We start from the raw sequence: 487587 nt of genomic DNA, 5'->3' as shown, positions 1-487587 counted from the left end.
TTATTGATAGATTCTATTGATGTTCTACACGGTATAATCACATTTCTTTACTCCCTTCGTGGGAATCATTCAAACCATTCAGTTTAATTTCAAACTGCACCAATAATCAGTCAAGTGTACACAATCGTACCGAATGAGTGAACCCTGGAACTTACACTCCCAGACCATCTGCGATCTGCCAGAACTTTCAGAACTTCTAGTCATCGTGGGAATTCACGTGGTCCCATGGCATAGGGAGCTGACCTATGGTGTGGGGAAGGAGTACCAGCAGCGAGGTACATCGTCTGCCACAACACAAAGGACATTCACTCCTCTTTTCCAACTCCGGCTGCAATAAAGGTGATATGCAACTTGTCTTCTTTTAGGAATAAACAAACAGTTCATTTTAAAAAGTTTATTTTGAAAACCTCTCTCTCTGTACACATTCCAAGCATGCACCGCACACACCTTGCGTAAATCCATGCTCTCCAAGGTAGCTAAGTACGAGGAGTTCGTGGTACAATATATATATTGTGCCTGCTAGTTTTCTCACATGAGCATTAATGAAAAATGAGTGAACACTGTTCCTGAAGCCATAGCAAAGAATTTACAGACCCCAAGAGGAAACAAAGATAACCATTTTTTACACTATGGTAGAGTAATTTGATATTATTTTCAGTTACCAGAACCTCCTGTGATAACAGGAATGATGAAGACTTATTTTTCCATGTCATTATCCATCAACTGGGGAAGAATTTTATAGAAAGACAGAACATTTTCAATGCGGTCTCCAACAGATACACTAAAGTGAGGTGAAGAGCCCTTGGCCTTGATTAAACATATGAATATTTATGATGATGTTAACTCAACAGAATAGAAGAAATGTCAGTGAAAATAGTTAGTTACAAAATTCATACATACATTTAGGAAATACAAAGCAGGTCATGAAGAACAGTAAAGAAGAAGCAATTTTCTGCAAACAGAAATAAAGATCATAAAACCAATACTAAAGGAAAACTTAGTAGAAACACTGGTATCATCAGTGAAATGGCTACTGGCTACAGTACCATACATATATATATATACAGGTTGAAGCAAATTTTGCGCACTCGGGCATCGCAGTGCGACTCCTCACATGCCAACAATAAAAAAAATATCTGTTCCAAAAGTTCGTCCTGCGAGTATATCCAGGAGAAAAAGGACATTGAAGAGTGGCAATCTGGCAACACTGTAACCACATGTAGGGTAACTACCTCTGTCAGCACATATTAGTCGTGCTGTACAGTTGGTACAGTGGATAGAGTTTTGGGTTAGCATGCAGGAGGTCGAGGGGGTCGATCTTCAACGTTCTTTTTCTGCCAGATATACTCGCAGGGTGAACTTTTGTGAGAGATATTTTTTTTTATTGCTGGCATGTGAGGAGTCATGCTGCGACACCCGAGTGCGCGAATTTCGCTTCACCCTGTATATATATATATATATATATATATATATTCTTGCTAGTGGTTTAACATCACACAAGTAGATTGAAGGTTTTGGGCAATGCAAGGTTGGGAAAGTGAGAGGATCGGGATGATAGCAGCTGTGGCCTTAATTAAGGTACGAATATGGGAATGCAAAATCATTTTCAGGGCTACCAATGGTGGAATTTGAACCCACCATCTCGCAAATGCAAGCTCAAAGCTGCGTGACACAAACTGTACGGCCAGCTCACTTGTTTACCACACTTAATATTAATACTCTGTTGTTCCTTCTCATTGTAAAGAAAATTTTGTCCTATTTTCTTGAAGAAAAAAGATAGAGAGACAATGTGCTCATATTTAGCAACATTTTTATTGAAAGGTATGAATAGTAACATACACAAAGTAATTGTTTTTTCATGTTCTCACTTTTTATGAGCTCATTTCAAATGAACCTTTGTCAATTCCTTTACTTGTCTTCCAATTAAGAGGACTGTGAGATAAAGGAAAACTTACCTACTCATAACATTAGAAAGCATTTTTATAAAACAACTCATAATTCCATACTCTGGCACCAAAAATTTTCATTGTTTAATTCAGTTATTGTTGTATTTGGATTTTTATCCACCTAAAATATATTTGGTGCCAGTAATAATCTCCATACTGACACAGGTCTTTTGAACACAGTAACTTGTCCCTGTTCCTTACCCCCTAAAACAAACATATATAATGGGACAGGTGGTTCAGGACTAAAACAACTAAGGTCCTCCTCCAAATCACAGCGTTCTTGAACATAACCACAGTTTCCAAATATATGACTTTCTGCACGACTAGCACTGCTAGCTCGACATTTCTTACGTTTCTCAACACCCATAGGTGTAGCTGTAGATGGACTAGGGGAATGACATGGGATGATTACTGGAGAATCATTAGTAGGCAGTTCTAAGAAATGTGGTGGAATTCGCACTCCAGGAGTTGTTGGCTGGGATATACTTTGTAGTTCCATACTCTCCTCCTGGAAAAATTGTCTGCTAATACTGCGACCACTTGCATCTTCCAGAACACTATCTGGTGGACTATTTAATAGTTTTGCATACGTCTGAAATTGTTGTCTATTACCTTCTCCATCAGGGGTCAACACATGCCACGATTTTCTCTGCCCAGCAGATGCTAATATGGTCTGAATGTCTGGACCTAAGTAATTGGGATTACAAAACCCAAATGGGCCATCCCTGACAGGTGTTTTGGCTTTAGCAGTGCTCCTTCCAAATTTTGAGCTATAATCTTCTCCTTGCTGGCAACTTGGGAAATTATTTTCAGTAGGACTGATCTTGTTATACATACTATAGTTACTGGCAGATGATATTCGGTTCATTGTTTCAATACTTGCATAGTCAGATGTGGACACAGTTTCATCTGAAGTTTCCTCGAATTCAGTAACTACATGACCTGTTCTGAATCTCACTGAGGCTGATTTTGGTATATTTATTGTCTTATTAACATTCTGGATTGTACTTCCAGATAGATTTCCAATGTGCATATTGTCACCTGCTACCATAAGGTGGGAGTTGTAACTGTCACTTCTTTTACTCCCAGAACTCCCATGCATAGATGGTTGAAACTGTTGGTGTATGAATGAGAAATCTCTTGTATTAGTAGATGGTAAAGTTTGGACTTGAACTGCATTATCTTTGTGAACAGAGAATTCTTCAGGACTTAATGCAGTATTGTTTTCTAATTCATCTTCTGAATCAAAATATACCAGTCTTGTAACCTCAACAGGCGTAAGTGCAGTGGAAGGAATAGAGGAAGATGCTAAAGCTCCAAAATTGGGTACTGAGACTGGCTCTCGAGTCATTGAACTACACTTTTCATTTGATGGATTCTTGGAGTGTTTGCAGTTGTTTGAAGCAGGGGATACTAAAGTAATCTGTCTACTGCTACAGTCAGAGGAAGGGTCGGGTGTAACAGGAGAAGTGGCTGGCATTATTATTTCTTGTTGTTTCCTAGAAAGGATATTGGCACTTTGGGACTTCACCATTGTCTTAGGAACACCTTGTTTATCTTCAGAGGTGTCACACCTATTTTCACGAACAATTGTTTGCTGATGCAGAAGGCTCTCAGTACTATCATCATGGCTGCTGCTACTTAGTACACTGTAACTACACTTATGATGGCTAAGACGTGATAAATTTATGTGGGACAACTTGGAAATCTCTCGCAGAAATCCCATGTTGTTGCCTCCACTGTTTGTCTGCCCACTTCCATTTGTGTTTCCTGAAGTTCCACTTTGTGATGAAATAAAGCATCGTCTGCTCGATTCCTGATTTTGTCCAGAACCATCTACATAGTTGACAGATGTGGGCCGAAAAACATATTTACGCTCGCAAGGTGACACACGATTATTTTGTGGGTGGTAAGATGAGTGACGCGGATTACTGCAGCGGTCTACAGATCCACCACCACGAGGACGATGATTGCGTATACTGTGCGAATGACTTAGTGGTGTTGTTGGTGTTCCGTGATGCACAAGTAAGAGCTCGGAGACTGCAAGAGCAACACTCTCAGCTCGAGGCTGTGGCTTCACTCCTGGGACTGTTAAGCGCTCCCAACTTTCAGTACCTGTAATAGAAATAGTACTCTGAATCATAGAAGAAAACTGACAGTTAATCTCAGGGTTACTACAGCACTTGAAAAAGACAGATAATCTCAAGGTTACTAGAGCACTTGAAAAAGACTATGAAATATTCCAACTAAGGTGTGGAAACTTAATGTAGATTGCATTGACAATTACTAAGAAAACTTTGAACTTCTTTTTTTGAATCTAATATTATCATCATAATAATCATCAAATAAACAGTGTAAAACATGGATATCAATTTAGCTGTTTCAAGGGTGGGAAGATAGGGGAGTGAAGTGAGGATACCTTGTAAGATGATCCAGGAATATCTCAGTTTTAGAATATCTTTGGGATGATCTGATTTGAGACTTATACTGTTCCATATTTGCACACTTCCCATTTCCTATCATTCCTGTTCAACTTCTTTTGAAGAAATTCTTTATCTCACTTGAACTGGATATCGGTACTGTTTGTTTTTCAAGGGGAGGGACATCTTTCAAACTTTCACCTTTCAACTGTTACAACTTAACATTCCAGATATAATTTTGGTCAGTGTATTTATATACCTTCTTCAATAATGGAAAACATAACCTTGACATTAACCTTGAAACCCCTACAACCTAAATTCATTACTGGTCACTTGTAGAAACGTTATGTATTCTGCATTTTCTGAATATGATCAACAGAATACCTCATTATTTTGTTAATTTAATACAATATCATTTAAAGTCAGGTTTATTATAACAGAAATAACCAGATTCTTTTTGGCTTGTATTTAAGTAGGAATAAAGGAATTTTTCCTCTCTGGGTATTGTTATCAATTGACTTGTTCATTTGACAAAGGGATGTTTGACTTTTATGGAATATTGAATTGATCTGATTTAATTATCTACATTGCCATTAATTTTACCATTTGATTTAGAAGAGGTTTATGCATCTTAAACTTCTAAATTATGGTGGTACCTTATACCCAGTGGCGTATCCTGGAATCTCCACTGAGGCATGCAACTAGTAACTATGCAGTAACACAATGTATTAAATTTCAATTCTTTTTTTGCTAGTTGCTTTACGTCGCACCGACTCAGATAGGTCTTATGGCGACGATGGGACAGGAAATGGCTAGGAGTGGGAAGGAATCGGCCGTGGCCTTAATTAAGGTACAGCCCCAGCATTTGCCTGGTGTGAAAATGGGAAATAATGGAAAACCATTTTCAGGGCTGCCGATAGTGGGGTTTGAACCTACTATCTGCCGAATACTGGACACTGGCCACAATTAAGCGACAATTTCAATTCTACTCACCCTAACTACATGTAGGTGAACTCGAACCAAACAGTTTTACTGTAAGTTTCTGGATGAAACGTGCGTACACAATTCTTGTTTTCTGTTTTTAAATTTACGAGGCCCGGGTTCGATTCCTGGCTCTGCCACGAAATTTGAAAAGTGGTACGAGGGCTGGAACGGGGTTCACTCGGCCTCGGGAGGTCAACTGAGTAGAGGTGGGTTTCCGTGGTTTCCCACTACTCCTCCAGGCAAATGCCGGGGTGGTACCTAACTTCAGGCCACGGCCGCTTCCTTTCCTCTTCCTTGTCTATCCCTTCCAATCTTCCCATCCCCCGCAAGGCCCCTGTTCAGCATAGCAGGTGAGGCAGCCTGGGTGAGGTACTGGTCATCCTCCCCAGTTGTATCCCCGACCCAGAGTCTGAAGCTCCAGTACACAGCCCTTGAGGCGGTAGAGGTGGGATCCCTCGCTGACTCCGAGGGAAAAGCCAACCCTGGAGGGTAAGCAGATTAAGAAGAAGGAGAAGAAATTTAAGAAATTTACGAGGGAAGGTAGAGGTCTCCCCGCTTTAACTATCTGAATCTTTTCATCAAATGAACGGCCAGTAAATGGCTTTTCAAACTGATTTACAATTATATCCATTTTAGACTCATCCATCGTTAATACCATATGTGCGCAAAATATAATAAAACACCGAAAACACAATGAATTAACTCACTAGTTAGCCACAACTCAACCACTGGAGGTAAGTCACCCCAGTAAGCAGATTAAGAAGAGGAAGAAGAAATTTAAGAAATTTACGAGGGAAGGTAGAGGTCTCCCCGCTTTAACTATTTGAATCTTTTCATCAAACGAACGGCCAGTAAATGGCTTTCAAACTGATTTACAATTATATCCATTTTAGACTCATCCATCGTTAATACCACATGTGCGCAAAATATAATAAAACACCGAAAACACAATGAATTAACTCACTAGTTAGCCACAACTCAAGCACTGGAGGTAAGTCACCCCAGTGCCATTGGTCAGTTTCGTCACGTTCGGTTCTCGCTGGGGGGTAATCTGTGGGTCCCGTTCGCTGTAAAGATGCCGACTTTCTCCAAGTTGCTAACAGATGGCAGAGGGTAGCACGGGTATGGGGTGACAAATTCTGACCAAGTTTCAATTGCAGCGACATCGTTCGGAGGGTTTCAGAACTACGTCTGCCACCGAATGCAATTTTAAGATTGAATGCCTTACATCCTTAACTCTTCCATTTGCTGTCTCTTTCTTCCTAGAGTGGAGTAAACGGCGAAACTACACCAGCACCACACGTAGTCAAGCATCGGAACTAGTACAGTTGCGCGGACCTTTTGAACTTCTGAGAGATGAAATCGTTAATATTTGACTTGAAATAACCTAAAATCGTACATCAGACAGTTCTTTGTGTTATCATAACGCGTGCAATGAATGCCTTGCATTCAAGGAGAATACACCCCTGCTTATACCTGCTGTGTACAGTACCTGTAGAATTCAAATTCTCTCCTGCTTTCTTTTGTCATTTGGCATTGAATACACACTAAATGTTCTAACTTGATAACTGATTAATTCTTTTCAAAAATGTTATGTATCAACTATTAGGATTTATATAAGAAACTCAACAGACTGCACATTACTTGAAAAAAAAAAAGAAAAGTATTTTTTTCCCATTTTAGGACAATATACTTAATTGTCCAGTTCCTTGGCTAAATGGTCAGCATAGGGGCCTTTATTTCACAAGGTTCCAGGTTTGATTCCTGACTGGGTTGGGGATTTTAGCTGCATTTCGTTAATTCCTCTAGCTCTGCACGTGCGACTCCATCAGAATGTGGGGGAAAGCAGCAGATAAGGTAGAAAGAATGAAGGAAGACAAAATACTTAATTACAACTTATACGTACGTACATACATACATACATACATACATACATACATACATACATACATACATACATACACACATACACACATCCACACATACATACATACATACATACATACATACATTCATACATACATACATACATACATACATACATACATACATACATACATACATACATACTGTACCGGTTACGACCTGTACATAAGTATTTTTTGAGCATAAGTTACGTTTATTTACCACGCGTAATGTTCCGAGCGCGTCTGGTTTGTTTTCCAGCAGCGAGGACCAGCTAGCGAAGTGTATGACGACTGTGAGTTGTGACGTAGCCACAGGGGCTAGCTAGGCCGCCCGCTCGTCTCAACACGTGTTGCCAGCCTTGGCTGGTATTTTCTGGATTCCACGTCACTTGTTCTAGTGAGTTCGATGGAGAAAATTTGGAAATTTCTATAATAATTGTGCTAGCGAGTCGAGCGATATGTCATCTTGTTTGGGATCACCTAAACGTCCCAATGCTCGAGTTTCAAGCAAATCCATCGAGGGATTCGGGAGATATTCAATCAAATCGTATTATGACGTAGACATCCCGGATTGAATAAAAAGAGGACCTACTGTAGCCTATTCACACAGTCTCAGCTGAGTAGTCAGCGAGGACATTCTTGCTGCTACTATCATCGTGGAACTTTGTCATTATACAAGTGTGGGAAGACGATTCTTCCAAGTTTTATAAATTGGACTCATAAGACTTCGAGTGTGGTAGAAATTTTTCTAAGTCTTCGTAATTGAACTTGGAATATTTACAAGTGTTCATTGAAGGGACTTGTATTATTTACGTGTCATCGAAGTTGGAATTTTTCTAAGTGTTAACAAAATGGACTTGTATTATTTCCATGGGTTTGAGACCCGAATTCTTCTAAGTGTTCACTGAACATTATTTACGTGTCTTCGAAGTTGGAATTTTTCTAAGTGTTAACTGAAGGGACTTGTGTTATTTACGCGTCTTCGAAGCTGGAATTTTCTAAGTGTTCACTGAATGGACTTGCATTATTTTCATGTATCTTCGAAGCTGGAATTTTCTAAGTGTTCACTGAATGGACTTGTGTTATTTACATATCTTCGAAGTTGGAATTTTTCTAAGTGTTCACTGAACGGACTTATATTATTTACACGTAAACGAGATTGGAACTTTTCTAAGTGTTCGAAAAATGGACTTGTGTTTTTTACGTGGAATATTTACAACTGTTGAGGAACTCATTTTTCTAATAGACAGTAATTGATTAACATTGCCAGTGATGAACTTTAACTTTCCAACGGCTTTGAACAAAGTTAGGATTGCACTTGCATTTACTCAAAGACTTGTACATTTGCCAGTGTTGGTTTAAAAGACTTATAAATTTCGTCAGTGAATTTATTTATGTGAATGGACTTGTGTTTTCGTCAGTGGTCACTCAAAGACTTTATGAATTTCACCAGTGAATAACTTTAAATATATTCAGACTTCCAAGTGAATGGACTTGTGTTTTTTTTTGTTCGAGTTTAGGCAAAGACTTGCACCTTCGCCAGTAATGAACTTTGAGTTTAACTATAATTTCACAAGAAGGGACTTGTATTTTTTCGTTGCCAAACGTTATTCCGAGACGAAGATTTTCCTAGTGATGAACTCTAAAATTATTAATACCACTCATATCATTTTAGGAGCGTTGGAAGTCTTGATGTACAATTATCAAGATCTCTGCTTATAAGTTGATCATCCAAGGTGTTCATGGACTCAGTGCTACTAGTGACCTTGGGAACATCAATCCTCTCAGTCTCATTGGGCTGAGGTAGTACGTGACTATCTACAACATCGCCTGGATCATAGGGGTTCAACCCGGGCCTCAGAGTTCGAGACATCTCTACTTGCCGTCAATCCAGACAGTCCAGCTGCCTCTGTCTGGAGTATCTGGAGTCCCTGGAATCCCTGGAGTCTTCTGGAACGTGCTTCAACCAGCTTGGCTTGGTGAGCTGGAGAACCCAAGCCATACTATTGGAATACGAGGAAGACAGTCCGATTCTACTTAGAGGTGATGTGCAAATTCATGACATATTTGAATAAACTCTTATACAATCACAGTCAAAGTTTTTCTGTAGATAGGACCCTACCTCCTGTACCGAGCCCTAGCTACAATTAATCCAGTTTTGCCCTGAGATTTCTATTTCATGCCCCTATCAAATTTAATCTGAGAGTCGGGCTCTTTTACTGGTACAGAGAGGGGGTATTATACGTGGCACCCTACACGTAGGGGCTCGATAGCTAGGTCAGCAGTGCTATCAATTAAGAGACAATTATAACACCCTGGACGTGGTGTTCTTTCTTTCTTTATTTATTTGCAAAGTGAAATTTATGCCCTGGACGTGGCAAATAATTTGTGTTTTATGTGTTCTGTGTCATATGGTTGATTTCTATGTGCTGATATATGATGAACTGAGTGCTTTTGAACTTTAAAGCCACTGATATTTCAGTTTATATTTGAAATTTTCTAAGTGTCACATATTGAAATATTTTCATTACTCTCAACATGGAAAATATATTAGCAGCAATTGAAGCCCTTAGGCTTAATATGAATGAAGTTAACGCCAGTTTAGAGACTAGGCTTACTGCAACATGTGCTAGCTTAGAGCGACGCCTCACTGAAACTAATACTAATCTTTCTAGCTTGGCTGAGACTAATGTTCAAACTAATGCTAATCTTTCTAATGTAGACCAGCGTTTAAGTAACTTAGCCCAAGCAAATGTTGAAGCTAATACTGAAACTAAAGCCACTCTTGCCAACCTAATAGCTGAATCAAATGCTAAGTTAAATAATTTGGCAGAGTCTAATGCCAACCTAGATAGGCGTTTAAATAATATAGATGAATCTAATGCCAACCTAGATAAGCGGTTAGTTGAAGCTGACGCCAGGTTAGATCAGCGTTTACATGACGTGGTTCAATCCCAATTTACGGAAATGAACACAAAATTATAATCTCGTTTTGAGCAGGCAAGTGTTCGAATAGAAGAAAGGTTCACTGAGATTCATTCCCAATTTACTCGCAATATCGAAGACATTAAAACCACTATTAAAGACCAAGTCTTAGAAGCTGTTAAGGAAGATTTAAAGAAGGTTGCTCCTTCCGTTCAACAACTTTCACAGGGCATTGAGGAATTCAAGGCCGAATTTCAGGAGTCTCATGGTCAGCTTTCGCAAATGCAGGCCAAAATTGTTTCCGTCCAGGATACCTTAAGGGAGACAGTTAAGAATGACATTTCCGGAGTTGGAAACGAAGTTGCTCTATTAAAATCTAAACAGGGCGAGTTTGACAAACGATTCACTCAGCAAGCAGATAATACGACCACACAAATTAGTCGTATTTGCAAAGATGTGGGTGAACTTAAAACCGAATTGAAAAACGATGTCAAACAAGTCGAAGGAGTAGTCCAACTCCAATTAGGAGATGTCAAAAGTAATCTCGAACAATTAGCTACTAAGGTCGTTAGTCTTGAATCTCGAGATACTTCCAGACCTATCTCTAGTTCGATAGAAGGAGTCGAAGGAACATCGTACCAGACGACTATTGTCAAAATCCAAGAGGAAAAACCTCCTAAATTTCCCGGTAAAGAAGACTATACTGCTAAGGAATTTCTGATTAATGTAGCAGAATATTTTCAAGAACATAAGATTGGCGAAGATAGAAAGCTAAGGACAGTTGCACGACTACTAGAAGGCAAAGCTCTTTCTTGGTTTTCTCTATTCAAGTCCAATTTCAAGGCATATTCTGATTTTGAGAAGGCGTTAATTGATCGCTTTTGGAATGCAGAAACGCAACACCTTATCAAACTTCAACTGTACTCGAGAAGGTATAACACCTCCATCAATACTTCTCGATACGCAGATTTTCTACTATCTCAGTTGAAGAAAATGCAATACTTAGATCCTCCTTTGCCTGAGAAGGAACTTATTCAGGTTATTACTTTACAATACCCTTCTCACGTCCAAGAAATTTTAGTAGCTGCCAACATACAAAACTTGGATCAATTCGTTGCTGTATTGCGACGTCTGGATACTGCTCATGCACAGGGTACTTTAAAACCGAGCAAGAATAAAGACATAGCTGCTCACCCAGTGCAGGTTAATGCTTCTGAGCAACCACGTCAGAGTCCAGAACGAATGGATAACAAGGAAGAGAGAGATACTCAATCATCACCTCCGCGGTATAGAGGGTATAGAAAACGCCCATACCGTAGCCAGATGCCATACCCAACCAAACCTACTTGGTTGAAACAAGAAAGAAAACAAGATAGTAGAGACTCAAATAATCCGGACTTACACAAACGGTGGAAGGAAACACAGGACTACCTCCATCAGTTGAAACAAGAGGGTCATCAACCTGGAGCGACTTCTCTTGAATATCAAGAATATAATAAGAGAAACAACACCTTTGGACAAAGTCCAGAATCCACGGGTGCTGTTACCAAAAAAACTTAAATTTTTCCAAAACAAGATTGCCTGAAAATGAGGAGGTCGGGTCATTTCACGTTGATATTATAAATTATTGGCACATCGATGATGACTTACTGTTTGAGGACAAGTCACATATTCATCAACAAGTCCAACGAGGTTTACCTATTATTAATATTACCATTGGGGGAGTCCAAGTATCATCATTGGTGGACTCGGGAGCGCAAGTGTCCCTGATTGCTGATAAACTGGTAACATTGATTAAGGATAAATGTGATCTTCTGATTTTGCCAGTTGCACAAGTAAAGATCAAGGGCATTATTCCTGAGCGGAATATTAAGTGCAAGCAGCAAGTATTCCTTGAGTTTACCATTAATGAGGAAGTGTGTGAACATGTCTTTTTGATAGTTTCGCCTATGAAATTCAACCTTATCTTGGGTTCAGACTTTTTGTCTAAGTATAAGGCTACTATTGATTACTCTGCCAACACCATTCATCTATGTAGGATTGGGTCTGTAGAGTTGCAGCTGGTGGATGGTGAAGACTTTAGGCTTCAAGGGATTGATTTACCCTATACCCAAGTCGATGGTGTGATTGGCGAAGCCGCCCCAGTCGACCAGGTATTGAGAGAAGAGGGTGATCCCGAGGAAGAAGAGGGACCCGTGTCAGAAGAAGGAGATCCCCATGAAGAGGGACCCATTGAGGAAATTTTACATGACAAAGGGCCCGATTTTCTCACTTATATCTCCAGTGTAACTGAAGCGCCAGATCACCACCCGGACATAGCAGCGGCAGAGGAAGAAATCTATCAGGTTTATTCAGACGTTTTTGACGAAAAGCCCGGAGAAATTAAGAATTTTCAGCACCACTTCAACGTCAATGATACTTCGCCTTATAAGCGCAAACCATATCCAGTGCCCGAGAAGTACATGGAAGAAACCAGGACACTGATTCGCCAGATGGAGGCTGATGGAATTATTTCTAAGTGCGTCACGCCTTATATCAATCCACTCACCATAGTAAGGAAACCCGATGGTAAGCTTCGTTTGTGTTTGGACGCTCGTGCCTTAAATGACCGACTGATCCTTGAGTATGACCACCCTCCTCCGCTTAAAGATGTCATTAAGCGATTTTATGGAAAGAGATATTTTTCAGGCATGGATATGACATCATCCTACTTCCATATTGTACTGGATGAACATAGCCGGCTCTTCACTGGATTTATCTTCGACAACATTACCTATGTCTTCAACCGGCTGCCCTTTGGCATTAAGAACTCGGGAGCCGTTCTAATAAGAGTATTGGAAAACCAGTTGTCTGATGAAGTGAAAGCCATCGCCACTATTTATGTCGACGATATCTTGATAGCATCTGATACATGGGAGCAGCATTTGGAAGATATACACACTGTACTTAAGGAGTTAAGGGAAAAGAACTTTAAAATTAATTTGAAGAAGAGTCAATTTTTCAAGACGGAATTTCTTTTCCTTGGGCATGTGATTAGCGGACAGGGCATCCGCCCAAATCCTGCTAAAATTCAATGTATTACAGATTTTCCTAGACCTTGCAGGATTAAGCAAGTGCGGCAATTCCTGGGACTTTGCCAATTCTTTTCACAACATTGCCCTCAGTATACTGAAACTATAGCACCTCTCCAGGAATTATTGAAGAAAAACAATCGCTGGAAGTGGACTACTGAATGTGAGCAGTCTTTCATTGCTACTAAAAGGATGCTCAAAAATTATGTGCAGCTCTGCTATTCTAACTACGAATGGCCCTTCCATATTGAATGTGACGCCAGTAAGATAGGAATTGAAGACATGGATGGAAGAAGGGCGTAACTCAAAAAACACTCTTTTGAGATAAATGAGTTTAAAGAATTACAACATCAAACACTTTTCTCAGAAATACAGAGTTTTGGAATAATATACTTAACTACATTCTTGATTATTTCATAATATGTACATCAAAAATATTTATAAATTTTGTGGTTTGTTGTCAATTTTGTATTTTGAAGTTACGCCCTTATTCCATTTTCAAGAAACATTTTCATTGAAAATTAATGTTATTTACATTGTTAGAAGCATGTAGACAAGTTTTACAGGTTAGAACATTTGACAGGTCACAACATATTATTAGGGGACTCACTATATGGAGAATTTCCTATCCCCACAGATTCAGCTCCCCGGAAAATATTTTCAAACCATTCACGTGCACCTGCGCATAGAAAGCTTACTAAAACATTAACATATTTTAATTTCCCGGGTTCAGTACCTACATGAGGGACTGAAAAGCTACCCAAAGTATCTACAGACCTCATATCCTTTAATAACTGAAACGTATCATGAAACGTAATATCATAAGTCTGTCTTCCTGATACAGTTCCTTCAGGAGAGTGACATAATATGACATACTTTGGAATAGGAAACTTAAGTCCTTTTGTTTGTGGTGTTGCAAATGACACTGGGCTGAGAACGGCAGAACATTCGGATAGTAGGGATTTAGTATCCGAATCATCTGAGGTTTCACTTGGTATATATTCACTGTCATCTGTTGAAATATCAGATGTTTCTCCTCCTGACATTACTCCTGCGTCAGCTGTTTCGCTTCAGATGAGTGATGATTGCTGGCTCGCCGTAAGTCAGCATTGGAGTGTATTTTAAGTCGGGCACGAGCAATATTTGGAAGAACGGCGCAACTCAATATAGCACATCACACGCCATCTATTGACACTACCGAGAAGCCATTTAGGTAGAATCTAGAACGGCCTCCAAGGAACGTATATATACAATTTACCGAATAACGCCACAAACTGACTTAAGCCCTCCTTCCATCCATGTCTTCAATTGGAGCCGTCCTCTATCAAGTCGACCCTAATAGGCCCGATGTCAAGTTGTTCATTTCATTTGTGAGTCGCAAGCTTAGGGCTCATGAAAAGTCATACACCATTACGGAGCTAGAAGCCCTAGCGATTGTGTACTCACTTTTGTATTGGAAAAAAGTTGTCTTTGGATTTCCAATCACGGTTTACACTGACCACAAGGCACTTACCTTCATTCTGTCTTCCGACCTTACGAGTGAACGAGTCACCAGATGGGCATTATTCATCCAACAATTCAATGTCTATTGTGCATCGATCTGGAAAGAACAACATATTAGCCGACGCTCTCAGTCGGAATCCTTCCGATGCAGCTGTAGCTTGTCCAATTTCAGTCACTAATAGTGACGAAGAAGAATTTCTGAGAAAACTTCGATATCTAGCCCAAGCCCAGCGGAGAGACCACAGGCTAAGAGAGATAATTCGCTTCTATGAAGGGTCAGTTCCGCAACATGATCCAGACTATGCTCGGATCGAGCAGGCAGCTCAATCTTTTTCTTGGGATAACAACCTACTCTACAAGTACATTAATACAGCCAAGTCTGCTAAAAGGATTTATGCCCCAGCTAAACTTCGGGAAGCCATCATCTGGCATTGCCACATCATCACTGGACATGCTGGAGTAGACAAAGTGGCTAGTGTGATTAAGGAGAGGTTTATCTGGGAATACCTCCGTAATGACATCAGAATGACCATAAAAACCTGTGACTTGTGCCAACGGATTAAACCAAATAATTACCTTATGAGGGAATATCCAAGGCCTATCATTCCGGAGAAGCCACGGGAGGTGATGGCACTCGATCTGTACGGCCCACTTCCAAAGGCGACCAGGGGTAACAAGCACGTCTTAGTTATTGTTGATGTATTTTCAAAATTCACCATGTTGTTACCTATCCAGAAGGCTAACACTGGAAACATTTTAAGGAGACTCCGCAGGAACGTCTTTCCTAAGATGGGGAAGCCTACATTTCTGCTAACTGACCATGGAAGCCAGTTCACGTCTGCAGAATTTCAGACGGCGATAGAAGAGTTGGAGATTCACCATATAATGAATTCCATTCGTCATCCCGAAGCCAACCCTGCTGAGCGATTGATGAGAGAAATTGCCAGATTCTGTCGAGTCTACTGCCAACAGGAACATTGGAGATGGATTGAAGTACTTCCAATGATGCAGAAAATAGTCAATTCCACCGTCCATGAACCCACTGGGGATATTCCGATGTTGCTGCATCATGGGCATATTCCTCATCGCCCTTGGGATGCTATTCTTCCTGCTCCGCCTGATGCAGCCATCGGTCAAGAAGCACGAATTGCTAAGGCACTGGGAAAATTGAAACACGCTGCAGATATCCGACAGCGGAGAAATAGAAACCGAAAGTTCAGACCACCCTTGCAAGTGGGAGACAAGGTGTTGATTCGCAAACCTGCGACGTCTCGTCCAGAATTGAGGATCTATGCTAAATTTTGTCCCTTGTACTTTGGACCTTTCAAGATTTCTAGATCTTTGGACAACGGTGCTTATGAGATCACAAGATTAGATGGCAACCTTGAAGGCATTTACAATGCTTCTAATCTCAAAAAATACTTTGAATAAGGTTCATCAAAGAAAATCCTCATCGTATTTTCTTTTCCCTGAGAGGGAGGGATATGTACCGGTTACGACCTGTACATAAGTATTTTTTGAGCATAAGTTACGTTTATTTACCACGCGTAATGTTCCGAGCGCGTCTGGTTTGTTTTCCAGCAGCGAGGACCAGCTAGCGAAGTGTATGACGACTGTGAGTTGTGACGTAGCCACAGGGGCTAGCTAGGCCGCCCGCTCGTCTCAACACGTGTTGCCAGCCTTGACTGGTATTTTCTGGATTCCACGTCACTTGTTCTAGTGAGTTCGATGGAGAAAATTTGGAAATTTCTATAATAATTGTGCTAGCGAGTCGAGCGATATGTCATCTTGTTTGGGATCACCTAAACGTCCCAATGCTCGAGTTTCAAGCAAATCCATCGAGGGATTCGGGAGATATTCAATCAAATCGTATTATGACGTAGACATCCCGGATTGAATAAAAAGGGGACCTACTGTAGCCTATTCACACAGTCTCAGCTGAGTAGTCAGCGAGGACACTCTTGCTGCTACTATCATCGTGGAACTTTGTCATTATACAAGTGTGGGAAGACGATTCTTCCAAGTTTTATAAATTGGACTCATAAGACTTCGAGTGTGGTAGAAATTTTTCTAAGTCTTCGTAATTGAACTTGGAATATTTACAAGTGTTCATTGAAGGGACTTGTATTATTTACGTGTCATCGAAGTTGGAATTTTTCTAAGAGTTAACAAAATGGACTTGTATTATTTCCATGGGTTCGAGACCCGAATTCTTCTAAGTGTTCACTGAACATTATTTACGTGTCTTCGAAGTTGGAATTTTTCTAAGTGTTAACTGAAGGGACTTGTGTTATTTACGCGTCTTCGAAGCTGGAATTTTCTAAGTGTTCACTGAATGGACTTGCATTATTTTCATGTATCTTCGAAGCTGGAATTTTCTAAGTGTTCACTGAATGGACTTGTGTTATTTACATATCTTCGAAGTTGGAATTTTTCTAAGTGTTCATTGAACAGACTTATATTATTTACACGTAAACGAGATTGGAACTTTTCTAAGTGTTCGTAAAATGGACTTGTGTTTTTTACGTGGAATATTTACAACTGTTGAGGAACTCATTTTTCTAATAGACAGTAATTGATTAACATTGCCAGTGATGAACTTTAACTTTCCAACGGCTGTGAACAAAGTTAGGATTGCACTTGCATTTACTCAAAGACTTGTACATTTGCCAGTGTTGGTTTAAAAGACTTATAAATTTCGTCAGTGAATTTATTTATGTGAATGGACTTGTGTTTTCGTCAGTGGTCACTCAAAGACTTTATGAATTTCACCAGTGAATAACTTTAAATATATTCAGACTTCCAAGTGAATGGACTTGTGTTTTTTTTGTTCGAGTTTAGGCAAAGACTTGCACCTTCGCCAGTAATGAACTTTGAGTTTAACTATAATTTCACAAGAAGGGACTTGTATTTTTTCGTTGCCAAACGTTATTCCGAGACGAAGATTTTCCTAGTGATGAACTCTAAAATTATTAATACCACTCATATCATTTTAGGAGCGTTGGAAGTCTTGATGTACAATTATCAAGATCTCTGCTTATAAGTTGATCATCCAAGGTGTTCATGGACTCAGTGCTACTAGTGACCTTGGGAACATCAATCCTCTCAGTCTCATTGGGCTGAGGTAGTACGTGACTATCTACAACATCGCCTGGATCATAGGGGTTCAACCCGGGCCTCAGAGTTCGAGACATCTCTACTTGCCGTCAATCCAGACAGTCCAGCTGCCTCTGTCTGGAGTATCTGGAGTCCCTGGAATCCCTGGAGTCTTCTGGAACGTGCTTCAACCAGCTTGGCTTGGTGAGCTGGAGAACCCAAGCCATACTATTGGAATACGAGGAAGACAGTCCGATTCTACTTAGAGGTGATGTGCAAATTCATGACATATTTGAATAAACTCTTATACAATCAGAGTCAAAGTTTTTCTGTAGATAGGACCCTACCTCCTGTACCGAGCCCTAGCTACAATTAATCCAGTTTTGCCCTGAGATTTCTATTTCATGCCCCTATCAAATTTAATCTGAGAGTCGGGCTCTTTTACTGGTACAATACATACATACATACATACATACATACATACATACATACATACATACATACATACATACATACATACATACATACATACATACATACATACATACATACATACATACATACATACATACATACATACATACATACATACATACATACATACATACATACATACATACATACATACATACATACATACATACATACATACATACATACATACATACATACATACATACATACATACATACATACATACATACATACATACATACATACATACATACATACATACATACATACATACATACATACATACATACATACATACATACATACATACATACATACATACATACATACATACATACATACATACATACATACATACATACATACATACATACATACATACATACATACATACATACATACATACATACATACATACATACATACATACATACATACATACATACATACATACATACATACATACATACATACATACATACATACATACATACATACATACATACATACATACATACATACATACATACATACATACATACATACATACATACATACATACATACATACATACATACATACATACATACATACATACATACATACATACATACATACATACATACATACATACATACATACATACATACATACATACATACATACATACATACATACATACATACATACATACATACATACATACATACATACATACATACATACATACATACATACATACATACATACATACATACATACATACATACATACATACATACATACATACATACATACATACATACATACATACATACATACATACATACATACATACATACATACATACATACATACATACATACATACATACATACATACATACATACATACATACATACATACATACATACATACATACATACATACATACATACATACATACATACATACATACATACATACATACATACATACATACATACATACATACATACATACATACATACATACATACATACATACATACATACATACATACATACATACATACATACATACATACATACATACATACATACATACATACATACATACATACATACATTACTTTTCATCTAAACAGTTATTTGATGTAGTAATCATTAGTGATCTCTCATGGTCTTATGAAATAATATTGTATACCATGAAGTAGTATCTAATAGAATAAAATATCATACGGTATATTTTTTTGTGTTGAATATATGTGTTAATGCACAAACTTTTTAGCAGAAAACATACCTTACATATTTAACAACTAGACCATGACAATCTTTCCATTTTACATTGAAGGTAAGTTTACATAAAAGTTTCTGTATCTTCAGTCAATGTACTTGCATATAACCAACATATCACTTTTTTTCCTGTGTTAAATCTCCAGCAATCATACAGACGTGTATAGTACAGCACTATTAGGTTTATCAACTTGTCCACACTGTAGCCTTTCTAACAGTGACATGCACTGAACCCCATAATTTTGTATTTACATTTTATTATTTTCCCTTGAAAGCTTTTTGCAAAGTTTAAAAAACTGTGAACATCTAAGCCAAGCCAAGTACAGCTGTCTCGACAATCCGCTTGCATTACCGCAGTTCAGCTCCTCCAGCGAGCTGGATTTCCTTGCAGACGCAAAAGAGAGCCACCCCAGCGAAATTTAAGTCGCTTGGTGCTTAAAGCTGCCTTGTCCTGGGAGTGGGGCAGGGCAGGGTTGTGGGCCCCCCTCTGACAACAATTTATGGTGACAGGCCAGTCAGCTTAAGTAAGGGATGTTAGTTTTAATACTTGACACTTGAAGTGTTCAGCGGCATGCACTAGAGACTACAAAAACAATATCAACATGTTAACAGTATAGGCACTTGCACATCGTCTTGCTAATAAAAATAGAGCCAGTTTGTGAAATCAATATTAATATAGAAGAATATATTTTATTTTTGGATTTCAGCATATATAAAGTTCTTTTTTAACAATTCATTGATGGCACGTGTAGAGTATGCTTTTCGATAGCCGTAGAAAAATATTTAAGTTTCCCAGCATGAATACAGAGCTAAGTGCGAAGTAAAAGAATTTTGTATAGTGGTATATAGTGAACTTTTAAGTGTTCCTCTCGGATTATAGGTGAAGTTTTCGTGAGTTCTGTGTCATTCTTCATGAATATAACCTGTGTTATACGTCGTGATGAATATTTTCCCTCATTTGTCGTTGATGCACATATACTCGGTAAGTGAGTGAAACCATAGAACTTTGGCGATGGTAAAATACCAGTTAAGTTTTGCTGATTCAGTTTAGGTTAGGCTTTTTAAGTAGAAAACAAATATTTAATCCCAGTGTATTTTTGTGAAGACCATGACTGTTCTATCACGAAGTGTCACCACGTGAAACTATAAGTACATTGTTTAAAATCTGCACTAGATTAAGTGATGATGGTGCCGTCACTGCCGTGAATATCAATTTGGAAATATGTGCGAGTGTGTGGTTGAAAATATTCTTGAAAGACCTTTCTCAGGTAGACCTTTCCACAAAAAATGCAGCCTTATAAAATGGTAATGTTGACATTAGAGAGTGTAGTGCGGCTACGATTACTTATATTTAAAAAACTTTTTTGCAGCTGGGGTAACGAATATGTTCACTGCACGCCACTGCTTTCTAATGCTTCTTGCTCATCTGCTATTCCTGCAGCCTGGCCTGGGTTGTTGTATGTGACGGTTGGAGTTTCTGTGAGTGTAACTTGGCTCGCCCCATTGTTGCTTTCATTTGAAGTGAGTCACAGACGAGGTGCAATGTGGAGTAAGTATTCTATAATTAGTTTTAGTACTTTCAAACAAGTCAGTGTTTTAAACATTCTGTTCACTACAATTTCTTCATCTATAATATTTTCTCTGATTATTTAGGACACAGGCACCCAAGGAAATAGCCAAATTACTTCACAAAGTTCAGATGAAAAACATTAAGGCCACAGGTAATCGTGAGACTGAATCTGAGAAGAAAGGTGTCACTTCAGAGGATGGAACTGACTCGGAAGAAAATGTAAATGAGCATTGTGTTGAGTATTTTGTTGGAAAAGACAAAACCACCAAATGGAGAAAAGCTGATTTTTCAATGATGTGAAAACTCAAACAAGAAATATGATCACAGTATTTGCTGGTCTTAAACATAATGCAAGAAGACTAAAAGATGAAATATCTCCATTCCATAATGTAGTTGATATAGATATGGTAGATAATATGATCACTCACACAAATGTGTCATCATCATCATCATCATTAATTTCCCTCATCCAGCTCTCTCTGGGTTAGGATGTTTATGGAACCTTTCCATCTTCCTCTATCCAACCATCATTGTTCCTCCTTAACTTCGTTTCAGTCCAGGTTTCTTCTAATTATCCTATACCTGATCATTTTCAACCACCTTTGTCTGGGTCTCCCTCTTGCTCTCCTTCCTTCTATTTGGGTCTCCAATGCCTGCTTTGGTATCCTTTCTTCTTCCACCTTATTAACATGTCCAAACCATCTTAGTTTATCTCTGTACATTCTGTCATAATGCTTTTCCACTCTAATTTCCTTCCTGACACCCTCATTTCCTTCTCTATCCTTTCTTGTCTTTCCTATCTTACTTCTTAAATTTTTTCATTTCACTGGCATGGATTTTATTCTCCTGTATTTCTAGTCAGTATTCAGGTCTTCACCGCATATGTCAATATTGGGGAGTAGTACAGTGAGTTTCTCTCATCGGTTGGCCGGCAGCCACGCCCAGCTTTTCTGCCTCCTGTTGACTCATCACTTCCCGTTACACAGCTCAGCGACAGCACGGGAATGCCCGCACTTCGCAGTTCAGGTCTGTGCTTAGAACGTGTATTAAGTGTTGATCTGTCGCTCCAACTAATCTCGAGTTGTGAAGTGTTACTTTGGGGTATAATTCTCACAATGCCTCCACATGTGTACAGGTAGAGAAAAGGGTATAATGTATGATAATTATGTGAAATCAGAGTCTTGCAGGGACGTTGTTGGGTGATTTGTCACAGAATTTCCAGGTGTACGCCCTGCACATAGAGAGACCGTGCGGAAACTTGCAAGCAAATTGACAGGAACTGGTTAATTACATGATAAGAAGAGAAGTGTTGAAAAAACTGTGTACTTAATGAGGAAAAAGTAAATGAAATCGCAGAAAGATTAGAACATACGTCTACAATATCCCTAAGACAACTTGGACTATAAGCCGTGGTTCCGAAAAGCTCAGCATGTTAAAATTGAAACCATACAAGGTAACTGTAGTACACAAACTGCATCCACCTGATCACGATAAGCGGGTACACTTTTCTAATTGGATTTTGTGAAACGTTCATGATAAAATAATTGATCCATGCTTAATATTTTTCTCTGTAGAAGCATGGTTCCATTTACACGGGTATGTTTTGACACAGAATAACAGATATTGGAGTACAGAAAACCCCCATTGCATGTGCGAAATTCCTCTATATGATGAACGGATCAGAGTATGGTGCGCAGTGAGTGGATACAGAATTATAGGACCTATCTTTTTTCAGGGTACAAATAATGCACAAAGATACAGGGATAATAATATTCTCAAACCATTTTATGATGAACTGACTGACACTGACTGTTGAATTTTCAGCAAGGCTCTGCCACTATGCATACAGCTAATGACACATTAAACATAATCAAGGAAATTTTTGAAGACCGTGTTATTAGTATAGACTTATGACCGTTATGCTCTCCAGATTTAACTGTTTGTGACTTTTATTTATTATTTGAAAAATAAAGTGTATGCAAGAAACTCTCACACATTGGATAAACTGAAAGAACATATCCAGATAGAAATAGCCTCAATTACAAAAGACGAACTTATGCATGTGAATTGGAGTTTCTTAAAACGATGCCAGAAATGTGTGGATGCAGGAGGAGAACATTTCCTACATCTACTGTCATAAGGTACGAGCTTATTTTCTTAATTCTTAATTACTAGTTTTCTTAATCCTTATTTTCTTAAATTTAATTGTTAACTCATGTCATGCATGGAGCAAAGTGCTGTCCTTGTTGCTATGCTGTGGAGCAGGGAGTGATGAGTCAATGGGAGGCAGATAAGCTGGGTGTGCCTGCCAGCCAACCGATGAGAGAAAATCACTGTACATTCAACACCATTGCCTTACTCTTTTCCAGACTGATTTTCATTCCATAATTTTCAATAATCTCTGTCAATATGTTGAGTTACACTTGTGCTTCCCTCTCTTTTACCCCCACACCACAATATCATTTGTAGACAGCAGAGTTCTGTTCCCATATTTTACCTTTGTCTCCTTCACAATTTTGTCCATATCAATTATGTATAAGAGTGGTGGCAGCACACTTCCTTGTCATAGACCAGTTTCATCCCAAAACTACTCTGTCCTTCTCATATGTGTCTGGATACTGTTGCAACAAACTTTGTATGCTGTTTGTACATTAGTGTGTCCCTTAAAAGGGAAAAAAACATATTTTTTTTTCATTTATTGAAACACATACCCTGTTATTGTGTTTATTAGTCTATTAGTTACCCAAGTAAAGAATTTCAACTTCCTACATTAATTTTAACCCATGCCGACTGGGCCTAAAATTTTAGAAAATAGCTGCTTAAAGGGTCTCTTAAATGTAGTTGTAGATGATCACTCAAAACAATTATTTTAGAGAAATATAAATGAAAAAAGAAATTTATATAATGCTCTTTTTGTAAGTAACAAAAATGATACAATTTTTTAGTTATTCCTTTGGATATTTCCTCTTCAAAGTCTCTTTTTTACAGTCTGGGTAAATTTTTCTATGTTCTTGCACACAATGTAATAAGAACTGCTTCTGTTCTTCATCTGCGGTAATCAAACCATGAAAGTCTGTCATTAGTTTAACAGCTCTTTCAGCTGTGTCATTAACTGCTTTTAAGGTAGAAAGCTTCTTTTTAGCTTCCACAAACGCCACGTTGTCTTTCCATGAAGATACAATTTCTTGAAGGAAACCACTGTCAAGTTTCAGTCATGAAAATAAATCTTTACTCTTGACAAAAACAACATTTTCTGCACTTGGGGTAATGCTATGATTGCGAACACACCTTGTCATCTCAGGAAGATTTAGAACTTTTGCACAAAAAAATTCCTTTTTCCTAATTCTCATTTAATTACAAAGTTAAAGAATAGGCATCAACGACCAAGCCTTTTTTGCACAGCTGTCCTTTTGTTGTCAACCAACATCATTTTTATAAATACTTGCAGAATTACTTTAATGACTATAAGTACTATTTTGCCTGCTTGTAATGGTTACAAAGTTATTGATAGGTGTTACAGTATATGGCAGATGAGTGTAGTCATCTGGTGGAATGCATTTGTTCATTCTAATGGCAAAGGTTATACTAATTTTGTCAAGGCCATTCATGAATTATGGCTTTTGATATTAAATCTTAAGACAGTACTTTGTCATGGTTATATGAAGGACATATAGTATTGTATCAACATTTCTAAGTGTTCTTTACCAGTCCTTTTAAGGGCCACATATACTTTATTCAGCTACTGAAGCTCTTTCTATATGCTATTGCCTGTACCCTGCTTTTCCCCTTGGTGATTTAACTTGTGATGACAATAATAATTTGAAGAAACATGTATTAAACCAAACAAAAAACCAAACCCTATGACAAACAGCCCCCAAAAAAGGCCATGGCCTACCGAATGGCCGCTGCTCATTCTGCAGGCCTGCAGATTATGAGGTATCGTGTGGTCGATACGACGAATCCTCTCGGCTGTTATTCTTAGCTTTCTTGATTGGGGCCACTATCTCAATGTCAGGTAGCTCCTCACTTCTAGTCATGTAGGCTGAGTGGATCTCAAACCAGCTCTCAGATTCTGGTGAAATTCCCTGACCTGGCTGGGAATCAAACCTGGGGCCTCCGGGTAAGAGACAGGCACGCTATCCCCTACACTGCGGGGCTGGCAAGGAACATGTATTAAAAAGATACAAAAGACATCATTACAGTATATATTGTAGGACCAAGATTACTATGGAACAGAGTAGCACTGGTAGTCGATAGCTGCAGTTGCTTAAGTGCGGCCAGTATCCAGTATTCAGGAGATAGTGGGTTTGAACCCCACTGTCGGCAGCCCTGAAGATGGTTTTCCATGGTTTCCATGGTTTCCCATTTTCACACCAGGAAAATGCTGGGGCTGTACCTTAATTAAGGCCACGGTTGCTTCCTTCCCAGTCCTAGCCCTTTCCTGTCCCATCGTCGCTGCAAGACCAATCTGTGTCGGTGCGACGTAAAGCAAATAGCAATAAGCACTGGTAGTTATTCTATGGATTCTTATTCAGCTACTGAAGCTCTTTATATATATTCTATTCCATGTACTGTACTCTTCCCCTTGCCGTGCCGGCACGTGGCACCCCACATAACCCTGAGCTAATAGGGCATGTCCGCACTCATAATATTACCCTGAGTGCAGACGCCGTAAGTCTCCAGCTTCTAAGTTAAAGTCCATTACCACTGCTATAGTGCATGCACAACTGAGCTGTGACATCAAAGAACCACTCTCATGGAAGCTATGTCACATTACAGACGTAGAAGGAACTATGCTCCATTGAACAGAACTAAGGTACAAACAGGTTCCAAGAACGACATTCTGGGAATCATTAATGAACTAGGGGAGAATTTACAGGAGGCAGAAGTATGTAGTCAGCAGTATCTAAAGATTGTTGGATTTAAGGATAATGTCCAGATAGAGGAGATGATCAATACTAGTGAAGTAAACATTTACCTATGATAACAAAGATAGGCCTATGTACAAAAAGATACTAGAGTTAAAAACTGCAAAAGCAGCTGGAATTGATAAAATTTTTGGGAATATGCTAAAGGCAATTATTTGGGATATGGTACCATATCTGAAGTTTTTATCTGATTACTGCTTGCATGAAGGAGCTATACCAAATCAATGGGGAATTGTTATAGTAGCCACAGTGTACAAAGGGAAGGGTAATAAGCATAATGTGGATAATTGGCCAGTTAGCTTGACATGTGTTGGTTGTAAGCTCTGGGAAAGCATTCTTTCTGATTATGATAGACACATTTGTAAAATTACTGTCCAACTCAGTGGCTGAATGGTGAGCATTGAGGCCTTCAGTTCAGAGGGTCCCGGGTTCGATTCCCGGCTGGGTCAGCAATTTTAATCATGTCTGATTAATTCTTCTGGCTCGAGGACTGTGCGTTTGTGTTTATCCAAACACTTTCCTCTTCATATTCAGACAACGCACTACACTACCAATCACCACAGAACACGCAATAGTTATTACATCTCTCCATGTAGGGTTGGCATCAGGAAGGGCATCCAGTCATAAAACAGGGTGAAATCCACATGTGCATCACAGTTCGCACCCGCGACCTCACACTGTGTAAGAAAAGCAGTAGAAGAAGAACAATAAGTTTGTATAATTACTAACTGGTTTGATAGAAGGCAGTTCGGGTTTCAGAAATGTTATTCCAGTGAGGCTCAACTTACAGGATTCCAGCTAGATATAACATATATTTTAGATTCAAGAATCGCTAATGACCTTTCCAAGACAGGGTAGATCATGGGAGAGTACTGATGAAAATGAGGGCTATTGGACTAGACAAAAGAGTGGTGAATGGGTGTTTAAATATCTAGAAAATCGAACTCAGAGAATTAGACTAATTGAAGTTTTATCTGATCTTGTAATGATTAAGAGGGGGTTCTGCAAGGCAATATTACTGGAATTTTATGTTTTCTTATATGTATAAATGATATGAGTAAAGAACTGTAATCACATTTTGCAGATGATCTTATGCTATATAGAACAATAAATAAGTTACATGATTATGAGTGGCTGCCAAAAGACCTCGACATTGTTGTCAGATGGACAGCGGACAATGTTATGATGTTAAATGGGGAGAAAAGTCAGGTTGTAAGTTTCACGAAGAGGTAAAGTCGTCTCAGTTTTAATTACTGTGTTGATGGAGGTGTTAATATAAGCTAAGAACTTTATTGGGTTAATCACATTAATGAGGTTGTAAATAAAGGTTACAGATCTCTTCATATGGTTATGAGAGTACTTAGGGGTTGCGGTAAGGATGTGAAGGAGGGGATGTTTAAGTCACTGGTAAGAACCCAGTTGGAGTAGGGTTTCAGTGTATGGGAGCCTCACTAGGATGACTTGATTAAAGAACAGGAAAAGATCCAGAGGGAAGCAGCATGATTTATTCTGGGTGATTACAATCAAAAGGGTAGTGTTACAGAAATGTTGCAAATTTTGGGCTGGGAAGATTTGGGAGTAAGGAGATGGACAGCTTGTCTAAGAGGAATGTTATGAGCTGTCAGTGTAGAGATTGCATTGTTTGACATTAGTGGATGAACAAGCTTGAATCAAGTTTTTTTTTTTTTTTTTTGCTAGGGGCTTTACGTCGCACCGACACAGATAGGTCTTATGGCGACGATGGGATAGGAAAGGCTTAGGAGTTGGAAGGAAGCGGCCGTGGCCTTAATTAAGGTACAGCCCCAGCATTTGCGTGGTGTGAAAATGGGAAACCACGGAAAACCATTTTCAGGGCTGCCGATAGTGGGATTCGAACCTACTATCTCCCGGATGCAAGCTCACAGCCGCGCGCCTCTACGCGCACGGCCAACTCGCCCGGTGAATCAAGTTTTTAAAAGTAGTATAGATCACAGTATGAAGATGAAGTTTGAACTGAAGAGGAAAAATTAGGGAAAATATTTCTTTATAGGAAGAGGAATTAGGAACTGAAGTAATTTATTGAGGGAAGTCCAGCCCCGCGGTGTAGGAGGCAGCACGTCTGCCTATCACCCAGCAGCACCGGGTTTGATTCCCGGCTGGGTCAGGGTTTTTTAATTGTAAATGATTAATATCCCTGACCTGGGGACTGGGTGTTTATGTTGTCTTCAATGTCCCTTTCCTCACATTCTATGCTCTACACTTTTGCAATTCCACTTACACGCAGCTTCCTATCATATGGTGAAAGTAGTGAGAAAAGATCTGCAGAGGTCGATGCCACAAACAAATATCATTAAAAAAAAAAACTGAGAGAGATTTTTGATAAATTTCCAACTTCTTTGAAATCATATAGGGAATGATTAGGTAAACAGTTGATTGAGAGCCTGCCACCTGGGCAACACCCTGAATGCAGATCAGTGATTCCTTATGTACATTCATGTTACTGTAATTGTTTATTTTCTGGTTCTTATCTTACATTTGACTGCCCTGTATTTTCCTTACTTCCAAGCCAAGTATGGCTTACATTCAAACAACACAGCAAATGTTTACAAGAACCAACAAACAGTAGTAACCAGTTTTGTCGTGTACATTATATATTAAACACTGTACCAAATAAACATGACAAATTCTGATCTCAAAGGCTGGTAAAATGATTCTTGTGCTTATTGAGATACTGAGGTCAAATGGAAAAACTGAATCAGATGTTATAAAAAGAAGTCTACAATGGATATTAAAGGAGATGACTTACCAAAATGGAAACGCCACAGCTCATTAGTGGAATGACCATCACGTTCACCTCCAAACACCAACATGGAGCTGGGTAACTTACAAGCTGCATGACTGTGAAGGGCTCCGGGACCAGGGCGTGCCTTTACACTGGACCATGTTTTGGAAACTAGAAAATCAACAGTTATTCTGTCATCATATCCTTGCTTAATTATCTTACAAAAGGGTCAAGGCTGCTCAAATATTTACAAAGAAAGAGACTACGAACTATGCTTACTTATTTTAATCTTGCTAGTATTCTAGTTTATATTGAGCCTACTGTTCAAAGTGTCTCAGGAACCTAAGAACTTCCACATATATTTTATCAGCTTGCTAAATTAAAATTAGTGTGTAAGCTCTTTCAGGTATATAATGAGGGAAATTGCAAGTTGTAAAGATTAGGTAAAGATTGTTATTGCTTTAAGGGGCCTAATATTTAGGTCATTGGTCCACAAAGATCAGAGTGCTCAAACAGAATACAGACCAATCAACCGACCAACCGACCGACCGACCCTATGGTACTACATTCATGAAGTGCCTTGGCCTACCATGTGACCGCTGCTCAGCCCGAAGGCCTGCAGATTACAAGGTGACGTGTGTTCAGTGCAGCAAATCCTCTCAGCCGTTAATGTTGGTTTTCTAGACCAGGGCTGCTGCTGTTAAAGATGAAGGGAAGTAACTAACCACGTATTTCACAAACACGTGAAAACTTTATAAATATCACTTAAACTTCAGGTCTGTATTACAGGAAACCTCTGAATAACATTTGTCCTAGTCAGATGGCAATAGGTTTTTTAGATAATTATACTTTGATAATTGGGTTTTGTGGCAACTTGGGCACCATGGATTATGGGTGATTTAAGTAATTTTCTTGACAGTCTCTTCTTGTGAGATTCATTCTTAACACCTCTCCTTCAGATACACTGCCAGCCAAAAGTTTCTAGACAGAACGTATGTACCTGCATGAATATGTTTAATGACAGAATATATTAATGTAAATAAGTTTAAAAGGTTTTCGGGCAATGGCAACGAGTTTATGTTTGACGTTCAGCATCGGAAAAAATGCATCCTACTGTATAATACCTACAGTGAAACATGGAGTGGCTCTGTGACCATTTGGGGTTGTTTCACCTTCAGTGGTGTTGGTAGACTGCTCCTAATTCAAGGAACACTGGACAAAAATGGCTACCATTCCATCCTATCTCATTATGCTCTTCTGTCTGGACAGCAAGGTGCATTTGTCCTCCAACAAAACTATGACCTCAGACACATGTCTCGCTATTGCATGAATTATCTGCAAAACAAACAAAACTCTGGGTAATTGGTTTAAATGGAATGCCTCCCCAATCCCCGAACTTAAATCCAAATGAACTGCTGTGGGAGGAGTTGGATCGGCAAGTCTGAAAAGAGTGTCCTTCTGGACAAGCTGTGGGACTCTTGCAGAATGCCTGGCAAAGTATACTTGCACCAGTGTTAGAAATTTTTTTTCTGAGAATGCAGAGAATAGTTAAAAGTGTACTTGCAGCAAAGTGGGGTTTCTTTGGTGAGAAGAGATTTTGATGTGTTCTGGAGATCTGTGAGAGTAAATGTGTACATATTGTCTATTTCTTGCTCAGATGTAATGTAAAAACTTTGTTTTATTGTAAAATATTAGTTTTACAATATATATTTGTCAGTTCCTTGCATAGGTATGTTGTTTTCTTTTAATCTCAGTCCATTTTTTAACAGTTCAATGCTTGTCCGGAAACTTTCGGCTGGCAGTGTATACTTATAGTCCCTGGCAATATTATTAGATGCACCTTGAAATTTTAACATACTACAGTACATGTTTAGGATATATAAAACACTACTACAATCATTTTGATCTGTCTAAATGAAGGGATTTTATTTCTTCAAATATTACAGATTATTAATAACAGTTTTAATATTAATTATTATTGTTTTTAAACAATGTTCAGTAAGCAGAACTAAGCGAAGCATCTCAATACTTTGTCAAGCCATCTCTAGCTGTTATTAATGCTGCAATTCGGCTTGCCTTACTGTTAATACAAGCTTGTACAGTGTCCTGTGTCTGTGGGTGTTGATACCAGACTTGAGTCATCTTTTCAGTGAGACAAATTTTTGTGGTGATTGTTCCCTTTGCCACTTCCCTTTTACCAGCTCCCAAACATTTTCTGTTGGGTTCAAGTCCAACAAATTTCCTGGCCAGGGTAACAAAGGGAAGTTTTCTTGCTGCAGAAAGGTTTTTTCCAATAGCGCTGTGTTGCATGGAGCTCTATCTTGCATAAAAACAAATGGTTCTCCATTAGGGATCCATTATTTTATTTGAGTTAGCAGCCTCCTCTTTAACACCTCCTTGAACTGGTCTTGCCGCATTGTTCTCTCAGCCACATACAGACGTCCAGTGCCTTTCCCACTGATGTCAGACCAAACTGTGACTTTGGTGGGATGTTTCGCAGTCTGCACAACACAATCAGGGTGTTACTTTTCACCAGGGCACCTATGTACAAACTGAGATTTATTTGCCAAAATTTTGAATGTGAACTCATCACTAAAGTAAACCTGAAACAAAATGAAAAAGCCATTAAGATTTGATTTAGAAATGGCCTTGGACTCAGAAGATACATTTATCGCTATTGTATGTAGGCAAACTCTGTACACTTTCATGATACTCACCGATTTTCAGAAGTCCAAATCTCAATGCTTGTGCTCCTTTGCCCATGCAAGATGTTTTGACATCTTAGCAGCAGTTAATTTTGGCTTTCAGGCAGGTCTGCAAGCCTTGAAGTTCATCTGTAAAAGTTTGTGCTTTACAGTTCTTTCAGATGCAATGAAAACACTGTGTTCCAGTTTCATTTAAATTTATTTCGTAGAAGCATTCCGGTTCTCATGGCATATCTTCTTTAAGGAGCGCTCGGACCTTGCTGAAAATATTGGTCTTCTGCTGGACCTATTCTTCCCTTGAGGGACTAATTCCTCACCAAAAATCAGTTTTCTTCTGGACCTATTCTTCCTTTGAGGGACTAATTCCTCACCTAAAATCAGTTTTCTTCTTTACATGGTTCATGAATGATTCAAATATACTCGACCTTTGAGAAATGTCACAATTTGAATACATATTGGTGCCAATCAGTGCATTTACCTCCGCAATCTTTCGAGGTGTCAAATCGCTTATTTTATCCATTGTTTTTCATATCGTATTATATCAAAAATCTGTCAGTAATCACAAAATGTTATCAGTAGAAGCTACAACTTGTAAATAAACCAGGAAACCAACAATACTAGATGTTAATGATGCACTCACACTTCAAACACATCAGCTCTTGCTGTTCTCAAGACTGTAACTGTTCATCAATAATTCGCTCTCACAAGAATAATACTTGTAACAAATGAGCTTATTTCATTCAATAATAGCTGTTTTAAACATTCAACCCATTAAACAATGATAGATGAGCTAGTTTAAAAAACCAGACCCCAGAAACAAACAAATTGTAAAAAAAAATCAGGTGCATCTAATAATCTGGCCAGGGACTACAGATTACCATCATAATTACAGAGATTTCTGCACTCTGACTGATCAGTAGTTACTTGATTGTTGGCTATGCTATGGATGGTAGAGCACCTTCTGTTCACAAGTATTTTCTGCAAGAGGGACAGGTCTTTCATTTTGTCCTTTACTCTGTGAATGACATGGTAGCCTATTGTTTCTTTATTCTGGCCCTTGAAATCAGATCATTTCATTCACCAGGAATGTACAGTTGACAAAAATAACAGTGGCTGCACTCTAGAACCTAAGTTCAAGTGCCCTTTCTACTATTCAGAGACAAGCAACGTAACATGTTGTTGGACCACTGTCTGACATAACCTGATATCTATAGCCGTTATAATGGACGAATTCTCATGTTACTATTGTAGTCTAGTAGTAAAGTTGTGAATTGGTATTCATGAGGTCGTGAATTTGAACACAACCTAGTGCTTTATTTTTTTAAGAGAGAGAAAATATAGTTGCTCATTTCTTTTATGACTGTTTGAGTAAAGAACACGAGGTTATGCCATAACTTCATCATTATTTAGTATGACATTATGGCTTCAAATAGAAAGAAAAAGATTCTTTTGTCAACAAAAATATTTTAACAAAAATATTTTTTTGTGGCATAAGCCAAAAAACTTACTGGCTTCCATAGAAAAAGAAACACTCCCCCAATACGATTCAATATTTAGTCTGTCTTCCTCCCAACTCGATCATGTATTGTAGTCGAGTGACCATAGGATCAACTATTCTTTTCAAATAATGACTGTTTTTAGCCATGACATCCCAGGCACCCTGGACGAGCTTCTAAATATCATCAGGACAACTTGGACATATTTCCTGACATATGCTTCTCTACTTGTGTCCACATATTCTCAATAAGGTTCAAGTCAGATATGCAATGAGGTCAGTCTATCTGTTTGATATCCTGTCTCCTCACAAACAAGTCTTGAATCAGTTGACATGTGTGAACTGGATGATTATCCTACTGATATTGAAGAATTCTAGCAGGATACAATGACCTAATATAAAGAACATATATCATTCCAGCGAACGTTGATAGTTCTGCTGGTTTAATTTCCTGTGAATCCGGTGGATTGCACCCACTCCATGATGAGAAATCCAGCCCAACATGACACAGACACTTGACCACTGTGGGCATGAATGGCGGCGTATCTGTGGTCCAGTCAAAGATGATGCTCTATACAATGAGCAATTTTCAGAAGATGTTGAATTTCACAAGAAGCTGATCGCTGCAAAATGTACTGGATTGGTACAACCAGTGGACATTTTCTTTTTCCATCCATTCAAAAGTATGGTACAGTATATCACAGATATAATAGTGTTATCATCCACAGTTAAAATGTGGCCAACAGAACAATTTCCTCGCATCGAATTGTTTGTGCACTTCAAATTTTCAACAAATAGATTTAAACAATTGACTGGGCAAGTTGGCTGTGTGGTTAGGGGCTGCAGCTGTGAGCTTGCATCCAGTTGGTAGTGGGTTTGAAGCCCACTGTTGGCAGCCCTGAAGATGGTTTCCGTGGTTTCCCATTTTCACACCAGGCAAATGCTGGGGTTGAACCTTAATTAAGCCCACGGCCGCTTCCTTCCCACTCCTAGGCCTTTCCTATCTCATCGTCGCCATGAGACCTATCTGTGTCGGTGCAACGTAAACCGAAATTCTAAAAACGAAATTCTATTCATATAATTAATCCTATTTACTTTATTTAAATGTGGTTACACCAATGAACATCCAGGACAATTTCAGATACATTTCTAACAGTGTTTCAAGAATGGTTTGGAAGAAGAATGTTTCAAAGATGACTGTGTTCAGCTTGCCTCTATTCGATGTGCTCACTGTGAAAGATGATTTTTGTCTAGACCATTAATTACTTATCAACCTACTAGTGTACTTCACATGGACTGTGATGGGTGCGTAATGTATTTTATTTCCAGATTTTAAACGTTACTGAATGCATGCCCATCTACAATAATCAGCAGCATTTGGACTAATCTGCACGAGGATTCCTGTCTTTATGTGTATTCATAGTCTATATAGTCTACATAGTCTATATTTGGCAGCTCATAGCCCCTATGTTTCTTGCTCATAGCAGCTGTAATTTGCATGGTATGCATATTCTGATATTGTCTTATTATTATTACAACTTCCCCCATGCGCAGGCTGCCACAAGGACAAAGTATGTCGACTACACAGTATTTTGTCTTCTAAGTTACTGTTGACTATGCCAGGTAGAAAAATCACCACAAAGCTCAGGAGTAAATTTGCAATACGGTTCTTCAGATGTTATATAGATGATTGCGGAGTGTGGTCACTGAACCTCGTATTGCAGCGATAGCGATGTCGTGAAGTCGTGTCCGGCTGAGACTGAGAGAATCACATAGCTGTACAAGAAATTTTGGGATTGTGCCTCGAGCTCTGATCATGTGTCCATAGACGGAAATATTGTCTAGGTGATATTTATCTTTATAGTAGTTTACAGTTGGCTGGTAAATTGACTTCTTTTCGGCGTCCACCTCTTCGGCCTGGCCAACGTGCGACTCGAAGCGTATTGTGGGATCTAAGATTAGTCCTTGCTTGATAGCTGGTTGAAAGGCTATCATGTCAATACCACTGTTGCTACCGTTGGTAGCTAGGCCAGAGACCTCTTTGTGCTTCATGAAACCGTGATCCCTCAGCGAGGTCGCAATCATGTGTCGTATTGTATGATGGCGGGAATTTCTCAATACCTCCCCGTGAGGGCAGGCTCCCAGGACATGGCCAAGAGTTTTGTGCTCTCTGTGGCAACGCCGACAGAGGGTGTTGTCCTGGGACCTTCCTGGCACGGACCGAACGGCACACACATTCACTGTCATCTTGATGGCCTCCCTCCATTCCGCATAGGATAAGCCTCGGTGATCTTTTATCCATTTGTTCCCTGGTGTGTATTCCTGGAAGAGTCCAACGTCCTTTCCTTTGTGCGGCAACTTCATCCATGACTGAACTTCTCTGTCTCGTAGTATCTGTCGGACCTTCCATCATTCTATACAAATTCAAAATATGTGCTACAACAGTTGGGTGCCCTTCCTTGTTAGCACGATATGTAGACAATGACTGAGCAGCGAGAGGAGTGGGAGATGAAGTAGCCTCCCTCGATTGTCCCTCGCCACATGCACAGCTGATTTCTGCACAGAACGTTTATCAAGTATTTGGTCTATAGTGAAGGTAGCATTGCAAGTTAAGTTATTAGCATACATTTAAACTCTAATTTGGTGCAATTAATACATATATGCATTTAATTTTGTTATCTCTGCTACTGCTGTAATAGTAAATTTATTTCAAGGTAATTTTAGAATAGAAACTTACAAATTTATGAATGTATGAAGGTAATAAATAACACGATACCCTTGTAAATTTTGTGTGAAGAAAGAAATTCAAGAGAATATGCAGTATTTCACTGGCAAAGTGGTTAACAGTTCTATTGTATTGATTATTGCCACTCTTGGTATTCATATATTACCTTGTTGCATACATTATCTGTTTAACTTCCAGATTTAGTTTTTCTCCCAGACTCAGTGAGGCATTCCACCTCTACCACCTCAAGGGCAGTGTCCTGGAGCGTGAGACTTTGGTTTGGGGATACAACAGGGGAGGAGGACAAGTACCTCGCCCAGGTGGCCTCAACTGCTATGCCAAACAGGGACCTTGAAGAGGAATGGGGAGATTGGAAGGAATGGACAAGAAAGAGAAAAGGAAGTGGCCATGGCCTTAAGTTAGGTACCATCCCAGCATTTGCTTGGGGAAGAAGTGGGGGGAAACTACAGAAAACCACTTCGAGAATGGCTGTGTTGGGAATCAAAACCCCTCCCCCTCTACTCAGTTGACGTCTCGAGGCTGAGCGCATCCCGTTCCAGTCTTCGTACCACTTTTCTAAAAAATTTCATGGCAGAGCCAGTAATCGAACCTGGGCCTCTGGGAGTGGCAGCTAATCATGATAACCACTACACCACAGAGACATTGTCGCATACAGTCAACCATAGTTGAAAAAAACACAAGTAATACTCAGCTGATTCCTGTATTCTGAAAACTTATTTGTAGCTTATTTGTAGTCCGGAATAGTTCAGCCAGGCTGAGTGGCTCAGACGGTTGAGGCACTGGCCTTCTGACCCCATCATAGCAAGTTCGAACCTGGCTCAGTCCGATGATATTTGAAAGTGCTCAAATATGTCAGCCTCATGTTGGTAGATTTACTGGCATGTAAAAGAACTCCTGCGGGACTACATTCCAGCACCTCAGCATCTCCGAAAACCGTCAAAGTAGTTAGGTGGACGTAAAGCTAATAACATTATTATTATTGAATAGTTCAAATCTCCAGCGTACATTATACTTTGCAACCTCAATCTTTAAGCATGTAAGGGCAGTTTTCATTTCTATCAGTTTGTAGAAATAAAAAGAATTAAAAAGATACTTTCTAATAAGTATTTACTTCTAACTACATTTTTGTTGTTTCAGTTAACCTATTGAAATTAGGATGCATCTAAACAAAGTTGAGAATATTATTGTAATGTAGATATTTTATTAGAAATTTATTCTGCTTGCCTTATTATTATATATTCTTTATGTGGTAGGGGTCCGACTCATTGGCTGAATGGTTAGTGTCCTGGGCTTCAGTTCAGAGGGTCCCGGGTTCGATTCCCGGCTGGGTCAGGGGTTTTAACCTTAATTGGTTAATTCCAATGGCTTGGGGGCTGGGTGTGTGTTGTGTATTCAACATTAGAAATCATCCTAGGTAGGGACCTCATCTTCACAGACATGCAAGTCGCCTAATAGGGTGTCTACTAGAAAAAGACCTGCACCAGGCCTCTCCGGAGGCCATATGCCATTATTATTATTATGTAGTAGGGGAAGAAATATCTCTGTAGGAGTTTAGCTCTTTCTAGAATTCTATTGTTTCAGTTAACCTTTTCTAATAAGGATAGGCATAAGTGCAGTTTAGGATTGTAGTGAAGCTACTTTTTATCAGATAATATCTTGCTTGCTTTTTCTGTTTGTGTGCAGTATTTTTAATAAAAAATAAAATTAAAAAATAATCTGTCTATGTACATATTTAGTTCAGCTACTCATTTGTATAGTTAGTCTGTTAGTAGTAGTGTTTTATAAATGGGATACATCTCACAATCAGTAGAATAATTGTAGTGTAGTTATTTTATTAGTTAGTATTGAACTTGCCGAGCTGAGTGGCTCAGACAGTCGAGGCGCTGGCCTTCTGACCTCAACTTGGTAGGTTCGATCCTGGCTCAGTACGGTGGTATTTGAAGGTGCTCAAATACGTCAGCCTCATGTCAGTAGATTTACTGGCATGTAAAAGAACTCATGTGGGACTTAATTCTGGCACCTTAGTGTCTGCGAAAACCATAAAAGTAGTTAGTGGAACATAAAGCCAATAACATTATTATTATTATTATTATTATTATTATTATTATTATTATTATTATTATTATTATTATTATTATTATTATTATTATTATTATTATTATTATTATTATTATTATTTAACTTGCATTATTGTAGTGAAATATTTGTGTAGTATACAATATTTCTTCCCTCTGACGTACATACTTCTGTTCATGGAACACCTACACTATTTAATTTCTGCTAATATTTCCATATTATTTCACATTTTAATGAAGAGATAAAAGAATGGCTCAGGGAGAGAGGAGTAGGGACTGTGAGAATAGTGAGTTTTGAGGGAGATATTTAGTCATATAATAGAGGACAGGAATGAATGTATCAATGTACAAGATGTGGTAGGTAGGCAAGAAGGAGCAGGAGAACTTGTGACAGACAGATGGGATAATGTTTTAAGGGGATAAAAATGAGTGCATAATGGGTTTTCCTCAAGGAGTGAGTTCAGAAGAGGTATTGGTGAGGGATTGGTGTGAGTCACTGCAGGTAGACCAGTAGATGGAAGATGAGAAACATGGAAGTGTCACAGAGAAGGAATGAGGCAAGAGGAAAGGGAAATGTAGAGTAGAGAATAGGAAGACAAAGGTGGAACAGGGTCATGAAAGTGTGTGAAAGGAATAGGAAGTAGGTTCTGTAGCCATGAGGGAAGTTAAGGGAGATCAGGAGAGGGGGGGATGTAAATTGGATATGACTGAGGCTCTGGTCATGGGTGACTCTGTTGTTAGAAATGTGGGGAAAGTGTATGGAATAAAGGGAACAGGGTAGAGTGTTATTCAGACATTAGATTAAGGCAGATGTTGCCGAAACAGGATGGGAAGAAAGAGGGTGAGGATAAGTGAAAATTTTCCATGTTGGTACCAACAATGTAAGGCAACATACTAACATAGTAGGGGATGTGCGAGATCTGGTTGTGACTGTGCTGGAGGCATTTAAAGGAGCAGAGATCAGTGGGATACTGTGTAGAAGGGATATTGACTGGAGGATGATTGGGGATTTAAATGAGACTATGGAGTGGGTATGTGGAAAATTGGGAGCAAGATTTGTAGATCCTAATGTATGGTAGGAGATGGGGATCTATGTTCAGATAGCCCTCACTTGAACTGCATTGGTACATACAGAGTGTTCTTGAAAAGGGTTCCAATATTTACAGAGGTGGCAGCACGCAACAAATGAAGGAAAACAGGTCCTGTATACTTTGGTCGCAAATCAATATCTTTGGATTTATGGCCCACTAACTCTTCTATCAGTGATCATGATATTCCAATTTTCAGAGGATCATATGCAACAAAAATATGGAAATACGTTTCTGCATAAACGTTGGTCATAACCTACTTGCGTGTTGTGTTATGGTCTTATTATGATGGAACAGCAGCCCATTTTCATTGTAGGGTTAGGCGGCACCTAACACGGGTCTTGCACGAGCGACGGATGGGTCGGCGAGGGGCCAGACTTGGCCTGCGTGTTTGCCTGACCTTAACCCTTTAGATTTTTGCTTTGGGGATACATAAAGATCATGGTGCGTGTGGTCCCCATAAATGATGTGGATACTCTATGAGAGCACGTGTTTCAGTGCCTGTGATGCAATCAGGCAATGGCCAGGGACATGATTCCATGCAAAGTAGGGTGGAAGGCTGAATTGCAATGGATGGCGGTCACATCGAGCACATGTTGTGAATAGTAGATCAAAGCCATGGTGATCATTGATGGTAATGGTAATGGACCATAACTCTGAAGATATTGGGCTTGCGACCAACTTTTATAGGTCCTTTTTTCCTTTGTTTGTTGTGTGTTTCCTCCTCTCTAAATATTGGAACCTTTTTCTAAGGACCCTGTATAAGAAAAGGGGACTGATTAGAAGAGTTATAGGGAGGTTCGTTCAGGAAAACAGAGTGGACTAGGAAGCAGTGATGACAGTACCGGAAGCATGAATTCAAGTAAGGATGACATGAGACTGTTATTGCTAACTGTAGAAGTATTGTAAGGAAAGGAATTGAATTAAGTAATATAATAGATAATTATTTACAAGACATTGTAATAGGAATTGAATCAAGGCTGAGAAGTTATATTAGGGATATGGAAGTTTTCTTTCTGGACTGGAGTATTTATTGTAAAGACAGGTTAAGATAGATAGAGGGAGTATTCATACTGGTGAAAGAAGAATTCATAAGCTACAAAAAAGTTAAGGATACAAAACATGAAATTCTAGGTGTAAGAATAATCTCTAAAGATAATGGGCAACTTGGTGTTTTTGGGGTGTGCAGACTTAGTAAGGCTGGTGTTGACTTTGATGCAAAATTATTTGACAAGACAATCAGCTGTGTGGGGAATGGCACAGAAAAGAATGTGATTGTAGCAGGTGATCTTAATGTACCAAATGCTGACTAGGAAGGGAATGCAAATGACAGAAAGCATAATGATGAATAAGCTAGATAATACATTTAGACAGATAATGCCTTTACTGGTGGGAAGTTAGGGCTCAAGGCCCTCTCTTACACTTAACCACTAGAAGAGTATACATTTACACAACTTATAATTATGAATACAAATAAAACAAATAATATTAATAGGAATAGTAATAATAATAATAATAATAATAATAATAATAATAATAATAATAATAATAATAATAATAATAATAATAATGATAGAATCCTTAATTTTAAAATACACAAAATAAAATACACTTAAATTATGTAACTACAGTAATCCATTCAGCTTAACCAGAAAGTGACGGAAGGAATTAGAGCAGAAAATATTCTAGATGTTTTGCTGATAAAACCGGATGAGTTCTATAGAAAAATTGAAGGGACTGATGGTGATCACAAAGCTATCTTTGTCATAGATAAAAAATAAATGTGATAGAAAGGAAGCTTATAAAAGTAGGATTATTAAGCAACACCATATATTTGATAAGAGAGGCATAAGAAATGTTTAAAAAGCATTTACACTGACTGACAGAGCAAATGCAACACCAAGAAGGAGTGGTCAGAACTTTATGCCAACTGCAGGGTAGACTGACGTCAATGAGGTATGCTCATGATGTGAAATGCGCCGCTGTGCTGCGCACGTAGCGAACGATAAATGGGACACGGCGTTGGCGAATGGCCCACTTCGTACCGTGATTTCTCAGCCGACAATCATTGTAGAACATGTTGTCGTGTGCCACAGGACACGTGTATAGCTAAGAATGCCAGGCCGCCGTCAACGGAGGTATTTCCAGCAGACAGACGACTTTACGAGGGGTATGGTGATCGGGCTGAGAAGGGCAGGTTGGTCGCTTCGTCAAATCGCAGCCGATACCCATAGGGATGTGTCCACGGTGCAGCGCCTGTGGCGAAGATGGTTGGCGCAGGGACATGTGGCACGTGCGAGGGGTCCAGGCGCAGCCCGAGTGACGTCAGCACGCGAGGATCGGCGCATCCGCCGCCAAGCGGTGGCAGCCACGCACGCCACGTCAACCGCCATTCTTCAGCATGTGCAAGACACCCTGGCTGTTCCAATATCGACCAGAACAATTTCCCGTCGATTGGTTGAAGGAGGCCTGCACTCCCGGCGTCTGCTCAGAAGACTACCATTGACTCCACAGCATAGACGTGCACGCCTGGCATGGTGCCGGGCTAGAGCGACTTGGATGAGGGAATGGCGGAACGTCATGTTCTCCGATGAGTCACGCTTCTGTTCTGTCAGTGATAGTCACCGCAGACGAGTGTGGCGTCGGCGTGGAGAAAGGTCAAATCCGGCAGTAACTGTGGAGCGCCCTACAGCTAGACAACGCGGCATCATGGTTTGGGGCGCTATTGCGTATGATTCCACGTCACCTCTAGTGCATATTCAAGGCACGTTAAATGCCCACCGCTACGTGCAGCATGTGCTGCGGCCGGTGGCACTCCCGTACCTTCAGGGGCTGCCCAATGCTCTGTTTCAGCAGGATAATGCCCGCCCACACACTGCTCGCATCTCCCAACAGGCTCTACGAGGTGTACAGATACTTCCATGGCCAGCGTACTCTCCGGATCTCTCACCAATCGAACACGTGTGGGATCTCATTGGACGCCGTTTGCAAACTCTGCCCCAGACTCGTACGGACGACCAACTGTGGCAAATGGTTGACAGAGAATGGAGAACCATCCCTCAGGACACCATCCGCACTCTTATTGACTCTGTACCTCAACGTGTTTCTGCGTGCATCGCCGCTCGCGGTGGTCCTACATCCTACTGAGTCGATGCCGTGCGCATTGTGTAACCTGCATATTGGTTTGAAATAAACATCAATTATTCATCCGTGCCGTCTGTGTTTTTTCCCCAACTTTCATCCCTTTCGAACCACTCCTCCTTGGTGTTGCATTGTCACTGTCAGTCAGTGTATGATCAGTGGGAAATGGTAAATAAAAATGAAATGAGGTATAATTTTTTTGTGGTAAGGAATTGTAAGGACCCATTATATTATAACAGGGATAGAAAGTGGTTAAGAAGATGCAGGTTAGAAAGAAATAGAGTTAGGAATGGTTGCAGGGGTAAGGAGGGACTGAAGGAACTAAGTAGGAAATTGAATTCAGAAAAAAGTCAGCTAATGATAACATGACAGCAAACACATCTGGCAGTCATATGAATTGGAAGGAACAATGGAAGTGTATGTATATGTACATTAAGGCTGAAATAGGTTCCAGGAAGGACTTTCCAAGGATCATTATTGAACAAAGAGAGAGTATATATGAAGATTTACAGAAGGCAAAATTATTCAGTCAGCCATATGTAAAAATAGTTGGATAAAAGGATAATGTTCAGGTAGAGGTACTGGCAAATTACTGAAAATTTGTAAGCTGGTATTGATAAATTATTTTTACAATTTGCTTTATGTCGCACCAGCACAGATAGGTCTTATTGCTATGATGGGATAGGAAAGAGCTAGGCATGGGAATGAGGTGGCCAGGGTCTTAATTAAAGTACATTTGCCTGGTGTGAAAATGGGAATTCATGGAAAATCATTTTCAGGGTTGCTGACGGTGGGGTTTGAACCTGCTTTATCCCAAATGCAAGCTCACAGCTACGTGATCCTAACTGCATGGCCAACTCACTTGGTGATAAGATATCCGGGGATTTATTTGAGATAATGTGCTGGAATTTAGTACAATACCTGAAATATTTATTCAATTACTGTTTACATGATGGAGAGATGCCAAATGAATGGAGAATTGCAACACTAGCTCCAGTGAACAAGGGAAATGGTGATAAACATAAAGTTTATAATTACAGGCCATTCAGCTTAGCTTGTAAGCTCTCAGAAAGCGTTCTTCCTGATTATATCAGTTAATTTTGTGAAATTACGAACTGACTTGATAGAAGGCAGTTCAGGTTTAGGAAAAGTTATTCAAGTGAGGCTCAACTTGCAGGATTCCATCAAGATATAGCAGGTATTTTAGATTCAGGAAGTCACATGCCTGCATCGGTATTGTCTTATTCAAGGCTTTTGATAGGTAGATCATGGGAGACTACTGACAAAAATGAGGGCTATTGGGCTAGACAAAGGAGTGGTTAAATGGGTGGCTAAATTCCAGAAAAATGAATGCAGAGAATTAGAGTACCAGTAGGTTAAGTGTTATTGATCCAGCAATGATTAAGATGGGTTTTTCACAGGACAATATTATTGGACCTTTATGTTTTCTTATATTATATACTGAGCTCGATAGCTGCAGTCGCTTAAGTATGGCCAGTATCCAGTATTCGGAAGATAAAGGATTTGAACCCCACTGTTGGCAGCCCTGCAGGTAGTTTTCCATGGTTTCCCATTTTAACACCAGGGAAATGCTGCAGCTGTACCTTAACCCTACAAGTTCCAATACTATATTCTGCAGTGCCAGTCATTAATGCTAAAACTGTAGTGGTTTAGAAAATATTTTATAAAATTGGTGAATATTATCAGAAACCAACAATATATACACCATTTTGATCAGAAAGAGTTGTTTCATGATAAACAGACATTTAAAAATTGAAAATATTAGAACTAAATATTCTTTATAGAAAGCAAATTTGTTGTTTGTTTGAATTTTTGTTATCTTGAAAACACAAAGTAAAATTACATAAAATATCATCATAACAAAAAAAAAAAGAAATATACAAAATGTTCCTCATACAATGCTGAAATAACCCTGAAAGTTTCAAGATTATCTGCTCTTAATTATCACTCCTAGAACACTTTGTCACAATAGAGGAAAAAGAAAACATTCACATTCTTTTTTCCTACAGCTTATTCTGATTTTACTTCCCCTTCATGGCCTTTCTTCCTTTTGTGTACCCTTGCTCTGAAGAAGTGCTCTAATTGATCCCACATTGCATCCTGGACACCAATGTCTGGATCGCTCTTTAATGATGTAAGGAAAGGATAAGGATCTTTTCACATGGTTATGAGGGCATTTAAGGTTTGTAGTAGGAATGTACAACCTCAATTCGAGGTGGGATCCACATTTAGATTACTTTATACGAGAACTAGAAGAGATCCAGAGGAAAGCAGCACAAGTTGTTCTAGGTGATTTCCAACAAAGGATTAGTGTTACAAAAAAGTTGCAAACTTTGGGCTGGGAAGATTAGGGAGTAAAGAGATGTGGTACTTGACTAGATGGTATGTTCTAAGCTGTCAGTGGAGAGATGGCATGGAAAGACACTTGAGTGGAGCTTTTAGAGGTAGGAAAGATCATGGTATGAAAATAAATTGGAGTTGAAGAGGGCAAATTGTGGCAAATGTTCCTTTATAGGATGGGGAATAAGTTAAGGAATCTGAATAATTCATCAAGGGGAAAAAAATTAATTGTTACCAAGGACTTATTCTAGAGTCTACCAGGTATCCTGTACTAATATAGTCAGTCTCTAAAAATCCCATAACACTTACATTAATTTATTACACAAAAACTGCAAATGGTATAGCTTTCATATGTCATATTAAAAAGGAACTCAGATGGTTTATTTATGTGAATTTTACAGCGAATGCTCGTAGTTCCCGCATTCACCGCAGTTGGTGTTTTGTAAAGATGGTGACTTCTGGTGAAGAGCACTCTTTCTGTTTGTAGGAATTCTCCAATCAATGCTTGTAGTTCCTGTATTTACTGCAGTTGGTATTTTGTAAATATGGTGACTTCTAGTGAAGAGCGCTCTACCTGTGTTTTTGAATTCTCCAAAAATGAGAGTGCTGCAGATGTGAAAAGGAAGTTGAGGACTAACTACCGCAAAGAATTATGAAGCAGGAAGGCTATTTATGCCTGGCATGTCGGATTTGTGAGTACTGGTTGTTTGCATTCTAAGAAAAGAAGCTGCCATCCTACATTGAGTGAAGAGACCATTAACTGTGTGAGAGAGGCATTCATAGGAAGTCCAAAAAAATCAGTTTGTAGAGCATCCCTTGAGCTGCAAGTACCTTCTACAACAGTTTGGAAGACACTACATATGAGACTACTTATGAAGCCATATAAATTGCAGCTCTTGTATCAATTGAAAGGAAAAGACAAACAAGAGCATTATGAGTTTTGTATCTGAATGCAAGAATGGATGGAAGAAGGTGACGACTTTGTGAATTCCATAATTTTTAGTGAAGAAGCAACATTCTGTACAAATGACAAAGTCAGCAGGCATAACTGTTGAGTGTGGGGTACCAAAAATCCTCATGAATTCATCGAACACGAATGTGATTCACCTAAAGTGAACATATTCTGCGCAATGTCATAGTGGAAATTTTACCAATCATTCTTCTTCACGAGAAAAGTTGTAACTGGATATATGTACCGGGTATGATACAGCAATGGTTGTTCCTACAAATGCAAGAAGATTCCGATATTTTCGTATTCCAGCATTACATGGCCCCACCCCATTAACAAAGCAATGTTCATGATTATCTGAACAATGAGCTACCTCAATGTGGATCAGATGAGCAGGGAATGTTATGACCACTTGCCTCCCAGATCCCCAGATCTAACTCCATGTGACTTCTTCCTATGGGGATACATCAAAGATTGTGTGTGTTGCCACCTTTATCAGAAAATGTCGAAGAACTCAAGCGTAGGATTGAAGGAGTTGCCAGCATTGTATCTGCGGATATGCTCCAGAGAGTATGGCAAGAGTTTGCTTACTCAATAGACACATGCCGAATTACATGTGGTACCCATATCGAGTCATTGTAAAATCTAACACTGGGAACAAAACCTTCTGAATTTCTCTCTTTTTTTTTTTTTTTGCTAGTTGCTTTACATCACACCGACACAGATAGGTCTTATGGCGACGATGGGACAGGGAAGGGCTAGGAGTGGGAAGGAAGCGGCTGTGGCCTTAATGAAGGTACAGCCCCAGCATTTGCCTGGTGTGAAAATGGGAAACCACGGAAAACCATTTTCAGGGCTGCCGACAGTGAATTTCTCTTTTTATAAGATAGCCTATATATAAGAAAGCTGTATCATTTGTAGTTTTTGTATAATAAATTAATACATGTGATACCAGATTTTAGGGAGAATGTAAGAAAGTAGAATGATCTAGAATCATAAATGAGTGTGTTTGTATATATATAGATGAAGAGTGTTGAAGATAAGGGAGTAGAAGTTATTTAGAGTGATGTGTTAATAGTTGGTGTATTGTTTACGTTAGCATACGATTGCTATGTAATGAGAGAGAAGATGAAGTCAGTTGGAGTTACGGAGTTGTGATGCCGATATTGCTGCAGGACATCACTTGTGATATACCTCGTACCTGTTACATAGGTATTGAAGTTAGCTGGAAGAAGATTTATGCAGTTATAGGCTTCAGTTCAATAGAGTTGTAAGAGTGAGTAGGAATGTGGTAAAGTTGGTGTTATTGCCGTAGATCAGGTGTTTCGATATCACTCATAGCGAATCACTTGTGATCTAGTATGTGACTTTGTATGGGTTTAGTCAGTCAGTTGAAGTTACAGTTGTAGGAAGAGTTTGCGTGTGAGTGCTACTAATGTTATGAGTTGTAATATTTCAGCTGTTCAATACCATTCATGGATCAATTGATTTACTTTGTACATAAGCTCAGTGGACAAAAAAAATTTAAGTTACCGGGCGAGTTGGCCATGCGCGTAGAGGCGCGCGGCTGTGAGCTTGCATCCGGGAGATAGTAGGTTCGAATCCCACTATTGGCAGCCCTGAAGATGGTTTTCCGTGGTTTCCCATTTTCACACCAGGCAAATGCTGGGGCTGTACCTTAATTAAGGCCACGGCCGCTTCCTTCCAACTCCTAGGCCTTTCCTATCCCATCGACGCCATAAGACCTATCTGTGTCGGTGCGACATAAAGCCCCTGGCAAAAAAAAAAAATTAGTCATCCCTGGAGAAATCATTTTAAGCATCAAATATCATGTAGCTTTGCCTCTGGACTTGATAACCACCTGTATTTGGTTAGGAAGTGAGTCTACAAGGTTGTGCAAGTATGTTGCATCCAGGTTAAGACGCTCGCTGAAAATTTGATCACTCATTTCCACCAAATTGCGGGGATGCTAATATCAGCATATTACCCACTGTTCCAATATGGCCCACAGATTTTTAATGAGGTTCAAGTCAGGTGATTTTTCAGGCCAATTGAGATGTAATCAGGTGGGGGAGTATTCATAAAACCAGTCACATATGTGTCCAGCCCATTGAACTTTGCTGTTGATATCTTGAAAAATTGGAGTATCAATAGCATACTCATGCAGATGTTGACTGAAAGGCAACACCTGATCATCCAGAATGTTTAAATAAACATGCTGGTTTATGTTAGTAGTCTATGATTTAAAAAAAATAAAAAATATCACAAAAACATCACAGACCCACCTCTGGCTTGAACCTGACCTTGCACACATCCAGTTTGAAATGCTTCATTTGGCCTTCAGTGCATTTGATGACGTGTGTCATTGGATTACAGGCAAAAATGTGATTTATGAGACCACATTACATTATGCCAGTCAGCTACTGTCTACATTAGATGGTTTCTAGCCCATTGAAGGTGCGTAGCTTTATGTGCCTGTGTGAACAATGTGACGAGGTGACTGACTCCAAACGTTCATTGCATGCATTTCCTGTTGCAAAGTTTTCTTACTAACAGGTTGGGATGGACCTTCATTCGCTGACTGCAGTAATTCCTATTGGATTTGGAAGCAATTATGATTCACAAGCCGTGAAATGCATCTCTGGTCCCTCACAGTGAGGATCTTTTTACCGACCACAATTCTGATGTCATGTTTTGTGGCCACGTGTAGTACCCCACTGCTTGTAGACATGTTGAATAGTCCACTGCAAACTCCAAAAATTCCAGCAATTTCACCACCGCATGGCCATGGGCACCGCCAAACACGATTGCCCTTTTTTGCCGCTATGTCACTTCCTTACATCTACCCATGTTGGCGTATACTGTCCGCTTAAAAAATCAATGTCTCACTGATCATTACTGCCTTACGCCCATGTAGAGGCAGTGCACGTTCAGTTGAGCAAAGGACTCGTTTGCTGTGCCATTTGTACAAGCTTAATGGTCCATCTGTGCGTGCGCAGTAGGGTGACTAATTTTTGTTTGGTGAGCTTATTTCTGTATGTTATCCTATTGTATTTGTGTTAGGCAAAAATTTATATATAATGGTATTCAGTAACAGTAGTATTATTAATTTTACTACATTGCTGCACCTACATTAAATTGACGACCGTGACTGGACTAGTGTGTAGGACTATTGTATACGAATGCAAGTGTGATACACCAGTTGAAGTTAGATTATTTCAAACGAGTTGAAGATTTTTTTTACAATCACATTGACACTGATAGGTCTTATGGAGATGATGGGATAGGAAATGGCTAGGAGTTATAAGGAAGTAGCCATAGCCTCATTTAAGATGCAGCCCCAGCATTTGCCTGGTGTGAAAATGGGAAACCACAGAAAACCATCTTCTGGGCTGTTCACAGTGGAGTTCGAGCTTACTATTTGCTGAATGCAAGCTTATAACTGCGCACCCCTAATTGCATATTGATTAAATCCAAGCGAGTTTTACATCTAGAACCACAAAGAGGGAGGATCTTCAATAACATTAGAGGGGATTAGTTTTGAAACAATATTTGCAAAGCTAATAACTGTGTTCCAGGGGTTAAATTCATGTATGTCAAATACTTAAGAAAACCTGAATTCTCATATATCACAAGTGAATACTAACTTGACAGAACAGTTAGCCGGCACAAATTGAAAGAAATATTTCTACTTTAGAGCAAAATGTAGTTCTCCTCAATAACATGAAAGTGTCTACCCTGCACTCTGTGGAAAACAGATCAGATCATATTAGTGAGAGGCTTCATTTTCAAGTCTACTGCCAAATATCGGATAATTAGACCCACAGGTCATGAAGGAAAGTCTCCCTGAGATTTACTGGAGATTAGAAGAGGACCCCTGATGAGCTGTTCCTTCGACATTAACTGTACTGCACTGGTGATTGGGGGATTCAGTCTCCCATTCCTGGTCAAGTCAATACAGCAGTCTCCCTCACTGAATGTCAGCATAACCAGCAGCAGGACATCCAGAGAATACATGCCTTGGCCGAGTAAACACTTATCCAGGCCAAGGCATGTAATGCATAAGAGGACCAGGTTTTTCTACCAAAGTAGATTGGACTCGCCGAAGGGGACAAATAACTGGGTGATATCCATGGCGAGCCAGATGCAGCAAGGGAATCTGTGCCATGGGGGGTGGAGGTTGATGGTGTTGTAGCATCAACAACCGCAGACACAGAGCAATCTGGTGATGACAAGAAAGAAACCAGGGTGCACTCACTGAGGACTCCCATCCTGACAAGGTCCATGCGACAGAGCGGTGACCAGTGAAACCACCACTAGGAGACCAGGTGAGCCAGAGGCAGTGAGGGAGTTTCAGCTGGAGGGGAGGCAGGTGATGGAGTAGCACTGATGACCCTAGGCATTAGCCATTCTGGTCAAGGCAAGGAGGGAACTGAGCTCATAGAACCAGAGGAAGATCTGTACCCAGGAGGCATGACAGGTGAAGATGCTGAGCCAAGACATAATTTATATATAATGTATTGAACAGGTGGATTCATAATAAAACTTTATTATTGTATACTAATTTATATCCTACGAAGTGTCGGCAAGAACTGAAAAATCGTTTTAAGTTATAGGGTTGTATGTACTAGGGTAGCCCAGAAACTAATGCACCACATTTCTTTCTTCAATAATTATTTATTGAACACAATGAAACTTATACACAAGAAAGAATGGTGTTTCTTCGACACTCCCTACGGGAATCAACATCTATATCATCTGATGGCCAAGCAGGCATCAATTTTTGGTAAGGAGACAAAATCTCTCATAGTGCATTGGCACTGCCAGTGGCTCCAAGTAGCCTATGCAGTGGCCTCCATGGTATGCACTAGCCATGAGTCTTGGTGGGTGTGCTAAGTACCAACTGATGAGCTCAACTTAGCACACAGGGGTGAAATGCTGGCAACCAGGAATGAGTTAGCTGGAAAATTTATAATGTCCAATAACAGACCATTTATATTGGTACTCCCTATTTTTCCAGATAATCTCCTTCCTGTTCTATGGCCTCCCTCCAGCGGGACACATGGGCGTGTATGACCTATTGGTACCACCCCTTGTTCGGTTCATGAAGCCATTTCTTCACTGTGCATATCAACTCTTCATCATCCTCAAAATATCTCCCATGAATGGCATTTTTCAATGGCCCAAACAAGTGAGAGTCTGTGGGAGACAGGTCAGGGCTATAGGGTGGATGGGGTAACACTGTCCAACCCTGTTTTGTGATGTACTCCGATGACCTCAAACTTGTGTGAGGGTGTTCGTTATCATGTTGAAGCAAATAATCACCTGGGTTGTTATGGCATTCAAGTCGCAGGAAGCACTTCTTGAGTTTGGTTAATGAGTTCACATAAGACTCAGAATTACATAATGGTGGTGTCTCTTGGCATCACATGAGTGAGAATGACACCATCACAGACCCTAAACACAGTGATCATGACCTTACCAGCGGAAGCAGTTGCTTTAATTTTTTCTTCTGTAGAGAGTCAGGATGGCATCATTCCATCGATTGCTGTTTTGTTTCAGGCTCAAAATGGTGAACCCAGGTTTCATCACCTGTCACAATCTGGGAAAAGAAGGCTTCGAAACATTGCAGCAACTAAGAAAAAAATGTTTTTTCTAAGAGTTTTGTATTCCTCTGTAAGACAGTGCTAAACCCATTGTGAACACTTTTTTGCTTAATCAAGAGCACTGATGATTACACCCACACTTCCTTTGCTGATTGACAGCTCCCACACCAAACTGCCAAGTCGTTCTGCTTCAGTCCTCACAATTAACCTCATCAGTATGCTGCATCTTGTCAGGTGTGACAGCCGTGGGTGGCCTCCCCGACTGCTCCAAATCTTGGAGCTCTGCCGAACCAAGTTCAGAATGCCTCATCCTCTGGGCCCAGCAGCTAACCGTACTGCTGTCAACTTACTTCTGATGCTCCATGAACTGTACATAAACATTTGTGAATGCTTCCAACTGTTTCTTGCTCTGCAGTGAGAAATTCAATGATGACACAGTGTTTGTAACATACATCACTTACAGATGCTGTGTTGAACGATTGTTGCATGTACGCTACCTGTCGGAAGAAACAGAAACTTTGCACGCGCACTCCAAAAACTTCAAAGAATTCATATCTAAAATTTTGCATTCATACTATTGTTGGGGGCTGAGAACAAAATTGTGGTGCATTATTTTCTGGGCCACTGTATAGAGATCATATGCATCCTGTTATTTTAGTTGCAGCAGTTCATTGACGAAGCAACTTCGATCATGAGTGAGATAAAGTCCGAGGTGCAAGGGTGGGAGTTCACAAATCCTTCTTTGCCATCAGCAAAGCCTACCAATATCTTAAGGTTGCTATGGGATAAGTCAGAAGATACCCTATACAGAAAAGGTAAATTCCCTTTGCCTGGAGAAAATCACCAAGAAGAATATTTTCTCAGCAGCACATCGGATTTTTGACTATTTTGTAGTTTCACCCTGCTTCCCAAACTTTTCTTACAGCAGACACGGGAATGAGGTATAGGTTGGGATCAGGAAGTGAATGAGGACCTTAAATCACAATTCTTGACCTGGATGAGGGATTTGCCATACTAAGAAGACATCAAAATTCCCAGATGGCTACCGGGGTCAGATTCGCAAGAAAACTGGACACTTCATTTCTTCTGTGACACAAGTCATCTCTCGTATGCAGCTGTGGCTTACCTATGTGTTGAACATCAGGATCAGGTTCATGTCCAGCTCATCCTCACAAAAGCAAGAGTCTGTCCAATTAGTAAGCCTAACAAGAAAATGACAATCCCGAGGTTGGAGTTGTTAGCTGCAACAATAGCTTCTAGGATGTACTCGAATACTGTACATGATTTCAACATCCCTGGTATTAAGGCAATATTTTGGAGTGACACAACTACGGTCTTAGCATGGATTCAAAGAGAAGATCAATGGGATGTGTTCATGTCCAACCGAGTTAAAGAAATCAGGGAACTGACTGAAGGACAGGAATGGAGGCACGTTCCAGGCACCATGAATCCTGCAGACCAGCCATCTCGTGGCACTATCGCTAAGAAGTTGTTAGAATCAAGATAGTGGGAGGGACCTAACTGGCTACAAGAAAAACCAAGTACATGGCCCAAGGTATACGTACAGTTTGACGGAAAAGAGATTACCCCTGGCAAAAAGAAAAGTACTGTTTCCTCCATGCTCTCAGATACAGTTGAATCTGATTGGTATTTGCCTGCTTTTCTACTTTTAGGCAAAGCATACATTTAATTGTTTGGTTTTATTGCTTTGTGAAGAATTGTCAAACAAAAGAACATGACAGATTTTATGGTTACTTGACAATAGAAGAATTAGTGGTGGCTAAGCCTATAGTTATAAATATGGTTCAGAAACAGGCTTTCTCTGGAGTGAATGACCAAAAGTTGTTGAATTTGGTCCCATTCATTGATAGTAATGGAATTCTACGCCTAATGACAAAAGTCTCACATAGGAAGGATCTAAACGATTTTTGTCAACCAGCTGCTCTGCATAGTTCTGAGCATCCTGTTGTATTTCGCCTGATAATGGATTTACATAAAGAATCATGTCACGCAGGTCCACAGATGATGTTGACTCTCCTTAGAAAAAATTTTGTATCCTTGGTGGAAGGCTAACTGTTCAATCAGTTCTGGATAAATGTCTTCAATGTGAGAAACAAACAGTCAAGCATTTAGACATTAATCTGGCACCTCTTCCTGAAGATAGAGTGTGAAATGCTAAGATATTTGAAGTTACTGGTGTTGATTTAGCAGGTTCACTATACCTCAAGGTGGAGAAGGGCAGTAATAAAAAGGCATGGATGTGTTTGTATACTTGTGGAGTGTATCAAGCAGTACATTTGGAGCTTATACCTTCCCTCTCAACTGACAGCTTCATTCAGAGTTTTAGGAGATTCATTAGTAGAAGAGGTTGACCATCTCCTGTCTATCCTCCTCAGTCTGTATGTAGCATATGCTCTACATGTGGTTTTGTCTACTTACAATAAAACAAAATAATTTAATGAAAAAAGTAATAATGGTAGGAAAGTTAACTCTGAGTCCTGATGTAGCCTATATGCTACACGAATAAAACAACTTAGTTAAACACACTAATTTTCTATGATGAATTTTTAAAAATTATTTGAGCAAAATATAACTCATTGAATGCACCAACAGGCTCGGGACTGAAGAGGCTATAGTGACAATGGTACTAACTTTTCTGCCACTGATAATGCATGTAAGAAATTGTACTGGGATGCTTTTAACCTTTACAGCACTGCCAGAAGAATTAAATGGAAGCTTAATCCTCCAACTGCATCCTGGTTGGGTAGTTGGTGGGAGCGGCGTATTGGAATAATGAAGAGACTACTGCATCGTGTCCTAGGACGAACATCAGTTGACTATGAAGAGATGAAGACAATTTTGTGTGACTGTGAGGCTGTCATCATTGCTCGTCGCCTAACTTATGTGTCTCAAAATCCCAGTGATATGACTCCTCTAACACCCAATATGTTTCTGCAGGAACTTGAAGTGATAGGAGTTTCAGATTTTGATTTAGTTGAATCCACTGATCTAAATAAGAGACTTTGCTACCGGCAAAAGCTGTGAGAAGATTCTGACGGAAATTTCATTCTGAATACTTATAACAGTTGATGTTGTTAGCCTATGAAAAGGAGCATAGACCAATTTCAGTTGGTGAAATAGTGTTGGTGGGAAATGACAACACAAAACCGGTAGAGTGGCATTTGGCAACAGTTGTTGAACTCATAAAGGGAACTGATGGTGAAACCAGACTGCTGAGAGTGAAGACTTCAAGCAGCTTGCTTTTGAGACCAGTGCAGAGAATCTACCTGTTGGAACTGGAACTTGGCCAACAGAGTGAAAGTGCAGTGATCGGCAGAAGACTTCGAGAGGAAGTTGTTGAACTACCCCAAGAGAAAACCGTGACCATCACTGAAGAGACTCCCAGGGAACTGGTGGAAACAGGATATAGAAGGATGGTTTGTAAACCTCTAAAACTGAACCTTTGATTGTGTTGTGTAAGTTATCGTTGGACTGACCACCGTTAACTTAAGTGAGAGAAGATGTAGGAATAAGCCTAAGACTTGAATAACATTGATTATTTTCAACTGTGTTGTGTGTGTAGAATTTCTTTGTATTTTCTGTTTTGTTGTTGTTGTTTGCAAGATGACTTCCATGTGTGTGTGTGTTAAAATAAATGTGTTTGATTACTGAAGAATTGTACCTGTGTTTTATCATTTTTGAAGTACATTCCCAACAATAATAGAAAATTCCTTTCTGACTTCACTACGTATCTGTGAGTCAATGCTAGAAGTCTGTCCATGGGAAGTGACAGTTATAGAACTCTAAACAGAAAAATTAGGGCTGAGATAGTAACATGATGCTTAACATCTTAAAATCATATTTAATATACTACAAAACTGGAATATTATTATTTCACTTCATGTCAACCACACTCATCAGTACATTTTTCTGAAGGAGAGATAAACCAATATTTTATAACTTCATATCATTGGTAAAATCAAAGTAAAATTATATCAACAGCTTACTTTGTGTGAAACAGATTACAAACATAAAACCATTAAAAACATGTTGATTTTGCATGTGTTTCTAACTTTTTCAGTTGGAAAGTTACTTGATCCTATTGTTTGTTCACTTGAACGACCATGCATACAAATTTCTTAAATAAATGAAGATATTAAATTATTGTATTTTACTGTAAAGAGATTAAAGCAGAATTAATTTTTAACAGTTTTATTTGACAGTTTATGTTCATTGTATAGTTGCATAACTGGCTCATACTATACTACTTTAACATCAACAAAAGATATTCATCATAAGATGCCAGCTCTGAATTTTCTCTCAATAATGTCAGAAGGTGCAGACAGCCTACAATTAACTTTGTTACTGATATCTGATGTTGATATAGATGTTGATTCGCATAGGGAATCTGAAACATTTGTCCCGAATGAGTAAATTTATAATACCAATATAAATGGTCCGTTATTGGACATTATAAATTTTCCAGCTAACTCATTCCTGGTTGCTAGCGTTTTGCCCCCCGTGTGCTAAGTTGGGCTCATTGATAGTCTCTCATAGTGCATTGGCACTGCCGGTGGCTTCAAGTAGCCTACGCAGTGGCCTCTACGGTATGCACTAGCCATGTGTCTTGGTAGGTGTGCTAGGTACCAACTGATGAGCCCAACCTAGCACACGGGGGCGAAACGCTGGCAACCAGAAATGAGTTAGCTGGAAAATTTATAATGTCCAATAACGGACCATTTATATTGGTATGATATCTGATGTGTCAGTTTGTAAAATCCTTTCACAATTGAAGTTTCTTTTCAAATTAGATTTTTTAAGTTGATAATATTGGACTTTTGGTTCAAGTAGACTATTGTAGCAAAGGAAATTTAACAATTTACATGAAGGACAAGAAGGTTCATTTACCAGTATCCCAGCGCCAGAAATCAGCACGCTCTTGAAGATCAGTCATTCCACCATACACCCACATTGCATCATCGTGAAGAATGGCAGAATGTTTATGGCGAGCTGGTGGTAGGTCCACACTAACTGAACGTCCACTGCTATTGCTTCCCGAAGAGAGAAGATGCCAGGATTCAGTGTCTGCAATCAAATTCCAAAGAATAGAACAGAATAGAATGAGGTTTTTATGACCAAATCAATGGGAGGAAATATTAATTTTCAACAGGCATTATATTTCAATGCACGAATTATCTTGGACCTGATATTCTAAATAAAACTTTTATAAAATAAGGTACAGTCAGTGGCATGTTTTCCTTGCATTCAAGGCATTCATCGCATGTGTTATGATAGCACAAAAACTGTCTGAAATACGATTTATTTCAAGTCAAGTATTAACAACATCATCTCTCAGGACTTCAAAAGTTCTGTGCAACTCCACTACTCCATTCCTTGACTACATTAATGCTGGTGTAGCCTCATCATCTATTCCAATTTAGAAGGAAAGAGAGAGCAAGTGGAGAAGTTAAGGACGTAATGCATTCAATTTTAAAATTGCACTCGGTGGCAGACATAGTTCTGAATCGCTCCGAATGATGTCATTGCAATTGAAAGTTGGTCACCACCCAAATGTGCGGGTTGTAAATTATATTTCAAACAGATTTGCAATTATATCTGTTTTAGACTCACCCATTGTTAATACCACATATGCACAAAACAGAATAAAACATCGAATACAAGGAATAGCACAAAAATAACACACAATGAATGAAATCACTATTCAACAAAATACACAATGAATGAACTCACTAGTCAGCCACTACTTAAGTCTAGAGGTAAATCACCCCAATGGCATTGGTCATGTTTGTCACCTTGGGTTCTCACCAGGGGGTAATCCGTGTTTACCACTCGTGTAACTTTGGATATGCAAACTTTCTTCAAGTTACTAACAGATGGCAGAGCAGAATCTGTCACTGAGGCATCCATTATGACCTGAATATCACTGAGTACATTTGAACTTCTGTTAGGAATGGGCAGTATGGCAGCTTGTGGATTGGCAACAAGTGGTGTTCAGCAATGAATAACGGTTCTGCTTAGGTATGGACGACTCGCTAATTTGGGTTTGGATACATCCTGGCCATCGTGGTGATCTACACTTCATTGTACATCAGCATACCATCACAATGAGAGGTGTCTTTTGTGGGGTGCCATTTCCTACAATTTCCATCTCCCACTGGTGGTGATTGGTGGAAAATGAATGGCACGGAAATATGTCCAGGAAATTCTGCAACCATGTGTGCTTCATTTCCTGATGCAGCTCAAAAACCCTATTTTTCAGCAGGAAAATTTCCAGCCTTATGGGTGTCTTTGGCCTGCCTTCATGATGACAACATAGTTCCTTGGCCAGTAAGTTCTCCAGACCTCTCGCCCATTGAGAATATTTTGAGACCAGATTTGACAGCAGACAGTAACTTTGGCAGATTTGGAGGGCCAATTGTGCCAGCTTTTGTAGGATCTTCCTCAGGAGAATGTTCAATGCCTGTATGTCTCCATGTCTGACTGTATCACCACTGGTCTCCATGCTATGAGTGATCCAACACTTTTTTAAGTGAATTCTTCAAGTATTTGAAGTTTCCTTTATACTACTATGTCCTATGCCTGTACCTACTTATGTGCCTCTGTGATGGCCCCTTCATCATGTGCAATTTTCTTTTCAAATGTGTGGACAACACAGATATGTTTATTCTCATTTTCTGCTTGGTCCTATGCAAAGTTTCATTTTGTTCAATATTCTATACCTTTCTCAATCATGATCTTATTGTCACTTCTCTTGAGTCAACAGGAAAGCACATCTGTTGATACCCTCTCTTCCTTCCTTTTCCCAGTATGTCACGCCCAATGGTAAGGCATGACATTCCATTAATTGTTGTATGAAAAAATGTACAAGAGATACGTGATGGGATATAATGTTAATGGGCGGCATCTGCCATGTGGAGGTAAATGCATGTTATTGTGGTGGAGGATAGTGTTATGTGTGGTGTGCGAGTTGCAGGGATGTTGGGGACAGCACAAACACCCAGCCCCTGAGCTACTGGAATTAACTAATGAAGGTTAAAATCCCTGACCCGGCCGGGAATCGAATCCAGGACCATCTGAAATGAAGGCCAGTATGCTGACCATTCAGCCATCAAGTCAGACATTACTTCAATTAATTTAATATTAAAGGAGATATTAACAATCTTTATTGTTCATTCATGATCAGACGTTCCTCTTAAACCCCCATCTTTAACACAAGTCACAAAATTAGTCATTAAGTTTCTGATCAACCTTACTCTTAAATACCATGTTTTATGAAATTATAACCAGCTGTCTTTCCATGATATTGAAACAAACAAGCGAATGTACAAAAATTTCATTGAACCAACATTGGTCATTACAAAATTTAGCTGAAACAACATTGGTCATTCTTTAATGTTGTCTTCAGTGATGAATCATGCCTTTTTCTTGGCTGCAGTGATTGTTGCAGTTATCAGTGGTGTAGTAAGGAGAGGGGCCGTACTGATAATATTGTCCAGAGGCACACAAGACCAATCACATGCATTACAGTCTGGAGAGCTATTGGCTTACATGTGAAATCGACATTAGTGATAATTGAGGGTACAATGCATGCTTGATGGTATGTGGTCAGGGTTTTTAATCCAGTGGTTGTTCCTCTGATGGTGACTGTTGGAAATGGGATGCTTTAGGACAATGCTTGCACTCACACTGTAAGCATCTCCAGTGAAGCCAGTGCCAAAATGTTAAGGCTTGCAAGGCCTACGATGTTGTAACCACATCTTTAAACGATCTCCAAATGGTACATCCTCCAGCAAAAGTGGGATTTCATGGCACAGAAAGTGCAGGTAGCATGTACCAGTTAATGACCCTCAAAGAAACATGGTCGATTAAAGCGATCACCCAAGATTCCACACCAAACATTCACTCCCCATTGTACTTGATAGGTTGCCTGTAGCACCCAGTGAGGACTGTCAGCACTCCAGTAGTGCATGTTGTGGCGGTAGATGATTCCATAATTGTGCAATTGCGATTCATCCGAGAACAAGATTTTCAACAGGAATGCTGCATAATATTCCACATTTCCTAATAGTTACTGACTGACAGAAATTCATTCAAGCTTCGAAATCTCGCCTGTGGAGCTCGTGGTGTAGCTGCAGATAGTAGGGCTGATATTTATGTGTATACAGTATTTGCCATATGGATGGCTGGCTGATGTTCAGCTGTTGTGTAATTACCTGTGTACTCTTGTGTGGATTAATGCAAACTGTGTCCAGGACTGCCTCCTCATTCTCACCAGATGTTACAGTTTTCTCTCAGACAGGTGGTACCGGTACTCTTTGACTCATGCCTGTTGTCCGTCCACGTCTTCCGTCACTACTGAAAGTCCTTGCAGTAGAATGTCACTTCTCTGGATACCTCTCCTGGTACAAATGTAAGTGTCTGGCATGCATTTTTCCTAGCTTCCCCATAGATAAGGAATATGTCCACATATTCATCCATGGAAAGCATGATGAATGACTGAAGTGACTCATTCAAGTCGTATAGCAGTGCAGCGTACAATAACAATAACAGCGGCGTTCTACTGTTTGCATGTGGCATACACTGGCCTGTGCCTAAGTATTAAAACATCATATCGATGTAAAAATGTTTTAAAGATGTAGGATTCGCGCCATCAATGATATGTTCCGTTAATTGCTGGGGTAGCGCTATGGTGGAACGGTGAGTGTGTTCTTGTATTACGATTAGATTAGAGTACATTACTTCGTCAATTCACTATCTCATACGCTCTTCACGTCACTGTAGCTTCGTTTTAAGCATAAATTTTGCGCTTTGCTACACCCAATCACTGGGCAGCATGACATACTAACATAGTAACATGGTAGACTGATGTAGATAAATGATTTAAACGACGTAATGTTTTTGGAACGGACTATAGCAACTGTCAGGTGTGGTCACTTGCGAGGCATTAGTATCACAAAGGATACTATTGTCGCGGCCACGAAATTAGGCGGGTCAGAGAAATTACGCTGTTGCCAAGGTTATGTAGCAACTGGCGAAGAAATGTTTAACTGAACACATCATTTCGGAGCGCGAGGCAAGTTGTTCTCTCTCAAGCTCCTGATGTTACTTCATACAATGTTTCGAGACAAATTATACTACAAGCTTCAGAAAAGACTGCTGATTCCAGTGGTATAACTATTTTCCATATAAACCACTTTAAATAATTATGAAAAATAAAATCTTGAACGAGTAAGCTTAAATCCGTAGAATCATGTATTGAAAATTTCAGTAAGCGGCCAAGTTTTTATTTCTTCAGCCAATAAAATTTTGTCTGCGGGAAAAATGTAAAAAAATTCCTGATTTATATTTTTTATCTGAAACATATTACCGTGAGTCTTGTAATTTTCCTGGAAAATGGCCCGGAAAGCGATAATGTAAATGTCGCTAGCTGAGGCAGTTCGGGGTGCGCGCACCAGCACAGGCTGCAAGACCCCGTAAATACTTTCGGATTACATATTAATCCGTATCAGTTTTATTACATTATTAATATTTGAATACTGTATATTGTACCGAGTAATATAGGAAAATAACTGCTTTAAAGAATAGGTTTACATTAATTTACAATGAAGAAAGAATCGGTTTCTGGCTTCAAGGCAGTCTTAGTCACTGTCATCACTCATCTCACTATCTGTCGAGTCGTCTTTTACACTGATGATGAATGGCTCCTTTCTTTCGTCCCTTACTATTTCCTTGGCCCAATCGTCTGTTTGAACATCTTCCGCGCGATTGAAGCACTTTTCCCAATCTGCAGCAGGCACACGGTCGATGGCTTCTGACGTGAGTTTTTCTACGCCCTTTATTTTGAATGTCTTGTTCCTCTCTGCCACTTCTCTCTTGACTTGAGCCCAAATCAATTCACATTCACTATCCATCTTGAACTGCACTTACGATGCGAGCTCAACAGCTGCTTGGCAGGGAATGGCTCGGGTAAGGTGGCCTGGAGCGGATGGGCTTCAGTTTGACAGCACTGCACGATCAGCGTTGCCAATCCGTGCCCGGGGGTAAGCGACTCTCGACCATCTGTCACTTCGCCGTTCCCGTATCTGACGGCAGCGCAGTTTTACTCACCCGCCTAATTTGGTGGCCGCGACAATAGTAGACAACTATACAAGCTTACGACGATTTCACATGTTTCTTGGGTTGCATAAACAAAATTAGTAGGCACAAGAGAATCACCCGGTATACAGAGTGGTCGGAAACAGCGTGAATTGATTATATGTGCGTTAGAGGACTTGTCATACTAATAAATACTTTGGAAAAATTAATTCGATATCTCGCTTCATTGTTATTTTATTAGCTTCTGAAATTAGCCAATCAGATCGCTTCGCGGGTGAATTCAAATGGGCTTTCCGAGGCGGTGTTGCTAAATCTGCACGTCGCTTAAGACCGGCTTGAAAACCATGCCGACGAATCAGCATCAAACACAAACACACCCTTGGTTTCATCCCGTGTCACCGTAGCGTACTTGCTATGGCACGATCCTGCCAACTCGGAGGTCCGTATTCATATCCCTCACCTGATAAAAGTTACTTCTTCGAATGGTGCTTTCAAGCCAATCTTAAGCGACGTGCAGACTTAGTAACTCCTACTCGCAAAGCTCATTTGAATTTGCCTGCGAAGCACTCTGATTGGCTAAATCCAACAGCTGATAAAATGACAATGGCGCGAGATCTCGAATTATTTCTTTCAAATTATTTATCAGTATGACCAACCCTCTAACGCTCATGTACCCGGTTCACGTTGTTTTCGACTACCGGCATGTAAGTCGCAGAGCAAGACCTGACTGATACTGGTCTGCTAGCTAATGACACTAAAATGCCCTTGAGGTGACAGGTGTTCAGTCATAATTTGCAGAATTTGCAAGGGAGCTGTTAGCGTAGGACAGAGGTGCTCACGTTAGGCATTCTGTCCCGCAGGTGCCCAGCACCGTAAAGTGGGCGGGCAGGCAGGCGATGAGCATGTGCTATTCTGCCACAGTGAAGCTGTGGTTACGTCACCAGCCGTGAAGGTTGGGCGAAGTTCTCCCAGTCACTCTCGATCACTGCGGTGGTACCGGTATACGAGTTTGAAATGGAGGCAGAAAATAATGAAATAATGAGGCCAGGAATCCATGTCATTTTTAATTTACGTTGTAAGATATAAGTTATGTATGTTCATTGCAGTTTATGCATTTTGACCGGATACACTAAAGAGGCCTACAACCTCAAATATACTTGTAATTTACGTAATTAATTACAATATTCACTATTACATTTTAAGAGGTGCTTAGAAGCATTTTAGAATACAGAGTTAAGTTGAATAAGCTGTGGCTTGTAGTTAATAAATCGTCTGCAAATAGCAGTCCCGGTATCTCCCGCTTCCCTATCCAAGGATATTGCCATCCCTCATCTCCATGTCTGTCTAATATATTATTTATAAACAATAAAAATAATATCAGTGACAGCTTACAACCTTGTCTCACACCCCTCTTCGATTCAATACACTTACTCAACCCACCCCCCTGTAATTTAATCATCACCATTACTTTCTCATATATTCCTTCTATTGCCATCATCATTTTCTTCGATAACCCAATATCCCTTAGTCTAGTAAATAACGCCTCCCTATTCACTGCATCGAAGGCATTCTCTAAATCTATTGCTGCTACATATAATTTCATCCCTGCTATCTTCACATACTTCGTAATTAAAGTATCCAAAATCCATACATTATCCACCGTATTTCTCTCTTTTCTAAACTCATTTTGATATCCTTCCATACGTCTCTGCCCAATTTTTAATCCTATTGGCTAGAATTCCTGTATATACCTTCGACAATATGTCAAGGAGCGTTATTCCTCTATAATTATTAGGATTACTTCGACTCCCTTTATTCTTGTACATACTCTTTTTCTTCACTCGCTAGAAAATTTCGCTGTTTCTCATATATTGTTTAAAAATTTAACCATCACCTTCAACATCGGTTCAGTTGCCCCCACTTCCTCCATACCCTGTTAGCAATGCCGTTCGCCCCACCCGCTGGTTTAGTTTTTGCTTTACTTAACATTCTAATTACTTCCTGTCTTGTTATCTCCTCATCTAGTAACTGTACTCCTACTTGTAATTCTCTTACAATATAAGTCTTGTCCATATCCCCATGCCAGTCTCCCCTCCCACCTAAAAGACCTGTAAAATATCCTATCCACTCATTTCCCCTATATTTGTTCCCTTTCCCGTAGGCCTAGTTCTCTTTATCTTATTTATAGCTTCTCAGATCCTCTCAAATCTTTTCTCTTTGCAATATCTGTTCACTCTTTCAGCTTCCGCCTCTTTCCAGCATTTTTTTCTCATTCAGTAACTTCTTGTAATCTCTTCTTAATTCGCAATATTCCTCCCTTTTTTCTTGTTTCCCTCCCTACTTAAACTCTGCTATAGCTGTCATTACAACCTCTCGTTTCCTCTTACAGTCTTCATCAAACCACCCCATGACTCTGTTTTTGTCTCTCTCTTCTCTTATCTTCACTTTCTTTCCCACCTTCCATACTGGGAGTTCTATTAATTTTAAAACTTTATCCATATCCTTTCCTTCTAGCGCCCTTTCAATTTCTACCCTTATACTATCTCCCCTCTCTTTTAACTCTGATCTCAATTTCTCACTCGTAGTATCATTCCGGACATACTTCCATCCCTCCTCATACCTCACCCTTTTACCTACCTCTCTCTTCACTTCACCATTATCCTTTCTTAGTTTTATCCTAATGGGCATGTGTTCTGTTGTCCCACATTCTGCCACCTCAAAACGTTCAATTATTTTCCTTAAAGCTGTTTCCGTGCTTACTCCCATATCTACCACACTCCCTCCCTTCGATGTGATGAATGTCAATTCTCCCTTACTGTCTCCCTTCATCCATCCGTTTAACATACATAATTTTTCTATAGCACATAAATCTAACAACGTTACACCATAACTATTTATACCTTTGTCTTTACTGCTTATTCTGTACCCTCTCACTTCGGTATCCTCCATGCCATAATCTGGTACCCTATTACTCAGTCTTCCATTCCAATCCCCCATTAATATCATTCCATCTTCCACATACAAGCCTTTAATTTTGTTTATTTCTTCAATCAGTTCTTCAAAAAAAATTTATTCGCATAAACTGAATCCTTAGGATGATTGTATAATAGAGCCAGACAAATTGTCTCTTTCGCGTCACTTCCCATTTAAATTCTAAACCACACCACCCCTTCTACCTCATTCTGTATTCTCTCTACTCTCCCTACAATCTCATTTTTTATTAAAACTGTTATCCTACCGGGGTTTCTTCCCATCTTCCCTTTTTTCTATCACGTTGACTACTCTATACCCATCCCATTCAATTTCTACCCCTCTCCCTTACCAAGTCTCTACTAGGGCAATGATCTCAAACTCCTTTACTAATATCTCAATTTCTTTATTCCCTAGCTTCCCCATCAACCCCTCAATATTCCACAACCCTATCGTCATATCTAGTTATTTATTCCCTCCCCCTCTATGCTTCTGTGCTTCTCCACTTCCACCCCTACTCCTTGTCACTCTTCTTTGTAAGTCTTCTCCATCTCTCTCCTCTTCTTCCTTTCTCTCCTCCTCCTTCCCTTTCTCCGTACCTACGCCTTTTTTCATTCTCCATAAATCTTTCAAACTTAATGATCTTTCCTAATTTAGCACCTATCTTCTCTCCAATTTATTTTCTGTGTTCCTTTTACTCGGTGAGGATGAATCATTACCTCTCTCCTATTACCTTCATTCACACTTTTCACTTCACTCCGCACCACTCGTGACACATTACTTGCTTCATCCACCTCTGCGTTGTGCTGGCTCTTCAAGGTCTCTGCATTCCCGACCATCTGGTTGCTGGCACTGCTTTTCAGCAGTTCTCTACTTCCTGCACCTGATATGATGTGGACTTCGCTCACTTCCGTACTATCACACTCCTCTACGTCACTGCCACTTCTCCTTGTGCTCTTCCTTGCTATTCCCTCTGCCGTCAAGGACTCCTTCTGCTGCTGTTGGTGTTCCTCATCAAGTTTTTTCAACCGGCCCACCACCCATATACGAGACCATCTGCCGTCTCCAACCACCAATTGCTGACTTCTAATATATGCTTTAAGACCTTGTTTTTTTGCCTCCCTTAAATGTCTGTTCAGGATTCTGTTCACCTCAATGGCTTCCCTGTTCATCTCCCTTCTTATCCACACTTTGTCTCCTTTTAAATTGTTCGAACTTCTTATCACAATGTCAGCCATCAATGTAGATAATAATTTCACTCTGATGGGCCTCCTTCCCTTAACTTTCCCCACACGATGCACATCGTCTATATCAACTTCACTAAAGTTGATCTTCATCCTATTCTGGACCACTTCCACCACTTTGTACACTAGTTCCACTTTAGACTCTTTTTCTTCTTCTTGCATACCATTTATGAAAATATTCTTTCTCACCCTTTCTTGCACACCCCACTCTACTACTCTCTTCGTTTCTCTCAGGTCCCGCTCCAAACATCTTACCTTCTGTTTCAACAGGTCCAACTCATCTTTATTACAATCTTCCTCTTCTAATATATTCTTTACATCTTCCTTAATACTCAACTTTAGGACCATAAATTCCTTGGATAACTCTCGAAACATTGCTCTTATTTGCTCTGCCTGACAAGCCTCTCTTATCATCTCTCTTATCGCTTCGAACTCTTCCCATCCAATGGAACCCACTGGACCTGGACCAGGATTACTTTCCACTCCTCCTATTATCAACAGCACCATCACCACCGCTGCCACCAGTAGAGTAGCCACCATACTCCTTTTTTCACCCTTCAGCTCCATTCTTGTCTCCATTCTGCTTCCCTTTTCACAGTTCCAGCTACCAATCGCTATCCTGTATTATGTCAACGTGTTGCCCATTGCTCCGCGCTTCACTCAGCACATCCGCACTCCTTTCTGACTGAAAGACGACTGCTGTGGCTTGTAGTTGCTTGGGTTTAAATTATCTGATAAACTCACCAACAATCCAATCATGCTTACCGGGAATAACATCAGTTAGATTATTTATTTGACGGCATACCGTAAATCTATTTGTTAGATACATTTACATCGTTGTTGCACTTTAATCTTGGATAGTAAATGTCTATGTCCCTACCCATGATGAAACTCCCTCGCCATTTAGAGGACGCCTGATTTTTAAATACTTTTTTCAAATTAGGTGAATGGGGAAATTCAAACAACACTACAACACTGTGCAAAATCAAGCAGTAAACTTGTTGAATTATGTAAATATATTAGCCTACTTTTTGCTTAATGAATAACAGGAATTTTTACTTTTAAGAAATTGAAATACTGTCATTCCCATCCAAGGATTTGTAAATTGCAGCTTGTATGCTTAAACCCTGTACCTTTGTAAATTGTAACATAAAAATTATAACGTGTTAGTTTTATTTGAATGTATAAATATAAGAAAATAAAACTGATTATTTATATCGAGCGCAGTAAAAATCAAACTGAAATGTCTTGAAAAGCTCGGTTTCCTTGCGATTGTAGCAATTTGTTTCTTAAATACTGTACCCCATTCAGCATTTCGCTGAGTAGTGGAGGAAAGCTTAGTAATGACAATCGAACGTCACTATTCCCTTCTGGCAAACTGCGTTCTCTCTCTCTCTCTCTCTCGCTTTACTGTGACGTATGCTTGCTACATAAGCTGCCCGCATTAATGTCACGCCAGCCCGGCCGCACTGGGCTAGCCTCAACGGGCGCCCAGCTGAACATCTCTGGCGTAGGACCAGACTGATTGAAATGAACCTTGGTAGGATGCTCAATTAAGGCATCATAAACATAAAGGACATCATCATCATCATCGGTTTGCCCTTCCAGCGAGCCGGGTAAGGTGTTTGAAAACGAGCGTCTTCCAAAGTTGCCTATTCGAAAAGATTTTGTTGTCCACGACAGATTTCCAATTCCATCCTCTTCTCTCCATGTCTTCCGTCAGTTGGTCCATCCATCTTCTTCTAGGTCTTCCAACTGTTTTTTTTCTATTTTGTTTTACGTCGCACTGACACAGATATGTCTTATGGCGACGATGGGATAGGAAAGGCCTAGGAAGCGGAAGGAAGCGGCCGTAGCCTTAATTAAGCATGGTGTGAAAATGGGAAACCACGGAAAACTATCTTCAGGGCTGCCGACAGTGGGGCTCGAACGCACTATCTCCCGATTACTGGATACTGGCCGCACTTAAGCGACTGCAGCTATCGAGCTCGGTCTTCCAACTGGTCTTCTACCTGTTATTCTCTTTTCCAAATAAGCACATGGTAACCTTATGCTATTCATTCGTTTAACATGACCAAACCATTTAAGTCTAGATGACCTAAGTCTCTCCTCCACCGATTCATTTAGACCTAGGTTAGATCGGATCTCATCATTTTTCAAATTATAAAGGTAACTGTCATTATGCCGTAAAATAATTTTCACGTACTTAGAAATAGGAATTTTTTGCTGCAGTTAGAACTTGGTGTAACTAAGGCATAGCTTGAAATGAAACTCTGTTTGATGATCAATTAAGAAATCAGAACATCAGTGCATGTTTTTCCATAGCATGAGATAACGAGTGATTCTGAACATGAATTCGGCAGTTTTCTCATTCGTGTCAATAATAGTATATTGATATCATGCACGTAGGCCTATACAGAGTGTACCAAAACTCGACGGCAACAATTTAGGAATGGATTCCTCACATAGAGAGGAGAAAAATGTTTATAACAACATGGGTCCGGAGACGTATACTTACAGATTTATTCAAACTTTTGTACATTTACACCGTACGTCTGTAACGGCTGCTGAAACACTTTGAACATGTATTAGATGAAATGTTCAAAGTGACGACCTTCAGCTTGAATACAAGCCTCCGCTCGACGTCGCATAGAGTTACGCACGCGATCAAAACTGCCTGGTGTAGTGAGTACTGCCTGAGAGGTTGTCACAATGTGCTCACATAAAGTTGCTTCATCAGGAACAGGAGTCGCATACACGAGAGACTTAACGTGTCCCCACAGGTAAAAGTCCAGGGGGTTCAAGTCAGGAGAGCGTGGTGGTGGCCAAGCAATCGGTCCTCCTCTGCCTATCCAGCGCTCAGGAAAATGGGTATTCAGGTACCTGCGGGCAGCAGACTGAAATGTGCGGGAGCACCATCATGCATGAAAAACATTTAACGTCAAAAAATTCATTATTGGTCCGTATTGAAACGAGATTTACAAACAAAGATAAGGGTAGGGTTTTCCACCTGTTCAGTACTATAATGTGAAAAACATTTGTCGACGGGATGCAAGTGGCATGTCTTCCAAGTAATCAGGCAATGTAGTACGCAAGAAATTCGCGTAGTTCTGTCCAGTAAGCCTATTCGGAAGAACGTAGGGTCCCAAAAAGGAATCACCAACAATGCTTGCCCAGATGTTAATGGCGAACCTCTGTTGATGAGACGATTGGATAATTGCATGAGGACATATAAATTATAACTAAAATTTATTTGTGTCACAAAGTTTGAATAAATCTGTAAGTATACGTTTCCGGACCCATGTTGTCATAACCTTTTCTTCTTGTCTCCATGTGAGGAATGCATTCCTTAAATTTTTGCCGTCGAGTTTTGGTACATCCTATATATATACGACCAGGATTTCATACCATATCTATTTTAACTTCCATTATTAATGATACAGATGTATTACACTCCTAACATTTTGACATATTCATATACTGTACATGTTAATAAAATAGGGTTGTATAACGTGAAAATCTGTTCGTGTTGTCAAAATCTAATTTTCGGTATGAAGTGTGCTATGTCACTTACAAACAAAACAATCTGTATCTTCCACAGTAAATCAGCTGTTACGAGCCACACAGCTATTTTTCAGCAATTTATTATAACATTACCTTTGATTTTACGGCAAAATTATTAATACCATTCAATTTAGGATATGTCAATTGATTGTTCACCTAATTTTAATTGAAATCAGTCTGAAAATCAAAGAACTGCCTTTCAGTTGAAAGAGAGAGTGATGAAGTTCTTACCAAAATGGAAAGCCCAAAGCTCATTAGATGAACCTCGAAGATCTTGATAACCTCCATATACCAACATGGCTCCTCTATGGACAAGAGCAGTATGGCCTCGCCTTCCACGGGGCACAGCCACACCTTTCTGAGCTCGAACTTTCCGCCACAGGTTATTCTACAACATCAAAAGAACAGCGACAATTATTCACACATACCTATGGTATAGAGCGAAGATCCCCTCAAAACCTCAAGTGTTCCTCGAAAATCTCTATGGATAAAGGAAGACGTTAACCCAAGATATTTCTCACTCTTTGACTATATCTACTAAAGCTATTTTATTCAATGTCAGACTTTTTTTGAAGTTATCAGTACAAGTCATATTTATAGAGAAGTATGGTACATCCACACTCAGAAGATCTTTCTGTTGAAATTGTTTGTAAAGTAGCCTTTTCTCAACATTTATAAACATTTGTCTTAATCAGAGTGAACTAGAATACATAGTCGCGGTGGGAGCAATGCCACTTATCTGACAATGCACTTTCTATCCATTATTTTCTTTAAGAATGGTCACGCCTCCCAGCCGCATATTGATATGCAGCCCATCAGAATAATTTTCGTTGTGTTCATTTTCCTATACGGGCGTGTAAAGGAAAATGAATCTTAAATACTTTGTGCTGTAGGAGGGCGTAAATATCATGCAAACAAAAATTCCTAGAGTACGGTAAGGTTCATTTTCATTTACACGTATGCATAGGAAAATGAACACAACGGAAATTGTTCTGATAGACTGCATATCCATAGGTCCTATGTGACTGACAGGCGTGACCAGTCTTAAGAAAAATTATGGATATGAAGTGCATTGTCAGATACACGGTGTTTTCCCCACAAAGACAATATTATTTATAAACATGATAACGAATTCTATTCGTCCCTTTACACAATGTGAAAAACATAGGTATCCCGATTCAAATTTGGATATTTGGTAATGCCTGTCTAACAACGTGGGAGTGTATACCTCTCCAACACCTACAGAAATAAGAGTTGAGAATCATAGGCTAAGTGCTTGAGAAACGTAATTAGTAGTCGATTTCCGACACGAACATGAGAATGAATAATGCTTATTTACATATTATACAATTACGCTTCTACAACACATAGTCTCTGAGTGGCTCAGACGGTTGAGGCACTGGCCTTCTGACCCCAACTTGGCAGGTTCGATTCTGGCTCAGTCCGCTCGTATTTGAAGGTGGTCAAATACGTCAGCCTCGTGTCGGTAGATTTACTGGCACGTAAAAGAACTCTTGCGGGACTACATCCTAGCAACTCGGCATCTCCGAAAACCGTAAAAGTAGTTAGTGGGACGTAAAGCAAACAACATTATTTAATACAATGTAATGCAGTATACAGAGTGACCCAATCTCCGTTAACATTTGACAAAGCAATACTTCACGGAATACTGGAAGTAGAGAGGTAATAATTGATACACATGATTGGCATGACATGGGGTTTTACTGACACCAAAATAAAGTACTCGAATTGACCAACAGATGGCGTTTCATACGATACACAAACAGTACTTAGCATAACGACTGAGGTTTAGCAAAGGCGATGTCCTTTATAACACATGCTCAACATGTTGACCGTCATTCATCAAGAACACCTGAAGGCGAGGAACAATGTTGTGAAGAGCCCTGTACAGCATATCTGTAGGTATGGTCAGAAACTGCCGTCGATGTGGTCTATTAGTATCCCTAATGAGGTCGGACGATCGCAGTAGACTTGCGACTTCTTGCGACATCCACAAAGTAATGAAACAAGATATTAGGATTCACCTGTTCAATACTAAATTATGTGAGAGATTAAGTCATCATATATTCATTTATTTATTCTCATGGTACCGGTTTCAGCAAAGTGATTGCCATCATCAGCCTAGGGAATTTCAACAAAGACATACGAATTACATTAACATATGACTCTTATAATTAATATATACTAATAACTTAAAATGGATATCCATGTAAAAGCTGAAAAATGTTATTTACAAGTGTTACTTGATAGTCATTGAGCATTTACATTATCAGGTTAACACCTTAACAATCATTTAATTAAAAAGAAATTGACAGACTAAAATTTGAGTGATTGATTTAAAATATACACTTTGTGATGAAATATAACTTATTTGCAGTTTGTTATCATTCACTAGTAGTATGACATTGTGTTCATTAAACAGCGTGATTCAATTATGAGTTCATAGATATTGTAGCCAAATTTTGTATAAGAAGCTAATATGAAAGCAACCAAGGTTCTTGATGGATGGTAGTTCCTTGATTATGATGATGCTTGTTGTTTAAAGGGGCCTAACATCGAAGGTCATCGGTCCCAGATGGTAGTTCCTCAAAGAAATGTAAGCTGCGTAATTGTATAAAGCACTGGGCTCGAACTTCGTGTTAAGATGTATGGTCGTAACAGCGGAATGAATCTTATAGAACAGATTTGTTATTACAGGTGTCATTACTTTGTGAATCACGATTCAATACGGACCATAAAAATGAAAACTTTTTGAGGTTAAATTCTTGTGACATGGTCAGTCAGACACAGGTAGGCGGACACGTAGTAGCTGGAACATATAAATCGAGTTGGTGACGTGAAACTAACTACATTCGACACTATGCCCCAAGTAATTCGTATCAATGATATTACGCGAAGACATATGAAGGGGTGACTCGAGGCACGCCAAACACAGATACATATATTTCACGTCCCAGAGAGTTGTTGTTGTTGTTGGGTAATTACCTATCTTTTTAACTTTACTTTATTATCACTTGTAATGTTAAGTAAGTGGTAAGCTCAACCTATAGTAATGTAAGCCGCAATGTTAAGCACTGGAAATTTGTGTCTGAATTCCTATATGATGATGTTGGAATTAGAATGTTGAACTAGTAGTATCGGTATTTCTTGTGATATTTTATTTTTATGTATTGCTTGTTGTACTCTTGTTGTTGTTGTTGTTGTTACGTATTTATGTTTAACTTTACTTGATTATCACTTGCAATGCTAAGCTAGTAGTAAGCTCAACCTATAGTATTGTAAGACGTAGTGTTATGCACTGGAAATACTTAAGTTGAATGTGAAATTGTATTTTAAAATTTTGGATTTAGAATGTCAAACTAATAGTATTTCTTGTAGTATTTTCAATTAATGAAATTGCTTGTTGTAATCTAGTTGTTCTAGTGAAGTTTTAGGGTAGTTAAGTTTTAACTTTACTTAATTATCACTTGAAATATTAAACTACTCGTAGTAGTAAGCTCAACCTATAGTATTGTAAGCCGTAATGTTAAGCACTGGATTTTCTTAAATTGTGTGTGAATTTTTATATGATGCTAGATTTAGAATGTTAAACTAGTAGTTTTATTGTAATATTTCCTATTCACGCAATTCCTTGTTGGACTTTTGTTGTTATTGTTGTTGGGTAATTATGTATTCACTTCACCTTATTAACACACTACTACAAGTGACCATTGCCACCAGGATATTTACCAATTGCGATGTATTTCATAAAAATTCACTACCCTCGTTACAACAGCAGTCTGTTTATGAGGAATTCTCTTTTAGAAATGTCAGCTCGAATGAAGTTAAAGGTGTGATATACTCTATTACATCTAATGCCACAGGTAATGATGACATTCCTATATCGCTTATTAAGGATATATGTTCTACCAATACTAACTCATATATTTAACTACTGCCTGACAAACGGAGTTTTCCCAGATGTTTGGAGTGATACACTAATTACACCCATCCCGCAGAACTCCAAGTTAGATTCTCCTTCAGATTATCGTCCATTATCCATCCTACCACCCTTATCCCAGGTGCTTGAACGTCTAGTTCATACACAAGTTACTGCAAACCTTACCAAGCATTCTCTCTTTAATCCCTTTCCATCCGGCTTTAGGAAAGGACATAGCACTGCGACAGGTTTTCTACGAGTGACAGATGATATCAGACGTGCAATGGACCAACGGGACGTGACTGTACTGACATTATTAGATCTCAGTAGTGCCTTCGACACTGTCAATCCTCAGTTACTACTGCAGAAACTTCGAGAGCTAAATTTTAATAGTGCATCACTTCGTTTCTTTTCATCTTACCTTGAAAATCGCCAGCAACGTGTGACAGTAGGAAATTTGAGTTCAGGATGGCAAAGTAAGACCCTCGTTGTTCCTCAGGGGTCGGTACTCGGACCACTACTATTTATCATCCAAATTAATGATATATAAAAAGCACTTAAATTCTGCAAATTGCAAGTGTGAGCGGATGATACACAGATTTTCTATCACTCAAAACCGAGTGATATTGATACTGCAATTACTAAAATAAATTCCGACCTTCAACATCTTAGTGACTATGCAAATAAAAACAGCTTGTTAGTGAACCCAAATAAGACTCAAGTTATTATCGGTATCAGTAAAAGCGTGTATTCCCTCAAGCAACAGGACATCTTCCCAATAATTTTAAACAATAAAATCATACCCTACTCTACTTCAGTGACTAACTTGGGAATTATTATGACTGAGACCATAAATTGGACTCAACAGGTGATAAGTACATGTAATAAAGTACAAAAATGCTTATATTCCCTGAAACGGTTCGCAAATGTTTTCTCTGTTCGACTTAAAGTACAAATAATTCGCTCCCTTATACTACCTATATTTAACTACTACGACACTGGGTTGACTGAAATAACCTGCCACAGTAATAAGAAACTGGACCGGAGCCTGAACTGCTGCGTAAGATATATCTTTAATCTGCGATATGATGCTCATATATCACCTTATTAGAACCCTTTGTGTCCCAAAAGTACAGAAAATGAAATAAATGCAATTTAAGTCCTCAAACGTTTTAAATACCATTCAATTAAGAGACACAAGGAGTATTTTCAAAATGCAACAATTCCAAATATCCATTTTTTCATGGCACTTTGAAGTACCCTCAGTCCACTTGTGATTGGGAACACAATCTAGCTGTTGAACGTTTAAGTACCGTCAGTCCTCTAGTCACCCCTTACATATAAGTACATCAAAACTGCTGAAGGACACAAATTTTTACTAACAATATTATAAAAATGAATGGGAATCAATACCAGTGGTATGAAATTCGCAAACCATTATAAAATGAACATAATAAAGAAGAAGTAAAATGAAAGCAATCAATCTGTCTGACAAAAATGCCAAATGGGAATGTTCAAAGTATTCTACACCTCTACTTGGTGGCATTCCACAAAGCAGTTCTTCTTCTCGTTGACACAGACACGTCGTTGACACCTTGTAGTGGCTGCATTGAGAATGTGGACGTGACTGGACCTACTTCATACTGCACACCTCATATCGCCCACAAGCCTCCACAAATTTAGGCGAATGAATACCCCTGTTTTCCATTCTGACATCTTCCGGGATAGAGCGCTCCATCTTTCTTTTTGCATGCAGGGATGGAGGTGACCCAAGTGTTGTAAAGGAATTTCTCTTGTTTTGGGGTTTTTTCATTGACGAAAATCCTTTTGCCACCATCCTTCGAAGCTGGAGGACCGTTGTCTTATCAAACATTTCACAGTAAATTACGTAGGCATTTACACACATGATGTCAAGAAACCCCCAGAAGAGCCTCCGCCACCATTTCTTCGACTTCCTGTCAACATCAAACAGGATTCTAAAATGGTCGGCAAGGTCAACTCTTCCCATGTACAAATTGTAGTCATATACAACTACGGAGCATGCTGTACTCTGTTTGGATCCATCTTTCTGAGTTCGTTGCACATAAATTTGTTCTAACCCATGGTAATTGGATGCAAAATGTACAGATTTGTTGTCTTGCAACTTGAAGTCCAAACCAGTATTCGAAAATCTGTAATCCTACTCTCTTCTTATCAGGCTCTTCTCAGTTTTAGATTTCTTGGATAACCCTGCCTGTCAGATCTTTCTGTGCCACATGCCAAGGTCTTTGATAGTTTCAGCCTTTCCAAAAGTCGAGGATTGGTAAAATAATTGTCAAAAAATACAATTTTGTTCTTGCCCCACACATGTTTTGTCAGAGACAAAACCACCTTCTCACCTAACCTGCGCTCTCAGAACTCTTCAAGATACCCATTCTTCCCCTGATAGATTTGAAATGCAAGAATGAATCCCTTCTGGTCAGTAAACACCGGAATTTGTAAGCCTGCTTGATGGGCTTGACAGGATTTTACTATTTTAGAGAACTGCGTCCTTTGAATAGCACAACAGAATCGTCCACACTTACCTCCCGAGTCCATTCGTATACAGATTGAAATTTCTTATTGCTAAGAAAGGTTTTACTTTGTGTATCCTGTCTGAGTTCACTATCGACACTGCATAGTTATTCACATGAATATATGATCTCTTGAAATCTTGCCCTCGTCATTGTATCCACAACTAAATCCATACCAAGGTCTCTAGCTGATAACCAACAATTTTTGTAAGATGGGAATCTGTGGTAACCCATCGTAAAATTAAGATCAACAAACGCTAAGACCTCACTGTCCTCATTTCTTCTGTCTAGACTACGTGTTTAACTCACAGTCTTTTCAGTACTATTGCAATCACTCATATCAGATACCGCTCCATTATCTGTTACACCAACCAGTAAATCGCTAATATCATCCACTGATCTTATTGTTCACTCATAATGTCAATTCAATAAATACTTATCTGCATTTAGGGCAGTCGCCCAGGTGGCAGATTCCCTGTCTGTTGTTTTCCTAGCCTTTTCCTAAATGATTTCAAAGAAATTGGAAATTTATTGAACGTCTCCCTTGGTAAGTTATTCCAATCCCTAACTCCCCTTCCTATAAATGAATATTTGCCCCAGTTTGTCCTCTTGAATTCCAACTTTATCTTCATATTGTGATCTTTCCTACTTTTATAAACGCCACTCAAACTTATTCGTCTACTAATGTCATTCCACGCCATCTCTCCGCTGACAGCTCGGAACATACCACTTAGTCGAGCAGCTCTTCTTCTTTATCTCAATTCTTCCCAACCCAAACTTTGCAACATTTTTGTAACGCTACTCTTTTGTCGGAAATCACCCAGAACAAATCGAGCTGCTTTCCTTTGGATTTTACCAATTCTTGAATCAGGTAATCCTGGTGAGGGTCCCATACACTGGAACCATACTCTAGTTCGGGTCTTACCAGTGACTTATATGCCCTCTCCTTTACATCCTTACTACAACCCCTAAACATCCTCATAACCATGTGCAGAGATCTGTACCCTTTATTTACAATTCCATTTATGTGATTACCCCAATGATGGTCTTTCCTTATATTCACACCTAGATACTTACAGTGATCCTCAACAGGAACTTTCACCCCATCAACGCAGTAATTAAAACTGAGAGGACTTTTTCTATTTGTGAAACTCACAACCTGAGTTTTAACCCCGTTTATCAACATACCATTGCCTGCTGTCCATCTCACTACATTATCGAGGTCACGTTGCAGTTGCTCAGAATCTTGTAAATTATTTATTACTCTATACAGAATAACATCATCCGCAAAAAGCCTTACCTCCGATTCCACTCCTTTACTCATATCATTTATATATATAAGAAAACATAAAGGTCCAATAATACTGCCTTGAGGAATTCCCCTCTTAATTATTACAGGGTCAGATAAAGCTTCACCTACTCTAATTCTCTGAGATCTATTTTCTAGAAATATAGCCACCCATTCAGTCACTCTTTTGTGCCTGTTATACAGTTCATGTATAATTAACACAACACAAAACCACAGCCTGCAACAATCACATTTGATCAACATAAACAAACCATGGTTACCAAAGAGAACACGAAGAATGGATCACCTTTAGTTCTGTCGGTACTTAGAAGTACCTCCTACATTTCAAAGAATAGTTCAAGTGACTCCAAAGCATTCTGACTGTTTAATTGTATACTTTACAATGTCTCACACAATAATATGAAAAATAATTACATATTTATGGCTTCCATCAGCTAAAGATAAACGAAATGTCAGTGCTTGGATGCGAGATGAAATTTTGAGTAACTCATGCTAATTTGGTGCTTCTCTCTGGTGTCATTATTATGAATCACACCACCAAAGACACTCTAATGTCTTTTGTAGGTACTGGAGAGTACCCACAGGACACAAAACTGTCCTTGCTTACTAAATTTGTATATAGGACTAAATACGAGCCGGTACTTGAATGTACCGGCAGGACACAAAGGGATAAGGAGCTGTCGTGGCTTCGAGTGCACCAGCGCCATGAATTTCACATGCTATCACTTCTGCACAAAGTACTTTCCACTAATACTTCCGACTATCTGTCTTCATCTTTTTCTTAACTCTCGTCCTATCATGAACACAATACAAGGTCTGGCTCCTCTCTTGCCATACCTGTAAACCGCACTGCTGTGTACAACCGCTCCTTCATAATCTCTGTGTCTAGATCATGGAACTCGCTACCTGCGAACATTTGAGACAATCCTTCTGATCGCAAGTTTAAAGTGGCTTGCCGCGAGCATTTGCTGGGTAGGTCCCACTGACTTGCTGGATAATTGTTGAGTGAATGAAGGAATGAATGAGATGAATGAATGGATTACTGTAGTTACATCATTTAAGTGTACGTTATTTTGTGTATTTTAAAGTTAAGGATTCTTTCATTATTATTATTATTATTATTATTATTATTATTATTATTATTTTATTTTTATTCGAAATTATAAGTTATGTAAATGTATACTCATCTAGTGGTTAAGTGTAAGAGAGAGCCTTGAGCCCTAACTTCGCCACCAATAAAGGCATTATCTATCTATCTCTCTATCTATCTATCTATCTATCTATCTATCTATCTATCTATCTATCTATCTATCTATCTATCTATCTATCTATCTATCTATCTATTATCTATCTATCTATCTATTTAATAATAATACTATGAAGAATTTTCGAAAATGAGTTATAAGATGGAAATAAAGCGTTTACGGACGCATGTCCATTTCCAGGGTCTGGCTTAAGTTCCGACATGGTGAAATTGTCAGTCGACATCGAAGGACCACACCACCACGAGATCTTTCTTTTCCATAACTCTCACAGAACCCACCAGAGTACAGTGACTAACCTTGCTCGGACCTGAGAGTGGTCACGGAAACGATCATTATGGTGACGTCTTGTTCTGGGATGGTATAATGTATCTCCCAAGACATGTTTGACTGGAGATCTGTTGTGAACCAGTGTACAGAAATTTCGATCTCCAACAAAATGCCAGGCTTTTTAAGAGTGTGCAGTTTCTGTAGCTACGAATGAAATGTCCGCCCACATCGGATGCCTACCTAGAGTCTGGTTTGTTCTTTCAGTTTCTACACTGTGATAGTACCTACTCAGGCGGCAGAAGTGTGGACGGACCTGATGAACCATCCAAGACATTCCGATGCCTCGATGCACGAATGGGACACCATACACCTAGTACCGCAGGCCAATCTTGTATTTCAGGACAAGGGCCCCTTTTATTCCATGTATCGCTGTCCGGGGTCACCACACATTGTACTTACATTTTATCACGTTTATGGAATGGCATGAGTCGTGGTTTCGTGTTTGATGTCAGAAAGTCTGTTATCATCCGATGGCCTTTTAGACAAAGTTCTGTTTATAATGTGTCCAAATGTGCTGTTAAAGAAACTGGCACTGTTCATTATTTCTCCTGTCTATTGAATTGCACCAATTTACCTCAATCGTTTCACGATAATACGCAGGACAGGAAGTAAGTATGTGTATTTATTATCGATTGTAATTCAATACTAAGTTTACTAAAGAAATATAAAAAGTGTATTAATGTGTGACCCACAAGAAGTTTCTGAAGTACTGCTAGCAGATGACACAAATTGATCCGATTTAGATCCTTGGCACGTTTTAAAAGGAATAAGATGGTCAAGTCGCAATTAATTCATTGTAGCGGACAGTATATATGGTGTCGGTACAGGCATGAGGCGGAAAATTTTTGTCCGTTTTGCTCTACGATGCATCGTTTACGAGATATTTAACATTATGCATTTAAGCCCCAAATTTAATGAATCGAACTAGCACGGCACGTTGGCCTCTAAGCTAGCTTTCTTGATAAGAGCAGCAGCCATCTTGCGCAAGCACCCTTAAGGCGTCTCATGAGGAGTCGGGTATAGCCGCCATTTTGTGTCCGCCATCTTGCACAAGCATCCTTAGGGAGTCTCAAACCATCTTATGCAAGGACCCTTAAGCCGTCTCATAAGAGCAGTCGCCATCTTGAGCAAGCATCCCCAGGGCGTCTCATAAGGAGCCATGTATAGCCACCATCTTGCGCAAGCATCTCAAGGGAGTCTCATAAGAACATATGTATAGCAGCCATCTTGCGTAAGCACCCTTAAGGAGTCATGTATAGCTACCACCTTGTGCAATTATCGTCGAGAGATGGTTGCTGTAGAATTTTTTAATTATCAACTACCATATTTCAAAGGTAGTAGCTAAAGAGTGCGGCACTGAGGTTTGCGATGCAAGATGGCGGATGACAGCTGTGACGTAGAAATTGTCTACTACTACGATAAAGATAGCAGCACGGTGCTCTGTTGATTAAAGATGGCTGCTGTCACAAAGAATTTTTCAAATTGTCCGCCACCACATGTTAAAGGTTTGTAGCTAAAGAGGGCAGCACGGTGCTCTGTTGAATAAAGATGGCGGAGGACAGCTGTCAAAAAAGCACGTGGGTTTGTAAAGCACTTCGAATTTGCCGCCACCACATTTCAACTAGAGAGTGCAGCACGGTGCTCTCTTGATTAAAGATGGCGGATGGTAGCTGTCCAAGAAGCATGTGGCATTGTTTCCAAACAAGAGCACGTGGAATTTTTCAAATTGCCGCCACCACATTTCAACTAAAGAGTGCAGCACGGTGCTCCCTTGATTCAAGATGGCGGATGGTAGCTGTCAAACAAGCACGTGGCTTTGTTTCCAAACAAGAGCACGTAGAAGTTTTCAAATTGCCGCCACGACATTTCCACTAAAGAGTGCAGCACTGTGCTCTCTTGATTAAAGATGGCTGCTGTCATGTGGAATTGCCTGCCACCACATTTCAACTAAAGAGTGCAGCACGGTGCTCTGTCGATTAAATATGGCTGCTATCAAAAAACATTTTTCAAATTATCCGCCGCCACATGTCAAAGATATGTAGCTAAAGAGGGCAGCACGGTGCTCTGTTGATTAAAGATGGCGGATGAGAGCTGTCAGAAAAGCACATGGATTTGTTTACCGATTCAAATCTCGCGCTAGTGAGGTTAAGTTGGCACCACTAATGTTTAGGCCCGTCAAGATGGTAGCGCTGAAGTTAGCGATGCGTTTGTGTCGATGATAGCTGTCAAAAAGCACGTGGTTGTCAAAAAGGCACGTGGATTTGTTTACCGATTCAAATCTCGCGCTAGTTAGGTTAAGTTGGTAGCACTGAGGTTTAGGCCCGTCAAGATGGCAGCAGTGAGGTTAGCGTACGTTGTTGTCTGTCAAAAAGCACGTGGCTGTTAAAAAAAAGCACGTGGCTTTGTTTACCAATTCAAATTTCGCGCTAGTAAGGTTAAGTTGGCAGCACTGGAAGAGGCCCCTGGCTGCCGTGGAGGAGGCCTCTGGGAGGCCCCCCAGTGCGGTGGCGGTGGAGGAGGCCCCTGGGAGCACTGCGGTGGCGGTGGCGCCCGAACTCTCCCATTATACTACTACGGCTGTTCACTCGCCATAAATAAATGGGGAGCGGGTTTAGAAAAACAAAGGAGAATAGGATAGGTAAGAAACGAGGAAAGAAACGGCCGTGACTTGTTATTAAAATATCATCTCAGAATGTTTCTGGAGCTGAAATGGAAAATCTAGAAGTCATTTTGAGGTTGGCTTATTTTGGATCTCCTGAGTTTATACAACCTGTGTCTGAAAAGTTCGGTGAATGGTCGCCTAGTTTGTTCACCGTGCTAGTTCGGACTATGCGCTCGCGCATACGCATTGCGAGACATGACACCAAGTGCCCCTATCGGTCAACTCAACACAGTTAAACGGACTTGAACGCTGCAACACATCGCACGGCGTCAGCGTGAAGACTTGTGTCATTGCACAATGAGTGCAAAACGGAGCAACGCGTTAACATGAAGTTTTTCTTCCACCTAGGCAAAACGGCAACGGAAACACACGCAATGTTCGTGCACGTGTACCACGCTCAAGCAGTGAGTAAAAAGTGCGTTTTTGACTGGTTTAAACTCTTTCGAGATGGAAAGGAAGGTGTTGAGGACGAGGCGCGTTCGGGTCGACCAACCACAAGTACATCTCCAGACAACATCGAACGAGTGAGTGTGACAGATGCTTGCGAACGATCGGCGACTGTCCTTACGAATGATAGCAGATGGAGTGGGTTTAGGCAAGGACAGTGTAAGGACCACTGTTCACGAACATTTGAAAAAGCGGAAGATTTGTGCCCGGTTTGTACCGCACAACCTGACAGACGAGCAGAAGCAAACTCGGATGGAAACGTCAGGAGATTTCATTGACGTTTGTGAGCAAAATCCGGAGGTGTTGAAAACCATCATTATAGGAGACGAGTCCTGGTGCTACCAGTATGACAAGGGTTCTCTGGGGGATTCCAAAAGAAGCGTTTGCTCCCAGCTTCCAGCAGCTTTATAGTCGATGTCAAAAGTGTGTTGTAGCTAACGGAGATTACTTTGAAGGCCAGTAAAGGAGTTTTGTGTGTAACATACGTTGTCTTTATTTTATGAGACCATTCACCGAACTTTTCAGACAGGTTGTAGATAGTGGTTACTGTGACCATCACTTCAATGTACTCAGAAGTATTGTTGAATGATGATTAGCAAAGCAAAGTCATTTCCTTTCAGGCCATGAAGGCCCTTGGAGGGTTGGAAGATAAAGGCTTCCACTATCCGTAACCTCGGAAATAAGTGGGGCAGTGTTTAGTACTATGCCCACCCGCATTTGCCCCCAGGAATTAACCTGGTACTCATTTTTGGTGTAGGCTGAATGAACCTCAGGGCCATGTGTACATCCCAAATAGTGATGATGATTACTCCACCAATATAACAATTCGAAATTTTGATGATATGGAGGAAATTTCTGTATGGAATATTTCTCTTTTCTAGCACTAAGTCTACAGTTCTACAAATGTGATTGTATTCTGGGAGCTTAAAAGTGGGAATTAGGAGTGTTTTTATCGATAACTTGGAATGGGACGAAATGATAATTCTGTCACTTTCCTGATTATTTAACTGTCATACCTTATTGCATTCTTTGAGAAAATACAGTACAATTTTCACGTAAATAGTACACACATTGGTGTGCACTGCTGATGTCTAAAAGTGTTAAAAATAAGAGATACACTAAATATCCTATAATTGTAGGATATAATTATAATACAATTTTTGTTCCGCAAAATATTGCTCGTTCATTCATTGAAGAACATTTACATTAGGGCTCGCAGTTTCTGTTGTGTTTGCCACAAAGAATTCTCAGCGAGATATTTCCAGCTAAAATTTCAAATTTTAATGTTTGCGCGAATATTCTCACTTTAGCTTACCACGCCGGCTGATTATGTGAAAAGTTGTAACTACAGATGACCGACAACAGGGGAAAATGTTCCATTTTACAGATGCGTTTCACATACCGTGGCATATTTAAGGCGGGACATAAGCCATTCATGGTAAAAACCAAACCAAACCGCACAGCGCAACTTCCCCGAAGGGCCATGGCCTACCAAGCGACCGCTGCTCAGCCCGAACGTCTGCAGATTACGAGGTGTCGTGTGGTCAGCACGACGAATCCTCTTGTACGTTATTCTTGACTTTCTAGACCGGGTAATAGTAAAAAGGATTTCGTTTTTTATTTTCACCTTATTCATCTTCATATACGTGATCGAATTTTAGATATCTACAAAATTGTCCTAGTTATGAAGTAAAACGCAGTCCCATGTGGTGGATATTTAAAGCAACTCCAGCCCGCCACACCAACATTCATAGCTTCTTTCTCAAAACCGTACTGTTAAAACCATTTAAATCATAACTCTTACAGTTTTCAAGATGATTGCATGAAATTGTACACGATTGTCCTTCCTAGTGCTGTGTATAACTGAACATCAATATTTAATATAAAGTTTTTTATAATACGTTTTCTGGTAAAAAGTGCCATTATAACAAAGTTCTAAATATTTTTTTTATAATACCGTGCCTGTGCTGGTATGCGATTAGCAGTTACGAATACATTCTTCAAGCACATGGATATTAGCCATTGAGGTTCAGATTGTTTATATGAGTATTGGCTTTAGAACAAAAAGAATCACGTCCAAATGTTTAAAAATCTCGGAAGTAATTTTGAAAATGAAAGTTTATGGCAAATTTTACAATGAGAATTTGGAACTCTAGCAATAAAGACAAATTAAAAACGATAATATATCTTTCTGTAGATTTAAGATCAAGTTTCAGATATAAGGCACACTGGATTTCATTGTGATAGGGATTACAGGACTAGAGGAACAAGATGAATGAAACGGTCCAATTTTCAATGCTGATAAGAGTTCCTCACACTCCACATTCACTATGTGCCAGTCCCCTGCTGTCACTAGTGCTGCTGCTGCTACAACAAGTACTATACTCGACCCGCTAGACAACTATTCCGCTTTGAGCGATGTTAATTAGATTGTTGCTCCTATTGGCAGCTTTATGGTCAATATGTACAATGGTCGTAATAACATCGTTCTCCTCATCATGTGTGTACTTTGTCTGGAATATCATGAACACTTCTCCACCCTTCTATTGTTTATAAAATGTAGGTCGTTCGAAAGTCAGGAACGGGAAGTAACATGCAATTCCATGCCTTTCCACCATCTATACTCAAACTGTCAATGGATTTCTGCTTCCAGACGGCTCAAGGAATTTAAAGACTGATAATTATCTGGTTAAAGCGGTTCGTGTTGCGTAAGTTTGTTTGATTAACAGTGCAATATTTAACATTATTTCCAGTAAATTGCAGATATTTCGCAACAGATGATATTCTACCTAAGCAAAGATGACTTTTTCCCACCCTTGCTCGTTCTGCAGCCTTGTATGACTTGATGTTCAAAAAATAAAATAAGAAATAAATAAGGGACACACTATGCAACAGAGGTTGCTGGTGGAGATAGAAACTTATCCTCCTCCCTGAGAGAGTAGAATGCAGTTGAATGGACAATTATTGAAATCGATAGTTCTAAGTACACAATGGACAGTCCATTGAGCAAGCGCAGCACCTGCTAGTTATACACGTGATTTCAGCAATGTACGTACCGTATCTTCTATTCAAACATCATACCGATGATCATCTTGCTTTAAAATCATAGAATTAAAACATTCTTATTCAATTGTGAATCACAAAATCGTATGGTGCCGCCAGCTAAGCTGAGGGGTCATCGAGTGAGCTTCTTAAGACAAATATTTTCCTATGGTAAGATATGGTGTTCTTCCGCTTCTCTACGAGACAACAGCACCCAATCTTCGCTCCAAATGTACTGACTCCGTCTAATGTTTAACTTCAGATATATTTCGATTTCTGGTGTTTTAATTTAGTTAATGGCTGTTGTTGTTAAGAATTTAATTAGCAGAGTTATCTAAGATTCCAGAAACATCAATAATAGCCTTTAAACGCACTCTTAATTAAGATCTTGACGAAATTTACTACCTTTAGACAAAGAAATATACTTCCACCGAGTGGAGAGGCTGCGTGTATTAACGCGCCGCGGCTATGAAGCCACAGTCCCCATTCGGGAAACGCGTGGGATCCAACCCCACCGTCGGCTGTCCTGAAAACGTTTTTTTTTTGTGCTTTCCAATTCTCACTTCCACGCAAATGCTGGACAGTTCCTATTCACAGGCCACAGCTGATTCCCTCCACCTCCTTATTCAATTTCATTAACCAGCATTCATTTCAACTTCATTAGCTCCTCAACCGAAGTTGGCGTTAGGAAGGGCATCCGGCCGTAAAAAGTCGCCTTATAAATTCATCTCAACTCATTTCGGACCTCGTATCAAGAAACAGGACTAAGCGGGTTACATACATACATACATACATACATACATACATACATACATACATACATTCATACATACATACATACATACATACATACATACATACATACATACATACATTCATACATACATACATACATACATACATACATACATACATTCATACATACATACACTGCCGGAAGGGAAGAACATACTACTACTACGCGGACGTCGGAGCCAGGTTTACGGGTGTGGGAATGTTCCACAGACCACTTCGGAATGTATCGACCCACCGCCGAAGCAATGTGCCCAACATGTGCACCAATCCGTCGATACGTCCATCCAGCTTCCCGCAGGCCCACAGTACGACTCCATTCAAATGACTGCAGTTGTTCAACAGGAGCACATATACGTACTCGTCACCGTGGAATGGTTGTAGTCTAGAATGAAAGAGTGAAAACCTAAACCTTTTTTCCAGTCAACGAGCGGGTCAGGGATGGGATGAATGAAGCTCCTAATTAGCGGCGAGGATAGGAATTGTACCGGCTGCCGAAGCCTGTCGCATTCCTCTGGGGCAATGATTAATGACTGACAGATGAAATGATAATGGAGAGTGTTGCTGGAATGAAAGATGACAGGGAAAACCGGAGTACCCGGAGAGAAACCTGTCCCGCCTCCGCTTTGTCCAGCACAAATCTCACGTGGAGTGACTGGGATTTGAACCACGGTATCCAGCGGTGAGAGGCCGGCGCGCTGCCACCTGAACCACGGAGGGTACGGTTGTACTCTAGAATGAATGTTGCAAACACTGTTCACCTCTAATCTCAGCACAATTATTACTGCCTGAGCAGGGTGCTCACGGACAGGCTTCCTGAGCGTCATCTGATCGCCGATGTCCATGACAAATACATTACTAACACAACAACCCCTCAGAATGCACAAGTACAGCGCCGGGAAAAGTAGCAAGTGACGGGTGCCACTGAACACAGTCCTCGAGTATGCTGCATGTTTTTTTCCGGCAGTGTACATATATACTGAACCCATATCCTACATGGTCAAAAATACAGCTTTTTTTTGCTATTTGCTTTACGTCGCACCGACATAGATAGGTCTTATGGCGACGATGGGACAGGAAAGGCCTAGGAGTGGGAAGGAAGCGGCAGTGGCCTTAATTAAGGCACAGCCCCAGCATTTGCTTGGTGTGGAAATGGGAAACCACGGAAAACCATCTTCAGAGCCGTCGACAGTGGTGTTCGAACCCACTATCTCCCGATTACTGGATACTGGCCGCACTTAAGCGACTGCAGCTATCGAGCTCGGTAAAATGTCGCATTGGGAGTCGAATAATTTGTGTGTGCCGGAGAGCGAGCCTCCATTGTTATTTCAGAGCGGGCAAGAAAATCGATATTTTAGAGCCTTGTCAGTTGATTTTCTCAGTTGAGCGCCAAGTGACCTGAACGATTGATGAAGGCGGGAGAGCTTCGGAACGTATTCGGGTATCATATGATCGTAAATCACTGGCAACTGATAACATTGAGATATTTTGGCTCGCACTAAAAGAAAAGATTACTTGAAGAAGTTCATTGAAAATTACTACAAAAATTTTAGTTCAAAAGGACGTATAGGCCTCTCTGATAATATTCATTAATGAGCTTCATAGCCGCGTGGCAATATTGCACAACTACAGCCCCGGGAAATGTAGCAAGTGACGGGTGGATGATTACGTCTCCAGGAAAAGTAGGAAAAATATTAGAATATCACCGCTGTAAAGGCCAGATTTTAAGGAATGCAATGAGTTAAAATTTTCTGCGAAAATCTCAGTGATGTAGACAGTAATTAGATGGCGCAATCAATGCATCTCAGGTAACGTCTTTTCTGAAAGTGTACAAATTTCGACGTCTCAATTCTGTCGGTAGGCATGTTATAGAGATAGCGTGTCCAGCCTCCACTTCACCCTCCCATTCTTTCTCACCGAACAGAGTTTTTTCCTTTTTTACCATTGGCTTCACGTCGCATCGACATAGATGGGTCTTACAGTGACGATGGGACAGGAAAGGGCAAGTGAGAGAAGGAAGTGGCCGTGGCCTTAATTAAGAGACAGCCCCAGCCTTTGCCCGGTGTGAAAATGGGAAACCACGGACAACCACCTTCAAGGCTGCCGACAGTGGGATTCGAACCTACTATCTCCCGAATGCACCGAAGGCCGTTAATATGTAGGATATAAATGAAGAAAATAATGTTTTATACAGTATTAGTAACACACATTTTTAGATTATATTGTTATTATAAAAGGAGATACTAGCGTGTTTTGTTCTCTTTACTGAGCCGTATCCTGCCCGCCCATAATAATAATTAGAGTATAATTTGACCCAATATGTAAAATATATTCATAAAAGTTACAGTCTAACATGTTAAAGCATCGTATCCCAAGATAGTTGATACCGGATGTTGAGCAAGACAGTGAGTCGCTGGACATTGCTTCATATTTCCGTATGACCGTGAGAAAGGGTGGCGTAACCAAGCGCTGGCAAGGATCGACACGGGTATTAGATGCTGACCAAGCAATATATTTCACCCAATGAAAATTAAGGACTTGGGAAACAAGGAGGCCACACCGCGCCAAATCTTAATTCCAGAATGACCAACGTGCTCAGTTGTTAAAGTCAGTTTCTGTAGGTAATCGGTTTTCCACAGTTTCAGAAGTCAGATATATTTGGAAAAGTAATATAAAAATTGGTGGAAGTGATTTGCTAGTGTTTGAGCTGTGTTTTGTAAATATATCACAATAAATATTTGTCATCATATATAACGAATTTTCTGATTGGTGGTTGGTTCAGACACCCGGGAACCCCATTATTGATATGGCGTCACCGAAGCCTCCTCAGTAACCCGAGCTCTGGAGAGCGTCACTCTGTGTTAAATGCTTGGATAGTGCGGAAGCACAAACTCTGAATTGGTGATCGTGATTCCAGTAACAGTATCTGGTTCTAAATGATATTTTAAATTGTGCAGTTGGAAGATTTTACTGTTCTTGAGTAAACGGAATAGTATATTTTAGCAGAGTTTACTTTCAATATATAAAGACGGTGCTTAGTGACCGCTGTGTAACAAGTATAGTGGAAACGTGCTATTGTTTCACTACTTCGCGACGGGCGCGTTTCGCGAGGAACTTTCGTAGCGAACCGTGTGCTGCTTTTCAAACTGTATTCTCACCCTTTAAGTGAAGTGTATGATAAATGTATCAGTGTGTTTATCTGATCTTGTTAAGAGAAAGGGTATTTCGGCTCGTAGCATTAAGCAGCGAAGATATTGTCAACCATAGTCTTCTGTGTTCCAGTGGAGTATTTTCCAGCAAGATGATGGCGATGCATGCAGAAGAAAGAAGTGTATTCTCACATGTTAATGCTGTGATTAACATGGAGTAAATCCCTAAATCAGCGGGGATGTAAGCTGCTATCCTGGTATCTCGAGAGTCGTCGGATGGAATTCAGTTAAGACGCATGTGTTATTTATGGCATGATATGTAAATTATGTTAAGGTACTAGGGCAGTGTAGATAGAATTTTTAATTTTCATGTAAAGTAAGCCAGAAGGCATGTGTTTGTTTGATTTTGTTAATATGATAGATTCGGATACGAGAATAATGCATGTTTATTTTATTTTCATTTTGCTTTATGATTAGATGATTGGGAAAATGAGGGATTGATAGGATTAGTTGTTGTTTATTTACGTAAGTTACTTAGTATAGGGTATTCCAAGTTTTCCTTATATTTATATGCTAGAAGGGCTACATTGACAGGTTCATCTTTATACGACGTTCCATACGTATTAGTTCATTTCATTTCGGTTATTCAGAGAGACAGGTATAGATACTCAGCATGACGCATGATTTTACGGAAGCTGACTGAAGGAGCTGCAGAACGTCGTTGTTAAAATGAGATCTTTGAGTTAAGTTGGATTCTGTTTGCCTGATGGTCTGTAAAGGACATGACCTGAGTCTCATAATGTGGAAGGCCAATGGGATTTATGAGAAATAATGAGGTAAAAATTGCATGCCGAATTATAATGTATTGATGCAGGCTGATTGTATGCCTTGTAAAGAGAAAGAATATTGTGCAGATGTGTGTGCCTGCTAAGTGTCTTCTGAGTATATTTTGTGATCAGAATGGACAGTATTAATTCCAGACTATTGAGTCTGATGATATTCAATGGTAAAAGCATGCTAAGAAGGTATGAATATACGTGAGTTTCCGTGTAGCCGGCGAAAGGCGTTATCTCATGGCAAGCTGATTTCTGGCCTGTATTTATCTGTAGGTGTGAAGGAGACGAAACTTCCTAGTGACAGCCTCGGGAGACAGAATCTAAACTTTAGCATAGTGTTGAGTTCAACATTTCTTTTCAGCTCGTAATCTACCCGGAAGTACATGACGGATGACCGCGCTGTTGAGCGCTCAAATGCAGCAGAATGTTGCCAATTGCTTTCTTCGTGATATCAAGGGTTATTTATATGTCTTTCCCTTACAGGTTGATGTTTTACATTGTTATTTGTGATTGTATACTTGTCTCGTTGTTTTAAAAGGGAACAGCCCGAGTGCTGAAGTATTGGTGGTTTATCTAGTTCTGTCTAGATCTTTTGCAGTGAATCGGGTTTCACATTAGAATCTGTGTAGCATTTAAGACTTTACTGGATATCCGATGTATATAGATGTGTTTAGTTTGATTATTTGGATTGTTGTAAATATAGTGTAGGATATGCCCCTAGTATTTTGCATAACTTACATCGCGTCCATTGCGTCTTAATTTTTTTTGTCGTAACTTTTCTTTATAACGTAACTTTTATTTAACGGTAGTATTTCGACGACTCTCGGATTTAACTTAAATTTGGAAACCGTATCGTTGTGATGCGATAGTGTGTAACTCCATACGGAAATACCACATGTCAGTGTTTGCGTACACTTGTTGCCAGACAATATAAACAATGGACTATAAGAAGCAGACCAGTCTTGATGTATATAATGTTCTTTGTTGAACTTGATTTTTGATTTCAAATCTTGTCTTTTCGTTCAAGTAACGTTTTGATTTCCATTTATTTTCTACATTTTTGAGTTCATTTTGACATATTATTTTTTGATTTAATTGTTTTCTCGTAATATGATCGGGGATATTTATCAATAAATCCCTCTTACCCCCTATGATTTTCTCATTCGTGTTATACCTCCATTTCCTGTCATTGATTGATATTTTAGAGTAGAACTTCGACTTTTTATCCTGACCCAACCGACAACCTACCCACACTCTGCCCTACCCTGAGTTAGGCGGATGTTCATACAGGAATGGAGGCATCGTCCTAGAGGGTATTTACCCCTGGGTACGGTACATTACGATCCTCTCACAAGGAACCCTCACGAGTGCGAGGTCGCAGACGCGATATCTAGTAAGGGGCATTTGAAAGTGCTGTTGTAACAAGTGGGAAAGGAAACAATATTAGCTGCTAATGACTCATCATGTGCATCATGTGCCCGAGGGCAGGTTCGATCCTCCGCAGAGATGTGCCTGAACCGGAGTTTACGTACGGTAAGGTGGCCAGTTCTTTCCCGCTCCTCCATTCCCTTACCCCCACTATCAGCGCATGGCACCCATCCAAATCTTGACCACGCCCAATGTTGCTTAACTCCGGTGATCTCACGGGATCCGGTGTTTCAACACGGCTACCGCCGTTGGCATGTGCAGAAGAGGGCGACGGCAATGAGTGTCCGAGCGGTGCAGAGATCAACGTTCCATGGAATGTAGTCTATGTGTTACACTTCACAAAATGTTGAAAACAAACCTTTAACTTGCACCATGAACAGCGAGTGAAAAATGACGTGCCACAGTGATCACAAAAGTTAGCGCCAGGAAGACCAAAGGCGAATGCCTTGAGAGTTTTAAATCGTTCAGAACGATCAGCAAGTTATCCACTCTTACAAAATACATAGATAAATACTATTGATATAACGTGGTGGCGAGAACTGATGGAAAGTGACGGCATGCAACCAAATGCGAACCAGTCTGTCGTAGAGTTAATTGTGAAACTGGCTATCCTTTAAGCAAATAGAGTAGAGACAATACGCGACACTTCCGGATTTAGCCTTGTTAAAATGGGAGACAAGTCGCAAGTGGCGCTCCTAGTGACTTGACCTGAAAATTCGCGCTAAATTCAAATATCAATGGAAATGTATATACGGAAATGGATAAATAAATTACGTCTAGAAAGAAAGTGTTACTAAGATATTAACTTCAAAGTTACTAAAGTAATTCTGGATAAATGAGTGAAGAATTATTTAACAGATTATTATTTAAAGACTGAAATTAGACATATAATCAAGATGTGAAATCGACTGCTCTGAAAGGGCTTGATCTTTCATTTATGTATTACATTTTTAGCTTTAGAATTCCTGCCTGAACGTTCACGGCTAGATTTTTCTTTTTTCTCATTTAAAAGCATTGTATCATCATATTACAACACTTGTCAACAAAAATATCGGCACATTCCTTGCACACATGATTCAATGAATTTACATTTAAGAGCTGGGCAATTTTCCTTTTAACTTGAAGCCTACTAACAGAAAGAAAATCTATAAATTTAGCCTCAAAACATTCAAACTTTCCCTGTAAGCAATACTTGCCATAATGCCATTACATTAGGTTAAAGCAAATTTGCATCATCATATTGTTTCAACAAAATATGTACATTTCTTAAATCACCCATATTTTCTTCAGTGCTTGACAACGCATTACGGCATTCCAAATGGGGTAACTTGGAACACAATCAGCCACACTCATATGCATATGTATTTTCCTGAATTAAATGAAACCCACAGATCACACCTAAACAACACATCGGTATTGAAGGTTAACTGATGCACTATACAATAAAATATGCGCATTATATTTAAAGCCAGTTAAAATACGGGTCGAGCAGGTCAGAAGATTATGAAGTACTATAAAAATATCTTTTTCACTGGAAGAATATATATGCAAACACAATATTACTTACATTTTCTTGTCACGAGGGACACGGAAGAAAGACCGCGCATTCTTCTCTACTTCATAGTTACTGCAGCCAAACACAGCACATACCTTTCTCCTCATGTTGAGACACCGAGCTGGATAGCTGCAGTCGCTTAACTGCGGGCAGTATCCAGTATTCGGGAGATAGTAGGTTCGAATCCCACTGTCGGCAGCCCTGAAGATGGTTTTCCGTGGTTTTCCATTTTCACACCAGGCAAATGCTGGGGCTGTACCTTAATTAAGGCCACGGCCGCTTCCTTCCCAGTCCTAGCCTTTTCCTGTCCCATCGTCGCCATAAGACCTACCTGTGTCGGTGCGACGTAAAGCCAATAGCTCTCCTCATGTTGAGAGGAGATATCAAGGAATGACACATGCTACTATTTAATTATGTCAACTCACTGATAACGCATAAATAACACCAAAAACTTCACACACAAAGACACGTGCTCTTATGACAGAATCAGTAGTTCTCAGGTCAATCCGCTAGAGAGAGCTCTAATAACTGTCCCTCGATATCTCGCTGAGTGTCGCGTATTATCTCTACTGTATTTGCTTTAAGGCATAGCTGCAGATGGTGTGATAGTATGTTTTGTAGGCACGAAAAAATAGAGATCCAGAGGTTGAATTTGTCCCGTGGTTCCAGGTGGCATTAACCTCAATATCACACACTTTTTCGCTAACAAAGTATGATTTATACAGGCAGACCAGGAGTCAGGCAACATTAAGTTATTTTCGCCAGCTATGGGCCAAAAGCAGTGTTCATACCATAGCTGTAGTTCTGGTAAGCCCATTTTTCCACTGTTGCTTGCTATGACGTAAACATTCCCTACTGTCTAGCTGGGTCCCTAACACGCGACAGGATCGTTGGAGGCAAACAACCTCCAGCTTCTCGCAGGACAGTAAATACCAGCCAATTTGCCATCCAAATTAAAAGAGGGTAAAATTATACACGAATGCGTGAGGGCAATGATGCTCTTTGCTCGTGCTATAAATCCCTTGGTACCATCCATCCGTGGACAACCTTAACTAATTGTAAATCTGAAGTTTACCTGTGAAAGCCATATTTTCCACGGATCAAGTAGGTTAATCCACAGTCTTGTTTTGTAATCTAGATTTCAGACTTTAAGTTTTTTCGCGCTATTTTATGGTTTTGCCGTCCCCACATTTCAATCTTATACAGAATATGTAACGGATTAATGTATTTGCTTTCCAACTATTTTAAGTCACCATTTATCAAGTGTGACTGTTAGACCGTATGCATTCCTTTCAATGTCAGGTTTTTATAGGCTACATCAATTTCATTTAAAGTAAAACCCTTCCAATTCAGTACATTTCAGTAAGCAGTTTTTGCTTATCATTTAAAACAGTTATGACTTCCTCTGAACTCTGTCGACCGGTCGGTGAAGTGACAAGAAATGATACGTTACGACCCCAAGATTTCAGTAGTTGAATGTTACTATCGGAGCAGCTGTGGCAGATGACCGACGATCGACGAGGTGCCCCAAGGGTTCAATACATACATAGACAAAGAAGAATGCTTCGTCAAGTATGTAACGGTTCAAATCCCGTTACAAGATGATATCTGTATTTTTATTATTGTATGATTTTATATGATTATTATTATTATTATTATTATTATTATTATGGCAGCATTATTATTTCATCTGTGAGATTACTATTATTTTGTTATAATTATTATTCAATTCCATTACGCAAAGCTTGTCGCTTGCGTATTTGTAATTGAGTGTATGCATATATACGTATATGCAGATTAACATTAAATACCTGTACAGTGAGAGTTTCGATATATCAGATGTTGAGTGTGGCATCCTTACATTGTGCAATATTGCTGGCGATTCTGCCAAGTCATCGCTACGTCATGGCTACGTCATTGTATTTAGTTAGCACTGAGCTCTGTTCCTTTCAGTTTCTTAGGGAGCCCCGGGGGATTTCACCATTACATGCAACGGTTTGAGGCGTTGTGGGAGTATGTCATTGTTATTTCTGGAGATTACGTAGCTGTGTCAACCAACGTCTATAAAAGGTGGCTACATCTTGTAGCGTCAGTCATTAGTTAAACGGAAGCTGAACAGTGAAGTAGTCTACTAGATGAAGAGGCCTCAGTCGGTCAGTCAACAAGTGTGAACGAGAGATGGAGAAGACTCAGTGAGCCATTAATTATTGGTCATTGAGAGAGTGAGGCCAAAAGTTAGTTGGTCACTTAGTTGAAGACACGGACGCAAGGCTTACCATGGAGTCAGAGAGGGCAACCCTGGACCTGCCAAGAGGTAATACCATATTGACTTACAAAGAAGTCAGATGATATGGAGAAGAAGCAGTCACAAGGATGTATCACCAAGTTAGGCGTGACACATCTACAGTAAACGCCAGATCAAAGAAATACGTCACAATTACACTCAAAGTGTTGAACTTACAGTCAAGTGAATCAGTGAGGGAAATATTTCGTATAAATTGTTAAATGTCCGATCAAGAAGAATTCAAATTCATGCCTAGTTTCTTTCAGTTGCAATGTCATAATTTCATATTCTCATCTGTTTTGTCGCAACAAGACTCACTATTTTTTGATATATTATTTAAAGAATATATATTGTTCTATCAAACGAATTCATAGTTTTATTTCATTGACAGTAAAATATCTTAACCTCAAAATTAATGGGGAAACCGAACGCCAATCTCCTTTTCCCAGAACTTATATTGAATGCTGTCAAAAGTAAGCTTATTACCCCACACCTTAGAGATAGTCAAGAGTCTCATTCTATTATTGCTGCACTGAGTGGTAGCTGGCGCCCTTCAAATAACGTATGTGTAAGTAAGCAGGTAACAAGTAAGTGTGAGTATATGATCCGACGAGTGTGTATTTTATTTAATGAATATTAATTTTCAGATATTTCATAATTTCCATTTTAAATGCAAATATTTCATATTTTCCATATTAAATTCAGATTTATATGTTTCAAAAGTTAGTCAGAGATTTAGGAAAGTCTCAAGTAAGCAGATGTATAAGGATATTCTTAAGAATTTGCACACATTTGTCTACATATTTAATACAATAATTAAATTGTAGTTAATATTTATGTAATTATTTTCTTACTGGCCTTTTTTCCCAATTTCTTTGTGTCGGCACTCGAGTGGATTTGTCCCTATTTTACGATTGGGTGCCCTTCAGGTCACCATCTATATGTAGAGGGATGTATTCACTATTGCGTATTTCTGTGGTTAGTGGTATACCACGTGGATGAAGAGATGTGTATTAAGACTAACACAAACAGCCAGTCCCCGAGCTAGACGAATTAACCATACGCAGTTAAAATTCCTGGCCTGACCTGGAATTGAACCCGTATTACTCAGAACCAAAGGCCACTACGCTGACCCTTCATCCAAGGAGCCAGGCAGTTAATATTTATGTAGTTAAAGCACTGTATTTACATTTCAAGATAATTGATAAATATTTAACCTATAAGTAGCTCAGACATTAGAGCGCTGGCCTATTGAGCTCAAGGAGGTGGGTTCGATTCCCGATCAGTCAGATGGTTATTGAAGGCCTCCAAATACGCCAGCCTCGTGTATGTATATTTACTGACACTGAAAGAATTTCTGGGCGACAAAATTCCGGCACCTAGGTGTATCCAATAACTGTACATGAAGTTCGTGGAACGTAAAACCAATAAGATTATTATTTGTTATATTTAGTCTCCCTTCAATAAGTTTCGTAGCCAACCCGTGGTGTAGGGGTAGTGTGCCTACCTCTTTCCCGGAGGATCCGAGTTCGATTCCCGCCCAGTCCAAGGATTTTAATTCTGGACTGATGGATGAAACGGAATTCGCTCATCCTTGTGAGACCAACTGAGGAGCTACCTGGTGTGAGGGAAAGTGGACTTGGTTGCGAAAGCCAAGCAATGTCGGCACGCTGACCACGTGACACTAGAATATATGCAGACCTCTGTCTGAGCAGCCGTCATCTTGGTAGGAGGAAGTCCTTAATACGCTGTTGCAGCATTAGTTTATTACGAACTGCAATAGGTTTAGACTTGACGAGACACTGGGATGTGACCGGGCGAGTTTGTCGTGCCCTTAAGGGGCGCGCAGCTGTGAGCTCGCATCCGGGAGATAATGGGTTTGAACTCCACTGTCGGCTGCCCTGAAGATGGTTTTCCGTGGTTTCCCATCTTCTCACCAGAAAAATGTTGGGGCTGTACGTTAATTAAGGCCACGGCCGTTTGCTTCTCATTCCTAGGCCTTTCCTGTCTCATCGTCGCCATAAGACTTATCTGTGTCGGTGCGACACATCTTCACGAACTGAAGACAAAAAGTCGGTAGAGGAAATACCTGAAGCCGTAATAGGTGATAAAGATGAGAGGTGTAATACGTTTATTCCTTACGGTACTTTACTTTCTCTACGTAAGTGTTCCTGCTGCGAACTAATTTCAACATAATGTTAATATTTTTATGACTTCTGGCCCATCAACTAGGCTGCTTGGAACAGCTGTAAAATAATCCTCTGACCTCTGAAACATCGCGGAATGTTATTATGAATATGAGTGAAGTGAAACCATATTGTTTCGAACCCGAAAAGAACTCCACACTATCAAATAGTAACGAGGAATTCCGTAAAGGCATTGTTGTATTAGGCGAGATTATTTCATGGTATAAATGTGAAAATTGTATTCCCATGTCAACCGACACCGATAACATCATGAGTTTCAAAATGTAAACCAAATAAATGGCGTGTAACTGTTGTTCGTTCAATCGATAAGCTAATTCTTGATACGGAGGTATAGGTCTATAATATAGCACGACGCAACTTAACCGTAACAGCGAACAGTCGTGAAGAAAAGCATGACAACCGGGGAAGACGTGAAGATTTGTAGCATACAAACAGTTTGAGAATTGGTTTAATTCATGATCTGCAATTGGTCCTAAAATTCGTGTCCTTATACCAACATGTGTAGTGTATCGGATAAGAAACATGTTGCCGGAACATGATGGATTTATCGACGATTAAGAGCCGCTAAGGATGTTCTCCCGACTTAAGTTGCTGTTTGTTTAGACAGATGAGTAGCCTAAGTAAGTTGCTGTTTATTTAGACAGATGAGTAGCCTAAGTAAGTTGCTGTTTATTTAGACAGATGAGTAGCCTAAGTAAGTTGCAGTTTATTTAGACAGATGAGTAAGTAAGTTGCTGTTTATTTAGACGGATGAGTAGCCTAAGTAAGTTGCTGTTTATTTAGGCAGATAAGTAAGTAAGCTGCAGTTTATTTAGACAGGTGAGTAAGTAAGTTGCTGTTTATTTAGACAGATGAGTATGTAATAACAATATTATGCATATATTTTTAGAATTTCATATGCCAGTTGTGTTTTATGCTTTTATGATTTTAACACTCCAATGTACAGTTTAATGCCTCTACTGCGCATACCGTTGACGGTGAGTGGAGTAGCCTAAGTGGTGTCACGCATGTTTTATCAAGCTCTTGATTTCTGCTTTTCGTAATCTCATCACTTTTGGACAAAAACCGGCATTGTTGTAACTTTTCTTTTAGGCAACCGTACTGAGGAGTGATTTTGACCAGACTGCTCCTTCAATTAAGGTAAGGACCGATTCCTACCCACCGAGCTCGATAGCTGCAGTCGCCTAAGTGCGGCCAGTATTCGGGAGATAGCGGGTTCGAACCCCACTGTCGGAAGCCCTGAAGATGTTTTCCGTGGTTTCCCATTTTTACACCAGGCAAATAGTGGGACTGTACCTTAATTAAGACCACGGCCGCTTCCTTCCTACTCCTAGCCCTTTCCTGTCCCATCGTCGCCGTAAGACCTATCTGAGTCGGTGCGACGTAAAGCAACTTGTAAAAGAAAAATATTCCTACCCAGTCTAACCCTTTCTTATCTTATCGTCGCGAACAACCAATTTGAGTTGATGCGACGTTAAACAGTTAGTAAAAGAAAGCTAATGACCGAGCTCGATAGCTGCAGTCGCTTAAGTGCGGCCAGTATCCAGTATTTTCGAGTCCCACTGTCGGCAGCCCTGAAGATGGTTTTCCGTGGTTTCCCATTTTCACAGCAGGCAAATGCTGGGGCTGTACCTCAATTAAGTCCACGGCCGTTTCCTTCCCAGCCCTAGCCCTTTCCTGTCCCATCGTCGCCGTAAGACCTATCTGTATCGGTGCGACGTAAAGCCAATAGCAAAGAAAACTAATACATATCCTCATGATAATAATTATATTGAGGTTCAATCCGGTTAATACCCTGGACTCCTTATTTGTTAGGTAGCGAATTAAATGTGCAAATATTTACGTATGAGCCGAGTTGAGTAACTCAGATGGTAGAGCGATGGCGATCCTGGCTCACTCCGGTGGTATTTGAGGGAGCTTTTTTTTAAATCTATATTTTTTATTGTCAACATAGTATATTACAATACATTTAGTTCAAATACAATATACTTCAAAAGAGCAGATTGCTAGACAACAAACACACACCTTTTGTGAGTCAATGACTAACTGGAGTATTCTATGCCAGCGAAAACACAATATACAATAAGTGAATAAAGGAGCGAGAATTTACATCAGATACACACTCCTTGCCGACAATCACACACACCAACCAACAATTGTCACAGTAATAGGAGTTAGAGGAGTAAGAAATAACACAAGCTAAACCATAGAACTCGTGCACCACTGTGTAAGTTCGCGTAGTAAAATAACACTCTTGTGACCGAGAGAGAAGTTTTAGTAGTTACACTATTCACACAGTTACATTGTTAGATGACTGCTACCAGTTTATTAATAAAGTCCCCAATATAGAGCTTCTTCTGGGGGAACGCGAGGGCTTTGTAGACACTAACACTGATGTCGCTGAAGAGCTCTTGTTTGGTGTAGGGTCGTTTGGCTTGTAACACACAATGTACATAAGTGCCTAAGAGGAGCACTACAGTATTATTTAGCTGAACCGGTCGCAAGTTTAAGGTAGGTCGAATTGTCCATTCAGAGGCAATATAGATCTGGGGCTGATTTATGATAGAATGTAGTTTCACTTTAAATTCACTCCACACTTGTTGGGTGACGTCACATTCCGTCAGTCTATGTTGGATTGTATCCCTAGGAGCTCGGCAAAATCCACAGGTGGCGTTGTCCTGCATATGGATGCGATGGAGGTTGCTATTTGTAGGAATGATATCATGAACTACCTTATACTGCGTATCACATATTATTTGAGGGAGAATGCGATTTGAGATGTTCCGCCAGACTCGGTACCAGTTTATTAACATCGCTGTCCGAACTATTTTCGGGGCTTGATACTGCTGTGTATGCACATACGTATAAAGTTTCTTCGTAGTTATGTCTGGAGATGGGAGAAGATCACGGGGAACGTAGCTCATCTCACATCGCATATACCGTGCATGTGGCGCGTGGTGGTGGATATCGTAAAATGCTGGCGGGTTCTTAATCTCTTCCGGGTTACACATTCCCAGTAAAAAATTGCCGGTTCTGCGGTTGTCCGCTGCTTGCATTATTCTGAGATTCCGTAACAAGCATGTGCGCCCGCAAGGGGGGGCAAGGGGGGGGGGCGCTTGCCCTCCCCCTGGAATTCTAAAAAGTTGATGTTCAATTGTTTAATATCATACCAGATTATTTCATAAACTGAACTTACTGACAGTCATCTAGCATCTGTTATATCCGCAAATTTCTGTAAACAATTTAATGTTGCTGACGTTATATTGGTATTTATATTCAAGAAAATTGTTAATGTGCCCCCCCTTGGAAAAGATCCTGCGGGCGCCCATGGTAACAAGAAGAGCACTTTACTTTTAAGCTGTACATCAATAAGACCAAGACCTCCTTCAGATTTAGCTAGCATGAGTGTAGGTCGAGCGACGCGGAAAAGTGATCCTTGCCAGATATACCAGCCTACTGCTGAAACTATACGGATGCCAACTACTCTTGGCATTGGTAAAATTTGGTTTAAATACCAGATTTTGCTTAGACCATACATATTGACATATTGCACTCGTTGTTGTAACACCACGAATTTATATTTAACTTGGTGCAGTATACTTTTCACCGATGCAAGGGAAAGGGACCAATTTTTTTTAATCATCTGATGTATGCTATTACAGAACTGGATGCCGAGTATCTTAATCTCATCAGTGATCTGCATCCATGAAGGAACATTTTCGGAGGTCCTGCTTCGATACCCTCTCCACATAGTTTTAGTTTTTTGGAGGTTGAGATGTGCACCGGAATATTGTCCATAAGTGTCGAGCTCGGTGAAAAGACGCTGGTAGTCAGCATTGCGATCCAGAATTAATGTGACATCGTCAGCGTAGACAAAGACGTCGATCATACCAGGGGGGGGGGGGAGGTACGTAATATATTGACAATAAAGGGTTCCAAGGATATCACAAAAAGCATCATCGATAAAGGACAACCTTGCCGTACTCCTCTTGTAATTTTGATAGGGTTTGAAAGGTAACCGTTCACAGTTATTTTAGAAGAGCCGCCAGTCAGTATCTTAGCCATCAGAGTGGTAAAAGGCATAGTGAAACCTAATGCTTTAAACACCTCGATCAAATAACCATGGTTAACTCTATCAAATGCGTGATCAAAGTCCAAGGAGAGCAGCTGCCGCCGTTGCTTCTCTACGAGTGACCTACTAATCATATCGCGAATGGCACAGACAGTGTTCAAAATAATTCTTCCCTGAACAGCTCTTGACTGTTGGCTGGAGGTTACGTCTGCTAAGAAATTGTTGAGCCGTTGTTTCAAGCAGCGAGTAAGTAACTTGTAATCAAAATTGAGGAGTGTGATGGGTCGAAAGTCGGCTGGGGTCATTGGTTTCCCTTTCTTTGGAATTAGAACTATTTGACCTTCCTTCATCTTTATAATGTTCCTGTCAGGCTGTAGGGCGTTATTGAGTATCAGCACAATTTCGGCTTTGATGATTGGCCATAGCTGTACATAGAATTCCTTCCCCAGTCCATCTATTCCTGGTGATTTATGGGATGCGCTCTGCTTGATTGCTTGATATATTTCGTCTTCCGTTAACTCAGCCGTCAGACTGTCTTGTTCACGGTGCTGAAGCCTTCCATGAATTCCATCGAAAAACGTGTGTCGGTGATCAATATGGGTTACCTCGCCTTCTCCATACAAGTCTTGAAAGAAGTTTTCAAGTGTTGCTTGTATCCGTGGGTGGTCTTGAACAATTTGGCCGTCCTGGGTAGTAATCTGATGAATATATTTCTGTCGCCCCCTGCGACATTCTCGAAGGAAGTGATATATGGAAGGAGCCTCTTCGCTCTTATAGTGGTTGTCTCGAGCGCGAATTTTCAAACCTTCTTGGTATCTCCTGTGCAGTGTCAAGAGCTGGGCTCGTACCTGCTTAATGCGCTGGTACGTTCGCGGATTGGTAGGATCTGCAGTATAGAGCTGCCGTAAACATCTGCAATAAAAGTCCGTAGTCTGGTTGAGTAGTCGTCGACGTTGAGAACTGTATGCCTTCAATAACCCTATTGTTCGAGGTTTAGCATATAACAACCACCAATCTAATATACACTGACTGACAGAGCAAATGCAACACCAAGAAGGAGTGGTCAGAACTTTATGCCAATTGCAGGGTAGACTGACGTCACTGAGGTATGCTCATGATGTGAAATGCGCCGCTGTGCTGCGCACGTAGCGAACGATAAATGGGACACGGCGTTGGCGAATGGCCCACTTCGTACCGTGATTTCTCAGCCGACAGTCATTGTAGAACGTGTTGTCGTGTGCCACAGGACACGTGTATAGCTAAGTATGCCAGGCCGCCGTCAACGGAGGCATTTCCAGCAGACAGACGACTTTACGAGGGGTATGGTGATCGGGCTGAGAAGGGCAGGTTGGTCGCTTCGTCAAATCGCAGCCGATACCCATAGGGATGTGTCCACGGTGCAGCGCCTGTGGCGAAGATGGTTGGCGCAGGAACATGTGGCACGTGCGAGGGGTCCAGGCGCAGCCCGAGTGACGTCAGCACACGAGGATCGGCGCATCCGCCGCCAAGCGCTGGCAGCCCCGCACGCCACGTCAACCGCCATTCTTCAGCATGTGCAAGACACCCTGGCTGTTCCAATATCGACCAGAACAATTTCCCGTCGATTGGTTGAAGGAGGCCTGCACTCCCGGCGTCCACTCAGAAGACTACCATTGACTCCACAGCATAGACGTGCACGCCTGGCATGGTGCCGGGCTAGAGCGACTTGGATGAGGGAATGGCGGAACGTCAACGTCGTGTTCTCCGATGAGTCACGCTTCTGTTCTGTCAGTGATAGTCACCGCAGACGAGTGTGGCGTCGGCGTGGAGAAAGGTCAAATCCGGCAGTAACTGTGGAGCGCCCTACCGCTAGACAACGCGGCATCATGGTTTGGGGCGCTATTGCGTATGATTCCACGTCACCTCTAGTGCGTATTCAAGGCACGTGAAATGCCCACCACTACGTGCAGCATGTGCTGCGGCCGGTGGCACTCCCGTACCTTCAGGGGCTGCCCAATGCTCTGTTTCAGCAGGATAATGCCCGCCCACACACTGCTCGCATCTCCCAACAGGCTCTACGAGGTGTACAGATGCTTCCGTGGCCAGCGTACTCTCCGGATCTCTCACCAATCGAACACGTGTGGGATCTCATTGGACGCCGTTTGCAAACTCTGCCCCAGCCTCGTACGGACGACCAACTGTGGCAAATGGTTGACAGAGAATGGAGGACACCATCCGCACTCTTATTGACTCTGTACCTCGACGTGTTTCTGCGTGCATCGCCGCTCGCGGTGGTCCTACATCCTACTGAGTCGATGCCGTGCGCATAGTGTAACCTGCATATCGGTTTGAAATAAACATCATTTATTCATCCGTGCCGTCTCTGTTTTTCCCCCAACTTTCATCCCTTTCGAACCACTCCTCCTTGGTGTTGCATTGTCACTGTCAGTCAGTGTATCTCGGTAGTGGTGTATATGTCGTTTCCATCTTTCCCATTCAGTGGAGAAGCGGTCCTGTAACTCCTCTTCACGCAAAATATTGCAGTTTAATTTCCATGTACCCCTTCCACGTGTCTGACCTTACAAATATAAGCACAGTGATTCGCAAATTCCACCGGGCATAAATGAACTTCACGTAGCTCGTCTTGTAAATGGGTACTAATGTAAATGCGGTCCAAGCGAGACGCTCCCGTGTTGTAAAAATATGTGTAACCAGGGCTGTGGGGTTTCTTCAGTTCCCACGTATCTTTCAATTGTAAACCTTGTATCAGCGCAGCTAACGCAGGGCAGCCCTGAAAGTTACCTGTTTGGTCCTTAGGCGAAAGTACTGCATTAAAATCGCCTCCAAGGATCATGTTACCGTTAAATTGTTGAAGAAGGGGTAAGATTTCTGTCGTAAAAAAGGTCCTTCGTTCGAGTCTTGCGTTCGAGCCCGATGGTGCATAAATAATTACTATTAATAGATCGTTAATACGAATACTAATTCCGCGAGAGTTTAGAAGCAGAACTGGAGCGGTGTATTGGATGTGGTCTTTGATGTATATTGCAGTACCACGTTTGTCTTCGTTAACATTTAAGATTTTTTCATATCCAGGTATTGATTGCCAGTCCTCCGTAGCTACTTCTTGAAGAAGGGCAATATCAACATCCTGGTCACGCGGAAGTTGCCGGAACAGAAGTTGTTTACTAGGAGCATGGATGCAGTTTATATTAAGAGATAATATCGTGTAAGTCAGCAGCATGATCCTAAGAGGGACCATTGTATGTCGTCTTCTTAGTAATTATGGGAAAGGAAAGTGGCGAGTATTCGTCGCAATCTTGGACCGTCGTGTTTATTGTTTACTAGCTCGCGTCCCATTCAGTAGTGTTGTCTTCATTCTATAAGTTGACATCCTGATCATTCGAGGTGACATTCCTGATCGGGCAAAAGAACAGAAGGGTGAGCGGGGGCGTGCGGGTCAAGGAGGGGGGGGGAGGAAGAAACTATCTTCTTTCTGCAACTCTACTCCCATGTAGACGCGGATCTCTTGTCGTGTAGGGCTTATGGGTTTCTTCCCGCGAGTGTCGTTGTGTTTTTAATTTTGGTGTGATTTTCACCATGGCGGCGTCTTTTAGTGGTGGTTCATCGATCTGTATGCTTGCTGGGGTCCCTGACCCCGTGTCTTGAGTTTCCATAAGCGTAGAATTATTGTCTTCTATTTCTGCAACCCACTGCCTGCTAGTGGTCACTGGATCGGGAGTGGAGTTCTGACTCGGGGGTGGAACATTTATGTTCCCCTCCCCAGCTGTCTCTAGTACCGTAGCAGGTAATACACTCTCCACGTCAGTGTTGGTAGGTGCGCTGCTAGTTCCTTCTGGAATGTTGTTTATAATCAAGCTGTCTGTTCCTACAAGGCTATCTGTGGCTGAGTATTGGCAGATGTTTGGTATCGCTCAGGTGTGTCCAGCTTTGACTGTTGTGTTTGTGGCTGTGTACACATTGCAGTTGTGGAGTCGACCCGGCTGACTGGTGTCTGCGAGACGACTGTGGTGTGGTTAGGTGAGTCATCCGTTTGTTGTTGTTCTGCAACTTGTGGTTGGACCGGGACCGGGTGTTCTACGTGTGTGATACTTGTGGACATCCGCTCAGACTCTAGTGCAGCCAGGGAGTCGCTGTGACATTCATTATTGGCAACTATCTCACTAAGGAGTCTAGGCCCCGATTTATTTTCTTTCTCTCCGCGCCGTATGGGACAGTCCCGTCGAAAATGATCTGTAGCATTACAGAAAAAGCAGGATTTCGGTTGCCCTTCGTAAACGACCTGCGCCCTGTATCCCTCTATCGATACAATGGGAGGTATGGCAGTTTTTAACTCTATGCGCATGGCCCTAATTCAACTGTATATACTATAAATATAGGTGGAGGACTACCTCTCATTCCGGATTTCTCGTACTTTGCCATACTTGCTAAAGAAAGACATTATTCTTTCATTTGGCATTTCTATGGGGAGGTTCATTATTCTCACTAATTTACTATCCACGTCTGCACATATTATCACCACATCAGATATAGAGCCATTAAATTTGCGTACCTGTGAGTGTCCATTGGTCGTGAGTAGGATCTTCTCCATTAACAGTTTACAGGTTAACTTGATGTAGACTGCTGTTTCCAAATTATCAAGTTGTATGGCCTCCAGTTGGTCGACATTCAACGTTAAAGTTTGTTGTATCCACTCGTGTCTTTCCGCAGGGCCGAGTTTATTTGCCTTGTCAGGGAAAGCACATTTAATTGTATTTTTCCGGATGCCGTTGGTTGCCATTTCCACTTTACGTAATTACACTATAGAATAATAGAACACTACACGTCACACGCAATGAGTCAGAGTCGCGCGAACCGCCTCCTGCCACAGCTCAAGCCGGACTGCTGAAATACCTTCAGCCTCGTTTCGGTAGATTTGTCGGTGGGCAAAAGAAATCTTGCGGGACAAAATTATACTTACTGGGACGTACAGGCTACACAATAACATTCGTATTCTTCTTGTCCGGCTCCTTGGCTTAATGGTAAGTGTAGTAGCCTTCGTTTTAGAGGGCTCGGGGTTCTATTCCCGTCAAAGTCGGGGATTTTAACTGCGTATGTTTAATTCCTCTAGTTTCGTGATTTGATGGCTGTGTTCGTCTTAATACACTTCTCTTCATATACTTCTCTTCATATACACACAACACACCACACAACCAACCACACAACCAGAAACCACAGGAACACGCAATAGTAAATACATCTTTCTTCTTAAATTTGGTGGCAGGAGGACAATCCAGGCGTAAAACTGGGCCAAATCTACGCAAATTTCCGATCCCAATACATTGGGGAAATGCCCAGGAAGAAGATTGCTCATGGTTTCCATCGATAAACCTTGGATTAATAACATTCATAAATTATATTTATGTTAGAAACTCGATATTAAGTTTTGATAGTGTTTGGAAAAGTGCATTGGATGAAGGACAATTAAATCTAACAGTTCGAACCTACTCCTATCGTCTATAAGACAGGCGAATTCTTAGATATATCACGCATTTTTAAGTGTTTTGTACCGTTATATTCAGTTCAAGGTCTTCCCAGAGTGAACGTGACAGTCGAGTGGCATTGGCACTGGCTTCTCATCAAGCCGGCTGCATGTCGAATCCGGATCAATCCACGTGGGATTTTTGAAACAAAGTCTCACGCCTCTGAGTTTCGTATTCCATGTAAAACTGCAAGTTCCGTGGCTATGATCACGACATTAACAGTCACAAAAGAGCTATGAACTAGCTTGCTTGTTTAGTCTTTCCAGATATTAAATTAAACTCTTTGAGGCTGATGGCCTACTATGTCCCTTAAAATAACATTCGTCATTATCGTCATTAGGCATTCTAGTATCCTTTAGCAAACGATAGAAAGCAAAATTATGAGGGTCTTAGAGGAGGCGTAGATTGAAGCCCTCCAGTGTAATAACCTTGGCGATAAGTGCGATAAACTGGTTAGTTCTATTCCAAGCCGCCTTTGATGACTACCTATTTTCGTAAGACCATAGTTCTCTTAATAACTAGAAGTGTTTCTACATTTCTCGAACCTTTATCCTTCCAATGAAACCAAAAGCACTTTTGTCTCATCGAATAAATAAATAAATAAATAAATAAATAAATAAATAAATAAATAAATAAATAAATAAATAAATAAATAAATAAATAAATCCAGTATTTTCATAGGTAACCTATGCTCCTCCATTCAACTCACATGACCTCACCACCAAAGCCGGTCTATGTGCTCAACTTCATCGATCGAGTTCAATTCTAACTTAGTCTTTACATTCTCATTCCAAATACGGTACTCGTCTGCCATTGTTCTCATCGGTTTATATCACCAGTCATTTCTAGCTACTTTTATAGCCGTTACTTCTAACTTTTGAAGAAGATATCCTGAGTCCACGTAGATTTCAACCCGGACAGCGAAGTTGGTCTGAAAATAGACCGATATGAATATAGTATCGCTAAAAGCTGACGTGGATCTCACAGAATGCCGTTGATCACAACTGCAAGCGCACTGCATTAGCTTTGCTGCACCTTGATACAATTTCATTTGGTGTACTACAATGAAGGGAGAATACCCATCCTAAATATAAGAATTTATCAACTGAAACATAACCTGGTGCCTGGAAACTTGCACAATATGTACTGGACGACATACACAATATAAATACGACAGGATACTGAAAAAATGAAATGGCGTATGGCTTTTAGTGCTGGGAGTGTCCGACGACAAGTTCGGCTCGCCAATTGGAGGTCTTTTAATTTGACTCCTGTGGACGACCTGCGTGTCATGATGAGGATGAAGTGATGATGAAGACGACACATACACCCAGCCCCCGTGCCAGCGGAATTAACCAATGATGGTTAAAATTCCCGACCCTGCCTGTAATCGAGCCCGGGACCCCTGTGACCAAAGTCCAGCACGCTAACCATTTAGCCATGGAGTCGGACAGGATACTGATGGTGGTGTGGTAGAGTCTTCAGATAAACACCGCCATAGTTCAGGCACCTGTCCCAACGTTTCTTTATACCCTCCACAATGAGTGACGCTGATTGCTGGTTGAACCACTCTTCCACAGCATCAGGAACCGCTTGATCGGCGGTGAAACACTTCCTCTTTAGGGCTTCCTTCATTAGAACACAGACGTGACTGAAGTAAGGTGCAAGGCAGGTGATCCATAAGATGTCAGTGAAAACAGCGCCGAATGTGCACTGTTATGTTGGCAGTGTGTGGATGTGCGTTACTGTGGAGCACAAGCGCACCTCGCGACAGTTTTCCTGGTTCAAGCACCACATTTTCACAGGAATTTAATCGTGCTCCTTTTTATTCACTTGGACGTAACAATTAAATAAGAATGTTGCTTCAAATTTTGTCTGTATTTAGTGTGTCTCTGACTGAACTTTTCCTGAGCTGTTTTTGCAAACAATAACTGTGCAGTCCTGCTAGCGCCTGGCTCTGCCGTCAGTTAATTTGTTCTGTGTGTGTTGTAATTGAACAATACTTGAAATGATTCATCTGTTCCATGTTTGTATTCCCGATCTGGCATTCAGTCCTCTTAGATTTATTTCCTACAGACATAATTTGGTCTTAGTCTTGGAAATGCTAATGTTCATAGAAACCACAATCCAGAAAAGAGTGGGGCAAGGCTGCAGTTTGTCCCCTCTCACTTTCAATGTTTATATAGAACAGGCGGTAATGAAAATCAAAAAATTTGGAAAGGAAATCACAATCCTTTTTTTTTGCTAGTTGCTTTACGTCGCACCGACACAGATAGGTCTTATGGCGACGATGGGACAGGGAAGGGCTAGGAGTGGGAAGGAAGCGGCCGTGGCCTTAATGAAGGTACAGCCCCAGCATTTGCCTGGTGTGAAAATGGGAAATCACGGAAAACCATTTTCAGGGCTGCCGACAGTGGGGTTCGATCCTACTATCTCCCGAATACTGGATACTGGCCGCGCTTAAGCGACTGCAGCTATCGAGCTAGGCAAATCACAATCTAATGAGATGATATAAAAATCTGAGATTTGCTGATGATATTTTATCTGAGTCTACAGAAAATCTGGAGAAATTACCGAATGGTACGGACACAATCTTGGAGAAGGAGTACAAGAAGAAAATAAGTAAGTCCAAAACAAAAGTAATGGAGTGCAGTCGAATGAATTCAGGTGATGCAGGAAATATTAGATTAGGGAATGAAATTTCAACGGAAGTAAATGAATACTGGTCCGCCTCTTTAGTGTAGTGGTTAGTGTGATTAGCTGCCACCCCCCGAGGCCCGGGTTCGATTCGTGGCTCTGCCCCGAAATTTGAAAAGTGGTACGAGGGCTGGAACGGGGTCCACTCAGCCTCGGGAGGTCAACTGAGTAGAGGTTGGTTCGATTCCCACCTCAGCCATCCTGGAAGTGGTTTTCCGTGGTTTCCCACTTCTCCAGCAAATGCCGGGATGGTACCTAACTTAAGACCACGGCCGCTCCCTTCCCTCTTCCTTGTCTATCCCTTCCAAACTTCCCATCCCCCACAAGGCCCCTGTTCAACATAGCAGGTGAGGCCGCCTGGGCGAGGTTTTGGTCATTCTCCCCAGTTGTATCCCCGGCCCAGAGCCTGAAGCTCCAAGACACTGCCCTTGAGGCGGTGTAGGTGGGATCGCTCGCTGAGTCCTAGGGATAAACCAACCCTGGAGGGTAAGCAGATTAAGAAGAAGAAGAAGAAGAAGAAATGCATACTGTTACCTGGGTGGCAGAATAACTAACGATGACAGAGGTGACGAGGAAATAAAATGCAGACTAGCAAGAAAAGAAATTTGCTCACTTCGAACACTGATATAAGAATTAGAAATATGTTTTAAGAAGCTTTCGTCTGGAGTGTGGCATTGTATGAAAGTGAAACATGGACAATAACTAGCTCAAAAAGAAGGACAATAGAAACTTTTGAAATGTTGTGTCACAGAAGAATGCTGAAGATGATACACTGAATCGAACTGGTGAGAGGAGAAAGATTTGGCGAAATGTTTCGAGAAAAAGAGGACACCCAGGACTTGTGCAGTTACTTTTTGAAGGAAATGTAGGGGGTAAGAACGGAAGAAAGTTTAGCTCAGGATAGGGTGGCATGGAGGGTTGCATCAAATCAGTGTAGGGACAGATGACGCAAACAAAAAAACTCACTGTACCTCTTTTGGAGCTCCAAGATATTAGACTGCAGGCTTTCAGCACAGTCTGCCATTAAGACCAAGTCGTCGGCATAGGCCAAACTGCTGACTACATTTCCAGCTAACCGAATCCTTCGCTGCCACTTTATACCTTTCAGTAGATGACCCGTATGAACTATAAACAACAAAGGTGAAAGAACAGACCTATCTAATCTCTTTATGTACCTAGAACCGAGAACTCATTCTACCATCAATTCTCACTTCGGCCTGATTGTGAACATAATACTTTTTATAAGTTGCTTTACGTCGCACCGACACAGGTAGGTCTTATGGAGACGATGGGATATTAACGGGCTAGGAGTGGGAGGGAAGTGGCTTTGGCCTTAACTAAGGTACAGCATCTGCCAGGTGTGAAAATGGGAAGCCACGGAAAACCATCTTCAGGGCTGCCGACAGCGGGGTTTGAACCCACTATCTCCCGAATGCAAGCTCACAGCTGCGCGCCCCTAACCGCACGGCCAAATCGCTCGGTAACATCTTGTCTCTCGGACTCTGTCATATGCCTTCTCTAGATCTACGTAAAATAAACATAACTGTCCATACTTCTCATAGCATTTTTCAATTGCTTGACACATACTGAAAATCCAGTCCCAACAGCCGTTTTTTGGTCTGTAACTACATCTAACTTCATCTAACTTACTATCTACCATTGAACTCATCCGCTTTCCAAAATGCCTGCGAACAATTTGCCTCGTATATTAATCAAAGAAATCCCTCGATAGTGCTCCTCTTGCTTACAGGTAGGTGCAATTACTGCTGTCGTTCTACCAGAAGGTACTCCAGATAATTAAATAAAACGTATAGTTATGTAAATTTGTGTAATCAACGTTATAGATTCGCATTAGGACAACTCTTTGTTGAATCCTTTTGACTTGGCCTCCCCGATGCATAGACGTCTGCGATTCATTTATCTCGAAAGTTTAATACCTGTCCTGTCAGCCAGAATTATAGAACATGTGCTATCGCACAGAAGGTGCGAGGAATGCCAAAATCAATACGAATGCGCCCTCCACCTCCAAAAGTTTCGCTGCCACCCGGGCGCTCTGCAACACGGCCCCTGACCTGACTGTCAATCCGCCATACACTTGCTGATGATGTGCTGCATCTCGGGGTTACTTTACTGAAGATGCACATACATCACACCTGTGCATTCTATTATCCCAAGGTCTCATAGGAATAGGCTGTCGTATCTGCGATGTTCAATCTCCTTAATCTGATTTACACGTTTCCTCTGTAACAGTTTTATCAACCTAGGCTATCAACTCGTAAGCATTGCCGTCTCACTGGCCTCGAGCAATAGTTTAATCTAGAAAACTGAGGATCCTGAAATTTTCTTTTCTTCTCTCTGATCATCATTTTTTTAGTACACGGAGTGAATTAATATCCTGTAGCATAAATTATGTGGAAAGGTGGGAAAGAATAATTTTCCAGTACAAGAATGACGTAACAATGAAGCTACTAATATTTTCTTTCTAATTTATTTGTGATGATGTCATATGGAAAAAATACTCGGATGCAACACAGTAAGAGACATTGTTGGTTACAAGACATATAACTCATAAAACACAGTGTTATATACATTGATCTGTTCCAGTCTCATCCTTAGTTTTGACCATTAGAAAGTGACTGAGGTATGAGCGATGCTAGTAATGCCAAACCTTATGCGGTGAAAATATCGCTCATAGGGTCTGTTGGTGCATGTATTTCGGTGAGCTTGGCAGACTTATATGTAATAAAAACTTCTGGTCCGGTGAGGAAAGCAACAGGGAACTATCTCTATCCTCATTTCATTTGTAGGCTATGTCTCCTCCATGACGCCTAGCCTATCTGTGGCAGCTGTTGTTGGGGCGGTTGGAGATCAAACCAGCCTTGGTGCCGAAAACTCAACACACATGTTTATGTTATTCATACTACAGGTTTTCTCTCCATCATACTGAGCGATATGGCTGCGCGGTTCGAGCCGTATAGCTGTTGGCTTGCATTCGGCAGATGGTGGGTTCGAGCTCTAGTGTCGGCAGCCCTGAAGATTGTTATCCGTGGTTTCCAATTTTCAGAATAAGGCCACGGTCACATCCTTCCCAATCCTAGCCGTGTCCTATCCCATCGTTGCCATAACACCTGTTCGAGCACTAAGTAAATACATATTTCTCTCCATTATAACATGATATTGTTCAAACCAAACCCTATGACGCAACAGCTCCGAAGGGCCTGGGCCTACCAAGCGACCGCTGCTCAGACCGAAGGCCTGCAGATTACGATGTGTCGTATGGTCGGCCATTATTATTCGCTTTCTAGACCGGGGGCACTATCTCATCGCCAGATAGCTCCTTAATTGTAATCATGTAGGCTGAGTGGACCACGAACCAGCTCTCACATTCAGATAAGTATCCTTGCTCTGGCCGGGAATCGAACCCGGGGTCTCCGATTAAGGGGCAGGCACGCTACTTTTGCACCGCGAGGTTAGCCACATTATTTTAAGGCTAGAATAATATAATATAATATAATATAATATAATATAATATAATATAATATAATATAATATAATATAATATAATATAATATAATATAATATAATATAATATAATATAATATAATAAATGGAATTTACTTCTGTGCTAACAACAAATGTTGAACTACCACAATATCAGGTGGCATCCTTCAGAAGTTCCAACACACTAGAGAAACCAAGGAAGACGGTTTAATTGCAAAAGATGCAAACAATTTGATTTCCTAGCATACTGCCAGACATTTATCAGGGTACAATTCTCGCATTCCTTAGCTTGTTAAGTCGAAGGGTTGTTAAACTTTCCACATTGTTATTAATAATTATATTGTCGGAAATACAACATTGTTTGAATATCACCGCAGACAACTTAAATCACATCCACTCCAATTTAAAGCAAAGCAAGCAAGCTTGTTATTTTGCATGACCGTTGAAGTTGTGATCATATCCACAAAATTTCCATTTTGCATGGAATCTGAACCACTTCCACAGTTCCATATGCGTTGGCTGGGATTCTAACCACGCCCACTTTACTGTGAAGGCCATCGTGAAGACCATCTCCTGTTGATCCCCTCAGATCACACCTAGGCGTGGTCACTACGCTCTCTCAAGGTACCTTATTCTGAGACATTTGAGCAGTGAAACGAAGCTTCGATGGATCTAACGAGGGAACACCTACATCCGGTTGTAATTGGTTGAGCAGTATATAGTTGGGCTGCTCGCTCGAGTCGAATGAATGACACCTCCCTCTCCAGGCCACTCTTCGTTACTACACCGCAGTTCGCATATACCTCGTATCTTCCCGATTAGAAACATCAAAGCAGATCAAGAGGTGCACATTGATTAGTCGTCCGATGAGACAACGTTCTTACAATCACAGGTAAAACTGTCGTTCTTATACTGTAGTCATTTTTACGAATGGTAACTGTATACTTACTTTAACCATGTTTGGTAGTAATAGATTTTTTAACACCTAGATACAACAAAATGCCCACTACAGAAGTCATTCAATCCGTGGAATGTAGTAGAGTGCCTTGAGAATTATTTTGCAGAGTGTGACAAAAATGACACCCCATTTTCTGAAGATGAAAGGAATTTGGGATTGGAATTATATTGTAAGTAGATCAATCTATTTATATATATTTACTTTTACGAGAAAAACAAGCGTTCACAGGAATTGCGTTCTTGTCTCCGTTTTGCAGGTCTAATTGCCGACAGGGGTTTGGATACCGATGTGACAATCGAACTGGATGGCACATTGGATATGTCAGATGATGACTTTGTTTTCGAGGAAGACAATATTGAAACACCGTTATTTGACCTCGTCTCCAAAAATGTTGCTCCCAACCCTGCATCCACAACAACGGCTGAACGATGCCTAACCCCAATCTATATACACTGACTGACAGAGCAAATGCAACACCAAGAAGGAGTGGTCAGAACTTTATGCCAATTGCAGGTTAGACTGACGTCACTGAGGTATGCTCATGATGTGAAATGCGCCGCTGTGCTGCGCACGTAGCGAACGATAAATGGGACACGGCGTTGGCGAATGGCCCACTTCGTACCGTGATTTCTCAGCCGACAGTCATTGTAGAACGTGTTGTCGTGTGCCACAGGACACGTGTATAGCTAAGTATGCCAGGCCGCCGTCAACGGAGGCATTTCCAGCAGACAGACGACTTTACGAGGGGTATGGTGATCGGGCTGAGAAGGGCAGGTTGGTCGCTTCGTCAAATCGCAGCCGATACCCATAGGGATGTGTCCACGGTGCAGCGCCTGTGGCGAAGATGGTTGGCGCAGGAACATGTGGCACGTGCGAGGGGTCCAGGCGCAGCCCGAGTGACGTCAGCACGCGAGGATCGGCGCATCCGCCGCCAAGCGCTGGCAGCCCCGCACGCCACGTCAACCGCCATTCTTCAGCATGTGCAAGACACCCTGGCTGTTCCAATATCGACCAGAACAATTTCCCGTCGATTGGTTGAAGGAGGCCTGCACTCCCGGCGGCCGCTCAGAAGACTACCATTGACTCCACAGCATAGACGTGCACGCCTGGCATGGTGCCGGGCTAGAGCGACTTGGATGAGGGAATGGCGGAACGTCAACGTCGTGTTCTCCGATGAGTCACGCTTCTGTTCTGTCAGTGATAGTCACCGCAGACGAGTGTGGCGTCGGCGTGGAGAAAGGTCAAATCCGGCAGTAACTGTGGAGCGCCCTACCGCTAGACAGCGCGGCATCATGGTTTGGGGCGCTATTGCGTATGATTCCACGTCACCTCTAGTGCGTATTCAAGGCACGTTAAATGCCCACCGCTACGTGCAGCATGTGCTGCGGCCGGTGGCACTCCCGTACCTTCAGGGGCTGCCCAATGCTCTGTTTCAGCAGGATAATGCCCGCCCACACACTGCTCGCATCTCCCAACAGGCTCTACGAGGTGTACAGATGCTTCCGTGGCCAGCGTACTCTCCGGATCTCTCACCAATCGAACACGTGTGGGATCTCATTGGACGCCGTTTGCAAACTCTGCCCCAGCCTCGTACGGACGACCAACTGTGGCAAATGGTTGACAGAGAATGGAGAACCATCCCTCAGGACACCATCCGCACTCTTATTGACTCTGTACCTCGACGTGTTTCTGCGTGCATCGCCGCTCGCGGTGGTCCTACATCCTACTGAGTCGATGCCGTGCGCATAGTGTAACCTGCATATCGGTTTGAAATAAACATCAATTAATCATCCGTGCCGTCTCTGTTTTTTCCTCAATTTTCATCCCTTTCGAACCACTCCTCCTTGGTGTTACATTGTCACTGTCAGTCAGTGTATATAAAATAGCTTGTCCTGACTGACTGACTGATTCATCATCGCCGAGCCAAAACTACTGGACATTAAGAAATGAAATTTTAGGATATATTCATATTAAGATGTAGGTGCTCGCTAAGAGAGGGTTTTTGTATATTCCGTCGCTAAGGGGGTAAAAAGGGGGGTGAAATTTTAAAATTAGTGTATCTATATCACAAAACTTTAAAAGTTTACAGATGTAAAAATTGGTATTTAGAATCTTCATTAAAAATAAGGAAACACGTATTTTTTTGTATTCAGAAAATCCCAATAGGAGGGGTGAAAAAGGGTGAAAAATTGGTCGAATGCCTTTAATCAGGATTCCGGTTCTTATATCTCAGAAACTGAAGATATTACAGACCTGAAAATTGGTACTTTTGATCTCTTTTAAAAATAAAGAACCACGTATGTTTTTGTTTTTGGGAAAACCAATTAATGGGAGGGTGAAAAGGAGGTGGAAGTTTTAAAATGAGTGCATCTATATCTCAAAACTTTAAAGTTTACAAATGTAAAAATTGGTATTTAGAAACTTCATTAAAAATTAAGAAACACGTATTTTTTTGTTTTCGGAAAATCCCAATAGGAGGGGTGAAAAGGCGTGAAAAAGGGGTTGAATGCCTTTAATGAGGATATTTATATCTCAGAAACTGAAAATATTACAGACCTGAAAATTGGTGTTTGGAATCTCCTTTAAAAATAAAGAAACACGTATTTTTTTGTTTTTAGAAAATCCAATTAATGGGGGGGTGAGAAGGGGGTTAATTTTTAAAATGAGTGTATCTATATCTCAAAAACTTTAAAGATTATAGATGTAAAAATTGGTATTTAGAATCTCCTTTAAAAATAAAGAAACACGTATTTTTTTGTTTTCAGAAAATCCCAATAGGAAGGGGGGAAAAGGGTGAAAAATGGGTTGAATGCTTTTAATGAGGCTACTTATATTTCAGAACCTGAAGATATTACAGACCTGAAAATTGGTATTTGGGATCTACTTTAAAAATTAAGAAACAGGTACTTTTTCGTTTTTGGAAAATCCAAATAATGGGGGTGAAAAGGGGGTGAATTTTTAAAATGAGTGTGTCTACATCTTAAAAGTTTACAGATGTAAAAAAATTGGTATTTAGAATCTCCTTTAAAAATAAAGGAACATGTATTCTTTGTTTTTGGAAAATCCAATTAATGGCGGTTAAACAGGAGTGACAAATTGGGTGAATTTTTTGAAAGACTATATCTACAGAATATCTGAGAAACGTAAAATGTTACAGACGTAAAACGTGTGTATTTGGAATCTCCTGTAAATTGAAAGAAACATAGGTGATTTATTTTTGGAAACTCCATTTAAGGGGAACTAAAAAGGGGTGAAATTTTAAAATGAGAATTTCTACAGTATCTCAAAAAACTCAACACGTTACAGAAGTAAAAATGGTATTTTTAAATCTCTATTAAAAATAAAGAAACGTGTATTTTTAGTTTTCGGAAATACCACTTGGGTGGAGGGGGGGTAAAAGTGACTGAAAATGGTGTTGAATTCTTTTAATTAGGCTACTGATACCTCAAAAATGTAGATGTTACAGATGTGAAATTTGATATTTGGAATCTGCTTTAAAAGTAAACACGTATTCTCGGAAAATCCAATGAAGAGGGAGGGGGGGGGGGTGAAAGAATTGAAAAAATAATTGACTTAATTGTATGAGAATACATACATCTAATAAAATCTAAAGTTGTTACAGACGTGACCATTGGTATTTGGATCTCCTTTAAAAACAAAGAAAAACGCGTTTTGGGGGGACCCATCTTGGTGGGCGGGAGTAAAAAACATTGAATTCCTTTCATGAGGACACATAAATCAAAAACTGAAGAAGTTAGAGTCTTGATAATTGGCATTTATAATATCCTTTGCTATTAAAGAAACAGTATTTTTTGCCGGATTATTCACTTGTTCGGGGGGGGGGGGGGGGGGGGGGAAGGAGTGTGAAAGGAAGTGAAAGAAAGTGAATTATTTTTATGGGGATACTTATATCTCAAAACTGAAGGTAATAGATGTGAACATTGGTGTTTGGAATCTCCTTTAAACATAAAGAAACACGCCTTCTTTTAATTTTTTTGGGGGGGGGGTGTTATTAAACTTAACGGCGGTGGGGTGTAAAAGGAGGTGAGACCAATTGATTTTACTGTTCATAATGTACTTATGAGGAGCCTCCGTTGCTCAGGCGGCAGCGCCCCGGCCTCTCACAGCTGGGTTCCGTGGTTCAAATCCCGGTCACTCCATGTGACATTCGTGCTGGACAAAGCGGAGTCGGGACAGTTTTTTCTCCGTTTACTCCGATTTTTCCTGTCATCATTCATTCCAGCAACACTGTCCAATATTTCATTTCATTTGTCATTCATCGATCATTGCCCCAGAGGAGTGCTTCGGCAGCCGGCACAATTCCTATTGTCACCGCTAGATGGGGCTTTATTCATTCCATTCCTGACCCTGTCGAATGACTGGAAACAGGCTGTAGATTTTCGATGTACTCATTTTGATCATAAATCGATCATTTTTAATCGTTCCTGGGTTCGTTTTCAACAGCCATCTTTTCCTTCGGAGAACGTTCTTAGATTGCAGTAGATTCTCCTGGCATATAAATAAAAATTTAAACACATTTGAAATAAACGATAGGAATACGATTGACCGTCAAATTGTTCACCTCTATAATAACGTCAATAATGCACGGAAGTCAGTCATTCGTATCGTCAGAAAACCCGCACACTTGCCTACCCACGACAATGGTGCTGGTGACATTGTCAACAATGACAATGGCAGCAGATGTAATTTACCGCCAAGTAGCGGTCTTGCATCTTGCTGTGGGGTCCAGAACATCTAATAATAATTATTATAATTATAATTATGTTCTGGACTGTCGTCAAATGTGCGGACCGCGCTGGAAACGGGTCCTGGACGGGTAGTGACTAAGAATGCAGTCCGGCGGCGGGTTCAGTACCGCCAAGGCACCCAAGACGACACCACGCCGGATCTCCTGAAGGATTTGATCCATATTAAAAATGCTTATGCTTGCCGTAACCTATTAGAAAACGAGTCAGATTGCGAATTTTGGCGGATTCTCGCAGAAAACGAGTCGGATCGCGAATTTCGGCGGATTATATATCTAAAACTATAAGCATTCAATTGTAAATTTCAGTATAATACCGTAGCGAAGCACGGGTATCTTGCTAGTAACTTATAAGAAGAACCGAACCGAACCCCATGTCACTACAGGCCTTGAAGGGCCTTGGCCTACCAAGCGACCGTCGCTCAGCCCGAAGACCTGCAGATTACGAGGTGTCGTGTGGTCATCACGACGAATCCTCTCGGGCGTTATTCTTGGCTTTCTACACCGGGGCCGCTATCTCACCGTCAGATAGCTCCTCAATTCTAATCACGTAGGCTGAGTGGACCTCGAATCAGCCCTCAGATCCAGGTAAAAATCCCTGACCTGGCCGGGAATTGAACCCGGGGCCTCCGGGTAAGAGGCAGGCACGCTACCCCTACACCACGGGGCCGGCACTTATAAGAAGAAGGACGTTGAATATTGGCGAAACAAAGGTGGAAAACAGAGGAGCTTCGCATCAGTGAAACACAGGTTTCGTAAATTAAAGTGCCGGGAAGAGCTTTACAGGTGGGTGCAACAACTGGGAAACGGAGGCACAATGGAAAAAAAAAATTGTTACGAAGAAGACTTATCAAAAGTTCAAAGAAAGTCGACAACGAAACAAAATTGTTCACGATGTTAATATTAAAAAGTGGGCCTTAAAGTACGCTCGTCTAGTTAGCTACGACACGTTTCGAGCGTCTCATTCATGGGTAATGAGTTTTAAAAATAAATTCAAAATTGGTTCAAGAAAGATTTACAAATTCGTATCTAAAAAGTACCAATTTGAACAAGAAGATACTAATTGTAACGTGACACTGTTTGTGGAAGAAGTGTCGCAATTAATAGAAAGTCACGGTCCAGAGTGCGTGTTTAATACTGATCAGTCTGGTTTTCATGAAGAGTTTCGTTCTGGCAGGACCCATAATGAACGAGGAGAAAAAGTTGTTTTAGCGGAAGCACAATCCATGAATTCACTAACTCATAGCTACACAATACAGCCAATAATTTCGGCAGATGGACAACTCCTGCCGAAGTTGCTAGTGGTGTTGAAAGAAAAAAATTTCAAATTTGGTCCTAATATAGAAAGAAAAAAATATATTTACCGCACCACATGTGTACACTTTGTCTTCAAAGTATGGAAAACTGACCAAAGAACTTGTACAGAAATGGTTACGGGATGTTTATTGTAAGCTAGTACCAGTGTACAGTGTTTTAGTTCTCGATTCCTGGACCGGACAGAAAGAAGAAAATATTTTAAATGCTAAAATTGGGAGTAAGAAAATCATTAATGTTCAAACAATTCCGAAAGGAACCACTGGACTTATCCAGCCGTTAGATGTTTTGTGCTTCCGCATTTGGAAGCAATTTATACGTATTTTGTACGATTTAATTTTGTTAAACTCGTTAGACATCAAGGTACATTTAAGGAACAACCTTTTAAAAGTGCAACCTTTGACGCACAACCAGTTCTCCTCTCCGCGTTTTCGTAGCATGTGGCAGTAAAGTTGGTACAAATGTGGCTATGTTAACAAGAAACCTTAACAATTTGTTAATCCAGTCGATTATTGTTTCAAAGAAGAGCCTTCCTATAATCAATGTAATACTTGTGAAAGCGACAGCGCTGTAAGATGTGCATGGTGCACACAGTATCTGTGTGTTGTCCACTTTTTTTGTAAACAATCACTATTGCACTAATTACAACGAGTAACAAGAACTCGGGCGTTAATTTTTCAAACCTTATTGGTATCGTTGTTCAAACATCGTCCTTTGTACACTTGTTTCACGTGCTGTTTTCATATTTACGTTTTGCACATCTAATCGGGAAGTTAAGGGGAACGCGCTAACTATACGCTGCCTGACCGCTGGCGCAGCTCGACACAGCCCGGTTGGCTCACGTCCGCTGCTTCGCTCCTCCCTACCTCTCCGCCACACCCCGATACTCCCGCGGCACTTCTAATTTTACGACTATTTATTTGTTCAATTTTTGCGTTAAAACTTGCGCTGGGCACATGCAGTTTTCACCTTAGCATTCTACTGCCTCCCACGAATATTCCTACCATATTTCAACCGAATCCGAGTGTAACACATGTATGTGTTCCCTCGTAAGTGTTTGTGCGTGAAAGACGATTTCCTTGCACATTTCTCGAGCGAGGTACTTGGGACGAAATACATAGGCTGGTGTAGTACATGAAAACGAAAACTTAACACTGTGTACAGGACTCAACCACCAGTGCCGTAGACTGTTATTATTGTTCTCATGGCCCTTGGTTCAGTTATAATGTTGGAATGAAGAGTTCAATTTGAATAACCAAGCTCTTGACGTCAGTCACGACCACTGTGCTCCAGAAGTATGACGCACATTTTAACAACTGCATACCCGTGGGCACACATTCCTTTGTTATATCTGAAAATGGTTTATGTGGCACTAACGCAGGGAAGGTTTCCGGCGACACATTGATGGTAAAGGGCTAGGAGTGGGAAGGAAGCGACCGTGTCCTTAATTATTACGGTACAGGTCTAACATTTACCTGATGTGAAAACGTAAAACCATGAAAAAGCATCTTCAGTACTGCCGGCAGAGAAATCTTCAGGGCTGGAGAGATGGCGTGGAGTGACATTAGTAAACGAATAAGCTTGAGTGGAGCTTTCAAAGTTAGGAATGATCATAATATGAAGATACATTTGAAATTCAAGGGGAAAAATTGGAGCAAATATTCATTTATAGGAGGAGGAATAAGGGACTGGAATAATTTATCAAGGGAAATGTTCGATAAATTTCTAAGTTATTTGAAAACGTTATAAAACTAGGTAAGGCATTGATAGGGAATCAGCTGTAAACACAGATCATTGATGAATGATTGATGACTGATTTGATTGATTAACAGTCGGACTAGAATCCATCATTTCCCAAGTGGATATTCACAGCTACTTGACGTGGATCGTTAGTTATTCCAGCTAACATGAAACAACAGCAGGTTCAGTGAGTAGAGGCAAAAGAAAGCTGTGCAGCAGATGTTTCGTCCGAGTTTAAATATTTTTATTCATTGTATGTAATCGTAAGGTAATGAGATAAAGGACAAAATCTAGTATTTGATATTCAGACGGTGTCCGCCATATTGTTCCCCAAGCGGGAAGGAGCGAGTCGGTTTTATCCCGCCCACTAGCCAAGATATTGGCCCATCTCATGCATGTTACCCTTAGGAAGGACAGGCCAACAGTGGGAGTGTCCCCTCTGTTAGTGTCACCTGGAAACGTCTACACGGTTGGGACCGAGAGTTCTCTGGGCCTATCCGGATTCCGGCTGTTCTGAAACCAAACTATTTAAGACGGGCAGGTAGCCAGTCCATGTCGGCTCTTTCTCTTTTCTGCCTATGTGGTTTTTCCCTGACCCTTCAATGCCACACCTTAACACCATCCTACCAATACAAACTCGCCTGGTAACGTGTCTGACATGAAAATAGGCAGATACTCCTTGTATCATTTCCCACTCTTCCCAGCTATCTCTTTCTAATTAGAACTAATAGCATGTCGGAGGCAATGTAGACTGGGTCGATTGTCACGACGCGGGAGCGGGCTACGGGGACCCCCCCGTAAAGAAAAAGAAAGTCACGTGCAGAGGACGAGCTTGACTGTCGTAGTGGAAGAACGTGTTCCTCTCACTCGCTCTCTCACTCCTCGCCAGGCGATTGTACTCTCCCAGTACTAGTCAGGCAACTGTACTTGTTGGTACATCTCCGAATGAGCATTGTCTACTGTGTGTACTTTTAAGTACTCAGTGAGCTTTGTCAGGAAGCACTTGTTAGTGCTATTTATTTTTCAGGTTTATATTTCACGAAGCATCAGCAATGACGGAACTGCGAGACGACCTACCAGTGGGCTACAGGGAAGCAGTGGCAGAGATTTATCAGTGGGTCGACCACAGAGTCGTCCCGCTGAACCCGGGCCTCCCTGCTCTGATGGTGTACTACCGTCCGGGACGCGACACCTACATGGAGGCCTACCTCATCATCGATCTCCTCACAAGGCTGAAGGGGGCCGCAGGGAAGGACCTCTCAACCGACGCCATCGTCAATGTCCTGGACTGGGCGATAATCATACTCCCCGCCGATCCAGGCCAGATCAACCGCTACGAGAGGAGCTTTTCTGTTTACTTTCTGGTCACCCGACTACCAGGAATGAGAAGCTGCCCTGCCGGCACCGTCAGCCAGGAGGCGGCTACCCAGACTTCACAGGGGACGTCTACATTCGGGACGCAGACAGCCAGGAGGCAGAAGCACAAGCAGGTGGGAACAGACCCACGCTATTTGGCTCCACCGGAGCCGAGGGCCGATGACGACGGCGGCGCTCCCGAACGCCGCGATGGCGCGACCCAAGTTGATTTGCTGAATTTCACGAAGTACACGCAGACCGACAAGGCCGCCAACCAGGAACGTCCACCATCTGTCCGGGCCACCCAGGGAAGATCTACCACCCGGGCTCAGACCAGGGAGGCGACCCGGACGGCGGAATGCGGCATGGACACGGACGCCCCCGGGCGTTCAGAGGCTGCTACCCAAGGCTGGCCCGCTAGCACCTCGTTCACGATGCAGACGATGCGCCCTACAGGACAGGGAATGCGCAGAGATGCCAGCAACGAGCGACGCCGCCGCCAGCCAGGAGGGAGAAGATAGCCCTACAGCGGGGCCACCCGCCACAACACGGTCACCAAGCCAGGAGGAGGAACGCTCCCAGGACGCGACCTCTCCCCCCGCCGAGAAGAGACCACAACCGCCAGGAAGCAGACGCCATTCCCGGACCAGGAGGGAGAAGAAAAAGAAGACAACCACGATGGTCCACCAGGAGAGGGCCAACCAGCCGCAACCCAGTACTGCTACAGGGAAGGCATCCAATCGAGGGGCCAATCAGGAGTGGACTTCAACATGTAGCGGCAGACAGGTGAGAGCAGAACGTCCCCCTCAGCAGCTCTTGCAGTGTTTCCGTTGTCTGAGGTGGGGCCACCGTCAGGTCAGCTGTGGGCTCCAAGTAAGGTGCAACCGCTGTGGTGGTGATCATCATTACACGGCCTGCGCTACACTTAGGGAGGCACCGGTGTGCACCAACTGCGCGGGAGCCACCCGGCCTCCCATCGCAGTTGCCCTGTATACCGGGCCATGGCGCGGGCAGGGAGGAAGGAGGCCCGGCGCCATGTTCCACATCCATCCAGCAGGTCTCCGCCTCAGTGGGCTAGGCCTCATTCTTCGGGATCGGAGACTGGGTACGAGGGACCCCAAGGGAGTCGGGCGGTGCGACAGGGCCTAATGGCTATTGCCGCATGGCTCGGCAACCGGCAAGGCCCGCACTAGCTACAGCAGTGCCCAGAAGGACTGATCCCCTGAATAACTGGACTGTCGAGGAATAGCCTTATGACTTGTGCATGATACCTATTCCCAACTAACGCAATTACCTGGACCTCTCTAGAACAACATCCCTGCATGTGCTATCTACAAAAATGTCAGGTTTCACATGTAGGCATCTTCCTATTTCTGCCTATGTGGTTTTGTCCCGACCCTTATTACCCGATTACACCACTATTGATACCCATTACCACATCTGGCCTGGTAACATGTTGAGCATGGGGACAGGCAGATACTCCTGTAGTATCACATTCCCACTCCTCCCCGCTATCTTTCTCTTCATAAAACTAATAACATGTCGGAGGCAATGTAGAATAGAGTCGATTGCCACGCGGGGGGGAACGGACACCGGCCCCCCCCAGAAAAAAGTCACGTGTAGTCAGGTTTTACATGTAGGCTTTCTCTTTTTCCGCCTATGTGGTTTTTCCCTGGCTCTTAACACCACCTTACCAGCACAAATATCTTCCTGGTAGCATGTCTTCTCCTCCCTGCTATCTCTTTCTTCTTAGAACTAATAGCATGTTGGAGGCAATGTAGAATAGTGACGATTGCCACGCGGGGGGGGGGGGGGTGCGAAGACAAAAAAGACAGTCACGTGTACTGCTGTGGAGCAGTGAGTGGAGTATTGTGTGTGAGAGTACTGCCGTAGAGTTAGAGTTCACAGTTGAGTGTATTCTCAGTCAGAGCTGAGGGTCAGTTGAGCAGTGCAATGGAGCGAGTGTTTTGTCTGTCAATCGAGGAGGTGAGTCTCTTGTGTCCAACTGCTGTGAAGTGAACGATGCGTCTCTCTTGCAGCGTGGGAGAGTTTGAAGAGGGATCGGCTAGGAACAGTGAATGAAGACTGTTGTGAGTGTACGGACAGTGTACGACATTTAGAATTGTGAGACTGTGATGTGCGCAACCTAAGAACTAAGTGGTTTTGATAGTGTATAGCGAATGTAATTGTGGAACTCCCTTCGAGTATAAGTAACAGTAGTGGAGCAGTGTGTAATGGGTACTGTGTAGTGAGCGTGATTGTGTTTGATTCTAGGCGGTAGAGTGAACCACCGAATAAAGGAAGCGCAAATTGATGTACTTGTGTGTCTTTAGTATGTAAGAATTATAAGTAGCCTAATAGTCATAGAACTTAACGCTGCCACTTGTGTATTTATTTTCTACCCGCCACCACGTTACAATATATTTAATAACATGCTGTAAGGTAGGTTGCGGTAATAAGGCCCAGCAGGTATTAAGGCCCACTGTTTGATTTTCGTATTTGCCGCTTCTTCAGTCGGTAGTGAACATATACGTCTGCTTACTGTCTATGCCTGCTACCTGTTGGAGAAAGTGAGAACTCGGCCCTCCTCAGAATTTGGTTGCTAGGCCAGAGTCAAGATGCGAGAAGGTGAGTTGATCTCATTTTTATAACTTTTCTTTGGAAGGGAAGTAAAAAAAGGGAATGTTAGCGCTAGGATAGCGTTAAAATAATATATGTAACTACAAGTGCATTAAATAAGTAATGAAACGGTGTATATTTTATTGAATTTGGTTAAGAACACAAGGTGGTGCAATCGAAAAACCCTCAAGGTCACGATGCAGGAAATAAGGCCCACATGTTGCAAAGCTGCTACGAAAGATTTAGTTTCAATTTAATACAAAAATATGCTAACCCAATGTTATTTTAGGTCATAAAGTTTCACAAATATACTAAATAGACTAACATTATTTTAAATAAGCGAACAATTTTATATTTTTATCCAGTGTACACATCGGTATTGATCTGAATTTGAAGTCGAAGACATGTTCTTACACATGACTTTTGTATTAAAGACTACCGCGGTGATCTCAGGATAGCATGCTAGCTTCTTGGCTTGGATTCGATTCCCAGTATTGGCACGTAAATTATAAAAGCTTGCAAAACTTGCCGAGTTTGGGTGCATGACATGTGTGTTGGACTGACTATAAATGACAAGGAAGATTATTTTTGTCCTGACTGCTCATAAGTTTTTGTGTTTTCAAAATATCAAAGACTCTTATTTCATATAGAATTAAATGTTATCTTAAAGTAAATTAACTTAGTTTTTTAAATAAGGGAAAGGAAAAGTTAAAAACGACTGTCTGAAAATTAAGTGTTTTTTGAATATTTGTGTGATTTAAATTTAAATTTCAAGAATTTTATATTTAGTGGTTATGATTAATTTTTGAAGCACATTAGCTTGGTTTTTCGAAGTAAGATGAGAGGAAATTATGCTTCCTGTAACGTTTAACGAAGAAAATTCAGGCCTCCTTAACTTAGAATGGTGAAATGTTTCATATTATATTTTCAATTTTAAAATTTCAACATAAATATTTTTGAATTAATGAACATATCTTTTAATACTTCTTATCTACAAAACATGCCGTTTCCTCTCCCAATTTGACGTTGTAATTGCCCATAGAGATGAGGTTAAGGTACTCTTCCACTGTGGGCCTTATTACATGTTAGAGCAGGAAATAAGGCCCAATTACATTAATTACATAATTTTGCAATGTGGGAACCACGGATACATTTACAATTATTTATTTGTGATATCTGGTAAAAAGATACATCAAGGAACATTTTTTATTTGAAACAAATTCTTGTATCTCTGTTACTTTAAGAGCAAACGGCAGTCAATCTGTAAGTGGGCCTTATTTGCCTCACCTACCTTATTTAATAATTATAGATTCCGGTTCATCCATACCTACAGTTTAAAATGCAGCAATTTATTCATACACTGTCAATCTCTATTCACTGTTGCCTTAAAACTGGCGTGATGTGAAGACTGACATTCGAGCAGGGGGAACAGATGGATAGCAAGAGCAACGAGTGGCCGTTTTCAAGAACGTTGATATATTATGACAGGTCAGTTACTGTGAGTGCTAAGAGCAACACTTTGGTTACCTTTTCCTGACGTGTTACAGCACCACTATAACCATTGTTAAATGATTCCAAGAAGAGTTCTGGAGCAGTGACATGGATAAAGCGCTTACAAATAAGTCAATAGTCCTACAAAACGTACACTTTGCACTGATATGTCATTTACATTTCCCATTTACATTTTGAGGGAAATTTTACCTCAGTGATGAATTTTCTTGCCTTGTTGAAATTGCTTTTGGTAGAAGGATTCGTTGCATGGATTGCTAAAATTTGACGATTTCGACGACATATCCGTTATCAGCCCACTACTGGACTGTATTAGCGGTGGCAGCGCGCCTACCGCACGGCCCAGCAAACATGTGGTGAGCTGATACAATGTAGGCTATGCACCCTAGCACAGCTCGGCTAGTTCGAACTCAGCCTGCCGCGATGTGTTGCGCGTTTTGCCTTGACTGTCATAATGACGAACTAACTGGGCAGAATTAAGCTGGCACGAGCTGCGAGAGCGCGATGTATGTCTTTGCGCTACAGTCATTGCTATTAGGCTCCTAAAGGAGCTTTAGAATCACATTTATTAGGTTCCTGAAGAATAATTACAATTGCTGTTATTATGTTCCTATAGGAGTATTATAATAACTGCTATTAGGTTCCTAGAAGAGCACTACAGTCCGTGTCATTAGATTCCTAGGAGAGCACTGCAGGCAATGTTACTGGGTTGCTTAAAGAGCACTACAAGTCACTGTTTTTAAGTTCCTAAAGGAGCATTACGATCAACATTAATAGGTTCTTAGAGGAGCATTATAATCACCATTATTAGGTTCCTAATTGAGAACTAACCGGGCGAGTTGGCCGTGCGGTTAGGGGCGCGAAGCTGTGAGCTTGCATCCGGGAGATAACGGGTTCGAACCCCACTGTCGGCAGCCCTGAAGATGGTTTTCCGGGGATTTTCATTTTCACACCAGGCAAATGCTGGGGCTGTACCTTAATTAAGGCCAGGGCCGCTCCCTTCACATTCCTAGGCCTTTCCTATCCCATCGTCGCCATAAGACCTATCTGTGTCGGTGCGACGTAAAGCAAATAACAAAAAAAAGTAAGGTTATAGGTCGTTCGAATGAAGAACAGAAAAACATATTAACGGCTTAATTTTTCATTCCAGCAACACTCTCCAATATCATTTCATTTTATCTGCCAGTCATTAATAATTGCCCCAGAGGAGTGCGACAGGCTTCGGCAGCCGGCACAATTCCTATCCTCGCCGCTAGATGGGACTTCATTCATTCCTTTCCTGACCCAGTCAAATGACTAGAAACAGGCTGTGGATTTTCACTTTCAGTAATCTGGAGATAGTGGGTTCGAACCCCACTGTCAGCAGCCCTGAAGATGGTTTTCCGTGGTTTCCCATTTTCACACCAGGCCAATGCTGGGGCTGTACCTTAATTAAGGCCACGACCGCTTCCTTCCCATTCCTAGGCCTATCCCATCGTCGCCATAAGACATATCTGTGTCAGTGCGACGTAAAACAAATAGCACAAAAAGATTTTCACTTTCATCATTGTATTTCTCAAAAACCAAATTTAAAGCAACGGCTACTGCAACTGTGAAATTGTTAGCTTAAGGTAAGGAGAATACGACTGAAACACTGTTGAAATAGGTCATTTGTCATACTTTCAGGTGACAACGTATACATCAGTTGGTGTACTTTATTGTGACATACTTAATCGTGAGTAATTATTGTCGACATTCCTAGATCGAGCTTGGCGGTGATTTTAAGAGTACAAACAATGAGATCATCAGCCTGAAGTAGCTCACAATATTTCGGTGCTCGTTTCAATGTATGCAGATTTTTGAGTTCTGAGATTCAGGTAACTTGGAATAAAATGGGAGAAGGTATAGTTCAGATCGCCCCTGAAAGTCACCTTTGTCTTCTGACCACCTTTAGCGATACTTCTAAAAAGAAGGACTGCGTCAAGAACGTTCTATTTCACAGGAATAACTTGTCTGTATGGTAAACATTAAGTAGCGTCTACTCTAAACAGCATATACCTGAGGGTGTAATCTAGCGCTGCGAGGGGAAATGGAAGCCAAATTGCCATGCAACCCCACTCGAGCACAGCAACATATGCTTCCCCTGCAGAACATATAAATTATCTCGCTTTGCTATTCGTGGGGTGCGTCTCTGAACCCTCCTGATAACACCCTGCGATGGACCATTCAGTGGTGTGAACAGAGGGAGAGCTGAACGCAATACATTACACTCCATGTTAACGGTATTCGATCGGATTTTGAAGGAAAGTCACTCAACCTTTCCCTCGGAGAACAATTGTTTATATCATATTCACAAATTGACGGGCTTTAAAACCCAGTTAAGTTCCAGAGCGGGAAGGGTTTTCACTCCTTCACAATGAAATCATCAGCTACATTTTCATATCTCGTACTCTCCGAAAATTTGGTCACATGTGTAGAATACGCACAAAGAATCCAAAAATTTGAAAATTGCGCCATTATCCACCCACAGGGCTTATCTAAAGTAGTATCCAAAAGTTAAGTATAACTATATGTAAACATATTTAATGAATGAATTGCCAGAATTGTACAAAACATGATCACAATTAATGACAAGATTCTGTGGTAAACATCAGAGAGAAATTACATGAACCTGACGATTGTTTTCTACTGCAAAGACACGCAACGAAGGTAAACACATTAAGCATCCTTCTTCAACAAAAAAAGTTAATGTGGGATTTAACAACCCCTAACGGCCACATACTCCTCACAAACACGTGGTTGATTTAAGAGGTCGACTGGCAGTTGGTTCCATTCCTCACGAAGTGTTTTGGAGCTCTGGGCGTATCCTTGGAGGAGGCTGAGGAGCTAAAACTCCTCTCCCTAAAGCATTCCCGGGTTCATTTCTGGAGATCTTGGTGGCCATTCCACGCTGTGGATATCTTCAGCTTCAAAAAAATCATCAAGCAGTTTGGCTCTATGGGGACGTGCATTGCCTTTCATTAATATGAAGTCTGGGCCGACTGCATCTCTTACATCTTGGTTGAGTATCTCACCTTTGTATCTCTGTACCCCCAGCGAAGATGTGGACCTCCCCGCCCACAGCAGTATGTCACCACGAAACTGATCCCTTTCCACGATATTTCTGGGATTGAATCGTGCTCTACTTTCTGTCCAGACGAATACACGATGAGGATCATTATCCAAACTAAATCTGGAGTGAAATGTGAAGAGCACATTCCAACATTCATTCGGGGTCCAATTGTGATGGCACTGAGCCCACAGTAAGTAAAGTAAACTCGTGTCCTCCTGCCGAGGTGGTGCAGCTTTTTTCAGGAACACCCCCAGCGGAGGTGAGCTGCATGTACCATTTTAACCACATACCAGCCCTACTGAAATGAAAATGAAAATGAAAACCTACAACCTGTTTTCCAGTCATTGACCGGGTCAGGGATGTAATGAATGAAGCAGATATAGGCTGTTAGTACGATGGGGTCACCACTCCCAAAGTGATTTATTAATGAATGATGGATGCTATGAAATGAGAATGGAGAGTGTTGCTGGAATGAAAGATGACAGGGAAAACCGGAGTACCCGGAGAAAAACCTGTCCCGCCTCCGCTTTGTCCAGCACAAATCTCACATGGAGTGACCGGGATTTGAACCACGGTATCCAGCGGTGAGAGGCCGACGCGCTGCCGTCTGAGCCACGGAGGCTTTTACCAGCCCTACTGTCATTCTTAAATTTCTGGCAGTACCGGGAATCGAACCCTGGCTTCCCAGCCCTTCTGAGTCATCGGTGTACAGTCTGTTGAGAAACGCGAACTCCTGAGGCAGCTGCAAGTTCTGTCTTTCAGGTGTAATCTGGTTTCGTTGTGGAGTTAATGAGAGACATCGGTCTTATTGTGGAGTTGCAACTCTTGGACGGCCCCGTACTGCCTTGCAATTAACATCTCCTGTGTCTTGGAACCATCGCCAATATCTGGAAATGATGCTTTGTGGCACATTCAGGGCTGCTGAAACTTTGGTCTGTATCTGACCTGCTTCAGTGCGTCCCATGATTCCTCCCTTTTAAAACCGGCTCCAACTGAGGATTTTCCAAACACATACAGATAGTACCTTCCTAGCACACTGAGAGGCTAACAGAATGAGACACTCGTCGAATGAACCATGGCTTGTGTACCGTCCAATCAGGATCCTCTGTGACGTTGACAGCACGCTTGCGCATGCAAGGAAGCAGAGTTACTCTCCGAGCTGCACATTCAACGGCGATCATGCAAAGTCACCGCTTCCTTTTCAAGTTTCCATGGTATGTTCAACTTTTGGACACTAATGTAAATAGCAACTTTGTAGTTTCACTCGACTGTTGATATCGTGATCATAGCCTCGGGACCTCCATTTTTACGCGGAATCTAAACTGCAGGAACGCGACGTTTCATTTTAAGAATCCCACATGATTAGTTCGGAAGGGAGACGCGGAGAGGAGTAGTTCCGAGAAGAATTTCTCCCGTATGCACTCATACCTACCGGAAGTGCGCCCCGCCATTTGGACAGCTGTTACTTCTGTCACAGTAGTGTGTGAAGCGTGACTCAGTCGAACGCAACCAATGGATCGCTTGTTAGCTCTTGCTCTGTTGGCTAGAGATGCCGAAAGGGAAGAAAAAAAGGCAAAATCGAAGATTTTGGGTTCACGACATAAATTTATCCAGGAATTTAAATGGTGAATTTTGTACATTGTTTCAATCGCTGTTGAGCGAAGAAGAGAAATTCAAAGTGTATTTTTGAATGAGAATCCTGAAATTTCAACAGCTATTTCAGCTTGTTGAAGAACATTCGAATAAGCATTTTACGAGATTTCGTGAACCTATATCAGCGACCTTACGACTGGTTGTATGTTTAGGGTGAGTTAATTATGTTGAATATTGTAATAGTCGTCCGACTCATTGGCTGAACGGTCAGCGTACTGGCCTTCGGTTCAGAGGGTCCCGGGTTCGATTCCCGGCCGGGTCGGGGATTTTAACCTTAATTGGTTAATTCCTACGGCACGGGGGCTGGGTGTATGTGTTGTCTTCATCATCATTTCATCCTCATCACGACGCGCAGATCGCCTACGGGCGTCAAATAGAAAGACCTGCACCTGGCGAGCCGAACCTGTCCTGGGATATCCCGGCACTAAAAGCCATACGACATTTCATTTTCATAGTTCTTAATGTTCCATTTATTACAAAACTCTAGTGGCATACATATAATAAACACAACTAGAACTACGTGACAATATACATCATCATCATCATCATCATCATCATGTTTACCCTCCAGGTTCGGCTTCTCCCTCGGACTCAGCGAGGGATCCCACCTCTACCGCCTCAAGGGCAGTGTCCTGGAGCTTCAGACTCTTGGTCGGGGGATACAACTGGGGAGAATGACCAGTACCTCGCCCAGGCGGCCTCACCTGCTATGCTGAACAGGGGCCTTGTGGAGGGATGGGCAGATTGGAAGTGATAGACAAGGAAGAGGGAAGGAAGCGGCCGTGGCCTTAAGTTAGGTACCATCCCGGCATTCGCCTGGAGGAGAAGTGGGAAACCACGGAAAACCACTTCGAGGATGGCTGAGGTGGGAATCGAACCCACCTCTACTCAGTTGACCTCCCGAGGCTGAGTTGACCCCGTCCCAGCCCTCGTACCACTTTTCAAATTTTCGTGGCAGAGCCGGGAATCGAACCCGGACCTCCGGGGGTGGCAGCTAATCACGCTAACCACTACACCACAGAGGCGGACGACAATATACATTAAATATTAAAATTGGCGATGTACTAGTACTGAAATGATTCTGTTAATACATATAATTTTAAATCATTACCAATAACAATGTAATTTATAACTAAAGGTAGTAACATATAACATCTAAACTTAACTTAAGCTATTGCCACTGAACTGAATTATGGGTAATTCCAATGATACAGTGGCCTGTGCCATTCTAATTACCCGCATTTAGCAGTCTGTACCAGTATCTAGCACTTTTTTTCTTTACCTAAACTTGAATTTTTTCTCGGTTTCAGTCATGCTTTGAAAGAAACTAGAAATGGGATCTTGCGCTGCCGAACTAATATGAGTCTTTTCCAAGTACTCTTTGAACACTTTAGCTACAGAGAGACTCTGATTTTTCTTCCTCTTACGACTCTCACAAGCAGGCCTGGTAATTAGGGATGACGGTGCTAAAAGAGGAGAATCCTCACACACACTAGTAAAGGCTTGTACTTCGGTGGCACCACTTTACTCTTGTGTGTCTAGTGTCTTAATATTTGATACCTTGCTTTGTTGACACATGAAGGGTTTGAGGAAATATAATTCCTCCTCGTATTTCCATGGTTTTTCACTTTACCCACTTTACTGACACTCTTTTCTCTTGGAGCCATCGCTCTTCTATAGCATTCCCTAATACTTTAAATTTTTTTCTTGCATTCACTTCCTGAAAGCAGAATATACTTAAAATTAATTATAATAAAACAAGCAACAAAATGTGCTGCTATGTGTAATTTATAAAGTAATCTCCTTTGTTTTCAGATTTCTTGCTACTGGTGACAGTTTCAAAACAATTGCATTCAGCTTCCGGCTTGGCCATTCAACTGTAGCCACTATTGTTCATGAAACATGCCGGATTTTGTGGGAAGTTCTTCAGCCAATAGTAATGCCTCAACCGACATCGGAAGTGTGGAAAAGGATTGAAGCAGGCTTTTGAGACAGATGGCAGTTTCCAACCTGTATTGGTGCAATAGACGGCAAACATGTATCAATTCAAGCACCTGCTAGGAGTGGATCTATATTCTATAATTAAAAACACTTCTTTTCCATTGTTCTCTTTGCCTTAGTGGATGCTAGCAACAAATTTATTTGCGTGGATGTCGGTTCATAAGGCTCTGACAGTGACGGTGGCGTTCTTCGAAATTCTAATCTGGGAAAAGGATTGGCAAACAAGAGTCTTAATGTACCACATGGGAAGCCTTTGTTAGGGACTGAAGTTGCAATACCACATGTGATCGGGGATGAAGCATTTCCTCTCCGAAAGTACTTACTAAGGCCCTATGCAAGAACCCAGTTAGTAAACAACTATGTGAAAAGGTTTTCAATTATCGTTTAATTCGAGCTCGCAACGTCGTAGAAAATACATTTGGTATAATAACTCAGAAATTTAGGGTGTACCAGCGACGGTTGCAAGTGACACAAGCACACGCTACAGACACTGTGTTAGCAACGTGCGTTATCCATAAGTTTTTGAAAGATGATATTACTAGCCTTCCGGAGGAGCCAACATCTGCCACGGGACGTACAGCTTTTCAGCCGCTAGAAAATATCGGGCGAAATGCTTCGGTAGAGGCAATGGCAATAAGAGACAATTGTAAGAACTATTTCAATATCATAGGCGCAGTTGATGGCAAAAAAACCAAAACAAACATTGTGCATCGTGGACGTCAACCGGTTAATTGACTGAACATTATTATTTCTCTGGAGTCAGAATGTGGCTATGACGAAACGTGTATCAAGTAGTATATATTATATACCAATATTAGTAAATATATAATAGTAACTTAGACTGTTCTGCACAAATGAAATTCCTGAAGAACAAAGCATAACAATGATCTGATTTTACGATAACGGCAGAACTATTTAATTTCCATTGTATTCTGAAGTACACATAATTATAAATAATATTTATTACCGTTTCTAAAATAGTTACGTAAGATACAGTGTGCTGGATACACGAGTGAATATATTTAAATATCGTAGGCCTATTCTGTTACCTTAAATGGAGATTGTGATTGTAATTGGTAACTTGTGGATAAACAGCCTTTCATTGATCATTGTTATGCTAAAATATCAACATTATTTTTGAATTTTCAATTTTAAAATTATCTTACCTGTTGCATTTCCCAGTTCCATGCTTATCTCATCCCACGCATTATCTCTTGCAATGGTATTGCAATATAACTTATGACATTTATCGTATAGAAACGTGTACTTTTCAACTAATTGAACAAGGTAGGTAGAATACAAGGTAGGGATCACGAGAGAGGTGCGCAGTGGCAAAGCAGAGCTGTGACGTCACGCAGGACCCTCGCATTGAATCTGCTCTGAATGAGGTAGAGGTAGTTCGAATAAGAATCGCTGTGCACGCACAAGCTAGGCGCTAATAATACACGATAGTAACATATCTGTGGTGTATAAGAAACCGTGTATGTTTATTTTATGTGATAAAACGTAAAAAGCAGTAATAGTGTACACTTTTGAGTATGCTTTGTCATGCGATTGCAGGCTGCATAAATCATATCAGGCACGCGAAGGAACGAAACATACACTTTCATGTATTCCCTAAAGCCACTGACGTATATAAATGGTGACAGAAATAATCAAGTCTTTATCGAAAGCTATCTTTCTCAGCTTCGAGGGTTCGGAAGGCTTTATGACCATCCTCTTCCGACAGCTGTGACGCGAAAGGTGAGATCACTGCTTCTCAGCCTCAATGCTTCCGAGGCGATAAGAAATTCCAATTGTTTTCCGGAAGAGTATGAAATATTACGCCCAAATATGTACTGATGAACTCGATCAAAACTGGGATATCGTGTGCCAGTCTAAGGCCAGCGTTGAGGCCACAACATCCTATTTTTTATCGGAGGATGAGCAAGGGTTCGTTACGGATAGAAAACAGGTCAAATTACAAGGGGTGGAAATTATATTTCAAAAAGAGTTCTTTTTTTTTTGCAAGTTGCTTTACTTCGCACCGACACAGATAGGTCTTACGGCGACGATGGGACAGGAAAGGGTTAGGAGTGGGAAGGAAGCATCCGTGGCCCTAATTAAGGTACAGCCGCAGCATTTTCTTGGTGTGAAAATGGGAAACCACGGAAAACCATCTTCAGGGCTGCCGACAGTGGGGTTCGAATCCACTATCTCCCGAATACTGGATACTGGCCGCATTTAAGCGACTGCATTTATCGAGCTCGGTAGTTTCAATTTTACCACTGGAAAGAACTGAAAGAGGGTCTAACATCATCACAAACCTTACGGATTTCCTGAAAAAGAAATTCCCCGAAATTCATGAGCTTGCAAGCTGCTTCGTGAGAAGCCGTTCTTTTATTCGAATGGACTCTTTCAACAAAAGTAAAACATTCAAGAGACCGAGTTTCAATTAATAGAACACCGATAAAGAAAGAAGAAAAGCAAAGAAATTTCACTGATGCTATACATAAGTGTGTTTGATATTCTTTTCTTTTAAATATCAGCATTACTTATTCTTTGTGTATAACACCTACAGGCTCATTAATTTAAATGGCCTATCTAATGTTATCGTGGAATTTGTCAGTTCCTGGCACTTGGAGGAGAACATTTACTGTACTGTTTGTTTTGTGGACAGTTTCCTAACATTTGCTGTTTGTATTGTTGACAGTGTATGTAGTTTCCCAATATTGCTTGTAACAACGGATATATTTCTTGCAGTCATCAAGCTTTAATGTTTCGAGTCTGTAACAATTAGAGCCCGTTGTTACAGTTATCATAGGTGTTGAGAACATGAACATATGGAATGGTCATTCCACTGCGATCACAGTCTTAGCATTGTTACAACCTTTTATACAGATCGAAATACGTCAGAAACGCTTCTGGATTCACACTGTATTTGATCTCCTAGTATTACTCGACTGTAATAGTGAAGTGCAATGCCTTTTGTGAGGTGATGTTAAAATATCAATGAAGTTTTCTTATCTCTAAATTGTGGCTAAAACAGAACAGCTCACAGCTGTGTATTAGCCTACCTCATACAGAAGACAGGGCGTTGAGGGTTCAAGTTGACGTCATGGACGGCCAAACGTGGTGGGGAGACCTGCGCGTGATCCCTACCTCTTACTCTAACTACCTTGCTAATTGAATGCATTTCTCGCAATCCATTTTCAGCACAGCCGAGTTTAAGCGTCTCTCAGGAATGTGAATATCCGCAGAGGAAGCAAGCACTGTGTACCGCCAGTGTACCGTATGGATTCAACGCGGTTCCGAAAACACCCGACTACTTTATACGAATTTTACCGAAGTTAAATTCCGGCGGGAGCAGCGGAAGAATAAAATTCTCGCCAAGCAACTTCGTTGTCTTCGGCGCGGCGCGTTTCCCCTCCAGTCTGTGTAGCTACGTGTGAGCCACCGCATCTAAAACGCAGTAAAATAATATTTTCCTACCTTTGCGCCGCGTCTCCCTTCCGCTAGGTGTGAGCGGTCTTTTCGGAAGGAAGAAGTGAGACTGTTACTTAGACATCACTCCCCTCACGACCGAGTCGAATATGATGACTCTTTAGTGCAGATCCCGCAAATCTCATCTATTTACGTGCTTGTTGACAGTGCAATCTGTTCGGAATCCACTGGTTTAATTTCAATTTCCATAAATATCCTTCTAATTTCATTGTGAACATTCCACATGGACTAACCAGGGTCTGAACTTCAGCTTTACTAGCCAAATTTTAAAATTGTATTCGGAATGCTTCTCATTTCATTGTGAACATTCCACATGGACTAACCAGGGTCTGAACTTCAGCTTTACTAGTCAAATTTTAAAATTGTTTAGGAATCAATGCCTGAAAGTTTCTAACACCTCTCTCTATTCAATTTATATGTTTTGTAAAACTTGCATGTAATGAACAATTTTAAAAGAGTAATTGTTATATACTCTATTGGATACTGAGATTAATATAGAAAATCTGTAATGTTTACTAGGTAGACAAACCAACGCAGGGTACGAAAGCAGTGAATACATGAGGCGAGGTTGGCAGATAGAATATTTTCTGAACTAGAAGCTAGAATTCTTCTCTAAATGTGGGTAAGAAGTGAAGTTGTTGTTGCTGTTGTTGCTGTAATTTCATATTAGGAGCTTGGGACACCTTAATCTTCATTCTCACCGAGCTCGATAGCTGCAGTCGCTTAAGTGCGGCCAGTATCCAGTATTCGGGAGATAGTAGGTTCGAACCCCACTGTCGGCAGCCCTGAAAATGGTTTTCCGTGGATTCCCCATTTTCACACCAGGCAAATGCTGGGACTGTACCTTAATTAAGGCCACGGCCGCTTCCTTCCCACTCCTAGCCCCTTCTTGTCCCATCGTCGCCATAAGACCTATCTGTGTTGGTGCGACGTAAAGCAACTAGCATATATCTTCATCCTCAGTACTCAGCTCAGTGTGTGCGTGTGTGTGTGTAAAATTTCATATTTCTTGTTACCTATTTATAGGCCAGTCAAAATCGACACAAATAATAGCTAAATTCGCAAAACATAATGTATCTCTGATTTTTTATTATGTTGTTTGGACCCATTAGGGCTGTGTATACCCACGTTTGCAACTCTCAAAGAGTTGTGGAAAAATTTTTACACGCGAAAAACCGCGAAAATTTTAGACTTGTTTCAGATTCTGCTTTATATCTCCTAATCCATGCATTTTCGTCGAAAGTTACAATTTATGTTTTAAGAGTATTAAATGTGTGACAAATTAATCCCAACTGGAGCTCTATAGGTCAATTGGTTACCGAATTACGACACTTTGAGAATAGGCCAGTTTTCAAAAAAAATTAAATTTTAGTTTTAGACCGTTTTTGAGCCGAAATTGCGTCGAAACCATTGATACTACGAGTAGAACTTGCGGAATATAATTTGTAGGCAATTTAATTAACTTTAAGTTAAGCGCAGAGCGGGGTCTATAAGCCTCGTAGTTCTCTCAAAATATCAATGAAACCCATATAAGGTAAAATCGCATATTTCCAGAAATGTACCTAACCACTTTTTTGTTGCATGAAGTGAGACTTGAACATGCAAAACGTGTTATGATCATATAGGAGGTATGTAAGTTGAATAATTGTACATGAAAGAAAGGGACGTTGTCCAAAACTGTCCCGGTGCTGAATTGACTGGTGTGAAAAGTACGATTATGTGGCTTCCACCTATTGATGTCATATATGGGTGCACTTGGCAGTACCATGGCGGGGAGCGGCCTCAAACAGCTCCTTGCCACGATATATACTTAAAACGGTGTCGAAAAGGTGATGAATGGGCACTCTGCAAGACCGGATGGACCCAACATAAATTGTTCACGAAAGGATGCTTCACCATCCGCAGATCCGACAAATTTTGGTCAGGTCTGTGGACTGACTTGACAATTAAACAGGTATTGATGCGTTCAGTGAAGAGCAGAAGTATCTCTACAAATGTGCTCTATCGTTGGACGGGCGGAATGGTATATATGCTGAATATATGTGAAGAGGTAGAAGGGTATTGGTATATTTCCTCCACAACAAGTGAACAGCGTGTCGATATGCGACCTACGCAAATTGCACGAGATACCTCTGACGTGAAAAAAGTGAAAGTCTGGTTCAATAACTCGCATCCATTAGCAGTGACACTGTAGGTGTCCCCCACATAAATTGCCACACTGCCCGAGAAGAAGGACTGTAAGGGGTGAACCGATTTATTGGATAAACTTTTGGGAATGTTCGCGTCTCTAGGAAATAAAAAGTCCTCTCTTTGGCAACGCCTACAACCTCTATCAAGATCCACAACACCGAGCGAGTTGGCCGTGCGTTTAGAGTCGCTCAGGTGTGAGCTTGCATCCGGGAGATAGTGGGTTCGAATCCCACTGTCGGCAGCCCTGAGGATTGTTTTCCGTGGTTTCCTATTTTCACACCAGGCAAATGCTGGGGCTGTATCTTAATTAATGACACAACCGCTTCTTTGCCACTCCTAGGCCTTCCCTATCCCATCTTCGCCATAAGACCTATCTGTATCGTTGCGACGTAAAGCACATAGCAAGAAAAAGATCCACAAGAAGAGAGTTGATATCGAGCCACTCACCATCTTCCAGCGCATGTGTATCATGAAACAGTCAGACCTACAGTTGAAGGCCCACTTCACATACGAGCTCGCTCCATATCCAATGACCCTATTTTCCGACGAAGGGGTGCGTAAAGGCACAACATCGGCTTTTTACGCTGCCTTCACTCAAGCCACAGAGAACGTCAGTGTGCAGGCAAAAACATTTACTGTCGTCGATGGAGGATACCTCGTCCATAAAGTTGTGTGGCATCGGAATGATTAGGTACGGGCTATCACAGCAAGCTACATAAGCGACATATTTAACCACTTCTGGAGAAATGTGTGTGTAGTCTTCGACGGGTATCCTGAGGATGGCGCCCAAAAGAGCACCAAATTTGCAGAGCAATCACGACGGTATTCTGTAGCATTAGCGGAAACTGTGTTTGGCGCATCGACTATCATCACAGTTCCCCAAGAGAACATGCTCTCGAATGACAAAAACAAGGTTCGTCTCATTGAGCATCTCTGTTCTGCTCTTGCTCTCGAGGGAATTGAGACAAAAATATCAAAAGAAGACGCAGAGCGCGATATCGTCGTGACTACTCTGCAAAAATGTACCTCCAATGACCACGCCATCATCTTTGGAGAGGATGTGGATTTTCTCGTGCTCCTCTGCGGTCTAGGATCCACTAAAACAAACGTATACGACAGACACTCTGAACGATGTACGCTTCCGTACTTTTATGAAGACAGCAGCCAACGCCAAAGCGAATCTGGCCCGTTTGCCCCAACCACAGAGGCGGCGTCGAATCACCACTACCGCACATACCACTAGGTGCAGAAGTGGTTGGGGTAGAGAAAGAGGCGACCGACTGGGGTTGGGAATTGACCTCGGCTGGACTCATCCCCATTACCAGTCGGCAAGCTCCTGCCCCCGCAGAGCTCCTGAAACTCCTCTCTTGCAAATACAAGAAGGGGTACCGAGGTGGCTGCACTTGCCTGAAAGCAGGGCGCAGATGTTCTGCTCTGGGGAAACGCGCCAGAACGCTGCCCTTATCATCATTGAAGAGGACGACGGTGACGATGACGAGCCTCAAGACAACCCTGACGATCCACCAATACTGGAGTACCTGCCTATTGAAGAGAGCAACGAAAGTGACGGCTCAAGGCCATCAAAAACAAGGTGACGAGTTTGACTATGTGTCTAATTTCATTGATTGATTGATTGATTGATTGATTGATTAAGTTACTGTACTTTTGATTACTTATGTTATTACTTATGTTTATATTAAACTACATTTCACCGTTTTTAAATGATTACATGCCTTCTTTTTCTTTACCAGACCATAAAAAACAAAAGATAGGAAAGTTTATGGAGCATTTCTGGAAAAATGCTATTTTACCTTTTATGCGACTTTTTTAAGATTTTGAGTGAACTAGGAGGCTTGCAGACCCCGTTTTTGCTCTACATTTAAAGGTAATCAAATTGCCTACAAATTATATTCTATACGTTCTATTCGTAGGACCAATGGTTTCGACGCAATTTCGGTCCAAAGAAGGTCTAAAACTAAATTTTCAATTTTTGGAAAACCTGGCCTATTTTCAATGTGCCGTAATTCGGTAATCAGTTGGCCTACAGAGCTCCGGTTGGGCTTAATTTGTCACAAATTTAATGCTTTTAAGAATGTATAGAATAGCTTTTGACGAAAAATGCATGAATTAGGAGATATAGAGCAGAATTTGAAACAAGTCCAAACATTTCGCGGGTTTTGGTGTGTAAAAATTTTTCCACAACTTTTTGAGAGTTGCAAACTTGGGTATACATAGTCCTAATGGGTCCAAACAACATACTAAATATTCATAGATACATCATGTTTTGTTAATTTATTGTCGATTTTGACCGGCCTATTTAAGGTCTCTCTGACATTTAAGAGTTTCTGGTGACCGAGCTCGATAGCTGCAGTCGTTTAAGTGCGGACAGTATTCAGTATTCGGGAGATAGTGTGCTCCAACCATAAGGTCGGCAGCCCTGAATATGGTTTTCTGGGGTTTCCCATTTTCACACAATCATAAATTACATATTCAGATATTTAAGTTGTCCCACTCCAGATCTTTATTCACAGAAGTGCAATTCTCATACGCCCAACTCATTAGGAACAATGATCTGAATGTAAGTGATTCACCCGGTATAATATTATATTATCGCTGGTATAGAATCATCTGAACATCATCTACACAATGGGCACACACAGAATGTATTTCAATTAAATCTTCATACATGGTAATATAATAATGCATTTCATAAATCTCTATTCAATACCAGATTAAGTATAGTTTACACAATTGCTGATAACGTGATATAGCCAGGAGGCCTTCAGTTTTTTGTGGAAACTGAAATATAGGGATGTGGCTTTCGTTTCAAACATCCCCACATACATTGACCAGGATTCAAACCGCGACCACCTTCGTGACAAGTCAGTGATAATGTCACTCGGCTTTCATGCCCCGCATGTACGTAAAGGAGATGATGGCCACTAAAACGCTCTGTTCTTGGCAGCCATGAATCTCTTCAAGTGACAGGTCCTTATTTTTAGCCTGATCAAAGATACACAGGGTTGCAGTCTGAGTGTTCGTGATACACTGAAGTATCTTTTAATGATGTAATGAAGTAACCTTCTGTAAACACCAAGAACGAAGCTTCCATGGTGCGACGCATTTTATTTAAACCTCTAGGGTGGGAAGTGAGCTTATACATCTCGGATCATAGGAGATGGCTTTTTCCAGTGCTCAGACTACATGCAGGATTTCACGTACTAGACGTACTAGACCCAGTCTACAGGGAGTACGAAAGTATTGAGTAGATGCCTGGTGGTATCCCCTTTTTTGTGGATTCTATAATGGAAGCCGTGGACTGCAGCCCTTGTAAACACATGCCTCAGTGCAAAGTGCGGCTCCTTGTATTCAGTGTGTATTAGATAAAATCAACTCCACCATAGCCGGTAGCAAGCTCGATTGAGAGAGGAGGAGCGTTGGAGTAGGGATGTCAATCTACTCCGTAAAAAAATATCTTAAATGCAATGAGATGGTGAGAGCAGGTGCCAGAAAAGGGCAGCCGCCTCACTGTTCTGGGGCACTATGGCCTCCACCCCCATGACAGAAATTTTACTCATGGAAAAAAGGAGTATCTACTGCCGGATTGATACACCCTATGACGACTTGCCAGGAAAAAAGATCATGAGATATGGAACATGGAATGAAAGAGGAACCGTTTGAAGGAGACTGAATTAGTCATAAAATTCGAAAGAGCAGGACTTGCAGACAAAGAAGAAGGAACAATGTGTGGAGACAATAGGGAATGAAGACGTACTAGTCTATAGTGGAGTGAATAGCTGAATGATAGCACATTCAGTAGTAGCGCTGCTGTATCATGAGACCTTCAGGAACAAAATAGAGGAGTGGAAGGACTACACAGGGAGGATGCGAATGAACTCGAGAGCAGAGCCGAGGGCCTTCGTCTTGGTGTACGGGGTGAATGAGGACGCGACGAAGGAGGACACGGAAAGATTCTTCTAAGAGCTCCAGAATATGATAGGCGGCGCCTTGGGTACAGTAGTTGTCTTCGGAGACTTCTGAGGTAGAGTCAGAAATCAGCCAGAGGAGAATAGTGAGGTCACAGCAAGGCATGGTGAACGCGTGGCCAACAACAACAGCATCTTTGGATAGCTAACAACTTTGCTGCAAAGAGTACGATTTTCCTACGCAAGATGATGTGGCGTTACAATTAATAAATAAACTTGAAATCTGACGGTGTACGTCTTCGTGTATCTGTATAATATATTTGGACTTTTCGTATGTGTTGTTGGACCATTTGCACGGCACATTTGACACTCCTATGTTGGTAACATAGTGTATTCAACTGCCTGAAATGTGTACGTTAACGCCATCTATGCACGCGCTGTGGAACTTGTGGTGAGTTTGAACGCTGTTAGAAGAATAGCGCGTAACTCGCTAAACTGTGGAAGCTTGCTGGGCGCTTGGAAACGGCTGTCTGCATTTTGAAATCGCGGGAGCATGACGCGGAGAACTGGGTCTCTCAGGCCAGCTGGCGTATTCAACATGCCTAGTTCAGGCATTGGGTGAAAAACATTCTGTATCCCTTTCAGGGATTGGGAATTGTAAATAATGTATATAACATTAGTGTATAAGATGAATATGTTGAGGTATTTGTTTTAAAGTGTAGTGTTGCCTTGTGGTTGATAGTGATCGTTCGGTTGCTTAATTCATTATGGATTATTTGGTATGTAATTTTCTTCATTTCTGTAAGTACCGCCTCTCTTTATTTGTGGATATGTTTTTTCTAAATTTTGTACGCGCATCGTAGTTTGCGTTCATAATTTTGGTGAGACGTAATTTATGTTCATTCATTTTCGTCATGTGGACTTGTATTTTTGGAGCCGTAGCATGTGCATTGTGACGTCCGTTAAACCCTTGGTGTGTTTTGGTCTTTTCCCATTTTATTTTTCATATTATTAGTTTTATTCTGCTAAATTTGTGTGTGTTTCTAGTGACGTTCCCTTCATGCGGGTGTTTTTCATTTGACTTATTGCTGCCCGTACTTGTAAATTCTGCCGGTGTTTTACGTTAAATTTTATTGTGACATCTTCTATTTATTTTCTTTATTTTATTACGGGTTAGTTTCTCCTCTTTAACTGTACATTTTGAATTGTGCACCGAGCAATCTCAGTTGACACTAATTTTCCCAAATAATAATAATTATTATTAAAAAGTAATTTAAGATAGATAAGTATATTTTGGGCTATTTGGTGACAACAAATTTTTGTATTATTCATTTTACGAGTAGTATTTCTGTAGAATGTAAGGACATTGTTAATGGAGGGCTTTAATACGTATGTGTCATCATTCTTGCTTTGTTGAGTGGCTTTATCACCTCGAACCGTGTCGGTTGCCATTGTTGGTTATCTGTTCTTATCTTTGCCTGTCGTTACGTAACTGTTGTATTGTTATTATTGTTACCTTATCGCGTGTGTAGTCTGCCTCTGGATGCCGTTGTGTACGGATCTTAATTGTTGTTATCTTACGAACATGTATTTGAGTATGTGATTACTAACATTTTGTATTACCTGACCGGTTCTCTCTTGAAGTGTGTGTTCTTCTCGTTACTTTCTGTTCGCGGTTTTATATTGGTGATGTTAAATGTTACTATGCTATTCGGTTCTATTTCTGGGATGTGCTATGTGACTGATATTTTTCGTCAGAAATGTCTTTGTGATTGATTCGTGCGACGCGTTTTGCATTTATCATTTTCTGCTACGCGTTCGGTGTAGTGAACCCTCCATTAAGAATGGTCCTTAGCCATATTTTTTAAGTGTAGATAGCATGTAAAATAATATATTTTAGGTTTATTCAAGGAGCTCCTTTCTTAATTAGGTCGCTAGGGTTAGTATTTCGTTTTCAAAATTTTTTAAATTTTTAAATTTTCTACTATTTGCATAAATTATTTATTTATTTATTCAATTTAAGAGATGGTATATTTATTTGTTAAAAACCTCACTTTAGGATTATAAATAATTTATGTTAATTTAAAAAACACCATATTTATCCAAATCTCTCTTTTTTTAAGAAACAGGATTATTACGTATTTATTTTTATTTACTCGAAACTTCAATATTTCTTTAACTAGATAAAACTTATTTGTTTCACCTATTTGTTTGCTACTAACTATGTAATGGTTTGAATTAATGTTTGAATTAATTATAGTATAGTTTTTTGAAAAGGGCGTACAAAATTTTCTTGTAGATGCTTGTTCTGGTTCCCTTGTGTATCCCACCCTTTGTTCCTTGGGAAATGGGTCCCTTGTGTTAAATATTCTCTCTTCCACATTTATTTTAATTTTATTTTTTGTGTTTTGGTTGCATTTTGGTTTTGTTGCTTCCTCGTTGTGATACGCTTACCCACTGGTGTTACTAGCCGGACATCATTTTGATATCACTTGTGTGAGGGGGCGTGTCATATACAACTGTACACGAGGGAGTAACCAAGCCAGGAAGATCACTCTGTTATAGACTGTGTGCTAATGAGGAAGGATCACTTCAAGAAACCCTGACAGATGGCAAGAGTCTACCGAGGTTTAGTGACAGGAACCGACCATTTTCTCATGATGGCAACAGTAAAGGAGAGGTAAAGAGGATACAACCAAAGAAAAACTTAAGGAGAAGATCAATACGTACATACTTAGAGATAACAAGGAGGAACAGGAACAATTCAAACAAGCGGTAGAGGAGGAATGTCAGAGGATAGAGGAGATGATAGATATGATGAACCGGGAAGGGAAGTGGAAACCTTTAAGAAAATAGTCTTTGAAGTAGCAAGCAGAGTGTTTGAAGCATCAAAGGTAGAAGATTACTAGAAGAGGACGGGCTTGTGGCCTGAAAACAACATGGACCTATCTGAGAACCAAATATACAGAGGTCCATCACATGCATAAGGAACAACCAAGGAAGAAGAAATGTCTAGTAAGAACAGCGAAAAGTAAGTCGAGGGAAGAGTTTGGACAAAGAATGGAGAAAACCTACAAGGACAACCAGAAGTTGTTCTACAGAACGTTGAGGGTCATGAGGAAAGAGAAAGATTGTCCTTCAAAACTGATACAGGCTCAGAAGGGGAAAAAATGAAATGGCGTATGGCTTTTAGCGCCGGGAGTGTCCGAGGACAAGTTCGGCTCGCCAGATGCAGGTCTTTTGATTTGATTTCCGTAGGCGACCTGCGCGTCGTAATGAGGATGAAATGATGATGAAGACGACACATACACCCAGCCCCCGTGCCAGCAAAATTAACCAATGATGGTTAAAATTCCCGACCCTGCCGGGAATTGAACCCGGGGCCCCAGTGACCAAAGGCCAGCACGCTAAACATTTAACCATGGAGCTGGACTCAGAAGGAGAAATATTAACAGAAGAAAAGGAAATAATAGAGAGATGGCATGAACATTTTTGTTGCTACTTACAGTATTTAACATCGCACTAACACATCGAAGGTTTCGGTGGCGGAAGGGCTAGGATTAGGAAGGTAACGGCCATGGCCTTAATTAAGGCATAGCCCCAGCATTTGCCTGGTGTGAAATGGGGCAGGAACATTTTCACGAATTACTGAACATGAGCAAAGGTGGCCCACAGGTGAACAGGGAGACAACATCTAACATAGACAAGAAAGCAGGGAAGATCCGAAGTTGAGTGAAATGAAGCTAGCTAATAAAAATATCACTAAGGGAAAGGCTACAGAGCATGATGGGATCGCTCCGGAGATAGCGAAGAATTTAAGGAAGAAAGGGGAAGTACAAGATAACCTGATCCTTGAAGCCTCTAGCGAAGATGACCTACAACATAACGTCAGTGTGTCGGCAGAGGATTTGAATCAGAAGAGTATGGACGTGAATGCAGAAAAGACTAAAACCATGATCATCGGCATCATCAGCAGGAACGGGGAAAATCGTAACATCATAGTCGATGGGAAACCGCTGGAGCAGATCGCCAAATTCAAATACCGTGGATCGATCATCAGCTCGGACGATAGGATGGAGGAAGCTATGCAAGAGACGGTAAGAGTGGCAGGTCTCCTATTTCAGGCAATTCCTATTCAGTGTGTGATGGCTAAGGATCTCTGACGCTACCCCATGTCTGCGCAAGGCTGAACACCCCGTCCCCCCACTACCCTTTGTCACTGGTGATGTTATGTTGCTAGTAGTTCTTTTGCCATTTGCATTACGTTTTATGGCGACGATGGAATAGGAAAGGCCTAGAATGGGAAGGAATCAGCCGTGGCCTTAATTAAGGTACATCCACAGCATTTGCCTGGTATGAAAATGGGAAACCACGGAAACCCACTTTCAGGGCTGCCGACAGCCACCACTTAACAGCTACACGGACTAAACCGCGCAGCCAACTCGCTCAGTAAGTGCATTATCTCTCATGTGTGTAACAGTGATGCAAGTAGAACACTCTGAGGAAAGTAACTAATTATCACACAAAGCAGAAGGAAATTCTCTCCTGATACCGTACCAACCCAGTCATAATGTACAGTTTGTACACTGGATAACAATTTTTAAAACCAACTCGAGCTATTTAGAAAGCTTTACATAAATCATAAAATCATAAACTGCACCCACGTTGGTAGAACTAGGAATAAAGGAGAAATATCTGCTGTTTAGAAGGTGCTGTTGTAGTATTTGTCCGGAGTGGGTGAAAGAAAGGATGAGAAAATAAATAGAATAGAATTAGCTTGCCAGGACTCAACGTATGTACTGCATCGACAAGCCGAGCAGAATATGTTAAACCCCATGGCGCAACAGCCCCGAAGGGCCATGGACTACCAAGCGACCACTGCTCAGCCCGAAGGCCTGCAGATTACTAGGTGTCGTGTGGTCAGCACGACGGATCCTCTCGGCCGTTATTTTTGGCTTTCTAGACCGAAGAATGCGTTCAGTTCTCGCAAAAAAGAATGGAGTGAGACTATTCCGCATGCAACTGTTGGAAATTGTAATTTGTCGAAATATAGACCTCTTTATTCGTGAAGTGCACAGGGTCCACTAAACGCCAATCTATTCAATGTGAAAAGGAATTTCAGTTAATGTGCGGGTTTGATCACTTCAATAAATAATATTTAGTGAATTTGTTTCACCAGACAGTCTGATCTACGCCTCGTCATTGAAGGGATGCCACTGTTGTAAATAAAGAATTGTCGACCGCTTGCCGAGAAAATTTGTTACAGAGTTCAAGTTATTCTTGGAGATAAAAGTCTTTAAATTCTTGGGCTCTTTTTATTTTATACGATGACAGACGCATGCCCTTGCTCTCCATGTGGTTGCTTTAGATATATAACATTTCTTTGCCAGTCTTTAAGGGACTTACGGGGAGTTCGAGACAGGTTCCTAAGACGTCAGATTTTCCTTCCGTAAGGTGAGACTTCCCTCAGTGATACAATGAACCTACTTCTCTCATAATTTTAATTAATTATACAATTTTGAACAGGCAAATACAGTAACACCAGGATGTTTCTTCCGATTATAATATAAGCAAGCCTTTAAGCATTTTAGGGACCATACAAAATCACTTATTACAGAAGAAAAAGTCAGACAACGTTAGTCACTACAAGTACATGAAACATTCCCCATTTTCTCACTTTAGTATGAAATTAAATCATATTTATGTGGTTTAATCTGGTGTCGACAAGAGCAATGTTCATATACTTTCCACGTTTAATCCAAGTGGAAGGTAGGCTACTTCTAGTAGCTACCTTAGGGCTATGGTGGGATGGAATTGAGGTTCGGCGGCGGTGTCTCAGATATAAGTACCCCTTCTCCTCCGCCCCTCAAGTTATCGTGTTTCAAGAGAAGCTGCATAAAATATTCTACAAAATAATTAAAATAATATGTGTTCCAGAATGCAAGGTTCGTGTGACAAAGAAAATAGTGGGCAAACGCACTACGGAATTTCTCAATAGGCCAGCTGCAGAGATTACGTTAGGCTACGAACTCCTCTAACAATAAGCTAGCTCAGTTGAACTAGAAGGGGAAATGTGACATACCAAACCAGAGGAGCTGCAGGATAACCTAAATATTCGAAAACCTTCCACAAGCATTAAACTAACTTATAGATTGGGAGACAACATAACTGAAGCTTGTAACTATTTCATTCACTTTCCTTTTCCACTGAAGAATATAGTTTACAGTTCGTGAACACATCTGTACATAGTACGTGTACATATTTCCAAAGGTATTTGATTTTGATTTGATGTGGTTTGAGGAATCTGTAGTCAATTTCTATTGGACGAAGCATATCATTCTACATCGTATGTTTAATGATATATTTATATCTGCTTTTAACGTTTTGTTTGTATTATACACTGTGTTCGGAGGACTGGAAATCTCTCTCATATTTTCATAGTTAACTAATCGACAGTGTAAATCATGGCTTATAATCAGTCAGATGTTTGTATGTATAGTAGTCACTAATAATCCCAAGCATGTGACGGGTTTAAATACTGACATCCGGCCTGCACGCACAAACTTACTAATCACTCATTACACTATGCAACAAATTTCAAGGTCACAAAAACTTTTTCGAAAATGTAGGAGTTCCTTAGATATTTCGACCTCCTGAATTCGACAATGATACTGAAAACATCGCATCACCCAAAGTTTTTACACAAATCGCATAAATTTGTAATTAATGGTAATGCAATTTAATGGTATAATAATATTCTGATTGATATCCTGAGCTTCATATGGGGTTTTAGTGTTTGTTACAATAGACATGAAAACATCATATGAAGTTCAGACGCGGTACATCGCTTTCAACTGTTCAACACTTGCGCTCCTAGTGGCACGTAGCGAACTCTCACGTTCCAAATGACGCTGCCTTTCCGTCACCGTGTTGTGTTTGTGGAAGGAAGTACGTATTAGTCTTAGTGCAGAATGTCTACCCGAGGTTGTGTAAACTCTCGTAACAGTTTTTGTTATATATGTGGTGAACTTGTGGTGAAAGGGGACCGAAGAAACATTACTACTTGCGCGAAAAAGGTCTACGGAGTGAAACTCGGTGACATCGATAAACCATGGGCTCCACAGGTCGTGTGTGTTGTGTGTGTAGAAGTTTTACGACGGTGGGTGGCAGGAAAGAAGAAGTCATTACGGTTTGGCATCCCTATGGTCTGGCGAGAGCAACAGGATCATACCGACTACTGCTACTTCTGCTCTTGTAAGGTAGCTGGTTTCAACAAGAAAAACAAGAAGACTGTTGAGTATCCGAACAACCTTAGGTCAGCTATTCGTCCTATTCCACATGGCCCGGATTTACCTATACTACAGCCTCCGCAGTCATTAGATACGGACGACAGTGATGACATGGATGCCGTGTAGGAGACGGATGATACTGACTTTGAAGTAGGCACAGATGAGGCCCCTCTTCTGTTCACTCAGCCAGATCTAAAGGATTTAGTCCGTGATCTGGGACTGTCAAAGGATAAAACAGAGCTCCTAGGGTCAAGACTGCATGAAAGACATTTCTTAGCACCCGGAACGTCCGTTACATTTTATTGAAAAAGGGACTTGATATTCACGCAATATTTTTCTCAAAATGACGTGTTAATGTACTGCAGTGATATAGAAGGTTTGATGGGTCAGTTCAACATTCCGTACGCACCCAGTGACTGGAGACAGTTCATTGATTCATCTAAAAGAAGCCTGAAGACAGTTCTGCTGCACAATGGTAACATGCATGCCTCAATACTTGTTGGCCATTCTGTGCATCTGAAGGAAACATACGACAACATGAAGGTACTTCTTACTACCATTCATTATGCGAATCACAATTGGATGGTGTGTGGCGATTTGAAAGTGTTGGGTCTGCTTCTAGGACAACAGACCGGATATAACAAGTTCCTTGTTTCATCTGTGAATGGGTCAGTCGTGCTCGTGACAAACATTGGGAGCAAAAGTAGTGGCCCCGAAGGTTGGAACTGGTTCCAGGGGACAAAAATATCAAGTGTGACCCTCTAGTGGAAAGAGGCAGAATACTCTTGCCACCTCTGCACCTCAAACTGGGCATAATGAAGCAGCTTGTCAAAGCTTTACCTAGGTGTGGCAGCTATTTCAAATATCTATGTAACAAGTTCCCTAACCTGTCAGATGCTAAGCTGAAGGAGGGTGTGTTCAGTGGTCCCGATATTCGGAAAGTAATGCTAGATGAAGATTTCCTTAATTCAATGAATGCCGTGGAGCGAGAAGCCTGGACTGCCTTTAAGTGTGTGGTTCAAAACTTCCTGGGAAACAATCGCAGCCCAGAGTATGTCGACATAGTGGAGAACATGCTGATGAAGTTGAAAATGCTGGGATGTTCAATGAGTTTGAAGTTACATTTTTTAAATTCTCACCTTGACTTTTTTTCTCCCAACCTGGGTGCTGTAAGTGAGGCACAGGGTGAAAGGTTCCATCAGAACATAAAGGACATGGAACGACGATACCAGGGAACTTGGGATGTTCGGATGATGGGCGACTACTGCTGGATGCTTCACCGTGAGCACACAGAAATGCCCCATAAGAGGAAAATCCACGCCATGACAACTAAGAAAGCACGGAATGAATTACATTAGTGCATGTTTTTAACACATTCTCTGTATGCATCTGTTCACTGTGTGCATATTTCAATATGTTGTTGGTTTAAACATGTATTCTAGTTCAGCATGATTCGTGTGCAATATATACACTGACTGACAGAGCAAATGCAACACCAAGAAGGAGTGGTCAGAACTTTATGCCAATTGCAGGGTAGACTGACGTCACTGAGGTATGCTCATGATGTGAAATGCGCCGCTGTGCTGCGCACGTAGCGAACGATAAATGGGACACGGCGTTGGCGAATGGCCCACTTCGTACCGTGATTTCTCAGCCGACAGTCATTGTAGAACGTGTTGTCGTGTGCCACAGGACACGTGTATAGCTAAGAATGCCAGGCCGCCGTCAACGGAGGCATTTCCAGCAGACAGACGACTTTACGAGGGGTATGGTGATCGGGCTGAGAAGGGCAGGTTGGTCGCTTCGTCAAATCGCAGCCGATACCCATAGGGATGTGTCCACGGTGCAGCGCCTGTGGCGAAGATGGTTGGCGCAGGGACATGTGGCACGTGCGAGGGGTCCAGGCGCAGCCCGAGTGACGTCAGCACACGAGGATCGGCGCATCCGCCGCCAAGCGGTGGCAGCCCCGCACGCCACGTCAACCGCCATTCTTCAGCATGTGCAAGACACCCTGGCTGTTCCAATATCGACCAGAACAATTTCCCGTCGATTGGTTGAAGGAGGCCTGCACTCCCGGCGTCCGCTCAGAAGACTACCATTGACTCCACAGCATAGACGTGCACGCCTGGCATGGTGCCGGGCTAGAGCGACTTGGATGAGGGAATGGCGGAACGTCGTGTTCTCCGATGAGTCACGCTTCTGTTCTGTCAGTGATAGTCACCGCAGACGAGTGTGGCGTCGGCGTGGAGAAAGGTCAAATCCGGCAGTAACTGTGGAGCGCCCTACCGCTAGACAACGCGGCATCATGGTTTGGGGCGCTATTGCGTATGATTCCACGTCACCTCTAGTGCGTATTCAAGGCACGTTAAATGCCCACCGCTACGTGCAGCATGTGCTGCGGCCGGTGGCACTCCCGTACCTTCAGGGGCTGCCCAATGCTCTGTTTCAGCAGGATAATGCCCGCCCACACACTGCTCGCATCTCCCAACAGGCTCTACGAGGTGTACAGATGCTTCCGTGGCCAGCGTACTCTCCGGATCTCTCACCAATCGAACACGTGTGGGATCTCATTGGACGCCGTTTGCAAACTCTGCCCCAGCCTCGTACGGACGACCAACTGTGGCAAAAGGTTGACAGAGAATGGAGGACACCATCCGCACTCTTATTGACTCTGTACCTCGACGTGTTTCTGCGTGCATCGCCGCTCGCGGTGGTCCTACATCCTACTGAGTCGATGCCGTGCGCATTGTGTAACCTGCATATCGGTTTGAAATAAACATCAATTATTCCTCCGTGCCGTCTCTGTTTTTTCCCCAACTTTCATCCCTTTCGAACCACTCCTTCTTGGTGTTGCATTTGCTCTGTCAGTCAGTGTATATATATTGTGACATTTTTGGTCTACTGTGATCGGCCGTGAATTTTATAAGACCGGACTGTACCCCAGGTGTCTCGCGCGGTGTGTCGACAGGGAAATGCAAAGGTATGAAATTTTTTGTTTATCTTTTGTGTAACCTGCTGAGGAGTGAAAGACCATGTTATTACCACAAGAGAAGACGAGAAAATTTTTTAATACAGCTGAACCTTTCACCCACGACAAGTATTACATTTAAAATCTTTCGTCATATTACCACGTCAGATCCGACATCCTAATAGTCACTCTCCAACAAGTATGCATGAAAACCGTGATACCATACTTCAGGAAGGCACGAATAGTAATAATTGAAAATTAAGTTAATTATGGAATTAATTATATAATTATTTAACAAGAAGTTAGCGGACATCTCAATTACAACGCCGAGGAATTCAGGACGTCAATTGAATCATGAGGTGTGACGTCAGAGCTCGGAACATCGGTGGCGAGCTGATACTAGAATATTCTCATTCATTCTCTCAGGTCTGTTGCGCTGTTGTTTTCTGCTGGCTGCGTGATTGCTCGGAAAGCTACTACATAAGGTCTCGTACAGGCCTGGACACAGCTGTTATTCGCTCTACGAGGGGAGCAGTGTTATTTCAGTGCAGCTTTAACAGATCATTTCAACATCTTAACAGACGTCAATAGTGTTAAGAAAGAAGGCACGTATCATCCTTTGCTAATATTGAAACCACGAGTTCGATGCATTTGTGTTAATATTTTTGTGAAAATTTCAGTGTACTGCAAGTAATACGAGTTCGATACTGGCCAAGGAAATGGAAGCCTGCAGTGTGAAGTTCGTGTGCCTTGGAGACATCGCTTGGATCATGATGCAGCACTAAAAACCCAGAACCGATGCCAACGGCGTCCTAATGCCTTGAATCCTGCCTAGAAGAACACCATGGTCATCAAGACATCCAAGTAAAGTCGACATTTCATTTATACTGGGTATTATCTGTTCTATGTAGCTGTAATATGTAGTTAACTTTCTTCTTGAAGGGATTATTAATTATACAGTAGTTTGAGTAGCTTTTTAGTATCTTTACCATGTTATTTTCTTGCATTATTCGACGTTGGATTTGCAGTTTCACTTACTACGTGATTTTAAGGTGCATGATGACAGGGTGTCAACATCATCGGCCATGTGGGTTTCAAATAGTTATGTCATCGGACATGTATCTGATTTAAATATCAGCCATCTACTAACCTTTAAGGAATTTTACATTTCTATTCGATTACTATGATATTGAGGATTGTGTACGCGTGATATTTTCATTCTTCGAAATGTATTTCTCTTATATTTTGCCCAAAAGTGTTTGCTATATTTTACACGAGGCAACAGGCTCATCTGACATTTTAACGCTGTGCTAACGATACGGATAGCTTTCTTTGAATCCAATTTCATACTTTTTAAGGAAGGATAGTGTCTTATTATTATATTTATATGTGGTTCAAGTCATTTATATGAATTTTCCCGTAATATTTTGAACGGATGTTGCGAGTTATTTTCGCTATTTTTACCTCTCACATTGTGCCGTGTGGTGAATTATGGCATGAATTATGCTGATTTTATGCGCTATTCGAAGGCGAATCTTCACGTCTCTATGGATAGAGGCACATTTAATATATTTTTGCGATGTTGCGTGCATTGATGAACGGAGATTTTGGAATAATTTATCGTCATTTGACGTATGTGCGAGTTGTTGTTTGTGAGAGAATTATAGGCGATAGCGTCTTCATTAAATATTGAACCACGAGGTAAACCAGATGTCTTCCTTCAAAATAAAATTGAGTGTATGAGATAGTTATTTGTCCTACTGGATGAGCGTCATCACCAATAATATTAAATCGAAGTTGTATAATGTTATTCACTTCCTCAATATATGCTAAATATAGGTAACGTCCTGAGCTCTATACAGATTGGCGATATTTTTTTTCAGTCATCATTACCTAGATTGTTTGTACCAGGTGGATTAGTTACAGGTGCGGATTTTATTTACAGGAGTCTGCCATTCCCAGGAGATGAATGGACAACGTGTGGACAGGTGTATATTTGTAAATAATACTCTTAGTTGTAGTTGGTTGCAATTGTTTTTCCTTGGTGGATGATGGTAATGGGAGATCATTTCGAGCATTTTTATGTTATTCCACAGGTTGTGTGATTTAATTTTATTGTGCAATATCGATTTATGTGTGTAACCATCGTTGTTTCGAATTTCGGCGTTGTGTCAGGATTATGACACATGGTTAAGGATTTAATTTAAATTAATTTTTTTCTTTCTCTCATTTTCTTGCCTACTTTGCCACGTAATATCACGTGTATTATGTTACGCTGAGCTGATAATCATTGAAAAGTCGATTAAAATTTGAAAAGTAATTAAATTAAAAAGTGAAATTAAGCGACAAAAGTAATTTGTTGAAATTTTTTGTATTTTCATTTTTTTTCTTTTTTTCGCTCAGTCATATAACTTCAGTATTTAAAATCTTGTTCAGATTTTCCGGCATGAATTGACATGCGTGCGAGCATCATTTTATAGAAAAATCAGATAACTTTCAAAGTAATATTTAAAAAAATGTGACATGGACGAAACAATTTTGTCAGAATTAATAAGAATTCATTAACTTGTACCATCCCATTTGTTTTAATTTTTGGATGTACAGCAAGAGTTGATATAAAATTAAAATTTTAGGGATCATTTCACATAATCATCTTTCTGAGAAGGAAGAAATTATTATTATTTTTTGGAATAAATCATCCACCATTTATTTGGATTTCGATGGTTCATTATTTACGAATATCTGCCCATCTCCTTGATCCACACCATTTTTCTTATGGAACATGTCAATCCCTTACTGAGCACCCCTGAGAGGGTCGCGTGCCTCCAAATGCTAGTCGTGGCTTAAACGGGCAGAATATATATATATACTTCTTCAATATGTGATATCATTATTAAAAGTATACGTTTTGTGCCCAAACTGTGGGTGATACGATATTTTCAGTGTCACTTTTGAATTCAGGAGGCAGAAATGCATAAAATACACCTTTATTGTGAACAAAGTTTTTTCCCTGTTGCATAGTGTTACTTTTGAGTTTAATACCTCCGTGATTGAAGGTTAAATGGATAGAATTTGTCATGTGATAGTATTCTGGTCCCTCCGGTGTCACTACTCACTGCGCAGCCAATTAATTAGCAATAAGAGCCCACGGTTAAGTTTCGATTGACTGCACAACATCGAGATTTTAAGCATTGAACTTCCATGCTTCTAGCTCGTTCGGGCAGAAATAAGGGGAATACATATTTACTGATTGTAGTGGCATGCGAAAAGAATCTAAGGAAATATATTGCTGGAGGACTCAACGCAGTTCGTCCTTCTATATGAAACTGATGACCACTGACTCCCACACGTTTTGTTGTTAGCTACGGCGCGCTATATTGAGCCAACAACAAAACTGGGATGGTTTTGGTTATCCGTTTCTTATACTGTGCGTGTAATTTTTTGAAAACAAGAGTTGTATTAGTGTTTGTTGTTATTTAAGTATAGAAAGGAGAGTTACATCTGACTTAGAGAGGTTCTGTTTCAAAACCACATAATATTTTTTTTGCTGGTGGCTTTACGTCGCACCGACACAGACAGTTCTTATAGCGACGATGGGATAGGAAAGGCCTAGGAGTTGGAAGGAAGCGGCCGTGGCCTTAATTAAGTTACAGCCCCAGCATTTGCCTGGTGTAAAAATGGGAAACCACGGAAAACCATCTCCAGGTCTGCCGACTGTAGGATTCGAACCCACTATCGTCCGGATGCAAGCTCACAGCCGCGCGCCCCTAACCGCACGGCCAACTCTCCCGGTCCACATAATTTAGGTTAAATAGCTGTGTCATGGCCGCTGGATACCGTTGTTCAAATCCCGGTCACTCCATGTGAGATTTGTGCTGGACAAAGCGGAGGCGGGACAGGTTTTTCTCCGGGTACTCCGGTTTTCCCTGTCATCTTTCATTCCAGCAACACTCTCCATTCTCATTTTCCACGAACCTACTACGAAGGCGTAGCAGGGGGAGAGGTGATACTCCCACGTGGCGCGTCCCAGGTGGCGGATAGGGGGTCCTAACCGGCTTGCCGGCGGACTTGAGGGAAATAAAATACATCTCGCGGACCAAACACACTACCCCCTGCGGGTGGGGGACGCACATGTAGAATACACCCGCGGTACCCCCTGCCTGTCGTATGAGTCGACTAAAAGGGGCGACCTAGGCGCGGACATGGATTGCGGTTTGGTATAACGTGTTGGACCTCCTGTGGATGGGAGGGGTCGAGTACATTCACAGGTAATCCCTGCCTGTCGTAGAAGGCGACTTAAAGGGTCATGTGGCCATGGTCCCCTCTTTATTTTATTATTATTTTTCCGAGGGTCAGATGTAGACCATTCGAAATTTTGATGTGCGTGCTGCCCGGAGATGGGCCTCTTACGTGTGCGATTACGCCCAAAAGCCCGCAACTGTCCACCCAGGACCATTGCGTGGTGGGAGCGCCATGTACCTTGGCAGTGGTATCCGCCTGACAACACAGGTCCTCGCACAGCCGAATGCCAGAAGGACATATTATTATTAATTATTTTTATTTTTTCTCTATATTTAGTGCTCTGTAAACGCTATGGGGTACATGCTATTGCGGGCGACTGGAGGAAGGGAGTCTTAGTACTCATTGCCTCAGTCATGCCGTATTAGGCATCGTCCAACATCGGACCCCGGGCAGTACCTGCTATGACCAGGTGGGTATTGCCTTGGCTGCTTGGTTCGGCTACAGAGACCCCTGATCGGAGTGGGTGGCATTCGGGGAGGATGCTATCGGGCATGGCTTCCAAACGAATTCTGCTCTCTCAAGGTGGTCCCCCACCTAAGTCTTTAACTTTTGCTTCCCTGAGAGGTTCAACTCCCTGGGAACATGCGCAGCGTGAAGGAATGGGATCCAGCTTCCTTAGGTTTCTGGTCGCTACCAGAACCGATGGGAACGATTTTAAGCTGGTGAAGTCGATCCTTTTTAGTCGGCACATCGAAGGCGTCTATGGCGAACTGGAGGAACTTAAGAAAATGCGCAACGGTAGTTTGCTTATGAAGACTCGTACAGCACTGCAAGCTGATCAGTTGCTTAAGTGCGAGCACTTTGGCGAAATCCCCGTCAAAGTGGAGGAGCATAAGTCCTTGAACCTGGCTCGCGGAGTCATCTTTCACCGCGACCTTATTTTGAAAACACTGACGACGAGTTGATGGAAGACATGAAGAACCGTGGCGTGACACACGTCCGGCGCATTACGCGCAAGGTCAACGGTGAAGACGTTGCCACTGGTGCCTTCATTGTCTCTTTCAAGTTGTCAGTGTTACCAGAGAAAGTCAAGGTAACAACTTATCGTTGCGATGTGAGGCCGTACATCCCGCCTCCTATGCGATGCTATCAATGCCAGCGATTCGGACATATGGTATCTCGCTGTTCGAATCAGGCTGTATGTGGTACATGTGGACGAGTAGCTCACGGCGCGGAGGAGTGCACAACTCCATACAAGTGCACTAACTGCTCCGGTTTTCATTCTCCTCGGGATCGGAATTGTCCGACATACCTGAGTGAGAAGAAGATCCAGGAGATCAAGACCCTGGATGGTCTTTCCTACCAGGAAGCGCGCCGTAAGTTTCATTCTATGAATACACCTGCCCGTACACTCGACTATAGCTTGATAGCTCAGAGTCTTCCAGGTTCGTCATTTACGACTAAGACACCTGTCCAGACCGCTGCGCCCAAGGCGACTGTTGCTGCTCCCAGCAACGTCGCAAATAGTCAAAGCTCGAAGGGGGGGACCACCCCACCTTCGACCAACCAGAAGTCTGTGCCGGCTGGGAACTGCCAGCCGGCACAGCAAGGGGGGAAGACTAAGTCTCCCCCCCCCCTAGGAGGTCGACGAAAGTCGTGCCCCAGCCGGCGGAGGCGGCTTCGTTGACCAGGGCTGGGAAACCATCTCCCAGCCCGTCTAAACTTGAAAAGAAAAAGAGGAAGAAGAGCGCCCGTCCTGAGCGCTCTCGGACTTCCCCTGCGAAGGAGAAGTCATGCCCTCCATCTGGGGGATATGAGTCTGCGCCGGGAGGCACTCCTGCTCCCAAACCTGCGCGCTCTCCTCGTAGGGGACCCCCTCGCGCCCGAAAAGCGTCGAAGTTCTGGGCGGCACCCCTGCCATCTTTTGATGACGGGATGGATGTCGCGCTGTCCTCTACATCTACGGATGTAGAACTAGATAGTGTTTAGGCTTACGAGCATTTTGTCGCTCATAACCTAACACTCCTTTTATAGTCCACACTATGGCACTGTTACAGTGGAATTGTAACGGTTATGACAGGCATCTTGCTGAGTTACGTCAGCTTATTAGTGAGTACGCAGCGAGTATAGTCTGTATTCAGGAGACCAATTTCCGACCTGGTCATCACACGGTCTTGAGGAATTTCAAACTATACTCGACAGAACGATACTATGCTCACCGGGCTTCCGGAGGCGTTGGCATTTTTGTACGTTCTGATAGCTACAGCGAAGAGGTTCCATTAAGAACCCCTCTTGAGGCTGTAGCTGTTCGCGTCTCGCTGCCTGTCATAGCAACAGTGTGTAATGTTTATCTTCCACCAGGCCAGCATCTGAACATCAATGATGTCGCTATAATAATAATAATTTCGTGTGGCTATTTCGAGCCGAGTGCAGCCCTTGTAAGGCAGACCCTCCGATGAGGGTGGGCGGCATCTGCCATGTGTAGGTAACTGCGTGTTATTGTGGTGGAGGATAGTGTTATGTGTGGTGTGTGAGATGCAGGAATGTTGGGGACATCACAAACACCCAGCCCCCGGGCCACTGGAATAAACCAATTAAGGTTAAAATCCCCGACCCGGCCGGGAATCGAACCCGGGACCCTCTGGACCGAAGGCCAGTACGCTGACCATTCAGCCAACGAGTCGGACAATGATGTCGCTGATCTTATAGATCAGCTTCCACCACCCTTCCTCTTATTGGGCGATTTTAACGCCCATCATCCCATATGGGGCTCTGAGACGCCTTGCCCCCGAGGAAGAGAGCTGGAAGCACTCCTATCAGATCTGGATTTATGTATTTTGAACACAGGGGAACCAACTCACTTTAGTGTACGTTACGGCACATATTCTCGCATAGACGTTAGTCTATGCAGCCGAACGTTGGTTCCACTGTTTCGGTGGAATGCACACGATGATCTCTGTGACAGTGACCATTTTCCCATCGTTATTACTTTGTTGAATCATAAACCCGTCGAGGCTCCCCCTCGATGGATTCTTAAACATGCTGATTGGCCAAAGTACACATCACTAGCTGTCTTTAGCGATGATGTCAGGCGGACCGTCGGCGAGGAAATAACTTACATCACCCAAGTTATTCTTGCTGCTGCTGAGGAGTCCATTCCGTTTTTCTCGGGGACTCCTCGCCGAAAACTCGTTCCTTGGTGGAACGATGAAATAGCAGCAGCCATCAAAGAACGCCGTCGCGCTCATAAGCGTTACCGTAGACAGCCTACTGTGGCCAACTTGGTAACATTTAAGAAACTCCGCGCTAAGGCGCGAGTTCTTATTCGACAAAGTAAGAAGGCTTCATGGGAGAGATATGTGTCGTCCATGACGTCACATACTCCATCATCTCAAGTGTGGACGAAACTTCGACGAATTTCGGGTATTCAAGGATCATCTGCTGTACCGGGAATTTCCATTGCAGGCAGTGTCGCCACTGATCCCCTCGCGATTGCTAACCATCTCGCTAGTCATTTCGCGGATGTCTCTGGCTCCGGGAATTACAATCCTGATTTCCTCCCTCTGAAGCGGGAGGCAGAACGTCATCACCTTAGTTTTGCCACCCAAGCTTCAGAGGACTACAACGTGCCCTTTACGGAGTGGGAACTCCGCAGCGCCTTAGCGCTTTGCAAGGACACGTCTCCTGGACCGGACAACATCCATAACCAGATGTTGAAACACCTTAGTGATGATAGTTTACTATATCTCCTTCGTGTGTTCAACCGAATCTGGACAGAGGGTGATTTTCCGTCTCAGTGGCGAGAGGGCATAGTCATCCCTGTCCTCAAGCCTGACAAAGATCCTAAGTATGCAGAAAGTTACAGACCGATTTGTCTTACAAATTGCCTGTGTAAGCTATTTGAGAGGATGGTAAATCGCAGACTCGTGTGGTGTCTGGAGAAACAAGGACTCTTGTCCGAGTACCAATGTGGATTTCGAGCCGCTCGATCCACCACAGACCACTTGGTACGCCTGGAGAGCTCTATCCAGGATGCGTTTCTCCGCAAACAGCACTTGGTAGCTGTCTTCTTTGACTTGGAGAAGGCCTACGACACCACCTGGCGATGTGGCATCCTTTCAGTCCTGCATCAATGGAGATTCCGAGGTAACTTGCCGGTATTTATTGCGAATTTTTGTCCCTCCGTCTATTCCGTGTCCGAGTAGGTAGGACATATTCGCAATACCACGTTCAAGAAAATGGAGTCCAACAGGGATCGGTTCTTAGTGTCACTCTGTTCGCGATTGCCATAAACGGTATTGTCGCTGCTGCTGGTCCAGCCGTAATACCGTCCCTATATGTGGATGATTTTGCTCTGCACTATAGCTCGTGCAGTATGGCAGTCGCAGAGCGACAGTTACAGCAAGCTATTAGGAGGGTGGAGAAGTGGACCTTAGAACATGGCTTTCGGTTTTCTGCCGCAAAGACCTCCGTTGTCCACTTTTGTCGTCAACGTACACTTCACCCTCATCCTGAGCTTTATCTAGGTAATGTCGTTCTTCCAGTTGTTGACACCTACCGATTTCTTGGGCTCCTTTTTGACAGTAAATTATCGTGGGAGCCACACGTGCGGGAGCTAAAAGTGCAATGCACCAAGAGGCTTAACCTCTTGAAGTTTCTTAGCAGCACTAATTGGGGAGCTGACCGCGTGGTGCTCCTGCGATTCTATCGGGCACACATTTTATCTCGGTTAGACTACGGCAGTGCAGCATATGGCTCCGCAAGGCCAAGCGTTCTTGCGAAGCTGAACAGTATCCACCACAGCGGGGTTAGGTTGGCGACGGGAGCTTTTCGTACTAGCCCCATCGCTAGCCTGCTCGCTGAGTCTGGTGTGCCGCCTTTACACCCGAGGCGCCAGTAACTACTACTTACGTATGCTGCAAATTTGCGACAGATGCCACTTCATCCGAGCTATCCCTGCGTATTCAACAATGGCAACCGTTTGTTGTACGTTGCTCATCCTCGTGCGACGCGGCCGGTTGGGATACGCTTGGATAGCAGTTATGAATTGTTTGACGTACCTTCGATTCCTTGCCTTGTCAGACAACCAAGTGGGGTACCTCCGTGGGTTGTACGACGACCTGAAATCATCCTGGATTTGCACACTGGCCCGAAAGGAGACACGGACCCTTCGATTTATCGGAGGATCTACCTGTCCCTTCTTGGCCGCTATCCAGGTTCGGTCGTCGTTTACACGGATGGTTCAAGGACAGATACGAAGGTGGGCTGTGCGTTCGTTGTCGACAATGATCGGTTTCTTTTTGCTCTCCCGGACACCTGTAGTGTGTACACGGCAGAGCTCTATGCTATCTGTGAGGCTCTGCGGTACGCACTAGACAATGTACGCCGACACTTTCTCGTGTGTACTGACTCCTTGAGTTCGCTTCAGTCTATTGATACCTGTTTCCCTCGACACCCTCTGGTGCAGCGGATCCAGGACCTGCTGGCCGGGTGTTCGGATGCCGGCACCAGAATTACGTTCGTGTGGCTCCCCAGCCACATGGGCATAGAGGGAAACGAGTTAGCGGATCAGGCTGCCAAGGAGGCAGTTACACTGCCCCCGTTGCCTTTCAAGGTTCCAGCAAGTGATATTCGCTCTCAGCTGAGACATCTGGTTATGTCTCATTGGGAGATGGAGTGGCAGGCCATCCCACTTCCCAATAAGCTGCGAGCGATAAAAGGAACAACGAAGGTATGGAGGACTTCCCTTCGGGCTTCGCGGAGGGAAGCCGTGGTATTATGTCGCCTTCGGATCGGCCACGGTATCTTGACGCACTCCCATCTACTGAAAGGAGAACCCCCTCCGGTGTGTACCTGCGGCGACCATCTTACCGTGGTACACATCCTTACGGAGTGCGTGGACCTGGTCGATCTGCGCCGTAGTATTAACCTTCCGAGTACTATCTCCCTTATCTTGCGCGATGACGAGCAGTCAGCAGACCTCGTCATCCGCTTTATGAGGGATAGCGGTCTGTTTTATCGTGTGTGATGATGTCCTTTGTCCTAGTGTTGTTTATGTCAGTTGCGCTTTTATCTCATTGACTCCATTTTAGTTTGTGTTGCGCATTTTAATGTGTTATTTTAACGTCTAACGTACATTATGTGTTAATATCTGTATTACTGGGCGATGCCTTATTCCTTCGATTTCCTGTACTTTCTCTTATTTTTATAGAACATAAGGCATTGCGTATTAGATTCACTGACTGTTTTAATCTCACCCTCATTTTTCTTCATTACCATTCTTTTTTAACTCTAGTCAGTGGATACTTTTTAAAATTTTAACTTCATATCTCATGTCCTTCATTTCGTTCCATTAGGGGCCGATGACCTTCGATGTTAGGCCCCTTAAAACAACAAGCATCATCATCATCATCATCATTCTCATTTCATAGCATCTATCAGTCATTAATAAACCACTTTGGGAGTGGCGACCCCATCGTACTAATAGCCTATATATGATTCATTCATTCATCCCTGACCCGCTCAATAACCGGAAAACAGGTTGTAGGTTTTCATTTTAAGTTGTGTCATGGACCATATCACGCTCGGCGTAGTTATCGCTGTATCAGGAACTGAGAGCAATTCTTAATAATAAACACAGATCATAGGTGGTCTGTTGGGTTTTTCTGAGGAGAAACTAGAGGTCTCATTTCTAGCGCAGCAATATGTGTAGTGCTCACTTCCAACGTCCAGTCTAAGTATCTGAGAAAACGTTTGATATTTACGTTTGTGATGATCTTTGAGTCACCAACTCTCTCAGGAGATTCCCGATATTTTGGTAAAAATAGGATATTTCAGGAAGTCAGCGTTACTATTCCCAGAGAGCTGACGTAATATTGTACTTTATCACGATTTTACCAGTTAAGCGACACCAGAGAACCGAAATTTCGCCTTGGAGGGAATTCCGTTGTTGACGGGGACTTCATGAAGAAAATATTATTATTATTATTATTATTATTATTATTATTATTATTATTATTATTATTATTATTATTATTATTGTTATTGATTTAAGTCCACTAAGGAGCGCTGATGACTAGTTCTTCCTCGATGCTCTTCTTCGTTCCCGATATCTCTTGAGCCCTGCTGATAATTTCACCTTTCTCTCCTGCGAAAGGGGCTTTCGACTTCTAGGGACTCTAGGTGGTGGGGTCCAAGACTGTACCATAGCACAACATTTGGAACGATCTTCTACATCAGTGTCTAAAATCCCAGCCGAATCCAAGTCCTTCTGTACTTCATTAAGCCACACGCTTCCAGTCTTGTAGCTTTTAACCAAATAAAGATCTTCTTGATAAGCCTGTTGCTGTCCATTCGTTGTAGGTGTTCTACGTCGCATGGTAGTATTGGCTGATTCTAACTGTCGATACAGCTCAGAGTTCGATGTAAGTCTGTAGGTTCCATCTGAGAGCAATTTCGGTCCATGAATTTTCCTGAGGATACGTCTTTCGGCTTTCTCTAGATCATCCATGATGCCTTTTTTGTTCATTAGGAGGGTCTCTGAGGCGTACAAAAACTGTGGTCTGACAACAGTTTTGTAATGACAGATCTTAGAATTTTTCGAAATGCGCCTCTTATTATAATGGTTGTGGGATAGTTGGTACGCTGCATAGAGTTTGTTACAACTTTCTAAGATGGATGTACCTTATCTACCATTGGGGTGGTCCCATTCACCAAGATAGCGGAAGCGATTGACTCTCCCAATCGTTCCATGTATGGTCGTCAAAGGGTGGTTTTCGGGATGCCGAGTCTCAAGGTACTTAGCTTTGCCGTACGATATGTGTAATCCTGCCTTCACCACTATCTCGTGCAGGGCTTCGATAGCAATGACAGCATCCTTAGAGTTGTTGGTTAGGATTGCAATGTCATCTGCGAATGCTAGGCACCTGATCTCAATCTTTCGGGTCCAGGCTCCAATGGCAACTGGTTTGATTTCTAGATCCCTCAGTGTACATTCGCAGGTATTGATGAATTTATCAAGCACTAGATTAAACAGAATGGGTGAGAGGCCATCACCCTATCGTAATCCAGTTTTTATCTTGAAACTCCCACGAACCTGCTGCGCAGGCGTAGCAGGGGTAGAGGTGATACTCCCACGTGGCGCGTCCCAGGTGGCGGATTGGGGGGTCCTAACCAGCTTGCCGGCGGACTTGAGGGAAATAAAATACCTCTCGCGGACCAAACACACTACCCCCTGCGGGTGGGGGACGCACATGTAGAATACACCCGCGGTATCCCCTGCCTGTCGTAAGAGGCGACTAAAAGGGGCGACCAAGGGCTGACTGAATTAGAACCATGAAACTAATTTTTAATCGTACCATTACGCGGGGAACACCATAGGTTGCCTGTACTTGCGAGTAGTACCACTAAATTCGGTACGAAATAGGTTTGTGATTAGTAGCAGTAAAAGCCTGGCCTGGTGGATTCCAGTACCCGTGCGTCGTACCCATGTGTGCAACACCGTGGGTCTGGGCGTAGCCTGTGAGTTGTACCACTATATGAGCAGCACCGTGGGTCTGCGTTGCCTGTGATTAGTACCCACTATGTGAGGATCACCACGGGAATAACGGCGCCCGTGTTTAGTACACCTAGGTGGGGAACCTTCTCGGTTTGCGTTGGCTATGAGTTGCGCCATTGTGTGAGACACACCATAGGTCTGCGTTACTTGTACGTATTGCAATACTTGTGAGTAGTACCATCTTTTGTGGAACACCGTGAGTCTTCGCTACTTCTGATTTGTACCCCAACATGACACATACCATGGTTCTATTTTACTCGCGACATGTGCCATTCTGTGGGGCCTTAGACGTGGATTTTGCACCCCTTTAGACACCAAGCATCATTGTGCTTTATAAGTGGTTCCTTGGTCGGTAATAATGTTATTTTCGATCTGTTTTGAGTCTCATCCACTGTCTTTTTTTTGTTTTTTTGTTGGGTTCCTGTCCATCCTTTCATTCTTCATGACATATTTCATTTTTATTTTGGTCAGTGGATGCCTTTGAAATTTTTGTTCTTTCATTTCGTACCATTAGGGGCCTGATGACCTTCGATGTTAGGCCCCTTAAAACGACAAGCATCATCATCATCATCATCTTGAAACTCCGAGATAGTTCTCCCCTGAACTTCACCTTAGATGTTGTATCCGTAAGAGTCGGGTAAGTGTGTGTGTGTTGTAATCGACACCTCGTTCTTGCAGTACGGAGAAGAGTGTCTGGCGGTCGATGGAATCATAAGCTTTTTTAAAGTCGACGAAACCCACAGCGATGTTCATACTCCTTACTTGTTTTAGTTGAATGATTTTTAGGTTGAAGGTCTGCTCGGTACAGGACCGTTCCCGCCGAAATCATCCTTGATATTCACCAATCGTTCCATCACATTGGCTCTCCACATTGTCCAGTAAAATCCTAGATAGCACTTTGTATGATACTGACAGCAGAGATATCTCTCGGTAGTTGTTGACATCACTGCGGTCACCTTTTTATGTAAAGGGTGTATGATAGCTGATTTCCATTCATCAGGAATGCTGCCGGTCTCCCAGAAGTCGATCAAGATCTGGTATATGGCCTCTGTGATCTTATTTCCACCTGCTTTTAGAGCTTCCGCAATGGTGCCATCTTCCCAGGGTGCCTTGCAGTTCTTAAGATGTCTGATGGCATTAGCAACTTGCTGCATTGTTGGTGGGTTAGATGGGAGGTGTATCTCTGGGGGATCTTCAACAGGTAATCTTTCCGTGGGATCTTCGCAATTGAGCAACTGCTCAAAGTAGTTAACCGAAAGTTCCACGTTCCGGCGGATGCAGGTGACCAACTCCCCGTCTGTATTCTTGAAGTGAAGACATCGTGGTTTATAACCCGAGAGTTCCTCTTTGAAGGCCCGATAAAAGTTTCTGGTGTTGCACATTTTGAATTCTTCATTTAACTTCTCCAGTCTTGACCGATCGTAAGTTCTTTTCACACGTCTGATGGTTTTACTCTACAGTTTCCGCATCATTCTGAAATTTTCCCAGTCTTCCATTCGTTTAGTCGAGTACCACTTCGTCCAGGCTGTGGCGTGCTCATCAACTGCATGATAGCATTCAATATTCCACCATCTATGTCGTCTCTTCCTTCGAGGTTGTCCGAGGTTATTTGTAGTTTCGCATATGGTCGACTTCAGTTGGTTCCAGTCTTTCATATCTTTTTTACAAGACCACGAACCTGCTACGCAGGCGTAGCAGGGGGAGAGGTGATACTCCCACGTGGCGCGTCCCAGGTGGCGGATAGGGGGGTCCTAACCGGCTTGCCGGCGGACTTGAGGGAAATAAAATACCTCTCGCGGACCAAACACACTACCCCCCTGCGGGTGGGGGACGCACATGTAGAATACACCCGCGGTATCCCCTGCCTGTCGTAAGAGGCGACTAAAAGGGGCGACCAAGGGCTGACTGAATTAGAACCATGAAACTAATTTTGAATCGTACCATTACGCGGGGAACACCATAGGTTGCCTGTACTTGCGAGTAGTACCACTAAATTCGGTACGAAATAGGTTTGTGATTAGTAGCAGTAAAAGCCTGGCCTGGTGGATTCCAGTACCCGTGCGTCGTACCCATGTGTGCAACACCGTGGGTCTGGGCGTAGCCTGTGAGTTGTACCACTATATGAGCAGCACCGTGGGTCTGCGTTGCCTGTGATTAGTACCCACTATGTGAGGATCACCACGGGAATAACGGCGCCCGTGTTTAGTACACCTAGGTGGGGAACCTTCTCGGTTTGCGTTGGCTATGAGTTGCGCCATTGTGTGAGACACACCATAGGTCTGCGTTACTTGTACGTATTGCAATACTTGTGAGTAGTACCATCTTTTGTGGAACACCGTGAGTCTTCGCTACTTCTGATTTGTACCCCAACATGACACATACCATGGTTCTATTTTACTCGCGACATGTGCCATTCTGTGGGGCCTTAGACGTGGATTTTGCACCCCTTTAGACACCAAGCATCATTGTGCTTTATAAGTGGTTCCTTGGTCGGTAATAATGTTATTTTCGATCTGTTTTGAGTCTCATCCACTGTCTTTTTTTTGTTTTTTTGTTGGGTTCCTGTCCATCCTTTCATTCTTCATGACATATTTCATTTTTATTTTGGTCAGTGGATGCCTTTGAAATTTTTGTTCTTTCATTTCGTACCATTAGGGGCCTGATGACCTTCGATGTTAGGCCCCTTAAAACGACAAGCATCATCATCATCATCATCTTGAAACTCCGAGATAGTTCTCCCCTGAACTTCACCTTAGATATTGTATCCGTAAGAGTCGGGTAAGTGTGTGTGTGTTGTAATCGACACCTCGTTCTTGCAGTACGGAGAAGAGTGTCTGGCGGTCGATGGAATCATAAGCTTTTTTAAAGTCGACGAAACCCACAGCGATGTTCATACTCCTTACTTGTTTTAGTTGAATGATTTTTAGGTTGAAGGTCTGCTCGGTACAGGACCGTTCCCGCCGAAATCATCCTTGATATTCACCAATCGTTCCATCACATTGGCTCTCCACATTGTCCAGTAAAATCCTAGATAGCACTTTGTATGATACTGACAGCAGAGATATCTCTCGGTAGTTGTTGACATCACTGCGGTCACCTTTTTATGTAAAGGGTGTATGATAGCTGATTTCCATTCATCAGGAATGCTGCCGGTCTCCCAGAAGTCGATCAAGATCTGGTATATGGCCTCTGTGATCTTATTTCCACCTGCTTTTAGAGCTTCCGCAATGGTGCCATCTTCCCAGGGTGCCTTGCAGTTCTTAAGATGTCTGATGGCATTAGCAACTTGCTGCATTGTTGGTGGGTTAGATGGGAGGTGTATCTCTGGGGGATCTTCAACAGGTAATCTTTCCGTGGGATCTTCGCAATTGAGCAACTGCTCAAAGTAGTTAACCGAAAGTTCCACGTTCCGGCGGATGCAGGTGACCAACTCCCCGTCTGTATTCTTGAAGTGAAGACATCGTGGTTTATAACCCGAGAGTTCCTCTTTGAAGGCCCGATAAAAGTTTCTGGTGTTGTACATTTTGAATTCTTCATCTAACTTCTCCAGTCTTGACCGATCGTAAGTTCTTTTCACACGTCTGATGGTTTTACTCGACAGTTTCCGCATCATTCTGAAATTTTCCCAGTCTTCCATTCGTTTAGTCGAGTACCACTTCGTCCAGGCTGTGGCGTGCTCATCAACTGCATGATAGCATTCAATATTCCACCATCTATGTCGACTCTTCCTTCGAGGTTGTCCGAGGTTATTTGTAGTTTCGCATATGGTCGACTTCAGTTGGTTCCAGTCTTTCATATCTTTTTTACAAGACCACGAACCTGCTACGCAGGCATAGCAGGGGGAGAGGTGATACTCCCACGTGGCGCGTCCCAGGTGGCGGATAGGGGGGTCCTAACCGGCTTGCCGGCGGACTTGAGGGAAATAAAATACCTCTCGCGGACCAAACACACTACCCCCCTGCGGGTGGGGGACGCACATGTAGAATACACCCGCGGTATCCCCTGCCTGTCGTAAGAGGTGACTAAAAGGGGCGACCAAGGGCTGACTGAATTAGAACCATGAAACTAATTTTGAATCGTACCATCACGCGGGGAACAGCATAGGTTGCCTGTACTTGCGAGTAGTGCCACTAAATTCGGTACAAAATAGGTTTGTGATTAGTAGCAGTAAAAGCCTGGCCTGGTGGATTCCAGTACCCGTGCGTCGTACCCATGTGTGCAACACCGCGGGTCTGGGCGTAGCCTGTGAGTTGTACCACTATATGAGCAGCACCGTGGGTCTGCGTTGCCTGTGATTAGTACCCACTATGTGAGGAACACCACGGGAATACCGGCGCCCGTGTTTAGTACACCTAGGTGGGGAACCTTCTCGGTTTGCGTTGACTCTGAGTTGGGCCATTGTGTGAGACACACCATAGGTCTGCGTTACTTGTACGTATTGCAATACTTGTGAGTAGTACCATCTTTTGTGGAACACCGTGAGTCTTCGCTACTTCTGATTAATACCCCAACATGACACATACCATGGTTCTATTTTACTCGCGACATGTACCATTCTGTGGGGCCTTAGACGTGGATTTTGCACCCCCTTTAGACACCAAGCATCATTGTGCTTTATAAGTGGTTCCTTGGTCGGTAATAATGTTATTTTCGATCTGTATTGAGTCCGATCCACTGGTTTTTGTTTGTTTGTTTGTTTTGTGTTTTGTTGAGTTCCTGTCCATCCATTCATTGTTTATGCCATATTTTATTTTTATTTTGGTCAGTGGATGCCTTTGCAATTTTTATTCTTTCATTTCGTACCATTAGGGGCCGATGACCTTCGATGTTAGGCCCCTTAAAACAACAAGCATCATCATCATCACTTTTTACAAGATGTCAGTTGCAAAACGTTCTTTATTCCCCGACAGGAATTGGGGATCAATCCTGGGTGGAATTGTGGTAGAGGGTTTCTTTCGTTTGGGCAGTAGTCTGGTCTTTATTTGTGTGAAGAAATGGTCAGAATCAACATTCCAACCTCTACGAACTCTGACTTTCATGATCTCTTTCCTGCATTTTATACTGATTGCAACATGATCGATTTGAAATGATCCTGTAGCTGCGTTCGGTGACTGCCAGGTGGTCTGGTATTTTTCCTTTCTGGGGAACACAGTTCAATTAAGCGCTTGCCGTTGGTGTTTGTCTATGAGCTGTGTAAGGCCCCAGTATATCTTGGTACCGTCGTCCTTTTCCCAGTTGAGCGCTGAAGTCACCTACGAGGATTTTGACATGGTGACCGGGAATCTTACCGATCTCGTCTTCTAGCATCTGCCAAAAAACTTTGGACCTTTTCAGGGCTCTTCTTATTGTCATCATTAAATGGAGCGTGTGCATTTAAAATAGAGTATCCCTTGTTGCTACATCTTAGAGATAACACGGAGATGCGTTCGCTAGCTGATGTAAATCCGGCGACAGAGTCCATTATATCACGTCGTACTAAAATGGTTGTATCAGAAACGCTGGAGCCATGTGTGTTCTTGGATGCTGGTTTCCCCCTAATTACTCTATAACCTTCTGACTAAAAAGCCACATCAGTAAATCGGCTTTGTTGGACTGCTGTTATCACAATATTATATTATATTATATTATATTATATTATATTATATTATATTATATTATATTATATTATATTATATTATATTATATTATATTATATTATATTTATTATATTATATTATATTATATTACATGACATAAATACCATTCGTCTGTGCTGAAATTCGCGTCACCATGAGAACTATAAATTAATTCAAATCCATTCTAATTTTCATCAACTCATATAATTTTCTCAATATTCATTTATGTGTTCCTGTATTTGAAATGGTTGGTATATTGAATTCATCGTCATTATAGCATTACCCAGGGAATGTTTTCTAAGGTCCATCAATCTCTCTGAGGCATATTATCATCGCAATACTAATTGGAATCGTAAATTGAACGTATTCCTGAAATTAACTGCAACGTGATGAGAACAATGCTAATGTAGAGAATGTAATATCGGAGCTGGAGACATTGAATGAATGATATTTCATTAAAAAAACTACATGCGTTGTAGATAGCTCTAGAAGTTCTCGTCTCCAATATTGTTAATGTAAATAAAGCATTATACGGCAGAACATATGAATAACATAGGGGGAGGTTGGAAGGTAGGTGGATGTGTGGAGAAGATTTTGGGGAATACGAGAAATCTGAAACTCAACTTAGTGAATATTATATTAAAACAGTTAATCTGTAGGAGATAAAACTGTCCTTTCCTTACGATTCTCATTAATTGAGAACAGTATGCCTAATAGATTAGCTCACGACTGATAAAGAATCGTGCCTGCTTGAACGATGGATATTTGGCAGCTGCCCGTTATCTGTCAAGGGAACGTGAATGTGGGCTCAGGCGAATTACGAAACGTTATCATTACAGCCTGTAATTTGTTTAAAAGATAATACAAATATCTATTAGTCCATTAATACCCACTGCATGAAATACTGATAACTGTGAATAAATAAATAAATAAATAAATAAATAAATAAATAAATAAATAAATGAATAATCCTGTCCGCATAGGAAAAATCAACTATAGGGAAGAATATTCTGGACGTGTTGCTGCTAAAATCAGATGAGATTTCTGTAACTTATGAGGAATCTGAAGTAATAGATTGTATAAGTTATCACGAAGCTGTTTTCCTCGTAGTTAAAATACATGCGATAGAAAGGAAGGTCTTAAAAGTAGGACTATTAAGAAGTACCTCTTTCTCCGTGACTCTGGAGGCCCTGGAATGAACTATATTTCTGACAGGGTCTCTCTATCTTGAGTCTGGTTACTATGGAGTGACAGTTGCCATTATGCTTTGTTACTGCTGTGAAGCCGATTCTGGTCGCAGGATCGAAACGCGTCAGCTGATCATTAATATTACACAACTTAATATCCCCAAATAATTATCATAAGGAATGAGAAAGTGTTTAAAAATAATTATGATACGTAGAAAATAGTAAATAAAAATGTGAACAGTTTGTGGGATTGGTTTTCAGCAATTGTTGAGGAATGTGAAAACAGGTACGTACCTTTAAACGTAGTAAGGAATGGTAAAGACCCGCTGTATTTTAACAGAGAAGTAAAGAGGCAAAGAAGAAGCTGCAAGATGGGAAGGAATGGAGTTAGAAATGTTTATGGAAGTAAGGAGAAATTAAAAGAACATACTCTACTAGGAAATGGACTCTAACGAAGAAGACAACAAAGGAAAACATGATGGCGAGCATAATTGGCAGTCATACAAATTTTAGTGCAAAATGGAAGGGTATGTATAGGCACATTAAGGCAAAAAAAGGTTCCAAAAGTGACATTCGGGAATCATTAATTAACAATGGGGGGGGGGGTATGTGTGAGGATTTACAGAAGGCAGTATTCCGTCAGCATTATGTAAAAAATGTTTGTTACAAGGATAATGCCCAGGTAGAGGAGGTGACCAATACTAAAGAAATATTGAAATTTACCTACGACAACAACAACGACATTACCAATCAGATACAAAAGTTGAAGACCAGATAAGAGCTAGAATTGAGACGATATCTGGGGAAATATCGAAGGCAGTGGGTTGGGATATAGTACCATGTCTCAAGTACTTATTTGATTACAGTTTGAATGATGGAGCTATACCAAATGAATAGAGAGTTGCTATAGTAGCACCTGTCTATAAAGGAATGAGTGATACACATAAAGCCGATAATTACAGCCCAGTAAGCTTGAAATGCATTGGATGTAAGATTTGGGAAAACATTCTTTCTGATTATATTAGACATATTTGCAAAATTACCAACTGGTTTGATAGAAGGCATTTCGAGTTTAGGAAATGTTATTCTACTGAAGCTTAACTTATAGGATTCCAGAAAGGTATAGTGGATATTTTCGATTCAGAAGGTCGAAAGGACTGTATCGCGATTGACCTGTCTAAGGCTTTTGGTAGGGTAGATCATGAGAAACTACTGATAACAATGAGTGCAATTGGACTAGACAGAAAAGTGACTGAATGCGTGGCTACATTTCTTAAAAATAGAACTCAGGGAGTTAGAGTTAGAGTTAGAGTAGGTGAATCATTATCTGATCCTGTAATCATTAGGAGGGTAATTCTTCAAGGTTTTATTATTGGGCCTTTATGTTTTCTTATACATATAAATGACAATATTATCGAGCAGAAATGAGAGATAAGAATTTTTGCGGATGATGTCATATTGTACAGAGTAACAAATAAGATACAAGATTGTGAACGACTGCAGAAAGACCTTGGCAATGTTTTGAGATGGACAGCAGTTATAATGGTATGGTGGTAAACGGGATGTGAGTTTCACAAGGAGGAAAATTTCTCTCTGTTGTAACTACTGCGCTGATGGTGTGAAAGTTCCGCATGGGGATCATTGTAAGTACATAGGTGTTAATATAAGGAAAGATCTTCATTAAGTGATCACTTAAACGGGATTGTAAATAAAGGTTTTGAGAGTATAAAGGGGTTGTAAGGATGTAAAAGAGAGGGCATATACGTTTCTAGTAAGACTACATTTAGAATGGGACCCATCAGGATTACGTGATTCGAGAACTGGAATAAATCCAAAGATGTGCAGGTCGATTCATTCTGGGTAATTTCCGACAAGAGTGAAGCGTTACGAAAATGTTGCAGAGTTTGGGGTGGGAAGACTTGGGATAAAGTTGAGAAGGTGCTCGACTAAACGATATGTTCCGAGCTGTCAGTGGTATGACATTAGTTTGAGTGGTGTTTTTTTTTAAACTAGGAAAGTTCACAGTATGAATATAAAGTTGGAATTGAAGAGGACAATTTGGGGAAAATAGTCACATAAAGAAGAGCAGTTAGGGTTTGGCATAATTTACCAAGGGAGGTGTTCGATAAATTTCTAACTACTTTGAAATTATTTAAGAAAAGTCTAGATAAACAACTGATAGGTAATCTGCCACCTGAGCGACTGCCTTAAATGAAGATAAGTGGTGACTGATATGTTCGTTTTGTCCTCGCGTGTAAGTTATCTAGGGAAGGAATTGCAGTCGACATGAGAAATCGTGAACAATTGCATAAAAGCAACATAAGACGGAGAGGTGCTCGTTACCTTCAGATAAGTTTCTGTTCGAATATTATCTCGCAGTGGATTTGGGGAGAGAGGGAAAACATAGCAAAGGTTATAGTATAGATAGTCGGAATCTTGGATCTCTGAGCAGTGAACTTCCAAACCTGTCGTGGAGTGGGTTTCACCATTCAATTCTGACGGTGAATTTCTCATTTTAAAGTGCATGTTCGAAATGAGATGTATCAGATTCAGGCCAAGGAGTAATTATGCTGGGTGTAACTAAATTCAGTACTCAGACTTCTGGGAACGATAGAAGAGACCAAAACGAATCTTTTTTTTTTTAATATCCAAAGATCGGGAAATGATAATTGAGGTACTTGTTGACTTGAGTGAGAATGAAAATATTACATTTAAATTTAAATTTAGCTTATAATATTGTTCAAATGTGCGTCCTCTTCTGCAATACTTCTCAGAATCATACAATTATATAATCAGCCGCATGGTATGTCTACCTCAAACTCAGAGGCCCCAGAGTCGATTTCTGACTTGTCCAAGTATTTTAATTCTGGACTAAGGTTTGGAACTTAGGAGCTGCAGTGAACATTTTCATGAAAGCCAAGTAACACGGTTGATTATGTCTTAACGCTGACCACGTGATACTCCAATATCTGTAGGTCATCTTGCTAGGCAGCAGTCGTAAATCTCAAGCTGGTTAACACGGGAATATATAGCTTATAAGCAACTCTTGACAGCCCTTTATTGCCAAATTCCAGAACTCAAATGAATACCTGTGAAAGAAGCAACATATATTCCGATGATTTGTGAGAACCGAAATGCCATTTCATTTTATTTCGTCGGAAGCAGGTTACTGTAACTGTAAAAACTGAAGGATCTCATGGGATTAAAATGAGGAAAAATTGAGATGAGGTGGTGTGTGTACTTCGGAATCACCACTGAACGTAGGCTTTCAGGATTAACATGGAAATTATGTCCAGCACGTACCGGTAACTAACCTTGTGACCTTTATAATGTAAATAGCCGTACTCAGGCTCTGACGTAAATAATGAGAGCAACTTCTTACTCACGTACTAAACAACACGATTAACTTAGAGGATTTATTCTACACCACGAGTTACAACGTCATGGTGACTCGGTGAGCGTAATCTGTCTTTCCCCACGCGCCTATTATCATGGCAATGCGAGTTTTGTTACTTTCAGGTGCTCCGCAAATTCGTTTGCGTTGATGTGAGCACAAACCACAAAAAGTAATATTATCTTCCCCTTAATTCCAGACGATTTTATTTGCTTACGTAAACGTCATAGGTAAACTATAGTAAATGCAAAAACAACGATCTTTAGGTTTTTATCTCATGTGACTTGCTTTGGTCGTTTCTTCTTTTGTGTACACTACAACATCTGCATGTTTCGCAGGAATGGAGATTAGCTATGTGATACTATCATATGTGCAAGGAGAACCCAGCGGTCATACAGGGGCATTTGACCTAGCTGTTCGGCCCCTTTAAACAACAACAATCATCATCATCATCATCAGTGATCATACAACAGTTAAACCTTATGCCGCCCGCCACATTTCTCATCGTACTGGCTCTTACGATAATTTACCATGCTCAGAATTCTCGATTCGACCTGCCTTAAAGGTAGCAACATATGTGTCTCAGCAGCTTCTTTCCGCTCTCCTGCAAGTTAGTGAAATGCCACTTATGATAGGTTACCACTGACGTCCAGAGTTAATCCATGAATAACTGCAATGTCAGCCTTGAAGTAGTCAAATTGCATTGCATAAGTATTTCCATAGAAACGCTTTGGGATCATTTCTGTAAATATTAATTGACTGTCACAAAATGCGTTAAAACATTGTCTGAAGGCGTCAGTCACTTCTTCAGATAGAAATATAACCAGGAGGTAGCTCCCTGGTGTGTTCTCAGAACAATTTCATAGTGAGACTCTGCCATGAAGAGATGTCAACCAGATTTTAAGAACTCTTAGTCAATGTTTAATGCGTAATAAGTTCGTTAATAATTACCAAGTATTACAATACAGAGAAAAAGTGGTATGGACACCAGTTACTGTGATATCAACATGCAACAGCAGGTTATTCTGCACGTAACAGTAGAATGAGGCGGGCAGTAAAAACATAAAAATTCGATTCACTTCACTAAATGGTGGTGCACTTTAGACTAGTTAATTGTCAGTTTGGTCAAGAAACCTAAAGACAACACAGTTCATTAATGATTTTCACAATAAAGTAATTTCCTGACACTATTTATTTTTTTAATTTCTATAAATCATGAGTTTCAATTTGGCCCGAGGTTGTGGGTGAGTTGAGTCCCATGCTTTGATTTCCCCATTTGTCCTTGCCCCTCTCACATTGATTGCTTTTTTTTGCTAGGGGCTTTACGTCGCACCGACACAGATAGGTCTTATGGCGACGATGGGATAGGAAAGGCCTAGGAGTTGGAAGGAAGAGGCCGTGGCCTTAATTAAGGTACAGCCCCAGCATTTGTCTGGTGTGAAAATGGGACACATTGATTGTGCACTGGATTGGTTAACGTTCTCGTCTTGATTGCTAGCTACTATATTTTAGAGCTATTGCATAAGTCGACTTAGTGAAAAAATTTTAACATACAATTCACGTACAGGATCACTCTTATATACTGAGAACGACTAGCGGCGTTTTTACTCACCAAGACGTAAGCAGCTGTACGGGAGGCGCGCAAGGAGCGTGCGCGTGTTTGATCTAAAATAGCCAGTTAACATAGTGAGTCAGTTATCATTGCAAAAACGTATTTTCGTATGTAAAAGTTAATTTAAGTGCGAGTCTGCTCGACGGGTACGCGATGCATTATCTTACCTTACATTACCTTAATGAGCACAGACTCACATAATTGTAAATAAATTTGAAAATACTGGCTCAGTGCCCAAGAAATATCATGCGCGTACACGACAGTTTTAACAGAGGAAAAGCTGGATGACATTGGTGCGAATCTTGAACGGTCACCGAATAAATCACTCACAAAATTAGCACAACAAGTAGGAGTTTCCGTTTCTTCTGCACACAGAGCTACCATGCTGTTACAACAACCCGCACAGGTTTACTCGGGCCCATTGTTTGAAACCTGCTGATCCAGCCACAAGAGTGAGATATTGTGAGTGGTATCTTGCATCATTGAATAATCGTTTGACCGACCCACAGCTTGTGTTCTTTTCGGGTGAGGCTTGGTTTCATCTTAATGGTCGTGTGAACAATCATAGCTCTCGATATTGGCGCGCAGAAAATTCTACTGATGTTTATGAAGTCCCTCATTATGAAGTATGACACCTCCAGCACTTATATAGGGTAAGATTTCATATAAGACTCGTAATCTGGAGGGCTTCGGGCTGAGCAGCGGTCGCTGGGCAGGCCAAGGCGCTTTCAAGGGCGTTAAGTGCCCGGGGGGGGGGGACTGTATACACGCTTACAGCAGGGCGGCCGCGCGCCACGTAATTTGGGCTGAGGCGGCTACTGTAGAGCAGAGTACAAACACCGTGCGCTCGGTCTGGGCTTATAAGACAGACCCTGCATATTATGCCAAACTTTTCTATAGTCTTAAGTATTTTAATTGTGTCAAATATACGTATATAAAGCTGTACATCACCATTCGAGAACCTAAAAAATAACTGCCCCCGGTGGGATTTTCAGTTCTCGTCGACAAGAATATTTGTCGATTTCGAGTTGTCAATACACATTATTAGAGATGTAAAAATATGGTTTAATACAGTTGAACTGATAAACGTGTTTTAAACCGTTTAAAACCCTGTAAGGGCCGATGACCTTCGATGTTAGACCCCTTTAAATAACAGTCATCATCATTATCATCATCATCATCATCAAAACCCTGTAAGAATGGTAGGAATGGTTCTTTTCATCCCGGTTGTCACGCAACCTGCTATACAATACAGCAGTATGTATTGCATAAGCATCAGGGGCTATCATACTAGAATGAACGGAATGAATCCGGAAACATCAAGAAACAAAGTCACAGGTCTATATAAAGCCAGACAGTGCTGACACGCCTCAGTTTACGTTACGCTGAGGCTGTGCTATCTAACGAAATCAAACTGAATAGCTTAGTTAGTGGAATGCGTCCTCGATCAAAGGTGTGGAAGCTATTCGATTGGTGGTAAAACAGAGGCAACATGCAAATATTGTGAAATTAAATATCATAACACCCTGGCGTCACATCTTATCAGATGTGATCTTTGCCCTCAGTCTGTTAAACGGGTAGCTTCGGATAATGCATCGAAAGTTAAAAAGAAAGCAAATGTCAGAAAATAATGGGCTGCAGAATATTGAAGTATAGAGGACAGCGTCTTCATCTATACTATCATCCATGCCTTCTGCTTCTTCTCTCAGTGAATAACGTAGGACCATCTTCATCCGGTCTTATCAAGCAACTGATAGCGACATTAACGAAGCTGTTGCTAGGGCTATATATCCTTCAGCTGCTCCACTATTTATGCTGAATTCGAAATATTGGCGGGAAGCATTTCAGAAAATACGGCCTGGCTATGAGCCTCCTAGCCACCATCTGCTTAGCACATCTTTCCTGTCAGCCGAATATCATCCTGCGAAGACATTTGTCACAAAGAAGTTGGATTGTTCAACAGCTGTTGCATTGATTTCGGATTAATGGACTGATGCATCAGGGAATAATGTCGCGAAATTTAAGGTGAGAACACTTCGGTCAATATTCTATAAAAGTATAAAACCTTTTAAGGAAAGAGAAACTGCACGGTATATTGCTTCTAAACTAATTGAAGTTATTAGTGAAATAGGTGCGGAGAGGTTCGTAGCAATGGTCACAGACAACGTGCGAAATATGCGTGCTGCGTGGAAAATAATAGAGGAGCAATATAGACACATATCCTGTATAGGCTCTGCAGCATATATATTTAATCTACTAATAAAGGACATAATGTCACTGAGAACGCTGCAAGAATGCTTCCATCTAGCGAAGAAAATAGTAAAATTATTTAAGGATCGCGATGTCCCGAATGCTTTATTGAAAACCAACAGAAAGGAGAAATACGGTCATACCTCTGTGACACTAAATCTTCGATTGCCAACCCGTTGGGCAGGTACTGTGATTTTTTGGACAGTTCACTTAACAATAAAGGGACTGTGTTGTAAACTGTTGTATGCCCAACTGTGCAGTGCGACAGAACACTTAAAGCTTCTGTGTTAGCAGATGAAACATGGCAGCTATTTGATGAGGCATGGCGTCTCTTGCGACCAATTTCAGAAGCCATACGCAAGGTTGAAGCCGATAATGCTGTACTTTTGGATGTACTTAAATTCTATGATAGAATTTCTAGGAAAGTAGACGCTGTACTCGAAGAATGTAATACACTTTCTCCAGTCGACAAATCTTCCATTAATGATGCTGTGGACCTGAGGAACACGTTTGCATGTAAAGCTATTGATGCTGCGGCAAATATTGTTGGATCCCCGTTTTAAGCGGGAGGGGGGGGGACCCCTCAGCCAGGAGAAGGAAACGCAGGCTCTAGACTTCATCGCAACAATGATTGAAGTATTGGGATAGGACAGTGGCGTTATTGTGGGAAATTCGGTCTCATTTCTGGTAGCGAATGTCTTTTCCAACAGAACGCTTTATGGGCTGCAGAAAATACATGTATCTCCTTCTGTATTGTGGAAAGGCTTACGTACTTAACAACCCCTATGTTCACTTGTTTACCGGGAGAGTTGGCCGTGCGGTTAGGGGCGCGCAGCTGTGAGCTTGCATCCGGGAGATAGTGGGTTCGAACCCCAATGTCGGAAGCCCTGAAGATGTTTTCCGTGGTTTCCCATTTTAGCACCAGGCACATGCTGGGGCTGTACCTTAAGGCCATGGCCGCTTCCTTCACACTCCTAGCTTTTCCTACCCCATCGTCGCCATAAGACCTATCTGTGTCGGTGCGACGTAAAGCAACTAGCAAAAGTTCACTTGCTTCTACAATTTTGAATGTACCACCTTCCTCGGCAGCAAGTGAGCGTAATTGATCAGCTCACGGGAAATTTCATACTCCACTACGGAACAGATTGTCCCGGGTACAACTGAAAAACTAGTTTCCATACAATGAAACCTCAGGTACAGGTGTGACACGCAGGTCATTGAAACATTCCAGTCATCCTGTGAACGAATCTGACTAATATCATGATTAGGGTCTACCAAACATTATTTCTTGTATGTTCCGGAGATTAATTGGCAATTTCTTTGTTTTCGTGCTTTTTCAATGAAAATTGTTTCTTTATACTTTGCTATCTTGTACAGTAGCCTATATGAGGTAAACGTGTGACAATATTTTCTTATAATGAAATTTCTGTTCCCAGTATTTCAAATATGGTTTACACACAATTTTGAGTTACATATCGAATAATATATTTCTATATTTTGGACTATGGAAAGTATTTAAGAAATAAAACACCTATTGTAACTGTTTTTAGACGCTATTTTTCTTTACACACATTGACATTTCCAATCTAACCAATTACACCAATTGAACCTGGTACTAAACGGTTTAAAACCAAGGTTGTCGTATTTTACCAAATATACCTGTTACCGTGATTTGGTGGATCAGCAGAGGTGAAAGAAGGTGCTGGGATGAATAGGTCTCAATATACGAAATTAAAGTTAATTTAAAATTTAACAAGGTTATATTTTCTTTTCAAGATCAAGAAATAACAAATATAACAGGTACACAGTAGCCTAGCAACAAAATAAGAATGTATAATTACAGTTTATTAATATATATTGGGCTTCGAGTTCCAAAACACAATCCCTGAGCAATGAGCCCAACTTTATTTATACACAAGGTTTAACAAAGGGGCAGAAAACCCCAATCATGCCCAGGAGCACTCGCTCCCTATTACTCAGAAAAGCCTGCTCGAGGCACACAGAAACCAAATTTCAAAAGAGCAACCCGCTCTTAAAGTTCAAGCCTATCAAAGGCCACACCAAACTCGACTTTCAAGCTGACCTCCAAGCACATGAAAACAGGGGTAAAAATACCCATCCTACTGAGGCCTATTCAGTAAAGAAGCAGGTTAATTACATGGCCTCCAAAATACCAACTTGAGAGGAGGCGAAACTGCACTCCTAATACATTTCTTTAAAACCTATTTGGCACTAGGCCACTTATGCAAGGGCTAATCCCATACTACGGAGGTGACACGATTGAAAAAGTTATGACATTACGGGTATAAGGGAAACTGTTATAAAAACGTAGTCACCTCAAAACAAAATGAATGGGAGCTCGAGAGGGTTAGGCACTCTCTATCCCAATTTGTAGTTTAAAGAGACAGAATTTATGCCGAGAGTCTATTACATTTTAGAGGAAAGTTACATGGTAAAAGGTATCGAACCTGCCCCGAGAGTTAAACTGCTGAGCTAGCAAGAAAAGAAGTTATTAAAAGGCCATTACCTTATTGATGAACCGCTGCCCGAAGAAAGAGGCGCTTCCCGCCCCCTGCTACATAATTTACACAATGATAGATGTTACTGAAGTGGCGAGGAGACTAGAAAATCAGCAGTTTATATACCCTCGCGGAAGATTCGAGACGTTTCATGAATGATTACAACCCGCCCACAAAATTTTATTGGCTAACAACGAAAACCACTACACCAGATGAGGAAGAAGCACGTTATTGGTGGAAAATTAATGAGAGAAATTCGGGATTGGTTAAATTCAAAACAAGCGGAAAGAGAAGGGTTATACTGCCAACCCAAACAAATGACTGAAAGAAATTTAACAAAGAACAAACTTATTAACACAAAATTTCTCCAAAAACACAGTTCTTTCACTTCGCACTAGGGTGCACAATTGTAGTCCTTCAGTAGTGCCATCTAGAAGAGAATGTTCACACTTCTTACTACAGGGAAAACAAAAATTAATCGAAAAAGACACAGTTCAGAACTCTTCAAAAATTATAGTAATGACATCTGAGAAATCTTAGCATTAATGTAGAAGTTAAAGTTCAAGCTTCCTCCAGTAGAGGAGTTTCAACTGGCGCAATGTTTGAATTAGCGGCGCGGAGGTGTACCGCCCGGTACAATACCGAACCGGTTTTAAACGTGGCAACTCTACACATTACAGAACTCTCAGTATGGAGTCAAGTACGAATGTGGATTTTTCATTTTGATGACAGCTGGTAGGTACCAAAAATTGTCTCACCTAGGATACCGCCAGATATATGCCTTGCAAGACAATGGTTTCCCAACATTACTTCACGAATTTCATGAGACCTGAGAAAGTGGATGATTATTTGACCGAGTGCAGTGAAACCCCTGACTTTGGACACCCCTATTTCCTGCATACCCCTTTTGATTGGGCATATACGGAATGCACCGTTTGATTCCCTATAAATTTACATGTTAAAAATCCTCAGTACATTGGACACCCCTCAACTCTGGACATTGGACAGTCATTAAGTGACAGTTAGGACAGGTTCAAAACTATTTTGTTTTGTGTTTTGTAATGATTTAGTGCAAGCAAATTTAACATTTTCATTGGAAATGATGCCTGTCCAAGAGCTTTTAAAAACAATAATGTTAAGACAGAAAAACTTATTATAATTTAAGTGTATCAATGCAATCGAATTTACGCTGAGTTTGACGGTCTTCGACGCAATTTGCTGGATCCATGGTTGCTTGGATGGGCGTATCTAATGAAAGTGTTGTGAAATGTGTTAACAGAGGATTTGAGATGTCTCCCTGAAGTCATTTGCAGTGAATTGTCCGAAGTTGGTGTTTTTTGTGATTTCGATAATATGTTGGAAGTCTACGTTTTTATTCCTGGAACAATTGATGGATTGTTACAAGAAGAATGATTATCTTCGTCCTCAAGGAACCACTTACTCATCAAGAAGCTGTGGAGTGCATTAATGAGTTGGAAGGTTATGCGTTTGTGTATAACCAACCATAAATGATTGAAACCCTATTTCGTTAACGCAGGAAAATTTAATCGGAATGAGCAAGTAAAAAAGCCCAAAAATTAAACGGTGTTGTGACTGACTTTTGCTGAGCAGTGAAGGGTGAGTAGGTGAGTACTGAACTGTGCAATATTCTTTTTTTACAATTGGCCTTACGTCATACCGACACAGATAGGTCTTATGGTGACGATGGGATAGGAAATGTCTAGGAGTGGGAAGGAAGCAGCCGTGCCCTTAATTAACGTACAACTCCATCATCTGTCTGGTGTAAACATGGGAAACAACGGAAAACCATCTTCAGGGCTGCCGAGAGTGGGGTTCGAACTCACTATCTACCGGATACAAGCTCACAGATGCGCGGCCCATAACCGCACGGCCAACTCGCCCGGTAGTACAATATTCAAAATAAAACATAAGACAATACTGTAGTGCTTTTAAAAAAACTTTTAGTAGGTATGAAATTCAGTGTGCTGTACTGTATATAAGTTCAAAGAACCACTGCTTTCATTATGTATATACACTACAAACTAGCTCAGAGTTTTCAACGGGCGAGTTGGCCGCGCGGTTAGAGGCGCGCGGCTGTGAGCTTGCATCCGGGAGATTGTGGGTTCGAATCCCACTGTCGGCAGCCCTGAAGATGGTTTTCCGTGGTTTCCCATTTTCATACCAGGCTGTACCTTGATTAATGCCACGACCGCTTCCTTCCAACTCCTTGGCCTTTCCTCTCCCATCGTCGCCATAAGACCTATCTGTGTCCGTGCGACGTAAAGCCACCAGCAATAAGCAGAGTTTTTCCTTTCCTGCACTGTCAGCGTACTTTTGAAATACTGTACACCCACCCTGTAGATTGGAGACCCCACTACATTGGACGTATTTTTAAGGAACCGTAGGTGCCCAACTTTCAGGGGTTTCACTGCACTTGATGATAATACTTCCTGCTATGCAAGGAAAGCTCATAACTTTTGCGAAATCTACGTAAGCACTGCAGTCAAGTCTGCTCCACATATCTGGACGCAATATTCTGGTAGTATAAATCAAACAACAAACAGCTGCGGGTCCATTCACTGTAAATTAAACATACCTTTAACAAGCTCTCAACCAGACATAGGCCCATAGTGTTTCGTAGAGCTTCTGAAGGTCATACGGTGTGAAACTAACTTACAGTTTAGAGGCAGATCTCGTTTCGTCCAAACCAACCCAAGAAAATGTTGTTTATTCTTTTCCATAGAATAATGCCGCAATCCGCGGAACATAAAATAGCACAGTTACAGTTTATAAAGACAGTGCCATTTAAAATATTGGCCACGGAGAATATATATTACAATTGGCTTTACGTCCCACCGACGCAGATAGGTCTTTTGATGACGATGGGATAGGAAAGGGATGAGTGGGAAAGAAGCGTCCGTGTCGCCTTAATTCAGCTACAGCTCCAGGATTTGTCTGATATGGAATCCATCTTCAGGTCTGTAAATAAATTAAGGTCTTAACTTCAATAGTTTTTTAATAATAGTTTTGTAAGGAGTTGACTGTCCGAAAAATATACTATATTTAGCATTCAATATAATGAAAGCTGTTGAATAGAGGGAGCTGATATTGAATGAGAATGAGTATGTCCAACCTCTTTATCGAACAAGTTGGCCACGTGGTTAGGGTCGCGTAGCTGTGAGCTTGAATTTGGGAAACGATGGGTTTGAATTCCACCACACGTCTCTGAAGATGGTTTTCCGTGGTGTCTCATTTCCACAACAGGAAAATGCCGAGGCTGTACCTTAATTAAAGCCACGGACAGCACCTACCAATGTTAGCCCTTTCCCATACATACGTCACTGAAAGCCTTCGATGTGTTAGTGCGAAAAAAATAATCGAAGCAGTGTATTTTTCGAAGATATTTTTTCAAAATTTAAAACATATTAATTTCCTTCTTTTTTTGCTGTTCGATTTCACGTGGAATGCAATCTCCGGCTCATAAATTTCAATCAATGATACCTAGGCTTATCAGGGAATAGTGGTCTTGCCGTCAATGTCCACGAAAGTGTGAGACGCAAAGCACTTGCTAGTGGCTTACAAAGCACTTGGAATATATGGACAAGTGTTGATATTTACAGTATGTATTGCTACTTCGTCACTTCCATCAGACCTCCATAAAGGTAAATGGCTTATATGTCAGGCTTTTAGTTTGATGGGATCTCCCCTTCTGGTCAGCCTCCTCTCACTCTCTCTTGAGAAACACAAAACGTGGAAGTTGATTGGAAGCTGTACTTAAAGAGTAACTTCATCGTGAAGGAAGGGGCCTCATGCATTCCGGTCACATGTGTTCTAGAAGAACGTGTGTACTATCTTGATTGACACAGTATACTAGTTCTTCGAACTGAAGCTGTTAGTGGCTACAATTTAAAAAAAACCTTGTCCTGGGATTTGAAATAAGGAACTAGCATTCGCCTGGAGTCAATGCATTACCATATGCTAGTGTCAAATACATCCACGGTAGCCGCCGAAAACCGTCGTGCTTCAAATTACAGTCATATATCTTTTTTCTCTTTTTTTACAATTTGCTTTACGTCACACCGACACAGATAGGTCCTACGGCGACGATCGGAGAGGAAAGGCCAAGGAGTGGGAAGGAAGCGGCCGTGGCCTTAATTAAGGTACAGACCCAGCATTTGTCTGGTGTGAAAATGGGAAACCACGGAAAACCATCTTCAGGGCTGCCGACAGTGGGGCTCGAACCCACTATCTCCCGGATGCAAGCTCAGAGATGCAAGGCTCTAACCGCACGGCCAACTCGCTCGGTCCATACATCTTTTAAAGCCTAAGTATTTTCCACGCAGAGAAATGGAATTTAATGATTAAATCCTGTTTGAGGGTTACATGACCATTTTAACTGGTATTAATTTAATTGTTTGCTGGTGGTTTAACTTCGCACTAACACATCGAAGATTTTCGGCGATGCAATGGTGGGAAAGAGCTAGGATTGGGTGGGTAGTGGCCGTAGCCTTAATTAAGACGTAGCCCTCGGATTTGCCTGGTGTGAAAATAGGAACCCACGGAAAAGACTAATCACGGCTGTCGACGGTGGGATTTAGACCCACCATCAACCGAATGCAAGTTCATAGATACGTGACCCGAACCGCGGCAAATAGTATTACTTGTAACCTGATTATTACTTAGATATTTTCATCACTTGCAGTGATACAGTTTGATCGACTGACTGTGAAGCAGCTGGATATGGGCCGAGGCTGTGATACTTTTAATTTGTTGATTTAGATTGAGATGTTTCGATTATGAGCCCCACGTACAGGAGCGAACCAAGCAGATGTTCATAACGAAACGCCCTGTGTGTGGTTGAAAGGCGGGCATGTATACTTTCAGGGGTTAGACACTTGTTCCACTGTATAATGAGCCTAGAAATATACATCTCAACGATGTAGACACTTGTTCGAGTGTGGAAAAAGCCCTTTAATTGTGCGCTCATTAAAGTACCTTGGTGACAATATACGTGACAGCCTCCTGTACGGCCATATCTGAAGCAGCGTGGTGCACAAAATGTGAAAGTCACAAATTGAAACGTCGGGACTGTAAGGAGAGTGCTGCAGGGTTTGCCGTTAGCTCTATCTTACTCTTTTTCTTCCTGGATATTTCCCCAATTTATCGGGAGTGGGACTTTGTATGAACTTGACTCAATTTTACGACTGACTGCACTTCCTGACGCTAACCCCATTTGGAGGGATGCATTCATAATCTTATTAGATCTCCGAGCGCGATGGGCGTGCTGTTAGAGTAGCGTAGCTGTCAGGTTGCATTCGAATGGGTTCGAATCCCACCGATCAAGCGAGGTGGCCGTGTGGTTAAGGTCGCACAGCCATGAGCTTATATTCAGGAGGCAGTGGATTCGAACCCCCATGTCTGCCTCATTGGCTGAATGGTCACCATTGAAGCCTTCGGTTCAGAGGATCCCAGGTTCGATTCCCGGGCGGGTCGGGAATTTGAATCGCGTGTGATTAATTCTTCTGTCTCGGGGACTGGGTGTGTGTGTGTTTGTCCCAACACTTTCACCTTCATATTCAAAAGACGCGCTACACTACCTACCACCACAGAAACACCCAATAGTGATTACCTCCCTGCATATAGGGTTGGCGTCAGGAAGGGCATTCGGCCGTTAAACAGGGCCAAATCCACATGTGCAACACAGTTCGCACCCGCGACCCCACAGATGTGGGAAAAGCGGTAGAAGCAGAAGCGGGTTCGAACCCCACTATTGATAGCCATAAGGACGGTTTTCTGAAGTTTCCCATTTTCACACCAAGCAAATACTGGGGCTGTACCTTAATTAAGGCCACGGTCGTTTGCTTTCCACTCCTATCTCTTTCCTATTCCATCGTCACAATAAGGCTTACCTGTGTCAGTGCGACATAAAGCAAATAGTAAAAATTGTTTTTAAGAATGCCACCGTCGGCAGCCATGAAGTTGGTTTTCCGTCGTTTCCCATTTTCACACCAGGCAAATGCTGGGGCTGTACCTTAATCAAGACCTCGGCCGCTCTCTTCCCAAACCTAGCCCTTTCACATCCTTGTGTCGCCGAAGACCCTCGAAGTGTTAGTGCGACGTGAAACCATTAGCAATAATAATAATAATAATAATAATAATAATAATAATAATAATAATAATAATAATAATAATAATAATCTTGTTGGATCAATGCACCAGCCTGTAGAATTTTGTCCAATGGCAGTGCGAAATGGCTTTGTCCACATCCAGGTCATCTCTGTAACTGACACGTCCTTCCTGGAAATGTTCAACACTGTCGTTTCACCGTGGCCTACGAGGTTCAATGCTGTTATATACTGTAGAGAGGCAGCTCGCGTTGTGACGTACCACCATTGCTAAATGTCTCATCACACTACGTTATTCTCTTTGTATATTATTTGTTTGATGACCCCTACATTGCTATTGATTTCAAGAGCCACTGGGGTGTCGATATTTTGTCCCACAGGACTTCTCTAACGTGCCAGTAGCAAACGATACGGAATTTTCGAATTGAAACATTGTGTAATGCCCTCATATCTGCAGAGTTCGAACTTGTAATCGTGGAAACAGAAAAAACAGCGACTAACTGACGACCCATTTGTATTTTTTTTTCTAGGGGCCTTACGTCGCACCAACACAGATAGGTCTTAATGGCGACGATGGGATAAGAAAGGCCTAGGAGTTGGAAGGAAGCGGCCGTGGCCTCAATTAAGGTACAGCCCCAGCATTTGCCGGGTGTGAAAATGGGAAACCACGGAAAACCATTTTCAGGGCTGCCGATAGTGGGATTCGAACCTACTATCTCCCGGATGCAAGCTCACAGCCGCGCGCCTCTACGCGCACGGCCAACTCGCCCGGTCATTTGTATTTCTATACGCACCGGTGTTTAATACACATCTCCGTGCCTCGCCACGTGACTATGTGCAGAGATTGTAGCATCAGTCACACGGGTTGTCAAATAACCTGATCGAGGGACAGGGTCCCTCACTTTGAGTGAACTCGTTCGTATACAGTGCTTTGTTGTTGAATTTTTTACAAGTTTTTTTACGTCGCGCTGACGCAGATAGGTCTTATGGCGACAATAGGACAGGAAAGGGCTAGGAGTGGGAAGGAATAGGCCGTAGCTTTAATAAGGCACAGCCCCAGCATTTGGCTGGTGTGAAAATGAGAAACAACGGAAAACCATCTTCAGGGATGCCGACAGTGGGGTTCGATCCTACTATCTCCCGAATACTGGACACTGGCCGCACTTAAGCGACCGCAGCTATCGAGCTCGTGGTTGTTGATTATCCTGAGCCATGTATGAACAAACCCCGAGCCACTTAATAAGCAAGTCGTAAAGCCAGCAAACGCCACGTAGTTCGGAACGCACGGGTAGACAAACTGACAATGACTTCAGTGGCGTTATTGATTCTTAGACGATCCCCCTGGCTCAGGCGGCCTCTCACCACTGGGTTTCGTGGTTCAAATCCCGGTCACTCCATGTGAGATTTGTGCTGGACAAATAATTTCATTTAATCTGTTAGTCATCAACCATTGCCCAGAGGAGTGTGGCAAGCTTCGGCAGCCGGCACAATACCTATCCTCGTCGTTAGATGGTGCCTTCATTCATTCCATCCCTGACGTGCTCGAAAGACTGGTAACAGGCTCTGGATATTCACTGATTATTAGACAAATACTGATTGTGGTTTTTATGTACGTTAGACTACAGTAAACAAATGCTACGTAATTAATTATAACATTTTATTTTTAATCAAATTTCTTTTAAATACGGAATTATTTCAACAAATACAAAAACTAATTACTATATTTTGTTTTGGATGACATTTCTTTTAAATCTGCAATTAATTCACTACAATCTGGGTTTATTTTAGTTGAAGCTGTTTCATCTGTGCCACCAGATGCTCGTATATTACACAGAATCTGTATTTTGACTTGGCATAAGTCATTTTATGAAAAGAGTTGCTCACACAAATAGGTATAAGAAAATATAGCCAAACCTTTAGCAGCAAATCTTAATTATATCTTTTTAACGACGCGAACTTCACCGTGAAACAGACCGTTAAGAAACGTATCATTTTACACTGATATTTACTCAAGCTTGCAAACTAAGTCTTACTTGTGCAGGTTGGTTGTGCATAAGATTTAGAGAAAGGTCAAAATAATGTTCTAGTATTTTGAAATTGGAAAATCGGATTTCTATGAATTTGGTCTTGAGATTTTCGAGAAGGTTAATACAGTTACTAAATATATTGCTCTGTACTGCACAGCGGGGCAGATGACTTGTAAACCTGGTATACGATATATTCAAAAATGAAAGTCAGTTAATCGGGAATTCCCTCTCGGCAGCGAGGAAGGCGGGTATACCCTAACCTGTGTTAGGGCTTCGGCTCAAGAGCGGCTAGTTTCACTAGCCTTGCAGCTCTATATTCAGGAGGTGGAGGGGATGATCTCTACCGGCGGCTGGTCTGAGGAGGCTATCTCGTGATTTTCTACCGAATTCTCCTGCACTAATGCGAATGCCTGGACAGATCCTATTATAGGCCACGGCCGCCACTCCCTAAACTTTTCCGCACCTCATATCACCGCTTCAAACGTCCTAGACTTACAGCAACTCTCTATGAGGCCCGCCGTACCCCTTCAGGGTACGGAATGAAAATATTCTTAGTACATACATACATACATACATACATACATACATACATTTATTGAACATAACAGGCGACTTCGCCCCTATACATGTTCACATGCAAAGTAAAATAAATAATAAGGAATAATAATAATAATAAGGATAATAATAAGAATAATATCTAGCAGTCATTAGCTGTAGCAGTCCCTCACTCAATGTTCAAACATATTCATCCAGTGTCCTTATTGTGCTCTGTGCTTGCGTCACATTATTGTTCCTGACCTACACCTAATCAATAAATCAAACAACAACACTCAGCATTTCAGCACTTGCATTCCAGCTAACTTTAAAACAAACAGACCATGCAATCCTGTATCATTACCCAACTCCACATAACTAAGTACTCTATCCCTATATTCCCTAATCCATTAGAATTTTATCATACTATCCCCTTCCCTTATATACATAACTATTCCACCCCCTATTCCCCTGCCTACCCTCTAACTCACTCTCCTTCATTTTACTCTCGCATGCCTTTTTTTGTCGCACATAAATACCTGTTCAATTCACCCCCTTTTTCCCATTGTTTAATAATCCATCTCAGGATTGCGTTCTCATCCCCTCTACCCAATATTTCCCGATGCTCGGCACTCAATAATCCATGTCTTAACCCCCTCGTTACCTCACAGTCTCTTAGCAAGTGAAAATCATCATTCACATCTCCGCAAAGTACACATCTTGTCTTATCCCTCCCTGTATCCACCCTGTATTCCTTTGCAAACCTAAAAGCCACCACATCATCCCATACCGTTTTGACCTATCGACGAATCTAATATTCAACCCTGCTATCTCCTCTATTTTCGTCAAAACCGTCAGCGAATTTCTTAGTCTGCTTTCCCCCAATAATTTCTGCCTATAGATATCTCTAATTCTCCTTTCCAGTATATTCATCCCTCTCACTTCTGTCTTCGACCAAACCTCCCCCCACAGGTGTCCTAATCCTATCCTCTCCAAATATCCCTTTATTTTTTCTAACCATCCACCCATATACATGCTCTTAAATTGCTTTGCATACGCTGCCTGCAATACTCTCCCACCTTCCTGTCTTTTAAAATTCATTCAGTATCTAACTATTCTTTTCACACCCTCTGATTCCAAATCCTCCCCACACATTAATTCCGCCCCTACATTTGCGGTACACCTCGGTAAGCCCATTACTAACTTAGCAAAACTACAAACAATCGTTCTTAATTCCTCTCTTTTCTCATCCAGCCCCCAAACTTCTGAGCCGTATAATACCCTCCCAACGATTACCGACCTGAACACAAGTCTCAATGTTTTATAACTGATCCCCGGGTACTTGACTAGCAAATTTCTGACTGAGGCTAAGGCTGCCAATCCTCTATATTTCACCCCTTTGATCTGGTCACTCCAAGTTCCTTTATCATTAAAAATGACTCCTAGATATTCCAACTGCCTTACCTGTTCCAATCTTTCTCCCTGAATTACCCAATTACCTTCTATCTTTCTTCTTTTGTCCACCTGTACTACTAACATTTTAGACTTATTTCCATTAATTCTCAATCCCCATTTCCTCGCAAATAGCGTCACTGACTTTAAGGCCCTATTCATCGCCCCTGAGGTTAGCGTCATCAATAACACATCATCCGCAAATATCAGTCCTGGTACTTCAAAACCATTAATTACTGGTACAGCCCAATTTTCTGCCCCAAACCCCTCTAAAATATCGTTGATAAATAACATAAACAGTATTGGCGATAACTTGCATCCTTGTTTTAAACTCACCTTGGACTCTAATGGTCCACTCATTCTCCCTTCTCCCAATTTTACACAAAACCTGACAACCCTATATATTCCTTCCACTGCCCTCAACATCTTCTCCGAAATCCCTAGCTTGCCTAATTTCTCTAATAGGGCCTCTCTATTCACCTTGTCAAAAGCTTTCTCAAAATCTATTGCTGCTACATAAACCGTACTTCTAGCCATATTCTTATACTTTTCTAAAATAGTCTTTACTATCATTATATTATCCACTGTTCTTTTCTTTTTCCTAAATCCTCCTTGGTAATCTGTCAAAATTTCATTTTCTTCCGCCCACCCGCTTATTCTGTTCGCTAACACACCAGTATATATTTTACTCAAAGAATCCAACAGAGATATACCTCTATAACTGTTCACATTGTTCCTACTACCCTTCCCCTTGTATATAGGGCATATAATTCCTGTTTCCCATTCCTTAGGGTAATTACCTCCCTCAAATATCCTATTGAATAGTTTAACCATGCCCTCTATCATTATCTCATTTTTACTAATTTCCTTCCAAAACTTGTTATTTATACCATTACACCCCCCGGCCGACTTCGCTCTGGCTCTGCTTATCACTCTCAGGATTTCCTCTCTTGTGATTTCTTTATCCAGGTCATAAATTGCCACTCTCCTATTCCTCCAAATTACTTCTTCTCCCGAACCTCTCCATCTTTCATCCCCCTTTTTCCCTAGTAATTCATGAAAGTGCTTGACCCATTGCACTTCCTCAATACTCGTTCTCTCTATATTCCTTCCACCCTTAATAATTTTATTAATCTTATTCCAAACTCTCTCAAAATTATTTGTCTTGCAGTCATTATTTATGGCTTCCATTTGTTCCTCTAACCACGTCTTTTTTGTCTCACAAATTTTCTTTTTATACTCCTTCCTCAATCTACAGAAAAACTCCCTTTCTTGCTCCCACCTTTCCTTCTATATTCTCCTAACGTATCCATCACCTTCCTCCGCATTCCTTCACACTCCCTATTAAACCATTCTTCTCCCTCTTTCTTATTTCCCTTTCTAGCTTTCGCCTTCTGCGCTATCATCTTTATTGGATGTAGCAACAATTCCAAGGCTTTATCAGTATTATTCTCTTCTAACGCCCCTCCCCACCCATATTTCAGAAGATGTAACTCCTCTTTTACTACCCTATTCCAATCCCGGCCCACCTTCTCTGTCCATTTATACTTATTATAACCACTCCCTCGTTTATCATTTGTCCCATCTTCCTTCATTGTACACTTCTCTTCCTCTCTTTTCAGCATAACCCTCACCGGGAAATGGTGTGATTCAATCCAGTCTCTTATTTCCATTCTTACAACTTCCTCAATCATCCCTTCCGAACTTAAAACCATATCTATCACACTACCACCCTTCTCAGTAACATATGTCAATTTCCCCGTCCTGTCACCCTCTATCCACCCATTCAGAATATACAAATTTCCCACAGCACACATCTCTAGGAGCTTCTCTCCATAACTATTTGTAATTTTGTCCTCACTCCTTCTACTTTCCAACAAACACATTCCATCCTCCCTACTATAAACTGGGCTCTGTTCCCCTATTCTCGCGTTCCAATCCCCAAATAACAACATATCCTCCTCACCTGGATATATTCCCCTTATCCTACCAATATCCACCAATAACTCTTCAAAAAAATATTTATTTGCATATGCTGAATTACTAGGGTGGCAGTAAACAAAAGCTAGATTTATTTTCTTCCTCCTTCCCTCACCCCCTCCCAAATTCAATCTCAGCCATATGGTTTCCATCATATCGGTCTCTATATCCTCTACTCGTTCACTAATTTCTTCCCTAATTAGAACTATCATCCCTCCTGGTGCTCGTCCCTTATTCCTCTCTTTTCTTCTATATTTATATTTTATCTCAAACCCCTTCCATGAAATATCCCTCCCTGTTTCCAACCACGTCTCCAAGAGTGCCACAACATCAAAACTTTCAATTACTTCCCGAACTTTCTTGTTTCCTAATTTGTTCTTAGTCCCTCAATATTCACACATCCTATTTTCCAATATAGTTATAACTTTCCCTCCCTCCCTTCTAGGTCTCCTCCTCTATTCTTACTTCTAGTAGTTATCGACCTCTCGTCCTCTGTATCCTCCATCCCTTTACGTACTTTTCCCCATATGTCTTTTAAGCTCTTACTTCTGACTTTACTCATAATTTTTTTACCTACCTGTCGATCTGTCTCCTCTTGACCTTTCTTGTTCACTACACCACTGCACCCTGCTCTCACCGCTTCTTGCTGCTCACCCCCACTCACCCCCTCACTATTTTGGACTTCTGAATCCATCTTCCCTTGTCCTTTCTTGCTCACTGCAACACTACACTCTACTCTCCCAGTTTCTTGCTGCTCACTCTCACCGTCCACTTCACTATGTTGATCTTCTGTCTCCCGGCTGCACTGCCCATTCTCTTCTGAGATGCTCTCCTCTCCTGCCACGTCCCTCCTCCTCTTCTTTTCTTCTTTCTTCTTCCCATCTTGCCTTGTCCTGTCACCACCCTCAACCCTCTCGTTTTCGTCCATCTCCTTTAGCTTCGTCACTGAATGTACTCTAACCCATCGCCCGTTTGTCACCTCCAACCTCAGACTTCTTATTCGGGCCTTTAGCCCCTGGTTCCTCGCTCTCCATAGGTGCCTATTCAAGATCTTCATATTTTCACTTCCTTCTCTTCCCATGTCTCTTTTCACCCTTATTTTCTGTCCCTGTAAATTCTTACTGTTACCTACCACAATTTCTGCCATTAGGGTAGATAAAAATTTTACCCTAATTGGCCTCCTACCTTTAGTCTTACCAATTCTCTCTACATCGTCTATGTCCATCTGACTAACGTTTATCTTCATTGGATCACCTATAACTTCCACCACCTTAAATATCAGTTCAATCTTGCTCTCCCTCGCCCCTTCCTCAACTCTATATATAAATATGGCTTTCTCCAATCTCTCCTGCCTGTACCCCTCAGCTTCTTTCTTCATCTTCATCACCTCCTCTTTCAGATGTTTCACTTCCCCTCTCAATAACTCGATTTCTTTCTCATTATTGTCCACTCTCCTGCTCGATTCCTCTGTCTTCGTTTCAAGCCATTTCTTCATGTTCCCTATCTCCTTTCTCTGCTCCTCCATCATGTCCTTTATTTCCTGCACCTTATCCCATTGACACTTTTCCTGCATAACTTCACTTACAACCACCCTGAGTGCGGCCAAATCCTCCGTACTATATTTTCCGCTGGTATTTGGGCCTGGGTTTACTTCCACCCCCCCAATAACCAGTAGCACCGCTATCACTGTCACTACCAGCACCGCTTCACTCATTTTTAATCCGTCCGTACTTATCACCAATCCATTCCTGGTCTCCTTCTTCTGCCTTGCCTACCATTTCCCAATAGCGGCCCGGTACTGTTCAATGCCGACCATGTTTACAGCACGCACTTCACTACGCAACCTCTCTCCTCGACCGCTCGAGCTAGACTGAATATTCTTAGTAGTAGTAGTCACCCGTTGCTGCGCACGAACCGCGCATGCGATCGCTAGACAGGTCACTGCCCTACCGCATGCTCCACCATAAAACTTATTCTGCTCCTTCTGTTTTGAAGATGTCTGCATGAAGTTCTCACGGAATGCAATCCTGTTGGTAAGCAAGAAGCTAGTCGTATTATGCTGTTTCTGGCGTCATATAAATCAAGTACTTTTTTTGCTATTGGCTTTACGTCGCACCGACACAGGTAGGTCTTATGGCGACGATAGGATAGAAAAGGCCTAGGAGTTGGAAAGAAGCGGCCGTGGCCTTAATTAAGGTACAGCCCCAGCATTTGCCTGGTGTGAAAATGGGACACCACTGAAAACCACCTTCAGGCCTGCCGACAGTGGGATTCGAACACAATATCTACCTGGTGCAAGCTCACAGCCGCGCGCCTCTAACCGCACGGCCAACTCGCCCGGTAATCAAGTATTTCCATAAAGCTGTAATTCAACGGTTGAAGTCAGATTTTACATACGGTGTTTTTTTTGCTATGGGCTTTACGTCGCACCGCCACATACGGTTTTAGTTGTGTATTAAGCATGCATTATTTTGTCTTTTCGTGTTTACTGTAATTTTAGTTTATAATCATGCGTTACCAGTGAACAATAAACACGTTCCCGTTTTCTCCCCATTTCTAGAAATTGGACATATTCACTTACAAGTTCTATCCATTTACTCAGCTGTTTTTGTTGTTACTTTCCAGATTCAGACCCTAAAACCTCACAGCTTTCCTTAAGTTAGGTACCAACCCGGCGTTTGGCTGGAGGAGAAGTGAAAAACCATGGAAAACCTTTTCGAGGATAGATGAGGCGGGAATCGAAGATCCTTCCTACACAATTGACCTCCCAAGGCTGAATGGTGTTTACTAACGAACGCAAAGGACCTAAATTTGAAATACCTCAAGAAAGTAATTGCTGAGCAAACAAGCTGCCCCGAAAATGAACTTCCAGGACTATATCAGATATTTTCTGTGTTCTCTTTAGGTTTAGAAAAAGGTGGACTTGCATAAATCGCATGGCTGACAGGTTTGCTCAGCAGGGAAGGTTCTGTTACATTCACGAATTACGACCCATGTTCCTTGAGGAGTAATTCCCGCCGCGGTCGCAGAAGCAGCTGTTTCCTGAATCTGAAGAGAGTGCTAAACGAAATAATGGCTCCAAGTACTTATTATCTATTACGACAGGAAACAGAAGTGAAGTCAGAAAAATACAATAATATTCTTTAGATGAAAGTAACAGCATTGCTGAAGATTAACGTTACTCTCAACATGAGACAACATATCTTTAGTTTTTTTTAGTCGTTACCTAACCATAATATAGCCCGAAGATTCACGTAAAAGTCAAAATATTGGTCTAGTATTCTAAAGTCGGCAAATCGTTTGTCTATGAATTTAGTCTTCAGATTTTGTAATGTATGTAACACCCTTGTTCCGTTTCTCTACGGAGTCCGGTATGAAGTGAGATGAATAATCGCAGCGAGTTTATACGACTAGATGCCTTTCCTGACGCCAACCTCATCAGAGTAGTTAATGAGATGAAATGAATGTCGTGATATATGATTGTTGGAAGGGAGAGGGTGAAACCCGGTTGCGGCATATAGGCTACTCCTGTCGAATAATATCAAAGGATTTACTCAAGGATTTACATCTGTCAGACGGACGTATCACCATCAACAACGTCATATGCCCTCACTCAATATGAGCAATGTGGAGAGGTTTGGAATTTAATCCAGGCTTTTGGCACGCAATCTATTGATTAGAAATGTCTGCCACCACCTCTTCTAACATGCCGGCCAACATTCTGACGGTCATTTTTTTCGACCAACGGGATTCAAACCGGCTAACCACGGTGCCATAGAGACTTCACGCCTTAACCATCACGGCCACCAGGCGAGCTGCTTGAGATTTGAAATGAGTCCATAGTTGTTTACTGTGATGGAAAATTATTTGGTAAATGTCGCGAGGAGTGTAATAGCCGAAAGTCATTGCCACTAGCTTCTCACCGAGGCGGCCGCTGTTGAAATTCTGGCCAACCCAATTTTTACATTGATTACGTTCTTGTGATTCAGATCCTTTGGCTTTGATCATGAAATCAATAGTCTTGTAAAACTACAACTTGACTTGTTAGATAAGTGCTATGAGCGATGATAGCCGAAAATAAAAACAAAGGAATATTAATATAGAATCTTCTTCGTCTTTTGCTACCGCTTTTTCCCACACCTGTGGGGTCGCGGGTGCGAACTGCTTCGCACATGTGGATTTGGTCCTGTTTAACGGCCGGATGCCCTTCCTGATGCCAACCCTATATGGAGGGTTGTAATCACTATTGCATGTGTTTGTGGGGGTTGGTAGTGTGGTATGTTGTCTGAATATGATGAGGAGAGTGTTGGGCGGACACATACACCCAGTCCCCGAGACAGAAGAATTAATCAGAAGCGATTAAAATTCCCGACCCGACCGGGAATCGATACCGGGACCCTCTGAACCGAAGGCCAGTACGCTGACCATTCAGCCAAGGAGTCGGACAGATATATATTGGTATGGGAATATGAAAATAATGTGATAAATGGGGAAATATTGTTGGTGTGTTATAAAAATTGAAGCTCGACAGAACAAACCTAAGCTGACATTTAGAAAAACCACATCAAAATAACATGCGAATTAGCTAAACTCATGTACTCGTCCTGAGGTTGTGCAGCTCTTTGTGGCGCATCCCCAATAGACGTGTGCTGTATATACCGTTTTAACCACATACCTGCCCTTCTTCAGTTCTTAGATCTCTGTCAGTACCGGGATTTGAACCTGTGCCTCCAAGGACGGCATCCTTTAGCCCTAACCTTTACACTACGGAGGCGAACATGAATGAACCAAGTCAGTTTTTCCTTCAGTCTGCTTTACGTCGCACCGACACAGATAGGTCATATGGCGAGTGGGAAGGAAGTGGGCGTGATCTAAATTAAGGTACAGCCCCAGCATTTCCCTGGTGTGAAAATGGGAAACTATGTAAAACCATCTTCAGGAATGCCGACAGGAGGGTTCGAACTCGCTCTATCCCGAATGCAAGCTAAAAGCTGCGTGCCCCTAACCGCACGGCCAGCTCGCTCGGTAACCAAGTCGGTAATGACTACTCTGTAGTTAGATCGTGACATGTTTATGTAAATGGAGAGACAGCTGACAGACAGTAGACAATAGCAAGACAGTAGCTGTTTAAAAGAAAAGCACGTAATATTTATCATCCATAAATAGTGAGAACGTTGCTCCGACCACTTATCTATAGCAAGAGTCTAGAAATAGGGGCTAGCTTTCAGCGGTGGTAAAGACAGGCTTAGATCATTTGGAGAGAGTAAGTGGCGAAGTTCAGAATCGTTACTACTACTTCTGAAGGGACGTGTGGTCTTGGACTTCACTCACCCCACCACAGAAATGGGCACCAGGAATAATAATAATAATAATAATAATAATAATAATAATAATAATAATAATAATAATAATAATAATAATAATAATAATAATAATACTGGTTTTACGTTCCACTAATTGCATTTATGTTTTCCAGAGATTTTGGGATTTTGTCCCACAGGAGTTCTTTTACGTGCGTCGGTAAAGTTACTGCTAAGACGAGGGCATAACTGAGCACCTTCAAATTCTACTGGACTGAACCAGGATTGAACCCACGAACTTGGGCTCAGAAGGCCAGCGTTTCAATTTTCTGAGCTACTCCGTCGGGCGGGCAAGCATAGAGTTAACCATTCTATTCCAATACGTGTCGTGATTACGAGTAACCGACAACACGCGAAGCTTCTATCGAAATTCACTGTACCCCAGGATCGAATTAAGTTACTTTTTCCCGTTTCTTCTGATATAATGTATTTTAGCGCACTTAACTGTTGGGTCATATGGCCGAAATGTTAGTTACTGTACCGAGCGAGTGCATAAAAATTCACCTACTACACACATCCACTGAGTACAGAATACTAAAGACGGACGGCGGGCGCCAGTGGCGTCGGTTGCCCTCCGTAATATATGCCATGCTGACCTGCCAAATCTTTTTCGTAACAGTTGAATATTCAGATTTTCATTACATAGGTTTCTGACCGTGAATAAGGGAAGATTTGCGTGTTAGTATTGCCTGCATTGCGGTTGCTATATCCTACTGTAAAAGTAATTTCCATCACAATCCTTCGATCTGATGTTAAGGAGGAAGTCAGGCATTCCAATATCTGATTCGAAGGAAATTTCGTAAGCTTGTGGATTTCACTACGAACAAACAGTAAGTGAGCACGAGAAGCAGGCCTATAAGCATGTGCTACTCAGAATGTGACATCTATTGGAATGGATTGTAGTTGGGAAAGCAAGTCTTATCATTGAATTTCTTCCTTTGTATCAATTACTTTTAATACATCATATGTACACAATGATGATGATGATGCTTGTTGTTTGAAGGGGCCTAACATCTAAGGTCATCGGTCCATGTACACAATGAAATACCACCATTGTTTAAATAAATAAACATGACGTGGAATATTTACATTTAAAGGTATACTTATAGCTTTTTTCAATACAATATTTGAATACATTAGTCTTCACATTGGACACTGAATGGGTTAGAGTGACAGATATCAAAGAGCATAAGGTCAAAAACGAATGCAGCAACATCTAGCACACCTAACGTAGGATTTCAATTTGTTCTTCACGTCTTTATTTTGTTACGCATTGAAATTAACAAGAAATGTACTCTTGTAAGCCTGGAATAAATATAGGGCTCGGATATCCAGTGCATTGTGAAAGGCATATGATCCTAAGGCTTATATCCATGTAAACTAAACAATTGATTTACTTCAGTAGTGGAATATTACCTTCCGTGGCTCAGGTGGCAGCGCACCTGCCTCTCTCTGCTGTGTACTGTGGTTCAAATTCCGGTCACTCCCTGTGAGATTCGTGGTGGACAAAGCGGAAACGGGACAGATTTTTCTCCGGGTATTCCAGTTTTCCCTGTCATCTTTCATTCCAGCAACACTCTCCACTATCATTTCATGTAATCTATCAGTCATTTATCATTGCCCCAGAGGAGTGCGACAGGCTTCGGCAGCCGGGACGATTCCTATCCTCGCCACTAGATGGAGGCTTCATTCATTCCATTCGTGACCCGGTCGATGAAAGGAAACAGGCTGTGGATTTTCACTGGATTTTCAATGGACTGTTACATCTAGGTAGGACATGAATGATCGTAGGCTAAACGTTTGGAGGCGCAGGTGAACAGTCGCTTCATTCTGGCATATAAAAGCAAAATAATCAAATGAGTTGACCCTTCGGTTTGGGGCGAGCAGCTGTGAGGTTGCATTCGAGAGATAGTAGGTTCGAAGCCCACTGTCGGCAGCCCAGGTTGTACCTTCATTAAGGCCACGGCCACTTTTCTTCTCACTCGGAGCCCCTTTCTATCGTCGTCAGACGACCTATCGGTGCGATGTAAATCCAATTGTTAAAGAATAATGATAATATGTATTCTCCGTATAGGCCGTGGTGAAAGGTGACGGACGGCTTCCTCGGTGCGTGGCGGGGTGGTTAGCTTCGCCCCCATGTGCACCTCCGGAAGTGGAAATATCGTTTCTTACATTTTTTGACTTCCTGGCTGGGAATCGAATCCACGTCCTTCCGAGTGAACCGAGCACGCCTTTACCGCCTCGATCAGGCAGCCCCTGTTCTGGCATATAAGACCAAGCAATTTGGTCCGAGTTGGAAATCTCACCCTCCACTTGTAAGTGACAAGGTTTACTGTAGGTGAGACTGGCATAAAATATAGTGACACTTGTTTCTTACCTTCACCTGATACACCCAGAGCGGAGTTTCTGTACCAGCTGAGAAGCCTACTTCCCCACCAAACACGTAGATGCAGTCTCTATAGGCGACAGCTGAATGTTCCTGCAGGCATGGCGGCCGTTCCCCTCCGGGCTGTAACTGATCCCAGCGACTTTCAGCTGTAACAAAAGAGGTGAGAGAATGTAAGAGCGTGCCATGAGATTTAAACTTCCATAGTTGTACAACGTTCAGTACAATTCATCCCTAGAAGTTAGGAGATATTGAACTACTTTCTATTATCAGAACTGTGGGGTGATACTGAAGAGATTAGTAACAAATAATTATCCTCAACTTCTGGTGTAATATACGCAAATACAAAGGTAAATATTCATATTCGTAACAGTCTGGTACTTTTGTGCGATTCTTCAGACGTGTTGTATAGGTATGATGTTAATACTATTAGTTTCATGTCTCACTAACTACATTTTTATGATTTATGGAGGAGCCGAGGTTCGACGTGTCGGAATTTTGTACCAAGGGCGTTCTTTCACATGCTGGTAAATCTACCAACACGAGGCTGACGTATTTGAGCATCTTCAAATACCACGGGGCCGAAACTCCGAACATGAGCTCAGAAGGCCAGCTTTTCTACCACCTGAGCCACTCAGTTCAGCAGCGACATGCTGTTAAATGGCAAATGAAATTACGAGCATTTGTGTTATCTGAAAATCTACATATCGATACCTGTGTATAATAATAATAATAATAATAATAATAATAATAATAATAATAATAATAATAAGCAGCTCGTGTCCTCATACCGAGGCGGTGCAGCTCTCTTCAGGCACACTTCCAATGGAGCTGAGCTGTATATACCAGCTCTCCTAAACCGAAACCAAACCTAACCTCATGCGCAACAGCCCGGAAGGGCCTTGGATTACCAAGTGACCATTGCTCTGCCCGAAGACCTGTAGATTACGAGGTGGCGTGTGGTCAGCACGAAGAATCCTCTTGGCCGTTATTCTTGGCTTTCTAGACCGGAACCAGGTCTCCTGCCATTCTTATATTTCTGACAGCACCGTCAATTGAATCCGGACATCTGAGGACGGCACTAATACGTGACCCAAATGACGTAGCTAAATCGCTCGGTATACTGTATTATTATTATTATTATTATTATTATTATTATTATTATTATTATTATTATTATTATTTGCACCCCTTGAATAAAACAGAATCTGTTTCTTTAGATCAGTATCTTAAAGATATTTTAAGATTAAATCCCAGAATCCCTGTCACCAAATTTACAGGTATTTTAAGCCATGTTATATTGATGGTATACATAAAAATGTTAACGCATTATAGGATAGCCAGGATTGCTGCATATAAAATACTATGGGCCAATGACCCAAACAACAAACCAATAAAAACATGCTCGTACTAACAGGTCAAGAAAAATACTATATTCTCCAAATAAATGTATTGGATATCTCTGGATAAACTCACATTCTGTCATTAAAACACAGGAGACAAAGCTGATAACACTACAAATATATAGAGTTTCGCTAGTCAAAGAAATAGTTGACCTTATTTCAAAATCATCGTTAACCATCCCGATCTTCATTTAATAATTAACTCAGTTGTTTTCTAAGAAAATACACAGTTAATTATATATTTTTTAATATTTTGATGAAAAGAAAGAAAGGAAATCTATATGATCGAAACCTGTCGTATCAGTACAGATGTGAACTTCAGCAAACCTCTCTGTAACAGCAAGGTAAAATAATAATTTCGTGTGGCTATTGCTTGCCTGGTGCAGCCTATGTTAGGCAGACCTTCCGACGAGGGTTGTCGACACCTGCCGTGCATGGAAAACTGCGTGTTGTTGTGGTAGAGTAGAGGGTTGTATGTTGTGCATGAGTTGAAGACGTTAATACTCAGTCCCCAAGCCAAAGAAATTAACCATTTAAGAATAAAATTTCCGTTCCGGTCAGGAATCGAACCCGGAGCCGTCGAAACCGAAGGCCTCTACGCTGACCATTCAGCCAAGGAGCCGGGATCAGTACAGAAGTGACCTCTACCGTATTCTAGAGTAGAATACCGTCGGTCATATCTTAACCTGTAGCTGAGTGTGCTACTGCAGCACTACACGAAACAGAGATGGAGCCATTTAAACTTGCAGCAGATGTTACCAAGTTCATTAGAAGCTAGGAAGTCATCTCAAAGATATTGAAGAAGTTGAGAAAGCAAAGCGATTGTCACAAAACACAGATGGGGCGAAGACTGTATTGCGGGACAGCATACGAGGCAGGAGAACTAGAGCAATGTTCTGCATGGTTATTTGTAATGAGGTGGTAATTGAAAGGTCTGAAGTAAGTTTTCCCAGCGAGAAATGTTAGGTGCATTTAGAAAATGTAGATATACACTATACTTATGCTCACTGTACATAGAAACGTGGGTTCGAATTCCACCATCGAACATTCTCAATGTGGATTTCCGTAGTTCCTCGTTTCAACTTCAATCAAATGTTGGGCTGACGTCTTCTGGATTTTGCACCGAACTCGTTCTACTTATCTTCATATGACCCAGTTCCTGAGTAGCTCAGATAGTAGGGCGCTGGTCTTCTGAGCTCATATTGGTGGCTTCGATACCAGCTCAGTCCGGTAGTATTTGAAGATACTAAATTAGGTACATTAGTCTTGCGTCGGTAGATCCATCGCACGTAAAATGACTCCTACAGGCCAAAATTCCACCACTTCGGCGTCTTCGGAAACCGTAATAGTAATTTGTAGAACGGAAAAACAAAAACAATTTTTTTTTAATGACAATGTACATTCATTCGTAGCAGCGGCAGTTAACTGGGCTATAGATGTTATTTTCCCGTTTCTTGCTAGTGGTTCGACGTCGTACCAACTAACTTAGGTGTATTTGGTGACGTTGCGATAGGGAAAGGCTAAGACTAGGAAGGATGCGACTGTGATTTTAATAAAGATATAGCGTGGTGTGAAAATAGGAAACCACGGAAAACGGCTATAGATAGTGGGGTTCGAACAAGCCATCACCCGATGCAAGCTAACAGATTCACGGCCCTCTCTACGCTGCCAACTCGCTCGGTCTTCCCGAGTTCTGACCAAAGTGCTTGTTTAGGCTGAGAGAATTACTGAGGAGCTTGAAGTGATTAGGACGGTTTATTTGAAGATTTCAGAAAATTATGGTTGGTAATATTAACAGGGCCGGCCTCGCGGTGTAGGTGTATCGTACCCACCCCTTACCCGGAGGGCCCGAGTTCTATTCTCGGTAAAGTCAGGGATTTTTACCTGGATCTGAGGGCTAGTTAGAGGTCCACTCAGCCTACTTGATTACAATATTGAGGAGCTATCTGAAGGTGAAATGGCGGCCCCGGTCTAGAAAACCAAAATAACGGCCGAGAGGATTCATCATGCTGACCAAATGACACCTAATAATCTGCAAGCCTTCGGGCTGAGCAGTGCTCGCTTGCTTGGCCATGGCCCTTCGAGGCTCTTAAGCCATGGGGGAATCTTAAACAGGACTATTCCTCTGGTTTCATAGTGGTAACTGTAAGATAAACATACACATACAGTATATTCTGCCCACTGGCCCACCTCAATATGGTGCGAGCTCACTGGAATACACACTCTAGCGACTAGCCCATCTCAGCAAGCTTCGAGCTAATTGGAATACACACTCTAGCGACTAGCCCACCTGAAAATATTGCGAACTACGTGGAATACATACTCTAGCGACTAGCCCGCCTCAACATAGTGCGAGCTAGGTGGAATACACTCTAGCGACTAGCCCACTTCAACAAGCTTCGAGCTAATTGGAATATATTATAGCGACTAGCCCAACTCAACATAGTGCGAGCGTAGCGACTAGCCCAACTCAACATAGTGCGAGCTAGGTGGAATACACTCTAGCGACTAGCCCACTTCAACAAGCTTCGAGCTAATTGGAATATATTATAGCGACTAGCCCAACTCAACATAGTGCGAGCGTAGCGACTAGCCCAACTCAACATAGTGCGAGCTAGGTGGAATACACTCTAGCGACTAGCCCACTTCAACAAGCTTCGAGCTAATTGGAATATATTATAGCGACTAGCCCAACTCAACATAGTGCGAGCGTAGCGACTAGCCCAACTCAACATAGTGCGAGCTAGGTGGAATACACTCTAGCGACTAGCCCACTTCAACAAGCTTCGAGCTAATTGGAATATATTATAGCGACTAGCCCAACTCAACATAGTGCGAGCGTAGCGACTAGCCCAACTCAACATAGTGCGAGCTAGGTGGAATACACTCTAGCGACTAGCCCACTTCAACAAGCTTCGAGCTAATTGGAATATATTATAGCGACTAGCCCAACTCAACATAGTGCGAGCGTAGCGACTAGCCCAGCTCAACATAGTGCGAGCGTAGCGACTAGCCCAGCTCAACATAGTGCGAGCTAGGTGGAATACACTCTAGCGACTAGCCCACTTCAACAAGCTTCGAGCTAATTGGAATATATTATAGCGACTAGCCCAACTCAACATAGTGCGAGCTAGGTGGAATACACTCTAGCGACTAGCCCACTTCAACAAGCTTCGAGCTAATTGGAATATATTATAGCGACTAGCCCAACTCAACATAGTGCGAGCGTAGCGACTAGCCCAGCTCAACATGTTGCGAGCTAGGCCGAGTACCCCCTCTAGCGTTCAGCTGACCTCAGGAGCACAGTGAGATAATATCTCAACAGTGTTAAAATGTGGGAACTGTATGTCGTTCACATTCAGCAAATTCTAGAATAATAATAATAATAATAATAATAATAATAATAATAATAATAATAATAATAATAATAATAATAATCATAATGGTATTTGCTTTACGTCCCACTAACTACTTTTTAAGGTCTTCGGAGACGCCGAGGTGCCGGAATTTAGTCCCGCAGGAGTTCTTTTACGAGCCAGTAAATCTACCGGCACGGGGCTGTCATATTTGAGCACCTTCAAATACCACCGGACTGAGCCAGGATCGAACCTGCCAAGTTGGGATTAGAAGGCCAGCGCCTTAACCGTCTGAGCCACTCAGCCCGGCAAATTCTAGAATTGCTGCGGGGCAAAATTCCGACGTTCTGGAATGGGTTAATAGTTCTAGCAGTAAAAACGGACCTGTGACATTTATAATAATAACAACTAGATGTTGTACCCGTCAATGACGGAACACTCATTTAGCGTGTGCATGATTACATTTTTGTCAACCATTTAATTGAACGTTCCACTAAAAATTGGGACTTTAAAATAATTAGAACTTGGTTTAATATGTTCTAAAGGGGCTGCCTGGCCGAGGCGGTAAAGGCGTGCTCGGTTTACCCGGAAGGACGTGGGTTCGATTTCCACTTCCGGAGGTGCACATGGCCCTTGAGGTTCACTCAGCCTACACCATAAATGAGTACCAGGTTAATTCCTGGGAGTAAAGGCGGCCGGGCGTAGAGCTAACCACTCTACAATTCAAGTGCCGAGGTTACGGATCCCTCCCAGGGATTTCATGGCCTGTACGGATATGACTTTGCTTTGCTTTGCTTTGCTTTTATTGTGTTCTAATGTTGGAGTCTCATTTCTGTTGCTAGGTATGTTGGAGAGAGGACGAGTTCAACCCCCACTCCTCCCTCTTTCTCGCCGAAGGCCGATGAAGTGTAGGATATAAACGAGGAAAAAACCGTTTCCTGCAGAATTAGTAACTCGAATGTTTAGATTATATCGTTATTGTACACGGATATATTAGCGCGTTCTGTTCTCTTTACGATCAGGCCTCCCTCTCAGCTTCCTTCCCTTTATCACAGATCATGACATTCTGGTATGTCCCTGAAAACCATAAAAAGTAATGTAGTTAGTGGGTCGTAAAACCAGAAAGTTTATTACTTTCTGGTATAAACGCATAGTATCAGGTTAATATTCAAACAGTACAGTTTTTTTATAAAACCTTTATAACGTTGTCGGGATGACCTCTATTGAAACTCTCCACAGAGTTAGTTATCGGCTCTTGGACTTCAGTTTTCAAACGACTGCCACTGACATTTCCTTTGTCTGTTCAAGGTTGCGGGAATGGTTCCAGTCACAGGTGACTAGCATGCAAGAGTGATCATTTTTGCTAGTGGTTTAACGTCACACTAACACATCGAAAGTTTTTGGCACCGCAATGATGGAAAAAGGCTAGAATTGGTAAGGAAGCGGCCTTAATTAAGGTGCAGCACCAGCATTTGCCTGGTGTAAAGTGGGAAAACACGGAGAAACATCATCAGGTCTGCCGACGGTAGGATTCGAACCCACCATATCCCGAATACAAGCTTACAGCTACGCGACCCTAGCCAGACGGCAAACTCGATCTGTCAAAAGTGATCAAGTGTGATATACATACATATTAATAGATTTACTAGTAAGTTAAAGAATTATTCTTCAGCCGAAGATTCCGACACATCATCTTTTAATATCGATATTAATTACGTTGATGTTACACAATTATCATCATGAGAATCACTCTGATTCTAGAGTCTAGAAACTTGAGAACACAAGAGAGGTTCAGATAACCACTTCTACTAAGTTGAAGAAACTCGAGACTATGAACGAAGAGCTTGTTTGTAAGAATCACCGGAAACGCTCGGCTTACAGGACCAGAGACTCGTAGGCAGTACAAATGGAACTGACTTCTCCTTGTTGGAGTCGAACCTCCCTCGGGCTTCTCTGCTGAGAGCTGTTGAAAGACCAAGCAGAGAAATGAGAAAAGGGGAATATTCTCGCACCAACCCTGCAGGGGATAGTATACCATTCCGTTAATGTCCAAGCGAATCACGGAAATAGAAATCTGTATGATATAGGGAGAAGGGAAACAGATGGTTCCTTCGGATGTTGAGTGAATGTCAGGAAAGGGGGTATTCCTTCATGATTTGAAATTGTTGACAGCCCAAACGAACAATGGGACCGCACAACAAAGCATTAAACTCACTGAACATATTTCTTGATTTCTTTCTCTCTCCTCTCTCTCTCGTTGTGTCCACCACCTTTGAAACTGTTGCGTACTTGAACTATATTGCACAGCCAAACAAATTAATTCCAATTTTGAATGAAGTGCAATTCTTGCCGAATTTTCAATGGGACTTCTCCAGCCAACAACAGTACTAAAAATGTGTTCTTCAACTGCATGCTGTCGTTTCATTTCGATAACTTTCTTCTAAAATGTTATTCTTAATGCGCATGTGTTGGTACTTCGTTTTGTAGTCTTTAGCTTTCTCTCGTCTACGTTAAAGTTAGTTCTCCTCACTTTACTTATTACTTTCTCACTTTTCAATATTTTTTTTCCTTTCTATCAGTTATCGTCCAACATAATTTTTCATTTCAAGTAAACTCCAGTGCCAGATAAATACAATGATTTAATAAAAATATTGGATATTCGAGGTAAAAATGAGAGGCAATGTTCTTCAATGTGCGGTCGTGAGAAGCACGAGAATTATGTACACTGACCGACATTGCATACTCAGGGAAAGTCAGACGGTAACAGTCAAGGTTTGGCAAAAAGCTACATCGTTGAAAGATCTGCAAACGGTTGAGTTTCATGCGATGGTGCATGTATATATATTTTGCAAAGCGTTTCTGTCACTCGGGAAAGCTCACGTATTTATGCCTGACAAGTATCGTGTATGAGTGATAGACATCCCAGAGGACGCATGAGATATCAGCACGAATACTGAAGGAGTTTCAGAGATGCCTTATGATCGAGCTACGATAACCAGGGGGATGGTGCAACGATACTCCCGTTATTTTGGCCAATTTTGAGCAGACATCTTCTTGGAACTAATGAACAAGTGAAGATACCATGCTCCACAGATCGATTCTGGATGACCTCAACAGACCTCCAGGAGGGAGGAATATTTCATTTCGGAGAGGTATCAGCTCAACAGCTTCTGTGTCCACCATCCAATGACATGTGGCAACTCACTAGCGTCCCTTATCTGTACCAGCAGCATGAACAAACATTTAGCACTGGGAAATCCGTGACCTTGACAACATTTACGGTTTTTGCTATCAGCACTTCAATATTATCGCCTACATTATTTTGTAATGGTGACAGCGGAGAGCAGCGGGACCAGCGGCGAACTATGTTTTGTTTTGGAAGAGGATGACACCGCACTGGTGTTAGGCGTAGGGAAGTTGAGTGCTACAATCCCTGTCTCACTTTCGAGCGGTATACATTTTGTACTACTGGCATGGTTATCTGGATGTTAGAATTTCGGTTTAAAGACATGTAACATGCTGGTCTGAGGACACACCACCTCCTATGATTAAGGTGAAGGGACATGTTTTCATTTCCACGTCACGAACTCGTTAAGTTTTGAAATGAGCCTTATACTTCTGGAGAGGCACACAGCCCTGAGGTCAAAGCTTCCAGAGAGAGTATAACAAACAAAAATACGATTCTTAAATATTAGAATTAGACTGAATTACGGTAATCTCTAGAAAACCCTTATACAAGGGTTGTTAAGGAACTTACACTCTTCTTTCTGGTTGGATCGTGTCTTTCTACGTAAATTATGCATAGTTTACCGACGTTTCAGATACATTTCAGTATTCTTTATCAAGGCGAATGATATACTCCTACATGATCCAAAGTGAACAGTCTCCTGAGACAGGCTAGTCGGCTTTTGCCGTGAATCAAACCCTATACTTCTGAGTAAGATGTAGAGATTCTACCTGTACATCACGGGGATGGCTATTAGTGGGATGGTACAAACAAAAGGTATGTGTAATTGTATTATCATTGCATCAGGACAATGGTCGGACCACTTGTGGCACAGAATGAGGTCACTTGCAATATCACGTCCGACCACTTCGTGCCTGGATACATCCATATATATTGTGGATATTTACTTATGAAAACCACACACATGAGCACAATAGCTTGTTTACTATACTGTAACTTCGAGGTTTCTTAAGTTTTATTAAATATAAAGTAAGAGAGTAAACAGGTTATGACAAGTGAAGTCTGTATTGCACTTACCAAAATGTTCATAGAATATAACATTTTATTCATAAGCAACACACTCCCTGCCCAGTGACAACGAACATCAATATACCTCCTGGTAAAGGAGTCTAGTCTTGGCCTGAGCTGCTGCGTGGCTGGCATGGATGATCCAGGAGTGGTGGTGTTTGATGAGATAGGAGGTGGAAAAGCGATGGAACCATCACTTTTGGTTGTTCCTTCTGAGCTTGTTGCTGTAGTGCCGGGTAGAATAAAGGCTGGCTTCAGTCTGTCTATGATAACAGTTTGTTTACCTGTTGGTATCATAACTTCAAAATATGTGTCACTGCGAGACAAGACTTGATATGGCCCACTGTACGTTGGCTGTAGAGGTTTTCTGTAAACATCATAACGAATAAAAACGAATTTGCTTGTTATCAATGCTGGATGGACAAACATTTTCCTGCTGGCATAGTGATCTGTTCTCGTAATTTAAAGACAAAGGGTGGGGTGTCTATGATTGTTTCTTGTTTCTTGTTTTTAAAGGAAATCTGTGGGTGGCCTGATTCCTGTACCATAGTTCACTTCAGCAGCAGTGCTTTCATTCCCGGGAATGATATGTGAGCGATGACCCATAAGTACAAGTCAGGGCATCAGAACCCAGTCGTCCGTAAGTTTGGCTGTTAAGTTAGTGTTTCATTGGCGGTGCAGGCGTTCAATTTTGCCACTTGCCGCTGGATGGTATACTGTGTTCTTGGTGTGGACTACATACATTTTAGCCGTCAGACACTTGAAGAGTTTGCTTTCAAATTGTCTTCCAATGTGGCTAAATCTTAATGTTACTGTGGATATGTTCCAATTGCACAGTGAGTATGCTTAGAAACTTTGATTTTCTGACATGGAATGCAAGTTGAAGCCCAATATTTAATGTCTTTTTTAAGTGACGGCCAAATGAAGCGTTTCTTTGCGACGTTGATCGAACTTTCTACACCAGAATGAGACAAATTGTGTATGGATTTGAAGTTTGCTTTCCGGAATGGTAGATGTATGTATAGTAAAAGGTTCTATTGGGACGCATCACATACGAGGTCCAGTCCCGTCAAGATATTTGCCTGGGTTGGAGGAGTGCCTCATGGAATTGTTGAGCTTTACCGATTTCTTCCATTGTGAAGCTTGACTGTATATCAATGGAAGAAATACGTGAGAAAGCGTCTGCTGAGATGTTGTATCTGCCACATGTATATCATATAGCTGTTGTGAATTGTCGAATGAAGCTGATATGGCGAACTTGATGAGGCGAGTTTTTATCTGATGCTGAGTGGTTTGTGATCAGTATGAATTGGGAAGTCACGTCCTTCCAACATGAATTGAAAGTGTTTAACAACAGCGAAAGTGGAATAATTCTTCTGGATGTCTGTGAGCTTCTTCGAGAAAAATCCCAAGGCCTGTAGAGTGTAGTTCCTAATTTTGTGAAGAGATGCTCCACTGGTGAAGTCCATCGAAATTGGTGGTATATTTGAGAATGGATGAGTCCATAGCGCTGCATCTGGCAGACTGGTTTTGAAGGCTTCGAAAGCTTTCTGTCAACTTCGGTCCGCTAAATGTTCCTTTCTTTCATTCTTCTTGACACCGTTAATTAAATCGAAAAGAGCGGCTTACTTACTGGCAGAATTTGGCAGAGCTCTACGATAAAAATAAATAAATCCTAGAAAACTACGTAAGTCTTTGACTGTCGTGGGTAGTGGATAATGTGCGATTGCTCTTACTCGCTGTGGCAGTAGTTTAATACCTTGACCGGGTGTAATATAACCGAGGAGTGGCACTTCCGTTTCATCAATCACATCCCTGCTCAAGTTGACTTGATATTGTGTTCACTTATACGTTGGAATAGTAAGTAAAGATGTTGCTTGTGATCTTATGAGTTCTTTGATACTACGAGAAGTTCATACATATAATAGCCACGCAGTACTGAATCAGTTTATCTCTGGAGTGTTTGAGCTGCTTTTATTAAACCTAAAGGAAGATGAAGGAATTCAAACAATATAAAATGGTATGATGACAGCAGTCTTTGGTTCATCATCCAGGTGAACTGGAATGTGATAGTATGTTGTGACAAAATCTATTTTAGAGAAGACACTTTTGCCTTCTCTTTGGCTGTTGGGATCTTGGAGGTTAGGTATTGGGTATATATCTGGATTGGTGATGATAGCGAGTGAAGGATAGTCACCATAACGAGGCCAGGAACCACCATTTTTCAGAAACAAATAAAGAGGGCTGGCCCAGCAACTTTTGATGGCTGGCACAACAACGTTTGGAGGGCTGACAGATACCCATATCAACCGTTTTCTGAAATTCTGCTCTGGCTGTGCAGAATTTGTCAGGGGGTAGTCTGCGGGTCTTCGCTGCAACTGGCTGCCGATCATTAACTATTGTGTGAGTGACGGTTATGGATGGAATGCTGCAGAAAGTTGGGAAACTCATTCAGAATACCTGCATGCATTTGGTCTGGTGGTATAACATGCAACGGTTGTATACTTGAGACTAACTGGCGTTCCAGGTCTTGCCAATGTTGTTTTTGAGTCAGTAAATCTTCTGTGCTTCAGCTCAGCTAATATGTTGTAATCGTCTGCTCCAATAATTGATGACTGTATATCGGCAACTAGGAAGTTCGACGAAAAATTCCGACGTAAACCTAGGTCGATGGTTACAAGACGTTTTCCGTATGTTTTAATGCATGTGCCGTTTGCCACGTAGAGTTTCCGATTAGAAACTTGGTGATGATCAGTTTCCGAAGTGGGGATCATGGGTAGGTCTGCGCTAGTGTCTACGAAATATCTGTATCCGCTGGATCTGTTGCTAAAAATAAAGCGGCGAGAAGTTAGGCTTCCATCGCTTGCCTTCGTGAGTGTGGAGCGTTGTAGTTTGACGGATTATGAGAATTTTGAACGTTAGCTGGTCGATATTAACGTGGACTTTGGCATTTCTTTGCTCTCGAGCTTTGTTGAGAATGGTACCTGAAAAATGTTCTATTAGGATTGAAACGTTAAGTTTGTACACTCCTTGAACGATGGGAAGTGTCATTGAGTTTTAGAAATTCTTGTATTCAACGTGCTTTTAGGCCTGCAATTAATGGCGTAGGCCTGATAGGCTATGTAAAAAAAATCTGAGCCACTAAAGACCCTACAACACGATTAAATTTGGTGTTCTCATTCTTTATACCAACTGCGGAAAACTGAGCCTCAATGTGAAAAAACATGACCTTGATATTTTTTCTCGATATAGGCGGTATTTTTACCCAGACTCGGGCAAGTTTACCTTCGTTGTTAAGCGATTGATTTCACCGTTATCGTTCATACTCGTAAGCTGCTTCCGTCTCTCCAGTGCGATATAGCCACAAAAATATTTTCTTCATAATGTCGGGGTCACCAATGTGGTTGTTTACTAATGAGAACCACACATTGCGCACAATAACTTCAACAGCACAAGGTTTCTTATGTTTTATGGAATACAAAGTAACAGAGTAAAAGGCTATGACAATTGAAGTCTGCGTTGCACTTAGAAAAATAGTTCATAGAATGTAAAATGTTATTCATAACCATCACAATACGATCAGGCATGGGATCTACAGTAACGCGCTGTATGTTATCCTCTGGAAGATTAACCCACAGTTGTTCCAAATCACGTACAATTTGATATGGATTAAGGTCGTGTCCAATCCGGTTCCAAAAATATTTGATGGTTGACAAATAAGCTAGCCAGGTGGACTAGAAAGTGTTTTAATTTGCTAGTGGTTCAACGTGGCACTAACACATCAAAGGTTTTCATTTGCTAGTGGTTCAACGTGGCGCTAACACATCAAGGGTTTTAATTTGCTAGTGGTTCAACGTGGCGCTAACACATCAAGGGTTTTGATTTGCTAGTGGTTCAACGTGGCGCTAACACATCAAGGGTTTTAATTTGCTAGTGGTTCAACGTGGCGCTAACACATCAAGGGTTTTAATTTGCTAGTGGTTCAACGTGGCACTAACACATCAAAGGTTTTCGGTGGCGCACGGATAAGAGCGGGCCAGGAATGGGTAGATAGCGGCTGTGGCCTTAATTAAGGTACAGTCGCAGTATTTGCCTGGTGTGAAAATGGGAAGGCACGGAAAACAATTCTCAGCACGGCCGACGGTAGAGGACCAGACCACCCCTCCCCCACCTCCCGAATGAAGAGCTGAAATATTAGTCAAAATTAGCCGCTGTTAAGTCAAACCCTACTCTACTCGTTGCATTTCTTCAACGTACCGCTGTGCAGTCCAGTGGCAAAGAAGGATCATATGCGAGATCATTACCTCAAGATTCAATTGCATCCAATTCTCTGGCTTCAATATGGAATAACAGGACGTTGGAATAAAACTACAACGTGCGTTAATTAATTCTCGACGAGTATATCATACATTATTTTCACAAAATCCCAAGTCTCGGCAGGAATTCTCTTGTCTGAGAAATGTGTAATTCATTTTCAAGTTTCCTCAATATATTTTATCTCCCTTGGAAACACAAAGCACAAGATAATATCTTCTGATGAAGTCCTCAGGGTCTTATTATTATGATAACCCTTTGTAAAAGAACAAGTTCCATTCTATAGTATCAGCACACAAGAATATAACATATGCATTGGATAGTCTAATACAACTACAGTGTTTGCTTATGTGTACATTCTTCGAATTTCGCTCCTTTTCTCTCAACAGCAGTTCGTTACAATGAGGATATACTCTAGTACATCTTACGCGCTCACAGAGACCACTTTCTGTTTCAGTTTTGATTTCACAATTCTTGAGAGCGAGTTTGAATAAAACTTTACTGAGTGTACGGCCGTGAAAGCCTACCGAGAGAAAGAAGTGTGTGTGTGTCCTGAGCCGAATGAACGTGCTCTAGAACTTACACCTTTACTGTTTGGTGGCCACTTAATTAATCACTGGCTCATGTCATATTTTCACTCGATTAGTAACGAAAATGACCCTTGTATACTTGATGTTCTTGGAAGGAATAGTGGTTATTCACATAGCTAGTGGTTGGCAGCCATGACTCCATTACTCGTTTGTTCTACGTGGTTACGCAAATAACCACTATCGCTCTACAGCCTACCATGTGACCACGCGCATGAGGCTTTGTTTCTGACTACATCTGTTGAACAAGGTCGGCGGATGCAGAGTAGGTTTCGGTCTATACGCGGCCACGACTGGTTCGTCCTCCGACAACTCTGCATTCCTTCCGTCCAACCGAGCAGAGAAGCGGTGGCCACCGCTCTACCGTGGCTCTAAGCCTCTGTAATCGTGAGATAGAGAGGGGCTGGTCCTCAACGTCGATTTTAATGTTAATAAAAAGCACTTGGGTGATCTCTTCACTCCAAGTCAATCCAGTTCTATGCAGACAGAATTTTGAAATTATCGCTAAGGTAAACAAACTGATTGGGGTGAGATATAGCATGCATCAAAACAGACATTTTCTTAAATTCTTAAAATTTTATTACCTTTACATAAAGTAGCACTAAGAGATATTCGGCAAACACTATTTATGTTGTATAAAAGTGAGCTCGCTGCTACTCTTAAGCTAAAGACTGATTTTTTATAGACTTTTTGCTAGTGACTTTACGTCGCACCGACACAGATAGGTCTCATAGCAACGATGAGATAGGAAAGGCCTAGGAGTTGGAAGGAAGCGGCCGTGGCCTTAATTAAGGTACAGCCCCAGCATTTGCCTGGTGTGAAAATGGGAAACCACGGAAAACCATCTTCAGGGCTGCCGACAGTGGGATTCGAATCCACTATCTCCCGAATGCAAGCCCACAGCCTCGCGCCCCTAACCGCACGGCCAACTCGCCCGGTATGTAGACATTTTGCAAGTGAACTTCGTTGCTTTGCCTTATAAAACAATTACCCCATCACAGTGTTCAATATGACGACCAAATGGATGTTTAGTCCTCAGAACCGTAATAATTTAAAAACCGCATACAGCATGGAATGGGGGGGGAGGGGCATTCATTTATGAACTATGTGGTATATGTTTTAAGTTACTGAAATTTGTTAAATATTCATGTTTGAGGTTTTTATTTTATTGACTATGTGTTTATACACCTCGCGGTTCATTTAATTCTGAAATAACAGTTTTTCATTACATGAAATGTGTTCTGTTGTCGCACGCACCCCCTCGCCAGAACTAGACAGTGCAATTTCATCCCCCGAGATGTGACTTGGAGTCACTACACCTGTCGAGTGTGGCTTAACCGTTCAACAGTGTAAGGAGTGTTGTATATATTTAGAGATATTAATTATAATCAATTTTACACACGCACTCAGATGTACTCTAATCTAAGAGCGTCCACATTGTAGCGTAGGGATTATTCTGTACGACAGGGATTCTGAGTTCGACTAACAGTCGGGCTGTGGGATTCCTCAGTTGTGGCAGGTGCATTTCCTTGGCTCCAGGACAGGGCATTTGTGCTTTCCCTTAGTCGCCTTCTCGACACAACAACACATTACACTACCCCCGATTACAATTACATGCAGTTAACATAACACAGCAGACTTCGTCGATTCTCATCAGACGGGGCGAGTTGGCTGTGCGGTCAGGAGCGTGCAGCTGTGAGCTCGCATCCGGGAGAATCCCACTGTCGGCAGCCCTGAAGATGGTTTTCCGTGGTTTCCTATTTTCACACCAGGCAAATGCTGGGGCTGTACCTTAATTAAGGCCACGGCCGCTTCCTTCCCATTCCTAGGCCTTTCCTCTCCCATCGTCGCCATAAGACCTATCTGTGTCGGTGCGACGCAAAGCAAATAGCAAAAAATAATCTCATCAGGGAGTCTGTCATAAACTTTTTCTTAAACGCTTAAAATTGTATTTATCTTCACATAAACTTGTACCAAGAACTGTTTTGGAAACCCTGAAAACGAAACATTACGTTCTATGAATGAGAATTACTTACTGAAAATCTTCCGCCAGTTTCCAGTCATTCGACCGGGTCAGGAATGAAATGAATGAAGCACCATCTAGCAGCGAGGATAGGAATTATGCCGGCTGCCGAAGCCTGTCGCAGTCCTTTGGCACAATGATTGACTGACAAATGAAATATTGGAGAGTGTTGCTGGAATGAAAGATGGCAGGGAAAACCGAAGTACCCGGAGAAAAACCTGTCCCACCTCAGCTTTGTCCAGCACAAATCTCACATGGAGTGAGCGGGACTGGAACCACGGAACCCAGTGGTGAGAGGCCGGCGGGCTGCCGCCTGAGCCACGGAGGCTTTAGAATTATTTGCTAAGTGCTTCATATACAGTATTAAATTGTTAGTCGTAGACAAAGGTGTCGATTTCCTTATTTTAAATCAATTTGACATTAAATAAGCGGCGAACTGGTCCTTATCTGTTTTGAATTACCGGGCGAGTACGCCGTGCGGTTAGGGGCACGCAGCTATGAGCTCGCATCCGGGAGATAGTGGGTTCGAACCCCACTGTCGGCAGCACTGAAGATGGTTTTCCGTGGTTTCCCATTTTCAAACCAGGCAAATACTGGGGCCGTGCCTTAATTAAGGCCACGGCCGCTTCTTTCCCATTCCTAGGCCTTTCCTGTCCCAACGTCGCCATAAGACCTATCTGTGTCGGTGCGACGTAAAGCAAATAGCAAAAAAAAGGAGCAGTTTTGAATTATGTACAGGAGGGAAGGTGTGGAACTCTGTGAAGCTGCCAGATAAGAATGAATCACAAGCCAAGTGAACTGGCTGCGCGGTTTGCGTCTTGTAGCTTTTAAGTGGCATTCGGGAGACGGTGGGTTCGGACCCACAGTCAGTAACCCTGAAGATGATTTTCCGTGGGTTCCTATTTTTTCACCAGCAAGCCACGATAGTTTCCTTGCGAATCCTAGCCCTATCCTATCCCAACGTCTGATTTGGTGCGATATTAAATCAATAGCAAAAAATAAACAAGCATCACAGTTTGTGCAAGTTACAGTCTTTCAGAGAGACCAGTTTGGTTTTTAAGTAAGTTCTTTCTACCATCACTGGAAGAGCCCAAACTTTACAGGTCCTGGTTCTGATAAAGGCTATCCCGAGTGTGGGCGCCCTCAAGTAGTTTCCATATTCATTCTCGGGAACTGCTGCTATTATATCTAAATCAAGTCTCAGGAGTGAATGTGAAAGTATATTTGAAGACAGAAACGGTGCTTACAATATCTGGTGTCGGCTTTAGTATTTGTGTGATGCTTCCCATTCCTATCAAGGGACAGATTTAATCACTCGGCTACGATGGTGCGTTATATGATTAATAGTTCATGAAAAACTTATTCTAGTCAATGATTTCGAATTCAGAACAAGTCCCTTCTCAAAGAATACACTGGACATTATATTAAGAGTGTTTACAAGCAAATGGTAAAAAAAAATAATAAGTCCTCAAATCAGCAGGCCTCAATGCCATAAAAGAAAGCACAAAAATCATGCAAGACATTTGGAAAAAACAAATCCCAGAAGATTGGAAAAATGCATTAATTCACCCGCTACACAAGAAGGAAGACAGAACAGATGTAAACAACTACAGGGGAATCTCACTGGTATCGGTTGCATACAAAATTCTATCCCAATGTCTTCCTGATAGAGCAAAACAACAAGAACTACAAATCGGAGAACATCAGGCCGGATTAAGACCAGACCGATCGTGTCCAGAGCAAGTCTTGAACCTAAATCTAATCCTAAGACATCAGAGAACTTGTAGCAAAAATTGAGTCTGCACATTTGTTGATTTCAAGAAAGTCTATGATTCAGTTGATTGCAAATCACTCTTCCAAATATATAAAGAACAAGGTTTAGACATGAAAACACTTGCAATCATAAGACAGACACTGGCAGACAGGAAGCCCAAGGTTAAATTCATGGGGGAAACCTCAGATCTCTTTGAAATATAAATGAGAGTAAGACAAGGAGATGGACTCTCGCCTTTACTCCTCAACTGCGTTGTTGATAAAGTGATACAGGAGTGGCGCAAAGAGAAATTGGTCCTCAAAATTCACCAACCAATCACTTTAGGCAGAGGAAAGCTAGAGATAGATTGCTTAGCGTTTGCGCGCAACCTAGTGATATTAACCCGAGACATTTCAACAGCCCAAAATCAGATTGAACTCCTGAAAGAATTTTCGGAAAAAGTCGGCCTTCAGATATCTCTTAAAAAGACAGAATACATGACCAGCAGCAAACGTGCACCAAAACTCATGGAGACAGAATATGGCAAAGTTAAACGAGTACCACAATTTATCTGGGTGAAACAATTCAGGAAAATGAACTCGAAACAAAAGCCAGTGAAATTATGTACCAAAAGATGGAAACTGCATGTCGAATAACCCAAAATATGTATAGCAAAAATGTATCTCCAAGCACAAAAAACTGAGACATTACAATACAGTCATTAAACCAGAATGTCTTTATAGATCAGCGACGCTAATTTTGAACAGGAAAGCAGACACTGAAAACATTGAGAAGAAAAATTCTAGGCCCAAAGAGGCGGACAGGACAGGAGATTAAATTAAACAATACACAAATATTCATAGTGGCATTAGAAAACACAGGCTAAGATTCTATGGTCATATTAAAAGAATGCATCCTGACAAACGCACCAAACAAATAGTCGAGATCTATGAAAATAAGAGTAAAGCTAAAACAGACACAATGAAATGGTTTGACGAAATCAAAACCGATTTGAAACAGGCAGGAATTACATTATCAGATGTCCAAAACAGGGCAATATTCAGATCCAAAGTTCACAACTAGCAAGTTGAACAAGGGGAAAGACCAAGGAGGAAGACTGGAACAACCTGGTCTGAAGACAGAAAGGAAGGCAAATGCACGCCTCTCAGTACTTTGAGTAGTCATAATGGGCTTATTCACATACAATAATAATAATAATAATAATAATAATAATAATAATAATAATAATAATAATAATATTATAACGCAGGTAAAAATAAGTCCGAAATGGCTCCAAATCACAGTGGTATATTGAAGATCATCTGCGGGTTGGTAACGTTAAACTCGAGGGTTGAGGATGGAGTTACAAAGAAAGTTCAAGTGATAAGAAAGAGGAGGAGGAACGATGAGATGCTCTTTATGGATTTTTACTCAATTAAGAAGTCATTTGCAGTCCACTGCAGTGGGATCTTTTCGACATTTATACGCAAATACGTCACGAACGCATTACTCTCCGGCTCACAGCAGTGTATTGTGGCATATTTTGTTTCTGACTGAACATCAGTATAGAGACTGATGCATGTAAACAGAATTGCGAATAGGACATCCGTGCCTCATAAACCACAGTTAATAGTTAATCGTCAATATAATGTATTAGTTTATTAAACTCTGAGCAAAAGGCTACTGCGAAACATTCGATTAATGATTTACTTTGTCACAGGTGTAGAATATATTGGAAGTGGAAAGTGTTTATAGAAGTTTTATTTGTAAACCTTGTTAAGTAGTACTTATTGTATGACCTTAGGTGTGGTGATAAAATATTTTATTTGTATTCCATGTAACTACCTAACCTGTACAGTGCAAAATATTTTGGTAACATATGGCATTTCAATTAATGATCTTCTGCCCGACGATGCCAGCCCAGAAAAGATCCGAGCTAATTGGCACCGTGCACGAAAGAACTTGAAGATTTATTACGCTAAGGTCCAGCGTAATTACAACCACGGGCGAAGACCGCACGATCTGTCTGTGGGTGACCCGGTGTTTATTAAAACGCACCCCGTCAGTAGTGCTGCGGACCATGTTATCGGTAAGTTTGCCCCCAGATTTCGAGGTCCCTGCTCCTTCTTAAAGTTCCTTACCCCGGTGGCATTATTGGTGAGCGATCCCGAAAGGAAAAGTATCAGCAGATTCCACCTCTCCCAGGTGAAGGTACCTTAAGTCAGGTAGGGTACCATTGTTGGTGAACGTGTAGATTTAGTTGCAAACTATTTGTAAGAGTTTAGTTATAAGATAATGATAAGTTTATTGTAAGGTATTTATAAGAGTTTATTATAAGGTAATAAGTTTTGTTGTAAGTTAGTTGTAAGTAATTGCATAGGTAAATACTTTAGTCATCCTCTTGTGTAATGGATTTAGTATTATAAGTTAGGTAGGTTTTAGTTTAGGGTCACTGCTTGGAATTAATTCCCCTTATTTCCAGGTTTAGGGTAAACTCCTGTAGTTTCCTTTCACCCCCACCGTAAACTTGTCAAATGAATGAATTATAGTGCTTACTCCGGGGCTAGGTGCCCTAATATCCCTGGTATGCGAGGGAGTGCCCCTTCTGCATACTCATTAAGCCACCCATAGGGTGACTACACAAGATCTTTGAGCCCAGCAGCATAATTCTGCCTCAAGTATCCCCCTGTCTGCTGCGGTTTGTTTATGTTACAGTGGCTGCAGTGACCAGCTTCTTCTGACGGCAACCTGAAGTGCCAAGTTGGGAGGCACACTGTGTGCCTTGGGCGCTACCATCCGGCATCACAATCCTGTGATGAACGTCCTAATGGAGGCAGTCTGACTGAACGGTGTCTCACCCATCTGCTTATTTGGTGCAAGATACCACTGGACTGCAATTTACATAGCTACCTGGCTGGACTGAAATCGAATGGAGGCTGGCGGCAAACGGCCGTGTCGGCAGCCACATCATCAGCAAGAACCTGTGGCCTAGCTGTGCTGTGACTGGTGTGAAAGGTGGTGCAAGATACTTAGTCCATAACTGGCTAAAAAGGAGGTTTTAAACGCTGTCTTACAAGAAAACGAGAAGGTTCCGGATGACTAACAGTGGGTAGAAGGAATGAGTGTACAGTCTTTGGTGGACAGAGTAGAAATAGTCAAAGCAATTGTAAAAAGGTTCAAAAGGCATTTTGAAGTGTAGTGTGACTCTCCATGTGGACATTTATGTGGTATTTATTGAACAGGTGGATCCGGGAACACCTTTATTATTTTTGAAAATTATGTGACAGTTTGTTTTGTTTATTGTTAGAAAGTCAACTTCTAGAAAATCATGATTGTTAGGGTCATGTATCTTTAGTATCTATACTATAGTGAGAACGTTTTCTAAATTGATCGCCTTTCTCCCCAGTAAATTATGTTTAGGGTCGAGCGTGGCTCGACTTTCGGGGGAGGAAGATGTCACAGGTGTAGAATATACAGGGTGTTTCAAAAATAGGGGGCATAATTTCAGGCATGTATTTGTTACATGTAGACAATCAAAATAGTGCATTACAACATGTGTCCGTAAATGCTTCATTTCCGAGTTATGGAGTTCACAACACTGAACTTCACCGGAACGTTTTTCTTCCGCAGGTCATTGTCATTTCAGAAGAAGTTCAAAATGTCCACCTCCTGCTTGAATACAGACCTCACATAGATGTGTCATTGACCTGTGAACACGATCCCAAACTCCAGGAGTATTGCGTATGTCCTCACACGATGCCACAATTCGATTCCGATAGGTTTCCACATCAGGCACCGGACACGAATACACCGATGATTTTAAATGGCCTCACAAGTAGAAAACGAGAGGGTTCAGATCAGGTGAGCGTGGAGACCAAGCAATCGGGCCACCTTTACCTATCCATCGATCTGGAAACATTCGATCCAAGTCAATGAGACATCAATGTGAGGTCTGTATTCAAGCAGGAGGTGGACATTTTGAACATCTTCTGTAATGACAATGACCTGCAGAAGAAAAACGTTCCGGTGAGATTCAGTGTTGTGAAGGCCATAACTCGGAAATAAAGCATTTCCGGACACATGTTGTAATGAACTATTTTGATTGTCTGCATATAACAAATAGATACCTGAAATTATGCCCCCCATTTTTGAAACACCCTGTATTGAAAGTGGAAAGTGTTTATTGAAGTTTTATTAGTAAACCTTGTTAAGTAGTACTTACTGTATGACCTGAAGTGTGGTGATAAAATATTTTATTTGTATTCCATTTAACTACCTAACCTGTACAGTGTAAATATTTTGGTAACATATGGTATTTGTAACAACTACATTTCATTTCTATATTTACTGGAACTATCCGTAAAGTTGTACCTTGAATTTTTGAACAGGGTGTATTGGCCTTTGTTAGTTATGTATTCTAGAAAGTATGCTCTGACTGTTGTGGAAATGGAAGATTCGCGATCGTGCGTATGCGAGAAAATTAGTTATACTTCGCGACTGAAGTAGGAGTTATGATTGGTGAATCTGGGTGGCGATAGGCGGGCTCCTGCGTTCTGATTGGCTACTCCAAGGCCAGGGTTTTCTTTATAAAGAGAGGGAGGCACCATTTCATGGTCTGTCTGTCTGTCTGTCTGTCTGTCTGTCTATCCTCTATCACTTGACTGTCCGAAGTTTTGACGTCGTCAGCGACGCCTCGCTATCGGGATGGGCCGTTTGGGGTAAGCACTCTCGATTTCTGTTCCACCTTAAATTTCACTTAATGTTCGCTTACTTTTTCATATGGGAGTTTGCTCTAACCTCACCCACACTCGCCGCTCAATTATTTCGGATGCCTTAGCTTTTCAGCTGGGCTTGCCTGTTTGTTTCCGAGGCATTCCCCTTTCCTTGTTTCACTAAACATGTAAATTGTAGTTTTATATATTTACCTTGGGTTTTGCCTCCAGTAGTTCCGTGTCATTTGACGTGTTCAATTATGTTGTTCAGATATTTTGAGAGGTACGTTTAACTTCACTCTAAATTGTATTGTACGGCTCGGGTTGTAATTAGATGTATGGTATTTGCTTGACTCTTTGAACTTATAGAAGCTATTGTCAAGGAACGTCCACTTTGTGTCTCAAGGAACATGTAATTTGTAGTTCATAAGTTCGGTATGACTGAAATTGTTCGGAATTCGCTTGTAAAGTCCTTTGTAAATAATATTTAGGTAAATAATATATTTTGAAAATCAAGGATCAGGGTTGATTTTCCGGAATCTGCAACCTAAGCCATCTCCTTGCCCTTGGTAGGTTCCCAGCTCCTTTCACGCTCCTGGGTTTTTATCGTCAAGTTGCCCCTACTGACATTTACCAGTGTTGTTATCGGCGGAGTTCCGCGTAGTTAATCAGCTGTTATCCGACTCGTTGGCTGAACGGTCAGCGTACTGGCCTTCTGTTGAGAGGGTCCCGGGTTCGATTCCCGGCCGGGTCGGGGATCTTAACCTTCATTGGTTAATTCCAATGGCCCGGGGGTTGGGTGTTTGTGCTGTCCCCAACATCCCTGCAACTCACACACCACACATAACACTATCCTCCACCACAATAACACGCAGTTTCCTACACATGGCAGATGCCGCCCACCCTCACCGGAGGGTCTGCCTTACAAGGGCTGCACTCGGCTAGAAATAGCCACACGAAACTATTATTATAATCAGCTGTTTTCTCGTGTGTGTAGTGTCTTAGGTACCGTGTAATTGCACTTACTTTCCTCCTTTTACTGTGTTTGTTGTAGCCGCTGAAGTAAGGGTTACATACTTTCAAACTGATAGTGGTAAAGAGGAAATTAGTATTGTTGTTTAATAGGAGGCCAAAGAAGTAATAGAAAGCCAAGAATAACGGCCGGGAGAATCCGTTGTGCTGATCACACACCACCTCGTATTCTACAGGCCTTCGGGCTGAGCAGCGGTCGCTTGGTAGGCTATGGCCCTTCGGGGCTGTTGCGCCATGGATATTTCTATTTTCAAAGAAGTAATAAGCGAACGTTTCACATTCTGGACGTCATATCATTCTCAACCCAAACTTCATACGTTCAGTTGTAACAGTATATGATGTCTTATACGTTTCTATATATTTTTCTCCTAGTTTTGAACCATTCCAATAAAATTCACAAAACGGTGTTTGGCCGCCTGATTCGGTCCGTCCAACCACTGTGCGTCGGCATTCCCGAGGATTATTATCCATGGTTCCCATGTTTCACACTAGGAAAGTGCTGAAGCTGTACCTCAGTTTGGGTCACAGTCGCTTTTTTCCTAGTCTTATTCCTTTCCTATTTCCAAGTCGTCGTAAATCTATCTGTATTAGTTTAACGTTAAATTGCTACAAAAATAATATCTAAATGATTATGTGTATGTTTGTATATGAACAAGATACCAAGTCACCGCTGACGAGCAGGTGATAATCCGACATGTACCCACTGAGAATTCATCAAATTACTGCACCGCTTTAGATTCGTGCTTAGAACAAAGCCTGCTTGGCCAGATAACGGCTGGCTTCTTCGTGAAGCTAATCTGATTGCTTTCTCCGAGCTTCTTTTGTCTCCTGGCACGTCGCGTCTGTTTGGCAACTGTGTCCCCGCTCTCTATTCACAACTAGATGATCCTTCACCAGACTTGAGTGCTATCCTTTGTTCTATTTAGTAATCAAGTGAAGGGTACTGCCAGGGCTGGCCAAACAGACTGTATTGAATTGTAAACTCTACGACCTTTTGAATCATCAAGCAAGCAACGTTAGATTCAAGTTTTACATGACTATTTATCTCGTGATCATAAGCTATTGGACCTAAAGGTTAACGTGAAATCCGAACAACTAGGATGTCGCCTTCCTTTCTTAACTCGTAACTACTTATAATGTGGTTCCCCGGGACATCACTGAACTTACTGCTGATATGAGAATCCACAGCAACGATCATAAAGATATATTCACCCTAATAAGTGTCTACTGAGAAGAGGTTAGAAAGGCATGAAAGTAAAATCTGTCAGGTTCGCCCAAAAAAAAAAAAAAAATAATAAAAAAATAAAATAAAAATACCTGTGCTAAGAATGTGAGAAAGTCGTATTTGGAGCGTTCAAAGGAAGTGTGTAGTGTGTATTTAGGAAAAGGAGTAATGCCTGCATAAGATGCAAAGTTGATCCATATCAGGTCTTCTCAGTGTTTCTTTTGTGACGTTCTGCATGTAATATTTAGTTAGTGCATTACATTACAAGACATAAAACACTAGATTACTGTATTTGTATCCATTTACTTATATGAAAATGTTTTGCAAACCGGCGTCTGTATCCGTGAAAGTTTGGTATCTTCAAATTAAAAAAAAAAAAAAAAAATAGAAAAATTATTCAATTTGTGGCTTGATCAAAATCTAGGGAATACGAATATAACACATTTTGTACAAAAATTTAAAATATCCTTGTTATATAATTAGTACCAGGTGAACGTAGTCCCTTTGATCACATGTCAATAGTAAAGGATTTATATCTCACATGTATTGGCCGGGATTCCAAGACATGGTAAGGGTGGTGCGTAGGAGACTGTTTGTTGGTTCACACTTCTCGAAGACATAAACACGTACTATGAGTTATGCTGTCATCTTTATGTTCACTCTTTTCGCAGATATCAACATGAGGTTTGATTTATACGGTCTTCTCCAAGTTAACTCTTCCCAGAGACATCAACACGAGGTATGAGTTATACGGCCTTCTCCATGTTAACTCTTCCCAGAGACATCAACACGAGGTATGAGTTATACGGCCTTCTCCAAGTTAACTCTTCCCAGAGACATCAACACGAGATATGAGTTATACGGCCTTCTCCAAGTTAACTCTTCCCAGAGACATCAACACGAGGTATGAGTTATACGGCCTTCTCCATGTTAACTCTTCCCAGAGACATCAACACGAGGTATGAGTTATACGGCCTTCTCCATGTTAACTCTTCCCAGAGACATCAACACGAGATATGAGTTATACGGCCTTCTCCATGTTAACTCTTCCCAGAGACATCAACACGAGGTATGAGTTATACGGCCTTCTCCATGTTAACTCTTCCCAGAGACATCAACACGAGATATGAGTTATACGGCCTTCTCCATGTTAACTCTTCCCAGAGACATCAACACGAGATATGAGTTATACGGCCTTCTCCAAGTTAACTCTTCCCAGAGACATCAACACGAGGTATGAGTTATACGGCCTTCTCCAAGTTAACTCTTCCCAGAGACATCAACACGAGATATGAGTTATACGGCCTTCTCCATGTTAACTCTTCCCAGAGACATCAACACGAGATATGAGTTATACGGCCTTCTCCAAGTTAACTCTTCCCAGAGACATCAACACGAGATATGAGTTATACGGCCTTCTCCATGTTAACTCTTCCCAGAGACATCAACACGAGATATGAGTTATACGGCCTTCTCCATGTTAACTCTTCCCAGAGACATCAACACGAGATATGAGTTATACGGCCTTCTCCATGTTAACTCTTCCCAGAGACATCAACACGAGATATGAGTTATACGGCCTTCTCCATGTTAACTCTTCCCAGAGACATCAACACGAGATATGAGTTATACGGCCTTCTCCATGTTAACTCTTCCCAGAGACATCAACACGAGATATGAGTTATACGGCCTTCTCCATGTTAACTCTTCCCAGAGACATCAACACGAGATATGAGTTATACGGCCTTCTCCATGTTAACTCTTCCCAGAGACATCAACACGAGGTATGAGTCATACGGCCTTCTCCAAGTTAACTCTTCCCAGAGACATCAACACGAGGTATGAGTCATACGGTCTTCTTTATGTTCACTCTTTCCGCGACATTAACATGAGGTTTGAGTTATACGGTCTTTCGTATGTTAACTCTTCCCGGAGACATCAACATCAGATATGAGTAATATGCATTCCACGCCTTCCTTTTATATGCATTGTTTCCGGAGACATAAACTTCGAGATATGATTCGGATTTAGCCCTCGTCTTATTGACACACGGGTAATAACACGTGCCGGCGCCACATTTGAAAACATGCGAACTTCAATCCTCCTTTTTCCAGTGCTACATGTCTGACTGGAAATAATCGTTGAATTTGTCTGCCAACTATCAACTAAGAATTCAACAGAAATGGATATAGTTTAAACAACTTTGTACCGCTTGCTCGGTGTTTATTATTAAAGAACAGGACACATATTGCACGTTCTTTTATGCCCCTTATTGGTATTCACCTACGGTAGATGAAAACTACCTGTTGCTGTCTTCAACTGGTCAGTAGATAAGGTGGGGTGCTCTGTATGTTCGTTAAGAGTGAATAGACATCTGACTGTCCTGAATGGTTTACCACGCAGACATAGGGCTAGCCACTCTATTCGCATTAGAGCCGAGTCAGCAATGCCATTCTCAACCCCAACACCCCCACCCCCGAACTCCGCGGCCTGTAACGGACAAGGTAAATATGTAATTGGTTTACATCTGCCCTATCTCAAAAGTGTATGCTTTAGCCTGCAACCTAGGAATACTGTACTGACAGTAATTTTGGGTTGTTTCCTTTTTCCCAAATGTCTACTGGTCAGTTCAGACAGTTGTCTGAGTGTGTACGGGCAGACTTCCTTCTTCAGAAAAATTTAATGTTAATGATTATGCTTGCTGTTTTAAGGGGATAAGCATCAAAGTCATCGGCCCCTACTTCAGCGAAATACATTTGATGAGAACTTAACTGCATTGTTCTCACCTACTTCATCAGAGGTCAGAAATATGTGCAGACTACATCCTCAATGGCCACTAAGAAGGAACGTATTCTTCTTTACTACCGCTTTTTACCACAGCTGTAAGGTTGTGGGTCCGAACTGCGTAGCACATGTGGATTTGGCCCTGTTTTACGGCCGGATGCCCTTCCTGACGTCAACCCTATATGGAGGGATGTAATCGCTATTGCGTGTTTCTTTGGAGGTTGGTATTGTGGTTTGTTGTCTCAATATGATGAGGAGAGTGTTGGGACGAACACATACACCCAGTTCCCGAGCCAGAAGAATTAATCGAACCCGGGACCCTCTGAACCGAATTCCAGTACGCTGACCATTCAGCCAACGAGTCGGACACTAAGAAGGAACGTATGTAATTTAAAAATGACTGATGTTTCAGTATTGAGAAGAAATATAAGTTGTTATCAGATCAGCTTTGAGACCTGTCCTACTTTACGTTATTTGTTGTCAAGCTCGGTTGTGACGCCATCAGTAAGGTAGTGGTCAATATCTGAGGAATAAAAACATCTTAGACGAAGAATCGGTAACTCATAACTGGATCCGTAGTCTGGAGGCTGGCTGGGAATATACTGTTTTTGGACTGTATGTCACAGCATCAACAACTCCTTCCCATTTTTACTGCATAAGCCATGATTTATCGATTCCTGGAGCGTTTGTAGGTAGGATTTCTTCCTTTAGTCGTTGTTTAACCGCTTCCTTACAGACCGTACTATCATTTGAGCCATGGAGTGCGCTATGAGGTTACAGTCATCGATAATCATCTTTCTTGAGTGCTACTGGATGTGAACCCTGGCATATGTCTGTTTAATGTGGTTTATACTAGCTAATGTATCAATAGTTAGTGGGACTAGGTTTTCAATAGAAGTCTTAAGACTCTAAAAAAGAAAGAGTCTGGACTTAATGAATAGTAAGTGTAGTCAAACGAAAGGAGTGTTACTTCCATGATAACCAGTATAAGTTACTCTGGCTCAGGAAAGAGCAGTTCAACACTGGCTTCCGATTCCAGCGAAAACAGACAAGAAAATGCCGATGTAAAAGGTCCTTTGATTTATTTTACCCAGTGTAAAAACGAGGGCCTGAACATTTTATGTGAATGTCTCTTAGATCGAGGGCCTCGTCATGTAAATAAATAAATAAATAAATAAATAAATAAATAAATAAATAAATAAATAAATAAATAAATAAATAAATAAATAAATAAATAAATAAATAAATAAATAAATAAAAGGACAGGTTCCGTAGAGTAGCTGGCTAGACACTCACCTCCCATGCTCAAGTTTACGAAAGCGAATCACGGTGCAGTAGGTCGGAATGAAAAAGGGCTTAAATACGAGTAACTCGTATCAGTAGATTTACTGGCACGTAGAACCCCTGTTTAACGCAGAATTTCGTCACTCAGGTGCCTCTCTAATTTGTAGCAAGTATAATTATGGCAGTTACTACGTGAAAGTCAATCCTGTAGTGTAGGGGCAGAGTGCCTGCCTCTCACTCAGAGGCCTCGGGTTCTCTTACTCGCCACTTTAATGAATATTTAATTAATATTTCTGATCCTATAGCTATACGAATTTTAAAATATTATTTTGCTTTTCCGATAGACAACAATCATAACAATAATAATCTTATTGGTTTTTACGTCCCGCTAACTGCGTTTACGGTTTTCGAATACGCAGAGGTGCTGGAATTTTATCTCAAAGGAATTCTTTTACGTGCCACTAAATCTACTGACACGAGGCTGATGTATTTGAGCACCTTCAAATACCACTGCGGACTGATCCAGGATCCATCCTGCCAAGTTTGTTTCAGGAGGCCAGCGCTCTATCGTCCGAGCTACTCAATCTAGCTTTCCAAGTACAAATAGAAAACTCAAAACTAATTGTGTCGAATACTCTCTCCTACTTATATGTATTTTAAACGGCTTTTTTCTATTGTGATTGCGATGAATTCTATCAAAGAATGCGGCTGGTATATTGATGAGCCAGTAGGACTTTTAAAATAATATCAGTGAATACGTGTGAGGTTGTTTCCAACATCAAGTTCCTGGAGAATATTTAGACTTCAGTTGTCAAATCTAAAGCAGTGCCAACGACTTAAAAAGTGAAAGATTACTTTCCCGTAACAAGCGTACAGTTGTTTACCAACATATTCCTAGTCTCTTAATTATACAGTATCACACCGTAAATTTGGAATCATATACCTCCTAGTCTGAACTACACCGCACATAAAAGGGCGCTAACTGAAGTTTCAGGTCAGAAAAAAGTGGAAAAACATATTATTGCCATTTTAAAACTCCTGCATTGCCCTATAGAGATCTGTTGTTTTTTGTTCATATATCCACTGATTTCATACTGTGGGCTTTTGAAGTTGATGCTGATTGGTGGACGTGTCATTTAGCTGTACAGGCAATGCTTTTCTTTCTTTCTTTTTTAACTCGCACACAACCGTCTTATGGCGAGCATTTGGCTGATGTAAAGTGGAAAATCACGGAAAACCATATTCAGGGCTGCCGACAGTGAGATTCGAACTGGTATATGTTTTATTTGACCTCTTATTTCCCATAATTCAATTTCTTTCGTATCAAAAGTAAATTTTCTCTAGAGGCATCAGTTCTTTTAGCATGCGTACTTTCATAGCTCTGCATCAGTATTAATTATAAATATTAGTAGTACGTTAAAATATTTCAATAAAAGGTAAAAGAGTAGAAGAAGCAACTAAAATATATTACACTGACTGACAGAGCAAATGCAACACCAAGAAGGAGTGGACAGAACTTTATGCCAATTGCAGGGTAGACTGACGTCACTGAGGTATGCTCATGATGTGAAATGCGCCGCTGTGCTGCGCACGTAGCGAACGATAAATGGGACACGGCGTTGGCGAATGGCCCACTTCGTACCGTGATTTCTCAGCCGACAGTCATTGTAGAACGTGTTGTCGTGTGCCACAGGACACGTGTATAGCTAAGAAGGCCAGGCCGCCGTCAACGGAGGCATTTCCAGCAGACAGACGACTTTACGAGGGGTATGGTGATCGGGCTGAGAAGGGCAGGTTGGTCGCTTCGTCAAATCGCAGCCGATACCCATAGGGATGTGTCCACGGTGCAGCGCCTGTGGCGAAGATGGTTGGCGCAGGGACATGTGGCACGTGCGAGGGGTCCAGGCGCAGCCCGAGTGACGTCAGCACGCGAGGATCGGCGCATCCGCCGCCAAGCGGTGGCAGCCCCGCACGCCACGTCAACCGCCATTCTTCAGCATGTGCAAGACACCCTGGCTGTTCCAATATCGACCAGAACAATTTCCCGTCGATTGGTTGAAGGAGGCCTGCACTCCCGGCGTCCGCTCAGAAGACTACCATTGACTCCACAGCATAGACGTGCACGCCTGGCATGGTGCCGGGCTAGAGCGACTTGGATGAGGGAATGGCGGAACGTCGTGTTCTCCGATGAGTCACGCTTCTGTTCTGTCAGTGATAGTCACCGCAGACGAGTGTGGCGTCGGCGTGGAGAAAGGTCAAATCCGGCAGTAACTGTGGAGCGCCCTACCGCTAGACAACGCGGCATCATGGTTTGGGGCGCTATTGCGTATGATTCCACGTCACGTCTAGTGCGTATTCAAGGCACATTAAATGCCCACCGCTACGTGCAGCATGTGCTGCGGCCGGTGGCACTCCCGTACCTTCAGGGGCTGCCCAATGCTCTGTTTCAGCAGGATAATGCCCGCCCACACACTGCTCGCATCTCCCAACAGGCTCTACGAGGTGTACAGATGCTTCCGTGGCCAGCGTACTCTCCGGATCTCTCACCAATCGAACACGTGTGGGATCTCATGGGACGCCGTTTGCAAACTCTGCCCCAGCCTCGTACGGACGACCAACTGTGGCAAATGGTTGACAGAGAATGGAGAACCATCCCTCAGGACACCATCCGCACTCTTATTGACTCTGTACCTCGACGTGTTTCTGCGTGCATCGCCGCTCGCGGTGGTCCTACATCCTACTGAGTCGATGCCGTGCGCATTGTGTAACCTGCATATCGGTTTGAAATAAACATCAATTATTCATCCGTGCCGTCTCTGTTTTTTCCCCAACTTTCATCCCTTTCGAACATACATACATTTATTGAACATAACAGACGACTTCGCCCCTATACATGTTCACATGCAGAGTAAAATAAATAATAAAGAATAATAACAATAATAATAATAATAAGGAGAATAATAATAAGAATAATATCTAGCAGTCATTAGCTGTAGCAGTCCCTCACTCAATGTTCAAACATATTCATCCAGTGTCCTTATTGTGCTCTGTACTTGCGTCACATTCTTGTTCCTGACCTACACCTAATCAATAAATCAAACAACAACACTCAGCATTTCAGCACTTGCAATCCAGCTAACTTTAAAACAAACAGACCATGCAATCCTGTATCATTACCCAACTCCACATAACTAAGTACTATATCCCTATATTCCTTAATCCATTAGAATTTTATCATACTATCCCCTTCCCTTATATACACTGACTGACAGAGCAAATGCAACACCAAGAAGGAGTGGTTCGAAAGGGATGAAAGTTGGGGAAAAAACAGAGACGGCACAGACGAAAAATTGATGTTTATTTCAAACCGATATGCAGGTTACACAATGCGCACGGCATCGACTCAGTAGGATGTAGGACCACCGCGAGCGGTGATGCACGCAGAAACACGTCGAGGTACAGAGTCAATAAGAGTGCGGATGGTGTCCTGAGGGATGGTTCTCCATTCTCTGTCGACCATTTGCCACAGTTGGTCGTCCGTACGAGGCTGGGGCAGAGTTTGCAAACGGCGTCCCATGAGATCCCACACGTGTTCGATTGGTGAGAGATCCGGAGAGTACGCTGGCCACGGAAGCATCTGTACACCTCGTAGAGCCTGTTGGGAGATGCGAGCAGTGTGTGGGCGGGCATTATCCTGCTGAAACAGAGCATTGGGCAGCCTCTGAAGGTACGGGAGTGCCACCGGCCGCAGCACATGCTGCACGTAGCGGTGGGCATTTAACGTGCCTTGAATACGCACTAGAGGTGACGTGGAATCATACGCAATAGCGCCCCAAACCATGATGCCGCGTTGTCTAGCGGTAGGGCGCTCCACAGTTACTGCCGGATTTGACCTTTCTCCACGCCGACGCCACACTCGTCTGCGGTGACTATCACTGACAGAACAGAAGCGTGACTTATCGGAGAACACGACGTTCCGCCATTCCCTCATCCAAGTCGCTCTAGCCCGGCACCATGCCAGGCGTGCACGTCTATGCTGTGGAGTCAATGGTAGTCTTCTGAGCGGACGCCGGGAGTGCAGGCCTCCTTCAACCAATCGACGGGAAATTGTTCTGGTCGATATTGGAACAGCCAGGGTGTCTTGCACATGCTGAAGAATGGCGGTTGACGTGGCGTGCGGGGCTGCCACCGCTTGGCGGCGGATGCGCCGATCCTCGCGTGCTGACGTCACTCGGGCTGCGCCTGGACCCCTCGCACGTGCCAAATGTCCCTGCGCCAACCATCTTCGCCACAGGCGCTGCACCGTGGACACATCCCTATGGGTAACGGCTGCGATTTGACGAAGCGACCAACCTGCCCTTCTCAGCCGATCACCATACCCCTCGTAAAGTCGTCTGTCTGCTGGAAATGCCTCCGTTGACGGCGGCCTGGCCTTCTTAGCTATACACGTGTCCTGTGGCACACGACAACACGTTCTACAATGACTGTCGGCTGAGAAATCACGGTACGAAGTGGGCCATTCGCCAACGCAGTGTCCCATTTATCGTTCGCTACGTGCGCAGCACAGCGGCGCATTTCACATCATGAGCATACCTCAGTGAAGTCAGTCTACCCTGCAATTGGCATAAAGTTCTGACCACTCCTTCTTGGTGTTGCATTTGCTCTGTCAGTCAGTGTACATAACTATTCCACCCCCCTATTCCCCTGCCCACCCTCTAACTCATTCTCCTTCATTTTACTCTCGCATGCCTTTTTTGTCGCACATAAATATCTGTTCAATTCACCCACTTTTGCCCATTGTTTAATAATCCATCTCAGAATTGCGTTCTCATCCCCTCTCCCCAATATTTCCCTATGCTCGGCACTCAATAATCCATGTCTTAACCCCCTCGTTACCTCACAGTCTCTTAGCAAGTGAAAATCATCATTCACATCTCCGCAAAGTACACATCTTGTCTTATCCCTCCCCTGTAACCACCCGGCATTCCTTTGCAAACCTAAAAGCCACCGCATCATCCCATACCGTTTTGACCTATCGACGTATCTAATATTCAACCCTGCTATCTCCTCTATTTTCGTAAAAACCGTCAGCGAATTTCTTAGTCTGCTTTCCCCCAATAATTTCTGCCTATGGATATCTCTAATTCTCCTTTCCAGTATATTCATCCCTCTCACTTCTGTCTTCGACCAAACCTCCCCCCACAGGTGTCCTAATCCTATCCTCTCCAAATATCCCTTTATTTTTTCTAACCATCCACCCTTATACATGCTCATAAATTGCTGTGCATACGCTGCCTGTAATACCCTCCCACCTTCCTGTCTTTTTAAATTCATCCAGTATCTAACTATTCTTTTCACACCCTCTGATTCCAAATCCTCCCCACACATTAATTCCGCCCCTACATTTGCTGTACACCTCGGTGAGCCCATTACTAACTTAGCAAAACTACTAACAATCCTTCTTTGTTCCTCTCTTTTCTCATCCAGCCCCCAAACTTCTTTATCATTAAAAGTAACTCCTAGATATTCCAACTTCCTTACCTGTTCCAATCTTTCTCCCTGAATTACCCAATTACCTTCTATCTTTCTTCTTTTGTCCACCTGTACTACTAACATTTTAGACTTATTTCCATTAATTCTCAATCCCCATTTCCTCGCAAATAGCGTCACTGACTTCAAGGCCCTATTCATCGCCCCTGAGGTTAGCGTCATCAATAACACATCATCCGCAAATATCAGTCCTGGTACTTCAAAACCATTAATTACTGGTACAGTCCAATTTTCTGCCCCAAACCCCTCTAAAATATCGTTGATAAATAAAATAAACAGTATTGGCGATAACTTGCATCCTTGTTTTAAACCCACCTTGGACTCTAATGGTCCACTCAGTCTCCCTTCTCCCAATTTTACACAAAACCTGACAACCCTATATATTCCTTCCACTGCCCTCAACATCTTCTCCGAAATCCCTAGCCTGCCTAATTTCTCTAATAGGGCCTCTCTATTCACCTTGTCAAAAGCTTTCTCAAAATCTATTGCTGCTACATAAACCGTATTTCTAGCCATATTCTTATACTTTTCTAAAATAGTCTTTACTATCATTATGTTATCCACTGTTCTTTTCTTTTTCCTAAATCCCCCTCGGTAATCTGTCAAAATTTCATTTTCTTCCGCCCACCCGCTTCTTCTGTTCGCTAACACACCAGTATATATTTTACTCAAAGAATCCAACAGAGATATACCTCTATAACTGTTCACATTGTTCCTACTACCCTTCCCCTTGTATATAGGGCATATAATTCCTGTTTCCCATTCCTTAGGGTAATTACCTCCCTCAAATATCCTATTGAATAGTTTAACCATGCCCTCTATCATTATCTCATTTTTACTAATTTCCTTCCAAAACTTGTTATTTATACCATTACACCCCCCGGCCGACTTCGCTCTGGCTCTGCTTATCACTCTCAGGATTTCCTCCCTTGTGATTTCTTTATCCAGGTCATAAATTGCAACTCTCCTATTCCTCCAAATTACTTCTTCTCCCGAACCTCTCCATCTTTCATCCCCCTTTTTCCCTAGTAATTCATCAAAGTGCCTGACCCATTGCACTTCCTCAATACTCGTTCTCTCTATATTCCTTCCACCCTTAATAATTTTATTAATCTTATCCCAAACTCTCTCAAAATTATTTGTCTTGCAGTCCTTATTTATGGCTTCCATTTGTTCCTCTAACCACGTCTTTTTTGTCTCACAAATTTTCTTTTTATACTCCTTCCTCAATCTACAGAAAAACTCCCTTTCTTGGATCCCACCTTTCCTTCTATATTCTCCTAACGCGTCCATCACCTTCCTCCGCATTCCTTCACACTCCCTATTAAACCATTCTTCTCCCTCGTTCTTATTTCCCTTTCTAGCTTTCGCCTTCTGCGCTATCATCTTTATTGGATGTAGCAACAATTCCAAGGCTTTATCAGTATTATTCTCTTCTAACGCCCCTTCCCACCCATATTTCAGAAGATGTAGCTCCTCTTTTACTACCCTATTCCAATCCCGGCCCACCTTCTCTGTCCATTTATACTTATTATAACCACTCCCTCGTTTATCATTTGTCAAATCTTCCTTCATTGTACACTTCTCTTCCTCCCTTTTCAGCATAACCCTCACCGGGAAATGGTGTGATTTAATCCAGTCTCTTATTTCCATTATTACAACTTCCTCAATCATCCCTTCCGAACTTAAAACCATATCTATCACACTACCACCCTTCTCCGTAACATATGTCAATATCCCCGTCCTGTCACCCTCTATCCACCCATTCAGAATATACAAATTTCCCACAGCACACATCTCTAGGAGCTTCTCTCCATAACTATTTGTAATTTTGTCCTCACTCCTTCTACTGTCCAACAAACACATTCCATCCTCCCTATTATAAACTGGGCTCTGTTTTCCTATTCTCGCGTTCCAATCCCCGAATAACAACATATCCTCCTCACCTGGATACATTCCCCTTATCCTACCAATATCCACCAATAACTCTTCAAAAAAATATTTAGTTGCATATGCTGAATTACTAGGGTGGAAGTAAACAAAAGCTAGATTTATTTTCTTCCTCCTTCCCTCATCCCCTCCCAAATTCAATCTCAGCCATATGGTTTCCATCATATCGGTCTCTATGTCCTCTACTCATTCACTAATTTCTTCCCTACTTAGAACTATCATCCCTCCTGGTGCTCGTCCCTTATTCCTCTCTTTTCTTCTGTATTTATATTTTATCTCAAACCCCTTCCATGAAATATCCCTCCCTGTTTCCAACCACGTCTCCAAGAGTGCCACAACATCAAAACTTTCAATTACTTCCCGAACTTTCTTGTTTCCTAATTTATTCCTTAGTCCCTCAATATTCACACATCCTATTTTCCAATATAGTTATAACTTTCCCTCCCTCCCTTCTAGGTCTCCCCCTCTATTTTTACTTCTAGTAGTTATCGACGTCTCGTCCTCTGTATCCTCCATCCCTTTACGTACTTTTCCCCATATGTCTTTTAAGCTCTTACTTCTGACTTTACTCATAATATTTTTTTACCTTCCTGTCGATCTGTCTCCTCTTGACCTTTCTTGTTCACTACACCACTGCACCCTGCCCTCACCGCTTCTTGCTGCTCACCCCCACTCACCCCTTCACTATTTTGGACTTCTGAATCCACCTACCCTTGTCCTTTCTTGCTCACTGCAACACTACACTCTACTCTCCCAGTTTCTTGCTGCTCACTCTCACCGTCCACTTCACTATCTTGATCTTCTGTCTCCCGGCTACACTGCCCATTCTCTTCTGAGGTGCTCTCCTCTCCTGCCACGTCCCTCCTCCTCTTCGTTTCTTCTTTCTTCTTCCCATCTTGCCTTGTCCTCTCACCACCCTCAACCCTCTCGTTTTCGTCCATCTCCTTTAGCTTCGTCACTGAATGTACTCTAACCCATCGCCCGTTTGTCACCTCCAACCTCAGACCTCTTATTCGGGCCTTTAGCCCCTGGTTCCTCGCTCTCCATAGGTGCCTATTCAAGATCTTCATATTTTCACTTCCTTCTCTTCCCATGTCTCTTTTCACCCTTATTTTCTGCCCCTGTAAATTCTTACTGTTACCTACCACAATTTCTGCCATTAGGGTAGATAAAAATTTTACCCTAATCGGCCTCCGACCTTTAGTCTTACCAATTCTCTCTACATCGTCTATGTCTATCTGACTAAAGTCTATCTTCATTGTATCACGTATAACTTCCACCACCTCAGATATCAGTTCAATCTTGCTCTCCCCCGCCCCTTCCTCAACTCCATATATAAATATGGCTTTCTCCAATCTCTCCTGCCTGTACCCCTCCGCTTCTTTCTTCATCTTCATCACCTCCTCTTTCAGATGTTTCACTTCCCCTCTCAATAACTCGATTTCTTTCTCATTATTGTCCACTCTCCTGCTCGATTCCTCTGTCTTCGTTTCAAGCCATATCTTCATGTTCCCTAACTCCTTTCTCTGCTCCTCCATCATGTCCTTTATTTCCTGCACCTTATCCCATTGACACTTTTCCTGCATAACTTCACTTACAACCACCCTGAGTGCGGCCAAATCCTCCGTACTATATTTTCCGCTGGTATTTGGGCCTGGGTTTACTTCCACCCCCCCCCCCCCAATAACCAGTAGCACCGCTATCACTGTCACTACCAGCACCGCTTCACTCATTTTTAATCCGTCCGTACTTATCACCAATCCATTCCTGGTCTCCTTCTTCTGCCTTGCCTGCCATTTCCCAATAGCGGCCCGGTACTGTTCAATGCCGACCATGTTTACAGCACGCACTTCACTACGCAACCTCTCTCCTCGACCGCTCGAGCTAGACTGTTTCATCCCTTTCGAACCACTCCTCCTTGGTGTTGCATTGTCACTGTCAGTCAGTGTATTTAAAAATTGATGTTTATTGAGAGACAAATTATTTTGTTAGACCAGAAAACTCCCCACACTCAGATCTGTACCATGGGTACATTTTATAGATAACATTGTGTGGGGTCCGCTGGTCTGTAACGTCAATTGCTTTGCCCTATTTTGATATACTGTATTTATCCGCTTTAGGTGAACCCAAATAATAATGTTATTGGCTTTTCGTCCCACTAACTACTATTTCGGTTTTCGGAGACGCCGAGGTGCCAAAATTTTGTCCCGCAGGAGTTCTTTTACGTGCCCAGTAAATCTACTGACACGAGGCTGTCGTATTTGAGCACCTTCAAATACCACCGGACTGAGCCAGGATCGAACCTGCCAAGTTGAGGTGAACCCAAGGCCGTTTCTGTGGTTTTTATCTTTCGTGTTTGCTTGTTTGTTTGTTTGTTTGTTCCACCATCACGTATAAGCGGGTGTATAATCCTCAACCAAACTTCGAATATTTAAAGTTTACTCATCTAGGAGTTTAGATATGCATAGCATTTAAAAATCACTGAACAGGCTGGGGGTTTATAAGAAGACCAGAATATTTTTTCAATTGTTTCTTACACTGTTGATTATATCTCGACCAACCTTCGTATTTAGAGTCTACTCATCCAGGAGCAAGTTTCGATATTCATATTTAAAAATCACTGGACAGACTTTGGGTTTATAAGAAGACCAGGCAATCAGGGGATACATAATATTTTCCTCGGCTTGAAAATTAACCCCACATAATGTAAGTGAACACCGAGAAAACATGAGGTAGAACTTTTCCGTTTGATGTCTGCCCGTCTGTCTGTCTGTCTGTCTGTCTATCTGGTAATCTATCTGATTGTATGTTCCTAAAATTGAAAAACTACTCGACTTGCCGGTATCTCAATCAAACTATATATTTGGAATCTACTAACTCAGAATTGTGTTATCAGGTGCATATGAAGTCATAGTAATTACATGGATTTGGTATTTATAACAAGATAATTCTCAAATATTTTCGTTAATATTAGGTCTATCAAAAGACTGCATATAAAATTGTTTAAGAGTATGTTATTTAGGTTCCTTTATGCCATGTATGTATTTATCGTATGGTGGATATTGACGCAGATGATTAGGAAAAATTGGATTCTTAGTCCAAGTCCCGTGGGACATGTCGTGCATGTCACATGAAGGTGGGTAACGGGAAAAACTAAAGAGCCACATTACTCTTTTCGATAGGGCAGATATTAAGGGAGGTATCATCAACATCAGAGCACCGCGCCAGTGGTCAGATAAACAATATGCAACCTGAGAAACATGGAGAACTTCACACGACTTCGGACCAGGCTTGTACCGTACAATAAACTCGGAAATTGTCTCATTCTCTCTCTACTTTCTTGAGCCTCATCATATTTCATGTTACTGCCACGCTCCTTCGTAGGAAGGTATCATTTTACACGTCGCATTAAACCTGTGAAAAGTGCCATGTTACTTCACATAAATTCCTGAAGGAAACATGTAATCCACTATAAATTCGAATGCGAAGAACGGGTACAAATGCTAGTCAAAAATAATTTTCGCATCTTCAGTAGAAAAATATTAAAGAAGGAAATTACCAAAATATAACTTACCAAATTAAGCAACTAATTGCTCCATGAATGTACTGTAAGTGGTGAATATATCACGCAAACCAGCTGTATGGTTCCAGAGATATCATGTTTTTTCCAACAATGTCGAAATGTTCCAAGTCAATTTCCATGTAGTATTGCATTTCGGTTCTACAGTACACGATTTTTTGCAACGGTGCGTAGAACACGTCTTCACCTTCTGGTCGTATATAGCGACTAGTACAGGACCTGCAGCCTTAGAGGCCATGATTCCTACCCCCGGATCTATCGCGAGGTCTTGTTTGAAGGTCTGGAATGGGGCACACACCCTGCCTCGAGGGGAAAAATTGAGATACTGTCTGAGTAGAAATCGACAATGACTCCCAATCTGAGGGTGACATGATTTAAATGACAAAATCGATGTATTATAACCACCTCCTAGTCTAACAAACAGACATAAATGGTGCTGATACCCGTCACGCTGATCATGTGATCAGTTGGCTTTGTCTCATACGACGTTTAGCCAAATAAGAATCTATTGTATACATTGTCCAAATTATAGCACAACTAATGTATCACGGAAGAAAGAGGTTAGAATAGAATATTTTATTATAGCCTTTTTGTAGTGTTGATACTCCTGTTCCCTTTGGCAGGTACGATCATTCAAGGGAATTTGTTGAAAATGTTGGAATAATTTAAAATTATAGGAGTAATACATCTATGAACGTCCTTAGAAGATTGGAAGGTAAAGGCTTTGACTCTCTGTAACCACGGTTCTGAGCGCATTGATCGGTCGCCTGTGTCACGTGGAATTATCTTTGCTATTGTGTTTGTCACGTCACAGGCGACGATGGGATAGGAAAGCGCTAGAACTGGGAAGGAAGTAAGGGTGGTCTTAATAAAGGAAAAGTCCCAGCAATGCCTGGTGTGAGAATGGGAAACCACGGAAAGCCGTATTCGGGGTTGCTGATATTGGACCCACCATCTCCCAAAAGCACGGCCCGAACGCTGCAGCCAGGTATTAACATGTTACTCATTTATAGTGTAGGTTAAGTGAACCCCATGGCCATGTGCCTCTTTTGATCTGGATGTCTCGTTTATGAAACTTTAACTTCCTTCTTATGAGCGCAATAAGCACATCTTTACTACCTTGTCTAGGCATTTGCTGAGAACACACTATGAAATTTCTCGTGGTCAATGCTCTGGTGTTTTCTTAACTTGTACATTCTAGTAGAACTGGGTAATGTAGTAAATACCACTTGTGGTAGATTAATGGTGCTCAAGCCTCAAGAAGTTGCACGCATCTCCATGAAGCAGCAAGAGGAAGAATCTCATTATTAGCTAGTAAAACACATCAGATCGTACAGCGACAACAGTACATATATCGTTGAGAAGTTCACTGTCAATGAAATCATACGTTTAGGAGAGACGTATCGTCACTCAGTCTCATCACAAAAAAATCCAGATCCATTATGAGATATATGGAAATCAAATGTTACTGCTGCGATGCACAAAAGCAGTGTTTGATATTTATTGTTTGAGGAAGAATACTCACGGACGTGTACACCCCACGAACTTAAATATCGAAGATGAAGTTATCTTTGTAGTAATGCAAATGCCCCTACTGGTTAGATTCTGCATTGTTGAGGTCTCGAAGCAAATAGTGTGATATAATGTAATTTGACTGAACAACTGTGATTTTTTCTTATCAAGTGTAAAGTTCCGGGCTCGATACCAGCTGTGACCAGTTATATCTGGTGATGACAAGATATTAGACCAAATAATGAATGTTTATTTTTCTCTTGTACCTATAGAAGTACACACTTATTTAAAATAAATATCCCAGTAAATACTGCAGTGTCTTGAAGTTAAACTTGCATGAAATTATTTGAGAAGTGCAGTTATTATTAGATATATCGGTAAATAATATTGGGTAATGGCACTGTGTTTTATGTCTATCTTGTATACAGTATACAAGATAAATCAGAAATGAAGGCACAAACCGAAGTGGTTAGACGTACACGATGGATGTAGAATCGCCTCATTGAACATGGGGTCGCAATCGAACCGTTCGGGAGATAATGGTGGACATATGTTGACACTGCCGCTGACGTGATACCTTGTGCACATGTGCATAGCGTGTGCTTTATGCAAATAACCAGACGAGTCACATACACCACACCACGGGTCCAGCAGCGAGGTGGATCTGTCATGTTTCGGGCCTGCATTGAACGCCGCTCATCGTCGTTGAGGGCTCTATGGAAAGTGTGCAATGTCGGGACAGAATCCTACAGCCTACCGACAACGTACCAGAGACAGGTTCTTTCTGCATGCGCGCACATTTCTCGTAATCTTACCTCTTCCTCAGAGAGGGCGGTGTCTGCTGGAGTGAATCCGACTGAACATGCCTGGGACCAACTGAACAAGCGGTGTGATGACTAAGGCGAGGATTTCGTCATAAATGCCCATTTCTGTCCTCAACCCAAAGTTGTAGACTCATAAGTCTAAAATCAGTTTCAGTAAATTTGTGAAGGAAATACATGGCTTTTATAGTGCCAATAAATGCTTATTTCGTACATTAATGCCTATTTTGAAGATGTTTGTATGTTAAGTGCCTAAAACGACAAATACTACGTTTTAAATCGTATTTTTCTACCCATATCTACTTTGTTAGTTTTCTTTAGCAGATAGCCGCTGAAACAGGTACTTAAAGACTACAGCATTATTTCTGTCGTTTGATTCAGCTTGGAGTGAGATGGCCTTGAATCTACACCCTGCAGTGGCCAACCCCAAGATTTTCACTGGTCTTACGTACATTTCTTCCATGTTTGATCAGCTACCTACCAAAATAACTCAGCTGGAAGATGGAGAATTACCTCTTTTAAAGGTTGTAGGGATTGTTCGTGAGGTGGAGGCGACCATTGCTAACCTTAATGGAGCGATAGGAGATGAGCTCAGTGCCAAATTTCACAGTATAATGCAGAGGAATCTCAGCTGGATGGATGATTTGGCCATTGCTGCTGTTCTCGAAGGGAAAGACACAGCACCACCACCAGGTTTCACCCCCGCAGACATAGCTGCTCTTACGTACTGTCCCCTGACCTCATGTGAAATGGAAAGATCATTTTCTCAATTTAACGATATATTAGCCAACAACAGGCAGGGAAAGTTTCGCTGTTCAAAATTTGAACAATATCTGGTTGTCTATTGTAACATGTTCTATCTAAGATTCATTTGAAGTGTCTTGTTGACATACACTTAAGAAAATGGAAATTGCAACACCATGAAGGCATTGGTCGTTTGTGTTGATTTTCAAGATATGGAACGACGCCATGTACGTATGTAAACGATGAAAGTTTCAGAGCCATTGGATTGTTGCTACAGGACTCTTCACGTGATTAGTCGCGGAGGAATCAACTCCAGTATACGGACTCTGGTGTAGCGTAGTTGACTTGCAGTCTGTGCAGTGAAGTGTTCCCCGTCAAACATGCCGCAACGACAGAGAAGAGCACGCTATCAACAACTGTCGCCGTTTGAGAGGGCTCGGAAAATTGGGCTGTGTGAGGCTGGATTATCGCTAATGACTGTCGCTGCACGTGTTGGCCGACAGGCATCTACGGTACAACGTGTATGGGAGCAGTGGTCAAATGAATGTACCCACACTCGTAGACCTGGCACAGGCCCAGCGCGACAGACAACTGTGAGAGAGGATCGCCGCATCATTCGGATGGCCCGGATGGAACCCCATGCAACAGCAGCGCAAATTCGAGCAGCTGTGGCACCCCACATTGCACAACAAACAGTTGGTAATCGCCTGCGTGCAGCTGGCTTACGAGCCCGTGCCCCTTTATAAGGTGTTCCATTGACCCCACAACAGCGACGTGTAAGGCTGGCCTGGTGTCGAGAAAGATCGACGTGGGTCGATGAATGGCATAGGGTGGTCTTTAGCGATGAATTGCGCTTCTGTCTTGCCCACAGTGATCGCTGGAATCGTGTGCGCCGACGTACCGGGGAGAGGGGCCGCCCAGATCTTATTGTCGAGAGGCACACAGGGCCAACACCACGCATTATGGTCTGGGGAGCTATTGGCTTTATTGTGAAATCACAATTAGTGCTTGTTGAGGGCACTATGACTGCTCGACAGTAAGTTCATAGGGTACTCAATCCAGTGGTTGTCCCTATGATGGCGAACATTGCTAATGGGATGTTTCAACAGGACAATACCCGGGTTCACACTGCATGCATCTCCAGAGAAGCTCTCCACATCACAACCTTAGAATGGCCCACCAGATCCCCGGACCTCAGTCCTATTGAGCATGTGTGGGACATGATGGGTCGACAACTGGCCAACCGTCCCCAGCCACCCGCAACTCCGGAACAACTGACCCGTGCAGTGCAGCAAGCATGGGCCACAATTCCTTAGGAAGCGATCCAGGGCCTTATTGACTCCATGCCTCGACGAATTCATCAATGTATTGCAACTCGTGTTGGGCACATTCTGTATTGATTGTTGTCCAAACTTGCGGTCAGAGGGACCTAAAAGTGTAATAATCGAATCACAACCGAACACTTGCTCTGCATGTTCAATTGCAGCAATGTAGCACCACTCCTTCTGGGCGTTGCAATTTCCATTTTCTTCAGTGTAATTATTGTCTGGAAGAAATAACAGTGTCTTCAGTTGTATTGTTTTTATTATTATCATTTTCTGATTTTGGTGACCACTTGTTCCTTGGCGTAAAATCTTTAGCTGAGAACGAAGTGGCATGATTCATATATGCTGAGTAATAATTCTAAATGCCAAGGAGATGGTATATTCGGGTTGGTTTTAATTGTCTATTTTGTGATTTTAAGTGCATATTTGCCTGCTTATTTCGGGTATTTTTAGTGCCTGTAAATCCTCACCCTAGTGATGACATAGGTTAGTACCTCACACCCTGGATGACATCCGGCGGGCTCCTGTCGAAGAGTGGGACAAGAGAGATTAGAACATCCTTAACTGCCAGGTAGGTAACATGCCATGAATGATCAAATCATGCCTCAACACGTGGGTGTTTGCCGGCTTGAATTGCTCGGATGGTTGAGGTGCTGGCCTTCCGACCCCAACTTGGCAGGTTCGATCCTGGCTCAGTCCGGTGGTACTTGAAGGTGCTCACATACGCCGGCCTCGTGTCGGTATTTTGATTGCCACGTAAAATAACTCCTGCGGGACAAAATTTCGGCACCTCTACGTCTCCGAAACCTGTCGAAAGTAGTTAGTGGGACGTAAAACAATAACAGTATTATTATTATTATTATTATTATTATTATTATTATTATTATTATTATTATTATGTTGTTTAGAAGAGCCTACGTGGCACAGGCGGCAGCGCGCCGGCCACACACCGCTGGGTTCCGTTCGTTCAAATCCCGGTCACTCGATGTGAGATTTGTACTGGACAAAGCGGAGGCGGGACAAATTTTCTCCGGGTACTCCGGTTTTCCCTGTCATATTTCATTCCAGCAACACTCTCCAATATCATTTCATTTCATCTCTAATTCATTAATCATCGCCCCAGAGGAGTGCGACAGGCTTCGGCAGCTGGCACAATTCCTATCCTCGCCACTAGATGGGGGATTCACTCATTCCTGACCCGTTCGAATGACTGGAAACAGGCTGTGCATTTTCATTTTGTTTGAATCGATCACTAGCCGCCACATAACATTCTTGTTGCCGACATTAAACTCAAGTCTCTTAGGCCAAATCTTCTTGTAATGCTATCCCATAAACAAAGATAGCACGGATGCTTCGTATAGCCTCCTTGCAAACTCAAGAGAATCCATATCACCTTAAAATCTCCGATGACTTCCCACTTGTGGACTTTGTACATTAGATTTTACAGCTATGTCTTAATTTTCCTTGAGATGAGTGGAATACGCAATAGGGACCGATAGTTACAGGTTTTCTTTATGTAGCAGGAATGCTTTTAGTTCGTGGGAGAAACCGTCTATGAACAGACGCTATTGGATTGGCTCGTATTCCATTCCTATCTCTCCGAATAACCCTTCAACGTCGTGATAGAAGCACGAGTCTTCTTCCTCTTCGGTGTAGAAGCTTGCAAACCTTGTGTGTCGCTTCCTCTGCTCAGACACACTCACAGTTTTGTCCACCAAATTCCACTCCTTTAGCCTCGAGGTCAAAAGTTTTGCTTTCGACATCGGTAGATTTAGATCTTGCAGCAAGTAATTTACATCCTGTTGATTAGGGAGGTACGGTGTTTTTTTATTTCCCACGGATGAAAAATATCTTGTGCGCTTACTAGTTTTTTCCTGGCAGCTAGAAATTTCTCTTGTTGAACAAGGAAACTGACGTACTGGCACAGGGAAAACATCAGAATGGGGCACAGGTGCAGACGAAAAAGGCAATCTGGTTACTCTCTTCCGGTTTTTTTTTGTATTTCCTGCTTTTGCTTTCACCACACAAAAGTATTAGTCTGCGTCATGGTTGCTCGGCTCGCCCCAAATCCTCGGAATTCCAAATCTCATCGCTCTCTCCCATCTTCTGCACCATACGAAAACATGACGAAAGAAACGAAACTTAGGCGAAATCCTTACTTGAAAGACCTCGTTCAAAATTCAATATTTTGTTTTTTATTTATTCATTCATACCTTCATTCATTAAAAAATCCAAAGGTACTTACTATCCAAAGTTGCTTTGCACGAGCCGCAGCAGTAATTCGAAACCCATTCTTCTTCTAAATTCCTCACTGGGATGTTAAAATACAACTTGTACGCTTCTCATACTGTATATCACTGTTCGTTTTCATGTCAAGTTACTTCGCCCTCGCCTTAATGAATTCACCACAGACAAAACAGAGTCCGGTGAATGGACGCATGTGGGACATCGTATCAATTCAATGTTCACTGCACGCCAGATAATTGAACACTGACTACGAACCTCGTGACGTGTAGCTTCTTCCCCCACTACTCCCTTTGTCTCTGTCTCCCTCATCCCAAAAACCAACAACCCTCCCCTTCGTTCTTGCTGAAACAAAGCTCATGTGACCCAGGAGACTTGAAGATTCAATTCCCTGACCACAAAATCAACACAGGACTATTATGCCATTTCCCGCACTTGAGCTGCTCCGAAAATTGTAAAAATAGTTAGCGTGACGTAAACCGATGACAATTATATTAGTTGATTACGATAGCATTCTAGGCCAATATTACTAGCTATCGCGGCCTCTGGATTGAGTAGTGCTTGGTATATATATCAAAATCCTAAAAGCATCCTATTGGAAACCCACTTCAAAAATATTCGTCTGCTATGTACAGTACAATCGGTGTAGGAGCCCAAGAATAACGGCCGGGAGGATTCGTCGTGCTGACCACACGATACCTCATAATCTGCAGGCCCTCGGGATGAGCAGCGGTTGCTTCGGGGCTGTTGTGCCATAGGGTTTGATTTGGTATTTTGCTACGTACAATATAAACATTTTTTGCTACAAACGGGGAATTCTCGGTCTCATAAAAATTTCACACTTTCCTTATGTAATGTTATTCGGATAGCCTAATGCTTGGGAGGGTGAATGGCTGGCAAAAAGCTAGTTTGAGGAATATTAGACAAGACAAACCACGTGAGACTACAGCCATGATGAGCCTTGGCCAACCAAGCGACCGGTGGCGAGTAGTCGGTGCGACGAATTCTTTCGGCCGATATTCTTAGTTTTCTAGACCGGGGCCGCTATCTCACCCTCAGACAACTCCTTAATTCTTCTAACGTAGCCTGAGTGGACCTCAAACCATCCCTCAGTTCCCGGCAAAATCTCTGACCTAGCTGGGAATCCAACTCGGGGTGGAGTCAGCTTCGGGGATATCAGGTGCAACTACTGTAATAATGCGTAAGAAAGCTTTATCTGGTGGATGCAATACATCTTATCACTTTAAGGAGGACGTACGAAGATTGGAACCTGTTGGCAATAAATTTTCAACACAAAAAGGTATTGGCATGGTTTTCTCAGTCATGGTGATGTGCTTGAGATTGCCAACTTGCTCATAACAATAAGACTATAACAAAGAATGTTCATTAAAGAAATAGCAGGAGTGCTCCTTTGATGACGGAGATGGTGTGGAAATGGACTGTGATCAAACAGCAATCTTGAAATAGTGCTTGGGAATATAAGAGGTTTATGTCACAAAAGAAACCTGTTAGAGAAAGAACGTACTGCTGTAAATGTGGTTACTGCGCTCATTCTTCAAGAAAAACATTTAAAGAAAAGTCCACTGAAGTAGAAAAATTAGATTTTCTTTATAGTGGAGCTGCAACTAGGTTTGCGATTGTCAAAAATGAGTGGAAGTATTACATCAGTTCATACGGTTTCTTTAATAAAACAATACAGGAGATATTTCTTATTGTTTTTGGTATCTATGCATCAGAGTAGAGCAGAATGGAGAAAGCAATGGAATTTTAGAATATGCAACAGATTGTAATTGACCAAGCTATGTGTAGCAATTGACGGGACGCAAAGGACATAGCATTATTGATAGCAGTGATAAGATTGGTACAGAGAAGAGAAGGGATGGGAGAATTTAAAAGTACCGTAGTGCTGAATGGAGTCAACATGTCAGACCCTAACAATTATCGATCAGTCTCGCTACTGTGACACCGCTTGGAGTTATTCGAATGGATAATCCTCAAACGAATAGCTGACACCGTTGACAGAAAGATGATCAAGGGACAGGTGCGTCCAAGTTTTGAACTTCACCCAATACCGGTACATGTAGGGAACTTATGACCAGAATAGCCTTCATTGATTTAACCGTGGCGTATTACATCGTCAGTAACTGAAGTCTCCTGCAGAAGTTTTACCGGTTATCAGAAGACTATCACCTCACAAAGTTCATTGTACCGCCACCACCCACAAGATCCTCGTTTAAGGTCGAAGATCGAATATGAATTTTCTATCAAGATCACAAGCCATCCTCGGCCCCCATCAATAAATGAGAGCTCAAAATTACAGGCGTGCGGTTAAGCATGAAAAAAGAACCTGCCCTTGGGAAAGACCTCCCTCACTCAGAAAGGAGGTCACTGAACTGTGCGAATGCGGTAAAATCCAGAATCCCGCATATCTCCTTTCTGCAATAGACTCATTGAGCCCTCACTATTCCAGATTTATTTGAAGCAACGACAAAGCCATTGCGGCTGCTGAATTTTGCAAAAGAAAACACTTGATATTGATACGGAAAATAAGCAAGGTAGAAAATTGAAAGTCTACAAAATACTGAAATTCTAGAATGGAAAATAAAATGATAATTTACTGCTCAACCCAGTCTCTGAGAAGTAATCGCTTGAATACCATCAGTAGCTTTGGTCGGCAGATGTTGGAACTGATTGGGTTCCAGAAATGAGAATTCAATTGGTCTGATAGACTGAAGGGCTAACTGATACTCATAGTTTGCTGGAATCTGTGACATCCCACAGGAATGGAGACTCGCCAATTCCGTTTTTAAGAAGGGATGTAGAAAATACTCCATTATCGAGAAATCAGTTTGTTGAATACAGAGTGCAAAACATTTTTAAAAAATAATATAGAGATTAACAATGCTAAAGAGCAAAATGGCTTTCGTCGCAGTAACGCACCTACTGAATTAGCATTTATTTTGTTCCAACTTACTGAAAAAACGCATTCAACCTGCTGACGAATATCTTGTTTACTGATAGTGAGAAAGAATTCGAAACTGGACCATCAGGAACTGTGGTGAATTATACAGCACAAGAGAACCCTAAACCATTTTGAAACAATTATACAAAGCATATATCGACAACAACAGTGAAAGTAAATTATGGAAAGGGAGCTTGCGAGGTAAAACAAAACAACACGAGGGGTCAATTGTAAACGGTAGGCAATCAAACTCTTTCAGCTATCATTCCTCTCTCAGTAACTAGGCAATGGCTGGTAAATACACTTTTACCCACACTTTGATGTTACTGCGTCATACAGAAACCAATTTATTCAACTTTAATCATGCCGGAACCTTCGAAATATGGCCATGCTATAATAATAATAATTGTTACGATGTTTTGTGGACCGGCAGAGGTGAAAGAAGGTGCTGGGATGAATAGGTCATAACATACGAAATTAAAGTTAATTTAAAATTTAACAAAGGTTATATTTTCTTTTCAAGATCAAGAAATAACAAGAATGACAGGTACTCAGTAGCATATCAACAAATTAAGAATGTACAATTGCAATTTGTTAATGGATTTGGGCTTCGAGCCCCCAGACACGCAATCCTTGAGCAATGAGCCCAACTTTACATATGAACAAGGTTCAACAAAGGGGCAGAAAACCCCAATCATGCCAAGGAGCACTAGCTCCCAATTACCCAGTTAAGCCTGCTCGAGGCACACAGAAACCAAATTTAAGAAAGAGCAACCCGCTCTTAAAGTTCGAGCCTATTCAAAGGCCACACCAAACTCCACCTTTAAGCTGCCCTACAGGCACATAAGAACAGGGGTAAAAATACCCAACCTACTGAGGCCTATTCAGTAAAGAAATAGGACAATTACATGGCCCCAAAATACCAACTTGAGTGGAGGCGTAACTTGCACTCCTAATACACTTTATTAAAACCTATTTTGGCACTAGGCCGCTTATGCAAGGGCTAATCCCATACTACGGAGGTGACACGATAGGAAAACTTTATTACATTACGAAGAGAAGGGAAACTGTTATGAAAACGTAGTCACCTCAAAACAATATGAGTGGGAGCTCGAGAGGGTTAGGCACTTTCTATCCCAATTTGTAGTTAAAGAGACAGAATTTATACCAAGTGTCTTTTACATATTAAAGGACAGTTACATGATAAAAGTTTCGAACCTGCCCCGCGGGTTAAACTGCTGAGCTAGCGAGCAAAGAAGTTATTAAAAGGCCATTACCTGATGGATGAACTGCTGCCCGAAGAAAGAGGCGCTTTGTTTGCTACAGATCAAGAAGTTTGGACATTTCTCCACAGATGACACTACCAAAAACTATGATCATGCACCCTGGTGCAAAGTGAAAGAAGTTATAATTTAAAGAAGTTTTGTATTACTAGGTTTTTGTAACTGATTGATGTTTATTTATTTTTGGGTTGGCAATATTTCCTTTTTTCTGTCCGCCAGTTTTGAATCTAGCCAATCATTAATTTCTGTAATTAATTTTCCACCTATCACAGGCTTCTTGTTCGATTGTGAGTGTTACTTTGGATTTAACCAATACAATTAAGAGGGTGTGTCCTGATTAATCTTCAATGATCTCGAACCTTTCCTGAGGGTTTATAAACTGCGGCTTTTCACGTTTCTTGGCCAATTGATCGACGTCTATCTGAGTGTATGTGTATTAAGCAGGAGGCGGGCGGCCTCTTTCGTCGGCAGCTAGAACATCTACAAGGTAATGGCCACATAATTTTATTCTTTCTTGCTACCTCCGCAGTTTAATCCGAGGGAAAGGTCCGACTCTTTAGTTACGTAACAAACTTTTCTAAAATTTTCGGCTAATGTAAAAACTTCGTAAATGCTTTAACTGTAAATCGGGGATAGAGAGTGAATTACCCTCTCGAACTCCTCTTCATCTTCGATATAGGTGACTACGTTTCGTAACGTTTTCTTCTGTAAGATGTTAAAGTAATTTCTATACGAGTCACCTCAGTAGTTTGGGAATAGCCCCTGTTTCATTGGCCTAGAGCCCTTTAGGTTTCTAAGTTTTCATTATCTTGGAGCGCAGTGCGCCTCCATTCATTTTGTGTTTGGGCCAGTTATTTAACCTGTTCCTTTTTCATGAAGGCCCCGTTGATTGGGTATTAAATACCCCTGTATAAATCATTTTCAAATAGTAAATTGTGCCTTGAGAGTCCAGTGATTGTAAGTTAATGTTGCTTTGAGTAGGTTTGGAAAACTGAGCGCCGGTTAGCCCTTTTTCAAAGCTTTTGTAAGATTAACGAGTGCCTCTATAAGGCGAAAAATTGTATTTTGGGAGCAAATGCAGCATGAATTAAGGGATTTCTGCCCTTGAATAAATTTGTGCTCTTTTGTAAATTTGAGCTGGGAGCTCAGAAACTGTAAAGCGAGGGGCTCGAAGCCCAGGATATGTAAAGTTCACTAATTTTGGAATTTTCTTGTCTTGTTTCAAGTTTGTCATTGTACCTGATGTTTCATTGGTAAGAAAAATTGTTAAGTTTGAAGTCCTAAAAGAAATATAACTTTTGTTAAAGTTTTAAATCAATTCTTGATATTGTAGTAAGACCCATTCACTCCGGCACCTTCTTTAACCTCTTTCTGCTCCACGGGTAACCCCGTAACAACAACAACAATAATAATAATAATAATAATAATAATAATAATAATAATAATAATAATAATAATAATAATAATAATAATAATAATAATAATAATAATGTTTTACGTCCCACTAACTACTTTTCACGGTTTTCGGAGACAATGAGGTGCCAGAATTTTGTCCCCCATGAATTTCTTTTACGTGTCAATAAATCTACGGACACAAGGATGACGTATTTGAGCACCTTCAAATACCACCGGACTGAGCCAGGATCGAACCTGCCAAGTTGGGATCAGAAGGCCAGCGCCTCAAACGTCTGAGCCACTTAGCCCGGCAGCTATGTTTTAATTTCAAAACTATTCACTTTTCCCTTACCAGTTGTTTAACGTTGTAATAACGCAGAGCTAACGACGACGTTGAGAGAGGCAAGTTTCAAGTTTTATGTGACTGTTGATATCGTGACCATAGCCAGGTTTCATGGGCGATCCGAATAACAAGAACATGATTTCTTATTTCAAAACCCCTGCATGCATTGATCGGGATTCAAGCCGTGGCCGCTTAATTGAATTTATTACAATTTGTTTGACGTCACACCGTCACTTATAGCTCTTATGGTGACGATGGGATGGGAAAGTCCTGAGAGTAGGAAGGAAGCGGCCGTCCCCTTAATTAAGGTACAGCCCCAGCATTTTCCTGGTGTGAAAATGGGAAACCACGGAAAACCATCTTCAGGGCTGCCGACAGTGGGGTTCGAGCCCACTGTCTCCCAGATGTAAGCTTATGGCTGCGCGCCCCTAACCACACGGCCAACTCGCCCGGTTGCATAATTGAAAAGCCAGTGACTAAGTTACTCTGCTATCGCGCCCTTCGTGACTTGAGAAACTGTGGAGCTAGGACTGGGAATTTAGTGGTCGTGTTATAAGTTACTCGAACTGCGTTTGGTTTTATCCTATCGACAAAGAGCGCGCGAAGCCTCGTAAAGATGAGTGATTACGCATTGCTTATTTTAGTAGCGGTAACGCACATTCCCGTCTCTAGATAAATTTCCTGAAACAGTAACGAATACAAGTTCATTACACGAACAATATCATGAATAGAAATGAAAATAGATACCTTCTGTATTGTAAATTTTAAGCGTTGATGACGAACAAAGACGTGCTGAATTGCATTCAGACCAAAGTAACGCATCAGTGTCAAGATACGGTCAACTATGCAATAATGACTTCCCTTACATTCATAGTAAATGTTTCTAAGCATTTAATACATACAACTTCATTACAGACTGCTATGCCTTTCAGCGTTCAGTCTGCAAGCCTCTTTGAATATACTAATCGCCGCCACAGTCCTCTGTTGTAACAGTAGATACTTTTGGACAGTTTGTAGTTCTATTTTAGTTCAAGGGAGTCCCAAACTCGATATCTCTTTTAGAGCCTCAAAGGTGCTTCCCAGTATTACGCCCCTATGAATAACGCGTATGTATTACATCTTACACATCTCCCTAGTCCTATGTGTAGCCGCCATCTTGTTGCAAGTTCAGTCTCTACCAATCCCAGCATCAAATACCCTGGACCATGTGTCATCTTGTCTAGTTAGGTTAAGCCTGGGATCGAATCTCAAATTTGAGTCTGTAACGCCGTTATAAGGTTAAGCCTGGCGTCAGATGCGTGCCTGTTAGGTTAATCTAGCACTGTTGAACATAATCACGTTGGTAGTTGGGTTCAGCTTGCATTCTTGGGTATCAAACTTTGGTCTGTAAAGCTAACGCCCTTAAGCCCGGGATCGTATCCAGAACCTGTGAGGTTAAGCTTGGAATCAAAACCGTACCTGTTAGGTTAAGCTTACACTCTTGACTATAATCACGTCAGCAGTTGGGTCCAGCTTGCACTTTTAGTATTAAAGGTTAAGCCTGACCACGTAGCCAGTGTAAGGTCATGTAAGGTTAAGAGCACGCTCTTAGTCAAGTAAGGTTACAAGCACGCTCTTAGCTAGCAGCCGCCACCGCGCTGTGACGTCACTCACCGGTTCAGGCCTCGTCCTGCGGCCACCGGATTCCATATGCTTTATTCATGAAAAATGTTACTGTATTCTAGTTAAATATTTAAAAATGAATTTTCTTACCGTTGAATAAGCATCAAATAACACCATTTCATGTAAATTGCAATACTAAATATAAAAACAGATCAAGAAAGAAGAAATAAAAAGCTGTGGTAGGATATTTATACGTCCCCTAGCCTAGAGCAGTATTTGCTCCACAGATAGGAGTACCGTATTTTCAAGATATGAATGTGAACAGGTTTTCAATTTGCTCCAAATATGATTACTTGTTTTTCCTGTAGTCTGCAACTTATACCTTGCTTGCTGCTGCTTACCCCGCACACGAATTCAAAAATAACGCGTGGTTTGTACATCACTGTAAGTTGTCAAATATTTCAGTGAAATTTTCTTCATGAATAGTTAACAACAAGAGGCGTGAAGTGGATATGAAAATCGTATCTTCAAACCTGTACGAGAACTGCAATTCTTCTCAGCTTTGCCTGCACATACAGACGTAAAACAGACATATTCCATGCAACGAGGAGAGTGGCCACAGCTTTACTGTGACTTTACAGCTCTGCATTCAGCAGGCGGTGAGCTGGTCCCACCGTCAGCTGTTCATATAACATTTTTCCATGGTTTTCCATTCTCCTCACTAAGTCGAATCCCGGGACTTCATTTTATAGGCGACGGCCACTCCCCTTCCACCTTTCCACACCTCAAGTCACCGCAACACGTCTCCTGGACTGAAAGAGGGCGTCACATTTTAGTAGTAGGTAGTGTTTATTATGTAATCAGACTGTTGCTTTGATTACGCATGGAAACTTAAAGCGGCATTTCAACGGTAAACATTCCAGTTATGACCAACAATTTACACTTGGCTGTGATTCAAGAAACCGCAAGGTTAACCAGTTGAAAGCTTCATTAGGGAAAGGTCAAAAACGCATGAATCGAATTACTACGGAACAAAATAAGGTAACGCAGGCGTCTTTAAGAATATCCTGGACTTTAAGTAGGACATAGAACGAGAAAAAAAATTTGTCTCCTCTGAATGTGTGAAGGAGTGTCTTATTGAAACAGTCAACACGTTATTTCCAAGCGATGCAAAATTGATTCGAGTCGTGAAAATTATATAGCTGTCTGCGGCGAAAAATATGTGCAGGGTAGAATTGTTATCAATGGATGTTCGTACTAAACTCAAGGAGAAAATAAGTTATGCTTCTATGTACTGTCTTGCTGTGGACGAATCTTAAGATAGAACTGACTGCATTCAAGTGTGTGTGTATATATATTCGTATTATTAATCGTGTTCCATTTGTGAAGGATTACCTCGCTTCAAGGCTATTGAACGCAGTCGTGAGGAAGACATATATATCGGGCATTTTGTGCTATTTTGTCCCAGTATAATATGAAGTGGGAAACCCTGTTATCGGTGACAACAGGTGATGCTCGTAACATGGTGAGATATCTGACGGACCTGGTATATAATATTTAAGATCAAAATAGTAGTGTTTTGTTTTTGTCACTGTTTAAATCAACAAACCGGATTGTGCAGTTGTCCAATGTTAATATTACTGTCACTCATATGACTATTTCTTTACGTGAGAGATCATTGACCCACAGATCTGTCAGAACATTTTTCAGGCACATGGTGCCATGCACGCAGATCTTTCGCTTCACAATACTGTTCACTAGTTTACGAAACGGAACACGCTTTCCAGATTCTTTGAACTGAAAGACAAAATAAGACGTTTTCTCGATGGGTGTTACGTTGAAGATAGTAACCAGAATCTAGCAGGTTGCTTTCTTGAGTAACTTGTTTTTTATCACTTGAGCAATCTTACCACTATTATACAGAGGCCAGGCAAATTGATACATGAACTGAATGATGCTGTACTACTCTTTCGACGTAAGTGAGATCTCTCTGTTTAACATTCCAAGAGGGAATGAAAATGTTTCCCAAACTTCATTCGGTAAATCATAATGAAGGTTTGTAGCGCAAATTTTCAGATTTTTGTACCAACTAAGGAGAGAATTTTATGAACGATTCATACAGTTCAACAATTTGGAGGACAATTTTTAATCTATGGAAAAACCATTTTCTGTTGACTCTCCAGGAGAAGCAACTGAAATGCGGACCTTTGACACAGAAGAATTACAAATGAAAATGCTACAGATGCAGATGACAAAAGAAAGGAGAGATAAATTTGATGCGTCCTTTTGGCGCTCTCTTGGCAGAGATACAAACCATAACTTGCGCAAGTTTTCGAAATTTATGTTGACAATGTTTGGTTCAACATATGTGTTTGAAATTTTTTCCCAGTACGAATTTTGTGAAAAATAATTTAAGATCCAGAATTACTAATGAACACTTGAGGAGTGCTTGACCATTGCTGAAACTTCGTGCATTTGAAAATATTTCACAAAAGAAGACATAACACTTCTCTCACTCATGAGGTTGGGTGGGTGAATTGTATATTACAAACGTGGATATGAACACTGAATTTCAAATATAATTTATCTAATTTTTTGAAAAACATGTGAATGCATTGTATGCATACACCCCACTGGTCGAAATGAGAAAAATGCAGGGAAATACCGTTCTATTTGATATTAATATACCCCATAATTACACTTTATGTAATTATTATACGAAGTAACCAATCACTGTAACCAACGCCAGCCCTTGTCTTATTCAGACAAATACGTGGACCTCAGAGCCACCTTTATTGCAATATTATCCTAAGTCCGAAACCCCGGAAAAAAATAAGTGAAGACCTCTGGTCTAGGGGTTTTAAAACTATAATGATGTACCAAAGCAACTGAATGTGGAACCTCGACACGGCAGAATTACGGATGGAAATGCTACAGCACCTTTACCTAGAAACAGGAGGTCTGAGTGTTCAAAATGTGAGTATACTGCATGCTGTTTGTGTATACAGTGAGGTAATAACAGCTTCTATTTGTGAAATATTTCATTTCAATCTCCGATCGTTATTCGCAAAGGATTGCATATCTACCTCCTGCCCCAGTAAACATCGGTCTGTCAGGATAATGGTGTATGGCATTCCATGAATAATTGATTTCGAATCCTCATTTATGTCATTAATATGCAACAATTATCAAAATTACGGGCTAAGCATATGGAGAGCATTTGAACCAAGAACCAGCCACACCGAGTTTCTACTATCGTTGACACTACAGGCGTCTGCCAAGTACAATACGAGAGGGGAGCGCGCTCATTTGTCCTAGTCTGTCAAGACCAAACATGATTTTTGTTCAGGTTACTGGTTAATGGAATAGTTCAGACTAGGAAACCAAATACACAACGCAGAGGAAAATGCTGGGGTAGTACCTCAGTTGAGATCAAGGTCGCTTCCTTCCCAATCCTAGCTCTTACTTATCCTTAAGTCGCCGAAGACCTTCGATGTGATGGTGTGACGTTAAGCTCCTCGCAAAGAGGAAACAGACTGATAGTATGTGTCAAGAACGTTTTATTAAACTCACTGGGACAGAAACATTCGACGTCCACTCCTTTAATCTGGAGATTAGCTTAGAAGCTAGGGTCGCCCACGACGGACTGAAGTGTCAGGTATTATAACTGAGAAAAAAACTGTGGGCTACATTCTCGGACATCCTAGAAATATGTTCCCGATTCTCTAAACGTAAATTGCAGGAAATCTTACCCATATTAATTACAAACATACCAACTCAGACACCAAAGACACATATTTTTGAATGCGCTTATAACGCACTAGGTACGATCACTCTAGACTTGGCCAATAGGTCACTCCAAGGACAGCCGTTTACTGTACTATGATTTTATTGTGTGCCTACTAGCTTATCGAAATTAGTTAAAAAAACTCGTCCAGAAAACGGAATGTTTTGGTTTGTATCCGGAAGGATCAGGTCTTTTCATGTAGATGATAACTTCGTCGTTCCTATCCTTTTAAGGTTTCAAGTTATACAACCAAGAGGATAGCCGATATTCTCAAAAGGGCATCCACCTATGTAAGTTGGAAATCACCCCTGAGTTAAGTTCTTATTTTGAGCCTTAGAACGATGTTTAGAGTGCAGTTGCTGAACCCGCTTATTTTCCAGTACAGCTGCAAATTTACAATTCATAAACACACATTACACAAGGCGTTTCACCTAACTTTGTGACCTGAAATGATCTCGAGATGGAACCAGATATTGCAGAACTGGTTTCGAAGGATTGTTTCTACCAAGAGGGCTAACACATTGGGAGGATAAACATACTACAGTAAACTAAGAAAATGACCCTCTCATCACGAAGTTACTTCTTAAATGGAACGAACCATATATTTCCCTTGCCGGAATACAGACTAGGCATAGTATCTTCTTCGAACTTGGAATTACACTGACTGACAGTGACAATGCAACACCAAGGAGGAGTGGTTCGAAAGGGATGAAAGTTGGGGAAGAAACAGAGATGGCACGGAGGAATAATTGATGTTTATTTCAAACCGATATGCAGGTTACACAATGCGCACGGCATCGACTCAGTAGGATGTAGGACCACCGCGAGCGGCGATGCACGCAGAAACACGTCTTGGTACAGAGTCAATAAGAGTGCGGATGGTGTCCTGAGGGATGGTTCTCCATTCTCTGTCAACCATTTGCCACAGTTGGTCGTCCGTACGAGGCTGGGGCAGAGTTTGAAAACTGCGTCCAATGAGATCCCACACGTGTTCGATTGGTGAGAGATCCGGAGAGTACGCTGGCCACGGAAGCATCTGTACACCTCGTAGAGCCTGTTGGGAGATGCGAGCAGTGTGTGGGCGGGCATTATCCTGCTGAAACAGAGCATTGGGCAGCCACTGAAGGTACGGGAGTGCCACCAGCCGCAGCACATGCTGCACGTAGCGGTGGGCATTTAACGTGCCTTGAATACGCACTAGAGGTGACGTGGAATCATACGCAATAGCGCCCCAAACCATGATGCCGCGTTGTCTAGCGGTAGGGCGCTCCACAGTTACTGCCGGATTTGACCTTTCTCCACGCCGACGCCACACTCGTCTGCGGTGACTATCACTGACAGAACAGAAGCGTGACTCATCGGAGAACACGACGTTCCGCCATTCCCTCATCCAAGTCGCTCTAGCCCGGCACCATGCCAGGCGTGCACGTCTATGCTGTGGAGTCAATGGTAGTCTTCTGAGCGGACGCCGGGAGTGCAGGCCTCCTTCAACCAATCGACGGGAAATTGTTCTGGTCGATATTGGAACAGCCAGGGTGTCTTGCACATGCTGAAGAATGGCGGTTGACGTGGCGTGCGGGGCTGCCACCGCTTGGCGGCGGATGCGCCGATCCTCGCGTGCTGACGTCACCCGGGCTGCGCCTGGACCCCTCGCACGTGCCACATGTCCCTGCGCCAACCATCTTCGCCACAGGCACTGCACCGTGGACACTTCCCTATGGGTATCGGCTGCGATTTGACGAAGCGACCAACCTGCCCTTCTCAGCCCGATCACCATACCCCTCGTAAAGTCGTCTGTCTGCTGGAAATGCCTCCGTTGACGGCGGGCTGGCATTCTTAGCTATACACGTGTCCTGTGGCACACGACAACACGTTCTACAATGACTGTCGGCTGAGAAATCACGGTACGAAGTGGGCCATTTGCCAACGCCGTGTCCCATTTATCGTTCGCTACGTGCGCAGCACAGCGGCGCATTTCACATCATGAGCATACCTCAGTGACGTCAGTCTACCCTGCAATTGGCATAAAGTTCTGACCACTCCTTCTTGGTGTTGCATTTGCTCTGTCAGTCAGTGTATTTCGAGTAGCTCAATTACGTGGACCACTCTGCATACCGAAGAGACTGAACATGTCTACTTGATTGGACAATAAATGTCATCCTGTGATTGATAACGTTATGATTCAGCTTTCATTTTTTAACTTATCGTTGTTCGACTACCTGGATTACTTTTACATTTTCAATGGTGGGGAAAGTTACCGCTTACGATTATCGGTTCCCAATAACAGAGATCGGAGCAATACTGACGGTCAGCATTATATTTAAAACGTTCTGTTTCCCTCCGTAGAGTGGCCTTAACAGCTTCCGACGGCGGAATGTCCAACAATAAGACAGATATCACTTAATTGCCTCCATATGGTTGACATATTCCCCTGGCTAAACCAGGTCTCTCTATATTTGCCGGCCATTGTGCATGTGTGGAATCATATAGAACATCACAAAATATGGGAGCTCTGGTGCCAAAACAGCAAATTTCAGCCTATGGTAAGATCTCCTACGGTAACGTATCAAATGAGTCTCTGATTCCATCCCTGGCTGCATGCCGCATGCCTCCAGGCTAATGCTCTTAATATTCGCACGATTAAATGGCATTTTTATTGTGTACTGTACGTCATGGGTCATCTTCTTTCTATCTTTTAGTTCATTTTTATTGCAATTACTTTGGTGATGACAGTTTTCACGTGTATATTTAACATTTTGGGGTATATACTTATTCATTTATTTCCTACTCACTTATGGTAGCGAGCACTACACACTTGGACACCCCTCCCCCTGCACTAGCGTACGCACAGTGGATGCTAATTATGGGTAATTACTTGTCTCTTGTGTTCGCCACAGTTCTTCTGCCACCACCCCTCGGCGTTTGATGCCCCATCGTCCCCATTCACCCCGTCCCTCGGGATGCAGCGCTTGGTGAACCACGAAGGGAGGGTCCTGCAATACTCCCAGACCAACATATACTTCATTAAAGGAACTAATGATAGGTTCAGTACAATTTCATCGCTGTGATCCTTGACTGACGATCACGGACGATGGGCGTTAATCCTCACCAGACTCATTCCCAGCAGACAGAAGTGCGAAAGCGTGAGGAAGCAATTCTATGTCAGTGTAAGAGACATGAACAACTGACTTTCATAGTATTCTGTCCATCGCAAGGCTTCTGCGATCTCGATAGGACATTGTCTCCTTTGCTTTGAGAGAATGTCAGTCTGATGTGTACCACTGCATTCGCAATCTAGATCTAGCAATATATCCCACTTCTTCGTGAAGTTCGAGCGCCTATCGCAAACCGCCCTGTCTTTTATTGCTATTGTTTTACGTCGCACCAACTCAGACTGACATTATGGTGATGATGGGAGAGGAAAGGGTTAGGAATGAAAAGAAAGCGACGGTGGCTTTAATAAAGGTACAATCCCACCATTTTTCCTGGTGTGAAAATGAGAAACTACGGAACAGAAAACTATCTTCTGGGCTCTCGACAGTGGATTCGAACGCACCATTTCCTGAATGCAAGTTAAGAGCTACTATGTTCGAACCGCATAGCCAACACTATCGGTTTTCTTCAGAGTAATGCAGGCCTTTCAGAAGAGCAGAACGCCGCTCGCAAGAGATATATTGAGTAGGTGTAGTTTCAGAGCTCATCTCCATTGATGTTAACGTTCCCTAATTTACACAAAGTTAGTTGTTCATGGTCAAATGAGTAGGCTGCTGTCAGTGGCCTAGTTGGTCGATCGTTGTCCTTCTGTTCCCAAGGTAGCAGGCAGTATCTACCTCAGGTCAGTGGTATTCAGTGGTGTTAACATACAACAGTTCCATATCGTTGGCTTAAGACACGTTAACGAATTCCTAATTAGACAAAGTTACGAAAAATTATATAATAAATTTAACATTATTTGAGTAGAGCGGATGCTCTATACTGAAGTGTATGATTGTGTTACATCTTTGATCCTTCTTCATATGTATTTATTTATTTGGGTCTGATAGCCGAGTCAAATTGTCTCTGGCCGGCAATGCATGCGGGATTCTTGAAGTGAGAGGTCACTTTCCTTACAAGGTATCCCTGCTCAAAGTTGACGTGGGAATTTGGACTCTTACAACAAAACCTCTTAACAAATTATCACTGACAGTAATTTTATTGCCCACAGAGTGCGTCTAATTGGTTAAGGAAGTCATAAGGTTGATCCCTTCGAACATGTAGGGTAAGAAAAATTGTGTTTAATATTTTACCTTAATTCTTTTACAAGTGAGATTTTTCGATTCTAAGAATGTATGTATATGGATGGTAAGGATATCTTAACTACTCTTAAAGAGTAAATCTAACACGTATCTGTCTTTAGATTAACTGTGCTGTGAATACTAGAATTTTATTTTCGGTCACATTTGTTATGGATAGTCACTGACAGATCATGATGTTACCACCATGTTTCCCTTATTTATTAACACTAACTATTTATTAACATCGAACACGATCTCTAAATGTTACTGGTGTTGTTTATTTCAATATTTAACTGTAGAAAATGAATTCAGATGATTGATCTGCGGATGTTTCAATTGCTGATGCAGAAATCGGTCAACTACATATATCACACATTTTATGAGCATAATCCTCATTTCCAAAGTAAAGACAGGATAACAGACTATATATGAATAGCTGAAGTTCAGAAAGAACCATTATCTATGCGGTAGCGTAATTATTGGTGACAGATTGGATTTTACTGAAATTATGGATGCATCATCTAAGCCGTTGTCCACCACTTTTAAAGATCCACGCCTCTCTGTAATTGTAATGTAGGAAATACCACTCAACAATATTCAAATATATAAGAGCTTGTGAACATTATGAATTTGAACTGAATACGATTAGCCCATTCTTTTAGCTAAAGATTGCAAAGGAATTTGCCGAGGGATCAAGGGTTGCCTTACGTAGAATTGGAAGAAGTAGACAGGCCTAAGAAAACAATACGTGGATGATGCAAGTCAAAAACTGTGAGAAACTAGTACGTAGAAAATGTTATGGCATGTGATATGAAAACAAGAAAATTATATTCAACATTTTGGTCCGATATGACATGAGAAATAGAGGTTTTGTTTTGTCGTGAATACTGTGAGACTTATCATAATCAAGAGACGGTGCGCGTAGAGCAGATAAAGACGAATTGATATCCTTTACATCATTTAACTTTTGATAATGGACGTTATCCAGTCCTCTCCAGATGGATGTTATTGGCCGATGATGCACGGTCCGGAACGCCACACCGCGTTACCGATGCCATTGTCCAGCAGGTGGATGCTCTCTTTATGCAAGACCGGCGAGTTACGGTAGCAGCCATTGCCGCAGAGGTCGGAGTGAGTGTCGGAAGTGTTCACGCAATCACTAAGGACACATTATTTCGTTAAAAGTGCGCCCAATGGGTGCCTTACAGTATTCAACAAGCACAGGAAACATGTCGATTGTACCTCTCTCTTGGACATCTGCCGCGCTGTGCCAAGGAAGGTAATAAGTTCCTGTCACGAGTGGTGGCTGGAGACGAGATATGGTGTCATCACTTCGAACCCAAATCAAAACGAAAAAGTCTCCAGTGCAAGCATGAAAGGTCACCGTGTCCCAAAACGTCCAAGGTGAGGTAAATAAGGCTCTGAAAGGGAAACGATTTACCTCGGACGACGACGTCGAGCAGTACGTTCGGAACTGGTTGACAACGCAGCCCAGACGGACATTCACCGCCTTGTGTCGCAATGGGACAAGTGCCTCAACGGTGCTGGGCAATACTTTTGAAATAACGGAGCAGGTTTTCAATTTATAGCCTCCAGCTCGTTTCGTTTTGAATGGTCCTTATATATCCTTTACTCCTAGCTCCCTCACTTACTCCAGGACGTTGTTCAAGGTACATCTTTTACTTCCAGCTCCCTCAGTTACACCAGGACGATACTCAAGAGTAGTGGCAGGAGGAGGATTCAGACACCGCGCGGGCGACTGAAGTTTGCTGAATCAGCTTTTTTCGTTGGTACAGACGTCATCAAGGTCAGTGACCTCTGACGTCATTTTGACATCATAACCGAACCTATTCTAACCGTCTTAACCCAACCTCACAGGCTATATGGAGTATCCCAGCGGCCAGGTTATTGACCGGTTTTCGGGAAGAGGACAGTGACCTCCCCCCCTCCTCGACCAGGGTATCTCCACAGGTCCACCAAAAAATTACCATTGAACATACACCAGCTTCCTCTCAGCAGTCATCCAGTTCCCCTTAGCAGTCCTCCAGTTCCTCTCAGTCTCGAAGCCCGAGAGCGGTGGGCCGCTGAAGATCAGCAGTCGGCAGTCTGTCTGCCGACAGAATGCAATGCTGTGTGGCATCTCTTGATGTCTTATGGGGAGAATGCGACATACAGAGTGGGGAAATGGGAAAGCGGAGTACACTACTAATATCTCCGTCTACCATTAGTTTCCTTTTCATTACATACGCGACTCTTATTTTCATGCCAGGAAGATGCTATCCATGTGTTATATTTTAATTATTATCTGCTAAGTCAGTTCTGACGGTTGCGTATTCAATAAATCACCACTAGCTTGTCCGTGAACCTAATACTGCAGGTTAGAAGAGAACAAGAATTCACCAAGAGAAGTTAGATAGTAGTCACCAACCCGACAAGCTCAAGTTTTTGCAAGTTCACCTGCATGTGTACAAACTTGCGTATGTGCAATTATTATCTAGCGTTTTACCTGTACAGTACCGGCACATTGTTAGGGTTCAGTGATGCAGTTGTTACTACCTCCTCAAGATCAACACCACTACCCTTTGCTAAGTAAGTGCAATGTAAAAGAAAGGTCGCTAGTAGTGGCATGCGTTGTTCAAACTTGGGACGGGTAACCAACACGGAGCAATGTCTTCTTTGCTGCATATGCAACCACCATCACGCATGCGTGGAGCGTGTAAGTTAAAATACCCGTGTTTGCTCCAATTCGTTTGACAGGGCATGTTCGAATTGAAAGTTGCTAACTAGGGAGGATGACCTTGCTTGCTTTACTGACGTTGAAAGCAATGCGGTTCATCCAGATATTAGCAAGCCCTGTTTTAAAAGAGCGAAGCCCGAGAATTCTGAGGTATAAAAGGATGCTGGAATGGTTGTGTTACGAATCGGCGGATGCAGAGTGGGTCTCAGCTCACAAGTGGCCATGGCTGATACGTGGTCCGGTAGATCTGCACTCCGACCGGCCAACGAAGCAGAGGAGGGTCAGCCACGTCTCTACTGTGACTCTGCGCCTCTGTATTCGGGAGACGGAGAGGGACCGGTCCCCACCGTCGGCTGTCCTAAGAATGGTTATCCGTGGTTTTCCATTCTCCTACACTAAGGAGAATTCCGGTACAGTTCCTATTATAGGCCACGGCTGTTAATACTTTCACCTTCTCCGATACAAATCTTCTGGCCTGAGAGACGGCGTCACCGTCTAGGAGGCCTGCCTCCTCCTTCAGGAAAAGGAAGAAAATATTTAGTAGTAGTAGTAGGTAGTGGTGATGATGATGGTGATGGTGGTGGAACTGAGGCCACCCCTACTGATTAATTTATATTTATTGCTTTGAATTTTAGCCATAACGCTGTCGGTCGATTCACGTTGCACGGTGAATTTCAGCTCAAAAGTAATGGTTAACTCAACTACTACTACTACTACTACTGCTACTACTATTACTACAGTTTCATGCCCAGTCATGAGTACCACTGTGGCAAAAGCGTAATGTTTCGAGAGATAAAGGTACCCGAGTACGGAGAGAGGCGGGCACTTGTACCAACGGTTGCTAGACTAGACGGTAGGGGTCACGCGCAGGCTCGCTTTGGCTGGTGACGTCATCTGATCCCCACTGCCGGGCTTGCAGTGAACACGACCCATTGTAATTGTGCGTTTTTATTAATGATTTGCTCGTTTTCATTTAACCACTTGCTAAATATTTTTCAGTTTTGTCAAATATATTTGCCAGTTGTTATGTTGTTATGTGTTGTAATTTATTTCAGTATTTTTCAGAAACTTAAAAGTAATATAATAACACTGTGCTTAATGTTCCGAGGTATCTGTGGAACAGCAGAGATGAAAGAAGGTGCGGGGGTGAACAGGTATCAGGCTACGAAATTAAAGTTAATTTAAAATTTAACCAGGTTATATTTTCTTTGCAAAATCAATAAATAACAATAATGGCAGGTACAGAGTAGCAAGGTAACAAATTACAATTACAGTATTTACAGGATTTGGGCTTCGAGCCCCGAACTCACAATTCTTGAACAATTAGCCCAGTTTTACCCCAACACAAGTTTCAACAGAGGGGCAGAAAACCCCATTCATGCCCAGGAGCACTTGCTCCAAATTACACAGTAAGGCCTCCTTGAGGCGCGCAGAAAACAAAATTTTCAAGAAAGAGCAACTCGCTCTCAAAATTTAAGCCTGTCAAAGGCCACACCAAATTCCACCTTCAAGCTGTCCTCTAAGGACATAAACACAGGGGTAAAATACCCAACCTACTGAGGCCTATTAAGTGAGAAAAGGTTAATTACATGGCCTCTAAAATACCAACTTGAGAGGAGGCGATCTGCACTCCTAATACATTTGTTTAGAACCTATTTGGCACTAGGCCGTTAATGCAAGGGCTAATCCCATACTAAAGAGGTGACTTTAGAAAGAAACAATTTACATTACGTTAAGGAAGAAAGTAGTGAAAATAAGTTCACCTCAATGCAATATGAGTGGGAGCTCGAGAGGGTTAAGCACTCTCTATCCCGATATGTAGTTTAAAAGATAGAATAGATACTAAGTGTCTTTACATTTTAGGGAAAGGTTACATGGTGGAAACGCTTCGGACCTACCCCGAGAGTTAAACTGCTGAGCTAGCAAGGAAAGAAGTTATTAAACGGCCATTACCTTGTTGTTGAACTGCTGCCCGAAGAAAGAGGCGCTTCCCGCCCCCTGCTATGTACTTTACACACCAAAAGATGTTACTGGAGTGGCCCGGAGACCCGAAAATGAGCAGTTTATATACTCTCGCAGAAAGTTCGAGGCGTTTCAGGAATGAGAACACCCTCCCACAAAATATTTATTGGCTAGGGTTAAGCAAGATATCCCCTTTGGGGAAGATACACCTGATTGGTTATAAATTAATTAAAGAAATTCGGGATTGGCTAACTTCAAAACAAGGGGAAAGAAAGGGTTAATATTGTCAACTTAAACCATTACTGCAAGAAATTTAACAAAGAACAAACTTATGAATTCAAATTTTCTCCAAAAAACAGTTCTTTCACTTCGCACTAGGGTGCACCATTGTAGTTCTTCAGTAGTGTCCTCTAGAAGAGAAAGTTCAAACTTCTTACTACAGGTAAAACAAAAATAGATCGAAAACGACCCAGTTCAGAAACTTCAAAATTTCCAAGTAGTGACATCTTCTGAGAAACTTGAAAATTAATACAGTTGATAAAGTTCAGACTTCCTCCAGCAGAGGAGTTTCAACTGGCGCAAAGTTTGAATTAGCGGCGTGGAGGTGTACCGCCCGGTACAGACCTCCCCCCCCCCCGAAAGTCCCTCCAGGGGTGACACATGAAATTTGTTTGATAACAAGGTCCAAGTTATGATGTTGATATGGAGATTAATTGCAGAAGCATTTATAAAAATTTTCTGAATTTGGGTTTGATCCAGTTTCAAAATTCTTTATAGTTATTGCTGATGTAATGTCTTTATGTTTGTAGATGTTGAATTCAGAAGGAAACTTTTAGTTTTTAAACTGAGTGTATTGAACAGATTGCTTATAGATTATCTGACCACCTCAATCCTCACTTCAACCTTGGTCCATAGTTTTAAAAACTTGTTTCCCTAAAAATAAAGGTAGATAACTGACCCCTTTACTGCAAACAATTAATTCCGCGGAATCCAATTTTACCCAATCAATCAAATTCTATTTTGATCTATAGTTTCTATTGTCATCCTTTTAACATGAATTGGTGCTCGACCGGTTGAAGACACTAAGTCCACCAGATATTGCAGTAAAATCCAAAAAAAGGTAGTAATGTTGAACTGGAATGTCCATATAGCTGGATATGTAATTTAAACGTTGATCAGTTTGACGGACAGACCAGCCGCCGCTGCTTGAGTTCAGAGAAGGCCGCTCGGACCCCTCAAGTACCCTGAGATACCGCTCGCCCGCACTATGAGAGGAGTAGTGGAGTTGAAGCACGCCACGCCCGCGGCGAACATGCAGGTCGCGGGCCAGTTACAGGTTGTGCGCCGCACATCAGCCTTGGCCGGGAGGAGGACTCCGGCTCGCCGTACACAGGTTGGCCTCACTGAGGAAGGGCGGGCCCGTACCCTGCCTCAGGAGCGGTACGGCGCAGCGCTGCTGCGGGGGCACTGAAACATTAAAGCTCGGCGGCAGAATTTTGTTGCACCATCATCTTTTTTGAGGGCACAGGCTTTGTGGAGAGGTTGAGGGGCCAGCGGCGTGCAGATATTCATGGCATTTATAAGCCACTGTGTGTTGTGGAGCAGGAGACGGGAGCGTGGTAATGGCCGTGGCAAGGACAGGATGGCAGTTTAACTGTGCGGGGAAGGTTTACAATAAATAATTACACACAAGGGAAACGGATTCCAAGAGCAGAAGGCCTTAAAAGTGAAACCCCTCAAAAAAAATATAACCTTCATATTTCCTTCAAGATAATGTGAAGCAAGTTAACACAGAAATTACACCGGTTTCACCTGTGACAGGTGAACCCTAAATATCCTCTCGGTGGCTGGATTGCTTAACAATAAGGTAACGGGAGTAAGGAAATCAAGAATGATACACGGCCCATGAAATCTGGGGGCAAGCTTGCCCGCGGGAACAAAATTCGTGACCATCACTTGGTCGCCTACCTTCAAATTGGTGGGTCTCCGTCCACGATCATATCTTTCCCTAACCTTTTCATGAGACACCTTAAGATTGGCTTTAGCCTTCTTCGAAAGATCTTTAATGTTATCCGGATCTATTGTCTCAGGTAGAATGTCACTCAGAGACCAGAGGTTAGAGAGCGGCGTGTTGGGAACGAACTTGAACATCAGCGAAGCTGGAGTAAACTTGTGAGATTCATGAACCGCCGAATTCAAAGCAAAAGCTAACCAATGCAGGGACGTGTCCCACCTAGAATGATCTTCATGATGATAGGCAATAAGCGCGGACCTGAGATTACGATTAACCCGTTCAGCCAGAGATGGTTGAGGGTAATAAGCAGAAGTAGTCACATGAGAGATGGACAGGTCAAAGCAGAATTTACGAAATAGATTAGATGTAAAAGTCTTAGCATTATCAGATACAATATATTGACACGGACCAAAAGAAGCAAAGATAGAATTTAGACAAGTAATGGTGGACTGAGCGGTAGCCAGCTTAGTCGGAAATAACCAGGAAAATCTTGAAAAACCATCTACACATACAAAGATGAACTTGTTGGCATTTCCCTTTGACTGGGGGAAGGGTCCTACATAATCAATATACAGGCGTTCCATAGGGCGCGAAGCTTGGTGAGAAGACAACAGGCCTACCTTGGTGGACATGGTGGGTTCACTAAGCAAGCAGGATTTACAAGCCTTTACTAGTTCACGGATTTCACCGTCCATACCCTTCCAGATGAACCTTTCACGAATCTTTTCACGAGTTTTAAAGATTCCAAGATGCCCCCCTAATGGGGTCTCATGATAGTACTTGAAGATCATAGGTACAAGAACAGCTGGAACGACAACTTTCATCATCTTGTCATGCCTCGAAGGGCAACATAGAACACCATTCCCCAGTACATAAGGGACAACATGTTCCCCAGAAGAAAGGGTTTCCATTATCGGAGCCAGCGTCGGATCTTCACGTTGGTATTTCTCGATATCCCTAAAGAGCATGGGAGCATCTGTTAAGATGGCATTAACATCAAATAGTATGGACTCGGGAGGTGATGAACTGTCGACCGGTTCATGGGTCTCAACGTCGTTGGAAAACATACGGCTGAGTCCATCAGCAACAACATTTTCGGTACCTCTGATATGCCTGACATCGAATTGGAAGGCAGAAATACGGATGGCCCAACGGGCTATACGACCAGTACGACGCGGCCTACCTAAGACCCAGCTTAAGGCTTGATTATCTGTCTCCAGGTCGAATTTGACATGTTCCAGATAGAGACGGAACTTTTCCAAGGCAAATAAGACTGCCAAACCTTCGAGCTCGTAGATGGAATATTTGGCTTCTTGAGCCGACAGAATCCTAGATGCGTAGGCGATGGGTCGCCTCCCTAGTTCAGTCTCTTGAAGAAGGACTGCAGCTACCGCCGACGACGAAGCGTCGGTTTGGACGATGAATTTCTTCGAGAAATCAGGCATAGCAAGGACAGGGGCATTACACAGAGCTAATTTAAGATCTTCAAAAGCGGCTTGTTGAGAAGGCCCCCACTCAAATTTGATGCCTTTCCTACGAAGAAGGTTTAAGGGCGCCGCTCTATTAGCGAAGTTAGGAATAAACTTCCTGAAGAAATTCACCATACCAATGAACCTGGCGATACCTTTGATGTCCTTAGGAGGTTTAAAATCACGGATGGCCTGTGTTCTAGAATGATCGACTGCAACACCTTCAGGCGACACAATATGCCCTAGGAATGACATGGAGGGCTTAGCAAAGGCAACCTTGGACAACTTAACAGTTAACCCAGCCTTACGAAGGCGATTGAGAACTTCTCGCAGATGATCTAGGTGTTCTTCAAAGGTCTCCGAAAATACGACGACATCATCCAGGTAGTGATACAAGTACTCAAATTTGATGTCGGAGAAGACCCTATCTAGCAGTCTAGTGAGTACAGCTGCTCCCGTGGGGAGCCCGAAAGGCACGCGGTTGTATTCGTACAAATTCCAATCCGTGGCAAACGCTGTAAGGTGTTTAGACTCTTCGGCAAGGGGAATTTGATTATAGGCCTGATTCAGGTCCAAGATAGTAAAGAACTTGGCCTTACGAAACCATGAAAAACAAGAATGAAGGTCAGGAAAGGGCACAGATTGCAACACCACCTTCCTATTGAGAGCCCTATAATCAATGACAGGCCTGAAGCCACCTTGGGGTTTCGGGACTAGAAAAATAGGCGAAGAATACGCCGACTTAGAGGGCCTAATAATACCATCCTTCAACATCTGATCGATGATTTCTTTCAGAGCCTTCATTTTGGGTGGAGATAGCCTATATGGTGGAAAACGGACAGGAATCGAATCCGTGACCTCAATTTTGTATTCAATAAGGTCAGTAACACCAAGAGTATCAGAGAACACCTCTGGAAACGACTGACACAGCTTACGAATACTATCAGCCTGCTCCTCAGGTAGATGGCTAAGGTCTAACAACATCTCATCCTGGGTAGGCGAAATAGATGAACATGATGCAGAATTACATTTCAATAATGGAATTTTACAATTAGACGCAAATTTGAAAGTGCACGACCTACTCTGAAGATTGAGCACAAGACCAGTGTGAGAAATGAAGTCAGCTCCCAATATAATGGGGCAAGACAAGTGCTTGGCCACAAACAATTTAATTTTCCATGTAAATTAAAAAATGTGGATTTTGACATTTACAGAACCTAGAATTTCTAATGGAGATGAATTAGCCGAAACATATTGGATCGCAGACAAACAATAGTCAGGAAGCTTACAAACAGATTTCAATTTTGAATACCATTCAGCCGAAATAATAGAACAAACGCTGCCTGAATCTCATAGAGCAGTTACAGGTTCATTATTTAGCTCAATTTTAAGAAAAGGAACAGGTGCTGGGGTATCCGCCGCAATCCTCGGACATTCTTTGGGGCATTCAACAGATGAATTTGAGGACTGAATTTTCCCTGAATTTACGACCTGTTTACCAGGGGCTGAGCCTCGGGAAGAGGGACTAATCGACTCAGCCGAAGCCACTAGTCATTTTTTATTATTGGCATTGGTGGAATTTGCACCAGAAGTTGAGCAGGAGGGGGTGCTATTCGAATTTGGGCAATTCTTTGCGATATGTGAGAAAGCCCCACATTTAAAACAGCCTGGTGATGAGCCAGCTCCATTATTTGCCCTACTAGATTTGATCAACGGACACTTATTGCGAAGATGGTCAGGTGACCCGCAAGCATTGCATTTACGAGGTGTGACAGGTCGGCGAGGTGGAGGCCGAGGATTACCAAAAGAAGGAGGAGGTTCTTTCGCGACACGCAAGGAATCGGCGTACCTAACTCCTTCCGCTGAGACAGCCAATGCTTCAAGTTCAGAGAAAGTTTGCGGGCACGCCGCGAAACACAAATATGACCTATAGGATGGTGAGATACCTTCCACAATAGCTTGTACGATCTGATCCTCCGGGAAGTGAAGAGCAAACACCCTAGTATAGAACTTAATGTCTTGGATGAAATCTGCCAAGTTTTCATCCAACCGTTGTACACGATAATAGTACTTCTGAATAAGGGAGGACCTTGCCCTAGCCGGGATGAAGTTAGCTAACAAGTGGGCGTGGAAGTCCTCAATAGATGATTGCTCGGCAATGGCTCTTACTATTTTGTCTGAGAGAATACCAATTGCATAGGGATAGATGATTTGCAAAATCTGACATGGAGAAAGAGAAAAAACAAGGGCATGATCCTGGAACTCAACTAAAAACCTTAAGAATGAAATAACTTCACTGGTAGTGTTAACAGAAAATTTAGACATACCTCTAAGCAACATTGCTAATGGGTGAGGCAAGCTGCTGAACCCAGGTGACATAGTAGGTAAAGGTTTAAGTGGCAAGGATGTCAATTCAGAACGTACATTATTCAACGAGGTTCGGCGTTCAGACTCGTTGTCCAATGGGGCAGAGGTTGTTTGAGCTGCAACGGTTTTCCTATTGACGTCTCCCTTAGGAGGCTCTTCCTCGCTACCTACATTCACCGTGACGGTTTGATCAGTTTTGGGAGGAACTTCCCCAGTTAACAATTGGGTAACTTTACTGGACAATTCAGAAAGATTTTCAAGAACCATACTAGCTTCCTTCCTCTGAACGTCATTCAACTTGAGAGACAACAGATCGTTAACTCTATTTGAAAAATGAAATAGCCTGGCTTGCACACGCTTAATTTGATTAGGAGAAGGATCATTTTCTTCAAAAAAACTAACTACAGATGCTAGCTCAGTAGTATTGTCAGTGATCGTGGAAAGAGAGTCGTCAATTTCTTTCTCCCCCAAAGTAGAGATGGAAATGGGCAAATCAAGGGACTCTCTAAGCTTATTTGTGTCTACCGCAACCGTGCCTCCAGATTGCACATTTCTAATAGTTAACTCATAGATCAACTCCTCCTTGCGCAAATAGTTAAGATGGAGAACATCGCGAGGGCCGGGCATGATGACAGAACAATTTTGAAAAAGGAAAAATCAAAAAATTCCAGCAACTGAGAAAATTGTTAGAGTTCGGATCAAAGCAATGTTTAGCCGTCAAAAGGGGCTAAATTGAGACCCATTCAACCACGCTCTGCTACCACTTGTTCCGAGGTATCTGTGGAACAGCAGAGATGAAAGAAGGTGCGGGGGTGAACAGGTCTCAGGCAACGAAATAAAGTTAATTTAAAATTTAACCAGGTTATATTTTCTTTGCAAAATCAATAAATAACAATAATGGCAGGTACAGAGTAGCAAGGTAACAAATTACAATTACAGTATTTACAGGATTTGGGCTTCGAGCCCCGAACTCACAATTCTTGAGCAATTAGCCCAGATTTACCCCAACACAAGTTTCAACACAGGGGCAGAAAACCCCATTCATGCCCAGGAGCACTTGCTCCAAATTACACAGTAAGGCCTCCTTGAGGCGCGCAGAAAACAAAATTTTCAAGAAAGAGCAACTCGCTCTCAAAATTTAAGCCTGTCAAAGGCCACACCAAATTCCACCTTCAAGCTGTCCTCTAAGGACATAAACACAGGGGTAAAATACCCAACCTACTGAGGCCTATTAAGTGAGAAAAGATTAATTACATGGCCTCTAAAATACCAACTTGAGAGGAGGCGATCTGCACTCCTAATACATTTGTTTAGAACCTATTTGGCACTAGGCCGTTAATGCAAGGGCTAATCCCATACTAAAGAGGTGACTTTAGAAAGAAACAATTTACATTACGTTAAGGAAGAAAGTAGTGAAAATAAGTTCACCTCAATGCAATATGAGTGGGAGCTCGAGAGGGTTAAGCACTCTCTATCCCGATATGTAGTTTAAAAGATAGAATAGATACTAAGTGTCTTTACATTTTAGGGAAAGGTTACATGGTGGAAACGCTTCGGACCTGCCCCGAGAGTTAAACTGCTGAGCTAGCAAGGAAAGAAGTTATTAAACGGCCATTACCTTGTTGTTGAACTGCTGCCCGAAGAAAGAGGCGCTTCCCGCCCCCTGCTATGTACTTTACACACCAAAAGATGTTACTGGAGTGGCCCGGAGACCCGAAAATGAGCAGTTTATATACTCTCGCAGAAAGTTCGAGGCGTTTCAGGAATGAGAACACCCTTCCACAAAATCTTTATTGGCTAGGGTTAAGCAAGATATCCCCTTTGGGGAAGATACACCTGATTGGTTATAAATTAATTAAAGAAATTCGGGATTGGCTAAATTCAAAACAAGGGGAAAGAAAGGGTTAATATTGCCAACTTAAACCATTACTGCAAGAAATTTAACAAAGAACAAACTTATGAATTCAAATTTTCTCCAAAAAACAGTTCTTTCACTTCGCACTAGGGTGCACCATTGTAGTTCTTCAGTAGTGTCCTCTAGAAGAGAAAGTTCACACTTCTTACTACAGGTAAAACAAAAATACATCGAAAACGACCCAGTTCAGAAACTTCAAAATTTCCAAGTAGTGACATCTTCTGAGAAACTTGAAAATTAATACAGTTGATAAAGTTCAGACTTCCTCCAGCAGAGGAGTTTCAACTGGCGCAAAGTTTGAATTAGCGGCGTGGAGGTGTACCGCCCGGTACACTTAACACGAAGTATTCCAGTAGCTTCCTCACTAATAAATTATCTTTCGCCTCGCAAATAAAGTATTTACGGGTAGGTTTTCGTATTTTCAATCCATCCAGTGATTTTAGAACGATTTTATACGTAGTTTTATTTCTAAAACTAGTTACAAAACTTAAAGAAACATGACCAATCGCGTGGGATGCTTTTTACCGTTGTTTTGGTGGATTGTTGGTGTTAAGTAGTATTAAAAATATCTAATATTATATTTATATGTAAGTTATTATTTATAAATGTGTATTGGCCGGTGGAATGTTGGTAAAAATCCCCTGAAGGATCGTCAACCTCTTCCACCATATTAGGGGTCACAATTTTTTGGTGGGGAAAGAGGTTTCCACAGGCTTAGGCCATATAGAAATGTGGTGTGGAGAAAACCCTCAGTCTGAAAATATATCAAATGTTCAATATTTAAAAACACCTAATGAATACTCCTAATTACTATTATGGTAGTAAAACTGTATACATATTTACATTATATAGGTTCCACACAAAATATTTACACCAGATTTTTACTTGGTTGTTTTACATTACTTCAAAATCAGTCTATCAAACAACTCTTTAACTATTTTTCACACTTCTTCTTTTTTCATTAGGAGTTCGTTTACACCTTTTGCAAGAATTCATGTGCCTATGTTTGTTTATGTTTTTCATCCTTATGAACGTTCTGGTTCTAACGAAACATAAAACAACGAAATCTTCAAGATCAGGATGTTTTTCTATTCTTTTTTCCTTTAAAAACCTAAAATCCCCTGGGCATTTCTTAATGTGGTTTCCATGGAAGGCACTAAATTCATTTTCCATTTTCTTCTTCTTAATCTGTTTACCCTCCAGGGTTGGTTTTTCCCTCGGACTCAGCGAGGGATCCCACTTCTACCACCTCAAGGGCAGTGTCCTGGAACGTGAGACATTTGGTCAGGGGATACAACTGGGGAGAATGACCAGTACCTCGCCCAGGTGGCCTCACCTGCTATGCTGAACAGGGGCCTTGTGGGGGGATAGGAAGACTGAAAGGGATAGGCAAGGAAGAGGGAACGAAGAGGCCGTGGCCTTAAGTTAGGTACCATCCCGGCATTTGCCTGGAGAAGAAGCGGGAAACCACGGAAAACCACTTCCAGGATGACTCAGGTGGGAATAGAACACACCTCTACTCATTTGACGTACGGAGGCTGAGTGGACCCCGTTCCATCCCTCGTATCACTTTTCAAATTTCGTGGCAGAGCCGGGAATCGAACCCGGGCCTTCGGAGGTGGCAGCCAATCACACTAACCACTACACCACAGAGGGGGACTGATGTTTACTTTTGTTATCTAATTCCTTCCTCAAGATTGCATTATTAACATTTTCTGCTTCAATTGGCGCCTGCGATTGTAAAATTTGCCATATCTCCTTACGATGATTTCGCTTTTGTGCCCTTATTTCACGATCTTTACAGAACTGACTCGCTGAAACATTTCTACTCTGTGGCAAATTTAAATGTCAGGCCGTAAATCACGCCAAATTTTAAAGTTTCACTGTTCTTTGGAAAACGATGCAATTTAATGTCTTATGTCTTTCTGATGTCTATCGTGGTTAGAGCAACCAGCGGCAGCACAACACACCATGGCACAGCACAGCACAGAACAATATATTAAACTCTTACACTGTTGAGAAGGTGAACACCATCACTAGACTAATGGTGTTCTGCTTCGTTTAGCGAACATGGGGAACGCGTGACGTCCGGAGGCGTGGCTTGCTACTGCGCACCCAACTGATGACCCCTACCGTCTAGTCTAGTAACCTGTGACTGAGATAGCGCGTGGAGGGGAGGGTATCAAGGGACATAGCTCGGCTCGCCTCTGAGAGAAAAACTTTGATCATGACCGTACGCGACAAATATGAACCGAGCATATAGCGTGCTTTGCATGACACTAGGCAAATAATAGGGCTATACCTGTTCCTAATCTTAACCTATCTCATCGGTTGGCTACATGCTTATCTCAAGATAGCTTCAATCCTCCAGTCAAGAAGATAAGTTACGCTGACCGTGTGTTTTTTTTTTAAACTCATAACAGGTAGGTCTGTTCGAAGTTCCACGGACGGTAAGCCCAAATTGGTTTCATCCCGGATCAGTCTGGTTGTATTTGAAGGTGCTCAAATCCACCAGCTTCGTGTCAGTATATTTACCGGCATGTAAAAGAACTCTTGCGAGAAAAGTTCTGCTACCTTGGCATCTCCGAAAACCGTAAATGTAATTAAATGGGACGTTAAATGAATAGAATTATTATTAATCCCAAGCGATTTTTGAGAATATTTGATTGTACCATTCTTCTACCATACTGTTGACGTCATAGCGCATTTTCATTGTCGCTAGCGTCTCTTGGAAACAGCCATTGTTCGAAACACGATCAATGCACATGACTTTTTGAAATTAAGTGATGTCTTTCTGGTTGGGTTCCACGTGAAACCGTAGGTTGTGAAGTTTAACATCACATATCAGCGTTCATGTAAAACTCAAAACTTCCCTTGCTTTTAGTTGATGTATCCATAAAGACGCACGCAAAATGCTATCAGTTGTGTACACTAGTCTATTTACAAATTATTACACAAATACTATTTACATCCCCTACACACATGCACTAATGAACTGCCATCATGAAACCAAACACTACTGCGAAAAAATAAGAAGAGACTGCAGCAGATGCGTGTCAACTACCAAAGTAACAAAACCAATTCACCCACTGACTTCAACCACATGGATAATACGACTTCCACACAAGTCTCATCAAAACAACTCAACTCTCACTCACAAGACTGCCTCTTTATATATATATATTGCCTGGCCAGGCTTATAGAGGGATATACATAACATGTTTTTCTCGTAAATTCGAGATCTCCAATAGCCTAGCTACAATATAAAGAAGTTCTACAACTACATAGTGCCAAAGATACGTTTTTCTGGATATTACAGTGGGTTGCACAATGTTACATTGGATTCTACATCATAAATACAGGTAATAATAAGTTACATACTATTAATTATGTGTTCTTACATCAAATGAACTCATGTTAATATATATACAACAGATGTTTCATGACATAACCTCACAAATAATACGATCGTGATTTGTACCAAATAAAGTCTGGACATAACTATGTAAATAATACTAATAGTAATACATGTAGATAACTTCATAGCCACACCTCACAAGTAAAATAATAATAATAATAATAATAATAATAATAATAATAATAATAATAATAATAATAATAATCATCATCATCATCATCATTCGAGCTCAATATTGGCATTATTTACCCATGAGTTAGAGAATATTGTTTTCAAGTTATATCAATCTGTTACACTTGCGTCATAGTGTACCAGAAGATGGTGGCAGTGGAGAGACTAGAACTCACCCCACGATCAATACAATCTTCGTTTTTAACTGAGACTGTGAGGAAAGAATGTGAGGTTGGTCCCACACTTCCTGGCCACAGTACACGATTATTAAATTATCAGCATAGTCATTCAACACTTAAGTCCTACCGTAGTTCCTTACACAATGAAGAGAGGCAGGGATGTGGGCAAGTAAAAATCTCTGTATCTTTCTAACAAGGTTTTCATTGAATGACGTATCAAACCATTTGGCCCTTCTATCTGCAGCGTGGCTTATTTGCAGCTTCCGGGACTTGTTGATACACGTACTGCTACCGAAAACATGTGGCATACGTTGTCCAACACGAAGAGTTGGACTAAATTGTATCTAGAAACAAGCGAGTGAGATCCAAGCGTTGTTGGTGGGGGGTGAGTTGACTGAAGAAGCTTCGAAAATTCAGTGCCTACTTGCTATTTCCAAAGAAAAGAGTGTACGACACTATTATAAAATGTTAGCGTTAACCCGCGATTGCCGTTTGGTACGAATTTCAGCCATACCAACTCATGCCTTTTTTCCTATGAGACGTAATTTTCTGGCAAATTGTTACAATTACCAAGGAAACGCATTTGTGCAAGAAATTCAATTTTTAGTACTGTATGTACGTTTTCTTTGTTTATAAGACTAACAGTTTCATCGTAATTTTTTCATTTGATAAAGCATGTGCCAAAACATAGAAAAGCACCACACTACCAACCACTTCGGTAACACTCAATAGTGAATACATTCCTATATATTGGATTGGCGTCAGGAAGGACATTCGTCCGTAAAACTGTGTCAAATCCGATCAATGTCAGAGTGTCGCCTTCAGTGATGCATTGACCGCAATGATCGTCACGGGCATGCCCGACAGCATACTGGGAAGAGGGGTCACACCGATGTTGTCGTTGAGAGACACACGGGGCAAATCCCTGGCATTACAGAGCGAGAAGCTATTGGCTTGCTTGTGAAATCGTCATTAGTGTTTGTTGAGGCCACAATGACTGTTCGACAGAACTTGGGCAGAGTTATCAATCCAGTGGTTATCCCTCTTATGGCAACCGTTGCAAATGAGATGTTTCTGCAAGACAGTGCCAGCAATTACACTGCAGGAATCCCCTCGACATTAGGCTCATACGATGGCCCACCAGATCCCCAGACCTAAGCCCTATTGAACGTGTATTGGAAATGATGGATAGAAGCCCTGCAAAACTCTCGTCAGCTACTCTGAATTGTGGATGAACTGACCTTCGCGGTGCAGTTTGCATAAGCCGCGATTCCGTAGGACATTAACCAGGGCTTTAATTACTCCATACTCCATACGATTCAGCAATGTATTGCAGCTCGAGATGGGGTACATTCTGTACTGTTATGTGTCCACATGTGCGCATAGAGGCACCTGAACGTGTTTTCGCTGTATCACTGCCCCACACCTGTCCACCAACCACACTTGAGGCGTTGCAGCCACACTCAGGGTGCGAAATCGGAAAAAAATGGTGGGGGGGGGGGCGGAGAAGGATCGTAGTGCTTAACTACTAGTGTTTATTTCAAACAGTATATAGGGGTATATACTCCCCTTCTAAGTAAATTATCCCCTACCCCTTAAAAATGTAAATTTAAAATGTTTTGGTTTGAATTCTGTTGTTATAAAAAGAATGATGTTCAATGGAAAATTGTTCCCGGGTTTCAAATGGACTTGTAACAATGAAATATGAAAAATAGGCTCCATGTGTGGAGTTGCCACCGCTGCGTTTTCTTATTGCTCAGGGTCTGGCAGTCATCCTATTATTTCTATCTTATCTGTATTATTGTTGATGTTTTTATGAAAATAAACACAGTAAAATACATTGATTCAGTAATATATGTGTTACATTTTCCTCATTTTATAATGAAAGAATCCCCCCTGGGCAATTTTAGTGGGATAAAATCATCGGTGGGGGGGAAAACCCTCCCTTCCCCCCCGCGATTTCGCACCCTGGCCACACTCCTTCATGGTGTTGCAATTTTCATTTTCCCTAAAGTCTCATAGTATTAATACTAAACGTGCAATAACATGGGACAGTTTTGTATTTGATGCTATATTGTGGGTGTGACAATAGTAAGACCTCTCCCTGAGTTTCAACTCACGCTTCATCAACGGACGGCAATGTCATCTAACGAAGACTGCTTGAACTCGACCAAATGGACTAGGTTAAAACTTAGTCTATGTATCTTCACAAGATTTCTACACTGTTGATTCTAAGTGCCACCTAATATACCGAACTGTAATTACTTTGGTCGGGAAATGCTCATGTTTTGGTGTTTGATAGCCTCAACGCCTTCAGCTGTTTTTGAGTTGCCACTACAGTTTTATACGCAATGATCAACCAATCAGCTCTCTGCCTTATGATGCCATGTTCCACCAATCAAAAGTCTAATGACGTCATTTTATACAACGGTTACCCAGCTAGCCCCTAAATATAGTTGTGAGTTTGAGCCCTTAAGTGTAAATTCTGATCGGGACTTTGAGAGTGCATGTAGTGAGGTCTCCCTCTGGAGACCGGATGACGAGACTGGGACTGGCTACGGCGTAGAGATGACAGTATAAGGTAAACCAGAACTGTCAACTGACTATGTGAACTTTATCTACGTGTGGCAAAGGGAAGATTCTAGAATTCCCATTAGCATGTAAGTTGACTGTTAGGTCAATCTGCGTTTCCTAAAATTTTAACGTAGGGCTTACTTCATTTGTAAGGACTTAGAATGTAAGTTTCCTGTGCAGTCTACGGACATATTATAATATCTCTCTCGGGAACTATGTCAAAAGTAAAGACGCACGAGTGTGTACCCACGTTTCCCTTATTCACTCTGTTTCCTGGTGACTAAGTGTCCTAATTCTAATGTTTTTTGTCTCTTCTTTCGGACTAGTAGCTGCCTGGCCGAGGCGGTAAAGGCGTGCTCGGTTCGCCGTAAAGGACGTGGGTTCGAATCCCCGTCAGGAAGTCGTAAAATTTAAGAAACGAGATTTCCATTTCCCGAAGTGCATATGGCTCTGAGGTTCACTCAGCCTACACCAGAAATGATTACCAGGTTAATTCCTGGGGGCAAAGGCGGCCGGGCGTAGAACTAACCACTCTACCCCATCAAGAGCCGAGGTTACGGATAGTGGAAGCTTTTACCTTCCACCCTTCCAAGGGCCTTCATGGCCTGTACGGAGTTGACTTTGCTTTGCTTTGCCTTTCGGACTTCATCTTTTCATATCTTAAGTCACTAATTACCATGGCTTATCCTCTGTGACCGGGCGAGTTGGCCGTGCGGTAAGGAGCACGCAGCTGTGAGCTTGCATCCGGTAGATAGTGGGTTCGAACCCCACTGTCGGCAGCCTGAAGATGGTTTCCCGTGGTTTCCCCATTTCACACCAAGCAAATGCTTGGTCTTGACTTTAATGAAGGCCACGGCCGCTTCCTTCCCATTCCTAGGCCTTTCCTATCTCATCGCCGCCGCAAGATCTATCTGTGTCGGTGCGACGTAAAATAAATAGGAAATAAATATCCTCTGTGTCACCGGGCCTTATGCCCCATGTCATGTACTGGAAGTGCTTGAGAGGGTTCAGCCTCCCTTTCATTTTGTCCTCGACCTCATCATTAACATATGTTTTCCATTTCTTGGGCCTGTATTATGAGCTTCGGCTCCCGTGTTCTGATCTTTCGATCCGTTTTGTGCCGTGACTCCCCTATGAAATGAACGTAGCTAGTGAAAATGTTCTTTAGCTTTTAAGTGCTGAAAGTGGCGTTCTGCTAAATATAATAAGAGGTGTTCTGACGTGAATTAATTTATCTAATGCGAATTCGTGATCCATCATGCCATAGTAAACTATAAATTGCAAATTGCTGTTTAGGGTTCGAGACCCATCTACTATGTAACTTTAAACTTTGAGGGTTCGATTCCCTTCTTGGTAACTTTGTTCTGGAAGCTCCTGCTTCTCCCTTTCCGAACAAAGTAAGGTTCTATATTCCCTCTGCTGGGGCACTTCATTTGTAAAGGCTAGTGCCTCACTAATCTCATTAATGCCAAAGGTTTGTATATTTATAAAACCTGCTGGTCTGGTTTCGACTTAAGTCGTGTGTAAAAATGGGAGTCCTTTCTCTCCGATTATGAATTAACTAAGCTTCTAAGCTTGTCTGTTATTTATTTCCTGTTGTTATATCTCTATTGTTGTTGTTTTTGGAGAGATTTTCAAAGAAAAGTGTATACTTTTCAAAATTTAATCTTTGGTTCTAGCTTTGTCCAGCCATTTATCCCTCACGCTTCCTTCCCTCTCTGGTCCACTAAAACAAGGTAACAGTAAGAATTATTTCAGTCAAAGTTAAAAATAATAGTAATGGCGTGTAGCTTCCGAAGAGGCCTGGTGCAGGTCTTTCGAGCTGACACTGTATAGGCGACCTGCGCGTCTATCCCTACCTATGATAAAGACAGCACACACACCCATCCCCAGAGCCATCGGAATTAACCTATGAAGGTTACACTCCCCGATCTGACCGGGAATCGAACCCCGGACCCTCTCGACGAAAGGCCAGTAAATTAGTCATTTAGCCATGGAGTCGGACAAGGTAAAAATACAGCTTATATACGTAATATGCAATATTCTTCATTTCAAAACAGAATGCCTCTAGTTGCTATTGAATATAGAAACAGACTTCATTAACAGAAGTAATAGCTCTTCAGCCACATGGGTACACTACACCACGTTTCAGGTGAATATGCAGCGGAAGTACTCACTCCACTGACTGCTTACTTACGTAATCACAAGCAGCATGACTGGCAGCTGCGTGCCATTGTTATTTTCGAAGTCTACCTCTTAGCTTGGCCCATGTGAGTAATTCTGTGTCCCAGAGATATTGAGCCGTGGTGAAATGAGAAAGAGCGACTGAGGAAGATGGAGAGAAATACGCACCCTCTCAGATCAGAACAAGTACAAATCAATTTTATTTGAATGTACAGTAGCTGGTAGTGGACGCAAGTAATGTGCACGAAGGACATTTTTTCGCTTTTATTAATAATGACCCAGTTATATCTATTTAAACAAATTCGTACTCTTGAAGAAATTCGTAGCAGTAACGAAAAAACTGCAGAAGACAGGGGCGCTGTGAACCAGAGAGAGCATCTTCCGCACAGAGAAAGTCCTAGTCGCAACATATTTTCTGGTGAGCGGCTCGCAAGGGAAGTCTTCGAGGAATTGAACTGCATTTCCATTCAAATGTTGCATGCAGGTAAATGAGCTTGTGTACGTTCCAAATGTGAAAACCACATGTGCCTAGACTGATATTTAATAATATTTTACGTTGAAAGTTATGGAACTAAGTTTTGAGGCAATCCGTGTAGTAGCGAGCGGCCAAGGTAAGGCTGGGAGGGATGAGTCGCAGTCCTACAGTTACAGTGTTGGCTGGGTTCGGTCAGAAGAAGAGCATCGCATTTTGGCACGATGATGAGTGAACATGCACTATATGTAAAGCTAGAAATTCTATATTCATTACAGAGTGTTTTCGTTCCTCATAGGCACGACGTTGGAAACGTTGAAGAAACGCCGCGTCCCCACACGCATTTTCACCTGTTTCAACATTAAACAAACACAATTAAATATTAATCTTGACGCATTCTGTTTTAATTTTTGCAATGTGCACCAGCTCTTGTACACGTATACAAAATTTGAACTGAATCGGTGTGTAACGCCTTGAAGACTTCCCTTGTCAGTCGTGACTGAACTGTTTGTGCCCTTGTGCTTTACAGGAGTCTCCTTCAAGCTAATTAAAGCTACTGTTAAATAGCGCATTTCTATTAATTTGTTTTAAGTAATCTGGTAAGTAACGGTTTAACGTTGCATGATGCAGGGAGACGCAGCGGATGTTTTGGTAAAAGTAGGTGTAAGGCTCATCTCTAAAGATAATAGGCAACTTGATGTATTTGGAGTGTACAGACCGGGAAAAGGTAGCGCTGACGCTGATTCAGAATTATTTGATAAGATAATCAGCTATGTGGGAAACGATAAGGAAAGGAACGTGACCGTAGCGGGTGATCTCAATTTACCTAATGTGAATTGGGAAGGTAATGCGAACGACAGGAAGCATGAACAACAAATGGCAAATAAGTTAATATGGGAAGGGCACCTGATTCAGAAAGTGATGGAACCAACTAGAAGGAAGAATATTTTGGATGTGGTGCTGATAAAACCAGATGAGCTCTATAGAGTAACCGAAGTAATAGACGGTATTAGTGATCACGAAGCTGTTTTTGTCGTAGTTAAAAATAAATGTGAAAGAAAGGAAGGTATTAAAATTAGGACTATTAGGCAGTACCATATGGCTGATAAAACAGGCATGAGGGAGTTTAAAAAAAGTAAATATGATTGCTGGAATATGGTAAATAAAAATGTAAACAGATTTTGGGATGGGTTTCGAGCAATTGTTGAGGAATGTGAAAATAGGTTTGTACCTTTAAAGTTGGTAAGGAATGGTAAAGATCCACTATACTATAACAGAGAAGTAAAGAGACATGATTTCATCATTACACAGGTTCAGAATCGTTGCAAAAGTAAAGCTGGCTATACCAGAAAATTCAATCGCACATTGCACAAGCATGTGGACTGGTTGTGTGGATGTGAGATAAGAAATGAGTTCGTTTGCTATACAGGTTTGGCTATGAATGCTCGTGATCTTGCGTGGACAGTAACTGGTGTTACGGACTTAAAACACTTGAATGAGTAAAAGAAACATAAATATAGTGAAAAGCATATAAACACTAGTATTGAGTTCGCGATGCTTGGTAAGGCTGACATCGGGTGCCAGTTAGATAGTGCGTATAGGTTGAAAATTAAACAGTTCAATGAAGTATCGAAAACCGTTACATACTGAGTAAACTGACTTCCTGCATTAAGTTTTGTGGAAAATTTGAGTTCGCACTGGGAGGACACAATGAAACCGATTCATCTGATAATCCTGGAATTTTTCGTGGGTTGGGTAATTTAATGGTCGAGCTAGACTATACTTTAAAGGGGCATATTGAAACAAACTAACAGTTGTATTTTTCGGGGACTATCTAAAACTATATAGAACGAGGATTTAGACTCAATCTATTCCATGCGCCTTAAGTTGATATGTGAGGCAACAAGAACAACCATTACAGTCATCCAAAATCAATTCAATTTTGTAGATGTAAACAGTTCTTACGCATCCTGTCCTAAAATTCCATCTAGTAGCGGAATTTTTCGGGACACGTTTCTAAACGATCTCATCTAGTACGGCTGTCCGTTTGGATGATTTGGAGAAAAACTTGAAAAATCCTTCTAAATTACTTATTTATAAAATCCTTTCACTTGCTTGTTTTGGATTGCACAGTGCTCGATAATCAAGTTCAATTATTGACGGACGTAACAATGAGCAAAGTGCGCATTTGTGAATACGGCCTTCTTTCTTGTGTGTACACCCGTTTATTGCCCGCTTATCACATTGGAACTACCGTAACTCTCAGCTGTTACTTTTCCAGGCCACTTATTGAAAAAGAAACCGTCTATTTATGATTTTACTCGACACACCGAGAAGTAGGCCTACTAGGTCTTCCCCGGAATGGGTTGATACTCTAGTATTGAATCATGTATCTTTAAATGCTATTTAACTCTGTAACATAACGTTCCTTTTTTCTGCCTCCAACTTCTGTGAGTCTGACAGCTATATATTGGAAGAAAGCTTCTCAGTGGGAATCGATGTCTCGGATGTATTCTCTGCGAGCTCTCAGGACGGTTCCATTATCATACAAACTGGGTTGTTCTACCACCCCCAACCCCTCCCCACCTGACTCCAGGCATTCATCTTATTCGGAACGTTAAAGGGAGCAAGCGCATTGCAGACATTTATCTCCCTTAAACTGTCAGAAGGTATTCATTTTGTACCCGACTGCCTTTTATATTCACAATTGCTTCCGTACAGTTTCAGTAATTATCCACTAAGTCTTCAAAAGGGATATTTTACAAGCCTTTATCTGCACTGAGAGCCGAGTGATAGCTAATATCATAATAATGTCTGAATACTCAGCTGATTGGTCTTCGGTTCAGAGGGTTTCGTGTTCGACTTTCGATCGGCCTGGGGATTTTATCTTCGTCTGTTTGCTCGTCAAGAACACATATTGTATCACAGTATATACATATGATCATTCTGAATGGTTTACCAAACCGAAGGATTTCGTTCTTTATTTAGATGGAATGAACTTTGGTGATCAGTGCAGTGACCCGTTCTTCATTGGCTAATAATAATAATAATAATAATAATAATAATAATAATAATAATAATAATAATAATAATAATAATAATAATAATAATAATAATAATAATAATAATAATAATAATAATAATAGGCCTAATAACAATGCTGCGGCTTTTGTGTTAGCGTCGGCCCCGTGGTGTAGAGGTAGCGTGCTTGCCCCTTACCCGGAGGCCCCGGGTTCGATTCACGGCCAGGTCAGGGATATTTTACCTGGACCTAAGGGCTGGTTCGAGGTCCACTCAGCCTACGTGATTAGAATTGAGGAGCTATCTGACGGTGAGATAGCGGCCCCGGTCTAGAAAGCCAAGAATGACGGCCGAGAGTATCCGTCGTGCTGACCACACGACTCCTCGTAAACTGCAGGCCTTCGGGCTGAGCAGCGGTCGCTTGCTAGGCCAAGGCCCTTCAAGGGATGCAGTGCCAATGGGGTGGAGGGAGGTTGTGTTGACAAGTCGCCGGCCGCATTTCATTTATAACATTCACAATTGGCCCAGTCAATTATTATAGGTGAGACTGAACATGGCGACCGACAACAGTAGACGCCAAGACGCATCTTGGTGTATATCTACATTTTCTTTTGTACATTTGTGTAAATGTGTGATATTTATTCATGCGTAATAAATATGTTAAATCACACTCTGAGCGATGTGTTGTGTCTGTTCGTTTAGGGCAGTCTCTTCCTCCATCTGACTTGTTTCAAATTGTTTGTGCGCCTATGGAAATGAACTTTAGTATGTGCGTCCGATATGTTGATTAGTCGGTCGCAACAAATAATAATAATAATAATAATAATAATAATAATAATAATAATAATAATAATAATAATAATAATAATAATAATAATAATAATAATTGTACCGGGAGGTACATCTCAATGCCGCGCATTTAAAACTAGCGCCTAAATGAACTCCTCTATTGGTGAAACTGTGAAACTGTAACTACACCAAATTGGATCTTTAATCAGAAGATGTCACCACCTAAATATTGAGTGCCGGGCTGAGTGGCTCAGACGGTTAAGGCGCTGGCCTTCTAACCCCATCTTGGCAGGTTCGATCCTGGCTCAGTCCGGTGGTATTTGAAGGTGCTCAAATACGACAGCCCCGAGTCGGTAAATATACTGGCACGTAAAAGAATTCCTGCGGGACTAAATTCCGGCACCTCGGCGTCTCCGAAGACCGTAAAAGTAGTTAGTGGGACGTGAACAAAATAACATTATTATTAAATATTGAGTAATTTTGTTCTTGTGAAGTTTCCTGGACTGACTGAATTTCTACTAGTTTTGTTTGCTATCCATCAAGAAGTTTGGACATTCTTCCACAGATGACACTACTAAAAACTATGATCATGCACCCTGGTGCGAGGTGTAAGAACTTATAATTCAAAGAAGTTTTGTATTCATAAGTTTTTTTTACTGATTGATGTTCATTTATTTTGGGGTTGGCAATATTTCCTTTTATTTCCGCCAGTTTTGAATCTAGCCAATCTCTAATTTCTGTAACTAATTGTCCACCTATCACGGCTTCTTCTTCGATTCTGAGTGTAACTTTGAAATTAACCAATAAACTTGAGAGGGTGTGGCTAGTTTAATCTTGAATGGTCTCGAACCTTCCCTGAGGGTTTATAAACTGCGGATTATCGCGTTTCTTGGCCAATTGATCGTCATCTTACCAAGCGTGTGTGTCAAAGCAGGAGGCGGGCGGCATTTTCGTTGGCAGCTAGAACTGCTACCAGGTATGGCCACATAATTCCATCATTCTTGTTGTAACTACCTCCACAGTTTAACCAGAGGGAAAGGTCCGAATCGTTAACTATGTAATCTTCTTTTCTAAAAAAGTAACTTTCTGCCGGCAAATATAAAAACTTCATAAAATTTTAACTGTAAATCTGGGATAGAGAGTGATGTACCTCTCCAGCTCCCCTTCATCTTGGTTTGAGGTGACTACGTTTTGTAACTGTTTTTCTTCCTTTCCGTAATGCATTAATTTATCCTTATTCGGGTCACCTCAGTAGTTTGGGAATAGCCCCTGTTTCATCGGCCTAATGCCCTTTAGGTTTTAAGTGTTCATATCTAGGAGTGCAAGTATTCGTCTGCATTCATTTTGTGTTCGGGCCATTAATTTAACCTGTTATTCTTATCCCACGAAGGCCCAGTAGGTTGGGTATTTCATACCCCTATAAAAATAAGTTCCTTTTGTAAATAGTACCTTGAGAGGCCTGTAAGTGTACGAAGAGGTTGCCTCGAGTAGGCTGGGGAAACTGAGAGCCTGTTCGCTCTTTTTTCAAAGTTTTGTAAGATTTATGAATGCCTCTTGAAGGCTAGATGTTGTAATTTTGGGAGCAAGTGCTCTTTGAATTAGGGGATTTCTGCCCTTGTCTAAATTTGTGCTCTTTTGTAAATTTGAGCTAGGCGCTCAAGAAATGTAAAGGGAGGGCTTGAAGCCCAGGATTTGTTAAGACCACTAATCTTGCCTTTTCCTAGAGTTGTTTATGATCATCACTGTACCTGATGTTTCATTTTTTATGATGAAAAATTGTTAATTTTGAAATTCTGAAAATATACCATTCAGTTTAAGTTTTAAATTAAATTTGACTTTGTAGTTAGACCCATTTCACCCCGGCACCTTCTTTCACCTCTGCGTTCCACGGGAAATCCCCGGAACAAGTGGTAGCAGAGCGTGGTTGAATGGGTCTCAATTAAGCCCTTGTTGACGGCTCATCATAGTATCCGTTTCGAACTGTATGAATTTTCTCGGTCGCTGGAAATTTTTTTAAATTTGTAAATTTTCTTTCATCATGGTATCTTTAGAATTACCAATTAGTATCCCAACGTTGGGAGAGAAGGACATTGATGAGACTCTCTCCACTATCACTGATAACACCACTGAGTTAGCCTCTGTAGTTAGCTTTTTTGAAGTAAGTAATCCATCTCCTAATCAACTTAAGAGAGTGCAGTCAGGATTGTTCCGTTTTCATAACAGGGTGAGTGATCTATAGTCTCTAGAATTAAAGGAAGATCATGGTAAGGTGGCAATTAATCTTATTGAACACATTTCTAAAATGTCAAATAAAGTTAGTCCATGGTTATCTGGGGCAGCTGCCCCTAAAACTGACCAAGCCCTTGCTATAAACATTATGAGTGATGAGGATTCTTCCAAGAATGTAGAAAGCAGAAAATCTGTAGCAGCGCAACAAACATCTGCCCCATTGGAAACTGAGTCTGATCGTCGTACATCAATTCCACCTTTCTTTTTAAATAATGCCGTGTCTGAGGCTTCTCAACCTTCTAGGCCGTCACCTATTATGTCACCCGGGTTCAGTAGTTTGCCTCATCCTTTGGCTATGTTGCTTAGGGGAATTTCTGAGTTTTCTATAAATTCTACTAACGAGGTCATTTCATTTTTTAGGTTTTTAGTTGAATTCCAAGATCGTGCTCTTGTTTTTTCTCTCTCCCACTCTCAAATTCTTCAAATTATTTACCCTTACTCCATAGGTGTCCTCTCGGACAAATTTGTTAAAGCAATAGCCGATCAATCTTCCATAGAAGACTTCCACGCCCATCTGCTGGCTAACTTCATTCCTGCTCGAGCAATGTCATCATTAATTCAAAAGTACTGTTTCAGAGTACAGCGAGTGGATGAAAATCTGGCAGACTTCATCCAAGATATTAAGTTTTACACAAGGGTATTCGCTCTTCATTTCCCAGAAGATCAAATTGTGCAGACGATTGTTGCCCTACAGGTCGTATTTGTGTTTCGCGTCCCGTCCTGAAACTTTTGCAGAATTAGAGGCAATGGAGGTTTCAGCCGAAGGAGTGCGGTATGCCGACACCTTACGAGTCGCTAAGGAGCCCCTTCCGTCTTCTTGTAGTTTTCGGCCTTCACTGCGCCGAAGATTCACCATCCGCAAATTCTATGCGTGTGGGTCTACGGAACATCTCCGTAACAAGTGCCCTTTGATTAAATCCAGTGGGACAAAGAATGGGATAGGGTCACCGCACGGATGTTTCAAGTGGGGCTCTTTTACTCATATCGCCAAAAATTGCCCGAATGCTAATAGCACCCCCTCCTGCTCAACGTCTGGTGCAACCTCCACCAACTCAAATAATCGAAAGTGACTGGTGTCATCGGCTGAGTCAGCAGGGTCATTTTTCCAAGGCGCAGCCCCCGTTAAATCCAGCAAAAGCTAGGGACAGGTTAGAAGTTCTTCTAACCCCGCATTTGAATGCCCTAAGGAATGCCTTAGGATTGCGGCGGAGACCCCCGCACTTGTACCTTTTCTCTAAGTGGAATTGAATATTGAACCAGTCACTGCCCTATTAGACTCAGGGAGTGTTTGTTCCATTATTTCGGCTGCATGGTATTCGGAATTAAACAGTATTTTTAAGTTTCCTGACTATTTTTCATCTTCTGTTCAATGCGTTTTGGATAACTCCTCTCGCTCAGAAATTTTAGGGTTTATCTTTGCCAAAATTCGGATTTCTAAACTCACCTTGAACGTTAAATTATTTGTGGCTAAGCACTTGTCTTGCCCGGTAACATTGGGAGCGGATTTCATGCCTTCCACTGGTCTGGTGCTCGACATTCAGAGCAAGTCGTGCACCTTCAAATTTGCTAATAACTGTAAAATTCCCTTGCTTAAGTGTAATTCTGTATCATGTTTATCTGTTTCGCCTACCCAGGATGAGATGTTGTTAGACCGTAGACATCTACCTGAGGAGCAGGCTGATAGTATTCGTAAGTTGTGTCATTCGTTTCCGGATGTATTTTCCGATACTCTTGGTGTTGCTGACCTCATCGAATACAAGATTGAGGTTACTGACTCGATCCCGGTCAGATTTCCATCTTATAGGCTATCTCCTCCTAAACTGAAGGCTCTCAAAGAGATCATCGATCAAATGTTACAGGATGGGATTATTCGTCCCTCCAAGTCGGCTTATTCATCGCCCATTTTCCTGGTGCCGAAACCCCAAGGTGGTTTCAGGCCTGTTATTGATTACAGGGCTTTAAATCGGAAGGTGGTGTTACAATCTGTGCTCCTTCCAGACCTTCACTGTTGTTTTTCATGGTTTTCGGAAAGCTAAGTTCTTCACCATCTTCGACCTTAATCAGGCATACAATCAGATCCCTCTGCTGAAGAATCGAAACATCTAACTGCTTTTGCCACGGATAGCAACTTGTATGAGTACAACCGCGTGCCTCTTGGGCTCCCCACGGGGGCAGCTGTGCTCACGAGACTGCTAGATAGGGTCTTCTCTGACATCAAATTTGAATACTTGTATCAATATCTTGATGATGTCGTATTTTCTGAGACCTTTGAAGAACACCTTGATCATCTAAAAGAGGTCCTCAATCGACATCGTAAGGCCGGGTTAACTGTGAAGTTATCTAAGGTAGCTTTCGCTAAACCTTCCATGTCAATCCTAGGGCATATTGTGTCACCCGATGGTGTTTCCATAGATCATTCCAGATCATTCTTGATTTCAAACCTCCTAAGGACATCAACGTATTGCCAGGTTCATCGGCATGGTGAATTTCTTAAGGAAATTTATTCCTAACTTCGCTAACAGAGCGGTGCCCTTGAACTTACTTCGTAGGAAAGGCGTCAAATTTGAGTGGGGACCTTCTTAACAAGCCGCTTTCGAAGATCAGAAATTAGCTCTTTTTTAACGCCCTGGTCCTTGCTATGCCTGATTTTTCCAAGAAATTCATTGTCCAAACCGACGCCTCATCATCGGCGGTGGCTGCGTTCCTTATTCATGAAACTGAACTCGGAAGACGACCCATAGCTTATGCGTCTAGGACATTATCAGCCCAAGAGGCCAAATATTCCATCTATGAAGATGAAGGTTTGGCAGTCTTATTTGCATTATAGAAGTTCCGCCTCTATCTGGAACACGTCAAGTTCGACCTGGAAACAGATAATCAAGCCTTAAGTTGGGTCTTAGCTAGACCGCGTCGTACTGGTCGTATAGCCCGATGGGCCATCATGATTTCTGCCTTCCAGTTTGATGTTAGGCATATCAGAGGATCTGAAAATGTTGTTGCGGATGGACTAAGCTGCATGCTTTCTCATGATGTGGAGACCGCCGAACAGGATGATAGTTCGTCTCTTCCCACGCCCATACCTTCGGGCATTAATGCCATTCTAACTGATGCCCCCATGTTGTTCAGGGATATTGAAAAATATCAACGTGAAGATCCTCTGCTGGCCCCTATTACCGAACCCCTTTATTCTGGGGAACATGTTGTCCCTTATATCGAGGAACGGGGTTTTGTGTTCTCGTCGAGGCATGATCAAAAATGAAAGTAGTGGTTCCAGCTGTTTTTGTGCCTATGATCTTCAAGTATTATCATGAGACCCAATTAGGGGGGGGGGCATTTAGGCATCTTCAAAACTCGAGAAAAGATCGGAGAGATGCTCATTTGGAAAGGTATGGACGGCGAAATTCGTGAATTGGTAAAAGCTTGTAAATCTTGTTTGCTTAGTAAACCGACCTTGTCCACCAAGCTAGGTCTATTATCATCTCATCAAGCGTCGCGCCCCATGGAACGCCTCTATATAGACTACGTCGGAACCTTCCCCCAATCAAAGGGGAACGCCATCAAATTCATTCTAGTGTGTGTAGATGGTTTCACAAGATTTTCCTGGTTATTTCCGACTAAACTGGCAACCGCTCAGTCCACTATTTCTTGTTTAAATACCATATTTGAATATTTTGGTCCTTGTCAATACATAGTTTCTGATAATGCTGAAGCTTTTACCTCCAACCTCTTCCGTAAATTCTGTTTTGATCTGTCTATATCACATGTAACAACTTCGGCGTATTATCCTCAACCATCTCTGGCTGAGCGGGTCAATCGTAATCTTAGATCAGCTCTCATCGCGTTTCATCATGAAAATCATTCCAGGTGGGATACATCCCTGCATTGGTTGGCCTTTACTTTGAATTCGGCAGTTCATGAGTCTCATAAGTTCACACCAGCTTCTCTGATGTTAAAATTTGTGCCTAACACGCCGCTCTCTATCCTTTGGTCACTTAATGATATCTTACCGGAAACAATAGATCCCGATAGTATTAGAGATCCATGGAAGAAGGCTAAGGCCAATCTTAAAGTGTCCCATGAAAACGTTAGGGAAAGATATGATCGTGGACGGAGGCCCACCAATTTAAAAGTTGGAGATCATGTCATGGTTAGAAACTTTGTTCCCGCGGGCAAGCTTGCCCCCAGATTTCATGGGCCGTGCATTATATTGGATTTCCTGACTCCCGTTACATTATTAGTGACCAATCCAGCCACGGAGAGGATCTGTAGAGTTCACCTATCTCAGGTAAAACCTGTGTAATGTCATTGTTAACTTAGCCATCAACCTTTAGCAGCAGTTTGAAAGTTATATTTTTTGATGTTTTGAGGCCTTCTGCACTATTATTGTATGTAATTATGTACATGATTTGTTATGTACTATCTTCCCCTCTGGTTTTCCTGCTGTCAATTCCTGAGTGGCCATTACCAAGCCCCCGTCTCCTGCATATCCGCACTATTGGCATACAAGAATCTTCCACGCCGCCCACCCTCTGCATCACCAATAAAGATCGTACCCTCAAGTCTGCAACAACACTTCTCTGTCGCCGAGATCTTACTGTTTCAGTGCCCCCTCAGCTGGCCGCCGCTGTACTGTAACATCTTGTGAGGGACACAAGAGAGAAGAAAGGGCCCTCTTCACTCTAGTAAGGTCTCCTTCTGAACAGCGCGCCAGCATCTTCCCGGCAAAGGCTGAAGTGCGGTGACCCTACCACCAACTCATTTGGGGACTGTACATATACTTCTAATCTGCGGCGTCTTTCACCACGACTACCCCTCTCATAGTACCGGGAGAGGTGTATCTGAGAGTACTCGGGGGGTGCGGGCGACCTTCACCTGGGTATCGGCAAGCGGCGGCAGGTCTGGCCGTCAAATCTATCAACATGTATTTAACATTCTACTATAACAAGGACACTCTTAAGCTGGAGTTAAACAAGTTTGTACCTATCAACTTAAAAAAAACCTTAGGATTTTTTTCTCTTCACTGAAAATGTTTTCTCAAAATTCTTCTATGTCACCCCCAAGGAGGGACGTTAGGGGGGAGGGAGGTCTGTACTGGGAGGTACACCTCAATGCCGCGCATTTAAAACTAGCGCCTAAATGAACTCCTCTATTGGTGAAACTGTGAAACTGAAACTACACCAACTTGGATCTTTAATCATAAGTTGTCACCACCTAAATATTGAGTAGTTTTGTTCTTGTGAAGATTCCTGAACTGACTGAATTTCTACTAGTTTTGTTTGCTATCCATCAAGAAGTTTGGACATTCTTCCACAGATGACACTACTAAAAACTATGATCATGCACCCTGGTGCGAGGTGTAAGAACTTAAAATTCAAAGGAGTTTTGTATTCATAAGTTTTTTTTGCTGATTGATGTTCATTTATTTTGGGGTTGGCAATATTTCCTTTTATTTCCGCCAGTTTTGAATCTAGCCAATCCCTAATTTCTGTAACTAATTTTCCACCTATCACCGGCTTCTTCTTCGATTCTGAGTGTAACTTTGAAATTAATCAATAAACTTGAGAGGGTGTGGCTAGTTTAATCTTGAATGGTCTCGAACCTTCCGTGAGGGTTTATGAACTGCGGATTTTCACGTTTCTTGGCCAATTGATTGTCATCTTACTGAGTGTGTGTGTCAAAGCAGGAGGCCGGTGGCCTTTTCGTCGGCAGCTAGAACTGCTACCAGGTATAGCAACATAATTCCATCTTTTTTGTTGTAGCTACCTCCGCAGTATGACCCGAGGGAAAGATACGAATCGTTAACTATGTAACCTTCTTTTCTAAAAATGTAACGTTCGGCCGGCAAATGTAAAAACATCATAAATTTTTAACTGTAAATCGGGGATAGAGAGTGATGTACCTCTCCAGCTCCCCTTCATCTTGGTTTGAGGTGACTACATTTTGTAACTGTTTTTCTTCCTTTCCGTAATGCATTAATTTATCCTTATACGAGTCACCTCAGTAGTTTGCGAATAGCCCCTGTTTCATCGGCCTACTGCCCTCTAGGTTTTAAGTGTTCATATCTAGGAGTGCATTCATTTTGTGTTCGGGCCATTAATTTAACCCGTTAATCTTATTTAACACCCCTGTAAAGATAAGTTCCATTTGTAAACAGTGCCTTGATAGGCCTGTAATTGTAAGATGAGGTTGCCTAGATTATTTTGGGAAAACTGAGAGCCTATTCGCTCTTTTTACAAAATTTTGTAAGATTTATGAATGCCTCTTGAAGGCTAGATGTTGTAATTTTGGGAGCAAGTGCTCTTTGAATTAGGGGATTTCTGCCCTTGTATAAATTTGTGCTCTTTTGTAAATTTGAGCTAGGCGCTCAGGAAACGTAAAGGGAGGGCTTGAAGCCCAGGATTTGTTAAGACCACTAATCTTGCCTTTTCCTAGAGTTGTTTATGATTATCACTGTACCTGATGTTTCATTGTTTATGATGAAAAATTGTTAATTTTGAAATTCTGGAAATATAACCTTCAGTTTAAGTTTTAAATTAAATTTGATTTTGTAGTTAGACCCATTTCACTCCGCCACCTTTCACCTCTGCGTTCTACGGGAAATCCCCGGAATAATAATAATAATAATAATAATAATAATAATAATAATAATAATAATAATAATAATAATAATAATAATAATAATAATAATCGTATGACCTCTGTTACCGTGGTGCAGACCCTCTGAAGTGGTGCCATCTTGGTGGCCTGCCAATCATTTTCGACATTTTGACTGTACTGCTATCTAGCAATGAAAGCGGAATTTTATTCGACTGTTCCCATGGCTGAGTTATCATTTAATTTTGTCGGGTGACACTGAGTGCGCGGAACCAGATATTTTTAATATCCCAACAACAGTGACATGGTGTGCCGAGAATTATGACCGTCCTTCAAAAATCAAGTACCTCAATCAGGATTGAAATCACGAACTTGGACAGTCCGTTCAAATTAAAATTTGCATTGGCGTTTTTGTGAACTTGAGGAGGACCATTCTCAGTAGATAACTCGTGCACTATCCAAAGGTAATCCTTCCTTCAAACAAGCTTCTCCTTCAGCAAGTAATATGGCCCATGTGAACTAGATATTGTATGCCACATTCAACGATGACAACGACATTGTGATTTAACGACCTCAAACTGGGTTAAGTTCCCCATAAGTAAGGATACCTTGATTATCTACTTCATTAACTATTGTGTGCATAATTCATGCATTATTATATCTGTATTTATGTGTAGGAACATAATTGTGCTCAGAATTTGTATTTGAAATAAGGCATCAATCCAACATTCTGGAGTGAAGGTAGAACACAACGGAACCGGGCGAGTTAGGGGTGATAGTGGGTTCGAACCCCACTGTCGGCAGCCCTGAAGAGCGGTTTCCGTGGTTTTCAATTTTCACAGCAGGGAAATGCTGGGGATTTACCTTAATTAAAGCCACAGGCACTTCTTTCCCATTCCTAGGCCTTTCCTATCCAATCGGGGCCATAAAATCTATCTGTGTCGGTGCTACATAATGCACCAAAGAAAACAGAAGTAGCCTCACTTATGATTGGCCAATGGATGTATCATGGTCCGGAAACGAATCTTTTAAATTCAGTTTACTGTCTTCTTATAGTAGCGATACGGAAGTTTCCTAGCATATACTGTATTTCCCCCGGAAGAGAGGTCCTTACCGCTGCGAGGTTCCCTGGTAACTAACTTATGTGGTACCGGTAGTGAAGCTCAATGGCTTTACATTTATCGTCCCGAACACTTTTGCAGCATCTTGGGTTCAGGAGATACATCGTTCCCTTATCGAAATAATATTTCATTCTAAAAAAAATTGGTGCGCGTGCTAAAAACCAACGAACTCTTACAGATTCCTTGCTGCTCCCACTTCTTTCCACTCGAGAGGATGTGATGCACACTGTTTGTCATCGATATGTAGTCTTGTGATACGGAGAATGCGCTAGGACTCGGGTTCATTTTTATTTCGTTTGAAAGCATAAAAATAAAACATTAAAAAGATAGAAAGTTGTTAGAATCTTCTTGTTTCCTTCTCTGGGAACGTTCAATGTGAGATGTAGCGCCTTTCATAAAAGAGAAAAGCTCGTCCTCTTCAAGAAGTTCCAATGAGTGAGGGGGACTACAGGAGCTCTCGTAAAGTCGATGCAGGAGTTACATCGCTTAGCTGAGTCGGTTTATTCCGAAGATCACCATAGCTATCGAATTATTGAAACCACGATCAAACAGTAGAATTTGTGAAGCAGTTAAGGCATCAATCGTAAGCCTAATGCTAAGTTGCTATTATAAGAAGATTGCAAAGTCGAAAATTAGTTTAAGTCACCAAAGTAACCAATTCGTTATTTATGGTATATTTTAGGGCTTGATATCTTTGGTCATCCATTTGTTGTATTCTGTATAAAAAGAGGCTGTAGCAGTGTGCGTGATTGTAATTTGTGGCGTGGATCTTTAAATTAACTATTATCCCAGTATTTTATTCAAGAAATATCGGGTAGGACTCGAAACATTGCTGCTATCGTCACTCGAATTTGACCTCAGGTCTCACAACTCTGCAGCTTTCTAATCCCTTCGTGAAGCATAATTTACCGTGATCGACTATGGATATGAATAACACACATTTTGTACATGCATCATTTTCAAAAATATTTTTTTGAAAAGTACACCAATGAAATAGTACGTAAACGTATTACATTGTGGTATGTTGCCTTGTTTTCTACCATTAAAAAATATTTAATAGTGCCTTTCCGCAAGGCGAGTGAAACGGCCTCTGACGTAAGCGGCGCGCTGTGACGTCACGATCCAGTACCGCATGGAGCTCTACCAGCCGTTGTGCATCAGCCGTTGCTAAAAGCCGATTGTTTATTATTCATGACCGCGAATAACTTCGGAATGACAGAAGAAAGGTTCAAATCAGCACAGTCAGACAATCTACCATGTGTAGATATCATCATTCTTGAAAAATGTGACTTTTGTGGCCGCAGAAATTCGCGGATATAAAGCAAGTTTGTAAGTGGCGTCTTTTATATACGTGCAATGTACTGTAACCCATAGTATTAGGATAACAACGAACCTGGATAGATACCACATCACTTTCAACATTTCCTTCTAGACTGATTCCCCTATTAAAGAATAACATTTCTTTTTCGGGCTTTCAGCATTAGTAAAGTAAGAAATCGGATTTCAGCACTAACATAAACATATAGGTAGCATTATAGTACTAGTCCGCTTCTGTGGTGTAATGGTCAATGTGTGCCACTCCCGGAGGCCCGGTTTCGATTCCCGGCTCTGCCATCAAAGTTGAAAAAAATCGTACGAGGGCTGGAACGGGGTCTACTCAGCCTCGGGAGGTCAACTGAGTAGAAGGGTTTCGAATCCCACCTCAGCCATCCTCGAAGTGGTTTTTCGTATTTTCCTACTTCTCCTCCAGGCACCTAAGGCCACGGCCGTTTCCTTCCCTCTTCCTTGTCTATCCCTTCCGATCCTCCCATCCTCCAACAAAGCCCCTGTTGAGCATAACAGGTGAGGCCGCCTGGGCGAGGTAATGGCCCTCTTCACCAGTTTCATCACCATACTCAAAGTCTCACGTTCCAGGACACTGCCCTTGAAGTGGTAGAGGTGAAATCCCTCGCTGAGTCCGAGAGAAAACCAACCCTGAAGGATAAACTGATTAAGAAAGAAAGAAAGAAGGAAAGAAAGAAAGATCATAGTACTATAGGGCTATAATCTATCATTCCCCCCAAAAATATATATATTTATGGTTGGGACAACTGGCCTACCCACTTCCAGGGCCCATGAAAGAGAAATATCTTTGTGGAGGGAAAAAGTTAAACATGATAAAGATAAATATGACTTCATCTAGTTTTCACAAGTCGGGCTAAGTGGTTCAGACTGTTGAGGTGCTGGCCTTCTGACCCCAACTTGGCAGGTTCGATCCTGGTTCAGTCCGGTGGTAGTTGAAGGTGCTCAAATACGTCAGCCTCGTGTCGGTAGATTTACTGGCACGTAAAAGAACTCCTGCAGGACTAAATTCCTGCACATCGGCGTCTCCGAAAATCGTAGAAGTAGTTAGCGGGGCGTGAAGCCAATAACATTAATTACATTTGGCTTTTAACAAGCTGAGCATATCAGGAAAGAAAAGTGTCCTGGTGACATTTTAGTCGCTCAATACAGGAATGTTTTTGGGTGCTGTGACTTTTACTTTTTTTTTTGCTGTTTGCTTTACGTCACACAGTCACATGTAGGTCTTATGGCGACGATGGGACAGGAAAGGCCTAGGAATGGGAACAAAGCGGCCGTGGCCTTAGGTACAGCCACAGCATTTGCCTGGTGTGAAAATGGAAAACCACGGAAAACCATCTTCAGGGCTGCCGGCAGTGGGGTTCAAAACCCACTATCTCCCGGATGCGAGCTCACAGCTGCGCGCTCCTAACCGCACGGCCAACTCGCACGGTATTTTTACCCTTCGGTTTATTGACTTGGCTTGTATAACCTAAAACTTAGGCTAAGTTGGATAATATTTTAAACACTTACATCACTATTTTCACCTGTGTGCAATTATGTTATTTATTTCATTAATATTATGATAATTATTATAATTGAGCATTGTTAACTTGTAAGACCCCAACAAACAAGCATTGGTTTTGTGTAGAGTTATACATTTGTTAAATTCATGTTGTTTCCTTTCATGATGTACACGCCTATTCTTGTTACATTATAGAGTATTTAGATATAGCCTAAATTTCTTTACCAATTAAGCTCTTCAATAAAGACATACATAACTGTCCCATGCCAAGATAAATTGCTAGAATTAGAGCTTTCAAAATGGTTCATAACCCCCTTGATTTATTATCTTGACATGGATCACCCAAAACATAGGTTAGGTTTGGAGAATACTTTAATAATCAGCATTAATTAATGCACTGTTTATTACTTTCATATTCCAAGATGTAATTGAAGCATTTAAATAAAGCATCATACATTAAAATTTAAATTTTACCACTAGAACAGCTGACATGGAAAAGTGATTTGAAAATTCAAACTAATTCATCTTACGTTAAAATCTTCAAAAAAATAAACTGTAGACCTTTCCGATATATCACCAGCATTTCTCCGACTCGCCAAAATCCATTTCTCCCTAGTTTTAGCGTCTTTGGAACATTTATAAACAATTTGTTTGGTATGGTATGCGATGTGCTATTGCACATCGGAACTCTACACCATTTATAAGTTTTCTGCCTCACTGTCTGCGCAGGATTCATTTTAAGTCTAAAATATACCACTCAGATTATTATCCAATGCATAGACCTCGAATTTAACCATACTAGACACTAACGTAAAGTAGAAATACGCGAAGTGTATCCTGCTTCTCACAGCACACTATGTGTTATTTCGTCTGCTAATTCAGTCAACCTGTACGATGACGTCAGACCAATGAGATCGCGTACTTGCTTGACGTGACATTTTCGTAGATTTTTATCATGTTTGGAGTTATTATTTGTACATTCTGATCACGTTTTTGAATTCTGCATGAAATTTTGAATCAGATTAGCATATTTTTAATTAAAACCCCGGATCATGCTTGTTCCCTATTCAAACATCTATCGTCATGTCTATTTCTAAGCCTTTGTGTCCGGAATGACTAAATCCCAAGCCAAGACAACGCCTAGCTCAGCCTACATTACATAGGGTAGTGTTGCCATTATCAACATCTCCTCCTTGTAGTCTCGGTCGGTTTCAACTCACTACCTTTCAAGGGTCTGACCAGTGGAATAGCACAGAAGTCGTGACCGCTAGCATGGATGGAACTAAGAGACCATTAATTAACAAGATGCTCCTAAGGAGTTAGAGAATTTCTAATCTTCATAGTATAGAATAAGTTCCAATTTTATTGTGTGCGAACGTTTTCAATTCATGTCCTTAATTATTCTCTCTTGCACATGTGATAGCTATGAATAATAATAATAATAATAATAATAATAATAATAATAATAATAATAATAATAATAATAATAATAATGTTATTGGCTTACGTACCACTAACTACTTTTACGGATTTTGGAGACGCCGAGGTGCAGAAATATAGTCCCGCAGAAGTTATTTTACGTGCCAGTAAATCTACGGACATGAGGCTGACGTATTTGAGCACCTTCTAATACCACCGAACTGAGCCAAGATCGAACTGGCCAAGTTGGGGTCAGAAGGCCAGCGCCTCAACCGTCTGAGCCACTCAGCCCAGCTTATAGCTATGAACAGGTCGAACTTTATAACACATATTTTTAGGAATTGAGTTCATCAACGTTATACGTCAGTACGGAACCCAACATGAAGTTTACAAGCTGCAATGTTATAGCTTTCCCTGATTTGGAGATGAATGTGAGGAACTTGTTGCTCGTCTCCCACGATCCTCTGATGTAAAATCTGAATTTCGACTTAGTGTATTACTTGTGGTCTGCATTGAGAAACCTGTTAAGTTACAATTCTTATGATCGAGAAAGTTGGCCTCATGGTGATCTTAAATTCCAGAGATGGTGGGTTCAAATCACACCGACGACAGTACTGAAGATGGTTTTCCGTGGTTTTCTATTTTAACACCAGGAAAATGCTGGTCCTTTACTTTAATTAAGGCCACGGATGCTACCTTCGGTGTGTTAGTGTGACGTTAAACCACCAGCAAAAGAAAATTAAAATAAATAAATAAATAAATAAATAAATAAATAAATAAATAAATAAATAAATAAATAAATAAATAAATAAATAAATAAATAAATAAATAAATAAATAAATAAATAAATAGATAAATAAATAAATAAATAAAATAATTACAATTCCTATGAGAGAGAAGTTTGAGGTAAGTCCTCACCAGTCGACAAAGAAGTTTTCACTCACGTTCCGGAGACTCATCTTCGCTAGTGGGTTCAATAAACACGTTCCGCGAGTAGTTTGGGAGATCAAAGTAGAGTGGTTCGATCCAAGGGTGCAGTGACCGTCATTCGTGTACCAGTCAAATGATCAATGATACTCCTGCTACTTAAAATGGATGGACATAGAGAACAATTCTATAGAACAACTTACTCCTTTATGCCTGTTGTCATCAGCCTTTAACAAGGTATATATTTGTTCTGCTCCTTCAGATCGATTCTCTCTTTTACATCTGAGGTTGCCAGCCTTTAAGAAGGTACCCACCGAGCGAGTTGGCAGTGCGGTTAGGGTCGCGTAGCTGTGAGCTTTCATTCGGGAGGTAGTGGGTTCGAATTCCACCGTCAGTAGCCCTGAAGATGGTTTTCCGCGGTTTCCCATTTTCACACGAGCGAAATGCTGTGAGTGTGCCTTAATTAAGGCCACAGACGCTACCTTCCCAATCATAGCCCTTTCCCATCATTGTGTCACCGAAGACCTTCGATGTGTTAGTGCGACATTTAACCAGTAGCAATTAAAATAAGGTACGAGTTTACTCTGCCAAGGCCCTTCAGGACTGTAGTGCCACGGGGTTTACCAGTTTACTCTGCCAAGGACCTTCAGGGCTGTAGTGCCACGGGGTTTACCAGTTTACTCTGTTCCTTCAGAGCACCTCTCTCTTCCTTTCATATCTGAGGTTTTAACAAAGTATCTTTCTTCGTAATATTCTTTCTTTAAAATCTGAGGTTAACAGCCTTTAGGAAGGTGTCTATTTATTCTATTCTTTCAGATTAACCTTCTCTTTCCCACTTGAGGTTGTCAGCTTTTAACAAGGTAACTGTTACGGAGTTCTCCGTGGTAGTTAGAGGTGAAAGAAGGTGCTGGGATGAACAGGTCTCAACTTACGAAATTAAAGTTAATTTAAAATTCAACAAGGTTATATTTTCTTTTCGAGATCAAGAAATAACAAGTACAACAGGAACTTAGTTATATAGCGACAAAATAAGAATGTACAATTACAGTTTATTAATGTATATTGGTCTTCGATTTTCAGAAACACAATCCCTGAGCAATGAGCCCAACTTTACTTATACACAAGGTTTAACAAAGGGGCAGAAAAACCCCAATCATGCCCAGGAGCACTCGCTCCCTATTACTCAGTAAAGCCTGCTCGAGGCACACAGAAACCAAATTTAAGAAAGAGTAACCCGCTCTCAAAGTTCAAGCCTATCAAAGGCCACACCAAACTCTACTTTCAAGCTGTCCTCCAAGTACATTAAAACAGGGGTAAAAATACCCAACCTACTGAGGCCTATTAAGTAAAGAAACAGGTCAATTACATGGCCTCCAAAATACCAACTTGAGAGGAGGCGTCCTTGCACTCCTAATACACTTTATTTAAAACCTATTTGGCACTAGGCCGCATATGCAAGGGCTAATCCCATACTAAAGAGGTGACACGATAGGAAAACTTATTACATTACGAAACGAAGAAAAATGGTTGAGAAAACGTAGTCACCTCAAAAACAATATGAAAGGGAGCTCGAGAGGGTTAGGCACTCTCTATCCCAATTTGTAGTTTAAATAGATAGAATTTATACCAAGAGTCTATTACATTTTAGAGGAAGGTTACATGATAAAAGGTATCGAACCTGCCCCGAGAGTTAAACTGCTGAGCTAGCAAGAAAATAAGTTATTAAAAGGCCATTACCTTATTGATGAACCGCTGCCCGACGAAAGAGGCGCTTCCCGCCCCCTGCTACATAATTTACACAATGATAGATGTTACTGAAGTGGCCCAGAGACCCGAAAATCAGCAGTTTATATACCCTCGCGGAAGATTCGAGACCTTTCAGGAATGATAACACCCGCCCACAATCATTTTATTGGCTAACAACGAAAACCCCTACACCAGATGAAGAAGAAACACATTATTGGTGGAAAATTAATTAGAGAAATTCGGGATTGGTAAATTCAAAACAAGGGGAAAGAGCAGGGTTATACAGCCAACCTAAACAATGACTGAAAGAAATTTAACAAAGAACAAACTTTTGAACACAAAATTTCTCCAAAAAAACCCCAGTTCTTTCACTTCGCACTAGGGTGCACCATTGTAGTCCTTCAGTAGTGCCATCTAGAAGAGAATGTTCACACTTCTTACTACAGGCAAAACAAAAATACATCGAAAACGACACAGTTCAGAACACTTCAAAATTTACAAGTAGGGACATCTTCTGAGAAACTAGAGAATTAACACTGTAGTTAAAGTTCAGGCTTCCTCCAGTAGAGGAGTTTCAACTGGCGCAATGTTTGAATTAGCGGAGCGGAGGTACAGTAACATTTACTCTGTTTCTTTTGACAGCCTTTAACACGGCATTTATTTACTCTGTTCCCTGTTTCTTCGGAGTAACTCTTTCTTTAACACCCGAGGTTAACAGCCTTTAACAAGGTGTCTATTTACTCTGCTCCTTCAGAGCAACCCTGTCTCTTTCACACCTACGAAATTTTGAAATTTTACTAAAATGTTACGTCCCTGTAATTCGGATTTCACGTAAAACTAAATGGCTGTAATCACGAAATCAAAAGTCATGTAAACTGTATGTATGTAGAGTGCTTATATGGAAGATTAGTTGGAGCCCCACCAGCTCCACCAACAGCTACCGCCACTGAAGAGGCGTACTAAGGAAATGTAAAATGAGGTTCCTTCCCGTTGTCTTTCTCAAAGAGCTACAATGTGCTATTATTTATCAGTCTCCCAAGCCCACTGAAATGTACAAACCAACTCACCCTACGAGCAAATTTTCATACAATCCATCACAGGGACTGGCATTTGTAGCATCCCTCAGTCACTTTCACATTGTCAGAGCCACGTCAATGTGTTGTAGCCCATACCAGAAGATACGATTCACTCTAAAGATCTCTCCAGAGATGGATCCTGGCTGCGGGTGAAACTTGTCAACCTCAAATTACTCGTGAACGGTTCAAGATATCGACTTTCTGCTTTCACTTTCAGTAGTGGTACCAAGGGGCTCATAATGAGATTTAAAGTACCTTTTCGTGGCACCAATATAATATTAAATCAAATCATATCATATTAAAGGTGCTAAATCATACATTTGATCGTAGTTTATTTATAAGCACAGTAGTGAAAATCTCTCTGTTAGAAGGAGGTAAAGCTACTCTGCATGTCAAGAGCTAGCACGAATCGAACAGCGCAGTCCCCATCTGGCAAATGAAGCACATTGGAATACATTAAGTTTTCTCGAAAAATTCTTGTCCGATTTTCAAAATAATCACGGTGCAAAATTTTTAATGTTTGTAGGTTTAAGGCTATATGACGAAAACAGTTTAGTTCCATTACAAAAAGAAAGTATTACCATTATCTCAGGTGGTTTGAGGCCATGATAATGTATTATAAGTCCGATTATGAGCCTTTTGGTACCATTATTGAAAGTGAAAACAGAAAGTTGTCCGACTCGTTGGCTGAGCGGTCAGCGTCCTGGCCTTCAGTTCAGAGGATCCCGGGTTCGATTCCCGGCCGGGTCGGGAATTTTAACCTTAATTGGTTAATTCCAATGGCACGGGGGCTGGGTGTATGTGTTGTCTTCATCATCATTTCATCCTCATCACGACGCGCAGGTCGCCTACGGGAGTCAAATAGAAAGACCTGCACCTGGAGAGCCGAACCCGTCCTGGGATATCCCGGCACTAAAAGCCATACGACATTTCATTTCATTTCAAAACAGAAAGTCGATATATTGAATCGTTCAGGAGTTATTTTAGGTGGACAACTTTGCTGAAAAACCCTGTATAAAACGCAGTACATTCAAGGTTACGTATCACAAGTATTCGGTGTACACTGTTTCTCTTAACTTTGGTTCCTATGTTCAAGAAATTACTTCGTCGTTGTATAACCATAATCTTCGTTTAGAAAACTTTAAAGGCTAGCAGTCTCACGTCCACACGGTAATGCTATGCTACTACACACTGTAAGATGTTCGTAAGTATTTTGTTGTAGACTGCGTAGTGTCCACTTGCTTTTCTACCAGACACTGCTTCCAGCTTTCCTCCACTGCTCCCATGGGGCTCAAAAGTCCACGCGAAGGCCATTAAAGCTTTAGAGGCGAGTGATGGGGCTGTAGCTGAACTGACATTAGTAAGACCACTTTCCCATGAGTTAAAATGGTTCAGGTCATGTGGCTCACTCCTTGGTTTCTTCAGCTATTTTAATGTCTTGACTCTCTCTCCAAAACAGCGTTGAAAACAAACTAAATAATTGTCACATCAGTCTCCGTTTCTGTTGCATTTAATGACAAAATAATAAACGATATAATGTTTCATACGGGTGAAGAAATCGTTACTCTGACCATGTGGCACTCCAATTACTGTAGGCCATCTGGCCTGAAAGCAGTTGGTTTGGCAAATGACTATATATGCGCCACAGATTGATTTGCATATGGAATAATTCACGGCTAAATTTATAAGCATTGGCTCTGATATACCTGAATTTCCAAATTAAAACAAAGCAAGTTTGTAGCTGTAACGCGACTTAGGTTATCGTGATGACCGAGATCGATAGCTTCAGTCGCTTAAGTACGGCCAGTATCCACTATTCGGGAGATAGTGGGTTCGAACCCCACTGTCGGCAGCTCTGAAGATGATTTTCCAAGGTTTCCCATTTTCACACCAGGTACCTTAATTAAGGCCACGGCCGCTTCCTTCCCAATCCTAGCCCTTTCCTGTCCCATCGTCGCCACAAGACCTGTCGGTGTCGTGCGACGTAAAGCAACTTGTAAAAAAAGTTATCGTGATCATAGCCACGGGACCCCCAGGTTTCGGAATCCAAATCACTGGGAGGTGACTTTTCACTTCAATAATTCCGCGTGTATTGGTCGGCATTCGAAGGACGGCCGCAATAATGAGAAGCAAGCAGCTATTTCACTCTGCTATTACGCCCCTAATCCCTAAATGTATCTATACGAAATATAGCGCAGTGGACATATTTAATGAAAATATTCAAACTGATTGTAGCCTCCGTGGCTCAGATGGCAGCGCGCCGGCCTCTCACCACTGGCTTCCGTGGTTCAAATCTCGGTCACTCCATTTGTGCCGGACAAGCGGAGGCGGGACAGGTTTTCCTTGTCATCTTTCATTCTAGCAACATTCTTCAATATCATTTCATTTCATTTCATCTGTCAGTCATTAATCATTGCCCCAGAGGAGTGGGACAGACTTCGGCAGCCGGCACAATTCCTATCCTCGCCGCTAGATGGGGCTTCATTCATTCCATTCCTGACCACGTCGAATGACTGGAAACAGGCTGTGGATTTTCATTCACACTGAAACCTCTTTGAGGAAATATCTATTATTTGTTTCCAGTTTTTTCCTTATATATTATCCGATCGGCTGGAGGGTCTGATTGTGGAATCATGACTTATCACATTGAGGCACCTTCAAATATTTACCGAACTCAACCTGGATCGAATCTGCTTCCTTCGAACAGGGAAACAACTAACCGACTGCGCCACTGAGGTCTTCCATAAATGTAATAATAATAATAATAATAATAATAATAATAATAATAATAATAATAATAATAATAATAAAATGCAGGGCTGAGTGGCCTTCTTACCCCAACTTGGCAGGTTCGATCCTGAGTGGTTCTTTGTTACGTTGTAGACAAAAGAAACAGCATGCCGAGAGACTGTTGATATAATGATGATAGCCACGGGACCACAAGGTTTACGTGAAATGTGTACCTCCCAAACATGATTTTAATTTCATAAACACCACATACATTGATCTGGGTTTGAACCGCGGTTGTGTTGGTTATAAGCCAGTAAAAATGCCTCTCGGCTTTCACGTCCCCACGTTTTAGACCATTTACAGGTGGAAGCAATAAGATAATATGTCATAATGATAATATGGTTTTGCGTGCCACTAACTTCTTATACAGTTTTTGGAGACGCTGAACTGCCGAATTTTGTCTCACAGTAGTTCTTTTACAAGCGGCGTAATTGGGAACCTTAAACTACCACAGAACAGATCCTGGATCAAACCCGCTCTAATATATCAAATCAAAATTTCAATATATCCAATGAAGAATGATTTTATAGAACAGATTTCAGAAATAGGTTCAGAATAATTGAATGAGAAGTGGTTTATGAAGAGTTTACCTTCCAAGGAAAAGATTGTATTGGAACACAGGCGTGGAAGTGGTATAGTCATTGAAAATGAAAATCCACAGCCTTTTTCCAGTCATTCGACCGGGTCAGGAATGGAATGAATGAAGCCCCTTCTAGCGGCGAGGATGGGAATTGTGCCGCCTGCCGAGGCCTGTCGCACTCCTCTGGGGCAATGATTAATGAATGGTTAATGAAATGAAATGATATAGGAGAGTGTTGCTGGAATGAAAGATGACAGGGAAACCGGAGTACCCGGAGAAAACCTGCCGCGCCTCCGCTTTGTCCAGCACAAATCTCATATGGAGTGACCGGGATTTAAATCACGGAACCCAGCGGTGAGAGGCGGGTGCGCTGCCGCCTGAGCCACGGAGGCTACCTGGTATAGTCATTCTAACGAATAAATACTCTGTAAAATACTGCTGCTGAGAAAATCGAATTGTCACGAGTGTCCGGGAACAAAATCTGTTCCTGATCCTTCCAATCTGCGGGAATGTAAGAAATAATGTTTATGCCTATATGAGCTCAGTAGTAACATTCGGTTACGCTGAGAGAGACAGAAGAAAAATGTTTAAAATATATGGTTGGGCTAGAACTCTCGACCTTTCCATACGAATGAGGTGGTGTTACCCCACACACATTGGACGTACGAGCATCCCCTAGCTTCACCCTCAAAATCAGACTTGCAGATGAAACCCTGTGAACATGGTAGAATTGTGTATCGGGGGGCCGCCAGCCTTTCCTGTAATTTATTCATTTCCCAACGTTGTAACTAACCAGCATTGCCGACGAGAGAGGAATCATGGTCAGAATATTAAAGTAAAGTGCTAAAGTTCTCGTGTAGCAACACATGCTAGCATTGACAACGAGGGAAAAAATATCTAACAATCTCCTCTCTTTCGATAGGAAGGAAGAATGCAATGGTCAGGCTTGCACGTCCTCATGGTGCACCAGCTTCAACAGGTGATTCTAAATGGAAACGTGAGGATGGAGGACTTCTAATCGAACTTCGTCGGCAGCAAATTGAAGTAAAATTGTAAATATTATCTCTTTCAGTCTTTATAGAATGTAATACGATACTCCTAGTTGTAGTGTAAAATTCTCATTAGTTGGTATTCTCTTTTCCATTTGAACTATCTTGGTTATGGTAGATTTTATTATAGTTTTGGATTCATTAAAAATCATGAACAAATAATAATAATCCCAGACGTTCAATTAAGAGCTAAAATAGGCTATTTAATTTCCGATATGATGATTGTGATAGTCAGTGTCAAAGGAAGGAAGCTAGACTTTTCTAGGACGAATATTCGTCACTAGAATAGTTGTAGATCATCAAAGCTTTCTCTTAATTCGACTTCGATGAGTGGTAGGAGTAACAATAATTATCTGAACTTAATTTCTAATCACCAAGATAAACACTATATTTAATAAGAAGTTGAGTGTTTTGAACTCACGTTTTGTGATGATATATTTGAAATGTGAAGTGTGCTCTGATATTATGTGAATTTGCTGGTGGAAAATACGGTTGGAGCTAATATACCTTAGAGTATAATTAGGGAGAACTTGCACAATGCGATGGTTAAGAATACAACCTTATTGTGAATTTCCGTGTGATATTTAAATTTAAATTTATTTCGCACTCAACTGGCTAGGCGATTTCAACTAATTTACACTCATACCAATCAAGATATAATTTAAAATACATGTTCCAGTAGTTGTAAGATTAGGCTAAAATCTCCTTCAAGATTAAAATTCATGGATGACGTTGCATTTTAATGAGATTAGAACAGTTAAGTGCTTCACCTTTAATTCAGTCACCACTCCACGAGTGAATTATTGAAGTTAGAGGCGGGAAGTTTAGATCCTCTGCTTCATGTTTCTGAATTTGATTACCGAAACTTAAAAATCATTCCTTAAAAGTTATGAAGCCTTGACCGTGTAAATAGTTGCATAAAAGCGTGTAGCAGATGATAGTTTGTGTTGTAGTATTTTTCTGGTATGTTGATTTATTAAAAATCTACAGCCTGTTTCCAGTCATTCGACCGGGTCAGGAATGGAATGAATGAAGCCCTCATCTAGCGGCGAGGACAGGAATTGTGCCGGCTGCCGAAGCCTGTCGCACTCCTCTGGGGTGATGATTAATTAATGACAGATGAAATGAAATGATATTGGAGAGTGTTGCGGGAATGAAATATGACAGGGAAAACCGGAGTACCCGGAGAAAAACCTGTCCGCCTCCGCTTTGTCCAGCACAAATCTCACATGGAGTGACCGGGATTTGAACCACAGAACCCAGAGATGAGAGGCCGGTGCGCTGCCACCTGAGCCACGGAGGCTCTATGTTGATTTATTGTACTACTTATTCATATTTGATGATATATAAGGTGCTGATTTACCCTGTGTTCTGCCACAGTGGAAATCATTTCAGCGTTGCTTAGGATTATTCTTCAGGAATTGGAAAACGTTAAATGATTTATTAATTTAATTATGTGCTCATTTAATCATTTAGTCCTTGATTAATTAGATTATTGTTTTATGAGTAGTAGGATCGTAAAACATTCATAATGTCAAGGCAACAGAACGGGATTAACAAATATCAAGGTAGGGTAATCCAGGTTGTCAACTTTACGAGATCAACAAATATTAATGAGAAATTGACTCAAAAGAGAAATTAATTAACGGAATTGTGAGATTATTAATTACTCAATTAATTGTTAAGGTGTAATTAACTAAATTACGAGATCAACAGTGATATAAATTTATTCTCTCGTCATATAAAGTTTTTGAAGGTTGAGAATTGTGCACTATTAGAATAATTTTGGATTAAATAAATTTTGTTAAATAACTGCATTAATTTTGAATGATTATATCAAGTGGAACAAGTTAATTTCGTTCAGTTCATAGATTCTTTGAGTAAAATTTATTTGAAACTCTAAGTCTGATAAAATGTTGTAATAATTCCAGTTCAGAAAAATGTTACATTTACAAGTTTTTACATGAGCTCAAAGAATATATCAGCATTACTACAGCCAGGATGCTTCGATGTTTCAAAAGATTACTTTATTTTTTGTAAATAATTTATCAGAGGAGGTGGAAATCCGTTGTTGTTGTTGTGTTAACAATTTGAATAATTCGATTTCTCCAGTTAATTTAATATTATTCTGTATCTAGATTATCAAAGGAGATAAGTGTGAAGTTTTCATTGGAAGAGTTCATGGGATATTTGATTTCAGATGGACTCACTAATAGCAAGAATTAATTAATGTTGATTTTATTTCTCCATCCAAGTTGATGTTTTCTGTTAATAAATGCCACTTCACTGTTTTTGTGAGTGTTATTTATGCCTGTCGTATGCTTTGTCCCTAATTTTGGATTGGACACACGAACGGTCCACACCTAGGGGGGATGCTCGTGTCTGCCGACTGAGTCAAACCGGGAACGGGGACAATACACATTTTACAAAGCGCACATGGAGAGAACATGAATAAAGAACTATATTTATACATTCAGCTATATTAAACTATATTTATATTTAAATTACTGATAAGTTTCTAAATAGAACAGGAAACTAGGAACAGGCACTTATAAAATGTCTTTTTTTTAAATTGTACTATTTGTTTTACGTCGCGCCGATACAGATAGGTCTTATGGCGACTGATGGTATAGAAAAAGGCTTGGAGTGAGAAGGAAACGGCCATGGCCCTAATTAAGGTACAGCCCCAGCATATGCCTCGTGTGAAAACGGGAAACCACGGGAAACAACGGAAAACCATCTTCAGGGCTAACGGCAGTGGGGTTCGAACCCACAATCTCCCGAATGTAATCTCACAGCTGCGCGACACGAACTGGACGGCCACTTCCCCGGTTATAAAATGTTTATGCATTACACTAGCTGACGTGTGGAATAAGTTCACCGTCCTGCTAATTTCATTCAGCGGTCTCTTAGGGCCAACATAAACCAAATTTCTGCGTGTTTCAGTTTATATGTTTTAAGAAGCCATTTTTCGTTCTAGCAAAATGTTTGATTTGGTGGTGGTGGCGGTGAAGACGTTGAAATTGCATTAGTTATTCTTTTTTTTTGCTATTGGCTTTACGTCGCACCGACAGAGATAGGTCTTATGGCGACGATGGGACAGGAAAGGGCTAGGACTGGGAAGGAAGCGGCCGTGGCCTTAATTAAGGTACAGCCCCGGCATTTGCCTGGTGTGAAAATGGGAAACCACGGAAAACCATCTTCAGGGCTGCCGACAGTGGGGTTCGAACCCGCTATCTCCCGAATACTGGATACTGGCCGCACTTATGCGACTGCAGCTATCGAGCTCGGTAGTAATTCTTTAATTCTTTAATAGTTTAATATTTCTTGTAAAGAGGTCATACAAATTGTACTCACGGAAACAATTTCATAAGCATTTTTCAGTGGACAGCTATGATATACTTCTTCAGAACAATAATCAGCTGCCATTTAATAGTTTAACCATCGCCTTTTGTAGTTGGTGGCGGTGGCAATAATAATGACGACGATAAAATAACCGTACACCACACTACACTATATACACGACCTTTAGAGTTCATATCGTGGAAAAGTGCCTTTGCTGGCAGGACGTAGTATTTACAGTGCACTATGTCTTCTGGTATGGGCTAGAGCAATCTTGTTACTTTCACTGATCTGTCTCAGCTTCATCCTTGGCTTTGACAACGTGAAAGTGACTGAGGTATGAGCGATGCTAGTAATGCCATTCCTTATGCAGCCAGTCCCTGCTCTGAATGGTGTGAAAATGTTGCTTATAGGGTCGGTTGGTGCATGCATTTCAGGGGGCTTGGCAGACTGATATGTAATAGCAGCTTCTGGCTCGGTGAGGAAAGCAACGGGAAACTACCTCACTCCTCATTTCCCTAGTACGACTCTTCAGTGATGCCTAGGCCATCTATGACAGCTGATGGCGGAGCTGTTGAGGATCCAACCAGCCTTCGGGCTGAGGACTAAACATACATACATCGTGGAAAAAACCGCGTTCTGCTGAAATGATGCCTTTTAAATCAATTGTATATTTTCCTCATCACAACTTAAACTAAGTTTAATATAGAAATAAGAACTTGCATGGCCAATGACCTCGATATTTGGCCTTTAATCATCAATCGTTGCTACTTTCCTAGGCACTCCGAGAATACTTCGCTGTAGGCCTATACTCTACTTTAATTAATTAGTAGGGCAATATACTATCTACCAAAGATACATACTTAAGAATGGCAAGGAATTAACGATACATTAGCGAACTAATATATTATTATTCTCCCGTCACAGTGATTACATCGAGATTATTATTTTGCCTGCATGACATTTCTCAAAGTGCCGCAGAGACACTTCTTGGAAACACTGAACAACGTACGTACAGAGACAGCAAATTAATATACTGTAAGCGACGTAACAAGTATGAAGAAACGTTTCGAGTGTCAGTTATGTGGATGGTACAGCTCCTTCCAGGTTCACCGGGTACTGTCCCAATGGAGTGAACTGCATGTACGTCCTCAACCACTCCTGCCAATCTCTGTAAACACCGGAAATAGAACCCGGAACTCCAAGGACGGCAGCTGGTAGCGCTACTACAGAGGTGGACATGTGGATGATTAAACGTATAAGTTAATTCAGCGCAAAACCTGATAGCACCATGGATATTACACACGCTGATTGAAGACTGAGTAACAGAAAGACCAATATGTGGCGATGCTGACCCGAAGTACTTTTTTATATCGCTCATCTAACATTGAATCTTTCCGGCCAGAGTTATAAGTTATAATATTCGACAACGACGCAACGACGATATAATACACCAACTACCGAGCTCGATAGCTGCAGTCACTTAAGTGCGGAAAGTATCCAGTATTCGGAAGATAGTGGGTTCGAACTCCACTGTCGGCAGCTCTGAAGATGGTTTTCCGTGGTTTCCCATTTTCACATCAGGTAAATGCTGGGACTATACCTTAATTAAGGCCACGGCCGCTTCCTTCCCACTTCCAGCCCTTTCCTGTCCCATCGTCGCCATAAGACCTATATGTGTCGGTGCGACGTAAAGCAACTCGCAAAAAACAAATACACCAGCTGTTAATACTTTGAATTCAAAGGTTTTCTTAAAAACGTAGACTTTTCCCTTGTAGATCATTTTCAGTAATAAAAACAATATATATTCCGAAGTAAAAATACGTTTATCACATGAGATAGCGACTACACACATAAATGCAATGCTAATTAATATCCAGTACATTTCAAGTTATCGTCAGCAATTTGCAAACATCTTCAGCTAAATAAAACTCCTAATCGAGTTCATTATACTTGAAAGAGGTGGCTAATAAATGCAATTGTAATGATATTTTTGGTTTTAGGTCCCACTAACTGGTGTTACCGTTTTCTGAGAGGCCAAGTTGTCGGAATTGTGTCCGGCAGAAGTTCCTTTACATGCCGGAAAGTCTACCGACACTAGGTTAGCGTATTTGAATACATTCAAATACTACCGCGTTGATCCGGTATCAAACTTGGGATCAGAAGGCAAGAACTGTACTCTCCGAGCCGCTCAGACCGGCTAATAACTAAATGAAGGTACATATTACTCATTTTACTAGATATGTTTTATTTTATTCAGAAATGAAGACGTTCAAATTGCATTGGTAATTCTTTCATTAATCAATATTTGTTGGAAAGTAGTCATACATAGTACTCATGGAAACAATTTCATACGCACTTTTCGGTGGACAACTATGGTATATTTCTTGAGAACAAACATCAGCTGTCATTGAATAATTTCGCCATCGCACAAAAGCCTTTTGTAGTTGGTACTATTAGTGAAGGGAAATGTGTCTTACGTTTGTAAAAAGTTATATAAATCGATCAAAGATTTTTGAAGAGTAACTCAAAACAAAGCTGAGTTTTATAGCCAACCTACTTTATTAACAACCCCAACCGGTAAAATATTAGGCCAACCTGTGCAGTTCTCCAGTATGGTTTTGCATATAATATGAATGAGCCACTTAAAAATAATATGCAGGTACTGCTAGTTTAAAAATATATTTTTAATTAATAGCTGTGGTTGAAGGCAAGGGCTCTGGCTAAAAAAGGGAAAACTTGCAAACTGTATGTGAAAAATATATAGAGCAGATTTTGACATTGGAATAGCCTTTTAAAACTGAAGTTGTTTATTCAAGATGGCGGCGAGTGAATGTCTCAGTGTGGGTATCCTCTGTGCTACTTTAGTAATATGTGTGGTTAATCAACGATTTGCTGTCTCGAATTGTGTTGGAATTCCTTCCGAGGAATTTAATGGTGATGTGGAGTGTAGTGAGTTGGCAATCGGTGGCGATATATTGGTGAAATCAGTGAGATTGTGTTTGTGCGCCACATGGTCAGGCTATGACCAGCTAACGCACACTACGGGGCCGGCTTCTCTCCTGCAGGTACGCAATGGAACGTGGAAACTTCCCTTGCCCTCTAACAAGCAGGAGACTGGTTAACTTCAGTAGTATAATAGGACAGTTCGGGCGCCACCACCCCCACCGGCTCCCAGAGGCCACCTCCACCACCACCACAGCCAGAGGCCTCCCAGATGCCTCCTCCACCACCACCACAGCCAGAGGCCTCCCAGAGGCATCCTCCACCACCCGCGGCAAAATTTGAATTTGTAAACAAAGCCACGTGCTTTTTGACAGCTGTCATCGACAACAACGCATCGCTAACCTCAGTACTGCCATCTTGACGGGCCTAAACCTCAGTAGTGCCAACTTAACCTAACTAGCGCGAGGTAAACAAAGCCACGTGTTTTTTGACAGCCACGTGCTTTTTGACAGACAACAACGCATCGCTAACCTCAGTACTGCCATCTTGACGGGCCTAAACCTCAGTGGTACCAACTTAACCTAACTAGCGCGAGATAAACAAAGCCACGTGTTTTTTGACAGCCACGTGCTTTTTTTGACAGCTGTCATCCGCCATCTTTAAACTACAGAGCACCGTGCTGCCCTCTTTATCGCAGTAGCCGCAAATTCGTCACCTGTCATCGGCAGTGCTGCCATCTTGGCGGGCCTAAACCTTAGTGCTACCAACTTAACCTCACTAGCTCGAGATAAACAAATCCACGTGCAGCTGTCATCCGCCATCTTTAATCCATAGAGCACAGTGCTGCCCTCTTTAGCTACTTACCTTTGAAATGTGGTACGTCACAGCTGTCATCCGCCATCTTGCATCCGAAACCTCAGTGCTGCACTCTTTAGCTAGATACCTTTGAAATGTAGTGGTGGCGATTTGAAAAATTCTTTATGCTCTTGTTTGGAAACAAAGCCACGTGCCTTTTTGACAGCTGTCATCCGCCATCTTTAATCCAGAGAGCACAGTGCTGCCCTCTTTAGCTACTTACATTTGAAATGTGGTACGTCACAGCTGTCATCCGCCATCTTGAATCCGAAACCTCAGTGCTGCACTCTTTAGCTAGATACCTTTGAAATGTAGTGGTGGCGATTTGAAAAATTCTTTATGCTCTTGTTTGGAAACAAAGCCACGTGCTTTTTTGACAGCTATCATCCGCCATCTTTAATCCAGAGAGCACAGTGCTGCCCTCTTTAGCTACTTACCCTTAAAATGTGGTACGTCACAGCTGTCATCCGCCATCTTGCATCGCAAACCTCAGTGCTGCACACTTTAGCTAGATACCTTTGAAATGTAGTGGCGGCAATTTGAAAAATTCTTTATGCTCCTGTTTGGAAACAAACCTTTGCGCTTTTTTGTCAACTATCATCCGCCATCTTTAATCCAGAGAGCACCGTGCTGCCCTCTATGTGGTGGTGGTAAATTCTACACGCTCTTGTTTGGAAACAAACCCAAATGATTTTCTGACAGCTGTCAACCGCCAGAGAGCAACGTGCTGCCCTCTTTATGCCGGTGGCAAATTCCACGTGCTTTGCAAACTCACGTGCTTTTTGACAGCTGTCATCCGCCATCTTTAATCAAGAGAGCACCGTGCTGCCATCTTTAGCTAGATACCTTTGAAATGTGGTGGCGGCAAATTCCACGTGCTCTTGTTTGGAAACAAAGCCACGTGCTTTTTTGACAGCTGTCATCCGCCATCTTTAATCAGTAGAGCACTGTGCTGCTATCATGCGGGTAATTTCGTCAGCTGTCATCCGCCATTTTTAATCCACAGAGCGCCGTGCTGCTCTCTGTAGTAGCGGGCAATTTGAAAAGTTCTGTTACTTGTCATCCGTCATCTTTAATCAACAAAGCTTCGTACTGCTATCTTTAGCTACATACATTTAACATGTGGTGGAGGATAATTTGAAAAACTTCCGTTAGCTATCATCCGCCATCTTTATTCAACAGAGCATCGTGCTGCTATCTCTAGCTACATACATTTAACATGTGATGACGGCAATTTGAAATTCTATCTAGATGCTATCTTTAATCAACAGAGCACCGTGCTGCTATCCCTTCGAATTGTGGTGACGGATAATTTGAAGTTCCGTTAGCTATCATCATTAAACATTAGTGCATTCGCTAACCTAACCTCTCATCTACTATCTTGAAGGAGACTATACGACACCTCCTCTACCTCCTGATCTTCCTCCTCCTCCTCCTCCCCTACCACCTCCGCCTCCTCCTCCTCTGTCAAGCCATAACTTTATCGAACACGCATCGCGAAGGCAAGAGTGTGCAGCGATATGCATGTTTAGACTTGCGGATTACGAAAGAAACATAACAAGACTTGAATCGAACACTGCACTCGATGTCGTTAACTTCAACATGTGATTAAAACATTGTCTGGTGTGTTCAGAACACTACATAAGTAGAATCGAACGCTGTACTTAATACAACATGTTAGGGGATATCTTTGTTCTAAGAAGATCAGATTGAAACATAACAAGACTAGAATTGAACACTGCACTCGATGTCGTTAACCTTAACATGTGATCAGAACATTGATTGATGTGTTCAGATCACTAAACAAGTAGAACCGAACACTGTACAACATGTTAGGGGATACCTTTGATCTAAGAAAATTAGATTGAAACATAACAAGACTAGAATCGAACACTGCACTCGATGTCGTTAACCTTAACATGTGATCCGATACAACATGTTAGGGGATACCTTTGTTCTAAGAAAATTAGATTGAAACATAGCAAGACTAGAATCGAACACTGTACTCGATACAGCATGTGATTAGAACATTGTTTGATGTGTTCAGAGCAAAAGTACAACTTCAATGATTTACCTAGTGTAAAAATCAAAAACACACACTGTGCACATATCGCATAGCTATCTCGCCTATCACTTGCCTAGTATGAAAATCAAAAACACACTGTGCACATATCGCATAGCTAACTCGGCAACACTTCAAATGAATTGCTTAGTACGAAAATAAAAAAATCTATACCGCGTAGCTAACTCGTTCATCGCACTGCTAAGATGCTTAGTAATTGCAAATACACTGATATATGTCATACGAAAATCAAGAAAGCACACTGCGTAGCCAACTCGCTCGGTCACTCGCTTAATAATTGCAACACGACTAGAACACTGATACACGTTACTCTTTTTTTCTCGAAACACACACACACACACAGACACACACACACACACACACACACACACACACACACACACACACACACACACACACACACACACGCGGATAGGAATGTTGCGACATACTACATACTTACATGTTAAAAAAAATAGGGGGATGAAAGATCATAAATTATATGTACACATGTTGTCTCCTCCAAGTTGTAAGACGAAATAGACGCAGTACTGCGAGTTTCCGCTATAGCTGACGAATGGAAGTAGCATGATATCTCGGCAAAAAAATACGCGTGAGCTTGCATACACGCAAGTCAGACACAATGATGGATACCGCGATTCAAATCCTGGCAACTTATGCCGTCAGGAAGGGTATCCGGCGAGCATCTAGCTGTAAATCCCCGATTCTCATGTTAGAAAGGGCAACTTGTTGTAAAATAGATTCTTAATTCCAGTTCTTTGACGTCAGGAAGGGCAACCGGTCGAAAACAATAGTGTATGATGTAAGAGGCTAGATACTGCCAGTTTTGCGTCAGGAAGGGCAACTAGTCTTAAAACAAATTCTTCTGATTTAAAATCTTAGTTTTGCGTCATTAAGGGCATCCGGCTGTAAACCAATAGTTCATGATACAGCGATTTAAAATCTTAGTTCCTGCACTAAGAAGAGCATCTAGCTGTAAATCCCCGATTCTCGTGTTAGAAAGGGCAAGTAGTTGTAAAACAGATTCTTAATCCGAGTTCTTTGACGTCAGGAAGGGCATCCGGTCGAAAACAATAGTGTATGATGTAAGAGGCTAGATACTGCTAGTTTTGCGTCAGGAAGGGCAACTAGTCTTAAAACAAATTCTTGCGATTTAAAATCTTAGTTTTGCGTCAGGAAGGGCATCCGGCTGCAAAACAATAGTTCGTGATACAGCGATTTAAAATCTAAGAAGTGCATCTAGCTTTAAATCCCCGATTCTCGTGTTAGAAAGGGCAAGTAATTGTGAAACAGATTCTTAATCCGAGTTCTTTGACGTCAGGAAGGGCAACCGGTCGAAAACAATAGTGTATGATGTAAGAGGCTAGATACTGCCAGTTTTGCGTCAGGAAGGGCAACTAGTCTGAAAACAAATTCTTGCGATTTAAAATCTTAGTTTTGCGTCAGGAAGGGCATCCGGCCGTAAAACAATAGTTCGTGATACAGCGATTTAAAATCTAAGAAGTGCATCTAGCTGTAAAACCCCGATTCTCGTGTTAAAAAAGCATCTAGTTGTAAAACAGATTCTTAATCCCAGTTCTTTGATGTCTGAAGGCAACCGGTTGAAAACAATAGTGTATGATCTAAGAGGTTAGATAATGCCAGTTTTGCGTCATAAAGGGCAACTAGTCTTAAAACAAATTCTTGCGATTTAAAATCTTAGTTTTGCGTCAGGAAGGGCATCCGGCGAGCATCTAGCTGTAAATCCCCGATTCTCGTGTTAGAAAGGGTAACTAGTTGTAAAATAGATTCTTAATCCGAGTTCTTTGACGTCAGGAAGGGCAACCGGTCGAAAACAATAGTGTATGATGTAAGAGGCTAGATACTGCCAGTTTTGCGTTAGGAAGGGCAACTAGTCTTAAAACAAATTCTTGCGATTTAAAATCTTAGTTTTGCGTCAGAGAAGGGCATCCGGCTGTAAAACAACAGTTCATGATACAGCGATTTAAAATCTAAGAAGAGCATCTAGCTGTAAATCCCCGATTCTCGTGTTAGAAAGGGCAAGTAGTTGTAAAACAGATTCTTAATCCGAGTTCTTTGACGTCAGGAAGGGCAACCGGTCGAAAACAATAGTGTATGATGTAAGAGGCTAGATACTGCCAGTTTTGCGTCAGGAAGGGCAACTAGTCTTAAAACAAATTCTTGCGATTTAAAATCTTAGTTTTGCGTCAGGAAGGGTATCCGGCTGTAAAACAATAGTTCGTGATACAGCGATTTAAAATCTAAGAAGTGCATCTAGCTGTAAAACCCCGATTCTCGTGTTAAAAAGAGCATCTAGTTGTAAAACAGATTCTTAATCCCAGTTCTTTGACGTCAGGAAGGGCAACCGGTTGAAAACAATAGTGTATGATGTAAGAGGTTAGATACTGCCAGTTTTGCGTCAGGAAGGGCAACTAGTCTTAAAACAAATTCTTGCGATTTAAAATCTTAGTTTTGCGTCAGGAAGGGCATCCGGCGAGCATCTAGCTGTAAATCCCCGATTCTCGTGTTAGAAAGCGTAACTAGTTGTAAAATAGATTCTTAATCCGAGTTCTTTGACGTCAGGAAGGGCAACCGGTCGAAAACAATAGTGTATGATGTAAGAGGCTAGATACTGCCAGTTTTGCGTCAGGAAGGGCAACTAGTCTTAGAACAAATTCTTACGATTTTAAATCTTAGCTTTGCGTCAGGAAGGGCATCCGGCTGTAAAACAATAGTTCATGATACAGCGATTTAAAATCTTAGTTCCTGCACTAAGAAGAGTATCTAGCTGTAAATCCCCGATTCTCGTGTTTGAAAGGGCGACTAGTTGTAAAATAGATTCTTAATCCGAGTTCTTTGACGTCAGGAAGGGCAACCGGTCGAAAACAATAGTGTATGATGTAAGAGGTTAGATACTGCCAGTTTTGCGTCAGGAAGGGCAACTAGTCTTAAAACAAATTCTTGCGATTTAAAATCTTAGTTTTGCGTCAGGAAGGGCATCCGGCTGTAAAACAATAGTTCATGATTCAGCGATTTAAAATCTAAGAAGAGCATCTAGCTGCAAATCCCCGATACTCGTGTTAGAAGGGGTAACTAGTTGTAAAACAGATTCTTAATCCGAGTTCTTTGACGTCGGGAAGGGCAACAGGTCGAAAACAATAGTGTATGATGTAAGAGGCTAGATACTGCCAGTTTTGCGTCAGGAAGGTCAACTAGTCTTAAAACAAATTCTTGCGATTTAAAATCTTAGTTTTGCGTCAGGAAGGGCATCCGGCTGTAAAACAATAGTTCGTGATACAGCGATTTAAAATCTAAGAAGAGCATCTAGCTGTAAAACCCCGATTCTCGTGTTAATAAGAGCATCTAGTTGTAAAACAGATTCTTAATCCCAGTTCTTTGACGTCAGGTAGGGCAACCGGTCGAAAACAATAGTGTATGATGTAAGAGGCTAGATACTGCCAGTTTTGCGTCAGGAAGGGCAAGTAGTCTTAAAACAAATTCTTGCGATTTAAAATCTTAGTTTTGCGTCAGGAAGGGCATCCGGCGAGCATCTAGCTGTAAATCCCCGATTCTCGTGTTAGAAAGGGTAACTAGTTGTAAAACAGATTCTTAATCCCAGTTCTTTGACGTTAGGAAGGGCAACCGGTCGAAAACAATAGTGTATGATGTAAGAGGCTAGATACTGCCAGTTTTGCGTTAGGAAGGGCAACTAGTCTTAAAACAAATTCTTGCGATTTAAAATCTTAGTTTTGCGTCAGGAAGGGCATCCGGCTGTAAAACAATAGTTCGTGATACAGCGATTTAAAATCTTAGTTCCTGCACTAAGAAGAGTATCTAGCTGTAAATCCCCGATTCTCGTGTTAGAAAGGGCAACTAGTTGTAAAATAGATTCTTAATCCGAGTTCTTTGACGTCAGGAAGGGCAACCGGTCGAAAACAATAGTGTATGATGTAAGAGGTTAGATACTGCCAGTTTTGCGTCAGGAAGGTCAACTTGTCTTAAAAGAAATTCTTGCGATTTAAAATCTTAGTTTTGCGTCAGGAAGGGCATCCGGCTGTAAAGCAATAGTTCGTGACACAGCGATTTAAAATCTAAGAAGAGCACCTAGGTGTAAATCCCCGATTCTCGTGTTAGAAAGGATAACTAGTTGTAAAACAGATTCTGAATCCTAGTTCTTTGACGTCAGGAAGGGCAACCGGTCGAAAACAATAGTGTATGATGTAAGAGGCTAGATACTGCCAGTTTTGCGTCAGGAAGGGCAAGTAGTCTTAAAACAAATTCTTGCGATTTAAAATCTTAGTTTTGCGTCAGGAGGGGCATCCGGCTGTAAAACAATAGTTCATTATACAGCGATTTAAAATCTTAGTTCCTGCACTAAGAAGAGTATCTAGCTGTAAATAACCGATTCTCGTGTTAGAAAGGGCAACTAGTTGTAAAACAGATTCTTAATCCCAGTTCTTTGACGTCAGGAAGGGCAACCGGTCGAAAACAATAGTGTATGATGTAAGAGGCTAGATACTGCTAGTTTTGCGTCAGGAAGGGCAACTGGTCTTAAAACAAATTCTTGCGATTTAAAATCTTAGTTTTGCGTCAGGAAGGGCATCCGGCTGTAAAACAATAGTTCGTGATACAGCGATTTAAAATCTAAGAAGAGCATCTAGCTGTAAATCCCCGATTCTCGTGTTAGAAAGGGTAACTAGTTGTAAAACAGATTCTTAATCCTAGTTCTTTGACGTCAGGAAGGGCAACCGGTCGAAAACAATAGTGTATGATGTAAGAGGCTAGATACTGCCAGTTTTGCGTCAGGAAGGGCAAGTAGTCTTAAAACAAATTCTTGCGATTTAAAATCTTAGTTTTGCGTCAGGAAGGGCATCCGGCTGTAAAACAATATTTCATGATACAGCGATTTAAAATCTTAGTTCCTGCACTAAGAAGAGTATCTAGCTGTAAATCCCCGATTCTGGTGTTAGAAAGGGCAACTAGTTGTAAAACAGATTCTTAATCCCAGTTCTTTGACGTCAGGAAGGGCAACCGGTCGAAAACAATAGTGTATGATGTAAGAGGCTAGATACAGCTATTTAAAATCCTAGAAGGGCATCCTGTTATAAAACAGATTCTTATGATTTAAAATCTCGCGCCAGGAAGGGCAACCAGCCGTAAAAGAGATACTTGCGATTTAAAATCTCATGTTATGGAAGGGGGTACTCGGCTGTAAAACATATTTTTAATCCCAAGAGATTCGAACCCGAGACTGCCGGGTGAGAGGCAAGCACACTAAACCAAACTGTAGGCTATGGGTTACATATTTTGTTCTACCGCATAGAACACTATCTTTGAAGTTGTATCGGCGCAGTCATTCAGAGCGAGGTGCGGAATGCATGTGTTGACTGAAATTGTACACGCATCTTCCGGCTGCACTAACCTTGAACGGGGACACTGCGTGCTGATAAGCCACTTGTAACTCACAGAACGTTTTCTTAGCCGTGTAAGTTCCTAACATAAAATATTATGATTGTACGGAGAGGTTAAAACACAGCGCCAGAAAATAGCCTACCCCTATCGAAAGAGCCTGCACGGCGCCGGTTTATAGGCTACTCCTGTTGAAGGAGCCTGCACAAGGTTTAACGTCCCCCATCAACAGCCCTTACTTAATACTGGCTTTTTTGCACACCCTCGAAACTGCCTAAGAATGTAATATACTACAGTAGGGAGAGGGTAAAACTCGGTGCCAGCACATAGCCTACTCCTACCGAAGAAGCCTGCACAAGGCTTAACGCCTCCATCCGACAGATGAATCACCCTCAACATCTTGCACTCACAATCAGTTTCGGAGAAGCCTGCACAAGGTATAACACCCCCATCAACAGCCCTTACTTAATGCTAGCTTTTTGCACACCCCGCCTCTTAGATCATACACCATAGTTTTACGACCGGTTACCCTTCCTGACTAGGATTTTAAATCGCAGTATACGTGATAAATTTGTTATAGCGGGTTTTATAACTAGATATCCCAGTGCCGGCAAATAGCCTACTCCTACTGAAGAAGCCCGCACACAGCTTAACGCCTCCATCCGACAGATGAATCACCCTCAACATCTTGTACGCACAATCAGTTTCTGGAAGCTTGCATAAGGTTTAACGCCACCCATCAACAGCCCTTACTTAATGCTGGATTTTTTGCACACCCCGCCTCTTAGATCATACACCATAGTTTTACGACCGGTTACCCTTCCTAACTAGGTTTTTAAATCGCAGTATACGCGACAAATCAGTTGTAGCGGGTTTTATAACTAGATGTCCCGGTACCGGCACATAGCCTACTCCTACCGATGAAGCCTGCTCAAGGCTTATCACCTCCATCCGACAAATGAATCACCCTCAACACTCTTGTACCCGCAATCATTCTCGCTACTTCGGGAGATAGCGGGTTCGAACTCCTACTGTCGGAAGCCGTAAAAGATAGCAAATGCAAGGCGAGGGACCTGCGCGATCGTCATAACATGATCTAGCTGGATGCCCTTCCTGACGGCATAAGTTGCCAGGATTTGAATCGCGGTATCCATCATTGTGTCTGACTTGCGTGTATGCAAGCTCACGCGTATATTTTTGCTGAGATATCATGCTACTTCCGTTCGCCATCTATAGCGGAAACTCGCAGTACTGCGTCTATTTCGTCTTACAACTTGGAGGAGACAACATGTGTACATATAATTTATGATCTTTCATCCCCCTATTTTTTTTAACATGTAAGTATGTAGTATCTCGCAACATTCTTATCCGTGTGTGTGTGTGTGTGTTTCGAGAAAAAAAGAGTAACGTGTAACAGTGTTCTAATCGTGTTGCAATTACTAAGCGAGTGACCGAGCGAGTTGGCTACGCAGTGTGCTTTCTTGATTTTCGTATGACATATATCAGTGTATTTGCAATTACTATGCGTCTTAGCAGTGCGATGAACGAGTTAGCTACGCGGTATAGATTTTTTTTTTCGTACCAAGCAAATCATTTGAAGTGTTGCCGAGTTAGCTATGCGATATGTGCACAGTGTGTTTTTGATTTTCATACTAGGCAAGTGATAGGCGAGATAGCTATGCGATATGTGCACAGTGTGTGTTTTTGATTTTTACACTAGGTAAATCATTGAAGTTGTACTTTTGCTCTGAACACATCAAACAATGTTCTAATCACATGCTGTATCGAGTACAGTGTTCGATTCTAGTCTTGCTATGTTTCAATCTAATTTTCTTAGAACAAAGGTATCCTCTAACATGTTGTATCGGATCACATGTTAAGGTTAACGACATCGAGTGCAGTGTTCGATTCTAGTCTTGTTATGTTTCAATCTAATTTTCTTAGAACAAAGGTATCCCCTAACATGTTGTACAGTGTTCGGTTCTACTCGTTTAGTGATCTGAACACATCAATCAATGTTCTGATCACATGTTAAGGTTAACGACATCGAGTGCAGTGTTCAATTCTAGTCTTGTTATGTTTCAATCTGATCTTCTTAGAACAAAGGTATCCCCTAACATGTTGTATTAAGTACAGCGTTCGATTCTACTTATGTAGTGTTCTGAACACACCAGACAATGTTTTAATCACATGTTGAAGTTAACGACATCGAGTGCAGTGTTCGATTCAAGTCTTGTTATGTTTCTTTCGTAATCCGCAAGTCTAAACATGCATATCGCTGCACACTCTTGCCTTCGCGATGCGTGTTCGATAAAGTTATGGCTTGACAGAGGAGGAGGAGGCGGAGGTGGTAGGGGAGGAGGAGGAGGAGGAAGATCAGGAGGTAGAGGAGGTGTCGTATAGTCTCCTTCAAGATAGTAGATGAGAGGTTAGGTTAGCGAATGCACTAATGTTTAATGATGATAGCTAACGGAATTTCAAATTATCCGTCACCACAATTCGAAGGGATAGCAGCACGGTGCTCTGTTGATTAAAGATAACATCTAGATAGAATTTCAAATTGCCGTCACCACATGTTAAATGTATGTAGCTAGAGATAGCAGCACGATGCTCTGTTGAATAAAGATGGCGGATGATAGCTAACGGAAGTTTTTCAAATTATCCGCCACCACATGTTAAATGTATGTAGCTAAAGATAGCAGTACGATGCTTTGTTGATTAAAGATGACGGATGACAAGTAACAGAACTTTTCAAATTGCCCGCTACTACAGAGAGCAGCACGGCGCTCTGTGGATTAAAGATGGCGGATGACAGCTGACGAAATTACCCGCATGATAGCAGCACAGTGCTCTATTGATTAAAGATGGCGGATGACAGCTGTCAAAAAAGCACGCGGCTTTGTTTCCAAACAAGAGCACGTGGAATTTGCCGCCACCACATTTCAAAGGTATCTAGCTAAAGATGGCAGCACGGTGCTCTCTTGATTAAAGATGGCGGATGACAGCTGTCAAAAAGCACGTGAGTTTGTAAAGCACGTGGAATTTGCCACCGGCATAAAGAGGGCAGCACGGTGCTCTCTGGCGGTTGACAGCTGTCAGAAAAGCATATGGGTTTGTTTCCAAACAAGAGCGTGTAGAATTTACTACCACCACATAGAGGGCAGCACGGTGCTCTCTGGATTAAAGATGGCGGATGATAGCTGACAAAAAAGCGCATAGGTTTGTTTCGAAACAGGAGCATAAAGAATTTTTCAAATTGCCGCCACTACATTTCAAAGATATCTAGCTAAAGAGTGCAGCACTGAGGTTTGCGATGCAAGATGGCGGATGGCAGCTGTGACGTACCACATTTCAAAGGTAAGTAGCTAAAGAGGGCAGCACGGTGCTCTCTGGATTAAAGATGGCGGATGACAGCTGTCAAGAAAGCATGTGGCTTTGTTTCCAAACAAGAGCACGTGGAATTTGCCACCACTACATTTCAAAGGTATCTAGCTAAAGATTGCAGCACTGAGGTTTGCGATGCAAGATGGCGGATGACAGCTCTGATGTACCACATTTTAAAGGTAAGTAGCTAAAGAGGGCAGCACTGTGCTCTCTGGATTAAAGATGGCGGATGACAGCTGTCAAAAAAGCACGTGGCTTTGTTTCCAAACAAGAGCATAAAGAATTTTTCAAATCGCCACCACTACATTTCAAAGGTATCTAGCTAAAGAGTGCAGCACTGAGGTTTCGGATGCAAGATGGCGGATGACAGCTGTGACGTACCACATTTCAAAGGTAAGTAGCTAAAGAGGGCAGCACTGTGCTCTCTGGATTAAAGATGGCGGATGACAGCTGTCAAAAAAGCACGTGGCTTTGTTTCCAAACAAGAGCACGTGGAATTTGCCACCAGTACATTTCAAAGGTATCTAGCTAAAGAGTGCAGCACTGAGGTTTCGAATGCAAGATGGCGGATGACAGCTGTGACATACCACATTTCAAAGGTAAGTAGCTAAAGAGGGCAGCACTGTGCTCTATGAATTAAAGATGGCGGATGACAGCTGCACGTGGATTTGTTTATCTCGAGCTAGTGAGGTTAAGGTGGTAGCACTAAGGTTTAGGCCCGCCAAGATGGCAGCACTGCCGATGACAGGTGACGAATTTGCGGCTACTGCGATAAAGAGGGCAGCACGGTGCTCTGTAGTTTAAAGATGGCGGTTGACAGCTGTCAAAAAAGCACGTGGCTGTCAAAAACACGTGGCTTTGTTTATCTCGCGCTAGTTAGGTTAAGTTGGTACCACTGAGGTTTAGGCCCGTCAAGATGGCAGTACTGAGGTTAGCGATGCGTTGTTGTCTGTCAAAAAGCACGTGGCTGTCGAAAAACACGTGGCTTTGTTTACCTCGCGCTAGTTAGGTTAAGTTGGCACTACTGAGGTTTAGGCCCGTCAAGATGGCAGTACTGAGGTTAGCGATGCGTTGTTGTCGATGACAACTGTCAAAAAGCACGTGGCTTTGTTTACAAATTCAAATTTCCCGCGGGTGGTGGAGGAGGCCTCTGGGAGGCCTCTGGCTGTGGTGGTGGTGGAGGAGGCATCTGGGAGGCCGCTGGCTGTGGTGGTGGTGGTGGAGGTGGCCTCTGGGAGCCGGTGTGGGTGGTGGCGCCCGAACTGTCCTATTATACTACTAACTTCGGATCGTAAGTTTTATTTTCCTTCCTTACCGACGGCTAATCTGTCTTGTTTTCTTACGGTCCCAACATCGACCCACGATTCGTTGAAATTACGCCGTCATGCACGCCGTTCCCGGTTACGTTTCTTACTAACACTGTTACTCCTGATGTTCAAATTAACCCTGGGCCTAAAATGAAGAATGAGTTCTCTGTGTACTGTCAAAATATCAGGTCCATAAAAATAAGATTACAGACTGTGAACTTCATGTTCAAGAATTAGCTGCTTTCGACGTTATCGCCTTAAGTGAAACTTGGTTGACGGATTTTGTGTTAGACTCTGAAATCCCACTCTCTAAAGAGTTTTCCTTATTTAGGGCCGATCATAGAAGTGGATCCCGGCGAGGAGGGGTTTTAATTTATGTCCAATCTAAATGGCATGCGACCCTGCGCTCCGACCTGATGAATGACTATGAAGCTGTTTGTGTTGAAATTACATTTCATAGCATAAAATATCTATTTGCATGTTTCTATAGGCCACCTAGTTCTTATCTCAACTATTCTGAAGCTTTTCTTTCCACCGTGCTTAGAGCCGTTCATTCCAAAGATAACATTGTCATACTAGGAGATTTTAATCTGTCTCCTGGATTTCCCCTTCATTAGGTCAGCCTTCTAATAACCTTGACAAATGGTATATGGACCACTATATTACTGGACTAAACTTCAAACAGCATGTCTTGGGAAACACCTGCGGAAATAGTCTTCTTGACTGCCTGCTTTCTTATAACGAGCCCTGATCTGTTTCTGTGGGACGAAATATTTTTAACTCCAACCACAAGTCCGTTGAAGCAACTTTCACTCTCACCCCTTCCCGTGCTCCGAGATGTCATCGACCTGTCCTTAGGAGCTCTGTGCCTGTGTGGCGTAAAGTTTACTGGCAGACTGTCCCTTTTACCATGGCATTTGTTGCATGTGGGTGAAGTTCAAGATGCGGTGGACTTATTTTATGATTGGACGCTTGCTATGACCCGTGACCTCATTCCTACTCGTTCGATGTCCAGAAAATTCCCCCAATGGAAGAAGAGTGATACTAAAAGCGCTGAATTATAAAAAAATCGGTAGCCTGTAGACAATGGAAGAATGCGCCCCCCGAGAGAAATTATAAAATATTCTCTGACCTTCGCAAACACCACGAATATTTATTAAGGCGGGATTTCTCAGAATAAATTAATGGGGCCTGCCTTGAAGTAAGACACAACAGTAAAAGGTTCTGGTCGCTTATAAATAACAGAAGAGACAACAAACGAATACCGGAAGTAGTAACCTGGGACCATTCTGCAGCCAGTGGAGCAGGTAGACCTGAATTATTCAATGAATATTTTACCTTTAATTTTGTAAAACCTGTGCAGTATGCTAATTTTCCTAAAATCAAACCTGTTACTTCCTATAGCCTCAGTTATATTTCTGAATCTGAAGTGTACTCCCTACTTTCATCTTTGTCAAAAAATAAACCCACTGGTCCTGATGGTCTCAGTCCTATCTTTCTTAAGAATACACCAATAACTCTTTCATACCCTAATAGCGTGATATTTAATCGGTGCTTCTTAGTCGGCTACTTTTCGAGCTCCTGGATACTTGCTTATATCACACCCGTTCTTGAAGGTGGACAGAGATCGGATATCACAAATTATCACCCGGTCTCTATATTACCTGCTTTATCAATCATTTGTGAAAGGATCATCCACCAGCATTTGCATGCGTTTACAATTCCATATATATCCCCTCAGCAGCATGGTTTCCTTCCTGGAAGCTCCTGCGTAACTAACTTGGCTATCCTCCTCCACCATGCTACGTCTGCCATCCACACGGGCTCTCAACTTGATGTATGCTCTATCGACATCGCGAAGGCCTTCGATACCGTGGGTCACACGCTCCTTGTACACAAACTTTCTGAACGGTTTAACGTGCATGGGAGACTCCTAGCTCTAATTAATAGCTTTCTGAGCGAAAGACTACAGCGCGTGGTCCTTGATGGATGCAGTTCTTCTCCCATCACCACCCTCTTCGGTGTTCCGCAGGGCATTGTCCTAGGTCCACTTCTTTTTGCCCTGTTTATAGATGACCTGATCGATACTGTTTTCCACCATTCATGTGAAATCCTTCTCTTTGCAGATGATTGTAAAATCTTCAAGAAGATCGATTCTCTCACAAACACAATCCAATTGCAAACTGCACTTGATTCACTGTCAGGCTGGTGTACTACATGGCGCCTTAAACCTCATCCCTCCAAGTGTTCCACCATTTAGTTCACATTTCGTAAATCCCCTGCTTACAAGAGTATCACCTATTGAACCAACTGATTGCACTCGTTGACAATCAAATAGACTTAGGAGTGCATTTTGACAGTAAATTGTTGTTTGTCTCGAACATAAACAGGATTACCTCACGTGCTATGTGACTCCTTGGTTTACTCTACAGGTTTTCTGACATCACAGATGTAAATGCCCTCAGAGCATTCTAAGTTTCCTGTATCTTACCTATTGTTGAATACGCCTCTCCAGTCTGGTCCATTTCTGCTTCTTCAAATCTCAGCTACCTTGACCGTGTAGTTTCTTTATTCCCCTTCCACTTTCCATCCCGTAGTACCAGAATGAAGACCCTACTCCAAATTCGTTACTCCTGGCTTTCTCTCACCCAAAGGTCCCCTTCTGTTCATATTCCAGCAATGTTTAATATATTATCTATCAGCAAGAACCTAAACATCTTCGTAACGTTTCCTTCCTTCTGTCATGATATTTCTCATATAACTTAATTTTCCTTCTTGTTCTTTCCTGTTCTGTTCCTGTATTTACTGTAAATGTATTTTTCTTTGTTAATGTCGTTGTATATGTAAATATGTATTATATATGATTGTACAGTTTTTATTGTGTATATTTGTGTCCTTTGTAAATATTTATATATCTTTCATTTTAGATTCATATCTATTGTACATAGCTCAAAACTTTGTAATTCGGCGTTATGATGTTGCTGATCCTGAATAAATAAATAAATAAATAAATAAATAAATAAATAGATAAATAAATAAATAAATAAATTGGACAATTAGGTTGATTAGTTACCTGGTACATCACTTACGTTTCTGATGCGTATGTCGAAGGATGAGTGTATGAAGGAATAATATACAGAAGACACGCAGACTGATTAGCCAAAGGCATTTTGACCACAGTATTCACGTCCACTACGTATTTTCTTCCAGTTGTGATCGTAGTCCATAGTAATAGTATGGCCATTTGTCCACCTTTTTATGTCCACACTTAAAATTTTCCACTATATTTTTAAATTCCAAACGTAAAATGCCCACAAATATTTAGCTCATACCATGTAATTTTAGTCCACATTTTAGTTCATGTTATATTTGCTCAATAATTATCTGATTTATTAATTGTTGGTGTTAGAATGTTTAATTGTTAATTTATGTAAGAATTATCTTATTCTATATTCATACAATAAAATTTACTACAAATTTAATTATACAGTCATTGAAATATATTCATTATTTTAGATTTCTTTATTCCCTTATCAGTATTGTTCAGATTAATAATATCCTTCATATTTGTCAACTATATTCTCTATTTGACGCCGGTTACTTATATATACATTCTTAATAGGGCAATGGACATTTCTATCCACCAGCAATCTGGAATGTCGAAATTTCATTTCATTTCATTTTCTAAAATATTTTATGAAGGTAGATTGATGAAGGACGAATATCAGTCACTATATTGCGTCAGTTAATTGTCGGCTCAGCCTGACGTATGGCTCCCTGACTCAGTCAGCCCATTACAGAGCCATGTCTGTGTTTGACACATGCATTGACAAGGCAATTGGCTCGCCGGTGACGTAGCCTGGAGAGCAGAACTTCATGCTCGCCCCGAGGGACCTCTCATAAATTGTAAATCCTTTCTTTTCAGTTGAGGTACAGTCCTAATACGTATTTGTGAACTTCTCCTAATCGATTCCGTTCATTCACACCATATATCCGCACCATTCGGACATACGATGTTGGCAGTGATCACAGTGATCACATTGTGGTATTCTCCAAGTTCCTCCACAGTGAATTTGAGCAAATAATGGGAGAATAATTTAGGTTAAGCCCCAGAGTACCTATTTTTGTAGTTGGTCCTAATAGACCGTTATACGTATGCACTACATACTCTCTAAAGCAACAAATACACGGGGCTGACAACTAATGCTGATACCTGGCCGGTAATGTTAATCAATATCGTATTGATCAATAGTGCCTCATTTCTTGAATATATGCTATCTGCTAGGATTAAATAACTCTTAATTGCATCTTAAGCAATTTTATGTACGGTATTTATAACATGGTATAGCGCAACGTTTCCTAATGCTTGTTGTTCCAGACCATAAATTACGGAAAGTCTGAGATACAATACACAATAGCTTTCGCCAACATACAAGGCACCAAGCCGCCACAAGTGATGTAATACCAAACGCCTAAGCACTCCAAAGTTTGTAGGTCGGTACCACACTTCACATTCCACAAAACATCTTTCGTCAACCACGTTCCACAAAAGTGTTAAGGCAAGTCTTCTGCTATTTTATAACATGCCTATATATACTTCAGATTCCTCTTACTCTCTCATGGCACGTCCCAATTGGTCTTCATTGTCATCCAATCACGAGTGGAAGATCCTCTTGCCATTCCAAGGCCACGCCCCGAACCTATTCCGGGTCCCAAGACGATAACAAAGTCACGTCATCGGCATCTGGGCTGTTCCATATGACTCAAGGAAACTTTCCTAGTTGTAAATAGCACTGTTTTCCCATCCGCTTGTACAAAACAAATTACTCACATCACATATGAAGACTTTTCATCTTAAATATTAAGAATAAATATACAAATGAAATAATAATAAGACAAATTGTACCGGGTGGTACACCCCCACGCCGCTAATTCAAACCTTGCGCCAGTTGAAACTCCTCTACTGGAGGAAGTCCGAACTTTATCTACTGTGTTAATTTTCAAGGTTCTCAGAAGATGTCACTACTTGCAAATTTTGAAGTTTCTGAACTGGGTCGTTTTCGATGTATTTTTGTTTTACCTGTAGTAAGAAGTGTGAACATTCTCTTCCAGATGGCACTACTGAAGAACTAGAATTATGCACCCTAGTGCGAAGTGAAAGAACTGTGTTTTTTGGAGAAATTTTGAATTCATAAGTTTGTTCTTTGTTAAATTTCTTTCAGTTATTGTTTAAGTTGGCAATATTAACCCTTTCTTTCCGCCAGTTTTGAATTTGACCAATAAGAAATTTCTGTAATTAATTTTCCACCAATAATGTGTTTCTTCTTCATCTAGTGTAGGGGTTTTCGTTGTTAGCCAATAAAATTCTTGTGGGAGGGTGTTCTCATTCCTGAAACGCCTCGAACTTTCCACGAGGGTATATAAACTGCTGATTTTCGGGTCTCCGCGCCATTTCAGTAACTTCTATCAGTGTGTAAAGTACGTAGCAGGTGGCGGGAAGCGCCTCTTTCTTCGGGCAGCAGTTCAGCCACCAGGTAATGGCCGTTTAATAACTTCTTTTCTTGCTAGCTCAGCAGTTTAACTCTCGGGGCAGGTCCGAAGCCTTTTACCATGTAACTTTTCCCCTAAAATGTAAAGACACTTAGTATAAGTTCTATCTTTTAAACTACATATTGGGATAGAGAGTGCTTTACCCTCTCGAGCTCCCACTCATATTGCATTGAGGTGAACTTATTTTCACTACCGTTTCTTACTTAACGTAATGTAAATTGCCTCTTTCTATAAGTCACCTCTTTAGTATGGGATTAGCCCTTGCATTAGAGGCCTAGCGCCAAGTAGGTTTTAAATAAAGTGTATTAGGAGTGCAAGAACGCCTCCTCGCAAGTTGGTATTTTAGAGGCCATGTAATTGACCTGTTTCTTTTCTTTATAGGCCTCAGTAGGTTGGGTATTTTTACCCCTGTTTTCAAGTTCTCGGAGGACAGCTTAAAAGTAGAGTTTGGTGTGGCCTTTGATAGGCTTGAACTTTGAGAGCGGGTTGCTCTTTCTGAAATTTGGTTTCTGTGTGCCTCGAGGAGGCTTTACTGTGTAATTGGGAGCAAGAGCTCCTGGGCATGATTGGGGTCTTCTGCCCCTTTGTTGAATCTTGTATATAGTAAAGTTGGGCTCATTGCTAAAGAATTGTGTGTCCGGCTCTCGGAGCCCAAATCTTGTAACACTGTAATTGTACATTTTCGAATTAGTGGCCTTGCTACTCTGTACCTGCCATTCTTGTTATTTCTTGATTTTGCAAAGAAAATATAACCTTGTTAAATTTTATCTTAACTTTAATTTCGTATTTTGAGACCTGTTCACCCCCGCACCTTCTTTCACCTCTGCTAGTCCACCAAACCACGGTAACAAGTGGTAGCAAAGCGTGGTTGAATGGGTCTCAATTTAGCCCCTTTTGACGGCTAAACATTGCTTTGCTTTCGAACTCTAACAATTTTCTCTGTCGCTGGACTTTTCTTTTTCATTTTTCAAAATTGTTAAATTTTTGTCATCATGCCCGGCCCTCGCGATGTCCTCCATCTCAACTATTTGCGCAAGGAGGAGCTAATCTATGAATTAACAATTAGAAATGTGCAGTCTGGAGGTACGGTTGCGGTAGACACAAATAAGCTTAGAGAGTCCCTTGACTTGCCGATTTCCATCCCAACTTTGGGAGAGAAAGAAATTGACGACTCTCTCTCCACGATCACAGACAATACTACTGAGCTGGCATCTCTAATGACCTTTTTTGAAGAAAATGACCCGTCGCCTAATCAAACTAAACGTGTGCAAGCTAGGTTATTTCATTTTTCTAATAGAGTTAACGATCTGTTGTCTCTGAAGTTGAATGACGTTCAGAGGAAGGAAGCTAGAGTGGTTCTTGAAAATCTTTCTGAATTGTCCAGTAAGGTTACCCAATTGTTAACTGGGGAAGTTCCTCCCAAAACTGATCAACCCACTACGGTGAATGTAGGTAGCGAGGAAGAGCCTCCTAAGGGAGAAGTCAATAGGAAAACCGTGGGAGCTCAATAAATCTCTGCCCCATTGGACAACGAGTCTGAACGCCGTACCTTGTTGAATAATGTACGTTCTGAATTAGTTTGTTTGCCACTTAAACCTTTACCTACTATGTCACCCGGGTTCAGCAGCTTGCCTCATCCATTAGCAATGTTGCTCAGAGGTATTTCTAAGTTTTCTGTTAACACTACCAGTGAAGTAATTTCATTCTTAAGGTTTTTAGTTGAATTTCAGGATCATGCCCTCGTTTTTCTCTTTCTCCGTGTCAAATTTTACAGATAATTTATCCCTATGCAATTGGTGTTCTCTCGGACAAAATAGTAAGAGCCATTGCTGAACAGTCATCTACTGAAGATTTTCATGCACACCTTCTTGCAAATTTCATTCCTGCTCGTGCGAGGTCATCCCTGATTCAGAAGTACTATTATCGTGTACAGCGGTTAGATGAAAACTTGGCAGATTTCATCCAAGATATTATGTTCTATACTAGGGTGTTTGCTCTTCACTTCCCTGAAGATCAGATTGTACAAGCTATTGGGGAAGGTATTTCACCATCCTATAGGTCATATTTGTGTTTCGCAGCATGCCCGCAAACCTTCTCTGAACTTGAAGCATTGGCCGTCTCAGCAGAAGGAGTTAGGTACGCCGATACATTGCGTGTCGCGAAAGAACCCCCTCCTTCTTTTAGTAATCCTCGGCCTCCACCTCGCCGACCAGTCACACCCCGTAAATGTTATGCTTGCGGGTCGCCTGACCATCTTCGCAATAAATGTCCATTGATCAAATCGAGTAGGACAAATAGTGGAGCAGGTTCATCACAAGGCTGTTTTAAATGCGGCGCGTTCTCCCATATTGCTAAGAACTGCCCTAATACCAACAGCATCCCCTCCTGCTCAACTTCGGGTGCAACTTCCAACAACAATCAAAAGTGACTAGTGTCTTCGGCTGAGTCGACTAACCCATCTTCCCGAGGCTCAGCCCCTGGTAAACAGGTCGAAAATTCAGGGAAGACTCAGTCTTCAAATTTATCTTTTGAATGCCCCAGAGAATGTCTTAGGATTGCGGCGGATCTCCCCGCACCTGTGCCCTTCCTCAAAATTGAATTAAATAATGAGCCTGTAACAGCTCTATTAGACTCTGGCAGTGTTTGTTCTATCATTTCGGCTGAATGGTATTCGAAATTGAAATCTGTTTGTAGACTTCCGGACTATTGCTCATCTTCTGTTCAATATGTTTCGGCTAATTCTTCTCCATTATAAATTTTAGGCTCCTTCTATGTCAAAATTCGTATTTCTAAATTTACTTGGAAAGTTAAATTGTTTGTGGCCAAGCACTTGTCTTGCCCCATTATATTGGGAGCTGACTTCATTTCTCACACCGGTCTAGTGCTCGACCTTCAGAGTAGGTCGTGCACTTTCAAATTTGCGTCTAATTGTAAAATCCTCTTATTGAAATGTAGTTCTGTATCATGTTCATCTATTTCGCCTACCCAGGATGAGTTGTTGTTAGATCTTAGAGATCTACCTGAGGAGCAGGCTGATGGTATTCGTAAGTTGTGTCAATCGTTTCCAGAGGTGTTCTCTGATACCCTTGGTTTTACTGACCTGATCGAATACAAAATTGAGGTCACGGATTCGATTCCTGTCCGTTTTCCACCTTATAGGCTATCTCCACCCAAAATGAAGGCATTGAAAGAAATCATCGATCAAATGTTAAAGGATGGTATCATTAGGCCCTCTAAGTCGGCGTATTCTTCGCCTATTTTTCTAGTCCCGAAACCCCAAGGTGGCTTCAGGCCTGTGATTGATTATAGGGCTCTCAATCGGAAGGTGGTGTTACAATCTGCGCCCTTTCCTGACCTTCATTCTTGTTTTTCATGATTTCGCAAAGCTAAGTTCTTCATCATCTTGGACCTGAATCAGGCCTATAATCAAATTCCCCTAGCTGAAGAGTCTAAACACCTTACAGCGTTTGCCACGGATTGGAATTTGTATGAATACAACCGCGTGCCTTTCGGGCTCCCCACGGGAGCAGCTGTACTCACTAGACTGCTAGATAAGGTCTTCTCCGACATCAAATTCGAGTACTTGTATCACTAACTTGATGATGTCGTCGTGTTTTCGGAGACTTTTGAAGAACATCTAGATCATCTGCGTGAAGTTCTCAATCGCCTTCGTAAGGCTGGGTTAACTGTGAAGTTGTCCAAGGTTGCCTTCGCTAAACCTTCAATGTCATTCCTAGGGCATATTGTTTCGCCCGATGGTGTTGCGGTCGATCATTCTAGAACACAGGCCATCCGTGATTTTAAACCTCCCAAGGACATCAAAGGGATCGCCAGGTTCATTGGTATGGTGAATTTCTTCAGGAAGTTTATCCCTAACTTCGCTAATAGAGCGGCGCCCTTGAACCTTCTTCGTAGGAAAGGCATCAAATTTGAGTGGGGACCTTATCAACAAGGCGCTTTTGAAGATCTTAAATTAGCTCTGTGTAATGCCCCTGTCCTGGCTATGCCCGATTTCTTCAAAAAATTCATCGTCCAAACCGACGCGTCGTCGTCGGCGGTAGCTGCAGTCCTTCTTCAAGAGACTGAACTAGGGAGGCGACCCATCGCCTATGCATCTAGCACTCTATCGGCTCAAGAAGCCAAGTATTCCATATATGAGCTCGAATGTTTGGCAGTCTTATTTGCCTTAGAAAAGTTCCGTCTCTATCTGGAACATGTCAAATTCGACCTGGAGACCGATAATCAAGCCTTAAGCTGGGTCTTAGGTAGGCCGCGTCGTACTGGTCGTATAGCCCGGTGGGCCGTCCGAATTTCTGCCTTCCAATTTGACGTTAGGCATATCAGAGGTACTGAGAATGTTGTTGCAGACGGACTCAGCCGTATGTTTTCCAACGACGTCGAGACCCATGAACCGGTCGATAGTTCATCACCTCCCGAGTCCATACTATCTGAGGTTAATGCCATCTTAACAGATGCTCCCATGCTCTTTAGGGACATTGAGAAATACCAACGTGAAGATCCGACGCTGGCTCCGATAATGGAAACCCTTTCTTCTGGGGAACATGTCGTCCCTTATGTACTGAGGACTGGAGTTTTATGTTGCCCTTCGAGGCATGATAAGATGATGAAAGTTGTCGTTCCAGCTGTTCTTGTACCTATGATCTTTAAGTACTATCATGAGACCCCATTAGGAGGGCATCTAGGCATCTTTAAAACTCGTGAAAAGATTCGTGAAAGGTTCATCTGGAAAGGTATGGACGGTGAAATCCGTGAACTAGTAAAGGCTTGTAAATCTTGTTTGCTTAGTAAACCCACCATGTCTACCAAGGTAGGCCTTTTGTCTTCTCATCAAGCGTCGCGCCCAATGGAACGCCTGTATATTGATTATGTAGGAGCCTTCCCCCAGTCAAAGGGAAATGCCAACAAGTTCATCCTTGTATGTGTAGATGGTTTTACAAGATATTCCTGGTTATTTCCGACTAAGCTGGCTACCGCTCAGTCCACCATTACTTGTTTAAATTCAATCTTTGCTTCTTTTGGTCCGTGTCAATATATTGTGTCTGACAATGCTAAGGCTTTCACATCTAATTTATTTCGTAAATTTCTGTTTTGATCTGTCCATATCTCATGTGACAACTTCTGCTTATTATCCTCAACCATCTCTGGCTGAACGGGTTAATCGTAACCTGAGGTCCGCGCTTATTGCCTATCATCATGAAGATCATTCTAGGTGGGACACGTCCCTGCATTGGTTAGCTTTTGCTTTGAACTCGGCTGTTCATGAATCACATAGATTTACTCCAGCTTCGCTCATGTTCAAGTTTGTTCCCAACACGCCGCTCTCTAACCTCTGGTCTCTGAGTGACATTCTACCCGAGACAATAGATCCAGATAACATTAAAGATCTTTGGAAGAAAGCTAAAGCCAATCTTACAGTGTCTCATGAAAAGGTTAGGGAAAGATATGATCGTGGACGGAGACCCACCAATTTGAAGGTAGGCGACCAGGTGATGGTCAAGAATTTTGTTCCCGCGGGCAAGCTTGCCCCTAGATTTCATGGGCCATGTACTATTCTCGATTTCCTTACACCCGTTACTTTATTGCTAAGCAATCCAGCCACCGAGAGCATATTTAGGGTTCACCTGTCACAGGTGAAACCGGTGTAAATTCTGTGCTAACTTGCTTCATATAATTTTGAAAGAAATATGAAGGTTATATTTTGTTTGAGGGGTTTCACTTGTAAGGCGTTCTGCCCTTGGAAATTGTTTCCCTGTTGGTAAGCATTTTTGTAAACCTCCCCCGACCAGTTAAACTGCCATCCTGTCCTTTCCACGACCATTACCACGCTCCCGTCTCCTGAACAACAACACACAGTGGCTTTCAAATGAAATAAATATTTCTACGCCGCTGGCCCCTCAGTTCCACCACAATGAATGTACCCTAAAATCATTCTGGTCCAACAAAATTCTGCCGCCGAGCTTTAATGTTTCAGTGCCCCCGCAGCAGCGCGGCGCCGTACCGCCACTGAGGTGGGGTACGGGCCCACTCCACTCCAGCGAGGCCAACCAGTGTACGGCGAGCCGGAGTCCTCCTGCCGGCCAAGGCTGATGTGCGGCGCACAACCTGTAACTGGCCCGCGACCTGCATGTTCGCCGCGGGCGCGGCGTGCTTCAACTCCACTACTCCTCTCATAGTGCGGGCGAGCGGTATCTCAGGGTACTTGAGGGGTCCGAGCGGCCTCCTCTGGACACAAGCAGCAGCGGCCGGTCTGGCCGTCTAACTTAATCAACCTTGAATGTACTCAATCAGCTACATGGACATTTAATATCAACAATTACTACAGTTTTGAATCCAACTGCAATATCGGGTGGACTTAGAAAATTTTTCCTCAACTTTAAAAACTAAAAGTTTCCTTCTGAATTCAACCTCTACAAGCATAAAGACTCTACATCTAAAGTAACTATAAAGAATTTTGAAACTGGATCCAATCATTTTAAGAAATCTTGTTGGCAAATGCTTCTGCAATTAATTTCTATATCAACATCATAACTTGGACCTTATTTTGAAACAAAAGGTTATGTTCTTCTGTGTTACCCCTTGGAGGAACTTTTGGGGGGGGGAGCTCTGTACCGGGTGGTACACCCCCACGCCGCTAATTCAAACCTTGCGCCAGTTGAAACTCCTCTACTGGAGGAAGTCCGAACTTTATCTACTGTGTTAATTTTCAAGGTTCTCAGAAGATGTCACTACTTGCAAATTTTGAAGTTTCTGAACTGGGTCGTTTTCGATGTATTTTTGTTTTACCTGTAGTAAGAAGTGTGAACATTCTCTTTCAGATGGCACTACTGAAGAACTAGAATTATGCACCCTAGTGCGAAGTGAAAGAACTGTGTTTTTTGGAGAAATTTTGAATTCATAAGTTTGTTCTTTGTTAAATTTCTTTCAGTTATTGTTTAAGTTGGCAATATTAACCCTTTCTTTCCGCCAGTTTTGAATTTGACCAATAAGAAATTTCTGAAATTAATTTTCCACCAATAATGTGTTTTTTCTTCATCTAGTGTAGGGGTTTTCGTTGTTGGCCAATAAAATTCTTGTGGGAGGGTGTTCTCATTCCTGAAACGCCTTGAACTTTCCACGAGGGTATATAAACTGCTGATTTTCGGGTCTCCGCGCCACTTCAGTAACTTCTATCAGTGTGTAAAGTACGTAGCAGGTGGCGGGAAGCGCCTCTTTCTTCGGGCAGCAGTTCAGCCACCAGGTAATGGCCGTTTAATAACTTCTTTTCTTGCTAGCTCAGCAGTTTAACTCTCGGGGCAGGTCCGAAGCCTTTCTACCATGTAACTTTTCCCCTAAAATGTAAAGACACTTAGTATCAGTTCTATCTTTTAAACTACATATTGGGATAGAGAGTGCTTTACCCTCTCGAGCTCCCACTCATATTGCATTGAAGTGAACTTATTTTCACTACCGTTTCTTACTTAACGTAATGTAAATTGCCTCTTTCTATAAGTCACCTCTTTAGTATGGGATTAGCCCTTGCATTAGAGGCCTAGCGCCAAGTAGGTTTTAAATAAAGTGTATTAGGAGTGCAAGAACGCCTCCTCGCAAGTTGGTATTTTAGAGGCCATGTAATTGACCTGTTTCTTTTCTTTATAGGCCTCAGTAGGTTGGGTATTTTTACCCCTGTTTTCAAGTACTCGGAGGACAGCTTAAAAGTAGAGTTTGGTGTGGCCTTTGATAGGCTTGAACTTTGAGAGCGGGTTGCTCTTTCTGAAATTTGGTTTCTGTGTGCCTCGAGGAGGCTTTACTGTGTAATTGGGAGCAAGAGCTCCTGGGCATGATTGGGGTCTTCTGCCCCTTTGTTGAATCTTGTATATAGTAAAGTTGGGCTCATTGCTCAAGAATTGTGTGTCCGGCTCACGGAGCCCAAATCTTGTAACACTGTAATTGTACATTTTCGAATTAGTGGCCTTGCTACTCTGTACCTGCCATTCTTGTTATTTCTTGATTTTGCAAAGAAAATATAACCTTGTTAAATTTTATCTTAACTTTAATTTCGTATTTTGAGACCTGTTCACCCCCGCACCTTCTTTCACCTCTGCTAGTCCACCAAACCACGGTAACACAAATAATGCCAACTATAATACCTCTTACATTCGGGCGAGTTGGCCGTGCGGTTAGGGGCGCGCAGCTGTAAGCTCGCATCCGGCAGATAGCGGGTTCGAACCCCACTGTACCGGGCGAGTTGGCCGTGCGGTTAGGGGCGCACAGCCGTGAGCTTGCATCCGGGAGATAGTGGGTTCGAACCCCACTGTCGGCAGCCCTGAAGATGGTTTTCCGTGGTTTCCCATTTTCACACCACGCAAATGCTGGGGCTATACCCTAATTAAAGCCACGGCCGCTTCCTTCTCATTCGTAGGCCTTTCCTCTCCCCTATCTGTGTCGGTGTGACGTTAAGCAAGTAGAATAAAAGAAAACCTCTTGCTTGTGAATAGAGTGCGAGGGTGTGATATGTTACTATCACATTACGCCCCCTTGGTGAATCGATAATATCACATATTTTGAATCACCACAAAACATACTTACACGAGTAATCCTAGAATGGCATAACTGAACACTTAAATTACTGTGATTAAGATATATACATTGCGTCTACTTAATCGTATTCGCACACGCAAAATACAATTTGTCCAAATATTAATAATAGTATGGCTATATACAAACAACTCTGATTGTTTCACACATCCTTGAACACAGTCCCTTCTTACTACTGAACACTAGCTCAAAATTGATACTATTTACATCCAAGGTGTAGATCCTACCTCTTATACCTGCGAAGAGTATGGATATTATATGTCCCAAGGACTTTATCGTCAGAGGATAGAAGCGGATAAGCACACTTTCCTGTTCTACTGTACTGTCCACAGTATAGAACACCGATATAAATATCAGCATCGAAAGATGGGGAATACATAATAAAACCTGACTACAAGTATATCCAATCTATCTCACACACAAATATTCATCCCATCCAGTCACACAAGGATCATACACGATTTCATTCGGAGCATCCATAAGAAGGTACACATTCAAAAAATCCCAATCTTACTACGTTTTTTTTTTCCACAAACCAATAGCTAATGCAGGCAAACATATCACATCATTTTTCTCACATCCTACATCGATGTCATTCAGCACGTCATTCAAGTCATTCGCACAACTCTCAGCGTTAAATACACAAGGTACTGTGCCATGTCATGTATGCCCCAAGAGTACAATGTGTAATATTGTGAAATACTGTGGACTTATTGCAAGAAGGAAGGCTCGGTATAGTAGAAAGTTGCGCAAGGTAAGCTCTCGGGAGCGCGTGGCATTGGAAATCAGTCGTTAAGGGTCGTTTACACGGGTAGAGTAGCGAAGCGAGTAGAGTAGATAAGAGAATTAGTAGCATCGTGTAAACGACTGGGATAATAGCAAGCAGAGTAGAGTAGGTAGTAGGCAGTAGAGTAGTGTGAGTTTCCACTGTGGTAAAGTAACTCGACCACTATCCTTCCCCCTCCACCTGAACCGAGCTCCGAAAGCTGGCGGAGAAGGCCGAGGACGCTCGATTTTTCAGTTGGCGCGTCATTCGACTATTTCCATGTGTGTACGGACGGTATTCCGTTGAGTAAACTGAGGATCTGTGCGTTTATTTGGCGGCAAAATGAAGTGGAAGGAAAAAGAAACATGCAAATTTGTAAAACTTTACCGTGAAAAAGAATGTTTATGAAACATAAACAGCATTATTTACAGAAACAAGAATATGAGATGGGCGGTGGAAGAGGACTTGATTACGAAGATGGGTAAAGAGGGTTTTGGTTTAATGGAGATTAAACATAAAATTAAAAAAAACGATGTACCTACAACCAAGAACTGATAAAAATTCGTAAATCCAAGTAGTCTTGAGGTGGTGCGGCAGACATATAGACTCCCTCTCTTAAATGGTTTAGTAAAGTGTATTTTGCAAGTTAATAAAAGCTAAGTACATTAGGACTGTTCATCCACAATGTAACGTTATAGCTGAGTGATATTGAGGGGAGGTACACCTTTGGAGGTCCTATAATGGAGAACAGACTTCTCTCTTTTCGATGGCAGAAGGATTTTATTTATTGCTATTTGCTTTACGTCGCACCGACACAGATAGGTCTTATGGCGACGATGGGAGAGGAAAGGCCTACTAATTGGAAGAAAGCGGCCGTGGCCTTAGTTAAGGTACAGCCCCAGCACTTGTCTGGTGTAAAAATGGGAAACCACGGAAAACCATCCTCAGGGCTGTCAACAGTGGGATTCGAACCCACTATCTCCCGGATGCGCGCTTACAGCTGCGCGCCCCTAACCGCACGGCCGATTCGCCCGGTGGAAGAAGGGTTTTAAAAATACCTATACTATAATAGTTTCGAAGATGCAACATAAAATATAAACAAGTGTCAGCTGGATTGTCCCTTTAAATGAAGGCTACTCAACCTTCAGTGTTACACAGCGTGTTCATTATGTGTCTCGACGTGTTCAAGTTAGGCAGGACAATGGTGCAGGACTCTGTACTTTACATATTAATAACACACATGGGGATCTTCCACACATCATTTGCCATTGCCATTAATTTTCAGCAATAACAGTAATTTCACCCAACAAATTGAATAATTTCCCAAAATTATTATTGTTTGCAATACAGTATCAAATCTTGAAGATTGAGCTCTACACTTGGGCCATACAAGCAACGAACAAAAATGATATAAATAGATCAATAGTTGGGATATTTACGGCGACGAAGCTACTACAAGTTAGGCCTACGCTAGCGTGATTTACAGTGTACTGATGGCTATTACCAGTGGCCAAGAACTTCACAGTCACCTCAAGCTTAACTCTCGGTGTTATTGCATCCCTCATCACTGTGTCGTGTCTTTGAATTTGCGGTGTTATAGCATCTAGCAATGTCTGAAAGTTATCAAGCGTCAACCCCATACACCTTCTGTATTCTTCTTTATCCTCTGTCCCAAGTTCTCTCAGAATTAATGTTGATGCCCCGAGTGTATCTTGCCTACTACGCATTCCCTTCTTTCCTCATTTGCTTCTTCTTCTAACGCTTCACTAATCTCTTTCAATAATATGTCTGTAAATACTTCCTTACGATGTGCTTATGTCTTGACATGGTGTTACTACTCTACTGTATGACTCTAATCTCGTATGAACGATACGAGTGTCAAATCTACCAGACAGTGGTACAGTAGAGTAACGTAGCTACTCTACTATCTACTCTACTCGCCTCGCTTTTCTACCCATGTAAACCAGCCTTTATCTTGCATGGTAACAGCGTGCAGTTTGTATATTTCATATGTCAATTGGGAATATTACGAGATCGCCTGAGAGCGGCGGATACGAAAGAGACCAATCACGAGCTTGGAAGCGGAGTTGCGGACTGCAGGGATCCACAGAACAAACGAACTCAGACCTACCGACTTCGATTTATACAGTGCTGCATTATCATCGTTTTAACTAGGCAATCTGTTATTAAGCCATATTCTACGTTTTTGATATGTAAAAGAAGTAAAGTATGCATTTAAAACTACTTGTAGACAGAAACAGTAATTAATTTCGATCTAATGATGTAATAAATATATTTTAATGAGTCAGCGCTTTCTACCTAGTAGGTGGCTGGGCTATTGAATCAGCGTATTACTGGAGTTCCTTGTACAAGGCCAGGAAATTTGAGGAACGCATGTGACTTGAAGACGCGATTCATTCTGCTCTGAATTCTTGATTGTGCTGGTCGGTACTTCTTACGCCAAGCACATGTTGAACTGTGGTACTATCACCAGTGACGCTTTCTGTTAACCAAGTATACAGATTTTATATCGTGAAATGTGAGACGTTATTTAACAAATAGTATGCTCTATCCATGTGCAAGTGATATTATTTAATCACGGGAGTGTACAGTACGACTTATAAAGCAATTACCTCAGCTATATATAGTTATGTGTTACGTTGCACTATGTCAGAGTGCGGTTTTAGCACGGGATTGTTAATGACTAAGACGGTATATGTTATCGGTATCTCAAAGCCCGTGTACTCAGTTTGCATTCGCGTAGTGCAAAAACTATAATCAGTATGCGTTCCGTGATCGCGAAGACTGTGTGCGTAACGTTATTTACCGCTTGGTATAAATTAACGGTGTATGCGGGAGCACCATATTTCAAAGACGGCGATGGAAGAAGCAAGGACCAGCCGTAGCCCTATATTTTGTAACGCCATGCAGTGTGTTGCAATGATGGCCTAATCTACGCAGACGTAGCGGTATGGGGACCGTTTTGAAAACTGAGACGACACCAGTTAAGTTCATCATAAATTATAAGCATGCTTAGATAGAGGAATTAGCCTAGTTCGATCCTTATGTAGTTTAATTGTAAATCTCAGTCTTTTTGTGGCTGAGCTGTGTTTTCATTAATATAAAGTAAATTTTGGTTTCAGGGGATTTGCATGTTCAAACCCTGAAGTTTACTTCTTGTTATTTTTCCTTTTTATTAGATGGAAAAGGGGGAAATTATTAGGTGTAGATAGGGGTATGTGTTTGTTATGTTGTTACTATGTGTTCCAATTTATGTTTTGAGATGTAGACTCTTTTATTAAGGAGGTTCCACAGCCTTAAGGTTGTAAGGGAACATATTTCAGTAGGGGACAGATTGTTTTTTTAGTGCACGAAGGATGTTTTACAGGTAATTGCATGGCAATGTATGAAAGTGCATCGTTGAGTTAGTGTCTTTCAGATAGGCAAAGAGGACACTAATTGTGAATATGATGTGTTATAATACGAGAGAAAGGCAAGATTAGCCTGATAAACTGAGATTTATAGAGATGTGTGTTAAGACAGGACGGAGGTGCCTGCAAAGTATTATAATGGGAAAATGTAATTGTGTTAGCTGCGTAATTAGAGAAAGGCTTGAGTTGCTTAGACTGTTCATTGATACTACGAGAGTCGAACTCTTGTACAACGAGGTGTTAGGCGGGATGTGCCGTGTGTCTTATAATGTAGCTGTGTTGAATCGAAATGTGTAATTAAGAGCGTATTAATGCGTATTGAAGAGCATTGACTTGAGTTCAAGGCCTATTGATTGTATAACGAACAGAGCAGTGATTTGCGGCGTTATATGTGTCCCCCGATATGTTAGAATCTCTCAGGCAAGAAGTAAGAATCCGATTAGCTGATGTCATCTCTTGCGAGACATGCCGTCTTACAGCTGGAGAATTTGAAGTGTTGGAAGATTTATGCTATGACGTGCAAGGTGATATGATTACCTTCAATGTGTATGTAACTGAGTCAGGATTTCCTTGAGGTTTCTAATAAGAAGTAGTTTAGCATCTCACATAAATTGTATTTCAGATATCCGGGCACGCAGGGATGTTCTCCTTGTTTATTTTTCTTTGCATGATATATACAGGATTTATTTGAGTGATTTGTTTGTATTGAATGGTGTCTTTTATTTTATTGATGTTTATGTGTCATTGTCATTGTTGATTAAATACTTCTTTCTTAAATATGAGCCCGTAGCTCACTTTGATGGAAGTCGGCTTTCTAGCTGTCCAAGGTGTAACAGAACAGTTTGTTTGTAAATTCAGTGTAGTTTTAATTTAGGAACCCCTGGAACAACGTGATTTGTTTATAATTATTCTAAATATAACTTGTAATATAGATCGGATCTAGTGTAATTCTATTCTGTCGCGGTATGTCTTATAAAACATTTATTGAAATGATATCCGGTCGGGATTTACTATGATGAATATAACTGCGTCGACTAGAAGCGGAGTGCATTTTACCCCAGATTTCTTTTGTAAATATTTTGTTATTAATACGGGATATTGCCCGTCCTTTCATGTAATGTGTTAGTAATTTGTTAACAATGTGCACGGCAAATACTTGTGATTTTGGCAATTGTTTGAGCCTTTTCCAAGCGTTTGATTTATTTAATTTGTTTATAATATGAATCATTTATAATGTTCTTATATAATAAATCCGTCTCACCCCCTATTTTATATGTTAGTCACGGTATTATGTTGCTGTTTCCCGTTCACATACCTATGGTATTTTTATCCTGAGATATTACTTTTTACTTTTTTGCCCTGAAGTTATTTTATGAACAGAACACGCAGCTCTCCGAAGGCGCCGGTGACCATTATAGTATTATAGAATTATAAATAAATTCATTCTGTTTCTATACTAAAACATACATCATAAATGTTATTACAATTAAATAAATTTCTACTTCACTAAGTTTTAAAATAGTACTTTCAAAATAATTCGAATTGCATGAACATCCTCTCATTGTAAATGAGATGCTTCACTTTAAGCTTTATTTTGCATTCTAGATACACTTTCCAGTACATCTACTATGTTACGACTTATCTCACCTTAATAATGAGAGCGACGGGCGTTGTGTGCATGTTTTAGAGCTAAAATCATATTATCATAATATAAAAGTATTATTTTCAAATTCACCTCCAAATGCACATTTGTCAATGCAGCATCCATTTAAATTCTTCTATTGTAATCCATCTCTTATTTGACCATGACCTGACCTGACGTGACCTTGACCTGAGATACACTCTAATAAGATTCAAGGAAATTATCATTAAAAATAATCTTACGGCGCGGTATACAAACTGAAAACAAAATCAAGTCGAATATAACGTGTATTATCTATTATACGAGAGATTCCTCTGAGAAGACTAAAACACCGCCAAATTCTTTGAGTTTAAAGAACTTAGCCATTACTACCCAAGTAAAACCCTTTACATTTGAAACAATACGGTATCTAATCCTAGTTTATAATTCAAATTTCAAAGCTTCATATTTTATTATCAAGCCTTATATACATTTAAGGGACAATGGGGACTGAAATTTTTAATTCCTGTAAAAATTAAGATATCACCTTAATATTTATTTGGCTCAAGGTATGTACTCTTATGAATATCTGTATTAAATTTGATAAGTGTAGCTTTACTAGTTTCATAGATATTAATTATTTTCCAATATGTATATGCAAATTATTCAAATATTCTAAATGTTAAGCGTATCAAAGCGATCCAGATAGCATACTTTTTTAAGCAATGCTCTAGTATCTTACTCTTATATAAATGAAACTGTGCATCATTTTTGAGATTGTATTATTTACTATAGAGATAGGACTTTTTCCCCTGTTGAAGTTTATTTTTTGTGAAATTATTGAAATTTTAAGGTTTGAATTTTTTAATAGGCAAACCGGAATTTCAGCTATAAAAGTAATACACACGCTTATGGATAATATACTAAGGGACATTCATTTCAATTTTCACGGTAATAGCATCATATCTGTAATGCGTAGGACATTTTATACATCTCAAAATGTGAAACCGAGAAAATAGCATTTTTCTAAATCATGCATATTTTTAAATATTGTCACTTGACTTACTCATTAGAACTGTCCTGCAGCATAAGTCACACTCTCCATCTTCCGTTTTTCAGCCTCTTTCTTCATGTTTGTGACCTTCACCTTCGTCGAGTTGATTTTTTCTTCTCAGAGGACGATCGCTCTATTTCATACTTCCAGCGAGCATCAGCCTAAGGACTGATTTTTCTGTCACACGAGGGACGGAAGTTCTTTTGATGTCCGACTTCAAGTCTATTCTTGCACTGAACCCCATATTGAGCTCTTCCACAGCACTGCATACACCAATTTCAAGTCTCTTTTTTGATACAAAAGTTTCCTTTGGACACTTTCTCCAGATGCTAGAATGTAGACTTCGTTCTGATTCTCCGTGGCGCCACGGACACATCGGGATAGTATTTCATTAGAGGCCAGCCTGTGATACACAGGCATAATCTTACACACTAATGGCTCAGAAAGCTTGACCGTCATTTTATCATGACTCTGAGGTAACATACCTTCTGCTATGCTTTTGTTATAGAAGCACCAATCATCTAAGCCTTGGGGGCATTTCTTATATTGGGGCTTACTGTTGGTGGATATGTAATAGTAGAGTGTGGCAAAGATAGCATTTTTCATGTTCGCAACATTAAGTGTGTTTCGTACAATATCATTCCTATAATAGCTGGTAAGCTTGGTAATTGTAGCATTAGTAAGACCATTTGAACGGCCACCTAACGGCACACCCTTCACTTTCCAAGTTTGTAGCATCTGTCTCAAACCTTTTCCCATTCTCTTAGCAATGTGGTTTACACATTCGTCCTTCAGTACTGTGTTGGTGCCATACACCACATTTCAAAATTATGTGATGAAAAACGCACAAATGCGTGTGCAGGATAATGTTCTGTGAGAAGCGAAGAGGAAGGGGCGTTTAAATGGCTGCGCAGCAGGCATTTAAATGTCTTGCTGTGCCTTTAAGAATGGCGCAACGTGGAAAATTATATCGCTAGTTTATCCGCAATGGTCAGGGGTAGAGCATTATGTGAAAACTCAGTCCCAGTGTCCCTTAAAATTGCACCTTAAAATCTACTCTTAAACTTATAAAAACCTATAAACTGCTATACTAATAATGTGTATCCTGTTTATCTTAAAGTTATAAAAACCCATAAACTTCTATACTAATAATGTTTACTTTAGCCCTACGTATAACTGCAACGGCTGGCACGACTTTAGCCGGCCACATATCATATTACTAATTGCAAGTCCCGTTGATAAATAATATTAAATACTGCAAATCACACTTCACTTTTTAAGCATTATATATTTATATTCACAAAAATTTCTTCTTCTTAATCTGTTTACACTCAAGGGCCGGCTTTTCCCTCGGACTCAGCGAGGGATCCCACCTCTACCGCCTCAAGGGCAGTGTCCTAGAGCTTCAGACTTGGGTCGGGGATACAACTGATGAGAATGACCAGTACCTTGCCCAGGCGGCCTCACTTGCTATGCTGAACAGGGGCCTAGTGGAGGGATGGGAAGATTGGAGGGGACAGACAAGGAAGAGGGAAGGAAGCGGCCGTGGCCTTAAGTTAGGTTCCATCCCGACATTTGCCTGGAGGATAATTGGGAAACCACGGAAAACCACTTCGAGGATGGCTGAGGTGGGAATCGAACTAACCTCTACTCAGTTGAATTCCCGAGGCTGAGTCGACCCCATTCCAGCCGCCGTACCACTTTCCAAATTTCGTTGCAGAGCCGGGATACGAACGCGGGTCTCCGGGGTGGCAGCTAATCATACTAACCACTACACCACAGAGGCGGGCCACACAAATTTACATGTAAAAATATACAAAAAGTAAACAACTAAGCACGAATAAAACTTTAAAACCTTAGACACAAGAACCTCGTTTATCTGGATTAAGTGGGACCGGAACTGGTCCGGATTATCGAAAATCCGGATAATCCCGAAAAAACTAAATAAACAGACAAATACAGTACATGTTATATAATTGAACCATTCCGTTCATTACTTAACAGGCGATATTTAACGCAATTGTAATATTGCGCAACATGACGCGAAGTATAAGGGCGCGATGCAGTATAGAACGCGGGAGCTTGGAGGTGGTTCCCTAGGAAGGGATTGACCATGCATGAGTGAAACAGAAGATATGTTGGAGAAGGAAAGAGAGATAAGAATTTTGTTTCGGGAAGTACCATGCCACCTTAACAACATTTAAAGCGGGAAGAGTCAGGTTCATCACATCACGGGAATCAAGTGGTATCTCCTCTACCTCAGGGGTTTCCAGGATAATAAAATGATAAAAATTATCCGCAGAATTGTATGAACATAATGATATGTCTAACGCCATTAATGAGTGACGAAATTGATAACTCCGCATTAATCCAACCACCGCGGGAAGCTGTTTAGTGGGGTGCATACCAGACTCAAGAGTGTTTGGAGGGAGTTCACCCGGCGTGGCTTCGCTTTTTGCTCCCTATAAGAGATGAGAGATTTGCAGGGAGGCATCTCATTCGTCAGTAAGATTGTTGCTGGTGCATGTCGCGGGTATGTCTGTGTTATTGCGCCATAAACCGTTGTCTAAAACAAAGGCTAAGATTACTTTTGGAGTGTTCGCGATAATTTCATTCGAACTGTAGATATGTGAATAATAGTTTTTCTAGTGAGATTAGATTTGATTCGTCACAGTGTGGTCATGAGCGTGTAATTAATTGATTTGAAACGTTGCCCATGGCATAGACCTCTTCACAGAAACGGTACGGGTCAGCTCGTAGTATGATTTAGATCGTCAGTGGACTGTAATCTGCGAACTGAAATAATTTCTGTGATTTAGAAGAACGCACGTGTGTAGTTGGGTTAGAATAATAAGTTTAACTCAACATTATAGGCTATGAACTTATGTCGCAAATAAGCCTTGGCACCCCTTAGTGCGCGTTGTTTTAACGACAGATAAAAGTGTGTCTAAAATTCAGTACGATTGAACCTGCTTAGTCTACGCCCGGAAAACACCATCTGTATGACGACTGAGCTGTGCAGATAGATAATTGAATATTTCATTCTAGTAATTCGGGAACCGAGTTTCAAGACCGTGTGGACAGCAACGTCAAGGCGGAGCCTCAAGATGATGCCGATGACGGATCAACCCGAAGACATCAGCACGAGAGGACCAGCATCTATGAACAATGTCGTCACCTTGCTTGGCTGAATGGCATAACCGAGTCCTGAAGGAGGGAGGAGAAGGTCACCGAATATGAGATAAGTGAACCAAACTTGTAAGCATGTGGTAGGATTAGACACAGTTACGCAGAAAATTAGCAATTAATTATGTAAATAGCAATCAGTGAAGCCCTTTGGCAATTAGAGCAAGACTTAGTCATGACGTAGGAGTCTACCAGGCCATTTTATTAAGATGACTTGAAGTCACTAATGTTTATAATGTATATAACTTATTATTGGGGAAGTTTCGCCTTGTGTTATATTATTTTATGGGTGATCCAGGAGCTAGGAGTAACTTAAGGTTGTTTATTTTAGTGTTAGGTCAGCATTTTCTCTATGTTTCGTGACTGATATTTTTGCTGTAAATAAGGGTCATCTAAGGAAAGCTTGTCACACTCTGATATCAGATAAGATAATAATATTAAGGTAAAGTTGCAGTTGCATGTTGCATGTGCACGATTTATCTATATGTTTCACTATGAGTAAAGTCTGTTGAGGGTATAAAAACCAAGACTGTAGGCAACGTCATCGAAATTTATGACCAAGTCCCGCACTGCCTCAGATATAACTCGAACAGAGGGCTAGAGAGCATGAAGTCGCGCCATGTGTGGAAAGCGCTGTGGTGTTATGAGAAAATAGTACGGGATAGTGCTATGAGTTAAATGAATTACACCCGCAAGAGGTCTGGTAATCGAGCCTGATCTTTAGAAAGGGAATTGGTTCCTTACTTGTAAGAATTGTGTGCACGCTCATGTTTGTCGAGAGAGGATGAAAATGAAAGCCCTCATGTGATGCCGAGATCAAAAATGCAGCTGGGGCGAGGTCAATGTTAGTGTTGTTTACGATTTTTTTGTGCGGCGGGTGACCCTCACTCTTCAGATAGCCAGGTCATTGGCACAAATACTGCACCCCAAGAAGTGTCGGCCATTTTTAAAAGCCACAGGCTGTAATGCATTCTTTCTTTTTCAGGCCGAGATTTATTGGTGACAACGATTTTTTTCTTTTCCTCTTCCACTTGCTTGTTCATATTGTTGTGTTTCGAATATATGTGATATCTTTGTGTACTAGTAGATGTGATGTTGATTGTTAGATTGTCCGGTAACTATGATGTTTACCCAGAGGATATGAGTTCACAATCCTATAATTTTAAGTGAAATCGGGCCACAAGTAGCTTCAGTGTTTTGTTTTATTTTAGTTGGCTTTTAGTGCGTTCATTGTTTCTGTTTATATGTAAATATCTCCCAAATGTAAGGGAACCTTAATGGTAAATTTATTTCTGCGAAACGTCCCTAATCCTAGCACCGCGTTTTTATTTTATGTAGGTCCAATGGTGATGTTCACCGGAGGACTTCCTAACCGGTTCATTTGTCCATCGGTCAGCACGTCATCATTTCATTTTTATCTTTGTAAATTATAAATGTAAGCCTTTTATGGCATTTTATTTTCGCACCACGAGTGTGACCTATTGTAAAGAAGTATTGTTACAAAAATATTTATGAATTGACTATGCTTTGTCAATTAAATAGTTAAAATAATTACAGAGTTCCTCATTTCCGAAATTAAGATTATTAGAGTAGTATACCTGTCCTATTATACTCTCGTCACAGGAACCCGAAACGCCTATTCTCCGGTTGCAGCTAGTCTGGTGTAATTTATTTCATGGACAGGTAAGCAGGTGAGTTATGTAACCCACTATTGTTTTATGTATTTGATCCATGGATGTATGCCCTATAGGGTATATAATCTACTAACATAAGTTGTACAATAGTACCTTTTTCAATTGTACAAAAAAAAAGAGAACTTTTCGTACATTTACGACTCTATTTTATGTACTAATATAATATGTGAGCTTTTTCTGTTTTACATTTGTATAGCTTTATCGCGCAGCACGATCACGAAGACGTTTTACTAACAACAGTTCTGCCGGTATGGTTTCAGTCAAGGATTCTAAATAGGCCATCAGTTTGTCCAGCTGCATTGTTGCCTCTCCATGAGTCATTTCTTCTGATGGAGCACGGGTTTCATTTTCGAATTCACCATCAGTGAATGAATAGTGCGTTGCATTCAGAAGAGCGTGGGTTTGAATCCCACCTCTACTCAGTTGACTTCCGGAGGCTGAGTGGACCCCGTTCCAGTCCTCCTACCACTTTTCAAATTTCGTGGCAGAGCGGGGAATCGAACCCGGGCCTCAGGGGGTGGCAGCTAATCACACTAACCACTACACCACAGAGGCAGACATTATTATTATTATTATTATTATTATTATTATTATTATTATTATTATTATTATTATTATTATTATTATTATTATAAAATTACAATTGGCTGCCTAGCCTGAGGCTGAATGATGGATATATTTGTTAGGCTTATAATCGTAGGTGCAATTGTCAGGTGTGGATGGAATTCTAAAAACTATATCAGTGACTTTTTTATACGTACGTGATATGTATTTTGGAGCATGAAGAAATGTTTTAGCGTTTCGTGTATTATAAAATTGAGGAATAGAGAGGTGGTTAAAGTTTTTGATACTATGAATCAGGATAAGAGAGGTCAAAATAATTCCACCTCATCGATTCTACCTAATATAAGTGAGAGTAGCGCTATGGCTAATAGTAGTAATGATCAATCGGCAACGATAAGTTATAAATCGAGTAATCGAACTCAAACTCACCAAGTAAGGGTTGTTAAGGAAATGGTTCAAGGGGAGGCTTCCATTCTCAGTATGCTTCAATCTCTGTTTGATGAATTGTCCAGTAATATTGATAATCAGAGTGTTGATTTGAAGGAATTGTCCAGTAAGGTCGATGAGACGGAACGGAGGCATTTAAAGCAATTGATAAAGTGGGAAGGGAAACCGATGATCAGAGGTATTTAGAAGATAGAAGTGGTCATGAAATTAAGGAAGATATGTCGGATGGCTTACTTTGTGCTAGTGGTGATGGTAATAGCACTGTGGCGATTGATAATCTTGTGTAAGTTTTTGAAATTGAAAGTGAAGATTTTCGTGTAGGTGATGAAGGTTGTTTAGTGAGGGAAGAGTGTTTATGTAGTATACATCAGAGTTCGGTTGTTTATGTTGATTTAAGTGTACATGAGAAGATTAAGGATAGGTCGATTATGTGTGAAAATAGTGACTTTGAGATTAATGAAACTCCTGGTAAGAGGGTTGAGAGTAACAGTGTTGTTGGCATGAAGGTAGTGAAAGTAGGAGCCGATATGGAAGGCGGTGAAGATGGATTAATTGTGGGGCACTAAGTAGTAAAGATGGGAATCTCGAAGTGAATTATGGTAATGATTTCAGTAATAGAGAGCCTCCGTAGCTCAGGCGGCAGCGCGCTGGCCTCTCACCTCTGGGTTCCGTGGTTCAAATCCCAGTCAATCCATGTGAGATTTGTGCTGGTCATCCTCCCCAGTTTCATCCCCCGACCCAATGTCTCTCGCTCCAGTATACTGCCCTTGAGGCGGTAGAAGTGGGATCCCTCGCTGAGTCCGAGGGAAGAACCAACCCTGGAGGGTAATAATAATAATAATAATAATGATGATAATAATAATAATAATACTAATACTAATAATAATAATAATAATAATAATAATAATAATAATAATAATAATAATAATAATAATAATAATAATAATAATAATAATAATAATAATAATAATAATAATAATAATAATAATGAATATTGCCCCACTGTTGGGTGTCAATCGGAATATGATTAAAACGATGATATGAATAAAATAAATTACTTAATCGCCTCACGCTTGGGCGTCATTTGTAATATACCTGGTGGCTCACAAGCTCCTTATTTTTTCGGAGATAGGCAACCCAAATAACGTTTATAACATAAAGATCCTTACAATTTAGTTTTATGAACACCAAATAACTTGAAATTTCCCGTTAGGGACGATAAGGCCGTACCTTTGTGTCATCACTGTAAACAGATTCAAGGACATGGCAAAGGAAAAACTACTATGCACAATTCCACGCCAAATACTAAGGATCATTCTGAAAACATGTTATTTATTGGGCCTTAAAATAACACAGGTAACCGCAATAAGATCGAATTAATAGGTTATGCCACATACTCTCTAATGACAAGGAGTTAAATGAACACTGTAAACTTTCAGTGAAGACTTTGAGACGGATATTAACTGTCGAGGTGGAACGGCTATACTTAGATACTAAACTTCTAGCAAGCGTTCTGTACGTTGACTTCGTGGCTGAATCGGTGAAGTGCTGTGGGACAGGGTGTGTGAGTATGGGAAGCGTAGTTGTTCGAATGGAGCATGAAGCAAGTTTCTTGAAGGACAGAAGTGCTCTATTTCAGTGGGAATACAACAACAATTTTTCCTATTGGTTTAAGAGGTTCGTTCTGGTTTGGCGTCTTTCCCCTAATGATGGGTGGGTGGGGGAGGGATTGGGAACGAAATCGGCCTTGGTCTTTTATTAAGGTACTGTCCCGGCATTTGCCTGGTGGTTTAAATGGGAAACCGAAGAAACCATTTTCAGGACGGCCAGCATGGGATTCGAATCCTCAACCTCCTGAGTCCAGTGCACAATAATAATAATCCACACCTACGAGGTCACATCAAAGCACTTATTCATTTTCTCGCGATGTATTTCCATGAAGAATACGTTGAATTGTTGCTAATTTATGGAGAGAGTACGGTCGAATTAATATGTAAGCTACGTGTTCCGTAATGGTAAAAAGTTAAATAAACACTGTAAAGCATTATTGAGGACTTTACGGCTGAGACGGTTAAGGATCACAAGGTGTCTGAATACCGGTAATGTAATGGCTCGATTCCACCCTTCTTTTTACAGACATATCGTGCCCCATTTTAACGGACACACAATGTTTACGCGCACTTACTAGGTCACATCACAGCACGTATTCATTCACTCACAATGAATTCCAGTGACAAGTTATTGCTCATTTATGGGGAAACAAGGCAGAACGCAGTCCAGTAGCTACGTCTCTATCACGAGAGTTTTCCTGACAGAAGACTACCGACTACCAGTACGTTCCGAAACTTTGAACGAATATTGCGGTCAACTGGGATACTTGAAGGGGTACGTTCCGTTAGAGATGCTCCTATAACGTCTGGTCCAAATGAAGAGGTTGTTTTGGACGCTGTCCAGAATAACCCTCATATTAGTACATGGACACGTGCACATCAACATCAGCCGATCATCAGTCATGCATATACTACATAACAATATATTTCACCCATACCATCTGCAGTTAAACCAGCAGCTCCACAGATGTGATTTCCATGCTGGAGTAATATTTTGTCAATGGGCATTACTCAGTGTGATCAATAATGCAGCCTTTTTGCCAAGAGTCCTGTTTTCAGATAAATCACAGTTTCACAGCAATGGCGTCGGGAATAGGCACAATATGCACTATTGGAGCGTGGAGAATCCCCATTACGTAAGACAGGGTCCATTTCAAGTACATAGAGGCGTAAATGTCTGGTGTAGGATCTTGGGTAACAATCTCATCAGACTATATTTCTTCGACGGACATCTAACGGGAGCACGGTATCTCCATTTTCTTCAAAATGAACTCCCACAGTTGCTGGAGAACGTGCCACTGCGCGAGCGGTTAAGAATATGGTTTCAAAGGGACGAAGACCCCCTCGTGGATCAGTAGACGTCCGTACCATCTTGATGCTTCATATTATCCAAATACATGGATAGCAAGGGAAGGACCAGTTCCCTGGCCCGCCAGATCACTTGAATTCTTCCTCTGGGGTCACATAAAGGGGTAGTGTATAAACAGGAGCCTGAAGATCCTGGTCACTTTCGGCAACTTATCACCGAGGCATGCCAAACTGTTACACCTGACATCTACAACGTGCAAGAATGTATTTACAACGTCTTGCTGAAGTCTGCATAAACCAAACCTGCATAAACATTTTTAACACCTGTTACAATGAATATGCAGGATACCATACTTCCTACCTACAGACCATCATGTCGTAGTCTAATCTGGCTACGTAGCATCGGATAAAACGTTCCTTTTCAGAGACAAATAAAAATTCACTCTTTGCAACAGGATAACATATACCTTTCTTTCTTCTTTCTTAATCCTTTTGCCCTCCATGGTTGGTTTTTCTCTCGGACTCAGCGAGGGATCACACCTCTGTCGCCCTAAGTGCAGTGTTGTACAGGATAATATACGGCAATATTACAGCCACTGTAAACGCCGTAATTTTTCTGTGGATTTCCGGGATTGGAGGCTGTACCTTTCTTCAGTGTGTCTTGGTCCTAAAATTTTCCTCATGATTCTTCACTCTTATTTTAGGATATTTTCGAGCTCACCCTTTTTGTGAAACGTTACAGTTTCCTCTGGATATAAAGCCTCAGGTTTGATTACAGTATTGTAATGTTTAATCTTAACGTGGAGAGACATACATTTTCTGTTGTAGATTTCTCTTATTCTCTCATATGCTCTTCTGAGTTTTTGGACACGATTGTTTTAGGTTATTTTTTCTTGTCCGGTTGGTTCGAGGATTTCACCCAGGTATTTGAAGTAAGGGACTCTGTTTATTTATCCGTATTTTGTATTGAGTCTATGGATGCCTAGTTATGAACAGAAAAATTCAGGTTTTTGGAAGGAGATATGAAGTCCGACCTTTCTGACACATTATTGGAGAATTTCAGCTTGCTTTATCGCTGTGACTTCACGCTGGACTAAAGGGCCAGGTCATCAACGAAGGCTATGCATGGAATTTCATGTTTGTTTCGTTGTGTCCTAATATTTGCTGTATTCCAGCTATTTTGCGCTTTCAGTTCTTGTTCCCATTCCCTCCACCTTATCTAGGACGAGGTTGAAGAGGAGGGGCGACAGTCCGTCTCCTTGTCGGACATCAGTTTTTATCAGGAATTCGTCTGAGATTTCTCTCATGAATTTCACTCTTGACTTCGTGTCAGTGAGGGTCTGTTTGGTCAATTTTAGCGATTTAGAGTCTATTCCATGTTCTTTCAGGATGCTGAACTGAGATTGACGATCAATTGAATCATAAGCCTTCTTGAAATCTACGAAGGTACAGATGATTGGGAGGTTTCTGAGGGCCCTGAATTTTAGAGTGGTTTTGAAGTTGAAGATCTGTTCAGCGCACGATCTGTGAGGGCGGAACTCAACTTGATATTCACCAATCTTATGTTCGAGTTGTTCTTGTATTATTTTCAACAGGCAACAGAGAAAATTGTGTAGCCGACTTCAAGGAGGGAAATTCCCCTATTGATGTTGACATCAGTTTTGTCTCCTTTTTTGTGAAGTGGGTGAATCAAGGCACATTTTGAGTCTTCGGGGTGTTTTCCATTCTTCCAGATTTTCTGTATGATTTCTGTAAGTTCTTTGAGTGAATTTGGACCAAGATTCTTAACGAATTCTGAAACAATACCGTCCCTTTCTGAGGTCCTGTTGTTCTTTAGTCGTTTAATGGGCTTTGAATTTCTTCCTGGCTTGGTGGAGGTGATTATGGGGATGTTTCTTCAAAAATCTTTCAGTGGGTTCGGGGCTGTTTAGAAGTTCTTAGAAGTATCGTGCAAGTTCTTGATAGTTTTCTTTATTAGTAAACGCCAATTTTCCGTCTTGTTTCCTGAAACCTAACTTGTTTCTTAGGATGCTTTGTAAGGGATGGACATAATTTTAAGGTTGCACTGTTGACATAGTTCAATGAGTCTTCAACCGTTTTTGTTGATAAATTTGTGCGCCGGGTAGAGTCCGACGGTTTCCTATGTTCCTTTTCTCGGCCGATTTGTGCATGGAAATCACATAAGAGTATTTTTACGTCATTGTTTGGAATTTTTGACATTACCTTTTCATGTTTGTTCCAAAATTCGTCCACGTTTTGGAGGTTCTTTTTGTTGTCTATATTTGTAGGCGCGTGTGCATTTATTAATGTATATTTTTTTATTGGTACACTGAATCCTCATGTTCATTAGGCGGTTGTTGCTGGAGTTAATTTCTTGGATCGAGTTCAGTATACTTCCTTGTACTACGAAGCTCATACCAATTAAAGGGGTCCTATTTAGAATCTTTTGGTCTGTTTCACTCTTGAATATACGATAATTTCCATAACCCAAGGTGGCATCATCAGTAAACCGACTTTCCTGCAGAGCAAGGATAAGAATATTTTACCGATCAATTTCTGACTAAATTTAGTAATATTCTTGATTGAATCAAAGTGCTGATATTGAATGTACCAATGTTTGCGGATTTTCTTGTGGGACAGTTTACCAGAGAGCTCCGATCTCTCCCATATTTTCATGATCGTCCAGGCTCCCAAGAATCGGAAAGCCTAGTTGCCTTCTCAGTGCGACGGGTGGATTGGTTACCACCCGGGGTAATGTTGTTACTACGCTCACGAATCATGTTTGGCTTGTAATAGGAGATCCAGCAGTGATGTGTGCTTAGAACCAGGGATTGTTAGTTCCCGGAGCTTGGTATTGCCGCCGCATCCAAAAAGTGTCAGACGCGGACCAGGAAGCCGGTGGGTACCACTCAGACGCACCTGGATTTTAAACAGGCTTTTTATTACTATACCAAAAAGCAAGAATGCCTCTTCCGCCAGTTCCGCCGAACCAATGATCTTAATCTTAAGCTTCACTGCCGTTGAGGTCTGCTCAATTGATACCTACGTGACTCAAGCCGGGAAGCCACTTTCTCGGTAAATGAATATGAAACTGCTTCCTGTTATAAGAGAAATCTAGTTCAGCGGTATCATAAATGGTTTCACGACGCATTTTAAGGGTTAAAATCATCTTTAAATAAATATTACCGGTATTATTATTTTAAATATTTTAAATATTTTAAGTATTTTAACAGTATTCAAGTAGCAACAACATTGATAGCTCACTGGCAGTGCAGACTTCCACTCACCTATTTGAAACCGAGCAAGTATCTGCGCGGTTTTGGTCACGTAGCTGTTAGCTTGCATTCGAGAGGTATTGGGTTCGAACCTAGCTGTCGGCAGCCCTAAAGATGTTTTTCTGTGGCTTCCCTTTTTACACCGGGCTGTAGCTTACTTAAGGCCACGGTCGCTTCGTTCCCACTCCTGGCCATTTCCTATTCCATCGTCGGTATACGATCTAACTGTGTCTGTGCGACGTAAAGCAACTTGTGTGTCATCTAACACTGGGAATGGTAACATTTATCTGGGCTCAAGACGGGTTTTATTCAGCGTTGTGTGATCATTGCAGCAGGACTAACCTGTCTGCACATTCGAGTCATACAACATTCTTAAGGAGGCAACCGCTATGTATGCAAGTGATGATAACATGGATATCATATTACTCTAACCAGCAAATTGGCCGTGCGGTTAAAGTCGCACAGCTGTGAGATTGCATTCGGGACATAGTGGGTTCACATCTCACCGGATTTTCGTGGTTTCCCATCTTAACATCAGGTCATGTCTCCTACCATCCCAATCCCATCCCTTTCTGAAAAACCTTCGATGTGTTAGTGCGACGGTAAACAAGTAGTAGATATTACTTTACGGAGAAACAAGGCGTGATGCACGGGAAGCACGAAGTTTATACAAAGAACGATTTCTTGAATGAAGACTACGAACTGCGGATACGTTTCGAAAGGTTGAAAAACGCCTGCTTAGAACAATGTCCGCTAAAGGTGATCGCCTGCCCGGAATGCCTGTAAAAATGAGATGGCGTATGGCTTTTAGTGCCGGGAGTGTCCGAGGACATATTCGGCTCGGCAGATACAGGTCTCTTGATTGGACGTCCGTAGGCGACCTGCGTGTCGTGATGAGGATGAAATGATGATGAATACGGCACATACACCCAGCCCCCGTGTCAGCGAAATTAACCAATTATGGTTAAAATTCCCGAGCCTGCCGGGAATCGAACCCGGGACCCCTGTGACCAAAGTCCAGTACGCTAACTATTTAGCCATAGAGCCGGACTGATGCCTCAGTGACATTTACTGATAACGGAGATGTGCATAATGCAATTGAGGACAATCAGTATACCACCTTACTTGATCTGAACAGCAGCCTGACGTCCGTTTTGCACCACAATACATTCAACCCGCACCATACACAACTACACCAGGAACTCCACGGGCACGTGGCATATCCTCGATTAACACTGCAACTATTGGAAAGTAATACAGACTTTTTATAAAGCAAGCTGCATTTAAGGTACAATGGGGGTGTCAACGTGTGGTGCGGGATACTAGACGACCAGCTAACTGGACCACATTTTTTTCGATATGATTAAGGATCTCGGTCCAGCAGGATGGATATATCCGTATATGTGGATTGGACGACGATGCTCTATCACACGGCCGACAAAATCACCCGACCTTAACCCACTGTGGTGACAAATAAAGGAAAGGGGTTATGCATCCGAATGATCTGAGGCTGCACATCACTGAAGCCTGCAGGAGCACTACGCCACGCCATGCAGCAATGTGCACGGATGTGTCTTCCGCAACGTGCTCAAACTTGCACAAAAAAGGACGAGACTATTCAGTCCATTATAGGTCAACACCCCATCGCCCCCGGCCGTTAATAGCTGGTTCCGCTATATATAGCCCGTTTAAGGGCTACCTAACATGCGATACGTCGAATGTGTTGTTTGATCATAATTACTATTAGTCTTCATTTATTGCAGATTACATGGGATTGAAATACATGCATAACATTTTAAAACTATTGTACCAGCACACTGTTGGCCGTTAACGACCGCGGCCACGGAGAAATCTGCTACAGTTTTTTCTGATCAACACCGAGCGCTTCCTACATACGCGTAGCACAGTTCTATGCGTTCACACATTATTACTCCTTATTGATGCTTTGTCAGCAACGAATACACGTATTTTAAGCCATGTATCTATAATAATCTACTCAACTTATAAGTAAGTTTTCATATTTACATGACTTTCAAAAATCCTTTATTCTATACCATGTGGATTATAAAACGTAGGCACGGGACTGTGATAAATACCTATGTATTTGCCGAGATTTGAACTGTGGTGGGCATGATTAGGAGCTAGCAAAGATGAGGCGGAGGTTACATGCCCATGTCTGAACTTCTAATTATTGATACGTTGCACATTTTCAATACACCATCTTAATAATCGAGAACTAATTGCGTGTTATTGAAGTTCATCAACTCAATTTCGTTTGAAGAATTTGTAATCAGTTTATCTGACTAATTCAGTTCTTTGAATTTTCGAAATACGTGTAGTTTAATATAGGACAGAACCCTGTACCTTTTGTTACGTTCCTTCAGAGTCAAGATAAGTGTAATGAAAGATATTTGTGCTTGTCGTCATCTAGTAAAATATAGGAAAGTTAATAATATGACTACGATGGGATAGGAAAGGGCTAGGTGCGTCAAGGCTGCTACCGTGGCCTTAATTAAGGTACAGCCCCTGATGTAAAAATGAGAAACCACGGAAAACCATTTTGAGGCCTTCCGACCGTGGGGTTCGAACCCACTATCTGCCGAATGCAATATGACAGCTCCGTGACGTAAATCACGCAGGCTCTCGCTCGGTAACGTGAGGAAAGTGTTCTTTAAGGCAGGCCGAATAGCGTCTAGATGTACACTAGGGCAATTAATTAGCATCAGCTTTCCAAAACTAATTGGAAGGTCATGTTCTTCCCCATCCCTTCTGAACCGGGTTTTACGGTAGCGAATCAGACTCACGTGTGTGGCGACCAACATCCACAGAGTTGAATAAGGGATGTGGCAGCAGGCTCACTGTAAATAAAGCACGCCCCATCTCGGGGGAGTACGGTGGTAGGGGAGAATATAATGCCATAGCTCGAACCTTCTCTAGCCATTCCAGTCCTTGTCCGAATATATCCATTACTTTCTTAGACTAATATACTGCACTATTGTGTTCAACCACCGAAAAGAGAATATAACTGCGTGCATTAATTATCAGACAGACAAAGGAATTCCGAATGCCACCGGTTCTTACCTCTTCGGACCTGGACTTTTTGTTGCATTATTTCTGCACTTATGCAATTTGGGATAAAATGTCTGGAAACAAAATTTATATATATGCCATTTGTATTCTGGAATGGTACCAGCAGCAACCTGCGTGTTTTGAGAGCTTACAGCACCTGGTGCCGAGCAAAGGGGTGCTGGAGCGCTGCATTGCCATATGTTCCGGCTGATGTTTCTACAAACACAGTCAACCCCTATCGCTCTGCGCTAGGTGCTGTGGAAAACATCCATGTACAGGAATCATGAGAGCGTTTACGAAATATTACTTATTGTTAATATTTTTCTGACGTGGCTCAGCAGTATTATTATCGGCTCAAATATCGTAAGACATTCTCCTCACTCCCTTTCCTCCCCGGCTTCTATAAATGTATCTCGGGACGATTGGTTTCAATTTTTAGGCATATTTCAGCAGCAGAATGGCACGTATGAATGGAGTACCTGTATTCATATTTGTATTATCGTAGAATGCCTTTACCGGCAGAACGTAGTGTTTACAATGCACTGTGTCTTCTGGTGTTGGCTAGAACAAATTTGTTACATTCATTGACCTGTCTCAGTCACATTCTTGGCTGTGAAAATACAAAAAAATGACGAGGTATGAGTGATTCAAGTAACACCATTACTTATGCAGCCAGTCCCTGTTATGAATGGTGTGAAAATATTGTTCATATGGTCGGTTGGTGCGGGCATTTCAGTGGGCTTGGCAGACTGAAATGTAATACCAACTTCTGGCTAAGAATGGAAAGCAACGGGAAACTACCTCACTCCTCATTTCCCTTGTACGTTTCTTCAGTGACGCCTGGGCCACCTATGACGGCTGATGGCGGAGCTGTTGAGGTCCAAACCAGCCTCCGCCTGACAACCCAACATGCCTTATCGTTGAAATATCCGTTGACATCGTCACCAATAATAATTAGATTGGCCTGATCAATATTCTGGGTTCAGATCCTGTGAGGATGGGCGAAATATCTAACAGCGTGCTTTTCTTTGAACAAAGAAACAAAATCAATCGGCTGAAATCCGAAGCAGAAGAAAACAGCTAAAGCATTCCAACCATAGCACATGATTCTATATTTCTAAAATCTCACGTGTTTTGTCCAAAATTCCAAGCATCGAAGCCCGTCCGCTTTAATGAGCAGTTCAATAAATACAAGGATTACATTAAAAATTACGCTATACTACAAGATAAGAGCCTCCGTGGCTCAGATGATAGCGCGCCGGCATCTCACCGCTGGTTTCCATGGTTCTAATCCCGGTCACTCCATCTGAGATTTATGCTGAACAAAGTGGAGGCGGGACAGGTTTTTCTCCGGGTATTCCGGTTTTCCCTGTCATTTTTAATTCCAGCAACACTCTCCAATATAATTTCTTTCCATCTGTCAGTCATTAATCATTGCCCCAGAGGAGTGCGATAGGCTTCGGCAATCGGCACAATTCCTATTCTCGCCGCTAGATGGGGCTTCATTCATTCCATTCCTGACCCGGTTGAATGACTGGAAACAGGCTGTGGATTTTCATTTTGTCATTTTCACTACAAGATTTATAATAAACTGAAATGATATACACAGTCTTGATAACGATACATTTATTTATTAACACAAACACAGTTGCTCTATAAATGTTTAGCTTATTTCAAAAACCCATAAATCAGATAATGATGATATCACTCAAAAACAGCCACTGTTAACCCGGGCCATGTGCTATATAATACTAATTGCAACATAGAACTCAGACCAGCCGCCTCAGGGAGCTTTGGACACAGAAGGAAGGGAAGGAAAAAGCGCGCGACCTGGGATTGGCTTAAACGGGAGGTGTGTACTGGTTGTCATCGTAACTGCTATGTGAAGCTACGCCGCTGCGAGCTGTCAGAACATCCAAGTTGTTTTAATAGAACTATAGGTGTTTATTGAATAAGTTTTCCCATTACCTCATACAAAAAATATAATGGGTTAAATGGATCATAATTCATTCTTAGGAAGGAGAAAATACACATTAATGACAACAAATGATACTGCTGACATTTTAAAACATATTTGGAGCAATTTGTATGAAGAAAGAATCACGAGTTTCATTCAATCTGTTTCTAGCAGATCATTTATCAACATAACACACATGTGTGGAATGTATTTAAACAATGTATTTCCTTGGAGGCCGGCCCCGTGGTGTAGGGGTAGCGTGCCTGCCTCTTACCCGGAGGCCACGGGTTCGATTCCCGGCCAGGTCAGGTATTTTTACCTAGACCTGAGGGCTGGTTCGAGGTCCACTCACCCTACGTGATTAGAATTGAGGAGCTATCTGACGGTGAGATGGCGGCCCCGGTCTAGAAAGCCAAGAATAACGGCCGAGAGGATTCGGCGTGCTGACCACACGACACCTCGTAATCTGCAGGCCTTCGGGCTGAGCAGCGGTCGCTTGGTAGGCCAAGGCCCTCCAAGGGCTGTAGTGCGATGGGGTTTGGTTTGGTTTTTTGTTTCCTTGGAGAGTAGCAAATAGACTCACACTTAACACATTGAGTTTTGGTTCTATTTTTGTATCGACAAATTCTAGGCCTGGCACCTGCTGGCCAACCACAGCAACAGATGAAATGTCGTATGGCTTTTAGTGCCGGGATATCCCAGGACGGGTTCGGCTCGCCAGGTGCAGGTCTTTCTATTTGACACCCGTAGGCGACCTGCGTGTCATGATGAGGATGAAATGATGATGAAGACACCACATACACCCAGCCCCCGTGCCATTGGAATTAGCCAATTAAGATTAAAATCCCCGACCCGGCCGGGAATCGAACCCGGGACCTTCTGAACCGAAGGCCAGTACGCTGACCGTTCAGCCAACGAGTCGGACACAGCAACAGATACAAAGAGAATACACAATGCGAGAAGAGGCTCGTTAGCGCGCCACATTTCTTGAAAACTAACCCACAAGATCGTGGGGATTAGGTGTGAAGGGCATAGGGAGAAATAAAAATGGTAACGTAGTTAAAAGCATTTGCTCTCGTTTTCTAGTTCTTGTAAGTAATGAATTGGTTTTTACTTACTGTGCATCACTCGATGATGATGATGAGGATGATAGTTTTTAACATTGCTACCCGGGGAGTTGGCCATGCGTTTAGGGGCGCACAGCTGCGAGCTGGCATTCGGGAGATAATGGGTTCGAACCCCACTGTCGGCTTCCCTGAAGATGGTTTTCCATGGTTTCTTATTTTTACACCAGTCAAATGGTGGGACTGTATCTTCGTTGAGGCTACGGCCGCTTCCTTCCCACTCCTGGGCCTTTCCTGTCTCATCATCGCCATAAGACCTATCTGTGCCGGTGCGACGTAAATAATATTGAAAAGAAATAAAAACATTGCCTCGATTGCTGTAGACTTTAATGGAATGCCAAAAATAAAGTCTGAGAAAGGGACTGCTTAACCTGCCGATATATCTACTGCCGCGAATCTCTCTTATTAAGGAATCTTACATTACCGACTTCGCCAATGTTGAGAACAAGAAGCAGCTATGCAGTCAGGTATTATTAGAAGAATTGAAGATTTGATATCCCTGGTGAGGCGTGGAGATGGTGTGCGTAGAAATTGGTCTCTTTATATGAAAACTGAAACATACTGCGTCGCCGGGAATAGTAGCTCAGAAGGTAGAGCACTGGTCTTTTGCGATCAACTTCTCGAGTTCGATCTTGGCTCAGTTCGGTGGTATTTGAAGGTGCTCAAATACGTCAACCTCGTGTTGGAGGATTCACTGGCACGTAGAATGACTCCTTTGGGACGAAATTTCGGCAACCTGGCTTCACCGAAAACCATAAAATAATATAGTTAAAGGGACGTAAAATTATTTTTATTGTTATTATTATTACGTAGGTGGATCAAAAGGGTAGTTGCACTAACGCGTCGCAGCAGCGCGCTGTGTGTCGCAAACATGGGCACAGCGGAGAAATGGACAGACACTGCCCACACGCCTGTCAGGCAGGTCGCTGTGGTGTCTCGTCTAGTATTGTGTGAATAGCGGTCAAATGCAATGGCGCGTCAACTGGACGTTCACTCCAAATATGAGGTGCGTGCGACAATCCGATTCCTATGGGCCAAAAGGAAGAATTGCACGGACATTCATCGTGAAATTAGTGCTGTGTGTGGGAAGCGGGCCATTTCCCGGCGAGGTATCGTAAAGTGGTGTCAGCAATTCGAAGTCGGACGCACGGATATCACGGACAACCATCGTGAAGGCGGGCCCGCAACGTCCAGGACCCATGCAAAGGTCAACAGTGTGAATGCGATCATTAGAGAGAACCGGTAATTAAACTAAGAGAAATCACGACGCAGCTGAACATGTCATATGGCAGTGTGTTCGCCATTGTTCACGAGGACCTTGGATATCGTAAGCTGTGTCAAAGATGGGTCCCACGTCTTCTCACCGATGAGCACAAGGGACAACGTTTCCAATCCTTTTTGGCATTTTTGCAACGCTATGCCGCAGACGGTAACGGGTATCTGCGGCGAATCGTCACAGGCGACAAAACGTGGGTCCACCACTTCACCCCCGAAACGAAGCGAACATCAATGGAATGGGTGCACCCCTCATCACCACAACGAAAGAAGGCCAAGGTTCATCCTTCAGCCGGTAAGGTTATGGCGACAGTGTTCTTTGACATGGAGGGTTTGCTGCACGTGGAATTCATGCCGAAAGAAACGACGATCAACGCGGCGTCGTATTGTCAAACGTTGCACCGGTTGCGTAAAGCGATTAAAGAGAAGCGCTGGGGGAAATTGTGAGCCGGTGTGATTTTGTTGCACGATAACGCAACACTTCACAGGGTCCGCCAAACGAGAGAACTGCTGCAGCATTTCAAGCGGGAGGTCTGGCAACATCCACCCTGCAGTCCCGACCTAGCGCCATGTGACTTTCATCTGTTCGGTAAGCTCAAAACGGACCTCGGTGGTCGACATTTCCAGACCGATGAGGAGGTGAAGGCCGCTGTCTCCGAGTGGTTTCAGAACGCTGGAGGAAATTTCTATGCATCCGGCATCGACAAGTTGGTTGTGCATTCGCAGAAATGTTTGAAGTCTCTTGGAAACTATGTGGAAAAGTGACGTTACAGTGTATGTCTTTATAGTCGTGTTGCTGTTGTATAGGTGGTGTAATAAATGGCCATAACTGGGAAGTGCAACTTATTTTCTGATCTGCCCTCGTATTATTATTATTATTATTATTATTATTATTATTATTATTATTATTATTATTATTATTATTATTATATGCTCTGCCGTTTACATACATCAGTTCTCAATATATGTTAGGTTTCATCGAGAGCAAATTGTAAAAACAGCTGTGGAGTATATGAACAGCAGAATCAACTTCCAAAATAATGTATCTGAGCGACTTCAACCATCAATAGGATTGAGGCAAGGAGAGGCATACTTTTCATCCTGGTCCTGGACATGGTAGTCAGGGAGCCGGTCAGAGAAACTGAAGGCACCAAGACCTCTACTAACACAAGGGAGCAGTAGGAGCAAAGGTCAGTATCCATGTGGAATGTTGACACATCAGAAGTCAGAACAAAAATGTTCAACTACTAGCAAAAAATAAGTAAATGAGAAATACAGCTGAAAAGTACATATCGTAGGTGCTGATAATCTGCACGTGGTTTAAGAACGGCATAAGAGAACCAATCGAAGAAAAAACTCTCCCGAGGGAGGGATTTGAATACTGACAGGATCTCGCTACGGTAACACCGGCTGATTTCTCGAGAACACCGCCTCGCAAAGCTCAATTGAATTCGCCCTCGAAGCGATCGATGTGATTGGCTAACTTCATCAAGCTGATGAAATGACTCTGGCGCGAAATCTAATTACTTTTTCAAATTATTTATCAGTACGGCCAACCCTCTAACGTACATAGGACCGGGTGAGTTGGCCGTGCGGTTAGGCACGCGCGGCTGTGAACTTACATCCAGGAGATAGTGGGTTCGAATCCCACTGTCGGCAGCCCAGAGGATGATTTTCACACCAGGCAAATGCTGGGGCTGTACCTTAATTAAGGCCACGGGCGCTTCCTTCCAACTCCTAGGACTTTCCTATCCCATCGTCGCCATAAACCTATCTGTGTCGGTGCGCCGTAAAGCCACTAGCAAATACAAACAAATAAACGTACATAGGGTGTACCAGGTTCACATTGTTTACGACCACACTGTATACAAATTTTCTGCTCTTTTTACTGAAAGTATTACTTAAAGAATGATGCACTATCAGAAACAATTTCAACTTAATTTCGATTATTGTCGTTTTACGGGGTCTAACAACGTACTGGACTTCTGTCCTGTGGGCTCCAGTTTCGATTTCTGACTGCGCATTTTAGCTGTGTATAGCAAGTGCCTCTGGCTTGTCTTGATTCACTTCTGTTCATCTACATACACCATACCAAACTACTAACCACTACCCAAACACGCAATGTATCTGAGCGACTTCAACCATCAACAGGATTGAGGCAAGGGGAGGCATACTTTTCAACCTGGTCCTGGACATGGTAGTCAGGGAGCCGGTCAGAGAAACTGAAGGCACCAAGACCTCTACTAACACAAGGGAGCAATAAGAGCAAAGGTCAGGATCCATGTAGGAAGTTGACAAAAATGTTAACCTACTAGCAAAAAATAAATAAGTGAGAAATTGCAATTGTGATCACGTCCATCTACGTACGATTGGCGTGAGGAAGAGCATCCGAACATAAAAATGAGACAAATCCACACCATGTTTCGACCCTACTCAATTCGGAAAAATGTCAGGAATAAGAAGAACAATCATAGAACTGGCGAAGCCAGCTATGGAAATATTTTGATAGGGGTTTAACGTGGAATTAACTCAGATATATTTTCGGCGACGATAGAACAGAAAAGGGCTAGGACTTTTTTTTTTTGCTAGGGGCTTTACGTCGCGCCGACACAGATAGGTCTTATGGCGACGATGGGATAGGGAAGGCCTAGGAGTTGGAAGGAAGCGGCCGTGGCCTTAATTAAGGTACAGCCCCAGCATTTGCCTGGTGTGAAAATGGGAAACCACGGAAAACCATTTTCAGGGCTGCCGATAGTGGGATTCGAACCTACTATCTCCCGGATGCAAGCTCACAGCCGCGCACCTCTACGCGCACGGCCAACTCGCCCGGTAGGGCTAGGACTAGCAAGGAAGTGGCATTGGCCTTAATTAAAGTTCAGTCCCAGCATTCACCTAGTGTGGAGATGGGAAGGAACGCAAAATCGTCTTCAGAGCTGCCCGTGGTGGGTTTCAAATCTATCATCTCTCGAATGCAAGCTTAAAACTTGCTTGGTTTATGGAAATAGACCAGGTGGTTTATTCCTGCATAGTGCAATTATAACCATTTTATATAATAATTTCAAATACTTCTGATATTCCAAACATTTATCCTCAAATACTCCAGATGACATTCGAAATACATTTTGCAGGGCGAGTTGGCGATGCGGTTATGGTCGGGTAGTTGTGAGCTTGCATTCAAAAGATGCTAGGTTGGAATCCCACCATCGGTATACCTGAACATGGGTTCTGTGCTTTCCCATTTTCACATCAGGCAAATGCTGGGCATGTACCTTAATTAATGCTATAGCCGCAACCTTCCCATTCCTAACCTTTTCCCATTCTTGCATTGTCGAAAATCTTCGAAGTCTTAGCGTGACGTTAAGCCACTAGGAAAAGAAATAATTAATTTAAAGATTAGGTGTCCTTATTACATTAAACTTGGTGTTTAAGTCCGGCCAGTATTCAGTAATCGGGAGACAGTGGGTTCGAACCCCACTGTCGGCAGCCCTGAAAATGATTTTCCGTGGTTTCCCATTTTCACACCAGGCCACGGTCGATTCCTTCCCATTCCTAGGCCTTTCCTGTCCCATCGTCGCCACAAGACATATCTGTGTCGGCGCGACGTAGAGCAAATAGCAGGAAAAAACTTTGTGATATTGTCCGGTTTCTGCCGTACCAAATAATTCCGGCCACTTCCGTTATTCAAGTCTCTCCTCGATCGTTCAACCTTAATGAGGAAAATGTGGGCACTTACCCAAGCTATAACGCCACAGGTCCTTTAGGGGCAGATTGCCGTTGCGCCCTCCGAGTAGGTAGACGTGCCCGCCAAGCAGCGTGGCGCTGTGTTTGGAGCGCGAGGAAGGGGCAGCACCGTCAGGGGGTGGCGACACAACGCTCCACATCCCCCACACCTGAAACATAGAGCTATTAATACTTCACTTCACTATTCAGCGTCATTGTTCACGCTGTGTGGGCATAATTTATAAAATAGGCACTTAAGAAGGACTGCAATGTAAATGTTTAAAGAAGCCATGAAAAATAGTGACAAGCACAGGTGGTTAAGCCGTAGCTCGTCTTCCGATACACTGTCGTAGCTTGTTAGGTTCCAAGCAGTATTGAATAATAATAATAATAATAATAATAATAATAATAATAATAATAATAATAATAATAATAATAATAATAATAATAATAATAATAATAATAATTGTACCGGGCGGCACACCTCCACGCCGCTAATTCAAATATTGCGCCAGTTGAAAGCTCTCTACAGGAGAAACTCTGAACTTTAAAATCTGTATTAAATCAATTGTTTCTCGGAAGATGTCTCTACTGTAAATTTTGAAGTGTTTTGAACTATGTCTATTTCGACTTGTATTTGTTTGCTCTGTAGCAAGAAGTGTGGACATTCTCTTCTAGATGGCACTACTTAAGAACTATAATCGTGCACCCTAGTGCGAAGTGAAGGAACTTTTTTTTTGAAGAAATTAGGTATTCATAAGTTTGTTCTTTGTTAAATTTCTTTCATTCATTTTTTGGGTTGGCAGTATAACCCCTCTCTTTCCGCCAGTTTTGAATTTGACCAATCAGTAATTTCTGTAATTAATTTTCCACCAATCCTAGATGTCTTCTTCAGTTTTGACTTGTAATCTTCAGCCGACCAATAAAAGTTTATGGGCGTGTTGTTTTCATTCATGAAAGGTCTCGAATGTTCCACGAGGGTATATAAACTGCTGATTTTCTTGTCTCGGAGCCACTTCAGTAACATCTTTCGCAGTGTGTGAACATATATAGCAGGGGGGCGGGAAGCGCCTCTTTCTTCGGGCAGCAGTTCATCCACAAGGTAATGGCCGTTTAATAATTTTATTTCTTGCTAGCTCAGCAGTTTAACCCTCGGGGCAGGTTCGAAACTCTTCTCATGTAACCTATATTTAAAATGTAATAGACATTTGGTAAAATTTCGTCTCTTTAACTACGAATTGGGATAGAGAGTGTCTAACCCTCTCGAGCTCCCACTCATATTGTTTTGAGGTGACTACGTTTTCATAACCGTTTTTATTCTCTTCGTAAGGTAATAAAGTTTTCTTATCGTGTCACCTCCATAGTATGGGATTAGCCCCTGTATAACTGGCCGAGTGCCACCTAGGTTTTAAGAAGTTTCATGTAGGAGCGCAAGCTACGCCTCCAGTCAAGTTGGTGTGTTGGGCCATTTAATTAACCCAGTGTTTGTGAAGGCTCTGTAGGTTGGGTACAAGATACCCCCGTTTCACTGTATGTGTGCCTTAAGGGCAGTTAGGAATGAAGGTTGTTGTAGCCTTTGATAGGCTTGTAAAATTGAGAGCGGGTCTGCTCTTTTCCTCTTAACTTGGTAATTAGGAGCAAATGCTCCTCGTACTTAGGGGTTTTCCTGCCCTTTAGCTATTGTGGTGGTGAGCTGAGAGCTCAGAAATTAATCTTGGGGCTCTGTAAATTCTTAAATTGTTAACCTGCTACTTGGTACCTGTTACATCTTTGTTATTTGTTGTCATTTGTTGATTTTGAAAAGAAAATATAACCTTTGTTAACGTTTTAAATTAACTTTAATTTCGTAAGTTGAGACCTATTCCCGCCCGCACCTTCTTTCATCTCTAACTACCACGGATAACTCCGTAACAAGTGGTAGCAAAGCGTGGTTGAATGGGTCTCAATTTAGCCCCTTTTGATTGCTAAACATTGTTTTCGTTTCGAACTCGAACAATTTCTCAGTTGCTGGAATTTTTTTATTTTTCTAAAAGTTTTCTGCCATCATGTCCGGCTCTCGCGACGTCCTCCATCCCGGCTATTTGCGCAAGGAAGAATTGATCTATGAATTAACGATCAGGAATGTTCAATCTGGAGGCACGGTTGCGATAGACACCAATAAGTTAAAAGATTCCCTTGATTTGCCTATTACCATCCCGACTTTGGGAGAAAAAGAGATCGATGACGCTCTCTCCACGATCACTGATAATGCTACTGAGCTAGCATATGTAGTTAGTTTTTTTGAAGTAAGTGATCCATCTCCTAATCAACTCAAAAGAGTACAGGCCAGATTGTACCACTTTTATAATAGGGTATGTGATCTATTGTCCTTGAAGTTAAATGACCTTCAGGGTAAGGAAGCTAGTGCTGTTGCTGAAAACCTGTCTAAAATGTCTAGTAAAGTTATTCATTTCTTATCAGGATCTGCTATTCCAAAAACCGACCAGCCTATGGTTGTAAACATCGTAAGTGGGGAGGATTCCTCTAAAGAGGAAGGAGGTAGTACTGGGGAGGGTACCCAACGAACATCCGCCCTATTAGAAACTGTGTCCGATCGTCGCACGTCCATTCCACCCTTCGTGTTAAATAATGCTCCTTCTGAATCTGCTTCTCCGCCACTTAGGCCCCTTCCTACTACGTCCCCGGGTTTCAGCAGTTTGCCCCATCCGTTAGCAATGTTGCTCAGAGGTATTTCTAAGTTTTCTGTTAACTCTACCAGTGACGTAATTTCATTCTTAAGGTTTTTAGTTGAGTTTCAGAATCATGCCCTGGTTTTTTCTCTTTCTCCGTGTCAAATTTTGCAGATCCTTTATCCCTATGCAATTGGTGTTCTCTCAGACAAGATAGTTAGGGAAATTGCTGAACAGTCATACATAGAAGACTTCCACACCCATCTGTTAGCTAATTTTATTCCAGCTCGAGCTAGGTCATCTCTAATTCAAAAGTACTATTATAGAGTGCAGCGACTTGATGAAAACCTGGCAGACTTCATAAAAAACATCAAATTCTACACTAGGGTATTTGCTCTACACTTCCCTGAAGATCAAATTGTACAGGCTATTGTGGAAGGAATTTCACCACCTTACAGATCATACTTGTGTTTTGCGTCGCGTCCGCAAACTTTCGCCGAGTTAGAGGCTATGGCTGTCTCAGCCGAAGGAGTTAGATACGCCGATACCTTGCGTGTCGCGAAAGAACCTCCTCCATCCTCTAGCAGTTTTCGGCCTCCACCTCGCCGACCCGTCACACCCCGCAAATGTTACGCTTGCGGGTCGCCTGACCATCTTCGCAATAAATGTCCATTGATCAAATCTAGTAGGACAAATAATAGAGCAGGTTCATCCCAAGGCTGCTTTAAATGCGGCGCGTTTTCACATATTGCCAAGAACTGCCCTAATGCTAGCAGCACCCCCTCCTGCTCAACTTCTGGTGCAACTTCCACCAAGGCCAATAATAATAAGTGACTAGTGGCTTCGGCTGAGTTGGCGAACCAATCTTCCCGAGGCTCAGCCCCAAGTAAACATCTCGAAATTTCAGGGAAAACTCAGTCTTCAAATGTATCTTTTGAAGGTCCCAAAGAATGTCTTAGGATTGCGGCTGATACCCCTGCACCGGTTCCATTTCTCAAAATTGAATTGAATAATGAGCCCGTAACTGCTCTTTTAGATTCAGGCAGTGTTTGTTCAATTATTTCGGCCGAGTGGTATTCGAAATTGAAATCTGTTTGTAAACTTCCTGACTATTGCTCGTCTTCGGTTCAATATGTTTCGGCTAATTCTTCTCCATTAGAAATTTTAGGCTCCTTAAATGCCAAAATTTGTATTTCTAAATTTACTTGGAAAGTTAAATTGTTTGTAGCAAAGCACTTGTCTTGCCCCATTATATTGGGAGCCGACTTCATGTCCCATACTGGTCTAGTGCTCGATCTTCAGAGCAAGTCGTGCACATTCAAATTTGCTTCTAATTGTAAAATCCCTTTACTTTAATGTAGTTCGGTGTCATGCTCATCTGTTTCGCCTACCCAGGATGAGATGTTGTTAGATCTTAGACATCTTCCTAAGGAGCAGGCTGATGGTATTCGTAAGTTGTGTCAGTCATTTCCAGAGGTGTTTTCTGATAATCTTGGTGTTACTGACCTTATCGAATACAAGATCGAGGTTACGGATTCGATTCCTGTCCGTTTTCCACCTTACAGGCTATCTCCACCTAAAATGAAGGCTTTGAAGGAGATCATTGATCAGATGTTGAAGGATGGCATTATTCGGCCCTCTAAGTCGGCGTATTCATCGCCTATTTTCCTTGTTCCGAAACTGCAAGGTGGCTTCAGGCCTGTGATTGATTATAGGACTCTCAATCGGAAGGTGGTGTTACAATCTGTGCCCCTTCCTGACCCTCACTCTTGTTTTTCATGGTTTCGTAAGGCTAAGTTCTTTACCATCTTAGATCTTAACCAGGCTTATAATCAGATACCGTTAGCAGAGGAATCTAAACACCTGACTGCTTTCGCCACTGATTGGAATTTGTATGAATACAACCGCGTGCCTTTCGGGCTCCCCACGGGAGCAGCTGTGCTTACGAGACTGCTAGATAGGGTCTTCTCCGACATCAAGTTTGAGTACTTGTACCACTATCTTGATGATGTCGTATTTTCGGAGACCTTCGAAGAACACCTAGATCATCTGAGAGAAGTTCTCAATCGCCTTCGTAAGGCTGGGTTAACTGTGAAGTTGTCTAAGGTCGCCTTCGCTAAGCCTTTCATGTCATTCCTAGGACATATTGTGTCGCCCGATGGTGTTGCAGTGGATCACTCTAGAACACAGGCCATCCGTGATTTCAAGACTCCCAAGGACATCAAAGGTATTGCTAGGTTCATTGGTATGGTGAATTTCTTCAGAAAATTTATTCCAAATTTCGCCAATAGAGCGGCGCCCTTGAACTTACCACGTAGGAAAGGCGTCAAATTTGAGTGGGGACCTTCTCAACAAGCCGCTTTTGAAGATCTCAAATTAGCTCTGTGTAATGACCCTGTTCTGGCTATGCCGGATTTCTCGAAGAAATTCATCGTCCAAACCGACGCGTCGTCGTCGGCGGTGGCAGCAGTCCTTCTTCAAGAGACTGAACTAGGGAGGCGACCCATCGCCTACGCATATAGGACACTTTCGGCTCAAGAAGCCAAGTATTCTATCTATGAACTCGAGGGTTTGGCTGTCTTGTTTGCGCTAGAAAAGTTCCGCCTTTATCTGGAACATGTCAAGTTCGACTTGGAGACTGATAACCAAGCCTTATGCTGGGTCTTAGGTAGGCCGCGTCGTACTGGTCGTATAGCCCGGTGGCACATCCGAATTTCTGCTTTCCAATTTGACGTTAGGCATATCAGAGGTACTGAAAATGTTGTGGCAGACGGACTAAGCCGCATGTTTTCCAATGATGTAGAGACGCATGAACTGGATGATAGTTCTTCACCTCCCGAGTCCATGCTACCTGAGGTTAATGCCATTCTAACCGATGCTCCCATGTTGTTTAGGGATCTTGAGAAATATCAACGCGAAGATCCGACGCTGGCCCCTATCATGGAAACCCTTTCTTCTGGGGAACATGTTGTCCCTTATGTGCTGAGGAATGGTGTTTTATGTTGCCCGTCGAGGCATGATAATAAGATGAAGGTGGTGGTTCCAGCCGTTCTTGTGCCCATGATCTTAAAGTACTATCATGAGACCCCATTAGGGGGGCATTTAGGTATCTTCAAAACCCGTGAAAAGATCCGGGAGATGTTCATTTGGAAAGGTATGGACGGTGAAATTCGTGAACTAGTTAAAGCTTGTAAATCTTGCTTGCTTAGTAAACCCACCATGTCCACTAAGGTAGGCCTATTGTCTTCTCATCATGCATCGCGCCCAATGGAACGTCTGTATATCGACTACCTCGGACCCTTCTCCCAATCAAAGGGGAATGCCAACAAGTTCATCCTTGTGTGTGTAGATGGCTTCACAAGATTTTCGTGGTTATTTCCGATTAAGCTGGCTACCGCTCAGTCCACTATTTCCTGTTTAAGTTCTATCTTTGCTTCTTTTGGTCCATGTCAATATATTGTGTCCGATAATGCGAAAGCTTTCACATCCAATCTCTTTCGTTAGTTTTGTTTCGATCTATCTATCTCTCATGTAACAACTTCTGCTTACTATCCTCAACCATCTCTGGCTGAACGGGTCAATCGTAATCTGAGGTCGGCGCTGATTGCATATCATCATGAAGATCATTCTAGGTGGTACACGTCCCCGCATTGGTTAGCTTTTGCTTTGAATTCGGCGGTTCATGAATCTCATAAGTTTACTCCAGCTTCCTTGATGTTCAAGTTTGTTCCCAACACGCCGCTCTCTAACCTTTGGTCTCTTAGTGATATTCTACCTGAGACAATAGATCCGGAGAACATTAAATATCTTTGGAAGAAGGCTAAAGCCAATCTTAAAGTGTCTCATGAAAAGGTTAGGGAAAGATATGATCGTGGACGGAGACCCACCGATTTGAATGTAGGCGACCAAGTAATGGTCAAGAATTTTTTGTTCCCGCGGGCAAGCTTGCCCCCAGATTTCATGGGCCGTGTATTATTCTCGATTTCCTCACACCCGTTACTTTATTATTAAGCAATCCAGACACCGAGAGGATCTTTAGGGTTCACCTGTCGCAGGTGAAACCTGTGTAATTTCCGCGCTAACTTAGCTGGTTTTTATTTTTTTTACCTTTTGAAAGAAATCTGAAGGTTATATTTTGGGTTTCATGTTGAGGCCTTCTGCCCTTTGAATCATGTTCTTTGTATTTAAATATTCATTGTACAAACTCCCCCGTCAGTTGAACTGCTGTCCTGTCCACCTAGGCCATTACCAAACTCCAGTCTCCCGCTCAAACACACCAGTGGCTAATTAAAATGAAATAAAACTTCCACGCTGCTGGCCCCTCTGCCTCACCACAAAGACTGTACCCGAAAATCATTATGGTCCAACAAAATTCTGCCGCCGAGATCTTAATGTTTCAGTGCCCCCGCAGCCGTGCGGCGCCGTACCGCCACTGTGGTGGAGTACGGGCCCGCTCTACTCCGGTGAGGTCAACCAGTGTACGGCGAGCCGGAGCCCTCCTCCCCGCCAAGGCTGATGTGCGGCGCACCACCTGCAAACTGCCTGCTGACTGTAAACAATCGTCGCGTGTGCTGCGTGCTTCACCACCACTACCCCTCTCATAGTAGCGGGAGAGGTGTATCTCAGGGTACTTGAGGGGCCCGAGCGGCCTCCTCTGGACACAAGCAGCGGCGGCCGGTCTTGCCGTCAAAGTAATCGGCAACTAATGTACTTATGCAGCTACGTGGACATGCCATATCCACAATTACTACGTTTTTGGATTAAACATCAACATCTGGTGGACTTAGAAAAAAAAATTCTCTTCTTCCAAGAATTAAAGTTTTCCTTTGGAATTCAACTACTACAACCATAGAGACCTTTCATCAACAGCTACTACTACGAAATTCCAAAACCGGATTTTATTTAATCCCACTTATATCAAATACCTTCTGAGACCTTCGACTACTGCAAAATTAGATTTCTCTCTTCTAATTTTTGCAACTCATCAGAAGAACTGGGACTTTTTTTAAACAAATTTTTTGTTTTCTCCTGTGTCACCCCCTTGGAAGGAATTTTTTTTGGGGGGGGGTCTGTACCGGGCGGTACACCTCCACGCCGCTAATTCAAATATTGCGCCAGTTGAAACCTCTCTACAGGAGAAACTCTGAACTTTAAAATCTGTATTAAATCAATGGTTTCTCGGAAGATGTCTCTACTGTCAATTTTGAAGTGTTTTGAACTATGTCTATTTCGATTTGTATTTGTTTTGCTCTGTAGCAAGAGGTGTGGACATTCTCTTCTAGATGGCACTACTTAAGAACTATAATCGTGCACCCTAGTGCGAAGTGAAGGAACTTTTTTTTGAAGAAATTAGGTATTCATAAGTTTGTTCTTTTTTAATTTTTTTCATTCATTTTTTGGGTTGGTAGTATAACCCTTCTCTCTCCGCCAGTTTTGAATTTGACCAATCAGTAATTTCTGTAATTAATTTTCCACCAATCCTAGATGTCTTCTTCAGTTTTGACTTGTAATCTTTAGCCGACCAATAAAAGTTTATGGGCGGGTTGTTTTCATTCATGAAAGGCCTCGAATGTTCCACGAGGGTATATAAACTGCTGATTTTCTTGTCTCGGAGCCACTTCAGTAACATCTTTCGCAGTGTGTGAACATATATAGCAGGGGGCGGGAAGCGCCTCTTTCTTCGGGCAGCAGTTCATCCACAAGGTGATGGCCGTTTAATAATTTTATTTCTTGCTAGCTCAGCAGTTTAACCCTCGGGGCAGGTTTGAAACTTTTCTCATGTAACCTATCTTTAACCCTTTCCGGCCCTTAGCGCCCGAAAGCGCCCGACTGTTCATTTAGCCTTCCGGTTCTTAGCGCCCGAAAGCGCCCGGCTGCATTATCTGCATTCGTCTGCGATCTGTGCGATAGTTTTTTATTTTTCTCATCAGTGAAGTGTTTATAAGGCATTTATGAACACGCAGTACAATCTACAAGTCTTAGGGAATAAAGGAAGAGAGATAATCTGTCTTGACGTTGCCTAGGCAACGGTCTTGAACTTCCGCGAGCGCGGGTCAGCTGTTTCGTTCGTAAACATGGCAGGATTGAATATCGCGTATATTGAAACTGAGCTGCATATGGGCGAAAAAAGTGACAAAGAATCCTTGAGTAGGGGTGCAGGTGAATTTTTAATGAGTGAATAATGTATCAACGAAGATAATTTTAGTGATAACAGTGATATGAATGAAAACGAATGTCGATAAATCGGACCTGATGGCGATGCCACGGCAATTCAGGTAACACAAATATTACGTTTCGTTACTCCGAATGTTTAAATGGATGATGTTGAACCTGCGCGTAATTCGGAGAGAGTATTAGGGGGAAGAGATTGTTTTTTACGTATGTTAGGAGGAGAAAAACTATTCAGTGACATAGCCTATTGCGCATATAACACTGCAGCCTTCAAACAGTCGCATTCCGGTAAGATAAAAACAGAATGGGGAGACCCTTGCCCAGATGAAATAAAATCTTATATACATGGGCATCATTCCACTTCCAAAATCACGTGATTATTGGTTTTGAGGGATTCGGACAACATGGGAATGTGACAAATGCAGACTGTCTCTGTGTCGAGTATCACGAGTAGGCGGGGGGTGGGGGTGAAAAACACATTATGACTCAATAAACAGAGAAATGGATGTGATGGTATATTTTCTAATGTTATTGAAAATTTGAATTCATTGTGATCAATAGTTTTTACTGTATTTAACTTTTTCTGAAACAATACGGTCTGTTTCAGTTTTTGCTAAATAATAGGTTGAAACCTGGGGATAAACGGAGTGAAAATGCGGGCGGGAAAGGGTTAAAATGTAATAGACATTTGGTAAAATTTCGTCTCTTTAACTACGAATTGGGATAGAGAGTGCCTAACCCTCTCGAGCTCCCACTCATATTGTTTTGAGGTGACTACGTTTTCATAACCGTTTTTCTTCTCTTCGTAAGGTAATAAAGTTTTCTTATCGTGTCACCTCCATAGTATGGGATTAGCCCCTGTATAACTGGCCGAGTGCCACCTAGGTTTTAAGAAGTTTCATGTAGGAGCGCAAGCTACGCCTCCAGTCAAGTTGGTGTGTTGGGCCATTTAATTAACCCAGTGTTTGTTTTCTTCATGTGAAGGCCCTGTAGGTTGGGTACAAGATACCCCCGTTTCACTGTATGTGTGCCTTAAGGGCAGTTAGGAATGAAGGTTGTTGTAGCCTTTGATAGGCTTGTAAAATTGAGAGCGGGTCTGCTCTTTTCCTCTTAACTTAGTAATTAGGAGCAAATGCTCCTCGTACTTAGGGGTTTTCCTGCCCTTATCTATTGTGGCGGTGAGCTGAGAGCTCAGAAATTAATCTTGGGGCTCTGTAAATTCTTAAATTGTTAACCTGCTACTTGGTACCTGTTACATCTTTGTTATTTGTTGTCATTTGTTGATTTTGAAAAGAAAATATAACCTTTGTTAACGTTTTAAATTAACTTTAATTTCGTAAGTTGAGACCTATTCCTGCCCGCACCTTCTTTCACCTCTAACTACCACGGATAACTCCGTAACAATAATAATACGTATTTTTTACAATTCGACTTACGTCACACCGACACAGGTAGGTCTCATGGCGACGATGGGAGAGGAAAGGCCTAGGAGCCGGAAGGAAGCGACCGTGGCATTAATTACGGTATAGCCCCAGCATTTGCTTGGTGTGAAAATGGGAAACCACGGAAAAAATTTTCTAACAATAATAATAATAATAATAATAATAATAATAATAATAATAATAATAATAATAATATAATTATTTCTTTACGTCCCATAAACTACTACGTAAATAAAGCCCACACCTGTCTTTTCATTCCACAATTCTAACTGCCGATCCGGCGCCTCCCTCGCTATTCCCGACAACCGCTCTTCCATGTACAGTAGATCCTTCGTTGTTACTAGGTCATGAGTACGGAATTCGCTTCCAGCTGCTGTCAGGAATTCTAAGACGCTCCCAAAATGTAAGACTGCAAGCAGAGATAACCTGCTGAATACCGCTGACTGTTTCCTGTGACTAGTGATGTACGATAGGATGTATGATTGCATTAGTGTGGTACGTAGGTTAGAAATACTGACATTCTGTTCCAGCTATTATTATTATTATTATTATTATTATTATTATTATTATTATTATTATTATTATTATTATTATTATTATTATTATTATTATTATTACTGGTGTCATTCTTATTAATATCATCATCATCATTATTATTAGATTGTAATACCGTGTATGTAAATTATGTTTGGTAGGTTTGCCACTTGCTATCACACCTGTCTTCGACTGGTTGGGCATGTATGTGATAGAGGTAAATGGCGGGCCGTCTGTGAAAAGACAAGCTCCTTAGTGAGTAAACTATTAATACCGTGAATGAGCAGTTTGTCAACTACTTATAGTTATCAAAATATACATATGATTCAGAGATAGATGACAAGATAGAAGAGAAAGTTAACTAACGCCTTTTCTCTAACCACATTATTTACAATGTACAACATACAAAGTAGAAAATAACATGATAATACAAATAAGTAACAACAAACGGCTACAAATGCAATAGTGTATCTGATGGGGAAATGAGAATAATATAAATTAAGAGCAAAAATAGAGATAGTGATAATTGAAACAATAATAATAAACCACTATGTATATAATGTACAAAATGGTAATATTCGTATTAAATGAAAGCAACAATAGTAATAATAATAATAAACGAAAAGCAGGAAAGTATCAAATAAATTTCTATTTTCTTTTTAAGAATAATTGTACTTTTTATATTTGTTATACAATTGGATTAGATATTTGTAAGCATAATTTCAACCAAATATTTTGGAAACAAAAACTTACAAAGATGTTCTATAACACTCATAATTACAAGTATGCCATACAGTTCGGTGACTAAAAGGAAACTTTTTCTGTGGAATTTGGTCACCTTATATCTGGAATGTTCCCTCACTGAATTGACTTTCTATGTCTCTAGTATTCTAGTTAGCCACTGAAATATATGTACCAAATGTAGCCTACCACGACTGCAGGACATCCATTATGTTGATGAAGATCAAAAGTGATATAGTTGGCGACTAAAGGCTGCATCAAGCTGTCGATATCGGAAATGTCTCCATCGTTCCTTTCTCATATGATCCAGAAAGCCAGTGAGTGTGAGGAACATTGGTTGCTTACATCCACAAAGGTTATAATGAATGGCAGTGGCTAGGAACCATAGGACTGCGTTCCTTTTCTTGTTCGATCGTTGTGGAACGTCAAGTTGCAGAATCTCTTGTTGGAGAGAATTATCAGACTCTGTATACTGTATTTTTTGATAACTTTCAACGTCCATTTCCATATGACAGCAGCATTTAGGCACGTAGTAATCCGGTGAACCAAAGTATCTGTATAATCACATAGAGAGCATCTGTCATCAACTAGCTGCTCATATATTTTTAGTTTTTCACCAGTACGGATGATCTCATTTAGATAGCTGTATACCGACACTCGCCATTCTATGGGTAGCCATTGATTGTATGTATTTTTACAGATTAGTTCCATTTCCTGGTGGGGTGTTTTAATTGAATGTTCGGCTCGAAGTTTCTATTTTGAGGCAGGACGTTGTAGAGCTGCTTAACTTGATCAAAGGAGGCGTCTGACTTGGTCACGCAGAAGCTGTTCAATAACTGCTAGTGCTCTCTTGTTACAATATTTGAATTCACGGGTTCTTCGGTAATTGGGATCTTCTCTTAGTTGACTGAATTTAAAATCGAAGGATACTCCCCTCATATGCATTGCCTTGATGACGTGTTTGACGAAGAGGGAACTACATATCAGTCCCAGTCCCCCAAGATGTTCCTTTAAGTTTAACTGTTTTCTTCGCACTCTTTACCGTAAGCCTTTCCAAAGAAGGTTGCCAGTTGAAATTTCTATGCGTTGACAGATAACATGTGGAGCAGGTAGTATTTGTGCGATGTACCATATTTTTAGATAAGGCGTAAGTGTTAATAAATCAAGTTTTTTCGAAATAAATTTAGCCTCCTTGCGAGATTTTCTGAAAACTGAAAGCGAATCCTGTTCAATAGAGAATTACAATTTAGTTCTATTGTCTCGAGTATGTTCTTACAGAACGTGATACCCAAGATTTTGCACTTGTTGGTCGGAGGAATACCGATCTCTTCTGCACAAATAGTGCGTCACGCAGATCCTAATAGGAGCATGGATGACTTTTCAAAGTTTACCTTTGCCCCTGACGCAGTTGAAAATTCCACCAACACACGACGCACGTCTGATAGGTCATCGCCATAATCACGCAACGTAAAGTGTTCAGTATTTAAACTAAAACCATTCAGAGTGCTGTCCAGTCTCCGGATAAGTGGTTCCATGGTTAAGATAAAGAGCAACATTGACAGTGGACATCCTTGACGTACAGACCTATTAATTGGAATTCGACGTGACAAATGGCCGTTGATCAACAGCCGTGATGTAGCCGAAAGGTACATGCACTTCAAGTCCGTTACAAGTTGTTCAGGAAACCGAATATGACGTGGGATTCTCAAAAGATAATTGTGTGAAATCCTGTCAAAAGCTTTGCTAGAATGTATGTTTGGAATTACAGCACGCTCTTCAGAAAAAAAACAGAATAATATAGAATTAAGTCACGGACTGCCGACAAAATTATGCATAATAGTCCTACCTCGAACCCCACTCGTTTGCCCAGTACCAATCAGTGTAGGAATAATCTGTTTTATTCTATTAGCTATTACTTTAGCAAATAACTTATAATCAGGATTTAAGATGGTTATTGGTCTATAATCCGACTCATATCGGCAGCTTACTTTCTTAGGCATCATTATAATAATGCCTTCCGTAAATGCGGGAGTAAATCCTTCACGGAATGCGTAGTTAAGAAATTGGGTAAGGTCATCTACAATCAGAGACAAGAAGCATATATACCACTCATAAGGGAAGCCATCCATTCCTGGCGTCTTATTAGGAGCAGCTTTCTTGAGAACCTCTTCTAATTCCTCATTGGTGATGGGTCTCGTGAGGAAGGAACGATCATCTTCATCGACGTATTTTTCTACAAGGTAAAGCATGTTTTGCACACCTATGTCAGACACGTCATCTTCTACAAACATTTCGTGGGATTATCGTTCACCCTCGCGAAGCAACTCATCTTTGGAGTTAAGAATGTTCCCTTCAGAGTCTATCCACTGGTGTATAAATGGTCGATTGGCAGATTAGCGCATCTTTGCTATGTGGCGTAAAGACATCCTTTCCTTTTCCGAGAGGGAAGATCTTTTAACGTGTTGTTGAAGACGTTGTAAATTTTGTTCTTTTAGTCGTAAGATGGTCTGTTTAATCGTTTCCATTTCATTGGACACATTTTGTCCACGTTTTTCTTTGGAATGTAAATCGTACATTACCCGCTCATAGAATTCTATGTTTTCCAAAATATGTGTATACAGGAGGCCTGAAAGAAAATAACATGTTTAGCCCTTAATATAATGTACAACCAAACTGCAATGCACTGCCATCACAACAATAACACAAAAGAAATATGTGCTTACACAAGGACATCCACTTTAACATTGCAAAAACAAGTATTGGCACAGTACACTACTGTAGGTGTTCGTACGTTTCAGTATCGTGTATGCAAGCCATTAACACGAATGACATCCTCCAGACATTTCGGCATTGAATGCACAAACTTCGTAATTTCAGGTGCAATTGCCGACCATCCACCTTGTAGAACCATCTTCAGTTCTTCTTTACCAGACGCACAGCGCTTGGCCTTTTCACTTCCAAGATATTCTCACAAATGCTTGATGGGATTCAAATCGGAGCTCTGTGGTGGAGTAAGAAATCGTCTGGGGGCATTATACAGTAACCACTCTCGAGTTTTTAAAACGTTGTGTTTGAGGTCGTTATCCTGTTGGAAAAGAAAGACCCCATCCAAGCCGAGCAGGTGTACACTGTTGGATAACTTATCCCGCAACACACCAATGTATTTGTACTGATCCATATGTCCTTCAATAAAGGCCAGCTTTCCAACTCCCGAGGATGCCATGCACTCTCAAACCATAACATGTCCACCACCATGCTTTACTGTTGGCGCTGTGTGTTGTTGGTGTAATTCGGTGTTAGCTTTTCGGCACACCTTCTTTCGTCCGTCAGAACCAAACAGGTTGAACCTCGACTCGTCTAAGAATATGACAGTGCCCCAGAATTCCAGCGGTTTTGCACAATATTCCTTGGCAAACGCAAGGCGTTTCATCCTATTTACCTCCGAGTTTTCTCGTGGGGACCTGCCATGTATATCGGCACTATGCAAGACATTCCGTACTGTCTGTGCATTTTTCCGTCTTGTTAGATGACGTAGCGACGTCCGCAGCTAACGAGGCAGCACTCCTTGTCTAATCTTTTTGGACTAAACGTACGATGCGCCGTCTCTCTCGTTGTGTGAGTATTCGTGGGCGACCTGATCGGACTTTGTTTTCTGTAGATGCATGCTCCTTATATTTGTGTATAATAGACCACACAGTGGCGAATCTGATAGTAAGCATTCTACCGATCTCTCTGTAACTTCTCCCTTGTGAGTGCAGTAACACAACGTTCTCTCGAACGGCAGACGAATGTTCTCCTTTCTTTGGTCCCATATTGACAGTACTGAGCACTACCATCTCTACCGTCAGACTGACTGGTAAACAAGCCTTTAGTGATGATGCAGGTACATGACCTTGTGTTCCATGCTGTTTACACCACCGAAGTGTACGAGGGCTCCACTGTGCCAATAATTATTTGGCGGTTCTAATACTGTATTTTCCTTTAGAAATCGCTCGTTGCTCGTGTCCCTGCATAATATCGTACGTAATATTGTGTACCTACCGTATCTCCGTGTACGTGTATATCTTGCATGTTACATTGTCGTTCATCGCTCCCAATAGTACAACAACATGGAGTGTGCCAATACTTTCTGTAGCAAGTGTAACTCTCTTAAATCGAGCTTCAATCAGGCGTTTGCTCACGAGCCGCTTTGAGACAGGCAACATATACAAGTAACATTTCAGCTACGACTAAAATAAGCATAAAAGATCAATATTTACTATTCCTTGTCTCCTTGTTTCAAAGGATACTACAGCAAGATTAACATACAGCGGCAGAACACAAGAAATAAAAATTGAAAAATTTTGTTCTGCACATATGGTCGAGAATTTCATTTTATACAACTGTGGTGATATACGAATAGAATTCATCTATAGGACAAGTATTTTAGAATATATTTGAGAATTAATTAATTAATTAATTTTCAGAACTTTCCCGTAATTACTACCTCTTTACACCATGGTACTAGAGCCCTTGAAGGGCCTTGACCGCTGCTCAGCCCGAAGGCCTGCAGATGACGAGGTGTCATGTGATCAGCATGACGGATCCTCTCGGCCGTTATTCTTGGCTTTCTAAACCGCGGCCGCTATCTCACCGTCAGATAGCTCCTCAATTCTAATCACGTAGGCTGAGTGGGCCTCCGAGTAGGAGGCAGGCACGCTACTCCTACACCACGGGACTGGCAACTACTGCCTCACTGCGTAAATATAGTTTAGACTTCAGTGTCTTCTCTCTTTACCTTAAATACTAATTTATTGTGATACGCGAAGATACACTGGTGGTAAAAGAAATCCCAATACCAAGAAAATGTTAGTTTAGAGGAATGCAATTTAGGCTAAGCAATTGTCTAGGACACAGGTTTCCAGTCTCCAGGTCACAGGTTCAAGTAGGCGCGAGAAGACATGTGACATGATGGTACAATAATAAGCACTGTAGTCACCACGATTTTGAATGCTAGCATGCAAATGTAAGTGCATGCAATGAGTCGTACAAGTGCCGTATGTCATTTTGTGGGATGGAGTTCCATGCTTGTTTCACTTTGTCAGTCAAATCAGCAACGGTCAATGCTGGTATTGGATGACGCTGGATTTGTCATCCTATAATTTCCCATATTTGTTCAATGGGCGAAATGTCTGGTGATCTCGCAGGCTAAGGCAATTGGTCGACACTATGTAGAACACGTTGTGTGACAGCAGCGGTATGAGGATGAGCGTTATCTTGTTGGAAAACATCCCGTGAATACTGCGAATGAATGGCAGCTCAACGGGTTCGATCATCAGTCTGACGTACAAATCCGCCGCTAAGGTTCTTGGGAAAACGACGAGTGTATCCCTGTTGTCAAAGAAAATCGCTTCTCAGACCATAACTTCGGTGTAGGTCCGTTGTGTCGACGCCCCAGACAGCTTGGTTCCAAGCGCTCGCCCAACTTCCTTCTTATCACTCTACGGCCATCACAGATGCCAATGGCACCAAGACAGACAAGGCTCTCACCTGAGAACACAACAGATCTCCACTCCGGCCTTCGATGATCACTAGCTTGGCACCACTGAAGTAGCAGAAGGCAATGTTTCGGAGTTAGTGTCGTGAACGCAACAGTACGTCTTGCTCGGAGCTGTCCCTCAAGCAATCGATTTGTTACAGCTCGCTGTGTCACTGTGGTGACAACTGAAGCTCTAATGGCGGCTGCAGTTACAGTACGATCCACCACGGCCATGCGGAGAGTGCGATGTTCTTTTCCCTCTCGGTAGTGGACCGTGCCTTATTGTGACAGGGACTTCCCTTGACCATTGTTGCCAGCACCAGTGCACTGTCGGTACATCCCTGCCAAGTCTTTCTGCAATATCGCGGAAAGAACTTTCACCTTCTAGTAACCCTATAATGAAATGACGCATGGCTTTTAGTGCCGGGAGATCCCAGGACGGGTTCGGCTCGCCAGGTGCAGGTCTTTTGAGTTGATACCCGTAGACGACCTTCGCGTCGTGATGAGGATGAAATAATGATGATAAAGACAACACATACACCCAGCCCCCGCGGCAGAGAAATTAACACAAATGATGGTTAAAATTCCCGACCCTGCCGGGAACCGAACCCGGGACCCCTGTAACCAAAGTCCAGCACGCTAACCATTTATCCATGGAGCCGGACAGTAACCCTATTACACGCCCTCTTTCAAAATCAGTAACCAGCTGATACTGCCTGTCTTGTCTTCTTAGTCTCCTTAAGGGCCGGTTCTACCATCTGCTGGTAAAGTGGCTGATAGCTGCCCGGGAGGTAAACTACCTGGGGGTGTAAAGCAGCTGGTACTTTGCGTTGCGTCCAAACACCTCCGCGCAAGCGCTGGGTAGCTACCAGGAGCTAGACACCGATATACGGAGTTGGCTAGACTGATTTTCAGCGACTTCTCGCTTTTGAGTGTGGTGCTATCTATCGTCAGAGCTCATTTCGATTGTCTTCTTTTCCTGTGCTTGTATCTGTTGATTATCTTCAAAAAGCCTAATAAGGGAAGTCTTAAGAGTTATGGACAACGATTTATGTCAAGCTTTCGTGATTTTAATCCATGAGCTTCAATATCAATACCTAATTGGGATTAAAATCTCGAGATTACATTTTCGTATGCCAGTTATAACCTGTCACGTAAGGCAGCGTTTTCGGAAAGTATTATCGTAGTAGATTGGTCAAGTCGGGTAACGACGATTCATGCTGCCGATAGCGCTACCTGGGAGTGGTCGAACGGAAACATCCTTTTACGCGGGGGGCAAGTTACGCGCTACTTTACCAGTAGGTGGTAGAACTGGCCCTACGGCGTGTTTAACTTACACTTACCTCACAAATTCAACACCGGATGATGACTAACGCTCAGCATATTTATGCGTATTTAAAGCAGACTCGCTTTCCAAGGACATAGTGGCGCCACTAGCACCACTGTTCCTCTACAAACGAACAAATCAGAATAGGCGTCACCTTTCAGATGCGCAACCCACCCCCCTCGGAATTTCATTTATCTAGTACAGTTCCTTCTTGGTTTTGGGATTTCATTTTGCGCCAGTGTACATAAAGTGCATACATACATACATACATACATACATACATACATACATACATACATACATACATACATACATACATACTGCAACCAAAAGCGAATGTGCATAATGAATGTATAAATTAAATGTTTAATAATTCTCATATGGGAATACTGCAGTAGGCTGGGAGAAGCTTGCATTCTCACAAAGCAACAGCCTGAAACAGACTGAAAATATATCCACAGAATACGTCCTAAGGGACGAACAGGAAGTAGCTAGCCTGAGTGGTACGTCCAATTATGTTTTATGATGCCGACGAGAAGTGGAAACTTTCTATCCAGTTCCCACGTGAATCCGCACATCGGAATTTGCCCTGCCTAGAAGAGCGAGTGAGACACGAATAATGCCCGTCATCCCTTGGCAGAAAGTGGAAGAATCTAAACTACTAAGAGCGTGAACGTCTCAGCCAATCACAAAATTGCAAATTTTAATGTCTTGTCATAGCGGGAATCTACAGCTAGTATTTCGCGATTTGGTGCCCGAAGTAGCTGTGAAATATTGTGTCCTGACTTCCAAACAATATTTGGGGTTTTATCAGTGCAAATGTGTGGTTAATCAGTGGTTAAATAAGAACTTTTCAATTTTACATGGAAGAGTGGTATCGCCCAGGAAATGAACAGTCATGGCGGGAAGGCGTCATACTCTTATAGAAAATAGAGCCAGTGACGCGCCGTCGTATAAATTAACCTGTGATCATTTCTCATAATGCAATGTAACACATAAATCGGACCAAAATTAGGAATGTTTAGAACACATTTTCTAAAATTCTAACCCACGGACATATGATAAATCGGTCCCAAGTGCAGAATCATTACGCCACATCCCTTCCACAGAACTATTTTCGAAGTGTGGGGAGGACTGTTTACAAAAATGAAGACACCAGTGTGGTGAACTTCAGTCTCGTCGGAATTCTCAGTCTTGTGGTGAATCGCAGTCCTGTGAGAATTCGCAGTCTTGTAAGAATCTTCAGTGTCTTATACAGTAGTTGACATCCGAGTGAGTAATGTATTTATTTGTGTGAGTAATATGTTAGCCGAAATGAACACTTTGATAAACTTTTATTCAACTTCACTTTATGCAGAGATAATTAGGCAATTAAATTAACGAATGACAATGGCAGTTATATTCTCAACACTTGCCTTGAACGAACTTATAACGTGTCACGACCGGAATGAACAATGAATTTCTTCGTAACACGTAGCTGCAAAACATTTCCCTAGTTCACGTGTAGCTTGTATATTTCGTGGAAAAGTCATATTTTGGAGGACGATTATTATAAAATTCTCCACATCATCGGGAACATTACATTTAAATTTTTCCACACTCTCATAGAATTATTATGGCAAGGGAGATATCTGGAGAGCAGAATTTAGTCAAGCCAGTTACAGGGAGAAAAACTTTGTTTCCACAAGTGGAATGCTGCCGCACTAAGACCTTGAGTCCAGTGTTATGGTCAGAGAAGGTGAATAACCAATAATCCTTTACACAAACAAACTGAGAGGGGTGAAGGAGGCGACAGCAGGGGGCTAGGCAGGTAGCGGAGTCCAGACTTTCAACTTCACGTCAGGTGCTCAATGCAGTGTCATTGAATATTCTTCGTAGGAGTGTTAAAAATGCGAGTGCTAATATAAATATGGACGTGTGCAACGCTATTGTAAAAATGCATCAAGTTTGCGTGTGTGTGACCTCTTGGATAACATTAGCTTGAAGATGAAGTGCTAAATTCATCATGACGGGGTCGGGAGGAGGATCTGCCCTGCCTCCAGCACAAATAAGGTAAATGAGCAAAATGTAAATATGTAAATATGTAGGACTATGAACAATCGATGATCAAAAATGTAGTTTAGAATTTTAGATAGGATTGTAAATAATTCACGGATCGGATGGTAATTATAGAAATTAGGATAATAATAATAATAATAATAATAATAATAATAATAATTAGCGAGTGTTATTTGCGCAGTTTCCTTAAGTTAATGTTTTTCATATTATTTCTGGATCATTTTGAAGTAAGTCATTTTGACATATGAGAATCCTATTTCACTAAGAAATTTACATACGGTGTAGTGCAGATTTTTAAACTGATAATAATAATAATAATAATAATAATAATAGCTATGGTGATGAGTGGTATTTTGGTTGACGTTTGATTTGTAGGCGCTGCCATGTTAGTTTAAATGTTTGCTTTTGATATTAGCGCATCCAGTTTATTATTTCATGTTACGTAATTGTTATTCAGATGACCGTTTCCGGTAGCTCTCATAATTTGTATTTAGCGACGATCTGGTTGATACGCGAGAGTTAATTTCTTTATTGTAAACGTGGTTACACACTTTCGATAGCCGTGTTTTTGAGAGGCAATCTCGTTATTTCAGTTAATTAATTAGTGACAGGAAGCCATTGATAAGTTAGCTCTGATATTTCATAATATGTGAAACGGTGGATGATCAAAATAACGAGCAAAGTAATAGTAATATCCCTGATGATCTGCATTGAGAAATGGAAAATGTGATATTTGGACCATGTCATTAATAATGTCGTAAAAAAATGGATGTGTGAACGACACAGTTATTTCGCCCGCCTGATATGAGCGAGGCCGTACTATGAGTTACTACGTCGAGAATATTGATGAATAAATAGAATTGAGAGATGAATAATTTAACCGATAGTGTTAAATGTGCGATGACATGTGTTATGGTTGTAGGCGGAAAGCCTGTACTGTTTCAAATAGTTTCAAGGGAAAATAAATGCTCGGAAATATGCAATTTAGAGTCCGAGGTAAAGTGTGAACAGAGCGACCGATCAAGGTGTGTTTCGACAGTCATGTATAATCATTGATGACACGTTATACTAATAATTATTGTCCGTAAAGATTGAATAGGGTCATGTCCAGACATTTTCGTCTGAGGTTAGAAGATTGCCATCAAATTCACGTAATTTTGCTACTTGAATCAGGGTAACATTCTACATTGCACATTTTAATTTTAAATTTTATTAGGCAGCGATTTTTTGGGATCTAGATTTTCATTATGATATCATTTCTTTGTATATATTTTGTCACCGTATTATTTTAAAATCTGATACGTGAATTGTGTTTGATTTAATGTCTGTAAATAAAATAAAATAGGTGTAGTCAGGTTATTTTAATTTCAGTATTTCTTACGAGCAGTGTTTCTCCATTGACATGTTCATTTATGTAAATAAGATTTCATGTGTTAGGGTAAGAGATCATCGATTAGTTCATAGTCAAAACCATAGTAGTGGTATGCTCATACCAAAAGACAGTCAGTAATCACCAAGCCTTAGAAATCCACTACATTTCAGTTAGGCAAATGAAGCGATCTTTAATAAGCTGTTGTATCACAAGTGCCGCAGATGACTTACATAAATAAGATGAAATCTGCCTCCATCTAGAGTTGGTACCACAAAAAGTATGCATTCGCAATGAAAATGCAGGTAGCGGCAAACTAGGTAAAGTTAACGATGTAAAGGGATCGCTTTCATTTGAGATGTAAACTTGAGGCACTTGGCCTAATTAATTTAAATATTTTAAGCGTCCAGACTATCACAGTTAAGTAAATAAGCCTCAACAAACTATATGAGTGGTGGTAGCACTCAGGTGTCCAGTTCAATAATTTTCATGTTTTCAGCCACGAGTAGTTTAAATATGTGGCGAAGGTTATATAACGGATAAAGTACCATGTTCATGGTTGTTTTGTTTTTCTCTCTTTTTCTTTTATTGTTACACATGGTTAGTGCATTCTAGTATTACTTTAGAGTTGGGTGCTTCCCAAATGAATTTAAACATGGGTTAAATGTTTGATAGACACCTCAAGTCAATGTCAATTGGATGAATTAATAAATTAAGTAATTAATTACTGAATTTATTTTTAGAGGACATTTACTAAGGTATTATAAATCATTTATTCAAATGAGGCTGTATTTCTGACCAGTGTTTGAATGTGGTCACGTCATCGTCATGGAGACAGTGGTTCGATGTACTCCAGAACATTTAAATCTAATCGACCTTCTGTCGAAATTTATTAAGGCAGATAATTAACTTATTGTAAAGTAGATCTTTTAATTGTTTTAAATTTTAATTTCATTTCACATTATTTTACACCATTTTACTTTCATTTTACACTTAGCAAATTTTGTTAAATAAACCATTTTATTTATTTAAATTTTAATTCAGTCTTTGGGTACCGTCATTTAATAGTTTAGTTTACACCATCTTTCATTTCCTCACCCCCCGATCGACGTGTGGCCCATCAACCCGAGGGATCGAAGGACGCACCACCTCTGAGGAAGAAGAGTCTACATGAGGCGGTAGGTATTTTTTTAATGTCATTATTTTCAGGAGTAGCCGGCGCGCATATCAAGAAAGAAGACTACCGCCTTGGGTGCCTTTAAAAGGGCACAGGGTTCCGGGGTGAGGGGTGAAAGCGTGGCGCCCCCCTTTGGGGCTATATTTACTTATCCCCGGGACTTTGAACTTAATATTAAAATTATTTTGTACCCAGACTGACAGCCATGAACATGCGTTTACTAATTATTGATAAATATGAATGCTGTGATAGTACTGTTTGACAGTTTGTGGCGGTAATTATAACTAACATGTTTTGTATAATTTTGTCCAAATTTAGGATAAAATTTTTTGTTGTCGGTGATTACAATGTCTTACATGTGTTGGAAGTTGTGTTGGTGAATCTTAAGGCCTCCGTTGTCTCTCTCAGTACACGAATATGTCGATCAGTCAGGAGCAGTGGGACAGGTTAATACAAACACTCAGTGAATTAATTGTAACAGCTAATGAACTTAAAACAAGTCAAAGCGAATTAAAGTCCAGTCAGGCAGAATTAGCAGACGAATTAACGTCCAGTCAGGCAGAACTAGCGGTTAAGATTGAAAATAGCCAAGCCGAACTAGCAAATAGGTTAGAGGCGATACAGGAACAGGTCACAGTGGAATTTCAACAATGTGAGGAGAAACTTGAGCAGAAATTTATTGAGAGCCAAGTCGAATTAAAGAAAGAACTACAGCAAACCAGGACAAACTTATGCAAGCATGTAACGCGAACAGGCAGGAGACAATGAAAGAAATTAAAAATTTAGCGGATGTGCAGTCGAAAATACAGGAACAGCTAGACAGCAACAATGCTACTTTTAAAGAAAGCATGAGGGAAACCATGGTTATGATACAAGACCAGGGAAAAGATTTAGCTAAGAGTATCATACTTTTGGAGGAACGCATAGATGAGATTGAGGACGGAACCAAGAAAGAGATAAATAAGGTATACGTGCAGGTTGAAGAAACTCATGAGAAAATGAGTAATGAAATTTTAACTGTAAAATCAGAAACCCAGGACATCACGAAGAAATTAACGGAACTATCGGAGAAAATATCAGAGACTGAGAACGAGATCGTACTTAATGAACAGTCAATCAGGCAAGAATTTAAAGAGGTCATTGATAGCAAAATTCAGGTAATTAAGACGCAAGGCGAAAACCTGTCAACCTTGGTCAAGCTACTCGTAGACAAACAGGCTATCGAGCAGCAGGCAGGCGCGGGAATAAATATGCAGCCGCAGAGTAAACAAGCCGCCGAGAGTGAGTCAGTGACACAGGTATTTAACTTCGAAAAAACAATTCCGGAGAACTCTCAAAGGAATGAATCTTCCACCCAAATAATAAATATCGTACGAAGTGACGATCAACCTAAGAAATTCAGTGGAACGTCACAACTTACCCCGAAGGTATATTTGAGGGAAATAAAACAGTATTTTCAAGATCTAAAAGTACTGGAAGATAAGAAACTACGTATTGTAGAGAAATACTTAGAGGGACAGGCAAAGATATGTTATTATGGGTTCGTGGACTCATTTAAAACTTTCGATGATTTCGAGAAAGCTTTCCTCGAAAGGTACTGGTCCTTGTCAGCGCAACAAGGGCTTAGAATGGACTTGTACAGACGCAAGTACGTGTCTACGCAGTCCACACGTTACGTAGATTTCTATCTACCTCAATTGGTGAAGCTTCGCCAACTAGATTCTCCTGTATCTGACGCAGAGGTAGTACAGACCATAATTAAGCAGTTTCCACCAGACGTGCAACGAATGCTAATTACGGCAAGAGTAGAAGATCCGGCTCAAGTTGAGGCGATCTTAAGAGAATTAGATGCCACAACGACAAACAATATCCCGCCAAGAACAAATAGACAAACACAAGAACATAGAGCTTACCTAGCGAATGCCACGAATGAGAACACACGAGGCAACGCGCAGGTAAACAGCTCAAATTCAGGTGCTGTACCGCGGCGAGACATAAACCCGAGACGCCAGGAGGAAGAGGTCGAAAGTACTTGGTACCGGCGACCTAGCTACCCAGATAGGCGACCCAGATATCAAGATAGGGGACCGTACCAGGGAAGGTACCCATCCCGAGACAGGAGAAGATGGGACGACAGAGGAAGGAATAGACCATATTATTGTAACCGGGAAAGAAGATGGGACGATAGGAGAAATTATCAACGGGACAGAAACTCGGATCAAAGATACCAAGAGGGGCGGCGATACATTAAATATTTAAGCAATAAACACCAGCGTGACCCATGGAAACAAGCAATTGAATCCCAGGATATGAACCCAGACATCACGGGAGCTGAAAATCTCGAGCTTCAGCAAGCCAGAAGAAGAGGAAATGAGGACAGCAGGCCGCTAAACTCAAAAGCACCAACTTACGAGGGGACTGGTGCTAAAAAACTTCAATTTCCAATTAACAGCCCCGTAGGACAATGATACAACCGCACAGCCAGGCATCGAAAATGAAGAGTGGGAAGTAGCACAAGTAGATTCCTGGATTGCACAGCCTGAAGACTTATTAAATGATGCAATAAAACAGGAGAGTCCTCAAATTCTACCTCTACCTGTTATAAAAATCAAAATTAATGGAACAAATGTATTAGGACTTTTAGATACAGGCGCTAGTATTAGCATCATTTCGAGGACTTTATTTAATGACCTAAAAGAGAAAATGAGCTTACCTGAGATTCCGGTCTCAACTGTGAAGATAAAAGGGATCGTGCCAGACTAGGTCACTACCTGTAAGCCGCAGACATACCTGGAGATGACAAGAGGAAACTCAACCTACAGTCATACGTTTATTATTATGTCTAGAGTTAATTACAATATAATTCTCGGAGCCGATTTTCTCAGGGAAAGCATGCCGTCATTGAACTCGCAGGGAGCGTTGTGAAGTTCCGAAGAAATGGAGGTCATGATAGGGTTGAAATAAATCCGGAAACTGGTGAGGAGGACGAAGCGAATGACAGTACCGACGGAGAGTTCCACGACACTTTCGGAACCGAGCTTCCGGAGGAAGAAATAAATATCTTGGACCACGAAGGGATTTTCACAGACATTTTTATGGCAGATACTACGGAGGACATAGAAAAATTAATTAACGACAAGGTTGCAGAATTTAATGGAACGAAACAACAGAAGGATAAATTAAGAGCTTTTTTAATTGAACGTCAGGCCGTATTTGATTCTAAAGTGGGCCTAATACCAAATTTCACGTACGCTTTCAATGTTTTGGACTGGGAACCATATAAACGAAAGCCGTATCCAGTGCCAGAAAAATACCACGAGGAGGTAAAACAAATAATTAAAGAAATGGAGGAAAACGGCATAATTTCGAAGCGACCCACTCCATACGTAAATAGCCTGGTAATCGTAACAAAACCCGATAATTCCTTCAGGCTGTGTTTGGACGCTCGTCAATTAAACTCCAAATTAATCCTAGAAAACGATCATGCCATGCCTATTAAGGACGCGATACGCCGATTTAAAGATATGGAAGTTTTTACAGGTGTAGACCTGAGCAGTTCATTTCACCATATCCTTCTGCATGACAAATCAAAATTATTAACAGGGTTCATGTTCGATGAACAGACCTATGTCTTCGAACGCCTCCCGTTTGGAACCAGAAATTCAAGTAGTGCTTTGATACGAGCGCTTGATAGGAATCAAACTGACGAAGTCAAAGCAGTTACCACTTTGTACGTAGATGACATGATCGTAGCGACTAAAACCTCTGATGAAAACCTCCAAAATTTAGGTAAACTATTCAAGAACCTCATGGAAACCGGATTCAAAGTGAACATCAAAAAGTCACACTTCTGTCAGCCGGAAATCCTATTCCTAAGACACGTAATAGACGGCAAAGGAATCCGGCCAAACCCAGTAAAGCTATAAGCAATACGCAACTTTCCTAGGCCTACCAAGGTGAAACACGTTCACCAATTCCTTGGTATGTGTCAATTTTTCATGGAACATTGTAAAAATTTTACAGGAGTAGTTGCGCCACTGCAAGACCTGCTGCGTAAAACAATAGATGGAAATGGACGCAGGAAGCGGAGACAGCGTTCAAGAATACCAAAGAATTGTTGGCCAGGAGTATAAAATTAGCATATCCTGACTTCAACAAACCATTCATCCTCCAGACGGACGCATCTAAAATAGGCGTAGGTGCAGTCCTATTTCAAGAGCAGGACAGTGAACATAAGATCAAAGATTACTTAGGCTTTTATAGTAGAAAACTGAGGTCGCACGAACGAAATTATACAACTACTGAACTAGAAATGCTAGCCATAGTCCAAGCCTTACAGCACTGGCGAAAAGTTATTTACGGGTTTCCAGTCATCATAAGAACCGACCACAAAGCTTTAACGTTCATGTTAAAGTCAGCTGTCTCATCTGACCGAATTACAAGATGGTCATTGTTCGTACAACAATTTAATTTCACTATTGAACACTGTGCAGGCAAGGCGAATATCTTGGCCGATGCCTTAAGTAGGAACCCGAATAAACAGGAAGAGCAGGTAAATTATGTTGACTTGACACAGGAAGACAGAGATGTACTGCTACGACTGAGCCAACTGCCAACATTCCAACAGGCTGACCCAACCTTACAGCCGATTATCCAGTATTTCCAGGGAGCAATTCAGCAAGGGGACCCTCGTTATAACCAAATTCACAAGGCAGCAGAAGAATACAGATTGTTAAACAATCAACTGTTAAAATATGCAGAAAAGGACCATACGAAATTAAAGATCGTAGTCCCGAAAGAATTACAGAATGAGTTAATTTGGCATGTACACCGTGTTATTTGACACGGAGGTATCGATAAAACCGTCGCCACAATCCAAGAAACATTTACATGGAAAGACCTAAGGAAAACTGTTAGGGATGCAATAATTACATGCGACACTTTCCAGCGTGTGAAGGCGAACTCATACCTCGTCAAGCAGAAGCCAATTCCTATTCTACCGTCAAAGCCCCGTGAATTATTCGCGATGGACATTCATGGAAAAATCCAGAAATCACGGAGAGGCAATCAGTTCATACTAGTTACCATGGATGTATTTTCAAAATTTACGAACCTTTCTCCAATGCAAAAGGCTAATACTAGGTCAATTTTAAGATGCCTTATTAGGGAAATAATTCCGGCTATGGCAAAACCGGAGAAATTACTAACAGATCACGGAACGCAGTTTACCTCCGCACAGTTCAAGACAGGTCTACAGCAATTAGGAATAAAACATGTTCTAAGTTCAACACGTCACCCAGAGTCGAACCCGGCAGAAAGAGTAATGAAAGTCATCGCAAAATTCAGCAGAATTTATATCCCAGAACAGCATTGGCGATGGGTAGATATTCTCCCATTAATCACTGACTGCATAAATAATACTGTCCATGAAGCAACAGCAAAAATTCCGGCCGTAGTACACAATAACTTACAACCGGCTAGACCTTGGCATCCAGTCGTTAATTGTCCGCCTGAACCCATACTGTCCCCGGAAGTGTGTACACAGCAGGTACAACAACATTTAAGGGAGCAAGCTGACCACCGGCTAAGAAGGGTTCGCGGAAGAAAATTTCACAGGCCATTAAGAGTAGGCGAAACTGTATTGATCCGCAGACCACGCATCTCCGACCCTGAAAGGAAGTACTATGCGAAATTTGCGCCATTGTACATCGGTCCTTATCGAATTGTTCAAGACATGCAGAACAATGCATACAAAATTAGAAGCCTAGACGGAGAGAATGAAATGATAATGAATGCATCGAATCTTAAAGTATATAGATCAGCACCAGGCGCAGCTCAGGTAAATCTTTTGGAAAAACAAAGGAGCTCAAATGCAGGAGAAGGCCCAGGTTCCGGCACGGAAGGAGAAGATGACGACCCGTGTACTGAAGCAGAAGAAGAAGATGACCAGGAATCCCCATCAACGAACCCAGAACACGACACTTATTTCGAGCGTGAAGCAGGTCAACGAACAGAAGAAAATTGTCCGGAGTGCGAGCAGAAGTCAGCTGAGATACTGGCGATCATGAAACAAATTGCAGATGACCTCGAGAAAGAAAACAGAAAATTAGAGGAAGAAATCAAAGAGAAGCTCAGACATAGACAAAGGTATACTTCGTAGTCAGAAGCATACATTCACTTATGGATGCAAGTATGTTTGAACCATAAGTTGAATTGAGAGAAATCTTCCACTGTCGCGCAAGATTTCTAACGTCGTAGGGGAGCATTGCACCCATAAGCGAATGTGCATAATGAATGTATAAATTAAATGTTTAATAATTCGCATATGGGAATACTGCAGTATGCTGGGAGAAGCTTGCAGTCTCACAAAGCAACAGCCAGGCGCCGTTCAGACTGAAAATATATCCACAGAATACGTCTTAAGGCACGAACAGGAAGTAGCTAGCCTGAGTGGTACGTCCAATTATGTTTTATGATGCCGACGAGAAGTGGAAACTTTCTATCCAGTTCCCACGTGAATCCGCACGTCGGAATTTGCCCTGCCTAGAAGAGCGAGTGAGACACGAATAATGCCCGTCATCCCTTGGCAGAAAGTGGAAGAATCCAAACTACTAAGAGCGCGAACGTCTCAGCCAATCACAAAATTGCAAATTTTAATGTCTTGTCATAGCGGGAATCTACAGCTAGTATTTCGCGATTTGGTGCCCGAAGTAGCTGTGAAATATTGTGTCCTGACTTCCAAACAATATTTGGGGATTTATCAGTGCCAATGTGTGGTTAATCAGTGGTTAAATAAGAACTTTTCAATTTTACATGGAAGAGTGTTATCGCCCAGGAAATGAACAGTCATGGCGGGAAGGCGCCATACTCTTATGGAAAATAGAGCCAGTGACGCGCGCCGTCGTATAAATTAACCTGTGATCGTTTCTCATAACGCAATGTAACACATAAATCGGACCAAAATTAGGAATGTTTAGAACACATTTTCTAAAATCCTAACCTACGGACATATGATAAATCGGTCCCAAGTGCAGAATCATTACGCCACATCCCTTCCACAGAACTATTTTCGAAGTGTGGGAAGGACTGTTTACAAAAACGAAGACACCAGTGTGGTGAACTTCAGTCTCGTCGGAATTCTCAGTCTTGTGGTGAATCGCAGTCCTGTGAGAATTCGCAGTCTTGTAAGAATCTTCAGTGTCTTATACAGTAGTTGACATCCGAGTGAGTAATGTATTTATTTGTGTGAGTAATATGTTAGCCGAAATGAACACTTTGATAAACTTTTATTCAACTTCACTTTATGCAGAGATAATTAGGCAATTAAATTAACGAATGACAATGGCAGTTATATTCTCAACACTTGCCTTGAACGAACTTATAACGTGTCACGACCGGAATGAACAATGAATTTCTTCGTAACACGTAGCTGCATAACATTTCCCTAGTTCACGAGTAGCTTGTATATTTCGTGGACAAGTCATATTTTGGAGGACGATTATTATAAAATTCTCCACATCATCGGGAACATTACATTTAAATTTTTCCACACTCTCATAGAATTATTATGGCAAGGGAGATATCTGGAGAGCAGAATTTAGTCAAGCCAGTTACAGGGAGAAAAACTTTGTTTCCACAAGTGGAATGCTGCCGCACTAAGACCTTGAGTCCAGTGTTATGGTCAGAGAAGGTGAATAACCAATAATCCTTTACACAAACAAACTGAGAGGGGTGAAGGAGGCGACAGCAGGGGGCTAGGCAGGTAGCGGAGTCCAGACTTTCAACTTCACGTCAGGTGCTCAATGCAGTGTCATTGAATATTCTTCGCAGGAGTGTTAAAAATGCGAGTGCTAATATAAATATGGACGTGTGCAACGCTATTGTAAAAATGCATCAAGTTTGCGTGTGTGTGACCTCTTGGATAACATTAGCTTGAAGATGAAGTGCTAAATTCATCATGACGGGGTCGGGAGGAGGATCTGCCCTGCCTCCAGCACAAATAAGGTAAATGAGCAAAATGTAAATATGTAAATATGTAGGACTATGAACAATCGATGATCAAAAATGTAGTTTAGAATTTTAGATAGGATTGTAAATAATTCACGGATCGGATGGTAATTATAGAAATTAGGATAATAATAATAATAATAATAATAATAATAATTAGCGAGTGTTATTTGCGCAGTTTCCTTAAGTTAATGTTTTTCATATTATTTCTGGATCATTTTGAAGTAAGTCATTTTGACATATGAGAATCCTATTTCACTAAGAAATTTACATACGGTGTAGTGCAGATTTTTAAACTGATGATAATAATAATAATAATAATAATAATAATAGCTATGGTGATGAGTGGTATTTTGGTTGACGTTTGATTTGTAGGCGCTGCCATGTTAGTTTAAATGTTTGCTTTTGATATTAGCGCATCCAGTTTATTATTTCATGTTACGTAATTGTTATTCGGATGACCGTTTCCGGTAGCTCTCATAATTTGTACTTAGCGACGATCTGGTTGATACGCGAGAGTTAATTTCTTTATTGTAAACGTGGTTACACACTTTCGATAGCCGTGTTTTTGAGAGGTAATCTCGTTATTTCAGTTAATTAATTAGTGACAGGAAGCCATTGATAAGTTAGCTCTGATATTTCATAATATGTGAAACGGTGGATGATCAAAATAACGAGCAAAGTAATAGTAATATCCCTGATGATCTGCATTGAGAAATGGAAAATGTGATATTTGGACCATGTCATTAATAATGTCGTAAAAAATGGATGTGTGAACGACACAGTTATTTCGCCCGCCTGATATGAGCGAGGCCGTACTATGAGTTATTACGTCGAGAATATTGATGAATAAATAGAATTGAGAGATGAATAATTTAACCGATAGTGTTAAATGTGCGATGACATGTGTTATGGTTGTAGGCGGAAAGCCTGTACTGTTTCAAATAGTTTCAAGGGAAAATAAATGCTCGGAAATATGCAATTTAGAGTCCGAGGTAAAGTGTGAACAGAGCGACCGATCAAGGTGTGTTTCGACAGTCATGTATAATCATTGATGACACGTTATACTAATAATTATTGTCCGTAAAGATTGAATAGGGTCATGTCCAGACATTTTCGTCTGAGGTTAGAAGATTGCCATCAAATTCACGTAATTTTGCTACTTGAATCAGGGTAACATTCTACATTGCGCATTTTAATTTTTAATTTTATTAGGCAGCGATTTTTTGGGATCTAGATTTTCATTATGATATCATTTCTTTGTATATATTTTGTCACCGTATTATTTTAAAATCTGATACGTGAATTGTGTTTGATTTAATGTCTGTAAATAAAATAAAATAGGTGTAGTCAGGTTATTTTAATTTCAGTATTTCTTACGAGCAGTGTTTCTCCATTGACATGTTCATTTATGTAAATAAGATTTCATGTGTTAGGGTAAGAGATCATCGATTAGTTCATAGTCAAAACCATAGTAGTGGTATGCTCATACCAAAAGACAGTCAGTAATCACCAAGCCTTAGAAATCCACTACATTTCAGTTAGGCAAATGAAGCGATCTTTAATAAGCAGCTGTATCACAAGTGCCGCAGATGACTTACATAAATAAGATGAAATCTGCCTCCATCTAGAGTTGGTACCACAAAAAGTATGCATTCGCAATGAAAATGCAGGTAGCGGCAAATTAGGTAAAGTTAACGATGTAAAGGGATCGCTTTCTTTTTAGATGTAAACTTGAGGCACTTGGCCTAATTAATTTAAATATTTTAAGCGTCCAGACTATCACAGTTAAGTAAATAAGCCTCAACAAACTAAATGAGTGGTGGTAGCACTCAGGTGTCCAGTTCAATAATTTTCTTGTTTTCAGCCACGAGTAGTTTAAATATGTGGCGAAGGTTGTATAACGGATAAAGTACCATGTTCATGGTTGTTTTGTTTTTCTCTCTTTTTCTTTTATTGTTACACATGGTTAGTGCATTCTAGTATTACTTTAGAGTTGGGTGCTTCCCAAATGAATTTAAACATGGGTTAAATGTTTGATAGACACCTCAAGACAATGTCAATTGGATGAATTAATAAATTAAGTAATTAATTACTGAATTTATTTTTAGAGGACATTTACCAAGGTATTATAAATCATTTATTCAAATGAGGCTGTATTTCTGACCAGCGTTTGAATGTGGTCACGTCATCGTCATGGAGACAGTGGTTCGATGTACTCCAGAACATTTAAATCTAATCGACCTTCAGTCGAAATTTATTAAGGCAGATAATTAACTTATTGTAATGCAGATCTTTTAATTGTTTTAAATTTTAATTTCATTTCAAATTATTTTATTTTACACCATTTTACTTTCATTTTACACTTTGCAAATTTTGTTAAATAAACCATTTTATTTATTTAAATTTTAATTCAGTCTTTGGGTACCGTCATTTAATAGTTTAGTTTACCCCATCTTTCATTTCCTCACCCCCCGATCGACGTGTGGCCTATCAACCCGAGGGATCGAAGGACGCACCACCTCTGAGGAAGAAGAGTCTACATGAGGCTGTGGGTATTTTTTTTTAAATGTCATGATTTTCAGGAGCAGTCGGCGCGCATATGAAGAAAGAAGACCACCGCGTTGGGTGCCTTTGAAAGGGCACAATACATACATACATACATACATACATACATACGCGGTACATGATGAAAATTTAAAAGTTGCATTTCCTTCTTATCATAGGTATGATTCACACACACATAGCAATTCTTAAAAGCTCTGACCAAAGTTTCGTTGCTATGTGTTGTTACCGCTCATGAATTTGCTAATAGGCCTATTGTATTTTACTTACCGGTATATTCCTTATGATATATTTCTTTCACTATTGTATTTTATATTTCTTTGTTCGTTGCCCATAGCTGTCTTTCCCATTCTTCAATCTATAATTAAGTGTAGTTATCTTTCATTTTATAAATTGAAGGTCAGCATCACTTCTTTACCTTGTAATTTACTCGTACGTGGTTAAGTGTAAGGAAGGGCCGTTATCCCTAACTTCACTACTACTAATGTCCAACTCGTTGGCTGAATGGTCAGCGTACTAGCCTTCGGTTCAAAGGGTCCCGGGTTCGATTTCCGGCCGGGTTGGGGATTTAAACCTTTATTAGTTAATTCCAATATCTCGGGGACTGGGTGTTTGTGCTGTCCCCAACATCGCTGCAACTCACACACCACACATAACACTATCCTCCACCACAATAACACGAAGTTTTCTACACATGGCAGATGCCGCCCACGCTTATCGGAGGGTTCGCCATAGAAGGGCTACACTCAGCTAGAAATAGCCACACGAATAAGAAAACTACTACTAATACATAAATACATAAGTAAAATCTAACGCTGCTGAGATATAGCACTTTCTGTGCACGTTATCTTCTGGTTCGCACTAGAACAAGGTTAGTTTCACCTAATCTCAGCCGTTCACTTTATAAAAGTGACTTAGGTATGGGCGGTTCTAATAATACATTTCATTATGCAGCCATTAGCATGATAAGTGGAGTGAAATTTGACATTTAGGGTCAGTTATAGTGTACGTCAAAGTTGGATTACCAGTTCTACATGTAACAGCTCTTCCGAATCAATGAGTAATACATTTCTTCATTTCTTTAGTACATTTCTTAAACGACGCCTGGGATTTCTGCTGTAGCAGATGGTAAAGAAGGAGGTGTTGGGAATCGAGCTCTTTACAAACATGCAATAATAATAACCAAACCAAACCCCATGGCACTACAGCCCTTGAAGGGCCTTGACCTACCAAGCGACCGATGCTCAGCCCGAAGACCTGCAGATTACGAGGTGTCGTGTGGTCAGCACGACGATTCCTCTCGGCCGTTATTCTTGGCTTTCTAGACCGGGTATATTAATAATAATAATAATAATAATAATAATAATAATAATAATAATAATTATAATACTAATAATAATAATAACAATACTAATGCTGGGCTGAGTGGCTCAGACGGTTGAGGCGCTGGCCTTCTGACCCCAACTTGGCAGGCTATAACCTGGCCCAGTCCGGTGGTATTTGAAGGTGCTCAAATACGTCATCCTCGTCTCGGTAGATTCACTGGCACGTAAAAGAGTTCCTGCGGGACTAAATTTCGGCACCTCGGCGTCTACGAAAACCGTAAAAGTAGTTACTGGGACGTAAAGCAAATAACATTGATAATAATAATTATTAGTATTGTTTAGCGAACTTGATAGCTGTGTGATCTCGTCACTGACTTCTCACTGAGGCGGCCGTGGTTTAAATCTGGTCACTGCATGCGGGATATTCAAATGAAAAATCGCATCCCTGTGGTTCGGAATGCACGTAAAACTGGAGGTCCCGTTCCTAGGATAACGATATAAACACAGCCACTTAAAATTACAAGCTTACTTTTCTTTGCTTTAAAACTTAACATGGGTTTACCTCCAACAAATGCTGATTGAGTTCAAAGGCTGTGTGTTTCAGACGGGATTCATTTTCATTCCTAAAAATCTAGTGGTACAGGACTGCAATCATACACAAATATTGTATACCTAATATCCTCTTCTCCGGCCTCTGATTCACAGATATTACTTTGTTATATGGTGCTTGCATATTGGGGTGGTCCACGCAGGTTTTTCTTCTCAAATATCTTCTGAAGTAGTTGGAGATGGCGATAGGAGGTTTCCATCTATGTGAATAACAGTAAGAAGCACATGAAAGAACGTGCAACGTGTTTTAGTAAACACCGAGGTAGTGACACCAAGTTGCTTTTCTAAAGTAGAACTATCCGACTTCTTTCGCATACTTATTTGAGTGTAGGCAGTCACATTCAACGATACTTTATTTCCATAGCCAGACATTTAGAACTGGATAAGGAGGATGCTGAAATATGCACGTTCACAAATTACAGTTGTTAATTGCCCAAAGGTCAAGAAGACAAATGTTAGATGCGAATCATACCTCGTGTCGATGTCGCCGGGGAAAGCGAACTTGCCAAAAATCTCTAAAGGTTCATCCTGTATAAGTCTTCAGCGTTCAGAGTGTTGACATTAAACCTGAACGTCTCACCATTTATGGTAGCAAATACACAGTTCAATAAAATTAGGGGGACATGTTTTGCAACGTCTGGTATGTGAACGTTGATTTGGTAGATGGGGTTCCAATGGTCGTACAGCATACCTTGAGACCTAAGCTACTAAGGGTATGTCAAGTCGGAGTTATACTCCATTAGTAGGCGTAGCCATGCATTCAACTGTTAAGTGACCCCTCAAAACAAAGTGAATAGCGGTGCGTCGGTGTATCGTTGTGAGGCACACAGACTACTGCGGTCATATGAGCACGTTGTACGTCAACCAGCACATCCCATGAGACATCTTAACGAGGTTCAAGTCGCAAGGGCCGTCACTTTGATCCGGGAAGGATGGATTTTACGTCGTGTTGCTGTGGATCTCAATGTCTCTCCGTCAGTTACTCAACACTTGCGGAATCTATACAATGAGACTGGCCAGTTCACAAGGAAGGTTGGACAAGGTCGTAGACATATGAAAACCCCACAGGATGACCGATATCTGACAATCTGTGCGTTGCGGCGTCGTTCAGCAACTGCCAGAGAACTGCAACAAGACCTCAGGAGGGTCACTAGAGTCACGGTGTTGGACCAGACAGTAAGGAACAGGTTAATAGAAGTGTCCTTACGACCCAGACGTCCTGTTCGAGTTCCCCGTTTGACGCAGCAACATCGCGCAGCTCGCCTTCTGTTTGCGCGTACCCACGTCAACTGGCAACTTAGCCAATGGAGACCTGTGTTGTTTACAGACGAGTCCAGATTTCCTCTGACACAGCGTGATGGACGTCAACATGTATGGAGACGCCGTGGTGAGCAGTACATGCCAAATGTTACCCAGGAAAGCGACCGATTCGTACAAGGTTCTGTGATGTTGTGGGGTGGCATCATTATTGATGGCCGTACGGATCTTGTCGTCGTCCGTGGTAATCTTACCGTTGCGGGGTACATCGAACAGATGCTGCTACTGCACGTGTTGGTTGCTGCATACGGTGTTGGCCCTGAATTAGTACTCATGCACCGGGCGAGTTGGCCGTGCGCGTAGAGGCGCGTGGCTATGAGCTTGCATCCGGGGGATAGTAGGTTCGAATCCCACTATCGGCAGCCCTGAAGATGGTTTTACGTGGTTTCCCATTTTCACACCAGGCAAATGCTGGGGCTGTACCTTAATTAAGGCCACGGCCGCTTCCTTCCAACTCCTAGGCCTTTCCTATCCCATCGTCGCCATAAGACCTATCTGTGTCGGTGCGACGTAAAGCCCCTAGCAAAAAAAAGTACTCATGCACGACAATCCCAGGGCTCATGTAGCGCGTATCACCGAAGCTGTCTGGCGAGAACTGGACATTCAAGTGATGGTATTGCTAGCAGTGAGTCCCGACTTAATCCCATCGAGCATGTATGAGATATTCTTGACAGAAGTATTCGTGGGCGTCCTGTTCCACCACAAACTCTCCAAGACCTCGAACAGTCTTTCACTGAAGAATGGGACCTGATACCGCCACGTGACCTCCGTCGGCTTATACGGAGCATGCCACGTAGGTACCAAGCTGTGATAAACGGTCGTGGAGGACATACGCCATACTAAAGCTCTCCAACTGTGATAAAATTCTGCCCTGGAGGATTGTTATCACTTTGATTTCGCCCCTATTTGGATACTTCCGTTTGTGTTCTGAAAATGAACGCGAATCCATCGATGTTATTTTGTATACTTAAACGGTAAGGAATAAAAGTTTAGTTGGTAATATACCTGGGTGTGAGATATTGTTTTGTCTAGCATGACATATGTTCAAAAACATGTACCCCTAATTTTTTGAACTGTGCAGAAATGTAGTTATCGCAGGGGAGATCTGATGCATGTAATACAATATAAATACCAAGGTACGGAGGTCAACATCCTTGTTTTATTGAATTTGTGTACAAAAATCGAGGATAATTTCTCTAGAAAGATATCTGTGAGATGTGCAGTCACATTGTCCACAATGATTAGTTTAGAGAGTGCGTGCAAAGAGAAGACCATCTACACTGCACACGCCCCTGCACGCACCAAAATGGACCTACCAGGGCTGAGTGGCTCAGATGCTTGAGGGTCTGGCCTTCTAACTGCAACTTAGCAGGTTCGATCGTGGCTCAGTCCGGTGGTATTTGAAGGTGCTCAAATACTTCAGCCCCGTGTTGACAGATTTGCTGGCAAAGTAAAAAAACTCCTGCGCAACAAAATTCTGGCACTTTGGCGTCTCCACATACTGCTAAAAGTAGTTAGTGGTACGTAAAGACAATAACAGTATTGCTGTCAGATTTTCTGGAGCTATTACAGCACCTGCAGTGTCAATACGGCCCTTCAGAACTAATGAAGTAAGGTGTATGTATAGTTGCTCGAAGAAAAGAATGGGCGCATGGTATTATATGCTCTTGACATTTAATATTATATCAGAGCTAATTTTAATTATTATCAAAATATACTTCACCTCTCATGTGTATACAATTCCTGTGGATACACACGGTTCAATGTTGTTTCTGAAGGAAGTGTACCTGCGCTCTTTCTTTTCTTGAACGACTGTACATTCGACCTTCACGTCCCGCGTCAACGGAGAAGACTTAAGCGGGGTGCTGATTCAAAGATTGTTTGCAAGTTATTTATCCCTGCTACCATCAACACGAGGGGCTTCTTCACCATCAGTCTACTAACACCTGACGAAGCCAGATCTGAAAACTTTCACGCTTCAGCTATTCTTTTCGCCAGTACTGCAAGTCTGAGTGTGGGTATCGACAGAAGCGAGTGTAGTTCCATTTTAAATACGGTATACAAACCCGATATCGCTACCTCGGGGTTTCTGAAGTACAGGAAACTCATTGCATGTGCTTTCGTGTGTCCCTAATTGTTAATCCCCTTGATGAAAACCGCCAATCACTATTTTCAACTAGTCAGAAGATATATGAGGTGAAACACTGAAGGGGGCCACACTGTGTACCAGATGGCCCTCCAGCCCCGCACTTTCTGCCTTTAAGTGTCCCGCATGCACTAAAGATGAATGGGGTGCCTACTTACTGATTTACAAAGAGCGCTACAACGTGCTATATTTCGGAAATGAAACAAATAGCAATCATTTTACTACACACATTCTGTGAAAGGGTGCATTTGTGAATACGCCAAAGATGTAGTAAATAAAGTTGAATAACTCATTATCTTATACACATACAGACACTCCACTCCACTGCCATGCCATGCCATCCCCATGTTCGATGCATTGAGCCGTAGGCTCAATGCGAGAACTTTTTAGCCCGTCGACCGATACCGGTCTTGAGCGCTATGTCATTAATAATTTAATCCCATGGCTGTAATATTGCTGGTGAATGGGGTTAGGGTGAGAATGTAGACAATCTTTGGCCAGAGTATGGCCGGGCGCGTGAGCGCTGTTTTACTTAGTTATTTGTACAGTAGTGGCGCTAGGCACGTAGAAGTGAAAGTAAAATGCGCTAGGTGCGCGGAGAAGTTTACGTTACGAGTACCAGCGGTCTCTTGTGTTTGAGGCCGCGAGTATCGTAGGAGCCTAGATTGTGAATAAGAGGATTACCACTTAGTGGGGCCCTCCTGTAGATTGTCTTGGCTAGGTTTATCATTCTCACCCTAACAGTGTCTATCTGACACAGGTCGTGGAGGTGGGTAATACGTGTATACCGATCGCAACCCGTAATAAGCCGCAGGGCCCGGTTCTGAACGGACTGCAGCCTACTCAGGTGGCAATCAGCGGCCACGCCCCATATAGGACAGGCATACTCGAGTAGCGGCCTAACCATCGTCGTGTACAGGAGGAGCCTGTTTTGTGGTGTGAGGCTGTTTTCAGCATAGATCAGAGGGAATAATTTTGATACCCTTGCATGGGCGGTGCCTGAAATGTTAGTTACATGCTGACGGTAGGTCAGTCCGCGATCTAGGGTAACCCCCAGGTACTTGGCGCTGTCGGACCATCTGATTACCTCACCAAAGAAGTTCAGACCGCCCGCCAGTCTGCCGCGTCTCTTCGTGAAGAGCGTGGCCTGACATTTGCCTACATTAATTTTGATGCGCCACTTCTCGAGCCAGGGCTCGATAGTGGTCAGCGCTGTCTGAAGGTGGTGTTCGACTCTCGGGGCCTGCCATGAGACCGCGGACAGAGCTGTATCGTCAGCATATAAATATAGATTGACATTCTCAGGTTTTGGCATGTCGGAGGTATAGATTTTGAAAAGCACTGGGGAAATTACCCCACCCTGCGGTACTCCGGCTGTGATGGGGCGTGCTGTCGATAGCTCCTTGTTTACGGAGATTTGGAAGCTACGGTCGCTGAGGTAACTTGCGACTAATGCTGTGAGATACCCAGGGAAACCAAGGGTTCTTAGCTTATATACTAGTCCGTCATGCCAGACCTTGTCGAATGCCCTAGCGACGTCAAGAAAACAGACTCCTGTGTACCTGTTGTCGTTAAAGTTTTTCGTAATGTCCTCAGTCAGTCGTAGTAGTTGGTGGGTGGTGGAGTGGCCCTTCCTAAAGCCGAACTGCTCGTTCGGTTCTATATTGAGGTCATCTATTACAGTCTGTAGGCGGGAGAGGAGAATAGCCTCAAACAGTTTTGAGATAACTGAGAGCAGGCTAATAGGTCTGTAGTTCTGTGGGAACGTCGGGTTAGCTGTTCCTTTTCTCAGCATTATAACCTTAGCCACTTTCCAGCAGGCTGGGAAGTGAGCAAAGCGAAATATTGCGTTGAAAAGTTTAGTCAGAAAAGTAATGGCCTTCTTAGGGAGATTCTTAAGGAAGGTAGATGAAATCCCATCCAGGCCGGGGGTTTTCCTGTTTTTCAGGCGCTGGATGTGACGTATCACCTCTCTGGTAGAAACAAATTTGAAGTCCCTAGGAAGGTCATTATCGTCATGTTCGAGGAGGCTGTCCTCGACCTCATCTATAAAGTCTTCGTCTGCTGGCTCCTCATTCGGAGAACACGTGGATTCGAACGTGTCTGCGAATGCCTCTGCCTTGTCTTTGTCTGAGTGGGCCACTCCACGTTGTCCGTGCAGTGGGGGTATGCCTGTCCTTTCACCTGTAAATTTACGTGCCATACGATAAATGGAGCCATCCGTAGAGCTTAACTCGGCCAACCTCGACTGGAATGCAGCTCGGCGATGGTGTTCCATTAGTACTCTAATGTTTCGCCGGTGTCTATTCCATAAGATCTTCATATTGGGGTCCCTGGTGATGTGCCACAGCTTCCTAACTCTATTCTTGAGCTTCAGAAGCTGGAGTACTGCAGAGGGGAGTGGACGCCGTAGCGGGGGTCTGGTCTTCGGTCCCACGGAGGAAGTTTCAGCTGCATTCCTAATAGCTGTGGCAATTAGTTCAGCTTGGACGTCTATGTCTTCCGAAGAGCGAATGCTGGGATTGCCTGTGATGTTCTCTGCGAGTGTGGTCCTGAAAAGCTGCCAGTCAATTTTCCTTCTATGTAGTGGGATGAGGGGGGGGGGGGGGGTCGGAAAGGGGCGTGGCGTCTAGGGTGAGTAGGACGGGGCAGTGATCGGAGTCTAGTGGGTCTTGGGTATAGAGATTAGGGTACATATTGAGGTTACGGGAGATAGCGATGTCTATTGTATCAGGACGTAGGCCGGAGTAATGGTAGTGGGTGGGTTTGTCGGGTGGGTGGGAGAGTAACTGGTGTCTGTCCAAGTAGCTGGCAAGCTTCTTCCCACGGTCGTTGAGAACCCTGCTCTTCCATCTAGGATTCTTCGCATTGAAGTCCCCAGCTAGGATGATTCTAGGACGTCCATTAATTACTGAGTCGAGGTCGGCCGGGAAAAACTCTACATTGGGCGGTAGGTAACACGAGGCAACGGTTAGGGGTCCCTTATTGGTCTCAACCTCAACGAGGGTGGCTTCTAGGGTACGAAGGTCGGCTGGAGTGGGTATGCGGGTGTGAACTAAGGTGTTTTTAATGAAGATAGCTGTTCCCCCACCGTCACGATCACCGGGGCGATCGTTACGGTAGAGAGAATAGTTAGGAAGGAAGATCCGGTTTACAGGTTTGAGTTTAGTTTCCCCGATGAGGATGAGATCTAAACACATCTCCTTGGCAATCTGACTTAATTCAGTCATCTTTCCAAGGATCGAGTCCGCATTCCAATAAAGGATCCTTAACTGCTGGGGTCTCGTGTTCGGTCTACGGGCCATTGCTGAACCATTGGAGGGCTGCACTCATTATGACTTCCATTTGTTCTGACTTGGAAGTCGCGGCTTTGAGTCGAAGAAGAGTGGAGTGTAGGAGGGAGAAGAGTGGCTTGATTGTGGGGTCAGACAGAAGTTTAAGGATATCTATGAAACCCCCCTCAGACGAGGAGGGGGACGGGGTGGCGGTAGAGGTAGAGGGGAGGGAGGGGAATTCTGTGGCAGAGAATATTGCAGTGGGGGTAGAGGAGCTGGGTGCGGGGTTCGATCCCATGCTCTGAGAGTATGTGACGTCATCCCTTCTCCAGGCCTGTCGCTGTGGGTCGATAGGTGCCGCTTCACGTCTCTTATTGCCAGGAAGACGTTGGTAGCTGGATTCTATAATGCGGCGGTACACACTACAGCCTCTGAAGTTGGCTGTGTGCGACTCGCCGCAATTGGCGCAGGTCGGCCGCTGTTCCCTGTCGTCTTTCCTGGGGCATTCTCCTGCCCGGTGGTTCTGGCCACAGATCACACATCTGATTAGACAGTGGCAACCTGACGTGCCGTGACCGAACCGCTGACATCGGAAACACTGGACGGGGCCTTGGGTTCCCCGGAAACGTTCCATCTTTACTGCTATTCCTTGGATGTGCTTGATTTCAAACACGGAGTTCTCCTGCGCGTTGGTTCCGTCGTACGTGACGAGGAACAGCGGCATTTTCTGTTTGGTTCTGTAGGACGTCAGTTGAACTACAGACGATATCACGTAGCCTAGCTCTGTGAGTTCGGCCTTGATATCCTCTGTCACGTTAGTGGAGTGCAGCCCCCTGATAACTACCTTCCTGAAACGTTTCTCCAGGAGAGGACGAGTGTGGAACTCAGCTTGGTAATGCTTTACTAGTTCCGTCAGTAGCAGGTAGTCCTCTCTAGTGCGCGTGTCAACTCGCACCCCGTCGTGAAGAACTTTCATCCTGTAGTCGATCTCATTTTCACGTAGAAGAGCGATGAGGTTATTCACGTCTTTCACGTTCCTGATGTAGACAGGCGGAATATTGATGCGCCTAGGCTGAGGCTGGGCAGCAGTTGCCGTGGCAGGGGACGAGCCCCCGGGGGTGGCAGGAGTAGCTGAGGTAGAGGGTTGAGCAGTGGCGCTTGTCGTTAAAGGGTTGGCCGTGGACTTGGGGGTGGCAGAGGTGGCAGAGATGGCGGAGGCGGGTTTGCGGACTTTCAGGTTAGTGTAGGAGGGAGTGTCTATTGAGGGGGAGTTAAACAGGGAAAATCTGTTCCTGGTAGTGATTGGTTCACGGTTGGTCGTGAGCTTGATAGGGGTAGGAGGTGGGGAGCTCGTACCGTCGTTCTTCTTCTTCTTGTTTTCCACTAGGATGAAGCCAGCGTCTTCACTTGGTGGGTCAGTAGGTGGATTCGGCGAGGCATCAGGGCTCTCGGGGCTGTCGCGTTCGGGGTTTGAGTTGGCCGGCGAGGTGCGGCGGTTTTGCCGGAGCGATGACGTCATCGCTGCACTAGAGGGAGAAGGGGTCGCTGATGACCTGCTCTCATTTGTCGTATGGCGATTTGTGGCCCTCATTTCTGGCCCGTGCTTACCCTTAATAGAGACATTGACCGAAAGTTTCGGACCAACTTTCGTCATTTTGACTACAATTTAATTGAAAACATAAAGGAGTGTCTCCTGCCGAGGTCAGGAGGCGTGCAAGAAAGGTGTGGGGCGGAACCTCACGAATACCTGCGCAATATTACAGCCATATCCTAATTACTAAAAATAGCAGTGGTTGTAGGGGGGGGGGGGGTCAAACACGCCTGAGCGTGGACACAAGGAACCGCGCAACGGTTTACCACTGTGAGACAAGGTTATGTTGACACCGTTAGGTTTCGGCGAGTCTCACAGCGGGACCGGCTAACGAACCCAGCTACGTGTGCAAGATATGTTGGCCGCTAGTCGACTAGAAAAGTAATGGGGGGCCTGGGGCCGCCGCCTGGCGCTAAAGTGACACCTAACTACCGGCCAGGTGGCGGTAATCCCGCGTACCAAGCGGTTGCTTATATGTGCCTTGAACGATCCATTAGCTGTTAATTGCAACTCTGTTCGACGAAATACTTGTATAGAAGGCAACTAGCTATTAGGAAACTCCTGCGCATACCGTCCGTGAGCATCGGTTGCATTCCGACCAGATTTTCCATAGATTAAAATTATGCTCATGTATTTGTCGTTGATGAACACATCAGTCATTGTAGTGCTGCTGTATCAAATACCGACCTATTGCTCTGCCTTCGTAAACGAGACATACTAACGCAAGGGGCGCATTAGATGGGTAGCGCTGAAGAAAATGCAGCGAGTGGCCGTCCAGTTATCTTCACTTCGCATTCTGACGTAACCTTCCTGCAGGAGGATTTCTTTTGCTAGTGGCTTTACGTCGTACCGACACAGATAGGTCTTATGGCGACGATGGGATAGGAAAGGTCTAGGAGTTAGAAGGAAGCGGTCGTGGCCTTAATTAAGCTACAGCCCCAGCATTTGCCTGGTGTGAAAATGGGAAACCACGGAAAACCATCTTCAGGGCTGCCAACAGTGGGAATCGAATCGAACCCACTATCTCCCGGATGTAAGCTTCCAGCCGCGCGTCCCTTACCGCACGGCCCTGTTGCCCGGTCCTGCAGGAAGTATTAACCTTTAAAATCAGATATTATGTATGCCATTCATCATTAGAGCACACGCGACACTTACGGCGCTGGCGGTCCACCCGGTATATAAGTTATAAAGTTTTGACCGCGGTTTCGTAGGTGTGAAATGAATTTTGCGGAACACTGGAAAATATATCAAAATGCGTTCGGTACCTTTTTCTTCTTGATAATGTCGGAGCATGTTGGCTTCCTGATAGAAGTTGAATATTTTCAGTCAGACAATATTGGGAGTGTAGAGAAACCGGAACTCCAGAGATAATCGCTTAAAGTGTGTATTTATTTGTCGTGTGACAATTAGTGCCGGGAGTGTCCGAGGACATCTTTGGTTCATCTGGTGCAGGTCTTTCTATGTGAGACCCATGAGCGACCTGCGCGTCTGTATGTGAAATTATTGTGATTATAAGATAGGGAGAGGGCAAAACCCGGCGTTGGCACATAGCCTACTCGTGTCGAATAACACCAGGGGGCCTGCTGAAGGTTTTACCTCTCCATCAGACGGACGAATCACCATCAACAGCGACACGTGACGTCATTCCATACGAACACTACCGAGAGATTTGGAATTGAATCCAGGCTTTTGACACGCAATCCAATGATTACAAATAGTATATCACCATTTCTCCTATCCTGGATTTTGATGGTGAAATGTTTCTTCCACTAACGGCGCTCGAAACTTCTAACGACGGTCTCATTATAGACTTGACTTCCTAACGATCACGGCCAATAATAGGGAAGCCTCCAAGTGGTTCATCACAAACATTTAAGTCTCAAAACAACAAGTTTGTCGGTAGAATAAGGTACTTCGGATGTCACGCAGCTAGAATCGGTGGCCCGACAGTGGGGGTGTTGAACGCATAAAAATAGATTTTAATTCTCGCAAAAGGTAAAAGTCCATTTTCATAGCCTCTAGTTTCCAATGATAATACATTCTTTGGCACCGCTGCGTTACTCTAGCCCCACTCTAGAATAAGCGGCTCATCGGGACAATCAGTGAGACTCTCTGTGCCACATTCGTCCGTTTTAAAAGTAAGCTGCTTCTGCACATATTGTATTTGCGGTATTAAACTGCCATATTTTGTTGTAATAATCTTCGATTATAAAAACAGGGAGATTTTTGGTAACGTCGTGTCGTACCGAGTGAGTTGGCAGTGCGGTTAGGGGCGCGCAGCTGTGAGCTTGTATTCGGGAGATAGTGTGTTTAAACTCCACTGTCGGCAGCTCTGAAGATGACTTTCCGTGTTTCCCATTTTCACACCAGGCAAATGCTGGGGCTGTGCCGATTCGTTCAAACTCCTAGCCCTTTCCTGTCCCATCTTCGCCGTAAGACCTATCTATGTCGCTGCGACATGAAGCCAATTGTAAAAAAGTCGTGTCATTTTGTCTAAAAATAATCCACTAGTGTGTACTGGCTATACAGCAATTAGTACGGGAGTAATGTAGGGCGATTGTACTAAGGAGTCGGGTTTCTTAACCTTAGAGCAGGTGCGTGCTCTTTGGTAATATGAATGGTTGCGCGGGGCACCCAGAGTGTTCATGATATCTCGTAAGGAAATAATTGCATGTATAAGTTCCTACATGGATAACCTGATTTATTTGATCTTTATGAAGAATTTAGAACAAAAATGTACTTACACTGTTACATATCGAAAGCTCTAAACATGCTACTGCAAAAATACCACATGATTTGAACTTAAGCAGTACCGTTTACCCAGGTTAAATATGTTATTAGGCACATTATATCTACGGGTTGGAATATTAAAGCGAGATTTTACTTTCTCTACACCGGGCGAGTTGGTCGTGCGGTTAGGGGTGCACAGCTTTTAGCTTACATCCGGGAGATAGTGGGTTCGTACCCCACTGTCGGCAACCCTGAAGATGGTTTTCCATGGTTTCCCATTTTCACACCAGGCAAATGCTGGGCCTGGGAGTGGTGAAAGGTAAAGGCTTACACTATTTGTAACCACGGCACTTGATGGGGTAGAGTGGTTAGCTGAACGCCCGGCCGCCTTTGCCCCCAGGAATTAACCTGGTACTCATTTTTGGTGTAGGCTGAACGAACCTCAGGGCCATATGCACCTCCGGAAGTGGAAATCTCATTTCTTAAATTTTACGACTTCCTGACGGGGATTCGAACCCACGTCCTTCCGGGAGAACCGAGTACGACTTTACCGCCTTGGCCAGGCAGCCCCAAATTTAATACATACGTAAATATTAAACCGAAAAAATGTTTGTCAGTGTACCATATAACCATATAACGTTCAAAATGAAACTGTCATTATTTTCGGTATAATAAATGTTTTGCAAATTTCTCTCCATGATGAAGCTGTTATGTCTCTCTTACCATGACAAGATAATATTGCTCGTGTTACTTATTTACGCAGTATATTTACCACAAGAGAACTAGGAGAGGTGAGTTCAGTGACATAACATATTGGGACAATGGAACGTTTTGGTCTCCTAAAGCAGATTCGCTACGCTTCCCTTCACTCAGAAGGACGTTTCTGCACAACTCTACAACACAGCATAGCACTTTTGAGCTTGTTGCAGCATCAGTTCACACTTTCATCCTCTTCCAGCAGCAGTTGTTAGGTCATATTTTCGTAATCAAGAAGTCATGCCATGAGGCGTTAATTCTACGATCATGGCAGTCTTATTCACAGAGGTGGAAGCGAAATAAAATTCCTAACAGACATAATTTGACGAAACCCTTTCCACTATCTAAATAGTATATGGCAGAAATCAAGGGACAGCAAGCCTGCCTTTTGTTGGGAAACCCTGTTTTCTATTCCCGGCCAGGTCAGTGAATTTTACCCGATATAAGGGCTGGTTCTAGGCCCGCTCAACTCATGTGAGGACATTTGAGAAGATATTTGACGGTGGGATAGCGGCCTTGGACTAAAAAACCAAAAATAACGGCCGGGAGGAATCGTCGGGCTTACCAAGCGTCACCTAGTAACCTTACAGACCTTGGGGATGCGCAGCGGTCACTTCGCAGGTGAAGGCCCATCAGGGATATTGCTTCATGGGGTTCGATTTGGTACCGTAAATGGAGATTTATTTTTTAAAGTAATGTTGTGTGATGTCCCACTAACTACTTTTACGGCTTTAGGAAGTTTTGAGGTGTCGGAATTTTGTTCCGCAGGTATTCTTTCACGCGCCGGTAAATCTATCGACACGGGGTTGATGTGTTTGAGCACCTTCAAATACCACCGGGACAGAGCCGAGATCGGCCCACTAGCTTGAGCTCAGGATGCCAACGATTTACCGACTGTGCTACGCAGCCGGTGTTTAATATTAACAATGTCGATGGTCTAGGGATTAGCATGTTCCATTATTAAGGTACTCCAGGCTACATTCTTCCGCTTTAAGCAAAAATGTTCTCATTAAGCTAAATTAAACTAATCGATTATCTAGAAGGTATTTGTGCACATATTTAATGATCTCCAGGGAAGTTATTGAACTTTCTTTCGATTCCAATCTAAATGTGAACTTGAGAAATTGCAATTTCTCATGGATTAGTTCTCTCCCACTCCGTCCCTCCCTCTCTCTATCTGCTCGAGTTCAAGGACAAATACATTGAGCAAGAATATGTCATATTTATTGAACACATAAGTGCATACTTAGCATGTAATGTCGTATTTTGATAATGCTTTGGGAAGTAATTTAATTGAATGTAAAATGACTATTCTTATTTTCCAGGTTTTTATTACATCATTGACAAATAAAACAGGAAAAACAATAAGAGTCATAATAAAGTACATTTAGACGGATCTACGTTTGCATTTAGTGAAAACTCTTCTTATGTCAAAGATATAACTCATTAACTTAACTCATGAAAGATATAATGATTTTCTTCTGGACAAAAAATGTTGTGGAACTCTGGAAGGAACTGGTGGGGGCGAGAAAGTTATTGTAAAAGTTGTAATGTTTTGATAATTGTAATGGGGGTGAGCCTGAAAAGAGCTGCACCATCTCGAGACGATGACACGAGTTTACTTTTAGTAGTAATCGTAATGATTAACCTAAGTAAGACCTTCAAAAGAAGACAGAGTTCACACATCGTCTATCATGAAGTTGGAGATGAGGTACATTCATCTATGCATATTTTCGCTTTTTTTCTTGTTGTAACGATGAAGTTTGAAGATGTATTTGTCTCTCTTTACGTGTATAATATATAAGTAATGAGACAAAGAAACCACACTACCATGAATGTTAAGCAAATAACCTAATACATATCAATACAATTACTATAAACCTATTAAAATTCAAGAATATAATAGCTTTAGTTAAATCCCCACCTAGTAAAATATTATTTTTGCTACTTCCATACAGATTAGGCACCATTTTAATTTTTGATATATATCGAAATTCTCGAATCGGTGACTTGCAGCAATTATAATGGGAAAGGTAATGATTTCACGGCTATCAAAACATATTTGGTGAAAAAATGCCTCACAGTAGAGCTAATATTCTACAATATCCTGACGGTACGAAATTCAGACTTGCTCGACACACACTAACGAAAGAGGATTGCAGAACATAGTTCTAGTGCGTTCTGTTAGAAGGAAACCACTGTATGTGATCATTTGACAAGCAAAGTGAAACTCTTATTCCATATAACGGGGGGTCATACATCACTATAATTCCAATGATAAAAGTTGAAATCTGGCAGATAAATAATTGCCATAGTCTGTGGTTTAAAGTCCAATGTTGATCATAGATTCTCTAGTATGCCTATAACTCGAAGCACGTTCACAATTCTGTTTACTTAATAATTAAAACTCCAAATATCAATAGATATTTTTTGTTGCAAGTAGCTTAACATGGCATTAACGCAGATTGGTTCTCAGATACGCTGGGATGGGAAAGGGTTACGACTGGGAAGGTAGTGTACCCGAGAGGGACGTGAACCAAGGACTGGTGATCAAGGGGATGCGCATTTCTTTGTCTGGTAGCAAGTTCGCGGGACCTCGAAGCTTGGAACGCCACGGGTGTGGCCGAGCTAGTGAATCCCGGAGCTGAAAATAAGGGAGAATTTATCCCTACCTCACGTTGCCGAGTGGGAGAGGTACACTTTTTACACTTTTAGCATCGAAATATGGGGGCCATATTTAGATCACCATGACTAACTTCGTTTTCTAAAATGAAAGAATTAACGAATTTTATAATTCTGCACTGCACTATGATTCAAAAGAGCTGTTCGTGATTTGAGAATTTAGTTAGAGTGTGTGACGTCTGCTAAAAGAAAGAATAGATTATTACATAGCAGAGGAAAGTTACAGGGGCCATGTGTTATATGTCTCCACGCTCTCTTGACAAGGAGAATCCTATGAGCGAGGGGGAAGTGGAAGAAAGATATTTATTTATTACAGGAGATTCCGCCATCGGATTTCGCACGGGTATACCTTATCTATGTAATAAGATTACTGGTCACCTGTTTGTCGCACTATTGTACCTCAAATACACCGAGAACAGGGTATAAAGAAATTTTTAGAGGGGAAGCTTCTTTGTTAATATAAGGCTTTAGAAGCGTCACCCCAGGGCAATCAGTGTTTTCTTTTCGCGATGGACAGATGTATGTCCACATCGAGCTCCAAGTTCCTTTGTCTTTTGCCTTGTGTGCTGTTAAAACAGAGAATATGTAAAACGGCTTAATTCGAGTGGAATATGAAGCGGACTAAGAAGCGTAATGCAATTAAGTGCACAGTTAAATTTGGACGATTATCGAACAATAAATTCAACTCGTAGACTTATTATTATGATTACGTCCGTTGCCCGAGACAAAGAAGGGAGGCGTGTGATAGTATGAGCATTACTACGGGCAATGATACAGGGTTTAACTCAGAGTGGAGCAATCAATAAGCTATACCATACGTGTAGAAATACCCTGTATTAATTTTATTTGATTCCGGGACAATAGAATCAAAGATCGGGTCGATTAGTGCGCGGTGACGCAGACGAACCGAGCGGGTACTAACTGTGTGTGTATCTGTGCCTAGATACTGAAGATTTCCAGTGCCAAGGACTATGGAAGATAGCAGTCGCAGCCAGCAGTTGGAAACGGCAGTCATCAAGGTGGACATGAACCAGCACTAAACCCACAGGATGGACGTTCCGTAGCTGACCAAGGTGTTATCCAGGGATAATAAGGCTGAATAATCCCACTCTATTATGTATGGCGTAAAGGGTACGGAGAATTTCTTTTATAATACTGTAGCTATTAATTGATAGGGATTTTAGTTTATTAAATTATAAATGTCCAAATGCATGGCACAGAGTTATTTTAGTAACAAGTCTGAGTGACTTAACCTGTAGATATGGGTAAATTAGTTTGTGGGGAGGTTTACTTTTCTTTTCATTTTATTTGCGGTTACGTTTCAGTGTTGTTGTTTTCAATATAATGGTTAGTTTTATTAGTTTGGGGATGGATTGTGTAAGAGGGGCTGGTATTCAACCGGTGGACCTATTATGCATGCCGAGTAATATTAGTGTATATTAAACTCTGTGAAAGAAGAAATGTAGCTGTGAAATCGCCCAGAGAGCCGAACCATGGCCTCCAATGAAATATTTAGCTAGGGCCTATATTCATTTTTTCTCTTGTGTTCGTTTTTTAACGTGTGTTTCGTAAACTGTTTGACCATAATTACACTTTGAATCGTATGGAATTATTATTGTGCTTGTTTTTAATTAACGTGTGTGTTACTGCTGTCATGACGTAAGGCTAAAGTGTCGCATTAGTAACCATGTAAGTCACGTAGGACTATCAGGTAGAGATTAGACCCATTTTAAAAGATCAATAATTATAATAATAATAATAATAATAATAATAATAATAATAATAATAATAATAATAATAATAATAATAATAATAATAAAAGAATTCGGTGTTTTGGTATCCGGATTTCTGTGTTTGCTTGTTTACTATCGGACCAGCTGTGTGAAAGATTGTGCGCGTAGATAAGGAAATAGTTTGCTGACATATGCGTCAGGCGACGAAGTTAGGACTCACGGTGTGAAAGTTTTGAAGTCAGATAGTGTTTTTACACATGTGGAGGCATATGAATTGGGAGATAAATTTTGAATCACATCACTATAATGAGGGAGATGTTTTATGTTGCGATTTGATGTGAAAGTGATATTTTTAAAGGGACGAAATTGTTCTTCCTTGATAGCGGTCGTTTGTACCTCTGTCACGGCCCTCCAGCCGAGAGGGTTGCAGACCGGGGAAGTCGTATTTACGAGCGAGCCGCCTTCTATTTTTTGTGTGCCTTCGAACACGCACCGTGATATTGCAATCCATCGTGTATTTGTCCCTGCGGGGAGTCCTATTTCCTCAGCTGATTTAGATAGACTTCGGAAATCAGTGACCCGGTTTTCTTTTTCTTTATTGTTTTCTTGCATATACAATCATTAGTAGGGCTTTCAGGTTCCCTGTAGACGTCGTGGATCCCAGTATAGCTCTGGGCGTGTGAACACCAGTCTCGCAATGTTGAGACAGATGACTTGCGTTTCACTTGTATTGAGTATATACATTTTGTATTTCTCGTGAGTGTTTATAGGTTTGTTGTGTTGTGATGTCATTCAGCGTCGACAATGGTGTCTCTCATTGGTGCGGCGAGTGTGTGTATACGGGTGGGGTTTCGATCCGAACCCAAGACCTCTGAAGCTTGTGTTGTTTGTATTATATTTTTAAAGGATTTTCTAATGAGAAATCAGTTTGTGTTATATTAGGTGTCACTCAGATTTGTTTACATTTGAGTATTATGATTTTGTTTGCCCAGTAAAATTGGGAATAGCTTCAGCGATTAATGCTCAATACTCCGTACACGTGAAGTCACAATATAGTTCCTTAATGAATGGTAGTACTCGGTCTTATCCCTCAAATATAATATTGATCAACAATCCGGATCGATATGAAAATCGATTCATGTACTCACCTTGCATACTTGCATCATTCTTCATCATCATCATCATCAGAATTCAATAAACCCCTTCGATTTGTTTAAAATTTTAAAATATTGCTCTCATTCTATCGTAGTTTTGACACCCGTATTTTCCTACCCTTTTTGCCGCTAAGTTTTTAATATATATTTGATGCCCACCTGATTTCAACCCAGTTAACGACCTTGTAGATGTATCGCCGGAGACCCTATGGGTAGGGGCGGGTGCAGTAGTGGCCTTTATTGGCCTGATAAGAAAATGAAAAATTGTGGAAAAGCCACTTTCAGACCTTCGGATAAGGAGATTTGAACCCACTACTCCTGAATGAAACTTTATAATTGTACGACCAGACTGTGTAGCCAGCTCACTAGCACATCAAATTGCACCACAATATTAATGGGATAAGTTCTTAGGGCTGATAGCCACCATAGCCTGGTTCCTAATAGGATAATATCACATACTCGATACTGGTTTAGGTTAGTGTATTTTTAAAGACAGAAAGTACCTAGTTCTCCGCGTCATGCACAATGGCAGGGTAAGTAAGCCTAGTACGTCCAGCCCATTCCACATTAATCCGCCTCTACAGACACAGACCGATAGTTGAATTATGTTTCGTAAACTATGAGAGGCCCAGGCGTTTGAACGTGTATCGCCATACTAACTTACGGCAATACGTTTCAAACCAAAGTCCGACTCCTTGATTGAATGATCAGCATAGTTAGTGAAGTGCAGTGTCCACAGGTTCGATTCTCGGCCGGGTCGTGGATTTTAACTGCACGTGTTTAATTCCTCTAGCTTGAAGGCTAGATGTTTGTGCTCATCTTAATACACATACTGTATCTTCATTAACGCTACCAACCACCGCAGGACCACCCAACAGTCTTCATATCCCTCCACGTAGGATTGGCGACCGTAAAACTGGACCAAATCCACATGATTACCGACCCCAAGAAACTGGGGACAAGGCCAGAAAGAAGAAAACATAATGCTCCTTCTATTTGTTTTACGTCGCACCGACGTTAACAGGTCATATGGCGACGACAAAAGAGGAAATGGCTAGGACAGGGGAAGGAGCGGCCGTTACCTTAATCAATGTACACCCCAGAACTTGCCTAGTGTGAAAATGGAAAACCATGGAAAACCATCTTCAGGGGTGCTGACGGTGGGGTGCGAACCCACCATCTCCTGAATGCAAACTGAGAGCTACTATATTAATTTGACGTCTCATCAGCTACTAGTAGTCTTAAGAATCGTCGGATTACCTAATATTGCTGGGAAAAGAGGTTCTCTAACGTTCTAATAAATTCAAAATATTATACTGACAAAATTTAATTTAAATATTCTTAAAGACAACCGACTCTGCTCGGATTCGACACCGTAACCTTGAGAAGAAAGGACATGCGTCTAAAAATGCGCTATTTAACTAGATGAATGCCAGGGAAGAAACCCACAAATGGAAGTATTGAAACCATGAGCTTTGTGCCCTAAGAATTTTAAGTATGAAAGTTACTACATGAGGCCCCATGTCAATTGTGATGAGGAGCTTGAACATTTCTTGATATCACGAAAGCGGCACGTGGCAAGGAGGTGGCTACCTTCATTCCCGCGCGATGATACGTGACGTCATCCGCACGTGTCGAACGTGGAAGGATACAGACGAAGGTTTAGGTTGAATAAATATAATTAAATGAAAGAATTAGTGGTGAACGCAGTATAATGAGGGTCCTGTATTTATCTATAAGACAATAGGTCTTTAGTAAGACGGATTTGAGACTGCTAAGCCATTTCTATGGATTATTTCAGAAGGACGCGCATGTCTAGTTTACCCACGCTAAGTCGACAGAAAATAGTGCCTATCAAATGAGGCCATTTAACCAGTTAATTTAATAAGAATAAATTTTGAATGTTCGTGAACACTGCCGCTAGCGAAGTAACACGTATGTGGTTACATCAAAAACTCTTTTAAATACAGTTCATTTAAGCCGAGAAAGTTACGCAAATTTTCTTGGCATCAAAGGGAAAATGCCTGGAGAGAGGGAGTAACGTATATAACCCTTTCAGACCGTGTATGCACAATTGTGCGGGTTCGTATTTATTTATGTCTGAGCTTATCTGATGTTTTCATGGGACTGCAGTGCTTGTGCGGGACACGTAGCATGTACTTCAGTTGTTTTTATTTAGCGCTTGACCACAAGGGGGCAGGAAGAAGAGTTTAAAAATACAGTTCAACGGCAAGATGGCGGGAAGCAGTAATGCCTAAAGTATTTATTTATTGCATTCATATTAATCTAGAAGCTTTACTGAATATCAGAATATAATCAATGAAGTGTGTAAATTGTTTAGTGAACGTAAATTGTGAACTTACAACAGCGTACGTAATACCATTAGGTTTTGAATGTTGATACGCACAATTGTGTGGGCTAGGTTTCCCTACAGGCAATGCGTGCGGGAGTGCTGGGTACTGCCACCAAAAGGATTGTGAAAGCAGAACTCGTACTCTACATGCGAAATGTAACATATAAGATTTTAATTGTTTTAAATCGTTCCACATTGTAAAATAGAACATTTGATGATGTACATGTGTATATTCACAGTTACTGAGATGATTTTTTTTTGGTAAGTAGTGAATTAATTCCTGACATGCACAACTGTGTGGGTTCTGTTTTTCAGCCAATGGTTCTTATTTTGTAAAATAAACTGTAAAAACATGTATTTGAGAGCATTTTAGTAAGTTTTTGATGTACAAACAAAAATTCATACCTCCAGTTTTCTTTCAGGTCTGACGACAAGGTGCTGCCGCCGAAAGAGCAGTAAAAGCAAAACTCGTCCTCAGTCTAGAAAATGTAATGTTTACTTGTGTTTGAACAAACATTTAATTGTTTTAAATTATTCCCCACTGTAAAATAAAACATTTGATCATGTACATATGTACATTCACATGCATTGAGGTAATTTATCTTGTTTTTGTAAGTACTTAATTAAGTCCTGTCGCACAATTGTGCGGGTGTTTTTTTCATATGTTAAATTTTATTTTGCAGAATAAACTAAAAATATATGTATTTGAGAGCATTTTAGTCAGTTTTTGACTTACAAACAAAAATTCACACCTCCAGTTTTCTTTCAGGTCTGAAAGGGATAAATAAGAAGGGACGCCATGTTGAAACCCCTGCATTTGCATCATTGAGGCTTCAGAGAGAGGGTTGAATTGTTCTGTAAATCGATCGACAAGAAATAGACTAAGTCCAACAAACAGATTTTTGGCCGATGTGGCTGGGGTCTTGGATCCATGTGGAGATAGTTTTGTTTGAGCAGAAGTAATTTTATAAAAAGGACGGTCAAGATACCGAAGAAGTATTTATAAAGTTGTTTTTGTATTGTACGGAAAGTAATTCGTGTGCGGGTAATAAATGAAATCAGTCGAGTGCGATCAACGAAGACGCCGCGTGAAAGGGCATTTCTTTTTTATGCTTTATTTCCAGGAAACATGAAGAAAATTATATTTACAGCCAGAAATACAAAAATGGCTAAATAAATGACAGAGGGTCAGGGTTCAGCCCAAAGATGGACGCTGACGTAACATAAGGTAGGTGACATATCATCTTACCACCTAATATATCTTGTTTTATGGTGTCAAACTTATATGTACTTGTGATGGGTATTTATGACGCAGTTGGTCACCCATATGTTTTTGTGAATGTTAGAAATATGACGAAAGGTCATTTGTTTTATTTTCTGCTTGGATAAATTTTTAAAGTATTGCGAGTGCCGTGTACTGTTGTAAAAAGTTATTAGTGAGGGTTTCGAAGTGATATCACGTCCAAGGTAGATCGTCATTTCCGTGAATTTATTGCCTATATTTTATGATCTCAAATTAAGATGTTTATTCGACGTAAAATTTTTCTGTTGGAATTTTGATGGAATTGGTGCAAAAGGATCCGTGGTTACCCATTTTCAATCGGGTGGATGCGCTGTATGTAGTGTTGAGTAATTCAGATCAGTGATTTTGTCACGAAGTGTAACGTTATTCTATGTCCGTTTAAACTGGGTCTATGTGACAATAAGTAACAATAAATTTGTCAGTTATTTTTGTGAAAATCTACGTTTTAAAATACGAGATCATTTTATGCGAAGTTGTTCATTATTAAAGTATTTGTGTGTAATTATGCGTCGTGGATTCTAAGTATTTTTATTCCAGTTCTTTTGTCAGTGAGAGTCGTCGAGTTGAAGGCAAGAGGTTAGATTGTCGTATGAGTTGAGATAGGATTTGTGAATTAGGTGATTGCAAGCCTGATAATGGTCCCGGGATTTGTGTGAGCCCGAGGAAGATTTGTGTAATGTTTGGGATGGAAAGTAGAGTGAGAGAATCCACGCAGGTATTAATTTGCGACGTGTACAATTATTGCAGGGCATTTAAAAGTAAAATCTATGTGCATATTTGTTTGGTCAGAATATCGTATTTTATTCTATTTTGCGAAGTCAAAGGTTTCATTCTTAGAGGTCATTCAAGCCTGACGAAAGACATGTGTTTCATGTCGAAAGTGACGACAGGAGGGTCGATTGTTTCAATGCCGCCAGCCGATCGGTAGGGGACAGTTTAGAATAACGGAAGTTGTGTAGAGTGTTATGTGTTGAATTGAGATAGCATTTCTTGGCAACAGAGATCATTATTTGCGAGAACTAGTGGAAAATATCACCCGGGAATAACGTGTAGGTTATTAGATACTGTGAATTTGTTTAATTGAGATTGTAAGGTATATTTGAAACCACGAAGTTAGAGTATAATGAGCGAGGTTAGCCAATTTCAGGGTTGTCCAAAATATACAGTGATGGTAATGATGATTGTTTGTTGTGAGGGGTGCACAAAGCTTTATGGAATGTTATGACAATATATGACATCGTAATTGGCTTACATTGTACGGCGAGTTACTTATGGTTTTGTACTTAATTGTTAGGGTTATCCAAGTATTAATAACGGTTAGTATTAAATTAGATTAAAGTGTGATGTCATGAAACAAGATATAATACTGGAAATAAATGATGTAAATTTTTCCAGCTGCACGATAACAACAGACAATAAACATGAGTGAATTAAAATTTAATTCCATCAAAATTTGAGTAGGGACTTGTGAAAGAAACCATTCGACCATGGAGATAGAATTTGTTGTTCATTAAGATTTCATTAAATCATTTAAATTTATTTAATTATTAAATTCAGTGGAAACCGTATTTATGAAATAACTTTAAGCCAAGCAAATAACTTGAAGATGCATTCTGGAAATCTTAGTTTATTTTTCTGTTGTTGTTGCATTATTTGACTTTGATTAATTGAGCAGTAAATGTGCTGGGCTTAGTAAAGTGGAAACTTTGGTCATCAACCGATGTAACTTGATTTTGTTTAGCCTTCAGCTTAGAAACTTGGATGGTCATGAGGTCATCAACCTCAGGGGCTTAGATTAGGGCCATATGCCACTGTAGCATCATTTTCCTTGCGGTCATCGTCCACAATGATTTTAAAGTAATTTAGAAGTTTAGAGGTCGGTCCATGACATAGTCGCAGGTCACATCGATTCAATTAAGGGTCCATGCCGTACAACCACTCTGTGGCACACACCGACTGGACTGCCTTAATTATACCCAGAGTCCAGAGTTCCTGTTACGAGGACTGGACCATCAAGAATCATTATGATGGTACATGTCGTCTCACATGGAAGTCGAATTTAAGAATTTCCAGACTTTCCTTTCTTGATTTAATAATTGAGACCATGGTTTCTATAAGGATGCCCATCAGGCAGTTAAGTCAGACTGAAACCAGCGTTCGGCCCCTCTGTGTAAAAATGATTGTGGTGTCAAGTGGACAAGATTTGAGTCCAAATTGTATTGATTACAAATTATTATTCCTTCAGAAATTACATGAATAAATAGGAATATTTTTAAACGGACCTTTCATTTGAGTAGATAGATGAGAATTACTGAACCCTACCTTTTACCTCAGCAAAGTCCGACTCGTTGGCTGAACGGTCAGCGTACTGGCCTTCGGTTCTGAGGGTCCCGGGTTCGATTCCCGGCCGGGTCGGGGATTTAAACCTTAATTGGTTAATTCCTACGGCACGGGGGCTGGGTGTATGTGTTGTCTTCATCATCAGTTCATCCTCATCACGACGCGCAGGTCGCCTACGGGGGTCAAATAGAAAGACCTGCACCTGGCGAGCCGAACCCGTCCTGGGATATCCCGGCACTAAAAGCCATACGACATTTCATTTTTTTTACCTCAGCAAAGAGCGAAGAACCCGAAACGACCCAAGAGACAGATCTCACGAAATTTTGCTGATAGGTAAGGAAGGTAACCTTCATAGTGGACCTAAGGGTTCAGTAAGTATGAAAATATTAAAAGAAAGCAAGCTTGCAGTTTGACACGACTGTGGATATCGCGTCGGGATCATAGTCATAGGACCTCCCATATCCAGTGAAATCCGAACCCAGGGACGTAACGTTTCATTTCAAAATTCGCATATGCATTGGTCAGGATTCGAACTATGCCACTAGGCTAACATGTTCCCAGAAAAAATATGAAGAACTTCAACATTTGTAGAGGACGGCAGAACCAAAACTGTTTCTATCTGATAACTCTCGACTGTATAATTCACTATATCATTAGGACGAATGTTAAGATTGTGAAGGTGACTCAATACTCGGGTATTGAAGAAAGAAAACATAATTTCCTTCGTCAGCCCAAAATGAACATGCAGGCACCAACATATTAGTAGATATTAACAAATTATGCGGTATGCAGTTAATCTGGTATACATTAAGCTTGACTGGTATGAAAAATAATATATATAATACGCCAATAAGGTACAAACAAATTGGAGTAAGTGTTTGGAATTGCAAACTTGGTATTATAATAAGAGAAGAAATATAGCAAATGTAATAATATCAGTGTGCCATGCTGCTTATTTAAGAGAGGCCTTGCTAGTGGTAGAAGAAATTCTAGAATGAGTAAATCATCCAATCACTGTAAATTCTCTGCGATTTTGTCTTAATGCTTTCAATGAAGGGTGGGATCAAAAGGGAAAACAATTTAAATTTCACTATGGGAAATGTATAGACATTGTAAATGCTCTTGATGGATGAAAGATTGCCTATTGAAAACAGTACACGTGGTATGTCGCGCTCACGTATCGCTTTGATCCTCGGATGACATTAAAGAGAGGAATATAATTCGTGTAAGGAATGTTCGGTGTTTCGTCAACTGAAGTCTAAGTTATGAGAATATTTGGCCAAATTCTTCTGATATGCGACATTGCACTATATACTATTTGTTGAATAACTGTCACACACATTACAGATATCTTCCAATGTTTAGTTATTTACTTCGAATACTTGTTCACGCCAACCTTAATTACTTAAATCAACGAAAGTTTTCTCTCCTTCTGTTCTCGTATGAGAACAAGAATGATTAATAAGAGGTAACTTAAAACTCTTCATATATAGGCTTACACGTGTCTGAGAAATAAATTGTTTTTAAGACTACCCATTCATAAAATCCTTTAATATCTGCTCGTTTCTTCTATTCAAGACATGAAAGACCAAAGTCATTTCGCTACTACTTATACGCTATATAGTAAATTAAAAAGTTGAACATCCCGCCTAAGTTGACGTATTTTATTATCTACCGACACAGAGGGTGTAGATGAAATAAGGTGCATCATTTGAACTGGCGGTGGTCCGACTCCTTGGCTGAACGGTACAGAGAGTCCTGGGTGCGATTGCAGCCGGACTCCCTTCATATTCAGACAACACACCACCTAATAACCAGCACTGAAACACGCAATATTTATTACATCCCTCCATATAAGGTTTGCGTCAGGAAGGGCATCCGGTCGAAAAAGAATGCCAAATCCACATGTATGGCATAGTTCACATCCGCGACCCCACAGGTGTGGGAAAAGCGGTAGAAGAATATTTGAACTGGTGGTGGAAGATGGTATTCTAAGGAAACATCTTCAAAACGTTTACTCCTATCTCAATTAGTCTAGGAGAAAATAAATCACAAAACTTCGATCAATGTTACTGAGAAGTTACAAGGCACTGGATACTCCCCTCTGTTAAACAGAACGTCAACACAGCTGTAATTTCCCCAAGGATGTGCAATGTTCCAGGTCAGAGCTCTACGTCCTTGCATAAGAGTGCGTTATTTGTCCACATCGTACGATGTTCTTTCGTCGCTTATTTTTCAGCTCAGTGACAAGCTTTATTTTATTTTATTTTATTTTATTTTATTTTATTTTATTTTATTTTATTTTATTTTATATTTTATTTTATTTTATGCCATTCTTTTACTCTCAGTACAGTGAAGAGTTTTTAAAATTTTTATTTTATCCACTAATCCTACGCACAATGAAGAGCATTTCTGGGTTCCTAGACATTCTCCACTGAACCCTGTTTTCAACGTGACATGCACGCAGGGTAATGCTGGACAGCGCATGAACATACGTTTTCAAACATGTTTCCACATCGGGGCTGATTTATCGAAATTATTTTGTCATTTCAATCAATCAATCAATCAATCAATCAATCAATCAATCAATCAATCAATCAATCAATCAATCAATCAATCAATCAATCAATCAATCAATCAATCAATCAATCAATCAATCAATCAATCAATCAATCAATCAATCAATCAATCAATCAATTTCATACTTACTAGGTAGGCTACACATTATTACCGGTCCAACTATCCCAATACTGTGTGAGGTTGCAACAACAACAACAACAACAACAGCAACTTGTTTACGTAGGGATTTAACGAGCACCGCTGTTCTCTAACCATCTGTCTCGCTCCCGTCCTTACCCCTGTTAACGGGCAAAATCATGTTTGGATTACACAACAACCTCCCCTCATCGACCATGCCTCGCCCCAACACATTCTAGCCACAGCAGACCTATTTGGTCCCTGCTGTCTGATGGGTCATGAAAACCTAAAAACATGATTTCTTAATATTTAAGATTGCTGACGATTTCTTCGCATAGGTTGCTTAGAATAATCTATTACTTCACCTGTTAGACGGACGTACCTTATTTTAATTACAGCCTGTGTGATGAATACTACAAAGCTATACAGAATCCTTCTCTAACATTCCAGGAGGAAATAAATTCATAAGGGGCCCACTTGTGATTTGAAAATCTACATCCTGTTTCCAGTCATTCGACCGGGACAGGAATGGAATCAATGAAGCCCCCATCTAGTAGCGAGGATAGGAATAGTGCCAGCTGCCGAAGGCTGTCGCACTCCTCTGGGGCAATGATCAATGAATGACAGATGAAATAAAATTATATTGGAGAGTGTTGCTGGAATTAAATATGACAGGGAAAACCAGAGTACCCGGAGGAATACCTGTCCTGCTTCCGTTTTTCCCAGCACAAGTATCACATGGAGTGACCGGGATTCGAACCACGGACCCAGTGGTGAGGGGCCGGCGCGCTGCCGCCTGAACCACGGAGGCTCTCCACTTTTGATTTAAACATAATACATCTTAGTTTTTTTTGCTAGGGGCTTTAGGTCGCACCGACACAGATAGATCTTATGGCGACGATGGGATAGGAAAGGCCTAGGAGTTAGAAGGAAGCGGCCGTGGCCTTAATTAAGGTACAGCCCCAGCATTTGCCTGGTGTGAAAATGGGAAACCACGGAAAACCATCTTCAGGGCTGCCGATAGTGGGATTCGAACCTACTATCTCCCGGATACAAGCTCACAGCCGCGCGCCTCTACGCGCACGGCCAACTCGCCCGGTACATCTTAGTTTACAGACAATTATTCATGGTGGTGGTGGTTCGTCTCATCGTGATTGACCGACGTGGCCGAATTCTTTCTCATAATCTACAGAATCGGGAAGGAAGCATCCGTGGCTTTGAGAAAATCATATCATCTGCCTTCACGGTTCTTGGTAATTACACTACCAAATTTATAATGTAGCGTGTTGAAATCAGTCCTATGAGTGCTCAAACTACGACGGATCGACCAACGTGCATAACTACTGTATTGAAATTAGCCGTAGGAATTTGTAAGCTTGTGTGGGAGGTTTCCATATAGAATCGTATCTGATGATGCGGAACAAGCCGAAGAATGATGCTTCTGGCTTCATAACATATTTACTGTAATCATCAGACCAGGATTTATGTTTGAATGTATCTCCGAATTTTTCTCCTGCTTTGAATTTGCCTACTAACGGCAACTCCGCCAAGAGGTTCCACAGTGTTTTTAGGATTCTGAAGGTGTGGATTTTGATCGAATGGTTTAGTCGCAATCTCAGTACTTTAGTAAGCCTCTCTCTCAACTGACATTAATCTGAAGCTGATGGCTGAGAAATTTCGTCGCGTGCCTCTCAACGAGATGGCAGTGCAGTTGAGACGTTTGTAAGTCACGACTCACCTAAGCGGGTCCGACTCCATGTTAAACTTCATACCTCACGGATTCTATCTTAGAATTTAGAGTTGGTTAAAACTCCAAGTTCGCTTCTTTTGATGTTTAACTAAAGAAATGCCATCAAATATTAAGGACCCGGGCGATTTTGTCACAGGTGCTCCAATGAGATGAGAACACTCTTTTTGAAAATTTGGAATAACACACCTTGACACAACACCATGATGTCCACAGGTTAACTAATATTGGCTACAGTTTAAATGGAATATCCACTATGTGGCAAAGACAAATCAAGGTCATAATGCAAGTAATTCCTTGATGACAAACTGCATCGGGAACCCATTTTACTAATGAAGTATGCGTTTCTTCCATTATTTCACACAGCCTTGCTGCCTTCGATAGTTCTTCTTCTCCTCCTTCTTCTTCCGCTTTTCCAACACTGGTGGGGTCGCGGGTACGAACTGTGTCGTACATGTGGGTCTGGCTCGGATTTACGGCCGGACTTTCCTTCTGACAGCATGTATGTATTCATTATTGCGTGCTTTTGTGGAGGCTGATAGTGTGGTGTGTCGTGTTTTGTGAATATAAAGAGGAATGTGTTGGAACAAACACAAATACCCAGTCCCCGAGCCGTAAGAATTAACCATACGCAGTTGGGAATCGAACTCGGGGCACTATGAACCGAAGACCGGTATGCTGTTCATTCAGCCAGGGGCTGCTTCCAATCGTGAAACGTTCCAGAGTTGGTGAATGAGAAACGGGAAGGTTGGTGCAGATGAAGATCGTCTTTCGAATAACAGATACTCACAAAGGAACAATTTCTGGACGAGCTGTTTTGGTTCCATTGCGCCATAACATAAAATACTTCAAATATGTTATTTGTATATTTTTAAATGAGTTATTATTGCTTTATTAATAGTGTGGGTTACTGTAGTCACGTCGTAGTTCCTGGACCATGGGCAGCGGCTGAGTGGCCTAATATGAGGTCCTGAGAGTAGGGATACAGTTGCTCTAGAATGGGGGTGGCCATCTCGGACACAATCTGAGTCATGGCCCTCCTTGTGCTCGGACGGCTAGGACTATAAAATCCACCGGTGGTCCCTAACGCGTTAGAGGACGGATCCGTATTCGGACTATGTGTAAGTAGGGTAGCATCCTGCTTTATGAATTTACCGAGCTCAGAACATTTTAAGCAAGCCTCGGACCTATGGGAGTAAAGAAGTCCCACTCCCATTTGACCGGCGAGGGACTCCTTGGAAACAACTCGGCGAACGAAATGGAATTCGATGGGGAGCTATCAATATTAATGGGGCTTTTGGAACGAGGAAAGTAGAACTGGCTGAATCAGTGAAGAGTATGCATCTGGATGTGCTAGGAGTAAAGGCTATTTGAGTAAGGGGAGATATTGAGGAAGAGATAGGAGACTATAAAGTTTACTTGACGGGTGTTAAAAAGGAAGGGCAGAGTGCGGGGTTGGGCTGTTCATTAGGGATACCATTGCACGCAACATAGTTTCTGTTAGGCACGTAAATGAACGAATGATGTGGGGAGATTTGGCAGTTGGAGGAATTATGACGAGAATTTTGTCTCAGTTTATTCACCATGTGAGGGTTCAGATGAGGATGAAGTTGAAAATTTTTATGAAGCATTGAATGACATCGTAGTCAGGGTCAACAGCAAGGATAGAATAGTGCTAATGGGCGATTTCAATGCGAGAGTTGGGAATAGAACTGAAGGATACGAAAGGGTGATAGGTAAATTTGGAGAAGATATGGAAGCTAATGGGAATGGGAAGCGTTTGCTGGACTTCTGTGCTAGTATGGGTTTAGCTGTTACGAATACATTCTTCAAGCATAGCTACACATGGAAGGCTATGGGTGGCAGATCCATAATAGACTATATCTTAACAGACTTTGAACTCAGGAAATCTGTTAGGAATGTACGAGTTTTTCGCGGATTTTTCGATGATACAGACCACTATCTGATCTGTAGTGAAGTAAGTATCTCTAGGCCTAGGGTAGAAAAAATGAAATCTGTCTGCAAACGAATAAGGGTAGAAAATCTCCAGGACGAGGAAATTAGGCAGAAGTACATGGATATGATTAGTGAGAAGTTTCGAACAGTAGACAGTAAGCAGGTTCAGGATATCGAATGAGAATGGGTGGCATACAGGGTTGCTGTAGTAGAAACAGCAAGGAGGAAATGTATCTTCTGTCACGCGTCTTCTGCACGTAGCTACAGTGAAATGCGCTGTTGTGGCATTCAATAGTGCGAGTTTTATAAGTGTATTTTGTGAACCAAAACGTGGAAGCCCTGGGAACATGCTACAAGTGAAGTTAACGTTGTTGCTGTACCAGGGATCAGCGGAACAAAACGTCGCTACTGGTGTGGAGCAGGGGCTTGGTGCGAACAGGCTGCTTACTTTCACTCATAATACAAAGCGACCTGGTTGTTAATATTTCAAATGTCCAGGGTATACAATTAATCATTTCCAACGCACATCGAGTTATATTAACTGTAACTTTACACATATTGTCTGAGTTTTATGTGACAAATTTGAGTTCAGAGGCATTAATTCGTCTTTTATAAATATCGTTATTGTTGTTGTTGTTGTTGTTGTGATGGTCGTCTTTTCTAACCAGGACCTATTTAATTGTTTCCGGTAGATACCTACGTGCTACTGTGCATGCATGGCGAGGCAACATACTGTAGTGACGTGTCACGCTGGCACTAAACTACATAGCACCTCGTGGTAAAGGAAGCAGATCTGAGCCATAGTGGTATACAGGTTCTAATAGCGTGCCAGGCCAGGCAGTTCGCTTGCACTACAAGCAGACTGTAGGAAGAGTTCTTACTGCGCGGTGATCTCCACTACGGACCGGGGTACGGGCCCAGCGCTGACGGGGAGAGTTCGCCGGACTGGAAGCACGCGAGCCCATGATGCCCTAGTATTACCAAGGCATTTCCTAGGGAAATACAATGTTAATAGAACTGCTGTTTTGAATGTGAAGGTATTCACTCAAAGATAATGTACACTGACACTGAAAAGCATGAACTTGTGCATTTGAAGGCGCTCACTTTCTTAAAATCATGCTAAAATGTACGCACTTTTGCCGTAGAAATATACGAGGAATTTTAAGGTATACATGTATTTACATAAGTTTTAAAAATTTAGTACTGTTAATGTGGTTCACGTTCCTTCAGCTGATACTTTAAAATATGCCAAAGAATCGGAATTTTATTCGTTCTTTTAAGTGTATTCAAGCCTTCTTAAATACTAACCCACTACTCCAAGTATCAATATTGATCCTTTGAATATATGAGGCGAAGACTAAACCATTTTCCTAGGCAATCTGTCTGCATATCAAGTACAACGAAATGTCATCGAGTTTTTCCCACACAACCAACATAGGCCAGTGATTATTCAGTAAGGTACAGAAATTCCACTAGTCACCTCCATCCCACAACCTCGATGGAATTTGCAACTTGCGAACTGGGAACTGTTTCAGAAAGGTCTTGATAACACCGTTCAGTGGATACCCCCCAATTCCATCCAATTATGAACGATTTGTGCCAAAAAATATATTCCACGTGGGTTTCGGAAGGAATACATCCCAGGATGGTCTCAAGAATGCAATGAGTTATATGCTAAATACCAAGAATCTCACGATGATACAACAGCTGATGACCTTTTGCGAGTTCTCAATAAGAACAGAAGAGAAAAATGGCTTAAAATAGTGGCGAAACTTAACTTTACACATTCTAGTCACAAAGCCCAGAACCTTATAAGAAAACTAGGTACAGATCCAAAGCTGTTAAGCACAGTCCCACGTGTGAAGGGCAATGCTGTTGCATCCAGACTAATGAAGAATTCAAAAGCCAAAATTGACAAGGCACATACACGAATCGTGATAAATGAATTGTACATAAAGCGATCCAATCTAACACCACATCCTGACTACTCAGGTTACTTCGGCATTGAGGAACTTGATATAACCTTGAATATGCTAAAGGTAAATAAAGCTGTTGGCTTTGATGGCATATATCCAGTGTTTCTTAAAGCGATCCAATCTAACACCACATCCTGACTACTCAGGTGACTTCGGCATTGAGGAACTTGATATAACCTTGAATATGCTAAAGGTAAATAAAGCTGTTGGCTTTGATGGCATATATCCAGAGTTTCTTAAAGCCTTCGGACCTAAAACCAAATTGTGGCTCATTGAATTCTTCAATGAAATTCTACGAACAGGAAGATTACCAAAGCTTTTCAAGCAGGCTAAGATAATTGCCATCCTGAAACCAGGTAAAGACGGAACCGATGCTTCTCACTGCCGACCAGTATCACAACTCAACATGACCTATAAGCTACTAGAAAGGCTTATTCTAAATCGCATTCAAGAGGTCATTGATCAAATCATACCTATTGAACAAGGTGGCTTTAGGAAACATCGGAGCTGCTTCGACCAGGTTTTAACATTGACAACTCTAGTTGAAGCTGAATTTCAACGAGGTCTCCGATCAGCTGCAGTTTTTGTGGACCTTACAGAAGCTTATGACACTGTGTCTTGATGTCGAAGTTTATTGAAATCATCCCATGTCAAATGCTGGCGGTTCTAGTGAACAACATGCTCTCTGACAGACGCTTTAAGATACTTCTGAATGGACAATCTAGCAGATGGAAGACTCTAAATAATGGCCTATCTCAGGGATCAGTTCTGACCACCATTCTGTTTAACTTGTGTATCCATGCTATGCCAGACACCGACTCATTGAAAATCCAGTATGCAGACGACCTAGCGTTAGTCTTCCAAAGTAAAGATCTTATGTAGTGTGAGAATGTACTGATAAGTGATCTGACGACATTGAGTGACTACTTCCGTAAATGGAAACTTTAACCTAATCCAAATAAAACAGAGGTTACTGCATTCTATCTAAATAATAGGGAAGCCCAAAGGAATCTACATGTGACTTTCGACGGAAACGAAGTAAAGTACCGCATAACTACAGTCCTACATAACTGGGAATCACTCTGGATCGGTCCTTGACATTCAAACAACAGTGCCTCACGTTATCTAAGAGTGAATCTACTCCGCAAGATTGCCGGAAGTAGCTGGGGTGCGGACGCTAATACCCTAACGCTCTGCTGGTGAATACTGTGCTCCTGTATGGCAAAACAGCGTTCACAGCTTAATGAAGCCATGGGAGTTATCACAGGTACTGTCAGTGGTTACCTCTCTTAGCTGATCTAAGGAAGAAAGCAGCTAAGGTAAACTTACTCAAGAAGATCTCTTTTCTGAGAACTTTCCCTTGTACGATGCCCTAAAAGACCCAACAAAAACTCGTCAGAAATCGCGCAAACCACCATGGACTGATTTTAAAAGTATCAGTTCTTTCTTCATGACCTCCGAGTGGTGAAAAAATGGCATGAACATCCACCAGACAACGCTCACAGGGTTCAAAATCCAACAAGAAAGGATGAAGGATTCTAACTGCTGCGTCAAACCTGGTCGAAGCAGAACCGAATTAGAACGGGTCAAGGGAAGTATTGAAGAAATGGGGTTTCCGTTCAACTGCTGACTGCGACCGCGGAGCAGAGGAGCAGACAATGGAACACATTGTTAAGGACTGTCCACTTCGAGCATTTAACGGTGATCTGAGGCTTCTACACCAAGTGACTCCGAGTGCTCTGGACTGGTTGTCAAATTTGGACATTTCCATTTGATATTAGATATTTTGTGTAGGCATACGATATGTGTATCGACATAAATCATTCAAACACAATATACAATATTCATAGCTGTCGATAGCGAAGTACGAACTCACTATCTCCCGAATGCAAGCACACAGCTACGTGACACAAACCGCGTAGCCAACTCACTTGGTCCAGTCAATCTGTACATACATGCAAAGATTGCGACGAAAAGGGACTCTATAGTTGTTTCTTGTACCGTCGCATTAATGTAACAAGCTGATACGTCACTCGTCACATTCACAGTAACACCAACACGTAGAAACTCTGTACGCTGAATATATTTTCTTCTTCTTCTTCACTATTTGATTTACGTCGCACCGACACAGATAGGTCTTATGGCGACGATGGGAGAGGAAAGGCCTAGGAATGGGAAGGAAGCGGCCGTGGCCTTAATTGCTGGTGTGAAAATGGGAAACCACGGAAAACCATCTTCAGGGCTGCCGACAGTGGGGTTCGAACCAACTATCTCCCGGATGCGAGCTCACAGCTGGGCATCACTAACCGCACGGCCAACTCGCCCGGTGAATATATTTTTAAACAACTAGAATTTGAAGAGAGCTCTTCTATAGGCCTGTACTTAATTAGAAATATTTTTTCGAAGAATAGTAAATTGCTCTCGCGGTAACTTGTATTAATATGGATAGCCCCTTAGACTGAGTACAAAGTCTTCAATAATTCAGAACCAAACATGACCCTGCCAGCGCCGTACTGTAGGAATAACGTACCTGCCTCTTATCCTCATGCCTCGGGTTCAATTCCAAGCAAGTCCAGGTATTTGAATTCTGGACTGATGACTGGAATGGGATTCGCTCAGCCACATGAGACAAAGTGAGGATCTCATACGAGAGGCAGCGGACTCAGTTGCGGAAGCCAAGCAATAAGGATGAAGTGACGCCCACTACGCATCACTCCAGTATAAGCGCAGCAGTCTTCTTAGCAATCCTTAAGGGGATATGTAGGCAAAATTACACTGCTGCAATTTTCAATTTTTTTGGCTTTTATTAAACCTAGGAAACTGAAACTTAACAACTGAAAACAGTATACTTTAAGGAATACTACAAATTTATTCAGTGCCGACTTATCATTTAAAATAATTATAATAAATTAAATTTAAAATTTTGAAAAAATGTTATATACATTTTCCACTTACACCACTGGCGATAGACATCTGAAATTCAGTGCAGCTTTAGTCAATGTATGTACAAAGAAATCGGTGGAAGAGGAAATGTATGAAGTAAAGTAGTTTAAAAAACGAGGTATTTAAAATTTCATAACGTTTTGGGCCCTTTCTAACGATATTTTCATGGCTGTAACATAGGGACCCCTTAATTTATCAAAATATCCTTCCACCAAAACCTTTACTGAACTTAGATGTGCATCTGTACAAAATTTGAAGTTATAATCTCTGATAGTTTCCGAGAAAAAGGTGCAGGAATGTGAAACATTCATGTTCCTAGAAAAGTGCATTTAAAATTGGACACATATCACACTTGGAGTTCTTTACTAAAATTCACCACATGCGTATTCTGAGTCTCTTTCTTCAAGTAGTGGTTTCTTCCTCTTTGATGCCCTCATGTGCTGAGCAAATCTAGACATTGTTTCCACTGCTGTATCTGCAGCAGCAACACGTTTTTCATCAATGTCTTTTAAAATCCTCAAAGTTAATTCTCCTGGAGAGAAACCGAGGTTGCGAATTGTGTCAACTCTTCCAGAATTGCCATTATTAAAAACCATTACTGCATCAGAAGCTGCAATCTGTACAATCTTTGCTGATAGAAGTGTGGTTTTTGGGCACCTTTTCTAAATGACACTGTTCAGACTCTCATTCGGATTTTGCGTCCTTCCATGGACACATTTCTTCAGCAAGTCTGGGTGGCCTAAGACTCTAAAAGTAGGCTTTATTTCATTCAACACGGCTGCAGGAAGGTTATTTTTATGCTCAAATGGTTCTTCGTTGTTTTGTCCTTTTTTATATTTCCACCATGATTCCAGACACAAACCATGTATTGTGTGCTCATCTGTTGACAGCAAGTGGAAGTAAACAGCCCACACAGCTTTTTGCATTGCTTTCACATCCTGTATGTTGTTCCTGATTGCCATATCATAATAGCGCTGAAAATCATTTATTCTCTTGGCAGTGAGTCTATTTTCACCACCAAGTGGCTTCCCATCTTCCAGAGTTTTCCCTGTCAAATCAGCTACCACCTTCCTCAGCCTACATCCCATCCGTTTCTGGATATGCCCTATGCATTCCAGTATTTCAACTATACAGTCAGCTCCATTGTCTTGTAAGCACTGGAGTCTCCATCTCCGAGATACTTTACATACCGAAAGCTGTACTTTTGGATAGAGCGTCTAAATATATCTTTCATTCCAGCAGCCTCCATACCGTATCAATATCATCTTCAATGGCACAAAACAACAAATAAATAATCAACCTGTTTCTCACAACATCGGGGCGTGGTTCATTCTTAATTGTCCCTAAAATCACGTATGCCCAGAGAAGTTTGTCCTAGTATGTCACAGTGCTATCGGTGATATTTCAGTCTGAATAAATAAACATTGAGATTACATTTTAGTTGTCACGTCACATCCTGGCTTGACGGCTCTTTCACTGCATACTTTATCTAGGGACTAGACGTGGAAATATTACGAGATCAAGGTGTTGCATGTCGCACCTTTGTGACCAGGACAGGTGGACAAAACGTCAAGCTCAGTAAATGGATTCCCAGTGCTTGGAAGAAAGCAATCCGTCCAAGGACAGGAGCTGGGATATGGAGATCTACTAATTCATTTTGCAGTTGAGGAATGTGGTACTAGATGAGTGTGTCCTCGGCCCATAACATACAGTTTTGAAACCATATGACTCTAGGAGGGAGATGAAAGAATTGGGAAGAAGGGAAGTTGGTGATATGAGGACGAGTCAAATGAAAACCTTAAATATGTTTAACGTAGACTTACGTTGCTCGATTTGACGTCGGAGGTGACCTGCAGCAGCCAAATGGGGTAAATTTGAAAGAAAACTCGATTCACTCCTACAGGGGACTGAGGACATACAAATAGTAAACCCAGCCCAAACGGATGAATCCCTAAACACACTCGTAAATGCGATCCAGGCAGCCACAACTGCGAGCATCCCGGTACACAAACCTGGACAAAACACCAACATTGAAATACCGGCCCACATTAAAGATCTAATACCCCAGCGCAACAGACACAAGCGCAACTGGGCCCGACACCACCGCGATGAAGACCGGATACGTAAAAATAAACTCAGGGTCGAAATCGAAACCGAAATAATGGAGTATAGGTCTCGGATCTGGAATAACAAACTGAGTACGTTTGACACAAATACCAGACCGGTGTGGAACTTAGCGAGATATTTCACGCGAGAACCACACGTGATCCCAACAATTAAGGGACCTAACGGACCAGTATATGAAAATCAAGATAAAGCAGAGGTGATAGCCGACTCACTCGAAGAGGCCTTTAAGCCCAATGACGAACCGTCGGACCCCGCCTTCATTAGGCAGAGGCCAAGGTAGCGGAATTCCTAACAAACGCACCTAAGCCCGAGGTTAAGAAGACTAATATCCACGAAATTAAGTGGATAATAGGTCACCTTAACCCGAAGAAGGCACCCGGCCCAGATGAGATTCAGAACATAATACTCCAAAAGCTAACCCCGAAAGCCCTCGCACTACTCACTAAAATATACAATGCAATGTTCCAATTGCAGTATTATCCCGAACAGTGGAAAAAGGCGAGAATCCTTGTATTCGGCAAACCAGGCAAGGACAAATCTAACCCTAATAATTACAGGCCCATCAGTCTCCTGGACGCCCTCAGCAAAGTATTCGAGAAAATACTGCTGAAAAGGCTCATAGCACATATCAAGGAAAGAGGAATCATTCGGAACGAACAATTCGGTTTTAGAAACGGCCACTCCGCCCCACAACTGCTTACCCGGGTCCTAGAACAAGCGACTATCGGACTAAACAAGCGAAGAGACACAGGCACGGTATTCCTTGATATCCAGAAGGCATTCGATAAAGTCTGGCACGAAGGCCTATTAGCGAAATTAATAGACCTCGAATTCCACCCAGGGTACATAAGATTAATTAAATCATACCTGGAAGGCTGAGAGTTCCAAGTAGATGTTCATAACACACTGTCAAGCACGGGACCAATCAGGGCGGGCGTAGCCCAGGGGTCACTAATAGGGCCAATCCTGTTCATTCTATTTACGAATGACATGCCGACAGCGGAACTCACTACCACGCACCTCTACGCGGATGACACTGCTATCACAGTACAACACTTTCAGCTAGCATGCGCCCGAAAGAGACTACAAGTAGCACTGCGAACTCTCGAGCCCTGGCTAACCAAATGGCGTCTCAAGGTCAACGTTGACAAATGCCAAGCTGTGATGTTTACTAGGAAGAACAGACTCACACATAGGCCAGCCAACATAAAACCGCTCAAATTATTTAATCGAGATATAGCATGGCACGACAAGGTCAAATATCTAGGAGTAGTCCTGGATAGAAAACTAACCATGCTATATCACATTAAAGACATCCAGCGAAAAACAAACGCACGACTGGCACAGCTCTATCCGATACTGAATAAAAGATCCAGTATTAACAAGCGAGTAGCAATAAACATGTACAAGGCCCTGAAATGAAATGTCGTATGGCTTTTAGTGCCGGGATATCCCAGGAGGGGTTCGGCTCGCCAGGTGCAGGTCTTTCTATTTGACTCCCGTAGGCGACCTGCGCGTCGTGATGAGGATGAAATGATGATGAAGACAACACATAAACCCAGCCCCCGTGCTATTGGAATTAACCAATTAAGGTTAAAATCCCCCGACCCGGCCGGGAATCGAACCCGGGACCCTCTGAACTGAAGGCCAGTACGCTGACCGTTCAGCCAACGAGTCGGACACAAGGCCCTAATTAGGCCAATAATAACGTACGCAGCTCCAGCCTGGGGCTACACTGCTATGACGAACCTGGATAAGCTGGAACTAATACAAAACAAATGCATTCGAGCAGCGGCTAAACTCCCGTATGACACACCAATACGCCACCTACGCGCAATTGCGAAAGTCACCTCCATAAGGCAACACATACGAAAGCAAACACTCCGAATGTACAAGAAGTCATGGGGTAGTAAGGTCAACCCACTAGTCAGTGGAATAGGACGCTATGACGTCGACCTATACACCAAATACCCCACACCGAAACACATTCTGTTCAGGCACAGGGCCAGGAGGCCGGGGGCCCAAAACCGCCCTCGCTCCTAAACTGACACCAACTCAATATACCGCACCACTTAACAATATGCACACACACCACAACACCTGTATATATGTACATATTTGTTTACTGCCTACATCCTTGTCCTAGATTATGTTATTACTATGTTACAGATTTAGCCAAGCGAGGGAGGATTGAGAGAAGAAATACAACACGACGAAGGCAACACAGCCATGAAAGAGACGATCCAATCCAACCCCGCCCCCACCAGCGACAAAGGAGTGGACGAAAAACCCACCCCTGCTAATACCACTATTAATCTACTAATTGTAATTGTACTTGTTCTACAGGACACGAGAGCGGAAAAGCGGCCCGCACTCTACAGAAGAAAAGAAAAGTAATAATGTATATATAATAGGATGTGTGTGTGTATATGTGTATATATTTACAGAGACAAGTGTGTGACACCAACACCGCAAAGAAGGGACGTCATCAGGCGGGAAAGAAGACAACAAGTAAGGCTTGGCACTACTCCCCTTCTCCTTAAAAGGAGACTTGGCACCAGGGACTGCTGGCTGCTGGACCAAGGGACTAACCTGTGGCCCAAAGCCCAGACGCCAGCGGACCCGAGCCGCACCAGGCAGTGACAAGTAGGACTGATCCCCCATAATAATTGACAAAAGCTAGGTAAATGGTTATGATTGCATGACACATATTCCTAACTAACACAACCTCTGGTCTTTATCCAGCCCACATCCTTGCATGTGCTATCAAAAGATGTCAGGTTTTACATGTAGGCTCTTTCTTCTTTCTGCCTATGTGGTTTTTCCCTGACCCTTCAATACCATACACCAATACCATATACCTAACACAATCTTGCCTGGTAACGTGTCTGACATGGAAACAGGCAGATACTCCTTGTATCACTTCCCACTCTACCCAGCTATCCCTTTTCTACTTAGAAATTAATAGCATGTCGGAGGCCATGTAGATTGAGTCGATGGTCACGGCGGGGGGAGCGGGCTACGGGGGCCCCCCGTATATAAAAAAAGACTCACACGCTCAGTTGGAGATTAGCTGTCGTTGTGAATGCATCGTGGTCAGTTGCATATACTAACAAATTTTAAAATGGAAAAGAAAGATTTGATTAGGATTATTACTCGTAATATTATTCCCGAACTCTTAAATTATGTCTCTTGTTTCTCATATTACAGACCCATACTAGACATTCCAAATGTTCCACGGTCTATTCTATAAAGTGTATTATCCGCATAACTTAATATTTTTTCTTTAGTAAGTAAGTTACAATAGTGACAGCCTACCGCCATTGTTTTCTAAGCTTATCTTATTGAGCGAATGTGCTATTCTTCGTAGTCTCCCTTACATTCAGCACATGTCCTCGAGCGCTCACGAAGTGCATGGTTTCCTCTAAAAATATTTTTGTTGTCTGTGCAGCCACTCGCGCACCGCCTTCATCTTCATCTGAATGGAATATCCTCTCTCCCAGTAGCTGCTTGAGTGGCCCAAATGTGTAATGGCGAGATCCGGTGAATATGGCGAATATATGATACTCAAAATGCAGATCACGACTGTCGCACGGGCCGTATGGGAACGAGCACTGTCATGTTACAGATGTGAAAAGCATGCATCACTATACTGAATCGTCGATGAATTTCACTAACAGTATTCAAAAACTGAACAACAGGCCACTATTCTTCTTTCGTGCATGCCGCTAGTGAGCCAGCCATTGCTACGCTGCTACTTTGGTGGGCTTTGCTTGTCTGCACGGTGCTGACGCGTTTAGGATATTCCTTACGGTCCTTGTAATAATAGGTTATCGGCAACGGACAGGAACGTAGCGAGATATTTCGAATTATATTTGCACTTTTAAGGTTCTAATTTCATGAGCGCTCGTACACACTAATTATGAATAGGACTATTTCCTTTAATTGCGGGCTAATTGTACCCATAATACCACTACCTGTTGTCAAATATTCGTGAGTGGCTATATCCCTCCAGGTCATAACTATCCTAAGATATTTTTCTGTCAGGTCGGTTTCTTCTTTTTCTTGTGATTTTTGGGAGGATCTTCCGATCTGTTCTCTCACAACACTCTTTCTTGGCGCGTCATTCCTTAATGTATTTTCATTCGATGAAGTTCAATACGTCTTAAGTGTGCAATTTGGAAGATATTACATGGGATTGAATTAAGATTACCTTAAATAAAGTCCTAGATTGGTTTCTATCGATGTCACTGCATGATTCTCTCGTTGCGATTGCCAAATGTATGTGAAGAATGTATCATCACGCGAACATGATCCACATATGATTAAAGAATTTAAGCCTTAAATACACGATTCTTTAACATTTTAATATTAGTTTCATATTCCTGGAAGGTTCAACAGAAAAGAAGTCATGTCAGTAATAAAAGTAAGCAGGCTTCTTTGAATGTTGCATAAACGCTGACATCATGAATAAACAAACGGCTTCGGTCTTAGTACATACGTGTCTACGTACAATACATCGTACATGCGACTTTTAACTTTTCAACAAATTATGTTTTAATAACCAAAATCACATTCCAAACTTCACCTCAACCGAAAATTGCGTCGTCTCATCCCGTTCATAACATTGTGGTTTGTATTATAAATACAGGATGACAAACGTCACAGATATCTTTTAACCATTTTGAAAAGAATATTTTCACGAAATTCTCACCAGAGCCGCACTAATACAGGTTTTGTATGTTGCAGATATGCTACTCCAAGTATCGAAGAGTTACGCTGAATACGTGGATCTGGTGGGTTATCGTACATTTACAATACGTTGAAGAGATTTCCTCGAGATACGTGTAGAGACCTTCCTTATGAAGCATATTAAATACAAGAGGACTCCACCAATTTCATCCCAGAACTTCGAGCAAAGGAGATGTGTTCCTGACGAATTACGCTACACCGCCGATTAGTCAGGGAGATCACTCCTGATGAATAGCAGGTACGATGGCTTTGGGCTTTCCTCCACAGGATATCTAGCTATATTTCAATTAGAAGAGTATATGTGAAGCTTCTGCTGTGGTGTTTATGCATGCTGCTAATGTGGAATGTAAATAAAACGGGTGCTACATTGCAGTAGCTACCTGATAAGGAGAAAAATCGCAGAAAATCAGTGGAGATAGTATGCAATTTTCTATTACAAATAAAACTGCATTGAAGCTGAGGACTGAGTTTTAATGAAAACGAAGTTTAATGATGATGTAACTCTCACGACGGAATAGGCAGTCATGACTCTAACTTCCGTCACACCAGGGCAGCTAGAGGTAAATTTTGTCCGGAATGAGTTCTGCATAAGCTGGTTATTCCATTCCCCCAAACTGCTGCAGGCAATAGAGGGGGAAGAAATTGGTTCAGCCTCGTGCATATTATGCATCCCGGAGGATCACACACCCAACAGATTTACAGATTGCTTCTGATGTGGTTTAAATTAATACAGATTCCATGGTGGAGTATGGTCTTGTCAAATGTGTCAGCCCGCGTTTCTTTTTATTGAGCAGGATAAAATATATTCTACAGATATGGAATAGCGGACTTTTTAAAGAAACAGGCCATCAGCCTAACATAGAATATTGTACGTAATAAGAAATTAAATTTGTAAGTTGAACTCGTTGCCTTCATGAATTCTAACTTTGTATCGCTGTTTTGAGCATTTTGCTCAGATGCATTACCTTCTCTAGAGACCGAGCTCGACAGCTGCAGTCGCTTAAGTGCGGCCAGTATCCAGTATTCGGGAGACAGTAGGTTCGAACCCCACTGTCGGCAGCCCTGAAAATGGTTTTCCGTGGTTTCCCATTTTCACACCAGGCCTCGGCCGCTTCCTTCCAACTCCTAGCCCTTCCCTGTCCCATCGTCGCCATAAGACCTATCTGTGTCGGTGCGACGTAAAGCAACTAGCTTCTCTAGAGATAAGGTGAAACAACATTGTGCTCATGTGGATTTTATTATATCTGCAGTATTCGTGAAATGAACAAATTTTCTCACTTTATTTTTACAGATGAAATGAAAGGAAATATAAAAACAGTAAGTCTGCTACCGGGCGAGTTGGCCGTGGGGTTAGGAGCGCGCGGCTGTGAGCTTGCATCCGGGAGATAGTGGGTTCTAATCCCAGCCCTGAAGAGGGTTTACCGTGGTTTCTCATTTTCACACCAGGCTAATGCTGGAGCTGTACCACGGCCACTTCCTTCCAATTCCTAGGCTTTTCCTATCCCATCGTCACCATAAGACCTATCTGTGTCGGTGCGAAGTAAATCAACTAGCAAAAAAAAAAAAAAAAAAAAAATTCTGCTAACATTCACCCGGAATTCGGTTACATTTGGTTGGAGAATTTGGTGAGCTTTCCATGATAGTAATACTGAATAATGCGTGATTTTGCAAGCGAGATCAGCTTTCGTAACCGAGCCATTTAGGATCACCACGGTAGGAATTTTAATATCAACCATTCAGAGGTACAAAGTTCACATTCACATAATTATGTTTGAGAAATTGGCTGTCTGTTTCTCTGACAGTTTCCTTCTCCTGTATTCAAAACAGATACATACTCTGATAGAACATTATATGAAAGGCTGATGGTTCTAATCTCAAACCTAAATAATAACGGTTACCCACACTACTAAGGACCTCACAATAAGGCAGTTTAGAGGATAGTTTCTACACCAAGTGCATTAGATCATGATCCAAGTTTAACTAAATCCATAGTCTGGGGTATTACGCTGCTATTTCTTGATGGTTTATGTGTTTTCGCAAGTGTTCATTGGCATTGGCAACGAGGAAATGCAACTTTCACTAGTATTTAATGTTCATTTCGCCATGACAGTATGCAGACTTCTAAGTTATGTGTGATGAAGAAGAAGAATGGCATTGAAGACATGATCAGTTCCAATAGATAGAGAGGAATATGGTCAGCGGTGTTATAAAAGTACGTTCTAGATCATTGGCGAAAGCAGTCGCAAACTATACCACCCCTCAACTTGCCATGTATGCTTTCTCAGAGCACTGTCGTGGGATTTTAGAGTTTCCCTATAGCTTGAAAACCTGTTATGGAACGTTTGAAGATCAAGCCGGCCTTTGCACTGATTGCTTAACAAACAAACAAACAAACAAACAAACAAGCAAACAAACAAACAAACAAACAAACAAACAAACAAACAAACAAACAGTAAATACATAAAACAAGCAAACAAACAGTATGTAGAACTTACAACGCCTTGACCTCAGACAGCAGGGATATCTTTCACTAATATTGGCAAGAAGCCTCACAACGCCACAGGCACTCATTTCCGCCACGAATCCCTTGCAGTGTGTTTGTGTGAGGGGACCGCGTCGAAGGCTACATCGGATACCGAAATAGTCTTCTCTCCGTAATGCTTAGGTAATGAAGAAGACCCAAAACTATGTTTCAGTTGCTTTTAAACTTTTTCTGGTTATCAATGTAAAGGTATAATACACCAGTAAAGGTATAATACACCAGTTGCATCAGACCAAAGGCGTCCCGTTCCCGAGAAAGTTTGGATATAATCCAGGCGGAAGTGGGCGAATTTTAAATGAAAGATGAAAATATATGGCTGTATAGTCATTTGGTTGCTATCAATTATAGTTTATTTAGGTTTCCCTGCTCGGATGTTGTGGAAGCCCAACAGGGTGTGAGAATAACGGAGAAGAAGAAGAAAAATATTATTTAATCTGTGACCCCTGAAAGGATAATGAAGTACGGTATAAATACATCTAAGAGACATTCTTTCCAGAAACAATACATTTTGACTGTTATGAAGAAAAGAAAGATATATTACCTGCTCACTTCACAACTGACAATTACATACAGTATTTGTTCAGATTTATAGCGAGGAACGGGAACGTGCGCTACACTTACTCCTGCACGTTGTATGCTATCATTTCGCGAGAACTTTGTACCACCTACAACCTAGTGGAGGACCTTCACACTTTTCAAATGTGATATGTGTTTATCAGAAAAGTATTCAAGTATTCAAAGAGAAATGCTCTCTACATATCGACATCTAATACGCAGTTTAGCTGCATCACTTGTGTCATTAACATGTAAGTTTGAAATTAAATGTGTATTGCATGATGTATTAGCATCCTAGACATACAAACATACGTGGTTCAGACTTTAGACCAGTCAAAGCCAGCACGCTAGCTCGCTGCTCTATTCCAGCTGGGCGATTTGAATTAATTCAGAAGATCTGACAATCCGTCGCTTTCCTGATATTCAACTCGTCGGAGCCGATCTGCGTGACTACAGGAGTGCGATGCACGGCCTCTGAGTGCATGTAAAGTCTGTATGCCTAATGCCTGTATTGGTGTGTGCATTCGTAATTACACTAGCGGAAATGGAAAGTGTTACACAATGATGTACCACTCCGATATTTATTAAACTTTGTGGAGATGTTCAACACATAGCAGGTATAAATAATTAAACTGTCAGTCCATTCGGAACTGTCCATCATAATCACCATCAATATGAGATACGACCCCCACGGGCACCGACACGCTCCTGTACTCGGCGTGGAATGGAAGCAAACAGCCTCCGAAAGTCATCTTGAGGGATTTCTCACTATGCCTGAAACACATGCCGTGTCAGTTCATGAAGACTGCTGGATGGAGGCTAGTATGACCATATACGTCTTCCCATCACATCCCAGACATGCTCTTAAGGTGAAAAAACAGGAGACTGGGGAAGCCAATAAAGGATCCGTACATTCAACAAGGCGTTTCTGGTGTGAATTGCAGTGTGGGCTCTTGCATTATCCTGCAGGAATAACGCTGGTACCCTCGTCATGAAGGGTATAATAAAAGGGTTTACCATTCTTGCCACATACTGGCGAGCATTTAGTTTCCCTTCAGTAAGTACCAAAGCCGTCCTGTTGTCATGTCCAATAGCTCCCCACACCATGATTCCAGGAGTTGAAGAGGTATGCGTCACGATAATCGCGGCTTCCTATGACCTTTCACAAGGTCATCTACGGACATGTTCACGCCGATCTGACTGCCATAACAGAAGCGACACTCATCGCTGAATACCACAGAATGCCACTCAATGTCTCAGTTTACTGTGGCTATACACCATGAAAGTCTCCGTTGTCTGTGGTTTGGCGATTGCGGTAAAGAACGCATGGCAACTCGAGATCTCAATCCAGCTTCCAGTAATCTGTTCCCGACGGTTCGTGGTGATACACTGCCTATAACCTCTGCCCGGATTTCAGGTGTTGTCGTCCGTCTGTTCGTCAGAGCCAGCCGACGAATGCTACGATCTTCTCATGATGTAGTCTTTCTGGAAGGTCCCGTTCCTGCTCTTCGTGCCACACTGTTGTCCTGAGTCCATCTCGTCACTATTCATTCTTCAGTCATTTCACTACAGCCAACTGCCTGCGCAATCTGTCGGTATGATGCTCCCGTATTCCACATGCAAATAATTCGACCTTTCGCAAAGTCCCAAACATGGCAATAAGCTGCCCATGCAAGTATTGTAGGCATAATGTGCTGCAAACTCTACCTTAAAAGAGCCAGTAACGTTAGACACACCCAAGAATAATCACACACACCAGCCGCCATCTTAAAGAATGGCGTTTTGCTGTATTAACACAGGTAATATTAGGATGAAATTTTAATCAACATATTTTACAGGCATGGAAATACTGGGGTATCAGTTTGGTGGCATTCGGTCAAGGGGTTCATGGTGTAACACTTTACATTTCCGCTAGTGTAACTGCACCTAAAATTGGGGGAAAACAGCCGTGGCTTGCATATTTGGTACCATCATGGCATTGACCAGAAGTTGGAATAGAAAACCGTGAGAAACAACGTCTAGAATATCTGGGAATAGATCGGTAATCGACTTGTCTTCTGCGTTGTATTCATGAACCTGAGTGCGGACAATTCCAGACCCTAGAAAGAGATTGAATGCGCTTTCGGAATCGAGCCATCTGTTCATATTTATTTTGTGTTCTTTCAGTTCTTGCGTATTTCAAGAGACGTAGGGATGCTGAAATTTTATGCCAAAGGAGTTCTATAACGTGCCGAAAGCCAACGACAGGGACTTGTCGCATTTAAACAACCTCAGATGCCACCGACCTCCCATGAGCTCGAAAGTGCTATCCAACGAACAGAAGTACCGTTCTACTGCCGTCGACAAGGGGAAAATGAAAGCCCATGCTTACTAAAGATGAGCAACGAGACACTCAGTTCTGCCTACATTCCTCGACTGAGCGAGTTGGCTATGTGGTCTGAATCACATACCTCTGAACTTGCATACCGAGGATAGTGGCTTCATACCCCACTCTCGGCTGCCCTGGAGATTGATTTCCTTGGTTTCCCAACATAATTAAGACTGCGGTCGCTCCCTTCCAAGTCCTTTCCCGTCATCGCCGTAAGACATCTCTGTGTCCGTGCGACGTAAAGCAAATAGCTCACGTTTCTTGAGGGACCTCATTGTCTACTACAGAATATCAGTTTCACCCAGACGCTGAAAACAAGACAAAGAACTGTGAGACATGTAGACCCGACCTCTAAACGATCAATATGTTCTCGTGCGGAGAAGTTACGGAACCAGCCATCGATTATCTCTATTGATTTTAGAACAATGTATCAACATCTAATTTACATTATCTTGAAATATCAGAATGACAAACACACTGAATTTATTTCAAAACATTCAAAGTATCGCTAGCCATAGGATGTTCTTTCGATCCGAAAGTGAAAATTAGGAACTTTCATTTTCATAGGATTATTCTTTGTCATATTTTAAATTTGTTGATTTATGACTTTGAAGTGCTTCAAATGATGCATGCTTGAGTATATTTCAAGTTAATTCAACTTACAAAATTAGCGATTTAGTAGACCTTTGTAACTTCTACATGTACTATGTGAATTTCGATTAAAGGAAAACTGATTGTAATATTTTTAAAACTTAAAAAATAACCATGGTTTATAAAAAATAGAAAAACAATAACAGTATTTCAAAAAACTGTTAAACATCTCTTCTTTTAGTGTTATATTTTGTGACTATAAGAAATGGGTAATAAGTGAGCGTGACGAAACTTAGGGCACTTCTGTTGATATTAATATCATTTAATTATAAACTATATTAAAGTTTCAAACTTTACAGTATCTGAGATTGAATGTATACATTAATTTAATTTGCGTCCAAGATATATTTTTGATTATGTTATGATTAAGTAATAAATAAGGAAATACTGCGTACAATTTGATTTGTAAATCAAAATCTCCTCTTACTTCTTGACTTATTCCACGATGCACTGATACTGTAAGCTTCGAGAATTGTGGGTGAGTCTCGGCTGGTGAGAGTATTGCGGGAAGAGATTCGCTAGCCATGGCAGTGAGATATTTCTTTTTTTACTTGTGGTTTGAAATCGCGCTAACATACAGAAGGTTTCCGAAGACGCAAGGATGGGAAAAGGCTGGAACAAGGAAGAGAGCGACCGTGGTTTTAATTCATATACATCCCCAGAATTTGGCTGGTATGAAAATGGGAAACCACGGAAAATCCTTTTCAGGGCTCTAGACGACGGGATCCGATCCCACCATTTCCCGAATACAAACTCACAGCTACGCAACCTGGACCGAACAACCAAATAGCTCGGTGAGATTCATTACCGAGTACGGCAGGCTAGTATCCGCATCTCTGTCACTTACTCTTCTGCCAACATACTGACACAACATTCGTGCAAAGGTCATTCTCATGTCCGAGATCATGAAGCACGAACTTTTACCGCTTTGAAATGGATTTGAAACTATGGAAATAAGATATGTTATTTCCTCTGCGTTCTTTGCACCGGTTTGTCTTCCAATAACATTTAAAAATATTTGCTGTTTGTTTAACGCTGCACCGACTCAGATAGGACTTATGGCAACGATGGGACAGGAAAGGCCTAGGAGTGGAAGGAGTCGGCCGTGGCTTTAAGGGATGGAAGCGACTGGGGCCTTAATTACGGTACAACCCAGCAACATTTGCGTGGTGTAAAAATGGGAAACGTCCGCCTCTGTGGTGTAGTGGTTAGTGTGATTAGCTGCCGCTCCTGGAGGCCCGGGTTCGATTCCCGGCTCTGCCACGAAATTTGAAAAGTGGTACGACGGCTGGAACTGGGGTCCACTCAGCCTCGGGAGATCAACTGAGTAGAGGTGGGTTCGATTCCCACCTCAGCCATCCTGGAAGTGGATTTCCGTGGTTTCCCACTTCTCCTCCAGGCAAATACCGGGATGGTACCTAACTTAAGGCTACGGCCGCTTCCTTCCCTCTTCCTTGTCTATCCCTTCCAATCTTCCAATCACCCGCCAATGCCCTTGTTCAGCATAGCAGGTGAGGCCGCCTGGGTGAGGCACTGGTCATCCTCCCCAGTTGTATCCCCCGACCCAATGTATGACGCTCCAGAACACTGCCTTTGAGGCGGTAGAGGTGGGATCCCTCGCTGAGTCCGAGGGAAAAACCAACCCTGGAGGGTAAGCAGATTAAGAGGAAGAAAAATAGGAAACTCTGGAAGACGATTTTCAGGACTGCCGACGGTGTGGTTCGAACCCACTATCTCCCGAATGCAAGCTCACAGCTACATGAATTAAACCACGTAGCCAACTCATTCGGTAGCATATATTTTAATCCACGTTTATAACATGTTTTTCGTTAGATTACAACACAGGAACGCGCGTGTTCAGAATTCTCATATTTTCTTTAATGCGATATTTATTTCAAATATAGTCGGTCCGACTTCCCTCTGATTTCCTTCATGTAAATCGTACACTATGCTCAACCAAAACCCAAGGGTGAAAATTTCTGGCCATGCTCATTACTCAACCAAGAAATTTAATTGAAACAGGGGTCAGTGGCTTGGACTCAAACAGAGGGTTATGCGTACATCCGTCCCCCACTGCTCTGCTCTTGTGTTTCCCCAGTGCATTCTCTACACCCTCCCCAGTAACAGAGCCACGTGGCTTGTTCAGGAAGATCCAGAACTCTATATCAAACACTGGAGAGGCATTAATGCAGAGCAAGCCAATTCTCTAGGTGGAGTTGTTTACAAGCCCTTCGCCCACAGCTGACAGAGTGCGTGAGTATCACGAAACATCACGGAACTACTCACTTATACTTTTCCTTCGTATTAATAACAATAATAATTTTTAAAAGTATTCTTGATAACATTATGAGCAGAATACGCTATTTACAACAATGGAACGACATATACATGAAAATGAAGAAGATACTTATATTATTTATACTATTATTATCATCCGAATTCACTCATTTCTTTTTAGAGGAACATTCACTTATCCCGAGTATCAACTGCCAAAGTACTACTTGGGTTCAGAAGACCAGCCCTGAGCACTTCCAGTTTTACGTACAAACCCGGATTGGCAATACAAGGCCCTTATTGCGTGATTAATGGACTTATTCGTCAGGTGTGTTTACTTCGGTGAATGAGTACAATATATTATCCTTCTCGTTTGATCTCTTACTGGAATAATGGTATTCGAAGAAGTCTACTTCTCACAAAGCGAGTTGGATGCATGTAGTATGTAGCTGTGGGCTTGCATTCGGGACCTGGTGAGTTCGAATCCCTCTGTCGGCAGCCCTGAATATATTTTTCCGTGGATTCACCACTTCGCATCAAGAAAATGCTGGTGCTGTACCTTCATTAGGGCCACGATCTTTTCCTTCCTAGTCATAGCTTTGTCCTATCCCATCGACACCATGAAACCTGTCTAAGTCAGTGCAAGGTAAAACCAATAACTAGAAAACAAGAAGTCTACTGCAGTGTTTTGTCTTCTACCTTTTATACCATAAGAAACAAGAAAACAAGAAGTCTGCTACAGTGTTTGTCTTCTACCTTCTATACTACAAGAAAGACGAAAACAAGAAGTCTGCTACAGTGTTTGTTTTCTTCTAACTTCTGTACTACAAGAAATAAAAATAAGAAGTCTGCTGCAGTGCTTGTCTTCTTCTACCTTCTATACCACAAGAAACAAGAAAACAAGAAATCTACTGCAGTGTTTGTCTTCTACCTTCTATACCACAAGAAACAAGAAGACAAGACGTCTACTACAGTGTTTGACTTCTACCTCCTGTACAACAAGAAACAAGAAAACAAGAAGTCTGCTGCAGTGTTTGACTTCTACCTCCTGTACAACAAGAAACAAGAAAACAAGAAGTCTGCTGCAGTGTTTGACTTCTACCTCCTGTACAACAAGAAACAAGAAAACAAGAAGTCTACTACAGTGTTTGACTTCTACCTCCTGTACCACAAGAAACAAGAAAACAAGAAGTCTGCTGCAGTGTTTGACTTCTACCTCCTGTACAACAAGAAACAAGAAAACAAGAAGTCTGCTGCAGTGTTTGACTTCTACCTCCTGTACAACAAGAAACAAGAAAACAAGAAGTCTGCTGCAGTGTTTGACTTCTACCTCCTGTACAACAAGAAACAAGAAAACAAGAAGTCTGCTGCAGTGTTTGACTTCTACCTCCTGTACAACAAGAAACAAGAAAACAAGAAGTCTGCTGCAGTGTTTGACTTCTACCTCCTGTACAACAAGAAACAAGAAAACAAGAAGTCTACTGCAGTGTTTGTCTTCTACCTTCTATACCACAAGAAACAAGAAGACAAGACGTCTACTACAGTGTTTGACTTCTACCTCCTGTACAACAAGAAACAAGAAAACAAGAAGTCTGCTGCAGTGTTTGACTTCTACCTCCTGTACAACAAGAAACAAGAAAACAAGAAGTCTGCTGCAGTGTTTGACTTCTACCTCCTGTACAACAAGAAACAAGAAAACAAGAAGTCTACTACAGTGTTTGACTTCTACCTCCTGTACCACAAGAAACAAGAAAACAAGAAGTCTGCTGCAGTGTTTGACTTCTACCTCCTGTACAACAAGAAACAAGAAAACAAGAAGTCTGCTGCAGTGTTTGACTTCTACCTCCTGTACAACAAGAAACAAGAAAACAAGAAGTCTGCTGCAGTGTTTGACTTCTACCTCCTGTACAACAAGAAACAAGAAAACAAGAAGTCTGCTACAGTGTTTGTCTTCTACCTTCTATACTACAAGAAAGACGAAAACAAGAAGTCTGCTACAGTGTTTGTTTTCTTCTAACTTCTGTACTACAAGAAATAAAAATAAGAAGTCTGCTGCAGTGCTTGTCTTCTTCTACCTTCTATACCACAAGAAACAAGAAAACAAGAAATCTACTGCAGTGTTTGTCTTCTACCTTCTATACCACAAGAAACAAGAAGACAAGACGTCTACTACAGTGTTTGACTTCTACCTCCTGTACAACAAGAAACAAGAAAACAAGAAGTCTGCTGCAGTGTTTGACTTCTACCTCCTGTACAACAAGAAACAAGAAAACAAGAAGTCTGCTGCAGTGTTTGACTTCTACCTCCTGTACAACAAGAAACAAGAAAACAAGAAGTCTGCTGCAGTGTTTGACTTCTACCTCCTGTACAACAAGAAACAAGAAAACAAGAAGTCTGCTGCAGTGTTTGACTTCTACCTCCTGTACAACAAGAAACAAGAAAACAAGAAGTCTACTACAGTGTTTGACTTCTACCTCCTGTACAACAAGAAACAAGAAAACAAGAAGTCTGCTGCAGTGTTTGACTTCTACCTCCTGTACAACAAGAAACAAGAAAACAAGAAGTCTGCTGCAGTGTTTGACTTCTACCTCCTGTACAACAAGAAACAAGAAAACAAGAAGTCTGCTGCAGTGTTTGACTTCTACCTCCTGTACAACAAGAAACAAGAAAACAAGAAGTCTGCTGCAGTGTTTGACTTCTACCTCCTGTACAACAAGAAACAAGAAAACAAGAAGTCTGCTGCAGTGTTTGACTTCTACCTCCTGTACAACAAGAAACAAGAAAACAAGAAGTCTACTGCAGTGTTTGACTTCTACCTTCTATAACACAGCCTCTAATGAAAGCAATGTAGGCTGTTTGATTATTCAGTACTCGACCTGTCTTTAAGGTTTTAAGATAATTGTAAGTGAGGACAACTGACAACTACTTAAAATACATTTTGTCTGCAATCTCACCAATGTGCATTAAGAGCGTTACGATGGTTACTATGTGAGCGGAAATGGTATGATCCGTATCATAGTTAGGATTATGGGTTTGATGTGTGATCGATAATTATATTGGTTGAACCTAGCCCAGAACAGGAAATGTGCAATATTGATCGTGGCGTATCCACGTACGCTGCAACTCGTTAGCAGATTTACCAACCCTCCTCCTCCCTCCCTCACCATTAAGAGCATCCCGTCATTTTGAAACCGATTACAGGTTGAAACTCATCTCATCGCCCCGGGCCCTCATAAATGAAAACCATAGGGCAAAGTTTCTATACGAGATCTACAGATTCACTTCTAATGCTTTCCTATCAGCACAACTACTCCCCGCCCTTACCAAATCAGATCTCCTCAACAGTAGCAAACCTGACCTCATTATATACAGCGTGCAAAAATTAAACAGGAAATAGTGGATAGTCTACTGAACAATGTTTACAGTTCCTTAATTTACAGCTATGGTTTGCTTGTTTTTAACATTGAAAATATGAAGATAACTGTAAATAACGTAAAAGCTGAATGTAAAAGAATGTCAGAATTAACCGTAACCAATCCGAAGAACAATAAAGTAATAGATATGTTAAAAGAGGAGTGGACCACGGCATAATAGCCCGGAAGATTTTTATTACATAGAGCTTCCACTATTTCCTGTCTAATTTTTAGATGCTTTTACGGAAACATCCTGTACAACGATATCAAGTGAAGTTCGTAATCTGATCGAAACTCCCCGCGCCAATACAGCTACAGGTTCACACAGATTTGTTCTAATATTTTCTATTTATTGTATGTAAAATTTGTAGATTGTATGTGAAACACCCCTTCATTTTGAATGATTTCTAATGTGCATATAATTTCGCTTACCCTACAGATGACGGAGAAAATTACTATTTTCTACGGGCTTCATACTCTGCAGAAGTACAGTTATTTGAAGGATCCATAACAGGAGAAAATCAGAGGACGCATCATTTTTTCCTCAGCTAAAAAATTATTCCCACCTGATGTATCTGAAAACCGAGATAACATGAGGTAGAACTTTTCCCTTTGGTATCTCTCTGTCTATCTGTCTGTCTGTCTGTCTGGTTATCTTTCTGATTGTATATTCTTAAAGGTGTAAAACTTCCGGACTTATTTAAATCAAAGCACCGATTTGGATTCTACTCACTCAGGATTGTGCTATCAGGTGCATATATCAAGGTAATCGAATGGAGCTGGTATTTATAGCGAGATTATTCACAAATATTTTCGTTGACATTAGGTCTATCAAAAGACTGTATACAAAAAACCTTTTAGAATACGTTATTTCCGTTGCTTTGTGTCATGTACGTATTTATCGTACGACGGATAATAACGCAGATGATTACGAAAACTTGGATTTTTAGTCCAAGTCCCGTGGGATATGTCGTGCATGTCACTTCAAGGTGGGCAACAGGAAAAACGAAAGACCCATTTTACTCTTTTCGATAGGACTGATATTAAGGAAGGTATCATAAATGACACAGTGCCACGCAAGTTGTCAGAGTTACATTATGCAATCTGAGAACCATAGAGAATTTCGCACAACTTCGGACCAGGAACCGTGCCGTACAAAAAATTCGGAAATCGTCATCATTACCTCTCGACTTTGTTCAGCTTCATCATATTTCACGTTACTGCCACGCGCTTTCGTACGAAAATATCATTTTAACATATAGCATTAAACGTGTGAATCGAGCCATGTTACTTTGCATAAATTCCTTAAGGTAACATGTAATCCACTGCAAATTCCCTTCCGAAGAACGGGTACAAATGCTAGTTACAAATATACTGTCTGAAGTTCTCATTACATTCCTGTAACCGCATTGGTACAATGAGAGTATATAGTAATCCTCCTCCCATTATATGAGCCTTTTCACTAATATCCAATATAAATATTACTAAGTGTTTCCGACAGAATAATGCCCCTATAATTACTTTTATTAGATCTCTCGTCCATCCTATGTTATATGGAACATATTATTCCTTCTTGCCAATACCTTGCGATTTTACTACCATCAAAAAGTTTGTTAAATATTCTTGTTATTTTTCTCAGCATATGATTATGTTTGCTTCACTCATTCCAAAATTCGTAAGTAATTCCACTAACATCACCTCCTTCTCCATCTTTCCTTTTTTATTAACTCTGGTACTTTATTCGTAGTTATTGGGTCGTCAATTAGGGGCAGAATATGTCTAGTATACCAGTCTCATTTTCATTATACTTCCATTTATTGCGACCCCGTAATAACCACTTAAAAATACTATTTACCTTCCTCGTTGCTTGTGTTTGCTTGGTTACCACTAATGTTTTCTTAACAAATTTTGTTTATTTTGTTCCATACTTTCTTGATTTCATTATCTTTACAATATCTGTTTAATAATTTCACCTCTTTGGCCAGCCATTCTTCCTATTTTCACTCAGTAAATTTTTGTACTTCTCCCACATTGTACAAAATTCTACTCTTAACTCCTGTGATCCCTCATTTATGTATACTTTTAGTGTCGTTATCACTTCGGATTTATTCTTCTTACACTCATTATAATACCAAAAGTTTTGTTTATTTTCCACTCTCCTCCTTACAGCTATTTTTCTGCCAGCTATCGTTATTGACCTTTCAACCATTCGTATTGCTTCATCTATGTTACTATTCTCTATCATATTTTCAATACCTAACTTCAAAATTTTAAAATATAATAGCCTCTAAATTCATCTCCATGTTCTTCTCTTCATCCATACCTTGCCAACTGTTTCTGCACATTAGTGATCTGTTGTTTCACCTTTGATTTTCCTTCATTTCTTTGTAAACGAGTAACAACTGGGAAATGATAGGCTGGTGTTAATTTCTTTACCTTTATGTCGTTAATATCATCCAGTGCCTATCTAGATAGATAACTTTTTACATAATACTCCCTCGAGAATAGACTATAAGTTAAGTTCCCCGTTTCATCCCCCGACTAACAACTATTCAGTATATAAAGTTCCTCTACTGCACACAGGTCTAATAGTTTCTCTCCATTCCTCTTGTATTCCTTGTGTTGACTTCTCCTTCCCTTTATTAATATTTTGCCTATTTCTCTATCGTGTCCCGGAGTTTTTCATCCACCCTTGCATTTAAGTCTTGCGTTAAAATCTTATTACTATAACAATTTGTTTTACGTCGCACCGACAGAGATAGGTCTTATGGCGACGATGGGATAGGAAGGGCCTGGGAGTGGGTAGGAAGTGGCCGTGGCTTTAATTAAGGTACAGCTCCAGCATTTGCCTGGTGTGAAAATGGGAAACCACGGAAAATCATCTTTAGGGCTGCCGACAGTGGGGTTCGAACCCACTATCTTCCGAATGTAAGCTCACAGCTGCGCGCTCCTAACCACACAGCCACCTCGGCTGGTAACGTTAAAATCATCCTACCTTTTCCATTCATTAAGTTGATCCAGTTTACTTCTCCTATAAGATCATGAACGAATTTCTCTGTTCAAACGCGATCCCGCTGGGTGATTATAGGAAAAGCCTATGATAAATTCTCTCCCTCCCTCCATACTTCTAAGAATCTTCATCCAGACTGCTCCGTTGAAGTCAGATTCGACTCGTTCTATCTGTTTACGTAATTCTTCTTTTATAAACACAGATATCCCTCCCCGATAACCCCACGCTCTTTACTTACTCTTCTCCATTTCATTGTAGGCCTACTTCAAATGTAATTCGTAATTCACACTCTACTGACAGCCATGTTTCAAACATTCCCATAATTTCATGTTCACCCATTTATTTCCGTATCTCATCATTCACCAGCTTACTCAAAATGCCTTCTATATTTATAAATCCTATGTACCAGGCTAGTTATTTACTGGTCGGAATACCTATTATACTCACAGTCCGATTAGGAGTAATCCGTGTCCCTCCTAAATGTAAAATACTTTCACTTGCACCGAGTGAGTTGGCCGTGCGCTTAGGGGCGCGCAACTGTGAGATTACATTCCGGAAATAATGGGTTTGAGCCCCGCTGTCGACAACCCTGAAGATGGTTTTCCGTGGTTTCCCATTTTCACGCCAGGCAAATTCTGGGGCTGTACCTTAATTAAGGCCACGGCTGGCTCATTCGCAGTCCTAGCCCATTACTACCCTATCGCCGCCGTAAGACCTATCTGTGTCAGTGCGACGTGCAGCAAATTGTAAGAAAAAGGAAAACTTCCACTTGCAGGGCTAATTATTTCCTCTTCCACACCCCTGTCTTCATTCGTACTCTTCATCTCCGTGTCTTCAGCGATTGTTTCCAAACATCGGTTTACACTGGATGACGACGTGTATCACTGGCCACAGATGTGGTTCCGTCGACAGCTCGCGATCACATCACCCAGGGTGATAAATATTTTAACAGTTCTAGTGATTACTTTTGAGGTACGAAATGTACTACTACACTTTTTGGCACACGGCTCTTTTTCATTTGACTGCCCCTTATATACAACGGCCCAAATCAAACTACTATCAAGTCCATTAGGTTTCACTGTATCTTCGATGTACAGAGCAAAACGTATTGGCTTTAGCATGGTTCCCTATATTAAACTTTTCCTCTAACAATAGTGTTACTGGCTTTGCGTCATTAACTAACTTTACGACTTTCAGAGACACCAAGATACCGAAATGTTGTCCTGCAGGAATTATTTTACGTGCCCGTAAGTCTACCGAAACAAGACTCGCGTATATGAGCACCTTCAATTCCATTGAACTGAACCGGAATCGAACAGGCCAGCTTTGTGTCAGAAGTCCAGCGCTTTACCGTTTGATCAACTCAGTTCGGCTTTGCAGGCCGTGTTGTATGTCCTTTGGCGAAGACAAGATTAACTCGTTTCACTTACAATGTATTTTAGTGGTTCGTTGCCTAACGTAATCTTCTGAATTGCCTATTGGGAAATTGCGTAGGCATTTATACTACTTTTTATTTTACACTTGCAAGTAAATGAAGAATATGAACCTTGTACTCTTAGATACGTTGAGAGTATTTCGGAAGACTTTTCTTGAAGTTAACTTGAAATCGGAATGTGACTTGAAACATCTGAGATGGTCGAAGGTATAATAGTACAGCAATGAGCCATTTGTTAGATTCGATCATTAATGATGGATCATTGCATGCTTTTACTATTCCGATCATTAAAAATTACGTTCTGATGCAAGAATCTTCCTTGTCACAGCTTCCCTACACAAAAAACTACCAAAACTAATTAATGGGAAACCAGAGTTACGGTGTGTGAAAGGGATGATCAACTTTCAAAGAGACCGAGCGAGTGGCTGTGCGGTTCTTCCGTGGTTACCAATTTTCATATCAGACAAATACTGTGGCTGTACCTTAATTTTTTTGCTAGGGGCTTTACGTCGCACCGACGCAGATAGGTCTTATGGCGACGATGGGATAGGGCAGGGCCAGGAGTTGGATGGAAGCGGCCGTGGCCTTAATTAAGGTACAGCCCCAGCATTTGCCTGGTGTGAAAATGGGAAACCATGGGAAACCATCTTCAGGGCTGCCGACAGTGGGATTCGAACCTACTATCTCCCGGGTGCAAGCTCGCAGCCGCGCGCCTCTACCCGCATGGCCAACTCGCCCGGTGTACCTTAATTAAGGCTACGGCCACTTCCTTCGTATTCCTATACCATCTTCGCAGTAAGACCTATCTGTGTCGGTGCGACGTAAAGCAATTTTGAAAAAGTTCAAAGAGTGTACAATGGCACATGGGTAAGACGAAGCTAGAAAATATTTGAATACCTATGGGCGATATTAGGCAGCAACGACTGATGGACAGAGCAGATAAAGAAAGCAAAAATGAAGGGTGTGATTGAGTAAAGAAATATTGGAATTAGTTCCCTTCTTTCTGACCTCTTCCCAACTACTTAGGGTCAACACTGTGTGTGGATTAAGTCCAGCTTTACGGACAGGTGCCATTCCTGATGCCAAACGAATGTGGGTGTATGGTAAAACAAATTATATGTACAATTTGTTTTACGTCACACCGGCACGGATAGGTCTTATGGTGGTGATGGGATGGTAAAGGCCTTGGAGTAGGAAGGAACCGACCGTGGCCTTAATTAAGGTACAGCCCCAGCATTTGCCTGGTGTGAAAATGGGAAACCGCGGAAAAAAATCTTCAGGGCTGCCGGCAGTGGGGTGTAAGTTCACAGCTGCGTGCCTCTAACCGCACGGCCAACTAGCCCGGTAGGGAATATATATTCACTATGGCGTATAAAAGTTATGGTTGATAGTGTGATGCGTTATATGTAAACGAAGATGCGTATTAAGACGATCACAGGTACCTCGCCCCCGAGCAAGAGGTATTAACCAAACGCGGTTAAAATCTTCGACCTGGTTAGGAATCGTATCCGTGTTCCTCTGACAAAAATCATTCACGGGGGATCTTGAGAAAAAATTAATTGGGTGTGATCCTTCAACATGTGGACCGAAGTTATTCTTCATTAATATCATGTTGCCTTACCCAAGAACTAGCTAATGATTAACTAATATTTTAACGCCAATAAATGGTTGGCTGTGTCTATTATTTTTCCTTGTATATCCCGAATATTAACTGGCCTTCTACGAAATAGACTTACTTGTAAAGAAATCTCGTTGGTCAATCAAATTCTTGTTACGACCCAAGAGTCATTGTTGTCATAACATAGTTAACGTGCTTTTTCAGCGAGAAGGCTGAACAGAAGTGATGCTGTCTGATTGTATTATCAGCGAGCACGTAAAACAGTGAATGCGTTTAATCAAGGTTGACAGCTTGTTGTTCTACACTGATTAATTTCCTGACAGAATACATGCCATGTAATAATGTATACGTTCCTCATTCTATCTCCGTCACCAGAAAATGAGACCAAACTAAAGAGCACCCGATTTAACGGGAAGGAGTCGTATTTCCAGTGCAAAAATTGGGCGAACATCAACAAGTATAAATGCACACACTGGGAAACTATTACGATTCTGTCAGGAAGAAAATACTTCATACCAAGGTTCTGAAGATACATTTCACTGCGTGTTTGTATCGGTCACGGCCGAAGAGGCAATAATGGGACCTCCGAAAAGTTGACGACGATAACTATTATTATTTTTATTATTATTATAGAAAATATGTCAGGTTGAGTAACTCAGACGATAGAGTGACGGTTTTCTAATCTCAAGTCCATTGGTATTTGAAGGTGCTCAAGTACGCTAACATTGTGTCGGTGATTTACAACACGTAAAATGAACTCCTATGCGACAAAACTCCGACACCTCGTCGTCTCCGAAAAACGAAAATGCAGTTGTAGGGTCGTAAAACCATCAACATTATTGTTAAAGGAAATTAGGTAACGTAGTGAACCTTGGACCATATGTTTTACTCTATACATTGATAACAGTGAAATCAGATAGACTTGATAGTTATGGTACTTCCGCTACCGCGTGGTACGCGTCGTGAATTCGGGAGATGGTGGTTTCGAACTCCATCGGTGGCAGCCCGGAAGATGATTTTTCCATGGTTTCACACTTTTACACCAGGAAAATGCCTGGGTTATACCTTCCCTACGTCAGCGCATTGAAAATCTACGTGAATTATTGCAATGTTGAACAGGTAGCAAGAGAAAATACTAATTGCATATTATTCTGGAGAGGGTGGTCTCAAATAGTTAATAGAAACTATCAAAAGCTTAATTCAATATATTATTATCGTTAGTATTATTGTTATTTTGATTATGCCCCTCCGGTTATTCAAATCGACCGCCAGCTCAAATGTTGTGTTTCCTACTTCAATTTCATCAACTATCTCATGTAAGAAGTTCAAGGTACAGATATCTCTACGGGTGCATCTCCTACGCCGTCTGGTATTCACAGACTAAGACAGGATGAAATTGAGTTTTTGTAAATTAAGCATGTAGTATTTATACTTTGCTGATGTCATCCCTGCTAGTAAAGTGTCTTCCATTCATATTGCTCGTCTTGTAATGACCATACCATCCAATCACGTCTTTTCTTTTCCATCTAGTATGTTCTACGTATTACCGTGGTTATGGTTTTGCTGGGTTCTGGGTCTTGTCTGGCGGCAGTATACTTGTGATGAGCAGCTGAGAGGAGGGTCGCGCAGAAGAAAGTGTTGACGGAAATTGGGGTTTCGGCTTCAGTGAGAATGGACTAATAAGGTAGGTAGAATACCAAATATGTGATCTCCTGCGTGTATACCTAGGGGAGAATTTTGTGATCTTGGGGTTGATTCCTACGATTCTCTTTTAAAATGTAATTTCTGTTTCTGTTCAACTTTAAATTTTAATGTGTAGAATCTTTTCAGGTAACTTAACCTCTATGTAGACTTCCATTCTCTGTCTTTGGACTTCGAATTATGCCCTGATGGGTCTTTGTGAAATATAAGGAAGCACGAGTGATGTGCCCTCGTTAAACTACCTCTCAACTTACTATTATTTGGAGACTAATTTTTTGCTAACCATTTAAATTTAATTTATTCCTTTCGGCTTTAATTCTCCATAATTTAGTCATCTAGTAGCACGGATTAGCCTCTGCTTCGTCGGGCCTTATGCCCAGTTAGGTACTACGTATATTTTCTCTGCAGTGCTGATGTTTTGCCTCCATTAATTTGGGTTTTAGGCCTTTTTGTAAAATTTACCATTATTGTTCTTTTTTTCTCTTACGGCAATGTAGCGTGGATCTTCTGCTCCTGTTTTATGTGCATCATTAGATCCGATTTTGGGGTGTTTCCCCAGCGTTGTAAATAACGAGTGCACCTTTGCTTATCGAGCAACGTGTGTTGCTTTGTCCTCTTCCACTGTGTAGCTGTATTCTTTGTGTTCGCGACCGTTGAAAATTTTGTAAATGAAACTACTGGACCCGACACCCAACTGGTAAAAGTGTATCGGAAGCTACGGCTTCCTTCCTAACGGGTATTTAACATACCCTTCTTCTAAGGTACTATATTAACTGCATATAGAATTTAATTACTCTGTAAGTGTTTGAGATTCAGTGTTCGTGCGGTACAAATAACATTGAGCTCTTGAGCTCTTGCTTGTAAATCATCTCCGAGCTTTCGAGCTCCCTTTGTTAAAGAGCAGGCAGCTCTCTTTTGGTGTTTGGACATTCTAACTTTGTTAATTTACTGAGCCTTGGGCTCTTGCGCTTGTTGCCTGAGCTTCCAGCTCAACTTCTATACGGTCAATCAAATTGTTATTTCGATATTTAAAGTTTATTCTGTTGAAAAGAAAGAAAATATAAATTTCAAAACATTTTCACAGAGTTTCTTGAATTTCAATTTTTGCTTCGTCCTGCCATTGACCCCTCACGCTTTATTTCCCTCTCTCCTCCACCGAAATCACAGTACAATTATTATTATTATTATTATTATTATTATTATTATTATTATTATTATTATTATTATTATTATTATTATTATTATTATTGTGCAGGTTGAATGAACTATGACAGAGTTTTGATTCCCGGTGCATCAGTTACCACAGTGGAATCTACCTATTACTAAATGAACTATCCTAGTAACGAAGTTCTAGTTATTATCTTAACAATATATCTTTACTGGTGATTACTGCGCCACCTTGTGTACAGTCCCGTAACTAAGTTCAATGAGTATTTTAATAATTTAAAGTTTGGTAATCTGATCTCTTTTCAAGTGTTATATATATTATGAAGTTGTAACTACTGTCTCTTTATTTAATCTACCTATCACCACTCGTCCTTGTGACTTTTGATTCAACCAATCAGAAACCATAATTACGTCATTTTCTCGAACTGTCAGCCACCTCCCTCTAAATAGACATTTATGTGAGCTTTAAGAGGTCAATCTTCACCAAGACTTAAAAGAGTGCTACAATGAACGACGAGGTCTCACTCCGGAGGTCTGATGAGGTTGGGACTGGCATAAGGTAACGCAGAACTTTATCTAATCATGTAATATGTGATCTACGTGTGACAAAGGGAAGATTCCAGCGTTCCCCTTTAGCATGTAACGGTTAGGTCGATCTGCGTTTACTTTAGATTTAATATAGGCTTTTCCTTTTAAACTTTAACTTAATGTGTAGGTTTTCTGGGCAGTCGACGGATTTCACTACCTCCCATGGGGATTTTGTGTTAATAGTATAAGAACGCACGAGTGTGTATCCTTGTTTTCATTTTTCTCTTTGTTTTCTGGTGGCTAACATCTTTCTTTGTAAATTTATCTTTCCGTTTTTGTATTTTGACGTCTTTTCCTTAGTCACCAAGTGGTATGGCTTATCCACTACATCACTGGGCCCTATGCTCTCTTAGGATTTTCCTATTGTCATGAACTTGGAGTGCTTGTGAGCATTCAGCCTACAACTTTCATTTAGTTTTCGGTGTTGTAATTTAAACGTTGTTTTTTCCTTTATTGGCCGTGTAACTTCTGGATCATTAGATCCATCTTTTTAATATGTGGCTCCTCCAGGATATAAGGGTAGCGAGTGTTAAAGCTCTTTAACTTCCGAAGGCAGAAGGTGTATTCTGATCTAGGTAAACAAAGGTGTTTATGTACATTCCTAGCCAATGAAGGACAGTTGTAAATTGTAAAATATAAATTGTTTTCGAGGCTTGATACCCTTCTGATGTGAAGGAAACTGCAATTTGAGGATTCGATTCTCCTCTTGGAATTTTGTTCTGGAAGCTACGACTTCTTTATTTTGTGTTATGTTCTAGTTACCTTTACCCCACCCCCATGGCACTACAGCCCTTGAAGGGCCTTGGCCTACCAAGCGACCGCTGCTCAGCCCGAAGATCTGCAGATTACGAGGTGCCGTGTGGTCAGCACGACGAATTCTCTCGGCCGTTATTCTTGGCTTTCTAGACCGGGGCCACCATCTCACCGTCAGATAGCTCCTCAATTCTAATCACGTAGGCTGAGTGGACCTCGAACCAGCCCTCAGGTCCAGGTAAAAATCCCTGACCTGGCCGGGAATCGAACCCGGGGCCTCCGGGTAAGAGGCAAGCACGCTACCCCTACACCACGGGGCCGGCACCTAGTTACCTGTAGTGCATGACCTAAATCACAGGCTTGCCTATCTCAAAACATTTCAATTTTGATGACCTATTGATAATAATAATAATGCCATAGCCTTTACGTCCCACTAACTACTTTTACGGTTTTCGGAGACGCCGAGGTGCCAGACTTAGTCCTGCGGGAATTCTATTACGTGCCAGTAAATCTACCAACACGGGGCTGATGTATTTGAACACTTTAAAATACCACTGGACTGAGCCAGGATCAAACCTGCCAAGTTGGGGGTCAGAAGACCAGCACCTCAACCATCTCAGCCACTCAGCCCGGTAGACCTCTTGGACTAAATTTCTCTGTAAAACTTGTAAGAAATGGGGTCCTTACCCTCCCCCCTATTGTAATTTACCGAGCTTCTAAGCTCTCCTTGTTACGGAGGGCTGTTCCAGTTGAGTTTTGGACGATTTTGACGTACATTTTGTGCTAGGCGATGCCTTTTCTCCAGACCCTATTATGCTCGATGTGATAGCCCCGGGCACGGACTATTGCTCTACATCTCAATTTCCACTGTAAAAGACTTCGACGGAGTACAAGAAGAGTAATATTTTCCCATACCTCCTTGCACACTTTTCAAAGACCGTTAGTAGTGGCGGGATGCCTAGAAGAAAGCCCTCTTTTCAGGAGACCAAAGGCACAGAAATCCATCGGCGAGGCATGGGATTTGATACGGATGTCACTAAATGGTATGACACGGACACCCGTCTATAATTCTTTCCTCTCGTAGTAGGTGACTGGTGATGTGGCAGTATGACTGGATGCTTTATCCATGTGGCTCCAGACATTTGAAGCATCCCCACCGTACAGCCGAGGGAAATATTCGTCGAAATAAGGCTCCATGACATTCTCCTGAAAGTAGGTAGCTTTGATCTTCACGTTTTTCGGCACTCTGAGGATTCTGAGTTTACCCCGGGCACAATATCCTGCCACTACCATGAACCCCCCAACAAGAGCTTTCCTTTGTTTTCCTTGACGAAGTTTGAGTGCCCCTTTTATCATTTTGGGCGATAGTAAATTGTCCGGGGCTTGTTGGCGTCACTCAAATAAACCAAAGATTCATTCAGGGTAACAACCGACTACCATTTATCCCCTGCTAGGTAGTTTTCTGGCATTAGTGAGCCGTTCTTTAACGTTCCTTGATTTCAGAGCACGTCCACGTGTCGTATACTGCTTGTGTAGTTGGCAAGGTGTCTTTTAGTTGGTGGATTTTCCTTCTGGACAGCGGCCTTTACGTTCTTGATGATGTCCGGAGTCCTGGAGGGTCGAACTCTTTTCAGCGGCAGTTTTTTCGTAGTTATTGTTTCTAGCGGGTAACCATTCTGAAGTAATTTTATCACATTGCCTACAGAGGACTTACTAGTGTTGAGAGCTTTCATTTTACACTGTTGTAAAATCTTCGTTGTATGTTGGGTATTCAGCCCGAGGGCTGGTTTGATCCTCTACAACTCCACCAACAGCTGTCATAGATAGCTTAGGTGCCACTGAAGAGTCATACTAGGGAAGTGAGGAGTGAGGTAGTTTCCCGTTGCTTTCCTCACTGAGTCAGAAGTTGCTATTGCATATCAGTCTGCCAAGCTCACGGAAATGCATGCACCAACCGACCCTATGAGCGATATTTTCACACCATTCATAACAGGGACTGGCTGCATAAGGAATGACACTTTCATATTGTCAAAGCCAAGGATGAGACTGAGACAGGCCAATGAAAGTAACAAATTTATTCTAGCCCATACCAGAAGACATAGTGCACTGTAAACACTACATCCTGCCAGCAAAGGCATGTAAAATCTTCGATAATGAGAAATTAGCCTCGGAAAGGGCAACAATGTAGCCTTGTCATATATCTGCGATTCGGCAGGCCTTGAGGCAACAATGGTATGATATGACTTCTCTAAATCACACTGACCAGACAGAACAAAATGAAAACGATATGCAGCTGCTTCCAGGCCGGGTGCCATCCTGTATTAATTGGGGCAAGCCTCCGTATTTCTTGGTCAGATATCCCACTTGTTATATCTTTGTTGTTGTAAATTACTCGGTAATTAGAGAAGAAATGAAATAAATTTCAGTATATATTGTTGTTAAAATTTGATCTTTGGTTCTTGCTTTGTCCAGCCATTAACCCCTCACGCTTCTTTCCCTCTCTGGATCACGGAAATACCCGGAAAAAAGAGGCGATGGGTTCAATAACCATTTAAGTCGACTTAAGTCGTTTTTCCGGCGAGTGCATTTTTATAATCCTCAATGTGTTTTCATCTAGCCTCCAAATATTATTTCGTTATGTCAACGCTATATGGCAGAAGCTTCCATTATATAAAGCTGTGTAGAAAGTCGTTCTTCCAGCGAACAGCTGGGCCGGCCTAGGCGCTTCGATGTGGCGGTATCGGAAACGCGCGGGCATCAGGGAGTGGTGTCTTGTGATTGTTGCGTGTAGTTTTGGTATTTTTATTCTGTAAAGATGTGTAGTCAGGAGGCAGATGATGGTAAGAATGAGACGTTAAATGAAGGAACAGGTGTGCAAATACAGAATAAAGGAAGGAAAGGATTATTTCAACGAGACTCTTGGAAATGCGTTCAGAACAAAGCCAAGAGGAGTCGTGGTGACAGTTATGTGAGTGCTAGTGGCAAGAATGTTCCCAATAAAGTATTGAAAATTGTTGCAAGAGAAACTGCCACACATTTTTTCCCAAAGAGAGACAGGCATAAATGTTTATTTTGTTTTGGGTACTGGGTGATAAGGTAGTGCAGGATACATTTCTTTGTGTCGTCATTGATAAATAGAAAGTGTTCTCATTAAAGCCACATCCTCATGAACAATTATGATGATGATGAAAGGAAAAAAGGTCTGTAAGGAGTTCTTGAAAAGACTTCAAATCACTGAATCCCGAATTAAAACTGTGTCGCATGCTCATGCTTCAGGTAAGACAAAGTCAGTTTCCTATCAGCAAGTAATGTTATTTAGTGTTAAATAGGAACGTCTCTATAATATTATTTTTGATATTTCTGGAACGTTCCTGTAATATTATTTTTAATATTAAATTAACATCCCTAGAACATTCCTAGGGTTTGTATCTCATCTTTTTAATTCCAAGTAGCGGTAACTCTTAAGTTGTTTGACGCCTGTTTTCATCGTTTTGTTTTACAAGGAATCTCACAATAAAAGATAATGGGGGAAAACATTCAACGTGTCTAAACAAACTGTCTGATGACATCTGGAAAAGAATCGAGGAACACTGGTCTACATTTAAGAGGAAGGAATCTCACTATTGCCGAGAACATACCAAGCGAAAATGTTTTGAAAATCCGGACTTGAGTGTGAAGAAGCATTTTTACTGCATTTCAGCAGTATTATTTTGAGGCTGCTGGAAGAACTCTTGCAATAAAACACTCTACATATCACAGGTATTTTATAGAAAATATCCCATACACTTTTAGGCAACTAAGAACTGACGTCTGCGATTTCTGCACTGAATACACAAGATTATTGGATGATAATCCTAATGATCCTTGTGAAATAATGTATAAACTTTACGTGAAAACGGTTGAAAAGCATCAGTCACTGAAACAAGAATACTTGGTTAAAGTGAAAGGTGATAGAGAAACAGATGACACCCTAATATTAGAGTTCGATTATGGGCAGAACCTGACTCTGCCTGAGATAAATGTTACATCCCAATTTTATAAAACGTTATTGTGGTTGAATATTTTAATGTCCACTGTCATAATGACTCTGGAAGTACATAATATTGATTTTTAGAATGCGATGCCAGGAAAAATGCCAATTCATTATGTAGTTTTCTACATGACTTCATCTCAAAGAAACTTGAAACTTATAAGAATGTGAAGAAGATTATTATTTTCTCGGATGCAGCAGGGGGCCAGAACATGAATTCCGCAATACTCAGATTTTGTTCCTGATTTTCGCAAACAAGAAAGATTATAACAACACACTTGTTTCCACCCCTTAATTACTCCTATTACCAATGTGACAGAAATGTTGGCCTTTATGGTAACGTACTGTAAAGAAAACAATGAGTCTACTGAAGCTTATCTGTCAATATTGAAGACAGCACGAAATAAACCTTCCCCTTTTGAGGTTGTGATGGTAGCTCATCTTATACAAGACTGGTGTTCAGCTTTAGAATTTTTCCTTTCAAAGTTGATAAGTCAAACGGAATTAAATTCTCCATCAGAAATATATGGTGCTTGTGTTCCAAACTTCACGATCATTTACGGTATCGGTGACCTATAATGCTGTCTTCCAACCATTTCGTTCTTTGCGATGTGATTTACCACTAGAAAAATAGCTTAATTTCGTAGAACTGCGTCGGCCTGGCTTCAAGTTAACACAGAAAAATTATGTTCTTTCTTTACTCAAGTTTTTAAAACTGGACAATGCAGATGCATTTAAGCACATATTACAGAAAGAGATTGTTATGGAGGAAAGTGAAGTGCAAAGTAAAATCAGTGAGACTGAGGAAACCATTGCTATTCAAGTATGAACGTTCATAAACTCCAGTTTTGTTATTATTATTATTATTATTATTATTATTGTTATTATTATTAATACAGTTTTACATAACTCATTCTACCTTATTAAGGCAATTCCAGTGTATAGGTGATCATTTAATCATTATTCTCTGATTGAAATTACTTTCAAAACTGTATTATTAAGAAAAGAGTTACTTTATGTTTTTCTACATATATTATACTATAAAACACATTATTAAAATATAAAACATATTATAAAAATAAACTTATTAATCAGTACAGGGTAGGTGATTTTCCTTATTAAATTATTTTGAACAAATCTACTGCCCATTAATGCCAATTTAAGGTGCTGATTGTCAAACGACGTAATAACGACTTAAGTAAACTCATATTTAAATCAAAATATTTCAGAAGTGGTGAAATTCAAATTCACATTGAAATGGAAATATTGTTCAGAACTGTTGTTCAATTTTATGTGTATAAATTAAGATACCCATAAATGAAAAACTCGGATATTTACAGTGTTTCTAAACTTTGGACGTAATTTTCTCAAAACTGTGTTTTCAGACTTAAGTTGTTACTGCATCCATCGCCTTTATTGTTATTATTATTATTATTATTATTATTATTATTATTATTATTATTATTATTATTATTATCAGGCTCCTTGGATGAATGGTCACCGGTTCAGAGGATCTCCGGTTCGATTCTCAACGGGGCAGGGAATTTAGCCACTTATATTTAATATAACTGGCTTAGGGAGCAGATGTGTGTTCGTTTTAATACACACCTCTTCATTTACAAACAACACACCACTCTGCCAATCACAATAGACTCACACAGTGGTTGAATATATCCCTCCATATAGTGTTGTCATGTGGAAGGGCATCCGGCCTAAAACTCGGGCCTAATCCACAGGCGCGACACAGGTCACTCCAGTGACCTCACTAGGGTATTAGAAAGGCGGATGAAGCTTATTATTATTATTATTATTATTATTATTATTATTATTATTATTATTATTATTATTATTATTATTATTATTATCACTTCACACCCTACTCATAGAAATACATCTTGGCTGCTCCTTCTCTTTCCCCTAGTTGGTGGTCTGTCTAACTCCTCCACTCACGCTGTATTCTTGTCTGGCGCCCTTTAATTTCCTCTCCGTCCCATTCCCCTATCTTATGAAAGTTCAGTTCCAACATAGTCTTCGCTTCCCTCACTCAGATGGTGCGGTCCATCTTCCTCGCGTCAGCGTTCTTCCTTTCAACCCTAGGTCGTTATCTTTTTCTCTATTATGTCTCTACGCGTTTGCCCATCAGTCTTTCCTTTATCTAAAAGAAATGAGTTTTTTATTCGTGGTATCACTTCAAAAGAAAAGCCTCGCTACTGTCTGGGATTAGATACACAAGGAAGGCGTGTACTAAAATACACTTTCAAAGCATTTACTTTTCACTGTCTAGAAAACCCATCTTATAAACTCTGGGTCGCACAGCGTGTTAATTAATTTTAATTAATTTTATCATGACATATTATACGAAAGAATATCACCAGAAATGTCCATTTCAAGGATTCTAAATGTCCAGTAATAGAGAAACAAAATACCTGACGGCGAATAGATTTCTTTCGATAGAGTTCAGGCATCCAATATCAAGTTAGGTGCAGTGATCTAATAATGTTATTGGCTTTACGTCTCACTAACTACTTTTACGGTTGTTCACATCACAATAATTCCCTAACATCCTTACATTTTGAATTCATTTCTAAATTTATTTAGGCTTTTAATGCTCTTGTAATTAATTCATTGGAATTAACAGTCAGTCATATCGTTCGTACATACGGATCTCAGAGGTCAAGGACTGACTTCTTTTCAAGTCCTTAGCATCCCTAATGATAGCGATCTAATCAACTCTGTTCACTCTTTTGCGTTTCCTTCTTCGTCCCCTTATTATCGCTGTTATTCCAGTACATTATCCAACTACCTAGGCTTGGCCTCACAATATTCTTTTTGGTCGCTGGTTTTGAATCCAGTATAAGTTTGCCTTTCCATTCGAATTACGTGGCTCAGCCACTCTTGATATCTGTTATTATATCCTAGTCATTAATGTAGGTCCTTTGCTCTGATGCACCAGCATTTTCAGTCGCAAACAGGACCTTATGTATTCTTCTAATTAATTTCCTTCCTCATACAGCTACAGTGTAAATGTTCGGTCAGATTAAGTTCAAGTTTCACTACCGTTCACTGCAGAATCAATCAAGTAATCTTGGTTATTGGTTTTAAATCCCACTTACTACTTTTACGGTTGACGGAGACGCCGGAAATTTATCCCATGGGAATTTCTTATGTGGCGGTAAATCTACCGACACGAGACTGACTTAGCACCTTCAAATACCTCCAGACTGGACCGGGATCAAACCCGCCAACTTGAGCTCAGAAGGACAGCGCTCTACCGTCTGAGATACCCAGCACGTCTGAGTTAGATTGTGGTTTTCTAAATCCTAATTTTTTAATTTTAAATAAATATATCAGGTATTCACTGCCGTTTTCAGAACTCGGAGTTATCGAATACCAGACCCTAATCCTTTATATCCACCAGGACATTACCGATACGATTTACGGTAGACATTTAGAGTTACCTCATTTGTCATAGAGTTAAAACTCTTCCCATTCCTCATAAGCATCATCTTATTGTTGATAATATCCAAACCAATTGAGCTCCAGTTTGGATTTCGTTTAAATATTAATGTAAGGCAACTTTAGTTGTGTGTTCCTGGCTAGGAACACAGTGTCATTCGCCAAGGAATGAATTATCATGAAGTTATTCATGAATTTATTCATTTACTGTAAACATCATTTTTATGGTCACTTCGAGAACAATTCAATATACTTCATGTGTCCAAAGCAAATATTAGCAACCCGTCCTATTACTGACCTTATACAAAGATATGGTTCAAAAATTTTTAAAAAATGTTTAACCTAAGTTTGCAAATCTATGAGTTTAACGAGTATTTGTAATAATGTTACTGAATTATGGAATGTTGATGTGAATGTACAACTTAGTATCGGTTATCCTCCTCTCTGGCCAAGATCCACAAAATCGGTGTAAACCTATAAGACAGCTCGAAGGTGATCGACAGTGTGTCTGATGCATCCACTGACTCATTTGATAGAACTTCATTGCTGTGAGAGGAGACTGAGACGATTATTTAATGACGTGAGATCAGTGACAAGAAGAGAAAGACTTCTTTTGAAGGATTCCCGATCAAACTGAATGTTCAAGTAATAGTATGCACTTAAAGTGTTGTACGGATAGTAGAAACTTTTACCGACTCACAAGCAAACTTTGTCCATTGAAGTGTTCGCATCATGTGGACCGATAATATTTGCACTGGTTCACAAACAAATTGCGTGCATTTCAGGCATTTTGCATGGACTGATAATGTTTATACTGGGTCGTTAATCGATTGTGTGCATTTCAGGCGTTATATGGTCCGATAATATTCGCAATGGTTCACTGACCAATAGCACGCATTTCATGCATTGTTTGGATTGATATTGTTTGGACTGGTTCACTAATCAACTGCGACCATAACAAACGTCGTGTGCACTCAGTAAGGCTTGTGTTAGTCCTACACTGGAGAGAATAACTTTCCGAATAATAATAATAATAATAATAATAATAATAATAATAATAATAATAATAATAATAATAATAATAATAATAATAATAATAATAATTTAAACGAAGATGAGTTGTATCAGAGACTAAAGGACTGGAATTTTGTTCTGTAAAAGGTATAATTATCTACCAGAAAATCTAGTGACATGGATTTTTATATGTAAACATTTAATGCCGACCGACTGTGCCAGTAATTGAGATCGTAAACTTGAGCACAAAGAGCGAGTGCCCTGTGAAATATGATAGTCAGTCGAGCAGAAATACGTAACCCGAAGTGCCAGTTATGACTAATACCAACACACCATAGTCGAGACATGAAGGAGGGCTCGGATCACCCAGAAGTCGGAAACGTTAGAAATGACATTTCCACTTCCAGTGAGGCATATGGCCCTGAGGTTCACTTAGCCTACACCACGAAATTCTTTGTGGCAAAGGCGGCCGGGTGTATAGCTAACCACCCTGTCTTACTTACAAACAAAATTATTGAGTTTCATTAAATCGATTCCAAAGACACTTCGGCGAATGATATATTAACTTATCCTAAATATAATGGTATTAGTTGTTATGCCATAAAATATCATTATTTGCTTTAAAAATAGCATTTATACTGCAGTTTCAAATGTAACTTGGTGTATCGAAGGCATCCATTGCAATGAAACTTGTTCTGAAGTTCGAACTGATCATCCTACTCTTACTAAACACCTGCTATTGTTACATGGGCTGTCCGCAGAATGACAACATGTGTGATTCTGAATATAACTCCTATAGTTTTCTTGTATTTTCTAATAAAATATATGAATAGCATGCACGTTTACATATAGACGTCGAAGATTTTATACAATATAGTACTACAGCTTCCATTGTAAGTGATACAAAAGTATTAAAATCATAATATTTTGATATATGTATGGTACTGTACAAACTAAAACCAAATCCCATGGCACAACAGCTCTGAAGGGCCATGGCCTAGCAAGCGACCGCTGCTCAACCCGAAGGCCTGCAGGTTACGTGAAAGTCATGTGGTCGACGCGATGAATCCTCTCGGCCGTTATTCTTGGTTTTGTAGAACGGGGGTGCCATTTCAACACCAGATGGCTCCTCAATCGTAATCACATAGGCTGAGTTGACCTCGAACCAGCTCTCAGATCCATTTAAAAATCCCTGAACTGGGCGGGAATCGAACCCGGGTCCTTCAGGTAAAAGGCACGCACGCTACCACCATTCCGCGGGGCCGTCTAAGATACTGTACGTGTTAGTAGAACGTAAAATTCAGTTGGTTGTTGTCAAAATCTCACCATGTTATTTTAAAACAGAACTATCAGTACACAGTACTTGTAAAGTGCATACGCACGGCCATTCTACGTTATCATCATTTTTTTCGAGCCACCGAGCTATTTTTCAGCAATTAATTATAATACCACCATTAATTTTACGGCAAAATTGATATCTCCATTAAATGTAGGATACACATATTGATCATTCACCCGAGTTTCATTGAAATATGTCTGGTTCAACCAGAACAGCTCCCTCGTTAGTAATGATGTTTATGCGTTGTGGTCACAATTCACGAAGGATTGAAATAAAAGCGTCCATAATGCTCACGTATGGGCTCTGCAGAGCACTCATTCTGTGTGATATTCCTCCTGTCAGGAAATAATTTCACTTAACGTCTCGGCGGGAGTAGTGGAGAATACGTTGGCTGGACCGTACGTACTGGAAGGACGTTTCGATGGATCTTCATTTCATTGAAAATATATTGCCGGTGATGGAGGCGTAGTGTCCTCTCAATATACGCCCACGCATGTACAGGATTGTGCGCCTCCCCCATTAGAGCCACGGTGTTCGTTAAACAAACTATCCCGGTCGTGGTGGACCAGTAGCCTGGCCTCGCAGAAATCCTGATGTAAGCCCTTTGAATTTAATTTTGTCGGGCTTTATGAAGGAATCGATCCACTCAGAGGCGGATTCAGAATTCCCTAAACGGAGGGGCTAAATTAAAAAAACATACCACAAAGGAAGAAGGAGCAATTTGGATATTTTACTTGTGTAATGATTAAATTTCCCAAGTTTATGTTAAGGAAATTGTTACAGTATTGTAAGCGCTAGTTAAGGTTATTTATTGATATTTATGTCACCGGGAAATTCCATTAAATAATGTTTAAAGTACATGAACTGTACTTTGTGCAGTTGCGTATTAGCAGTTCACATCAATCAACATTTGACCAGTTAGAAATATGCAGACTTCGTGTTTTTGACTTATGATATCTTCAACATGTATTGCGCTTTCCGTATGGTTATTTGATAAAGCAAGGCCATTAGACCGGTTCTCTTCCATTGAACTTGTAGGTTTTACCTTACGTATGGCGGAGAAACTTCTCTCTGTAGAGGCTGTCATGACTGGCAGAGTGGCGAATATTTGTAGCAATAGTCTAATATTAGGAAGGAAGTCCTCCTTACATTGACCTAAAAATGCACACTTTTGGCCTTCTATTTCCTTCTGGATGAGACGTTGTCCAATTATCTCTCCATAGTGATATTTGTGTTCTTAGTTCAGCACTTGTTGCTCTGCTTCATACATCTCTGTTGCTTTAAAAATTTCGTCTACTGAAAACCAAGAAAAATTACTGGGAATAGCACCTTCTAAAGGGGTCACTTTATTAACATTGTCATAAAATCATTAAGGGGTCTATGAAAGGCAAGAATAGCCCACTATCTTCCTAAAGTATTCGCCACCATCTTTAGTTAACACATTCGATCTTTTAGTTTGCCTGTCACAAATACGTGGGAGACGGATTTCTTCACCCATTGAAGCAGCCATGTCACTTGCTGCAATAAAAGCGCCTTTACAATTTTCATCAGTATAATTTCTCATTATATGCAACCTTCCAATTACGGTACCAATTTAAGACAATGCAACTTTCGAAACTAATGATAAATGCACTTCTTCTCAGAGCCGCGCCTAAGGCAACAGCTTAACTTTACGTCTCACTATTTGGATCTTCTTATATTTGTTCAAGAAGCCTTACATGTAATATTAGTTATTGAAATACAAGGAAGCTATCATGTCCTTCTACCCAATGAGTAGAACAAAATGCTTTTTACTTTGCCTTTTTTGACTCAAGATATCAGGTTCACTAATAACACTCTTTGACCAGGCATTCTTTTCGAAGAAGCAGAGACAAACGTTGTTACTGATGAGATATTCCCTAATATATTCTTAATTCGCTTAATATCACAGATTTTTGTAATGCACACGTTCAGTTGAAGGCTGAAACAGTATGTGTAAAAATCAGTGCTTAGGTTCCAATAAATTTACCTGACCTACTTGATCCGATATCAAACTCCGAGCCCGAAAATCTTGAAAGTTTAATCAAACTTTTAAAATTGAAAATTTAACTAGAGGTAGGAGGGTGGGGGGTGCTAAAGTCCCTCTTATCTTATCCGTAGATCCGCCTACGGATCCACGCCATGGCGTTCCTTCCCGTGAAGACCTCTTCACGCGCATAGGTGATTCGGGAGGTGTTAAGGAAGATAACAAAGCCAAGATGTATAGTCCGCTTGTTTTTTGCCATAGTGGAAAACTCCTTATGTATGTCTCTTACTAAGTGAGCACTTCGGAGGTCGTAAAGTAAAGAAATACATATCACTTTAAACGATTGGAACGTTCTTAATGAATATCTTCGTGTACTTGTATAGGTAGAAAATATCCAGTAACCTGCGACATTACTTATTTATGCATTTTTTTTCTGTGGCGAAGTTCGGGCTGGAGGCCCTCTCTTCCACTTAACCACACACTAATCAAAATCTTAAATAAAATACTGAGATATTTAAAATAGTTCAAACTATAAACATTAGAGAATAAATTTAAATACATTACTAAGTTAATACTAAAACTAATTAATATTA

At 41.5% G+C, this 487587-nt stretch overlaps 1 protein-coding gene across 1 annotated transcript; it reads right to left on the bottom strand.

Moving 5' to 3' along the window:
* Positions 1-2017: 2017 nt before the first annotated feature.
* LOC136863175 (RING finger protein B-like) lies at positions 2018-376146 on the bottom strand. Its single transcript, XM_067139526.2, has 6 exons — positions 375999-376146; positions 202597-202754; positions 69151-69307; positions 55934-56110; positions 28884-29030; positions 2018-4061 (listed from the first exon to the last, which is right to left on the bottom strand). The coding sequence occupies exons 1-6, from the start codon at positions 376144-376146 to the stop codon at positions 2068-2070; spliced, it is 2781 nt and encodes a 926-aa protein (XP_066995627.2). The 3' UTR covers positions 2018-2067.
* Positions 376147-487587: the final 111441 nt, after the last annotated feature.

The sequence above is a fragment of the Anabrus simplex genome, chromosome 2 (assembly GCF_040414725.1).
Source record: "Anabrus simplex isolate iqAnaSimp1 chromosome 2, ASM4041472v1, whole genome shotgun sequence".
Taxonomy (NCBI): domain Eukaryota; kingdom Metazoa; phylum Arthropoda; class Insecta; order Orthoptera; family Tettigoniidae; genus Anabrus; species Anabrus simplex.
The sequence above is the reverse complement of the archived record's forward strand: the minus strand, read 5'-3'. Positions and strand labels throughout refer to the sequence as shown.

Coding starts and splice junctions, on each gene's coding strand:
- LOC136863175 (XM_067139526.2), bottom strand. CDS start 376,146: ATGTGGAGCGTTGTGTCGCCACCCCCTGACGGTGCTGCCCCTTCCTCG. Junction 69,308..202,596: donor TCTGGGTGTATCAGGTGAAG/GTAAGAAACAAG, acceptor TTGATGTTGTAG/AATAACCTGTGGCGGAAAGT. Junction 56,111..69,150: donor GCTTTGGGCTTTCCATTTTG/GTAAGAACTTCA, acceptor ATTTGATTGCAG/ACACTGAATCCTGGCATCTT.